General features: G+C 47.0%; 2 protein-coding genes across 2 annotated transcripts; one reads left to right on the top strand and one right to left on the bottom strand.

Annotated features, from left to right (window-relative positions):
- Positions 1 to 126,867: 126,867 nt before the first annotated feature.
- LOC104301738 (tropomyosin beta chain-like) lies at positions 126,868 to 143,768 on the top strand. Its single transcript, XM_009902163.2, is given in 9 exon segments — positions 126,868 to 126,981; positions 127,625 to 127,750; positions 137,498 to 137,631; positions 138,671 to 138,812; positions 138,949 to 139,019; positions 139,693 to 139,768; positions 139,894 to 139,956; positions 140,653 to 140,722; positions 143,553 to 143,768. Coding segments are annotated over 9 exon segments (879 nt in total). The 3' UTR covers positions 143,636 to 143,768.
- Positions 143,769 to 200,795: 57,027 nt separating this feature from the next.
- On the bottom strand, positions 200,796 to 569,328 carry LOC104306805 (zinc finger SWIM domain-containing protein 6). Its single transcript, XM_054177738.1, has 14 exons — positions 568,802 to 569,328; positions 374,572 to 374,928; positions 317,296 to 317,444; positions 315,797 to 315,947; positions 241,304 to 241,477; positions 239,348 to 239,524; positions 238,924 to 239,070; positions 238,550 to 238,693; positions 232,816 to 233,076; positions 230,164 to 230,299; positions 215,810 to 215,967; positions 215,131 to 215,294; positions 210,704 to 210,785; positions 200,796 to 201,750 (listed from the first exon to the last, which is right to left on the bottom strand). Exons 1-14 carry the CDS (start codon positions 569,325 to 569,327, stop codon positions 200,888 to 200,890), a joined length of 3,489 nt encoding a protein of 1,162 aa, XP_054033713.1. The 5' UTR covers position 569,328; the 3' UTR covers positions 200,796 to 200,887.
- Between the last annotated feature and the right edge of the window lie 7,388 nt (positions 569,329 to 576,716).

Below are 576,716 nucleotides of genomic sequence, written 5' to 3'. Positions count from 1 at the left end.
AGAACAGGTGGAAAGCTTGTGGGTAAGAATTAAGGGATGTGGAAAGGGGGGGTGAAACTGTTTTGGGTGTCTACTGTAGACCACCTTCTACAGTCAAATGGAGATAGCCTCTTGTACACACTCCTTGATAATCATGGGTGACTTCAATCACCCTGATATTTGCTGGAAAGCCCACACAGCTAGGCACAGTCAGTCCAAAAGGCTCTTGCAGTATGTCAATGATAACTTCTTGATGCAGTGTGGTGGGTTGAAAATCCCCCCCCAACATTAAATTTGGCAGACCAGCTCAGTTGGAAGCAACTGGAGCTGTATTTATAAGCAAAACTGCAATCTACAATGGAATGCCATGAATATGTACAAAATATACAGTATTTACAAATATTTACAGGTATTTACAACTGATAAACAGCACAAGAACCTCCCTGGCCAAAGACCAGGAGAGCGGCAACAGCTTCTACCTCCCCTGCTCCTCCTTCCTTACCCTCCTGCACACAAAAAGGGACAAGAGAAAAGACCAGGGAAGTTGTTGTTAATACCAGTCACAAAAAAGCATTGCAGCCGAGGTCAAGCAGAATCGAGTTAGTCTCTCACAGAGAGATCTTATCTATCATTATTTTCCTTTTCACACCCAATAGAGGTTTATTTACATTTGTGATAGGTTGAGGCAGACCCCCCCACACACACCGGGCAAAAATAATGACTCAGACAAGCAGATTGCAAAAGTGGTGGGAAGTTTAAATGGAAAGCAGTGAATGTTTACAGAGCCAGAAGCGCAGTGACAAAAGAAATCCTAAAGCAGACCCAGAAACATCCCATCCCCACCTGAGGGTACACCAAAGACCCCCAGGGCTCCTTCTTCACCACCCCCACACCCACCCCCCCCCCCGCTAGGCTAGTCTGAGCTGGCCAGGTCTGAGACTGCCCATCCCCTTGGCCTGGGGCCTAGCCAGGCCCAAGGCCGGGAGAAACCTCCCCCAGACTCCACACTGGGATGTTATAGTGGCACAGGGAATTATAGTATGAAATACCTGGTTTCCTCTGTCCACCTGTGACCGTTTGAGGCTGTGCCTTTAAGAACAAACAGTGCTGTGACACTCTGGCTAAATGTTTTCGGTACTAGAACCAAAACATTCTGATATTCTAAACGAATTTCATTGGTGCATGGGTAAAATGCAACTTTAGATTGTGGAGCAGTTGGAATTTTTTTTTTTCCTCAGTTCAGTTTGGTTTGGGAGTTGGGGGAGTTTGGGTTTCAGCCTGTTCTCCCTGCCTGCTTCTTCTGCGAACTGCTGGAGTTGGCCTTCAGATAAGCAAAAACTAATCCTGCATGGGCTTTTGAAGCTTACTAACAACTCTTTCCCTTAATAACTTGCCTTTCTTTCTCTCTAACCCCTTTTTGGAAAAAAAGGGGAGGTAAGGGGGGAGAGAGGGGCTTACAAGGAGGGGATCCCTCCCTCGGGGAGGGATTTTTGTAGTGTTATTTCTCTTTGCTGTATATTTCTGTGTATATATTGTAAATACCTGTATATATTGTGTTATATATAACCTGCTTTCCATATATGCTTGTAAATATATAGCTTTGCTCTTCGACTGGGTTAGCTGTGGTTTCTTACTCTGTGGAGGAGGGAGAGCTAAGCCCTCTCTCAACCTACCACACCACCCACTGGGCTGCACTTTTGGACACAGGAAGTACCCCTCGTAGGAACACAGCAGAGAGCACCCAGCCCAAACTGCTACATGCCACCCCTTATTTCATATGATAATGCCTGCACCCAGACATATCATCAAATCAGAAATCTTCTGATGACATGTCCAGAGAAGTCCATATCTTCATTTGGGCGTGCACCCAAACATCTCTCATTCAGACTCAAGTGTCAGTCCAGTCTTCTTTATCATAGTATCATAGTATCAGTCAGGGTTGGAAGGGACCTGTCGTAGTTTGGGCTGGGTGCCCTCTGCTACAGGGGTGTTTCCTGTGTCCAGAAGTCCATCCCAGTGGGTGGACTCAGGAAGTTAGGTATTTCTACCATAATCCCTTGCACCACTATAAGATCCAGTGCGGAGTCTGGCACTTCCTCTTTCCTTCCCTCTCCGAGACTTGGTAACTGGGGGAGAGATCTCCCGGCCATGGGCCTGATTGGGCCCAAGGCCACAGGGGGATGGGCAGTCTCAGGCCTGGCCAGCTGAGACTAGCCCAGCAGAGGGAGGGGGAAGAAGGAGCCCTGGGGGTTTTGGATGCACCCTCAGGTGGGGATGGGATCTTTCTTTGTCACTGCGCTTTGGGTTTTCTGTAACATTCACTGCTTTCTATTTAAACTTTCATCACTTTTGCAATCCGTTTGCCTGAGTCATTATTTCTGCCTGTGGTGGGGAGGGGACCTGCCCCAACCCATTACAGGACCACAAGGATCATCTAGTTATAAGCCCCCTGCCATGGGCAGGGACACCCCACACTAGATCAGGCTGGCCAGAGCCTCGTCCAGCCTGGTCTTAAACACCTCCAGGGACAGCGCCCCAACCACCTCCCTGGACAACCCATTCCAGGGCTTCACCAGTCTCATTGTGAAGAACTTCCTCCTCACATCCATCCTGAATCTCCCCACCTCCAGCTTCATTCCATTCCCCCTAGTCCTATCACTACCTGATATCCTGAGAAGTCCCTCCCCAGCCTTCTTGTAGGCCCCCTTCAGAACAGCCCCAACTCCTTCAGTCTGTCCTCATAGGAGAGGTGCTCCAGCCCTCTGCCCATCCTCATGGCCCTTCTCTGTGATACTGTGATACCTCCAGATCCCTCTTGTAAGAGGGGCTCCAGAACTGGATGCAGTACTCCAGGTGGGGTCTCCGCAGAGCTGAGTAGAGGGGGAGAATCACCTCCCTTGACCTGCTGGCCACACTTCTCTTGATGCAGCCCAGGATCTGATTGGCTTTCCGGGCTTCAAGTGCACATTGATAGCTCATGTTGAGCTTCTCGTCCACCAGCACCCCCAAGTCCCTCTCCTCAGGGCTGCTTTCCAGCCAGTCACTGCCCAGCCTGGATTTGTGGCTGGGAATGCTTCGACCCAGATGCAGGACCCTGCACTTGGTCTTGTTGAACCTCATGAGGTTGGCTTGTGCCCACCTCTCCAGCCTGTCAAGGTCCCTCTGGATGGCATCCCTTCTCTCCAGCGTGTCTGCTGCACCACACAGCTTGGTGTCATCAGCAAACTTGCTGAGGGTGCACTCAATGCCACTGTCCATGTCACCCACAAAGATGTTGAACAAGACTGGTCCCAGGACTGATTCCTGAGGGACTCTGCTTGTGACTGTCCTCTACTGGGACATGGACCCATTGACAGCCACTCTTTGGGTGCGGCCATCAAGCCAGTTCTTTATCCATCTAGTGGTCCACCCATCAAACCCATGTTTCACCAGTTTGGAGAACAGGATGTGGTGCGGGACAGTGTCGAAAGCTTTGCTCAGGTCCAGGTAAACGACATCAGTTGCTCGCCCCTCATCTATTAATTTCATCACCTGTTCATAGAAGGCCACCAGGTTGGTCAGGCAGGATTTGCCCTTGGCAAAGCCATGCTGACTGTTCCCAATCACCTCTTCACTCTTCTTCTGAGTCAGTTGTGCCTCCAGGAGGATCTGTTCCATGATCTTTCCGGGCACAGAGGTGAGACTGACTGGTCTGTAGTTCCCTGGTTCCTCCTTCTTACCCATTTTGAAAATAGGGATAATGTTTCCCCTTTTCCAGTCTGTGGGGACTTGCCCAGAGTGCCATGACTTTTGGAATATAATAGAGAGGGGTTTAGCAACCTCATCTGCCAGTTCTCTCAGTACCCGTGGGTATATCCTGTCGGGTCCCATGGACTTGAACACTTTCAGGTTCTTCAGGTGATCACGAACCTGATCTTCACTTATGATGGGCAGTTCTTCCTCCCGGTCCCTGGCATTATCTTCCACAACATCAGGAGTGTGGCTAGAGGCCCTTGCAGTGAAGACTGAGGTAAAGAAGTTATTGAGTACCTCAGCCTTTTCCTCATCACTTGTGACCATTTCACCAGTTTCCTTTCTGAGGGGGCCCACACCTTCCCTAGTCGTCTTCTTCCCATTAATATACCTGTATAAGTTCTTAGTGTTCCCTTGTGGTAGGTTGAGAGAGGGCTTAGCTCTCCCTCCTCCACAGAGTAAGAAACCACAACTAGCCCAGTCGAAAGAGCAAAGCTATATATTTACAAGCATATATGGAAAGCAGGTTATATATAACACAATATATACAGGTATTTACAATATATACACAGAAATATACAACAAAGAGAAATAACACAGCAAAAATCCCTCCCCGAGGGAGGGATCCCCTCCTTGGAACCCCCTCTCTCCCCCCCTACCTCCCTTTTTCCCCAAAAAGGGGTTAGAGAGAGAGAAAGGCAAGTTACTAAGGAAAAGAGTTGTTAGTAAGCTTCAAAAGCCCATGCAGGATTAGTTTTTGCTTATCTGAAGGCCAACTCCAGCAGTTCGCAGAGAAGCAGGCAGGGAGAACAGGCTGATCACCCAAACTCCACCAACTCCCCAACGAAAACTGAACTGAGGGAAAAAAAAATTCCAACTGCTCTACAATCTAAAGCTGCATTTTTTGTCTATCCACCAATGAAATTCATTTAGAATATCAGAATGTTTTGGTTCTAGTACCAAAAACATTTAGCCAGTGTCTCATCACTGTTTGTCCTTAAAGGCACAGTGTCAAACGGTTACCCTCCCTGGCTAGATTCAATTCAAACTCTGCTTTGGCTTTCCTGACCAGGTCTCGTGCTGCTCGGTCAGCTTCCTTATATACCCCCTGTTCTAGTTGTCCTTCCCTCCACTTCCTGTAGAGTTTCTTTTTAAGTAATAGTGTGTCCAGTAGCTCCTTGCTCATCCAGGCAGGCCTCCTAGCATTCTTTCCTGCTTTTGTCTTTCATCTAATGGAACCTCCCAGCGATGCAGAGTTCACTCTTCTATGGTGCAAGCTCTTCATAGATTCGTTGGACATCCCAGTCACCTGGAAAAGCCTCACAACTTCTCAACCAAACCTTTATTTCCATCTATATTTACTATCGTGATTTGGGAGGTCAATTCCCTCACCACAGGCAAAAATAACAACTCAGACAAATGGATTGCAAAAAATGGTGGAAAGTTTAAATGGGAAAACAAAACCCAACAACAATGAAAGTTTTACAGAGAACCACAAGCACCATGACAAAAGAGAGAATGCATACATGGAATACATACATACATAGAATAGACCAGGTTGGAAGAGACCTTCAAGATCATCGTGTCCAACCCATCAACCAATCCAACCCACCTAATCAACTAAACCATGGCACCAAGCACCCCATCAAGTCTCCTCCTGAACACCTTCAATGATGGCGACTCCACCACCTCCCCAGGCAGCCCATTCCCAGAACATACCCAAGAATGTCCAATCCCCACCTGGTGGTACACCCAACCCCCACCCCCACCCCCCCCCCCGGGCTCTTTCTCCCTCCCCCAACCCAGCCTTGGGCCTGGGCAGGCCCAAGGGAGGCAGCTCATGCCATTTTACCTAGGCAGCAGTGTGGGACGAAAGAGGAAGTAGGGACCTCACATGGATGTTTTATAGAGGAGTAGAGGATTATGGGCAAAATACCTGGTTTGCTGTGACCACCCAGTGGGCTGGACCCTTTTGGGACCTCCCAGGTGTGGTCTGTGCAGTGGCATCTGGGCCAGCACCCAGCCTAAACCACCACATTTACTCAGCGGCATATTTCCACCCCTGGGGCAAGCTATTCAGAGCAATCAGGCTCCACAACATCCATCCAGGGAGCCATAACCAACTGCTTCCAGCCACGGTCCTAGACTATAGAGATGCATGTCAGAGGTACACCCCCCCCCCCCCACTGGGTGTTCGCGTACCAAGGAGTGACAGCATCCAGCTACATAACCCTCCCGCGGAAGAAGGAGGGGCTGCACCACAACCTACTGAGAAGAAAGGAGATGGAGCCAGGTGCTAGGCACCATTTTTGGAGATCATCCGAAAACTGGGGAAGAGATTAAAACCGCCCCCACCGCAGCCCGAGCGCATGTCCGGGCCCACCACCACCACTACTCAGTATACAGCAGGGCTCCGCCCACCTCTACCACTGTGGTACAGAATCAAAATCACCTCCACCCCTCAGGTATTCAAACAGCTCCTCCAGCGAAAGCCATGAACGCGTCCTCAGGGTCCTTGAGAACGGCTTTCCAGCTGGAGTCCCCATTCGCCCTCTTGGGTTTTGGGAGCTGGGCTCGCCTGCTCGCCGCAGCTGGCCCCATCCCTGCAGCAAGAACGGACCTGACTTTGATCTGCTCGCCACTGCCCCTCTCCCACTTCACTCCCCGCCGCTTCTACCACCCCGCAGAGAACAAAGGTGGAGGATTCTCCACGTGCTCGGGATCATCTCGGTCCCCTGCGTTGCCGCAGCACTTTAAAAGCCGCAGGCACCACGCGGCCGGTCCATTTCAGCCGCTCTCTTGCTCAAACGCACGCACCGCTGCGCTTTTTCTAAAACTTTGCCCAGCAGGTGCCGCGGGCAGGGCTGGCCATGGTGGTAACTCACCGCAATAACGCCTTTAAGAAATCAGTCTCGACTCAGACTGAGAGGGAATATAAGAAGGTAGGTAAGTGTCATAAGCAAGAAGTAGGTGTCCAGGCATCTGGCTGCAGACAGTGCTGGAGCCTGGCGCTTGAGATGCAGGGTAGTGGAGACAACTCCTGCATAACATGTGAGCAGATTGACTATTTACTTAACCTAGTGGCCAGACTGAAGGACGAGGTTGCTAGACTTAGAGATGTAAGAGATTGTAGAAGGGTGACGAACCTGAGTAACCAGGCTCTGCAGGCCTCCCAGGCAGAGGCTGGTTATTCAAAAAGCAGAGGGGAATGGACACAAATTCCTCTCAAAAGACGTAAAGTTAAAACTCCTTGTCTCACATCACCTTCCCCACTGCCCTTGGAAAACAAGTACAGGGCATTGGAGGTCGAGGGTGAGGTGATTCTGATGGAGGACACACCATCTGGGTTTTTCCCTGAGGCAATACAGCCTAAGGCAAATCAGCCTAAGGTCAAACAGCCTAACGCAGAGCAGCCTAAGGTTAAACAGCCTTCCCCTGGCATCAGGACCTGCTCCCTTAAAAAAAAGAGGAGGGTAATTGTCATTGGTGATTCTCTCCTGAGTGGAACAGAAGGCCCCATATGTCGGCCAGACCCTACACACAGGGAAGTCTGTTGCCTCCTGGGAGCTAGAGTCAAGGATGTTACCAGAAGGATGGCCAGTTTGGTGCAGCCCTCTGACTACTACCCCTTACTAGTTATGCAGTTAGGGAATGATGATGTTGCAACCAGAACTCCCAAGGCTATCAAGAATGACTTTAGGGCCCTGGGGGATCTCGTTGAGGGGTCAGGTGCACAAATAATTTTCTCATCTATACCCTTAGTTACAGGAGGGAATACCATAAGGAATAGGACAGCAGCCATAGTCAACAAGTGGCTTAGAGGCTGGTGTAGTCAAAAGAATTTTGGGTTTTTCGATATTGAAAAACTTTCTACTGCACCAGGTCAGCTGGCAACAGATGGAGCACATGTGTCCCAGAGGAGGGGAAAGATCAGAGTGTATGAAAATGGCCTATCCCTCAAAGGGAAAAAGATTCTAGGAAGGCAATTGGCAGGTCTCATAGATAGGGCTTTAAACTAGATTCGAAGGGGGAAGGGGCTGAAACCAGTGTCCCCAGGCAGGAGTCTGGGGGTGATAAGCTTGAGCCAGAGGTGAAACCAGCAGCCCGGCTGAAGTGCATGTACACTAATGCACGAAGCTTGGGTAACAAACAAGAGGAGCTGGAAGCCTTGCTGCAGCAGGAAAGTTATGATGTAGTTGCCATCACAGAGACGTGGTGGGACAACTCACATGACTGGAGCGCTGCAATTGATGGCTACAGGCTTTTCAGAAAAGACAGGCAAGGAAGAAGGGGTGGAGGGGTGGCCCTGTACATCAGGGAGGCATTAGATGCCATTGAGCTGGAGATCAGGGATCATCAGGTTGAGTGCCTATGGGTGAGAATTAGAGGGAAGGCTAACAGGGCTGACATCCTGGTTGGAGTCTGTTATAGGCCACCCAAACAGGAAGAAGAAGTTGATGAAGCATTCTTTAGGCAGCTTAAGGCTGTCTCAAGATCGCCTGACCTTGTTCTCCTGGGCGACTTCAACCTGCCTGACATCAGCTGGGAACTCAATACAGCAGAGAGGAGACAGTCCAGGAGGTTCTTGGAGTGCATGGAGGACAGCTTCTTATCCCAGGTGCTGCATGAGCCTACCAGGGGTAAGGCTATGCTTGACCTCCTCTTCATCAACAGGGAAGGGCTGGTGGGTGATGTGGTGGTCAGAGGCTGTTAAGGGGCCAGCGACCACGAGATAATTGAATTTTCGGTATTTGGTCAAGTTAAGAGGGGCAGCAAGAAGACCTCCACTCTGGACTTCCGGAGGGCAAACTTCAGGTTGCTCAAGGAACTAACTCAGAAGGTTCCTTGGGAAACAGCCCTTAGAAACAAAGGGGTCCAGGAGAGCTGGGACTACTTCAAGGAGGAACTCTTGAAGGGCCAGGATCAGGCTGTGCCAATGCGCCGGAAGAGGAGCCGCCGGGGCAGACGGCCAGCCTGGATGAGTGATGAGCTTCTAAAAGAACTAAGGGAAAAAAAGAGGGTGTATCATCTTTGGAAGAAAGGTGAGGCAACCCATGAAAAGTTTAAGGATGTTGCTAGGTCTTGTAGGAAGAAAATTAGGGAGGCAAAAGCACATTTGGAGCTTAGACTGGCCTCTGCTGTGAAGGACAACAAAAAGTCCTTCTATAAATACATTAATAGAAAGAAGAAGGGCAAGGACATATTCCACTCCCTGGTGGACATGGAGGGGAATGTTGTAACAAAGGATGAGGAGAAGGCAGAGTTACTTAACAACTTCTTTGCCTCAATTTTTTCTAGCAGGACAGAATGTCTTCCAGACAGCTGGCCTGCAGAGCTGGCAGAAGGAGTCAGGGAGCAGCATAGTCTTCCTCTGTTCCAGAATGGGGTAGTTGGTGATCTGCTTAGCCACTTGGATCCCCACAAGTCCATGGGACCAGATGGGATCCATCCCAGGGTGCTGAGAGAGCTGGCAGATGTGCTGGCCAAGCCGCTCTCCATCATTTTTCAGCAGTCCTGGCTCACTGGAGACATCCCAGATGACTGGAAGCTGGCCAACGTGGTGCCCATCCACAAGAAGGGCCGGTTGGATGAGCCAGGGAATTACAGGCCTGTCAGCCTGACCTCAGTGCCAGACAAGATTATGGAACAGGTCATCTTGAGTGCAATCACACAGCACTTAGAGGATGGCCAAGGGATCAGGCCCAGCCAGCACGGGTTTAGGAAGGGCAGGTCCTGCCTGACCAACCTGATCGCCTTCTATGATCAGGTGACCCGCCTGGTGGATGTGGGGCAGGCTGTGGATGTAGTCTACCTGGACCTCAGCAAGGCCTTTGACACCGTCCCCCACAGCAAACTCCTGGCCAAGCTGTCAGCCCATGGCTTGGATGGGAGCACACTGCGATGGGTTAGGAACTGGCTGGAGGGCGGAGCCCAGAGAGTGGTAGTGAATGGTGCCACATCCAGCTGGCAGCCTGTGGTGGGTTGAAAGGAAAGGCTCTGCTTTCCCTCCCCCACTGAGAAAGAGACCACGGCTATACCCAGTCGGAGAAATGAGATTATATTTTACAAGGAAACAGATTATATGTAACACAACAAATACAGGGATTTTACAATATATACAGAATTATACAGCAAATAAACACAATCAGAAACCAGACCCCCAACAGAGGGGGCTTCCCCCTGTGCCCCCTTCACCCCCCTACCTCCCTTCTCCCCCAAAGAGGTAGAAGACGAGAAGAAAGGGGAGTTAGTACAGCAGACAGAGGCCTATGCACAGGGAGCTAGTTCTTATCTCTTGGCAAGGAGCCCAGAAGCAGAGCCAGCCGAGAGGGACAGCGAAGAAAGGAAGACTGAGAGAAAGTTCCAGCTGTGCTGGGACTAACCTCACCTCCCACAATACTTGGCCAATGAAATTAGTTTAGAATACCACAATATTTTATAAACATTTAGCCAGTGTGCCCCTTCCTTAAAGGCACAGCGTCAAACGGTCACACAGCCAGTCACTAGTGGTGTGCCCCAAGGATCAGTGCTGGGCCCCATGCTCTTCAACATCTTTATTGATGATCTGGATGAGGGCATCGAGTCCATCATCAGTAAATTTGCTGACGACACCAAGCTGGGGGCAGGAGTTGATCTGCTGGAGGGTAGAGAGGCTCTGCAGAGGGACCTCGACAGGCTGGACAGATGGGCAGAGTCCAACGGCATGAGATTTAACACATCCAAGTGCCGGGTTCTGCACATTGGCCACAGCAACCCCATGCAGAGCTGCAGGCTGGGGTCAGAGTGGCTGGAGAGCAGTCAGGCTGAGAGAGAACTGGGGGTGCTGGTTGATGGTAGGCTGAACATGAGCCTGCAGTGCGCCCAGGCAGCCAGGAGGGCCAATGGCATCCTGGCCTGCATCAGGAACAGTGGGGCCAGCAGGAGCAGGGAGGTCATTCTGCCCCTGTACACTGCACTGGTTAGGCCGCACCTCGAGTACTGTGTCCAGTTATGGGCCCCTCAGTTTAGGAAGGATGTTGACTTGCTGGAGCGTGTCCAGAAAAGGGCAACAAGGTTGGTGAGGGTCTTGGAGCACAAGCCCTATGAGGAGAGGCTGAGGGAGCTGGGGTTGCTTAGTCTGGAGAAGAGGAGACTCAGGGGTGACCTTATTGCTCTCTACAACTACCTGAAGGGGGGTTGTAGTGAGGCGGAGGTTGGTCTCTTCTCCCAGGCAACCAGTACCAGAACAAGAGGACACAGTCTCAGGCTGCGTCAGGGGAGGTTTAGGCTGGAGTTTAGGAGGAAGTTTTACACAGAGAGAGTGATTGCCCACTGGAATGGGCTGCCTGAGGAGGTGGTGGGGTCGCCGTCGCTGGGGGTGTTCAGGGCGAGGCTTGACAGGATGCTTGGTTGTATGGTTTAGTTGATTGGGTAGTGTTGGATGATAGGTTGGACATGATGATCTTGAAGGTCTCTTCCAACCTGGTTAATTCTATTCTATTCTATTCTATTCTATTCTATTCTATTCTATTCTATTCTATTCTATTCTATTCTATTCTATTCTTCTATTCACCGTGTGGCAGACCGTCACATACATTGCAATCGAAAAAAGCAGAGCAGTCTCCTCTTGATTCAGCTGCGGCAGTGTTTGTTTCTAACCGAGATGAACAAGGGAGACTCGGAAGGCACCCCCCACCCTCCGCCCCCCCCCTTCTCTCCCTACACATCATCTGCCATTCCGTCAGCATGTAGTGAAGGATGCTTATGGTGAGGATTGTGCCCCAAACATTTCTGGAACATACTCCTCTGAGTGTTAACCCTCCTTTGTTTCCCCCCCCTTTCTGGGAGCAACAGGGGGGATCCTGGCGCCACTGAGTCCAGGTAAACAGCCTGCGGATAGCATGTACTTGCACCATATTTGGTTGGTGTTAGTCCATTGGTTAATCTTGTGTTAGCAACAGAATGCTCATTGGACCAGTATTCACTGGGGCAAATGGTTGTGGTAGGTTGAGAGAGGGCTTAGCTCTCCCTCCTCCACAGAGTAAGAAACCACAACTAGCCCTATCGAAGAGAAAGCTATATATTTACAAGCATATATGGAAAGCAGGTTATATATAACACAATATATACAGGTATTTACAATATATACACAGAGATACAAAGCAAAGAGAAATAATACAACAAAAATCCCTCCCCGAGGGAGGGATCCCCTCCTTGGAACCCCCTCTCTCCCCCCCCTACCTCCCTTTTTCCCCAAAAAGGGGTTAGAGAGAGAGAAAGGCAAGTTACTAAGGAAAAGAGTTGTTAGTAAGCTTCAAAAGCCCATGCAGGATTAGTTTTTGCTTATCTGAAGGCCAACTCCAGTAGTTCACAGAGAGAGCAGGCAGGGAGAACAGGCTGATACCACACTCCCCCAACTCCCAAACGAAACTGAACTGAGGGAAAAAAAAAATTCCAACTGCTTCACAATCTAAAGCTGAATTTTTGTTTATCAACCAATGAAATTCATTTAGAATATCAGAATGTTTTGGTTCTAGTACCGAAAACATTTAGCCAGTGTCTCAGCACAGCTTGTTCTTAAAGGCACAGCCTCAAATGACCACAGTCCACCCCTTTCTAAACAATTTCATTGGCTGTTCGTACTGTCCATCCAATCCAGAACAATATTTACAGTTTGTAAGTCAAGTTCATAGTCCATTCTGGCTATACTCAGATGCAGATGATTCAGAAGTCCAAGAAAATAAAAAATCAAGAAAATGGAAAACAGTTTGTCTCTCCGCAGACGAAGCGAAGAAAAGGGAAACAGGAAAACAGGGACTCTCAGGACTCTCAGTTGACTCAGGGCTCTCAGGGTTCTCAGGGTTCGTGCACCGTAGATTCCTCAGGGATTCTTCCTTTGGATGAGATGTAGCTGTACAACAGTCTGGAATTCAACTCTTTCAGCTAAAGTTAAATCTCTTTGTGGAATACACTGAATTTCACCATTCTCCTGCATTACCCAATAAGTGTGACCCGGACCTTCTGCTGAAACCACCCCACGGACAGGTTTAGACTCTCCTGAGGGCAAAAATACCCAAACAGCTTTACCTAACAGGTTCTTTTCTCTAACAACAGGAACTCTATCACCTTCTACTTTCTGTAGCAGATCTGAATGTGCCGGTCCAGCTCGGTTCACAGAACCTCTACTATTTACCAGTCAGGTTGCGTGTGCTAAATTCTTTTCCCAGTTTTTCAAAGATCCACCTCCCATGGCTTTGAGAGTGGTCTTCAACAAACCGTTGTAGCCTTCAATCTTCCCTGCAGCTGGTGCATAGCAGGGAATATGGAAAATCCACTGAATACCGTGCTCTTTTGCCCAGCTCTTTACAAGGTTGTTCTTGAAGTGAGTTCCGTTGTCTGACTCAATCCTCTCTGGAGTTCCGTGTCTCCACAGGATCTGTCTCTCCAGACCGAGAATGGTGTTGCGTGCAGTTGCATGTGAAACTGCGTAAGTTTCCAGCCATCCGGTGTTTGCCTCTACCATAGTAAGCACGTATTGCTTACCCAAACGAGAACGTGGTAGAGTGATGTAGTCAATCTGCCAGGCTTCACCATATCTGTACTTGGACCATCTGTCACCATACCACAAGGGCTTAATTCTCTTTGCCTGCTTAATAGCAGCACAAATGTCACAGTCATGGATGACTTGTGTGATAGCATCCATGGAAATGTCTATGGATCTGTCACGAGCCCACTGGTATGTTGCATCTCTGCCTTGATGTCCTGATGAATCGTGAGCCCACCGAGCTAAGAATATATTGCCTCGGTGTTTCCAGTTGAGATCAAGTTCAGAGTCCTTGTCTACTTGAGAAACTCTTGCAGCTAAATCTGCCTGATGGTTGTGTTGCTGTTCCTCAGTAGCTTTGCTCTTAGGAATGTGAGCATCAATGTGTCTCACCTTCACTGGAATTCTCTCGACTCGATCAGCAATGTCTTGCCACAGTTCAGCTGCCCAGATGGGTTTTCCTTTCCTCTGCCAGCCATTCTTCTTCCAGTTCTTTAGCCAACACCATAGAGCATTGGCTACCATCCACGAGTCAGTGTAGAGATAGAGCTTTGGCCATCTCTCACGTTCAGCTACGTCGAGAGCTAGCTGGACAGCTTTTACCTCGGCAAACTGACTGGACTCTCCTTCTCCATCCTTCCCCTCTGCAACTCGGCGTGTTGGCCTCCACACTGCAGACTTCCACCTTCGCTTGTTCCCGACGAGACGACAGGAACCGTCTGTGAACAAAGCATATTTCTTTTCATCATCTGAAAGGTCATTGTAAGGAGGAGCTTCCTCAGCACAAGTTACTCTCTCCTCTGGAGGTTTAGCACAGTTGGCATCTTCAGGCCAACTTGAGATCACCTGCACCAGACCAGGTCTTGCAAGATTTCCCATTCGAGCTCTCTGTGTTATCAGAGCCATCCACTTAGACCAGGTGGAATCTGTGGCATGATGTGGTGTGGAACCTTTGCCTTTGAACATCCAATTCAAAACTGGTAATCTGGGATCTAGGAGAAGTTGTGATTCAGTTCCAATTACTTCAGAAGCTGCTTTCACTCCTTCATAGGCAGCTAGAATCTCTTTGTTGGAGTATAATTAGCCTCTGAACCTCTGTACCCTCGGCTCCAGAAGCCGAGAGGTCGCCCACGTGTCTCACCTGGAGCTTTTTGCCACAAGCATCAGGTTGGACCATTGTCACCTGCAGCCGTGTACAAAATGTTCTTAATGTCTGGACCATCTCGGACAGGTCCCAGTCCCACTGCTTGAACTACTTCTTGCTTTATCTGGTCAAAGGCTGCTTGTTGTTCAGGTCCCCAGTGGAAACTGCTCCTCTTTCAAGTCACACCATACAGAGGTTTCACAATCTGACTGTATCCAGGAATGTGTAGTCTCCAAAATCCCACTATCCCCAAGAAACGTAGGGTTTCTTGCTTGTTCGTGGGATTTGCCATGGTAGAGACTCTGTTTACCACATCCACTGGAATGTGTTGGCGTCCATCCTGCCACTGCACTCCCAGAAACTGGATTTCTGTGGTAGGACCTTTCACCTTGTCTCTCTTGATGGCAAAACCTGCATCCAGAAGAATGTCCATGATTTTGTTACCTTTCTCGAAGACTTCCTCAGCAGTTTTACCCCAGACGATGATATCATCGATGAACTGGATGTGTTCTGGAGCACCACCTTCCTCCAGAGCATCGTGGATCACTGCATGACAGATGCTGGAGCTGTGGATCCAGCCCATTGGCAGTCTGTTGAAAGTGTACTGGATTCCTCTCCAGGTGAAAGCAAACTGAGGCCTGCACTCCTCTGCTATGGGAATAGAGAAGAAGGCATTAGCAATGTCTATGGTAGCATACCATTTGGCCTCTTTGGATTCCAGCTCATACTGGAGTTCCATCATGTCTGGTACTGCTGCACTCATAGGCGGTGTTACTTCATTCAGGGCTCGGTAGTCCACTGTCAGACGCCAGTCTCCATTCGGCTTTCGCACAGGCCACACTGGACTGTTGAAAGGTGAATGAGTTTTGCTGATGACTTTCTGACTCTCCAACTGACGAATCAGATTCTGAATGGGCAACAAAGAGTCGCGGTTGGTTCTGTATTGTCTGTGATGCACAGTCCGAGAAGCAACTGGCAACTTAATGTCCTGAATCTTGAGTTGTCCCACAACTGCAGAGTCATCAGAAAGCTCAGGTGTAGCAGACAGCTTCAGCTTTTGTCCATCAATTTCTACAGAAGCTATTCCAAAAGCCCATTTGTAACCTTTAGGGTCTTTGAAACGCCCTTCCCTCAGAAAATCAATTCCCAAAATACAAGGTGCATCAGGTCCGGTCACAACTGTATGCTTCTTCCACTGTTTACCAGTTAGACTTATATTAACCTCCACCTTACTTAACTCTTGAGATCCACTAGTGACTCCCAGAATAGTTATAGACTCTGATCCCTGATAATTTGATGGCAATATGGTGCATTGAGCTCCTGTGTCAACCAAGGCCCTGTATTTCTGAAAGTGTGAAGTGCCAGGCCACTGGATGTACACATCCCAATAGATTCTGTTATCTCTATTACCCCTCTCCTCCCCCTGGCGGGAGGCAGGGCACCCCTAGTTATGGGGAACATGTCCACAGGTGCAACGAGCACACTGTGCAGTGTTAGAACTGGAGCCACTGTTGGAGCTACTAGAGTTGTCCTAGGGAACTGTAGAAGTAACAGCTACCCTTCTCGTATTGCTACCTCGGGTTCTGCCACTTTGCAGTTCCCTCAGCCTCCTGAAAAGATTAGAAGTTGGTTGGCCATCCCATCTGTTCATGTTCTCACCAAACTGATCACACAGAGTAATCCAAATAGTCCTACGTGATTGCCTTGGTGTTCTGTTTTGGTTTGGCCTGTTTTGGAATGACCTCCTTGGAGGACGTCTATTCCTCACAGATGAAACCTGTACCCACCTCGAGGAAGAATTGGAATTATCTCTTGGTGCCAATTGGGAGATGGTGTTTTAAAATTCATCCTTCAGTTCTTTCATGCAATTCTCCAATTTTCCAGACAGAGTTTCAATGGCTGAAACCAAAGCAACACGTGTCATGCTATCATCCAATTGTCTCAGCTGATCAGTGAATTGGCCAACCGTAGGAGGAGCTCCACCATAACTTCTTGCTACAATTCTGCTTGCCAGAATGTTTGCATAATTGGAAGGAGCAAGCTTGATGAGCTTTTTAGCAAGACCATTTCCTACAGGAACATCATCAGGATTCAGAGATTCATGTTCACCATAGAGTATCTCTCGAACAGCAAATTCTCTCAGACGCTTAATTCCCTCATCTATGGTAGTCCAGGGCTTAGGATTCCATGGAAGGTCATCTCGGGAAGGTGTGGTAGGTTGAGAGAGGGCTTAGCTCTCCCTCCTCCACAGAGTAAGAAACCACAGCTAACTCAGTCGAAGAGCAAAAGCTATATATTTACAAGTATATATGGAAAGCAGGTTATATATAACACAATATATACAGGTATTTACAATATATACACAGAAATACACAGCAAAGACAAATAACACAACAAAAATCCCTCCCTCAGGGAGGGATCCCCTCTTTGGAACCCCCTCTCTCCCCCCCTTACCTCCCTTTTTCCCCAAAAAGTGGTTAGAGAGAGAGAAAGGCAAGTTACTAAGGAAAAGAGTTGTTAGCAAGCTTCAAAAGCCCATGCAGGATTAGTGTTTGCTTATCTGAAGGCCAAGTCCAGCAGTTCGCAGAAGAAGCAGGCAGGGAGAACAGGCTGAAACACCAAACTCCCCCAACTCCCAAACCCAACTGAACTGAGGAAAAAATTTTCCAACCGCTTCACAATCTAAAGCTGAATTTTTGTTTATCAACCAATGAAATTCGTTTAGAATATCAGAATGTTTTGGTTCTAGTACCAAAAACATTAGCCAGTGTGTTCCAGCAGTGTTTGTTCTTAAAGGCACAGCCTCAAATGACCACAGTCCACCCCTTTCTAAACAATTTCATTGGCTGTTCGTACTGTCCATCCAATCCAGAACAATATTTACAGTTCGTAAGTTAAGTTCATCGTCCATTCCGGCTATACTCAGATGTAGATGATTCAGAAGTCCAAGAAAATCCAAAATCAAGAAAATGGAAAACAGTTTGTCTCTCCGCAGACGAAGCGAAGAAAAAGGGAAACAGGGACTCAGGGACTCTCAGTTGACTCAGGGCTCTCAGGGTTCTCAGGGTTCGTGCACCGTAGATTCCTCAGGGACTCTTTCCTTTGGACGCGCTGTAGCTGTACAACATTCTGAAATTAAACTCTCTCAGCTAAAGTTAAATCTCTTTGTGGAATACACTGAATTTCACCATTCTCTTGCATTACCCAATAAGTGTGACCCGGACCTTCTGCTGAAACCACCCCTCGGACAGGTTTAGCCTCTCCTGAGGGCGAAAATACCCAAACAGTTTTACCTAACAGATTCTTTTCCCTAACAACAGGAACTCTATCACCTTCTACTTTCTGTAGCAGATCAGAATGTGCAGGTCCAGCTCGGTTCACTGAACCTCTACTGTTCACCAGCCAGGTTGCTTGTGCTAAATGTTTCTCCCAGTTTTTCAAAGATCCACCTCCCATGGCTTTGAGAGTGGTCTTCAACAAACCGTTGTAGCGTTCAATCTTCCCTGCAGCTGGTGCATAGTAAGGAATATGGAAAATCCACTCAATACCGTGCTCTTTTGCCCAGCTCTTTACAAGGTTGTTTTGAAGTGAGTTCCGTTGTCTGACTCAATCCTCTCTGGAGTTCCGTGTCTCCACAGGATCTGTCTCTCCAGACCGAGAATGGTGTTGCGTGCAGTTGCATGTGGGACTGCGTAAGTTTCCAGCCATCCGGTGTTTGCCTCTACCATAGTAAGCACGTAGTGCTTACCAGAACGAGAACGTGGTAGAGTGATGTAGTCAATCTGCCAAGCTTCACCATACCTGTATTTGTACCATCTGTCACCATACCACAAGGGCTTAATTCTCTTTGCCTGCTTAATAGCAGCACAAATGTCACAGTCATGGATGACTTGTGCGATGGCATCCATGGAAATGTCTATGGATCTGTCACGAGCCCATTGGTATGTTGCATCTCTGCCTTGATGTCCTGACGAATCGTGAGCCCACCGAGCTAAGAATATCTCACCTCGGTGTTTCCAGTCGAGATCAAGTTCAGAGTCCTTGTCTACTTGAGAAACTCTTGCAGCTAGATCTGCCTGATGGTTGTGCTGCTGTTCCTCAGTAGCTTTGCTCTTGGGAATGTGAGCATCAATGTGTCTCACTTTCACTGGAATTCTCTCGATTCGATCAGCAATGTCTTGCCACAGTTCAGCTGCCCAGATGGGTTTTCCTTTCCTCTGCCAGCCATTCTTTTTCCAGTTCTTTAGCCAACCCCATAGAGCATTGGCTACCATCCATGAGTCGGTGTAGAGATAAAGCTTTGGCCATCTCTCACGTTCAGCCACGTCGAGAGCTAGCTGGACAGCTTTTACCTCTGCAAACTGACTGGATTCTCCTTCTCCATCCTTCGCCTCTGCAACTCGGCGTGTTGGACTCCACACTGCAGACTTCCACCTTCGCTTGTTCCTGACGAGACGACAGGAACCGTCTGTGAACAAAGCATATTTCTTTTCATCATCAGAAAGGTCATTGTAAGGAGGAGCTTCCTCAGCACGAGTTACTCTCTCCTCTGGAGGTTTAGCACAGTTGGTATCTTCAGGCCAACTTGAGATCACCTCCACCAGACCAGGTCTTTCAAGATTTCCCATTCGAGCTCTCTGTGTTATCAGGGCCATCCACTTAGACCAGGTGGAATCTGTGGCATGATGTGGTGTGGAACCTTTGCCTTTGAACATCCAATTCAAAACTGGTAATCTGGGATCTAGGAGAAGTTGTGACTCAGTTCCAATTACTTCAGAAGCTGCTTTCACTCCTTCATAGGCAGCTAGAATCTCTTTCTCTGTTGGAGTGTAATTAGCCTCTGAACCTCTGTAACCTCGACTCCAGAAACCAAGAGGTCGTCCACGTGTCTCACCTGGAGCTTTTTGCCACAAGCACCAGGTTGGACCATTGTCACCTGCAGCCGTGTACAAAATGTTCTTAATGTCTGGACCATCTCGCACAGGTCCCAGACCCACTGCTTGGACTACTTCTTGCTTTATCTGGTCAAAGGCTGCTTGTTGTTCAGGTCCCCAGTGGAAACTGTTCCTCTTTCGAGTCACATCATACAGAGGTTTCACAATCTGACTGTATCCAGGAATGTGTAGTCTCCAAAATCCCACTATCCCCAAGAAACGTAGAGTTTCTTGCTTGTTCGTGGGATTTGCCATGGTAGAGACTCTATTTACCACATCCACTGGAATGTGTTGGCGTCCATCCTGCCACTGCACTCCCAGAAACTGGATCTCTGTGGTAGGACCTTTCACTTTGTCTCTCTTGATGGCAAAACCTGCATTCAGGAGAATGTCCATGATTTTGTTACCTTTCTCGAAGACTTCCTCAGCAGTTTTACCCCAGACGATGATATCATCGATGAACTGGATGTGTTCTGGAGCACCACCTTCCTCCAGAGCATCATGGATTACTGCATGACAGATGCTGGAGCTGTGGATCCAGCCCATTGGCAGTCTGTTGAAAGTGTACTGGATTCCTCTCCAGGTGAAAGCAAACTGAGGCCTGCATTCCTCTGCTATGGGAATAGAGAAGAAGGCATTAGCAATGTCTATGGTAGCATACCATTTGGCCTCTTTGGATTCCAGCTCATACTGGAGTTCCATCATGTCTGGTACTGCTGCACTCATAGGCGGAGTTACTTCATTCAGGGCTCGGTAGTCCACTGTCAGACGCCAGTCTCCATTCGGCTTTCGCACAGGCCACACTGGACTGTTGAAAGGTGAATGAGTTTTGCTGATGACTTTCTGACTCTCCAACTGACGAATCAGATTCTGAATGGGCAACAAAGAGTCACGGTTGGTTCTGTATTGTCTGTGATGCACAGTCCGAGAAGCAACCGGCAACTTAATGTCCTGAATCTTGTGTTGTCCCACAACTGCAGATTCATCAGAAAGCTCAGGTCTAGCAGACAGCTTCAGTTTTTGTCCATCAATTTCTACAGAAGCTACTCCAAAAGCCCATTTGTAACCTTTAGGGTCTTTGAAACGCCCTTCTCTCAGAAAATCAATTCCCAAAATACAAGGTGCATCAGGTCCGGTCACAACTGTATGCTTTTTCCATTGTTTACCAGTTAAGCTTATATTAACCTCCACTTTACTTAACTCTTGAGATCCACCAGTGACTCCCAGAATAGTTATGGACTCTGATCCCTGATAATTTGATGGCAATATGGTGCACTGAGCTCCTGTGTCAACCAAGGCCCTGTACTTCTGAAAGTGTGAAGTGCCAGGCCACTGGATGTACACATCCCAATAGATTCTGTTATCTGTATTACCCCTCTCCTCCCCCTGGCGGGAGGCAGGGCACCCCTAGTTATGGGGAACATGTCCACAGGTGCAACGAGCACACTGTGCAGTGTTAGAACTGGAGCCACTGTTGGAGCTACTAGAGTTGTCCTGGGGAACTGTAGAAGTAACAGCTACCCTTCTGGTATTGCTACCTCGGGTTCTGCCACTTTGCAGTTCTCTCAGTCTCCTGAAAAGATTAGAAGTTGGTTGACCATCCCACCTGTTCATGTTCTCACCAAACTGATCACACAGGGTAATCCAAATAGTCCTACGTGACTGCCTTGGTGGTCTGTTTTGGTTTGATCTGTTTTGGAATGACCTCCTTGGAGGATGTCTATTCCTCACAGATGAAACCTGTACCCACCTGGAGGAAGAATTGGAATCATCTCTTTGTGCCAATTGGGAGATGGTGTTTTTAAATTCATCCTTCAGCTCTTTCATGCAATTCTCCAGTTTTCCAGACAGAGTTTCAATGGCTGAAACCAAAGAAACACGTGTCATGCTATCATCCAATTGTCTCAATTGATCAGTGAATTGGCCAACCGTAAGAGGAGCTCCACCATAATTTCTTGCTACAATTCTGCTTGCCAGAATGTTTGCATAATTGGAAGGAGCAAGCTTGATGAGCTTTTTAGTAAGACCATTTCCTACAGGAACATCATCAGGATTCAGAGATTCATGTTCACCATAGAGTACCTCTCTAACAGCAAATTCTCTCAGACGCTTGATTCCCTCATCTATGGTAGTCCAGGGCTTAGGATTCCATGGAAGATCATCTCGGGAAGGGTATCTCATGAGAACCGCCATTAGAAGGCGTATCCACAGATTAACCTTACCGAGAGCCTTGCCTAGATGTCTATCTATTCCATTATCCTTTGACAGAGTTCCTAGCTGGGCTGCTGACTTGTCTCCAACCATTAGAGCTGGAGCACCTGTATCATAGCATCTACCAAGCCAAGCGAGAACTGGCTCCTTATCTGCTCTGAGATAGTCTTTTCTCACATTTCTAAGCTCCTCACGTGGTGAAGAGCAGTCGGTTATGTCATCTTGTTCTTGCTCCTCTGCCTCCTGTTCCTCAACTTGTGGTCCCAACAACCTCTCAAGGATCCCTTTAAGCTGAGAAGCACCACCACTAGCTGCTGTCCTACCAAGAGATGCATCTCGATCCTCTGATGATCTCAATAACTCAGCTATATTTTTAAGACAAATTTTTTCTTCCTCCCCAGCAGAAGAACCTTGCTGTGCATCCCCGTCAGCTCCTGAATCAGCTTTAGTCTTACCCTTCCTTGTTGTTAAAACTGCTACTTGCTTTACTGGAGCTGTGTTTGGGTTTCCAGCTGCCTTATTATCAGAAGCTGATAAGCTTTGAGACAGATTAGTTGCTTTGGAGGACGCTTCCGCTCCTGCCATGGAAGAAGGAGGAAATGACTTTGCCTCGTTAATGGTGGCTGCCTGGGACACGGGAGCCGCCATGTTTGGGGCAACTGCAGCCCCTGGCTGCTTGCCAGAATCATTAGCAGTGCTATTCAGAGCTGCCTTGCCGATTGACTTTTTAGCTTTATCTTTAACTGACACAGATTCTCCATTATCATCCTCACTGGATGTTCCTGAAACAGAGCCAGGGTGGTGTTTTCGTCTCTTAACCCTCCGTTTTATAACAAAACATGCCTTGGACGCTTTTTTTCTCCCGGTACAGTGTTACCAACAAATACACATTAATTATCATCATCAGCAGGACTACACACATCAAGAAAATCAGCTTTGGATCCCAGCCATCACTTAAAATTACCCTTTCACCGAGCGGAATCTTAAACTCTTTTATCTCAATAGGGAGTGTGCTAGATGTAACATTCCTGTACTTTTTAACATAAAAGAATTCCAGGCACTGATCATACAGAAGCCGAATCTTGTACTTAAACCACAAATATAATTTTTGCATTATATATTTACCTATCTTATCGATAATCATACCCAGGCAATACTTGTAGATCAATACACCAAAGACCGAGAAGAACAGACGCTCAAAAAGCCAAAACACCTTCATGTTTGCTCGTTCGACTTAAGCAAGCAATAAATCAAACTAATTTGTCAGCAAGCCCCGAGTTGGGCAGCCAATAAATGTGGTAGGTTGAGAGAGGGCTTAGCTCTCCCTCCTCCACAGAGTAAGAAACCACAGCTAACTCAGTCGAAGAGCAAAAGCTATATATTTACAAGTATATATGGAAAGCAGGTTATATATAACACAATATATACAGGTATTTACAATATATACACAGAAATACACAGCAAAGACAAATAACACAACAAAAATCCCTCCCTCAGGGAGGGATCCCCTCTTTGGAACCCCCTCTCTCCCCCCCTTACCTCCCTTTTTCCCCAAAAAGTGGTTAGAGAGAGAGAAAGGCAAGTTACTAAGGAAAAGAGTTGTTAGCAAGCTTCAAAAGCCCATGCAGGATTAGTGTTTGCTTATCTGAAGGCCAAGTCCAGCAGTTCGCAGAAGAAGCAGGCAGGGAGAACAGGCTGAAACACCAAACTCCCCCAACTCCCAAACCCAACTGAACTGAGGAAAAAATTTTCCAACCGCTTCACAATCTAAAGCTGAATTTTTGTTTATCAACCAATGAAATTCGTTTAGAATATCAGAATGTTTTGGTTCTAGTACCAAAAACATTAGCCAGTGTGTTCCAGCAGTGTTTGTTCTTAAAGGCACAGCCTCAAACGACCACAGAAGGGTATCTCATGAGAACCGCCATTAGAAGGCGTATCCACAGATTAACCTTTCCGAGAGCCTTGCCTAGATGTCTATCTATTCCATTATCCTTTGAGAGAGTTCCTAGCTGAGCTGCTGACTTGTCTCCAACCATTAGAGCTGGAGCACCTGTATCATAACATCTACCAAGCCAAGCGAGAACTGGCTCCTTATCTGCTCTGAGATAGTCTTTTCTCACATTTCGTAATTCCTCACGTGGTGAAGAGCAGTCGGTTATGTCATCTCCTTCTTGCCCCTCTGCCTCCTCTTCCTCAACTTGTGGGCCCAACAACCTTTCTGTCACTCTCTCAAGGATCCCTTTAAGCTGAGAAGCACCACCACTAGCTGCTGTCCTACCAAGAGATGCATCTCGATCCTCTGATGATCTCAATAGCTCAGCTATATTTTTAAGACAAATTTTCTCTTCCTCCCCAGCAGAAGAACCCTGCTGTGCATCCCCGTCAGCTCCTGAATCAGCTTTAGTCTTACCCCTCCTTGTTGTTAAAACTGCTACTTGCTTTACTGGAGCTGTGTTTGGGTTTCCAGCTGCCTTATTATCAGAAGCTGATAAGCTTTGAGATAGATTAGCTGCTTTGGAGGATGCTTCTGCTCCTGCCATGGAAGAAGAAGGAAATGACTTTGCCTCGTTAATGGTGGCTGCTGGGGACACGGGAGCCGCCATGTTTGGGGCTACTACAGCCCCTGGCTGCTTGCCAGAATCATTAGCAGTGCTGTTCAGTGCTGCCTTCCCGATTGACTTTTTAGCTTTATCTTTAACTGACACAGATTCCCCATTACCATCCTCACTGGATGTTCCTGAAACAGAGCCAGGGTGGTGTTTTCGTCTCTTAACCCTCCGTCTAATAACAAAACATGCCTTAGACACCTTTTTCTCCCGGTACAGTGCTACCAACAAATACACATTAATCATCACCGATAGCAGGATTACACACATCGAGAAAATCAGCTTTGGATCCCAGCCATCACTCAAAATTACCCTTTCACCGAGCGGAATCTTAAACTCTTTTATCTCAATAGGGAGTGTGCTCAATGTTACATTTCTGTATTTTTTCACCCAAAAGAATTCCAGGCACCGATCATATAGGAGCTGCATCTTGTACTTAAACCACACATATAATTTTTGCATTATATATTTACCTATCTGATCTATAATCATACCCAGGCAATACTTGTAGATCAATACACCAAAGCCTGACAAAAACAGACGCTCTAAAAGCCAAAACACCTTCATGTTTGCTCGTCCGACTCAAGCAAGCAATAAATCAAACTAATTTGTCACCAAGCCCCGAGTTGGGCAACCAATAATGTGGTAGGTTGAGAGAGGGCTTAGCTCTCCCTCCTCCACAGAGTAAGAAACCACAGCTAACTCAGTCGAAGAGCAAAAGCTATATATTTACAAGCATATATGGAAAGCAGGTGATATATAACACAATATATATAGGTATTTACACTATATACACAGAAATACACAGCAAAGACAAATAACACAACAAAAATCCCTCCCCGAGGGAGGGATCTCCTCCTTGGAACCCCCGCTCTCCCCCACTACCTCCCTTTTTCCCCAAAAAGGGGTTAGAGAGAGAGAAAGGCAAGTTACTAAGGAAAAGAGTTGTTAGTAAGCTTCAAAAGCCCATGCAGGATTAGTTTTTGCTTATCTGAAGGCCAACTCCAGCAGTTCGCAGAGAGAGCAGGCAGGGAGAACAGGCTGATACCACACTCCCCCAACTCCCAAACGAAACTGAAGTGAGGAAAAAAAAAAAATTCCAACTGCTTCACAATCTAAAGCTGGATTTTTGTTTATCAACCAATGAAATTCGTCTAGAATATCAGAATGTTTTGGTTCTAGTACCGAAAACATTTAGCCAGTGTCTCAGCACTGCTTGTTCTTAAAGGCACAGCCTCAAACGACCACAATGGTAAATAGGGGTTGTTTGGTAAATGAGCCCCCCACATCGTGTTGGAGCCTGTGAGTGTGTGCGTGCCAGTACTGCGTAGTCCACCTTGCCCGAGACTCAAGCCAGTGCCCCAAGAGACCTCACGCTCCTTTGCCAAAGGGTGCTGAGAGAGCTGGCAGATGAGCTGGCCAAGCCGCTCTCCATCATTTTCCTCCAGTCCTGGCTCACTGGAGAGGTCCCAGATGACTGGAAACTGGCCAGTGTGGTCCCCATCCACAAGAAGGGACGGATGGAGGAACCTGGAAACTACAGGCCAGTCAGCCTGACCTCAGTGCCAGGGAAAGTGATGGAACAGATTATCCTGGCGGCAATAACTGCGCACCTGAAGGAGGGCCAAGGGCTCAGGTCCAGCCAACATGGATTTAGGAAGGGCAGGTCCTGCCTCTCCAACCTGATCTCCTTCTATGATCAGGTGACCTGTCTGGTGGATGTGGGGAGGTCTGTGGTTGTAGTCTACCTGGACTTCAGCAAGGCCTTTGACACCGTCCCCCACTGGAAACTGCTGTCTCAGCTGTCAGCTTGTGACTTGGACCGCAACACTCTGTGCTGGGTTAGGAACTGGGTGGAGGGCCGAGCCCAGAGAGTGGTGGTGAATGGTGCCACATCCAGCTGGCAGCCAGTCACCAGTGGCGTCCCCCAGGGATCAGTGCTGGGCCCCATCCTCTTTAACATCTTCATTGATGATCTGGATGAGGGGGTTGAGTCAGTCATCAGCAAGTTTGCAGATGACTCCAAGTTGGGAACAGCGGTTGGTCAGTTAGAGGGTAGAAAGGCTCTGCAGAGGGACCTCGACCGACTGGACAGATGGGCAGAGTCTAATGGCATGGCATTTAACAAGTCCAAGTGCCACGTGCTGCACTTTGGCCACAGCAACCCCATGCAGAGCTACAGGCTGGGGTCAGAGTGGCTGGAGAGCTGACAAACAGAGGGGGACCTGGGGGTGCTGATTGACACCTGCCTAAACATGAGCCAGCAGTGTGCCCAGGTGGCCAAGAGGGCCAATGGCATCCTGGCCTGTATTAGGAATAGTGTGGCCAGCAGGAGCAGGGAGGTCATTCTGCCCCTGTACTCTGCATTGGTTAGGCCACACCTTGAGTCCTGTGTCCAGTTCTGGGCCCCTCAGTTTAAGAAGGACATTGAAACACTTGAACGTGTCCAGAGAAGGGCAACAAGGCTGGGGAGAGGCCTTGAGCACAAGCCCTATGAGGAGAGGCTGAGGGAGCTGGGATTGTTTAGCCTGGAGAAGAGAAGGATCAGGGGTGACCTCATTGCCCTCTACAACTACCTGAAAGGTGGTTGTAGACAGGAGGGGGTTGGTCTCTTCTTTCTAGCAACCAGCACCAGAACAAGGGGACACAGTCTCAAGCTGTGCCAGGGGAGGTTTAGACTCGAGGTGAGGAGAAAGTTCTTCACTGAGCGAGTCGTTCGTCATTGGAATGTGCTGCCCAGGGAGGTGGTGGAGTCGCCGTCCCTGGAGGTGTTCAAGAGGAGATTGGACATGGCACTTGGTGCCATGGTCTAGTCGTGAGGTCTGTTGGGACAGGTTGGACTTGATGATCCTTGGGGTCTCTTCCAACCTTAGTTATACTGTCATACTGTGATGCTGTGATACTGCCACCATCACCAAGCTGCATGCGGTGCCGTGGACAGTATCCCGTGGGATCAACCACGACGCGATCCATTGCTGCCGGAGAAATGCCAGTAGCCCGTGTGAACCAGCGTCACTGACCTGCCACAGCCCCCCCTCGAGCGGGAGACTTTTGTGTCCTGGGAGAAGCAGCAGCCACGCGGTGCAGCCACACGGCCAGCGCCATTTCCTGTCTCCGTCTTACGGCACATCCGTGCCACGTTTCTGGACTATAAATATTATTAAGAGGAGACCTCACGAAGTTCTTAGCTTGTAAGTCAAGCCTTTCTTTATAGAGTTTCCAGTTAAGGTAGCATTTGGATTGCTCTGGGTGGAGGGTTGCTGGTCACCGACCAACCCCTCCCCCCGCTGCTTTCTGAGTTAGTTTCAATTCCAAGTTCTGTGAATTGTTTGATTCAATTGCCCATACATAAACATTCTGTAAAGACAGTTTCACTAACTGGATATCGATACCTGTGAAGGGTGACTGTAAATACCCCATTACAGAGTTTATGTATATATATATAGTGTGTGTGTATATATACACACATATTCACAACACAGCATCCTCCTCACAATTTCAATTGCCTGCTATTCCTCCCTCTACATGAATCGCGTCTCTCTTATTACCATCCTTTTGCGTGAAAAAATCTGCTCCTGCCTCGTCAATAGCGGTAGAAGCGAATCCAGATCGAACTGATAAGGCACGTGAAATCAAAATGGAGGTCACTAGGTATGAAGAATTAGAGAAAGACGCCACGTCCACCATCTTGGTGACCACACTGTGTTTATTAGACACCACCACTGCCATTCGCCCCAAGCAGAGAAAGAGCCGTAAAAAGGCAGCGAAACCTGTGGCTCGGCATTTTCGATCCCCGTTATCAACATCTTCCTCTGATACCGCCAGCGACAGCTTGGATTTGGAAGATGACAGGACCGATACCGGGAGACCGGACAGTGCCGACTCTGCTCTACAACTCCTCTTAGAAAAAATGGAGCGTTTGCAGGCTCGCGATTACAGCATTTTTGCAGCTGCACCCCGCCCGTGAGCCCCACCCACTCCAGCGGTAGTTCCCACCACAGCGGTGGCCCTCATCCCGGCAGCGCCCATACCAGCGGCGCCCCCCACCCTGGCAGCTCTCCTGGTGATGGCCCCCATGCCAGTGGCCCCGGCGGCTCTGGCATGGGTTCCCGTCCCTGTGGCTTCACCTGCCACACCCCCCCCACCTCCTACATTCCAGACATTATCAGCAGGTTATAGCACTCCGACGGCAGTTCCAATCAAGTTCCGATAGGACGATCAGGAGGTGGGAGGGACAGGGCACGGTCCCGCTGCACTGGTGGAAAGGTATTGTGGGAAATGTAGTCACAGATGGAGAATCTGTAGACTTTCCTGTACATGCATTTCCTGTGGTATTAGAAGGTCAACAACGAATATGGCAATCTCAGGACTGACAAATGTTAAAGGAAGCTAGAAAAGCCATAGCTACCTATGGGTTACAGTCAGGATACAAAACTGCTGTAATCAATCAGTTGTTTTCAACACATTTGTTAACCCCTTTTGACACACATATGTTAGCAAATGGTGTTTATTACATGATCTGAGAGCAATCGATCCTGGAGGAGATGGGTGCCTTGCAACCTGGCCTCCCAACTCCCAATCCCCTCAAAGTGGGACCTGATTATTATTCATCTGAAGTATTGTTTCTTTACAATTTACTTACATCCAGAGGATTCAACAAAGTCTGCATCTACTGAGTCATCGATTAAGGCAGACTCCACCCACCGATAACAATGGGTAGCCTCAAGGCATGCCAGAATTCTCTGGCTTGGCTTTTGTTCCCATTTAGATAGACTTATTGTGATTTCCTCACCTGTAAGTCTATGGATGATATCCTGATTGCAAAAAAAAGTTACATCCTAAGACAATACTCTCTGAGTTTCAACCCCTGTCAGCAAGCAGAGAGTTGAAAATAACACTGCATCAGACCTCGCAATTAAGTGGCAATTTGCTTGCAATGCTGCGGAAGCCATGGCCCGGCAGACAGCAGACTTTTTACAAGGTGTCACTGCTAACCACCTCATTGGGGCGAGACTTTTGCTAGATCATATCAGCAATTGCAACTTCCTGATAAGGCTTTGCAATTAAGTCAGGATTTAGCGATAAAAGAGTGGTCAAGAATCCAGGACAATAACTCTGATCCTGTGCTTTTCACGACTCAGCAGGGTCTAACAGGTCCATTTGGTTCCTTTGTCGATACCTTACATATGACATGAATACTAATTCAGACTTGACTCACTATATGAAGGTAAAAATGCTGGATATTCTGGCAATGCTAATGAAAAAATTAAATAGGTTTTCAGCATTTTATCAACAGGTGCCACCGTCTCATGACAGCAGAAAGAATGAAGCACCGACAAACAGCAATGTATCTAGCCATGGCCATAGAAGCAGTCCTGAAACGATCAGTACGACAGGGAAACAACTTGGGTGGAAAACATTGTGCTTCTGGAAACCTAGGTACCTTAAATCAAATTGCCTGACTGCTGGACAGACTCGAAAGTTCTGTGCTCACTGTCACAGACCTAATGATTTTACTCCAGAGTGTCGTTGGCAGGGAAGCTGCCCCTGCAGCGCGAGTACACCCCGCGTGACGACACCAAAACAGGGTGCTTGGACCGCCCCCCTTCCACCCCCGCAGCCACCTCTGGGGGCGCGTAGCAGACCTGACAACAGCCGCATATCACTCTTGAATCCCCAAAGCATTGTTGAGACCCAATTGGCATGGTCCTTTGGGTCACAGACCCTGTGCTCTGTTAATTGGCAGATTGTCTACCTCTAGACAGGGCATCCTTATAATTCCTGGTTCAATAGATTCTGATTATGACTGGGCTATGAAAATTGACACTGTCCCCATAGGTAACTCCTGGACAAGCTGTCAGCCCATGGCTTGGAGGGGAGCACACTGCATTGAGTTAGGAACTGGCTGGAGGGCTGAGCCCAGAGAGTGGTGGTGAATGGTGCCACATCCAGCTGGCGGCCAGTCACTAGTGGTGTGCCCCACGGATCAGTACTGGGCCCTGTGCTCTTTAACATCTTTATTGATGATCTGGATGAGGGCATTGAGTCCATCATCAGCAAATTTGCTGACGACACCAAGCTGGGGGCAGGAGTTGATCTGCTGGAGGGTAGAGAGGCTCTGCAGAGGGACCTCGACAGGATGGACAGATGGGCAGAGTCCAACGGCATGAGATTGAACACATAAAAGTGCTGGGTTTTGCACATTGGCCACAACAACCCCATGCAGTCCTACAGGCTGGGGTCAGAGTGGCTTGAGAGCAGCCAGGTGGAGAGGGACCTAGAATACATAGAATAAACCAGGTTGGAAGAGACCTTCAAGATCATCATGTACAACCCATCAACCAATCCAACCCGCCTAAACCACTAAACCATGGCACCAAGCACCCCATCAAGTCTCCTCCTGAACACCTTCAATGATGGCGACTCCACCACCTCCCCAGGCAGCCCATTCCAATGGGCAATCACTCTTTCTGTATAGAACTTCTTCCTAACATCCAGCCTAAACGTCCCCTGGTGCAGCCTGAGACTGTGTCCTCTTGTTCTGGTGCTGGCTGCCTGGGAGAAGAGACCAACATCCGCCTGTCTACAACCTCCCTTCAGGTAGTTGTACAGAGCAATAAGGTCACCCCTGAGTCTCCTCTTCTCCAGGCTAAGCAACCCCAGCTCCCTCAGCCTCTCCTCATAGGGCTTGTGTTCCAAACCCCTCACCAACCTTGTTGCTCTTCTCTGGACTCATTCCAGCAAGTCAACATCCTTCCTAAACTGAGGGACCCAGAACTGGACATAGTACTTGAGGTGCGGCCTAACCAGTGCAGTGTACAGGGGCAGAATGACCTCCCTGCTCCTGCTGGCCACACTGTTCCTGATGCAGGCCAGGATGCCATTGGCCCTCTTGGCTGCCTGGGCACACTGCAGGCTCATGTTCAGCATACCATCAACCAGCACCCCCAGGTCCCTCTCTACCTGGCTGCTCTCCACCTGGGGGTACTGGTCAATGGCACTGGTTAGGGCAAGAAGAACCTCCACTCCTTATTGGACCTGGAGGGGAACACGGTGACTGAAGATGAGGAAAAGGCTGAGGTCCTGAACGCCTTCTTTGCCTCAATTTTTAACAGCAAGGCAGGAGGAGTTCAGGACGAGTGGCCTCCTGAGCTGGGCAATGGGGTCGGGGAGCAGTGTGATGCCTCGGTAATCCATGAGGAATGAGTTCGGGACCTGCTGAGCCACTTGGACACTCACAAGTCCATGGGACCGGATGGGATCCATCCTAGGGTGCTGAGAGAGCTGACAGATGAGCTGGCCAAGCCGCTCTCCATCATTTTCCTCCAGTCCTGGTTCACCGGTGAGGTCCCAGATGACTGGAAACTGGCCATTGTGATCCCCATCCACAAGAAGGGTCGGATGGAGGAACCTGGAAACTACAGGCCAGTCAGCCTGACCTCAGTGCCAGGGAAAGTGATGGAACAGATTATCCTGGCGGCAATAACTGCGCACCTGAAGGATGGCCAAGGGCTCAGGTCCAGCCAACATGGATTTAGGAAGGGCAGGTCCTGCCTCTCCAACCTGATCTCCTTCTATGATCAGGTGACCCGTCTGGTGGATGTGGGGAGTCCTGTGGATGTAGTCTACCTGGACTTCAGCAAGGCCTTTGACACTGTCCCCCACAGTAAACTGCTGTCTAAGCTGTCAGCTTGTGGCTTGGACCGCAGCATTCTGTGCTGGGATAGAAACTGACTGGAGGGCCGAGCCCAGAGAGTGGTGGTGAATGGTGCCACATCCAGCTGGCGGCCAGTCACCAGTGGCATCCCCCAGGGATCAGTGCTGGGCCCCATCCTCTTTAACATCTTCATTGATGATCTGGATGAGGGGGTTGAGTCAGTCATCAGCAAATTTGCAGATTACACCATTTTAGGAGCAGATGTTGGTCAGTTAGAGGGCAGAAGAGCTCTGCAGAGGGACCTCGACAGGCTGGGCAGATGGGCAGAGTCTAATGGCATAGCATTTAACAAGTCCACGTGCCGGGTGCTGCACTTTGGCCACGGCAACCCCATGCAGAGCTACAGGCTGGGGTCAGAGTGGCTGGAGAGCTGCCAAACAGAGAGGGACCTGGGGGTACTGATTGACACCTGCCTAAACATGAGCCAGCAGTGTGCCCAGGCAGCCAGGAAGGCCAATGGCATCCTAGCCTGCATTAGGAACAGTGTGGCCAGCAGGAGCAGGGAGGTCATTGTGCCCCTGTGCATTGCACTGGTTAGGCCGCACCTCAAGTACTGTGTCCAGTTCTGGGCCCCTCAGTTTAGGAAGGATATTGACTTGCTGGAGCGTGTCCAGACAAGGGCGACAAGGTTGGTGAGGGGCTTGGAGCACAAGCCCTATGAGGAGAGATTGAGGGAGCTGGGGTTGCTTAGTCTGGAGAAGAGGAGACTCAGGGGTGACCTTATTGCTCTCTGCAACTACCTGAAGGGGGGTTGTAGTGAGGCAGAGGTTGGTCTCTTCTTTCTAGCAACCAGTACCAGAACAAGAGGACACAGTCTCAGGCTGCGCCACGGGTGGTTTAGGCTGGAGGTTAGGAGGAAGTTTTACACAGAGAGAGTGATTGCCCCCTGGAATGGGCTGCACGAGGAAGTGGTGGGGTCGCCGTCACTGGGGGTGTTCAGGGCGAGACTTGACAGGATGCTTGGTTGTATGGTTTAGTTGATTAGGTGGTGTTGGATGATAGGTTGGACACAATGATCTTGAAGGTCTCTTCCAACCTGGTCTATTCTATTCTATTCTGTTCTATTCTATTCTGTTCTATTCAACATCTGTCTGTCTACAACTGTGGGAACACCAGTGACGAGCGGTGTGAGCAATCTGGCAGTTCAGGCCTAAGAGCCTGACATGGTGGTAGGCCATGCTCAGCAGAAGTGCAGAGCCAGCTACCAGTATGCCAAAACAGTGCTGTGCTTGCAGCACTGTAACTAAAACAAGACGCTGGTAGCTAGAAACATAGCAAGCTATCTTGGGACAGCAGGACATGTGCCTGCATCAACAAACCTCGTGTGTCATCCATAGTTGGACCAATAATCTACAATAGCGTGATGTGTGGTCACTCATAGGGGACCGATGAGTCCATGCCAACAAGGCATACCAAGGTTATATAAATTGTAGCAGTTTCCTTGCTACGCACTTCTTCTTCTTTTCCTGCCTGTCCTGTCTCCTCACCTTCCATGCTTTACTGTGCCATGCTTTCACCATAGGCCTGAGCCATAGGCCTGCAATACTGGAACAATAAAGGATCAATACCCGATCATATTGGTCAGCCGTATTGATTCCAAGAACCTCCGTCGTCGCCATATCTGGCTAAATCTGGCGCCCAACGTGGATTGGGACCCTTGGCCCCGGATGCTGCACGACTCAGCATAAAGAGGTACGTCCGTGTGGCCGTTTGACGCTGTGCCTTTAAGAAAGGTGCACACTGGCTAAATGTTTGTAAAATATTTTGGTATTCTAAACGAATTTCATTGGCCAAGTAATTGTGGGAGGTGAGGATAGTCCCAGCGTAGCTGGAACTTTCTCTCAGTCTTCCTTCCTTCGCTGTCCCTCTCGGCTGGATCTGCTTCTGGGATTCTGGCCAACTAAGATAAGATACTAACTCCTGTGCCAGGCCTTTCTTCCTTTCCTGCCCTGTTAACCGTCCACATCTCTTTTCTACCTCTTTGGGGGAGAAGGGAGGTAGGGGGTGAAGAGGGGCACAGGGGGAAGCCCCCTCTGTGGGGGGTCTGGTTTCTGGTTGAGTTCATTTGCTGTATATTCCTGTATATATTGTAAAATACCTGTATTTGTTGTGTTACATATAAACTGTTTCCTTGTAAAATATAATCTCATTTCTCCGACTGGGTTTAGCCGTGGTCTCTTTCTCAGTGGGGGAGGGAAAGCAGAGCCTTTCCTTTCAAACCACCACAGTCCGAGGGTTGCGGAAAGCCGGTCGCATAGCACTGCCCTGGTGCTAAAAATAGCAGTGCGTGCTCACAAAGGAAGTGAAATCTCGCCTTGGATCCGGCGAGCGGCCGGGGAGGGCAAGGGGAAGCACGCCGCGAAACAGAAGATGCTGTGCAAAAACGCCCTCCAACTTATTCTCTCTGTGAGAGGCATTACTGGCAATTCTGGGATTCACGGCAGAACAGGCTGAAACCCAAACTCCCAAGCTCCCAAACTGAGAAAAAAATTCCAACTGCCCTGCAACTTAAAAGTTGCATTCTGCCCCTCCACCAATGAAATTCATTTAGAATATCAGTGTTTTTGTTCTAGTACCGAAAACATTCAGCCAGTGTCCCAGTACTGTTTCTTAAAGGCACAGCCTCAAACGGTCACCCCATCAAGATCCAGCAGATTGGGTGCAGTAAAAGTTGCTCCTTGATGAAGGAAACCAAAATTCCCTTGCTGGCACCATCACTTGAGCCAATTGTTGATGGCATGGTGTGGTGGGTTGAAAGGAAAGGCCCCACTTTCCCTCCCCCACTAAGAAGAAGTAAGGGGAAAAAAAACCTAGCCCAGCTGGTGAAAAGCGAAAGGGAATGCTATATTTACAAAGCAATGCTCAGCAGGGAAATTATGTACACAAATATACAGAATTTTACAGTATATACAGAAATATACAGCAAAGAAACAAAATCAGAAACCAGACCCCCGACAGAGGGGCTTCCCCCTGTGCCCCCTTCACCCCCCTACCTCCCTTCTTCCCCAAAGAGGAGTAGAAAGAGCAAAGGGGTATTAGCAAGGCAGACAGAGGCCTAGATGCAGGGGGGTTAGTATCTTATCTGTTATTTGGCCAGAAGCCCAGAAGTGGTCAGCTAGAAGGGAGGCAAAAGGAAACGAAACTCAATGAAAGTTCCAGCCGCTCTGGGTCTTAAGATCTCACTCCCCCAAAATTCACCAATGAAATTCATTTAGAATACAGAATATTTATAAACATTTAGCCAGAGTGCCCCTTTCTTAAAGGCACAGCCTCAAACGGTCACACATGTGTTCTCCTGTTCATCTCAATGTACACCCCTGCCACTGAGGGAACTGAGCAGAACACCACTTCAGCTTCCGCCCCATCAAATAATTGACCGAGGGCCTTGAATTCTTTCTTAATCGTACTGGTGCCCTCCCTGTCAATCTCATCCCTTCCAGCTTGTATTACCAGCAATGGGTAATAGTCAGTGGGCTGGATTAGCTTTGGGAGTCTCCTTGTGATGTCCCTTATCTGGGCCCCAGGTAGGCAGCACACTTCCCTATGGGATGGGTTGGGACAACATATGGATCCCTCTGTTCCCCTCAGGAGAGAGTCACCAACAACTATAACCCTTCTCTTTTTCTTTATGGTGCTGGTCCGTATAGTTGGTTTGCCTTAGGCATCTCCTTAGTTGGTTCCTCTTCCTCCCTCTCATCCAGATTGCCCTTAGCCTGCAGGGCCTCATACTTATTGTGCATGGGCAACGGGGGAGGGGAAGAGGGCCAGGATGGATTCCCCTTGCTTCCCCTAAAAGGGACCTGCATCCATCCCTCCCTTTCCGGGGATGCCTCCTTCAACAAGGGGTGTGGGGGGGCCTGCAAAGCCTGCTCCCACATATCTAACTCCCTTTCACATTTCCATATAGTCCTGAGCCTAGATACTTCATCCTTTAGCTCAGTGTAATGGGTTGGGGCAAACCCCCTCCCCACCACGTGCAGAAATAACGACTCAGGCAAACGGATTGCAAAAGTAGTGGAGAGTTTAAATAGAGAACAGTGAGTGTGCACAAAAGGAAACATGGTGACAAGAAAGGAACCAAAGTAAACCCAGAAAGACTCCAAACCCCACCTGAGGGTGCATCCAAAACCCCCAGGGCTCCTCCCTCCCCCCCCTACTATTAGGCTGGTCTCAGCTGGCCAGATCTGAGACTGCCCATCCCCCAGTGGCCTTGGGCCCAATCAGGCCCATGGCCGGGAGATCTCTCCCCCAGTTACCAAGTCTCGGAGAGGGAAGGAAAGAGGAAGTGCCAGACCCCACCGCAAAATTTATAGTGGTGCAAGGGATTATGGTAGAAATACCTAATTTCCTGCGTCCACCCACTGGGATGGACTTCTGGACACAGGAAACACCCCTGTAGCAGAGGGCACCCAGCCCAAACTACGACACTCAGCCACTTCATCCTTAAACTCAGCCACCAGGCTGAGAAGAAAATTCACCTGGTCACACCTGACACAGGTGGTGTCTCCTTCCCCCTTCATTCCAAGTGCCAGGTCCAGCACTCTCTGCAGCTAGCAGATGCAGAGTTGCTGGAACGTGTCCAGAAAAGGGCAACAAAGCTGGTGAGGGTTTTGGAGCACAAGCCCTATGAGGAGAGGCTGAGGGAGCTGGGGTTGCTTAGTCTGGAGAAGAGGAGACTCAGGGGTGACCTTATTGCTGCCTACAACTACCTGAAGGGAGGTTGTACACAAGCAGAGTTTGGTCTCTTCTCCCAGGCAACCAGCACCAGAACAAGAGGATACAGTCTCAAGCTGCACCAGGGGAGGTTTAGGCAGGATGTTAGGAAGACGTTCTTCACAGAAAGAGTGATTGGCCATTGGAATGGGCTGCCCAGGGAGGTGGTGGAGTCACCATCCCTGGAGGTGTTTAGGAAGAGACTGGATGGGGCGCTTGGTTGCATGGTTTAGTTGATTAGATAGTGTTGGATGATAGGTTGGACTCGATGATCTCAAAGGTCTTTTCCGACCTGGTTAATTCTAAATTATAAAATTCTAGTTCTAAATTCTGATGCCATTGACTCAGTGCTGTGGAGGGGATGAGTAGCCTTTGGGTCAGGGATCAGTTTCTGGAGTGCAGTTCTGCACTGAATCAAGGACCTGTGCAATGGAACAGAGCTCCTCCTGAAGCTGCAGGTGGTAGCAGAGGAGCTGTTAGCTCTCCTGCTGCTGAGTGCTCTGGGAGAGACTTTGGGCACATCCCTTGTACCTTAAGCAGCAGGGCATTCCATGGCATCAGGCTGGAGCACAGCTGTTGCTGTCAGGAGGACAAGGGACCCGGTGGCCCCTGCAAGGTGTGATGGGTTTCCTGCTTTCTCCAGGCAGCCCCAGCACACCCAGGCAGTGTCATGGAATTATTAATATTTAATAATTGATGAAACAATTAATAAAAGGTATTAATTTTTATTAACAAAAAAATCCCACTAAAAATATTAACAAAACCTATTTACAGATTCGTAGTGTTTGGTTGTGGTTGGTTATTTACACAAGGAACAGGCAATTTAAATAATTTAAGCAAAAACCAGAAATGGCTAACAGTAAACTGTAAAGAAAAATGCCAGGTTTGCCCACAAAGGGGAACTCTAGATGTACTCAAGGAAGTGGCTAGGGCAACAGAACCTTTAACAGAGTCTTAAAAGAAAATTAGATTTGCCAGGTTTACTCACAGCTATGCTGCTTTTTAGTCCGGTATCTTTCCAGGCACATTTGAATTCACGCAGGCAAATAAAGCAAAGATGGTGTCCAACGCATGGACACTGTTGCCGGGGAAAGACTTCCCGGGTTTGTAGTTTTACTTCTGAGAGGGATGTGTTGCTAGGAAGGGCTTCTCTGGGCAGCTCCTTCTCTCTTAGGGACAGGTCCCTTATGCATGTTACAGGCAGGCAGCTGGTATGGCTGACGGCGGACTGGGGCTTGGGTTTCTCTGGTGCTTAGGATGGCTTTAAGGTTCTTGTCCCCGTAGCTCTTAGCTCGGCAGTGGTGTTGCTTGTCTGTGGGGAAAGGCTTTCAGCTGCAAGTTCTGCAGCGGCTGTTGTGGCTCTTGTTCCTTTCTGGATACAAGGCAAATTGCTCACCCTTTCCACTAGCATTTATAGATTCCCGAGACAATGATGGCCAGTGGCAACAGAGATTAAGAGAGAGAAAGATGATACTTTATTGTGACCGTTTGAGGCTGTGCCTTTAAGGAAGGGGCACACTGGCTAAATGTTTATAAAATATTTTGTATTCTAAATGAATTTCATTGGCGGATTTAGGGGGAGGTAAAGTCTTGGACCCAGAGCAAGTGGAACTTTGCTGCAGTTTTCCTTTCTCCGCCCTCACTTCTGGCTGGATTGCTTCTGGGCTTCTGGCCAACAGATAAGAGATACTAACTTCTGAACCAGGCCTTCCTTTGTCTGCCTTGCTAACCGCCCTTTCTCTCTTTTTCTACCTCTTTGGGGGAGAAGGGAGGTAGGGGGGTGAAGGGGGCACAGGGGGAAGCCCCCTCTGTTGGGGGTCTGGTTTCTGATTGTGTTTATTTGCTGTATATTTCTGTATATATTGTAAAATACCTGTATTTGTTGTGTTACATATAATCTGCTTCCTATATACATAGAATACATACATAGAATAAACCAGGTTGGAAGAGACCTTCAAGATCATCGTGTCCAACCCATCAACCAATCCAACACCACCTAAACAACTAACCCATGGCACCAAGCACCCCGTCAAGTCTTCTCCTGAAAACCTCCAATGATGGCGACTCCACCACCTCCCCAGGCAGCCCATTCCAATGGGCAATCACTCTCTCTGTATAGAACTTTTTCCTAACATCTAGCCTGAACCTCCCCTGGCGCAGCCTGAGACTGTGTCCTCTTGTCCGGGTACTGGCTGCCTGGGAGAAGAGACCAACATTCGTCTGTCTACGACCTCCCTTCAGGTAGTTGTAGAGAGTAATAATGTCACCCCTGAGTCTCCTCTTCTCCAGGCTAAGCAACCCCAGCTCCCTCAGCCTCTCCTCATAGGGCTTGTGTTCCAAACCCCTCACCAACTTTGTTGCTCTTCTCTGGACTCATTCCAGCAAGTCAACATCCTTCCTAAACTGAGGGGCCCAGAACTGGACACAGTACTCAAGGTGCGGCCTAACCAGTGCAGTGTACAGGGGCAGAATGACCTCCCTGCTCCTGCTGGCCACACTGTTCCTGATGCAGGCCAGGATGCCATTGGCCCTCTTAGCTGCCTGGGCACACTGCAGGCTCATGTTCAGTCTACCGTCGACCAGCACCCCCAGGTCCCTCTCAGCCTGACTGCTCTCCAGCCACTCTGACCCCAGCCTGTAGCTCTCCATGGGGTTGCTGTGGCCAATGTGCAGAACCCGGCACTTGGATGTGTTCAATCTCATGCTGTTGGATTCTGCCCATCTGTCCAGCCTGTCGAGGTCCCTCTGCAAAGCCTCTCTACCCTCCAGCAGATCAACTCCTGCCCCCAGCTTGGTGTCATCAGCAAATTTACTGATGATGGACTCGATGCCCTCATCCAGATCATCAATAAAGATGTTAAAGAGCATGGGGCCCAGCACTGATCCCTGGGGCACACCACTAGTGACTGGCCGCCAGCTGGATGTGGCACCATTCACCACCACTCTCTGGGCTCGGCCCTCCAGCCAGTTCCTAACCCATCGCAGTGTGCTCCCATCCATATATGCTTGTAAATATAGTCTGCTTTCCTCCGACTGAGTTTAGCCGTGGTTTCTTGCTCTGTGGGGGAGGGAGAGCTAGGCCTTCTCTCAACCCACCACACCTATAGAACCAGGTTTTGATGAGCAGGAAATTATTTAAAAATTCTTATTGAGTTTAACAGCTGATAAGGAACTACTCATTGTTAGTTGGAATGTAGGAGGGGGGTGGATGGACTTTAAGGAGGGCAGTATTAGATAACCTTTGCATAGATAGGAGGTACCAGAACTTTTCTGTGAAATACTTCTGTTATTCTTACATAGATAACCTTTGTATAGACAGAAGACATCAGGACTTTCTGTGAAATATTAACGTACCTCTGTCATTTTAGACAGATAACGTTTTGTATATAAGCTTGTACTGAACCCTCTGAAGACACACAGGTCTTTTGGAGAGATCCAACTTGTGTGCAGGGCTGAAATAGACGCATAATACACGAAACTTACTGAGTCGCTTGTCTTTCTCTAAGTCAGTTTCTTAAAACATGGCCAAAGGCACACACAGCCAATATGTGCGTGACAAAGTCAGGCATCCATGCACCATGTGCAAAACACATACACACACCCTTGACCCACTTGGACACCAGGGCATGTTCAGATAAGCCTGGGCAATGTCCTGGAAACCAGACCGCCTGGCTTCTGGCCCATTGTCTGGTTCAGGGCATGTTGGAGTCAATGTCCCTTCAGGACAGTGTGGTAGGTTGAGAGAGGTCTTAGCTCTCCCTCCTCCACAGAGTAAGAAACCACAACTAGCCCAGTCGAAAGAGCAAAGCTATATATTTACAAGCATATATGGAAAGCAGGTTATATATAACACAATATGTACAGGTATTTACAATATATACACAGAAATATACAGCAAAGAGAAATAACACAACAAAAATCCCTCCCCGAGGGAGGGATCCCCTCCTTGGAACCCCCTCTCTCCCCCCCCTACCTCCCTTTTTCCCCAAAAAGGGGTTAGAGAGAGAGAAAGGCAAGTTACTAAGGAAAAGAGTTGTTAGTAAGCTTCAAAACCCCATGCAGGATTAGTTTTTGCTTATCTGAAGGCCAACTCCAGCAGTTCGCAGAGAAGCAGGCAGGGAGAACAGGCTGAAAACCCAAACTCCCCCCAACTCCCCGACGAAAACTGAACTGAGGAAAAAAAAAATCCAACTGCTTCACAATCTAAAGCTGCATTTTTGTCTATCAACTAATGAAATTCATTTAGAATATCAGAATGTTTTGGTTCTAGTACCGAAAACATTTAGCCAGTATGTCCCAGCGCTGCTTGTTCTTAAAGGCACAGCCTCAAACGACCACAGTCCACCCCTTTCTAAACAATTTCATTGGCTGTTCGTACTGTCCATCCAATCCAGAACAATATTTAAAGTTCGTAAGTAAAGTTCATAGTCCATTCCGGCTATACTCAGATGTTGATGATTCAGAAGTCCAAGAAAATCAAAAATCAAGAAAATGGAAAACGGTTTGTCTCTCCGCAGACAAAGCGAAGAAAAGGGTAACAGGAAAACAGGAACACAGGGACTCTCAGTTGACTCAGGGCTCTCAGGGTTCTCAGGGTTCGTGCACCGTAGATTCCTCAGGGATTCTTCCTTTGGAAGAGATGTAGCTGTACAACAGTCTGAAATTAAACTCTTTCAGCTAAAGTTAAATCTCTTTGTGGAATACACTGAATTTCACCATTCTCTTGCATTACCCAATAAGTGTGACCCGGACCTTCTGCTGAAACCACCCCTCGGACAGGTTTAGCCTCTCCTGAGGGCGAAAATACCCAAACAGTTTTACCTAACAGATTCTTTTCTCTAACAACAGGAACTCTATCACCCTCTACTTTTTGTAGCAGATCTGAATGTGCAAGTCCAGCTCGGTTCACTGAACCTCTACTATTCACCAGCCTGGTTGCTACTGCTAAATGTTTCTCTCAGTTTTTCAAAGATCCACCTCCCATGGCTTTGAGAGTGGTCTTCAACAAACTGTGGTAGTGTTCAATTTTCCCTGCCGCTGGTGCATAGTAAGGAATATGGAAAATCCACTCAATACCGTGCTCTTTTGCCCAGCTCTTTACAAGGTTCTTCTTGAAATGAGTTCCGTTGTCTGATGCAATCCTCTCTGGAGTTCCGTGTCTCCACAGGATCTGTCTCTCCAGACCGAGAATGGTGTTGTGTGCAGTTGCATGTGTTACTGCATAAGTTTCCAGCCATCCGGTGTTTGCCTCTACCATAGTAAGCACGTATTGCTTACCCAAACGAGAACGTGGCAGTGATGTAGTCAATCTGCCAGGCTTCACCATATCTGTACTTGGACCATCTGTCACCATACCACAAGGGCTTAATTCTCTTTGCCTGCTTAATAGCAGCACAAATGTCACAGTCATGGATGACTCGTGTGATAGCATCCATGGAAATGTCTATGGATCTGTCACGAGCCCACTGGTATGTTGCATCTCTGCCTTGATGTCCTGATGAATCATGAGCCCACCGAGCTAAGAATATATTGCCTCGGTGTTTCCAGTTGAGATCAAGTTCAGAGTCCTTGTCTACTTGAGAAACTCTTCCAGCTAGATCTGCCTGATGGTTGTGTTGCTGTTCCTCAGTAGCTTTGCTCTTAGGAATGTGAGCATCAATGTATCTCACTTTCACTGGAATTCTCTCGACTCGATCGGCAATGTCTTGCCACAGTTCAGCTGCCCAGATGGGTTTTCCTTTCCTCTGCCAACCATTCTTCTTCCAGTTCTTTAGCCAACCCCATAGAGCATTGGCTACCATCCATGAGTCGGTGTAGAGATAGAGCTTTGGCCATCTCTCATGTTCAGCTACGTCGAGAGCTAGCTGGACAGCTTTTACCTCTGCAAATTGACTGGACTCTCCTTCTCCATCCTTCGCCTATGCAACTCGGCGTGTTGGACTCCACACTGCAGAATTCCACCTTTGCTTGTTCCTGACGAGACGACAGGAACCATCTGTGAACAAAGCATATTTCTTTTCATCATCTGAAAGGTCATTGTAAGGAGGAGCTTCCTCAGCACGAGTTACTCTCTCCTCTGGAGGTTTAGTACAGTTGGTATCTTCAGGCCAACTTGAAATCATCTCCACCAGACCAGGTCTTTCAAGATTTCCCATTCGAGCTCTCTGTTTTATCATAGCCATCCACTTAGACCAGGTGGAATCTGTAGCATGATGTGGTGTGGAACCCTTGCCTTTGAACATCCAATTCAAAACTTAATCTGGGAGCTAAGAGAAGTTGTGATTCAGTTCCAATCACTTCAGAAGCTGCTTTCACTCCTTCATAGGCAGCTAGAATCTCTTTCTCTGTTGGAGTGTAATTAGCCTCTGAACCTCTGTAACCTCGACTCCAGAAGCCGAGAGGTCATCCACGTGTCTCACCTGGAGCTTTTTGCCACAAGCACCAGGTTGGACCATTGTCACCTGCAGCCGTGTACAAAAAGTTCTTAATGTCTGGACCATCTCGGACAGGTCCCAGACCCACTGCTTGAACTACCTCTTGCTTTATCTGGTCAAAGGCTGCTTGCTGTTCAGGTCCCCAGTGGAAACTATTCCTCTTTCGAGTCACATCATACAGAGGTTTCACAATCTGGCTGTATCCAGGGATGTGCAGTCTCCAAAATCCCACTATCCCCAAGAAACGTAGGGTTTCTTGCTTGTTAGTGGGATTTGCCATGGTAGAGACTCTATTTACCACATCCACTGGAATGTGTTGGCGTTCATCCTGCCACTGCACTTCCAGAAACTGGATTTCTGTGGTAGGACCTTTCACCTTGTCGCTCTTGATGGCAAAACCAGCATTCAGAAGAATGTCCATGATTTTGTTACCTTTCTTGAAGACTTCCTCAGCAGTTTTACCCCAGATGATGATATCATCGATGAACTGGATGTGTTCTGGAGCACCACCTTCCTCCAGAGCATCGTGGATCACTGCATGACAGATGCTGGAGCTGTGGATCCAGCCCATCGGCAGTCTGTTGAAAGTGTACTGGATTCCTCTCCAGGTGAAAGCAAACTGAGGCCTGCACTCCCCTGCTATGGGAATAGAGACGAATGCTTTAGCAATGTCTATGGTAGCATACCATTTGGCCTCTTTGGATTCCAGCTCATACTGGAGTTCCATCATGTCTGGCACTGCTGCACTCATAGGCGGTGTTACTTCATTCAGGGCTCGGTAGTCCACTGTCAGACGCCAGTCTCCATTCGGCTTTCGCACAGGCCACACTGGACTGTTGAAAGGTGAATGAGTTTTGCTGATGACTTCCTGACTCTCCAACTGACGAATCAGATTCTGAATGGGCAACAAAGAGTGACGGTTGGTTCTGTATTGTCTGTGATGCACAGTCTGAGAAGCAACCGGCAATTTAGTGTCCTGAATCTTGTGTTGTCCCACAACTGCAGAATCATCAGAAAATTCAGGTCTAGCAGACAGCTTCAGCTTTTGTCTATCAATTTCTACAGAAGCTACTCTAAAAGCCCATTTGTAACCTTTAGGGTCTTTGAAACGCCCTTCTCTCAGAAAATGAATTCCCAAAATACAAGGTGCATCAGGTCCGGTCACAACTGTATGCTTCTTCCACTGTTTACCAGTTAAGCTTATATTAACCTCCACCTTACTTAACTCTTGAGATCCACCAGTGACTCCCAGAATAGTTATGGACTCTGATCCCTGATAATTTGATGGCAATATGGTGCAACGAGCACACAGGGCAGTGTTAGAACTGGAGCCACTGTTGGAGCTACTAGAGTTGTCCTGGGGAACTGTAGAAGTAACAGCTACCCTTCTCGTATTGCTACCTCGGGTTCTGCCACTTTGCAGTTCTCTCAGCCTCCTGAAATGATTAGACGTTGGTTGACCATCCCACCTGTTCATGTTCTCAGCAAACTGATCACGCAGAGTTATCCAAATAGTCCTACATGATTGCCTTGGTGGTCTGCTTTGGTTTGGCCTGTTTTGGAATGACCTCCTTGGAGGACGTCTATTCCTCACAGATGAAACCTGCACCCACCTGGAGGAAGAATTGGAATTATCTCTTGGTGCCAATTGGGATATGGTGTTTTTAAATTCATCCTTCAGTTCTTTCATGCAATTCTCCAGTTTTCCAGACAGAGTTTCAATGGCTGAAACCAAAGAAACACATGTCATGCTATCATCCAATTGTCTCAGCTGATCAGTGAATTGGCCAACCGTAGGAGGAGCTCCACCATAATTTCTTGCTACAATTCTGCTTGCCGGAATGTTTGCATAATTAGAAGGAGCAAGCTTGATGAGCTTTTTAGCAAGACCATTTCCTACAGGAACATGATCAGGATTCAGAGATTCATGTTCACCATAGAGTATCTCTCTAACAGCAAATTCTCTCAGACGCTTAATTCCCTCATCTATGGTAGTCCAGGGCTTAGGGTTCCATGGAAGATCATCTGGGGAAGGGTATCTCATGAGAACCGCCATTAAAAGGCGTATCCACAGATTAACCTTACCGAGAGCCTTGCCTAGATGTCTATTTATTCCATTATCCTTTGAGAGAGTTCCTAGCTGAGCTGCTGACTTGTCTCCAACCATTAGAGCTGGAGCACCTGTATCATAGCATCTTCCAAGCCAAGCGAGAACTGGCTCCTTATCTGCTCTGAGATAGTCTTTTCTTACATTTCTAAGCTCCTCCCAGGGTGAAGAGCAGTCGGTTATGTCATCTTGTTGTTCCTCTTCCTTTGCCTCCTCTTCCTCAACTTGTTGTCCAAACAACCTTTCTGTCACTCTCTCAAGGATCCCTTTAAGCTGAGAAGTACCACCACTAGCTGCTGTCCTACCAAGAGATGCATCTCGATCCTCTGATGATCTCAATAGCTCAGCTATATTTTTAAGACAAATTTTCTCTTCCTCCCCAGCAGAAGAACCCTGCTGTGCATCCCCGTCAGCTCCTGAATCAGCTTTAGTCTTACCCCTCCTTGTTGTTAAAACTGCTACTTGCTTTACTGGAGCTGTGTTTGGGTTTCCAGCTGCCTTATCAGAAGCTGATAAGCTTTGAGACAGATTAGCTGCTTTGGAGGACGCTTCTGCTCCTGCCATGGAAGAAGGAGGAAATGACTTTGCCTCGTTAATGGTGGCTACCGGGGACGCGGGAGCCGCCATGTTTGGGGCTACTACAGCCCCTGGCTGCTTGCCAGAATCATCAACACTGCCATTCAGAGCTGCCTTGCCAATTGACTTTTTAGCTTTATCTTTAACTGACACAGATTCTCCATTATCATCATCACTGGATGTTTCTGAAACAGAGCCAGGGTGGTGTTTTCGTCTCTTTGCCCTCCGTTTAATAACAAAACATGCCTTAGACACTTTTTTCTCCCGGTACAGTGTTACTAACAAATACACATTAATCATCACCAATAGCAGGACTACACACATCGAGAAAATCAGCTTTGGATCCCAGCCATCACTCAAAATTACCCTTTGACCGACTGGAATCTTAAACTCCTTTATCTCAATAGGGAGTGTGCCCGATGTAACATTCCTGTATTTTTTCACCCAAAAGAATTCCAGGCACCGATCATATAGGAGCTGAATCTTGTACTTAAACCACAAATACAATTTTTGCATTATATATTTACCTATCTGATCTATAATCATACCCAGGCAATACTTGTAGATCAATACACCAAAGACTGCGAAGAACAGACGCTCTAAAATCCAAAACACCTTCATGTTTGCTCGTCCGACTCAAGCAAGCAATAAATCAAACTAATTTATCACCAAGCCCCGAGTTGGGCAGCCAATAATGTGGTAGGTTGAGAGAGGGCTTAGTTCTCCCTCCTCCACAGAGTAAGAAACCACAACTAGCCCAGTCGAAAGAGCAAGCTATATATTTACAAGCATATATGGAAAGCAGGTTATATATAACACAATATGTACAGGTATTTACAATATATACACAGAAATATACAGCAAAGAGAAATAACACAACAAACATCCCTCCCCGAGGGAGGGATCCCCTCCTTGGAACCCCCTCTCTCCCCCCCCACCTCCCTTTTTCCCCAAAAAGGGGTTAGAGAGAGAGAAAGGCAAGTTACTAAGGAAAAGAGTTGTTAGTAAGCTTCAAAACCCCATGCAGGATTAGTTTTTGCTTATCTGAAGGCCAACTCCAGCAGTTCGCCGAGAAGCAGGCAGGGAGAACAGGCTGAAACCTCCAACTCCCCCCAACTCCCTGACGAAAACTGAACTGAGGAAAAAAAAATTCCAACTGCTTCACACTCTAAAGCTGCATTTTTGTCTATCAACCAATGAAATTCGTTTAGAATATCAGAATGTTTTGGTTCTAGTACTGAAAACATTTAGCCAGTGTGTCCCAGCACAGCTTGTTCTTAAAGGCACAGCCTCAAATGACCACAGTCAGGCAGTGAGGAGTAGCAACAGTGGCTGCGCAAGGCAGTGGAAGGACTCTGCATGGCAACTAACACTGCAGCCCAGAATGCCATAAAGAAGCAGCTTGTGCACAAGCTGGAGGTGAGATGCTAGGCATGGGGCTGTGGAGAGCAAGCAGGTATGGTCAGTGTGGTGGGTTAACACCCTTTTCTGAAAACAGAAAAATAAAGCAGGGTGGAGGGCTTGCGGGTACTTTACCCTCCCTGCAGGACATTTTCCCCTGGGAAGCTGAGTCTGTTCCACTCCCCACTCCGTGCCCATCCAGGGTATAAAAAGCAGGACATCTTAGCTGTTGGCTCCCCTTTTTGGCTCCTGCCTTTGCTGGATGAGAGCTACTGCAGCTGCCCTCCTGCTCCTCTTCCACATGGTCGGACCTGATCCTTCTCCCTCCTGCCTCCGCACCTCCTCAGAGAAAGACTGGTTTTTTATTATTCTTTTTTTGTGTCCCACTCCCATCCATCCTTGTTCCTTGCCCTTGTGAACCTTTCCAGTTTTATATAAACAATATTTATAGTGTTTAAAGACAACTCTCTACCTCTCTACTTCCAAGCTGACTCCAAATTATTGTTTGGTGGATTTGCGCCTTCCTTTTTTCCCCTCTCTATTGGAAGGGAGCAGGGGGGAGTGGGGGAGAGATTCTCAGCCTTGCCCCAATCTGAGCTCTTAACATTCAGTTAAGGCTCAAACCAGCACAGTCAGCAAATGAGAGCTGCTGGGGAGTCCAACCTGGTGCTTGTGGCAAAAAGCTCCAGGTGAGACACGTGGACGACCTCTTGGTTTCTGGAGTCGAGGTTACAGAGGTTCAGTGGCTAGTTATACTCCAACAGAAAAAGAGAGTCTAGCTGCCTATGAAGGAGTGAAAGCAGCTTCTGAAGTAATTGGAACTGAATCACAACTTCTCTTAGCTCCCAGATTAACAGTTTTGAATTGGATGTTCAAAGGCAAGGGTTCCACACCACATCATGCCACAGATTCCACCTGGTCCAAGTGGATGGCTCTGATAACACAGAGAGCTTGAATGGGAAATTTTGAAAGACCTGGTCTGGTGGAGGTGATCTCAAGTTGGCCTGAAGATACCAACTGCACAAAACCTCCAGAGGAGAGAGTAACTCGTGCTGAGGAAGCTCCTCCTTACAATGACCTTTCTGATGATGAAAAGAAATATGCTTTGTTCACAGACGGTTCCTGTCGTCTCGTCGGGAACAAGCGAAGGTGGAAGTCTGCAGTGTGGAGTCCAACACGCCGAGTTGCAGAAGCGAAGGATGGAGAAGGAGAATCCAGTCAGTTTGCAGAGGTAAAAGCTGTCCAGCTAGCTCTCGACGTAGCTGAACGTGAGAGATGGCCAAAGCTTTATCTCTACACCGACTCATGGATGGTAGCCAATGCTCTATGGGGTTGGCTGAAGAACTGGAAAAAGAATGGTTGTCAGAGGAAAGGAAAACCCATCTGGGCACCTGACATTGCCGATCGAGTCGAGAGAATTCCAGTGAAAGTGAGACACATTGATGCTCACATTCCTAAGAGCAGAGCTACGGATGAACAGCAACACAACCATCAGGCAGATTTAGCTGCAAGAGTTTCTCAAGTAGACATGGACTCTGATCTTGATCTTGACTGGAAGCACCGAGGTGAGATATTCTTCGCTCGGTGGGCTCATGATTCATCAGGACATCAAGGCAGAGATGCAACATACCAATGGGCTCGTGACAGATCCATAGACATTTCCATGGATGCTATCACACAAGTCATCCATGACTGTGACATTTGTGCTGCTATTAAGCAGGCAAAGAGAATTAAGCCCTTGTGGTATGGTGACAGATGGTCCAAGTACAGGTATAGTGAAGCCTGGCAGATTGACTACATCACTCTACCACGTTCTCGTTCTGGTAAGCAGTACGTGCTTACTATGGTAAAGGTGAACACTGGATGGCTGGAAACTTATCCAGTTCCACATGCAACTGCACGCAACACCATTATCGGTCTGGAGAGACAGATCCTGTGGAGACACGGAACTCCAGAGAGGATTGAGTCAGACAACGGAACTCATTTCAAGAACAACCTTGTAAAGAGCTGGGCAAAAGAGCACGGTATTCAGTGGATTTTCCACATTCCATACTATGCACCAGCTGCAGGGAAGATTGAATGCTACAACGGTTTGTTGAAGACCACTCTCAAAGCCATGGGAGGTGGATCTTTGAAAAACTGGGAGAAACATTTAGCACAAGCAACCTGGCTGGTGAATAGTAGAGGTTCAGTAAATCGAGCTGGACGGGCACATTCAGATCTGCTACGGAGAGTAGAAGGGGATAGAGTTCCTGTTGTTAGAGGAAAGAATCTGTTAGGTAAAACTGTTTGGGTATTTTCGCCCTCAGGAGAGGCTAAACCAGAATAGTAGCATAATTAGGAGGAGCAAGTTTGATGAGCTTTTTGGCAAGACCTGTTCCCACAGGAATTTCATCAGGATTCAGAGTATCATGATCTCTAGTTTTCCTTTTTATACCCAATAATGTTTTGTTTATATTTCTCTACTTTTCTGCTCAAAATCTGTAACAAAATGTTAAAGGCATAGCCTAAAACTATCACACACGAGAAAAAACAAACACTTGTTCATAGTGCCTGGCACATATCTGCACACTCAGGGCCTCCTGCAGGTCTTTCCAAGTATCACAGTATCACAGTATAACTAAGGTTGGAAGAGACCCCAAGGATCATCAAGTCCAACCTGTCCCAACAGACCCCACAACTAGACCACGGCACCAAGTGCCATGTCCAATCTCCCCTTGAACACCTCCAGGGACGGCGACTCCACCACCTCCCTGGGCAGCACATTCCAATGATGAATGACTCGCTCAGTGAAAAACTTTCTCCTCACCTCGAGTCTAAACCTCCCCTGGTACAGCTTACATAGAATACATAGAATACATAGAATAAACCAGGTTGGAAGAGACCTTCAAGATCATCGCATCCAACCCATCAACCAATCCAACACCTCCCAAACAACTAACCCACGGCACCAAGCACCCCATCAAGTCTTCTCCTAAAAACCTCCAGTGATGGCGACTCCACCACCTCCCCAGGCAGCCCATTCCAATGGGCAATCACTCTTTCTGTATAGAACTTTTTTCTAACATCCAGCCTGAACCTCCCCTGGTGCAGCCTGAGACTGTGTCCTCTTGTTCTGGTACTGCTTGCCTGGGAGAAGAGTCCAACATCCGTCTGTCTACAACCTCCCTTCAGGTAGTTGTAGAGAGTAATAAGGTCACCCCTGAGTCTCCTCTTCTCCAGGCTAAGCAACCCCAGCTCCCTCAGCCTCTCCTCATAGGGCTTATGTTCCAAACCCCTCACCAACTTTGTTGCTCTTCTCTGGACTCGTTCCAGCAAGTCAACATCCTTCCTAAACTGAGGGGCCCAGAACTGGACACAGTACTCAAGGTGCGGCCTAACCAGTGCAGTGTACAGGGGCAGAATGACCTCCCTGCTCCTGCTGGCCACACTGTTCCTGATGCAGGCCAGGATGCCATTGGCCCTCTTAGCTGCCTGGGCACACTGCAGGCTCATGTTCAGTCTACCATCAACCAGCACCCCCAGGTCCCTCTCAGCCTGACTGCTCTCCAGCCACTCTGACCCCAGCCTGTAGCTCTGCATGGGGTTGCTGTGCCCAGTGTGCAGAACCTGGCACTTGGATGTGTTAAATCTCATGCCGTTGGACTCTGCCCATCTGCCCAGCCTGTCGAGGTCCCTCTGCAGAGCCTCTCTACCCTCCAGCAGACTGTGTCCCCTTGTTCTGGTGCTGGTTGCCTGGGAGAAGAGACCAACCCCTTCCTGTCTACAACCACCCTTCAGGTAGTTGTAGAGGGCAATGAGGTCACCCCTGATCCTTCTCTTCTCCAGCCTAAACAATCCCAGCTCCCTCAGCCTCTCCTCATAGGGCTTGTGCTCAAGGCCTCTCACCAGCCTTGTTGCTCTTCTCTGGACATGTTCAAGTGTTTCAATGTCCTTCTTAAACTGAGGGGCCCAGAACTGGACACAGTACTCAAGGTGTGGCCTAACCAATGCAGAGTACAGGGGCACAATGACCTCCCTGCTCCTGCTGGCCACACTATTCCTAATACAGGCCAGGATGCCATTGGCCCTCTTGGCCACCTGGGCACACTGCTGGCTCATGTTTAGGTGGGTGTCAATCAGCACCCCCAGGTCCCTCTCTCTCTGGCAGCTCTCCAGCCACTCTGACCCCAGCCTGTAGCTCTGCATGGGGTTGCCGTGGCCAAAGTGCAGCACCCGGCACTTGGACTTGTTAAATGCCATCCCATTGGACTCTGCCCATCTGTCCAGTCTGTCGAGGTCCCTCTGCAGAGCCTTTCTACCCTCTTATCTTGCTTTCCATCATGAAACATCAAATCAATCAGGCTGGAAGAGACCTCCAAGATCATCAAGTCCAACTGATCACCCAACCCTAACTAATCAACTAGACCATGGCACTAATCCAGGCTTTTCTTAAACACCTCCAGGGACGTCAACTCTACCACCTCCCTGGGCAGCCCATTCCAACGAGCAATCTCTCTGCCTGTGAAGAACTTCTTGCTAAGATCAAACTTAAACTTCCTCCTGCACAGCTTGAGACTGTCCTCTTGTTCTGTTGCTGATTGCCTGGGAGAAGAGACCAACCCCCACCTGGCTACAACCTGCCTTCAGACAGTTGTAGAGAGCAATACGGTCTTCCCTGAGCCTCCTCATGTCCAGGCTAAACAACCCCAGCTCTGTCAGTCGCTATTCCTCCAGCTTCCCAGGAGCCCAGCTGTTAAAATCTTCCTGCTACATCTGAAAACAGGCCAGGCTGTTACAAAATGTGGTCACTTAAATGTCACTGCATTCTGGCACTTTGGCTTCTGATGGTTAGCTGCCAAAAGAATGGAGCTTAACTCACGGCAATAGCTCATTTTAACAGTGCTGGAGTGATCTGTCCCCTCAGACCTGAGGGGTCCAGGCTCTGTGGCTCTTTTCTGGCTAGCATCAGCTCACAGCTGAGTTTGGCTCGATAGCCGGTCAGAACCGCTCCTTCGGGACAGCACCGCTCGCTTTGTGAGTTTCTGCTCGGCTTTTTGCCTTGCTTTCGGGGTTTAGCAGGTCGGGAGGACTCCTCGGGGGCAGGGATTGAGGCAGGCTCGTGCTCTCGCGAGGGTGCACAGGAGCTAGTGCCTGACGTCAGCCGCGGGAGATTTAAATCCCAGCCGGGCTGTGCGCGCGGCGCCTTTCGGCTGCTTGCACAAAAAAAAAAAAAAAAAAGGTTGGGTTTTTTTTGTTTTGTTTTTGGTTTTGGTTTTGGTTTTGGTTTTGGTTTCGCTCATACGCTGCACCATGGTCATTACTCGGAGCAAGGGTAGAAAAACAGCATCTACACAGACAGAGTTGTTTCTCCAGCACGCTGGAGTCCAGGCTGCCAGCTGCAGAGAGTGCTTTAGCCTGGCAGTTGGAATAGAGGGAGAGGGAGAGGACACCTGTGTCAGGTGTGAGCAGGTGAACTTTCTCCTCAGCCTGGTGGCTGAGCTGAAGGATGAAGTGGCCGAGCTGAAGGAGGAGGTGTCTAGGCTGAGGTCAATAAGGGAAAGCGAAAGGGAGTTAGACTTGTGGGAGAAGGCTCTGCAGATCTCCCCTGCTGAGGGACGGGCCCCTGAAAATGGAGAGGGATGGACACAGGTCCCTGCCAAGGGTGGCAAGAGAAATCCACCCCGGCCCTCTCCTCCTCCTCCGCTGCCCTTGCATAATAAGTATGAGGCCCTGCAGGCTGAGGGCGGTGGGGATGAGAGGGCTGAGGAGCAGCCATCCAGAGGGGAGATCAAGGCCAAGCGGTCCCCGCCGGCTGTAACGACCAGCTCCGGGGAGCAGTGTAAGGCCAAGCCTAAGGCCAAGCGGCCACCACCAGCTATAACGACCAGCTCCACAAAGAAAAGGAGAAGGGTTATAGTTGTTGGGGACTCTCTCCTGGGGGGTACTGAGGGACCCATATGTCATCCCGACCCATCCCACAGGGTGGTCTGCTCTCTACCTGGGGCGCAGGCAAGGGGAATCCCCAAGCTCATCAGTCCCTCTGACTATTACCCTCTACTGGTAATACAGGCTGGGAGTGATGAGATCGACAGGAAGGGTACCAGGGCAATTAAGAAAGAGTTCAGGGCCCTTGGACAATTGATTGATGGGGCAGGCACGCAAGGGGTGTTCTGCTCAGTTCTCTCAGTGGCAGGGGAGTACACTGAGAGGAACGGGAGAACCCACACCATCAACAAGTGGCTCAGGGAATGGTGCCAGCGGAGGAACTTTGGTATCTTTGATCATGGGGCTACTTTTACGGCACCCGACCTGCTGGGTCCTGATGGGGTGCATTTATCTAGAAGGGGCAAGAGAGTCCTGCAAGAAGAACCTCCACTCCTTACTGGACCTGGAGGGGAACACGGTGACCGAAGATGAGGAAAAGGCTGAGGTCCTGAACGCCTTCTTTGCCTCAATTTTTAACAGCAAGGCAGGAGGAGTTCAGGACGAGTGGCCTCCTGAGCTGGGCAATGGGGTCGGGGAGCAGTGTGATGCCCCAGAAATCCATGAGGAATTAGTTCAGGACCTGCTGAGCCACTTGGACACCCACAAGTCCATGGGACCAGATGGGATCCATCCTAGGGTGCTGAGAGAGCTGGCAGATGAGCTGGCCAAGCCACTCTCCATCATTTTCCTCCAGTCCTGGCTCACTGGAGAGGTCCCAGATGACTGGAAACTGGCCAATGTGGTCCCCATCCACAAGAAGGGACAGATGGAGGAACCCGGAAACTCCACACCAGTCAGCCTGACCTCAGTGCCAGGGAAAGTGATGGAACAGATTATCCTGGCGGCAATAACTGCGCACCTGAAGGAGGGCCAAGGGCTCAGGTCCAGCCAACATGGATTTAGGAAGGGCAGTTCCTGCCTCTCCAACCTGATCTCCTTCTATGATCAGGTGACCCGTCTGGTGGACGTGGGGAGGCCTGTGGATGTAGTCTACCTGGACTTCAGCAAGGCCTTTGACACCATCCCCCACAGCAAACTGCTGGCTAAACTATCAGCTCGTGGTTTGGACCGCAACACTCTGTGCTGGGTTAGGAACTGGGTGGAGGGCCGAGCCCAGAGAGTGGTGGTGAATGGTGCCACATCCAGCTGGCGGCCAGTCACCAGTGGTGTCCCCCAGGGATCAGTGCTGGGCCCCATCCTCTTTAACATCTTCATTGATGATCTGGATGAGGGGGTTGAGTCAGGCATCAGCAAGTTTGCAGATGACACCAAGTTGGGAACAGATGTTAGTCAGTTAGAGAGTAGAAAGCGCTGCAGATGGACCTTGACCGACTGGACAGATGGGCAGAGACAGGAAGGGGTTGGTCTCTTCTCCCAGGCAACCAGCACCAGAACAAGGGGACACAGTCTCAAGCTGTGCCAGGGGAGGTTTAGACTCGAGGTGAGGAAAAAGTTCTTCACTGAGCTAGTCATTCATCATTGGAATGGGCTGCCCAGGGAGGTGGAGGAGTCACCGTCCCTAGAGGTGTTCAAGGGGAGATTGGAAATGGCACTTGGTGCCATGGTCTAGTTGTGAGGTCTGTTGGGACAGGTTGGACTTGATGATCCTTGGGGTCTCTTCCAACCTTGGTTATACTGTGATACTGTGATACTGTGATACTGTTCTGGTACTGGCTGCCTGGGAGAAGAGACCAAACTCTGCCTTTCTGCAACCTCCCTTCAGGTAGTTGTAGAGAGCAATAAGGTCACCCCTGAGTCTCCTCCTCTCCAGACTAAGCAACCCCAGCTCCCTCAATCTCTCCTCATAGGGTTTGTGCTCCAAGCCCCTCACCAACCTTGTTGCTCTTCTCTGGACTCGTTCCAGCAAGTCAACCTCCTTCCTAAACTGAGGGGCCCAGAACTGGACACAGTACTCAAGGTGCGGCCTAACCAGTGCAGTGTACAGGGGCAGAATGACCTCCCTGCTCCTGCTGGCCACACTGTTCCTGATGCAGGCCAGGATGCCATTGGCCCTCCTGGCTGCCTGGGCACACTGCAGGCTCATGTTCAGCCTACCATCAACCAGCACCCCCAGGTCCCTTTCCATCTGACTGCTCTCCAGCCACTCTGACCCCAGCCTGTAGCTCTGCATGGGGTTGCTGTGGCCAATGTGCAGAACCCGGCACTTGGATGTGTTCAATCTCATGCCGCTGGATTCTGCCCATCTGCCCAGCCTGTCGAGGTCCCTCTGCAGAGCCTTTCTACCCTCCAGCAGATCAACTCCTGCCCCCAGCTTGGTGTCGTCAGCAAATTTCCTGATGATGGACTCGATGCCCTCATCCAGCCCTCCTGGACCCCTTTATTTTTAAGGGCTTTTTCCCAAGGAACCCTCTGAATTATTTCCTTGAGCAACTGCACGCAACACCATTCTCGGTCTGGAGAGACAGATCCTGTGGAGACACGGAACTCCAGCGAGGATTGAGTCAGACAATGGAACTCACTTCAAGAACAACCTTGTAAAGAGCTGGGCAAAAGAGCACGGCATTGAGTGGATATTCCATATTCCTTACTATGCACCGGCTGCAGGGAAGATTGAATGCTACAACGGTTTGTTGAAGACCACTCTCAAAGCCATGGGAGGTGGATCTTTGAAAAACTGGGAGAAACATTTAGCACAAGCAACCTGGCTGGTGAATAGTAGAGGTTCAGTGAACCGAGCTGGACCGGCACATTCAGATCTGCTACAGAAAGTAGAAGGTGATAAAGTTCCTGTTGTTAGAGAAAAGAATCTGTTAGGTAAAACTGTTTGGGTATTTTCACCCTCAGGAGAGTCTAAACCTGTCCGAGGGGAGGTTTCAGCAGAAGGTCCGGGTCACACTTATTGGGTAATGCAGGAGAATGGTGAAATTCAGTGTATTCCACAAAGAGATTTAACTTTAGCTGGAAGAGTTTAATTTCAGACTGTTGTACAGCTAGATCGCTTCCAAAGGAAGAATCCCTGAGGAATCTACGGTGTACGAACCCTGAGAACCCTGAGAGCCCTGAGTCAACTGAGAGTCCCTGTTTCCCTGTTTCCCTTTTCTTCGCTTCATCTGCGGAGAGACAAACTGTTTTCCATTTTCTTGATTTTTGATTTTCTTGGACTTCTGAATCATCTACATCTGAGTATAGCCGGAATGGACTATGAACTTTACTTACAAACTGTAAATATTGTTCTGGATTGGATGGACAGTATGAACAGCCAATGAAATTGTTTAGAAAGGGGTGAACTGTGATCGTTTGAGGCTGTGCCTTTAAGGAACAAACAGTGCTGGGACACACTGGCTAAATGTTTTCGGTACCAGAACCAAAGCATTCTGATATTCTAAAAGAATTTCATTGGTGGGTGGATAAAATGCAACTCTAAATTGTTGAGCAGTTGGAAGTTTTTGGGAGTTTGGTTTGGGAGTTTGGGAGTTTGGGTTTCAGCCTGTTCTCCCTGCCTGCTTCTTCGCGAACTAGCTGGAGTTGGCCTTGAGATAAGCAAAAACTAATCCTGCATGGGCTTTTGAAGCTTACTAACAACTCTTTTCCTTAGTAACTTGCCTTTCTCTCTCTCTAACCCCTTTTTGGGGAAAAAGGGAGGTAGGGGGGGAGAGAGGGGGTTCCAAGGAGGGGATCCCTCCTCGGGGAGGGATTTTTGTTGTGTTATTTCTCTTTGCTGTATATTTCTGTGTATATATTGTAAATACCTGTATATATTGTGTTATATATAACCTGCTTTCCATATATGCTTGTAAATATTTAGCTTTGCTCCTCCGACTGGGTTAGCTGTGGTTTCTTTCTCTGTGGAGGAGAGAGAGCTTGGCCCTCTCTCTACCTACCACACCTAGGGTGGATCCCATCTGGTCCCATGGACTTGTGGGGATCCAAGGTGCTGAGGAGAGCTCCAATCCACTGCTCATGGAATATAGGGAAACTATGCAGCTCCCTGGCTCCTTCTGCCAGCTCTGCAGGCCAGCTGTCTGGTAGACATTCTGTCCTGCTTGTAAAAATTGAGGCAAAGAAGGTGTTAAGTAATCCTGCCTTTTCCTCTTCCTTTGATACAAACTTTCCCTGCATGTCAAACAAGGAGTGGAGGTTGTCCCTGCCCTTCCTCTTGCTATTAATATATTTATAGAAGGACTTTTTGTTGTCCTTCAGAGCAGAGGCCAGTTTAAGCTCCAAATGTGCTCTTGCCTCCCTAATTGTCTTCCTGCATGATTTGGCTACATCCTTAAACATTCCGTGGGTTGCCTCACCTTTCTTCCAAAGATGATACACCCTCTTTTTTTCCCTTACTTCTATTAAAAGTTCATTACACAACCAGGCTGGCCGTCCGCCCCGGCGGCTCATCTTCCAGCACATTGGCACAGCCTGTTCCTGCACCTTCATCAGTTCTTCCTTGAAGCAGGTCCAGCCCTCCTGGACCCCTTTATTTTTAAGGGCTTTTTCCCAAGGAACCCTCTGAATTATTTCCTTGAGCAACCTGAAGTCCGCCCTCTGGAAGTCCAGAGTGGAGGTCTTCTTGCTGCCCCTCTTAGTTTCACCAAATACCGAAAATTCAATTATCTCATGGTCGCTGGCCCCTAAACAGCCTCCGACCACCACATCCCCACCAGCCCTTCCCTGTTGGTGAAGAGGAGGTCAAGTATAGCCTTGCCCCTGGTAGGCTCACGCAGAACCTGGGATAAGAAGCTGTCCTCCATGCATTCCAAGAACCTCCTAGACTGTCTCCTCTCTGCTGTGTTGAGATCCCAGCAGATGTCAGGCAGGTTGAAGTCACCCATGAGAACAAGGTCAGGCGATCCTGAGACAGCTTTATCAACATCTTCCTCCTGGTTGGGTGGTCTATAACAGACTCCAACCAGGATGTCTGCCCTGCCGGTCTTCCCTCTAATTCTTGCCCACAAGCATTCAACCTGATCATCCCTAATCTCCAGCTCAATGGCATCTAGTGCCTCCTTGATGTACAGGGCCACCCCTCCACCCCTTCTTCCTTGCCTGTCTCTCCTGAAGAGCCTGTAGCCATCAATTGCAGCACTCCAGTCATGTGAGTAGTCCCACCACGTCTCTGTGATGGCAACTACATCATAACTTTCCTGCTGTAACAAGGCTTCCAGCTCCTCTTGTTTGTTACCCATGCTTCGTGCATTAGTGTACATGCACCTCAGCTGGGCTGCTGGTTTGGCCTCTGACCCTAGCTTATCGCCCCCAGACTCTTGCCTGAGGGGACTAGTTTCAGCCCCTTCCCCCTTCAAAACTAGTTTAAAGCCCTGTCAATGAGAGCTGCCATTTCCCTTCCCTGAATCTTTTTACCTTTGGGGGACAGGCCATTCTCATATACTGTGACCTTTCCCCTTCTCTGGGACAGATGTACTCCATCTGTTGCCAGGTAGCCTGGTGCAGTAGAAAGTTTACCAAGATCAAAAAACCCAAAATTCTTTTGGCTGCACCAGCCTCTAAGCCACTTGTTAACTATAGCTGCTGTCCTGTTCCTTATGGTATTCCCTCCTGCAACTAAGGGTATTGAGGAAAAAATTATTTGAGCACCTGACCCATCAACCAGATCTCCCAGGGCCCTGAAGTCATTTTTGATAGCCCTGGGAGTTCTGGTTACAACATCATTCCCTATCTGCATAAATAGTAAAGGATAATAGTCAGAGGGCTGTACCAGTCTGGGCAGCCTTCTGGTAACATCATTAATTTGGGCTCCAGGGAGACAACAGAGTTCCCTATAAGAAGGGTCTGGCCGACATATGGGGCCCTCTGTTCCCCTCAGGAGGGAATCACCAATAACAATTACCCTCCTCTTTTTTTTGAGGGAGCAGGTCCTGATGCCAGGGGAGGGTTGTTTAACCTTAGGCTGCTTTGCCTTAGGCTGTTTAACCTTAGGCTCTTTAGCCTCAGGGAGAACCCCAGATGGTGTGTCCTCTGGCATCAGGACCACCTCACCCTCGATCTCCAGTGCCCCATACCTGTTTTTCAAGAGCAGTGGGGAAGGTGAGGGAAGGCAAGGAGGTTTAACTTTGTGTCTTTTGAGAGGAACCTGTGTCCATTCCCCTCTGCTTTTTGGGTAACCAGCCTCTGCTGTGGGAGCCTGCAGAGCCTGCTTACTCTGGTTCATATCTTTCCTCTTCTGGTTTATCTCTTTCCTCCTCTGGTTCATCTCTTTCCTCCTCTGGTTCATCTCTTTCCTACATTCCCTTACACTTTTAAGACTAGCAACCTCATCTGGCCACCAGATTAAGCAGGTAGTCAACTGCTCACACCTTATGCAAGAGTTACCCCTACTACTCTGCATCTCAAGAGCCAGGCTCCAGCACTCTCTGCAGCCAGATACCTGGACAGCTACCTGCTTATGTTCTTCCTCAGTCTGGGTCGACACTGACTTTTTTAGGGAGTTTTTGCTACGAGTTACAACCATGATTGTCCCTGACCACAGCACCCACTGCAAAAAAAAAAAAAAAAAAAAAATTAGCAAAAGCGCGATAATACCACTTCCCGACGAATGGACTCCTCACGTGCGGCAGCAAAGCGCTTTTAAATCAGCCGGGGGTGACGCAGCGATCACGAGCCCCAGCCACGTGAAGAGACGATTCCCGCCGGCCTTGCAGCGTTGTTCAAGGGATGTTCGCGGTCCCAGCAAGTCCCATAGCCCGAACAGGAGAGAATCAGATGATCCCCAGTGGCTGCAGGTCCTGGCGCGGTCCCGATACGGCTTCCCGACGAAAGGACTGTTTCCCAAGGAACCTTCTGAGTTAGTTCCTTGAGTAACCAGAAGTCCACCCTCCAGAAGTCCAGAGTGGAGGTCTTCTTGCTGCCCTTCTTAGATTGACTGAATACTGAAAATGCAATTATCTCATGGTCACTGGCCCCTAAACAGCCTCCGACCACCACCTCACCCACCAGCCCTTCCCTATTGGTGAAGAGGAGGTCAAGCATAGCCTTACCCCTGGTAGGCTCACGCAGAACCTGGAATAAGAAGCTGTCCTCCATGCACGCTAAGAACCTCCTAGACTGTCTCTGCTGTGTTGAGATCCCAGCAGATATCAGGCAGGTTGAAGTCGCCCATGAGAACAAGGTCAGGCGATCTTGAAACAGCCTTAAGCTGCCTATAGAATGCTTCATCAACATCTTCCTCCTGGTTGGGTGTGTTGTGAATATGCCCTCAGAAATGAGCGGCAGATATATCAATGAAAATATATGTTAAGTTTATTTCTATATATATATACAAACTCTGCAACGGGGTATTTACAGTCACCCTTCACAGGTATCGATATTCAGTTAGTGGAACTATCTGTACAGAATGTTTATGTATGGGTACTTAAATCAAATGATTCACAGAACTTAGAATCAAAACTTATTCGGAGAGCAGCGGGGGACGGGTTGGTCAGTGACCGTCAACCCTCCACCCGCAGCGATTTAAACGCTACCTTAACTGAAACTCTATAAAGAAAGGATTGGCTTACTCACAAGCTGAGAATTTCATGAAGTCTTTCCTTAATGTTTATAGTCCAGAGAACGTGGCACGGATGTGCCGTAATAAGGAGACAGGATATGGCACCGACCGCGTGGCTGCGCTGCGTGACTGCTGCTTCTCCCAGGTGTGGTGGATTGAAAGGAAAGGCTCCGCTTTCCCTCCCCCACTAAGAAGAAGTAGGGAAAAGAAAACCACAAACTAGCCCAACAGGTGTAGCGAAGGGGATGCTGTATTTACAAAGCAATGTCCAGCAGGGAATTTATGTACACAAATATACAGGATTTTACAATATATACAGAAATATACAGCAAAGAAACACAATCAGAAACCAGCCCCCCAACAGAGGGGGCTTCCCCCTGTGCCCCCTTCACCCCCCTACCTCCCTTCTTCCCCAAGGAGGGTTAGAAAAGAGAAAAGGGTAGTTAGCAAGGCAGACAGAGGTCTAGGTACAAGGGGATTAGTTCTTATCTGTTATTTGCCCATGTGGTCGTTTGAGACTGTGCCTTTAAGAACAAACACTGTTGGAACACACTGGCTAATGTTTTTGGTACTAGAACCAAAACATTCTGATATTCTAAATGAATTTCATTGGTTGATAAACAAAAATGCAGCTTTAGATTGTGAAGCAGTTGGAATTTTTTTTCCTCAGTTCAGTTCGGTTTGGGAGTTGGGGGAGTTGGGGGTTTCAGCCTGTTCTCCCTGCCTGCTTCTTCTGTGAACTGCTGGAGTTGGCCTTCAGATAAGCAAACACTAATCCTGCATGGGCTTTTGAAGCTTACTAACAACTCTTTTCCTTAGTAACTTGCCTTTCTCTCTCTCTAACCCCTTTTTGGGGAAAAAGGGAGGTAGGGGGGGAGAGATGGGGTTCCAAAGAGGGGATCCCTCCCTCGGGGAGGGATTTTTGTTGTGTTATTTCTCTTTGCTGTGTATTTCTGTGTATATATTGTAAATACCTGTATATATTGTGTTATATATAACCTGCTTTCCATATATGCTTGTAAATATATAGCTTGCTCTTTCGACTGGGCTAGTTGTGGTTTCTTACTCTGTGGAGGAGGGAGAGCTAAGCCCTCTCTCAACCTACCACAGGCCAGAAGCCCAGAAGCAGTCCAGCTGAAAGGGAGAGCGAAGGGAGGAAAAACTGCCCGAAAGTTCCAGCCGCTCTGGGTCTAAGACCTCACTCCCCCAATAATTCACCAATGAAATTAGTTTAGAATACAGAATATTTATAAACATTTAGCCAGAGTGCCCCTTCCTTAAAGGCACAGCTTCAAACGGTCACACCAGGATACAAAGGTTCCCCGCTCGGGGGGGGGGGGGGAGCTATGGCAGGTCAGCAACGCTGGTTCACATGGGCTACCAGGTTTTCTCCTGCGGCGATGGATCACGCAGCAGTTGATCCCACAGGGTACTGTCCACGGCACTGCACGCAGCTGGGTGACGGTGGCAAAGGACTGCGAGGCCTCTTGGAGAACTGGTTTGAGTCCTAGACAAGGTGGACCACAACTGCACTGGCACGCACACAGATACAGGCTCCAACACGAATGTGGGGGGGCTCATTTACCAAACAACCCCTATTTACTATTTGCCCCAGTGAATACTGGTCCAATGAGCATCTGTTGCTAACACAAAGATTAACCAATGAACTGACACATACCAAATACAGCATAAGCGTATGCTGTAACCAGGGAACCAAACATATAGCCTGGCCCTTGTGTACCACAGGGGTGACACCACGCCCAGGTAGGCTGTTTACCTGGACTCAGTGGCGCCAGGATCCCCCCCTGCCGCCTCCAGAAAGGAGGGGGAACAAAGGAGGGTTAACACACAGAGAAGTATGTCCTAGAAATGTTTGGGGCACAATCCTGACCATAAGCATCATTCACTACAGGGTGGTCTATAACAGACTCCAGCCAGGATGTCTGCCCTGCTGGTCTTCCCTCTAATTCTCACCCACAAACACGCAACCTGATCGTCCCTAATCTCCATCTCAATGGCATCTAGTCCCTCCCTGATGTATAGGGCCACCCCTCTACCCCTTTTTCCTTGCCTGTATCTCCTGAAGAGCCTGTAGCCGTCAATTGCAGTGATCCAGTCATGTGAGTTGTCCCATCACATCTCTGTGATGGCAACTACATCATAACTTTCCTGCTGCAACAAGGCTTCCAGCTCCTGTTTGTTGCCCATACTTCGTGCATTAGTGTACATGCACTGCAGCTGGGCTGCTGGTTAGGCCCCTGACTCCAGCTTACCACCCTCAGACTCCTGTCTGGGGGGACTGGTTTCAGCCCCTTCCCCCTTCAAATCTAGGAATGAACTGTTGCTTGGGAGAGAATAACTTGCTTGTCGCCTGACCTTGGCTGAGTGTGGTAGGTTGAGAGAGGGCCTAGCTCTCCCTCCCCCACAGAGAAAGAAACCACAGCTAACTCAGTTGGAGAAGCAAGCTATATTTACAAGCATATATGGAATGCAGGTTATAGATAACAAAGTATATATACAGTATTTTACAATATATATATATACAGAAATATACAGCAAAGAAAAATAACACAACAAAATTCCCTCCTCGAGGAGGGTTTCCCTCCCTGTAACCCCCCTGTCTCCCCCCCTACCTCCCTTTTTTCCCAAAAAGGGGTTAGAGAGAGAAAGTGTGACCATTTGAGGCTGTGCCTTTAAGAAAGAGACAGTGTTGGGAACACTCTGGCTGCATGTTTTGGTACCAGAACGAAAAACACTGCGATATTCTAAACGAATTTCACTGGTAGATGGGCAGAATGTAACTAAGTTTTAGGACATTTGGAATTTTTCTAGAGTTTCAGCCTGTTCTGCCATTCCAGCTTGTTCTGCATCTCAGCCTGTCTGCTTCTCAGCAAACTAGACAGAGCTGACCTTGAGATAAGCAAAACTAATGCCTGCATGTGCTTTTGAAGCCTAATAACATCACTTTTCCTTACTAACTGCCTTTCTTTCCCTCTCTACCCCCTTTTTGGGAAAAAAGGGAGGTGGGGGGGAGAGAGGGGGTTACAGGGAGGGAAACCATCCTCGGGGAGGGAATTTTGTTGTGTTATTTTTCTTTCCTGTATATTTCTGTGTATATATATATTGTAAAATACTGTATATATACTGTGTTATATATAACCTGCATTATATATATGCTTGTAAATATAGCTTTGCATCTCCGACTGAGATTAACTGTGGTTTCTTAATCTGTGGGGGAGGTAGAGCTAGGCCCTCTCTCAATCCACCACAGAAAGAAAGGCTGTTATTAAGGAAAAGAGATGTTATTAGGCTTCAAAAGCACATGCAGGCATTAGTTTTGCTTCTTATTACCTCAGCGCAGATAAGGACCCAATCCTATCTTGGCTTGCTAGATGTTAAGATACAGGTGCTCCAGCTCTAATAGTTGGAGACAAGTCAGCAGCTCAGCTAGGAATTCTCTCAAAGGATAATGGAATAGATAGACATCTAGGCAAGGCTCTCAGTAAGGTTAATCTGTGGATACGCCTTTTAATGGTGGTTCTCCTGAGGTACCCTTCCTGAGATGACCTTCCCTGGAATCCTAAGCCCTGGACTACCATAGATGAGGGAATTAAGCGTCTGAGAGAATTTGCTGTTAGAGAGAGACTCTGGTGAACATGAAACTCTGAATCCTGACGATATTCCTGTGGCAGCTGGTCTTGCTAAAAAGCTCATCAAACTTGCTCCTTCCAATTATGAAAATATTTTGGCAAGCAGAATTGTAGCAAGAAATTATGGTGGAGCTCCCCCTACGGTTGGCCAATTCACTGATCAACTGAGACAATTGGATGATAGCATGACACGTGTTTCTTTGGTTTCAGACATTGAAACTCTGTCTGGAAAAATGGAGAATAGCATGAAAGAGCTGAGAGATTCCATATACCAATTGGCACAAAGAGATTGTGCATCACAGACAATACAGAACTAACCGTGACTCTTTGTTGCCCATTCAGAATCTGATTCGTCAGTTGGAGAGTCAGAAAGTCATCGGCAAAACTCATTCACCTTTCAACAGTCCAGTGTGGCCTGTGCGAAAGCCAAATGGAGACTGGCGTCTGACAGTGGACTACCGAGCCCTGACTGAAGTAACACCGCCTATGAGTGCAGCAGTACCAGACATGATGGAACTCCAGTATGAGCTGGAATCCAAAGAGGCCAAATGGCATGCTAGCATAGACATTGCTAATGCCTTCTTCTCTATTCCCATAGCAGAGGAATGCAGGCCTCAGTTTGCTTTCACCTGGAGAGGAATCCAGTACACTTTCAACAGACTGCCGATGGGCTGGATCCACAGCTCCAGCATCTGTCATGCAGTGATCCACGATGCTCTGGAGGAAGGTGGTGCTCCAGAACACATCCAGTTCATCGATGATATCATCGTCTGGGGTAAAACTGCTGAGGAAGTCTTCGAGAAAGGTAACAAAATCATGGACATTCTTCTGAATGCAGGTTTTGCCATCAAGAGAGACAAGGTGAAAGGTCCTACCACAGAAATCCAGTTTCTGGGAGTGCAGTGGCAGGATGGACGCCAACACATTCCAGTGGATGTGGTAAATAGAGTCTCTACCACGGCAAATCCCATGAACAAGCAAGAAACTCTACATTTCTTGGGGACTGTGGGATTTTGGAGACTGCACATCCCTGGATAGTCAGATTGTGAAACCTCTGTATGATGTGACTCGAAAGAGGAACAGTTTCCACTGGGGACCTGAACAACAAGCAGCCTTTGACCAGATAAAGCAAGAGGTAGTTCAAGCAGTGGGTCTGGGACCTGTCCGAGATGGTCCAGACATTAAGAACATTTTGTACACGGCTGCAGGTGACAATGGTCCAACCTGGTGCTTGTGGCAAAAAGCTCCAGGTGAGACACGTGGACGACCTCTCAGCTTCTGGAGCCGAGGGTACAGAGGTTCAGAGGCTAATTATACTCCAACAGAAAAAGAGATTCTAGCTGCCTATGAAGGAGTAAAAGCAGATTCTGAAGTGATTGGAACTGAATCACAACTTCTCTTAGCTCCCAGATTGCCAGTTTTGAATTGGATGTTCAAAGGCAAAGGTTCCACACCACATCATGCCACAGACTCCACCTGGTCCAAGTGGATGGCTCTGATAACACAGAGAGCTCAAATGGGAAATCTTGAAAGACCTGGTCTGGCGGAGGTGATCTCCAGTTGGCCTGAAGATACCAACTGCACCAAACCTCCAGAGGAGAGAGTAACTCGTGCTGAGGAAGCTCCTCCTTACAATGACCTTTCTGATGATGAAAAGAAATATGCTTTGTTCACAGACGGTTCCTGTCGTCTCGTCGGGAACAAGCAAAGGTGGAAGTCTGCAGTGTGGAGTCCAACACGCGGAGTTGCAGAAGCGAAGGATGGAGAAGGAGAATCCAGTCAGTTTGCAGAGGTAAAAGCTGTGCAGCTAGCTCTCGACGTAGCTGAACGTGAGAGATGGCCAAAGTTTTATCTCTACACTGACTCATGGATGGTAGCCAATGTTCTGTGGGGTTGGCTAAAGAACTGGAAAAAGAATGGCTGGCAGAGGAAAGGAAAACCCATCTGGGCAGCTGACCTGTGGCAAGACATTGCTGATCGAGTAGAGAGAATTCCAGTGAAAGGGAGACACATTGATGCTCACATTCCTAAGAGCAGAGCTACTGAGGAACAGCAGCACAACCATCAGGCAGATTTAGCTGCAAGAGTTTCTCAAGTAGACATGGACTCTGAACTTGATCTCGACTGGAAACACCGAGGTGAGATATTCTTAGCTCGGTGGGCTCACGATTCATCAGGACATCAAGGCAGAGATGCAACATACCAATGGGCTCGTGACAGATCCATAGACATTTCCATGGATGCTATCACACAAGTCATCCATGACTGTGACATTTGTGCTGCTATTAAGCAGGCAAAGCCAATTAAGCCCTTGTGGTATGGTGACAGATGGTCCAAGTACAGGTATGGTGAAGCCTGGCAGATTGACTACATCACTCTACCACGTTCTCGTTCTGGTAAGCAGTACGTGCTTACTATGGTAAAGGTGAACACTGGATGGCTGGAAACTTATGCAGTTCCACATGCAACTGCACACAACACCATTCTCGGTCTGGAGAGACAGATCCTGTGGAGACACAGAACTCCAGAGAGGATTGAGTCAGACAACGGAACTCATTTCAAGAACAACCTTGCAAAGAGCTGGGCAAAAGAGCACGGTATTGAGTGGATTTTCCATATTCCTTACTATGCACCGGCTGCAGGGAAGATTGAACGCTACAACGGTTTGTTGAAGACCACGCTCAAAGCCATGGGAGGTGGATCTTTGAAAAACTGAGAGAAGCATTTAGCACAAGCAACCTGGCTGGTGAATAGTAGAGGTTCAGTGAACCGAGCTGGACCGGCACATTCAGATCTGCTACAGAAAGTAGAAGGTGATAGAGTTCCTGTTGTTAGAGAAAAGAATCTGTTAGGTAAAACTGTTTGGGTATTTTCGCCCTCAGGAGAGTCTAAACCTGTCCGAGGGGTGGTTTCAGCAGAAGGTCCGGGTCACACTTATTGGGTAATGCAGGTGAATGGTCAAATTCAGTGTATTCCACAAAGAGATTTAACTTTAGCTGTCAGAGTTTAATTTCAGACTGTTGTACAGCTACAGCGCGTCCAAAGGAAGAATCCCTGAGGAATCTACGGTGCACGAACCCTGAGAACCCTGAGAGCCCTGAGTCAACAGAGAGTCCCTGTTTCCCTGTTTCCCTTTTCTTCGCTTCGTCTGCGGAGAGACAAACTGTTTTCCATTTACTGGATTTTTATTTTCTTGAACTTCTGAATCATCTACACCTGAGTATAGCCGGAATGGACTATGAACTTGACTTACAAACTGTAAATATTGTTCTGGATTGGATGGACAGTATGAACAGCCAATGAAATTGTTTAGAAAGGGGTGGACTGTGGTCGTTTGAGGCTGTGCCTTTAAGGACAAACACTGCTGGAACACACTGGCTAATGTTTTTGGTACTAGAACCAAAACATTCTGATATTCTAAACGAATTTCATTGATTGATAAACAAAAATGTAGCTTTACATTGTGAAGCAGTTAGAATTTTTTTTTCCTCAGTTCAGTTCGGTTTGGGAGTTGGCGGAGTTGGTTTCAGCCTGTTCTCCCTGCCTGCTTCTTCTGCGAACTGCTGGAGTTGGCCTTCAGATAAGCAAACACTAATCCTGCATGGGCTTTTGAAGCTTACTAACAACTCTTTTCCTTAGTAACTTGCCTTTCTCTCTCTCTAACCCCTTTTTGGGGAAAAAGGGAGGTAGGGGGGGAGAGAGGGGGTTCCAAGGAGGGGATCCCTCCCTCGGGGAGGGATTTTTGTTGTGTTATTTCTCTTTGCTGTGTATTTCTGTGTATATATTGCAAATACCTGTATATATTGTGTTATATATAACCTGCCTTCCATATATGCTTGTAAATATATAGGTTTTGCTCTTCGACTGAGTTAGCTGTGGTTTCTTACTCTGTGGAGGAGGGAGAGCTAAGCCCTCTCTCAACCTACTGCACATTTCCATGGATGCTATCACAGAAGTCATCCATGACTGTGACATTTGTGCTGCTATTAAGCAGGCAAAGCGAATTAAGCCCTTGTGGTATGGTGACAGATGGTCCAAGTACAGGTATGGTGAAGCTTGGCAGATTGACTACATCACTCTACTACATTCTCGTTCTGGTAAGCAATACATGCTTACTATGGTAGAGGCAAACACCGAATGGCTGGAAATTTATGCAGTTCCACATGCAACTGCACGCAACACCATTCTCGGTCTGGAGAGACAGATCCTGTGGAGACACGGAACTCCAGAGAGGATTGAGTCAGACAACGGAATTCACCTCAAGAACACCCTTGTAAAGAGCTGGGCAAAAGAGCACGGTATTGAGTGGATTTTCCATATTCCTTACTATGCACCAGCTGCAGGGAAGATTGAACGCTACAACGGTTTGTTGAAGACCACTCTCAAAGCCATGGGAGGTGGATCTTTGAAAAACTGGGAGAAACATTTAGCACAAGCAACCTGGCTGGTGAATAGTAGAGGTTCAGTGAACCGAGCTGGACCGGCACATTCAGATCTGCTACGGAGAGTAGAAGGTTATAGAGTTCCTGTTGTTGGAGAAAAGAATCTGTTAGGTAAAACTGTTTGGGTATTTTCGCCCTCAGGAGAGGCTAAACCTGTCCGAGGGGTGGTTTCAGCAGAAGGTCCGGGTCACACTTATTGGGTAATGCAGGAGCATGGTCGAATTCAGTGTATTCCACAAAGGAATTTAACTTTAGCTGAAAGAGTTTAATTTCAGACTGTTGCACAACCACAACTCGCCCAAAGGAAGAATCCCTGAGGAATCCACAGTGCACGAACCCTGAGAACCATGAGTCAACTGAGAGTCCCTGTGTTCCTATTTCCCTTTTCTGCACTTCGTCTATGGAGAGACAAGCTGTTTTCCATTTTCTTATTTCCTGACTTGTTTGGACTTCTGAATCATCTACATCTGAGTATAGCCGGAACGGACTATGAACTTTACCCACGAACTGTAAATATTGTTTCCAATTGGATGGACAGTACGAATACATAGAATACATAGAATACATAGAATAAACCAGGTTGGAAGAGACCTTCAAGATCACCGCGTCCAACCCATCAACCAATCCAACACCACCCAAACAACTAACCCACGGCACCAAGCACCCCATCAAGTCTCCTCCTGAAAACCTCCAGTGATGGCGACTCCACCACCTCCCCAGGCAGCCCATTCCAATGGGCAATCACTCTTTCTGTATAGAACTTCTTCCTAACATCTAGCCTGAACCTCCCCTGGCGCAGCCTGAGACTGTGTCCTCTTGTCCGGGTACTGGCTGCCTGGGAGAAGAGACCAACATCCGTCTGTCTACAACCTCCCTTCAGGTAGTTGTAGAGAGTAATAAGGTCACTGTAATGGGTTGGGGCAGATCCCCTCCCCACCACAGGCAGAAATAACGACTCAGACAAACGGATTGCAAAAGTGATGGAAAGTTTAAATAGGAAAAACAATAACAAACAACAATGAAAGTTTTACAGAGACCCACAAGCACCATGACAAAGAGAGAGATCCCAGAACATACCCAAGAACATCCCATCCCCACCTGGGGGTACACCCAAACCCCCCCAGGGCTCTTTCTTCCCCCCCCAACCCAGCCTTGGGCCTGAGCAGGCCCAAGGGAGGCGGCTCACGCCATTTTACCTAGGCAGCAGCAGGGGATGAAAGAGGAAGTGAAGACCCCACATGGCCTTTTTATAGGGGAGCAGGGCATTATGGGAATGGAATACCTGGTCCCCGTGACCACCCCCTGGGCTGGGCCCACCCCTTGGGACCTCCCAGGTGTGGCCTGCGCAGTGGCATCTGGGCCAGCACCCAGCCTAAACCACCACAGACCACCCCTTATTCCATACCATAATCCCTGCACCCAGAACATATCATCAAATTAGAACTCTTCTTATGACATATCTAGCAACAGTCCATGTCTTCTTCTGGGCGTCCTTCCACACAGTCTCTCATTCAGGCTCAAGCATCAGTCCATTCCAGTTGTTCTTCCTCATATGATGGAACCTCCCAGCGACGCAGTCCTCCTCCTGCAGTGTGAATTCCTTGTGGACTCCTTGGGACATCCTGGTCACCTGGAAACACCTCACAACTTCTCAGCCAAGCCTTTATCTGCATTTACAGTTTCTCAGCGGCTTTTTTTTTTTTTTTTTTTTAGGCCGCACCTCGAGTACTGTGTCCAGTTCTGGGCCCCTCAGTTTAGGAAGGATGTTGACTTGCTGGAACGAGTCCAGAGAAGAGCAACAAAGTTGGTGAGGGGTTTGGAACATAAGCCCTACGAGGAGAGGCTGAGGGAGCTGGGGTTGCTTAGCCTGGAGAAGAGGAGACTCAGGGGTGACCTTATTACTCTCTACAACTACCTGAAGGGAGGTTGTAGACAGACGGATGTTGGTCTCTTCTCCCAGGCAAGCAGTACCAGAACAAGAGGACACAGTCTCAGGCTGCGCCAGGGGAGATACAGGCTGGATGTTAGAAAAAAGTTCTATACAGAAAGAGTGATTGCACATTGGAATGGGCTGCCTGGGGAGGTGGTGGAGTCACCATCACTGGAGGTTTTTAGGAGAAGACTTGACGGGGTACTTGGTGCTGTGGGTTAGTTGCTTGGGCGGAGCTGGATTGGTTGATGGGTTGGACGCGATGATCTTGAAGGTCTCTTCCAACCTGGTTTATTCTATGTATTCTATGTATTCTATGTATTTTTCCACCCCTGGGGCAAGCCGGTCGGAGCAATCAGGCTCCACGACCGCTTTTTCCATCCCTCCAGGGAACCACAACCGACCGCTTCTGGCCAGTCCAAAGCTACACCAATGCACATCGCAGGCACATCACCCCCCCACGGGGCGTTCACATACCGAGGCATCACCGCATCCGGTTCACAGCCCTCCCCCGGAGGTGGCGGCTGCAGCACAGCTCGCTGAGAAGAGAGGAGGCGGAGCCAGGTGCTCGGCGCCGTTTTCAGAACATGTCCGAAAACACCAGGGAAAGATTTACAGCTGCCGCCGCCGCCTGAACGCAGCCCGGCTCGGGCGGTGCCGCCACCGCCGCTTGAACGCGGCCCGGCCCGGCCCCCGCCGTCTCTGTTGCCGCGATGCAGAGTCCGAGTCACCTCCAGCAGTCGCTTGCCCGCTCGCCGCGGGTGTCCGCCCCCGCAGCGGCCGCGGGCCGACCACGCTCTGCTTGCCGTTGCCCCTCCTCCGCTCCCTGCCGCTCCGCAGAGAACGAGGAGAAGGCAGGTCTCGCCTTCTTAGGCTACTCGAGCATTCTTAAGCTACCCTGGGCAGAAAGTCACAGGAAGAACCACCCCTCGCTGTTCCCAAACAACAGTAGGGACTTCCATGCCATCAGCCACACACCAGCTATCCTTCTGTAGTCCACAGGAGTTCACACAGTCGCCCCGGTAACACAAAACCTGAGCCCCAACTTTCCAAACCCAAACCGACGCCCAGAACTAAATTTAAACTCTCCATCTTTTGCAATCCGAGCTGCAGTTGGCCCCACGTTGGTGCGCCAAAATGTAATGGGTTGGGGCAGATCCCCTCCCCACCACAGGCAGAAATAACGACTCAGACAAACGGATTGCAAAAGTGATGGAAAGTTTAAATAGGAAAAACAACAACAAACAACAATGAAAGTTTTACAGAGACCCACAAGCACCATGACAAAGAGAGAGATCCCAGAACATACCCAAGAACATCCCATCCCCACCTGGGGGTACACCCAAACCCCCCCCCAGGGCTCTTTCTTCCCCCCCCAACCCAGCCTTGGGCCTGAGCAGGCCCAAGGGAGGCGGCTCACGCCATTTTACCTAGGCAGCAGCAGGGGATGAAAGAGGAAGTGAAGACCCCGCATGGCCTTTTTATAGGGGAGCAGGGCATTATGGGAATGGAATACCTGGTCCCTGTGACCACCCCCTGGGCTGGGCCCACCCCTTGGGACCTCCCAGGTGTGGCCTGCGCAGTGGCATCTGGGCCAGCACCCAGCCTAAACCACCACAGTCACCCCTGAGTCTCCTCTTCTCCAGGCTAAGCAACCCCAGCTCCCTCAGCCTCTCCTCGTAGGGCTTATGTTCCAAACCCCTCACCAACTTTGTTGCTCTTCTCTGGACTCGTTCCAGCAAGTCAACCTCCTTCCTAAACTGAGGGGCCCAGAACTGGACACAGTACTCGAGATGCGGCCTAACCAGTGCAGTGTACAGGGGCAGAATGACCTCCCTGCTCCTGCTGGCCACAGTGTTCTTGATGCAGGCCTGGATGCCATTGGCCCTCTTAGCTGCCTGGGCACACTGCAGGCTCATGTTCAGTCTACCGTCAACCAGCACCCCCAGGTCCCTCTCAGCCTGACTGCTCTCTAGCCACTCTGACCGCAGCTTGTAACTCTGCATGGGGTTGTTGTGGCCAATGTGCAGAACCTGGCACTTGGATGTGCTAAATCTCATGCTGTTGGATTCTGCCCATCTGTCCAGCCTGTCAATGTCCCTCCGCAGAGCCTCTCTACCCTCCAGCAGATCAACTCCTGCCCCCAGCTTGGTATCATCAGCAAATTTACTGATGATGGACTCAATGTCCTCGTCCAGATCATCAATAAAGATGTTAAAGAGCATGGGGCCCAGTACTGATCCCTGGGGCACACCACTAGTGACTGGCTGCCAGCTGGATGTGGCACCATTCACCACCACTCTCTGGGCTTGGCCCTCCAGCCAGTTCCTAACCCATCGCAGTGTGCTCCCATCCAAGCCATGGGCTGACATCTTGGCCAGGAGTTTGCTATGGGGAACGGTGTCAAAGGCCTTGCTGAGGTCCAGGTAGACTACATCCTCAGGCCTCCCCACATCCACCAGGCAGGTCACCTGATCATAGGTGGAGATCAGGTTGTTCAGGCAGGACCTGCCCTTCCTAAACCCATGCTGGCTGGGCCTGATCCCTTGGCCATCCTCTAAGTGTTGTGTGATTGCACTCAGGATGACCTGTTCCATAATCTTGCCTGGCACTGAGGTCAGGCCGACAGGCCTGTAATTCCCTGGCTCATCCAACCGGCCCTTCTTGTGGATGGGTACCACGTTGGCCAGCTTCCATTCCTCTGGGATCTCTCCAGTGAGCCAGGACTGATGAAAAATCATGGAGAGTGGCTTGGGCAGCTCATCTGCCAGCTCTCTCAGCACCCTAGGATGGATCCCATCTGGGATTACTCTCTACAACGTATTACTCTCTTATTACTCTCTACAACTACCTGAATGGAGGTTGTAGACATACGGATGTTGGTCTCTTCTCCCAGGCAAGCAGTACCAGAACAAGAGGACACAGTCTCAGGCTGCGCCAGGGGAGGTTCAGGCTGGATGTTAGAAAAAAGTTCTATACAGAAAGAGTGATTGCCCATTGGAATGGGCTGCCTGGGGAGGTGGTGGAGTCGCCATCACTGGAGGTTTTCAGAAGGAGACTTGATGGGGTGCTTGGTGCCGTGGGTTAGTTGTTTGGGCGGTGTTGGATTGGTTGATGGGTTGGACGCGATGATCTTGAAGGTCTCTTCCAACCTGGTTTATTCTATTCTATGTATTCTATGGTCCCATGGACTTGTGGGGGTCTAAGCTGCTGAGGAGAGCTCCTATCACTTGCTCTTGGAACACAGGGAAACTATGCAACTCCCTAGCTCCTTCTGCCAGCTCTGCAGGCCAGCTGTCTGGTAGACGTTCTTTCTCGCTAGTAAAAATAGAGGTAAAGAAGGTGTTAAGTACCTCTGCCTTTCCCTCATCCTGTGATACAACATTTCCCTCCATGTCAACCAAGGAGTGGAGGTTGTCCCTGCCCTTCCTCTTGCTATTAATATATTTATAGAAGGACTTTTTGTTGTCCTTCACATCAGAGGCCAGTTTGAGTTCCAAATGTGCTTTTGCCTCTCTAATTTTCCTTCTACATGCCCTAGCAACCTCTTTAAACATCCCATGGGTTGCCTCCCCTTTCTTCCAAAGATGATACACCCTCTTTTTTTCCCTTAGTTCTGTTTAAAGTTCATTACACAACCAGGCTGGCCGTCTGCCCCGGCGGCTCCTCTTCCGGCACATTGGCACAGCCTGTTCCTGAGCCTTCATCAGTTCTTTCTTGAAGTAGGTCCAGCCCTCCTGGACCCCTTTATTTTTAAGGGCTTTCTCCCAAGGAACCCTCTGAATTATTTCCTTGAGCAACCTGAAGTCCGCCCTCCGGAAGTCCAGAGTGGAGGTCTTCTTGCTGCCCCTCTTAGTTTGACCAAATACCGAAAATTCCATTATCTCATGGTCGCTGGCCCCTAAACAGCCTCCGACCACCACATCACCCACCAGCCCTTCCCTGCTGGTGAAGAGGAGGTCAAGCATAGCCTTGCCCCTGGTAGGCTCACGCAGCACCTGGGATAAGAAGCTGTCCTCCATGCAGTCTAAGAACTTCCTAGACTGTCTCCTCTCTGCTGTGTTGAGATCCCAGCAGATGTCAGGTAGGTTGAAGTCGCCCATAAGGACAAGGTCAGGAGATCTTGAGACAGCCTTAAGCTGTCTATAGAATGCTTCGTCGACATCATCCTCCTGGTTGGGTGGTCTATAACAGACTCCAACCAGGATGTCTGCCCTACCGGTCTTCCCTCTAATTCTTGCCCACAAGCATTCAACCTGATCGTCCCTAATCTCTAGTTCAATGGCATCTAGCGCCTCCCTGATGTACAGGGCCACCCCTCCACCCCTTCTTCCTTGTCTATCTCTCCTGAAGAGCCTGTAGCCATCAATTGCAGCACTCCAGTCATGTGAGCTATCCCACCACGTCTCTGTGATGGCAACTACGTTATAACTTTCCTGCTGCAACAAGGCTTCCAGCTCCTCTTGTTTGTTTCCCATGCTTCGTGCATTAGTGTACATGCACCTCAGCTGGGCTGCTGGTTTGGCCTCTGACCCTAGCTTACTGCCCCCAGACTCTTGCCTGAGGGGACTAGTTTCAGCCCCTTCCCCCTTCGAAACTAGTTTAAAGCCCTGTCAATGAGAGCTGCCAGTTCCCTTCCCTGAATCTTTTTACCTTTGGGGGACAGGCCATTCTCATATACTGTGACCTTTCCCCTTCTTTGGGACAGATGTACTCCATCTGTTGCCAGGTGGCCTGGTGGAGTAGAAAGTTTACCAAGATCAAAAAACCCAAAATTCTTTTGTCTGCACCAGCCTCTAAGCCACTTGTTGATTATGGCTGCTGTCCTGTTCCTTGTGGTATTCCCTCCTGCAACTAAGGGTATTGAGGAAAAAATTATTTGAGCACCTGACCCCTCAACCAGATCTCCCAGGGCCCTGAAAACATTTTTGATAGCCCTGGGAGTTCTGATTACAACATCATCATTCCCTATCTCCATAGGTAGCAAAGGATAATAGTTAGAAGACTGTACCAGCCTGGGCAGCCTTCTGGTAACATCATTAATTTGGGCTCCAGGGAGACAACAGAGTTCCCTATGAGATGGGTCTGGCCGACAAATGGGGCCCTCCATTCCCCTCAGAAGTGAATCGCCAATAACAATTACCCTCCTCTTTTTTTGGAGGGAGCCGGTCCTGATGCCAGGGGAGGGTTGTTTAACCTTAGGCTGCTTTGCCTTAGGCTGTTTAACCTTAGGTTGTTTACCCTTAGGCTCTTTAGCCTCAGGGAGAACCCCAGATGGTGTGTCCTCTGGCAACAGGACCACCTCACCCTTGATCTCCAGTGCCCCATACCTGTTTGTCAAGAGCAGTGGGGAAGGTGTGGGAAGGCAAGAAGGCTTAACCTTGTGTCTTTTGAGAGGAACCTGTGTCCATTCCCCTCTGCTTTTTGGGTAACCAGCCTCTGCTGTGGGAGCCTGCAGAGCCTGCTTACTCTGGTTCATATCTTTCCCCCTCTGGTTTATCTCTTTCCTCCTCTGGTTCATCTCTTCCCTACATTTCCTTACACTTTTAAGACTAGCAACCTTATCCTTTAGTCTGGCCACCAGATTAAGTAGGTAGTCAATCTGCTCACACCTTATGCAAGAGTTACCCCTACTACTCTGCATCTCAAGAGCCAGGCTCCAGCACTCTCTACAGCCAGATACCTGGACAGCTACCTGCTTATGTTCTTCCTCAGTCTGGGTCGACACTGACTTTTTTAGGGAGTTTTTGCTACGAGTTACAACCATGATTGTCCCTGACCACAGCACCCACTAGAAAAAGAAAGGGGAAAAAAAAAAAAAAAGTAAAAAAAAAAAAGAAGTAGCGAAACCGTGACAATACGGCTTCCCGACGAATGGACTCCTCGCGTGCGACTGCAAACCGCGTTTAAATCAGCCGGGGGTGACGTAGCAATCACGAGCCCCAGTGGCGTGAAGAGACAACTCCTGCCGACCTCGCGGCGTGCTCAGGGGACGTTCTCAGCTCCGGCGACCCCCACAGCCCAACAGGAGAGAGTCGGACGGTCCCCGGTGGCTGCAGGTCCCGGTGCGGTCCCAGCACGGCTTCCCGACGAATGGACCAAAGAAGGACCAATGAAATTGTTTAGAAGGGGTGGACTGTGACCGTTTGATGCGGTGCCTTTAAGAAAGGGGCACACTGGCTAAATGTTTACAAAATATTTTGGTATTCTAAACAAATTGGCCAAGTAAGGTGGGTGGTGAGGTTAGTCCCAGCGCGGCTGGAACTTTCTCTCAGTCTTCCTTTCTTCGCTGTCCCTTTCGGCTGGATCTGCTTCTGGGCTTCTTGCCAAGAGATAAGAACTAACTCCCTGTGCATAGGCCTCTGTCTGCTGTATTAACTCCCCTTTTTTCTCTTCTTCTACCTCTTTGGGGGAGAAGGGAGGTAGGGGGCTGAAGGGGGCACAGGGCGAAGCCCCCTCTGTTGGGGGTCTGGTTTCCGGTTGAGTTTATTTGCTGTATATTCCTGTATATATTGTAAAATACCTGTATTTGTTGTGTTACATATAATCTGTTTCCTTGTACAATATACTCTCATTTCTCCGACTGAGTTTTAGCCGTGGTCTCTTTCTCAGTGGGGGAGGGAAAGCAGAGCCTTTCCTTTCAACCCACCACACACATTGATGCTCACATTCCTAAGAGCAAAGCTACTGAGCAACAGCAGCAGAACCATCAGACAGATTTAGCTGCAAGAGTTTCTCAAGTAGACAAGGACTCTGAACTTGATCTCGACTGGAAACACCGAGGTGAGATATTCTTAGCTCGGTGGGCTCATCAGGACATCAAGGCAGAGATGCAACATACCAATGGGCTTGTGACAGATCCATAGACATTTCCATGGATGCTATCACACAAGTCATCCATGACTGTGACATTTGTGCTGCTATTAAGCAGGCAAAGCGAATTAAGCCCTTGTGGTATGGTGACAGATGGTCCAAGTACAGATATGGTGAAGCTTGGCAGATTGACTACATCACTCTACCACGTTCTCGTTCTGGTAAGCAATACATGCTTACTATGGTAGAGGCGAACACCGGATGGCTGGAAACTTATCCAGTTCCACATGCAACTGCACGCAAAACCACTCTTGGTCTGGTGAGACAGATCCTGTGGAGACACAGAACTCCAGAGAGGATTGAGTCAGACAACAGAATTCACTTCAAGAACAACCTCGTAAAGAGCTGGGCAAAAGAGCACGATGTTGAGTGGATATTCAATATTCCTTACTATGCACCAGCTGCAGGGAAGATTGAACGCTACAACAGTTTGTTGAAGACCACTCTCAAAGCCATGGGAGGTGGATCTTTGAAAAACTGGGAGAAACATTTAGCATAAGCAACCTGGCTGGTGAATAGTAGAGGTTCAGTGAACCGAGCTGGACCGGCACATTCAGATCTGCTACAGAAAGTAGAAGGTGATAGAGTTCCTGTTGTTAGAGAAAAGAATCTGTTAGGTAAAACTGTTTGGGTATTTTCGCCCTCAGGAGAGGCTAAACCTGTCCGAGGGGTGGTTTCAGCAGAAGGTCCAGGTCACACTTATTGGGTAATGCAGGAGAATGGTGAAATTCAGTGTATTCCACAAAGAAATTTAACTTTGGCTGAAAGAGTTTAATTTCAGACTGTTGTACAGCTACATCGCGCCCAAAGGAAGAATCCCTATGGAATCTACGGTGCACAAACCCTGAGAACCCTGACAGCCCTGAGTCAACTGAGAGTCCCTGTGTTCCTTTTTCCCTTTTCTTTGTTTCGTCTGCAGAGAGACAGACTGTTTTTCATTTTCTTGATTTTTCATTTTCTTGGACTTCTGAATCATCTACATCTGAGTATAGCCGGAACAGACTATGAACTTTACGTACAAACTGTAAATATTGTCCTGGATTGGATGGACAGTACGAACAGCCAATGAAATTGTTTAGAAAGGGGTGGACTGTGATCGTTTGAGGCTGTGCCTTTAAGGACAAACAGTGCTGGGACACTCTGCCTAAATGTTTTCGGTACTAGAACCAAAACATTCTGATATTCTAAACGAATTTCATTGGTGGATGGATAAAATGCAACTTTAAATTGTAGAGCAGTTGGAATTTTTTGGGAGTTTGGTTTGGGAGTTTGGGAGTTTGGGTTTCAGCCTGTTCTGCCTGCCTGCTTCTTCGCGAACTAGCTGGAGTTCACCTTGAGATAAGCAAAAACTAATCCTGCATGGGCTTTTGAAGCTTACTAACAACTCTACCAGACAGCTGGCCTGCACAGCAGGCCGAAGGAGCCAGGGAGCTGCATAATTTCCCAATGTTCCATGAGCAGGGGGTTGGAGCCCTCCTCGGCAGCTTGGATACCCACAAGTCCCTCCTAATAAGCCCTGCCAACTCTAGTGCTAGGACTCTCTTACCCTTTCTAGATAAATGCACCCCATCAGGACCCAGCAGGTCGGGTGCAGTAAAAGTTGCCCCATGATCGAAGAAACCAAAGTTTGGCCGCTGGCACCATCCCCTGAACCAATTGTTGATGGTTTGGGTTCTCCTGTTCCTCTCAGTGTACTCCCCTGCCACTGAGAGAACTGAGCAGAACACCACTTGAGCTCCTGCCCCATCGATCAATTGTCCAAGGGCCTTGAACTACTTTTTAATTGCCTTGGTTCCCTTCTTGTCAATTTCATCACTACCAGCTTGTATTACCAGAGAGGGTAATAGTCAGAGGGCTGGATTAACTTTGGGATTCTCCTTGCGATGTCCCTTCCCGTGCCCCGGGTAGGGAGCAGACCTCCCTGTGGGATGGGTTGGGACGACATATGGGTCCCTCAGTACCCCCCAGGAGAGAGTCCCCAACAACCATGTCAGGCTCTAGGCCTAAACTGCCAGATTGCTCACACTGCTCATCGCTGGCATTGCCACACATTCACAAGAAGGGCCGGTTGGATGAGCCAGGGAATAACAGGCCTGTCAGCCTGACCTCAGTGCCAGGCAAGATTATGGAACAGGTCATCTTGAGTGCAACCACACAGCACTTACAGGATGGCCAAGGGATCAGGCCCAGCCAGCATGGATTTAGGAAGGGCAGGTCCTGCCTGAACAACTGTGGTGGTGAGAGAAAGTTCAGTTCTCCTTCCCCACACAAAGAAACCATGGCTAAGTCAGCCAGAGAAGCAGAAATGAATAAGCAATATTTACAAGCAGGATGAAATGCAGATTAATATATAAACAATATACAATATTTACAATATATACTGAAATATACAGCAAAGAACGTAATACAGAACACCTTTCCCTCCTCCAAGAAGAGGGGTTCCCCCCAACTTTACCCCCCTTCTCCACCTATCTCCCTTTTTTCTCCTGACCTTGTCCTTATGGGTGACTTCAACCTGCCTGACATCTGCTGGGAACTCAACACAGCAGAGAGGAGACAGTCTAGGAGGTTCTTATAATGCATGGAGGACAGCTTCTTATCCCAGGTGCTGCGTGAGCCTACCAGGGGCAAGGCTATGCTTGACCTCCTCTTCACCAGCAGGGAAGGGCTGGTGGGTGATGTGGTGGTCGGAGGCTGTTTAGGGGCCAGCGACCATGAGATAATGGAATTTTCGGTATTTGGTCAAACTAAGAGGGGCAGCAAGAAGACCTCCACTCTGGACTTCCGGAGGGCGGACTTCAGGTTGCTCAAGGAAATAATTCAGAGGGTTCCTTGGGAGAAAGCCCTTAAAAATAAAGGGGTCCAGGAGGGCTGGACCTACTTCAAGAAAGAACTGATGAAGGCTCAGGAACAGGCTGCGCCAATGTGCCGGAAGAGGAGCCGCCGGGGCAGACGGCCAGCCTGGTTGTGTAATGAACTTTAAACAGAACTAAGGGAAAAAAAGAGGGTGTATCATCTTTGGAAGAAAGGGGAGGCAACCCATGGGATGTTTAAAGAGGTTGCTAGGGCATGTAGAAGGAAAATTAGAGAGGCAAAAGCACATTTGGAACTCAAACTGGCCTCTGATGTGAAGGACAACAAAAAGTCCTTCTATAAATATATTAATAGCAAGAGGAAGGGCAGGGACAACCTCCACTCCTTGGTTGACATGGAGGGAAATGTTGTATCACAGGATGAGGAAAAGGCAGAGGTACTTAACACCTTCTTTACCTCAATTTTTACTAGCGGGAAAGAATGTCTACCAGACAGCTGGCCTGCAGAGCTGGCAGAAGGAGCCAGGGAGTTGCATAGTTTCCCTGTGTTCCAAGAGCAAGTGATAGGAGCTCTCCTCAGCAGCTTAGACCCCCACAAGTCCATGGGACCAGATGGGATCCATCCTAGGGTGCTGAGAGAGCTGGCAGATGAGCTGCCCAAGCCACTCTCCATGATTTTTCATCAGTCCTGGCTCACTGGAGAGATCCCAGAGGAATGGAAGCTGGCCAACGTGGTACCCATCCACAAGAAGGGCCGGTTGGATGAGCCAGGGAATTACAGGCCTGTCAGCCTGACCTCAGTGCCAGGCAAGATTATGGAACAGGTCATCCTGAGTGCAATCACACAACACTTAGAGGATGGCCAAGGGATCAGGCCCAGCCAGCATGGGTTTAGGAAGGGCAGGTCCTGCCTCTCCAACCTGATCTCCTTCTATGATCAGGTGACCCGCCTGGTGGATGTGGGGAGGCCTGAGGATGTAGTCTACCTGGACTTCAGCAAGGTCTTTGACACCGTCCCCCACAGCAAACTCCTGGCCAAGCTATCAGCCCATGGCTTGGACAGGAGCACACTGTGTTGGGTTAGGAACTGGCTGGAGGGCCGAGCCCAGAGAGTGGTGGTGAATGATACCACATCCAGCTGGCGGCCAGTCACCAGTGGTGTGCCCCAAGGATCAGTGCTGGGCCCCATGCTCTTTAACATCTTTATTGATGATCTGGATGAGGGCATTGAGTCCATCATCAGTAAATTTGAGGATGACACCAAGCTGAGGGCAGGAGTTGATCTGCTGGAGGGTAGAGAGGCTTTGCAGAGGGACCTCGACAGGCTGGACAGATGGGCAGAATCCAACAGCATGAGATTGAACACATCCAAGTGCCGGGTTCTGCACATTGGCCACAGCAACCCCATGGAGAGCTACAGGCTGGGGTCAGAGTGGCTGGAGAGCAGTCAGGTGGAAAGGGACCTGGGGGTACTGGTCGATGGTAGGCTGAACATGAGCCTGCAGTGTGCCCAGGCAGCCAGAAGGGCCAATGGCATCCTGGCCTGCATCAAGAACACTGGCCAGCAGGAGCAGGGAGGTCATTGTGCCCCTGTACACTGCACTGGTTAGGCCGCACCTCGAGTACTGTGTCCAGTTCTGGGCCCCTCAGTTTAGGAAGGATGTTGACTTGCTGGAGCGTGTCCAGAGAAGAGCAACAAAGTTGGTGAGGGGCTTGGAACACAAGCCCTATGAGGAGAGGCTGAGGGAGCTGGGGTTGCTTAGCCTGGAGAAGAGGAGACTCAGGGGTGACCTTATTGCTCTGTACAACTACCTGAAGGGAGGTTGTAGACAGACGGTTGTTGGTCTCTTCTCCCAGGCAGCCAGTACCCGGACAAGAGGACACAGTCTCAGGCTGCGCTAGGGGAGGTTCAAGCTGGATGTTAGAAAAAAGTTCTATACAGAAAGAGTGATTGCACATTGGAATGGGCTGCCTGGGGAGGTGGTGGAGTCGCCATCACTGGGGGTTTTCAGGAGAATACTTGACGGGGTGCTTGGTGCCGTGGGTTAGTTGTTTGGGCGGTGTTGGATTGGTTGATGGGTTGGACGCGATGATCTTGAAGGTCTCTTCCAACCTGGTGTATTCTATGTATTCTATGTATTCTTAACAAACAAAGTTGGTGAGGGGCTTGGAACACAAGCCCTCATGAGGAGAGGCTGAGGGAGCTGGGCTTGCTTAGCCTAGAGGAGACTCTGGGGTGACCTTATTGCTGTCTACAACTACCTGAAGGGAGGTTGTACACAGGCAGAGGTTGGTCTCTTCTCCCAGGCAACCAGCACCAGAACAAGAGGACACAGTCTCAAGCTGCACTAGGGGAGGTTTAGGCTGGAGGTTAGGAAGAAGTTCTACACAGAGAGTGATTGCCCATTGGAATGGGCTGCCCAGGGAGGTGGTGGAGTCATCATCATTGGAGGTGTTCAGGAGACTTGATAGGGTGCTTGGTTGCATGGTTTAGTTGATTAGGTGGGTTGGATGATAGGTTGGACATGATGATCTTGAAGGTCTCTTCCAACCTGGTCTGGTCTATTCTATTCTATTCTATTAGTCTTCGCCTGCTTACATCTTGTCCTGAAAGAGTGCTCAAGGTAATTAAGCCAACTATACAACAACACAATACATGTAGCGGTTGCTCTGGAGGACAAACATCATTAATGAATGCCCCTCATACTTCCTTCTTTCACTTAGCTTTTATATCTGAGTGTCAGTGACGGAGACTGGAGTCAATACAGATGACCAATATGATCAAGTATTATTCCTTTATTGTTCCAGTATTGTAGGACTATAGTGCAAGCATAGTGAGTATAGTATAGCAAAGTAAAGGGAAGGAGCGCGTATTAAGGGAACTTCTACAACTTATATAAACTCGGAGAGCATCGTTGGCATGGCTTCATTGGTTCCCACGAGTGACCACACATTGCACTGTTATAGATTATTGGTCCAACTACTAATAACACACGAGGTTGTTGATGCAGGTGCATGTCCTGTTATTCCCAGTAACTCTCTATGTTTCTAGCTACCAGTGTCCTGCTTTAGTTACATGCTGCAGGCACAGCACTGTTTTGCTACACTGCTAGCCACTTCTGCACTTATGCTGAGCATGGCCTACCACCATGTCAGGCTCTAGGCCTACACTGCCAGATTGCTCCCACTGTTCATCACAGCACTATGAAAGATACTATGGAGAGAACTAATTCCATCTCAGCCAAACCCAATACATGGTGGAGAACACCAAGGTGCTAGTACAGAATGCTATGGACATCCCAGAGAAGCTAGCCCAGGGGATAGAGTCTTCTGTGTCCACCATCACCCACCTGGTGGAGGTGGTGAAGTTGTATGCTGCCAGCCTGGGATCTGAAGACCCAGAGACTCAGTCACAAGGCACCAGCATCTCTGTGGGGACCAAAAATAGTATGAGCTGGAGGCAGGCTGGGAGGCCATAGCCTGACTTCTCAGGGAACTCAGAGATGTCTTGAGACACTGAGGCACAGGTTGCATCTGGGAAGTTCCTGTTAGAGGATGGGACAAGCCTTTCCCCATGAGGGGCAGTTAAACCATGGAGTGAGGCATAGAGGGGAGATCCCAATCCTTGGTGACCTTAGACAAGGGTGACTATGGGCATGTGGCAGCAATGGGAGGGATGTGCACCCTCACCTCACTGAATCCCCTTGTCCTGGAGGCCACTCAAGAGGACAGCTTTTATTGCAGATTTGTGGGCCCGAGCACCTTGATGACCCCAGCTGTGCCAACTGACTGCTTAGAGAAAAGGAAAGCAGGCAGCAAGGGGGAACTTCTCCTTCAGGGGGATATTTGAGGGCTGAAGCCCTGCCTTGCCCTTCCTAACTTCTCACACAATGAACATCATCATCTTTCCCCTGATTGTCGAGCCTATGAAGTTGTTCTGGGCCAAAGCATGTCACAGAAAGCCATTCATTCTCACCCAAGAATGACAGGAGACATATCCTTCCTCTCCCCTTAGAAGCCAGGCAGTTACTGATTCTCATCCAAATATGTGCCTCTTGTAGTGTGATGGTTTAGCCCAACCACACCAACAAAAAGCTCCGCTGAACTCAGCCAGAGAAGTGAATGAAAGCTGTATTTTACAAGCAATAATGAAATGCAATGAATATATACAAAATACACAGTATTTACAATATTTTACAAGAATTTACAAAAGGAAACAACACAGAAAATCCTCCTTGGGAGGAGGATCCCACCTAGGGTTCCCCCCAAGCCTCTCTTTCCCTCCCCTTTGCCTCTAGTTAATTAGAAGAAAAGAGAAGAGTAGAAAATGGATGTTAGGAGAAGTTCAGTTAGTGCAAAGTGTTGTTAGAAGTTAGCTGCTTATCTTATCAGTTTCTGTCCAGGGTCAGCATGCATGCATTATGGCCAAGAAACAGAAGACAGACTGAAGCCAGAGTGAGTACAGAATGTAAGACCGTAAAACTACATCCCACTCATCTACCAAGGAAATACGTTTACAATTATCTTCTTTTTCTTTTCCTTTTTACACCCAAACATTCAGCTAGAGAATTCTGCAGCTATCCTTTCTTAAAGGCACAGCCTAAACTGTCACAGTCAGTACTAATATGTGCTCTCTGAAGTTCAGCAGCAGCTCTTCTGCTGCTTTCCCTATGGTGCCAGTAACTTCTCAGTCTTCAACTGCTCCCATCCCTCCTATGCCCCCTGCAACACAGAGCTGAGCGCTCCTAGAAAGCCACTTTCTCTAGCTCTCAAAACCATTTTGCTCCACTCTACTTGGAGCACTGGTGCAGAGAAGTTGTAGCAGGCAAGGGCTGGATGCGGTCTTGCGATCCCAACCAATGGGTTGGGGGAGCCCATGCACCCCTCCTGTCCCCATTCCATCTCACTTTTCCCACATGCCACATGATTTCTACTACCCCTCTGCCAGCTCTTTCCACCCCCCTCTCCCCCCCCCCCCCCGTCCCCCAGCCTTCCAAGCAGCTGGAAATGCACCAGAAGTATTTATGTTATTATAATGTGTGTTATTACAGTATCACAGTAACACCAAGGTTGGAAGAGACTGTGGGAACACCAGTTATGAGTGGTGTGAGCAATCTGGCAGTTCAGGCCTAAGAGCCTGACATGGTGGTAGGCCATGCTCAGCAGAAGTGCAGAGCCAGCTACCAGTATGCCAAAACAGTGATGTGCCTGCAGCACTGTAACTAAAACAAGACGCTGGTAGCTAGAAACATAGTGAGTTATCTCGGGACAACAGGACATGCACCTGCATCAACAAACCTCGTGTGTCATCCAGTTGGACCAATAATCTATGATAGTGTGATGTGTGGTCACTCATAGGGGACCAATGAGTCCATGCCAACAAGGCATACCAAGGTTATATAAATTGTAGCAGTTTCCTCGCTACGCACTTCTTCTTCTTTTCCTGCCTGTCCTGTCTCCTCTCCTTCCATGCTTTACTGCACCGTGCTTTCACCATAGGCCTGAGCCATAGCCTTGCAATACTGGAACAATAAAGGATCAATACCCGATCATATTGGTCAGCCGTATTGATTCCAAGAACCTCTGTCGTCGCCATACCTGGCTAAATCTGGCGCCCAACGTGGATTGGGACCCTCGGCCCCGGATGCTGCATGACTCAGCATAAAGAGGTACGTCCGAGGGTTACGGAAAGCCGGCCGCACACACACTGCCCCGGTGCTAAAAATAGCAGCGCGCGCGCTCCCAAAGGAAGTGAATCTCGCCTTGGATCCGGCGAGCGGCCGGGGAGGGCAAGGGGAAGCACGCCGCGAAACTGAAGAGGCTGTGCAAAAACGCCCTCCAACTTATTCTCTCTGTGAGAGGCATTACTGGCAATTCTGGGATCTTAAACGGGCTATTAGCCTGCGCCCGGAATCAACCCCGCGGCAATTGCGCTTTTACTTCCGAAGCGCGGGACGAGATTGCAGCCCAGCTGTGGGATGAGGTGCTTAAATACTTAAACAGAAGCTCTTCGCACTAGCACCGTGTGACGGACTGTCACGTACATTGCAATCGAAAACAGCAGAGCAGTTTACTCTTGACTCGGCTGCGGCATTTATTTCTAACCGAGACGGACACGGGAGATTCGGAAGGCATCCCCCGCCCTCCGCCCCCTCCTCTCTCCCTGCATACTGCCCGCCAGCATCCGCACAATTTCGATCGCCCGCTACTCTTCTCTACACGAATCGCGGCTCACTGCCGTTTCTTTTGCGCGGAGAAATCTGCTCCTGCCACGTCAATAGCAGCAGAAGCGAATCCTGAACGGACTGATAAGGCGCGCGAAATCAAAATGGAGGTGGCTACGCAGCAGAAATTGCACGGCCCGCCACGCCCGCCATCTTGGCGACCACACCGTCTTTATTAGCCGCCACCACTGCCGCCCACCCCAAGCACAGAAAAAGCCGTAAAAAGGCAGCGAAGCTTGCGATTCAGCGTTTTCGATCCCCTTCATCAGCATCTTCCTCTAATGCCGCTGGCGACGGCTTGGAAGATGGGAGGACCGGTACTGGGAGGCCGGATACTGTTGAGTTTACAACTCCTCTTAAAAGGAAGGAAAAAAAAAAAAAAAAAAGGCAGCGCTTGCAGGCTTGCGACTGCACCATTCTCACCACCGCGCCCTGGCCGCCCTGGCCGCCCCAGCCACCCCGGCAGTGGCTCCTACCAGCAGCGGCGGCGCCCATTCCAGCGGCGCCCGGCCCGGCGGGGCCCATCCTCCCCCCCGTCCCGACAGTCCTCTTGGCGACGACTCCTGCAAGCCCCCGCGGCCCCCGCCACTACCGGAGACTACGAATAAGGCGGCACCGACCGACGCGACCCAGACTGGTTCCCACCGACACCACCGCCCGCTCCAGCGGCCCCTGGCAGGAACGGCCCGTGCCAGCAGCCCCTTTCCCCCAGCGGTTTCAGCCGCGCTACACCCCCCGCCTCCTACATTCCAGGCATTCTCAACAAAGTATCGCACTTCGACGGCGATTCCAATCGACTCCCGATGGGACCATCGGGGGAGGGGGGAGGGACGGGAACTGTCCCATTGCGTTGGTGGAAAGGTATTATGGGAAATGTAGTCACAGCCTGTATATGCATTTCCTGTGGTCAATAACGAATCTAACAATCTCTGGACTGACAAATGCTAATGGAAGCTAGACAAGCCATAGCTCCCTATGGGTTACAGTCAGGATGCACAACTGCTGTAATCAATCAGTTGTTTTCAACACATTTGTTAATCCTTTTTGTCACTTCTGTTAGCGAATGGTGTTTATTACATGGTCTGAGACCAATCAACTCGATCCTGGAGGAGATGGGTGCCTTGCAACCTGGCCCCCCAACTCCCAGTCCCCTCGAACTGGGACCTGATTATTATTCATCTGAAGGATTGTTTCTTTTACAATTCACTTACATCCAGAGGTCTCAACAAAGCCTACGCCTACTGAGTCATCGATTAAGGCAGACTCCACCCACCGGTATCAATGCATGGCCCCAGGCATGCCAGAATTCGCTGGTTTGGCCTTTGCTCTCATTCAAATAGCCTTATTGTGACTTTCTTACCTGTAAGTCTATGGATGATATCCTGATTGCACAAAAGCTACATCCTAAGACAGTGCCCTCTGACTTCCAACCCATGTCAGCACGCAAGTGGGTCACAAACACCACTATGCCTTGCAACTTCTCAATTAAGTGGCAATTCACTTGCAAATGCCTCGGAAGCCACGCCCCAGCAGCCAGCAGATCCTTTTACAAGGTGTCACTGCTACCCACCTCGATGGGGTAAGCCTTTTTGTTAAACCATATTAGCAACTGCAGCTTCCTGATAAGGCTTTGTAATTAAGTCAGGACTTAGCGATCAAACAGTGGTCCAGACTCCAGGACAATAACTCTGACCCTGTGCTTTTCACTGCTCAGCAGGGTCTAACGGCCATTTGGCTCCTTTGTTGATATCTTACATAAGTCACTCAGATCTGATTCATTATATGAAGGCAAAAATGCTGGATATTTTGGCATTTGACAATGCCAATGAAAAAACTGAACAGGTTTTCAGCATTGTATCAACAGGTGCTACTGCCTCGTGATTGCTGGATAACAACGAAGGACGCAGCAACAAAGGAATCACCGACAAATAGCAATGTATCTAACCACGGCCATAGAAGCAGCCCTGAAACCACCAGCACGACCACTGCACAAGGGAAACAACCTAAGTGGAAGGGCAGTACCTGGGAAACTTAGGTACTTTAAATCAAAATTGCCTGACTGCTGGACAGTCTCGAAAGTGTCCACTGTCACAGATCTAATCATTTTACTCTAGATTGTCGTAGGTAGGGAGATTGCTCACGCAGCGCGAAGATACCCCGCGACGACCCCAAACCAGGATGCTTGGACCGCACCTCCCCCTCGCAGCCATCCTCTGACAGCGTCTAGCGGAATTACCAACAGCCGCATACCACCTTTGAATCCACAAAGCATTGTCGAGTTCAATTGATACGGTCCTTTGGGTCACAGACCCTGTGCTCTGTTACCTGGCAGGTTGTCTACCTCTAGACAGGGCATCCTTACAATTCCTGGTTCAATACATTCTGATTATGACTGGGCTATGAAAATTATACTCTATACCATTACCTCTCCTGGTAGCACTCTTGTTGGGACAGAAATTGTTCAGCTAATATCATTTGAGTCCCGAGTGCCTAAACTTCTAACAGGATTCCTAGAGCAAAGAAGGCTCGGGTTCCACCGATATGCCTGATATCTCATTTGCCCTCATTTCCAGAAGGGAAAACTGGAACAGATTGTATCTGTCAGATACCCTTGTGGACAAATTATACAAATTTCAATGATTGTGGATACTGGAGACGATGTTATCATTATGTCCCGTCATAAATGGAATGTCCACTAGCCATTGCTCATGGCAAATGCTGAAGTTATGGGATTAAAAGGTATCCACACGACCTGGGTTAGCAAAGATCTAGAGCAATTAGCTTTAGCAACTGCAAATCAGTCACCGTATGTGTTAACCCTTCCAGTTGCTCTAATGGGCTGACATGCCTTAAGTCAGCTAGGAGTACAAATTTATTTTTATTCCTTTTCTGTAGCAGCTACTGGTCAGCAAATTAAAATGGAAAACAGGTAATTCAGTTTGGGTGGGACAATGATTGCTCAGACAAAATAGGCTGCAAGTCGTTAAGACCCTAATACAGAAAAACAATAGCAACTAGGGTACACCTTGCTAGCCACCCCCACCCCTACCTCCACCCCCGGACAGAGGACAATTTTCTGCTACGACTCTTGTCGACGACAGCTCTGCTCTGATTTAAAGTTCCAGTACTAATTTCTTCATTTCTTCACTTCTGATTGTAATGTCCTCAAGAGATTTGTTATTTAGAGTTTTGCTAAGTTTTCCTGGTCAGCATAATGAATGGTACGCATTTGGTACTTATAGGTAGTTAATACATGGTAATTGTACTAAGGTGTAAGTACTTAGTAATGAGTTCACCTTGTAAGATTTTCTTTTGGTTCGAACCTTCTTAGTTGTATGCTTAAGCATTTCAAAGGAGCTCCATGTAATATTGTAATAATGTTAAGGTTTGTAGTGTATAGGTATTAATTTTCTGAGGTATTCTTTAGCTAATGTAACGTCTTTACATTTCCTTCTTAGACATAGACTACAAAAAAAAAAAAAGGTGAACAAAAAAGGTAACGAATGCAAAGAACAAGAAATTTTAAAATGGTAAACAAAAAGGTGACAAGTGCAAAGAAAAAGTTTAAACATAGCAAAATATAACAAAAGTACAAAAACTCTGGATATAAAAAATAGAGTACTAAATAACAGAATAGAGTACTAAATAACAGAATAATAAACAAAGAGTACTGAATACCAGAATAATAAACAAGAAGAGCAACAATAAAACTAAAAATATTAAAAACAAAATATGACAAACTAAAAAATCATAAGGATTACTGACAAAAATAGCTGTTGACAAAAACATAAGAATTGTTAGCAATAAATAAAAAATAAGGATTATCAAGACTACTAGTTAAAAACAAAAACTCTCTATAAAAAAAAAGACATCAAGAAAGTTAAAATGCACAATAATAATAAAAAAGAATCAATAGAAAAGCAGAAGATTACAAAATATAATAAAAAAGCAACAATACAAAATTAAAATAGAAAATAGATTAAATGAACTAAACATGCAAATTCAAAAAATAATTACAATAAAGAATATAAGATCAAGCAAAATAAAAGATTAAATACTAGATAAAAAAATACATTAAAAATTTAAAAATAAAAAATCGCTTAGAATAACAAATTAAAATACAGATTAAAAATTACAACAACAAAATACAAATAATTAGGAAAGTAAACAAGAAATACATTTTAAAAACAAATGACAAGTAGTAAGTTAAAAATAATAATAAATGACGAGTAGTAAGTTACAAATAAATAAAAATTTAAAGAACAACAACAAAATTTAGAATAAAATACAAAAATAACAAAAATTAATTAGAAACACTATATAAAAGTTGGATTAGAGTTAGTAAAAACTAAATTAATAGAATAAAAAATATATATGTCAAAATTAGGTTACAATTAACAACACAAATTAACAACAAATAATTAAACAGTATAGGTGAAAAATGAAAATACAATGAAAAAACTAAAAATACATTAAAACGGTATAACAAATAATAAAAAAAATTTACAAAATTAATTAAAAAAAACACAAAACAAAATTAGCTATAAAAATAATGAAAAACAAAAACCCAAAAAACAATACAAAATCAATTAAAGATTAAACAAAGGAATTAGATTAAAAATAAAAATATTAAACATATAAAAATAATTAATAAATTCAGTATAGAAAATAATAACTAAAAATTACAAATAACAAGAAAAAATAATACATAATTAAAGAAATACATTAAAAATACAATAGAAAATAAAATGAACCAAATTAGAATTAAACAGACCACACATAAAAATAATTTACAAAAAATGAATTGAAATAAAAGAAACTGAAAATTGAACAAAACAATGACAGCTATGTAAAAATGGTGGAAAAGACATATTTAAATTAAACTTAGAAAACAAAAATACTATACATAATGAAATCAAAACAAAGTTAAACAGATTTATTAAGAATAGATTTAAAAATAAATAAATAAATAAATAAATAAACCCACAGAAAATTAATTCAAAATTTGACAATAGCTCACATTAAAAACAAACAAATAATTAGCTACAAAATATGTGGAATCTTAGACTCATAGAATGAGTCAGGGTTGGAAAGGACCACAAGGATCATTTAGTTCCAACCACCCTGCCATGGGCAGGGACTCCTCATACTGGGTCAGGCAGGCTAGAGCCTCATCCAGCCTGGTCTCAAATACTTCCAGGCATGGGGCTTCGGCCACCTCCCTGGACAACCCATTCCAGGGCTTCACCACGCTCACGGTGAAGAATTTCTTCCTCACATCCAGCCTGACTCTTCCCATCCCCAGTCTTATTCCATTCTCCCTAGTCCTGTCATTCCCTGACATGCTAGGATGTCCCTCCCCAGCTTTCTTGTAGGCTCTCTTCAGATACTGGATGGCCACAATTAGGTCACCTCGAGCCTTCTTTCCTGCTACCTGCGATCATCGCAATGAACAACAGCAGAAGAATCAAGACCATGAGGAAACAGCATTTCCCATGAAGCTGAACATCGATCATCTAGGATCACAAACATCATTCAGAAGAATGTACCATGGCACCATGTAAATTAGGACTGCATATTATGGTTGTTTGATAACTTTGTCTTCTCTCTTGTTAACTAAGTGTGCCTCTGAATGCAGACATCCTAGGGAAAAAGTTTCATCTTTACATTTCGCCAAACACAAACCGAACCAAAACAAAAACAAAACAAAAAAAAAAAGGGGGGGGGGAAAGAGAGAACACCCCCATAGCAGAAAAAATTAGCTCATGGTAACCCTAGAGATGCTGTAACCCTAGAAACATCAACGCTAGAAGTGCTGTAACCCTCTCACCACAAGACACACAGCACAACTGTCGTGAAAATGACAACCAGCAAACCTGCTTAGCACTGACCTCAACGACTGTCACGATGATCCAAGATGTCAACAGAAAGCATCTAACTTATAACTGAGTGTCGTGACTGCTTAACTGTTGTGTGAACATTAAGAGATAAGAATTACTAGGATGAGCAAAACCACGTTATTTCGTGTAATTTTATATTGGGCAATGCAATGAAGCTCTTTTTGCTCTTGCTGTTTGCCTGCAAGTTTTCTATCTGTGAAGCTAGAACCTGGCCAGATCTACCTTTACAGATTAAAGAAATCTTGCTACCTTTAAACAATTCATGATTTTTGACCATCCTAGAGAAAGATGCAACATAACCCTAAGGTAGATTGTAAAAGACAGTGCTAAGGATTACATTTGTGCCTCAATCTCTGTATGCAATCTGTTCAGGCATAATCAAGTCTTCTCTGTCATTAAGAGAAGTGAAATGTAAAGATCGGAACTATCAAGATCTAAGTTCTTCTTTACAATGTCTGTTATCTTTGACCATGGATTATGCCAGCTCTGTTAGAGCATTGTAACCAGTTCAGCTTAAGCTTTGTGCCTTGTACCGGTTACATCAGTCTGTTAGACATTGTATTGGGTTGAACTGAGCTGGAGTTAATTCTCCTCACAGTATTGTTCTAGTGCTGTGGTGTTTTGTTTCTTTTTTTCAGCAGTAGTTGATAACACAGCAATGTTTTGGCTACAGCTAAATCCAGTATTCAAGCTGTGTCCTTTCAACATTTCCCTGCCCCAAGAGTACATTGAGGGGTGGGCAAAATCTTGGGAGGGGACACAGCTGAGCCAGCTGACTCAGACTGGCCAAAGAGGTATTCCATACCATATGACGTCAGCTCAGGTATAAGTAGGAAGTGAAAGAAGGAAGTGGGGGTATTCGTCTATGGCGTTTATCCTCCCGAGGAACCATCAAGCTTAGAGAGCCCTGCTTCCCGAGACCGACCACCGTCCTGCCGATGGGAAGTAGAGACTAACATCTCTCTCTCTCTGCTTTCTTTGCTTCCGCGCGGTCTATTGCTGTTTGCTTATTAGTGTTATTAAATTGCTCCTATCTTATCCCTGGCTTCTGTTATATTTTCTTTTCCCTTCTTCCCCTCTTCACTTAAGAGGGGGAGTGATAGAGCGGCTTGGTGGGTATCTGGCGTCCAGGCCAGGGCCAAACCACCACAGTCCTTTTTGGTGCGTTGGCCGGGAAACGAAAATATAATGAAACTAGCTGTAGTTTCTGCAGTTTTTTTTCTATAAGCTTCCTTATGCTGCAGGCTTCTGTGCTGGTCACGTGGCTTGCTGGTAACTTCTGCTTTGTTTTGGAAACGCTTCATTTGTTTAGGAACATGCCGAAACAGATAATGGCTATGTGTTTCTTTCTTCTGATTGTAGGGCTGCTGCTTTGTGGGAGCTATGCTAGAGAGGTCATCATCTCTGTCTCCCCACCTGAAATGAATGTAGAGAATCTTATTATGCAGGCCCCCAAGATTTTGATCCATCCTTACGTGAGCTCCCTAGTATTGCTAATCAACATCACTGGCATGTTGCGGGTTTTGTGGAGTTTGATGCCATCATGGTATGAAAAGAGACAGTCTTTGGGTGGGGATATATTGAAGTGTGCCCTGAAGCGATCAGTCCCTGGGTGGCAGGGCGTGTGGAAGGACTTGGGCAGATTCCTAGGACGGTTATGACCTCCCATAGCCTGGGACTTTACCCCAGAAGAGGCGAGCGATCCCACTAAACTGACTCGCCATCTGATAGAAGGGTGCCTCACTTATCCCAATGAGAACAAACAACTTCTTGCACTCTACTGGGGCCTGGCCTGCGCTTACCGAGCCACAGTTCAATACTCTATGAGGACTATGGCTGAGGCAGGCACCCAAACACTACCTGAGGATACCATGGTGGAGATGGGGACCCAAACAGCAACCAGGGAGATTGCTCCAGTCGTAAAAAAGAAGCAGTGGACAAGGAGGTCAACAGGTCCCTCTCATCGATTGATAAGGGATGAGGAAGATTATGATCAAGAGGCTGGTCCATCGAGTGGGAAATCAGAGCAAGTGAGTGAGATTAAACAAGAAGCAGAGACTACCCGGTCCTTAACCTCAGCAGAACTGAGGGACATACACAAGGATTATAGTCGCCAGCCAGGAGAGCAAATTGCTGCTTGGCTGCTCCAGTGCTGGGATAATGGGGCTGACAGCCAACTGCTGGAAGGGAGAGAGGCCCAACAGTTGGGAGCCATTGCTAGGAACAGAGGTATTGAGAAAGGCATTGCAAAGGAGACAGGCATATGCAGCCTCTGGAGACGACTCCTGCTAAGTGTGAGGGCAAGGTACCCATGCAAGGAGGACCTTATGAGTTCCCCAGGGAAGTGGAATACTGCAGATGAAGGAATCCAATACTTAAGAGAATTAGCGGTGTTGGTGTTGGTGATTTAGATGATCAAAGTGTCTCCACAGATCCAGAAGATGTCCCATGCACACGGGCCATGTGGAAGAAAGTGATCCAAGGTGCTCCAGCATCGTATTCTAACAGCCTAGCAATGATGTACTATTTGGATGAGGATGCACGGTCTGTGGAGATTGTGTCAGCCTGGCTCCAGAATTTTGAAGATAACCTCTGTACTAATTCATTTCCACGCGCCAATGCCTCATCGACCAGGTGTACCCCAAGAAATCTGTCACCTCCTGCCTCAGTCGGAGGGAAAGGGAGCCCCAGACGCACACCACGAGGAGTACTCTGGTTTTTCCTTCGTGACCAGGGGAGGACATGAGGAAGTGGGATGCTGAACCCACTTATAAATTGGAAGCTCGGGTCCGTGAACTGAAAGGGAAGGCAACAACTAAAAAAGGATCATTTAAGAAAACAGCAAAGGTATCTGCTGTTAAAAGCCAAGAAAGTAATCAATGATCTCTCAGGAGAAAAAGAACAGAGGTTACACCCCTTGATCCCGATGAGGGGACCTCTGGCCAGGTACTACCCAGATCAGACAGTGAATGCTCTGATGATGACCAGGAGTAGAGGGTCCCTGCCTTCGGCCAGGAGGAGGAGAGGGACGACAGAGTGTACTGGACTGTGTGGATTCGATGGCCTGGCACATCAAAGCCACAGAAATACAAGGCGCTGGTAGACACAGGGGCACAGTGTACTTTGATGCCATCAAGACACAGAGGTGCTGAATCTCTTTGGATTTCTGGAGTAACAGGAGGCTGCCAGGAGCTGTCTGTGTTAGAAGCCGACGTGAGCCTAACAGGGGACAAGTGGGAAAGACATCCCATTGTGACTGGCCCAGAGGCCCCTTGCATTCATAGAATACATAGAATACATAGAATAAACCAGGTTGGAAGAGACCTTCAAGATCATCGCGTCCAACCCATCAACCAATCCAACACCGCCCAAACAACTAACCCACGGCACCAAGCACCCCATCAAGTCTTCTCCTAAAAACCTCCAGTGATGGCGACTCCACCACCTCCCCAGGCAGCCCATTCCAATGGGCAATCACTCTTTCTGTATAGAACTTTTTTCTAACATCCAGCCTGAACCTCCCCTGGCGCAGCCTGAGACTGTGTCCTCTTGTTCTGGTACTGCTTGCCTGGGAGAAGAGACTTGGTATTGATTACCTCAAGAGAGGGTACTTCAAGGATTCAAAGGGTTATAGATGGGTTTTTGGTGTGGCCACGGTGAATACAGAGAAGATCAGACAGCTGTCTACCCTGCCTGGCCTTTCAGAAAGTCCCTTCGTTGTGGGATTGCTGCAGGTTGAAGAACAACAGGTGCCAATTGCTACTAGAACAGTGCACCGACGGCAGTATTGTACAAACCGAGACTCCCTGGGTCCCATTCATGAACTGATTCACCAGCTGGAGATCCAGGGAGTGATCAGCAAAACACACTCACCTTTTAACAGCCCCGTATGGCCAATGCCAAAATCTGATGGAGGATGGAGGTTAACTGTGGACTATCGTGGCCTGAATGAAGTGACGCCACCACTGAGTGCCGCTGTACCAGACATGCTAGAGCTCCAGTACGAGCTGGAGTCAAAGGCAGCTAAATGGTATGCTACTATTGACATTGCCAACGCGTTCTTCTCAATTCCATTGGCAGCAGAGTGCAGGCCACAGTTTGCTTTCACCTGGAGAGGGGTTCAATACACATGGAATCGATTGCCCCAGGGGTGGAAGCATAGCTCCACCATTTGTCATGGACTAATCCAGAGTGAACTGGAAAAGGGTGAGGCCCCTGAACATCTACAGTATATTGATGACATCATTGTGTGGGGCGATAACGCAAAGGAAGTGTTCGAGAAGAGAGAAAAAATCATTCAAATACTCTTAAAGGCTGGGTTTGCTATAAAGAAAAGCAAGGTCAAAGGACCTGCGCAAGAAATTCAGTTCTTGGGAATAAAGTGGCAGGATGGACGCCGTCATGTACCTATGGACGTGGTCAACAAGATAACAGCCATGTCTCCACCGTCCAACAAGAAAGAGACACAATCCTTTCTAGGCCTTGTGGGGTTCTGGAAGATGCATGTTCCAGGCTACAGTCAGCTTGTCAGCCCTCTCTATCGAGTAACCCGAAAGAAGAATCAATTTGAATGGGGTAGTGAGCAGCAACAAGCTTTTGAACAGCTCAAACAAGAGATAGCTCGTGCAGTGGCACTTGGGCCCATTCGCACAGGACCATCGGTGCAGAATATCCTTTACACTGCAGCTGGGGAGCAGGGTCTCACTTGGAGTCTCTGGCAGAAAACACCAGGTGAAACCCGAGGTCGGCCATTGGGATTTTGGAGTAGAGGATATCGAGGATCAGAAGCCCACTATACACCAACTGAGAAGGAGATCTTAGCAGCCTATGAGGGAGTTCGAGCTGCGTCGGAAGTAGTGGGCACAGAAGCACCTCTTCTCTTAGCACCCAGGCTGCCTGTGTTGCACTGGATGTTCAGAAGAAACATCCCTTCTACTCATCATGCCACCACTGCTACATGGAGTAAGTGGGTAGCACTGATTACACAGCGAGCTCAACTGGGAAAACCAAACCACCCAGGAATTCTGGAAGAGATTATGGACTGGCCAGAAGGCAGAGATTTTGGAGCATCGCCTGAGGAAGTGGTTCGTGCCCAAGAGGCACCACCATACAATGAATTACCTGAAGATGAAAGGCCTTATGCTCTGTTTACTGATGGATCGTGTCGTGTAGTAGGAAACCATCCGAAGTGGAAAACTGCTGTATGGAGTCCTACACGACAAGTGGTTGAGGCCACTGAAGGAGAAGGTGAATCGAGTCAGTATGCAGAGGTGAAAGCCATCCAACTAGCTCTAGAAATCGCTGAAAGAGAAAAGTGGCCAGTACTTTATCTTTACACAGATTCTTGGATGGTGGCTAATGCCTTGTGGGGATGGCTACAGCAGTGGAAGAAGACCAATTGGCAACGCAGGGGTAAGCCTATTTGGGCTGCCTCATTGTGGCAAGACATTGCTGCTCGAGTGGAGAACATGACTCTGAGGGTACGTCATGTTGATGCTCACGTGCCTAAAAGTCATGCTAATGAAGAACATCAAAACAATGAGCATGCAGACAAGGCTGCAAGGATTGACATAGCTCAAGTGGATCTAGACTGGGAGCGAAAAGGTGAACTGTTTGTAGCTCGATGGGCCCATGAAACATCAGGACATCTAGGGAGAGATGCTACGTACAGGTGGGCTCGTGACCGAGGGGTGGACTTGACCATGGAAGCCATCACACAGGTCACACATGACTGTGAAACCTGTGCTGCAATCAAGAAGGCCACCAGAGCCAAGTCTCCCTGGAACAGAGGGCGGTGGCTGGGTTTTCGCTATGGTGAGGCCTGGCAGATTGACTATATTGGACCACTGCCACGAACACGGCAAGGCAAGCGTTACATCCTCACCATGGAAGAAGCAACTACAGGCTGGTTAGAAACATACCCTGTAAATCATGCTACTGCCCGGAACACCATCTTAGGCCTTGAAAGGCAAATCCTGTGGCGGCACGGCACTCCTGAGCGAATCAAATCTGACAATGGGACTCACTTCAGAAACAATGCCGTCAGCTCCTGGGCCAAGAAACATGGCATCGAGTGGGTGTATCACATTCCCTACCACCCACAGGCCTCTGGGAAGGTTGAAAGATACAATGGACTGTTAAAGACTATGCTGAAAGCATTGGGTAATGGAGCACGGAGGCACTGGGATGTAAATTTAGCAGAAGCCACTTGGCTGGTTAATTCTCGAGGATCTGCTAACCGTCCTGGTCCTGCCCAAACAGAACCCTTGCACACTGTGGGGGGGGATAAAGTCCCTGTAGTACACATAGGAAAGTGGCTAGGAAAGGCAGTGTGGGTTGCTCCTCCCATGGGGAAAGGCAAACCCATGTGTGGGATTGTCTTTGCTCAGGGGCCTGGATGTACTTGGTGGGTAATGAAAAGAAATGGGGAGACTCAGTGTGTGCCTTGTTGAGGAATGGCTTGTAAAGACATGGTTCTATGGAATTATGGTTTGAACAAGAGCATGTAGGCCGCACTCCATCTTGTTATTTACTGCTCACAGTAAGCTAGTGTGTTGATGCAGCCAGGCCACCGTGGCCTTGTAGCTGTGCTTGCAGCTGCCTGCAAAGGATAACAGGATACCAAAGCAAGGTCACTACGCCCTTACAGGCGATAACAAGTAACGAAGAATGTAAAACAGAATTCTTGTGATTATCTCATCAGGATGGGAAAGCAGGATGTTTAACCGCAGAAGGTGGGGTTGTCAGCTAGGCTACTGTATATAAGAAGTGTCTGATGCTCAATAAAGTTGGATTTCGTGGATCATATTGATCGTTTGCGACCCCTTCTTGCGGCAAGTGGCGCCTTGAACAGGGACCTTCCTTTGGAACGACACTTCCGAAGACAGAGAGCGGCGTTCACCGAAGCCCAAGTCGTAAGATTACCGGCACCGGTTCTGGCAGCACCGGCGGCGAGCTCGGGGAGCACGCTCGGGGAGCGGAGCCGATCGATCACCAAAGAAGCTCGGGCAAACGCAGAGCGGGATCGATTGCTGAAGACGCTGCAAAGTCTGGGAGACTGCCATACAGTCGGGGAGACTGCCTGTGCGCACAGGTACCCATGCAAAATGGGAAGGCAGGCGGCGTATGGTTTATTTAAGTGTTTTTTAGAAAAACGCAAAGTATCAGGCATTGATCTGAAAAAGGAATTAGAAGGGTTATTGTGTATAGCGTATCAATGGGGTTTTTTTAAGGATCCTAATGAGGTTTTGAAAGAGAAGAGTGGAGGAAACTTGGGACTACATTATGGAACAAAAAAGCAGGATAGTAATATTACAATGGGAGAGGTCAGACAAAATTTGCTAGCGGAGATAGTTATTCTGATGAAACTTGTTTGGAGAGACTATGGAAACAGACTGTGGGACTGGGTCACGATCAAGCTGCAAAAGCCGTGGCGAGAATGCATAAACTGTATTAAGAAATATAAACTAGAACAGCGAATGGCTGCTGCAGTTACAGCAAGTTGTCAGGACGAGTTGCAGCCGGACGATGGGTTTCAAAGTATCGACCGATCGACCGGGGCCGCCCCCGATACATCTTACGGCGGCCACATCGCGTTTTGCTAGCCAGCACTACTGTCTGCACCCAGCGGGGAAAAAGCCGAGAGAAGGCAGCTCAGTGCGTTCGATCTCGTTCATGAACACCTTTCTCTGATATCGCTAGCGAGGGCTCGGACTCGGAGGACCACAACACCGACAGCGAGGAATTCAAACAGGGCCGACTTTGCTTAACGGCCCCTCTGAGAAACAGCGGAGCGCTTGGGGGCTCGTGGTGACGGTGTTCTTACCACCGCACCCTGCCCGCCAGCCCTGCCGGCCCCCGCGGATACCGACGGCTCCGACCAAGGCAGTACCGACTGACGCACCACTGATACTGGCAGCACTGACAGCAGCAGCAGCTCAGCGGCGGCCGCTTGCCCGGCCCCCACCCCTTTCCCTCGCAGAGGCTCGCACCAGCGACCCCCCCTTTCCCGGTGGCTTCAGCCGCGACTCTGCTCTGATTTAAAGCAACAGTGCTAATTTTCTCATTTCTGGTTGTAATGTCTTTCAGAGATTTGCTATTTAGAGTTTTGCTAAGCTTTTGTAATAAGAATGATGAATGGTATGCATTTAGTACTTGCGGGTAATTAATGCATGGTGATTGTACTGAGGTGTGAGTACTTAGTGATGAGTTCACCTTGTGAGATTTTCTTTTGGTTCGAACCTTCTTGTCTTTGTTTTTTTGTGTCTGCCTAGGCATTTCAAAGGAGCTCCATGTAATATTGTAATAATGTTAAGGTTTGTAGTGAATAGGTATTCATTTTCTAAGGTATTCTTTAGCTAATGTAAGGTTTTTAGATTTCTTTCTTAGACATAGACTACAAAAATTAAAAAAAAAAAAAAAGGTGTGAACAAAAAGGGTAACAAATGCAAAGAACAAAAAATTTTAAAATGGTAAACAAAAAGGTGACAAGTGCAAAGAAAAAAGTTTAAACATACAAAATGTAACAAAGGTATAAAAACTCTGGATACAAAAAATAGAGTACTAAATAACAGAATAAAGTACTGAATACCAGAATAATAAACAAGAAGAGGAACAATAAAAATATTAAAACCAAAATATGACAAGCTAAAAAATCATAAGGTTTGCTGACAAAATAGCTGTTAACAAAAGCGTAAGAATTGCTAGTAATAAATAAAAAATAAGGATTATCAAGACTACTAGATTAAAACAGAAACTCTATAAAAAAAAAAAGGAAGACATCAGGAAGGTTAAGATGCACAATAATAATGAAGGGAATTAGTGGAGAAGCAGGTTGCAAATGTAGTAGAAAGGCAAAGATACAAAATGAAAATGGAGAATAGATTAAATGAACTAAACGTGCAAAAAAAAAATAATTGAAGAATATAAGATCAAACAAAATAAAGGATTAAATACTGGATTAGAAAAAAAAAAAGGGTTAAAAATAAAAGGTGATTAGAATAACAAATTAAAATACAGATTAAAAACTGCAGCAAAATACAAATAATAATTAGGAAAGTAAACAAGAAATAAATTTTATAAACAGATGACAAGTAGGTCGCCTCAAGCTTTCTTTCCTGCTACCTGTGATCATCGCAATAAACAACAGCAGAGGAATCAAGACCATGAGGACACAGCATTGCCCATGAAGCTGAACATCGATCATCTGGGATCACAAACGCCATTCAGAAGAATGTACCATGGCACCATGTGAATTAGGACTGAATATTTTGGTTGTTTGATAACTTTGTCTTCTCTCTTGTTAACTAGGGATAAAGTTTCATCTTTACATTTTGCCAAACAAAGACTGAACCAAAACAAAATCAAAACAAAAAAAAAAGGGGGAAAAGAGAGAATACCCCCATAGTAAAAAAAAAAAAAAAAAAAAAAAATAGCTCATGGTTACCTTAGAAGTGCTGTAACCCTCTCACCACAAGACACACAGCACAACTGTCATGAAATGACAACCAGCAAACCTGCTTAGCACTGACCTCAGCGACTGTCACGATGACCCAAGATGTCAACAGAAAGCATCTAACTTCTAACTGAGTGTCGTGACTGCTTCACTGTTGTGTGAATGTGAAGAGATCAGAATTACTAGGATGAGCAAAAACACGTTATTTTGTGTAATTTTATATTGGGCAAGCAATGAAGCTCTTTTTGCTCTTGCTGTTTTCCTGCAGATTTCTGTCTGTGAAGCTAGAGCCTGGCCAGATCTACCTTTACAGATTAAAGAAATCTTGATGCCATTAAGCAGTTGATGATTTTTGACCATCCTAGAGAAAATAAAAATGCAACATACCCCTAAAGCAGATTGTAAAAGAGTGCTAAGGATTGCATTTGTGTCTTAATCTCAGTGTGCAATGTGTTCAGGCATAATCAAATCTTCTCTGTCTATAAGTGAAATGTAAAGACTGGAACTATTAAGATCTAAGTTCTTCTTTACAATGTCTGTTATCTTTGACCATGTGTTATGCCAACGCTGTTAGAATATTCTAACCAGTTCAACTTAAGCACCGTGTCTTGCATGGGTGACATGGGCCAACGTGACAGGCAGTAACAAATTTTGTTTGAGCTTGTAGACAGTGGGTTATACAATTGATAGAAGAAGTTTTAAGGTTTTTCGGTATCATTGTATTAATTTTGATTATTGATAAGCCTGAATGTATTGTGTAGAGTTATATAAGGCCTTATTTGTATTAAAGAAAACGGGGGAATTGTTGAGGAATGGCTTGTAAAGACATGGTTCTATGGAATTATGGTTTGAACAAGAGCATGTAGGCCGCACTCCATCTTGTTATTTACTGCTCACAGTAAGCTAGTGTGTTGATGCAGCCAGGCCACCGTGGCCTTGTAGCTGTGCTTGCAGCTGCCTGCAAAGGATAACAGGATACCAAAGCAAGGTCACTACGCCCTTACAGGCGATAACAAGTAACGAAGAATGTAAAACAGAATTCTTGTGATTATCTCATCAGGATGGGAAAGCAGGATGTTTAACCGCAGAAGGTGGGGTTGTCAGCTAGGCTACTGTATATAAGAAGTGTCTGATGCTCAATAAAGTTGGATTTCGTGGATCATATTGATCGTTTGCGACCCCTTCTTGCGGCAGTGCCTCAAAGGGATCTAACACTGGGGGAAAGGTGATTTGGAATGTGAATAATGTGAGTTGCATGTTGCAGAAAGTAATGAAGTAAGAAGAGCCCAGACTGATGAAGGTTTGCAAGGATCAAGAGTGACACAGTGGTTGAGACCAGCTGGAGTTGGTGTCTAAGAACAGAATATCCTGCATCTCCTGTCTTGATTAATCCCAAGTGACATCTGAAGGACTGAGACATTGATATAAGTCTTTATATGTTGGAGTATTGAGATAGTTTAAGTATGTAGATCGGGTTGTGAATGTAAGCAAGAAGCTTTTCCTTTTGTTGTCTTGGTGTAAGAATCAAATGAGATGAAATGTGTAGAACCTGAGCATGATGTAAATGGTATGGAATAAGGGGTGGAGATTGTATTGGGTTGAACTGAGCTGGAGTTAATTCTCCTCACAGTATTGTTCTAGTGCTGTGGTGTTTTGTTTCTTTTTTCAGCAGTAGTTGATAACACAGCAATGTTTTGGCTACAGCTAAATCCAGTATTCAAGCTGTGTCCTTTCAACATTTCCCTGCCCCAGGAGTACATTGAGGGGTGGGCAAAATCTTGGGAGGGGACACAGCTGAGCCAGCTGACTCAGACTGGCCAAAGAGGTATTCCATACCATATGACGTCAGCTCAGGTATAAGTAGGAAGTGAAAGAAGGAAGTGGGGGTATTCGTCTATGGCGTTTATCCTCCCGAGGAACCATCAAGCTTAGAGAGCCCTGCTTCCCGAGACCGACCACCGTCCTGCCGATGGGAAGTAGAGACTAACATGCCCTTGCATAATAAGTATGAGCCCCTGCAGGCTGAGGGCGGTGGGGATGAGAGGGCTGAGGAGCAGCCATCCAGAGGGGAGATCAAGGCCAAGCGGTCCCCGCCGGCTGTAACGACCAACTCCAGGGAGCAGCCTAAGGCCAAGCCAAAGGCCAAGCGGCCACTACCAGCTATAACGACCAGCTCCACAAAGAAAAGGAGAAGGTTTATAGTTGTTGGGGACTCTCTCCTGGGGGGGTACTGAGGGACCCATATGTCGTCCCGACCCATCCCACAGGGTGGTCTGCTCTCTACCTGGGGCGCAGGTAAGGGACATTGCAAGGGGAATCCCCAAGCTCATCAGTCCCTCTGACTATTACCCTCTACTGGTAATACAGGCTGGGAGTGATGAGATCGACAGGAAGGGCACCAGGGCAATTAAGAAAGAGTTCAGGGCCCTTGCACAATTGATTGATGGGGCAGGCGCACAAGTGGTGTTCTGCTCAGTTCCCTCAGTGGCAGGGGAGTACACTGAGAGGAACGGGAGAACCCACACCATCAACAAGTGGCTCAGGGAATGGTGCCAGCGGAGGAACTTTGGTTTCTTTGATCATGGGGCTACTTTTACGGCACCCGACCTGCTGGGTCCTGATGGGGTGCATTTATCTAGAAGGGGCAAGAGAGTCCTAGCACTAGAGTTGGCAGGGCTCATTAGGAGGGCTTTAAACTAGGTCTGAAGGGGGTGGGTGAAGACATCGGTCCCTCTGCAGAGGTAAGAGTAGGGCACAAGGTAGGGTCAATTGAGAGGTCAGGAGCCCAGCTGCAGTGCATGTACACCAATGCACACAGCCTAGGCAATAAGCAAGATGAGCTGGAGGTCCTAATCCACCAGGGCAACTATGATATAGTTGCCATCTCAGAAACATGGTGGGACAACAGGCACGATTGGAGTGCTACACTGGGGGGCTACAGGCTCTTTAGGAGGGATAGGTGAGGGAGGAGAGGAGGAGGGGTGGCTTTGTATATTAGGGAGACACTTTCTGCCTCAGAACTTGAGGTGGCAGATGAGGGAATTGAGAGCCTGTGGGTTAAAATCAGAGGGCAGCCCAACAAATCTGACATCCTGGTTGGAGTCTGTTATAGACCACCCAACCAGGATGAGGAGGTTGATGAATTATTCTACAAACAACTGGAGGCTGTTTCAAGATCATCAGATCTTGTCCTCGTGGGGGACTTCAACCTGCCGGATATCTGCTGGGAACTTAATTCAGCAGAGAGAAGGCAGTCCAGAAGATTCCTGGAGCGGATAGAGGATTGCTTCCTGACGCAGCTGTTAAGCGAGCCTACCAGGGGACAGGCTCTGCTTGACTTGCTGCTCTCCAATAGGGAAGGGCTAGTGGGAGATGTGACCATGGGAGGCTGCCTAGGGTGCAGTGACCACGAGATAGTGAAGTTTTCAATATGCAGGGAGATAGGGAGGAGTACCAACAGAACCTTCACCTTGGACTTCCGGAGGGCAAACTTCATCCTCTTTAAGAAACTTATTTGTAAAGTTCCCTGGGTACCAACCCTCATGAACCGAGGGGTCCAGGAGGGTTGGACCTACTTCAAACAGGAGCTCTTGAAGGCACAGGAACAGGGGGTCCCCATGTGCCGAAAGATGAGCCGGCAGGGAAGGCGACCGGCCTGGATGGACAAGCAGCTCCTGAAGGATTTAAGGGAAAAAAAGAGGCTGTATCACCTTTGGAAGGAGGGGAAGGCTTCTCGAGGTATGTTTAAGGAAGTGGTTAGACTATGTAGGAATAAAATTAGAGAGGCAAAGGCCCAGTTGGAACTGAAACTGGCCACCTCTGTGAAAGATAATAAAAAGCAATTTTACAAATATATCAAACGCTAAAAAGAAGGGCAAGAAGAACCTCCACTCCTTACAGGACCTGGAGGGGAACATGGTGACCGAAGATGAGGAAAAGGCTGAGGTCCTGAACGCCTTCTTTGCCTCGATGTTTAACAGCAAGGTAGGAGTCCAGGATGAGTGGCCTCCTGAGCTGGGTAATAGGGTAGGGGAGCAGTGTGATGCCCCAGAAATCCATGAGGAATTAGTTCGGGACCTGCTGAGCCACTTGGACACCCACAAGTCCATGGGACCGGATGGGATCCATCCTAGGGTGCTGAGAGAGCTGGCAGATGAGCTGGCCAAGCCGCTCTCCATCATTTTCCTCCAGTCCTGGCTCACTGGAGAGGTCCCAGATGACTGGAAACTGGCCAATGTGGTCCCCATCCACAAGAAGGGACAGATGGAGGAACCCAGAAACTCCAGACCAGTCAGCCTGACCTCAGTGCCAGGGAAAGTGATGGAACAGATTATCCTGGCGGCAATAACTGCGCACCTGAAGGATGGCCAAGGGCTCAGGTCCAGCCAACATGGATTTAGGAAGGGCAGGTCCTGCCTCTCCAACCTGATCTCCTTCTATGATCAGGTGACCCGTCTGGTGGATGTGGGGAGGCCTGTGGATGTAGTCTATCTGGACTTAGAATAGAATAGAATAGAATAGAATAGAATTAACCAGGTTGGAAGAGACCTTCGAGATCATCGTGTCCAACCTATCATCCGACACCACCTAATCAACTAAACCATACAACCAAGCATCCTGTCAAGCCTCGCCCTGAACACCCCCACCACCTCCTCAGGCAGCCCATTCCAATGGGCAATCACTCTCTCTGTGTAAAACTTCCTCCTAACCTCCAGCCTAAACCTCCCCTGACGCAGCCTGAGACTGTGTCCTCTTGTTCTGGTACTGGTTGCCTGGGAGAAGAGACCAACCTCTGCCTCACTACAACCCCCCCTCAGGTAGTTGTAGAGAGCAATTAGGTCACCCCTGAGTCTCCTCTTCTCCAGACTAAGCAACCCCAGCTCCCTCAATCTCTCCTCATAGGGCTTGTGCTCCAAGCCCCTCACCAACCTTGTTGCCCTTTTCTGGACACGCTCCAGCAAGTCAACTTCAGCAAGGCCTTTTACACCGTCCCCCACAGTAAACTGCTGGCTAAGCTGTCAGCTCGTGGTTTGGACCGCAACACTCTGTGCTGGGTTAGGAACTGGCTGGAGGGCCGAGCCCAGAGAGTGGTGGTGAATGGTGCCACATCCGGCTGGCGGCCAGTCACCAGTGGCGTCCCCCAGGGATCAGTGCTGGGCCCCATCCTCTTTAACATCTTCATTGATGATATGGATGAGGGGGTTGAGTCAGGCATCAGCAAGTTTGCAGATGACACCAAGTTGGGAACAGATGTTAGTCAGTTAGAGGGTAGAAAGGCTCTGCAGAGGGACCTTGACCCACTGGACAGATGGGCAGAGTCCAATGGGATGGCATTTAATAAGTCCAAGTGCCGGGTGCTGCACTTTGGCCACAGCAACCCCATGCAGAGCTACAGGCTGGGGTCAGAGTGGCTGGAGAGCTGCCAAACAGAGAGGGACCTGGGGGTGCTGATTGACACCCACCTAAACATGAGCCAGCAGTGTGCCCAGGTGGCCAAGAGGGCCAATGGCATCCTGGCCTGTATTAGGAATAGTGTGGCCAGCAGGAGCAGGGAGGTCATTGTGCCCCTGTACTCTGCATTGGTTAGGCCACACCTTGAGTACTGTGTCCAGTTCTGGGCCCCTCAGTTTAGGAAGGACATCGAGACACTTGAACGTGTCCAGAGAAGGGCAACAAGGCTGGTGAGAGGCCTTGAGCACAAGCCCTATGAGGAGAGGCTGAGGGAGCTGGGATTGTTTAGGCTGGAGAAGAGAAGGATCAGAGGTGACCTCATTGCCCTCTACAACTACCTGAAAGGTGGTTGTAGACAGGAGGGGGTTGGTCTCTTCTCCCAGGCAACCAGCACCAGAACAAGGGGACACAGTCTCAAGCTGTGCCAGGGGAGGTTTAGACTCGAGGTGAGGAAAAAGTTCTTCACTGTGCGAGTCATTCGTCATTGGAATGGGCTGCCCAGGGAGATGGTGGAGTCGCCGTCACTGGAGGTGTTCAAGGGGAGATTGGATGTGGCACTTGGTGCCATGGTCTAGTTGTGAGGTCTGTTGGAACAGGTTGGACTTGATGATCCTTGGGGTCTCTTCCAACCTTAGTTACTGTGATACTGTGATACTGTGATCTCTCTCTCTGCTTTCTTTGCTTCTGCGCGGTCTATTGCTGTTTGCTTATTAGTGTTATTAAATTGCTCCTATCTTATCCCCGGCTTTTGTTATATTTTCTTTTCCCTTCTTCCCCTCTTCACTTAAGAGGGGGAGTGATAGAGCGGCTTGGTGGGTATCTGGCCTCCAGGCCAGGGCCAAACCACCACAGACATGCTGCACTGCAGAACTTTTGCTCTTGCTCTACAGCTTAGCTTTACCTTGCTTGCTTCTGTGTATGCAAGTAGTGTCCTGTATGGGGTGAGAATAACTCCCTTGACCAGATTGCTCACAAAAACAAAAAGGGGGATTTGTGGGAACACCAGTTATGAGTGGTGTGAGCAATCTGGCAGTTCAGGCCTAAGAGCCTGACATGGTGGTAGGCCATGCTCAGCATAAGTGCAGAGCCAGCTACCAGTATGCCAAAACAGTGCTGTGCCTGCAGCACTGTAACTAAAACAAGACGCTGGTAAGCTAGAAACATAGTGAGTTATCTCGGGACAACAGGACATGCACCTGCATCAACAAACCTCGCGTGTCATCCATAGTTGGACCAATAATCTATGATAGTGTGATGTGTGGTCACTCATAGGGGACCAATGAGTCCATGCCAACAAGGCATACCAAGGTTATATAAATTGTAGCAGTTTCCTCGCTACACACTTCTTCTTCTTCTTCTTTTCCTGCCTGTCCTGTCTCTTCTCCTTCCATGCTTTACTGCACCGTGCTTTCACCATAGGCCTGAGCCATAGACCTGCAATACTGGAACAATAAAGGATCAATACCCGATCATATTGGTCAGCCATATTGATCCCAAGAACCTCCGTCATCGCCATACCTGGCTAAAAGAGACCTCAAAGATCATCGAGTCCAAACTGTCACCACAGACCTCATGACTAGACCATGGCACCAAGTGCCACGTCCAATCCCGTCTTGAACACCTCCAGGGATGGTGACTCCACCACTTCCCTGGGCAATCCATTCCAATGACGAATGACTCTCTCAGTGAGGAACTTTCTCCTCACCTTGAGCCTAAACTTCCCCTGGTGCAGCTTGAGACTGTATCCTCTTGTTCTGGTGCTGGGATCTTAAAGATTTGCATTTTTTGCCTGTGGAATACAGTTTATTTAAAGCAGAAAGAGTGGGGCAGCAGGCTGCCTATGCATCCCATGCCACTCTGTAATGCCACCCTATGGGCTGTGCACAGGGTAGGTGTCTCCATGGGGAGATGAGTGCCAGAGAGCCTATGTGTGGCTGAGGCCCTCCTGTTCCACTAGGGGCAGGGAAGCTGGGGGCTCATCTTGCTTCTCTCCTGGAGGATTTTCCTCTCGTGGGCAGTGCCAGCCCATGATGTCTTCAAGTACAATCACAACCCATGGATATCCCTGAGCACACTGACAGTTTGTGACATCCTCAGTTGCAATCATAGATTATGGGTGTCCCCAAATGCAATCACAACCTGTGGGCATCCCTGAGTGCAATCAGCCTGTGTCCACAAGGCTGTAGTATCAGGTGTCAGCCCATGGGTGCCCTCAATTGCTGTGCCAGCCCCTGAGGTATCCCCCAAACCAGTGCCAGGAAACAGGGTCCCAGGCACCAGGGTGCGGTGAGAAGGGTGTGCCTAGGACAGTGCCAGCTATGCAATGTATTCTAGCATAGGAACAGCTCTGGACTAAGCAGAAGCAGATCTCAGGCCCTGGGGGTGGACAGCTGGTGGTAACCCTGGGGCATGGTAACAGCCCAGAGGTGTCCCAAGTGTAGGGACAGCCATGGGATGTTCCCCACACTGATGAGAGACAACAGTGACTTAGAGAAGGACAAGAGACTCAGTGCTGCACACAAGTTGGATCTCTCCAAAAGGCCTGTGTGTCTTCAGAGGGTTCAGTACAAAAAGTTACCTGTCTAAAATTACAGAGGTATGTTAATATTTCACAGAAAGTTCTGGTGCCTCTGGTGCCTATGTGTGACCGTTTGAGGCTGTGCCTTTAAGGAAGGGACAGCTGCTGGGACACTCTGGCTGAATATTTTTGTAAATATTGATACTCTAAACGAATTTAATTGGTAGATTGGTGGGAGTGCAGTTTTAAGTTTAGTGCAGCTGGAATTTTCCCTCAGTTCCAGTTCCTGTTCGGTTCCTCTTTGTTCTTCCTGTCTGCTTCTGGGCATCTGGCCAGAAGGGCTGCAGATAACAGATAAGCATTAATCCAGCACTAATATTTCTTGCTACTAAAATTCTTCTTTTCTTATAACTGCCTTTTCTCTCTCTCTCACACCCTCTTTGGGAAAAAAGGGAAGTAGGGGGGAGAGAGGGGGGGTACAGGGGGGAACCCCCTCTGTCCAGGGGTTTAGTTCCTGTATCCCTCTTTGCTGTAATATTTCTGTACATATTGTAAATCTGTGTATTTGTATACATAAATTCCCTGCATCCCACATTGCTTTGTAAATACAGCATTCCCTTTTGCTTCACACTGCTGGAACACACTGGCTAATGTTTTCGGTACTAGAACCAAAACATTCTGATATTCTAAACGAATTTCATTGGTTGATAAACAAAAATGCAGCTTTAGATTGTAGAGCAGTTGGAAATTTTTTTTTCCTCAGTTGAGTTCGGTTTGGGAGTTGGGGGAGTTGGAGGTTTCAGCCTGTTCTCCCTGCCTGCTTCTTCTGCGAACTGCTGGAGTTGGCCTTCAGATAAGCAAACACTAATCCTGCATGGGCTTTTGAAGCTTGCTAACAACTCTTCTCCTTAGTAACTTGCCTTTCTCTCTCTCTAACCCCTTTTTGGGGAAAAAGGGAGGTGGGGGGGGGAGAGAGGGGGTTCCAAGGAGGGGATCCCTCCCTCGGGGAGGGATTTTTGTTGTGTTATTTGTCTTTGCTGTGTATTTCTGTGTATATATTGTAAATACCTGTATATATTGTGTTATATATAACCTGCTTTCCATATATGCTTGTAAATATATAGCTTGCTCTTCGATTGGGCTAGTTGTGGTTTCTTACTCTGTGGAGAAGGGAGAGCTAAGCCCTCTCTCAACCTACCACAGGGTTTTTTTAGGCTTAGTAGATATGGAAACATAACTTCGAGCACTTTGTTAATTGAGATAAGGGAGTTTAAGATTCCAGTAGGTGAAAGAGTAATTTTAAGTGATGGCTGGGATTCAAAGGTGATTTATTTGATGTGTGTAATCCTGCTATCAGTGATAATTAATGTGTATCTGTTGTATACTTTGCGCCGGGAGAGGAAGATGTCCAGGGCCTGCTTCATTATTAAGCATAGATCAAAAGGAAGCAGCACCACCTCTGATAAACTCTGCAGGATTCAAACCCATGACCTTAGCATTCATAGTCTCATGCACTACCAACTGAGCCAATGGCTCCTCCCAGGCCCTACCAACTTACTTCTTCTTAGTGGGGGAGGGAAAGCTGGGCCTTGTCTCTCAACCCACCACACTATGCAAAGGTTATCTATCTAATACTGCTTTCCTTAAAGTCCATGCACCCCCCTCCTACATTCCAACTAACAATGAGGAGTTCCTTATCAGCTCTGTTACTCTGTTAAACTTGATAAGAATTTTAAAAGAATTTCCTGCTCATCAGTTCCCCCCTTTCTTACATCCAATAGTATATTCCTATACTATATTTGCTTAAAATAATGTCCTGTTTCCAGCTCATGCCTAAGTTTATCATTTTTATACTTCTGGTATGATTCCACACCACTTTTTCCAGTACAAATAACCATCTTAATCCTTTCCATCCCTCAATAGTATTAACCAATAAACAAGCCACAATTATCCAGAGCTCGAGCTTTAGGGGTCCCTGGGATCTGAGTTTCCATTCTTCCGCTGAAGTCTTCTTGACTTGGGTGTGATGTATCCAGGCATCTTGTTCCTTGATTTTAATGGCTGTGAAGGATGTCAGTAACACCTAATATGGTCCTGTCCACTTGGGCTCCAGAGGGTTCTCTGAAAGAGATCTGACATAGACATAGCCTCCAGGTTTCCACATCATGGATTGGTCTGTCTAACCCTCTCACATTGGTTCCAGTCACCTGTTTGTTGACAATGCCCAGGTTCTTATAAATCTGCTGAACATACTTATTCAACATTTCCTCTCTGAATTGCCCTGGTTCAGAAGGGTCCATAGTTCCTACTACATAAGGTCTTTCAAACAGGATTTTAAATGGGCTCAACCCTTCCTTTATCCTTTCCTTAGTTCAAATTCGCAACAGGGCAAATGCTTGTGACCAAGGAAGGTTTGCTTCCTGTCCAATTTTTACTATCTGATTTTTGATTAAATGGTTAATTTTCTCCACTTGCCCACTTGAATGTGGCTTATGGAGGTGTGGAGTTGCCAATCAATCCCTAAGATTTTTTACTTACTTGTGTACCACCTTGGCCACAAAATGAGGTCCCCTGTCTGAGGAAATAGCAGCAGGTACCGCAAAACAAGGTATTCTCTCTTGTAACACTGTTTTAGTAACCTTTGGTGCTTTGCTTATGCGACAGGGAAATGCTTCTGGCCAACCAGAGAAGGTGTCAGTGAGTACCAACAGGTACCTGGATCCCCCCTTTCTTGGGAGCTCAGTAAAATCCATTTGCCATTGTTGTCCTGGATAATTTCCTTTGCTAATCTGTCCCAACCTAACTCCTCTCAAGGCTATCCTTAAGACACACCTCACATTGTCGGGTTACCTGTTCTACTGTGCTGTATAAGTTTCATGCTATACACTCCTGAACCAATTTTTCATACAGGGCTTCTGTTCCCCAATGAGTCTTTGCATGTTCCATCTGAACAAAAGCCCAGAGAAGGTTAGTGGGTATTAATAACTTCCCATCCGGTGTCCTGGCCCAGCCCTTTCCTATCCTAAGCCCTAAGATGTCTTTGATTAATTTCTGATCCTCTGTGCTATACACAGGTTCTGGCTCTTTTTGTTCAATTGACAGTTTACCATCTGGGATCAAAACAAACTCTTCTACCTTCCTCCCCTCCCTGGCCACCCTTTTAGCCCTTTCATCTGCCAGTCAATTGACTCTCTCTTGACTGGTGTTCCCTTTTGGTGTGCTTTGCAGTGCATTATGGCTACCTTGCTTGGCTTTTGTACTGCTTCCAGCATCCTCAGTATTTCTTCTGCATGTTTAATACCTTTTTCTTGAGATGACAACAGTCCTCTTTCTTTCCAAATAGTTCCATGGGCATGTACCACCCTAAAGGCATACTTGGAGTCAGTCCATATGTTTGCACATTTCCCTTGGGAAAGCTCAAGGGCTCTGGTTAGTGCTATCATCTCTGCCTTTTGAGTGGAGGTGTTACTTGGTAGGGCTTCTGCCTCAATTACCTCTTTTCCTGTAGTTACAGCATACCCAGCTTTGCTTTCTCCCTGGATCACAAAACTGCTTCCATCAGTGTACCAGTTATGGTCTGCCTTTTCCAGGGGTTCTTCCTTCAGGTCAGGTCTGCTGGAGAAGTAGCCTCAATTGTTTCCAAACAATCGTGGATAACTGGTTCTCCATCGCCTCCCTGGGGGAAAGAGGTTGGATTGACAAAATTAGTAACTTTAATTTCTACATCATCCTGTTCCACTAGGATGGATTGGTATTTGAGAAATCATTGTGGAGAGCGCCAGTGTCCCCCCTTGGCTTCCAGAGCAGCAGAGATGGCGTGTGATACTAGGACTATGATCTTCTGTCCCATTGTGAATTTGCGAGACTCTTGAATGTTAATTGCAAGTTCTGTCACAGCCCTTAGGTATCCAGGCCATCCCTTGCTTACCTCATCCAGTTGTTTAGAGAGGTATGGCACCATTCTTCTATAGGGTCCTAAGGTTTGTGCTAGGACTCTGAGTGGAATCCCCTTGGCTTTCATAGGAATACAATAAAAAGGGTTTGGTGACATCAGGTAGACCTAGTGGTGGTGCCCTCATCAATTCCTTCTTTAAGGTATGGAAAGCTTGATCAGCTTCTCCACTCCATTGCAAGTCCTTATCAGTTCCTTTAGAGGGTGTGACCGTTTTAGGCTGTGCCTTTAAGAAAGGGACAGTTACTGGACCACTCTGGCTGAATGTTTTGGTGCAAAATGAAAACAAGGATAAGTCTAAATGAATTTCATTGGTAGATTGGTAGAATGCAACTTTAAATTTTAGCTTTAGTCCAGTTTGAATCACAGTTCAGTTCAGTCTGTCTGTTTCAGTCTCTCTGAACAGCTGTCTTCTGTCTGTGCTGGTGGGTGCTGACCTTCAACTAACCAGATAAGAAACTAATTCTTGCATACGCTTTGAGCTAATAGAATTTCCTCCTTAATAATTACCTTTTCTCTCTCTAACCCTTTTTGGGAAAAAAGGGAGGAAGGGGAAGAAGGGGGTATAGTGGGGGGGACCCTCCTCACTGGAGGAGGGAAAGGTTTCCTGTGTTAAGTTCTTTGCCGTATATTTCTGTATATATATTGTAAATACTGTATATTGTGTATATATTCATCTGCACTTCATCCTGCTTGTAAATATAGCTTATCCATTTTGCTCTTCTGACTGAGTTAGCTGTGGTTTCTTTATGTGTGGGGGAGAACTGAACCTCTCACCACCACAGAGGGGTTTAACAAGCAGGCCATAATTATTAATGCACAACTAGCACTACCCTGTCATTCCCAAAAATGTTCGGAGTGCCTTTACTGTGTTTGGAAGTGGAATAGAACATATGGCCTCCTTTCTTTCAGGGCCCAGTACTTGCTTTCCTGCAGTCAATTCATATCCCAAGTAGGTTACTTGCTGCTGTATGATTTGGGCCTTCTATGGGGAAACTCAGTACCCATTAAGTCCCAGAAAATTCAGCATACTGTGGTGGTTTGAAAGGTGTGTGGTGGTTTGAAAGGAAAGGCTCTGCTTTCCCTCCCCCACTGAGAAAGAGACCACAGCTAAACCCAGTCGGAGAAATGAGATTATATTTTACAAGGAAACAGATTATATGTAACACAACAAATACAGATATTTTACAATATATACAGGAATATACAGCAAATGAACTCAACCAGAAACCAGACCCCCCACAGAGGGGGCTTCCCCCCTGTGCCCCCTTCACCCCCCTACCTCCCTTCTCCCCCAAAGAGGTAGAAGACGAGAAGAAAGGGGAGTTAGTACAGCAGACAGAGGCCTATGCACAGGGAGTTACTTCTTATCTGAGTTGGCCAGAATCCCAGAAGCAGAATCCAGCTGAAAGGGACAGCGAAGGAAGGAAGACTGAGAGAAAGTTCCAGCTGCACTGGGACTATCCTCACCTCCCACAATTACTTGGCCAATGAAATTCGTTTAGAATACCAAAATATTTTATAAACATTTAGCCAGTGTGCCCCTTCCTTAAAGGCACAGCATCAAAAGGTCACAGTCCACCCCTTCTAAACAATTTCATTGGTCGTTCGCACTGTCCATCCAATCGGAAACAATATTTACAGTTCGTGAGTAAAGTTCATAGTCCGTTCCGGCTATACTCAGATGTAGATGATTCAGAAGTCCAAAAAAGTCAGGAAATAGGAAAATGGAAGCCAGCTTGTCTCTCCGCAGACGAAGTGAAGAAAAGGTAAACAGGAACACAGGGACTCTCAGTTGACTCAGGGCTCTCAGGGTTCTTAGGGTTCGTGCACTGTAGATTCCGCAGGGATTCTTCCTTTGGGCGCGTTGTAGTTGTACAACAGTCTGAAATTAAGCTCTTTCAGCTAAAGTTAAATTTCTTTGTGGAATACACTGAATTTCACCATTCTTCTGCATTACCCAATAGGTGTGACCCGGACCTTCTGCTGAAACCACCCCTCGGACAGGTTTAGCCTCTCCTGAGGGCGAAAATACCCAAACAGTTTTACCTAACAGATTCTTTTCTCTAACAACAGGAACTCTATCCCCTTCTACTCTCCGTAGCAGATCTGAATGTGCCGGTCCAGCTCGGTTTACTGAACGTCTACTATTCACCAGCCAGGTTGCTTGTGCTAAATGTTTCTCCCAGTTTTTCAAAGATCCACCTCCCATGGCTTTGAGAGTGGTCTTCAACAAACCGTTGTAGCGTTCAATCTTCCCTGCAGCTGGTGCATAGTAAGGAATATGGAAAATCCACTCAATACCGTGCTCTTTGGCCCAGCTCTTTACAAGGTTATTCTTGAAATGAGTTCCGTTGTCTGACTCAATCCTCTCTGGAGTTCTGTGTCTCCACAGGATCTGTCTCTCCAGACCCAGAATGGTGTTGCGTGCAGTTGCATGTGGAACTGCATAAGTTTCCAGCCATCCAGTGTTTGCCTCTACCATAGTAAGCACGTATTGCTTACCAGAACGAGAACATGGTAGAGTGATGTAGTCAATCTGCCAAGCTTCACCATACCTGTACTTGGACCATCTGTCACCATACCACAAGGGCTTAATTCACTTTGCCTGCTTGATAGCAGCACAAATGTCACAGTCATGGATGACTTGTGTGATAGCATCCATGGAAATGTCTATGGATCTGTCACGAGCCCACTGGTATGTTGCATCTCTGCCTTGATGTCCTGATGAATCGTGAGCCCACCGAGCTAAGAATATCTCACCTCGGTGTTTCCAGTCAAGATCAAATTCAGAGTCCTTGTCTACTTGAGAAACTCTTGCAGCTAAATCTGCTTGATAGTTGTGCTGCTGTTCCTCAGTAGCTTTGCTCTTAGGAATGTGAGCATCAATGTGTCTCCCTTTCACTGGAATTCTCTCGACTCGATCAGCAATGTCTTGCCACAGGTCGGCTGCCCAGATGGGTTTTCCTTTCCTCTGCCAGCCATTCTTTTTCCAGTTCTTTAGCCACCCCCATAGAGCATTGGCTACCATCCATGAGTCGGTGTAGAGATAGAGCTTTGGCCATCTCTCACGTTCAGCTACGTCGAGAGCTAGCTGGACAGCTTTTACCTCTGCAAACTGACTGGATTCTCCTTCTCCATCCTTCGCCTCTGCAACTCGGCGTGTTGGAATCCACACTGCAGACTTCCACCTTCGCTTGTTCCCGACGAGACGACAGGAACTGTCTGTGAACAAAGCATATTTCTTCTCATCATCACAAAGGTCATTGTAAGGAGGAGCTTCCTCAGCACGAGTTACTCTCTCCTCTGGAGGTTTAGCACAGTTGGTACTTCCAGGCCAACTTGAGATCACCTCCACCAGACCAGGTCTTTCAAGATTTCCCATTCGAGCTCTCTGTGTTATCAGAGCCATCCACTTAGACCAGGTGGAATCTGTAGCATGATGTGGTGTGGAACCTTTGCCTTTGAACATCCAATTCAAAACTGGTAATCTGGGAGCTATGAGAAGTTGTGATTCAGTTCCAATCACTTCAGAAGCTGCTTTCACTCCTTCATAGGCAGCTAGAATCTCTTTCTCTGTTGGAGTGTAATTAGCCTCTGAACCTCTGTAACCTTGACTCCAGAAACCAAGAGGTCGTCCATGTGTCTCACCTGGAGCTTTTTGCCACAAGCACCAGGTTGGACCATTGTGCAAAATGTTCTTGATGTCTGGACCATCTCGGACAGGTCCCAGACCCACTGCTTGTACCACTTCTTGCTTTATCTGGTCAAAGGCTGCCTGTTGTTCAGGTCCCCAGTGGAAACTGTTCCTCTTTTGAGTCACATCATACAGAGGTTTCACAATCTGACTGTATCCAGGAATGTGTAGTCTCCAAAATCCCACTATCCCCAAGAAACGTAGAGTTTCTTGCTTGTTGGTGGGATTTGCCATGGTAGAGACTCTATTTACCACATCCACTGGAATGTGTCGGCGTCCATCCTGCCACTGCACTCCCAGAAACTGGATCTCTGTGGTAGGACCTTTCACTTTGTCTCTCTTGATGGCAAAACCTGCATTCAGAAGAATGTCCATGATTTTGTTACCTTTCTCGAAGACTTCCTCAGCAGTTTTACCCCAGACGATGATATCATCGATGAACTGGATGTGTTCTGGAGCACCACCTTCCTCCAGAGCATCGTGGATTACTGCATGACAGATGCTGGAGCTGTGGATCCAGCCCATCGGCAGTCTGTTGAAAGTGTACTGGATTCCTCTCCAGGTGAAAGCAAACTGAGGCCTGCATTCCTCTGCTATGGGAATAGAGAAGAAGGCATTAGCAATGTCTATGGTAGCATACCACTTGGCCTCTTTGGATTCCAGCTCGTACTGGAGTTCCATCATGTCTGGTACTGCTGCACTCATAGGCGGTGTTACTTCATTCAGGGCTCGGTAGTCCACTGTCAGACGCCAGTCTCCATTCGGCTTTCGCACAGGCCACACTGGACTGTTGAAAGGTGAATGAGTTTTGCTGATGACTTTCTGACTCTCCAACTGACGAATCAGATTCTGAATGGGCAACAAAGAGTCACGGTTGGTTCTGTATTGTCTGTGATGCACAGTCTGAGAAGCAACCAGCAACTTAATGTCCTGAATCTTGTGTTGTCCCACAACTGCAGATTCATCAGAAAGTTCAGGTCTAGCAGACAGCTTCAGCTTTTGTCCATCAATTTCTACAGAAGCTACTCCAAAAGCCCCTTTGTAACCTTTAGGGTCCTTGAAACGCCCTTCTCTCAGAAAATCAATTCCCAAAATACAAGGTGCATCAGGTCTGTTCACAACTGTATGCTTCTTCCACTGTTTATCAGTTAGACTTATATTAACTTCCACCTTACTTAACTCTTGAGATCCACTAGTGACTCCCAGAATAGTTATAGACTCTGATCCCTGATAATTTGATGGCAATATGGTGCACTGAGCTCCTGTGTCAACCAAGGCCCTGTACTTCCGAAAGTGTGAAGTGCCAGGCCACTGGATGTCCACATCCCAATAGATTCTGTTATCTCCATTATCCCTCTCCTCCCCCTGGCGGGAGGCAGGGTACCCCTAATTATGGGGAACATTTCCACAGGTCCAACGAGCACACTGTGCAGTGTTAGAACTGGAGTCACTGTTGGAGCTGTCATTTTTGTCCTGGGGAACTGTGGAAGTAACAGCTACCTTTCTGGTATTGCTACCCTGGGTTCTGCCACTTTGCAGTTCCCTCAGTCTCCTGAAAAGATTGGAAGTTGGTTGACCATCCCACCTGTTCATGTTCTCACCAAACTGATCACGTAGAGTTATCCAAATGGTCCTACGTGATTGCCTTGGTGGTCTGTTTTGGTTTGGCCTGTTTTGGAATGACCTCTTTGGAGGATGTCTATTCCTCACAGCTGAAACCTGCACCCACCTGGAGGAAGAATTGGAATTATCTCTTTGTGCCAATTGGTATATGGAATCTTTCAGCTCTTTCATGCAATTCTCAATTTTTCCAGACAGTGTTTCAATGGCTGAAACCAAAGAAACACGTGTCATGCTATCATCCAATTGTCTTAGTTGATCAGTGAATTGGCCAACAGTAGGAGGATCTCCACCATAATTTCTTGCCACAATTCTACTTGCCAAAATGTTTGCATATGTGGTGGGTTTGGAGGCAGACCCCCTCCCCACAACAACCATCCTCTGCTACCAAGAATGTGCTGGGTTGAGGCAGCCCCCTCTCTCCCCACCACGGGCAGGAATAAAAACACTCAGACAAACGGATTTCAAAAGTGATGAAAGTTTAAATAGAAAGCAGTGAATGTTACAGAAAACCCAAAGCGCAGTGACAAAGAAAGATCCCAAAGCAAACCCAGAGGCATCCCATCCCCACCTGAGGGTACACCCGAGACCCTCAGGGCTCCTTCTTCCCCCTCCCTCTGCTGGGCTAGTCTCAGCTGGCCAGGCCTAAGACTGCCCATCCCCCCGTGGCCTTGGGCCTAGCCAGGCCCAAAGCCAGGAGACATCTCCCCCAGTTACCGGCTGGCGGAGGAGGAAGAAAAGAGAAAGTGCTAGACTCCGCACTGGATCTTATAGTGGTGCAAAGAATTATGGTAGGAAATACACACAATTTCCTGTGTCCATCCCTCTGGGCTGGACTTCTGGACACAGGAAGTGAACACACCAGGGGGGCACCCAGCTCAAACTGCAACAGCATAATTGGAAGGAGCAAGTTTGACGAGCTTTTTAGCAAGACCAGCTGCCACAGGAATATCGTCAGGATTCAGAGTATCATGGTCACCATAGAGTATCTCTCTAATGGCAAACTCTCTCAGACGCTTAATTCCCTCATCTATGGTAGTCCAGGGCTTAGGATTCCATGGAAGATCATCTCGGGAAGGGTATCTCAGGGAAACCGCCATTAAAAGGCGTATCCACAGATTAACCTTACCGAGAATCCTGGCTAGATGTCTATCTATTCCATTATCCTTTGAGAGAGTTCCTAGCTGAGCTGCTGACTTGTCTCCAACTATTAGAGCTGGAGCACCTGTATCATAACACCTAGCAAGCCAAGATAGGATGGGTTCCTTATCTGCTCTGAGGTAATCTTTACTGACATTGCGAATCTCCTCCCTCGGTGACTAGCATTCGGTGATGTCATCTTGCTCTCCATCTATCACATCTTCCTGAACCTTTTGTCCCCATAATCCTGCTGTCACTCTCCTAAGGACCTCTCTAAGCTGAGAAGCACCACTGCCAGCTGGTGTCTTAGCTGCATCTCAATCCTGTGATGATCTCAATAACTCAGCTATATCTCTAAGACAAACCTTCTCCTCATCTCCAGCAGGCCCTTTCCTAGCAGAGGTTCCCTCACCCGGATCAGTCTGTCTAGCAGAGGTTCCCTCACCGGGATCGGTCTCCTGCTCTTCTCCTCCATTAGCTCCACTAGCTCCTGGATCAGCTTTGGCCTTTCCACCTCTGGTCTTTAAGACTGCTACTTGTTTAACTGGAGCTGTGTTTGAATTTACAGCCATCCTGATAGAAGCTGACAGGTCCTGATCTAAACCAGCCGCCATGGGGGCCCCTTCCGGTCCTGTCATGGCAGACGGAAATGACCTTGCCTCATTACCGGTCGCCATCTTGGGAATGGGAGCCGCCCCTGGCTGCTTGCCAAAGTCAGGTAGCGGAGCATTTAAGGCTGCTTTGCCAATAGGTTTTGCTATTTTTCTAACTGACACAGCCCCTTCCTCGTCACTCGAGGACTCTGGGGCAGATTTAGAGGAACGCCTACGCTTTCTAGATTTATGCTTAATCACAAAACATGGTCAAGAAACCTTTTTCTCTCTATGTAGAGCCCACAGCAGACACACAATAATTATCAGCAACAGCAGGATTACACCCTTCAAATAAATCACCTTGAGATCCCAGCCAGCACTTAAAGTTACTCTTTGACCTCCTGAAGTGTTAAACTCCCTTATCTCGATCGGCAAAGTGGAAGACGTTCTATTGCCGTAATTAGTGAGCCAAAAAAAACTGAAACAGCGTTGATACAACAGCTGGATCCTATGCATAAACCACAAATAGATTTTACGCATTAAATATTTACCTATTTGGTCTAACATCAATCTGATGCAGTACCGGTAGAACAACATGCCACAGACCGAGAAGAATAAACGTTCTAAAACCCAGAGCACCTTCATTTCGTTTCTCCGGCTGAGACAAGCAATAAATCAACTTAATTACTTAATTACCCGGCCCCACGTTGGTGAGCCAAAAAAAAGGAGTGTGGTGGTTTGAAAGGAAAGGCTCTGCTTTCCCTCCCCCACTGAGAAAGAGACCACGGCTAAACCCAGTCGGAGAAATGAGAGTATATTTTACAAGGAAACAGATTATATGTAACACAACAAATACAGGTATTTTACAATATATACAGGAATATACAGCAAATGAACTCAACCAGAAACCAGACCCCCCACAGAGGGGGCTTCCCCCTGTGCCCCCTTCACCCCCCTACCTCCCTTCTCCCCCAAAGAGGTGGAAGACGAGAAGAAAGGGGAGTTAGTACAGCAGACAGAGGCCTATGCACAGGGAGTTAGTTCTTATCTCTTGGCAAGAATCCCAGAAGCAGATCCAGCCGAAAGGGACAGCGAAGGAAGGAAGACTGAGAGAAAGTTCCCAGCTCCCCTGGGTCCAATCTCACCTCCCACCTCAACTTGGCCAATGAAATTCGTTTAGAATACCAAAATATTTTATAAACATTTAGCCAGTGTGCCCCTTTCTTAAAGGCACAGCATCAAACGGTCACACATACTCACAGTCCATCTTTCACATTCTGCTCTGGTCTGGGTGGCCAGCAGGATGTCATCTACATACTGTATCAGAACTCTGTTGCCTTCTGGCTTGTCCCACTTTTCTAATTCTTTTGCAAGCTGATTTCCAAAGATAGTGAGGCTGTTCTTAAAATAATTGACATTATCATTAGTTTCTGAGTCCTCCCATTCAAAGGCAAACAGTGGCTGGCTCTCAGGGGCCAGAGGTAAGCAGAAAAAGGCATCTAATTCTAATTCTGTTCTTAATTGTGTCAAGAGGGTATATGGGTTTCCCACCATGGGATGAATATCCTTTGTTATTCTATTAATGGCCCTTAGGCTCTGCAATGACTGATAACCCCAGCTGGTTTCTTTACAGGTAAAATTGAGGTGTCATAAGCTGATTCACACTCTGTTAGCAGCCCATACTTTAGGAATTTTTCTACAATAGGCAAAACACATGGACTCTGTCTCTCAAAATTTTCACAAACTCTTTACCCTAGTGTGGTAGGTTGAGAGAGGGCTTAGCTCTCCCTCCTCCACAGAGTAAGAAACCACAACTAGCCCAGTCGAAAGAGCAAGCTATATATTTACAAGCATATATGGAAAGCAGGTTATATATAACACAATATGTACAGGTATTTAAAATATATACACAGAAATATACAGCAAAGAGAAATAACACAACAAAAATCCCTCCCCGAGGGAGGGATCCCCTCCTTAGAACCCCCTCTCTTCCCCCCTACCTCCCTTTTTCCCCAAAAAGGGGTTAGAGAGAGAGAAAGGCAAGTTACTAAGGAAAAGAGTTGTTAGCAAGCTTCAAAAGCCCATGCAGGATTAGTGTTTGCTTATCTAAAGGCCAACTCCAGCAGTTCGCAGAAGAAGCAGGCAGGGAGAACAGGCTGAAACTCCCCCCAACTCCCTAAACCGAACTGAACTGAGAAAAAAAAAAAATTCCAACTGCTCTACAATCTAAAGCTGCATTTTTTGTCTATCCACCAATGAAATTCATTTAGAATATCAGAATGTTTTGGTTCTAGTACCGAAAACATTTAGCCAGTGTCTCAGCACTGTTTGTCCTTAAAGGCACAGTGTCAAACGGTCACACCTAGTTCTTTCTAGTATTTTAAAATAGAACCTAAGGAACACTTTTCCAAGATTTCTCCTTGAAATTAACCTGCCCCAAATCCAACCATTAACCAATGTGGCAAAAAATAAACCGCCTTATGTTCCAGCTTACCCTCAGATATCAGAGGGGCTGGGCTTAGATTCTGAGTGTTATTCAATTCCATATAGTTATAACTTCAACATTTAATTAATATGCTCAGACAATAATCATTTTCCAATAAACAAAACACAAAATATCAAAGACCCAGTGTTGAGGATTGGCTTAGGGAAAAAGGACATGGGTCCCAGGAACATCTGTGCAATTTAGGCCTTGAAGGACTTTCTGTTGAAAATATAGCAATGGAGTAGGAGTCGTGGAAATGTGCTGATTGCCTGGTATGCTAAGGTCAAGCTGCCCCTGAGAAGAGACAAACAAGATAAGGAGGAGGCAAGATCTGAGAAGAAGAGCAATGAAGAACAATTAGACTGAGTAGAAAAAAACACAGAGTAGTGAAATAATGATGTAACATTTTAGAGATAAACCAATAGTATGTGTTAAATTAGAATAGAATTAACTATGCATAAGATAAGACTATAAATAATGAAGTGTGGAACAATAAAGTTGCATGATTTCTATCACTCATATTGAGTCGTGTCGTCCCTGTCTCCATTCTCGTCAACCCAGATACTCAGAATCAAAAAGGGGCCTCCAACCCCCCTGGAGGGCCTGCAATTGCCTCATTTTTATACAACCAAGTGGAGTATGTCTTGGGATCTCACTACTTTGTCTCCCCCCATTTCACAATACAACACAGTACTGCCTTTTTCCAGCACACAGGACACACAACAAATACAATTACAATTGCAACAATAATGACAGTTCCTTAATACACAATTATTGGCCACACTCCTATTCACAATTTTCGCTTCTACATCTCACTGGCACACACACTCAGCCACACATGCAAAACATCAACAATGTTTCTAATACTTTAAGTTCTTTAGGACCCCCCTGGCCCTGCACAGACTTAAAATATAAACAATGCTTATGATTCCCTTTGGGACCCCCCTGGTCCCACACTACAAACAATGCTCATAATATATATAAACAATGTTTATAGTGACCTTCAGGACCCCACTGGTCCCGGCCCAAGAGCCCTTTTACCTAAGGGTGCAATAAATGCCTCCCTCCTGTGTAGGGTGTCCCCTCATGGTTTACAGAGTTACCCCTTTTATAAAAGCAATACCTTCTCTTCTCCAGCAGTCTTGTCTGTCCCTGTGGTGATCTCATGAGTAGGGGAGCTCTCCTCGAGAATATCTTGGGGGTGCCCTGAGAGGTCCGGTTCCTCAAAAGGTCCTGCAGCTGGACAGAGGTCTCCTACCTTGCTCGCCAAAATTGACTTAGAGAAAGACAAGAGACTCAGTAAGTTTCTTGTATTATGCTTCTATTTCAGCACTGGACACAAGTTTGTGAGAAATGAGCTCACTACTAAATTTTAAATACAACCAGTTTATTATAAAATAAAGGCAAAACAGCGCTGGGTGCATAGCAGGTTTGCTAGAGGCACACCATAACAACATGAATTGAGCTTATATAGACGTCAAACATACACATTCATACAGTTCCCCAGCACGCTTCCACCCCTCTCCATCAGGGCTGGGACAAAACCTGCACTTTTGACCTGGCCAGTCTTCAGACATCTTGGCGCCTTACCAACTGTGGTCGTTTGAGGCTGTGCCTTTAAGGACAAACAGTGCTGAGACACTGGCTAATGTTTTCAGTACTAGAACCAAAACATTCTGATATTCTAAACGAATTTCATTGGTTGATAAACAAAAATGCAGCTTTAGATTGTGAAGCAGTTGGAAATTTTTTTTTTCCTCAGTTCAGTTCGCTTTGGGAGTTGGGGGGAGTTTCAGCCTGTTCTCCCTGCCTGCTTCTTCTGCGAATTGCTGGAGTTGGCCTTCAGATAAGCAAACACTAATCCTGCATGGGCTTTTGAAGCTTACTAACAACTCTTTTCCTTAGTAACTTGCCTTTCTCTCTCTCTAACCCCTTTTTGGGGAAAAAGGGAGGTAGTGGGGGAGAGAGGGGGTCCAAGGAGTGGATCCCTCCCTCGGGGAGGGATTTTTGTTGTGTTATTTGTCTTTGCTGTGTATTTCTGTGTATATATTGTAAATACCTGTATATATTGTGTTATATATAACCTGCTTTTCATATATGCTTGTAAATATATAGCTTGCTCTTTCGACTGGGCTAGTTGTGGTTTCTTACTCTGTGGAGAAGGGAGAGCTAAGCCCTCTCTCAACCTACCACACCAACCAATCAGCCCAAAGAGCAAACCTCATGGTCCCCAGAAATTCCCCTTGGGAAAGCCAAATATTACCATTTCGCACAATCCCTCCCCTTCTTTCTACTACACTTGGCTTGAGCCATAATAACCTAAGAAATCCTCCCAAGAGGATCCATTGGGTTTTTTTTTTCCCACCTGTTTCAAATATGGGGCTGGAACAGTTACATAAACTGGCAACAATTCTGTAACAAACAAAAAGACTCTAATTGCAACTTCCTAGTAAAAAGAATGGGATAACAACTGATGTTCCTTGCCTGAAAATATTTCCTCTTTTACTTTAATAGGTACCATACACAGGGAGTGGGTATGGTATATATACCAATGTCTGGGTGACAACTTTCTCCCTCCGAGTGGTTAATCCTGGGAATTAGGAGTCCGGTTTGACTTGCAACTCCACTCACATGGCTTATGGGGTTGCTACCCACAGACATTGTTCTAGATCTTCTTCATGGCAATTACAGAGGTCTACCCAGTCTTGCTTCCTTCAATCCCCACCAATACTCTGCTCAGACCATGTCCCTTTCCCTTGTCCAGGGAGGTTTTACGAATTTCAGACCCAGACCTGTTTCTAGTTTGTGATGTTTTCAGGCAAGGACCATTACCACTCCTGCTCTGATACTGGAATTTCAAAAGACCTGTGTGTCTTCAGAGGGTTTTGTGCAGGCTTATATACAAAAAGTTATCTGTCTAAAATGACAGAGGTATGTTAATATTTCACAGAAAAAGTCCAGATGCTTCCTATCTATACAAAGGTTATCTATCCAAGAACAACAAAAGTATCTTACAGAAATCCTTGTGTTTCTTATCTATGCAAATGCTATCTCACTAATCCTTCCCCCCCTCCTGCATTGCAACTAACAATGAGGAGTTTCTTATCAGCTCTGTTATTCTGTTAAAGTCGATAAGATTTTTAAAAGAATTTCCTGCTCATCAGAACAGTGCCATTAATGTGTTGATAGTGCAGTGCTCCAGAGTGTCCCTAGCACAGTGCCCCCAGGATTTTCCTAGCACAGCGATGTTTCTAGCAGTGTCCTCAGGGTACCCCTAGTGCAGTGCCTCCGAATGTCCCTCTCACATTGCCACCGAGGGGTCTATCCCTAGTGCCTCGACCTGGAGTGTCCCTCGTCCGATGCCCCCCGTGGGTGCCTGGTGCCAGGGCTGCGGTGGTGCCCGCCAGGGGTACCGCCCTCCCGTCCCACTCGATGCGGCGGGGCCGGTGCGATCCTATCCTTAAAGGTGCTGGCGGGCGACGGGGGAGGTGCTGGGGCGGCCCCTCCTCGGCTCTTAGGCGGAGCGGCGGGGCGGGGGGCGCATTGTCAGTGTTTCCGCCGCTCCCGTTGCTCCGCGACCCGTCACCACCTCGCGCCATACCGCCGCCCCGCTGCCACCATGGACGCCATCAAGAAGAAGATGCAGATGCTGAAATTGGACAAGGAAAATGCCATCGACCGTGCCGAGCAGGCAGAGGCCGACAAGAAGCAGGCGGAGGACCTCTGCAAACAGGTGAATGTCTAGCAGTCCCGTCCCCCCCAGCACTCCCTGGAGACCGTCTGCCAAGGGGTGCCTAGCCCTGGGGAACTCTCTGCCGGGTGTCCAGTCTGGAGACCCTTGTCCTATGGGTGTTCTGCCCTGAGGACCTTGTCCCCACTGAGTGTCCAACCGGCAGATCCCAGCTCTAAGGGTGCCCAGTTCTTGGGATCTCAGCCCACTGGGTGCCTGTAACTGGGGACCTCACCCTGCTGGGTGCTCATCCCCAGGGACCAGCACTCCGGCCTTTTGCCCCTGACCACTCACGTCAGTCCCTCCCAAATATGCCATGTCTTGGGACATCATAGTTCCACCTCCTTATCCCTCTGCCAGGGAGACCCTTGGGGACAGCATACTCCCACCCCAGCCACAGAAATGGGAACCTTCTCAGTGCTCTCCAGAGCCATGTCCCTTGCACTGGGAGGGAGCTTACCATCCCCTTAACCCCTGCCAGTCTCAGGGATGCTGGGGACTGCTCTGGCCCTGGAAACCAAGGGCTTCTGAAGGATGCATGGCCTCAAAGTTGACAGAGTGAGAGTGGCTGCATGCTCCTGCTGTGCTCCCAGCCTCAGCAGAAACCTCCATCTCACCTGACCCCTGCCCTCCATCCCTTCTCCAGCTGGAGGAGGAACAGCAGAGCCTGCAGAAGAAGCTGAAGGGCACAGAGGATGAGGTGGAGAAGTACTCTGAGTCTGTCAAGGAGGCCCAGGAGAAACTGGGGCAGGCGGAGAAGAAAGCTACAGATGTACGTAGGCATGCCAGCAACTCCTTCCCTGTGTGGGCACCGGACCTCAGGGGGTGAAGGAAGAGTGGGGCCTTATATGAAAGTGCCTGTGGGGAAGACTGACAGGATACTATTCCTGTGATGCTGACAGTGAAATGGGATGAGATGCAGAGCAAGGACCAGATGGATTCTGCTCAGTGTTCAAGGGCCAGGCAAGTTGTGTCAGGCACTGCTCAGTCAGATCTGGAGCTTTGTGGGCAGCTGCCTGCCTGGCTCCCCAAAGCTAAGGGAGACAAGCATCCTGAGATGTGTTACTGGTCCCCCAGGCACATGCATCTGCGATGCTTGTAGAAAAAAGATCTGTAGCACTTGCTAAATGTTGCGGAATGGCTTGCAAAGACATGGTTCTATGGAACAATGGTTTGAACAAGTATGTAGGCGGGACTCCATCTTGTTATTTACTGCTCACAGTAAGCTAGTGTGTTGATGCAGCCAGGCCACCATGGCCTTGTAGCTGTGCTTGCAGCTGCCTGCAAAGGATAACAGGATACCAAAACAAGGTCACTGTGCCCTTACAGGCGATAACAAGTAAAGAAGAATGTAAAACAGAATTCTTGTGATTATCTCATCAGGATGGGAAAGCAGGATGTTTAACCGCAGAAGGTGGGGCTGGCAGCTAGGCTACTGTATATAAGAAGTGTCTGATGCTCAATAAAGTTGGATTTCGTGGATCATATTGATCGTTGGTGACCCCTTCTTGTGACAGCTAAATTGGCAGGAAGGCAAAAAAGAGCAGAGAAATGGAAAAAGTTCTTGCTTGTGGACATCTGCTGAGAAATGTCTGTGAGGAAGGATGCTTGAGGTGTGTGTGAGGCTTGGTTATTTGCTCTATCCTGAACAACTGGGGTCTTCCCAGTGTTGTTTGCTGACCCTACAGACCTTTCTCAGTTTATTTAGATACTAAACCAAGTAGTAAAAACATTAGAAATACTCTGTAAGGGCACATTTATCCTAACGTGAGGCAAGCACATCAAGCTGGGCAGGGCAGCAGCCATGTGTAGTGGAAATCTGTACTGGTCTGACTGGATCCATGCTGGTGCAGGATCTGACAAGTGTAGTGCAGGATCTGTCAGAGTATGGATCAGATGTCCTCAGTGAAGGGCTCAGAGGAAGGGGCAAATGGTACAGGACAGATGTCAGCCATGAGGTGCGGAACAGTTTGCTGCTGGCAGAAGGCCATGCGATGCCATCCTGGGCAGGGAGGATATGTTGTCACACTCTTGGTCCACAGCATCTCAGCAAGCCTGTGGGTTTTGGCAAGGGGAGTCCTGTCCCAGCAAATACAGGAGATGGGAACCACTAATACCTTCAGGAAAGGGCTGGACAGGGAGGCACGGAGAAGGAGCACTCCTGCAGTGCTAGGGAGGGAAGGATAGCTGTAAGCAGGTGTTGTGGGCAGGGCTGGGAGCCCATCACTAGCACAGCCACCCCAGAGCCATGCTGAAGCCTGGACAGGCTGTGACATGCAGAGCACTGGGAGTTGCCAAGTCCCTACACCAGGAACCTGAATATGTCAACAGCACTGAGTGCCAGGGCTAGTGTTAGCTCCTCCCCAGGACAATCTCTAGTGTTGCTCCCGGCTCTGGCAAAGGAAGTGCAGGGTAGACCCTCAGAGCCCATCTACCTGCCTCCCTGGGGACCCTCATGCCCCCCTTAGCTACCAGAACAGTGTATGCCTGTGAACACAGCGTGTCTTCATCCCTTGGCCAGGTCAGGGACCATCACAGTGATCCAGGCAGGCTCCTGGTCTTGTAAAAATATCAACAAATGCTTTAAAAGAATAAATCTCCTCCTGTTCTGGTACTGCCCTGCCTCCAGCATGGGGTAGCAGGACACAAAACCCACAAGGACTGCACTAAGGGGTGCAAATGCACCTTCCCCAGGCACTTGGAGGAGGGTCAGATGATGGCACAGATGGGAGAGCACCTAACCCTGGATTGGCAGCTCCATGGTACTGGCAGCCCTTTCCCAGTAGCCCTGTAAGGACACTGTGGCCCCATGACTGTGGTAGGTTGAGAGAGGGCTTAGCTCTCCCTCCTCCACAGAGTAAGAAACCACAGCTAACTCAGTCGAAGAGCAAAAGCTATATATTTACAAGCATATATGGAAAGCAGGTTATATATGACACAATATATACAGGTATTTACAATGTATACACAGAAATACACAGCAAAGACAAATAACACAACAAAAATCCCTCCCCGAGGGAGGGATCCCCTCCTTGGAACCCCCTCTCTCCCCCCCTACCTCCCTTTTTCCCCAAAAAGGGGGTTAGAAAGAGAGAAAGGCAAGTTACTAAGGAAAAGAGTTGTTAGCAAGCTTCAAAAGCCCATGCAGGATTAGTGTTTGCTTATCTGAAGGCCAACTCCAGCAGTTCGCAGAAGAAGCAGGCAGGGAGAACAGGCTGAAACCTCCAACTCCCCCAACTCCCAAACCGAACTCAACTGAGGAAAAAAAAATTTCCAACTGCTCTACAATCTAAAGCTGCATTTTTGTTTATCAACCAATGAAATTCGTTTAGAATATCAGAATGTTTTGGTTCTAGTACCGAAAACATTAGCCAGTGTGTTCCAGCAGTGTTTGTTCTTAAAGGCACAGCCTCAAACGACCACACATGACCTTCGTGTCCCTAGGACCTTCGTGTCCCCAGGACCTTTGTGACCCCAGGAGGGACAGTCTGTGGGACCCACGGCAGGATACTGGCAGGGGCTACTTGACACGGTGCAACTGGGACAGTGGGTTTAGTCAGAGCAGCCCCTTCCAGCCCCCCTCATCCCCAGCTGGTGGTTTGTCCCCGGCCACCCCGTGGCGCGTAGCTGGGGCTCAGGGAAACTGCAGTTCCCAGGCTATGATCCCAAAGGCTTCACCAAGTTCCCGCCCAGGTTTTCATATATGCTTGTAAATATATAGCTTGCTCTTTCGACTGGGCTAGTTGTGGTTTCTTACTCTGTGGAGGAGGGAGAGCTAAGCCCTCTCTCAACCTACCACACCAACCAATCAGCCCAAAGAGCAAACCTCACGGTCCCCAGAAATTCCCCTTGGGAAAGCCAAATATTACCATATTACCAGGTTTCTCTCCTTAGCTGAGACTTTGTTCTTATTTGGTGATTCTATGAGCCGATGGGAGGGAACGGGATTCTGCTGGGAAGTGACTGCATCCCTGGGCGGGGCCATAGGAGAAGGCATTCAGCCCGGCCGGGTGGCTGCACCCTTCCTGCCCGCAGCCAGCTCACCTTTGCCCCTTTGCTGTCGGGGACTCCACTTTCTGCTCCGGGCTTCATGCGCCGACCCGGGAGCCCTCTCGGCATTCTGGCGTCGGGCTGGGAGCAGTGCAGGACTGGCCAGGACTGGGGCCAAACCCGAGGCCACGTACTCCCAGGGAAGCTGCAGAGCCACCTCTTCAGCTGCCGCTTAGGAGTGGGACACGGCGGTGGTGTGGCCGCCCCCCCCAGGCCCCCTGACTCCGGAGCCAAGGGCAGATGATGGGGTCGGCCCGGCAACTGGCATCCCTAGAGGCAAATATGAACTGCAGCTGGGGAGCTGTCAAAGCTCCTTAAGGGAGAATTGAGTGTCACCAGCTCCAGCTCCTCCTGATGGATCAGGGCATGTGCCCTGGCCAGGATGCAGAGCTGGGAACTGGCCTCCCCTATGGAGCAGGATCCATATGGCAGCTGGGTAGTGCAGGGGGCTCCATGGGCCCTCTGGGTCTCTGCGGGGCTGCTGGCCAGGTCCCCACTTGGGGGAGTGAATGCCAAGGGTCTGAATGAGGTCACTGCTAGGGACTTGGTTGTGCCCTGGAGCTCCAGCCCCAAATCCCCCATGGGGATGCCTGGGAGTGGGCTCCTATGGGGCAAAAGCCCATGACTCCCCAGGCTCTGCAGCAGAGAGTGTGGGGGACAGATGTACCTATGGGTACATTGCTTCCATATATATGGGGTCTTGCAGGGGGCAGGCTCTGGCACTCCCAGACTCTCCATCATTCTGAGGGAGTTTGGGATCTGTGTGTGTGGGACATGTAATTTACTCTGCCTGGGGGTACTATATGCCCTGCCCATGGGCACTGCACATCTGCCGGGGGAGGGAGACACACGATGGGACACAACATACACCCTACCTAAGGTGGGGGTATGGTATGCCCTGACCAGAAGCCACTGTACATCTCTTGGGGGGGGGGGGGGGCTAGGGACAATGACCCCTTGTGGTGAAGGCACATTGTGCCGAGACATTGAATCTTGCCCCAGCATGTGGGCAAGCTCCCCCTCCCTCAGGAGGAAGACAAAAGCCAGGATAGCACGCTGCTGGTGCATGCTGTGCTCGTGCATTCTCCAAATATGGAAGAATTCTAGCTTCATGCTTTCCCATAGGCTGAAGCCAGTTGTTTATGAGAATGCCCATTGGTCAAACCTGGCCTCGAGGTATTCTATAAATATTACCCTAGTGAGTAAACAAGTGCTTATCTGCCTTCCTGCCTGCCTTCCTGCCTTCCTCCTCCATTTCTGTCTCTGTGCTAGCTTGAGGGTTAAGTCCGAGCCGCTGCCTCTGCAACTGAGTTTATTGTTTAGCTTCTGTTACATACATGCACGCATATCAAGGCAGAGAGCTGGCAGATGAGCTGGCCAAGCCGCTCTCCATCATTTTCCTCCAGTCCTGGCTCACTGGGGAGGTCCCAGGTGACTGGAAACTGGCCAATGTGGTCCCCATCCACAAGAAGGGACGGATGGAGGAACCTGGAAACTACAGACCAGTCAGCCTGACCTCAGTGCCAGGGAAAGTGATGGAACAGATTATCCTGGCGGCAATAACTGCGCACCTGAAGGATGGCCAAGGGCTCAGGTCCAGCCAACATGGATTTAGGAAGGGCAGGTCCTGCCTCTCCAACCTGATCTCCTTCTATGATCAGGTGACCCGTCTGGTGGATGTGGGGAGGCCTGTGGATGTAGTCTATCTGGACTTCAGCAAGGCCTTTGACACCGTCCCCCACAGTAAACTGCTGGCTAAGCTGTCAGCTCGTGGTTTGGACCACAACACTCTGTGCTGGGTTAGGAACTGGCTGGAGGGCCGAGCCCAGAGAGTGGTGGTGAATGGTGCCACATCCGGCTGGCGGCCAGTCACCAGTGGCGTCCCCCAGGGATCAGTGCTGGGCCCCATCCTCTTTAACATCTTCATTGATGATCTGGATGAGGGGGTTGAGTCAGGCATCAGCAAGTTTGCAGATGACACCAAGTTGGGAACAGATGTTAGTCAGTTAGAGGGTAGAAAGGCTCTGCAGAGGGACCTTGACCGACTGGACAGATGGGCAGAGTCCAATGGGATGGCATTTAATAAGTCTAAGTGCCGGGTGCTGCACTTTGGCCACGGCAACCCCATGCAGAGCTACAGGCTGGGGTCAGAGTGGCTGGAGAGCTGCCAAACGGAGAGGGACCTGGGGGTGCTGATTGACACCCGCCTAAACATGAGCCAGCAGTGTGCCCAGGTGGCCAAGAAGGCCAATGGCATCCTGGCCTGTATTAGGAATAGTGTGGCCAGCAGGAGCAGGGAGGTCATTGTGCCCCTGTACTCTGCATTGGTTAGGCCACACCTTGAGTACTGTGTCCAGTTCTGGGCCCCTCAGTTTAGGAAGGACATCGAGACACTTGAACGTGTCCAGAGAAGGGCAACAAGGCTGGTGAGAGGCCTTGAGCACAAGCCCTATGAGGAGAGGCTGAGGGAGCTGGGATTGTTTAGCCTGGAGAAGAGAAGGATCAGAGGCGACCTCATTGCCCTCTACAACTACCTGAAGGGTGGTTGTAGCCAGGTGGGGGTTGGTCTCTTCTCCCAGGCAACCAGCACCAGAACAAGGGGACACAGTCTCAAGTTGTGTCAGGGGAGGTTTAGACTCGAGGTGAGGAAAAAGTTCTTCACTGAGCGAGTCATTCGTCATTGGAATGGGCTGCCCAGGGAGGTGGTGGAGTCGCCGTCCCTGGAGGTGTTCAAGGGGAGATTGGACGTGGCGCTTGGTGCTATGATCTAGTTGTGAGGTCTGTTGGAACAGGTTGGACTTGATGATCCTTGGGGTCTCTTCCAACCTTAGTTACTGTGATACTGTGATACTGTGATCTGCATGTGAGAAGCGACTGGAGGAATTATTTCCATAGAGGAAGGATACCACGCTGAGCTGAGAAGCTAGCGTTGCCACAGCCAGTCCCACCGACCGGGAGAGGAACCCCCCCCGTCGCTACTGCATGGACTGGATCAACCCCCGAGGGTAAGATCTGCCTAATTATCGGGGAAGAAGGGACTTGACCATACCAGGTCGTCCGCGCAATTGCTTAACCCCCACTATAGTGGAGAGAAGAGCGCCACGTGCCGCTCCGAGCCCTGTTAACTCCAGGGATTACTCAGCAGCATTCGTGCTTACACTGCACTGATCCCCCCCGGACCGCTCCGGGTATCCTGCTGTTGCTTTAAGCCAGCAAACGAGAAGTCGCTGCCTGAGAGTCTGCCAAGCTGGGCCGACCTCCGTCGGACCCGCCCCGCTGATATTCCTCACTCCCGGGGCCGCCCCTGCAGACCCGCGTACTGCCGCGTCCCCTGGGCACGCCTGCCAGCGATCGCCGTCCCACTGTGTGGTACGGATCAATTCTGAGGACCAGCTCGTCTCCGGACCGGCCCTGCTAGCCTGTCCTTCCGTGCAAGCTAGCTCTGCGAGACCCCAGTCTCGAACCAGCGGCACACAGGACAGAGCTCTGTCTGAGCTCGAGCAGAAGCTGCGCACGTCCTGTCGAGTCGCCTTCTAGTGGCCAAGCAGCGGAACTGCACCCTTCTTGCATATAAATATAGAAATAGCTTGTAATTAGCTCAAATAAGTTCTAATCATAATACTAAGCCAGTTATGGGATATATTTCACGAACGTGCACTAGAACATGTATATAAGTTGGTGATTCATCGGTTATTGACAATTTTATAATAATAATAATAATAAAAATTCATAAATCATAAGTAATAAATTAATAACCTCCCTCTTCACCACACCCCTGCCTGTAGAGGACCATGTATCTGGCCCAGGAGGGTACACTATGTCCCAGTTGGGGGGGGGGGGGGGGGGGGGGGGGGGCGGGAACGAAATGGACTGTCTCCATCCGGAGGTAGGCACCGTGCACCCTGCCCAGAGGAACGGAGCCTAGGTTGGTCGGTGGCAGCTGGAGGAGGAAGAGCAGGAAGGGATGGAGGCAAGGCGGGAAGCGGGAGTGGCTACTGCCTGATCACTTCCTGCCCAACCCGGGTGGAGACCACAAAGGGCTCGGGCGGCACGGCCTCTCTGTCCGTCGCTCTGCGCCGTGGCCAGCACCATTTCCATCGATGTTGTCAAGAAGAAGATCCAGAGCCTGCAGCAGGTGGCCGACGAGGCGGAGGAGCACGCCGAGCACCTACAGTGGGAGGCCGATGCCGAACGGCAGGCCCGGGAGCGGGTAAGGAGCAGGGTGTGGAGGCCGCCGGAGAGGAGTACAGCCGAGAGGTGCCCCGGTAGATCCCCCGGGATGCCTTACCGGTTCTGGCAACGCCATCGGCATTCTTACCAGCGGACTGCCCCCGGGACGAAGCGCCGGCAGGTCCCGGGGGAGCTGGAGGGCGCCGCCATCCAGGTGCCGTGGCAGCGTCCTTGCCTCCGAGCTGTCTCCTCCAGCTGTCTCCTTCATGGGTTGCTAGGGATGCTCCGTGCAGCAGGGTTCCCCAGGGCTTCTCTGGCTCATAGGGCACTGGGAGGAGGTCAGCGGCCAGCTCTGCTTTGGCTCTGCTTGCGGTTGGGCAGATCCTGGGAAAGGATCCTCTCCCTCAGAGACTGGTTGTGTGCATGGTTGAAAATCCCATGCCCAGGCTCATCTGGCTTCCAACAGGCTCTGTGGAAGAGCCTTTAGCTCTCTAGTGTGTCCCTTTGTAAGGGCAAGACACTTCTTTGTGCAGCCATGGGCCACAATTTCCACTCTCTGGCAGTGGAACAGCATTTCCAGGCTACAGCTTGTTCCTGGTTTTGCTGTTTTATTGTTGTTGGAGATTGTGAGGTTTTTTCCTCTCTTTTTCCTATGTACATTCCTGTAACATCCTCACTGGTGGGGGTTGATATCTTCTTCCAGGCAACCACCAACAGAACAAGAGGACACAGTCTCAAGCTGTGCCAGGGAGGTTTAGGCTGGATGTTAGGAAGAAGTTCTTCACAGAAAGAGTGATTTGCCATTGGAATGGGCTGCCCAGGGAAGTGGTGGAGTCACCATCACTAGAGGTGTTTAAGAAGAGATTGGATGGGGCACTTGGTGCCATGGTTTAGTTGATTAGATGGTGTTGGATGATAGGTTGGACTTGATGATCTCGAAGGTCTTTTCCAACCTGGTCTATTCTATTCTATTCTATTCTATTCTATTCTATTCTATTCTATTCTATTCTATTCTATATCAGGAGTGGCAGAGCTGGGTGTGGTATCTAGACTGTTATTGCTTGGACTGTGTGTAGAGGAAATAACACCTTCCTGCAGCCACAAATTGGGTTCCTTGGTCACTGCTAGGGAGCTCACATTCCCGAGTGTCTATCTGGGCAGCTCTGGCTCACTTTGTGGATGATTTTCTGGGGGAAAAAATTCCTGCCAGGGTAAGGCAGACATCACAGAGCATCACCCTGGTGAGGGCCAGTCTCAACTCTTCATCGAGCAGTTTGGCTGGAAATGAGATCTTGGTGAGCTCAGAAAGAGCATGTTAATGGGGTCAAAGTGGCTGTTGTACCAGCTGTGTGGTTGTCCCACTTGGAGTGGTGCTGACTGTGCCACGTCCCACTCTGCTGGCTCTCCATGGGTGCTCAGTGGCACCATGCAGGATGGCAGTCCTTTGCTGATCCCATGTCCCCCCTGCTTAGCAAATGTCCCCCAGAGCATTCCTGGAGCTGGAGATGAGGCTGGTCAGGTTTGGGTGCTGTAGCTGGCCAGACCTGCTGCAACCTGTGAATGAACAGGAGACATTATCCCCCAGGTTGGCACATAGAATCATAGAATCAATAAGGTTGGAAAAGACCTCAGAGATCATCAAGTCCAACCTATCACCCAACACCTCATGACTAAACCATGGCTTCAAGTGCCACATCCAGTCCCTTTTTGAACACCTCCAGTGATGGTGATTCCACCACCTCCCTGGGCAGCCCATTCTAATGGCAAATAACTCTTTCTGTGAAGAACTTTCTCCTCACTTTGAGCCTAAACTTTCCCTGGTGCAGCTTGACACTGTGTCCTCTTGTTCTGGTGCTGACTGCCTGGGAGAAGAGACCAACCCCCACCCGTCTACAACCTCCTTTCAGGTAGTTGTAGACAGCAATAAGGTCTCCCCTGAGCCTCCTCTTCTCCAGCCTAAACAACCCCAGCTCCCTCAGCCTCTCCTCATAGGGCTTGTGCTCAAGACCTCTCACCAGCCTCATTGCCCTTCTCTGGACACATTCACATGCAGTGGAGGGACTACATGTGCCCAGCTTGATTTGTGTGGCTAGAAGTAGCCAGCATAAAACAGGATGCTAGGGATGGAGAGAGCCCTGTTGTCCCTATAGAAAGGCGATGGGATGTGTACCCTAGACAGGCTTGTTGCACAGTGCCAAGGAATATTCTGGATAGCAAATGCAAAAGTAAAAAGCATTTTGGCAGTTATATATACATATACACATCACATGGGGTGACCAAGGGGTTTCTGCTCTCATAGGCTGAGGCTGAAGTGGCTTCTCTGAACCGCCGTATCCAGCTGGTGGAGGAGGAGCTGGACTGAGCCCAGGAGAGCCTGGCCACTGCCCTGCAGAAGCTGGAGGAGGCTGAGAAGGCAGCTGATGAAAGCGAGAGGTGTGATGGGAAGGGACAGCAAGGGTGGTGTTGAGTCACCCTTGACTGCAGGCAGCCCCCTTGATTCTGCAGTTGGGTTTGGGGATCTCCCTGAAGTGATCTTACAGAATTTGCATTGGTTTTCCTGCAGATCTCAAAGGGAAAGAGCAAAGCCATGATGCAGAGAAGTTATGGCTGTTCTTGGCACACTGAAATTTCCAGGGCACCCATAAAGTCATGAAAAATTTTATCTGGTGTTCATACAAATATCAGTCTGTAGTCAAAGCCAGAGGGTGCTCAGAGCCTAGTTTTTGCCCCAGAGCAGCCTCCTCCACTTGAGAGCTGAGCAACAAGCTCAGGAGGGAACTTCTGTGCTTGGGAACTACAATTGACCTTTGAGAACGAACTAGGCTTGTTCCAAAAAAAGTCCTGCAGAATGTGTTTCTTCATCCTCATGGCAAGCTGGTTTACCAGGCAGGAGCCATGCAGGCAAGGGCACTTGGGTTGTATGGGAATGCCTGGACACCATTCCTGACAGTTATATGAGCTCTTATCTCCATTGGCAAAGACCACTTTGAGCAACAGCATCTGAGCAAGAGAAGAGTCTGCATGAGTTCCTGCCTTGGCGGTTTGTAGGAGGTTTGGTGACCCCCTGCTTGTGACCATCACCCACGAATGGTAAAAGGCTTCACCACAGGGTGTTTTCTAGTATTTCCTAAAGGTTGCTGTCCTGCTCTGTCCTGTCAGACTGCTTTTGTGGAGGTTGCAGCCAGTTTGTCCTGGGCTGCACATATTTTTATCTCCCTGGACAATAGGTTCAGGACCTGTCTGGTTGAGAGGTACTGTGGCCACATCTTGTTCTAAGACATAGCCCTGCGGTGGCCTTGAGGTTAGCTCCACTGCTTTATTTTTGCACAGGAGCATCCTTGGGGTATCACTGGTCTAACACTACCATGTGAAGTGGCTAGTGAGTGCTGGTGTCCCAAGTCTCTAGCTGGAGGATGGTAGGGTCAGGACACAGTGGGTGGGAAGTAGGTGCAGGTGCCACCTTGAGTCACAGCAGTAACATCTTCTGGCTTGGGCTTTCCTCAGAGGTCATTGAAAACAGGGCCACGAAGGATGAGGAAAAGATGGAGCTCCAGGAAATGCAGCTGAAGGAGGCGAAACACATAGCAGAGGAGGCTGACCGTAAATATGAGGAGGTACATGCCTGCACTTGTGTGTCCTTTTCCCCCAGTGCCAATTGCCCTGGCAGCACATAATGCTGCCTCCCCACAGTCCTGTGCACTGAGACAGGGCAAGCATGGGCTTATACATACTCCTTGCTGTTGCTGACAGGTTGCCCGCAAGCTGGTTGTCCTTGAGGGAGAGCTGGAGCGCTCAGAGGAGAGGGCAGAGGTGGCAGAGAGGCAAGTGGGGCTCCCAGTGGGCAGCATGCAGGGGTCCCAGGTGGCCCTTGTCCTGAGTCCCTGGCAGCTGGGGGTAGCTGTGTGTCTAAGTGGGAATGGGGATGTCCCTCCCAGGGAACAGCAGTCTGCTGTTGAGGTGATCCCTGAACTTGCAGACTGGGGGCAGGGGTATGCCAGCCTGCCAGCAGCACATCCTTAACCCTGTTCTCTGCTGTCTCCTTTGGGGTGCCCCTCTACCACCCCAGCTGAGTGAGACAATTGGAAGAAGAGCTGCGGACTATGGACCAGTCTCTTAAATCCTTCATTGCCTCAGAGGAAGAGGTACTGGGGCAGGGACACAGGGTGATGCACAGCAGTCCTCCTCTTTGTCGCTGTCTCTTGAACCATGTGAGCCACCTCTCCAGTGGGTGCAGGCTGGGCATGCTCTTCGATCCCTCCATGCCTGCTCCTCTTCTTGGCAGGGCTGGTGGGAGCCCAGCTGGCAGTGATGCACATGGCATCCTTACAAGGAGGCACAAGGAATGGATGAATAGATGTGTCCTGTCAGCTTCTGCTTGTAATGGCTCTGCTCCTTCAACTTGTGCTCATTCCCCATGCCCACTCTTTCTGCTCTCCCTTCTCACCTGCCCCTTGGTCCCACTCCCCTGTCTGGTGGCTCCTGCTTGGGATTTAATAAATGTGGTGACCTAGAGGAGGAGCTGAAAATTGTCATCAACAACTTGAAGTCCCTGGAAGCCCAGGCTGACAAAGTAGGACCCAGTAGGGCTGCTGGGGGTGAGCAAAGTGCACAGGGTCTGGGGGTGCTGGAGTCTGCCACGGGGGTGAAGGATGACCAGAGGTGTCCTGTAGGGCTCATGGATGCCTCTCTCTGCAGTATTCCACCAAGGAGGACAAGTATGAGGAGGATATCAAGCTTCTAGGGGAAAAACTGAAGGAGGTAAGGAGTGTGGGGCCAGGATCCCCAAGAGAGGGACTGGCGCTTCATTGTTGAAGGTATGAGTTTGCCATCCCATGTGAATTTTGACATTATTATGCCCATGTTCTCTCACCCTTCCCCAAATTGCAGCCCTGCAGTCTGGTGGGTGGCTAGTTCTGGGATGCCCCTATGGGGTCCTGCTACCCTGGAGAGAGTCCCTGACCCATCTGGAGGGCTTATGTTTGCATCCCCAGGGAGCAGAGCCCCACTGGGGTGCATCCTGCATCCTCATGCTGTGCTCTGTTTCTGCTCTGCTCACCTCTGCTCCATGTGGTGTCCTGCTCCCAGGAGCTCATGCCCTGCAAACAGCAGCTTCAAGCCATGTCTCATTTGGGGTGATCTGTCTAGTGTTGGCTGCACACGCAGCCTGTGAAGCATGCAGGCTCCCATGACACCTCTGATTTTGGTGATCAGGACAGGTTGGGATAAATGGTAAGCCCAACATGGAGGCATTATGTCCCAGGTGCTTCATTTGAGGGCACACTCTCACCTCTGCTGCTAGTTTAGGGTGTGGAGGTCCATGGAGCCCTTGTCCTTTGCCTTTCCTGGAAGGGGGGGATATTGGAGATACAGGCAAGGCAGATTTGGGGTGCAGTGCAGCCTGTGCCATCCCTGTTGTGCCTTGAAGCTCACTCTCTGCCCCCTGCACTCCTTCAGGCTGAGACCCGGGCAGAATTTGCAGAGCAGTCTGTGGTGAATCTGGAGAAAACCATTGATGATCTAGAAGGTAAAATGTCCTCACCAGCCCCATGTCCATATTTCCTGGGGAGCACTGGTCAGAATGTGTCTCTAGTGGGACCAAACAGGGCATGGTTGGGGTGAAGGGGTGGGCAGGGGTCCTGGGGAGGGGGAGGCTGGATGCTGTGGTGTGTGGTATGGGGGCACATAGCTGCTGCTCACCCTCCATGGCCTGCCCCCCACTCATTCCCTTCATGCAGATGAAGTGTATGCACAGAAGATGAAGTACAAAGCCATCAGTGAGGCGCTGGACAATGCACTTAATGATATCACCTCCCTCTGAGCACCCCACTGAGCACCAAGCACAGCACCTCACCCCCTCCTGCCTGTCTCATCCCTCCCCAGCTCAGCTGCTTTCCTGCCCGGACATCCTACTACCCTCCCTGCCTACTCTGTCCCCTCCAGAACCCACATGCACTGGATGGCTGGTTCCCCCACAGCTGCAGGTCTGTTTCCTAGCATTATCCAGCAGGGAACAGAGCTGTGCCTAGGAGCTCTTCACTTCAATATATGGGACAACTACCTAGCTTACTGCAGGACACAGTAGTTCCTTCCTTGGCTCCCTAGCAGCACAAACACCAGGGAGGATCCCACAGCTCTGGGGCTGGGGGGACACATGCCCCCACATCCCCCCAGCAAAGCCCTATGGTTCTGCTTGCAGAGCCAAGGGTGACCAACACAGGGAAAGTGGTACCTCCATTACCAAAACAGAGAGGAGGGCTTAGGCCTGAGGGATAAGAGAGTCTGGCTGCACAGGCAGCCTGTCCCCAGACCTCCACTCTTCCCTCACCCCTGGCTCCCATCTGTCCTTTGCACGTCACTCTTCATTTTGCATTTCACAACTTTTTCTGTTCTGTCTTTCTGGGTGACTGAGTTTGTCTCAATAAAGCATTTTCTCTCCTCTGTTTCTCCTTTGTTTTCTTCATGCTGCTCTGTCCCTCATCTTCTGCCTGTTTCACACAGATGCCATCAGCCAGGTGGTAGAAGGTGGTTACAGGCAGCTCAGAGTCACAGGACCCCTGTGGATGAGCCCTGAACGGCTCCTGCTCTGCCAGGCTGAGTGAGATGGGGCCCCTTTGCACCTCCTCCCAGGGAATGACCCCCTTCCACCCCCCCGGGCTCTTGGACATATCCTTTAGTCATCTTGTGTCATCTTCTTCATGATTCTTTTGGCCTGAAATAGCAGGATTAGACTTGGTCCTGCCCATTCCCTGTTCTCACTCCCAGACATTGCATACAAGCATTAGTATCAGCTCTGGCATCACTCCTGCATCACCCTCCCACCCCAAAGGGGCTGACTCTATCTTTTGTCAGTGATCCCTGGCCCTATATGGGTTCCTTCCTGATCCTCATCCTCCTCTTTCTTCCTCAGCATCCTACCCTGCCCCACAATTCTGTCCTTGAATTGATGGACCCACAGCCCTGTTCTGGCCCCAGGACTGGTTGACTCTTCCTGCCAGCCCAGCTCATACCCTACTGCTGGCCGGGCAGTAGCAGGGTTTCTAGTGAGGGCTTTGGAGAATGTTGTCTCTCTTCACTAACTCACTTTTCTCTTCCCTCTGCTGTGCTGATGTCTCCATTTTCTCTAGAGTGATCCCAGCAGGAGGCTGAGAAAAACTGCATTCTCACTAACAAGCTGCAGGTCATCCTTACTGAACTTAAGAATTGACCTGCCAAGAACTCCCGGCCTCAGCCCAGCCTCCCACACTTGGGCTTCCACTGGCCCCACTCCCTGCCTTGTTTTGGCCAGAGGCTGGGAGCCTCTCTCCATTCCTTGCTGGGGTTAGGCAGTGCGTGGAGCCTTGTCTTATTCCCTGGGGTTAACCACCCTGCTTGGGGGGGACAGGGAGCCTTCTGAAGCTGATAATTTTTTTTCTTGGGAAAGGAATGAAGGTTTTTGTTATGTCCTGAGATGCCCATGCAGTGATGGCTGTCCTCTCGCAACAGTCCAGCCCCATGAGGAAGGGAAGTGGTGGCTTGTATTGTTGCCTTTTTCCCCTTGTCCTAGAAGTCAGCAGCCAACTTCTTTCCTCTCATTCTGGTAACCCCAAACTATGCAGGGAAAGATCCCTTTGGAGTGGGGTCCTGCAGGGTGCTGGGAAGACTGGGACAGGAGCTAGCGACTTGGTATTACCCATTGTCCTAAATCTGGAGTGGGGGATGAGGTAGAGCCTGTCCAGAAGCACTGTCCCATCCCCATCTCTAGAGGGAAAGAAAATGCTGTTTGGAAGTGAGCTCTGGAAGAGGCTGCCTTGGCAGCAGACTGCCCAGCAGAGCTCATTCATGAAGCCTTATTAACTCTGTTCCTTTTCTCTCTGCCTGCCTCCTGAGCTGTTTCTCATCACTCTCTTCCTCACGGAGCACTGTTGAGTTATGCAGCAGGCACTGTCTCTCCTCTTGCTGGCCCACAACTGGATGGTGGGTGTTGGCCCATGGCAGGATGTGCTGTGGGCAGAGCAAGGAGATGGGCTATGCTGATGGCTGGCCCAGGAGGGGTACCAAAGGCAGTATCCATTCTGTGGAGGGCCTGGCCATGAGTGACAGGGTGTCATGGGAGGATGGAAAATGCCAAAGAGTGGGACTGCTTGCCCTGAGTGACCAGCCTGGCTGGTCTGGCCACCCTGCAGATCCCATGGTGGCTAGACTAATCCCTGACAGTGGTGGGGCTGTTTGTGTGGACTCTGCTCCACAGGGATGTCCCATGTGGCCAGAGGCTGTCACCATACTGAAATGTCTGTGTGCATGTCTGTGCTTGGTGTGGTGTGTGTGGGTCTGGCTGCTCCTGGGTATGCTTGGGCTGTGTGTCCTTGTGTTCACAGAGGAGTCTGGCAGTGCCAAAGAGGAGAACATGGGTATCCACCAGGTCCTGGACCAGACCTTGTTGGAGCTGAACAACCTTTGAGCTGCCTGGGGAGCCCCTGTCCCTCTTCCCTACCCACATGGGCACCTCACTGGCATACTCAAGCTGTCACCTGAATTGTGTCTTGACCAAATACACACACCCATTAAGAAGGGAAGCACTTGCAAGCCTTAAATTGTGGCTCAGGGGTGTCTTGTCTTTGCACAGCCTGACTGGCTCTGTACCGTGTTTCATGCCCAAATATTAAAGCAGTTTGACAAAATGGATGTGTGTGCTTGGTTCTTGTGGGTAGACACAGGCACTGGGAGACATGGTGGGGGTCTCTCTACCAAGTTAGTACAAAGAAGCTCTGCAGGGTCTTGGGTCTGATGAGAGTAGATCCAGAATAAGCATGTTCTCCATGGCTGTGGAGGGCTGGGAGTGATAACATGTTATGTTCCCATGTTTCCATTACCTCCTTGAGATGCACAGAAAATCTCCCAAGTTTCAAGCTCATCCAAACTGACTTGAACACTTGCCTGAGTGGGACAGTTGTATAAACTAGAAAATCTTGCTGAAGTAGGCAACTAATTTCTAAAGCATTCAGGAAGTTTCCTCCTGGCTTGCTGTGTTTTCTCTAGCATAAAGAGAAGAGTGGCAGGAATTATTTCATCAGTGTTACCAAAAAAGACGGGATGCCCAAAGTCATGATCTAGTCCTGCCCTCTGCTTTGGGCTCTTTCACAATGTGGGCTGAGGCCTGTTGTCCCATACTACCCAGCAAATATCCCCTTCTTCTAGGAAGAAATTCTTCATGGAGAGTGATTGCCCATTGGAATGGGCTGCCCGGGGAGGTGGTGGAGTCGCCTTTATTGGAGGTGTTTAGGAGGAGACTTGATGGGGTGCTTGGTGCCATGGGTTAATTGATTAGATGGTGTTGGATGATGGGTTGGACACGACGATCTTGAAGGTCTCTTCCAACCTGGTTTATTCTATTCTATAGATGAAAGCACAGCCTCATGCTGCCAGGAAACAATTCTTGCTGAACTGAGCCATTTCCCCAGCAAATAGCTGGAAAGGATAGGTTTCATTATCTGTTTTATTTGCTGCACCTATGTGGTGAAGAGGGTTATTAATTTATTAATATGAAATACGAATTATGAGAATACTATTTTTATTAATTATCAAATTATTAATAACCGATGAATCACCAACTTATACACATGTTCTAGTGCACGCTCGTGAAATAGATTCCACAAATGGCTTAGTATTATGATTAGAACTTAATTGAACTAATTACAAATTATTTCTATTAAGTATTGTGACCGTTTGACACTGTGCCTTTAAGGACAAACAGTGCTGAGACACTGGCTAAATGTTTTCAGTACTAGAACCAAAACATTCTGATATTCTAAATGAATTTCATTGGTGGATAGACAAAATTGTGTAGCAGTTGGAATTTTTTTTTCCTCAGTTCAGTTTGGTTTGGGAGTTGGGGGGAGTTTCAGCCTGTTCTCCCTGCCTGCTTCTTCGCGAACTGCTGGAGTTGGCCTTCAGATAAGCAAAAACTAATCCTGCATGGGCTTTTGAAGCTTACTAACAACTCTTTTCCTTAGTAACTTGCCTTTCTTTCTCTCTAACCCCTTTTTGGGGAAAAAGGGAGGTAGGGGGGGAGAGAGGGGGTTCCAAGGAGGGGATCCCAAGGAGGGGATCCCTCCCTCGGGGAGGGATTTTTGTTGTGTTATTTCTCTTTGCTGTATATTTCTGTGTATATATTGTAAATACCTGTATATATTGTGTTATATATAACCTGCTTTCCATATATGCTTGTAAATATATAGCTTTGCTCTTTCAACTGGGCTAGTTGTGGTTTCTTCTCTGTGGAGGAGGGAGAGCTAAGCCCTCTCTCAACCTACCACAAGTATAACTAGGGGTGCAGTTCTGCTGCTTGGCCACTAGATGGCGACTCGGCAGAACGCGGGCAGCTTCTGACCACGCAGCAGTATTATCAAAGTTCCAAATGACAGGAGTCAGCTCGCACGACAGGGCAGGGTGACGGTTGCCGGCAGGTGGGCTCAGAGGATGCAGCTGCGGGCGAAGCTGCGGGGTCGGCCCTTGGGAGTCGGCTAGCACAACAGGGCGGGGCGACCGTTGCTGGTGCGTTATGCAGTGGCTTCTCGTTTACTGAGGTTAAAGGAACAGCAGGATGCTCGGAGTGGTCCCGGGTTCGGTGCAGTATAGGCACGAACAATGCTTTGGTATTCCCTGATGTTTACAGGACTCAGAGCAGCACACGTGGTGCTCTTCTCTCCCACTATGGCAGGGCTAGGCAACTGTGGACTCGGTCTCTATCAACTCCCTTCTCCCCGGCAACTGGGCAGGTCTTACCCTCAGGGGTTGGTCCAGTCCTCCGGTGGCACAGTGGGCTCTCCCGGTCGATACGACTGGCTGTGGCAACACTGGGCTACTCGGGCTCAGCAAAGCATCCTCCCTCTGTGGAGAAAATCTTCCAACTGCTTCTCACTATGCAGAGGCTTTTAGTATGCATGCATGTATGACAGAAGCTAAACAATAAACTCAATGGCAGAGGCTGTGGCTCGGAGGGTTATTCTCTCGAGCAAGCACAGAGACAAAGTGGAAGAGGGGGCAACTTGTTTACCACCTGGGGTAATACTTATACATTTCTCGAGGCTGGGTTTGACCAATGGGCACTCTCATAAACAACTAGCTTCAGCCTATGGAAAGCGTGGCGCTAGAATTCTACCATATTTGGTGTTCGCACGAGCACTGCATGTGCTGAGTGCGTGCTGGCCTGGCTAATGCCTTGGCTTTTGTCTTCCTCCTGAAGGAGGGGGAACTTGTCCACATGCTGGGACAAGATTCAGTATCTGGGCATAATGTGCCTTCACCACAACCTATCAGCTCAGAAAAGGAGGGTGGTGAGACTGCATCATTCCTGCCCATGTGTTGCTGGACTTCTGCCCTCTCCCTTTCCCTGGTTTATGGCTTCAAGACCATATCCAACAGGGAATAGGGCCCCCCTTGCATGGGGTACTCATTTTCTGGTTGTCCTCTTGGAGTGCAGGGCCGGCTGGGAACTACAGCTTCCCTCTCTGGGATGTGCTGGAGGGGAAGGATGGTGCACAGCTGTCCTGGCCAGCAGAGCCTGGCCTACTCTAGGTCTGGGGCTTCTTGGGTTCTCCTTGCTTTTCCACAGCACATCAGCTAAGCCATTCTGTTGTTTGGTCAAAGCATCTTCCAGGCAGGAGGTTGTGAAAGGAACAAGACTGCAAACCCACCTCTTCTGTGGGAGCCTGTCCCAGCAAGCAGTGCCCTGCATGACAAAACAACCTGCCCTGCACTCATAAGTATAGGTGTCCTGCATCCAGCCTCTGTGCACCCTTGCCTTTCTATTGGGACAAGGAGCCCTTTCATACCCAGTGTTTTTCCCTATTAGCTTGTGGTGGGTTGAAATTCCCCCCCCAACATTAACTTTGCCAGACCAGCTCAATATGAAGCAAATGGAAGCTGTATTTACAAGCAGAACTACACTCTACAATGGAATGCAATGAATATGTACAAAATGTTCAGTATTTACAATATTATATAGATATTTACAATTAGAAAACAACACAACCCCCCCAGGTCAAAGAGACCAGGGAAGCTGTTCCACTGCCCTCTCACCCCCTGTCCCAAGAGAGAAAGGAGCAGAGAGAAAACAGTGGTTAGACTTAACTAAAATAGTTTAGCCAAGGTCAGCCAGAAGCAGATTAATCCCTCCTGAGCGAAGCAAGCAGAGAAGAGTTCAGAAAAGAGAGAGAACTGTTTTGGTACAGCCAATCTTATAGCAGACATTTTCTCCAATGAAATTGTTTAGAATAATCTTTAGTTTTCCTATTTATACCCAATAGTGATTTATTTATATTTTTCTACTTTTCTGCTCAAAATATGTAACTAAATTTTAGAGGCATAGCCTAAACCCACCACAATCCACCCCTTCTAAACAATTCCATTGGCTGCTAATACTATCTATCTAATCTAAACCAATATCTACAATAATGAGTAAATAAAGTTCATAGTCCATTCCAGCTATTCATGTTCTCACCAAAGTGATTATGGGGAATACATCTATACATACAGTTGGCACAGCATCTAGTGTCAGAATCGGAATCACTGTTGGAGCTATTAGAGTTGTTCTGGGAAACTGAGGAAGTAACTGCTACCCTTCTGGTATTGTTACCTCGGGCTCTGCCACTCTGCAGCTCCCATAATCTCCTGAAAAGATCAGAAGTTGGTTGACCATCCCATCTATTCATGTTTTCACCAAACTGATCACACAGAGTTATCCAAATACTCCCAAGTGATTGCCTGTGTTGTCTGGTCTGGTGTGACCTATTTTGGAATGGCCTTCTTGGAGGATGTCTGTTTCTAACAGCTGAAGCTTGTATCCAACTGGAAGAAAAAGAATTGAAATCATCCCCAGCCTCCTAGTTTGGACCAGTCCATTTAACCATTTATACCCTGTTGCAAGGGCTTTTTTCCCCTCCAAATTTTCTGTGGCTTGGCAGTGAGATTCTGGCTGCTGGTTCCAGGTGATACTCTGCCTCAGAGATCTAAGATCTTTCAAAGTTGATCAAAGCTTCGTATTTGAGAAGTGGACTCATGTTGTTATGAACGGGCCACACAAGAAAATTTCTAAGTTTCTTGTGAGAGTTGTTTTAATAAAAAAAGGAGAAGCAAGCAAGGAGCGGCACGCCAGGCTGCAGAGACTCCCCCCCACAGACACCTCCAGTCTCTGCCAAAAAGCACCTTACAATTACCATCTTTTCTTTATATAGCTACATCATCTCCATCTGCATGCTTATGCTTAATAGAAGGCAGGGATATGATAATGAGTTCTAGCAAATTCCTGGACTTCTTGAGCATGCGTCTTCCTTGTGGTAGGCGGCTTTTGGGGGTAGCAGATGAAGCAGGGGAGGTCTTTCTCATGCGTCCTTTGAACTACTCATCTTCTCACACAAGTACAAAGGGGCCTCTCACAGGCACAGCTGTGTAGGACTTATCTAAGGTAAACATTCTGTGGTCCTGAGAAAGTTGGCATTTATCATCTCTTTGAAACCAAAACAGTCTGAACATTTACCCTCTGTTCTCAAAACAAGCCAACTGTCCTGCTACCCAGAAATTGTATTTTGTAACACAAATCACAAACCACTATTGCATTTATAACACATGTGAACCTCATGAGGCTCAACAAGGCCAAGTGCAAGGTCCTGCATGTGTGTTGGGGCAATCCCCAGTATCAATCCAAGCTAGGGGATGAAGAAATGATGTCTTTGGTTTAAGGAGCGAGACAGATGCTCTTCACCCCTTCCCAAAGGAGTAAAGAAAACACTCCATGCAGGACTGGAAAGAATCAGAAATTTAAATGGAAGTACTACTGAGCTATGTATACCAACAAAGAGAAAAGCAGGAAAGAATGCTAGGAGGCCTGCCTGGATGAGCAAGGAGCTACTGGACACACTATTACTTAAAAAGAAACTCTACAGGAAGTGGAGGGAAGGACAGCTAGAACAGGGGGTATATAAAGAAGCTGCCCGAGCAGCAAGAGACCTGGTTAGGAAAGCCAAAACAGAGTTTGAATTGAATCTAGACAGGGAGGTTAAAGGGAACACTAAGAACTTCTACAGGTATATTAATGGGAAGAAGACGACTAGGGAAGGTGTGGGCCCCCTCAGAAAGGAAACAGGTGAAATGGTCACAAGTGATGAGGAAAAGGCTGAGGTACTCAATGACTTCTTTACCTCAGTCTTCACTGCAAGGGCCTCTAGCCACACTCCTGATGTCGTGGAAGACAATGCCAGGGACCGGGAGGAAGAACTGCCCATCGTAAGTGAAGATCAGGTTCATGATCACCTGAAGAACCTGAGTATGTGTTCAAGTCCATGGGACCCAATGGGATATACCCACGGGTACTGAGAGAACTGGCAGATGAGGTTGCTAAACTCCTCTCTATTATATTCCAAAAGTCATGGCAGTCTGGGCAAGTCCCCACAGACTGGAAAAGGGGAAACATTACTCCCATTCTCAAAAAGGGTAAGAAGGAGGAACCAGGGAACTACAGGCCAGTCAGTCTCACCTCTGTGCCTGGAAAGATCATGGAGCAGATCCTCCTGGAGGCACTACTGACTCAGAAGAAGAGTGAAGAGGTGATTTGGAACAGTCAGCATGGCTTCACCAAGGGCAAATCCTGCCTGACCAAACTGGTGGCCTTCTATGAACAGGTGACAACATTAATAGATGAGGGGTGAGCAACTGATGTCATTTACTTGGACCTGAGCAAAGCCTTCAACACTGTCCCGCACCATATCCTGGTCTCCAAACTGGTGAAACATGGGTTTGATGGGTAGACCACTAGATGGATAAAGAACTGGCTTGATGGCCGCACCCAAAGAGTGGCTGTCAATGGCTCCATGTCCCAGTGGAGGCCAGGGACAAGCGGAGTCCCTCAGGGATCAGTCCTGGGACCCGGCTTGTTCAACATTGTGACTGTTTGAGGCTGTGCCTTTAAGAAAGGGACAGTGTTGGAACACTCTGGCTGAATGTTTTGGAATAATAACGAAAACAAAGATAGGTCTAAATGAATTTCATTGGTAGATTGGTAGAATGCAACTTTAAGTTTTAGTTCAGTGGGAATCTTTCTCAGTGCCACTCTGTTCTCCCTTTCCAGCCTGTCTGCTTCTGAGCAACTAGCCGGACTTTGACCTTGAATACCAGATAAGAACTAATTCTGCATGCGCTTGGAGGCCTAATAAGAATTTTCCTCCTTTTTTCTCTCTAACCCTTTTTGGGAAAAAGGGAGGTAGGGGGAGAGAGGGGGTTACAGAGGGGGGAACCCTCCTCTGTCCGGAGGAGGGAGTTTTGTTCTGATTATTTTCTTTGCTGTATTTCTGTATATATTGTAAATACTGTATATTGTGTATATATACAACCTGCATTCCATCTTGCTTGTAAATATAGCTTTGCTTCTCTGATTGAGCTAACTGTGGTTTCTTTCTTTTGTGGGGGAGGGAGAGCTGGGCCTTCTCTCTCACCACCACAAACATAGAATAGAATAGAATAAACATCTTTGTTGGTGCCATGGACAGTGGCATTGAGTGCACCCTCAGCAAGTTTGCTGATGACACCAAGCTGTGTGGTGCAGCAGACACTGGAGGGAAGGGATGCCATCCAGAGGGACCTTGACAGGCTGGAGAGATGGGCACAAGCCAACCTCATGAGGTCCAACAAGACCAAGTGCAGGGTCCTGCATTCTGGTCGAGGCAATCCCAGGCATAAATACAGGCTGGGCAGTGACTGGCTGGAAAGCAGCCCAGAGGAGAGGGACTTGGGGGTGCTGGTGGATGAGAAGCTCAACATGAGCTCTCAGTGTGCACTTGCAGCCTGGAAAGCCAATCAGATCCTGGGCTGCATCAGGAGAAGTGTGGCCAGCAGGTCAAGGGAGGTGATTCTCCCCCTCTACTCAGCTCTGGGGAGACCTCACCTGGAGTACTGCCTCCAGTTCTGGAGCCCCTATTACAAGAGGGATCTGGACGTACTGGAACATGTCCAGAGAAGGGCCATGAGGATGATCAGAGGGCTGGAGCACCTCTCCTATGAGGACAGACTGAGGGATTTGGGGCTGTTCAGTCTGGAGAAGAGAAGGCTCCGAGGTGACCTAATTGTGGCCTTCCAGTATCTGAAGGGGGCCTACAAGAAGTCTGGGGAGGAATGCATCAGTTTCAGCTGGTGGAAAGTTTCTCCTTCTCAGGTGTGGTCTTGGGGCAAAGAAACATCTTTACTACACAGCCAATGGGGGGCTGAATTCATTCAGTAGCTGAAGCTGTTGGTTCTCTCAGGTACCGCTAAACCTAGAATTTTAGTGGTGCTGTAGTTGTCGGATGGAGGAACCCAGAAACTCCAGGCCAGTCAGCCTGACCTCAGTGCCAGAGAAAATGATGGAGCAGATTATCCTGGCGGCAATAACTGCGCACTTAAAGGATGGCCAAGGGCTCAGGTCCAGCCAACATGGATTTAGGAAGGGCAGGTCCTGCCTCTCCAACCTGATCTCCTTCTATGATCAGGTGACCCATCTGGTGGACGTTGGGAGGCCTGTGGATGTAGTCTACCTGGACTTCAGCAAGGCCTTTGAAACTGTCCCCCACAGCAAACTCCTGGCCAAGCTGTCAGCTTGTGGCTTGGACAGCAACACTCTGTGCTGGGTTAGGAACTGGCTGGAGGGCCGAGCCCAGAGAGTGGTGGTGAATGGTGCCACATCCGGCTGGCGGCCAGTCACCAGTGGCGTCCCCCCAGGGATCAGTGCTGGGCCCCATCCTCTTTAACATCTTCATTGATGATCTGGATGAGGGGGTTGAGTCAGTCATCAGCAAATTTGCAGATGACCCCAAGCTGGGAGCAGATGTTGGTCAGTTAGAGGGTTAGAAAGGCTCTGCAGAGGGTCCTCGACTGACTGGATAGATGGGCGGAGTCCAATGGGATGGCATTCAGCAAGTCCAAGTGCCGGGTGCTGCACTTTGGCCACGGCAACCCCATGCAGAGTTACAGGCTGGGGTCAGAGTGGCTGGAGAGCTGCCAAACAGAGAGGGACCTGGGGGTGCTGATTGACAGCCACCTAAACATGAGCCAGCAGTGTGCCCAGGTGGCCAAGAGGGCCAATGGCATCCTGGCCTGCATTAGGAATAGTGTGGCCAGCAGGAGCAGGGAGGTCATTGTGCCCCTGTTCTCTGCATTGGTTAGGCTGCACCTTGAGTACTGTGTCCAGTTCTGGGCCTCTCAGTTTAGGAAGGACATCGAGACACTTGAATGTGTCCAGAGAAGGGCAACAAGGCTGGTGAGAGGCCTTGAGCACAAGCCCTATGAGGAGAGGCTGAGGGAGCTGGGATTGTTTAGCCTGGAGAAGAGGAGACTCAGGGGTGACCTCATTGCTCTCTACAACTACCTGAAAGGTGGTTGTAGCCAGGAAGTGGTTGGTCTCTTCTCCCAGGCAACCAGCACCAGAACAAGGGGACGCAGTCTCAAGCTGCGCCAGGGGAAGTTTAGACTCGAGGTGAGGAGAAAGTTCTTCATGGAGAGAGTCATTCGTCATTGGAATGGGCTGCCCAGGGAGGTGGTGGAGTCACCATCCCTGGAGGTGTTCAAGAGGGGATTGGGCATGGCACTTGGTGCCATGGTCTTGTCATGAGGTCTGTGGTGACAGGTTGGACTTGATCTTTGAGATCTCTTCCAACCTTTGTGATACTGTGATACTGTGAATGTGAGATCTAGGCAAGAGGTTACAGTATAACTAAGGTTGGAAGAGAAGGTTGGAAGGTTAGGCAGAATAATGCCTAAGGTCTCTTCCAAGCTCAACTGTTCTGGGATTCTCTCTGTGTCCAGGCTGTTTTGACAGAATCCCAGCATGGTGGTAGTTAGAATGGACCTCTGAAGATCATAGAATCTTAGAAGAGTGGAGTGGGTTGGAAGGGACCTCTGAAGATCACAGAGTGGTCTGGGTAGGGATGTATCGGCGACGGAGACTGGAGTCCATACCGATGACCAATATGATCGAGTATTGTTCCTTTATTGTTCCAGTATTGCAGGACTATAGTGTGAGCATAGTGAGTATAGCACAGTAAAGTAAAGCAAAGAAGAAGAAGAGGGGAAAGTGTGTATCAAGGGAACTTCTACAACTTATATAAACTTGGAGAGCCTCGTTGGCATGGCTTCATTGGTTCCCATGAGTGAGCACACATCGAACTATTACAGATTATTGGTCCAACTACTAATGACACACAAGGTTGTTGATGCAGGTGCGTGTCCTGTTGTTCCAAGATAAATTTCTGTGTTTATAGCTACCAGTGTCCTGCTTTAGTTGCATGCTGCAGGCATAGCACTGTTTTGCTACACTGCTAGCCACTTCTGCACTTATGCTGAGCATGGCCTACCATGATGTCAGGCTCTAGGCCTACACTGCCAGATTGCTCACACTGCTTGTCGCTGGCATTGCCACAGGGATGGACCTCAGGAGGTGATAGAATGTTGTGGGTTGGAAGGGACTTCAAGAGATCATGGAGTGGTCAGGGTTCGAAGGGACTTCTGGACATCATACAATATTATGGAACAGGTCATCTTGAGTGCAATCACACAGCACTTACAGGATGGCCAAGGGATCAGGCCCAGCCAGCATGGATTTAGGAAGGGCAGGTCTGCCTGACCAACCTGATCTCCTTCTATGATCAGGTGACTTGCCTGGTGGATGTGGGGAGGCCTGTGGATGTAGTCTACCTGGAACTCAGCAAGGCCTTTGGCACTGTCCCCCACAGCAAACTCCTGGCCAAGCTGTCAGCCCATGGCTTGGTTGGGAGCACACTGCGTTGGGTTAGGAACTGGCTGGAGGGCCGAGCCCAGAGAGTGGTGGTGAATGGTGCCACATCCAGCTGGCGGCCAGTCACTAGTGGTGTGCCCCAGGGATCTGTGCTGGGCCCCGTGCTCTTTAACATCTTTATTAATGATCTGGATGAGGGCATTGAGTCAATCATCAGGAAATTTGCTGATGACACCAAGCTGGGGGCAGGTGTTGATCTGCTGGAGGGTAGAGAGGCTTTGCAGAGGGATCTTGACAGGCTGGACAGATGGGCAGAGTCCAACGGCATGAGATTGAACACATCCAGGTGCCGCGTTCTGCACATTGGCCAGCAACCCCATGCAGTGCTACAAGCTGGCGGTAGAGTGGCTGGAGAGCAGACAGGCCGAGAGGGACCTAGGGGTGCTGGTCGATGGTAGGCTGAACATGAGCCTGCAGTGTGCCCAGGCAGCCAGGAGGGCCAACGGCATTCTGGCCTGCATCAGGAACAGTGTGGCCCAGCAGGAGCAGGGAGGTCATTGTGCCCCTGTACACTACACTGGTTAGGCCGCACCTCGAGTACTGTGTCCAGTTCTGGGCTCCTCAGTTTAGGAAGCATGTTGACTTGCTGGAGCGTGTCCAGAGAAGGGCAATAAAGTTGTTGAGGGGCTTGGAACACAAGCCCTATGAGGAGAGGCGGAGGGAGCTGGGGATGCTTAGCCTGGAGAAGACGACACTCAGGGGTGACCTTATTACTCTCTACAACTACCTGAAGGGAGGTTGTAGACAGGTGGATGTTGGTCTCTTCTCCCAGGCAGCCAGCACCAGAACAAGAGGACACAGTGTCAAGCTGCACCAGGGAGGTTTAGGCTGGAGATTAGGAGGAAGTTTTACACAGAGAGAGAGTGATTGCCCATTGGAATGGGCTGCCTGAGGAGATGGTGGAGTCACCATCACTGGAGGTGTTCAGGAGGAGACTTGATGGGGTGCTTGGTTGCATGGTTTATTTTGTTGGGTGGTGTTGGATGTTTGGTTGGACACGATGATCTTGAAGGTCTCTTCCAACCTGGTCTATTCTATTCTATGATGACCTGTTCCATGATCTTGACTGGCACTGAGGTCATGCTGACAGGCCTATAATTCCCTGGCTCATCCAACTGGCCCTTCTTGTGGATGGGCACCACGTTGGACAGCTTCTAGTCTTCTGGGACCTCTCCAGTGAGCCAGGACTGCTGAAAAATGATGGAGAGTGGCTTGGCCAGCTCATCTGCCAGCTCACTCCGCACCCTAGGATGGATCCCATCTGGTCCCATGGACTTGTGGGGATTCAAGCAGCTGAGGAGATCTCTAATTACCCCCTCCTGGAACACAGGGGCACTGTGCTGCTCCCTGGCTCCTTCCGCCAGCTCTGCAGGAAAGCTGTCTGGAAGACATTCTGTCCTGCTAGTAAAAATTGAGGCAAAGAAGGTGTTAAGTACCTCTGCCTTTTCCTCATCTTTTGATACAACTTTTCCCTCCATGTCAACCAAGGAGTGGAGGGTGTCCCTGCCCTTCCTCTTGCTATTAATGTATTTATAGAAGGACTTTTTGTTGTCCTTCACAGCAGAGGCCAGTCTAAGCTCTAAATGTGCTTTTGCCTCCCTAATTTTCTTCCTACAAGACCTAGCAACATCCTTAAACTTTTCATGGGTTGCCTCCCCTTTCTTCAAAGATGATGCACCCTCTTTTTTTCCCTTAGTTCTATTAAAAGTTCATTACCCATCCAGGCTGGCCGTCTGCCTCGGCAGCTCATCTTCCATCACATTGGCACAGCCTATTCCTGCGCCTTCAACAGTTCTTCCTTGAAGTAGGCCCAGCCCTCCTGGACCCCTTTGTTTTTAAGGGCTGTTTTCCTAGGAACCTTCTGAGTTAGTTCCTTGAGTAGCCTGAAGTCTGCCCTCTGGAAGTCCAGGGTGGAGGTCTTCTTGCTGCCCCTCTTAGCTTGACCAAATACTGAAAATTCAATTATCTCGTGGTCGCTGGCCCCTAAAGAGCCTCTGACCGCCACATCACCCACCAGCCCTTCCCTGTTGGTGAAGAGGAGGTCAAGCATAGCCTTACCCCTGGTAGGCTCACGCAGAACCTGGGATAAGAAGCTGTCCTCCATGCACTCTAAGAACCTCCTGGACTGTCTCCTCTCTGCTGTGTTGAGATCCCAGCAGATGGCAGGCAGGTTGAAGTCGCCCATGAGAACAAGGTCAGGCGATCTTGAGACAGCCTTAAGCTGCCTATAGAATGATTCATCAACATCTTCTTCCTGGTTGGGTGGTCTATAACAGACTCCAACCAGGATGTCTGCCCTGCTGGCCTTCTCTCTAATTCTGACCCACAGGCACTCAACCTGATCGTCCCTGATCTCCAGCTCAATGGCATCTAGTGCCTCCCTGATGTACAAGGCCACCCCTCCACCCCTTCGTCCTTGCCTGTCTCTCCTGAAGAGCCTGTAGCCATCATTTGCAGCACTCCAGTCATGTGAGTCATCCCACCACATCTCTGTGATGGCAATTACGTCATAACTTTCCTGCTGCAACAAGGCTTCCAGCTCCTCTTGTTTGTTACCCATGCTTCGTGCATTAGTGTACATGCACTGCAGGTGGGCTGCTGGTTTCACCTCTGGCTCTAGCTCATCACCCCCAGACTCCTGCCTGGGGGGACTGGTTTCAGCCCCTTCCCCCTTTGAATCTAGTTTAAAGCCCTGAGACCTGTGTGGTGGATTGAGAGAGTGCCTAGCTCTCCCTCCCCCACAGAGAAAGAAACCACAGCTAAACTCAGTCGGAGAAGTAAAGCTATATTTACAAGCATATATGGAATGCAGGTTGTATGTAACACAATATATACAGAAATATACAGTAAAGGAAAATAACACAACAAAATTCCCTTCTCCGGAAGTGGAGGATTCCGCCCCCCGTACCCCCCTCTCTCCCCCCACCTCCCTTTTTTCCCAAAAAGGGGTTAGAGAGAGAAAGAAAGGCAGTTATTAAGGAAGAGAGTTCTTATTAGGCTTGAAAAGCACATGCAGGCATTAGTTTTGCTTATCTCAAAGTAATTCCGGCTAGTTTTGCTCAGAAGCAGACAGGCTGGAAAGGCAGAACAGGCTGAAACTGAGAAAAATTCCCACTGCACTAAAACTTAAAGTTGCATTCTACCAATCAAATTCATTTAGAATATCTGAATGTTTTCATTTTGATACCAAAACATTCAGCCAGTTTTCTAACACTGTCCCTTTCTTAAAGGCACAGCCTCAAACGGTCACAGACCTGCCAATTCCCTTCCTAGAATCTTTTTCCCTTTGAGGGATAGGCCATTCTTGTACACTCTGATCTTTCCCCTCCTCTGGGACAGATGTACTCCATCTGTTGCCAGCTGACCTGGTGCAGTAGAAAGTTCCCCAAGATCAAAAAACCCAAAATTCTTTTGACTGCAATAGCCTCTATGCCACTTGTTAACTATAGCTGCTGTCCTGTTCCTTATGGTATTCCCTCCTGCAACGAGGGGTATAGACGAAAAAATTATTTGTGCACCTGACCCCTCAACCAGATCTCCCAGGGCCCTGAAGTCATTTTTGATAGCCCTGGGAGTTCTGGTTGCAATATCATCATTCCCTAACTGCGTAACTATTAAGGGATAGTAGTCAGAGGGCTGCACCAGACTAGGCAGCCTTCTGGTAACATCTCTAACTTGAGCTACTGGGAGGCAACAAACTTCCCTGTGACATGAGAGGATTCCTGTTTCCAGGTGCTGCTTCTGGTTTCTGGTTGTGTGGGTTTGGCCTTTTCCAGTGGGCTTGGGTGACAGGAGAGGGGAATTATTTTATTGCTGGCTTCTGCTACTGCTTCTAGTTTTGCTGAGTTTTCTTCTGTGAAATAGCTAAGGTAATCATAGGTTGTATTATTTCCATTAAAGTCCTTATCTCAACCCTTTTTTGTGTGTGCGTGTGCGTGTTACTTTCCCTCCTGACATTTTCTGCGGGGTGCTTGCTTGTGAGAGTGGACTGCCTTTAACCAAGACAGACTTATAAAAATGAAAAAGCATTAGAACCCAAGCAGAAGACTGTCAAGTCAAAGATATAAGCTAGATACAAGTGATGACCATGGGTGTTAAGTTTCTACAGCATTTACATGTATTTTAATAAAACAAGGTCATTGATTTTTAAAGCACAGGTTACTATAGGCATAGCATTTGTTATGTTTCCTGGAAAGCACATTTGCTCAGGGCATAAAATAACATTTGACTTCTATTTTGGATAACCACAGATTTTGGTTTATTGTTCCAAGGTTGCTCCAGTTTAAGTGCATGAGCAATAAAAAAAGCCATAAAAGTGGCAAAAAAATTGCTAAAAGCCTAATGGTTATGTCATTTTCCAAGATACTTGCAAAGTATAGAGAATGACAGTAAATACCTGTGAACCTGGCCAGGTATTCTTTGAAAAATGGGTCTGAAAAGGAGGTTGGCACCATGAGACAGTGTGACCGTTTGACGCTGTGCCTTTAAGAAAGGGGCACACTGGCTCGTTCTCGTTCTGGTAAGCAATACGTGCTTACTATGGTAGAGGCAAACACTGGATGGCTGGAAACTTATGCAGTTCCACATGCAACTGCACGCAACACCATTCTCGGTCTGGAGAGACATCGGAACTCATTTCAAGAACAACCTTGTAAAGAGCTGGGCAAAAGAGCACGGTATTGAGTGGATTTTCCATATTCCTTACTATGCACCAGCTGCAGGGAAGATTGAACACTACAACAGTTTGTTGAAGACCACTCTCAAAGCCATGGGAGGTGGATCTTTGAAAAACTGGGAGAAACATTTAGCACAAGCAACCTGGCTGGTGAATAGTAGAGGTTCAGTGAACCGAGCTGGACCTGCACATTCAGATCTCCTACGGAGAGTAGAAGGTGATAGAGTTCCTGTTGTTAGGGAAAAGAACCTGTTAGGTAAAACTGTTTAGGTATTTTCGCCCTCAGGAGAGGCTAAACCTGTATGAGGGGTGGTTTCAGCAGAAGGTCCGGGTCACACTTATTGGGTAATGCAGGAGAATGGTCAAATTCAGTGTATTCCACAAAGAAATTTAACTTTAGCTGAAAGAGTTTAATTTCAGACTGTTGTGCAGATACATCGCACCCAAAGGAAGAATCCCTGAGGAATCTACAGTGCACGAACCCTGAGAACCCTGAGAGCCCTGAGTCAACTGAGAGTCCCTGTGTTCCTGTTTCCCTTTTCTTCGTTTTGTCTGCAGAGAGACAAACTGATTTCCATTTTCTTATTTCCTGACTTTTTTGGACTTCTGAATCATCTACATCTGAGTATAGCTGGAACGGATTATGAACTTTACTCATGAACTGTAAATATGGTTTCCGATTGGATGGACAGTACGAACGACCAATGAAATTGTTTAGAAGGGGTGGACTGTGACCATTTGACGCTGTGCCTTTAAGAAAGGGGCACACTGGCTAAAGGTTTATAAAATATTTTGGTATTCTAAATGAATTTCATTGGCCAAGTAATGTGGGAGGTGAGATTGTTAGACCCAGGGGAGCTGGGACTTTCTCTCAGTTTCTCTTCCTTCGCTGTTCCTTTCGGCTGGATCTGCTTCTGGGCTTCTGGCCTACTAAGATAAGATACTAACTCCTGTGCCAGGCCTCTCTTTCTTTCCTGCCCTGTTAACCGTCCTCATCTCTTTTCTACCTCTTTTGGGGGAGAAGGGAGGTAGGAGGGTGAAGGGGGCACAGGGGGAAGCCCCCTCTGTGGGGGGTCTGGTTTCTGGTTGAGTTCATTTGCTGTATATTCGTGTATATATTGTAAAATACCTGTATTTGTTGTGTTACATATAATCTGTTTCCTTGTAAAATATACTCTCATTTCTCCGACTGAGTTTTAGCCATGGTTTCTTTCTCAGTGGGGGAGGGAAAGCAGAGCCTTTCCTCTCAACCCACTACAGACAGATACAAAATTACAGGCAGAAACAGCATTGTCAGAAAACTTGTATAAATGATGCAGCCAGGAGTGGGATAAGAGAGGCACAGCATGAGATCCTAGGTACAGGTGGAATGTTGTTAGGAAAAGCCTCAAAAAGCTTTAATTGTATGTGGAAAGTCAGTCTGAAGGAGTTAAAAAAAGGAAAGTTCCCTAACAGACGGTGAAAAAGAAAGTGGAGATATTAACATATTTCTAATGGCAGTGGTGCTGAGTAAAAGGCAAGGTGAGAGGATTATTAAGATTAAGCAATTGTATTGATTTACAGGGTAAAGAAGGTAAAGAAAGAAACCCTAAAGTAGCTTTGTTGAGTACAGGATGAGAGTATTCCTTCCAACTGCAACAGAGAAATGGACGTTGGTGCTGGTCTCTTCTCACAGGTTAATTAGTGATAGAACAAGAAGGAATGGCCTCAAGCTGCAACTGGGTAGGTTTAGACTGGACATTAGGCAAAACTTTTTCACAAAAAGAGTGGTCATGAATTGGAATGTGCTACCCAGGGAGGTGGCTGAGTCACCAACCCTGCATGTCTTTAAAGGTGGTTTGGACATGGTGCTTGGGAATATGGTTTAGGGGTGAACTTTATAGAGCAAGGATATCAGTTGGACTTGGTGATCCTGAGGGTCTTTTCCAACCTGAATCTTTCTGTGATTCTGTGATTCTGTGAAGGGTCTGGCCTACATAAGGGGCCTTCCGTTCCCCTCAGGAGGGAATCACCAATAACAATTACCCTCCTCTTTTTTTTAAGGGAGCAAGTCCTGATGCTGGGGGAAGGCTGTTTAACCTTAGGCTGTTTTGCCTTAGGCTGTTTTGCCTCAGGGAAAACCCCAGATGGTGTGTCCTCCAGCATCAGAATCACCTCACCCTCAACCTCCAGTGCCCCATACTTGTTTTCCAAGGGCAGTGGGGGAGGTGAGGGGAGGCAAGGAGGTTTAACCTTGCGTCTTTTGAGAGGAACCTGCGTCCATTCCCCTCTGCTTTTTGGATAACCAGCCTCTGCTGGGGGAGCCTGCAGAGCCTGGATACTCAAGTTCATCTCCCTTATACAATCCCTTGCGTCTCTATGTCTAGCAACCTCGTCCTTCAGTCTGGCCACCAGGTTAAGCAGATAGTCGATCTGCTCACACCTAATGCAGGAGTTGTCCCCACTACCCTGCATCTCAAGTGCCAGGCTCCAGCACTCTCTGCAGCCAGATGCCTGGACACCTACCTCTTGCTTATGACACTTACCTACCTGCTTATATTCCCCCTCAGTCTGAGTTGAGACTGATTTTTTGAAAGAGTTATTGCACCGAGTTACCACCATGCCTAGCCCTGCCTGTGGGGGACTGTGATGTATCTGTGAACCCTCGGAAGAGCTCTGGTGAGAAAACATCTCTGTGCTCCCACGAGAATCTGGAAACTCCCTGGACAGAATGAGTGGGAAGGAAAAACCGCAAGATAAGATGTGAGGCCACCTGGACTAGCTTAACAAGTAACTATGACAATGCTATCGCTGACCCATGAGACTCTTGAGAAAAGTTCATTAACCAATTGCAGGCAGCCACACTAATGATACACACAATATATGAGTTGTGTGCTGGAATAAATCAGTCGCTTTTTTGGCCTTCTAGATGCTCTGCTTGTGTTTGATTCTTGTCGCGCAGACCATCACCTTATCCATACCCCGACCCCTATACAGTGACAAATGGTGACCCCGGACGTGAAGACCCAAGAAGTGAGTTGAAGACGTTTGGGCTGCAGGTGCATGCGGCAATGGTGATGGAGCCCAGTGTAGCTGAGAGCAGTGGGATACTGCCTTTTGGTCCGGACCTGAACTTTGACACCTGCCCGGGTGAGGTAGGTGAGCCACTGGGAACATAATGGGTCAGAAATTAACAAAAGATGAGGACTTAGTCCTTGGAACCTGGAAATCATTATTGAAACGTAGGGGTCTAAAAGTTAATGATTTTGACTTAAGAAAATTACTCTTATGGGCTAATAAGCACGGTTTTGAGCCTTCCTCCGTTACAGCCTTCAGCGTTCCTGCCTGGCGCAAGCTAGGTAGTTATTTGTGGGACGCTATCTCGAAAGGAGACAAGGAACTGGTTGATATGGCAATTACCTGGTGCCTGCTTCATGATGCACTAAAAGATCTTACGCAGGATCAGGAGGAGGAAGAAGAGGAAGGGGATGATTTGGCTACGGGGGAAACGAATAAATCAGTAGAGGACATGCCGGCACCCTCTAGCCCCCCCTCGTCTGGCTTCTCAGGAGTAGATACAACAGCGCAACACATAACAAGCGCTGCTGAGAAGCAGCTTTCTCCTAATGATCAACTTAAGTTCCCGATGAATTGGAAAAGTCCCAAAGACTTTGCAAAAATGCCATTGGCTTATCAATCTCCGAGAGAGCAGCTGAAAGGATATGTAAAACGGGAGGAATGTAATCAGCGTAATAATCTACAGACTTCACACCAGCAACTGCCTTTACAGCAGCAATTACCCCCTCTGCCATCTGACAGCGAGGACGAGAGTCAGGGGGAAGCTGTAAATCATAGTGTGACTGTGGCCACGAGAGAGAATGTTGAGAACCGAGAGGGGGGTGGGCGTCCGTCTGCGCCTTGGACCTTGCCTCCCTGTAGTGTGACCGTTACTCCGTGTTCGGCAGTGAGATTTTGGCAGCAAGTTCGCCAGAAAGCTGCTGCTGTGGGTGACTGGGGTTTGGTGGAAATCTTGGATGCGCCACATCTATCGGTTAGAATGGAGGAGAACTCTTCTCCTATGGGTGTTTTGGATGATCCTATGGCTTTCCCTGTGGAAAAAGCGGCTCCGGGATCGGGGCAGCAGGATAGTCATCAGGTTTTGGGTTGGAAGGTCGTACAGGATTTGCGATCCACAGTAGCAAAGTATGGTGTTAATTCCAGTGAAACTATGCAGCTTTTGCGTATTATAGACACTGATTTGCTGTGTCCCTTTGATATTCATCACCTTGCGCAGATAATTTTTCAGCCTGTTCAGTACTCAGTATTTGAAACTAGCTGGAAAAATTAGCTGAAAAGGCTGCAATACAAAACATGCAAAGAGATCAAAACGATGTTCTGCGAGGTGTGGGGGCAGATGCTGTCATGGGCACAGGCCCTGTGTTTTCTAATCCTAACACACAAGCTCACTGGCATCCATCCGTACTGGAGCAGAGTCAAAGAATAGGCATGTCTGCAATTCTTAAGACGATGGAGCTTGCATCTCCACGTCCTCGATATACAGTCATTAAACAAGAGCCTAAGGAACCGTTTCTGCAGTTTGTGGAGAGGATTTCTGCTGCTATTGAGAAACAAGTGGATGATGAGAATCTCAGGCAAATTTTGTGTCGTCAATTAGCGAAAGACAATGCAAATGCTGACTGCCAAAAAATTACTGAAGCATTGCCAGGTGAACCCTCTGTAGCTGATATGGTAACAGCCTGTTCGAAGGTTGGCAGCACTGATTTTAAGATGACTGCACTTGCAGCTGCCTTAAAATCAGGAGGCCCAGTAAGGTGTTTCAGCTGTGGGAAAGAGGGGCATGTGAAAGCTAATTGTAAGCAAGTGAAAGCACAGCTGGGAGTTGACTTGAAAAATTCTTCTTGTGCTCGTTGTGGTAAACCTGGTCATTATGCCAAGCACTGCAAATCTAAATGTCATGCAAGTGGTCAGCCTTTGCAGGGAAATGGGAAACAGAACGCGAAAGGGCGCGTGATGACACAAATACCCCCCCAATATCAGCAACCCATTTCCAACTGGGGCGTATCCAGCCCAGCAGATCCAACCTTGTGCGACAAATTATCAGCCAGCACAAGGGGATCAGCAGGGATGGATGTATCCACAGCCGATGTAATAACTATTTCAGACACAAAGACACACAAGGTGCCTTTAGATGCATGGGGGCCAATTGGTAACGGGCTCAGTGCTTTATTAATAGGACGATCTAGTAGCACCCTTCAAGGAATAGACATACATGTAGGGGTAATTGATGCTGATTATGTTGGGCAAATATGTGCTTTAATATCTACTGCAACACCACCTGTAACAATTCCTAAAGGGACTCGAATTGCTCAACTTGTACCTTTTGTGAGTCATGTTTCCAGAACAGAACAGGCTATCCGTGGTGACAAAGGATTTGGATCAACAGGACCACCCGTGGTGCTATGGTCTCAGACAGTCACTGAGAAGAGACCACAAATGACCTGCATGCTCTCCATGGACCGTGCTACTCCTGCACAGATACAAGTCACAGGACTACTCGACACAGGAGCAGATATTACCATCATTGCGCAGCGTAGCTGGCCTCCTGCCTGGCCACTGCTATCAAACAACATGAGTGTGGTAGGACTTGGTGGGGTTGCTAACAGTTTTATGAGTGCTAAACCTGTAGTGATCACCAACCCTGAGGGACAAAAAGCTACTATTAGACCATATGTGACCACAGCACCCCTTAATCTATGGGGAAGAGACTGTTTGGGACAGTGGGGACTGAAAATCACAACGGATTTTTGCTAGGGGTCATTGCAATGCAGGGCATTACACAACCCACACTGGCATTAACATGGCTAACAGAAAAACCTGTCTGGGTGGACCAATGGCCCCTCACCCATGAAAAGCTCGCTGCCCTGCACTTTTTGGTTGAGGAACAGTTAGCTGTGGGACACACAGAAATTTCACACAGTCCCTGGAACACACCTGTGTTCGTGATAAAAAAGAAATCAGGCAAATGGCATTTGTTACATGATCTGAGAAAGATCAGTGAGGTGATGGCTGCTATGGGGGCTTTGCAGCCAGGGTTGCCTTCACCAACCATGATACCAATGCAATGGGAGATTGTGATAATAGATCTGAAAGATTGTTTCTTCACTATTCCTCTTGCTAAACAGGACACAGAGAAATTTGCATTTACGGTGCCCTCAGTGAACAACAGTGGACCAGCCAAAAGGTATCAGTGGAAGGTTTTACCTCAAGGTATGAAAAACTCACCAACCATTTGTCAGTGGTTTGTGGCAAAAGCGTTAAGTCCTGTTCGGGCTGCGTTTCCACTAGGCTACTGTTATCACTATATGGATGACATCTTATTAGCAGCTCCCTCACAAACAATGCTAGCTGAAATGGAAACTGAGGCGCAAAAATCACTACAAAATTGTGGATTAGTGATTGCTCCAGAAAAAATACAACGCCAACAGCCATGGTTGTACCTGGGCATGAAAGTATTAGATCAAACAGTAATGCCTCAACCAATTAAGTTGCAAATAAATGTAAAAACCTTGAATGATGTCCAGAAATTAGAAGGAATGATTAATTGGGTGCGACCTTATTTAGGGCTGACATCCTCCAAATTGCAACCACTCCCAGGATTATTAACAGGGGACTCAGACATTTCTGCGCCACGAGTTTTAACTCCAGAAGCAAAGCAGGTAATTGAAGAAGTAGAACAGGCCATTCATAAAAAGCATGTATGGAGAATTGATTTGGCCGTATCAATTCAGGTGTTTGTTTTAATAGATGATCTGATACCTTTTGCAATGATTGCACAGTGGAATTCTGACTGGCAAGACCCTCTTCATGTTTTAGAGTGGGCATTTTTACCTTTTAAAACCAAGAAAACTAAGCCTGGACTGTTTGAGCTTTTGGCTCAGATTATGTAATGTAATGAAAACAAGAGCTCGCTGTGTAGAATTGTTGGCAAGGGATCCAGAAAAAATTGTGATACCAGTGCAAAGTGAATATTTTGATTGGTGCCTTGCTAACAGTCCAGCACTACAAGCAGCAATGGCAAATTATACAGGTCAAATTGGCTATCACCTGCCTTCCCATCCATTAATAAAAATGGGTGGACAAATTCAATTTTCACAAAAACAATTGAATCAATCTAACCCTGTGCTTGGTCCCACAGTTTTCACTGACGGCTCGGGAAAAACAGGAAAAGCAGCTATCGTGTGGTATGATGATAATCGATGGCAAAACAGAGTGGAATACCAAGAAGGCTCTCCTCAGATTGAGTTAAGGGCTGTGACTATGGTATTTCAGCAATTTTCCTGTCCTGTGAACATTGTTACTGATTCAGCCTATGTGGCTGGATTAGTGCAACGTTTAGATAAAGCTGTCCTTGGTCATGTTAATCAGGAGAGGCTTTTTGGAGTTTTAAAACTGTTATGGACTGAGATTCAAAACCAATGTGCTCCTTATTATGTTTTGTATATTAAAAGTCACACAAACTTGCCAGGTGTTTTGGTGGAGGGGAATGCAAAAGCAGATGCACTTGTGTCAGGTGTAGCAATGGGACCAATTCCAAATATCAAACAACAAGCAATAGCTTCTCATCAATTTTTTCATCAAGGTTATCGTGCTCTAAAACAGCAATTTCAGTTGTCCAACCCTGAATCACGAGGTATTGTTGCTGCATGTCTTGATTGTCAGGGCCAGCATATTCCTCACTGTTTTGGTACTAACCCTAGAGGGTTGCAAGCCCTCCAGATCTGGCAAACAGATGTTACTCACATTGCTGAATTTGGTAGGTTAAAATTTGTTCATGTGTCTATTGATACATTTTCCTCGGTCATCATTGCTACTTGTGGTGGTTTGAAAGGAAAGGCTCTGCTTTCCCTCCCCCACTGAGAAAGAGACCACGGCTAAACCCAGTCGGAGAAATGAGATTATATTTTACAAGGAAACAGATTCTGTGTAACACAACAAATACAGGTATTTTACAATATATACAGGAATATACAGCAAATGAACTCAACCAGAAACCAGACCCCCCACAGAGGGGGCTTCCCCCTGTGCCCTCTTCACCCCCTACCTCCCTTCTCCCCCAAAGAGGTAGAAGAAGAGACGAGGATGGTTAGCAGGACAGGGGAAGAAGCGGACAGGCCTGTTACAGGAAGGGAGTTAGTTCTTATCTCTTGGCAAGAAGCCCAGAAGCAGATCCAGCCGAAAGGGACAGCGAAGAAAGGAAGACTGAGAGAAAGTTCCCAACTCCCCTGGGTCCAATCTCTCCTCCCACAATCCTACCAATGAAATTCGTTTAGAATCCCAAAATATTTTACAAACATTTAGCCAGTGTGCCCCTTCCTTAAAGGCACAGCGTCAAACGGCCACAGTCCACCCCTTCTGAACAATTTCATTGGTCGTTCGTACTGTCCATCCAATCGGAAACCATATTTACAGTTCGTGAGTAAAGTTCATAGTCCGTTCCGGCTATACTCAGATGCAGATGATTCAGAAGTCCAAAAAAGTCAGGAAATAAGAAAATCGAAACCAGCTTGTCTCTCTGCAGACGAAACGAAGAAAAGGGAAACAGGAACACAGGGACTCTCAGTTGACTCAGGGCTCTCAGGGTTTGTGCACTGTAGATTCCTCAGGGATTCTTCCTTTGGGCGCGTTGTAGCTGTACAACAGTCTGAAATTAAGCTCTTTCAGCTAAAGTTAAATTTCTTTGAGAAATACACTGAATTTGACCATTCTCCTGCATTACCCAATAAGTGTGACCCGGACCTTCTGCTGAAACCACCCCTCGGACAGGTTTAGCCTCTCCTGAGGGCGAAAATACCCAAACAGTTTTACCTAACAGATTCTTTTCTCTAACAACGGGAACTCTATCACCTTCTACTTTCCATAGCAGATCTGAATGTGCCGGTCCTGCTCGGTTCACTGAACCTCTACTATTCACCAGCCAGGTTGCTTGTGCTAAATGTTTCTCCCAGTTTTTCAAAGATCCACCTCCCATGGCTTTGAGAGTGGTCTTCAACAAACCGTTGTAGCGTTCAATCTTCCCTGCAGCTGGTGCATAGTAAGGAATGTGGAAAATCCACTCAATACCGTGCTCTTTTGCCCAGCTCTTTACAAGGTTGTTCTTGAAATGAGTTCCGTTGTCTGACTCAATCCTCTCTGGAGTTCCGTGTCTCCACAGGATCTGTCTCTCCAGACCAAGAATGGTGTTGCGTGCAGTTGCATGTGGAACTACATAAGTTTCCAGCCATCCAGTGTTTGCCTCTACCATAGTAAGCACGTATTGCTTACCAGAACGAGAACGTGGTAGAGTGATGTACTCAATCTGCCAGGCTTCACCATACCTGTACTTGGACCATCTGTCACCATACCACAAGGGCTTAATTCACTTTGCCTGCTTAATAGCAGCACAAATGTCACAGTCATGGATGACTTGTGTGATAGCATCCATGGAAATGTCTATGGATCTGTCAGGAGCCCACTGGTATGTTGCATCTCTGCCTTGATGTCCTGATGAATCGTGAGCCCACCGAGCTAAGAATATCTCACCTCGGTGTTTCCAGTCGAGATCAAGTTCAGAGTCCTTGTCTACTTGAGAAACTCTTGCAGCTAAATCTGCTTGATGGTTGTGCTGCTGTTCCTCAGTAGCTCTGCTCCTAGGAATGTGAGCATCAATGTGTCTCCCTTACACTGGAATTCTCTCGATTCGATCGGCAATGTCTTGCCACAGGTCGGCTGCCCAGATGGGTTTTCCTTTCCTCTGCCAGCCATTCTTCTTCCAGTTCTTTACCCAACCCCATAGAGCATTGGCTACCATCCATGAGTCGGTGTAGAGATAAAGCTTTGGCCATCTCTCACGTTCAGCTACGTCGAGAGCTAGCTGGACAGCTTTTACCTCTGCAAACTGACTGGATTCTCCTTCTCCATCCTTCGCCTCTGCAACCCGGCGTGTTGGACTCCACACTGCAGACTTCCACCTTCGCTTGTTCCCGACGAGACGACAGGAACCATCTGTGAACAAAGCATATTTCTTCTCATCATCAGAAAGGTCACTGTAAGGAGGAGCTTCCTCAGCACGAGTTACTCTCTCCTCTGGAGGTTTAGTGCAGTTGGTACCTTCAGGCCAACTTGAGATCACCTCCACCAGACCAGGTCTTTCAAGATTTCCCATTCGAGCTCTCTGTGTTATCAGAGCCATCCACTTGGACCAGGTGGAATCTGTAGCATGATGTGGTGTGGAACCCTTGCCTTTGAACATCCAATTCAAAACTGGCAATCTGGGAGCTAAGAGAAGTTGTGATTCAGTTCCAATCACTTCAGAAGCTGCTTTCACTCCTTCATAGGCAGCTAGAATCTCTTTCTCTGTTGGAGTGTAATTTGCCTCTGAACCTCTGTACCCTCGACTCCAGAAACCAAGAGGTCGTCCACGTGTCTCACCTGGAGCTTTTTGCCACAAGTACCAGGTTGGACCATTGTCACCTGTTGTAGTTTGAGCTGGGTGCCCCCCTGGTGCATTCACTTCCTGTGTCCAGAAGTCCAGCCCAGAGGGATGGACACAGGAAATTGTGTATTTCCTACCATAATTCTTTGCACCACTATAAGATCCAGTGCGGAGTCTGGCACTTCCTCTTTCCTTCCCTCTCCGAGACTTGGTAACTGGGGGAGAGATCTCCCGGCCATGGGCCTGATTGGGCCCAAGGCCACAGGGGGATGGGCAGTCTCAGGCCTGGCCAGCTGAGACTAGCCCAGCAGAGGGAGGGGGAAGAAGGAGCCCTGGGGGTTTTGGATGCACCCTCAGGTGGGGATGGGATCTTTCTTTGTCACTGCGCTTTGGGTTTTCTGTAACATTCACTGCTTTCTATTTAAACTTTCATCACTTTTGCAATCCGTTTGCCTGAGTCGTTATTTCTGCCTGTGGTGGGGAGGGGATCTGCCCCAACCCATTACATCACCTGCAGCCGTGTACAAAATGTTCTTAATGTCTGGACCATCTCGGACAGGTCCCAGACCCACTGCTTGAACTACTTCTTGCTTTATCTGGTCAAAGGCTGCTTGCTGTTCAGGTCCCCAGGGGAAACTGTTCCTCTTTCGAGTCACATCATACAGAGGTTTCACAATCTGACTGTATCCAGGAATGTGTAGTCAACAAAATCCCACTATCCCCAAGAAACGTAGAGTTTCTTGCTTGTTGGTGGGATTTGCCATGGTAGAGACTCTATTTACCACATCCACTGGAATGTGTCGGCGTCCATCCTGCCACTGCACTCCCAGAAACTGGATCTCTGTGGTAGGACCTTTCACCTTGTCTCTCTTGATGGCAAAACCATCATTCAGGAGAATGTCCATGATTTTGTTGCCTTTCTCAAAGACTTCCTCAGCAGTTTTACCCCAGACGATGATATCATCGATGAACTGGATGTGTTCTGGAGCACCACCTTCCTCCAGAGCATCATGGATTACTGCATGACAGATGCTGGAGCTGTGGATCCAGCCCATTGGCAGTCTGTTGAAAGTGTACTGGATTCCTCTCCAGGTGAAAGCAAACTGAGGCCTGCATTCCTCTGCTATGGGAATAGAGAAGAAGGCATTAGCAATGTCTATGGTAGCATACCATTTGGCCTCTTTGGATTCCAGCTCATACTGGAGTTCCATCATGTCTGGTACTGCTGCACTCATAGGCGGTGTTACTTCATTCAGGGCTCGGTAGTCCACTGTCAGACGCCAGTCTCCATTCGGCTTTCGCACAGGCCACACTGGACTGTTGAAAGGTGAATGAGTTTTGCTGATGACTTTCTGACTCTCCAACTGACGAATCAGATTCTGAATGGGCAACAAAGAGTGACGGTTGGTTCTGTATTGTCTGTGATGCACAGTCTGAGAAGCAACCGGCAACTTAATGTCCTGAATCTTGTGTTGTCCCACAACTGCAGATTCATCAGAGAGTTCAGGTCTAGCAGACAGCTTCAGCTTTTGTCCATCAATTTCTACAGAAGCTACTCCAAAAGCCCATTTGTAACCTTTAGGGTCCTTGAAACACCCTTCTCTCAGAAAATCAATTCCCAAAATACAAGGTCCATCAGGTCCGGTCACAACTGTATGCTTCTTCCACTGCTTACCAGTTAAGCTTATATTAACCTCTACCTTACTTAACTCTTGAGATCCACTAGTGACTCCCAGAATAGTTATAGACTCTGACCCCTGATAATTTGATGGCAATATGGTGCACTGAGCTCCTGTGTCAACCAAGGCCCTGTACTTCCGAAATTGTGAAGTGCCAGGCCACTGGATGTCCACATCCCAATAGATTCTGTTATCTCCATTATCCCTCTCCTCCCCCTGGCGGGAGGCAGGGCACCCCTAATTATGGGGAACATTTCCACAGGTGCAACGAGCACACTGTGCAGTGTTAGAACTGGAGTCACTGTTGGAGCTGTCATTGTTGTCCTGGGGAACTGTGGAAGTAACAGCTACCCTTCTGGTATTGCTACCCTGGGTTCTGCCACTTTGCAGTTCTCTCAGTCTCCTGAAAAGATTAGAAGTTGGTTGACCATCCCACCTGTTCATGTTCTCACCAAACTGATCACGTAGAGTTATCCAAATGGTCCTACGTGATTGCCTTGGTGGTCTGTTTTGGTTTGGCCTGTTTTGGAATGACCTCCTTGGAGGACGTCTATTCCTCACAGCTGAAACCTGCACCCACCTGGAGGAAGAATTGGAATTATCTCTTTGTGCCAATTGGTATATGGAATCTTTCAGCTCTTTCATGCAATTCTCAATTTTTCCAGACAGCGTTTCAATGGCTGAAACCAAAGAAACACGTGTCATGCTATCATCCAGTTGTCTTAGTTGATCAGTGAATTGGCCAACTGTAGGAGGATCTCCACCATAATTTCTTGCCACAATTCTACTTGCCAGAATGTTTGCATAATTGGAAGGAGCAAGCTTGATGAGCTTTTTAGCAAGACCAGCTGCCACAGGAATATCGTCAGGATTCAGAGTATCATGGTCACCATAGAGTATCTCTCTAATGGCAAACTCTCTCAGACGCTTAATTCCCTCATCTATGGTAGTCCAGGGCTTAGGATTCCATGGAAGATCATCTCGGGAAGGGTATCTCAGGGAAACCGCCATTAAAAGGCATATCCAGAGATTAACCTTACCGAGAATCTTGGCTAGATGTCTATCTATTCCATTATCCTTTGAGAGAGTTCCTAGCTGGGCTGCTGACTTGTCTCCAACTATTAGAGCTGGAGCACCTGTATCATATCACCTAGCAAGCCAAGACAGGATGGGTTCCTTATCTGCTCTGAGGTAATCTTTGAGGACATTGCGAATCTCCTCCCTCGGTGACGAGCAGCTCTGCAGGTCATCCTCCTCTTCATCTATCACATCTTCCTGAACGTTTTGTCCCCATAATCCTGCTGTCACTCTCCTAAGGATCTCTTTAAGCTGAGAAGCACCACTGCCAGCTGCTGTCTTAGCTGCATCTCCATCCTGTGATGATCTCAATAACTCAGCTATATCTCTAAGGCAAACCTTCTCTTCATCTCCAGCAGGCCCTTTCCTAGCAGAGGTTCCCTCACCAGGATCATCCTGTTTAGTAGAGGTTCCCTCACCGGGATCAGTCTGTCTAGCAGAGGTTCCCTCACCGGGATCGGTCTTCTGCTCTTCTCCTCCATTAGCTCCACTAGCTCCTGGATCAGCTTTGGCCTTTCCACCTCTGGTCTTTAAGACTGCAACTTGTTTAACTGGAGCTGTGTTTGAATTTACAGCCATCCTGATAGAAGCTGACAGGTCCTGATCTAAATCAGCCTCTGTGGGGGCCCCTTCCGGTCCTGTCATGGCGGAAGGAAATGACCTTGCCTCACTGCCGGTCGCCATCTTGGGAATGGGAGCCGCCCCTGGCTGCTTGCCAAAGTCATAGAGTGGAGCATTTAAGGCTGCTTTGCCAATAGGTTTTGCTATTTTTCTAACTGACACAGCCCCTTCCTCATCACTCGAGGACTCTGGGGCAGACTTAGAAGAACGCCTACGCTTCCTAGATTTTTGCTTAATCACAAAACATGGTCGAGAAACCTTTTTCTCTATATATAGAGCCCACAGCAGATAGACATTAATTATCAGCAACAGCAGGATTACACCCGTCAAATAAATCACCTTAAGATCCCAGCCAGCACTTAAAGTTACTCTTTGACCTCCTGAAGCGTTAAACTCCCTTATCTCGATCAGCAAAGTGGAAGACGTTCTATTGCCGTAATTAGTGAGCCGAAAAAACCCCAAACAGTGTTTATACAACAGCTGGATCCTATGCATAAACCACAAATAGATTTTACGCATTAAATATTTACCTATCTGGTCTAACATCAACCCGATGCAGTACCGGTAGACCAATATAGAACACACGGAAAACAGCAACTGCTTAAAAACCCACAACATCTTAATTTCGTTTCTCCGGCTGAGACAAGCAATAAATCAACTTAATTACTTAATTACTTAATTACCCGGCCCCACGTTGGTGAGCCAATAAAAGAGTGTGGTGGTTTGAAAGGAAAGGTGTGGTGAAGAGGGAGGTTATTGCTTTATTACTTATGACTTATGATTTATGAAAATTAATTTTTTATTATTATTATAAAATTGTCAATAACTGATGAATCACCAACTTATATACATGTTCTAGTGCACGTTCGTGAAATATATCCCATAACTGGCTTAGTATTATGATTAGAACTTATTTGAGCTAATTACAAGCTATTTCTATATTTATATGCAAGAAGGGTGCAGTTCTGCCGCTTGGCCACTTGATGGCGACTTGACGGGACGTGCGCGGCTTCTGGTCGAGCTCAGACGGAGCTTTGTCCTGTGTGCCGCCGGTTCGAGACTGGGGTCTCGCAGAGCTGGCGTGCACGAGAGGACGGGCTGGTAGGGCTGGTCCGGAGACGAGCTGGTCCTCAGAGTTGATCCGCACCACACGGCGGGACGGCGATCGCCGGCAGACTTGCCTGAGGGTACGCGGTACGCGGATCTGCAGGGGCGGCCCCGGGAACGAGGAATATCGGCGGGGCGGACCCGGCTCAGCAAATTCTCTCGCTTCTCGTCTGCTGGGCTCAAAGCAACAGCAGGATACCCGGAGCGGTCCGGGGGGAGTTCAGTGCAGTGTAAGCACGAATGCTGCTGAGTAATCCCTGGAGTTAACAGGGCTCGGAGCGGCACGTGGCGCTCTTCTCTCCACTGTAGTGGGGTTAAGCAATTGCGCGGGGACCTGGCACGGTCAAGTCCCTTCTCCCCGATAATTAGGCAGATCTTACCCTCGGGGGTTGATCCAGTCCATGCAGTAGCAACGGGGAGGTTCCTCTCCCGGTCAGTGGGACTGGCTGTGACAACGCTAGCTTCTCAGCTCAGCGTGGTATCCTTCCTCTATGGAAATAATTCCTCCAGTCGCTTCTCACATGCAGATGCCTTGATATGCGTGCATGTATGTAACAGAAGCTAAACAATAAACCCAGTTGCAGAGGCAGTGGCTCGGACTTAACTCTCGAGCTAGCACAGAGACAGAAATGGAGGAGGAAGGCAGGAAGGCAGGAAAAGCACTTGTTTACTCACTGGGGTAATATTTATAGAATACCTCGAGGCTGGGTTTGACCAATGGGCATTCTCATAAACAACTGGCTTCAGCCTACGGGAAAGCATGAAGCTAGAATTCTTCCATATTTGGAGAATGCACAAGCACAGCATGCACCAGCAGCGTGCTAGCCTGGCTTTTGTCTTCCTCCTGAGGGAGGGGGAACTTGCCCACATGCTGGGGCAAGATTCAATTTCTCGGCACAATGTGCCTTCACCACAAAAGGCTCTGCTTTCCCTCCCCCACTGAGAAAGAGACCACGGCTAAACCCAGTCGGAGAAATGAGATTATATTTTACAAGGAAACAGATTCTGTGTAACACAACAAATACAGGTATTTTACAATATATACAGGAATATACAGCAAATGAACTCAACCAGAAACCAGACCCCCCACAGAGGGGGCTTCCCCCTGTGCCCTCTTCACCCCCTACCTCCCTTCTCCCCCAAAGAGGTAGAAGAAGAGACGAGGATGGTTAGCAGGACAGGGGAAGAAGCGGACAGGCCTGTTACAGGAAGGGAGTTAGTTCTTATCTCTTGGCAAGAAGCCCAGAAGCAGATCCAGCCGAAAGGGACAGCGAAGGAAGGAAGACTGAGAGAAAGTTCCCAACTCCCCTGGGTCCAATCTCTCCTCCCACAATCCTACCAATGAAATTAGTTTAGAATACCAAAATATTTTACAAACATTTAGCCAGTGTGCCCCTTCCTTAAAGGCACAGCGTCAAACGGCCACACTACTGCTCACACAGGAGAGACTGCCAAAGATGTTATTCATCATTGGCAGCGAGCTTTTTCTACTGCTGGAGTTCCCCTTCAGATAAAAACAGACAATGGTCCAGCGTACGTGTCTGCCAGGGTTAACTCATTTTTGCAGTCATGGGGTATAACTCATATTACAGGTATCCCTCATTCTCCCACTGGACAAGGCATTATTGAACGTGCACATGGCACATTAAAACAACTGTTGCAAAAACAAAAAGGGGGAATGGTAGGGGATCCTCCAGAAGCTCAATTGAACAAAGCTATGTATGTTCTAAATTGTTTGCAGATTTCTGGTGATTCTCAGGAACCCCCGATACTGTGTCATTTTGGCTCCTTGGCTACCACCAGTGGGGTGCCCTCAGGAGCTAAAGTCAGGGTTCGGGATCTGCAAACAGGTCAGTGGTCTGATCCTTGTGATTTTATAACATGGGGACGAGGGTATGCTTGTGTCTCAACAGACTCTGGACCACACTGGGTTCCAGCAAGATGGGTTCGACCAGCGTTTTCATCACCCTCTGGACACTGACTGTTGCAAGAGTTATGCAGATTCCAAAGCTACCACACAAGAATGTGTGGGTCATACTTGCTAACATCCTGAAACAAGATATGCTGTGCCTCTCGGTAACAACACCTATGACTCCTTTCAGCACCTGCTTGGTGGCTGTTCTGGTGAACAGATGGAAGGACATTGCCGAGAAGACTGAACCTTTGAGTTCATAAAGAATATTTTGTGTGTGTGTTTCTTAGTGTATTTTAACTATTGCCTGGCATGGGTTCTGTGAACCCTCGGAAGAGCTCTGGTGAGAAAACATCTCTGTGTTCCCATGAGAATCTGGAAACTCCCTGGACAGAATGAGTGGGAAGGAGAAACCATAAGATAAGATGTGAGGCCACCTGGACTAGCTTAACAAGTAACTATGACAATGCTATCACTGACCCATGAGAATCCTGAGAAAAGCTCATTAACCAATTGCAGGCAGCCACACTAACAATACACACAATATATGAGTTGTGTGCTGGAATAAATCAGTCACTTTTTTGGCCTTCTAGATGCTCTGCTTGTGTTTGATTCTTGTCGCGCAGACCATCACCTTATCCATACCCCGACCCCTATACAGCGACACCTGTCCACGGGACCTACTGGACAAAGATTTAGAAAAAGTGCGGCGGCGCGTGACTCTGGCTGCAGCTGAGCGAGAGCACATGGGCTGAAACAGAACCGCCCGCGAGGTGCTGCTGGCTTTTAAAAATGCCGCGGGTGACGCAGCAAGCCCGAGCAATCCCGAGCAGCAAGCATGTGGAGAAAGGCAAGCGCCGATTCTAGCCGAGTGCTGAGAGACCGCGGGGGTCCTGCCGTTCCCTTAGGCTGAAAGGAAAGCAGTTAGTGCCCTCTGACGACTGCTGGTTCTCTCTGAAAAGCACAGGAAGAAAAGCCCGCACAGGAGGAGGAAAAGTCAGAAGCGACCCCTGGGGAGGGCCAGATCTCCATCCCCTCCTTACCACCCTCCTTACCAGCATTACCCTCAAATTCAAACCCAAACCCAAAGCCGGAACCAAAACCTTGCTCAAAAACTTTGGGTGCAGTTGCAGTCAAATATCCTCTGGAGGAGGAGGAAGACCCCTGGGACCCAGGTCCTGTTGATGCAGAACAGGAACCAGACCTTTATCCCCGGGATCTTCACGATGTGTGGGCTTCCATTAAGCGCCAAGCTTTGCGGAACGGAGACACTGAGGTTGCTGCAAGAATTGTGGCTCCTGTGCTATATGCGGGAAGAGGGGGTAACCCTCAATGGGAGGCTTCTTCCTTCCTGCCGCAAGAAGGGGTCGGAAACGATCAATATGATCCACGAAATCCAACTTTATTGAGCATCAGACACTTCTTATATACAGCAGCCTAGCTGACAACCCCACCTTCTGCGGTTAAACATCCTGCTTTCCCATCCTGATGAGATAATCACAAGAATTCTGTTTTACATTCTTCTTTACTTGTTATCGCCTGTAAGGGCGTAGTGACCTTGCTTTGGTATCCTGTTATCCTTTGCAGGCAGCTGCAAGCACAGCTACAAGGCCACGGTGGCCTGGCTGCATCAACACACTAGCTTACTGTGAGCAGTAAATAACAAGATGGAGTGCGGCCTACATGCTCTTGTTCAAACCATAATTCCATAGAACCATGTCTTTACAAGCCATTCCTCAACAATTCCCCCGTTTTCTTTAATACAAATAAGGCCTTATATAACTCTACACAATACATTCAGGCTTATCAATAATCAAAATTAATACAATGATACCGAAAAACCTTAAAACTTCTTCTATCAATTGTATAACCCACTGTCTACAAGCTCAAACAAAATTTGTTACTGCCTGTCACGTTGGCCCATGTCACCCATGCAAGACACGGTGCTTAAGTTGAACTGGTTAGAATATTCTAACAGCATTGGCATAACACATGGTCAAAGATAACAGACATTGTAAAGAAGAACTTAGATCTTAATAGTTCCAGTCTTTACATTTCACTTATAGACAGAGAAGATTTGATTATGCCTGAACACATTGCACACTGAGATTAAGACACAAATGCAATCCTTAGCACTCTTTTACAATCTGCTTTAGGGGTATGTTGCATTTTTATTTTCTCTAGGATGGTCAAAAATCATCAATTGTTTAATGGTAGCAAGATTTCTTTAATCTGTAAAGGTAGATCTGGCCAGGCTCTAGCTTCACAGGCAGAAAACTTGCAAACAGCAAGAGCAAAAGGAGCTTCATTGCTTTGCCCAATATAAAATTACACAAAATAACGTGTTTTTGCTCATCCTAGTAATTCTGGTCTCTTCACATTCACACAACAGTTAAGCAGTCACGACACTCAGTTAGAAGTTAGATGCTTTCTGTTGACATCTTGGGTTATCGTGACAGTCGTTGAGGTCAATGCTAGGCAGGTTTGCTGACTGTCATTTTCATGACAGTTGTGCTGTGTGTCTTGTGGTGAGAGGGTTACAGCACTTCTAGGGTTACAGCATCTCTAGGGTTACCATGAGCTAATTTTTTTTTCTGCTATGGGGTATTCTCTCTATTCCCCCCCTTTTTTTGTTTTGATTTTGTTTTGGTTCAGTCTTTGTTTGGCGAAATGTAAAGATGAAACTTTATCCCCTAGGATGTCTACATTCAGAGGCACACTTAGTTAACAAAAGAGAAGACAAAGTTATCCAACAACCATAATATTCAGTCCTAATTCACATGGTGCCATGGTACATTCTTCTGAATGACGTTTGTGATCCCAGATGATCGATGTTCAGCTTCATGGGCAATGCTGTGTCCTCATGGTCTTGATTCTTCTGCCGTTGTTTATTGCAATGATCGCAGGTAGCAGGAAAGAAGGCTTGAGGCGACCTGCTTGTCATTTGTTTTTAAAATTTAGTTCTTGTTTACTTTCCTAATTATTATTTGTATTTTGTCATTGTAATTTTTAATCTGTATTTTAATTTGTTATACTAATCACCTTTTAATTTTTAACTTTAATGTATTTTTTTTTTACTCTAGTATTGAATCTTTTATTTTGATCTTATATTTTTCAATTTATTTTTTTTTTTGCATGTTTAGTTCATTTAATCTATTTTCTATTTTAATTTTGTATTTTTGCCTTTTTATTATATTTGTAACCTGCTTTTCTATTAATTCCTTTTATTATTATTGCGCATTTTAACTTCCTTGATGTCTTCTTCTTATAGAGTTTTTGTTTTAATCTAGTAGTCTTGATAATCCTTATTTTTTATTTATTACTAGCAATTCTTACGTTTTTGTTAACAGCTATTTTGTCAGCAATCCTTATGATTTTTTAGTTTGTAATTTTGTTTTTAATATTTTATTTTTATTGTTGCTCTTCTTATTACTCTGTTATTTAATACTCTATTGTTTATTATTCTGTTATTTAGTACTCTATTTTTTGTATCCAAAGTTTTTGTACCTGCTATTTTTTCTATGTTTAAACTTTTTCTTTACACTTGATACCTTTTTGTTTACCATTTTAAAATTTTTGTTCTTTGCATTTGTTACCCTTTTGTTCACACCCTTTTTTTTTTTTTTTTTTTTTTTTTTTTGGTAGGCTATGTCTAAGAAAGAAATCTAAAGATGTTACATTAGCTAAAGAATACCTTAGAAAATGAATACCTATTCACTACAAACCTTAACATTATTACAATATTACATGGAGCTCCTTTGAAATGCCTAGGCAGACATAAAAACTGTTGCAGTTTGAGCTGGGTGCCCCCCTGGTGTGTTCACTTCCTGTGTCCAGAAGTCCAGCCCAGAGGGATGGACACAGGAAATTGTGTATTTCCTACCATAATTCTTTGCACCACTATAAGATGCAGTGCGGAGTCTAGCACGTTCTCTTTTCTTCCTCCTCCTTCAGCCGGTAACTGGGGGAGATGTCTGCTGGCTTTGGGCCTGGCGAGGCCCAAGGCCACAGGGGGATGGGCAGTCTCAGGCCTGGCCAGCTGAGACTAGCCCAGCAGAGGGAGGGGGAAGAAGGAGCCCTGAGGGTCTCGGGTGTACCCTCAGGTGGGAATGGGATGCCTCTGGGTTTGCTTTGGGATCTTTCTTTGTCACTGCGCTTTGGGTTTTCTGTAAACATTCACTGCTTTCTATTTAAACTTTCATCACTTTTGCAATCCGTTTGTCTGAGTGTTTTATTCCTGCCCGTGGTGGGGAGAGAGGGGGCTGCCTCAACCCAGCACATTCTTGGTAGCAGAGGATGGTTGTAGTGGGGAGGGGGTCTGCCTCTAAACCCACCACATTCTTGGCGAGCCAGGCAGGAGAGGAGTTTGTTATTGTGCATTCTGCAGATCGGATTGCAAAAGATAAGAAAGTTTAAATTTAGTTCTGGGCGTCGTTCTGGTTTTCTGGCAGTTGGGGCTCAAAGTGTTGGTGTTGGGGCGATTGTGTGAGTTCCCGTGGATTGCCGGGGGACACTTGGTGCGTGGCCGGTGGCACGGAGCCCCTCCTGCTATTTCAAGCAGGGGTGGCTCTTAACCATCGGAACTGGGGCATCGCTTAAGAATGCGGGACCTGCCCCTCCTCCACCTTTACTCTCTGCGGAGCGGCAGAAGCGGCGGGGGGTGAAGTGGCGGAGGGGGCAGCGGCGAGCAGATCAAAGTCAGGTCCGTTCTCGCTGCGGGGTAGGGCCAGCCGCGGCGGAGCGGGCGAGCCCGGCTCCCGATACCCAGGAAGGGCCAACGGGAACTCAGTTTGAAAGCTGTTCTCAAGGGCCCTGGGGACGCGTTTATGGCTTTCTCTGGAGGAGCCGTTTGAATGCCCGAGGGGTGGAGGCGATTTTGATTCTGTACCGCGGCGGTAGAGGTGGCTGGAGCCCTGCTGTATGCTCGGGTTGCGGCGCCGGAGGGCCGAGCCGTGCGCTCGGAGCGGCGGCGGGGCCAGCCCTGTTCTCTTCCCCGACGTTTTCGGACGAGTTCCGAAAATGGCGCCTAGCACCTGGCTCCACCTCCCTTCTTCTCAGCAGGTTGTGGAGCAGCCCCTCCCCTCCCGGGGTGGGGCTGTGTACTTGGAGCTGCCACATCTGCGGTACGCGAACGCCCAGTGGAGGGGCGGTGTACCTGTGGCATGCGTCTGTGGAGCCTCGGGCCGCGGCTGAAAGCGGTCAGCACTGGGCTTGGATAGGTCCGTGCACTGTTGAGAGAGGCTCAGCGTGCTGTTTTCCTGGAGGGGTGGAAAAGCAGCAGAGCCTGATTGTTCTGACTGGCTTGCCCCAGGGGTGGAAATATGCCGCTGAGTAGATAGAGATGGGAATGAAGGTTTGGTTGAGAAGTTGTGAGGTTCTTTCCAGGTGACCAGGATGTCCAACGGATCCATGAAGAGCTTGCACCGCAGAAGAGTGAACTCTGCATCGCGGGAGGCTCCATTAGATGAGAGGAGAAGGACTGGAATGGACTGACATTTGAGCTTGAAGGAAAGACTGTTTGAGTGGACGCCCAGATGAAGATGTGGACTTCGCCGGACATGTCATCAGGAGATTCTGATTTGATGATGTGTTTAGGTGCAGAGATTATGGTATGAAATACAGGGGTGGCATGTTGCAGTTTGAGCTGGGTGCCCCCCTGGTGTGTTCACTTCCTGTGTCCAGAAGTCCAGCCCAGAGGGATGGACACAGGAAATTGTGTATTTCCTACCATAATTCTTTGCACCACTATAAGATCCAGTGCGGAGTCTAGCACGCTCTCTTTTCTTCCTCCTCCGCCAGCCGGTAACTGGGGGAGATGTCTCCTGGCTTTGGGCCTGGCTAGGCCCAAGGCCACGGGGGGATGGGCAGTCTCAGGCCTGGCCAGCTGAGACTAGCCCAGCAGAGGGAGGGGGAAGAAGGAGCCCTGAGGGTCTCGGGTGTACCCTCAGGTGGGAATGGGATGCCTCTGGGTTTGCTTTGGGATCTTTCTTTGTCACTGCGCTTTGGGTTCTCTGTAACATTCACTGCTTTCTATTTAAACTTTCATCACTTTTGCAATCCGTTTGTCTGAGTGTTTTATTCCTGCCCGTGGTGGGGAGAGAGGGGGCTGCCTCAACCCAGCACAAAAACAAAGACAAGAAGGTTCGAACCAAAAGAAAATCTCACAAGGTGAACTCATCACCAAGTACTCACACCTCAGTACAACCACTATGCATTAACTTCCCACAAGTACTAAATGCATACCATTCACTATGCTCACCAGGAAAACCCAGCAAAACTCTAAATAACAAATCTTCACACCTTAGCACAATGGCTATGTATTAACCACCCACAAGTGCCAAATGCGTACCAATCATCATTCTTATTACAAAAACTTAGCAAAACTCTAAATAGCAAATCTCTGAGAGACATTACAACCAGAAATGAGAAAATTAGCACTGTTGCTTTAAATCAGAGCAGATTCGCGGCTAAAGTCGCTGGGAAGTGGGGTCGCTGGTGCGAGCCTCTGCGGGGGAAAGGGGTGGGGGCCGGGCAAGCGGCCGCCGCTGAGCTGCTGCTGCTGTCAGTGCTGCCGGTATCAGTGGTGCGTCAGCCGGTACTGCCTTTGTCGGAGCCGTCGGTATCCGCGGGGGCCGGCAGGGCTGGCGGGCGGGGTGCGGTAGTAAGAACGCCGTCACCGCGAGCCCCCAAGCGCTCCGCTGTTACTCAGAGGGGCCGTTAAGCAAAGTCGGCCCTGTTTGAATTCCTCGCGGTCGGTGTTGTGGTCCTCCGAGTCCGAGCCCTCGCTGGCGATATCAGAGAAAGGTGTTCATGAACGAGATCGAACGCACTGAGCTGCCTTTTCTCAGCTTTTTCCCCGCTGGGTGCAGACAGCAGTGCTGGTGGCTGGCAAAACGCGATGTGGCCGCCGTAAGATGTATCGGGGGCGGCCCCGGTCGATCGGTCAATACTTTGAAACCCATCGTCCGGCTGCAACTCAGATAGAACTTTGCTGTAACTGCAGCAGCCATTCGCTGTTCTAGTTTATATTTCTTAATACAGTTTATGCATTCTCGCCACGGCTTTTGCAGCTTGATCGTGACCCAGTCCCACAGTCTGTTTCCATAGTCTCTCCAAACAAGTTTCATCAGAATAACTATCTCCGCTAGCAAATTTTGTCTGACCTCTCCCGTTGTAATATTACTATCCTGCTTTTTTGTTCCATAATGTAGTCCCAAGTTTCCTCCACTCTTCTCTTTCAAAACCTCATTAGGATCCTTAAAAAACCCCCATTGATACGCTATACACAATAACCCTTCTAATTCCTTTTTCAGATCAATGCCTGATACTTTGCGTTTTTCTAAAAAACACTTAAATAAATCATACGCCACCTGCCTTCCCATTTTGCTTTGGTACCTGTGCGCACAGGCAGTCTCCCCGACTGTATGGCAGTCTCCCAGACTTTGCAGCGTCTTCAGCAATCGATCCCGCTCTGCGTTTGCCCGAGCTTCTTTGGTGATCGATCGGCTCCGCTCCCCGAGCGTGCTCCCCGAGCTCGCCGCCGGTGCTGCCAGAACCAGTGCCGGTAATCTTACGACTTGGGCTTCGGTGAACGCCGCTCTCTGTCTTCGGAAGTGTCGTTCCAAAGGAAGGTCCCTGTTCGGGCGCCACTTGCCGCAAGAAGGGGTCGGAAACGATCAATATGATCCACGAAATCCAACTTTATTGAGCATCAGACACTTCTTATATACAGCAGCCTAGCTGACAACCCCACCTTCTGCGGTTAAACATCCTGCTTTCCCATCCTGATGAGATAATCACAAGAATTCTGTTTTACATTCTTCTTTACTTGTTATCGCCTGTAAGGGTGCAGTGACCTTGCTTTGGTATCCTGTTATCCTTTGCAGGCAGCTGCAAGCACAGCTACAAGGCCACGGTGGCCTGGCTGCATCAACACACTAGCTTACTGTGAGCAGTAAATAACAAGATGGAGTGCGGCCTACATGCTCTTGTTCAAACCATAATTCCATAGAACCATGTCTTTACAAGCCATTCCTCAACACCTTCCCAGTAATTAAAGAGCTCCATCGTACTGCCACTGAGCATGGGATCTCTTCTCCCTATTTCGCTAATCTTTTAACATCTATATTTGACAATTATGTAATGACACCGTACGACTAAAAATCCCTAGCACAACCGTTGCTAATGCCGTCTCAGTATACTCTATGGGAGTCCCAGTGGAGAAAAGGGCTCCAAGTGCTTTTACTTACATATGTGGGACATAACAATCAGGCTTTAGCAGCACCATCCTGATCACCTCATGGGCAGTGGTCAACACACTGACACGGCAGCGCAAGCTCCTGACTGCCCACGGGAGGCCCTGGAAGCATTGCAAGAGGAGGCATGAAAGGCTTTTCTTAAAGTCCCAGACTCTTAAAAGCCACAAAAGGTTTTTACAAATATAATTCAGGAACCACGGGAATCTTATATGCAATTCATAGACAGGCTTAAACTGGTTTAGAACGCCAAATCGATAATGGGGAGGCAAGGGAAATATTACTGTTGAAATTAGCTGTGGAAAATGCTAATGCAGATTATAAAAACTGTTAAAATCTTTGCCTAATCAAAACCCCACTTTGCTAGAAATGATTGAAGCATGTAATAAGATAGGTATGATGGAACATAAGTATGAAGCCATGGCTGTGGCTTTTGCAGCTATGAGTGGTCCAATGAATATAAAGGCCTGTTATGGTTGTGGGAAACCGGGTCATCTCAGAAAGAATTGTTTGGTAGCTAAAAGCAGTGCCAAACCTAAAGCACCCGGGATTTGCCCCAATTGCCAGACGGGGAGGCATTATGCTGACCAATGTCGATCGAAGTGTAATTTCCAAGAGCAGCCTGTGCAGGGAAACCGGATGCGGAGCGCGGGACGGCACCGCGTGCAGACACAAATTATCCAGCTGTCACCATTCATCCAGATGTCGGGAGCACACATCTCTGCCCAACAACAGCAGGCAGCTGTGGTGAAGGCACATTATGCCCAGATATCGAATCTTGTTCCAGCATGTGGACATGTTCCCCCTCCTTCAGGAGGAAGACAAAAGCTGAGGCATTAGCCAGGCCAGCACGCACCCAGCACATGCAGTGCTCATTCAAATACCAAGTATGGGCATAATTTTAGCTTTACGCTTTCTATAGGCTGAAGCCAGTTGTTTATGAGAGTGCCCATTGGTCAAATCCAGCCTTGAGGAATCTATAAGTATCACCCCAGTTGGTAAACAAGTGGCCCCCCTCTTTCACTTTGTCTCTGTGCTGGCTCAGCTCTGTGCTGGCTCAACTCTCGAGCCATAGCCTCTGCCATTGAGCTTATTGTTGTTAGCTTCTGTCATACATGCACGCGTACTGAAAGCCTCTGCATCGTGAGACGCAATCGTGAGGATCATCTCCAGAGGGAGGACCTTCGCTGAGCCTGAGAAGCCCAGCATCGTCACAGGCAGTCGTACGGACTGGGAGAGCCCACTGTGCCACTGGAGGACTGAACCAGCCCCTGAGGGTAAGATCTACCCAGTTGCCGTGGAGAAAGGACATGATCGAGACCGAGTCCACATATGCCTAGCCCCGCTGTAGCAAGAGAGGAGTTGCCATGTGTGCTTCTCTGAGCCCTGTAAACCTCAGGGAAGACTAAAGAACTGTTCGTGCCTATACTGCACTAAACCTGGGACCACTCCAAACATCCTGCTATTCCTTTAAGCCCAGCTGCATTCTCTCCCCAAGGCCATTTACATCAGCCCCGAGAATCACCGTAGCCGGGCCGACCCCATAGCCTTTGCCAGCTGTCGTGTCTGATCAGAAACATCCGAGCCCGCCTATCGGCAACCGTCGTCCTGTCATGCGAGCCGAATCTGAGGGCTGATTCCATGGGCTGACCACGACCAGGACCGATCCATGTTGTCTGGAGGGAATCGACCGAGGACAACAAAAAATCCTTCTATAAATATATTGATAGCAAGAGGAAGGGCAAGGACAACCTCCACTCCTTGGTGGACACGGAGGGGAACGCTGTAACAAAGGATGAGGAAAAGGCAGAGGTACTTAACACCTTCTTTGCCTCAATTTTTACTAGCAGGACAGAATGTCTTCCAGACAACTGGCCTGCAGAGCTGGTGGAAGGAGCCAGGGAGCAGCATAGTTTCCCTATGTTCCAGAAGCAGGTAGTTGGATTAGGAACTGGCTGGAGGGCCGAGCCCAGAGAGTGGTGGTGAGTGGTGCCACATCCAGCTGGCGGCCAGTCACTAGTGGTGTGGCCCAAGGATCAGTGCTGGGCCCCGTGCTCTTTAACATCTTTATTGATGATCTGGACGAGGGCATTGAGTCAATCATCAGTAAATTTGCGGACAACACCAAGCTGGGGGCAGGAATTGATCTGCTGGAGGGTAGAGAGGCTTTGCAGAGGGACCTCAACAGGCTGAACAGATGGGCAGAATCCAGTGGCATGAGATTTAACACATCCAAGTGCCAGGTTCTGCACATTGGCCACAGCAACCCCATGCAGAGCTACAGGCTGGGGTCAGAGTGGCTGGAAAGCGGCCAGGCAGAGAGGGACCTGGGGGTGCTGGTCGATGGTAGGCTGAACATGAGCCTTCAGTGTGCCCAGGCAGCCAGGAGGGCCAATGGCATCCTGGCCTGCATCAGGAACAGTGTGGCCAGCAGGAGCAGGGAGGTCATTCTACCCCTGTACTCAGCACTGGTTAGGCCGCACCTCGAGTACTGTGTCCAGTTCTGGGCCCCTCAGTTTAGGGAGGATGCTGACTTGCTGGAACGAGTCCAGAGAAGGGCAACAAAGTTGGTGAGGGGTTTGGAACACAAGCCTTATGAGGAGAGGCTGAGGGAGCTGGGGTTGCTTAGCCTAGAGAAGAGGAGACTCAGGGGTGACCTTATTGCACTCTACAACTACCTGAAGGGAGATTGTATCCAGGTGGATGTTGGTCTCTTCTCCCAGGCAACCAGTACCAGAACAAGAGGACACAGTCTCAGGCTGCGCCAGGGGAGGTTTAGGCTGGAGGTTAGGAGGAAGTGTTACACAGAGAGAGTGATTGCCCATTGGAACGGGCTGCCCGAGGAGGTGGTGGATTCACCATACCTGGAGGTGTTCAGGAGGAGACTTGATAGGGTGCTTGGGGCCATGGTTTAGTTGATTAGGTGGGTTGGATTGGTTGATAGGTTGGATGTGATGATCTTGAAGGCCTCTTCCAACCTGGTTTATTCTATTCTATTCTATTCTATTCTATTCTAAAGGGAACCTGCTTCCACTCTTAGCCCAGGTCCCATTATTCCCTCTCCACTGCTGCGGAGAGAGGAGACAGTAACCCAACGCCGCCATCCAACTCGACTTGGAACCAGTCCAGCGACAGTAGTCTGCCAGACCTCCACCTTGCTACAAACAACAGCTACAGAGTATCTTCCACGTGCTTTCCATCCACTAGCACTCAATTCAACGTATCCGCATCTAGCAGAGTAATCACTGACGCATAGAAAGATTATAATATTGCTGTGTATAGCCAGGAGCCGCCCGCGTCCTGCCGAGTCGCCATCTAGTGGCCAAGCGGCAGAACTGCATCCTTCGTTATATAAATATAGAAATAGTCTGTATCTAGTTCAATTACGTTCTAATCATAACACTAAGCCACTTATGGAATGTATTTCACAAATGTGCACTAGAACATGTATATAAGTTGGTGATTAATTGGTTATTAATAATTTTATAATTAATACTAATAATATTTTCATAATTCATATTGCATATTCATAAATTTAATAACCTCTTCATCACAGCAGTGCAGGACTGGACCTGGCAACCTCCGACAGAGTAACTTTACTTGATTCTATGGTACATTTATTGTCAGCAGGTGTGTCAGGTCCCCTTCCAGTGAAAACTCAGGCACTAATAATAGGTAGATCATCAACAATATCAGGACTTTTTGTGCTTCCTGGAGTTGTTGATTCTGACAGCACAGATAAAATTCAAATCATGGCATGGACTCCATTTCCTTCCTGCACGGTACCAAGGGGAAGTCGTATTGCACAGCTATTATTGCTTCCCTTGGGATCAGAACATCCCCCTGCAGAGGGACCTTTAAGAAATAAAGGAGGATTAGGGTCTATTGGGGACCCTCAGATACTGTGGGTACAAACTATGTCTCTGTGATGGGTTGAGGCAGACCCCCCTCCCCACCATGGGCAAAAAATGAAACTCAGACAAATGGATTGCAAAAGTGCTGGAAAGTTTAAATGGAAACCAGTGAATGTTTACAGAGAGCCAGAAGCACAGTGACAAAAGAAATCCCAAAGCAAACCCAGAAATATCCCATCCCCACCTGAGGGTACACCCAAAACCCCCAGGGCTCTTTCTTCCCCCCCTTCCTCCATTGCTAGGCTAATCTCAGCTGGCCAGATCTGAGATTGCCCATCCCCCCCCAGCCTTGGGCCTAGCTAGGCCCAAAAGGCTGGGAGACACCAAACCCCAGTTACCAGGTGGCAGCGAGGGAAGAAAAGAGGAAGTGCCAGGACCCCCGCTGAGATTTTATAGGGAGCAGGGTATTATGGGATGAAATACCTAGCTTCCTGTGTCCACCCACTGGGCTAGACTCCTTCGGGACACAGGAAGCATTCCTCATGTGGACATAGCAGGGGGCACCTGGCCCAAACTGCTACATTCTCAAAAACGTCCTATCTGTCAATGTGTCCTGATATATGGTGAGCAGAAAATAGTGCTTAGTGGCATTATTGATACCGGAGCAGATATCACAGTGATTTCTAAGGCCAAGTGCCCCCCCCGCTGGACTAACCCTCCTATCATTAGACATTTTAGCAGTAATGCTTCTTTTGAAACACGAGAAAAAGCACCAGTGCTAATTCAAGACCCTGAAACAAGAAAGATTTTAGGGCCATACCCTTTAGTAACATGGGGCAGAGGATATGCTTGTGTTTCCACAGAAAGAGGCCCTCGGTGGATTCCAGCCAAGAACATTCGACCATTTCGAGAGCCTTTGTCATCTAAAGACGAGGATGCTGAAAAGGAGTAATTGACACAGCAAGACAGCGAGCTGCAGATTTCTGATCGATCTTCTGAAAATTTTTAAAATGTTTATCTGTTTTGTTTGTTTAATGACATTTGGAATAGGATTTTTAGAATCCTTGTATCCTCCTCCCTTACCAAAAACTAATATATGGGTTACACTTGCTAATGTAACTGGCCAAGACACCTTGTGCCTGGCTATAGCTTCCCCCGAGAACTCTTTTTTCTACTTGTTTAGTAGGACTGCCTTAAGATAAGTGGCCAGTCCCCTCCACTTTCTGGCTGGATTCGTAGTCTTCTTAAAACAGTTATATATGCTTTTACTGCGTTACTCTTTTTGCTACTTTTTTTACCTTGTCTATTGCAATGCTTACAAGGCTTGATTAATCACTCTGTTAAGAGGATTCTTCTTGTACAACAGAAAGGAGGAAATGAAGGGTTAAACTTCAAGAGCAGAGCTCCAAGCACCACCAGGCTGATAGGAGGAGATGTATTAGCCTTGATGGGTCATAAACCATGGGAACATAATGCAGCAGTGTAGCTGTGAAAGAACACAGATACCTGATTACAAATGGTCATTATGATGTGAAGTGCAAGAATTCGCAAATATCATAAATTGTTGTAACAGAGTCCCTGATCTCTTAATTTTTCTCTGACCCTTGCTAAAACCTTGATAAGATATAGGTATTAGTGTGATGCATTTTCTGTAGCCAATCCTAAGTTTACAACTGTTTCTTGAACGAGTCTAATAACTAATCACAAACTGCTTCTTTGTTGTGTTAGCCTTTATAAAGAAAAGATTTTGTACAATAAACTTGACACCTAGCTTGAATTGCGGCATTCTATTCTATTCTATTCTATTCTATTCTATTCCTCCCTTCCTTCTTTAGGTATGGTATAATGCCTTACTCTGATTGGATGTTCTGATGGTCCATAGTTACTTGTATAGGTTCAATGTCTAAACTCCCTCTATTTTCTTCACTGGTCCAGACTTCTGGGTTATCTCTGCCTCATCCTCAGTGTTTAACTGTAATTTTCGGACCCTCATCTGCCCCTCTTCTGGAACTACCCCTATGTTGTGGGTTGAGAGAGAAGGCCCAGCTTTCCCTCCCCCACTAAGAAGGAATTAAAAAAACCACAGCTAACTCAGCCGGAAGAGCAAAGGAAATGCTGTATTTACAAGCAATGGGGAAATGCAGGATATCTATACACAATGTATACAGTATTTACAATATATACACAGAAATATACAGCAAAGAAAGATACAGGAACAAAACCCCCTCCTCCAGACAGAGGGGGGTTCCCCCCTGTACCCCCTTCTCTCCCTCTACCTCCCTTTTTCCCCAAAGAGGGTTAGAGAGAGAAAAAGGCAGTTATAAGGAAGAAAAACTTTTAGTAGGCCTCCAGGATTAGTGCAGGAAGATTAGTGCTTATCTGCGGTCGTTCTGGCTAGATGCCCAGAAGCAGACAGGCTGGAAAGGGAGAGCAAAGAGGAACACAATGAACAAGATTCTAACTGCACTAAAACTTAAAGCTGCATTCTACCAATCTACTAATGAAATTTGTTTAGAATACCATGTTTACAAAATATTCAGCCAGAGTGTCCCAGCACTATCCCTTTCTTAAAGGCACAGCCTCAAATGGTCACACCCTAAGCCAAATTGAACTTGTAAGTCTCTCTCTAGTAAATTATATCCTGAACTTGTGTGGTGGTTGTGGTCATTTGAGGCTGTGCCTTTAAGAACAAACACTGCTGGAACACACTGGCTAATGTTTTCGGTACTAGAACCAAAACATTCTGATATTCTAAACGAATTTCATTGGTTGATAAACAAAAATGCAGCTTTAGATTATAGAGCAGTTGGAATTTTTTTTTTCCTTAGTTCAGTTCGGTTTGGGAGTTGGGGGAGTTGGAGGTTTCAGCCTGTTCTCCCTGCCTGCTTCTTCTGCGAACTACTGGAGTTGGCCTTCAGATAAGCAAAAATTAATCCTGCATGGGCTTTTGAAGCTTACTAACAACTCTTTTCCTTAGTAACTTGCCTTTCTCTCACTCTAACCCCTTTTTGGGGAAAAAGGGAGGTTGGGGGGGGGAGAGAGGAGGTTCCAAGGAGGGGATTCCTCCCTCGGGGAGGGATTTTTGTTGTGTTATTTCTCTTTGCTGTGTATTTCTGTGTATATATATTGTAAATACCTGTATATATTGTGTTATATATAACCTGCTTTCCATATATGCTTGTAAATATATAGCTTGCTCTTTCGACTGGGCTAGTTGTGGTTTCTTACTCTGTGGAGGAGGGAGAGCTAAGCCCTCTCTCAACCTACCATATTATTGGCAGCCCAACTCGGGGCTTGGTGACAAATTAGTTTGATTTATTGCTTGCTTGAGTCGAACGAGCAAACATGAAGGTGTTTTGGATTTTTAAGCAATTGCTCTTCTCAGTCTTCAGTGTATTGATCTACAAGTATTGCCTGGGTATGATTATCGATCAGATAGGTAAATATATAATGCAAAAATTGTAGTTGTGGTTTAAGTACAAGATGCAGCTCCTATATGATCAGTGCCTGGAATTCTTTTGGGAAAAAAAATACAGAAATGTTACATCTAGCACACTCCCTATTGAGATAAAAGAGTTTAAGATTCCGGTTGGTGAAAGGGTAATTTTAAGTGATGGCTCAGATCCAAAGCTGATTTTCTGGATGTGTGTAGTCCTGCTATCGGTGATGATTAATGTGTATTTGTTGGTAGCACTGTACCGGGAGAAAAAAGTGTCTAAGGCATGTTTTGTTATAAAACAGAGGGTTAAGAGACAAAAACACCACCCTGGCTCTGTTTCAGGAACATCCAGTGAGGATGATAATGGGGAATCTGTGTCAGTTAAAGATAAAGCTAAAAAGTCAATCGGCAAGGCAGCGTTGAACGGCACTGCTAATGATTCTGGCAAGCAGCCAGGGGCTGTAGTAGCCCCAAACATGGCGGCTCCCGCGTCCCCGGGAGCCACCATTAACGAGGCAAAGTCATTTCCTATTTCTTCCATGGCAGGAGCGGAAGCGTCCTCCAAAGCAGCTAATCTGTCTCAAAGCTTATCAGCTTCTGATAATAAGGCAGCTGGAAACCCAAACACAGCTCCAGTAAAGCAAGTAGCAGTTTTAACAACAAGGAGGGGTAAGACTAAAGCTGATTCAGGAGCTGACGGGGATGCACAGCAGGGTTCTTCTGCTGGGGAGGAAGAGAAAATTTGTCTTAAAAATATAGCTGAGTTATTGAGATCATCAGAGGATCGAGATGCATCTCTTGGTAGGACAGCAGCTAGTGGTGGTGCCTCTCAGCTTAAAGGGATCCTTGAGAGAGTGACAGAAAGGTTGTTGGGACCACAAGTTGAGGAAGAGGAGGCAAAGGAAGAGGAACAACAAGATGACATAACCGACTGCTCTTCACCCCGTGAGTAATTGCGAAATGTGAGAAAAGACTATCTCAGAGCAGATAAGGAGCCAGGTCTCGCTTGGCTTGGTAGAGGTTATGATACAGGTGCTCCAGCTCTAATGGTTGGAGACAAGTCAGCAGCTCAGCTAGGAACTCTCTCGAAGGATAATGGAATAGATAGACATCTAGGCAAGGCTCTCAGTAAGGTTAATCTGTGGATACACCTTTTAATGGCGGTTCTCATGAGATACCCTTCCCGAGATGATCTTCCCTGGAATCCTAAGCCCTGGACTACCATAGATGAGGGAATTAAGCGTCTGAGAGAATTTGCTCTTAGAGAGATACTCTATGGTGAACATGAATCTCTGAATCCTGATGATGTTCCCGTAGGAAATGGTCTTGCTAAAAAGCTCACCAAGCTTGCTCCTTCTAATTATGCAAACATTCTGGCAAGCAGAATTGTGGCAAGAAATTATGGTGGAGCTCCTCCAACGGTTGGCCAATTCACTGATCAGCTGAGACAATTGGATGATAGCATGACACGTGTTTCTTTGGTTTCAGCCATTGAAACTCTGTCTGGAAAACTGGAGAATTGCATGAAAGAGCTGAAGGATGAATTTAAAAACACCATATCCCAATTGGCACAAAGGGATGATTCCAATTCTTCTTCCAGGTGGGTGCAGGTTTCATCTGTGAGGAACAGACGTACTCCAAGGAGGTCATTCCAGAACAGATCAAACCAAAACAGACCACCAAGGCAATCACGTAGGACTATTTGGATAACTCTGCGTGATCGGTTTGGTGAGAACATGAACAGATGGGATGGTCAACCAACTTCTAATCTTTTCAGGAGACTGAGAGAACTGCAAAGTGGCAGAACCCGAGGTAGCAATACCAGAAGGGTAGCTGTTACTTCTACAGTTCCCCAGGACAACTCTAGTAGCTCCAACAGTGGCTCCAGTTCTAACACTGCACAGTGTGCTCGTTGCACCTGTGGACATGTTCCCCACAATTAGGGGTGCCCTGCCTCCCGCCAGGGGGAGGAGAGGGGTAATACAGATAACAGAATCTATTGGGATGTGTACATCCAGTGGCCTGGCACTTCGCAAATTCAGTAGTACAGGGCCTTGGTTGACACAGGAGCTCAGTGCACCATATTGCCATCAAATTATCAGGGGTCAGAGTCTATAACTATTCTGGGAGTCACTGGTGGATCTCAAGAGTTAAGTAAAGTGGAGGTTAATATAAGTCTAACTGGCAAACAGTGGAAAAAGCATACAGTTGTGACCGGAGCTGATGGACCTTGTATTTTGGGAATTGATTTTCTGAGAGAAGGGCGTTTCAAGGACCCTAAAGGTTACAAATGGGCTTTTGGAGTAGCTTCTGTAGAAATTGATGGACAAAAGCTGAAGCTGTATGCTAGACCTGAGCTTTCTGATGACTCTGCAGTTGTGGGACAACACAAGATTCAGGACATTAAATTGCCGGTTGCTTCTCACACTGTGCATCACAGACAATACAGAACCAACCGTGACTCTTTGTTGCCCATTCAGAATCTGATTCGTCAGCTGGAGAGTCAGAAAGTCATCAGCAAAACTCATTCACCTTTCAACAGTCCAGTGTGGCCTGTGCGAAAGCCGAATGGAGACTGGCGTCTGACAGTGGACTACTGAGCCCTGAATGAAGTAACACCGCCTATGAGTGCAGCAGTACCAGACATGATGGAACTCCAGTACGAGCTGGAATCCAAAGAGGCCAAATGGTATGCTACCATAGAAATTGCCAATGCCTTCTTCTCTATTCCCATAGCAGAGGAATGCAGGCCTCAGTTTGCTTTCACCTGGAGAGGAATCCAGTACACTTTCAACAGACTGCCAATGGGCTGGATCCACAGCTCCAGCATCTGTCATGCAGTGATCCATGATGCTCTAGAGGCAGGTGGTGCTCCAGAACACATCCAGTTCATCGATGATATCATCGTCTGGGGTAACACTGCTGAGGAAGTCTTTGAGAAAGGTAACAAAATCATGGACATTCTTCTGAATGCAGGTTTTGCCATCAAGAGAGACAAGGTGAAAGGTCCTACCACAGAGATCCAGTTTCTGGGAGTGCAGTGGCAGGATGGACGCAGACACATTCCAGTGGATGAGGTAAATAGAGTCTCTACCATGGCAAATTCCACGAACAAGCAAGAAACTCTACGTTTCCTGGGAATAGTGGGATTTTGGAGACTGCACATCCCTGGATACAGTCAGATTGTGAAACCTCTGTATGATGTGACTCGAAAGAGGAACAGTTTCCACTGGGGACCTGAACAGCAAGCAGCCTTTGACCAGATAACGCAAGAGGTAGAGAAGGAGAATCCAGTCAGTTTGCAGAGGTAAAAGCTGTCCAGCTAGCTCTCGACGTAGCTGAACGTGAGAGATGGCCAAAGCTTTATCTCTACACCGACTCATGGATGGTAGCCAATGCTCTATGGGGTTGGCTAAAGAACTGGAAAAAGAATGGCTGGCAGAGGAAAGGAAAACCCATCTGGGCAGCTGAACTGTGGCAAGACATTGCTGATCGAGTTGAGAGAATTCCAGTGAAAGTGAGACACATTGATGCTCACATTCCTAAGAGCAAAGCTACTGAGGAACAGCAGCACAACCATCAGGCAGATTTAGCTGGAAGAGTTTCTCAAGTAGACAAGGACTCTGAACTTGATCTCGACTGGAAACACCGAGGTGAGATATTCTTAGCTCGGTGGGCTCACGATTCATCAGGACATCAAGGCAGAGATGCAACATACCAATGGGCTCGTGACAGATCCATAGACATTTCCATGGATGCTATCACACAAGTCATCCATGACTGTGACATTTGTGCTATTATGCAGGCAAAGCGAATTAAGCCCTTGTGGTATGGTGACAGATGGTCCAAGTACAGGTATGGTGAAGCCTGGCAGATTGACTACATCACTCTACCACGTTCTCGCTCTGGTAAGCAGTACGTGCTTACTATGGTAGAGGCAAACACTGGATGGCTGGAAACTTATGCAGTTCCACACGCAACTGCATGCAACACCATTCTTGGTCTGGAGAGACAGATCCTGTGGAGACATGGAACTCCAGAGAGGATTGAGTCAGACAACGGAACTCATTTCAAGAACAACCTTGTAAAGAGCTGGGCAAAAGAGCACGGTATTGAGTGGATTTTCCATATTCCTTACTATGCACCGGCTGCAGGGAAGATCGAACGCTACAACGGTTTGTTGAAGACCACTCTCAAAGCCATGGGAGGTGGATCTTTAAAGAACTGGGAGAAACATTTAGCACAAGCAACCTGGCTGGTGAATAGTAGAGGTTCAGTGAACCGAGCTGGACCGGCACATTCAGATCTGCTACAGAAAGAAGGTGATAGAGTTCCTGTTGTTAGAGAAAAGAATCTGTTAGGTAAAACTGTTTGGGTATTTTCGCCCTCAGGAGAGGCTAAACCTGTCCGAGGGGTGGTTTCATCTGAAGGTCCTGGTCACACTTATTGGGTAATGCAAGAGAATGGTGAGATTCAGTGTATTCCACAAAGAGATTTAACTTTAGCTGAGAGAGTTTAATTTCAGACTGTTGTACAGCTACATCGCGTCCAAAGGAAGAATCCCTGAGGAATCTACTGTGCACGAACCCTGAGAACCTTGAGAGCCCTGAGTCAACTGAGAGTCCCTGAGTCCCTGTTTCCCTTTTCTTTGCTTCGTCTGCAGAGAGACAAACTGTTTTCCATTTTCTTGATTTTGGATTTTCTTGGACTTCTGAATCATCTACATCTGAGTATAGCCGGAATGGACTATGAACTTGACTTACAAACTGTAAATATTGTTCTGGATTGGATGGACAGTATGAACAGCCAATGAAATTGTTTAGAAAGGGGCGGACTGTGGTCGTTTGAGGCTGTGCCTTTAAGAACAAACACTGCTGGAACACACTGGCTAATGTTTTCAGTACTAGAACCAAAACATTCTGATATTCTAAACGAATTTCATTGGTTGATAAACAAAAATGCAGCTTTAGATTGTAGAGCAGTTGGAAATTTTTTTTTCCCTCAGTTCAGTTTGGTTTGGGAGTTGGGGGAGTTGGAGGTTTCAGCCTGTTCTCCCTGCCTGCTTCTTCTGCGAACTGCTGGAGTTGGCCTTCAGATAAGCAAAAATTAATCCTGCATGGGCTTTTGAAGCTTACTAACAACTCTTTTCCTTAGTAACTTGCCTCTCTCTCTCTCTAACCCCTTTTTGGGGAAAAAGGGAGGTGGGGGGGGAGAGAGGGGGTTCCAAGGAGGGGATCCCTCCCTCGGGGAGGGATTTTTGTAGTGTTATTTCTCTTTGCTGTGTATTTCTGTGTATATATATTGTAAATACCTGTATATATTGTGTTATATATAACCTGCTTTCCATATATGCTTGTAAATATATAGCTTTGCTCTTTCGACTGGGCTAGTTGTGGTTTCTTACTCTGTGGAGGAGGGAGAGCTAAGCCCTCTCTCAACCTACCACAGTGGTTTAAGCCTTAACTGGGAGTTAAGCGGTCAGATGGGGGCAAGGCTGAGAATCTCTCCCCTGCTCCCCCCTCCTCCCTCCCAACAGAGAGGGGAAAAAAAGGAAAGGAGCAAGTCCACCAAACAATAATTTGGAGTCGGCTTGGAAGTAGAGAGGTAAAGAGTTATCTTTAAACAATATATATATATATATATATATATAACAGGTAAGGTTCACAAGGGCAGGGAACAAGGATGGATGGGAGGGGAAGGAAGAAGAAGAAGAAACCAAAACCAGTCTCACTCTGAAGAGGCACGGAGGCAGCAGGGAGAAGGATCAGGCCCAACCACATGACAGAAGAGCAGGGAGGCAGCCGCAGTAGCTCTCATCCAGGAGAGGCAGGAGCCAAATGGAGCCTTAATAACTGCAATGCCCTGCTTTTTATACCCTAGCTGGTCAGGGAGGGGGGAGTGGAACAGACTCAGTTTCCCAGGGGGAAAACACCCTGTAGAGAGGGCAAAGCACCCACAAGTCCTCCACCCTGTTTTGGTTTTGTTTTCAGAATGGGCGTTAACCCACCACAAGTTGGTACTACTAAGATATCTCCTACCCCAATTCTAGTCTCAGTCTCTAATTTAACATCCTTAACTACCGGGACTTTAAACCCGTCCCCTTTTGCCCCTAGGATTTTTATAGTATTTTTACTCTCCACACACCCTTTAGGAACCTTAATAACACAAGTATGCTCAGCTCCTGTATCTCTAATATCTGGCCAGGAATGAGTGATGAAACTTACCTTTAACAATATCTGGCCATCCTGACTGGAAGGGTCTATTCTCAAGTATTGTTGCATCTATTTCTGTACTCTCTCAAGCCAATCAGTAGGGGTTTCCTCTTTTCCCTGTTGACTATCAAATTCCTTATTTGTATTTTTCCCCCTGGGTGCTGCTTCTTTTATGCCTCTAATATATTCATGTTTTGCCTGCCCCATCATCATTATGGTTCCAGTTAGTGGGTACTAGAGGCATCTTCTGGTAACCCGGAGGTCCCTGCTGGTTTTCCCTTTCCCAAATTTTAAATATTCAGCCCCCTGAATTGGTCAAATTGTTCTGCTACTCCAATCAGGTCTTCCAGGAGGCCTTTTAATTCCTTTTTAAAGTTTTTCACCTCAGTAGTAGTGAGAGGGGCATTTACATATCCAGTTCCCCCATTTGCTCCCCCCGGGGCACCTCTCTTAAAGGGTATTAAGGGGTCCTCCAGGGGGAATGGGGGCTGTTGGGGGGGATTATAAGGTGGGGGCAAATGATTTAGTGGTTCCTGCTTTTCAGGTTCTGGTTCATTTTTACTTCATCTTTATTCTGTGTATCAGGATTATCCCTCTGATATGCTAATTGCAACCCCAGAGAACTGTCTGGGACCTAAATTCCTGCCCAAATGGATAATACTCACGGTCCTTTTTTTATCTGGATCTTCGTGCACAAGAATTACAGGCAACCACAGTAGTTGGGAGCTCCCTCCCTTGCCTTTATCTTATAATACTTGCTGAATCATTTACCTGTGTTCCTAGAGACTTCCAGGATCCTCATTCCAAGTCACTGAAATCATCAGGGTCGCCCCCCTGTCCAAAGGGTCCCCAAAGTCACTGCACAAAGGGCAATCACGTCAGGGTCACCAAATTGTGAGAAATGAGCTCACCACTAAATTTTAAATATAAGCAGTTTATTATAAAATAAAGGCAAACAGCACTGGGTGCATAGCAGATTTGCTAGCGGCACACCATAATAACACGAGTTGAGATTATATAGCAACAGAATTACATCAAAGTTATACATATTCATATATCTCCACGAATCCCTTTACATTTTCCAAGCACACTCCTACCCCTCAGTCCCAGTCCCACCCCTCTGCACTTGTGCTGTTGTTGGCAGCGGTCGCATCAGGGCTGGGATAGTGGTTGCCCTCTTGACTTCGTCGCTCCTGGCTAGACAGTCTCCAATGGTTCCCTCCCTCCACCATTTCTCTCCCAATACACATCCTACACAACATAGACTACAACCAGCCAATCATATTAAGGATCGAACCCCACGGCCCCCAGCAACACCTGGCACCCACCTTCCCCAAATATGACAATTTCTCACACTCTTCTTCAATTTTGAGCCATGCCATATCCCATTATTCGCTGAAGGCTAGAAAACTTACACAAATGTTACAGAGCAAAAGAAGAAATGTTGGCTGTCAGCTGATAAGCAGGAACTCCATGCTGGGTGGAGTAAGCCGCACGGTCCAGAACACAGAAAATGCTTTTGAAAAGCCAAAGAACAGCAAGAACTGTCCTTGTATATATTTGCAGCATGTCTCAACTCTCATGGTCACCCAAACAATCCACTAAGTGGGAACCCCCACACAGTCTTCCATCCAACCAGGGCAATATGTCAAGGCTTACAGTTTGTATACACTACACATCTTCAATCACAGGCATCATTTGGTCCCTCTAATGCACCTGGTCTTCAACCAGCAAAGGAGCTATTGCAATAGGGAATAATGCCATTCCTCAACAGATTTTTGAGGAACAGAACATTTCTTTCCTGGTCTTGGCTGTCCTATTGCTTATCATCATAACACACCCGTGTTGCAAGTTGGGCATTTAAGATCTGTGAACTATTCATACACAATTCAACTCCAGTAACAGACAGCATGAAGGCAGAAGAATCAACTTTCAAAAAACTAATTTTAATCAAAACAAAAAAATTGTTGATCATTAACAAGTTTATAAAACAGCGATTTAGTTACATAAATAAATTTATATCAGTGTATCAAATTTTAATTACTTTCAACTTCATGAGCATGTTTACATGAGTGGTGAAGTACAGCCTTTTAACCTATTAAAATAAATAAAATGGATAAATGAAATAGTTTTTCTAAACAAAAATACCTACAAACATACCTCTAGCATATTCTCTAATGAAGGGAACAAGAGACACTGGACGAATTTTGCACTAAATATAAAAACTGCTTTAAAAAGCACAAGGATACAGAACCATCAGCTAAAGACACTATACTGTAACCAAAGTTGGTATTTAATATAATGAACAGTTTGGTAGTTAGATCTCCAGTTTGGTTATTTTAAAGCATTAAGACAAGGCAAGATAGAAGGCTGTTTTTGTTTGAGTAATTCTAGAGAAAACAAAATATATTTTAAAAAAGAACAGAAGAGTAGAACAGTCATACCTACACAACTTTCTGTCCTGCACAAGGTCAAAATACCAATTCAGAATATATATTATATATATATTTGTGCACACAGGTTAGCTTATAATTAGCTCACTGCAAAGGCATAATGTATCATATCAATAATTTTGTTTTGTGTCAAAAAGGATATTTCTATAGGTTTTCTAGGCCAGGAGGCACAAACCTCAATCCTGGCATACTGTATTCTTAATGCTAAGGATTGCTGCTCTAGCTGTGTATTTTTGGTTGTCCCTTTTTACTATAGTGCCTGTTACAAGCATGTGTGTATACATATATATGTATATACACATACATAAGTTGTATAAATATATATATATAAAAATTTCCCCCCAATAGGTATCAGTCCAACCATGCAATCCAAAAGGTGGCTCTGCATAGATGCCCAGCATATAGTTCACTACCTGAGCCAACCGTGAAGCCAGGCAGGCTTTAGTCCTTCAGACAGGTTATCTTTTTTGTTTAAAACCAAGCTACTGCAGCTTCAAGTATTTTGCATTACATAGATTTTTTTTAAAATAAATTAATGCTATACTTTTTCAATATTCAGACATATACTATAATATATATACAGTACAATAAATGCTCTCATTCTTTTAATTTTTTTTATAAATCCCTGAGAATGTATGTTGACAGTTGCTAAGTTTCCACACATGCAAGCATTGTGTGCCATGCTTCTGGATGAACAGCACTGCAAAGCCACATGTTCAGCCTTTTAACAGTATTTAATTTGTTGGCTTGTTTAAATATGCCAAAATGTAAGAATGAGTTAGAAAGGAGTAAAGCTGAATCCATATGAGGTACTTGTCACAGGACAGAGGTGTTTTGTTTGGGGTTTAAAGCCATTGCAATATATGTTTGTTTTTGAGGATGTGAACATACAGAAAGGAGAGTGATGTGGGCTTTTGCCACTTGACAACATATACTCAGTGTAAACCAAACCTTTTTTAACCTCTCACACAAAACAGAAAAAAGGGGGGGGAAACTAAACACACAAACTTTCACAACATGACAGTTTAGTTTGCAAACTCATATAATACCAGTGTGGCTCTGTTTCTTTAAGTTCAAAAGGATACAAAGGCAGGGTCAATTAAAAATGAACCACCCCTCCATCTCCCTTCACGTATTTTCATCAACCAAATCGCTCACGAACCAACATCATCAGTTTCTTTTTGCCTTTGTAGATTTGTTTTAGGTTGTCAATAAATTGTGTAAACTGGATGTGTCCATCATGAGCCATTAAGAAGCTTTCTCGGGCCTTGCTGAGGAACTCTATAAACTCACTATAGTGTCGTGGGCTGATGTGTGTGAGACGTGAATGAGTTGTATTAATATAGGCTCCAATTGTGGCATCCAAGAGTTGTCTTAAAGGAGCTTTGTCCAGTGACATGAGCTTACCAGAGTTCCTCCTTCCATGAAGTCCCACCATGCCAGGGGTGGTCAAAGCACACCTTCGCAAAATATCTGACAGCACTGTTGCACATTTGACGCTTTTGACCACCAGAGGTATTATAGCTGCTAGCTCATTTTTCCCAAGGGAGTGGCTGAGTGCACATGCCCACAGAACATCATTAATGGCAGGGTGTGTATCCTGATTGTAACTCAGGTTGAGATGTGTCATGGCCAAAGTGGCCAGTTTGTAGGCCCGCATAGGGTAACCACGGTGCTCCATGTATCGTGCTATTGTAAAAAGCTGTGAGTAGCTCATGCTGGTTGTAGCAGCATCCAGAACAATTTGGTAAGCAGTTTCAAAAGCTATGTGATCCTTTTCACATAAGGTCAGTGCAGAGAGAGCACAGTTTTGAGGATCCTTCACAGCACACTGTAGAGCAAGCGTCCTAGCACTGCTGGCCAGCTTCTCCTGCAGATGGCAGTCCAGATGCAGATGGACAATGGTGCTGTTGGACATCACTGTTGTAGCAACAATACTAGTGGCTTCTGTTGGAGTGAAAAGTGTAAACCAATTTTGCATGATACTATCCAGTGCATAAACACCTGGGGAGACAAAGAAAGGATTAGCCACAACTGATAAAGCTTAGCAAATACCAATGTTCAGCAAAATATTACATTTTCAAAGTTTAAGAAGTTGCCAGTACATCCAAGATCTGCTTCAGTAGGAAGGGCTAAACCAGATAACCTGGCTGGAAAAGGACATTAAAACAAAGGATAATGTGCAAAGTATAACAATCACCAAAATGCAGATAATAACAAAAAAGCCTGAAAGATATGCTTTAATCTTCTGTTGTGACAACTGAGATATTTTACTTGTTATCTAAGATAATTAGGATAAGTTCTAGCTCATGTGGTCTCATTGCATCACCCAAAAGCAGCCCTCAAACAGAACACTTAAAATACAATTTTAGCTCCTTTTCTCAATATGCATCTCAAGGTACAGCATATGCGCAAAAGAATATGAAAGCATGCTAAATATCTCATTTAATAAAGCACCATGGTATTTAATACTAAGCACGCCTTTAAAAAAAACCCAAACAATGAAAACCTAATCCACACCCCTTCCCAAAAGGCTTTTCATAGAATACATAGAATACATAGAATAAACCAGGTTGGAAGAGACCTTCAAGATCATCGCGTCCAACCCATCAACCAATCCAACACCGCCCAACTAACCCATGGCACCAAGCACCCTGTCAAGTCTTCTCCTAAAAACCTCCAGTGATGGCGACTCCACCACCTCCCCAGGCAGCCCATTCCAATGTGCAATCACTCTTTCTGTATAGAACTTTTTTCTAACATCCAGCCTGAACCTCCCCTGGCGCAGCCTGAGACTGTGTCCTCTTGTTCTGGTATACATCTTGTCTCAAATTCATGTGCACCTGAATACTGAGATCCTTATTAGGGAAATACTCTGAGCAATATGACTCCCGAAGCTAATTCAGCCCACTGACTATATTACTCATTGCTGGTAATCCAAGCTGGAAGAGATGAGATTGATAAGAAGGGCAGCAGGATGATTAAAAAGGAATTCAAGGCCCTCGGCCAATTGATTGATGGGGTGGGAGCTCAAGTGGTGTTCTGCTCAGTTCCCTCAGTGGCAGGGGTGTACATTGAGAGGAACAGGAGAACCCATGCCATCAACAATTGGCTCAAGGGATGGTGCCAGCAACAGAATTTTGGGTTCTTTGATCAAGGGGCAACGTTTACTGCACCTGACTGGCTGGACCTAGATGGGGTGAATTTATCTAGAAAGGGCAAGAGGGTACTAGCTTTGGAGTTGGCAGGGCTCATTAGGAGGGCTTTAAACTAAGTCTGAAGGGGGTGGGTGAGGAAACTAGTCTCTCTGGAGAGGAGAGAGTGGAACATAAATTAGGGTTAATTGAGAAATCAACAGCCCAGCTGAAGTGCATGTACACCAACGCACACAGTATGGGTAACAAACAAGAGGAACTGGAAGTCTTGGTCCACCAGGAAGACTATAATTGCTATTACAGAAACATGGTGGGACAATTGACATAATTGGAGTACTGCACTGGGGGGTTACAGGCTCTTTAGGAGAGACAGGCGAGGGAGAAGAGGAGGAGGGCTTGCCCTGTATATTAGGGAATCTCTTGATGCCTCAGAACTTGAGGTTGTGGATGAAAGGATTGAGTGTCTGTGGGTTAAAATCAGAGGGAGGCTTAACAAAACTGACATCCTGGTTGGAGTCTGTTATAAAACACCCAACCAGGATGAGGAGGCAGATGAAATATTCTACAAGCAACTGGAGGCTGTCTCAAGATCATCAGAGCTTGTCCTTGTGGGTAACTTTAACCTGCCAGACATCTGCTGGGAACTTAACTCAGCAGAGAGGAGGCAGTCCAGAAGGTTCCTAGAGTGTATGGAGGACAGCTTCCTGATGCAGCTGTTAAGTGAGCCTACCAGGGATCAGGCTCTGCTTGATCTGCTGTTCTCCAATAGAGAAGGGCTGGTGGGAGACGTGATGGTAGGAGGCTGTCTAGGGTTCAGCAATCGTGAGATAGTGGAGTTTTCAATATGCAGGGAAATTAGGGAGGAGCACCCTGGGTAGCAGCCCTTAAGAACAAAGGGGTCCAGGATGGTTGGACCTACTTCAAACAGGAGCTCTTGAAGGCACAGGAACTGGCAGTTCCCACAGGCGGAAAGATGAGCTGGTGGGAAAGGTGACTGGCTTGGATGAGCAAGCAGCTCTTGAAGGAATTAAGGGAAAAAACCAGGGTGTATTGCCTTTGGAAAGGGGGGGAGGCAACTCATGATACGTTTAAGGATGTTGTTAGGTCATGCAGGAGAAAAATTATAGAGGCAAAAGCCCAGTTAGAACTTAAGCTGGCCACTTCTGAGAAAGATAATAAAAAGCATTTTTATAAATATATTAATGCTAAAAAGAGGGGCAAGAAGAACCTCCATTCCATATTGAACCTGGAGGGTAGGAGCAGATGTTGGTCAGTTAGAGGGTAGAAAGGCTCTGCAGAGGGACCTCGACCGACTGGATAGATGGGCGGAGTCCAATGGGATGGCATTTAACAAGTCCAAGTGCTGGGTGCTGCACTTTGGCCACGGCAACCCCATGCAGAGCTACAGGCTGGGGTCAGAGTGGCTGGAGAGCTCCCAAACAGAGAGGGACCTGGGGGTACTGATTGACAGCTGCCTAAACATGAGCCAGCAGTGTGCCCAGGTGGCCAAGAGGGCCAATGGCATCCTGGCCTGTATTAGGAATAGTGTGGCCAGCAGGAGCAGGGAGGTCATTCTGCCCCTGTACTCTGCATTGGTTAGGCCGCACCTTGAATACTGTGTCCAGTTCTGGGCCCCTCAGTTTAGGAAGGACATCAAGACACTTGACCGTGTCCAGAGAAGGGCAACCCACCACACCATCCACAAGAAGGGCCAGATGGAGGAACCTGGAAACTCCAGGTCAGTCAGCCTGACCTCAGTGCCAGGGAAAATTGTGGAGCAGATCATCTTGGGGGCAATCACTGCACACCTGAAAGATAGCCAAGTGATCAGGTCCAGCCAACATGGATTTAGGAAGGGCAGATCCTGCCTCGCCAACTTGATGTCCTTCTATGATCAGGTGACCTGCCTGGTGGATGTGGGAAAGGCTGTGGATGTAGTCTACCTGGACTTCAGCAAGGCCTTTGACACTGTCCCCCAAAGCAAACTCCTGGCAAAGCTGTCAGCCTGTGGCTTGGACAGGAGCACTCTGTGCTGGGTTAGGAACTGGGTGGAGGGCCGTGCCCAGAGAGTAGTGGTGAATGGTGCCACATCCAGCTGGAGGCCAGTCACTACTGGTGTCCCCCAGAGATCAGTGCTGGGCCCCATCCTCTTTAATATCTTCATTGGTGATCTGGATGAGGGGGTTGGGTCAGTCATCAGGAAATTTGCAGATGACACCAAGTTGGGAGCAGGTGTTGGTCCGTTAGAGGGTAGAAGGGCTCTCCAGAGGGACCTTGACAGGCTGGACAGATGGGCAGAGTCCAACATGATGACATTCAACAAGTCCAAGTGCCGGGTGCTGCACTTTGGTCACAACAACCCCATGCAGCACTACAGGCTGGGGTTGGAGTGGCTGGAGAGCAGCCAGGCAGAAAGGGACCTGAGGGTACTGGTCGATAGTAGGCTGAACATGAGCCAGCAGTGTGCCCAGGTGGCCAAGAAGGCCAATGGCATCCTGGCCTGCATTAGGAATAGTGTGGCCAGGAGGAGCAGGGAAATCATTGTGCACTGCTTAGGCCACACCTTGAGTACTGCGTCCAGTTCTGGGCCCCTCAGTTTAAGAAGGACATTGAGACTCTTGAACGTGTCCAGAGAAGGCCAATGAGCCTGGTGAGATGCCTTGAGTACAAGCCCTATGAGGAAAGGCTGAGGGAGCTGGGATTGTTTAGCCTGGAGAAGAAGAGGCTCAGGGGAGGCCTTATTGCTGTCTACAACTACCTGAAGGGTGGTTATAGCCAGGAGGGGGTTGGTCTCTTCTCACAGGCAACCAGCACCAGAACAAGAGGAAGTTTAGGCTCCAGGTGAGGAGAAAGTTCTTCACAGAGAGAGATGTTATCCCTTGGAATGGGCTGCCAGGGGAGGTGGTGGAGTCACCATCCCTGGAGGTGTTCAAGAGGGGATTGGATGTGATGCCATACTGGATATTATCACAAATAAATATTTTCTATACTATCATTTATTTCATGGCACATGCATGTGGTGGAGGGGGAAGAAGGGGGAAACAGTGACTAATAGGTTTCATAAATTGAATCTTATAGTCAGCTAGAGTGCCTTCTTATTGCTAGAAGCAGTTCACACACATCTGTGAGCCCACCTAAACCACATCCAGAGGTCCTTTTCTCTGTAGAACTTTGATGTCTCCTGTGCACTCTTTTCACTCATGCAAAAATTCATCATAGTCAGAAAATACCAGATCCTCATTTAAATAGATTCCTTGTGTTATCAAATTTAAGTCTCAAGAGTACTTTGCATGACATTAAAGGTTATTTATAGGATGATTCTATTAGAATATATAAACTAATTTAAGACACTATTAAAATCAGCATTTTATTTGCCAATACGTAACTGCACAAAATAATACTTAGGCACTAATATCTGCAAGATAGACTTAGCAAAGATATACAAGCAATAAAACAAGAGCATTGCATGAAAATTTGCAGATGCAAACCATTTTCTGGCTGAGGGCATACAAAGGCAAGCTATATTTTCCCATGTTACTTACAACATTTATTTCCGTGTTAAGCATAAAGATAAGAATAAACTAATCCAGAGAATAAACAGCAATCCTTTGAAGTTCTGAAACTCAATAAACATCTGTGATACAATCCAACTCAGATGTATGAAAAAGGAGTAAACATAGTAGGGAAGCATATTTTCCAAAAATACCTTTAGTGACAATTAAAAATGTTCCCTTATCATAGTACTTATATTGTCCTCACTACCACAGCTACTGATTTTTATTTTTTTTCATTACAGCTACACAGTTTTCAGTTTCTAATTCCCTCACCTTCACTTTCAGATTCGTGTATCCTCATCTTGCAGATGATAAACTGGAATACAGAAGCTAAGGGATGCCTCATCAAGACACACAAGAAATTTATGGCAAATTCCAGAAATAAATATAATGTTCTGCTGAGTACACCATTCTCTCACTGCTGTCCTCTAAGTATGAGGCTAGTTCTGCTTCCACTTTTTTTCCCCATCATATGTGGTTAAGGATGGGTGTGTGTATTAGTGTTTGGTTTGCTTTTCAGTGCAGACTAGAAGCTTGCACAATGTCATAGCCACATAACAAAGATTCACCCTAAGCTTGGATTTACCTAGAGGCTTAAAAAAAAACAAACAAGAAAGCAAACAAGCAATGAGAATCCCTTCATAAGATCTTGTCTGCCACACAGTAAGAGGTATCCTCAGTATTTAATTCACCTGTTTTCTGGTTTCTCTTCCTCACAGCTGACCAGAGATAGTGCTCTCACTAGTCTTTTGGAGCCTTACCTTTCAGAGCAAGAAAAGTTGTAGCATAGTGTAACAACTCATAATCATGAGTATTTTCTCTGTTGCAGCCTTGAAGCCGAAACCCAACATGGAGGGGAGAAGGGGAAAACTGGGGTATCATGAGGTAATGCATGTCTCTACCTTGCAGGGGAAAGAAGTCATACTGCATTAATTAACTATTGTCTCACAGCCTATGCTTATTTTATGACATTCTCAAAAAGCCACTCATCACTGCCATTCATGATTACCAATTAATTTGATGTGTTAAAAACTAACTGGATAGTCAGGCCCAAAGAGTGGTAGGAAATGGAGTTTAATCCAGTTGGCGGCTGGTCACAAGTGGTGTTCCCCAGTGCTCAATATTGGGACCAATTCTCTTTAGTATTGTGACCATTTGACACTGTGCCTTTAAGGAAGGGGCACACTGGCTAAAGGTTTATAAAATATTTTGGTATTCTAAACGAATTTCATTGGCCAAGTAAGGTGGGAGGTGAGATTGTTAGACCCAGGGGAGCTGGGACTTTCCCTCAGTCTTCCTTTCTTTGCTGCCCCTTCCACACTGGACTGCTTCTGGGCTTCTTGCCAAGAGATAAGAACTAACTCCCTGTGCTTAGGCCTCTGCTGTACTAACTCCCCTCTTTTCTCTTCTTCTACCTCTTTGGGGGAGAAGGGAGGTAGAAGGTGATAGAGTTCCTGTTGTTAGGGAAAAGAACCTGTTAGGTAAAACTGGGTATTTTCTCCCTCAGGAGAGGCTAAACCTGTCCGAGGGGTGGTTTCAGCAGAAGGTCCGGGTCACACTTATTGGGTAATGCAGGAGAATGGTGAAATTCAGTGTATTCCACAAAGAAATTTAACTTTAGCTGAAAGAGTTTAATTTCAGACCAAGTAAGGTGGGAGGTGAGATTGTTAGACCCAGGGGAGCTGGGACTTTCTCTCAGTTTCTCTTCCTTCGCTGTTCCTTTCGGCTGGATCTGCTTCTGGGCTTCTGGCCTACTAAGATAAGATACTAACTCCTGTGCCAGGCCTCTCTTTCTTTCCTGACCCTGTTAACCGTCCTCATCTCTTTTCTACCTCTTTTGGGGGAGAAGGGAGGTAGGAGGGTGAAGGGGGCACAGGGGGAAGTCCCCTCTGTGGGGGGTCTGGTTTCTGGTTGAGTTCATTTGCTGTATATTCCTGTATATATTGTAAAATACCTGTATTTGTTGTGTTACATCTAATCTGTTTCCTTGTAAAATATACTCTCATTTCTCTAACTGAGTTTTAGCCGCGGTTTCTTTCTCAGTGGGGGAGGGAAAGCAGAGCCTTTCCTTTCAAACCACCACAAGTATCTTTATCAACAGTGCAGAAAAAGGAATTGAGTGCACCCTCTGTAACTTTGCAGATGATACTAAATAGGGTGGGGGTGTTGATCTCCTTGAGGGTAAGAAGGGTCTGCAAAGGGATCTGGACAGGCTGAATTGATGGGCTGAGGTCAATTATATGAGGTTTAACAAGGCCAAGTGCTGGGTCCTCCACTTGGGTCACAACAACCCTGTGCAACAGTACAAACTTGGGGGAAAGTGGCTGGAAAGTTGCCCATCAGAAAAGAACCTGGGGGTGCTGTTTGACAGCTGGCTGACCATGAGCCATCAGTGTGCCCAGGTGGCCAAGAAGGCCACCAGCACCCTTGCTTGTATCTGAAATAGTGTGGCGAGCAGGAGTAATCATGCCTCCTGTACAGTGGTGAGGCTGCACCTCCAATACTGTGTTCAGTTTTGGGCCCTCCACTACAAGAAGGACATTGAGTTGCTGGAGTATGTCCAAAGAAGGGTCTAGAGAATAAGTCATATGAGGAGCAGCTGAGGGAAATGGGATTGTTTATTGTGGAGAAGAGAAGGCTGAGGAGAGACCTCATTGCTCTCTACAACTACCTGAAAGGAGGTTGTAAAGAGGTGGGGATCAGTCTCTTCTCCCTAGTATCAAGTAATAGAATGAGAGGAAATGGACCTAAGGTGTGCCAGTGGAGGTTTAGATTGGATATTAGGAAAAAATTACTGAAAGGGTGGTCAGGCATTGGAATAGGCTGTCCAGGCCAAGATGTTAGCCCATGGCTTGGATGGGAGCACACTGCGATGGGTTAGGAACTGGCTGGAGGGCCGAGCCCAGAGAGTGGTAGTGAATGGTGCCACATCCAGCTGGCAGCCAGTCACTAGTGGTGTGCCCCAGGGATCAGTACTGGGCCCCATGCTCTTTAACATCTTTATTGATGATCTGGACGAGGACATTGAGTCCATCATCAGTAAATTTGCTGACGACACCAAGCTGGGGGCAGGAGTTGATCTACTGGAGGGTAGAGAGGCTCTGCAGAGGGACCTCGACAGGCTGGGCAGATGGGCAGAGTCCAACGGCATGAGATTTAACACATCCAAGTGCCGGGTTCTGCACATTGGCCACAGCAACCCCATGCAGAGTTACAAGCTGGGGTCAGAGTGGCTGGAGAGCAGTCAGGCTGAGAGGGACCTAGGGGTGCTGGTCGACGGTAGACTGAACATGAGCCTGCAGTGTGCCCAGGCAGCTAAGAGGGCCAATGGCATCCTGGCCTGCATCAGGAACAGTGTGGCCAGCAGGAGCAGGGAGGTCATTGTGCCCCTGTACACTGCACTGGTTAGGCCGCACCTCGAGTACTGTGTCCAGTTCTGGGCCCTTCAGTTTAGGAAGGATGTTGACTTGCTGGAACGAGTCCAGAGAAGAGCAACAAAGTTGGTGAGGGGTTTGGAACACAAGCCCTACGTGGAGAGGCTGAGGGAGCTGGGGTTGCTTATCCTGGAGAAGAGGAGACTCAGGGGTGACCTTATTACTCTCTACAACTACCTGAAGGGAGGTTGTAGAGAGACGGATGTTGGTCTCTTCTCCCAGGCAGCCAGTACCAGAACAAGAGGACACAGTCTCAGGCTGCGCCAGGGGAGGTTCAGGCTAGATGTTAGGAAAAAGTTCTATACAGAAAGAGTGATTGCCCATTGGAATGGGCTGCCTGGGGAGGTGGTGGAGTTGCCATCACTGGAGGTTTTCAGGAGGAGACTTGATGGGGTGCTTGGTGCCGTGGGTTAGTTGTTTGGGTGGTGTTTGATTGGTTGATGGGTTGGACGCGGTGATCTTGAAGGTCTCTTCCAACCTGGTTTATTCTATGTATTCTATTCTATGTATTCTATTCTATTCTATTCAGGGAGGTGGTAAAGTCACTGTCCCTGGAGGTGTTAAAAAAATGTGTAGACATGGCATGTTGGGACATGGTTTAGTGGCCATGGTGTTGTTAGGTCGATGGCTGGACTCAAAGCTCTTGAAGGTCTTTTCCAACTAAAACAATTCTATGATTCTAACCAAAGGAATTTTATAAATTAACAGAAAGTGGGAGATGTTTGCAGAGACTGGATGTTGACAAACAAGATCAAGCTCTGTAAGATTAGCTGACAAAAAGGCAGGACCCCTTGAGAAGCATCTCAGAACATACCTATTTCTGTTGCACATGTTACCAACCACCTCACCATTTCCCGACGTCGCCAATTCAGCGTTGACAGCGTCATCCGCATCACCTATTAAAACACCACAAACAAAATATAAATTAATCCTATTGTAAACCCATGACAATATACCAAGAAGTAGAGATATAAGTTACTCAAATGCAATGAGGTTCAAAATAGCAGCCTCTTTCCCTATCCATTCTGTTACCTCTTCTTAGCTGATCTGTCAAAAGACTAGACAAATACTGCTCAACTATCTTAGAAAAGCATATAGAGAGTAATTCTAACTGCAGGTCCTTTGAGGCTAGAGAAGAAACTCTTTTATTTGCTGACAAGAAAAAAACAACAACAAAAAAGTCCCTCCTAAACCAACAAAAAAGCCCAACCAATTACCAGTTATTCAAATTGAATTATATTGTCTTCTCTCTCTATGTATGTTACTCTTTAAAGTGGAACTGTGTCAACTCTTGTTGGGCAAACTAGCCCATATAATTTTCCCCCCCATCTGCATTTTTTTACATTGACTTCAACAACATAAACAGAAGTTAGAGTGTACTGTGATTTAACTGGCTGCTTATGCTGCAAAGATATACACATACTTCCAGATATATCCAGATATTATTAGCAAGTCATAGTGGTGATTTCTATTCCTGAACAAGGAGTCCCATTATAAAACCATCAGAATCATAGAAAAAATACTTTAAGCTCTGATTTCAGTGCCCATATTTTACATCATTTGCAGTTATTGCCTATGTTGCAAAGTGTGGGCAAAACTGTTTATGCAGAAAAACACTGCACGGAAATAGCATGAAAGCTTGTTTCAGCTAACTGGACAGACCCCATAGATAAAGAAAGCAAGCAGTTTTCCCATTACAATATCAGTGATCATAGAATCATAGAATTGTTTTGGTTGGAAAAGTCCTCTAAGATCAAGTCCAACCGTCCACCTAAGACCACCATGGCCTTTAAACCATGTCCTGAAGTGTCATGTCCACATGTTTCTTGAACACCTCCAGGGATGATGACTCCACCACCTCCTAGGCAGCCTATTCCAATGCCTGACCACTCTTATCATACTATGGTATTACTATTTTTAGCAATTAAACAAAAAGCAGTGTAGGTCAGTCAGAGCTTTCAGTGATGATCTTTACATATTAACTCATAAAATGCACTCACAAAACAGTTTGGAGTCAGCAGCATTTGTAGGAGAGTTCTCAACCCATATTGCACCCCCAGTCCTAAGGTGACTTCAAAGTGGCAAGTAGCCCTCTGTCATATTTGTTACTTCTGCCACCTCCTCTAGTCCTAAGCTGTAGATAGGATAATTAAAAAGATGCAAAGTCTGCTGAGGAGCACAAATGCACAGATTATTTTAATAAGCCTTTATGGAAGAAAAACAGTCATCCCCAAGTCAAAATGCTTTGGAATGCAAGGATCTGTTCTATTCTCTTCATCAAAGAGAGATTCTAGGTGTCTTCCTGTATCGATGCACACAAATTGAAGGATAACACTCTTCCAGTATCCAAGATAAATTTTCATCTTTTCCCATGCTGGCATCAGTGGCCTCTATATGGAAAAAGGAATACACAAAATCTAAGAGAAAATACAGGGTTATGGACTGAATTTTGCTACTGGTGAGGGAGGGAAGAAGGTGGTAAAAAAAAAACAAATCAAAAACCAAAAACACGTGAATGACTACTCTGAGACTACTTCTCTGATGACTGTTCTCACTGTGGTGGTCTGTAAAAGGTTCATCAGTCACAAGAGCTTTCAGCATGCATAATGAGCATAATAGCAGCTCCAGTGTAGACAGTTCTAACTTGAGCGCAACAAACAATACTATATCTAGGTTTTTTGACCTGGAAATGTTTATTGAGTTGAATTTTTCTGGAATTAGGTTACTTTCATTTGATTAAAGTGACAAGCTAAGAACAGTAAGAGAGGAGTCCTTTAATGATGATTTAAAAATACAAAGGTTTTTTAATAAAGAATATATTAATGTCTTGATCAAAGAGGAACTGAAGTTAATTTATACTGTAGCCCATGTAGCCAAAGACCTATTTCACTTCTGCTCTATACATTCTTGAGCCACCTCTTCCTAAAAGGGAGTTCCAGATCTATCCAAATTTTATCCAAGATATGTGCTAGCAATTGAAGAAAGCTTCTCAACAGTTTAAATCTGAAAATTACAAGAAGCCCTTGGGAATTACATAGATTATCTGAAAGCCAAGCTCTCTTCCCACAGAGAATAACTGTGACTTTGTCCTGATGGACTTTTTTCTTTTAATAAGAACTTCTTATTCTAGAGGAACAGATGATCTCATTATCCATAAGAGATGCAACGAATGGCCAACCAACCATTAGCTCCTGCACCAATGTCAAGCTTCTTTGTCATGCACATTGGAATGAGATTTATTTATTTACAGGCTTTCAAGGAAAGCACACCACTTGCCAAATACATATCAAGTGATCACCTGCACTGACTTTCTCAGCAGTTCTTCCAGCAGTGCCTGTCTGCATGTGTGCAGTAATACTTGCATTGATGTAGGCAAATGGAGGAATAAAAGCCCCTCCTGTAACTGCAGATCTTGCAGTATGTGTGCTAGTAAGGTTCTGAAGGACAGAATACACCTCAGATGCTCCATGGCCACACTTTCCACAGCTAGTTTAAGTGCCTTCCCTATGCTGAGTTACGTAACACATGCTATCATAGGAAGGAAGAACACAGGAGTCCATATATTGATCCAAATCTAGAACAGTATAAGAAGCTTTTCTGTCACAGAAATTCCAATGACAGAGTTGTGAAATTTTTGGTATCATCTCCTCAATCCAACCAGTCCAACTTGTCATTGTTGTAGCTGAGAGTCAGTATGCCTGCAAGGACACTGCTGTTCAGTTTGCCATGAGGGGAACAATGGAGTTTTATAGGGCATGTAAATGTCATAAGCAGTCAGTTACTAGATAGTGAATATAGACAGTCTAATTGTCATTAGGCTGAGGGGTAGGAGAGGGGAAAGCATCTGTAGGCCACTGACAGTGCTGACACTGTAGGGCTTTTACAGGGAAAACATTACTATTGAAATCTATGCAGATGTGAGTTACTAGCAGAAAACTGCTATGCATCTTCCTTCAGGAAAGCAAACTACCTTTAGGATTCTTAAAATGCCTTAGTAAGCTTGGGGCAGACAGTGGACATAATCAACACCAGTTTATTCCAAACACCAGATTTAGGAGAAAGTACAGGTTCATGATATTTCTTTCACTAGATCTTACTGAAGACATTTTGATGACACCATCATCCACACAGGGGTATCCATGAACCATGGTGATATCCAAAGTGTGCTGCTACCACTGAATGATACTTGGTGAATGCTTGAGGTGTTCAAGTCAATCATTAGGATCTTTCACTCACAAGTAAACAAACATTTAAGGCAGAAGCATGCCAAGATGTGAAAAATGAAGCAGATTTCCACAGCAACCTTGGGAATAAAAAAGGTTAGCAAAGCACACAATCTTGGCTTTCCTATTAAAGACTTTATCTTCTACCAGTCTAGAAAAGGCAAATAGTACCTTTCTTTGGCATGAGAAGCAACTGGGATAATATCCTTTCCCTAGAAGCCTTTGGAGCTTTGTTTACTGAAGCAAAGTAATAAATATTTTTCTGATCTTTGTTTTTTAAACAAATTATTATTGTTATTATTTGTTGTTTTTAAGAACTCCCTGAAGAGAAATTAAGAGATTGACTTTTGCTGAAATGAATTCTCTAAACTACAATATTCATCAGTGTAAGTCATTACTCCACATACCTAAAAACTTAGCTGTCTCCTTTTAGCTTGCAAAGTCTCTCCTAAGAGCCAGAAAAAAATGATCTGAGGTTCTTGTACATGTTAAGCTGAGTCTGATGCAGATGATAATCGCACAGCTTGTGGAGTGCAGGATTTCATGAAGGAAGTGAGAGGGCTGCTATTAGCACAATCAGCCTTAGAAACAGGTCATTATGGTTGACCTTGGTTTTCTCTAGTAATTCAAGGATCATCTATAAAATCTCATCTGAGGCAAAGAAAGGGAAAGATGAGAGGAATGATAAGAAACCCCTCAAGACCATGCAAAAGATTTGCAAAAGTGCATTTCTGGCAAGCATAATAATTTTGTTCTCTAGCCATCCCTACATATACTCCTGAAGCCATTACCCTGCAGTCAGCTGCTCCCAGCTCTCTCTTCCACTTGAATGGCACAAAATGGCTGCGCAGACCCTTGCTCTGTGTTTACCAGTCAACTATGCATTACATCAGTGAACAGAATCTAAAAGTTCCAGACAGAGCCCAAAGAGGTCCTTAGTGACTTGAAAGAGCTGTACTCACTAACACAGGGGCAAATTCCTGTCTTCTACTATAGTAATAATGAATGATGAAAATACCTGAAGGCCCAACTCGAGAGAAACTTTCAGAAGAGTGACGTCTCGCAAGCTGTCCATGAGTGTTGCTATTTTAAATGCATCCTGGGCAAGTTTGAAGATGTGTGATGAGGAGTGAATATTTTTCTGGATGGATTCTAACACTGTTTCCAGCCTCCGAACATCACCTGCAAGGTGTAGACAGAATCACCAAACCAGAACAAGCCTCCAAATCATCCAGAGATTCTTAATAATTGAACTTGCCATTGCTATTCAATAGTACAATGTTTCAGTTATGGCTTTTTTTTTAAAATAAACCTTCCATAATTAAATCACATGAACAGAAGATACAAGACAGCACAAAATCCTCTAGTGCCTGATGATATTAATATAACACATGGCCAAAGAACATCCTGATTTGTGAATTTTAGAAGTGGTTTCTCCATTCTGAGTTTCACAGACTATATTCTGTGTCAGAAGAACAAAAAGCCTCAAATCAAGTCTATCTGGCTACCATCCAGCTAGTTTAACTACTTTGCTAGAAAATTAAGTGACAGGTTTAAGTGAATTCTGTTTATTGTTCCCATTTCAAGCTCCTGTCAGACTGTGATTTGGGTTCCTAAAAACATATTTTATAATATATTTATTCCATGCAATATTATAAGCATATATTTAGTTGAGTACATAACTGACAGCAATGTACCTTTGGCTGCTGTTAGCATGGTCGATGCCAGCTCACATTGCTGGGATTCGATGTGACTTAGGGTGAACCAGCGGGGATAGCGATTTGGGACAACAGATGCAATGTGGTGTGGGCGGGACACGTCTCCTGAAGGAACCATAGATTCCAATACTAGCAACCTGAAACAAGGAAGAAATCCTAAATCCTTTTTCATTAAATCATTATTGTGTTAGGTTACTCATAGGCAAAACTGAAGCTGCAAGAACACTTGACCTTGTTTACAAAATATCCCTGTGTTTATGGGTATAAGGATATCGGAAAACCATTTCTCTTCCTTGGGAATCTTAAAAGTTCATTTGCCAAACTTCCCTACATCAGTGAGCATCTGCAGGAATTAACAGGACAATTAAGTCATCCATTAGCCAAGGCAGAAAAGATTTTCTGCATCATCCATAGAGTTGAAGCTTTTTTCCCCTGCCTTGTTGTGACCGTTTGACACTGTGCCTTTAAGAACAAGCAGTGCTGAGACACTGGCTAAATGTTTTCGGTACTAGAACCAAAACATTCTGATATTCTAGACAAATTTCATTGGTTGATAGACAAAAATGCAGCTTTAGATTGTGAAGCAGTTGGAATTTTTTTTTCCTCAGTTCAGTTTTCGTCGGGGAGTTGGGGGGAGTTTGGGTTTTCAGCCTGTTCTCCCTGCCTGCTTCTCTGCGAACTGCTGGAGTTGGCCTTCAGATAAGCAAAAACTAATCCTGCATGGGCTTTTGAAGCTTACTAACAACTCTTTTCCTTAGTAACTTGCCTTTCTCCCTCTCTAACCCCTTTTTGGGGAAAAAGGGAGGTAGTGGGGGAGAGAGGGGGTTCCAAGGAGGGGATCCCTCCCTAGGGGAGGGATTTTTGCTGTGTATTTCTGTGTATATATTGTAAATACCTGTATATATTGTGTTATATATAACCTGCTTTCCATATATGCTTGTAAATATATAGCTTTTGCTCTTCGACTGAGTTAGCTGTGGTTTCTTACTCTGTGGAGGAGGGAGAGCTAAGCCCTCTCTCAACCTACCACACTTGTTTCAGTCCTTTGAGCCACAGCTCTCAGGAAGGAAATAGCTCTCCATAATACTAAAAACATGCAAATATTTTCCAATATTTGGAATATGCTTTCATATTTTGAAATTGCAATAAATTCAGACATACCAAAAATGACATTTTACTGTTCAAATATGAACTATTTTTTCAATTCCTTAAACTCTACCCTATCAATATTTGATAATGTGCATGCTAATGTGAAAAAAAAAAAGACTTCTCTTCTGATTTGTATTGAGTCAAATCTCTTCCCTAGTACCACTGAGACCTCTTTATAATAAAATAAAATACATATGAATTATTCAGATGCATTATGAAATGGTTTCAACAAGCAGGCAAAATCCCAACTACAGAATGCAAAAAGGATTATTAGGTTATGAGTAATAAAGCAAGAAAGGAAGAGGCTGTTTTGGGGAAATCTTTTGTTACTTGTTGGCAATTTCATTACCAACTTCTGCGTTCCTTTGCTGTGATAAGAAATGCTGTTGTGAATTGGTGCCTTTCATGCAATTTGGGCAAGATTAGGGAAACATCACAACAAGAACAAGCAGATTTAGCATTCTTCACATTTTTTCCTTTTCAAGCATCAATTATTTAGCTATATTTTAGCAAAGCTACTTTGTGATTAAACATCACAGTATCACAGTATCACAGTATAACTAAGGTTGGAAGAGACCCCAAGGATCATCAAGTCCAACCTGTCCCAACAGACCTCATGACTAGACCATGGCACCAAGTGCCACGTCCAATCGCACCTTGAACACCTCCAGGGACAGTGACTCCACCACCTCCCTGGGCAGCACATTCCAATGACGAACGACTCGCTCAGTGAAGAACTTTTTCCTCACCTCGAGTCTAAACCTCCCCTGGCACAGCTTGAGACTGTGTCCTCTTGTTCTGGTGCTGGTTGCCTGAGAGAAGAGACCAACCCCTTCCTGTCTACAACCACCTTTCAGGTAGTTGTAGAGGGCAATGAGGTCACCCCTGATCCTTCTCTTCTCCAGGCTAAACAATCCCAGCCCCCTCAGCCTCTCCTCATAGGGCTTGTGCTCAAGGCCTCTCCCCAGCCTTGTTGCCCTTCTCTGGACACGTTCAAGTGTTTCAATGTCCTTCTTAAACTGAGGGGCCCAGAACTGCCATTACAGTCTGTCTCCCAAAGCCTAGATTGAAAGTCAAGCTTAACAAGGGATCAGCCAAACTAAGTCAAACATTCATGTTCATATTCCAAGTGAGCAGTCAACTGGGTCACCACAGATTCATATTCTCCAAGGCTCTACTCCATATGTTTCAACGCTGCAAGCAGAGAACTGTAGCCAGTGGCCATCAATGATAGCACACTCAGTCCTTGCAGACCTGAGGTACATGCATGCAAAGCCTTATGGTCTCAGCTTCCACTGATTTAATACAGAATATTCCACACACTAAAAGAGTGTTAAAAAAGAAGAATGAGACAGCAACAGATGATTTTGAATACAGAGAGGCAAAACACTCCATAGTTGACACCATGGGTCAATGAGTTGTGTAGACTGACACTAAACACTTATGCCTGAGAGCCCTTAGCTGTAGTCTTGGGAATTTAACTTATTTGATAAATGTTCAAGTGAAGAAAGAAACATGCTTCACTTCTAAAAGCACGAAAAACCGCACAGTTTTCTATGTGGAAATATTTTACTCATGCCATAGAGGAAGGGATGCTCAAATTTCCCTCTTCTGATCCATTCCACATGAGACAAATATTCAATCTTCATGTTTGCTTTCTTCTTTCCCCCTCTCAAAGAAATGTTTAACTTCAGTAAGTTTTTCATTTGTTTTGTGTGATGGTTTAAACCTTAACTGGGAGTTAAGAGCTCAGATGGGGGCAAGGCTGACAATCTCCCCCCCACTCCCCCATCCTCCCTCCCACCAGAGAGGGGAAAAAAGAAGGAAGGGGCAAATCCACCAAACAATAATTTAGAGTCGGCTTGGAAGTAGAGAGGTAAAGAGTTTTCCTTAAACAATATATATGTGTGTGTGTATATATATATAAAACAATAACAGGAAAGGTTCACAAGGGCAAGGAACAAGGATGGATGGGAGGGGAAGGAAGAAGAAGAAGAAACCAAAACCAGTCTCTCTCTGAAGAGGCATGGAGGCAGCAGGGAGAAGGATCAGGTCCGACCACATGGCAGAGGAGCAGGAAAGCAGCCGCAGTAGCTCTCATCCTGGGAGGCAGAGGCCAAAAGGAGCTAATAGCTGCAATGCCCTGCTTTTTATACCCCAGCTGGGCAGGGAGGGGGGAGTGGAACAGACTCAGTTTCCCGGGGGGAAACGCCCTGCAGGGAGGGCAAAGTACCCGCAAGCCCTTGTGACCGTAAATACCTGTATATATTGTGTTATATATAACCTGCTTTCCATATATGCTTGTAAATATATAGCTTGCTCTTTCGACTGGGCTAGTTGTGCCTTTTAATGGCGGTTCTCATGAGATACCCTTCCCGAGATGATCTTCCATGGAATCCTAAGCCCTGGACTACCATAGATGAGGGAATTAGGCGTCTGAGAGAATTTGCTGTTAGAGAGATACTCTATGGTGAACATGAATCTCTGAATCCTGATGATGTTCCTGTAGGAAATGGTCTTGCTAAAAAGCTCAACAAGCTTGCTCCTTCCAATTATGCAAACATTCTGGCAAGCAGAATTGTGGCAAGAAATTATGGTGGAGCTCCTCCTACGGTTAGCCAATTCACTGATCAACTAAGACAATTGGATGATAGCATGACACGTGTTTCTTTGGTTTCAGCCATTGAAACTCTGTCTGGAAAAATCGAGAAATGCATGAAAGAGCTGAAGGATGAATTTAAAAACACCATATCCCAATTGGCACAAAGAGATAATTCCAATTCTTCTTCCAGGTGGGTGCAGGTTTCATCTGTGAGGAATAGACGTCCTCCAAGGAGGTCATTCCAAAACAGACCAAACCAAAACAGACCACCAAGGCAATCACGTAGGACTATTTGGATAACTCTGCGTGATCGGTTTGGTGAGAACATGAACAGATGGGATGGTCAACCAACTTCTAATTTTTGCAGGAGGCTGAGAGAACTGCAAAGTGGCAGAACCCGAGGTAGCAATACCAGAAGGGTAGCTGTTACTTCCACAGTTCCCCAGGACAACTCTAGTAGCTCCAACAGTGGCTCCAGTTCTAACACTGCACAGTGTGCTCGTTGCACCTGTGGACATGTTCCCCATAACTAGGGGTGCCCTGCCTCCCGCCAGGGGGAGGAGAGGGGTAATAGAGATAACAGAATCTATTGGGATGTGGACATCCAGTGGCCTGGCACTTCACACTTTCAGAAGTACAGGGCCTTGGTTGACACAGGAGCTCAGTGCACCATAATGCCATCAAATTATCAGGGGTCAGAGTCTATAACTATTCTGGGAGTCACTGGTGGATCTCAAGAGTTAAGTAAGTGTGGTGGTTTAGGCTGGGTGCTGGCCCAGATGCCACTGCACAGGCCACACTTGGGAGGTCCCAAGGGGTGGGCCCAGCCCAGGGGGTGGTCACAGGGACCAGGTATTCCATTCCCATAATGCCCTGCTCACCTATAAAAAGGCCATGCGGTGTCTTCACTTCCTCTTTTGTCCCCTGCTGCTGCCTAGGTAACATGGCGTGAGCTGCCTCCCTTGGGCCTGCTCAGGCCCAAGGCTGGGTTGGGGGGGGAAGAAAGAGCCCTGGGAGGGGTTTGGGTGTACCCCCAGGTGGGGATGGGATGTTCTTGGGTATGTTTTGGGATCTCTCTCTCTTTGTCATGCTGCTTGTGGGTCTCTGTAAAACTTTCATTGTTGTTTGTTATTGTTTTCCTATTTAAACTTTCCATCACTTTTGCAATCCGTTTGCCTGAGTCGTTATTTCTGCCTGTGGTGGGGAGGGGATCTGCCCCAACCCATTACAGAAAGGTGGAGGTTAATATAAGTCTAACGGGTAAACAGTGGAGGAAGCATACAGTTGTGACCGGACCTGATGCACCTTGTATTTTGGGAATTGATTTTCTGAGAGAAGGGCGTTTCAAAGACCCTAAAGGTTACAAATGGGCTTTTGGAGTAGCTTCTGTAGAAATTGATGGACAAAAGCTGAAGCTGTCTGCTAGACCTGAGCCTTCTGATGAATCTGCAGTTGTGGGACAACACAAGATACAGGACATTAAATTGCCGGTTGCTTCTCAGACTGTGCATCACAGACAATACAGAACTAACCGTGACTCTTTGTTGCCCATTCAGAATCTGATTGGTCAGTTGGAGAGTCAAAAAGTCATCAGCAAAACTCATTCACCTTTCAACAGTCCAGTGTGGCCTGTGCGAAAGCCGAATGGAGACTGGCGTCTGACAGTGGACTACCGAGCCCTGAATGAAGTAACTCCGCCTATGAGTGCAGCAGTACCAGACATGATGGAACTCCAATATGAGCTGGAATCCAAAGAGGCCAAATGGTATGCTACCATAGACATTGCTAATGCATTCTTCTCTATTCCCATAGCAGAGGGATGCAGGCCTCAGTTTGCTTTCACCTGGAGAGGAATCCAGTACACTTTCAACAGACTGACGATGGGCTGGATCCACAGCTCCAGCATTTGTCATGAAGTAATCCATGATGCTCTGGAGGAAGGTGGTGCTCCAGAACACATCCAGTTCATCGATGATATCATTGTCTGGGGTAAAACTGCTGAGGAAGTCTTCGAGAAAGGTAACAAAATCATGGACATTCTTTGGAGACTGCACATCCCTGGGTACAGTCAGATTGTGAAACCTCTGTATGATGTGACTCGAAAAAGAAACAGTTTCCACTGGGGACCTGAACAACAAGCAGCCTTTGACCAGATAAAGCAAGAGGTAGTTCAAGCAGTGGGTCTGGGACCTGTCCGAGATGGTCCAGACATTAAGAACATTTTGTACACAGCTGCAGGTGACAATGGTCCAACCTGCTTTGTTCACAGACGGTTCCTGTCTTCTCGTCAGGAACAAGCGAAGGTGGAAGTCTGCAGTGTGGAGTCCAACACGCCGAGTTGCAGAGGCAAAGGATGGAGAAGGAGAATCCAGTCAGTTTGCAGAGGTAAAAGCTGTCCAGCTAGCTCTCGACGTAGCTGAATGTGAGAGATGGCCAAAGCTTTATCTCTACACCGACTCATGGATGGTAGCCAATGCTCTATGGGGTTGGCTAAAGAACTGGAAAAAGAATGGTTGGCAGAGGAAAGGAAAACCCATTTGGGTAGCTGAACTGTGGCAAGACATTGCCGATCGAGTCGAGAGAATTCCTGTGAAGGTGAGACACATTGATGCTCACATTACTAAAAGCAAAGCTGCTGAGGAACAGCAACACAACCACCAGGCAGATTTAGCTGCAAGAGTTTCTGAAGTAGACAAGGACTCTGAACTTGATCTCGACTGGAAGCACCGAGGTGAGATATTCTTAGCTCGGTGGGCTCACGATTCATCAGGACATCAAGGCAGAGATGCAACATACCAGTGGGCTCATGACAGATCCATTGACATTTCCATGACTGTGACATTTGTGCTGCTATTAAGCAGGCAAAGTAAATTAAGCCCTTGTGGTATGGTGACAGATGGTCCAAGTACAGGTATGGGGAAGCTTGGCAGATTGACTACATCACTCTACCACGTTCTCGTTCTGGTAAGCAGTGCATGCTTACTATGGTAGAGGCAAACACTGGATGGCTGGAAACTTATGCAGTTCCACACGCAACTGCACGCAACACCATTCTTGGTCTGGAGAGACAGATCCTGTGGAGACACGGAACTCCAGAGAGGATTGAGTCAGACAACGGAACTCATTTCAAGAACAACCTTGTAAAGAGCTGGGCAAAAGAGCACGGCATTGAGTGGACATTCCATATCCCTGACTATGCACCGGCTGCAGGGAAGATTGAAGGCTACAACAGTTTGTTGAAGACCACTCTCAAGGCCATGGCGGGTGGATCTTTGAAAAACTGGGAGAAACATTTAGCACAAGCAACCTGGCTGGTAAATAGAGGTTCAGTGAATCGAGTCGGTCCGGCACATTCAGGTCTGCTACAGTAAGTAGAAGGCGATAAGAGTTCCTATTGTTAGAGAAAAGCACCTGTTGGGTAAAACTGGGTATTTTCGCCCTCAGGAGAGGCTAAACCTGTCTGAGGGGTGGTTTCATCTGAAGGTCCTGGTCAAACTTATTGGGTAATGCAAGAGAATGGTGAAATTCAGTGTATTCCACAAAGAAATTTAACTTTAGCTGAAAGAGTTTAATTTCAGAGTGTTGTACAGATACATAGCGCCCAAAGGCAGAATCCCTGAGGAATCGACGGTGCGCAAACCCTGAGAGCCCTGAGAGCCCTGAGTCAACTGAGAGTCCCTAATCCCTTTTCTTTGCTTCATCTGCAAAGAAACAAAGTGTTTTGTGTTTTCTTGTTTCCTGATTTTCTTGGACTTCTGAATCATGTACATCTGGGTATAGCCAGAATGGACTATGAACTTCACTTACAAATAGTAGATAGAATAGAAGTATAGAATAGAACAAACCAGGTTGGAAGACACCTTCAAGATCATCGCGTCCAACCCATCAACCAATCCAACACCGACTAAACAACTAACCCATGGCACCAAGCACCCCATCAAGTCTCCTCCTGAAAACCTCCAATGATGATGACTCCACCACCTCCCCAGGCAGCCCATTCCAATGGGCAATCACTCTCTCTGTATAGAACTTCTTTCTAACATCCAACCTAAACCTCCCCTGGCACAGCCTGAGACTGTGTCCTCTTGTTCTGGTACTGGCTGCCTGGGAGAAGAGACCAGCATCCGCCTGTGTCCAACCTCCCTTCAGGTAGTTGTAGAGAGTAATAAGGTCACCCCTGAGCCTCCTCTTCTCCAGGCTAAGCAACCCCAGCTCCCTCAGCCTCTCCTCGTAGAGCTTATGTTCCAAACCCCTCACCAACTTTGTTGCTCTTCTCTGGACTCGTTCCAGCAAGTCAACATCCTTCCTTAGAGGACACAGTCTCAGGCTGCACCAGGGGAGGTTCAGGCTAGATGTTAGGAAAAAGTTCTATACAGAAAGAGTGATTACCCATTGGAATGGGCTGCCTGGGGAGGTGGTGGAGTCGCCATCACTGGAGGTTTTCAGGAGGAGACTTGATGGGGTGCTTGGTGCCATGGGTTAGTTGTTTGGGTGGTGTTTGATTGGTTGATGGGTTGGATGCGATGATCTTGAAGGTCTCTTCCAACCTGGTTTATTCTATTCTATGTATTCTATTCTTCCTAAACTGAGGGGCCCAGAACTGGACACAGTACTCGAGGTGCGGCCTAACCAGTGCAGTGTACAGGGGCAGAATGACCTCCCTGCTCCTGCTGGCCACACTGTTCCTGATGCAGGCCAGAATGCCATTGGCCCTCTTAGCTGCCTGGGCACACTGCAGGCTCATGTTCAGTCTACCGTCAACCAGCACCCCCAGGTCCCTCTCAGCCTGACTGCTCTCCAGCCACTCTGACCCCAGCTTGTAACTCTGCATGGGGTTGTTGTGGCCAATGTGCAGAACCCGGCACTTGGATGTGTTAAATCTCATGCTGTTGGATTCTGCCCATCTGTCCAGCCTGTCAAGGTCCCTCTGCAGAGCCTCTCTACCCTCCAGCAGATCAACTCCTGCCCCCAGCTTGGTGTCGTCAGCAAATTTACTGATGGTGGACTCAATGTCCTCATCCAGATCATCAATAAAGATGTTAAAGAGCACAGGGCCCAGTACTGATCCTCGGGGCACACCACTAGTGACTGGCTGCCAGCTGGATGTGGCACCATTCACCACCACTCTCTGGGCTTGGCCCTCCAGCCTGTTCCTAACACAATGCAGTGTGCCCCCATCCAAGCCATGGGCTCACAGCTTGGCCAGGAGTTTGCTATGGGGGATGGTGTCAAAGGCCTTGCTGAGGTCCAGGTAGACTACATCCACAGGCCTCCCCATATCCACCAGGCAGTCACCTGATCATAGAAGGAGATCAGGTTGGTCAGGCAGCACCTGCCCTTCCTAAATCCATGCTGGCTGGGCCTGATCCCTTGGCCATCCTCTAAGTGCTGTGTGATTGCACTCAAGATGACCTGTTCTATAATCTTGCCTGGCACTGAGGTCAGGCTGATAGGCCTATAATTCCCTGGCTCATCTAACAAGCCCTTCTTGTGGATGGGCACAACATTGGCCAGCTTCCAGTCTTCTGGGACCTCTCCAGTGAGCCAGGACTGCTGGAAAATGATGGAGAGTGGCTGGGCCAGCTCATCTGCCAGCTCTCTCAGCACCCTAGGATGGATCCCATATGGTCCCTGTGGTGAAGGCACATTACGCCGAGATATTGAATCTTGCCCCAGCATGTGGGTGAGCTCCCCCTCCTTCAGGAGGAGGAGAAAAGCCACGACAAAAGCCAGGCTGGCACGCATCTTGTGCATGCTGTGCTCGTGCATTCCCCAAATATGGAAGAATTCTAGCTTCATGCTTTCCCATAGGCTGATGCCAGTTGTTTATGAGAATGCCCATTGGTCAAACCTAGCCTCGAGGGATTCTATAAGTATTACCCCAGTGAGTAAACAAGTGCCTTCCTGCCTTCCTGCCTTCCTCCTCCATTTCTGTCTCTGTGCTAGCTCAAGAGTTGAGTCTGAGCCGCTGCCTCTGCATTTGAGTTTATTGTTTAGCTTCTGTTACATACATGCACGAATATCAAGGCATCTGCATGTGAGAAGCGACTGGAGGAATTATTTCCACAAGAGGAAGGACACCACGCTGAGCTAAGGAGCCAGCGTTGCCATAGCCATTCACACCGACCGGGAGAGGAACCCCCCCCTGTCGCTACTGTCTGGACTGGATCAACCCCCGAGGGTAAGATCTGCCCAATTATCGGGGAAGAAGGGACTTGACCAAACCAGGTCGCCCGCGCAATTGCTTAACCCCACCATAGTGGAGAGAAGAGCGCCACGTGCTGCTCCGAGCCCTGTTAAACTCCAGGGATTACTCAGCAGCATTCATGCTTACACTGCACCGAATCCCCCGGACCGCTCTGGGTAGCCTGCTGTTGCTTTAAGCCCAGCGAACGAGAAGCCGCTGCCCGAAAATCTGCAGAGCCGGGCCGACTCCTGTTGGGCCCACCCCACCGGTATTCATCACTCCCGGGGCCGCCTCTGCAGATTCGCGTACCGCCGCGTCCCCCGGGCACGCCTGCCAGCGGTCATTGTCCTGCCATGTGGTGCAGATCGATTCTGAGGGCCAGCTTGTCTCCGGACCATCCCTGCCAGCCCATCCTTTCGTGTGAGCCAACTCTGCCAGGAGCTAGCCTCGAACTGGCTCCACACAGAACAGAGCTTCGTCTAAGCTCAACCAGAAGCCATGCACGTCCCATCGAGTCGCCATCTAGTGGCCAAGCAGCAGAACTGCACCCTTCTTGCATATAAATACAGAAATAGTTCGTAATTAGTTCAAATAAGTTCTAATCATAATACTAAGCCTGTTATGGGATATATTTCACGAACGTGCACTAGAACATGTATATAAGTTGGTGATTCATCGGTTATTGACAATTTTATAATATTAATAAAAATAATTTTCATAATTCATAAATTAATAACCTCCTCACCACAGTCCCATGGACTTGTGGGGATCAAGCTGCTGAGGAGAATTCCAATAACCTGCTCATGGAACATAGGGAAACTATGCAGCTCCCTGGCTCCTTCTGCCGGCTCTGCAGGCCAGCTGTCTGGAAGACGTTCTGTCCTTCTAGTAAAAATTGAGGCAAAGAAGGTGTTAAGTACCTCTGCCTTTTCCTCATCGTTTGATACAACATTTCCCTCCATGTCAACCAAGGAGTGGAGGTTGTCCTTGCCCTTTCTCTAGCTATTAATAAAGTTATAAAAGGACTTTTTGTTGTCCTTCACAGCAGAGGCCAGTCTAAGATCCAAATGTGCTTTTGTCTCCCTAATTTTCTTCCTGCATGATTTGGCAACATCCTTATATATCCTGTGGGTTGCCTCACCTTTCTTCCAAAGATGATACACCCTCTTTTTTTCTCTTAGTTCTATTAAAAGTTCATTACCCATCCTGGCTGGCCGTCTGCCCTGGCAGCTCATCTTCAGGCACATTGGCATAGCCTGTCCCTGTGCCTTCAACAATTCTTCCTTGAAGCAGGTCCAGCCCTCCTGGACCCCTTTATTTTTAAGGGCTTTATCCCAAGGATCCCTCCAAATTAGTTCCTTGAGTAACCTGAAGTCCGCCCTCCAGAAGTCCAGAGTGGAGGTCTTCTTGCTGCCCCTCTTAGCTTGACTGAATACCGAGAATTCAATTATCACGTGGTCGCTGGCCCCTAAACAGCCTCCAACCACCACATCACCCACCAGCCCCTCCCTGTTGGTGAAGAGGAGGTCAAGCATAGCCTTGCCCCTGGTAGGCTCTCGCAGCCCCCAGGATAAGAAGCCTCCATGCACTCTAAGAACCTCCTAGACTGTCTCCTCTAATTCTCACCCATAGGCACTCAAACTGATGATCCCTGATCTCCAGCTCAATGGCATCTAGTGCCTTCCTGATGTACAAGGCCACCCCTCCACCCCTTCTTCCTTGCCTGTCTCTCCTGAAGAGCCTGTAGCTGTCAATTGCAGCACTCCAGTCATGTGAGTCGTCCCACCACGTCTCTGTGATGGCAATTACATCATAACTTTCCTGCTGCAACAAGGCTTCCAGCTCCTCTTGTTTGTTACCCATGCTTCGTGCATTAGTGTACATGCACTGCAGGTGGGCTGCTGGTTTCACCTCTGACCCTAGCTTATCATCCCCAGACTCCTGCCTGGGGGGACTAGTTTCAGCCCCTTCCCCCTTCGAAACTAGTTTAAAGCCCTGTCAATGAGAGCTGTCATAACTTTCCTGCTGCAACAAGGCTTCCAGCTCCTCTTGTTTGTTTCCCATGCTTCGTGCATTAGTGTACATGCACCTCAGCTGGGCTGCTGGTTTGGCCTCTGACCCTAGCTTACTGCCCCCAGACTCTTGCCTGAGGGGACTAGTTTCAGCCCCTTCCCCCTTCGAAACTAGTTTAAAGCCCTGTCAATGAGAGCTGCCAGTTCCCTCCCCAGAATCTTTTTACCTTTGGGGGACAGGCCATTCTCATATACTGTGACCTTTCCCCTTCTTTGGGACAGATGTACTCCATCTGTTGCCAGGTGGCCTGGTGCAGTAGAAAGTTTACCAAGATCAAAAAACCCAAAATTCTTTTGTCTGCACCAGCCTCTAAGCCACTTGTTGATTATGGCTGCTGTCCTGTTCCTTGTGGTATTCCCTCCTGCAACTAAGGGTATTGAGGAAAAAATTATTTGAGCACCTGACCCCTCAACCAGATCTCCCAGGGCCCTGAAAACATTTTTGATAGCCCTGGGAGTTCTGGTTGCAACATCATCATTCCCTATCTGCATAACTAGTGAAGGATAGTAGTCAGAGGGCTGTACCAGGCTAGGCAGCCTACTGGTAACATCATTAACTTGGGCTGCTGGCAGACAACAGAGTTCCCTATGAGATGGGTCTGGCCGACATATGGGGCCCTCTGTTCCCCTACAAAGGGAATCACCAATAACAATTACCCTCCTCTTTTTTTTGAGGGAGCAGGTCCTGATGCCAGGGGAAGGCTGTTTAACCTTAGGCTGTTTAACCTTAGGCTCTTTAGCCTCAGGGAGAACCCCAGATGGTGTGTCCTCCAGCATCAGTATCACCTCACCCTCCATCTCCAGTGCCCCATACCTATTTTCCAAGAGCAGCGGGGAAGGTGAGGGGAGGCAAGGAGGTTTTACTTTGTGTCTTTTGAGAGGAATCTGCATCCATTCCCCTCTGCTTTTTGGATAACCAGCCCCTGCTGGGGGAGCCTGCAGATCCTGCTTACTCTGATTCAACTCTTTCCTCCTCTGGTTCATCTCTTTCCTCCTCTGGTTCATCTCTTTCGTACATTCCCTTACATTTCTAAGGCTAGCAACCTCATCCTTCAGTCTGGCCAACAGGTTAAGCAGATAGTCAATCTGCACACACCTTATGCAAGAGTTGCCCCCACTACCCTGCATCTCAAGAGCCAGGCTCCAGCACTCTCTACAGCCAGATACCTGGACCGCTACCTGCTTGTGTTCTACCTCAGTCTGGGTCGACACTGATTTTTTTAGGGAGTTTTTGCTACAAGTTACAACCATGATTGTCCCTGGCAATTGCGCCTACTGCACACACACACAAAAAAAAAAAAAAAAAAAAAAAAAGTGGGGCGGCGCGTGAGAGCAGGAGAGAGTACAAGAGAATACGGGCTGCCCGACGAACAGAGCCCCGCGAGCCGCAGCAAACCCTTTTAAATTAAGCTGCCCCCGCCGCTGGGATCACAAGTCTAAGATATTGTTTTAGATTGGATGGACAGTACAAACAGCCAATGAAATTGTTTAGAAGGGGTGGATTGTGACAGTTTTAGGCTGTACCTTTAAGGAAAGGATGGCTATTGAATACTCTAGCTGAATGTTTTGGTGTAAAAAGGAAAGCAAAGATAATTCTAAACAAATTTCATTGTTAGATCAGTAGGAATGTAACTTTAAGGATTTTAGTCTTAGTTCAGTCTGTTTAGCTGTTTCTGTCTGTGCAGGTGCTTTCTTTCTTCCGTTCTTGGCAGTGCTGATCTTGGACTGAGATAAGAAAACTAACTCTTTTTTTTTTTCCCTTAAGAGCTACTTTGAACTAACAAAATGTCCCTTAATATCTATTTTCTCTCTTTAATCCTTTGTGGTAAAAGGGGAGGAAGGGGGGAAAAGAGTTTTGGTGGGGAGCCCCCCTCCAGAGGGAGTTTCTGTGTTACATTCTTTCCTGTATATTTTTGTATATACTGTAAATACTGTATATTTTGTATATATTCATTGCATTTCATTCTGCTTGTAAAATACGGACTTTTTCATGCGCTGCTCTGACTGAGTTAGTTGTGGTTTATTGTGGTGGGAGGATTGAACTTTTCTCACTACTACAACACAAAATCTCATGCCCTAAGTGTAGAATTCTAGAAGGATTTGTAACATACAATGCTTTTACAGTTGTAGATAAACACTAATCGTACATTTATAAATTAGTATACCATAGTATACTCATCAGACATCATCAATTGCTTTTACAGATAACAGAACCAAAGTAATTTCCCCTTAAATGGAACAATGCTTCTTTTAGAAAAAAAGACTAGCTCTTGATTACCTAGCTTTCCCCCTTTTTCCAAACCACTGACTTGTGAATACATACCACATGGCTCTCAGTGCAGTTTTGTATGCCAATTCAGCATCATGAGGTAGGAGAGAGGTGAAAAGATACTTGGCAAATGTGTGCATTGGAACACTCTCTCGATGGATGATTTCACCTAAACCACTATATGGTCCGGCTGTAGGAAAGAGAAATAGAATGTCAGTCTTTACAGACTGTTAAAACTCAACTTCTGGACCTTTAAAAACATTCACTATACCTTGAGTTACAATCGGTATTCAGAAACAGTTTGTTGTACAAAAGATAATGTTACATTGGTATTTTTGTGAAATATATTACAAGTATATTAAATACTATATATTCTTTGAGATAACAAGACAGACTGCAAATTGTATACTATTAAGCACACTACTAGTGCACATACAAATGACAGAATGGTCCCAGGGCTGCATGGGGCTCATTCAGTAAATCAACAGTATACAAAAGTAGAAGGTGATAATCCTAGTTTTGCCTCTCTGTAGTTATATTGTGCACATGAATCCCTATGCATACTCTGTTGGTGCATAACTGCTTTACCACAGATCCACGAGAAAAAAAAAAAGAAAAAAAACCAAAAATAACTACAGTGGAAAAACTTGTATCTTTAATTGAAGTTACATGACCAATCAGTACAGCAGCACCTGATCCCTAATAATGTCTCACTTGCCATTAGGCATTTAAATAATCCTTTGGTCTGAACTTGGTCTCCAGAGAAGAGTAGGTCAGATCTTGCACCAAAGCTGCTTTTGTTAGTTCATTATAGCCACATGATCTTAAACTCTGTATTTGTTGTGGGGAAATTATTCCCATTGTTGGGGCAATGGATTTTGATTAAGATTAAATAGGTGACAGTGTCTCTCAATCATTTAAAATGAAGTTGAAAGCCATGCAAACCCAGATGGCATTTCCTCAGTGAAAGAAGCCATTTCGTGTATGTTTGCCAGTTGATCCTGTCAGACACTCAGTTGGTACACAAAGAACACAAGACAGCATTTATATGAAAATATATTCTGCCATTAACTTAGCAGTAAGGCAAATATTCGAACATTTCTTGCAATGTCTATGGATCTGTCACGACAGTCTTATGTTCAAATGGTATCTACATACCGCATGCATTAATAGCATAGAAATCACCTTAATAATGGGCTAAGCTTTATTATATCTGCAGGACTTTAACTATAAAACCATAATTCATATGATTAGGATCTTAAATCACTGCACAGTTTTCCTCCATGTGAGCTGACAGTTTCTGTCTAACCTGGAATAAATTGAAACTATTGCAGAAAAGCCAGATTTCTCAGCACACAGTAATGCAAGATCATCGTTGTACACTGTTCACCACAGCAGATTTGTTGCTATGATCGCTTGCTTACTACTCTAAGAAAGCAAAAATAATATCAGTGATCAAAGTAGTAAACTAGAAGTATCAGAATACTTGAGAGAAATCCTGCCTTTTCCTCATGGAGCATCCTTACCAGTCAATAGATGCAGCAAAATGATGTTATAATCTATAGGATCCCTCTATGGTGGTTAACAGCTCCATCTAGCAAGCAGCTGTTCTTCTCCAAAGGCCATAAAGCCGTGGTTATAGCTGCATCATAACTGAAACTCTCTCTACAGTATAGCTTCTCTGCAGTTTTGAATAGCACCATCAATGGGTACCAAAGTCTTTAAGGATCTGGTCAACAAGAGTGACTCAAAAATGAGAACTCTAAGCAACATACTACATATCTTCCATTAAAGAATTAGTTTCAAAAGACAGATGTCTTACAGAAAGCAAAACCTACCTGCTGTGTAACAGTCTTCACAACTTACCTAGAGAAGTATCACACTCCTAACCATCCCTTGAGCAGGCATACTAATCTTGGACCATGTCTTTAAATTTTTTTCTTCCATTAAAAACCCCAAAAACTAGAAAGACAACCTTAGAGCCCACAAGACTACTCTCTGAACACAAGGCTTAAGTGCTATATGTTAAGACTTTTCAATGGCAAAAGTGTGCACTTTTTTGTACAGGTTTTATTGCAAAACACCAACTAACTCCCAAACGCAGGTCATTTGTCTTAATCAACATTTAGTCACAAGACTAGGCCTTAAGCATCAATATTTGACCACATACTTCATTTTTCATGTATGATACAAACTTCAGAGGCAAGTAATTTTCTTAATTGCTACAAAGAAAATATTATATTTCTGTCCCAGCAATTCTAAGTGAATGTTTTGAGCTCTTCACTTGGGAAAAGAGGTAAAAATCTTTATACATTTACAAAGTTGTCAGTCTTTTTTCAGGATACAAGTGACATTTAGAAATTTGCTACCTGAGAATTGTTGATGATAAGTGATGTCTATATTATTTAATTTTAAGCCTGGGTTGTATAATTAGGATACTGAGTTAATGACAAGCAACAAATCTAAAGAATAAAATGCAATAAAAATTAAAATGAAAGCCTTATAGGTCAGTAGATGCATTAACTTTATAGTCATGTGATATCTGAAATATGTTTGATTTTCATAAGAGACTAGAAAGAAAATTTTGCTGGAGTTCTACATCAAAAAACATAAGTATGTGAGGTAGTTTCTACTGGAATACTAATTCAATGGGTTTGTGTAAGTGACAACAGTTAAAAAAAGCAGATAGCATCTACATTGGGCTACCTTCTAATAGGAAGACTGCTTGTTTTCGAAAAATCTTCACCAGAGTATCATCCAATTCAATTTCCTGTAGCTTAGAAATGAGCTGCTCCTCATTTCGACAAACCTTCTCTTGTGCATACAAGCCATCTGGCATTATTCGTTGTTGTCCCAGCCCTATCAATGCTACTTCCACAGCCAGTGTTAAATAAGATTCCCCTTCTTCTAAGAACCTGTGTGCAGGCAAGTGGTGGTACTCTAGAGATTTGCATTGCTCCACACTCTCTGTAAAGGACGACACAAAGAACACCACATCAGAAAATCATTCCAGTCCATAATCTCTCTATAATGCCACATTTACAAACGCTTCTTCTGTCAGTATTAATTTAAAAAAATAATTTAAATTGCTACCACGATCTCAAGATCGAATAATCCAAACCTGATCCAATTCCACATTGCAGAAATACATAAAACAATTAGGTTTTAAAAAAGCCATTCAAGTCAAAATAAATATTTTAATTTTCATTTTAAACTGCATGATTTGGAGAAAGACAGTTTCTCGAGCTTTGTGTTAATAAAGACAAAATTGGAAGATGTATTTCAACGTTGTTCCCCACCCATTTTTGTATCTCCTTAAAGCTTTGATGTTGTATAAGTGGAAATGGAAGGTGCTTAATACACCTGCATAGATTTCATAGAATCATAGAATTGTTTCAATTGGAAAAGAACTCCAAGATCATTGAGTCCAAGACCACCACAGTCATTAAACCATGTCCCAAAGTGCCATGTCTACACATTTTTTGACCCAACTCCCTAGAGGACACAGTCTCAGGCTGTGCCAGGGGAGGTTCAGGCTAGATGATAGGAAAAAAATCCATACAGAAAGAGTGATTGCCCATTGGAATGGGCTGCCTGGGGAGGTGGTGCACTGGTTAGGCCGCACCTCGAGTACTGTGTCCAGTTCTGGGCCCCTCAGTTTAGGAAGGATGTTGACTTGCTGGAACAAGTCCAGAGAAGAGCAACAAAGTTGGTGAGGGGTTTGGAACACAAGCCCTACGAGGAGAGGCTGAGGGAGCTGGGGTTGCTTAGCCTGGAGAAGAGGAGACTCAGGGGTGACCTTATTACTCTCTACAACTACCTGAAGGGAGGTTGTAGACAGATGGATGTTGGTCTCTTCTCCCAGGCGGCCAGAACCAGGACAAGAGGACACAGTCTCAGGCTGCACCAGGGGAGGTTCAGGCTAGATGTTAGGAAAAAGTTCTATACAGAAAGAGTGATTGCCCATTGGAACGGGCTGCCTGGGGAGGTGGTGGAGTCGCCATCATTGGAGGTTTTCAGGAGAAGACTTGATGGGGTGCTTGGTGCCGTGGGTTAGTTGTTTAGGTGGTGTTGGATTGGTTGATGGGTTGGATGCGATGATCTTGAAGGTCTCTTCCAACCTGGTTTATTCTATGTATTCTATGTATTCTATTCTATGTCTCTTCCAACCTGGTTTATTCTATGTATATTCTATGTTGCATATTCCAATGCCTGACCACTCTTTCAGTAAAGAAGTTTTTCCTAATATCCAATCTAAGCCTCCTCTGGTGCAATTTGAGGCCATTTCCTTTTGTTCTATCACATGATACTAGGCAAAGAGGCCAACACATACCTCACAACAACCTCAGCTGAAGTTATTAGTTTTGTGCAAATACAGTAGGACTATGTGGGGTAACTACCTATCTTACTGTGTGACAGGAATGCAAGTTAATTTAGTTCACTTCAGGAGCAAGGTCGAGATGCTAACAACCAAGAGATGTTTATATTATCTCTGGGAATGAAGATCTGCAAAGCTGGCCTGCCAAACAGCTGAAGGAGGGAGTCTTGTGAAGATAAGAAAACCTTGTTTTGGCTAGAAATGATGAGTCAAGGCTAAAACAACAAAACACACAGCTTCAAAACACATTTTGAAAGCTATAGTGCCTGAGTGAAGACCTTTGTATGATTAACTTGAATTTTAATATTTATGTATGATAATGAGCCAAACAGCATACATGCTAAACCTATGAGACTATGTTACTCATCACTGCACCCAAATCATGCTAAATGTCACCTGGAAGGCAGAGACACCAGGCAAAGTAAAGGTATAAAAAACATGATAAAAACAACTCTATGCAGCTGGGGGGAGAAAGACTGTATTTAGCAGAGACAAGACCATTTGACAGGCTGTGCTCCTTTTCCTCCATCCAAGACAGTGGCACCTTCTTGGTAAGAATTGTGCATTCAATGTACAGCTGAACTTTTGCTGCATTTCTGTTATATATTAGCACTACTTCAAAGGTTTGTGTCTGTTATGGTTTGAAGGTGGAACATTTGCCTAGTTCCTAACTGCAAAAACAATTGGAACTTTCTGGACATTTTTGATTAAAAGGTAAATAAATTACTATTGGACACAGAACAACAACATAGATAGGTATATATCATTCCATTCACTTGCTAATGTGGATAAAAAGCAGTTGCATAAACTATTCTGTCTCTTTACTGATTCTACACTTTAGCTGCTACTAGCTGATGTCTTCTGCTTGGCTTTGCTGACCTTGGCTGTGGCTAAGTACTAACAGCAGGTTATTGCTAACTGCTTTCTCTCTCTGTCCCTTGTACAGAGGGGAGGAAGGGGGAGCTATTTGTTCCCCCAGCTTTGTCCAGAGGGGTCTTTGTGTTGTTTATAAATGGTACATATATGTAAATATATATATAAAAAATATATAGTACATATTTCTAGATTTTAGTTTGTTTGCTACTTTTTTTGTTTTTTTTTTAGTTTGTTTGCTACTTTTAAAAGTGCTACTTTTAGTAAAGATTACATGTAAATTCCACACATACCAAGCTGATTAATTTGACACTTCACAGACACACCATATGACAAAATACACTGTATATATATTGTAAATACTGTATATATTGTATACATATCCTGCATTTTCCCATTGCTTGTAATTACAGCATTTCCTTTGCTCTTCCGGCTGAGTTAGCTGTGGGTTTTTTCATTCCTTCTTAGTGGGGGAGGGAAAGCTGGGCCTTCTCTCTCAACCCACCACAGAAACTCAAGCTTTCTTGGATGCTGTGAGTGTCTGGAGGATGCATATCCCAGACTACATTCTTATTGTGAACCCTCTCTACCAAGTCAGAAGAAGAGTGATTTTCAATGGGGTCCTGAGCAGCAACAGGCCTTTGAACAAATCAAACAGGAGATTGTGCATGCAGTAGCACTCAGGCCTGTCCAAACAGGACAAGGTGTTACAAATGTGCTCTACACTGAAGCCGAGAAGAATGGTCCTGCCTGGAGCCTTTGGCAGAAAACATCTGGGGAAGCCTGAGATCAATCCCTAGGATTCTGGGGTTGAAGATACAAAGGGTATGAGACCAGCTACACTCAGACTGAAAAAAAGATACTGGCATTGTATGAAGGAGTTTGAGCTGCCTCGGAGATGGTTGGTACAGAAGCACAGCTCCTCATGGCCCCCTGGCTGCTGGTGATGGGCTAGATATTCAAAAGAAGAATTTCCTCTACCCATCATGCAACTGATGACATGTGGAGCAAGTGGATCACAGTGATAATGCAATGGGCCCAAACAGGGAGCCCTAACTGCCTAGGAATATTAGAAGTCATCACAAACTGTCCAGGAGACAGAGATTTTGGGATGTTACTGGAGGAAGCAGAGGTAATGTGCTGAGGAGGCCCCACACTACAACAAATTGACAGCTCATGAAAAATGATATGCCCCTTTCACTTATGAGTCCCATCGCATTTTGGGAAAACAGCAAAGGTGGAAGGCTTCTGTGTGGAGTCTTACACAACAGGTTGCAGAAGCTGTTGAGGGAGAAGGAGAATTAAGTCAGTTTGCAGAGGTGAAAGCCATCCAAGTGGCTTTAGATATGACTGAGCGAGAAAGGTGGCTAGTGTTTATCTCTATACAGACTCATGGATGGTGGATTAACCATGACCTGATTGCACAAGTTATCCATGAATGTGAAATATGCGCTGCAATCAAACAGGCCAAGAGGGTAAAGTCTATGTGGTATGGAGGGCAATGGATGAAATATAAATATGGGGAATCCTGGAAGATTGATTACATCACATTGCCACAAACCCTCCAAGGCAAATACTACATGCTTACAACAGTGGAGTGTTAATGAGTTATTCAATACCATGCCGACATCATGGTCATTGCAAAAGGAAAGGGCTCAAAGGGGTGAAAGGCATTTGTGGGACTTGGAGCTCAGGGGTGACCTCATTGCCCTCTACAACTACCTGAAAGGTGGTTGTAGCCAGGAAGGGGTTGGTCTCTTCTCCAAGGCAACCAGCACCAGAACAAGGGGACACAGTCTCAAGCTGTGCCAGGGGAGGTTTAGACTCGAGGTGAGGAGAAAGTTATTAATGGAGAGAGTCATTCGTCATTGGAATGTGCTGCCCAGGGAGGTGGTGGAGTCACCATCCCTGGAGGTGTTCAAGAGGAGGTTGGAGGTGGCACTTGGTGCCATGGTCTAGTCATGAGGTCTGTTGGGACAGGTTGGACTCGATGATCCTCGTGGTCTCTTCCAACCTTGGTGATACTGTGATACTGTGATACTATAGCTTGTAAAGCTTCCTGGTATGGATTTTTTCCCCCACTTCTGGACTGGGGTGCTTCCCTTTGTCCTTGGTTCACTTGTGGCATGTGGTTCGCATTTTGTCTGTTCCCCTGACTGCTACATACACCAGTAATTTCCTTTGTGTTATTTTGTATTATTTCATTAAATTTGGGTTGGTTGTTTTTTTTTCTTATTTCAACTCCTGAGGGTTTTCTGCCTCCCAGATCCTCTTCCTCCTTGTCACATCTGTGAGGGAAGGGAGGAGCATTTGCAGTAGTGGTTCTTTTTTGGGGGGGGTGTCATTGTGGGGTTTTTTTACTCACTCTTGATTGTGAGAGTGGGACATGTTTATAGTAGGCTGTGTTAAACCAACACAGGTGGGGGAAAGGTGTTTTAAGATTTAGATTTTATTTCTCATTATCCTATTCTAATTTGATTGGTAAACAATTAAGCTGATTTCTTTGAGTCTGTTTTGCCCATGATGTGATTTCCCTGTCATTATCTCAATCCATGAGCCTTTTGTTATATTTTCTCTCCCCTTTCCAATTGAGGAGGGGGAGTGATATAGTGTCTTTGGTGGGCACTTGGCATACTGTCAAAGTCAACCTGCTATGACAGGGCCAGAGGCACTGTGCACAAATTGAAATACAGGAAATTCCATCTGAGCATAACACCTTCTTACTGCAAGGATGGTCAAACACTGCAAGAGGTCACCCAGAGAGGTTGTACAGTGTTCATTCTTGGGGTTGTTGAAAACTCAGTTGGACACAACCTTCTCTAGGTGACCTGAGCAAGCAGACTCCTCTCCAGAAGAGCATTCCAACCTCAACAGTTATGTGATTTCCTGTAATTTCTCAAAAAGAGGACAGAGCAATGCATGTGAAAAAGATTGCTGATATAGTCTTCTTCAGTTTTATTTCAAGCATGAAATATAGAATTGTCTTCAAGAATGAGTAACTGGTAATTTTTGAAGTTCCAAAATTTTACTTTAAACATATTGTCTCCCTTGTATTTTCCTCGGGAATGCAAATCTGAGTTCTTATACTATAAAGGCATTGGCTTTGAAGTTAATTCAGAAAGGCAAGATAGAAAAATGCCTCCAGTTACTGAAGACTTGGAGAAGATTGCTCCCTTTGCATGGCCTTACCTGTGTTTGAGAATCCATGAAAGTTCTCATTATCCACTCTGCAGGCTTCCATCAGACTACTGAAGAGGGTGCCAATTGGATCCAAAGGATGTCCTACCCAACCTTCAAGATTTGTTATTGAGGTTACACCTTTGTGGAGAAGTTCTGTGAAAGAAAAGATGGAGGGAGGAGGAAGGGAAAGAGAGTTCATGTTAACCTCTCAAAACAATTACAGAGGTAAAACTGATTAAAATTATCTCAGTACAGATTTCAAAGTATTTCCAATAGCGTTTGCTTTGAAGGAGAAAATAGTATCTTTCAGGGCAAATTCATTGCTTTTTGTGAATATATTGAAAGAGGAAAAAAAGAAAATTAATGAATGCCAAACATTTTACCTTTCTTCTGAGCCCGGAACATTTCCAGTTGTTTCTGCTGCTGCCTTCTTAGTGTATTAACAATAGCTATTGCTAGCCTCAGCGCTTCTTGTGGGTATCCATGAGATCGTAATGCATCCACCCTCGCACAGGCTGTAGGAACATGTTCTAAAATGGAGAAAATAATTGAAGAATAGCAATGCTTCCATGTCTGTAAAGGCCTGTTTTGCTTGGTTACTCAAAAGGGCTTTTTTGTTTGCTTGCTTTTTGTTTTTAAAAATATGAGAGGGACTTAAAGGACCACTTCTGAGCCAGCATTTCAAGGGAGCTTCTGTTCTTTTTGTCAGGCTTTTAATTAATCTCCCCACAATCCCTCCCAAATAATTCCATAGAAACTGAACAAAGCAGCAAGTCGTGAAAACATCTTTCTGGTTTAGCTACTTACCGTGCCACAGGGGCCACCCGTGATAGTCAAAGAGTGAGTTTTCAGTGTCATCATGGCAACAGTAGTTGGTGTATAGGTCACTGCTGATAATATGCTGTAAGTGGCTGTCCTGCCAGTGCAGATCACATGCCTCTATAGCTCGAGTGAACACCGTCCGATGTGGCTTGTTCAATGAATCTGTCATTTTCACAAGTTCAGAAAGCTGCATCAGCTTTTACTCATGCATATGTGAATCAGTAATTCATAGTACTCTTGTCTTCTGCCCATTCACCAACCCTCAACCAATGGCAGCATGCCTTGCCCCCCTCCACAAGAAGCAGACTGCAGGTGACATTTCACATCCTATTACCCAACAGCTCACATGAATTGTGTGCCATTCACTTTTCCTTCAGAGAGATCTGCAGACCAGCACAGCTAATGCTAAATAGGTTTATTCTATGTATTCTATGTATTCTATATGACTTTACAAAGGGAACAGCTAGAGATGAAGGCCATTAAACAGCACATACAGAACTCCTCTAAAAACAAACTAGAAAGTATATGTCACACAGCTACTGAAGCAACCCCAGCTTCTCTCCTTCTCAGGCCCAGAGCTACTAGGATGGGGGACAGATAAACATTGCAAGAAAGATTTTTAGTTGATCTCTTTGAGAAATTATATTAGCTTTGAGCATTTGTATATTTTTTTCCCATAAACATACAAATATTGCAAAGAAAGTCAGGTACTCAGCCCATGATATAATCCTTACTGTACATCTTCCTATGTGAAAAGCACTCTGTTGACATGGCACTCTGTCTGACTATTGGAATATCATGTCAGATTTGCCCAGGTTGGGCTGAACATCATGAGATCCAGAAAGCAAAACACCTATGTAGGAAGTTCTTGCTAGCTGTAGGATTTACAAATGAACCAAATGTATTTCCTTCAGAAGTAATCTTCCAAGAAAAAGAAACAAACAAAAAAACAATCTAAGCCCAAATCTGTCACCTCCCACAAGTATCTAATTTTTACTTTATCACAATAATAGGAAATATGCATGAAAATACTTAAGAGTTTTGAGGATTATGTGTTTTTTTCTTCCACAGGTAAATATCCTGCATCTTCCTCACTTATAAACAAAGTAGCAATCTTTGCTTAAAGATGACTGGAGAAGGCTTCTGTCAGATTTGATAATCACATTTTAGATTAGAAAGCATGATATTGAGTAAGAAGAGACATCTCCTCCAAGAAGCCAGTGTTGCCTCTGCACCCTCCCACACCTGTCAATGCAGACTGCCCAACACAGTGTATGTCTCATAGATAGCTGCTTTAGTTTCTCACACGCTCTGTTTAATGCAATTAAAACAGGTCTCCCTTTAAGTATCAAAGGGTTTGTAACTGCAAACAAAATAAAAACCCCAATACCCAAAGGTATATAAGATTATAGTCAAGCAAAGAAACAACAAGCTTTTACATGATATACTTCAGTGACATCCAATTTTTATGCAACAAGTATTTAGATGGATCAAGTTAAAAGTTAGAAGACATAACTAAACACAAATCCTTGTTTTGAAAACTGCAGTTCCAGCACACACACACAAAATCCCTTATTTATCCTTTCTGCAAGAATAGTATTAGTGAAAATAAATTTGACTGGTAAATCCTCAACAATAAAGTTACTTGTCCCAGGAAAAATTCACAGAATCACAGAAACATTCAGGTTGGAAAAGACCCTCAGGATCACCAAGTCCAACCAATAACCCTACTCTAAAAGGTTCACCCCTAAACCATATCCCCAAGCACTGCATCCAAACAACCTTTAAACACATCCAGGGTTGGTGACTCAACCACCTCCCTGGGCAGCCCGTTCCAATGCCTGACCACTCTTTCAGTGAAAAATTTTTTTCTGCAAATCTAGAGTATATAAGATAGAGGCTATATTATATGTTGGACTCAGTGCATATATTTAGGCTCACCTTGGTTAGCACCCTGAGGCAAAGCATTGGTTAAATTTGGAATCTCGTTTCCATGGTTTCCATCTTCCCAGGGACAAACATCCACACTGTTCCATTTTTTCAGCTGTTTCAGCCAACCAGCTTTCTGCTCCAAGTTGCAGTGGGGATTTAAGACTATACATGTCCACAGAGCACCTGATTTAAAAACAATTACTAAATTAGGTTTTCTATTAAAAATGCAGCTGCCAATGACTAATTGCAAATTTCTATAATGCAACACTTTTTCTCCCCTTGAAGGCCACACTGCTTGTTTCCCAGCTGTGTCTAACACCAGGCAGACTGAGCTCCTGGCACAGAATCTTGGAGCTGGTGTGGCCCATCTGAAGCAGTTGAAAGACTGGATCAAGCCAATTTTCTCAATTAAAAGGTGTTAAGTGGGTCTATTGTATTAGAAAATCCGTAGTTCACAATGTATGGCTCATCAGACAGGAGCATCGGTCAAAAGGAAACAAGAACTCACATAAAGGAAATTATCTAATGTTTGTACCAAAAGTAAATGTTGTTATCCACAAACAAGAACTATGTATCTTCCAGCTTCTTACAGAAACCAAACAAGTGCATTAGTGAGACATGTATTTTGTATACACATACTTCCACACTCAAAACCCAGAAGTATTGCTGATGATATAACTCATTCCAGAGCACATATGGACATCAGAGATCCAGTAATACATAGAATACATAGAATAAACCAGGTTGGAAGAGACCTTCAAGATCATCGCGTCCAACCCATCAACCAATCCAACACCGCCCAAACAACTAACCCACAGCACCAAGCACCCCATCAAGTCTTCTCCTAAAAACCTCCAGTGATGGCGACTCCACCACCTCCCCAGGCAGCCCATTCCAATGGGCAATCACTCTTTCTGTATAGAACTTTTTTCTAACATCCAGCCTGAACCTCCCCTGGCGCAGCCTGAGACTGTGTCCTCTTGTTCTGGTACTGCTTGCCTGGGAGAAGAGACCAACATCCATCTGTCTACAACCTCCCTTCAGGTAGTTGTAGAGAGTAATAAGGTCACCCCTGAGTCTCCTCTTCTCCAGGCTAAGCAACCCCAGCTCCCTCAGCCTCTCCTCGTAGGGCTTATGTTCCAAACCCCTCACCAACTTTGTTGCTCTTCTCTGGACTCGTTCCAGCAAGTCAACATCCTTCCTAAACTGAGGGGCCCAGAACTGGACACAGTACTCGAGGTGCGGCCTAACCAGTGCAGTGTACAGGGGCAGAATGACCTCCCTGCTCCTGCTGGCCACACTGTTCCTGATGCAGGCCAGAATGCCATTGGCCCTCTTAGCTGCCTGGGCACACTGCAGGCTCATGTTCAGTCTACCGTCGACCAGCACCCCCAGGTCCCTCTCAGCCTGACTGCTCTCCAGCCACTCTGACCCCAGCCTGTAGCTCTGCATGGGGTTGCTGTGGCCAATGTGCAGAACCTGGCACTTGGATGTGTTAAATCTCATGCCGTTGGACTCTGCCCATCTGCCCAGCCTGTCGAGGTCCCTCTGCAGAGCCTCTCTACCCTCCAGCAGATCAACTCCTGCCCCCAGCTTGGTGTCATCCGCAAATTTACTGATGATGGACTCGATGCCCTCGTCCAGATCATCAATAAAGATGTTAAAGAGCATGGGGCCCAGTACTGATCCCTGGGGCACACCACTAGTGACTGGCCGCCAGCTGGATGTGGCACCATTCACCACCACTCTCTGGGCTCGGCCCTCCAGCCAGTTCCTAACCCATCGCAGTGTGCTCCCATCCAAGCCATGGGCTGACAGCTTGGCCAGGAGTTTGCTATGGGGAACGGTGTCAAAGGCCTTGCTGAGGTCCAGGTAGACTACATCCACAGGCCTCCCCACATCCACCAGGTAGTCACCTGATCATAGAAGGAGATCAGGTTGGTCAGGCAGGACCTGCCCTTCCTAAACCCATGCTGGCTGGGCCTGATCCCTTGGCCATCCTCTAAGTGTTGTGTGATTGCACTCAGGATGACCTGCTCCATAATCTTTCCTGGCACTGAGGTCAGGCTGACAGGCCTGTAATTCCCTGGCTCATCCAACCGGCCCTTCTTGTGGATGGGTACCACGTTGGCCATCTTCCAGTCATCTGGGATCTCTCCAGTGAGCCAGGACTGCTGAAAAATGATGGAGAGTGGCTTGGCCAGCTCATCTGCCAGCTCTCTCAGCACCCTAGGATGGATCCCATCTGGTCCCATGGACTTGTGGGGGTCTAAGCTGCTGAGGAGAGCTCCTATCACTTGCTCATGGAACACAGGGAAACTGTGCAGCTCCCTGGCTCCTTCTGCCAGCTCTGCAGGCCAGCTGTCTGGTAGACGTTCTTTCCAGCTAGTAAAAATTGAGGTAAAGAAGGTGTTAAGTACCTCTGCCTTTTCCTCATCCTGTGATACAACATTTCCCTCCATGTCAACCAAGGAGTGGAGGTTGTCCCTGCTCTTCCTCTTGCTATTAATATATTTATAGAAGGACTTTTTGTTGTCCTTCACATCAGAGGCCAGTTTAAGTTCCAAATGTGCTTTTGCCTCCCTAATTTTCTTCCTACATGCCCTAGCAACCTCTTTAAACATTCCATGGGTTGCCTCACCTTTCTTCCAAAGATTATACACCCTCTTTTTTTCCCTTAGTTCTATTAAAAGTTCATTACACAACCAGGCTGGCCGTCTGCCCCGGCCTCTCCTCTTCCGGCACATTGGCACAGCCTGCTCCTGAGCCTTCATCAGTTCTTTCTTGAAGCAGGTCCAGCCCTCCTGGACCCCTTTATTTTTAAGGGCTTTCTCCCAAGGAACCCTCTGAATTATTTCCTGCTTTTGTGCAGTCTAATAGGAATAATATATTTTTACTGCGAAGACTTTGGTAATTTGGTTACACTAGAAAAAATGTTTTAAATTTTCTGTTTATGGAGCTTGAAGGGAAAGCTGATTTGCACTGATATTTCACATATACTATCACTTTAGAACTTACTCTCTAACAGAATATATCAGGGCAGGCATAAATATATTGTGACAATTTTCAAATGGAAAGATTTTTCTCTAAATGAGCTGTCTCTTTATCAGTGTGAACTTTGACAGAAACATGAAGACACCTGAAAATACCATTTTGCAACATTTCATTTGCTCATTAAGAATGTGCCTTATACAGTACAAGAGGTTTTAAAAGAATATGCTTTAACTATGAAACCTTCATGACAGTATGAAAAATAAAAAAGGAAAAAATAGTAAAAATGCAGCTGGTTCTTCCAAGATAATAGAATACTCATATTCAAGTATTCTTTTGCTAAGAATGCAAAATGGATACCCAGAGCACAGGCCAACACAAAACATTCATTCTTAAAGTAACTTGGTATGTTGATAAGTCATGTCACAGAAGCCAGTGGAAACAACTTGATCTTTAAGGTTATCACAGTATCACAGTATAACTAAGGTTGGAAGAGACCCCAAGGATCATCAAGTCCAACCTGTCCCAACCGACCTCACGACTAGACCATGGCACCAAGTGCCATGTCCAATCTCCCCTTGAACACCTCCAGGGACGGCGATTCCACCACCTCCCTGGGCAGCCCATTCCAATGACGAATGACTCGCTCAGCGAAGAACTTTTTCCTCACTTCGAGTCTAAACCTCCCCTGGCACAGCTTGAGACTGTGTCCCCTTGTTCTGGTGCTGGTTGTCTGGGAGAAGAGACCAACCCCTTCCTGTCTACAACCACCTTTCAGGTAGATGTAGAGGGCAATGAGGTCACCCCTGATCCTTCTCTTCTCCAGGCTATTATGTAGCTGCATACAGTAGAGCACGCTCATTTTTTGGGTTTCTTTGTTTGTGAGGTTTTTTGGGGTTTGTTTTGGGGATTTTATGGTTGTGTTTTGATTTATTTATTTTTTTGAGTGTCCGAACTTGCCATAGGAGTGAATAAAGCCAATACTGTTGTCATGGGTTTAGTCAATTGAATCTACTGATGAGTACTTGATACCATGCTGACATCATGCCAGCTTTAAAATGAAAGTGCTGGCTGGAGCAAAGTATCATGGGGCTTGTAGTTCAGATTGTAATATGAAAGGCTTCCTGTTTGCAATTGCTGCTTCCAGTTTCTGGTTTGGGGTGTTGGTCTTTTCCACTGGAATGGTGACAGGCTTGGCAGGTGGGGGAGTTGTTTTATCACTGGCTTCTGCTGCTGATTCTGATTTTGCTGTGCTTTTCTGTGAAATAGGCTAAGGTAACTGTACAGTGTATCATCTCATTAAATTACTTAACTCAGCTCAGGTTTTTCAGTGATACTTTCCTTTGTGATCGGGGAGGGGGGGGGCTGGTGAAAGTGGGCACCCAAGGTGGGGCATCATGAAAAGGGTTGAGATAACAAGCAGCAAGATAATAAGAAGAGAGATAATGATAAGATTCTTGTTAAAAGATTTTTTTTTTCTGCAGTATGTTTGCCATGTTGATGCATTTGCTTTCCAGGGGCAGCTGCGGCCAGGCCCTGTTTAACGCTATATAAAACCTTGTATTGCACTTGTACTCTATGTGCGGTTTCTGGTGGGGCTTATCACCTCAGGGAAATGGCTTAAAGATATGGTGTTGCTGTGCTGGTTAATGGTATATTAGGATATGGTTATTCCACTACCCACTTGGTGTACGTGTAATCTCACACAATCAATGGGCCACATTTTGTCCAGAGTAATACAAATCTTTTCCAATACCACATGGAGATCTGCCCAAAGGCTGTATGGTACAGTATGGGAAAAGTGCCTAGGATCGTGGTCACATCTGATTTCTTCGAATTTCACCTCCAAACAAGTAGATAATTAAAATAGAGTAAACCAGGTTGGAAGAGACCTTCAAGATCATTGCGTCCAACCTATCAATTCAATCCACCTAATCAACTAAACCATGGCACCAAGCACCCTATCAAGTCTCCTCCTGAACACCTCCAATGATGGTGACTGCACCACCTCCCCGGGCAGCCTGTTCCAATGGGCAATCACTCTCTCTGTGTAGAACTTCTTCCTAACATCCAGCCTAAACCTCCCCTGGTGCAGCTTGAGACTGTGTCCTCTTGTTCTGGTGCTGGCTGCCTGGGAGAAGAGACCAACATCTGCCTGTCTACAACCTCCCTTAAAGTGTAAAATACTGATAAACTGTTAAAATATTTGGAAAAAATATGCTGTCAGGCCGGAAGTTCCCAAGAGACAAAAGTTACTATGATCTGTTGGGGCCTGGCCCATGCTTATGGAGCCATTCTCATAACAGTTCAGAGCACTCAGGCAAGAGGTCTCTGGACCTACAGGCAGACTTATGGGCACTCAGGCTACTCAGACCCCAACAGCAGCCATGGCAGCTGCACCAGAGAACCAGTCTGTGTCAGTATCAGTCACCCTTGTACAGGAAAAGAAACATACAAGGAAAGCAGTTCATCTTGCAAAGGATGAGCATGAATCATGATCATCAGAGTAACAAGAGGAAGAGGCAGAGGTGGTCACTCTGTCTTTATTCCTAGCCTTGAAAGGTGGTGCGATGGGTTACACCCATCCTGGAGGCAGGAGGGGAGGGCTTGTGAGAGCATCTCCCTCCCTGCAGGGGGTTTTCACCCTGGCAAACTGAGTTAGTCTGTTCCACTCCCCCTCCCTGTCCAGCAAGCCTATAAAAAGGAGGACACTGCAGCCATTAGCTCTCTTAGACGCTGCCTTTGCCTGGAGGAGGACTGCTGCTGGTTCTCTGCCTCTTCAAAGAGATTGGTTTTGTATTATTATTTTTTTTCCCATCCATCCTTGTTCCTTACCCTTGTGAATCCTTCCTGTTAATGTTTTATATATTTTATATATATATATTTTAAAGAAAATTCTTTGCGCCTCTACTTCCAAGCTGACTCCAAATTATATCTTGGTGGATTTGCTCCTTCCCTTTCTATTCGTCTCTATTGGGAAAGAAGAGGGGGGAGCAGGGGAGGGATTCTCAGCCTTGCCCCCATCTGAGCCCTTAAATCCCAGTTAAGGCTCAAACCACCACAATACTTTGGTGCTCCAATGTGGGGTATGGAAATTAATATTCTATTTGGAAATTAATATTCTATTTGGAAAGTAATACTTCATCTATTTGGAAAGTAATACTTCATCTGAAAGAAAGGGATTGGAAGTAGAGATGTCAATTTCGAAGAATCTGATATTCCAAGCTTTTGCATGGGTGTTTGGCTGGATTTTTTTGGACCCATATCTACAAATTAATAACTTACAATGGGGTGTGGTTAATGATAGCGATGCTGCTCAACTGGATAAAGATTTTACCAATGGACTTGGGTGTGTACCTCCTGAACTCTTTGAATTTTACTGGCAGTGGTAATTTCTCTAACATAGGAAATTTTCCTGATGCGAGCTACAAAACCAATAATCTAATCGAATCGAATCAAATAGAATAAACCAGGTTGGAAGAGACCTTCAAGATCATCGTGTCCAACCTATCATCCAACACCACCCAATCAACTAAACCATGCAACCAAGCATCCTGTCAAGCCTCGTCCTGAACACCCCCGGCAACGGGGAGCCCACCACCTCCTCGGGCAGCCCATTCCAATGGGCAATCACTCTCTCTGTGTAAAGCTTCCTCCTAACCTCCAGCCTAAACCTCCCCTGGTGCAGCCTGAGACTGTGTCCTCTTGTTCTGGTATGGACTGCCTGGGAGAAGAGACCAACCTCTGCTTGACTACAACCCCCCTTCAGGTAGTTGTAGAGAACAATAAGGTCACCCCTGAGTCTCCTCTTCCCCAGGCTAAGCATCCCCAGCTCCCTCAATCTCTCCTCATAGGGCTTGTGTTCCAAGCCCCTCACCAGCTTTGTTGCCCTTCTCTGGACATGCTCCAGCAAGTCAACATCCTTCCTAAACTGAGGAGCCCAGAACTGGACACAGTACTCGAGGTGCGGCCTAACCAGTGCAGTGTACAGGGGCAGAATGACCTCCCTGCTCCTGCTGGCCACGCTGTTCCTGATGCAGGCCAGGATGCCATTGGCCCTCTTGGCTGCCTGGGCACACTGCAAGCTCATGTTTATCCTACCATCAACCTCTGCTTGACTACAACCTCCCTTCAGGTAACTGTAGAGAGCAATAGTCACCCCTGAGTCTCCTCTTCTCCACCCAGCTCCCCAGCTCCCTCATAGGGCTTGTGTTCCAAGCCCCTCACCAACTTTGTTGCCCTTCTCTGATGTACATAAAAATGTCTGTGATGGAAAATTGCCTGACATTGCAATATGCTCCATATGCTTAAATATAATCCTTATAGGGGCATTTGCTGTGACCATGTTGGGTGGGGGAAGAGCTAATCCATTAAGAGCTCTTTGGAGAGTGATAAGGCAGTCTTTTTGTAAGCTTTAATGACCGGGGCGTGTCTGCTGTGGGCATTGTGAGCACTCTGTAAACACAAAGAGGGAGGGGTCAGGTTGTAGTGAGTGTGCCAGATCTCAGCCTGAGCCCCAGGCACAAGGGTTTGTCCCACCACCAGCAGTTCCACACTTAACCCCGATGCTCCTGCCAATGCAGTTTCTCTAGCACCTTTCACCACATGCAAGAAAAGAAGGCAAAAATCATCTCCAAGCACAGATGGTGAGGAAGGCACATCAGCAGGGCCCAGCACCTCGCAGAACCCAGCAGTGGATGAAGATGATTCAGATCAGAAAACAGTAACTATTACATCTCTACCCAGAAAGGAACCAAGGCAAACTCATCTGGATTATGCATGGAAAGAGGGTGAGCCAATATTAAGATGGGCCCTGAGATGTTGGGATGAGGATGGACACGGTGGACCTGGATAAGAGGGAGGCAAAGCTTTAGGCTCCCTGACTCATGATGCTGGTCTGGACAAAGAGTTAGCCAAACTCGATGGAACACACACCCTCTGGTCCCAGATCCTCAATGCCATAAAGAGCCGCTACTGCTCAAAGGATGACCTGCCCTGGGCCCCAGTTAGATGGACAACTATGGAACAGGGCATTCGGTATCTGAGACAGATGGCTTGTGGTGAAGGCACATTGTGCCGAGACATTGAATCTTGCCCCAGCATGTGGGCAAGCTCCCCCTCCCTCAGGAGGAAGACAAAAGCCAGGCTAGCACGCTGCTGGTGCATGCTGTGCTCGTGCATTCTCCAAATATGGAAGAATTCTAGCTTCATGCTTTCCCATAGGCTGAAGCCAGTTGTTTATGAGAATGCCCATTGGTCAAACCCAGCCTCGAGGTATTCTATAAGTATTACCCCAGTGAGTAAACAAGTGCTTTTCCTGCCTTCCTGCCTTCCTCCTCCATTTCTGTCTCTGTGCTAGCTCGAGAGTTAAGTCTGAGCCACTGCCTCTGCAACTGAGTTTATTGTTTAGCTTCTGTTACATACATGCACGCATATCAAGGCATCTGCATGTGAGAAGCGACTGGAGGAATTATTTCCATAGAGGAAGGATACCACGCTAAGCTGAGAAGCCAGTGTTGTCACAGCCAGTCACACGACCGGGAGAGGAACCCCCCCCGTCGCTACTGCATGGACTGGATCAACCCCCGAGGGTAAGATCTGCCTAATTATCGGGGAGAAGGGACTTGACCGTGCCAGGTCCCCGCGCAATTGCTTAACCCCACTACAGTGGAGAGAAGAGCGCCACGTGCCGCTCCGAGCCCTGTTAACTCCAGGGATTACTCAGCAGCATTCGTGCTTACACTGCACTGAACTCCCCCCGGACCGCTCCGGGTATCCTGCTGTTGCTTTGAGCCCAGCAGACGAGAAGCGAGAGAATTTGCCTAGCCGGGTCCGCCCCGCCGATATTCCTCATTCCCGGGGCCGCCCCTGCAGATCCGCGTACCGCCGCGTCCCTCAGGCAAGTCTGCCGGCGATCGCCGTCCCGCTGTGTGGTGCGGATCAACTCTGAGGAACAGCTCGTCTCCGGACCAGCCCTACCAGCCCGTCCTCTCGTGCACGCCAGCTCTGCGAGACCCCAGTCTCGAACCGGCGGCACACAGGACAAAGCTCCGTCTGAGCTCGACCTGAAGCCGCGCACATCCCGTCGAGTCGCCATCTAGTGGCCAAGCGGCAGAACTGCACCCTTCTTGCATATAAATATAGAAATAGCTTGTAATTAGCTCAAATAAGTTCTAATCATAATACTAAGCCAGTTATGGGATATATTTCACGAACGTGCACTAGAACATGTATATAAGTTGGTGATTCATCAGTTATTGACAATTTTATAATAATAATAAAAAATTAATTTTCATAAATCATAAGTCATAAGCAATAACCTCCCTTCTCACCACATGGCTGTGCTGGAAATAATTTATGGGGATGGCTAGCTCCCTTCGGACCCAGATGAGGTGCCCATGAGACAGCCCTTCGTAAAGAAACTCACCCAGGGGGCCCCTCAAAAACATGCTCCCACATTAGGAGGGATACTCCTGACTGGACAGGATGGAAGTCCTAAAACTGTCTGTGAGTTTGCCAATGATTTAAGGGAATATGAGGACAGTGTAAATCAGAGACCCCTGATCTCAGCCATAGAAACTATGGCTAAAGACATAGTCAAAGAGATCAAGACCTCCATGTCTGAACTGAAAAAGGGGAGCGATGCCTCCTTTCCCCCTTCTCCTTCAGAATAGGTCCAGGTTTCAGCAATCAGGAATAGGTGACCTAACCCTAGGAGATCACCCCAAGCCAATTGGGGGATGTCAAGGGGGTCTCTGTGGAGGATCCTCTGTGACCATGGAGAGGACACGGACACCTGGCATGGCACCTCTGCCCTCTGGAACAGAGTGCGGGAACTGCAAGGTGGGCACCACGGGGATAACTCATCCAGGAGAAGAGCTGCCCCAGTTTCCCGGAGTGGTCCCTGTTGCTCAAGAGACCCTTCCCCTAGTAACACAGGACCCTGTGACAGGTGTGGGCATCGCCGCCAGCATTAGAGGTGCCCTACCTCCAGCCAGGTGGAGGCCAGGGACAACAGAGTATACTGGGATGTCTATGTGAAATGGCCTGGCACTTCAGAAGCCCTGAAGCACTGAGCTCTGGTGGACACAGGGGCCCAATGCACCCTGATACCATCAAGGTACAAAGGGGCTGAGTCCATAAGCATTCAGGGAGTCACAGGGGGCTCACAAGCTTTGACTGTACTGCAGGCTGAGATAAGCCTGACTGGGAATGAATGGGGAAAGCACAAACTTGGACTTCCGAGGGACAAACTTCAGCCTGTTTAAGAAACTTATTTGCAAAGTTCCCTTGGTAGCAGCCCTCAAGAACCGAGGGGTCCAGGATGGTCGGATGTACTTCAAACAGGAGTTTTTGAAGGCACAGGAACTGGCAGTTCCCATTTGCCAAAAGATGAGCCGGCAGGGGAGGTGACCGGCCTGGATGAGCAAGCAGGTCCTAGAAGAATTAAGGGGAAAAAAGAGGCTTTATCACCATTGCAAGGAAAGGAAGGCTTCTCGTAATATGTTTAAGGATGTTGTTATATTATGTAGGAGAAAAATTAGAGAGGCAAAGGCCCAGTTGGAACTGAAGCTGAACACCTCTGTGAAAGATAATAAAAAGCATTTTTACAAATATATTAACGTGAAAAAGAGGGGCAAGAAGAACCTCCACTCCTTATTGGACCTGGAGGGGAACACTATAACTGAAGATGAGGAAAAGGTTGAGGTCCTGAACACCTTCTTTGCCTCAATTTTTAACAATAAGGCAGAAGGAGTTCAGGACAAGTGGCCTCCTGAGCTGGGTGATGGGGTCAGGGAGAAGTGTATTGCCCCGGAAATCCATGAGGAATTAGTTCGGGACCTGCTGAGCCACTTGGACACCCACAAGTCCATGGGACCGGATGGGATCTATCCTAGGGTGCTGAGAGAGCTGGCAGATGAGCTGGCCAAGCCGCTCTCCATCATTTTCCACCAGTCCTGGCTCACTGGACAGGTCCCAGATGACTGGAAACTACAGGCCAGGCAGCCTGACCTCAGTGCCAGGGAAAATTATGGATCAGATTATCTTGGCGGCAATAGTTGCGCACCTAAAGGATGGCCAAGGGCTCAGGTCCAGCCAACATGGATTTAGGAAGGGCAGGTCCTGCCTCTCCAACCTGATCTCCTTCTATGATCAGGTGACCCGTCTGGTGGATGTGGGGAGGCCTGTGGATGTAGTCTATCTGGACTTCAGCAAGGCCTTTTACACCGTCCCCCACAGCAAACTGCTGGCCAAGCTGTCAGCTCGTGGCTTGGACAGCAACACTCTGTGCTGGATTAGGAACTGTCTGGAGGGCTGAGCCCAGAGAGTGGTGGTGAATGGTGCCACATCCAGCTGGCGGCCAGTCACCAGTGGCGTCCCCCAGGGATCAGTGCTGGGCCCCATCATCTTCCCCATAATCTTCCATTTTGGCGGGAAGCTCTCTCGGAACCGCGCTGAGAGCAGCAACCTCCGGGGGGCATCCACTGCTCTCCTTTGCAGGCTACGGGAACTGCCAGGACTGCAGAGATTCCTAGACATGCTGCGTGGATCAGAGGAGCCATCTTTTCACGTGCCTGTGGCTCGTGATACCAGCGTCATCAGCGGCAAATTTTAAAAGGGACAGCTGCGGCTCGCGGGGCTCCCATTCGTCAGGAAGCTATCCCGTCTTCTCTCCTACTCTCTCGTGCTCTCACGTGCTGCCGCATGTTTTCTATTTTTTTTGTCCAGTAGGTGCTGTGGCCAGGAACAGGCATGGTTGTAACTCGCAGCAAAAGCTCCTTAAAAAAATCGGTGTCGACCCAGACTGAGGTAGAACACAAGCAGGTAGCTGTCCAGGTATCTGGCTGTAGAGAGTGCTGGAGCCTGGCTCTTGAGATGCAGGGTAGTGGGGGCAACTCTTGCATTAGGTGTGAGCAGATCGATTATCTGCTTAACCTGGTGGACAGACTGAAGGATGAGGTTGCTAGTCTTAGAGATGTAAGGGAATGTAGAAAAGAGATGAACCAGAGGAGGAAAGGGATCAACCAGAGTAAGCAGGCTCTGCAGGCTCCCCCAGCAGAGGTTGGTTACCGAAAAAGCAGAGGGCAATGGATACAGATTCCTCTCAAACGACACAAAGTAAAACCTCCTTGCCTCCCCTCACCTTCCCCACTGCCCTTGGAAAATAGGTATGGGGCACTGGAGATTGAGGGTGAGGTGATCCTGATGCCGGAGGACACACCATCTGGGGTTTTCCCTGAGGAAATCCCTGAGGGGGTTTCCCTGTAGTCAAAAGAATTTTGGGTTTTTCGATCTTGGAGAACTTTCTACTGCACCAGGTCAGCTGGCAACAGATGGAGTATATCTGTCCCAGAGGAGGGGAAAGGTCACAGTGTATGAGAATGGCCATGGAACAGGTCATCTTGAGTGCAGTCACACAGCATTTACAGGATGGCCAAGGGATCAGGCCCAGCCAGCATGGATTTAGGAAGGGCAGGTCCTTCCTGACCAACCTGATCTCCTTCTATGATCAGGTGACCCGCCTGGTGGATGTGGGGAGGCCTGTGGATGTAGTCTACCTGGACCTCATCAAGGCCTTTGACACTGTCCCCCATAGCAAACTCCTGGCGGGCGGGTCCATTCCAGCGGTCAGCCCGTCCTCTTGCTCGCGCCGCCGCACTTTTTCTAAATCTTTGTCCAGTAGATCCCGCGGGCAGGGCTGGCCATGGTGGTAACTCGCCGCAATAACTCCTTTAAAAAATCAGTTTTGACTCAGACTGAGGGGGAATATAAGCAGGTAGGTAGGTGTCATAAGAAAGAGGTAGGTGTCCAGGCATCTGGCTGCAGACAGTGCTGGAGCCTGGTGCTTGAGATGCAGGGTAGTGGGGACAACTCTTGCATAAGGTGTGAGCAGATCGACTATCTGCTTAACCTGGTGGCCAGACTGAAGGCTGAGGTTGCTAGACTTAGAGATGTAAGAGATTGTAGAAGGGTGACGAACCTGAGTAACCAGGCTCTGCAGGCCCCTCCAGGCAGAGGCTGGTTATCCAAAAAGCAGAGGGGAATGGACACAAGTTCCTCTCAAAAGACATAAAGTTAAACCTCCTTGCCTCCCATCACCTTCCCCACTGCCCTTGGAAAACAAGTACAGGGCATTGGAGGTCGAGGGTGAGGTGATTCTGATGGAGAACACACCATCTAGGGTTTTCCCTGAGGCAAAACAGCCTAAGGTTAAACAGCCTAAGGTTGAACAGCCTAAGGCAAAGCAGCCTAAGGTTAAACAGCCTTCCCCTGGCATCAGGACCTGCTCCCTTAAAAAAAAGAGGAGGGTAATTGTCATTGGTGATTCCCTCCTGAGGGGAACAGAAGGCCCCATATGTCAGCCAGACCCTACTCACAGTGAAGTTTGTTGCCTCCCAGGAGCTAAGGTTAGGGATATTACCAGAAGGATGCCCAGTTTGGTGCAGCCCTCTGACTACTACCCCTTACTAGTTATGCAGTTAGGGAATGATGATGTTGCAACCAGAACTCCCAGGGCTATCAAGAATGACTTCAAGGCCCTGGGAGATCTCATTGAGGGGTCAGGTGCACAAATAATTTTCTCATCTATACCCTTAGTTGCAGGAGGGAATACCATAAGGAACAGGTCAGCAGCCATAGTCAACAAGTGGCTTAGAGGCTGGTGTAGTCAAAAGAATTTCAGGTTTTTCGATCTTGAAAAACTTTCTACTGCACCAGGTCAGCTGGCAACAGATGGAGTACATCTGTCCCAGAGGAGGGGAAAGATCAGAGTGTATGAAAATGGCCTATCCCTCAAAGGGAAAAAGATTCTAGGAAGGCAATTGGCAGGTCTCATAGATAGGGCTTTAAACTAGATTCAAAAGGGGAAGGGGCTGAAACCAGTCCCCCCAGGCAGGAGTCTGGGGGGGATAAGCTTGAGACAAAGGTGAAAACGGCAGCCCGGCTGAAGTGCATGTACACTAATGCACGAAGCATGGGTAACAAACAAGAGGAGCTGGAAGCCTTGCTGCAGCAGGAAAGCTATGATGTAGTTGCCATCACAGAGACGTGGTGGGATGACTCACATAACTGGAACACTGCAGTTGATGGCTACAGGCTTTTCAGGAGAGACAGGCAAGGAAGAAGGAGTGGAGGGGGGGCCCTGTATATCAGGGAGGCACTAGATGCCATTGAGCTGGAGATCAGGGATCATCGGGTTGAGTGCCTGTGGGTGAGAATTAGAGGGAAGACCAGCAGGGCTGACATCCTGGTTGGAGTCTGTTATAGACCACCCAACCAGGAAGAAAAAGTTGATGAAGCATTCTATAGGCAGCTTAAGGCTGTCTCAAGATCGCCTGACCTTGTTCTCATGGGCGACACCAACCTGCCTGACATCCGCTGGGATCTCAACACAGCAGAGAGGAGACAGTCTAGGAGGTTCTTGGAATGCATGGAGGACAGCTTCTTATCCCAGGTGCTGCGTGAGCCTACCAGGGGTAAGGCTATGTTTGACCTCCTCTTCAACAATAGGGAAGGGCTGGTGGGTGATGTGGTGGTTGGAGGCTGTTTAGGGGCCAGAGAAGGCACAGGAACAGGCTGTGCCAATGTGCTGGAAGATGAGCTGCCGGGGCAGACGGCCAGCCTGGATGGGTGATGAGCTTCTAAAAGAACTAAGGGGAAAAAAGAGGGTGTATCATCTTTGGAAGAAAGAGGAAGCAACCCATGAAAAGTTTAAGGATGTTGCTAGGTCTTGTAGGAAGAAAATTAGGGAGGCAAAAGCACATTTAGAGCTTAGACTGGCTTCTGCTGTGAAGGACAGCAAAAAGTCCTTCTATAAATACATTAATAGCAAGAGGAAGGGCAAGGACAACCCCCACTCCTTGGTGGACACGGAGGGGAACGTTGTAACAAAGGATGAGGAGAAGGCAGAGTTACTTAACAACTTCTTTGCCTCAATTCTTTCTAGCAGGACAGAATGTCTTCCAGACAGCTGGCCTGCAGAGCTGGTGGAAGGAGCCAGGGAGCAGCATAGTTTTCCTCTGTTCCAGAATGGGGTAGTTGGTGATCTGCTTAGCCACTTGGATCCCCACAAGTCCATGGGACCAGATGGGATCCATCCTAGGGTGCTAAGAGTGCTGGCAGATGAGCTAGCCAAGCCACTCTCCATCATTTTTCAGCAGTCCTGGCTCATTGGAGAGGTCCCAGAAGACTGGAAGCTGGACAACGTGGTGCCCATCCACAGGAAGGGCTGGTTGGATGAGCCGGGGAATTACAGGCCTGTCAGCCTGACCTCAGTGCCAGGCAAGATTATGGAACAGGTCATCTTGAGTGCAGTCACACAGAACTTAGAGGATGGCCAAGGGATCAGGCCCAGCCAGCATGGGTTTAGGAAGGGCAGGTCCTGCCTGACCAACCTGATCTCCTTCTATGATCAGGTGACCCGCCTGGTGGATGTGGGGAGGCCTGTGGATGTAGTCTACCTGGACCTCATCAAGGCCTTTGACACCGTCCCCCACAGCAAACTCCTGGCCAAGCTGTCAGCCCATGGCTTGGATGGGAGCACACTGTGATGGGTTAGGAACTGGCTGGAGGGCCAAGCCCAGAGAGTGGTGGTGAATGGTGCCACATCCAGCTGGCAGCCAGTCACTAGTGGTGTGCCCCAAGGATCAGTGCTGGGCCCCGTGCTCTTTAACATCTTTATTGATGGTCTGGATGAGGGCATTGAGTCCATCATCAGTAAATTTGCGGACAAGACCAAGCTGGGGGCAGGAGTTGATCTGCTGGAGGGTAGAGAGGCTCTGCAGAGGGACCTCGACAGGCTGGACAGGTGGGCAGAATGCAATGGCATGAGATTTAACACATCCAAGTGCCGGGTTCTGCACATTGGCCACAGCAACCCCATGCAGTACTACAGGCTGGGGTCAGAGTGGCTGGAGAGCAGCCAGGTAGAGGGACCTGGGGGTACTGGTCGATGGTAGGCTGAACATGAGCCTGCAGTGTGCCCAGGCAGCCAAGAGGGCCAATGGCATCCTGGCCTGCATCGGGACCAGTGTGGCCAGCAGGAGCAGGGAGGTCATTCTGCCCCTGTACACTGCACTGGTTAGGCCGCACCTCGAGTACTGTGTCCAGTTCTGGGCCCTTCAGTTTAGGTGTGACCGTTTGAGGATGTGCCTTTAAGAGAGAGACAGTGTTGGGAACACTCTGTCTGAATGTTTTGGTACCGGAATGAAAACACTCTGATATTCTAAACGAATTTCATTGGTAGATGGGCAGAATGCAACTTTAAGTTTTAGGGCAGTTGGAATTTTTCGGAGTTGTGGTTTCTTACTCTGTGGGGAAGGGAGAGCTAGGCCCTCTCTCAACCTACCACATTAGGAAGGATGTTGACTTAAGCCCTATGAGGAGACACTGAGGGAGCTGGGGTTGCTTAGCCTGGAGAGGAGGAGACTCGGGGTGACCTTATTGCTCTCTACAACTACCTGAAGGGAGGTTGTAGACAGGCGGAGGCTGGTCTCTTCTCCCAGGCAGCCAGTTCCAGAATAAGAGGACACAGTCTCAGGCTGCACCAGGGGAGGTTTAGGCTGGATGTTAGGAAGAAGTTCTGTACAGAGAGAGTGATTGCCCATTGGAATGGGCTGCCTGGGGAGGTGGTGGAGTCACCATCATTGGAGATGTTCAGGAGGCGACTTAATGGGTTGCTTGGTGCCATGGTTTAGTTGTTTAGGTGGGTTGGATTGGTTGATGGGTCTCTTTCAACCTGGTCTATTCTATTCTATTCTATTCTATAGTTATAGCTTGTTCTAAGTTTTTTCTGTCCTAGCTTAATACCAGCCTAGCATCCAGCACTCAACATGAACACACCACACACCAGTCCAGAGAGCTCCTGTGTCACCTTACCTTCACCTGTTCCCTATGTCCCTACAGCGATGGACTGTTCCTGTTTCCCTACAGCAATGGACTGTTCCCGATTTTTTCCTTTCCCTTTCAAAGACAGACTGATTCCTTATTCTTCTCCTCATTCCTGCCCAGTTCAAGCACCACCTACATTGACCAGCACCAGAGAGAGAGACAGCCCTGAGAGAGAGAGAGCTGGGATTGAGAGGGACTTGCATCAAGGATTCGAATGACACATGTCAAGATTGGATGAAGGGGCTGTGACAGGAGAGTGAAAGTGGAACAGAGTGGTGGATTGTGATGGGTTACACCCATCCTGGAAGCAGGGGGGGAGGGCTTGTGAGAGCATTTCCCTCCCTGCAGGGGGTTTTCACCCTGGCAAACTGAGTTAGTCTGTTCCACTCCCCCTCCCTGTCCAGCAAGCCTATAAAAAGGAGGACACTGCAGCCATTAGCTCTCTTAGACGCTGCCTTTGCCTGGATGAGGACTACTGCTGTCTCCCTGCTTCTCTGCCACGTGGTCAGGCCTGATTCTTCTCCCTGCTACATCCACGCCTCTTCAAAGAGACTGGTTTTGTATTCTTTTTTCCCCATCCATCCTTTTTCCTTAACTTTGTGATCCCTTCTTGTTATTGTTTTTTGAAGGGTTAAATCTTGGAGAGCCGAGCTCCAAGCACTGCTGGACTGATAAGAGGAGACAGTGTTGGCCTTGATGGCTTGTGAACTATGGGAATACGGTGCAGCAGTGTAGTTGGAGGAGGGCAGATATCTGATTACGAATGGTTATTATGACCTAAGAGTGTGAGACTTCACATATAGCAGATTGATATAACAGAGTCCCTGGTTCTAGCCGTAAGCTGCTTCTGTGTTGTATTAGCTTTTATAAAGAAGGACTTTGCATAATAAAGTGGACACCTGGCCTGCATTAGGCTGAGTCCCGTCTCTTAATCGCAGCAGGTTTTTTTATATGTATATATATATTGTTTAAAGAAAATTCTTCACCTCTCTACTTCCAAGCTGACTCCAAATTATTTCTTGGTGGATTTGCTCCTTCTCTTTCTTTTCCTCTCTATTGGGAAAGAGGAGGGGGGAGCGGGGGAGGGATTCTCAGCCTTGCCCCCATCTGAGCCCTTAAATTCCAGTTAAGGCTCAAACCACCACAGATGGCCAAGGACAAACAGTGGATGAAATGTCTAGCCTGCTCTGGCATTATGAGGAAAGTTTCTCTTCCTCTCTATGGGCCTGTTTCAGATGTGAAGGAACTGTCCCAGGAGGTCCATCAACTCAAAAGAACATGTCTTTTTCCCCACCTGCATGGTGCCATGTTTCATCTCTTAGGAGCAGGTGCTTCCCTGTGCAAGACAGAGAATCTGGGAGGTACCCTCTGGTTTTATTTACTTGATCATGGGGAGGACATGAGGAAGTGGGAAAGAAAACCCACTTCAGTCCTAGCTGCATGAGTCTGTTAATTACAAGGAAATTCTCCCCCAGAAGAATGCTGCCCCAGTTTCCAGTAGAAAATGACACAAAGAGCAGGACTGATACTGCTGCTGATACTCCTGAAGGGACTTTGAAAGCATCTTCACAAGATGCAAGTGATTCCAGTCAGAATTAGAGGGGCCCTGCCTCTAGCCAGATGGAGGAGAGGAACAATTTGCTTTATTGGACTGTATGGATCTGATGGCTTGGCAAACTGAATCCACAAGAATATAAAGGTTTAGTAGGTACAGATGCACAATGTACTCTGATGCCATGAAAACTATGAGGGGTGGAACTAATCTATATTTCTGGTGTGAAAGGGAGATCCCAACAGTTGGATGTGTTGGAAGCAGAGCACCAGAATGCAAGCTACAATTTGCTTTCACTTGGATGAGTGGAAGAAGTCACTGGAATTAACTGTCCTAAGGGTGGAAACACAGCACCACCATTTGAACTGATCATGGGCTGATCCAGACTGTATTGGAACAGGGTGAAGCTCCAGAGCATCTGCAGGTGATCTCATTTGAGTGAGAATAGAGAGCGAATGATGTATGATGTATGTTGTTTGATGTTAAGTGCTGCTGCACATGATGTAGATAGTATAGAATGAGTGGAGAATGTCATGGGTTTAGCCAACAGTAACACCAAGGTTGGAAGAGACCTCAAAGATCATCAAGTCCAACCTGTCACCACAGACCTCATGACTAGACCACGGCACCAAGTGCCATGTCCAATCTCCTCTTGAACACCTCCAGGGATGGTGACTCCACCACCTCCCTGGGCAGCACATTCCAATGACGAATGACTCTCTCCATTAATAACTTTCTCCTCACTTCGAGTCTAAACCTCCCCTGGCGCAGCTTGAGACTGTGTCCCCTTGTTCTGGTACTGGTTGCCTGGGAGAAGAGACCAACCCCTTCCTGGCTACAACCACCTTTCAGGTAGTTGTAGAGGGCAATGAGGTCACCCCTGAGCCTTCTCTTCTCCAGGCTAAACAATCCCAGCTCCCTCAGCCTCTCCTTATAGGGCTTGTGCTCAAGGCCTCTCACCAGCCTTGTTGCCCTTCTCTGGACACGTTCAAATGTCTCAATGTCCTTCTTAAACTGAGGGACCCAGAACTGGACACAGTACTCAAGGTGTGGCCTAACCAATGCAGAGTACAGGGGCACAATGACCTCCCTGCTCCTGCTGGCCACACTACTCCTAATACAGGCCAGGATGCCATTGGCCCTCTTGGCCACCTGGGCACACTGCTGGCTCATGTTTAGGTGGCTGTCAATCAGCACCCCCAGGTCCCTCTCTGTTTGGCATCTCTCAAGCCACTCTGACCCCAGCCTGTAGCTCTGCATGGGGTTCCCGTGGCCAAAGTGCAGCACCCGGCACTTGGACTTGTTAAATGCCATGCCATTAGACTCTGCCCATCTGTCCAGTCTGTCGAGGTCCTTCTGCAGAGCCTTTCTAACCTCTAACTGACCAACCTCTGCTCCCAACCTGGTGTCATCTGCAAATTTGCTGATGACTGTCTCAATCCCCTCATCCAGATCAATGAAGATATTAAAGAGGATGGGGCCCAGCACTGATGCAAAGTATCATAGGGATTGAAGTGTAGATTGTAACATGAGAGGCTTCTTGTTTTCAGTTGCTGCTTCTGATTTACAGTTTGTGGTGTTGGTCTTTCCTGCTGGGCTGGCTTCTGCTGTGTTTTTCTGTGAAAGAAGCTAAAGTAATTGTACAGTGTATCATCTCATTAAACTTATCTCAACCCAGATTGTGTTTTTTAGTGTTACTTTCCTTCCTGATCTTGAGGGGTGGTGGTGAGTGTGGGCTGACTTAAACCAGGACAACTGTTTTGAAAAACTTCTTTTAAAATTAAATCATATGGTTTTCTTATTTTCTTTAGATGTACTCTTCAACACACTTCATTCTTGAAACAGAGTCAAATAATAATAATAACAATAATAACAACAATAATAACAATAACAACTGTGACCGTTTGACACTGTGCCTTTAAGGACAAACAGTGCTGAGACACTGGCTAAATGTTTTTGGTACTAGAACCAAAACATTCTGATATTCTAAACGAATTTCATTGGTGGATAGACAAAAAATGCAGCTTTAGATTGTAGAGCAGTTGGAATTTTTTTCTCCTTAGTTCAGTTTGGTTTGGGGAGTTGGGGGAGTGTGGTGATCAGCCTGTTCTCCCTGCCTGCTCTCTCTGTGAACCGCTGGAGTTGGCCTTCAGATAAGCAAAAACTAATCCTGCATGGGCTTTTGAAGCTTACTAACAACTCTTTTCCTTAGTAACTTGCCTTTCTTTCTCTCTAACCCCTTTTTGGGGAAAAAGGGAGGTAGGGGGGGAGAGAGGGGGTTCCAAGGAGGGGATCCCTCCCTCGGGGAGGGATTTTTGTTGTGTTATTTGTCTTTGTTGTATATTTCCGTGTATATATTGTAAATACCTGTATATATTGTGTCATATATAACCTGCTTTCCATATATGCTTGTAAATATATATAGCTTGCTCTTTCGACTGGGCTAGTTGTGGTTTCTTACTCTGTGGAGGAGGGAGAGCTAAGCCCTCTCTCAACCTACCACAACAACTACAATAACTACAACAATAACAACAATAACAATAATAGCAATAATAATAATAGCAATAATAGCAATAATAGCAACAATAATAGCAACAATAATAGCAACAACAACAACAACAACAACAACAACAACAACAATAATAATAATAATAATAATAATAATAATAATAATAATAATAATAATAATAATAATACCAACAACCAGGTTGGAAGAGACCTTCAAGATCATCGCGTCCAACCCATCAACCAATCCAAACCACCTAAACCACTAAACCATAGCACCAAGCACCCCATCAAGTCGCCTCCTGAACACCTCCAATGATGATGACTCCACCACCTCCCTGGGCAGCCCATTCCAATGGGCAATCACTCTCTGCATAGAACTTCTTCCTAACATCCAGCCTAACCTCCTCTGATGCAGCTTGAGACTGTCCTCTCATTCTGTCACAGGTTGCCTGGGATAAGAGACCAACCCCCACCTGGCTACAACCTCCCTTCAGGTAGTTGTAGAGAGCAATAAGGTCCCCTTTGATCCTCCTCTTCTCCAGGCTAAGCAACCCCAGCTCCCTCAGACTCTCCGCATAGAATTTGTGCTCCAAACCCCACACCAGCTATGTTGCCCTTCTCAAGACACATACCAGCAACTCAACATCCTTCCTAAACTGAGGAGCCCAGAACTGGACACAGTACTCGAGGTGCGGCCTAACCAGTGCAGTGTACAGGGGCAGAATGACCTCCCTGCTCCTGCTGGCCACACTGTTCCTGATGCAGGCCAGGATGCCATTGGCCCTCCTGGCTGCCTGGGCACACTGCAGGCTCATGTTCAGCCTACCATCAACCAGCACCCCCAGGTCCCTTTCCACCTGGCTGTTCTCCAGCCACTCTGACCCCAGCCTATAGCTCTGCATGGGGTTGTTGTGGCCAATGTGCAGAACCCGGCACTTGGATGTGTTCAATCTCATGCCGTTGGATTCTGCCCATCTGTCCAGCCTGTCGAGGTCCCTCTGCAGAGCCTCTCTACCCTCCATCAGATCAACTCCTGCCCCCAGCTTGGTGTTGTGTGATAGTTTGAGGCTGTGCCTTTAAGGACAAGCAGTGCTGAGACACACTGGCTAATGTTTTCGGTACTAGAACCAAAACATTCTGATATTCTAAACAAATTTCATTGGTTGATAAACAAAAATGCAGCTTTAGATTGTAGAGCAGTTGGAATTTTTTTTTTTCCTCAGTTCAGTTCGGTTTGGGAGTTGGGGGAGTTGGTGTTTCAGCCTGTTCTCCCTGCCTGCTTCTTCTGCGAACTGCTGGAGTTGGCCTTCAGATAAGCAAAAACTAATCCTGCATGGGATTTTGAAGCTTACTAACAACTCTTTTCCTTAGTAACTTGCCTTTCTCTCTCTCTAACTCCTTTTTGGGGAAAAAGGGAGGTAAGGGGGGGAGAAAGGGGGTTCCAAGGAGGGGATCCCTCCCTCGGGGAGGGATTTTTGTTGTGTTATTTGTCTTTGCTGTGTATTTCTGTGTATATATTGTAAATACCTGTATATATTGTGTCATATATAACCTGCTTTCCATATATGCTTGTAAATATATAGCTTTTGCTCTTTGACTGAGTTAGCTGTGGTTTCTTACTCTGTGGAGGAGGGAGAGCTAAGCCCTCTCTCAACCTACCACAGTGTCGTCAGCAAATTTACTGATGATGGACTCGATGCCCTCATCCAGATCCTCAATAAAGATGTTAAAGAGCATGGGGCCCAGTACTGATCCCTGGGGCACACCACTAGTGACTGGCTGCCAGCTGGATGTGGCACCATTCACCACCACTCCCTGGGCTCGGCCCTCCAGCCAGTTCCTAACCCATCACAGTGTGCTCCCATCCAAGCCATGGGCTGACAGTTTGGCCAGGAGTTTGCTGTGGGGGACGGTGTCAAAGGCCTTGCTGAGGTCCAGGTAGACCATCTCCACAGCCTGCCCCACATCCACCAAGAGGGTCACCTGATCATAGAAGGAGATCAGGTTGGTCAGGCAGGACCTGCCCTTCCTAAACCCATGCTGGCTGGGCCTGATCCCTTGGCCATCCTCTAAGTTCTGTGTGACTGCACTCAAGATGACCTGTTCCATAATCTTGCCTGGCACTGAGGTCAGGCTGACAGGCCTGTAATTCCCCGGCTCATCCAACCGGCCCTTCTTGTGGATGGGCACCACGTTGGTCAGCTTCCAGTCCTCTGGGATGTCTCCAGTGAGCCAGGACTGCTGAAAAATGATGGAGAGTGGCTTGGCCAGCTCATCTGCCAGCTCTCTTAGCACCCTGGGATGGATCCCATCTGGTCCCATGGACTTGTGGGGATCCAAGTGGCTAAGCAGATCACCAACTACCCCACTCTGGAACAGAGGAAGACTATGCTGCTCTCTAACTCCTTTTGCCAGCTCTGCAGGCCAGCTGTCTGGAAGACATTCTGTCCGGCTAGAAAAAATTGAGGCAAAGAAGTTGTTAAGTAACTCTGCCTTCTCCTCATCCTTTGTTACAACATTCCCCTCCATGTCCACTAAGGAGTGGAGGTTGTCCCTGCCCTTCCTCTTGCTATTAATGTATTTATAGAAGGACTTTTTGTTGTCCTTCACAGCAGAGGCCAGTCTAAGCTCCAAATGTGCTTTTGCCTCCCTAATTTTCTTCCTACAAGACCTAGCAACATCCTTAAACTTTTCATGGGTTGCCTCACCTTTCTTCCAAAGATGATACACCCTCTTTTTTTCCCTTAGTTCTTTTAGAAGCTCATCACCCATCCAGGCTGGCTGTCTGCCCCGGCAGCTCATCTTCCGGCACATTGGCACAGCCTGATCCTGTGCCTTCAGGAGTTCCTCTTGAAGTAGTCCCAACTCTCCTGGACCCCTTTGTTTCTAAGGGCTGTTTCCCAAGGAACCTTCTGAATTATTTCCTTGAGCAACCTGAAGTCCGCCCTCCGGAAGTCCAGAGTGGAGGTCTTCTTGCTGCCCCTCTTAACTTGACCAAATACTGAAAATTCAATTATCTCATGGTCGCTGGCCCCTAAACAGCCTCCAACCACCACATCACCCACCAGCCCTTCCCTGTTGATGAAGAGGAGGTCAAGCATAGCCTTACCTCTGGTAGGCTCATGCAGCACCTGGGATAAGAAGCTGTCCTCCATGCACTCCAAGAACCTCCTGGACTGTCTCCTCTCTGCTGAGTTCCCAGCAGATGGCAGGCAGGTTGAAGTCACCCATGAGAACAAGGTCAGGCGATCTTGAGACAGCCTTAAGCTGCCTAAAGAATGCTTCATCAACATCTTCCTGGTTGGGTCGTCTATAACAGACTCCAACCAGGATGTCAGCCCTGTTGGCCTTCCCTCTAATTCTGACCCACAGGCACTCAACCTGATGATCCCTGATCTCCAGCTCAATGGCATCTAGTGCCTCCCTGATGTACAGGGCCACCCCTCCACCCCTTCTTCCCTGCCTGTCTTTTCTGAAAAGCCTGTAGCCATCAATTGCAGCGCTCCAGTCATGTGAGTTGTCCCACCACGTCTCTGTGATGGCAATTATGTCATAACTTTCCTGCTGCAGCAAGGCTTCCAGCTCCTCTTGTTTGTTACCCATGCTTCGTGCATTAGCGTACATGCACTTCAGCCGGGCTGCTGGTTTCACCTCTGGCTCAAGCTTGTTACCCCCAGACTCCTGCGTGGGGGGACTGGTTTCAGCCCCTTCCCCCTTCGAATCTAGTTTAAAGCCCTATCTATGAGACCTGCCTACCATCGACCAGTACCCCCAGGTCCCTCTACCTGGCTGCTCTCCAGCCACTCCAACCCCAGCCTGTAGCACTGCATGGGGTTGTTGTGGCCAATGTGCAGAACCCGGCACTTGGACTTGTTAAATCTCATGCAATTGGACTCTGCCCATCTGTCCAGCCTGTCGAGGTCACTCTGCAGGACTCTCCTACCCTCTAATGGTTCAACTCCTGCCCCCAGCTTGGTGTCATCTGCAAATTTACTGGTGATGGACTCAATGCCCGCATCCAGCTCATCAATAAAGATATTGAAGAGCATGGGGTCCAGCACTGATCCCTGGGGCACACCACTAGTGACTGGCCGCCAGCTGGATGTGGCACCATTCACCACCACTCTCTAGCTTCTGCCCTCCAGCCAGTTCCTAACCCAGCACAGAGTGCTCCTGTCCAAGCCACAGGCTGACAGCTTTTCCAGGAGTTTGCTGTGGGGAACGGTGTCAAAGGCCTTGCTGAAGTCCAGGTAGACTACATGCACAGCCTTCCCCACATCCAGTAGGCGGGTCACCTGATCATAGAAGGAGATCAGGTTGGTCAAGCAGGACCTGCCCTTCCTAAATCCATGCTGGCTGGGCCTGATGCTTGGCCATCCTCTAAGTGCTGTGTGATTGCACTCAAGATGACCTGTTCCATAATCTTGCCTGGCACTGAGGTCAGGCTGACAGGCCTGTAATTCCCTGATTCCTCCTTCCAGCCCTTCTTGTGGATGGGCATCACTTTGGCCAGCTTCCAGTCTTCTGGGACCTCTCCAGTGAGTCAGGACTGTTGTAAAATGATGGAGAGTGGCTTGGCCAGCTCATCTGCCAGATCCCTCAGCACTCTGGGATGTATCCCATCCAGTCCCATGGACTTGTGTGGATCCAAGTGGCTAAGCAGGTGTCTAACTACTTCCTCCTGGATTACAGGGGAACTATACTGCTCCCTGACTGCATCTGCCAGCTCTGGAGGCCAGTTGCCCTGAAGACGACCTATCTTGCTATTAAAAATTAAGAAGGTGTTAAGTACCTCTGCCTTTTCCTCATCTTTAGTTACAATATTCCCCTCCATGTCCACTAAGGAGTGGAGGTTGTCCTTGCCCCTCTTCTTGACATGAATATATTTGTAAATTTTTTTTTGTTCTACAGCAGAGGCCAGTCTAAGCTGTAAATGTGCTTTTGCCTCCCTAATTTATTTCCTGCACGACCTAGCAACATCCTTAAACATTTCATGGGTAACCTCTCGTTCCTTCCAAAGATGATACACCCTCTTTTTTTCTCCTTAATTTGACCAGAAGTTCATTGCCCATCCAGGCCAACCGTCTGCCCCGGCAGCTCATCTTATGGCACTTTGGCTTATCTTGTTCCTGTGCCTTCAAGATTTCTTTCTTGAAGTAGGTCCAGCCCTCTTGTACCCCCTTTTTTTTTAAAGGGCTGTTTCCCAAGATACCTTTTGAGTTAGTTCCTTAAGTAATCTGAAGTCCACCCTCCAGAAGTCATAGTATCATAGTAGTATCAGTCAGGGTTGGAAGGGACCACAAGGGTCATCTAGTTCCAACCCCCCTGCCATGGGCAGGGACACCCCACACTAGATCAGGCTGGCCAGAGCCTCATCCAGACTCGTCTTAAACACCTCCAGGGACGGGGCCTCAACCACCTCCCTGGACAACCCATTCCAGGGCTTCACCACTCTCATGGTGAAGAACTTCCTCCTCACGTCCAGTCTGACTCTCCCCACCTCCAGTTTCATTCCATTCCCCCTAGTCCTATCACTACCTGACATCCTGAGAAGTCCCTCCCCAGCCTTCTTGTAGGCCCCCTTCAGATACTGGAAGGCCACAATTAGGTCACCTCGCAGCCTTCTCCAGACTGAACAGCCCCAAATCCCTCAGTCTGTCCTCATAGGAGAGGTGCTCCAGCCCTCTGACCATCCTCATGGCCCTTCTCTGGACACGTTCCAGCACCTCCAGATCCCTCTTGTAATAGGGGCTCCAGAACTGGACGCAGTACTCCAGGTGGGGTCTCCCCAGAGCTGAGTAGAGGGGGAGAATCACCTCCCTTGACCTGCTGGCCACACTTCTCTTGATGCAGCCCAGGATCTGATTGGCTTTCTGGGCTGCAAGTGCACACTGAGAGCTCATGTTGTGCCTCTCGTCCACCAGCACCCCCAAGTCTCTCTCCTCTGGGCTGCTTTCCAGCCAGTCCCTGCCCAACCTGGATTTGTGCCTGGGGTTGCCTTGACCCAGATGCAGGACTTGGTCTTGTTGAACCTCATGAGGTTGGCTTGTGCCCACCTCTGTGACCGTTTTAGGCTGTGCCTTTAAGAAAGGGACAGTTGTTGGAACACTCTGGCTGAATGTTTTGGTGAAGACAACAAAAACAAGATATTCTAAACAAATTTCATTGGTAGATAGGTAGAATGAAACTTTAAGTTTTAGTTCAGTTCGAATCTCAGTCTGTTCAGTTCTGTCTTTTTCAGCCTGTCTGTTTCAGTCTCTCTCTGAGCAACGGCTTTGCAGGACGGCGCTAACCCTGAACTAACAGATAAGAATCTAATTCTTGCATATGCTTTGAGCTAACAGAATTTCCTCCTTAATAATTACCTTTTCTCTCTCTCTAACCCTTTTTGGGAAAAAAGGGAGATAGGGGGAGAGAGGGGGTACGGGGGGGGACCCTCCTGGCTGGAGGAGGGAAAGTTTTGTTCTGTATTATGTTCTTTGCTGTATATTTCTGTACATATTGTATATTGTGTATATATTCACTGCATTTCATCCTGCTTGTAAATATAGCTTATTCATATCTCTGCTTCTCTGACTGAGTTAGCCATGGTTTCTTTGTGTGTGGGGGAGAACTGAACAACCACAACCTCTCCAGCCTGTCAAGGTCCCTCTGGATGGCATCCCTTCCCTCCAGCGTGTCTGCTGCACCACACAGCTTGGTGTCATCAGCAAACTTGCTGAGGGTGCACTCAATGCCACTGTCCATGGCACCGACAAAGATGTTGAACAAGCCAGGTCCCAGGACTGATCCCTGAGGGACTCCGCTTGTCCCTGGCCTCCACTGGGACATGGAGCCATTGACAGCCACTCTTTGGGTGCGGCCATCAAGCCAGTTCTTTATCCATCTAGTGGTCCACCCATCAAACCCATGTGTCACCAGCTTGGAGACCAGGATGTGGTGCGGGACAGTGTCGAAGGCTTTGCTCAGGTCCAGGTAAATGACATCAGTTGCTCGCCCCTCATCTATTAATGTTGTCACCTGTTCATAGAAGGCCACCAGGTTGGTCAGGCAGGATTTGCCCTTGGTGAAGCCATGCTGACTGTTCCAAATCACCTCTTCACTCTTCTTCTGAGTCAGTAGTGCCTCCAAGAGGATCTGCTCCATGATCCTTCCAGGCACAGAGGTGAGACTGACTGGCCTGTAGTGCCCTGGTTCCTCCTTCTTACCCTTTTTGAAAATGGGGGTAATGTTTCCCCTTTTCCAGTCTGTGGGGACTTCCCCAGACTGCCATGACTTTTGGAATATAATAGAGAGGGGTTTAGCAACCTCCTCTGCCAGTTCTCTCAGTACCCATGGGTATATCCCCTCGGGTCCCATGGACTTGAACACTTTCAGGTTCTTCAGGTGATCATGAACCTGATCTTCACTTATGATGGGCAGTTCCTCCTCCCAGTCCCTGGCATTGTCTTCCATGACATCAGGAGTGTGGCTAGAGGCCCTTGCAGTGAAGACTGAGGTAAAGAAGTTATTGAGTACCTCAGCCTTTTCCTCATCACTTGTGACCATTTCACCAGTTTCCTTTCTGAGGGGGCCCACACCTTCCCTAGTCATCTTCTTCCCATTAATATACCTGTAGAAATTCTTAGTGTTCCTTTTAACCTCCCTGTCTAGATTCAATTCAAACTCTGCTTTGGCTTTCCTAACCAGGTCTCTTGCTGCTCAGGCAGTTTCCTTATATACCCCCTGTTCTAGCTGTCCTTTCCTCCACTGCCTGTAGAGTTTCCTTTTAAGTGATAATGTGTCCAGTAGCTCCTTGCTCATCCAGGCAGGCCTCCTAACATTCTTTCCTGCTTTTCTCTTTGTTGGTATACATAGCTCCTGGACACAGAGGAGGTGGTCCTTGAATACTGACCAGCTGTCCTGGGTCCCTCTTCCCTCCAGGGCTTTGTCCCACGACACTTTGGCTATCAGATCCCTGCAGCGATCAAAATCTGCACGCCTAAAGTCTAGGGTCGTAAACTTAGAATACTTCCTTCTGATTGCCCTGAGGACATTAAATTCAACTGCTTCATGGTCACTGCAGCCAAGGCTGTCTCTGAGCCTCACATTGGTTACCAGCCCTTCCCTGTTGGTGAGAACAAGGACCAGCATAGCACCTTTTCTTGTTGGTTCCTCTACCATTTGGAGGAGGAAGTTGTCTTCTATGCAGTCCAGGAACATCCTGGATTGCTGGTTCCTTGCTGTGTTGTCCCTCCAGCAGATGTCAGGGTGGTTGAAATCACCATTGAAAGTCTGTGACTGTTTGAGGCTGTGCCTTTAAGGAAGGGGCACACTGGCTAAATGTTTATAAAATATTTTGTATTCTAAATGAATTTCATTGGCTAATTAAGGGGGGAGGTGATGGTCTTGGACCCAGGGGAGCAGGGACTTTCAGTCTTCCTTTATCCGCTCTCCCTTTCGGCTGGACGACTTCTGGGCTTCTGGCCAACTAACAGATAAGAGATACTAACTCCTGTACCAGGCCTCTCTTTTTTTTCCTGCCCTGCTAACCACCCTTGTCTCTTTTTCTACCTCTTTGGGGGGAGAAGGGAGGTAGGGGGGTGAAGGGGGCACAGGGGGAAGCCCCCTCTGTTGGGGGTCTGGTTTCTGGTTGAGTTCATTTGCTGTATATTCCTGTATATATTGTAAAATACCTGTATTTGTGGTGTTACATATAATCTGCTTCCTATATATGCTTGTAAATATAGCCTGCTTTTCTCTGACTGAGTTCTAGCCGTGGCTTCTTACTCAGTGGGGGAGGGAAAGCGGAGCCTTTCCTTTCAACCCACCACAAAGTCACAGTATCACACAGTATCACAGTAACTAAGGTTGGAAGAGACCCCAAGGATCATCAAGTCCAACCTGTTCCAACAGACCTCACAACTAGATCATGGCACCAAGTGCCACGTCCAATCTCCCCTTGAACACCTCCAGGGATGGTGACTCCACCACCTCCCTGGGCAGCCCATTCCAATGACGAATGACTCGCTCAGTGAAGAACTTTTTCCTCACCTCGAGTCTAAACCTCCCCTGGCACAACTTGAGACTGTGTCCCCTTGTTCTGGTGCTGGTTGCCTGGGAGAAGAGACCAACCCCCACATGTCTACAACCACCTTTCAGGTAGTTGTAGAGGGCAATGAGGTCGCCTCTGATCCTTCTCTTCTCCAGGCTAAACAATCCCAGCTCCCTCAGCCTCTCCTCATAGGGCTTGCGCTCAAGGCCTCTCACCAGCCTTGTTGCCCTTCTCTGGACACGTTCAAGTGTCTCGATGTCCTTCCTAAACTGAGGGGCCCAGAACTGGACACAGTACTCAAGGTGTGGCCTAACCAATGCAGAGTACAGGGGCACAATGACCTCCCTGCTCCTGCTGGCCACACTATTCCTAATACAGGCCAGGATGCCATTGGCCCTCTTGGCCACCTGGGCACACTGCTGGCTCATGTTTAGGCGGGTGTCAATCAGCACCCCCAGGTCCCTCTCTGTTTGGCAGCTCTCCAGCCACTCTGACCCCAGCCTGTAGCTCTGCATGAGGTTCCCGTGGCCAAAGTGCAGCACCCGGCACTTGGACTTATTAAATGCCATCCCATTGGACTCTGCCCATCTGTCCAGTCTGTCGAGGTCCCTCTGCAGATCCTTTCTACCCTCTAACTGACTAACATCTGTTCCCAACTTGGTGTCATCTGCAAACTTGCTGATGACTGACTCAACCCCCTCATCCAGATCATCAATGAAGATGTTAAAGAGGATGGGGCGCAGCACTGATCCCTGGGGGACGCCACTGGTGACTGGCCGCCAGCCGGATGTGGCACCATTCACCACCACTCTCTGGGCTCGGCCCTCCAGCCAGTTCCTAACCCAGCACAGAGTGTTGTGGTCCAAACCACGAGCTGACAGCTTAGCCAGCAGTTTACTGTGGGGGACGGTGTCAAAGGCCTTGCTGAAGTCCAGATAGACTACATCCACAGGCCTCCCCACATCCACCAGACGGGTCACCTGATCATAGAAGGAGATCAGGTTGGAGAGGCAGGACCTGCCCTTCCTAAATCCATGTTGGCTGGACCTGAGCCCTTGGCCATCCTTCAGGTGCGCAGTTATTGCCACCAGGATAATCTGCTCCATCACTTTCCCTGGCACTGAGGTCAGGCTGACTGGTCTGTAGTTTCCAGGTTCCTCCATCCGTCCCTTCTTGTGGATGGGGACCACATTGGCCAGTTTCCAGTCATCTGGGACCTCTCCAGTGAGCCAGGACTGGAGGAAAATGATGGAGAGCGGCTTGGCCAGCTCATCTGCCAGCTCTCTCAGCACCCTAGGATGGATCCCATCCGGTCCCATGGACTTATGGGTGTCCAAGTGGCTCAGCAGGTCCCGGACTAATTCCTCATGGATTTCTGGGGCATTACACTGCTCCCCGACCCTATTACCCAGCTCAGGAGGCCACTCATCCTGGACTCCTACCTTGCTGTTAAACATCGAGGCAAAGAAGGCGTTCAGGACCTCAGCCTTTTCCTCATCTTCGGTCACCATGTTCCCCTCCAGGTCCAGTAAGGAGTGGAGGTTCTTCTTGCCCTTCTTTTTAGCGTTGATATATTTGTAAAATTGATTTTTATTATCTTTCACAGAGGTGTTCAGCTTCAGTTCCAACTGGGCCTTTGCCTCTCTAATTTTATTCCTACATAGTCTAACCACTTCCTTAAACATACCTCGAGAAGCCTTCCCCTCCTTCCAAAGGTGATACAGCCTCTTTTTTTCCCTTAAATCCTTCAGGAGCTGCTTGTCCATCCAGGCCGGTCGCCTTCCCCGCCGGCTCATCTTTCGGCACATGGGGACCGCCAGTTCCTGTGCCTTCAAGAGCTCCTGTTTGAAGTAGGTCCAACCCTCCTGGACCCCTCGGTTCATGAGGGTTGGTACCCAGGGAACTTTACAAATAAGTTTCTTAAAGAGGCTGAAGTTTGCCCTCCGGAAGTCCAAGGTGAAGGTTCTGTTGGTACTCCTCCCTATCTCCCTGCATATTGAAAACTTCACTATCTCGTGGTCACTGCACCCTAGGCAGCCTCCCACGGTCACATCTCCCACTAGACCTTCCCTATTGGAGAGCAGCAAGTCAAGCAGAGCCTGTCCCCTGGTAGGCTCACTTAACAGCTGCATCAGGAAGCAATCCTCTATATGCTCCAGGAATCTTCTGGACTGCCTTCTCTCTGCTGAATTAAGTTCCCAGCAGATATCCGGCAGGTTGAAGTCCCCCACGAGGACAAGATCTGATGATCTTGAAACAGCCTCCAGTTGTTTATAGAATAATTCATCAGCCTCCTTATCCTGGTTGGGTGGTCTATAACAGACTCCAACCAGGATGTCAGATTTGTTGGGCTGCCCTCTGATTTTAACCCACAGGCTCCCAATTCCCTCATCTTCCACCTCGAGTTCTGAGGCAGAAAGTGTCTCCCTAATATACAAAGCCACCCCTCCTCCTCTCCTCCCTCGCCTATCCCTCCTAAAGAGCCTGTAGCCCCCCAGTGTAGCACTCCAATCGTGCCTGTTGTCCCACCATGTTTCTGAGATGGCAACTATATCATAGTTGCCCTGGTGGAAGTCCAGAGTGGAGGTTTTGTTGATGCCCCTTTTAGCTTGACTGCATTTTGAAAACTCAATTATTTCACGGTCACTGGACCCCAGACATCCTCCAACCACCACATCTCCCATCAGCCCTTCTCTATTGGTAAAAAGAAGGTCAAGCAAAGCCTTACCCCGGTAGGCTCACTCTGCAGCTGTGACAAGAAGCTGTCCTCCATACACTCTAAGAAACTTCTAGACTGACTCCTCTCTGCTGTTTTAAGTTCCTAGAAGATACCTGGCAGGTTAAAGTCAGCCATAAGATCAAGGTCTGTGAATCTTGAGACAGCCTCTATCTGCCTATAGAATAATTCATCAACCTCTTCATCCTGTTTGGGTGGTCTCTAACAGACTTCAACTAGGATGTCAGCCTCATTGTCCTTCCCTCTAATTCTCACCCACAGGCACTCAACCTGATCATCCCTGATCTCTAGTTCCATGGCATCTAGTGCCTCCCTTATGTACAGGGTCACTCCTCCACCCCTTCTCCCTCACCTGTCTCTCCTAAAGAGCCTGTAGCCATCAATTACAGTGTTCCAGTCATGTGTATCATCCCACCACATTTCTGTGATGGCAACTACATCATAACTTTCCTGCTGCAACAAGGCTTCCAGCTCCTCTTGTTTGTTACCCATACTGTGTGCATTAGTGTACATGCACTTCAGCTGGGCTGCTGGTTTCACCCCTGACTCCATCTTAACACCCTCAGACTCCTGTCTAGGGAGTCTGGTTTCGGCCCCTTCCCCCTTCAAATCTAGTTTAAAGCCCTGTCAATGAGTCCTGCCAACTCCCTTCCTAGAACCCTTTTTCCTCTGTGGGATAAGCTGTTCTCATGTGCTAGGTTCTTTCTCCCCCTCTGGGACAGATGTACTCCATCTGTTGCTAGCTGACCTGGTGCCATAGAAAGTTCCCCAAGATTGAAAACCCCAAAATTCTGTTGATGGCACCAGCCTCTGAGCCTCTTGTTAATTACACCTGCTTTCCTGTTCCTTTTAGTATTCCTTCCTGCTACTAAGGGTATTGATGAAAAAATTACCTGTGCCCCTGACCCCTCAACCAGTTTTCCCAAACCTTGGAGTCTTTTTTGATTGCCTTTGGACCTCTGGTTTCAACATCATCACTCCCTACCTGCATAACTATCATGGGATAGTAATCAGAGGACTGTACCAGACTAGGCAGCCTTCTGCCTCTCTGACCTGGGCCCTAGGGAGGCAGCAGACTTCCCTGTGGGTAGGATTCAGCTGACATATGGGGCCGTCTGTTCCCCTCAGGAAGGAATCACCAATAACAATTACCTTTCTCTTTTTTTTAAGGGAACAAGTCCTGATGCAGGGGGCAGGCTCTTTGGCTTTAGGCAACACCTCAGATGGTGTCTCTTCTGTCATCTCATTCACCTCATCCTCAACTTCCAGTGCCCCATATTTGTTTTGCAAGGGCAGCTGGGAAGGTGAGGGGAGCCATGAGAGGTTTACTTTGCATCTCCTAATAAGGACCTGTATCCATTTCCTCCTGCTTCTTGGGTCACCTCCCTCTGCTAGGGGAGCCTGCAGAGCCTGGTTCCTCACAGCCAACTCCCTTTCACACTCCCTTACAGTCCTAAGTCTAGCAACTTCTTCCTTCACTTCAGCAACTAGATTAAGCAGATAATCAAGCTTCTCCCACCTAATTCAGGTGTTATCTCCATTGCTCTCCATTTCAGGTGCCAGGGTCCAGCACTCTCTGCAGCCAGTTGCCTGGACACCTGTCTACTTAAGTTCAACCTCAGTCTGGGTCGACACAGATCTTTTGAAAACAGCTTTGCGGCAAGTTACAACCATCCCTATCCCTGGCCATGTGACCTAACTGGAGAACTAGGGGAAAAAAACCAAAGAAGTGCTGCAGCACGTGCCACTAGCTGCAATCAAGCAAGAAGACTAGCTCTCTAGCAAAATGGCGATCGCGTGACTCAGTTGTCCCAAATTTAAATTTGCCGTGGCTGACATCACAATCTCGAGCAGCTGAAGAACCTGTACAAATAGGCAAAGCTACAAAGCCAACAAGCCCTGCAAGCTTCAGCAGCAACCTCTTTTCTACAAAGATTTCAGCTACAAAGCTTTTGGAGACAAATCCTGAATGTGCTTCACAGGGACAAGCTGCAGATGCCAACAGAAAGTGAAACTGTGTTCCTGCAGCTTCCATGTGGTCAACGCCATTTTGGTTTTGTTTAAATCTCCACATGTGCCACGTGGTACCATGATCAGTGAGTAATTACAAAATCTGATTTTTATAAGCATCTATTAAAGGTCTGTTGCCCTAGAGAATTCTACAGTCCCGTGCCCCCCTTGTGGGCAATCTCCAGCTCTGTTGCTGATGTTCCCTTTTTCTTTACAGTTTAAATTGCTGTTTGTTGTTTCTGGATTTTTCCTCAAATTATTTAAATTGTTGCATGTTCCTGATGGTGAGATATCTGTTCCACAACCGAATATTTTGAACCAGTAAATAGGTTTTATTAATATTTTCTGTGGGTATTTTTTAATTAATAAAAATATTAATATTTTTATTAATGGTTTTGCCTATTGAATATTAATAACCTCCTCATGGCCATAACAGAAGCTCAGATGAGTGAACTGATAGGGAAAACAGCAGTGAAGAAGGGGTCACCTAAGAAGGCAGTCAAGGTAGCTGTTGTGGAGACTTGAGAAAGTAATCAACGATCTTCCAGGCAAAGAACTGAAGTTACATCCCTTGATTTTGATGAGAGGACCTCTGGTCTGCCACCACCAAGGTCAGACTGAATATGCTGATAAAGAACACGAGTAGAGGGTCCCTGCCTTTGGCCAGAAGGAGGAGAGGGATGACAGAGTATAGTGGACCGTGTGGATTCAATGGTCATAGCACATCAAAGCCACAGAAGTATAAGGCATTGGTAGACACCAGTGCACAATGTACATTGATGCCATCAGGGTATAGAAGCAATAGATGCAACTGGATCTCTGGAGCAACAGAAGTCTGCCAAGAGTTGTCTGTATTAGAAGCTGATGTGAATTTAACAGGGGTGTGGTGGTGAGAGAAAGTTCAGTTCTCCCCAACACACAAAGAAACCATGGCTAATTCAGTCAGAGAAGCAGAAATGAGATAAGCTATATTTACAAGCAGGATGAAATGCAGTGAATATATACACAATATACAGTATTTACAATATATACAGAAATATACAGCAAAGAACGTAATACAGAACAAAACTTTCCCTCCTCCAGCCAGGAGGGTCCCCCCCCGTACCCCCTCTCTCCCCCTATCTCCCTTTTTTCCCAAAAAGGGTTAGAGAGAGAGAAAAGGTAATTATTAAGGAGGAAATTCTGTTAGCTCAAAGCGTATGCAAGAATTAGTTTCTTATCTGTTAGTTCAGTTAATTCAAGGTCAACTCTGTCCCGCACAGCTGTTGCTCAGAGAGAGACTGAAACAGACAGGCTGAAAAAGACAGACAGACTGAACTGACTGAGATTCAAACTGAACTAAAATTTAAAGTTTCATTCTACCTATCTACCAATGAAATTTGTTTAGAATATCTTGTTTTCATTATTCCACCAAAACATTCAGCCAGAGTTTTCCAGCAGCTGTCCCTTTCTTAAAGGCACAGCCTAAAACTGTCACACAGGGGACTGTGACAGTTTAGGCTGTGCCTTTAAGAAAAGGATAGCTGCAGAATTCTCTAGCTGGATGTTTGGGTGTAAAAAGGAAAACAAATATTACTTCTAAATGAATTTCATTGGTCAGATGTGAGATGCAAATATCTCTAGCATTATTTTCTCTCACTTACTCGAGCTTCAGTCTGTTCTGACTTTTCGTTTCTTGGCCAGACTGCATGCGTGCCGACCCTGGAATGAAACTGATAAGATAAGAAAACTAACTTCTTAACAACTGTTTTGAGCTAACGAATTTCCCTTAATATACTTTTCTCTCTCTTTCTCCTTTTTCACCTAATTAACTACTAGGGGAAAGGGAAGGAGGGGGAGAGAAGTTCGGGGGGAACCCGAGGTGGGATCTTCCTTGGGAGGATCAGTGTTTGTGTTCTTTCCTGTAAATTCTTGTATAATACTGTAAATAGTGTATATTTTGTATATATTAATTGCATTTCTTTATTGCTTGTAAAATACAGCTTTCCATTTGCTTCTCTGGTTGAGTTTAGCTGTGCTTTATTGTTGGTGTGTGTGGGCTAAAGCATCACATCACTACATAAATAATTGGCTGCCCCAACGTGCAGCTTGGAATAATTGCTTTCCAGATGCAGGGCGAGATTTCCTTGATTTATTTCTGCTCAGATCAGGGAGGCAAAAATGAAGGTCCTGTGGATTTTTAAACATCTGACCTTTTCAATTTTCAGTGTTTTGGTCTAAAAATATTTAGTGGGACAGCTTTGTGATCATTTAGTCAGATACCTAATGTACAAATTATGGTTTAAGTATAAAATTCAGCTTCTCTATGATCATTTTTTGGGATTCTTTTGGCCTAAGTAGTACAGGAAATTGACTGCTATGACACTGACCATCGAGATACATGAGTTTAAAATCCCAGTAGCTGAGAGAGTAATTCTAAGTGATGGCTGGGATCCAAAGGTGATTTATTTGATGTGTGTAATCGGGCTGCTGGTAGTAATTACTGTGTTCTTAGTAGCTCTGTTATGGGAGAAGACGGTACCTAAGACCTGTTTCATTGTTAAGCATAGACCTCGGGCGGAGGAGACATACCTCTAACTTGAGTCCAGAGATTTCTAGTGATAAGGAGATAAGTGAAACAATTAAACCTACACAGGCTATCTGTAAGGAAGCTTTGAATGGAGCTGTTGGTGGTTCTGGCAATCAGCCAGTGGCAGCTCCTAAGATGGGGGCCGTTAGAGTGGCAAAACCATTTCCTTCTTCATCGTCAGGAATGGAGGTGTCCTCTGCAGCAGCTTGTAAGAGTCTAAACTCCTGGTGTGACTCAACAAAGATAAAATCACTTGCTGCTTGCCCAGACAGTACCAATCCTGGATGCAAATCACCTTGCAATTGCATTGTGATAACACTGGACTGCAGCTGGCCTACAACAATGGCCCAAGGACCCAGTCAGCACGCCTTCAGGACAAGATCATTTCCAGGAAGGAAGGATGGCAAGACAATGGGTGTAATGAGTGTGTGGGCAGGTTAGATGGAGAAGGGGAAGGTGGAGGCCCGCCCCCCCCTCCATCTAGACCCCTGCCTAAACACAGGAATACACAGAGAGATTTCCTGGGGAACGATACCTGGATATTTACCTAAGGAGGACTTTCTGGCTCCTGAATTCCTGAGGGACAATGCTTGGACACATACCTAAGGACTAAAAACTGTATAAAAGACTTGACCACTACTGGCTTAAGGAGGAAGAAAAACGCAGAAGGAGGACCATGCCGCTGAGGAGGAAGGAAAAGCCCGGGACAATGCTGCTCCAGAGAAAAAGAGGCCGTGGAGCCTGGGAGAAGCAGACTGAACCCTTTCTCCGTGTCCTAAGTACCGTCTACTGCAACTCATGGAGCTGACCCAGGCTGCCCAGTAGACTTCATCTCTTCTCCAGCCAAAGCCTCAGCACCCTTTCTTTACAAACCCAGCATCTCCTGCAGCACCTTTCCTCCACAGACTCAAACTGCCTTGGGGGGGGGTGAGGGGTGTGGTAATATAATTCCTTTCCTCTTCTTTCCCTCTCTATCTTCTCCCTCTCCCCTTCTTATTTCCGTTTTATTTATGTAATAAATAGTCTAGCTGTTGATATTTTGGCTTAGCTTGTGCCGTTAATCTCACAACATGGGAATATTCGAAAGAACTGAGTCTCCTTCCCTCTCCGGACTGAGACACAGCTGTTTTGTCTCAAAACCTGTCGGCTTCTATTAAGGCAGTGTGGTGAAGGCACATTGTGCCGAGACATTGAATCTTGCCCCAGCATGTGGGCAAGCTCCCCCTCCCTCAGGAGGAAGGCAAAAGCCAGGCTAGCACGCTGCTGGTGCATGCTGTGCTCGTGCATTCCCCAAATATGGAAGAATTCTAGCTTCATGCTTTTCCATAGGCTGAAGCCAGTTGTTTATGAGAATGCCCATTGGTCAAACCTGGCCTCGAGGTATTCTATAAATATTACCCCAGTGAGTAAACAAGTGCTTTTCCTGCCTTCCTGCCTTCCTCCTCCATTTCTGTCTCTGTGCTAGCTCGAGGGTTAAGTCCGAGCTGCTGCCTCTGCAATTAAGTTTATTGTTTAGCTTCTGTTACATACATGCACGCATATCAAGGCATCTGCATGTGAGAAGCGACTGGAGGAACTATTTCCATAGAGGAAGGATACCACACTGAGCTGAGAAGCCAGCGTTGCCACAGTCAGTCACACGACCGGGAGAGGAACCCCCCCGTCGCTACTGCATGGACTGGATCAACCCCCGAGGGTAAGATCTGCCTAATTATCGGGGAAGAAGGGACTTGACCGTACCAGGTCGTCCACGCAATTGCTTAACCCCACTATAGTGGAGAGAAGAGCACCACGTGCCGCTCCGAGCCCTGTTAACTCCAGGGATTACTCAGCAGCGTTTGTGCTTACACTGCACTGATCCCCCCGGACCGCTCCGGGTAGCCTGCTGTTGCTTTAAGCCCAGCAGACGAGAAGCCACTGCCTGAGAACTTGCCGAGCCGGGCCGATCTCTGTCGGGCCCGCCCCTCTAGCATTCCTCACTCCCGGGGCCGCCCCTGCAGACCCGCGTACCGCCGCGTCCCCCAGGCAGGCCTGCCGGCGATCGCCGTCCTGCCGTGTGGTACGGATCAATTCTGAGGACCAGCTCGTCTCTGGACCGGCCCTGCTAGCCCGTCCTTCCGTGCGAGCCAGCTCTGCGAGACCCCAGTCTCGAACCGGCGGCACACAGGACAGAGCTCCGTCTGAGCTCGACCAGAAGCCGCGCACCTTCCGTCGAGTCGCCATCTAGTGGCCAAGCGGCAGACCTGCACCCTTCTTGCATATAAATATAGAAATAGCTTGTAATTAGCTCAAATAAGTTCTAATCATAATACTAAGCCAGTTATGGGATATATTTCACGAACGTGCACTAGAACATGTATATAAGTTGGTGATTCATCGGTTATTGACAATTTTATAATAATAATTAAAAAAATAATTTTCATAAATCATAAGTCATAAGTAATAAATTAATAACCTCCCTCTTCACCACAGGCAGCTATAAATCTAAACATAGCTTCAATTAAGCAATTAGCAGCTTCAGACAGAAGTGGAAGGCACAAAGCTGATCCAACAGCTGACAGTGGAGAGCAGCAAGGTTCCGCTGCTGCTGAGGGACCTTCTATTAAAAAAGATACTGATGAGGAGGATGAGAAGGTTTGTCTTAAAGATACAGCTGAGTTATCGAGACCATCACTGGATGGAGATGCAGGGCAGAGTACAGGTCCTGGTAAGACAGCAGCTAATGGAGATGCTTCTGAGCTTAAAGAGATCCTTAGGAGAGTAGTGGCAGAAACATGGGGACAACAACTACTGGAAGATGAGGCAGAGGAGGAGTCAGATGATGACATTCAGCACGCTAGCACCCCCCACCAGGAAATAAGCTCTGTGAGGAAGGATTAGATCAGAGCAGAGAATGAGCCAGGTCTAGCTTGGCTTGGCAGATGTTTCGATACAGGTGCATGAGCTCTAGTAGTGGGAGACAAGTCAGCATCTCAGGAACTCACTCAAAGGATAGTCGAATAGATAGACATCTAGGCAGGTGTCTCAGTAAGGTTTTTCTGTGGATACACCTTTTATTGGCAGTTCTCATGAGATACCCGTCCCGAGATGATCTTCCATGTAATCCTAAACCCTGAAATACCATGGATGAGGGAATTAAGGGTCTGAGAGAATTTGCTGTCAGAGAGGTACTCTATGGTGACCATGGAACTCTGAATCCTGATGAAATTCCTGTGGGAACTCATCTTGCTAAAATTGCTCAATTTTTACTAGCGGGAAAGAACGTCTACCAGACAGCTGGCCTGCAGAGCTGGCAGAAGGAGCCAGGAAGCTGCATAGTTTCCCTGTGTACCATGAGCAAGTGATAGGAGCTCTCCTCAGCAGCTTAGATCCCCACAAGTCCATGGGACCAGATAGGATCCATCCTAGGGTGCTGAGAGAGATGGCAGATGAGCTGGCCAAGCCCCTCTCCATCATTTTTCATCAGTCCTGGCTCACTGGAGAGATCCCAGATGACTGGAAGCTGGCCAACGTGGTGCCCATCCACAAGAAGGGCCGGTTGGATGAGCCAGGGAATTACAGGCCTGTCAGCCTGGCCTCAATGCCAGGAAAGATTATGGAACAGGTCTTCTTGAGTGCAATCACACAACACTTAGAGGATGGCCAAGGGATCAGGCCCAGCCAGCATGGGTTTAGGAAGGGCAGGTCCTGCCTGACCAACCTGATCTCCTCCTATGATCAGGTGACCTGCCTGGTGGATGTGGGGAGGCCTGTGGATGTAGTCTACCTGGACCTCAGCAAGGCCTTTGACACCGTCCCCCATAGCAAACTCCTGGCCAAGCTGTGAGCCCATGGCTTGGATGGGAGCACACTGCGATGGGTTAGGAACAGGCTGGAGGGCCAAGCCCAGAGAGTGGTGGTGAATGGTGCCACATCCAGCTGGCAGCCAGTCACTAGTGGTGTGCCCCGAGGATCAGTGCTGGGCCCTGTGCTCTTTAACATCTTTATTGATGATCTGGACGAGGACATTGAGTCCACCATCAGTAAATTTGCTGACGACACCAAGCTGGGAGCAGGAATTGATCTGCTGGAAGGTAGAGAGGCTCTGCAGAGGGACCTCGACAGGCTGGACAGATGGGCAGAGTCCAACGGCATGAGATTTAACACATCCAAGTGCCGGGTTCTGCACATTGGCCACAACAACCCCATGCAGAGCTACAAGCTGGGGTCAGAGTGGCTGGAGAGCAGTCAGGTAGAGGGACCTGGGGGTGCTGCTTGACGGTAGACTGAACATGAGCCTGCAGTGTGCCCAGGCAGCTAAGAGGGCCAATGGCATCCTGGCCTGCATCAGGAACAGTGTGGCCAGCAGGAGCAGGGAGGTCATTCTGCCCCTGTACACTGCACTGGTTACGCCACACCTCGAGTACTGTGTCCAGTTCTGGGCCCCTCAGTTTAGGAAGGATGTTGACTTGCTGGAACGAGTCCAGAGAAGAGCAACAAAGTTGGTGAGGGGTTTGGAACACAAGCCCTACGAGGAGAGGCTGAGGGAGCTGGGGTTGCTTAGCCTGGAGAAGAGGAGACTCAGGGGTGACCTTATTACTCTCTACAACTACCTGAAGGGAGGTTGTAGACAGACGGATGTTAGTCTCTTCTCCCAGGTGGCCAGTACCAGAACAAGAGGACACAGTCTCAGGCTGCGCCAGGGGAGGTTCAGGCTAGATGTTAGGAAAAAGTTCTATACAGAAAGAGTGATTGCCCATTGGAATGGGCTGCTTGGGGAGGTGGTGGAGTTGCCATCATTGGAGGTTTTCAGGAGAAGACTTGATGGAGTGCTTGGTGCCGTGGGTTAGTTTTTTGGGTGGTGTTGGATTGGTTGATGGGTTGGACGCGATGATCTTGAAGGTCTCTTCCAACCTGGTTTATTCTATGTATTCTATGTATTCTAAAAAGCTCATCAAACTTGCTCCTCCTAATTATGCTGCTATTTTGGCAAGGAGAATTGTGGCAAGAAATTATGGTGGAGCTCCTCCTACAGTTGGCCATTTCACTGACCAAAAGAGACAATTGGAGGATAGTCTCACATGTGTTTCTTTGGTTTCATGCATTGAAACTCTGTCTGGAAAAACTAAGAATTGCATGAAAGAGATAAAAGATTCCATATACCAATTGTCACAAGGAAATAATTCAAATTCTTCCTCCAGATGGGTACAAGTTTCAGCTGTTAGAAACAGACGTCCTCCATGGAGGTCATTCCAAAACAGATCAAACCAAAACATACCACCAAGGCAATTCTGTGGGAGTATTTGGATAACTCTGCATGATCAGTTTAGTGAGAACATGAACAGATGGGATGGTCAACCAACTTCTAATCTTTTCAGGAGACTGAGGGAACTGCAGAGTGGCAGAACCTGAGGTAGCAATACCAGAAGGGTAGCTGTTACTTCCACAGTTTCCCAGGAAAACTCTAATAGCTCCAACAGTGATACCAATTCTGACACTGGACAGTGTGCTAACTGCACATGTAGACATATTCCCCATAACTAGGGGTGCCCTGCCTCCCACCAGGGGGAGGAGAGGGATAATGGAGTGTGACCATTTTAGGCTGTGCCTTTAAGAAAGGGACAGTTGCTGGAACACTCTGGCTGAATGTTTTGGTGAAGACAATGAAAACATGATATTCTAAATGAATTTCATTGGTAGATAGGTAAAATTATGTTTTAGTTCAGTTTGAGTCTCAGCCAGTTCACTTCTGTTCAAAGACCCTAAGGGTTACAAATGGGCTTTTAGAGTGGCATTTGTAGAAATTGATGGACAAAAATTGATGCTGTCTGTTAGACATGAGCTTTCTGATGAATCTTCAGGTGTGAGACAACATGAGATAGAGGATACAAAGTTGACGGTTGCTTCTCAGACTATGCATCATAGACAATACAAAACCAACCGTGACACTTTGGTGCCCATTCAGAATCTGATTTGTCAGTTGGAGAGTCAGAAAGTCATCAGCAAAACTCATTCACCTTTCAACAGTCCAGTGTGGCCTGTGCGGAATGGAGACTGGCATCTGACAGTTGACTTCCGAGCCCTGAATGAAGTAACACCACCTATGAGTGCAGCAGTACCAGACATGATGGAACTCCAATATGAACTGGAAACCAAAGAGGCCAAATGGTATGCTACCTTGGACATTTCTAATGTTTTCTTCTCTATTCCCATAGTAGAGGAATGCAGGCCTCAGTCTGCTTTCACCTGGAGAGGAGTTCAGTACACCTTTAACAGATTGCCAATGGGCTGGATCCACAGCTCAAGCTGTCATGCAGTGATCCATGATGCGCTGGTGCTCCAGAACACATCCAGTTCATCAATGATATCATCGTCTGCAGTGAAACTGCTGAAGAAGTCTTCAAGAAAGGTAAGAAAATAATTGACATTCTCCTGAAAGCAGGTTTTGACATCAAGTGAGACAAGGTGAAAGGACCTGCCAGAGAGATCCGGTTTCTGGGAGTGTGGTAGCAAGATTGACATTGACACAGTCCACTGGATGTGGTAAAGAGAGTCTCTACCATGGCAAATCCAACGAACAAGCAAGAAACCCTACGTTTCTTGGGGATAGTGGGATTTTGGAGACTGCACATTCCTGGATACAGTCAGATTGTGAAACCTCTGTATGATGTGACTCGAAAGAGAAACAGTTTCCAGTGGGGACCTGAACAGCAATCAGCCTTTGACCGGATACAGCAAGAAGTAGTCCAAGCAATGGGTGTGGGACCTGTCCGAGATGGTCCAGACATTAAGAACATTTTGTACATGGCTGCAAGTGACAATGGTCCAACCTGGTGCTTGTAGAAAAGAGCTCAAGGTGAGACACGAGGATGACCTCTGGGTTTCTGGAGTCAAGGTTATAGAGGTTCAGAGGCAAATTATACTCCAACAGAGAAAGAGATTCTAGCTGCCTATGAAGGAGTAAAAGATGCTTCTGAAGTAATTGGAACTGAGTCACAACTTCTCTTAGTTCCCAGATTACCAGTTTTGAATTGGATGTTCAAAGGCACATCATGCCACAGATTCCACATGGTCCAAGTGGATGGCTCTGATAACACAGAGAGCTCGAATGGGAAATCTTGAAAGACCTGGTCTGGTGGAGGTGATGTCAAGTTGGCCTGAAGATGCCAACTGTGCTAAACCTCCAGAGGAGAGAGTAACTCGTGCTGAGGAAGCTCCTCCTTACAATGACCTTTCTGATGATGAAAAGAAATATGCTTTGTTCACAGACGGTTCCTGTTGTCTCGTCAGGAACAAACAAAGATGGAAGTCTGCAGTGTGGAGTCCGACACGCCGAGTTGCAGAAGCGGAGGATGGAGAAGTAGAATCCAGTCAGTTTGCAGAGGTAAAAGCTGTCCAGCTAGCTCTTGACGTAGCTGAACGTGAGAGATGTCCGAAGCTTTATCTCTACACTGACTCATGGATGGTAGCTAATGCTCTATGGGGTTGGCTAAAGGACTGGAAGAAGAATGGTTGGCAGAGAAAAGGAAAGCCAATTTGGGCAGCTGACCTGTGGCAGGACATTGCTGATCGAATCGAGAGAATTCCAGTGAAGGTGAGACACATTGATGCTCACATTCCTAAGAGCAAAGCTGCTGAGGAACAGCAACACAACCATCAGGCAGATTTAGCTGCAAGAGTTTCTCAAGTAGACAAGAACTCTGATCTTGATCTCGACTGGAAACACCGAGGTGAGATATTCTTAGCTCAGTAGGCTCATGAGCCATCAGGACATCAAGGCAGAGATGCAACATACCAATGGGCTCGTGACAGATCCATAGACATTTCCATGGATGCCATCACACAAGTCATCCATGACTGTGACATTTGTGCTGCTATTAAGTAGGCAAAGTGAATTAAGCCCTTGTGGTATGGTGACAGATGGTCCAAGTACAAGTATGGTGAAGCTTGGCAGATTGAGTACATCACTCTACCACGTTCTCGTTCTGGTAAGCAATACGTGCTTACTATGGTAGAGGCAAACATTGCATGGCTGGAAACTTATGCAGTTCCACATGCAACTGCACGCAGCACCATTCTAGGTCTGGAGAGACAGATCCTGTGGAGACACAGAACTCCAGAGAGGATTGAGTCAGACAATGGAACTAATTTCAAAAACAACCTTGTGAAGAACTGGGCCAAAGAGCATGGCATTGAGTGGCTATTCCACATCCTCTACTATGCACCAGCTGCAGGGAAGGTTGAACGCTAAAACAGTTTGCTGAAGACTGCTCTCAAAGCCATGGGAGGTGGATCTTTGAAAACCTGGGGCAAATATTTAGCACAAGCAACCTGGCTGGTACATAGCAGAGGTTCATTGAATTAAACTGGACCTGCACACTCAGATCTGCTACAGAAAGTAGAAGGTGATAGAGTTCCTGCTGTTAGAGAAAAGAATTTGTTAGGGAAAACTGTTTGAGTATTTTCTCCCTCAGGAGAGGCTAAACCTGTCCGAGGGGTGGTTTCAGCTGAAGGTCCTGGTCACGCTTATTGGGTAATGCAAGAGAATGGTGAAATTCAGCATATTCCACAAAGAAATCTAAGTTTAGCTGAGAGAGTTTAATTTCAGTGTTGTACAGATACACCACACCCAAGGAAGAATCCATGAGGAATCTATGGTGCACGAACCCTGAGAACCCTGAGAGCCCTGAGTCAACTGAGAGTCCCTGATTCCTTTTCTTTGCTTCATCTGCAAAGAATCAAACTGTTTTCTGTATTTTGTTGGATTTTGATTGTGACAGGTTGGGCTGTGCCTTTAAGAAAAGGACAGCTGCAGAATTCTCTAGCTGAATGTTTAGGTGTAAAAAGGAAAACAAAGATTAATCCTAAATGAATTTCATTGGTCAGATGTGAGATGTACCATAGCAAATATCTCTAACCTTGCTCTCACTCACTCCAGCTCCAGCTCCAGCTTCAGTCTGTTCTGACTTTTGTTTCCCGGCCAGCCTGCATGCAACTGACCTTGGACTGAAACTGATGAGATAATAATAACTAACTTTCTTAACAACTGCTTTTTGCTAACGAATTTCCCTTAATATCCTTTTTTCTCTCTCCTTTTTCACCTAATTAACTACAAGGGTAAAGGGGAGGAGGGAGATAGGGATTGGGGGGGGGCAAAGGGGGATTCTCCTCGGGAGGATCAGTATTTGTGTTCTTTCCTGTCAATTCTTGTATAATACTGTAAATAGTGTATATTTTGTATATATTAATTGCATTTCATTATTGCTTGTAAAATACAGCTTTCCATTCGTTTCTCTGGTTGAGTTTAGCTGTGCTTTATTGTTGGTGCATATGGGCTAAAGCATCACACCCCTACAGGGACAAATGGGAAAAGCATCCCATCGTGGCCTCTTGTATTCTTGGTATAGATTACCTCAAGAGAGGATACTTCAAGCACCCAAGGGATACCAATGGGTTTTGGTGTGGCTATGGTGAATACAGAGAAGATCAGACAGCTGTCTACCCTGCGTGGCCTTTCTGAAGATCCCTTCATTGTGAGATTGCAGGTTGAGGAACAACAAGTGCCAGTTGCTAACAGGACAGTGCATTGGTGACAAACCGAGATTCCCTGGCTCCTTTCCATGAGCTGATTCATCAAGTGGAGATCCAAGGGGTGATCATCAAGACACACCTATTAATAGTCCCATCTGGCTAGTGCAGAAATCTGATGGAAGGTGGAGATTAACAGTGGACTATTGTGACCTGAACAAATTGATGCCTCCACTGAGTGCAACTATACCAAACATACTGGAGCTCCAGTATGAGCTGGAGTGGAAGGCAGCCAAGTAGTATGCTACAATTGACATCACCAATGTGTTCTTCTCAATTCCTTTAGCAGCAGAGTGCAGGCCACAGTTTGCTTTCACATAGAGGGGTGTGCAATACATCTGGAATTGACTGCCCCAGGGGTGGAAACACAGCTCTACATGACGCAGGACCCTTAAAAAACCAGAAGATTGCTACTGGGCAGCTGCCATTTTCTCCAATCCAACAAAGCAAGATTTGGTCTCGCAAGGACGCCAGCCTGGATGGGAGACAGTCAGCTCCACCATTTTGCGATCTTCAGTACCGCCATGTATCTTATAGAGTGTTTAGGGTAAGTTAGTTAGCTGTGCTTTACTTGGGATTGGCCTCTGCTTTGGGGTTTACTGGGTAACTCACAGGGTTGTGCCTTGCTTTCAGGTTTTGTGCTTTGCAGCACTACAGTGCAGCCTCGTCCGCCTTTATATTAAATAAAGATGTACCTATCGGCATCTGTGGTACATGTAATTAATTAATTCCTCATTGAGAAGGACTCACTGGAACAACCCTGTAAACCATGACACTATCCAGAACACCATCTCAGGCCTTGTAAGACAAATCCTGTGGTGAAACAGTGCCCCTGAAAGAACTGAACCTGACAATGGGACTCTTCAGAAATAATGCCATCAGGTCCTGGGCCAAGAAACATGGCATTGAGTGGGTGTATCACATTCCCTATCACCCACAGGCCTCTGGGAAGATTGAAAGACTGTTAAAGACCATGTTGAGAGCATTGGTTAATGGGGCATGGAAGCACTGGGATGCAAATTTAGCAGAAGGCACTTTGCTGGTTAACTCTAGAGAATCTGCTAACCATCCTGGTTCTGCCCAAACAAAACCTTTACACACTTTGGGAAGAGATAAGGTTCCTGTAGTGCACATGGAGATGTGGCTGGGGAAGGCAGTGTAGGGTGTTCCTCCCATGGGGAAAGGCAAACCCATTTGTGGGATCGTCTTTGCCCAAGGCCCTGGGTGTACTTGGTGGGTAATGAGAAAGGATGGGGAGATTTGGTGTGTGCCTCAAGGAGATTTAACCTTGGCTGGAAAATAACCTGGTATGTGAGTTGTATGTTGCAGGAAGTGACGTGGTAAGAAAGACCCGAACTGATGGAGAATGAGTTTTGCAAGACACAAGAGTACAACGGTGACTGAAACCAAGCTGGTATTGACTGCCAGCAGTAGAATATCCTGCTTCTCCTGCCCTGAACTGTGGGGGACTGTGATGTATCTGTGAACCCTTGGAAGAACTCTGGTGAGAAAACATCTCTGTGCTCCCATGAGAATCTGGAAACTCCCTGGACAGAATGAGTGGGAAGGAGAAACCGCAAGATAAGATGTGAGGCCACCTGGACTAGCTTAACAAGTAACTATGGCAATGCTATTGCTGACCCATGAGAATCTTGAGAAAAGTTCATTAACCAATTGCAGGCAGCCACACTAACGATACACACAATATGAGTTGTGTGCTGGAATAAATCAGTCGCTTTTTGGCCTTCTAGATGCTCTGCTTGTGTTTGATTCTTGTCGCGCAGACCGTCACCTTATCCATACCCCGACCCCTATACAGCGACAAATGGTGACCCCCGACGTGAAGACCCAAGAAGTGAGTTGAAGACATTTGGGCTGCAGGTGCATGCGGCAACGGTGACAGAGCCCAGTGTAGCTGAGAGCAGTGGGATACTGCCTTTTGGTCCGGACCTGAACTTTGACACCTTCCCGGATGAGGTTGGTGAGCCACTGGGAACATAATGGGTCAGAAATTAACAAAAGATGAGGACTTAGTCCTTGGAACCTGGAAATTGTTATTGAAACGTAGGGGTCTAAAAGTTAATGATTTTGACTTAAGAAAATTACTCTTATGGGCCAAGCAGCAAGGTTTTGAGCCTTCCTCCGTTACAGCCTTCAGCGGTCCTGCCTGGCGCAAGCTAGGTAGTTACTTGTGGGACGCTATCTCGAAAGGAGACAAGGAACTGGTTGATATGGCTGTATTGGGTTGAACTGAGCTGGAGTTAATTCTCCTCACAGTATTGTTCTAGTGCTGTGATGTTTTGGTAGTTTGTTTGGGTTTTTTTTTTGGCAGCAGTAGTTGATAACACAGCAGTGTTTTGGCTACAGCTAAATCCAGTATCCACTCTGTGTCCTTTCAACATTTCCCTGCCCCAGGAGTACATTGAGGGGTGGGCAAAATCTTGGGAGGGGACACAGCTGAGCCAGCTGACTCAGACTGGCCAAAGAGGTATTCCATACCATATGACGTCAGCTCAGGTATAAGTAGGAAGTGAAAGAAGGAAGTGGGGGGATTCATCTATGGCATTTATCCTCCCGAGGAACCATCAAGCTTAGAGAGCCCTGCTTCCCGAGACCGACCACCGTCCTGCCGATGGGAAGTAGAGACTAACATCTCTCTCTCTGCTTTCTTTGCTTCCGCGCGGTCTATTGCTGTTTGCTTATTAGTGTTATTAGATTGCTCCTATCTTATCCCCGGCTTCTGTTATATTTTCTTTCCCTTCTTCCCCTCTTCACTTAAGAGGGGGAGTGATAGAGTGGCTTGATGGGTATCTGGCCTCCAGGCCAGGGCCAAACCACCACAGTCCTTTTTGGTGCGTTGGCCGGGAAACGAAAATATAACGAAACTAGCTGTAGTTTCTGCAGTTTTTTTTCTATAAGCTTCCTTATGCTACAGGCTTCTGTGCTGGTCACGTGGCTTGCTGGTAACTTCTGCTTTGTTTTGGAAACGCTTCATTTGTTTAGGAACATGCCGAAACAGATAATGGCTATGTGTTTCTTTCTTCTGATTGTAGGGCTGCTGATTTGTGGGAGCTATGCTAGAGAGGTCATCATCTCTGTCTCCCCGCCCGAAATGAATGTAGAGAATCTTATTATGCAGGCCGCCAAGATTTTGATCCATCCTTACGTGAGCTCCCTAGTATTGCTAATCAACATCACTGGCATGTTGCGGGTTTTGTGGAGTTTGATGCCATCATGGTATGAAAAGAGACAGTATTTGGGTGGGGATATATTGAAGTGTGCCCTGAAGCGGTCAGTCCCTGGGTGGCAGGGTGTGTGGAAGGACTTGGGCAGATTCCTAGGACGGTTATCACCTCCCATAGCCTGGGACTTTACCCCAGAAGAGGCGAGCGATCCCACTAAACTGACTCGCCATCTGATAGAAGGGTGCCTCGCTTATCCCAATGAGAACAAACAACTTCTTGCACTCTACTGGGGCCTGGCCTGCGCTTACCGAGCCACAGTTCAATACTCTATGAGGACTATGGCTGAGGCAGGCACCCAAACACTACCTGAGGATACCATGGTGGAGATGGGGACCCAAACAGCAACCAGGGAGATTGCTCCAGTCGTAAAAAAGCAGCAGTGGACAAGGAGGTCAACAGGTCCCTCTCATCGATTGATAAGGGATGAGGAAGATTATGATCAAGAGGCTGGTCCATCAAGTGGGAAATCAGAGCAAGTGAGTGAGATTAAACAAGAAGCAGAGACTACCCGGTCCTTAACCTCAGCAGAACTGAGGGACATACGCAAGGATTATAGTCGCCAGCCAGGAGAGCAAATTGCTGCTTGGCTGCTCCGGTGCTGGGATAATGGGGCTGACAGCCAACTGCAGGAAGGGAAAGAGGCCCAACAGTTGGGAGCCATTGCTAGAAACAGAGGTATTGAGAAAGGCATTGCAAAGGAGACAGGCATATGCAGCCTCTGGAGACGACTCCTGCTAAGTGTGAGGGCAAGGTACCCATGCAAGGAGGACCTTATGAGTTCCCCAGGGAAGTGGAATACTGCAGATGAAGGAATCCAATACTTAAGAGAATTAGCGGTGTTGGAAGTTATCTATGGTGATTTAGATGATCAAAGTGTCTCCACAGATCCAGAAGATGTCCCATGCACACGGGCCATGTGGAGGAAAGTGATCCAAGGTGCTCCAGCATCGTATTCTAACAGCCTAGCAATGATGTACTATTTGGATAAGGATGCATGGTCTGTGGAGATTGTGTCAGCCTGGCTCCAGAATTTTGAAGATAACCTCTGTACTAATTCATTTCCACGCGCCAATGCCTCATCGACCAGGTGTACGCCAAGAAATCTGTCGCCTCCTGCCTCAGTCGGAGGGAAAGGGAGCCCCAGACACACACCACGAGGAGTACTCTGGTTTTTCCTTCGTGACCAGGGGGAGGACATGAGGAAGTGGGATGCTGAACCCACTTATAAATTGGAAGCTCGGGTCCGTGAACTGAAAGGGAAGGCAACAACTAAAAAAGGATCATTTAAGAAAACAGCAAAGGTATCTGCTGTTAAAAGCCAAGAAAGTAATCAATGATCTCTCAGGAGAAAAAGAACAGAGGTTACACCCCTTGATCCCGATGAGGGGACCTCTGGCCAGGTACTACCCAGATCAGACAGTGAATGCTCTGATGACGACCAGGAGTAGAGGGTCCCTGCCTTCGGCCAGGAGGAGGAGAGGGACGACAGAGTGTACTGGACTGTGTGGATTCGATGGCCTGGCACATCAAAGCCACAGAAATACAAGGCGCTGGTAGACACAGGGGCACAGTGTACTTTGATGCCATCAAGACACAGAGGTGCTGAATCTCTTTGGATTTCTGGAGTAACAGGAGGCTGCCAGGATCTGTCTGTGTTAGAAGCCGACGTGAGCCTAACAGGGGACAAGTGGGAAAGACATCTGTGGCCGTTTGACACTGTGCCTTTAAGAAAGGGGCACACTGGCTAAATGTTTGTAAAATATTTTGGTATTCTAAACAAATTTCATTGGTAGAAGTGTGGGAGGGGAGGTTAGTCCCAGCGCAGCTGGAACTTTCTCTCAGTCTTCCTTCCTTCGCTGTCCCTTTTGGCTGGATTCTGCTTCTGGGATTCTGGCCAACTAAGATAAGAACTAACTCCCTGTGCATAGGCCTCTGTCTGCTGTATTAACTCCCCTTTTTTCTCTTCTTCTACCTCTTTGGGGGAGAAGGGAGGTAGGGGGGGTGAAGGGGGCACAGGGGGAAGCCCCCTCTGTTGGGGGTCTGGTTTCTGATTGTGTTTATTTGCTGTATATTCCTGTATATATTGTAAAATACCTGTATTTGTTGTGTTACGTATAATCTGTTTCCTTGTAAAATATACTCTCATTTCTCCGACTGGGTTTAGCCGTGGTCTCTTTCTCAGTGGGGGAGTGAAAGCAGAGCCTTTCCTTTCAAACCACCACACTCCTTTTTTTGGCGCCCAACGTGGGGCTTGTTAATTAAGTAATTAAGCTGATTTATTGCTTGTCTCAGTCGGAGAAACAAAATGAAGGTGCTCTGGGTTTTAGAACGTTTATTCTTCTCAGTCTGTGGCATGTTGGTCTACCGGTACTGCATCGGATTGATGTTAGACCAAATAGGTAAATATTTAATGCGTAAAATCTATTTGTGGTTTATGCATAGGATCCAGCTGTTGTATCAATGCTGTTTGGGTTTTTTTCAGCTCGCTAATTACGGCAATAGAACGTCTTCCACTTTGCCGATCGAGATAAGGGAGTTTAAGGTTTCAGGAGGTCAAAGAGTAACTTTAAGTGCTGGCTGGGATCTTAAGGTGATTTATTTGACAGGTGTAATCCTGCTGTTGCTGATAATTATTGTGTGTCTGCTGTGGGCTCTACATAGAGAGAAAAAGGTTTCTCGACCATGTTTTGTGATAAAACAAAAACCCAGGAAGCGTAGGCGTCCCTCTAAATTTGCCCCAGAGTCCTCAAGTGACGAGGAAGGGGGAGAATCTGCATCAGTTAGAAAAATAGCAAAACCTATTGGAAAGGCTGCCTTAAATGCTCCGCTCCCTGACTTTGGCAAGCAGCCAGGGGCGGCTCCCATTCCCAAGATGGCGACCGGTAATGAGGCAAGGTCATTTCCGTCCGCCATGACAGGACCGGAAGGGGCCCCCACGGCGGCTGGTTTAGATCAGGACCTGTCAGGTTCTATCAAGATGGCTGTAAATTCAAACGCAGCTCCAGTTAAACAAGTAGCAGTCTTAAAGACCAGAGATGGAAAGGCCAAAGCTGATCCAAGAGCTAGTGGAGCTAATGGAGGAGAAGAGCAGGAGACCGATCCCGGTGAGGGAACCTCTGCTAGGAAAGGGCCTGCTGGAGATGAGGAGAAGGTTTGTCTTAGAGATATAGCTGAGTTATTGAGATCATCACAGGATGGAGATGCAGCTAAGACAGCAGCTGGCACTGGTGCTTTTCAGCTTAAAGAGGTCCTTAGGAGAGTGACAGCAGGATTATGGGGACAAAACGTTCAGGAAGATGTGATAGATGAAGAAGAGGATGACATCACCGAATGCCCGTCACCGAGGGAGGAGATTCGCAATGTCCGCAAAGATTACCTCAGAGCAGATAAGGAACCCATCCTATCTTGGCTTGCTAGGTGTTATGATACAGGCGCTACACCTCTAATAGTTGGGGACAAGTCAGCAGCTCAGCTAGGAACTCTCTCAAAGGATAATGGAATAGATAGACATCTAGCCAGGATTCTCGGTAAGGTTAATCTGTGGATACGCCTTTTAATGGCGGTTTCCCTGAGATACCCCTCCCCAGATGATCTTCCATGGAATCCTAAGCCCTGGACTACCATAGATGAGGGAATTAAGCGTCTGAGAGAGTTTGCCATTAGAGAGATACTCTATGGTGACCATGATACTCTGAATCCAGACGATATTCCTGTGGCAGCTGGTCTTGCTAAAAAGCTTATCAAGCTTGCTCCTTCCAATTATGCAAACATTTTGGCAAGTAGAATTGTGGCAAGAAATTATGGTGGAGATCATCCTACGCTTGGCCAATTCACTGATCAACTGAGACAATTGGATGATAGCATGACACGTGTTTCTTTGGTTTCAGCCATTGAAACTCTGTCTGGAAAAATTGAGAATTGCATGAAAGAGCTGAAAGATTCCATATACCAATTGGCACAAAGAGATAATTCCAATTCTTCCTCCAGGTGGGTGCAGGTTTCAGCTGTGAGGAATAGACGTCCTCCAAGGAGGTCATTCCAAAACAGGCCAAACCAAAACAGACCACCAAGGCAATCACGTAGGACCATTTGGATAACTCTACGTGATCAGTTTGGTGAGAACATGAATAGGTGGGATGGCCAACCAACTTCTAATCTTTTCAGGAGACTGAGGGAACTGCAAAGTGGCAGAACCCAGGGTAGCAATACCAGAAGGCTAGCTGTTACTTCCACAGTTCCCCAGGACAACGATGACAGCTCCAACAGCGGCTCCAGTTCTAACACTGCACAGTGTGCTCGTTGCACCTGTGGACATGTTCCCCATAATTAGGGGTGCCCTGCCTCCCGCCAGGGGGAGGAGAGGGATAATGGAGATAACAGAATCTATTCGGATGTGTACATCCAGTGGCCTGGCACTTCACACTTTCGGAAGTACAGGGCCTTGGTTGACACAGGAGCTCAGTGCACCATATTGCCATCAAATTATCAGGGATCAGAGTCCATAACTATTCTGGGAGTCACTGGGGGATCTCAAGAGTTAAGTAAGGTAGAGGTTAATATAAGTCTAACTGGTAAACAGTGGAAGAAGCATACAGTTGTGACCGGACCTGATGCACCTTGTATTTTGGGAATTGATTTTCTGAGAGAAGGGCGTTTCAAGGACCCTAAAGGTTACAAATGGGCTTTTGGAGTAGCTTCTGTGGAAACTGATGGACAAAAGCTGAAGCTGTCTGCTAGACCTGAGCTTTCTGATGAATCTGCAGTTGTGGGACAACTCAAGATTCAGGACATTAAATTGCCGGTTGCTTCTCGGACTGTGCATCACAGACAATACAGAACTAACCGTCACTCTTTGTTGCCCATTCAGAATCTGATTCGTCAGTTGGAGAGTCAGAAAGTCACCAGCAAAACTCATTCACCTTTCAACAGTCCAGTGTGGCCTGTGCAAAAGCCGAATGGAGACTGGCGTCTGACAGTGGACTACCGAGCCCTGAATGAAGTAACTCCGCCTATGAGTGCAGCAGTACCAGACATGATGGAACTCCAGTATGAGCTGGAATCCAAAGAGGCCAAATGGTATGCTACCATAGACCTTGCTAATGCCTTCTTCTCTATTCCCATAGCAGAGGAGTGCAGGCCGCAGTTTGCTTTCACCTGGAGAGATATCCAGTACACTTTCAACAGACTGCCGATGGGCTGGATCCACAGCTCCAGCATCTGTCATGCAGTAATCCATGATGCTCTGGAGGAAGGTGGTGCTCCAGAACACATCCAGTTCATCAATGATATCATCGTCTGGGGTAAAACTGCTGAGGAAGTCTTCGAGAAAGGTAACAAAATCATGGACATTCTTCTGAATGCAGGTTTTGCTATCAAAAGAGACAAAGTGAAAGGTCCTACCACAGAGATCCAGTTTCTGGGAGTGCAGTGGCAGGATGGACGCCGACACATTCCAGTGGATGTGGTAAACAGAGTCTCTACCATGGCAAATCCCGCCAACAAGCAAGAAACTCCACGTTTCTTGGGGATAGTGGGATTTTGGAGACTGCACATTCCTGGATACAGTCAGATTGTGAAACCTCTGTATGATGTGACTCGAAAGAGGAACAGTATCCACTGGGGACCTGAACAACAAGCAGCCTTTGACCAGATAAAGCAAGAGGTAGTTCAAGCAGTGGGACTGGGACCTGTGCGAGATGGTCCAGACATTAAGAACATTTTGTACACGGCTGCAGGTGACAATGGTCCAACCTGGTGCTTGTGGCAAAAAGCTCCAGGTGAGACACGTGGACGACCTCTTGGTTTCTGGAGTCGAGGGTACAGAGGTTCAGAGGCTAATTACACTCCAACAGAGAAAGAGATTCTAGCAGCCTATGAAGGAGTGAAAGCAGCTTCAGAAGTAATTGGAACTGAATCACAACTTCTCCTAGCTCCCAGATTGCCAGTTTTGAATTGGATGTTCAAAGGCCAGGGTTCCACACCACATCATGCCACAGATTCCACCTGGTCCAAGTGGATGGCTCTGATAACACAGAGAGCTCGAATGGGAAATCTTGAAAGACCTGGTCTGGTGGAGGTGATGTCAAGTTGGCCTGAAGATGCCAACTGTACCAAACCTCCAGAGGAGAGAGTAACTCGTGCTGAGGAAGCTCCTCCTTACAATGACCTTTCAGATGATGAGAAGAAATATGCTTTGTTCACAGACGGTTCCTGTCATCTCGTCGGGAACATTCGAAGGTGGAAGTCTGCAGTGTGGAGTCCAACACGCCGAGTTGCAGAGGCGAAAGATGGAGAAGGAGAATCCAGTCAGTTTGCAGAGGTAAAAGCTGTCCAGCTAGCTCTCGACGTAGCTGAACGTGAGAGATGGCCAAAGCTTTATCTCTACACCGACTCATGGATGGTAGCCAATGCTCTGTGGGGTTGGCTAAAGAACTGGAAAAAGAATGGTTGGCAGAGGAAAGGAAAACCCATCTGGGCGGCCGACCTGTGGCAAGACATTGCTGATCGAATCGAGAGAATTCCAGTGAAGGTGAGACACGTTGATGCTCACATTCCTAAGAGCAAAGCTACTGAGGAACAGCAGCACAACCATCAGGCGGATTTATCTGCAAGAGTTTCTCAAGTAGACAAGGACTCTGAACTTGATCTCGACTGGAAACACCGAGGCGAGATATTCTTAGCTCGGTGGGCTCACGATTCATCAGGACATCAAGGCAGAGATGCAACATACCAGTGGGCTCGTGACAGATCCATAGACATTTCCATGGATGCCATCACACAAGTCATCCATGACTGTGACATTTGTGCTGCTATTAAGCAGGCAAAGCAAATTAAGCCCTTGTGGTATGGTGACAGATGGACCAAGTACAGATATGGTGAAGCCTGGCAGATTGACTACATCACTCTACCTCGTTCTCGTTCTGGTAAGCAGTACGTGCTTACTATGGTAGAGGCAAACATGGGATGGTTGGAAACTTATCCAGTTCCACATGCAACTGCACGCAACACCATTCTGGGTCTGGGGAGACAGATCCTGTGGAGACACGGAACTCCAGAGAGGATTGAGTCAGACAATGGAACTCATTTCAAGAACAGTCTTGTAAAGAGCTGGGCCAAAGAGCATGGTATCTAGTGGATTTTCCATATTCCTTACTAAGCACCAGCTGCAGGGAAGATTGAACGCTACAACGGTTTGTTGAAGACCACTCTCAAAGCCATGGGAGGTGGATCTTTGAAAAACTGGGAGAAACATTTAGCACAAGCAACCTGGCTGGTGAATAGTAGAGGTTCAGTGAACCGAGCTGGACCAGCACATTCAGATCTGCTACAGAAAGTAGAAGGTGATAGAGTTCCTGTTGTTAGAGAAAAGAACCTGTTAGGTAAAACTGTTTGGGTATTTTCGCCCTCAGGAGAGGCTAGACCTGTCCGAGGGGTGGTTTCAGCAGAAGGTCCGGATCACACTTACTGGGTAATGCAGGAGAATGGTCAAATTCAGTGTATTCCACAAAGAAATTTAACTTTAGCTGAAAGGGTTTAATTTCAGACTGTTGTACAGCTACATCGCGTCCAAAGGAAGAATCCCTGAGGAATCTACAGTGCACGAACCCTGAGAACCCTGAGAGCCCTGAGTCAACTGAGAGTCCCTGTGTTCCTGTTTCCCTTTTCTTCACTTCGTCTGAGGAGACACAAGCTGTTTTCCATTTTTCTTATTTCCTGACTTTTTTGGACTTCTGAATCGACTACATCTGAGTATAGCCGGAACGGACTATGAACTTTACTCACGAACTGTACATATTGTTTCCAATTGGATGGACAGTGCGAACGACCAATGAAATTGTTTAGAAGGGGTGGACTGTGGCCCTTTGACGCTGTGCCTTTAAGAAAGGGGCACACTGGCTAAATGTTTGTAAAATATTTTGGTATTCTAAACAAATTTCATTGGTAGAAGTGTGGGAGGGGAGGTTAGTCCCAGCGCAGCTGGAACTTTCTCTCAGTCTTCCTTCCTTCGCTGTCCCTTTTGGCTGGATTCTGCTTCTGGGATTCTGGCCAACTAAGATAAGAACTAACTCCCTGTGCATAGGCCTCTGTCTGCTGTATTAACTCCCCTTTTTTCTCTTCTTCTACCTCTTTGGGGGAGAAGGGAGGTAGGGGGGGTGAAGGGGGCACAGGGGGAAGCCCCCTCTGTTGGGGGTCTGGTTTCTGATTGTGTTTATTTGCTGTATATTCCTGTATATATTGTAAAATACCTGTATTTGTTGTGTTACGTATAATCTGTTTCCTTGTAAAATATACTCTCATTTCTCCGACTGGGTTTAGCCGTGGTCCCTTTCTCAGTGGGGGAGGGAAAGCAGAGCCTTTCCTTTCAAACCACCACAACATCCCATTGTGACTGGCCCAGAGGCCCCTTGCATTCTTGGTATTGATTACCTCAAGAGAGGGTACTTCAAGGATTCAGTGGGTTATAGATGGGTTTTTGGTGTGGCCACGGTGAATACAGAGAAGATCAGACAGCTGTCTACCCTGCCTGGCCTTTCAGAAAGTCCCTTCGTTGTGGGATTGCTGCAGGTTGAAGAACAACAGGTGCCAATTGCTACTAGAACAGTGCACCGACGGCAGTATCGTACAAACCGAGACTCCCTGGGTCCCATTCATGAACTGATTCACCAGCTGGAGATCCAGGGAGTGATCAGCAAAACACACTCACCTTTTAACAGCCCCGTATGGCCAGTGCCAAAATCTGATGGAGGATGGAGGTTAACTGTGGACTATCGTGGCCTGAATGAAGTGACGCCACCACTGAGTGCCGCTGTACCAGACATGCTAGAGCTCCAGTACGAGCTGGAGTCAAAGGCAGCTAAATGGTATGCTACTATTGACATTGCCAACACATTCTTCTCAATTCCATTGGCAGCAGAGTGCAGGCCACAGTTTGCTTTCACCTGGAGAGGGGTTCAATACACATGGAATCGATTGCCCCAGGGGTGGAAAGAGACACAATCCTTTCTAGACCTTGTGGGGTTCTGGAAAATGCATGTTCCAGGCTACAGTCAGCTCGTCAGCCCTCTCTATTGAGTAACTCGAAAGAAGAATCAATTTGAATGGGGTAGTGAGCAGCAACAAGCTTTTGAACAGATCAAACAAGAGATAGCTCGTGCAGTGGCACTTGGGCCCATTCGCACAGGATCATCGGTGCAGAATATCCTTTACACCGCAGCCGGGGAGCAGGGTCTCACTTGGAGTCTCTGGCAGGAAACACCAGGTGAAACCCGAGGTCGGCCATTGGGATTTTGGAGTAGAGGATATCGAGGATCAGAAGCCCACTATACACCAACTGAGAAGGAAATCTTAGCAGCCTATGAGGGAGTTCGAGCTGCATCGGAATTAGTGGGTACAGAAGTACCTCTCCTCTTAGCACCCAGGCTGCCTGTGCTGCATTGGATGTTCAGAAGAAACATCCCTTCTACTCATCATGCCACCAGTGCTACATGGAGTAAGTAGGTAGCACTGATTACACAGCGAGCTCGACTGGGAAAACCAAACCACCCAGGAATTCTGGAAGAGATTATGGACTGGCCAGAAGGCAGAGATTTTGGAGCATCGCCTGAGGAAGTGGTTCGTGCCCAAGAGGCACCACCATACGACGAGTTACCCGAAGATGAAAGGCCTTATGCTCTGTTTACTGATGGATCGTGTCGTGTAGTAGGAAACCATCGGAAGTGGAAAGCTGCTGTATGGAGTCCTACACGACAAGTGGTTGAGGCCACTGAAGGAGAAGGTGAATCGAGTCAGTATGCAGAGGTGAAAGCCATCCAACTAGCTCTAGAAATTGCTGAAAGAGAAAAGTGGCCAGTACTTTATCTTTACACAGATTCTTGGATGGTGGCTAATGCCTTGTGGGGATGGCTACAGCAGTGGAAGAAGACCAATTGGCAATGCAGGGGCAAGCCTATTTGGGCTGCCTCATTGTGGCAGGACATTGCTGCTCGAGTGGAGAACATGACTCTGAGGGTACGTCATGTTGATGCTCACGTGCCTAAAAGTTGTGCTAATGAAGAACATCAAAACAATGAGCATGCAGACAAGGCTGCAAGGATTGATATAGCTCAAGTGGATCTAGACTGGGAGCGAAAAGGTGAACTGTTTGTAGCTCGATGGGCCCATGAAACATCAGGACATCTAGGGAGAGATGCTACGTACAGGTGGGCTCGTGACCGAGGGGTGGACTCGACCATGGAAGCCATCACACCGGTCACACATGACTGTGAAACCTGTGCTGCAATCAAGAAGGCCACCAGAGCCAAGTCTCCCTGGAACAGAGGGCGGTGGCTGGGTTTTCGCTATGGTGAGGCCTGGCAGATTGACTATATTGGACCACTGCCACGAACACGCCAAGGCAAGCGTTACATCCTCACCATGGAAGAAGCAACTACAGGCTGGTTAGAAACATACCCTGTAAATCATGCTACTGCCCGGAACACCATCTTAGGCCTTGAAAGGCAAATCCTGTGGCGGCACGGCACCCCTGAGCGAATCGAATCTGACAATGGGACTCACTTCAGAAACAATGCCGTCAGCTCCTGGGCCAAGAAACATGGCATCGAGTGGGTGTATCACATTCCCTACCACCCACAGGCCTCTGGGAAGGTTGAAAGATACAATGGACTGTTAAAGACTATGCTGAAAGCATTGGGTAATGGAGCATGGAGGCACTGGGATGTAAATTTAGCAGAAGCCACTTGGCTGGTTAATTCTCTAGGATCTGCTAACCGTCCTGGTCCTGCCCAAACAGAACCCTTGCACACTGTGGGGGGGGGATAAAGTCCCTGTAGTACACATGGGAAAGTGGCTAGGAAAGGCAGTGTGGGTTTCTACTCCCATGGGGAAAGGCAAACCCATGCGTGGGATTGTCTTTGCTCAGAGGCCTGGATGTACTTGGTGGGTAATGAAAAGAAATGGGGAGACTCAGTGTGTGCCTCAAAGGGATCTAACACTGCGGGAAAGGTGATTTGGAATGTGAATAATGTGAGTTGCATGTTGCAGAAAGTAATGAAGTAAGAAGAACCCAGACTGATGAAGGTTTGCAAGGATCAAGAGTGACACAGTGGTTGAGACCAGCTGGAGTTGGTGTCTAAGAACAGAATATCCTGCATCTCCTGTCTTGATTAATCCCAAGTGACATCTGAAGGACTGAGACATTGATATAAGTCTTTATATGTTGGAGTATTGAGATAGTTTAAGTATGTAGATCAGGTTGTGAATGTAAGCAAGAAGCTTTTCCTTTTGTTGTCTTGGTGTAAGAATCAAATGAGATGGCTAAGTGCATTGAAATGTGTAGAACCTGAGCATGATGTAAATGGTATGGAATAAGGGGTGGAGATTGTATTGGGTTGAACTGAGCTGGAGTTAATTCTCCTCACAGTATTGTTCTAGCGCTGTGGTGTTTTGGTGTTTTGTTTGTTTTTTTTTTTTTTTGGCAGCAGTAGTTGATAACACAGCAGTGTTTTGGCTACAGCTAAATCCAGTATTCAAGCTGTGTCCTTTCAACATTTCCCTGCCCCAGGAGTACATTGAGGGGTGGGCAAAATCTTGGGAGGGGACACAGCTGAGCCAGCTGACTCAGACTGGCCAAAGAGGTATTCCATACCATATGACGTCAGCTCAGGTATAAGTAGGAAGTGAAAGAAGGAAGTGGGGGGATTCATCTATGGCATTTATCCTCCCGAGGAACCATCAAGCTTAGAGAGCCCTGCTTCCCGAGACCGACCACCGTCCTGCCGATGGGAAGTAGAGACTAACATCTCTCTCTCTGCTTTCTTTGCTTCCGCGCGGTCTATTGCTGTTTGCTTATTGGTGTTATTAAATTGCTCTTATCTTATCCCCGGCTTCTGTTATATTTTCTTTCCCTTCTTCCCCTCTTCACTTAAGAGGGGGAGTGATAGAGCGGCTTGGTGGGTATCTGGCCTCCAGGCCAGGGCCAAACCATCACAGTCCTGTTGCAGTTTGAGCTGGGTGCCCCCCTGGTGTGTTCACTTCCTGTGTCCAGAAGTCCAGCCCAGAGGGATGGACACAGGAAAGTGTGTGTATTTCCTACCATAATTCTTTGCACCACTATAAGATCCAGTGCGGGGTCTAGTACTTTTTCTTTCTTCCTCCTCTGTCAGCCGGTAACTGGGGGAGATGTCTGCTGGCTTTGGGCCTGGCTAGGCCCAAGGCCACAGGGGGATGGGCAGTCTCAGGCCTGGCCAGCTGAGACTAGCCCAGCAGAGGGAGGGGGAAGAAGGAGCCCTGGGGGTCTCGGGCGTACCCTCAGGTGGGAATGGGATGCCTCTGGGTTTGTTTTGGGATTTCTTTGTCACTGTGCCTTGCTTTGGGTTTTCTGTAACATTCACTGCTTTCTATTTAAACTTTCATCACTTTTGCAAGCCGTTTGTCTGAGTGTTTTATTCCTGCCCGTGGTGGGGGTAGGGGGCTGCCTCAACCCAGCACATTCTTGGTAGCAGAGGATGGTTGTTTTGGGGAGGGGGTCTCCCTTTAAACCCACCACATTCTTGGCGAGCCAGGCAGGAGAGGAGTTTGTTATTGTGTGCATTCTGCAGATCGGATTGCAAAAGGTAAGAGAGTTTAAATTTCGTTCTGGGCATCGTTCTGGTTCTCTGGCAGTTGGGGCTCAAAGTGTTGTTGGGGCGATTGTGTGAGTTCTTGTGGATTGCAGGGGGACACCTGGTGTGTGGCTGGTGGCACGGAGCCCCTCCTGCTATTTCAAGCAGGGGTGGCTCTTAACCATCGGAATTGGGGCTTCGCTTAAGAATGCGGGACCTGTTCCTCCTCCACCTTTACTCTCTGCGGAGCGGCAGAAGCGGCGGGGAGTGAAGTGGGGGAAGGGGCAGCGGCGAGCAAATCAAAGTCAGGTCTGTTCTCGCTGTGGGGTAGGGCCAGCCGCGGCGGAGTGGGCGAGCCCGGCTCCCGATACCCAGGAAGGGCGAACGGGAACTCCAGTTCAAAAGCTGTTCTCAAGGGTCCTGGGGACACATTTATGGTTTTCGCTGGAGGAGCCGTTTGAATGCCTGAGGGGTGGAGGCGATTTTTATTCTGTAGCGCGGCGGTAGAGGTGGCTGGAGCCCTGCTGTATGCTCGGGTTGCGGGGGTGGCGGGTTCGGCCGTGCGCTGGGAGCGGCCACGGCCGCCCGGGCCGTGTACTCGGGCTGTGGCGGGGCCGGCCCTATTCTCTTCCCTGACTTTTTTGGACGAGTTCCGAAAATGGCGCCTAGCACCTAGCTCCACCTCCCTTCTTCTCAGCAGGTTGTGGAGCAGCCCCTCCCTCTCCCGGGGTGGGGCTGTGTACTTGGAGCTGCCACATCTGCGGTATGCGAACGCCCAGTGGGGGGGGCGGTGTACCTGTGGCATGCATCTGTGGAGCCTCGGGCCGCGGCTGGAAAGCAGTCAGCACTGGGCTTGGGATAGGTCCGTGCAGTGGTGAGAGAGGCTCAGCGTGCTGTTTTCCTGGAGGGGTGGAGAAGCAGCAGAGCCTGATTGTTCTGACTGGCTTGCCCCAGGGGTGGAAATATGCCGCTGAGTAGATAGAGATGGGAATGAAAGTTTGGTTGAGAAGTTGTGAGGTTCTTTCCAGGTGACCAAGATGTCCAACGGATCCATGAAGAGCTTGCACCGCAGAAGAGTGAACTCTGCATCGCCGGAGGTTCCATTAGATGAGAGGAGAAGAACTGGAATGGACTGACACTTGAGCCTGAATGAGAGACTGTTTGAGTGGATGCCCAGATAAGATGTGGACTTCGCTGGACATGTCATCAAAAGATTTCTGATTTGATGGTGTTTAGGTGCAAAGATTATGGTATGAAATAAGGGGTGGCATGTTGCAGTTTGAGCTGGGTGCCCCCTGATGTGTTCACTTCCTGTGTCCAGAAGTCCAGCCCAGAGGGATGGACACAGGAAAGTGTGTGTATTTCCTACCATAATTCTTTGCACCACTATAAGATCCAGTGCGGGGTCTAGCACTTTCTCTTTTCTTCCTCCTCCGTCAGCCGGTAACTGGGGGAGATGTCTCCTGGCTTTGCGCCTGCTAGGCCTAAGGCCACGGGGGGATGGGCAGTCTCAGGCCTGGCCAGCTGAGACTAGCCCAGCAGAGGAAGGGGGAAGAAGGAGCCCTGGGTTCTCGGGTGTACCCTCAGGTGGGAATGGGATGTCTCTGGGTTTGTTTCGGGATCTTTCTTTGTCACTGTGCCTTGCTTGTCTGTAAACATTCACTGCTTTCTATTTAAACTTTCATCACTTTTGCAATCCGTTTGTCCTGAGTGTTTATTCCTGCCTGTGGTGGGGGTAGGGGGCTGCCTCAACCCAGCACAATGGCAATTACCTGGCGCCTGCTTCATGATGCACTAAAAGATCTTACGCAGGATCAGGAGGAGGAAGAAGAGGAAGGGGATGATTTGGCTACGGGGGAAACGAATAAATCAGTAGAGGACATGCCGGCACCCTCTGCACCCTCTAGCCCCCCCTCGTCTGGCTTCTCAGGAGTAGATACAACAGCGCAACACATAACAAGCGCTGCTGAGAAGCAGCTTTCTCCTAATGATCAACTTAAGTTCCCGATGAATTGGAAAAGTCCCAAAGACTTTGCAAAAATGCCATTGGCTTATCAATCTCCGAGAGAGCAGCTGAAAGGATATGTAAAACGGGAGGAATGTAATCAGCGTAATAATCTACAGACTTCACACCAGCAACTGCCTTTACAGCAGCAATTACCCCCTCTGCCATCTGACAGCGAGGACGAGAGTCAGGGGGAAGCTGTAAATCATAGTGTGACTGTGGCCACGAGAGAGAATGTTGAGAACCGAGAGGGGGGTGGGCGTCCGTCTGCGCCTTGGACCTTGCCTCCCTGTAGTGTGACCGTTACTCCGTGTTCGGCAGTGAGATTTTGGCAGCAAGTTCGCCAGAAAGCTGCTGCTGTGGGTGACTGGGGTTTGGTGGAAATCTTGGATGCGCCACATCTATCAGTTAGAATGGAGGAGAACTCTTCTCCTATGGGTGTTTTGGATGATCCTATGGCTTTCCCTGTGGAAAAAGCGGCTCCGGGATCGGGGCAGCAGGATAGTCATCAGGTTTTGGGTTGGAAGGTCGTACAGGATTTGCGATCCACAGTGGCAAAGTATGGTGTTAATTCCAGTGAAACTATGCAGCTTTTGCGTATTATAGACACTGATTTGCTGTGTCCCTTTGATATTCATCACCTTGCGCAGATAATTTTTCAGCCTGTTCAGTACTCAGTATTTGAAACTAGCTGGAAAAAATTAGCTGAAAAGGCTGCAATACAAAACATGCAAAGAGATCAAAACGATGTTCTGCGAGGTGTGGGGGCAGATGCTGTCATGGGCACAGGCCCTGTGTTTTCTAATCCTAACACACAAGCTCACTGGCATCCATCCGTATTGGAGCAGAGTCAAAGAATAGGCATGTCTGCAATTCTTAAGACGATGGAGCTTGCATCTCCACGTCCTCGATATACAGTCATTAAACAAGAGCCTAAGGAACCGTTTCTGCAGTTTGTGGAGAGGATTTCTGCTGCTATTGAGAAACAAGTGGATGATGAGAATCTCAGGCAAATTTTGTGTCGTCAATTAGCGAAAGACAATGCAAATGCTGACTGCCAAAAAATTACTGAAGCATTGCCAGGTGAACCCTCTGTAGCTGATATGGTAACAGCCTGTTCGAAGGTTGGCAGCACTGATTTTAAGATGACTGCACTTGCAGCTGCCTTAAAATCAGGAGGCCCAGTAAGGTGTTTCAGCTGTGGGAAAGAGGGGCATGTGAAAGCTAATTGTAAGCAAGTGAAAGCACAGCTGGGAGTTGACTTGAAAAATTCTTCTTGTGCTCGTTGTGGTAAACCTGGTCATTATGCCAAGCACTGCAAATCTAAATGTCATGCAAGTGGTCAGCCTTTGCAGGGAAATGGGAAACAGAACGCGAAAGGGCGCGTGATGACACAAATAGCCCCCAAATATCAGCAACCCATTTCCAACCGGGGCGTATCCAGCCCAGCAGGTCCAACCTTGTGCGGCAAATTATTAGCCAGCACAAGGGGATCAGCAGGGATGGATGTATCCACAGCGGATGTAATAACTAACTTAAAGGCTCTGCAGAGGGACCTCGACCGACTGGACAGATGGGCAGAGTCTAATGGCATGGCATTTAACAAGTCCAAGTGTCACGTGCTGCACTTTGGCCACGGCAACCCCATGCAGAGCTACAGGCTGGGGTCAGAATGGCTGGAGAGCTGCCAAACAGAGAGGGACCTGGGGGTGATGATTGACACCCGCCTAAACATGAGCCAGCAGTGTGCCCAGGTGGCCAAGAGGGCCAATGGCATTCTGGCCTGTATTAGGAATAGTGTGGCCAGCAGGAGCAGGGAGGTCATTGTGCCCCTGTACTCTGCATTGGTTAGGCCACACCTTGAGTACTGTGTCCAGTTCTGGGCCCCTCAGTTTAAGAAGGACATCGAGACACTTGAACGTGTCCAGAGAAGGGCAACAAGGCTGGTGAGAGGCCTTGAGCACAAGCCCTATGAGGAGAGGCTGAGGGAGCTGGGATTGTTTAGCCTGGAGAAGAGAAGGCTCATGGGTGACCTCATTGCCCTCTACAACTACCTGAAAGGTGGTTGTAGCCAGGAGGGGGTTGGTCTCTTCTCCCAGGCAACCAGCACCAGAACAAGGGGACACAGTCTCAAGCTGCACCAGGGGAGGTTTAGACTCGAAGTGAGGAAAAAGTTCTTCACTGAGCGAGTCATTCGTCATTGGAATGTGCTGCCCAGGGAGGTGGTGGAGTCACCATCCCTGGAGGTGTTCAAGGGGAGATTGGATGTGGCACTTGGTGCCATGGTCTAGTCGTGAGGTCTGTTGGGACAGGTTGGACTTGATGATCCTTGGGGTCTATTCCAACCTTGGTTATAATGTGATACTGTGATACCTGAAGGGAGGTTGTAGACAGACGGATGTTAGTCTCTTCTCCCAGGCGGCCACTGCCAGGACAAGAGGACACAGTCTCAGGCTGCACCAGGGGAGGTTCAGGCTAGATGTTAGGAAAAAGTTCTATACAGAAAGAGTGATTGCACATTGGAATGGGCTGCCTGGGGAGGTGATGGAGTCGGCATCACTGGAGGTTTTCAGGAGAAGACTTGATGGGGTGCTTGGTGCCGTGGGTTAGTTGTTTGGGTGGAGTTGGATTGGCTGATGGGTTGGACGCGATGATCTTGAAGGTCTCTTCCAACCTGGTTTATTCTATGTATTCTATGTATTCTATCTACTGCTCTTAATAACATGGGCACAAGGGTATGCTTGTGTCTCAACAGATTCTGGACCATGCTGGGTTCCAGCAAGATGGGTTCGACCAGCGTTTTCATCACCCTCTGGACACTGACTGTTGCAAGAGTTATGCAGATTCCAAAGCTACCACACAAGAATGTGTGGGTCATACTTGCTAACATCCTGAAACAAGATATGCTGTGCCTCTCGGTAACAACACCTATGACTCCTTTCAGCACCTGCTTGGTGGGTGTTCCGGTGAACAGATGGAAGGACATTGCCAAGAAGACTGAACCTTTGAGCTCAAAAAGAATATTTTGTGTGTGTGTTTCTTGGTGTATTTTAACTATTGCCTGGCATGGGTTCTGTTCAATGTGCTCCTTTGTAAAATAGGGGTGTGATAGAATTTTTTGCTATTAGTTCAGGGTCATGATTGTCAAGGATTTGAAGGACCAGTTAAAGGATGGGGATTTTCTGGCTGGTTTCTTTTGATTGTTAAGACCTAGTTATTGTGATTGTGATTGTAATGTTACTGATGTTGCCCCATTTGATTAATCTGTTGCAAAGGGCCCTGCAGCAGATGGTCAAAGCGACATTTGTAACAGAAAAACAAAAAGGGGGAATTGTGGTGGACTGTGATGTATCTGTGAACCCTTGGAAGAACTCTGGTGAGAAAACATCTCTGTGCTCCCATGAGAACCTGGAAACTCCCTGGACAGAATGAGTGGGAAGGAGAAACCGCAAGATAAGATGTGAGGCCACCTGGACTAGCTTAACAAGTAACTATGGCAATGCTATTGCTGACCCATGAGAATCTTGAGAAAAGTTCATTAACCAATTGCAGGCAGCCACACTAACGATACACACAATATATGAGTTGTGTGATGGAATAAATCAGTCGCTTTTTTGGCCTTCTAGATGCTCTGCTTGTGTTTGATTCTTGTCGCGCAGACCGTCACCTTATCCATACCCCGACCCCTATACAGAGACACTGAACAGTACAGACAGAGCCCAAATAATATCTGGAGGACCATTGATGGAAGAGCAACATCTTTCTATTAAAGGTCTCGAGATAGTTGATCAAAATGTATAAATCTGTGTGTTGGGTATTGAGATGGTTTAGGCTGTGAGTATTAGCAATAAGGGATTTCAGTATGAGAATCAAGTGAGATGGTTAAATGTATTGAATTATGTGGAACTTGAGCATAATGCAAATGGTATGGAATAAGGGGTGGAGATTGTATTTGGTTTGGCTGAGCTGGAGTTAATTCTTCCCAGAGCATCTTTCTAGAGCTATGTTTTGCAGTGATGTAGCTGGGTGTTGATAACACACCAGTGTTTTGGCTACTACTGAGCCAAGCACTGAGGATATACTTTTTCAACATTCCCCTGCCCCAAGAGTATGCTGAAGAGTGGACAAGATCTTGGGAGGGGACACAGCTGTGCCAGCTGATGCAAATTGACCAAAGCAGCTTTGGTGGGCATCTGGTCCCCAATAAGGGCCAAACCACCACACTCTGCATGACACAATGTTGTAAAATGATATTTTAGTTTTAACATAAAACTACCATACCATGACACAGCTATCGTATTTTTGTTCCATAAGAAACTAATCCTTGGCTCACAAAACAGTTTTCTTCCGTCTTAACCTGTTCTTAAATATAAAAATGGAGGAAATAACTCTAGAAATGTTTGTTTTGAAACATGCAAATTATGTGAACTTTCTTCACCCTGAAGACAAGCAAGAAGATATTAAGTTGGCAGCTGGCAGACAGCATACGTACCAGTGCAAGCAAGGCAGCCTTTATTAATCATAGCCTATATTTACATCCTAAAAATATCCATATCTACAATGTTGCTATCCATGAAATAAATTAGATCACAGATAAAGCATTTTTTAAAATAGACATGAATATATGCCACTCCCAGATTACTCTGAACAGACAATACAAACAGTTAAGTATGCAAAGGCCTATATCACTCCCTTCACTGATATTTTAGTTCTCTGACATCCTAAAAGATGACAAGCTATGAAACCAACATTATTTTAAAACTTAACAACATCATTGCCCCCTTAAATTCAATGTCTAAGTTCTCTTCCACTATTGGCACAAATCAAGGTTCACCAGGGAAATTCTGCTTTTCCTTTGGTAGCTTGCTATCATAATTCTGGTCTCTCTTAAAGACTCCTTCAACTTTTGCACATTCTCATGAATGTTTCACTTGGAAAAAGGGATGTCTTTAACTAGAGTGAAACTCAAGGTGAAATCTTAGCAAAAACATGGCATCAGTGTCAAATTTTCACACAAAGTATGAGTCAAGTTGGACAGAGTCATCCATTAACAGAAAATTTCAAGGAACTTTCTAATCACTAGTGGAAGGAATCCTACTGCTGTGGGGAAGACATGGACAGGTTATCAATATAAACACAAGCTGGAGGTAGAAGAACCAAGTTAAGTTCTACCCTTAAGCCTACTGCACACCTGAAGTGTGAAATGTATTTGCAATTGAAACAGTGGTACATGATCAATGTATTTTGATACATTTAGAGGAGGCAGAGTAGTTCAGGACTGAAACAATAGGGCCTGCCTCAGATTGCAAATGCAGTAGCTGAGGTGATGAGGATGCAGGTTGCATTGTAGCTTTCTGGAAGTGGCAACTACAATTCTGATTGAACAGAGGTAAACTAATCAATTTCATTAATCTCAAATATTGCTTATTTGATGCTGCCAGCAGAAATATTCCACCTTCAGATAGGTGCTGTCAAAAAGATGACACTAACATGGAACTGATGAAACAAGAAGAAAATTTAACAATAACTTTTTATTTGCAGCATGTGGTAAGACTGCTATAGGTAACAAATGGAGAACACATTTCTGCTGCTCTCACCACCTACCAGCTCAACCAACATAAGCAATGAAGCATGAGACCCTCCAGTTTTCAGTATGGTGGGATACAATTTTGCTGTGTACATATCCAGCTTGGCAAAAAGCATTATTCCCCAGCAAGTCAAGGCATCATAAAAATTACATACTAAAAGGGTTGATATATTTGAAGGCAAAGTACTTATATCTATACTCTCTGACAGAGCTCAGCCTGCTCTAATATTAAGGCTTTCCACCACAGCAGTCTATAATATCAACTATAGATAGGCAGTGCTTCATTAGCCTAATGCTTCTTTCAGAATTAACATAATTTATGCTAAACAGGTTATATCCAGTCTTAGCCCCACCAGACAACATGCAATCAGTTTTGCTTTGTGTGGTGAAGGCACATTATGCCCAGATATTGAATCTTGTCCCAACATGTGGACAAGTTCCCCCTCCTTCAGCAGGAAGACAAAAGCCAAGGCATTAGCCAGGCCAGCACACACCCAGCACATGAAGTGCTCATGCAAATACCAAGTATGGGCATAATTCTAGCCAGTTGTTTATGAGAGTGCCCATTGGTCAAACCCAGCCTCGAGTATAAGTATCACCCCAGTTGGTAAACAAGTGGCCCCCTCTTTCACTTTGTCTCTGTGCTTGCTCGAGAGAACAGCTCTCGAGCCATAGCCTCTGCCATTGAGTTTATTGTTGTTAGCTTCTGTCATATATGCACGCGTACTGAAAGCCTCTGCATCGTGAGAAGCAATCGTGAGGATCATCTCCAGAGGGAGGACCTTCGCTGAGCCCGAGAAGCCCAGTGTCATCACAGCCAGTCGTACCAACTGGGAGAGCCCACCGTGCCACTGGAGGACTGGACCAACCCCCGAGGGTAAGATCTGCCCTGTTGCCGGGGAGAAAGGACTTGATCAAGACTGAGTCCACATATACCTAGCCCTGCTATAGCGGGAGAGGAGCCGCCACGTGTGCCGCTCTGAGCCCTGTAAACCTCAGGGAAGACTAAAGCATTGTTCGTGCCTAATCTGCACCGAACCCGGGGCCACTCCGAGAGTCCCGCTATTCCTTTAAGCTCAGTAAACAAGAATCCGCTGCTTAATGCAGCCACATTCTCTCCCCGAGGCTGTTTACATCAGCCCCGAGAATCGCCGTAGCCGGTCGACCCCGTAGCCTCTGCCTGCTGCCGTGTCTTCCGAGCCCGCCTACTGGCAACTGTCGCCCCACCCTGTCGTGCGAGCTGACTCAGAGGGCCGACCCCACGGGCTGGCCCCGACCAGGACCAATCCCTATTGTCTGGAGGGAATCGACCGAGTCCTAAAGGGAACCTGCTTCCGCACCAAGCCCAGGTTCCATCATTCCCTCTCCACTGCTGCAGAGAGAGGAGACAGTAACCGTCAGTTCAAAGTATCCGCGGCTAGCAGAGTAATTGCTGACGTATAGAAAGATTATAATAGTGCTGTGTATAGGCAGGAGCCACTCGCGTCCTGCCGAGTCGCCATCTAGTGGCGAAGTGGCAGAACAGCACCTTTCATTATATAAATATAGAAATGGTCTGTAGATAGTTCAATTAAGTTCTAATCATAACACTAAGCCACTTATGAAATGTATGCACTAGAACATGTATATAAGTTGGTGATTCATAGGTTATTAATAATTTGAATATTAATAAAAATAATATGTTCCTAATTCATATTTCATATTCATAAATTTAATAACCTCTTCACAACACTGACTTTCACTTTCTAAATGAAACATGTTATCCTTTCTTGGATTTAATCACATTTAGCTGGATTTTGGACCTTTAAAATGTAACAAGAGCATTATGGGGTTTGGCTTTGTTCTCCACAGTGTTTACATATTGTCCCCAAGGGGTGTCATCAGTAAGTTTTAGGTTGTTGTTTTGTCGCTTTTTGATTGGGGGATTTTTTGAGGGATTTGTGTGTGGGGTTTTGTTGCTTGGTTATTTTTAAATATATATCTTTATTTTAATATTCCATGACAGAAAATTCAAGAATAGCAATATTGACCAGAACACATCTCAAGACAGACTCCTGAAAGTCTAGACTTGAAGTGTCCTTCTGGATTGAGTGAGAGCACAGGTACCTACTCCAAGTTCCATGAAATACAAGGCAATTCCATTTTGGCTGTGTCTTCAACTTGCTTTGAGAAAGACTCAAGACAGCATCTGTGACAGTTTCAGGCTATGCCTTTAAAAGTTAACTGCAGATTTTCGAGCAGAAGAGTGGAGAAATATAAACAAATCCACAGTTGGGTGTAAAAAGGAATACAAATGATTATTTTAAAAGAATGTCATTGGCCAGATGTGAGATGTACCTCTAGCAATATCTCACATCCCACTTCATTCTTTTCTCTCTCTTCTGGCTGCCTGGCTGCTTCGCTGGAAAGGATCTTATCTAACAACTTTGAGATAAGCACACTAACAATGCTTTTTTTTCGGAGCCAACAGCACTCCTAACTTCTTTTGTCTTTCCTTCTAATTAAATATAGAAGGGGGGAAGGTTGGGGGGAAGCAGGGCAGTTTCCTCCATTCAGGGGGGTTTCCTTGCTGTTTTCTGCTTGTAAATACCTGTATAATATGGGTGCTGGTTGATGGTAGGATAAACATGAGCTTGCAGTGTGCCCAGGCAGCCAAGAGGGCCAATGGCATCCTGGCCTGCATCAGGAACAGCGTGGCCAGCAGGAGCAGGGAGGTCATTCTGCCCCTGTACACTGCACTGGTTAGGCCGCACCTCGAGTACTGTGTCCAGTTCTGGGCTCCTCAGTTTAGGAAGGATGTTGACTTGCTGGAGCGTGTCCAGAGAAGGGCAACAAAGCTGGTGAGGGGCTTGGAACACAAGCCCTATGAGGAGAGATTGAGGGAGCTGGGGATGCTTAGCCTGGGGAAGAGGAGACTCAGGGGTGACCTTATTGTTCTCTACAACTACCTGAAGGGGGGTTGTAGTCAAGCAGAGGTTGGTCTCTTCTCCCAGGCAGTCCATACCAGAACAAGAGGACACAGTCTCAGGCTGCACCAGGGGAGGTTTAGGCTGGAGGTTAGGAGGAAGCTTTACACAGAGAGAGTGATTGCCCATTGGAATGGGCTGCCCGAGGAGGTGGTGGGCTCCCCGTCGCTGGGGGTGTTCAGGACGAGGCTTGACAGGATGCTTGGTTGCATGGTTTAGTTGATTAGGTGGTGTTGGATGATAGGTTGGACACGATGATCTCGAAGGTCTCTTCCAACCTGGTTTATTCTATTCTATTCTGTATTTGTACATAATCATTGCATTCCATTGTAGAGTGTATTTTTGCTTGTAAATATAGCTTCCATTTTCTTTCCCCGACTGAGTGAGACAAATTTTTGTTAATGCTGGTGGGCCAAACTACCACAGCTTCCAAAACCTTACTACAGCTAAGATATACACATTAATCTCTTCACTCATACAGTCAGTGCATTATATTTTAGATTAATAAAATTAGATTTACCACTGTATTTTAAATAAAAGCAAAAAAAAAAGATCTGAAGAATCATCTATATGTGTACATACCAACTGGTTAGTATTTTGTTCCAATACCTAGGAAAGCAATGCTGTTGGTTACTTAATATTATTCTTTCTACTCAGTTACTCACCTTTAAAATATTGCTGACATTTACTTTCAAGTTGTTTTATATTTCCCCTCCCAACCACAAATTCCTATATATTGAGAACTTGTGAAACAACAGTACAAAACTGTGTCAGTGAGTTTCTGGAACACTTTAGAGCAAGCGTCTTCAGATGTTACCAGTTTAAATATACCTTTCCTATTTCAGCCTGTGTTCCTCTCTCTATTGTATAAGCCATGTATTTGATCACAATTGACCTTTCCAGTAAAGCAGTGTTAATTATTATAGTCCTCTGTTTGATCTCCTTTCCTGCTCAGTATTGGACTTCTGCTTTCCTTTGTTGCTATCTTCTCATACTCTTAATGAATCTTCTCTTTTTGCCTTCTATTTCTTTCTAGTTGTGAATCAATTTCTTCCTTAACCTTTAAAATTTAGTGCTCATGGCCTATATACTTGCCCAACTTTAATTGAACAAGCAAACCTGCAGAAAACTCTAACCTGCTTTATCTAGTACAAAAAGACAGTTTTTCTCCATTCCAATCAGGTACTTGTTTCTTCATTATATACATGAACACCTAAATTATTTTGAAGTCTATACATTTACCCAATTCATCCCAGAGCTGCCTATACTTGTCAGTCATTGCAGTTCCTTGTTGTCTCCAAAGCAACAGACGAGGGTCAGCCATGAACTGGTCTGTTATCAATGTCAACATGCGAGCTCCATTTGAATCTCTCATCTTTAGCATCTCTCGCACCTAGGAAATGAGTCTTTTAATACAAACTTGGAAAAAACCAAAACACAGTACTGACAATATGCTGCAATATCAAATATTCATCTCTGTTAAATAAGAAATATAACATGTTAAACTTGTAAGAGTAGAAAAAAGTCTGCCTTCCCAATTTTAACAACAATTTTTAGTTTCAGTATCCCATTGCAACTCTGCAAACATGCTTCTTCCACTAGTAATCCACAGGTGTATTATACAAACTGCTGCAAGACTATAATTGCTACAGGTTTCTCCAACATTTTGGGGGTAGGAAGGAAGAAAACAGCAAAACTGCAGACAGTTGAAATGTTGCCTCATATCCTTAAACTGATCTCAAGACACATTACACTGTGTTCCACTGCATTAACTTGCCATTGTGTTCCCAAGGCTTTGTTTTGTTTTAGAACAACAGGACTTTGAGTAAGATGTGAACAAGACATTAGAAAGAAGTTCTTTACTATGAAGGTGGTGGAACACTGGAACAGGTTGCCCAGGGAGGTGGTGGAGGCACCATCCCTAGAGACATTCAAGGTCAGGCTTGATGGGTGTGACCGTTTGAGGCTGTGCCTTTAAGAAACAGACAGCGCAGGGACACTCTGGCTGAATGTTTTGGTACCAGAACAAAAACACTGATATTCTAAACGAATTTCATTGGTAGATGGCCAGAATGCAACTTTAAGTTTTGGGGCAGTTGGAATTTTTTTCTCAGTTTGGGTTTCAGCCTGTCCTCTGTGCCAGCCTGATCTGCTTCTCTCCCTGTCTGCTTCTCAGAAAACTAGCTGGAGCTGACCTTGAGATAAGCAAAACTAATCCTGCATGTGCTTTTGAAGCTTAATAACATCTCCTTTCCTTACTAACTGCCTTTCTTTCTCTCTCTAACTCCTTTTTGGGAAAAAAGGGAGGTGGGGGGAGGGAGAGAGGGGGTTACAGGGAGGGAAACCCTCCTCTCGAGGAGGGAATTTTGTTGTGTTATTTTTCTTTGCTGTATATTTCTGTATATATATTGTAAATACCTGTATATATTGTGTTATATATATAACCTGCTCTCCATATATGCTTGTAAATATAGCTTTGCTTCTCCAACTGGGTTAGCTGTGGTTTCTTTCTCTGTGGGGGAGGGAGAGCTAGGCCCTCTCTCAACCTACCACAATGGGTCTCTGAGCAACCTGATTTAGTTGGGAATATCCCTGCTTATTGTAGGGGAGGGTTGGACTAGATGACCTTTAAATGTCTCTTCAAACTCAATGGATTCTAATGCATTCTATGATTCTAAGTATGGAGTGCCCAAAGGAGTGGGTAGAGACAAAAGAGGGAAGGTTTAGCATACTCAACATACCTTTGCAAAAAGCAAATTGAGCTGCTTCCCTGATCCATGGTATCCACCCTGGGAGAGGAAGAGTTTAACTTGTTCTTGGACCTGTTCCTCATCCAAATGCCAGCAGTTTTCATCATCTATGCTAGCACCTGCTGTTGGGTCAGGAGCACCTGCAAACAGCAAGAAGATAAATCATCATGTTCTATATAAAGAAGAGGGGTTTGTGGGTCATGGGGAAAAGATTACTGCAAAGGTTTTTGGATGTCAATATTGTCCCATTTTGGATGTCTTGACTTTAATCTAAAGGTTGTTTAAAATAGATCTACAGACCTAAGTACTTATAAATGGCTACTTCTAAATCATATTAATAAATAGACTAAGATTCATCATCTAAGCTTTCCTATTTAGTGAATGTGCTGGGTTGAGGCAGCCCCCTCTCTCCCCACCACGGGCAGGAATAAAACACTCAGACAAACGGATTGCAAAAGTGATGAAAGTTTAAATAGAAAGCAGTGAAATGTTACAGAAAACCCAAAGCGCAGTGACAAAGAGAGATCCCAAAGCAAACCCAGAGGCATCCCATCCCATTCCCACCTGAGGGTACACTTGAGACCCCCAGGGCTCCTTCTTCCCCCTCCCTTTACTAGGCTAGTCTCAGCTGGCCAGGCCTGAGACTGCCCATCCCCCCATGGCCTTGGGCCTAGACAGGCCCAAAGCCAGGAGACATCTCCCCCAGTTACCGGCTGGCGGAGGAGGAAGAAAAAAAAGAACGTGCTAGACTCCGCACTGGATCTTATAGTGGTGCAAAGAATTATGGTAGGAAATACACAATTTCCTGTGTCCATCCCTCTGGGCTGGACTTCTGGACACAGGAAGTGAACACACCAGGGGCCACCCAGCTCAAACTGCAACAGTGAAAAAACAAAATTTCTTCCATAACTGTTTGCATTTTATCAACACTTTGTGTTAGAAGGTTAAATTTCAATGCAGTTATCACAGATTGTTTAAACAGAGTTCCTTTACAGGAACAAGGGTGCCTGCTGCCCCGTGCCACCAGCACTACCCCCACCAAGACCTCTTCTCCCAGCACAATACCAAATATACCTCCCTCAGGAGTTCAGCATCGCTATACTTACACAAGTGTTATTTTCATGCCACTGGGTTAGAAGACTATTAAAGCTGAAGATCTCAATTCAAGGGTCTGACCTCTACAATGCCATTCAGCATAGTACTACAGATACTTCTGACTCAAAGCACTATTTCCTCACATGATCACATATAGGCTATACTCAGCATGCTAAACATTTTTAATCCAGATGTATAAAAAATTCCAGGATACATGTAACTGGCACCAGCTACAGTTGTAATCCAATGATCTTTCAATACCATTGACTGTCTTCAGCAACAGGCCCAGAATAACAAGGCATGGAGATGGTATGTTTGATCAGGCACAAATCACAGAATCACAGAATGATAGGGGTTGGAAGTGACCTCTGGAGAGTCCAACCCCTCTGCCAAAGCAAAGTCCAAACCCTCTGCAGCACTGGAAACAGCCTGTGGTGAAGGCACATTATGCCCAAATATCGAATCTTGTCCCAGCATGTGGACAAGTTTCCCCTCCTTCAGCAGGAAGACAAAAGCAAAGGCATTAGCCAGGCCAGCACACACCCAGCGCATGCAGCACTCGTGCAAATACCAAGTATGGCATAATTCTAGCTTCACGCTTTCTATAGGCTGAAGCCAGTTGTTTGCAAGAGTGCCCATTGGTCAAACCTAGCCTCGAGGACTCTGTAAGTATCACCCCAGTTGGTAAATGAGTTGCCCCCTCTTACACTTTGTCTCTCTCTCCTTGCTGTAGAGGACAATGCTGGAGCTATTAGCCTCTGCCATTGAACTCATTGTTATTAGCTTCTCTTATTCATACATGCATACATACTGAAAGCCTCTGCATCGTGAGAAGCAGACCGGAGAATCATCTCCAGAGGGAGGACCTTCGCTGAGCCCGAGAAGCCCAGCATTGCCACAGCCAGTCGTACCGACCAGGAGAGACCACCATGCCACTGGAGGACTGGACCAACCCCCGAGGGTAAGATCTACCCAGTTGCTGGGGACAAAGGACTTGATTGAGACCAAGTCCACATATGCCTAGTCCCTGCCATTGTGGGAAAGGAGCCACCACATGTGCTGCTCTGAGCCCTGTAAACCTCAGGTAAGACTAAAGCACTGTTCATGCCTGTAGTGCACCAAACCTGGGACCACTCTGAGAGTCCCGCTGTTACTTTAAGCTCAGTAAACGAGAAGCTACAGCTCAACACAGCCGCATTTCTCTCCCCGAGGATGTTTACATCAGCACTGAGAATTGTCGTAGCCGGGTGTGTGTGGTTTGAAAGGAAAGGCTCTGCTTTCCCTCCCCCACTGAGAAAGAGACCACGGCTAAACCCAGTCAGAGAAATGAGATTATATTTTACAAGGAAACAGATTATATGTAACACAACAAATACAGGTATTTTACAATATATACAGGAATATACAGCAAATGAACTCAACCAGAAACCAGACCCCCCACAGAGGGGGCTTCCCCCTGTGCCCCCTTCACCCCCCTACCTCCCTTCTCCCCCAAAGAGGTAGAAGAAGAGAAAAAAGGGGAGTTAATACAGCAGACAGAGGCCTATGCACAGGGAGTTAGTTCTTATCTTAGTTGGCCAGAATCCCAGAAGCAGAATCCAGCCGAAAGGGACAGCGAAGGAAGGAAGACTGAGAGAAAGTTCCAGCTGCGCTGGGACTAACCTCCCCTCCCACACTTCTACCAATGAAATTTGTTTAGAATACCAAAATATTTTACAAACATTTAGCCAGTGTGCCCCTTTCTTAAAGGCACAGCGTCAAAGGGCCACAGTCCACCCCTTCTAAACAATTTCATTGGTCGTTCGCACTGTCCATCCAATCGGAAACCATATTTACAGTTTGTGAGTAAAGTTCATAGTCCGTTCCGGCTATACTCAGATGTAGATGATTCAGAAGTCCAAAAAAGTCAGGAAATAGGAAAATGGAAACCAGCTTGTCTCTCTGCAGATGAAGTGAAGAAAAGGCAAACAGGAACATAGGGACTCTAGTTGACTCAGGGCTCTCAGGGTTCTCAGGGTTCGTGCACTGTAGATTCCTCAGGGATTCTTCCTTTGGGCGCGTCGTAGCTGTACGACAGTTTGAAGTCAAACTCTTTCGGCTAAAGTTAAATTTCTTTGTGGAATAGACTGAATTTGACCATTCTCCTGCATTACCCAATAAGTGTGACCCGGACCTTCTGCTGAAACCACCCCTCGGACAGGTCTAGCCTCTCCTGAGGGCAAAAATACCCAAACAGTTTTACCTAACAGGTTCTTTTCTCTAACAACAGGAACTCTATCACCTTCTACTCTCCGTAGCAGATCTGAATGTGCCGGTCCAGCTCGGTTCACTGAACCTCTACTATTCACCAGCCAGGTTGCTTGTGCTAAATGTTTCTCCCAGTTTTTCAAAGATCCACCTCCCATGGCTTTGAGAGTGGTCTTCAACAAACCGTTGTAGCGTTCAATCTTCCCTGCAGCTGGTGCATAGTAAGGAATATGGAAAATCCACTCAATACCGTGCTCTTTTGCCCAGCTCTTTACAAGGTTGTTCTTGAAATGAGTTCCATTGTCTGACTCAATCCTCTCTGGAGTTCCGTGTCTCCACAGGATCTGTCTCTCCAGACCGAGAATGGTGTTATGTGCAGTTGCATGTGGAACTGGATAAGTTTCCAACCATCCCGTGTTTGCCTCTACCATAGTAAGCATGTATTGCTTACCAGAACGAGAACGAGGTAGAGTGATGTAGTCAATCTGCCAAGCTTCACCATACCTGTACTTGTACCATCTGTCACCATACCACAAGGGCTTAATTCGCTTTGCCTGCTTAATGGCAGCACAAATGTCACAGTCATGGATGACTTGTGTGATAGCATCCATGGAAATGTCTATGGATCTGTCACAAGCCCACTGGTATGTTGCATCTCTGCGTTGATGTCCTGATGAATCGTGAGCCCACCGAGCTAAGAATATCTCACCTCGGTGCTTCCAGTCGAGATCAAGTTCAGAGTCCTTGTCTACTTGAGAAACTCTTGCAGCTAGATCTGCCTGATGGTTGTGTTGCTGTTCCTCAGTAGCTCTGCACTTAGGAATGTGAGCATCAATGTGTCTCACTTTCACTGGAATTCTCTCGATTCGATCAGCAATGTCTTGCCACAGGTCGGCTGCCCAGATGGGTTTTCCTTTCCTCTGCCAGCCATTCTTTTTCCAGTTCTTTAGCCAACCCCATAGAGCATTGGCTACCATCCATGAGTCGGTGTAGAGATAAAGCTTTGGCCATCTCTCACATTCAGCTACGTTGAGAGCTAGCTGGACAGCTTTTACCTCTGCAAACTGACTGGATTCTCCTTCTCCATCCTTCGCCTCTGCAACTCGGCGTGTTGGACTCCACACTGCAGACTTCCACCTTTGCTTGTTCCTGATGAGACGACAGGAACCGTCTGTGAACAAAGCATATTTCTTTTCATCATCAGAAAGGTCATTGTAAGGAGGAGCTTCCTCAGCACGAGTTACTCTCTCCTCTGGAGGTTTAGCACAGTTGGCATCTTCAGGCCAACTTGAGATCACCTCCACCAGACCAGGTCTTTCAAGATTTCCCATTCGAGCTCTCTGTGTTATCCGAGCCATCCACTTGGACCAGGTGGAATCTGTGGCATGATGTGGTGTGGAACCGTTGCCTTTGAACATCCAATTCAAAACTGTTAATCTGGGATCTAGGAGAAGTTGTGATTCAGTTCCAATCACTTCAGAAGCTGCTTTCACTCCTTCATAGGCAGCTAGACTCTCTTTCTCTGTTGGAGTATAATTAGCCTCTGAACCTCTGTACCCTCGACTCCAGAAACCAAGAGGTCGTCCACGTGTCTCACCTGGAGCTTTTTGCCACAAGCACCAGGTTGGGCCATTGTCACCTGCAGCCGTGTACAAAATGTTCTTGATGTCTGGACCATCTCGGACAGGTCCCAGACCCACTGCTTGTACTACCTCTTGCTTTATCTGGTCAAACGCTGCTTGCTGTTCAGGTCCCCAGGGGAAACTGTTCCTCTTTTGAGTCACATCATACAGAGGTTTCACAATCTGACTGTATCCAGGAATGTGTAGTCTCCAAAATCCCACTATCCCCAAGAAACGTAGAGTTTCTTGCTTGTTCGTGGGATTTGCCATGGTAGAGACTCTATTTACCACATCCACTGGAATGTGTCGGCGTCCATCCTGCCACTGCACTCCCAGGAACTGGATCTCTGTGGTAGGACCTTTCACTTTGTCTCTCTTGATGGCAAAACCTGCATTCAGAAGAATATCCATGATTTTGTTGCCTTTCTCATAGTCTTCCTCAGCAGTTTTACCTCAGACGATGATATCATCGATGAACTGGATGTGTTCTGGAGCACCACCTTCCTCCAGAGCATCATGGATCACCGCATGACAGATGCTGGAGCTGTGGATCCAGCCCATTGGCAGTCTGTTGAAAGTGTACTGGATTCCTCTCCAGGTGAAAGCAAACTGAGGCCTGCACTCCTCTGCTATGGGAATAGAGAAGAAGGCATTAGCAATGTCTATGGTAGCATACCATTTGGCCTCTTTGAATTCCAGCTCATACTGGAGTTCCATCATGTCTGGTACTGCTGCACTCATAGGCGGAGTTACTTCATTCAGGGCTCGGTAGTCCACTGTCAGACGCCAGTCTCCATTCCGCTTTCGCACAGGCCACACTGGACTGTTGAAAGGTGAATGAGTTTTGCTGATGACTTTCTGACTCTCCAACTGACGAATCAGATTCTGAATGGGCAACAAAGAGTCACGGTTGGTTCTGTATTGTCTGTGATGCACAGTCCGAGAAGCAACCGGCAACTTAATGTCCTGAATCTTGTGTTGTCCCACAACTGCAGATTCATCAGAAAGCTCAGGTCTAGCAGACAGTTTCAGCTTTTGTCCATCAATTTCTACAGAAGCTACTCCAAAAGCCCATTTGTAACCTTTAGGGTCTTTGAAACGCCCTTCTCTCAGAAAATCAATTCCCAAAATACAGGGTGCATCAGGTCCGGTCACAACTGTATGCTTCTTCCATTGTTTACCAGTTAGACTTATATTATACTCTACCTTACTTAACTCTTGAGATCCACCAGTGACTCCCAGAATAGTTATAGACTCTGATCCCTGATAATTTGATGGCAATATGGTGCACTGAGCTCCTGTGTCCACCAAGGCCCTGTACTTCTGAAAGTGTGAAGTGCCAGGCCACTGGATGTACACATCCCAATAGATTCTGTTATCTGTATTACCCCTCTCCTCCCCCTGGCGGGAGGCAGGGCACCCCTAGTTATGGGGAACATGTCCACAGGTGCAACGAGCACACTGTGCAGTGTTAGAACTGGAGCCACTGTTGGAGCTACTAGAGTTGTCCTGGGGAACTGTAGAAGTAACAGCTACCCTTCTGGTATTGCTACCTCGGGTTCTGCCACTTTGCAGTTCTCTCAGCCTCCTGAAAAGATTAGAAGTTGGTTGGCCATCCCACCTATTCATGTTCTCACCAAACTGATCACGTAGAGTTATCCAAATGGTCCTACGTGATTGCCTTGGTGGTCTGTTTTGGTTTGGCCTGTTTTGGAATGACCTCCTTGGAGGACGTCTATTCCTCACAGCTGAAACCTGCACCCACCTGGAGGAAGAATTGGAATTATCTCTTTGTGCCAATTGGTATATGGAATCTTTCAGCTCTTTCATGCAATTCTCAATTTTTCCAGACAGAGTTTCAATGGCTGAAACCAAAGAAACACGTGTCATGCTATCATCCAATTGTCTCAGTTGATCAGTGAATTGGCCAAGCGTAGGATGATCTCCACCATAATTTCTTGCTACAATTCTGCTTGCCAGAATGTTTGCATAATTAGAAGGAGCAAGCTTGATGAGCTTTTTAGCAAGACCATTTCCTACAGGAACATCATCAGGATTCAGAGATTCATGTTCACCATAGAGTATCTCTCTAACAGCAAATTCTCTCAGATGCTTAATTCCCTCATCTATGGTAGTCCAGGGCTTAGGATTCCATGGAAGATCATCTCAGGAAGGGTATCTCATGAGAACCGCCATTAGAAGGCGTATCCACAGATTAACCTTACTGAGAGCCTTGCCTAGATGTCTATCTATTCCATTATCCTTTGGGAGAGTTCCTAGCTGAGCTGCTGACTTGTCTCCAACCATTAGAGCTGGAGCACCTGTATCATAGCATCTACCAAGCCAAGCGAGAACTGGCTCCTTATCTGCTCTGAGATAGTCTTTTCTTACATTTCGTAATTCCTCACGTGGTGAGGAGCAGTCGCTTATATCATCTTGTTCTTGCTCTTCCTTTGCCTCCTCTTCCTCAACTTGTTGTCCAAACAACCTTTCTGTCACTCTCTCAAGGATCCCTTTAAGCTGAGAAGCACCACCACTAGCTGCTGTCCTACCAAGAGATGCATCTCGATCCTCTGATGATCTCAATAACTCAGCTATATTTTTAAGACAAATTTTCTCTTCCTCCCCAGCAGAAGAACCTTGCTGTGCATCCCCGTCAGCTCCTGTGGTGGGTTTTAGAGGCAGACCCCCTCCCCACAACAACCATCCTCTGCTACCAAGAATGTGCTGGGTTGAGGCAGCCCCCTCTCTCCCCACCACGGGCAGGAATAAAACACTCAGACAAACGGATTGCAAAAGTGATGAAAGTTTAAATAGAAAGCAGTGAATGTTACAGAGAACCCAAAGTGCAGTGACAAAGAAAGATCCCAAAGCAAACCCAGAGGCATCCCATTCCCACCTGAGGGTACACCCGAGACCCTCAGGGCTCCTTCTTCCCCCTCCCTCTGCTGGGCTAGTCTCAGCTGCCCAGGCCTGAGACTGCCCATCCCCCCATGGCCTTGGGCCTAGCCAGGCCCAAAGCCAGGAGACATCTCCCCCAGTTACCGGCTGGCGGAGGAGGAAGAAAAGAGAGAGTGCTAGACCCCGCACTGGATCTTATAGTGGTGCAAAGAATCATGGTAGGAAATACACACAATTTCCTGTGTCCATCCCTCTGGGCTGGACTTCTGGACACAGGAAGTGAACACACCAGGGGGGCACCCAGCTCAAACTGCAACAGCTCCTGAATCAGCTTTACTCTTACCCCTCCTTGTTGTTAAAACTGCTACTTGCTTTACTGGAGCTGTGTTTGGGTTTCCAGCTGCCTTATTATCAGAAGCTGATAAGCTTTGAGACAGATTAGCTGCTTTGGAGGACGCTTCCGCTCCTGCCATGGAAGAAGGAGGAAATGACTTTGCCTCGTTAATGGTGGCTGCTGGGGACACAGGAGCCGCCATGTTTGGGGCTACTACAGCCCCTTGCTGCTTGCCAGAATCATCACCATTGCTATTCAGAGCTGCCTTGCCGATTGACTTTTTAGCTTTATCTTTAACTGACACAGATTCTCCATTATCATCCTCACTGGATGTTCCTGAAACAGAGCTAGGGTGGTGTTTTCGTCTCTTTGCCCTCCGTTTTATAACAAAACATGCCTTAGAAACTTTTCTCTCCCGGTACAGTGTTACCAGCAAATACACATTACTTAGCAGCAGCAGCAGGACTACACACATCAAGAAAATCAGCTTTGGATCCCAGCCATCACTCAAAATTACCCTTTCACCGAGCGGAATCTTAAACTCCTTTATCTCAATAGGGAGTGTGCTAGATGTTACATTTCTGTATCTTTTCACCCAAAATAATTCCAGGCACTGATCATACAGGAGCCGCATCTTGTACTTAAACCACAAATATAATTTTTGCATTATATATTTACCTATCTGATCGATAATCATACCCAGGCAATACTTGTAGATCAATACACCAAAGACCGAGAAGAACAGACGCTCTAAAAGCCAAAACACCTTCATGTTTGCTCGTTCGACTCAAGCAAGCAATAAATCAAACTAATTTGTCACCAAGCCCCGAGTTGGGCAGCCAATAATGTGGTAGGTTGAGAGAGGGCTTAGCTCTCCCTCCTCCACAGAGTAAGAAACCACAGCTAACTCAGTCGAAGAGCAAGCTATATATTTACAAGCATATATGGAAAGCAGATTATATATGACACAATATACCCCCTCTCTCCCCCCCCCACCTCCCTTTTTCCCCAAAAAGGGGTTAGAGAGAGAGAAAGGCAAGTTACTAAGGAGAAGAGTTGTTAGCAAGCTTCAAAAGCCCATGCAGGATTAGTGTTTGCTTATCTGAAGGCCAACTCCAGCAGTTCGCAGAAGAAGCAGGCAGGGAGAACAGGCTGAAACCTCCACCTCCCCCAACTCCCAAACCGAACTCAACTGAGGAAAAAAAATTTCCAACTGCTCTACAATCTAAAGCTGCATTTTTGTTTATCAACCAATGAAATTCGTTTAGAATATCAGAATGTTTTGGTTCTAGTACCGAAAACATTAGCCAGTGTGTTCCAGCAGTGTTTGTTCTTAAAGGCACAGCCTCAAACGACCACAATTTAGCGTAAGTTTGCTTATGTAGATGATGTAACTATATAAGATGAAAAAGCTATTGTAAGGTTGTCCTGTGGAGGTGGAGTTTTGTCCCCTCTCAGGCCCAGCGCGCTGCTTTGCTTGCTTTTATTGCTTTTATTGCCTTTTATTACCTTTTAGTGCCAATAAAACTGTTACCAAAAACTTTTATCAGGAGTCATCTATAACAGCTTGGATGGGAGCACACTGCGATGGGTTAGGAACTGGCTGGAGGGCCAAGCCCAGAGAGTGGTGGTGAATGGTGCCACATCCAGCTGGCAGCCAGTCACTAGTGGTGTGCCCCAGGGATCAGTGCTGGGCCCCATGCTCTTTAACATCTTTATTGATGATCTGGACGAGGACATTGAGTCCATCATCAGTAAATTTGCTGACGACACCAAGCTGGGGGCAGGAGTTGATCTGCTGGAGGGTAGAGAGGCTCTGCAGGGGGACCTCGACAGGCTGGACAGATGGGCAGGATCCAACGGCATGAGATTTAACACATCCAAGTGCCAGGTTCTGTACATCGGCCACAATAACCCCATGCAGAGCTACAGGCTGGGGTCAGAGTGGCTGGAGAGCAGGCAGGTAGAGAGGGACCTGGGGGTACTGGTCGATGGTAGGCTGAACATGAGCCTGCAGTGTGCCCAGGCAGCCAAGAGGGCCAATGGCATCCTGGCCTGCATCAGGAACAGTGTGGCCAGCAGGAGCAGGGAGGTCATTCTGCCCCTGTACTCCGCACTGCTTATGCCACACCTTGAGTACTGTGTCCAGTTCTGGGCCCCTCAGTTTAGGAAGGATGTTGACTTGCTGGAACGAGTCCAGAGAAGAGCAACAAAGTTGGTGAGGGGTTTGGAACACAAGCCCTATGAGAAGAGGCTGAGGGAGCTGGGGTTGCTTAGCCTAGAGAAGAGGAGACTCAGGGGTGACCTTATTACTCTCTACAACTACCTGAAGGGGGGTTGTAGCCAGGTGGGGGTTGGTCTTTTCTCCCAGGCAGCCAATACCAGAACAAGAGGACACAGTCTCAGGCTGCACCAGGGGACGTTTAGGCTGGATGTTAGGAAGAAGTTCTATACAGAAAGAGTGATTGCCCATTGGAATGGGCTGCCTGGGGAGGTGGTGGAGTCGCCATCACTGGAGGTTTTCAGGAGGAGACCTGACAGGGTGCTTGGTGCCATGGTTTAGTTGATTAGGTGGGTTGGATTGGTTGATAGGTTGTACATGATGATCTTGAAGGTCTCTTCTCTTCTCTTCTCTTCTCTTCATGCAAGTATCCACACCCCAGTGTGAATGCCCCTAACCACTTACCATGGCTAGAGAAGCAGGCATTAGGAACACCCTCCATAGCCCAAGACACCTTGCTTAGCCACACCCCCACGAGTATTCAGCAGTAATTAACATTAAGCAATGAGTGTAAACTTGACTTAGCCATAGCAACACCAGGGTTGGTAAATCTTGTGCCAGCCACTGCGGTCATACAAGAAACCCAAATTAATCGTATACGGCGTAAAGAGTGACTCAACACTATCGCCCCCACCTGAGGCCAAAACATGCCTGAGCTGTCATAAGCCCAAGACATGCCTAAACCCCTTCAATCCCGCCTCAACTTCCGCGATCAATCGACCTCACGAAAGCCAGGGGACAAACTGGCATTAGATACCCCACTATGCCTGGCTGTAAATTCAAATGCTTTCCCCACCCAAGCATTCACCAGGGAATTACGAGCATAAACGCTTAGAACCCTAAGGACTTGGCAGTGTCCCAAACCCACCTAGAGGAGCCTGTTCTATAACCTATAACCCACACTACACCCAACTCCCCCTCGCCCTAAGCAGCCTATATACCGCCGTTGCCAGCTCACCTCCATTGAGAGCTCAACAGTGAGCACAACAGCCTCACCCGCTAGACAGACAGGTCAAGGTATAGCCAATGGGGGGGAAGAAATGGACTACATTTTCTGACACAGACAACAACAGAAGAGGGCCTGAAAACCTACCTTCAGAAGGCGGACTTAGCTTGTCTTAAACTGGCCCTGGGACACGTACATACTGCCTGTCACCCTCCTCGTAAGCAAACCCCCCCTCCAATTAGGACTACAACCAGCCAAAGAGGAGGTAAGTCGTAACAAGGTAAGTGTACCAGAAGGTGCACTTAGCACATCAAGATGTAGCTAAACACAAAGCACTCAGCTTACACTTGAAAGATACCTGCTCACAACTCAGGTCATCTTGAAGCCAACTTCTAGCCCTACCAACACATGAAAAATTCTACCCCCACCAACTAAAACATTTCACACACTTAGTATAGGTGATAGAAAAGAGCCCCAATCAAACAGGCGCAATAGAGACACGTACCATAAGGGAAAGATGAAATAATAATGAAAACCCAAGCACAAAACAGCAAAGATTAACCCTTGTACCTTTTGCATCATGATCCAGCAAGAACAACCAAGCAAAGTGAACTTAAGCTTCCCACCCCAAAAACCCAAGCGAGCTGCTCACAAGCAGCTACATGTTGAGCGAACCCGATTCTGTCGCAAAAGAGTGGGATGACGTGTTAGTAGAGGTGAAAAGCCAACCGAGCAGGGTAATAGCTGTGAAATGAATCGAAGTTCTGCTCTGTCAGCTCCTACATTGGAAGCCCCCCCAACAAACCCTGTAGCCACTCAGAAGTGACTTAAAGGGGGTACAGCCCCTTTAAAAAAGAACACAATCTCCCCCAGCGGATAACCTATTTGCATATCCCATCCTACGCTCAATCCCTAACAAACTAGGAGTCGTCATAGCCCTAGCCACCTCCATTCTAGCCCTATTCCGAGCCCCCCTCCACCACATGTCTCTCAACTCCAATTCTGAATACAAGTCACCAACCTCTTCATCCGCACCTGAGTCAGCAGCCAGCCAGTAGAGCACCCCTCATCATTAATGGCCAACTAGCCTCTATTGCCTACTTCTTCACGATCCTAGGCCTCTTCCCTCTTATCAGCACTCTAGAAAACAAATTGCTTTCCTTTCCTAGCCTTGCCTTGCCTTGCCCTGCCTTGCCTATCCTTTCCTTTCCTTGCCTGGCCATTCCTTGCCTTGCCTTGCCTTGCCTTGCCTTGCCTTGCCTTACTGTTCCTTCCCATTCCTTGCCTTGCCTATCCTTTCCTTGCCTTTCCTTGCCTTGCCTTTCCTTTCCTTGCCTTACCTTACCTTTCCTTCCCTTTCATTGCCTTGCCTTGCCTATCTTTTCCTTGCCTTCCCTTCCCTTCCCTTCCCTTCCCTTCCCTTCCCTTCCCTTTCCTTTCCTTTCCTTCCCTTCCCTTTCCTTTCCTTTCCTTTCCTTCCCTTCCCTTTCCTTTCCTTTCCTTTCCTTTCCTTTCCTTTCCTTTCCTTTCCTTTCCTTTCCTTTCCTTTCCTTTCCTTTCCTTTCCTTTCCTTTCCTTTCCTTTCCTTTCCTTTCCTTTCCTTTCCTTTCCTTTCCTTGCCTTGCCTTGCCTTGCCTTGCCTTGCCTTGCCTTGCCTTGCCTTGCCTTGCCTTGCCTTTCCCTTCCTTGCCTTTCCCTTCCTTGCCTTTATTGCCTTTCCTTTCCTTTCCTTTCCTTTCCTTTCCTTTCCTTTCCTTTCCTTTCCTTTCCTTTCCTTTCCTTTCCTTTCCTTTCCTTTCCTTTCCTTTCCTTTCCTTTCCTTTCCTTTCCTTTCCTTTCCTTTCCTTTCCTTTCCTTTCCTTTCCTTTCCTTTCCTTTCCTTTCCTTTCCTTTCCTTTCCTTTCCTTGCCTTGCCTTGCCTTGCCTTGCCTTGCCTTGCCTTGCCTTTCCTTTCCTTTCCTTTCCTTTCCTTTCCTTTCCTTTCCTTTCCTTTCCTTTCCTTTCCTTTCCTTTCCTTTCCTTTCCTTTCCTTGCCTTGCCTTGCCTTGCCTTGCCTTGCCTTGCCTTGCCTTTCCTTTCCTTTCCTTTCCTTTCCTTTCCTTTCCTTTCCTTTCCTTTCCTTTCCTTTCCTTTCCTTTCCTTGCCTTTCCTTGCCTTTCCTTGCCTTTCCTTGCCTTGCCTTGCCTTTCCTTTCCTTGCCTTGCCTTGCCTTGCCTTGCCTTGCCTTGCCTTTCCCTTCCTTGCCTTTCCCTTCCTTCCTTTCCTTTCCTTTCCTTTCCTTTCCTTTCCTTTCCTTTCCTTGCCTTTCCTTGCCTTTCCTTGCCTTGCCTTTCCTTGCCTTGCCTTTCCTTTCCTTGCCTTTCCTTTCCTTGCCTTGCCTTGCCTTTCCTTGCCTTGCCTTTCCTTGCCTTGCCTTGCCTTGCCTTGCCATACCTTGCCTTGCCTTGCCTTTTCTTTCCTTGCCTTGCCTTGCCTTGCCTATCCTTTCCTTGCCTTTCCTTGCCTTGCCTTACCTTGCCTTGCCTTGCCTTTTCTTTCCTTGCCTTGCCTTGCCTCGCCTCGCCTATCCTTGCCTTGCCTATCCTTTCCTTGCCTTTCCTTGCCTTTCCTTGCCTTGCCTTTCCTTGCCTTGCCTTTCCTTGCCTTGCCTTTTCTTTCCTAGCCGTGCCTTGCCGTGCCTTGCCTTTGCCTTTCCTATCCTTGCCTTGCCTTTTCTTGCCTTGCCTTGCCTTGCCGTGCCTTGCCTTTGCCTTGCCTTTGCCTTGCCTTGCCTTTGCCTTGCCTTTGCCTTGCCTTTCCTTTCCTTTCCTTTCCTTTCCTTCCCTTTCCTTGCCTTGCCTTGCCTTGACTTGCCTTGCCTTGCCTTTGCCTTTCCTTTCCTTTCCTTTGCCTTGCTTTGCCTTGCCTTCCCTTTCCTTTCCTTGCATTTGCCTTGCCGTGCCTTGCCTTGCCACGCCTATCCTTGCCTTGCCTATCCTTTCCTTGCCTTTCCTTGCCTTGCCTTGCCTTGCCTTGCCTTTCGTTTCCTTGCCTTTCCTTTCCTTGCCTTGCCTTGCCTCTCCTATCCTTGCCTTTCCTTTCCTTTCCTTTCCTTTCCTTTCCTTTCCTTTCCTTTCCTTCCTTCCTTTCCTTTCCTTTCCTTTCCTTTCCTTTCCTTTCCTTTCCTTTCCTTTCCTTTCCTTGCCTTTCCTTGCCTTTCCTTTCCTTTCCTTTCCTTGCCTTTCCTTCCCTTTCCTTGCCTTGCCTTTGCCTTCCCTTTCCTTTCCTTTCCTTTCCTTTCCTTTCCTTTCCTTTCCTTTCCTTTCCTTTCCTTTCCTTTCCTTTCCTTTCCTTTCCTTTCCTTTCCTTTCCTTTCCTTTCCTTTCCTTTCCTTTCCTTTCCTTTCCTTTCCTTTCCTTTCCTTGCCTTGCCTTGCCTTGCCTTGCCTTGCCTTGCCTTTGCATTTCCTTTCCTTTGCCTTGCTTTGCCTTGCCTTCCCTTGCCTTGCCTTTCCTTGCCTTGCCTTGCCTTTCCTTTCCTTCCCTTTCCTTGCCTTGCCTTTGCCTTGCCTTGCCTTTCCTTTCCTTTCCTTGCCTCTCCTTCCTTGCCTTGCCTATCCTTTCCTTGCCTTTCCTTTCCTTGCATTGCTTTGCCTTTCCTTTCCTTGCCTTTCCTTGCCTTGCCTCGCCTATCCTTGCCTTGCCTATCCTTTCCTTGCCTTGCCTTGCCTTGCCTTGCCTTGCCTTGCCTTTCCTTGCATTGCTTTGCCTTTCCTTTCCTTGCCTTTCCTTTCCTTTCCTTTCCTTCCCCTTTCCTTTCCTTTCCTTTCCTTTCCTTTCCTTTCCTTTCCTTTCCTTTCCTTTCCTTTCCTTTCCTTTCCTTTCCTTTCCTTTCCTTTCCTTTCCTTTCCTTTCCTTTCCTTGCCTTGCCTTGCCTTGCCTTGCCTTGCCTTTCCTTTCCTTTCCTTGCCTTTCCTTGCCTTTCCTTTCCTTGCCTTGCCTTGCCTTGCCTTTCCTTGCCTTTCCTTGCCTTTCCTTGCCTTTCCTTGCCTTTCCTTTCCTTGCCTTGCCTTGCCTTGCCTTTGCCTTTCCTTTCCTTTGCCTTACTTTGCCTTGCCTTCCCTTTCCTTTCCTTGCATTTGCCTATCCTTTCCTTTCCTTTCCTTTCCTTTCCTTTCCTTTCCTTTCCTTTCCTTTCCTTTCCTTTCCTTTCCTTTCCTTTCCTTTCCTTTCCTTTCCTTTCCTTTCCTTTCCTTTCCTTTCCTTTCCTTTCCTTTCCTTTCCTTGCCTTGCCTTGCCTTGCCTTGCCTTTGCCTTTCCTTTCCTTTGCCTTGCTTTGCCTTGCCTTCCCTTGCCTTTCCTTGCCTTGCCTTGCCTTTCCTTTCCTTCCCTTTCCTTGCCTTGCCTTGCCTTTGCCTTGCCTTGCCTTTCCTTTCCTTTCCTTTCCTTCCCTTTCCTTGCCTTGCCTTGCCTTGCCTTTGCCTTGCCTTGCCTTTCATTTCCTTTCCTTTTCCTTTCTTTGCCTTGCCTTCTCTTTCCTTTCCTTGCATTTGCCTTGCCATGCCTTGCCTTGCCTTGCCTTGCCTTGCCTCGCCTATCCTTGCCTTGCCTATCCTTTCCTTGCCTTTCCTTGCCTTTCCTTGCCTTGCCTTGCCTTGCCTTGCCTTGCCTTGCCTTGCCTCGCCTATCCTTGCCTTGCCTATCCTTTCCTTGCCTTTCCTTGCCTTGCCTTGCCTTTCGTTTCCTTGCCTTTCCCTTTCCTTGCATTGCTTTGCCTTTCCTTTCCTTGCCTTTCCTTGCCTTGCCTTGCCTTGCCTCGCCTATCCTTGCCTTGCCTTGCCTTGCCTCGCCTATCCTTGCCTTGCCTATCCTTTCCTTGCCTTTCCTTTCCTTGCCTTTCCTTTCCTTGCATTGCTTTGCCTTGCCTCGCCTATCCTTGCCTTGCCTATCCTTTCCTTGCCTTTCCTTGCCTTTCCTTGCCTTGCCTTGCCTTGCCTTGCCTTGCCTTGCCTCGCCTATCCTTGCCTTGCCTATCCTTTCCTTGCCTTTCCTTGCCTTGCCTTGCCTTTCGTTTCCTTGCCTTTCCTTTCCTTGCATTGCTTTGCCTTTCCTTTCCTTGCCTTTCCTTGCCTTGCCTTGCCTTGCCTCGCCTATCCTTGCCTTGCCTTGCCTTGCCTCGCCTATCCTTGCCTTGCCTATCCTTTCCTTGCCTTTCCTTTCCTTGCATTGCTTTGCCTTTCCTTTCCTTTCCTTTCCTTGCCTTGCCTCGCCTATCCTTGCCTTGCCTATCCTTTCCTTGCCTTTCCTTTCCTTGCCTTGCCTTATCTTGCCTTGCCTTGCCTTTTCTTTCCTTGCCTTGCCTTGCCGTGCCTTGCCGTGCCTTGCCTTTCCTTTTCTTTCCTTGCCTTGCCTTGCCGTGCCTTGCCTTGCCTATCCTTTCCTTGCCTTTCCTTGCCTTGCCTTACCTTGCCTTGCCTTGCCTTTCCTTTTGTTTCCTTGCCTTTCCTTTCCTTGCATTGCTTTGCCTTTCCTTTCCTTGCATTGCTTTGCCTTTCCTTTCCTTGCCTTTCCTTGCCTTGCCGTGCCTTGCCTTGCCTTGCCTTTCCTTGCCTTGCCTTGCCTTGCCTTGCCTTTTCTTTCCTTGCCTTGCCTTGCCGTGCCTTGCCTTGCCTTGCCTTTCCTTGCCTTGCCTTTGCCCTTCCTTTCCTTTGCCTTGCCTTGTCTTTCATTGCCTTTCCTTGCCTTGCCTTTGCCCTTCCTTTCCTTTGCCTTGCCTTGTCTTTCATTGCCTTTCCTTGCCTTGCCTTGCCTTTCCTTTCCCTGCCTTGCCTTGCCTTGCCTTTCCTTGCCTTTCCTTGCCTTGCCTTGCCTTGCCTTGCCTTTGCCTTTCCTTTCCTTTGCCTTGCTTTGCCTTGCCTTGCCTTGCCTTGCCTTGCCTTTCCTTTCCTTCCCTTTCCTTGCCTTGCCTTGCCTTTGCCTTGCCTTTGCCTTGCCTTTCCTTTCCTTTCCTTCCCTTTCCTTGCCTTGCCTTGCCTTGCCTTTGCCTTGCCTTGCCTTTCATTTCCTTTCCTTTTCCTTGCTTTGCCTTGCCTTCTCTTTCCTTTCCTTGCATTTGCCTTGCCGTGCCTTGCCTTATCTTGCCTTGCCTTGCCTCGCCTATCCTTGCCTTGCCTATCCTTTCCTTGCCTTTCCTTGCCTTGCCTTGCCTTGCCTTTCGTTTCCTTGCCTTTCCTTTCCTTGCATTGCTTTGCCTTTCCTTTCCTTGCCTTTCCTTGCCTTGCCTTGCCTTGCCTCGCCTATCCTTGCCTTGCCTTGCCTTGCCTCTCCTATCCTTGCCTTGCCTATCCTTTCCTTGCCTTTCCTTTCCTTGCATTGCTTTGCCTTTCCTTTCCTTGCCTTTCCTTGCCTTGCCTCGCCTATCCTTGCCTTGCCTATCCTTTCCTTGCCTTTCCTTGCCTTGCCTTGCCTTTCCTTTCGTTTCCTTCCCTTTCCTTTCCTTGCATTGCTTTGCCTTTCCTTTCCTTGCCTTTCCTTGCCTTGCCTTGTCTTGCCTTTCCTTCCCCTTTCCTTTCCTTTCCTTTCCTTTCCTTTCCTTTCCTTTCCTTTCCTTTCCTTTCCTTTCCTTTCCTTTCCTTTCCTTTCCTTTCCTTTCCTTTCCTTTCCTTTCCTTTCCTTTCCTTTCCTTTCCTTTCCTTTCCTTTCCTTTCCTTTCCTTTCCTTTCCTTTCCTTTCCTTTCCTTTCCTTTCCTTTCCTTTCCTTTCCTTTCCTTTCCTTTCCTTGCCTTTCCTTGCCTTTCCTTGCCTTTCCTTTCCTTGCCTTTCCTTCCCTTTCCTTCCCTTTCCTTTCCTTCCCTTTCCTTGCCTTGCCTTGGCCTTTCCTTTCCTTTGCCTTGCCTTCCCTTTCCTTTCCTTTCCTTTCCTTTCCTTTCCTTGCCTTTCCTTTCCTTTCCTTTCCTTTCCTTTCCTTGCCTTGCCTTGCCTTGCCTTGCCTTTGCCTTTCCTTTCCTTTGCCTTGCTTTGCCTTGCCTTCCCTTGCCTTGCCTTTCCTTGCCTTGCCTTGCCTTTCCTTTCCTTCCCTTTCCTTGCCTTGCCTTTGCCTTGCCTTGCCTTTCCTTTCCTTTCCTTGCCTCTCCTATCCTTGCCTTGCCTATCCTTTCCTTGCCTTTCCTTTCCTTGCATTGCTTTGCCTTTCCTTTCCTTGCCTTTCCTTGCCTTGCCTCGCCTATCCTTGCCTTGCCTATCCTTTCCTTGCCTTGCCTTGCCTTGCCTTGCCTTTCCTTTCCTTGCCTTGCCTTGCCTTTCCTTTCCTTGCCTTTCCTTGCCTTGTCTTGCCTTTCCTTCCCCTTTCCTTTCCTTTCCTTTCCTTTCCTTTCCTTTCCTTTCCTTTCCTTTCCTTTCCTTTCCTTTCCTTTCCTTTCCTTTCCTTTCCTTTCCTTTCCTTTCCTTTCCTTTCCTTTCCTTTCCTTTCCTTTCCTTTCCTTTCCTTTCCTTGCCTTTCCTTGCCTTTCCTTGCCTTTCCTTGCCTTGCCTTGCCTTGCCTTGCCTTTCCTTGCCTTTCCTTTCCTTCCCTTTCCTTGCCTTTCCTTTCCTTGCCTTGCCTTGCCTTTCCTTTCCTTGCATTTGCCTTTCCTTTCCTTTCCTTTCCTTTCCTTTCCTTTCCTTTCCTTTCCTTTCCTTTCCTTTCCTTTCCTTTCCTTTCCTTTCCTTTCCTTTCCTTTCCTTTCCTTTCCTTTCCTTTCCTTTCCTTTCCTTTCCTTTCCTTTCCTTTCCTTTCCTTTCCTTGCCTTGCCTTGCCTTGCCTTGCCTTGCCTTTGCCTTTCCTTTCCTTTGCCTTGCTTTGCCTTGCCTTCCCTTGCCTTTCCTTGCCTTGCCTTGCCTTTCCTTTCCTTCCCTTTCCTTGCCTTGCCTTGCCTTTGCCTTGCCTTGCCTTTCCTTTCCTTTCCTTTCCTTTCCTTCCCTTTCCTTGCGTTGCCTTGCCTTGCCTTTGCCTTGCCTTGCCTTTCATTTCCTTTCCTTTTCCTTTCTTTGCCTTGCCTTCTCTTTCCTTTCCTTGCATTTGCCTTGCCATGCCTTGCCTTGCCTTGCCTTGCCTTGCCTCGCCTATCCTTGCCTTGCCTATCCTTTCCTTGCCTTTCCTTGCCTTTCCTTGCCTTGCCTTGCCTTGCCTTGCCTTGCCTTGCCTCGCCTATCCTTGCCTTGCCTATCCTTTCCTTGCCTTTCCTTGCCTTGCCTTGCCTTTCGTTTCCTTGCCTTTCCTTTCCTTGCATTGCTTTGCCTTTCCTTTCCTTGCCTTTCCCTGCCTTGCCTTGCCTTGCCTCGCCTTGCCTCGCCTATCCTTGCCTTGCCTTGCCTTGCCTCGCCTATCCTTGCCTTGCTATCCTTTTCCTTGCCTGTTCCTTTCGCTTGCCTTTCCTTTCCTTGCATTGCTTTGCCTTGTCGCGCCTATCCTTGCTGCCTATCCTTTCCTTGCCTTTCCTTGCCTTTCCTTGCCTGGCCTTGCTTGCCATTGCCTTGCTTAGCCTCGCCTATCCTTGCCTGCCTATCCTTTTCCTTCCTTTTTCCTTGCCTTGACCTTGCTTTCGTTTCCTTGCCTTTCCTTTCCTTGCTTGCTTGGCCTTTCTTTCCTTCCTTTCCTTGCCTTGCTTGCCTTGCCTCCCTATCCTTGCTTGCCTATCCTGTTCCTTGCCTGTTCCTTTGCCTTGCCTTTCCTTTCCTTGCATTGCTTTGCCTTTCCTTTCCTTGCCTTTCTGTGCCTTGGCCTCGCCTGATCCTTTGCACTTGCCTATCCTTTCCTTGCCTTGCCTTACCTTGCCTTGCCTTGCCTTTTCTTTCCTTGCCTTGCCTTGCCGTGCCTTGCCGTGCCTTGCCTTTCCTTTTCTTTCCTTGCCTTGCCGTGCCTTGCCTTGCCTTTTCTTTCCTTGCCTTTCCTTGCCTTGCCTTACCTTGCCTTGCCTTGCCTTTCCTTTTGTTTCCTTGCCTTTCCTTTCCTTGCATTGCTTTGCCTTTCCTTTCCTTGCATTGCTTTGCCTTTCCTTTCCTTGCCTTTCCTTGCCTTGCCGTGCCTTGCCTTGCCTTGCCTTTCCTTGCCTTGCCTTGCCTTGCCTTGCCTTTTCTTTCCTTGCCTTGCCTTGCCGTGCCTTGCCTTGCCTTGCCTTGCCTTGCCTTGCCTTTGCCCTTCCTTTCCTTTGCCTTGCCTTGTCTTTCATTGCCTTTCCTTGCCTTGCCTTTGCCCTTCCTTTCCTTTGCCTTGCCTTGTCTTTCATTGCCTTTCCTTGCCTTGCCTTTCCTTTCCTTTCCCTGCCTTGCCTTGCCTTGCCTTTCCTTGCCTTTCCTTGCCTTGCCTTGCCTTGCCTTGCCTTTGCCTTTCCTTTCCTTTGCCTTGCTTTGCCTTGCCTTGCCTTGCCTTGCCTTTCCTTTCCTTCCCTTTCCTTGCCTTGCCTTGCCTTTGCCTTGCCTTTGCCTTGCCTTTCCTTTCCTTTCCTTCCCTTTCCTTGCCTTGCCTTGCCTTGCCTTTGCCTTGCCTTGCCTTTCATTTCCTTTCCTTTTCCTTGCTTTGCCTTGCCTTCTCTTTCCTTTCCTTGCATTTGCCTTGCCGTGCCTTGCCTTATCTTGACTTGCCTTGCCTCGCCTATCCTTGCCTTGCCTATCCTTTCCTTGCCTTTCCTTGCCTTGCCTTGCCTTGCCTTTCGTTTCCTTGCCTTTCCTTTCCTTGCATTGCTTTGCCTTTCCTTTCCTTGCCTTTCCTTGCCTTGCCTTGCCTTGCCTCGCCTATCCTTGCCTTGCCTTGCCTTGCCTCGCCTATCCTTGCCTTGCCTATCCTTTCCTTGCCTTTCCTTTCCTTGCATTGCTTTGCCTTTCCTTTCCTTGCCTTTCCTTGCCTTGCCTTGCCTTGCCTCGCCTATCCTTGCCTTGCCTATCCTTTCCTTGCCTTTCCTTTCCTTGCCTTGCCTTGCCTTTTCTTTCCTTGCCTTGCCTTGCCGTGCCTTGCCGTGCCTTGCCTTTCCTTTTCTTTCCTTGTCTTGCCATGCCTTGCCTTGCCTATCCTTTCCTTGCCTTTCCTTGCCTTACCTTGCCTTACCTTGCCTTACCTTGCCTTGCCTTGCCTTTCCTTTTGTTTCCTTGCCTTTCCTTTCCTTGCATTGCTTTGCCTTTCCTTGCCTTGCCTTGCCTGGCCTTGCCTTGCCTTGCCTTGCCTTGCCTTTTCTTTCCTTGCCTTGCCGTGCCTTGCCTTTCCTTGCCTTGCCTTGCCTTGCCTTGCCTTTTCTTTCCTTACCTTGCCTTGCCGTGCCTTGCCTTGCCTTGCCTTGCCTTTGCCCTTCCTTTCCTTCGCCTTGCCTTGTCTTTCATTGCCTTTCCTTGCCTTGCCTTTCCTTTCCTTTCCCTGCCTTGCCTTTCCTTGCCTTGCCTTGCCTCGCCTATCCTTGCCTTGCCTCGCCTTGCCTTGCCTTGCCTTTCCTTGCCTTTCCTTGCCTTGCCATACCTTGCCTTGCCTTGCCTTGCCTATCCTTTCCTTGCCTTTCCTTGCCCTGCCTTACCTTGCCTTGCCTTGCCTTTTCTTTCCTTGCCTTGCCTTGCCTCGCCTCGCCTATCCTTGCCTTGCCTATCCTTTCCTTGCCTTTCCTTGCCTTTCCTTGCCTTGCCTTGCCTTGCCTTTCCTTGCCTTGCCTTGCCTTTCCTTGCCTTGCCTTGCCTTTTCTTTCCTAGCCGTGCCTTGCCGTGCCTTGCCTTTGCCTTTCCTATCCTTGCCTTGCCTTTTCTTGCCTTGCCTTGCCTTGCCGTGCCTTGCCTTTGCCTTGCCTTGCCTTGCCTTGCCGTGCCTTGCCTTTGCCTTGCCTTTGCCTTGCCTTGCCTTTGCCTTGCCTTTGCCTTGCCTTGCCTTTCCTTTCCTTCCCTTTCCTTGCCTTGCCTTTCCTTGCCTTGCCTTGCCTTGCCTGGCCTTGCCTTGCCTTTGCCTTGCCTTGCCTTTCCTTTCCTTTCCTTTCCTTCCCTTTCCTTGCCTTGCCTTGCCTTGCCTTTGCCTTTCCTTTCCTTTCCTTTGCCTTGCTTTGCCTTGCCTTCCCTTTCCTTTCCTTGCATTTGCCTTGCCGTGCCTTGCCTTGCCTTGCCTCGCCTATCCTTGCCTTGCCTATCCTTTCCTTGCCTTTCCTTGCCTTGCCTTGCCTTGTCTTGCCTTTCGTTTCCTTGCCTTTCCTTTCCTTGCCTTTCCTTGCCTTGCCTTGCCTTGCCTCTCCTATCCTTGCCTTGCCTATCCTTTCCTTGCCTTTCCTTGCCTTGCCTTGCCTTGTCTTGCCTTTCGTTTCCTTACCTTTCCTTGCCTTTCCTTTCCTTCCCTTTCCTTGCCTTGCCTTTGCCTTGCCTTGCCTTTCCTTTCCTTTCCTTGCCTCTCCTATCCTTGCCTTGCCTATCCTTTCCTTGCCTTTCCTTTCCTTGCATTGCTTTGCCTTTCCTTTCCTTGCCTTTCCTTGCCTTGCCTATCCTTTCCTTGCCTTGCCTTTCCTTGCCTTGCCTTTCCTTTCCTTGCATTGCTTTGCCTTTCCTTTCCTTGCCTTGTCTTGCCTTTCCTTCCCCTTTCCTTTCCTTTCCTTTCCTTTCCTTTCCTTTCCTTTCCTTTCCTTTCCTTTCCTTTCCTTTCCTTTCCTTTCCTTTCCTTTCCTTTCCTTTCCTTTCCTTTCCTTTCCTTTCCTTTCCTTTCCTTTCCTTTCCTTTCCTTTCCTTTCCTTTCCTTTCCTTTCCTTTCCTTTCCTTTCCTTTCCTTTCCTTTCCTTTCCTTTCCTTTCCTTGCCTTGCCTTGCCTTGCCTTGCCTTGCCTTGCCTTTCCTTGCCTTTCCTTTCCTTCCCTTTCCTTGCCTTGCCTTGCCTTGCCTTGCCTTTGCCTTTCCTTTCCTTTGCCTTACTTTGCCTTGCCTTCCCTTTCCTTTCCTTGCATTTGCCTATCCTTTCCTTTCCTTTCCTTTCCTTTCCTTTCCTTTCCTTTCCTTTCCTTTCCTTTCCTTTCCTTTCCTTTCCTTTCCTTTCCTTTCCTTTCCTTTCCTTTCCTTTCCTTTCCTTTCCTTTCCTTGCCTTTCCTTTCCTTGCCTTGCCTTGCCTTGCCTTTCCTTTCCTTCCCTTTCCTTGCCTTGCCTTGCCTTTGCCTTGCCTTGCCTTGCCTTTCCTTTCCTTCCCTTTCCTTGCCTTGCCTTGCCTTTGCCTTGCCTTGCCTTTCATTTCCTTTCCTTTTCCTTTCTTGCCTTGCCTTCTCTTTCCTTTCCTTACATTTGCCTTGCCATGCCTTGCCTTGCCTTGCCTTGCCTTGCCTCGCCTATCCTTGCCTTGCCTATCCTTTCCTTGCCTATCCTTTCCTTGCCTTTCCTTGCCTTGCCTTGCCTTGCCTTGCCTTGCCTTGCCTTGCCTCGCCTATCCTTGCCTTGCCTATCCTTTCCTTGCCTTTCCTTGCCTTGCCTTGCCTTTCGTTTCCTTGCCTTTCCTTTCCTTGCATTGCTTTGCCTTTCCTTTCCTTGCCTTGCCTTGCCTTGCCTTGCCTTGCCTCGCCTATCCTTGCCTTGCCTTGCCTTGCCTCGCCTATCCTTGCCTTGCCTATCCTTTCCTTGCCTTTCCTTTCCTTGCCTTTCCTTTCCTTGCATTGCTTTGCCTTTCCTTTCCTTGCCTTTCCTTGCCTTGCCTCGCCTATCCTTGCCTTGCCTATCCTTTCCTTGCCTTTCCTTTCCTTGCCTTGCCTTACCTTGCCTTGCCTTGCCTTTTCTTTCCTTGCCTTGCCTTGCCGTGCCTTGCCGTGCCTTGCCTTTCCTTTTCTTTCCTTGCCTTGCCTTGCCGTGCCTTGCCTTGCCTATCCTTTCCTTGCCTTTCCTTGCCTTGCCTTACCTTGCCTTGCCTTGCCTTACCTTGCCTTGCCTTGCCTTTCCTTTTGTTTCCTTGCCTTTCCTTTCCTTGCATTGCTTTGCCTTTCCTTTCCTTGCATTGCTTTGCCTTTCCTTTCCTTGCCTTTCCTTGCCTTGCCGTGCCTTGCCTTGCCTTGCCTTTCCTTGCCTTGCCTTGCCTTGCCTTGCCTTTTCTTTCCTTGCCTTGCCTTGCCTTGCCTTTCCTTGCCTTGCCTTTGCCCTTCCTTTCCTTTGCCTTGCCTTGTCTTTCATTGCCTTTCCTTGCCTTGCCTTTGCCCTTCCTTTCCTTTGCCTTGCCTTGTCTTTCATTGCCTTTCCTTGCCTTGCCTTTCCTTTCCTTTCCCTGCCTTGCCTTGCCTTGCCTTTCCTTGCCTTTCCTTGCCTTGCCTTGCCTTTGCCTTTCCTTTCCTTTGCCTTGCTTTGCCTTGCCTTCCCTTGCCTTGCCTTGCCTTGCCTTGCCTTGCCTTTCCTTTCCTTCCCTTTCCTTGCCTTGCCTTGCCTTTGCCTTGCCTTTGCCTTGCCTTTCCTTTCCTTTCCTTCCCTTTCCTTGCCTTGCCTTGCCTTGCCTTTGCCTTGCCTTGCCTTTCATTTCCTTTCCTTTTCCTTGCTTTGCCTTGCCTTCTCTTTCCTTTCCTTGCATTTGCCTTGCCGTGCCTTGCCTTATCTTGCCTTGCCTTGCCTCGCCTATCCTTGCCTTGCCTATCCTTTCCTTGCCTTTCCTTGCCTTGCCTTGCCTTGCCTTTCGTTTCCTTGCCTTTCCTTTCCTTGCATTGCTTTGCCTTTCCTTTCCTTGCCTTTCCTTGCCTTGCCTTGCCTTGCCTCGCCTATCCTTGCCTTGCCTTGCCTTGCCTCGCCTATCCTTGCCTTGCCTATCCTTTCCTTGCCTTTCCTTTCCTTGCATTGCTTTGCCTTTCCTTTCCTCGCCTTTCCTTGCCTTGCCTTGCCTTGCCTCGCCTATCCTTGCCTTGCCTATCCTTTCCTTGCCTTGCCTTGCCTTTTCTTTCCTTGCCTTGCCTTGCCGTGCCTTGCCGTGCCTTGCCTTTCCTTTTCTTTCCTTGTCTTGCCATGCCTTGCCTTGCCTATCCTTTCCTTGCCTTTCCTTGCCTTACCTTGCCTTACCTTGCCTTACCTTGCCTTGCCTTGCCTTTCCTTTTGTTTCCTTGCCTTTCCTTTCCTTGCATTGCTTTGCCTTTCCTTGCCTTGCCTTGCCTTGCCTTGCCTTGCCTTGCCTTGCCTTTTCTTTCCTTGCCTTGCCGTGCCTTGCCTTTCCTTGCCTTGCCTTGCCTTGCCTTGCCTTTTCTTTCCTTGCCTTGCCTTGCCGTGCCTTGCCTTGCCTTGCCTTGCCTTTGCCCTTCCTTTCCTTCGCCTTGCCTTGTCTTTCATTGCCTTTCCTTGCCTTGCCTTTCCTTTCCTTTCCCTGCCTTGCCTTTCCTTGCCTTGCCTTGCCTCGCCTATCCTTGCCTTGCCTCGCCTTGCCTTGCCTTGCCATACCTTGCCTTGCCTTGCCTTGCCTATCCTTTCCTTGCCTTTCCTTGCCTTGCCTTACCTTGCCTTGCCTTGCCTTTTCTTTCCTTGCCTTGCCTTGCCTCGCCTCGCCTATCCTTGCCTTGCCTATCCTTTCCTTGCCTTTCCTTGCCTTTCCTTGCCTTGCCTTGCCTTGCCTTTCCTTGCCTTGCCTTGCCTTTCCTTGCCTTGCCTTGCCTTTTCTTTCCTAGCCGTGCCTTGCCGTGCCTTGCCTTTGCCTTTCCTATCCTTGCCTTGCCTTTTCTTGCCTTGCCTTGCCTTGCCGTGCCTTGCCTTTGCCTTGCCTTTGCCTTGCCTTGCCTTTGCCTTGCCTTTGCCTTGCCTTGCCTTTCCTTCCCTTTCCTTGCCTTGCCTTTCCTTGCCTTGCCTTGCCTTGCCTGGCCTTGCCTTGCCTTTGCCTTGCCTTGCCTTTCCTTTCCTTTCCTTTCCTTCCCTTTCCTTGCCTTGCCTTGCCTTGACTTGCCTTGCCTTGCCTTGCCTTTGCCTTTCCTTTCCTTTCCTTTGCCTTGCTTTGCCTTGCCTTCCCTTTCCTTTCCTTGCATTTGCCTTGCCGTGCCTTGCCTTGCCTTGCCTCGCCTATCCTTGCCTTGCCTATCCTTTCCTTGCCTTTCCTTGCCTTGCCTTGCCTTGTCTTGCCTTTCGTTTCCTTGCCTTTCCTTTCCTTGCCTTTCCTTGCCTTGCCTTGCCTTGCCTCTCCTATCCTTGCCTTGCCTATCCTTTCCTTGCCTTTCCTTGCCTTGCCTTGCCTTGTCTTGCCTTTCGTTTCCTTGCCTTTCCTTGCCTTTCCTTTCCTTGCCTTGCCTTGCCTCTCCTATCCTTGCCTTGCCTATCCTTTCCTTGCCTTTCCTTTCCTTGCATTGCTTTGCCTTTCCTTTCCTTGCCTTTCCTTGCCTTGCCTTGCCTTGCCTCGCCTATCCTTGCCTTGCCTTTCCTTTCCTTGCCTTGCCTTACCTTGCCTTGTCTTGCCTTTTCTTTGCTTGCCTTGCCTTTCGTTTCCTTGCCTTTCCTTTCCTTGCATTGCTTTGCCTTTCCTTTCCTTGCCTTTCCTTGCCTTGCCTTGTCTTGCCTTTTCTTTGCTTGCCTTGCCTTGCCGTGCCTTTGCCTTGCCTTTCCTTTCCTTTCCTTTCCTTTCCTTTCCTTTCCTTTCCTTTCCTTTCCTTTCCTTTCCTTTCCTTTCCTTTCCTTTCCTTTCCTTGCCTTTCCTTGCCTTTCCTTGCCTTTCCTTTCCTTGCCTTTCCTTTCCTTGCCTTTCCTTGCCTTGCCTTGCCTTGCCTTTCGTTTCCTTGCCTTGCCTTGCCTTGCCTTGCCTTTCCTTTCCTTGCCTTTCCTTTCCTTGCCTTTCCTTGCCTTGCCTTGCCTTGCCTTTGCCTTGCCTTTCCTTGCCTTGCCTTGCCTTTCCTTTCCTTTCCTTGCCTTGCCTTTCCTTTCCTTGCCTTGCCTTTCCTTGCCTTTCCTTGCCTTTCCTTTCCTTTCCTTTCCTTTCCTTTCCTTTCCTTTCCTTTCCTTTCCTTTCCTTTCCTTTCCTTTCCTTTCCTTTCCTTTCCTTTCCTTTCCTTTCCTTTCCTTTCCTTTCCTTGCCTTTCCTTGCCTTGCCTTGCCTTGCCTTGCCTTGCCTTGCCTTTGCCTTGCTTTGCCTTGCCTTCCCTTGCCTTGCCTTGACTTGCCTTGCCTTGCCGTGCCTTGCCTTTGCCTTTCCTATCCTTGCCTTGCATTTTCTTGCCTTGCCTTGCCTTGCCGTGCCTTGCCTTTGCCTTGCCGTGCCTTGCCTTGCCTTTCCTTTCCTTTCCTTTCCTTCCCTTTCCTTGCCTTGCCTTTGCCTTTCCTTTGCCTTGCTTTGCCTTGCCTTCCCTTTCCTTGCATTTGCCTTGCCTTGCCTTTCCTTGCATTTGCCTTGCCTTGCCTTTCCTTGCATTTGCCTTGCCTTGCCTTGCCTTGCCTTTCCTTGCCGTGCCTTGCCTATCCTTGCCTTGCCTTTCCTTGCCTTTTCTTTCCTTGCCTTGCCTTGCCTTGCCTTGCCTTGCCTTGCCTTGCCTTGCCTATCCTTTCCTTTACTTTCCTTGCCTTGCCTTGCCTTTTCTTTCCTTGCCTATCCTTTCCTTGCCTTGCCTTGCCTTGCCTTGCCTTGCCTTGCCTTGCCTTTTCTTTCCTCGCCGTGCCTTGCCGTGCCTTGCCTTTGCCTTTCCTATCCTTGCCTTGCCTTTTCTTGCCTTGCCTTGCCTTTGCCTTGCCTTTGCCTTGCCTTCCCTTTCCTTGACTTTCCTTTCCTTCCCTTTCCTTCCCTTTCCTTCCCTTTCCTTCCCTTCCCTTTCCTTTCCTTTCCTTTCCTTTCCTTTCCTTTCCTTTCCTTTCCTTTCCTTTCCTTTCCTTTCCTTTCCTTTCCTTTCCTTGCCTTTCCTTGCCTTTCCTTGCCTTTCCTTTCCTTGCCTTTCCTTTCCTTTCCTTTCCTTTCCTTTCCTTTCCTTTCCTTTCCTTTCCTTTCCTTTCCTTGCCTTGCCTTGCCTTGCCTTGCCTTTGCCTTGCTTTGCCTTGCCTTCCCTTGCCTTGCCTTGACTTGCCTTGCCTTGCCGTGCCTTGCCTTTGCCTTTCCTATCCTTGCCTTGCATTTTCTTGCCTTGCCTTGCCTTGCCGTGCCTTGCCTTTGCCTTGCCGTGCCTTGCCTTGCCTTTCCTTTCCTTTCCTTTCCTTCCCTTTCCTTGCCTTGCCTTTGCCTTTCCTTTGCCTTGCTTTGCCTTGCCTTCCCTTTCCTTGCATTTGCCTTGCCTTGCCTTTCCTTGCATTTGCCTTGCCTTGCCTTGCCTTGCCTTGCCTTACCGTGCCTTGCCTTGCCTTTCCTTGCCGTGCCTTGCCTATCCTTGCCTTGCCTTTCCTTGCCTTTTCTTTCCTTGCCTTGCCTTGCCTTGCCTTGCCTTGCCTTGCCTATCCTTTCCTTTACTTTCCTTGCCTTGCCTTGCCTTTTCTTTCCTTGCCTATCCTTTCCTTGCCTTTCCTTGCCTTGCCTTGCCTTGCCTTGCCTTGCCTTTTCTTTCCTCGCCGTGCCTTGCCGTGCCTTGCCTTTGCCTTTCCTATCCTTGCCTTGCCTTTTCTTGCCTTGCCTTGCCTTTGCCTTGCCTTTGCCTTGCCTTCCCTTTCCTTGACTTTCCTTTCCTTCCCTTTCCTTCCCTTTCCTTCCCTTTCCTTCCCTTCCCTTTCCTTTCCTTTCCTTTCCTTTCCTTTCCTTTCCTTTCCTTTCCTTTCCTTTCCTTTCCTTTCCTTTCCTTTCCTTTCCTTTCCTTTCCTTTCCTTTCCTTTCCTTTCCTTTCCTTTCCTTTCCTTTCCTTTCCTTTCCTTTCCTTTCCTTTCCTTTCCTTTCCTTTCCTTTCCTTTCCTTTCCTTTCCTTGCCTTGCCTTGCCTTTCCTTTCCTTTCCTTTCCTTGCCTTGCCTTTCCTTGCCTTTCCTTGCCTTGCCTTGCCTTGCCTTTCCTTGCCTTTCCTTGCCTTTGCCTTTCCTTTCCTTTCCTTTGCCTTGCCTTGCCTTGCCTTCCCTTTCCTTTCCTTGCATTTGCCTTGCCGTGCCTTTCCTTGCCTTGCCTCGCCTTGCCTCGCCTATCCTTGCCTTGCCTTTCCTTGCCTTGCCTTGCCTTGCCTTGCCTTTCCTTTCGTTTCCTTGCCTTTCCTTTCCTTGCCTTTCCTTGCCTTGCCTTGCCTTTTCTTTCCTTGCCTATCCTTTCCTTGCCTTTCCTTGCCTTGCCTTGCCTTTTCTTTCCTTGCCGTGCCTTGCCGTGCCTTGCCTTTGCCTTTCCTATCCTTGCCTTGCCTTTTCTTGCCTTGCCTTGCCTTCCCTTTCCTTGACTTTCCTTTCCTTTCCTTGACTTTCCTTTCCTTTCCTTTCCTTCCCTTTCCTTCCCTTTCCTTCCCTTCCCTTTCCTTTCCTTTCCTTTCCTTTCCTTTCCTTTCCTTTCCTTTCCTTTCCTTTCCTTTCCTTTCCTTTCCTTTCCTTTCCTTTCCTTTCCTTTCCTTTCCTTTCCTTTCCTTTCCTTTCCTTTCCTTTCCTTTCCTTTCCTTTCCTTTCCTTTCCTTTCCTTTCCTTGCCTTGCCTTGCCTTGCCTTGCCTTGCCTTGCCTTTGCCATTCCTTTCCTTTCCTTTCCTTTGCCTTGCTTTGCCTTGCCTTCCCTTTCCTTTCCTTGCATTTGCCTTGCCGTGCCTTGCCTTGCCTTGCCTCGCCTTGCCTCGCCTATCCTTGCCTTGCCTTTCCTTGCCTTGCCTTGCCTTGCCTTGCCTTTCCTTTATTTTCCTTGCCTTTCCTTTCCTTGCATTGCTTTGCCTTTCCTTGCCTTACCTTGCCTTTCCTTGCCTTGCCTCGCCTATCCTTGCCTTGCCTCGCCTATCCTTGCCTTGCCTATCCTATCCTTTCCTTGCCTTGCCTTGCCTTGCCTTGCCTTGCCTATCCTTTCCTTGCCTTTCCTTGCATTGCTTTGCCTTTCCTTTCCTTGCCTTTCCTTGCCTTGCCTTTCCTTTCCTTCCCTTTCCTTTCCTTCCCTTTCCTTTCCTTGCCTTGCCTTTCCTTGCCTTGCCTTTCCTTGCCTTGCCTTTCCTTTCCTTTCCTTGCCTTGCCTTTCCTTGCCTTGCCTTGCCTTTCCTTGCCTTGCCTTGCCTTTCCTTGCCTTGCCTTGCCGTGCCTTGCCTTTGCCTTTCCTATCCTTGCCTTTCCTATCCTTGCCTTTCCTTTTCTTGCCTTGCCTTGCCTTGGCTTGCCTTGCCTTGCCTTGCCTTGCCTTTCCTTTCCTTTCCTTCCCTTTCCTTGCCTTGGCTTGCCTTGCCTTTGCCTTGCCTTGCCTTGCCTTTCCTTTCCTTCCCTTTCCTTGCCTTGGCTTGCCTTGCCTTGCCTTTCCTTTCCTTGCCTTGCCGTGCCTTGCCTTTGCCTTTCCTATCCTTGCCTTGCCTTTTCTTGCCTTGCCTTGCCTATCCTTTCCTTGCCTTTCCTTTCCTTTCCTTCCCTTTCCTTGCCTTGCCTTGCCTTTGCCTTGCCTTTCCTTTCCTTTCCTTCCCTTCCCTTTCCTTGCCTTGCCTTTCCTTTCCTTGCCTTGCCTTGACTTTGCCTTGCCTTGCCTTGACTTTGCCTTGCCTTGCCTTTCCTTTCCTTGCCTTGCCTTGCCTTGCCTTTCTTTCCTTCCCTTGCCTTGCCTTGCCTTGCCTTGCCTTGCCTTGCCTTGCCGTGCCTTGCCTTGCCTTACCTTGCCTTACCTTGCCTTGCCTTGCCTTTCCTGGCCGTGCCTTGCCTTTGCCTTGCCGTGCCTTGCCTTTGCCTTGCCTTGCCATTCCTTGCCTTGCCGTGCCTTGCCGTGCCTTGCCTTTCCTTTCCTTGCCTTTCCTTGCCTTGCCTTTCCTTTCCTTTGCCTTTCCTTTCCTTTCCTTTGCCTTGCCTTGCCGTGCCTTGCCTTTCCCTTGCCTTGCCTTTGCCTTGCCTTGCCTTTGCTTGCCTTTGCCTTTCCTTTCCTTTCCTTTGCCTTGCCTTGCCTTTCCTTTCATTGCCTTTCCTTGCCTTGCCTTGCCTTTCCTTGCCTTGCCTTTGCCTTGCCGTGCCTTGCCTTTGCCTTGCCATGCCTTGCCTTTGCCTTGCCTTGCCTTTCCTTGCCTTTCCTTTACTTCCCTTTCCTTTCCTTGCCTTTCCTTTTCTTGCCTTGCCTTGCCTTGCCTTTCCTTGACTTGCCTTTCCTATCCTTTCCTTGCCGTTCCTTTTGTTGCCTTGCCTTTCCTTTCCTTTCCTTGCCGTGCCTTGCCTTGCCTTGCCTTGCCTTTCCTTTCCTTTCCTTTCCTTTCCTCGCCTTGCCGTGCCTTGCCTTTGCCTTGCCTTGCCTTTCCTTCCCTTTCCTTTCCTTGCCTTGCCGTGCCTTGCCTTTGCCTTGCCTTGCCTTTCCTTGCCTTTCCTTTCCTTTCCTTCCCTTTCCTTGCCTTGCCTTGCCTTTCCTTTCCTTGCCTTTGCCTTTCCTTTCATTTCCTTTCCTTGCCTTGCCTTGCCTTGCCTTGCCTTTCCTTCCCTTTCCTTGCCTTGCCTTGCCTTTCCTTTCCTTGCCTTTGCCTTTCCTTTCATTTCCTTTCCTTGCCTTGCCTTGCCTTGCCTTGCCTTGCCTTTCCTTTGCCTTGCTGTGCCTTGCCTTTGCCTTGCCTTGCCTTGCCTTTCCTTTCCTTGCCTTACCGTGCCTTGCCTTTGCCTTGCCTTGCCTTTCCTTTCCTTCCCTTTCATTTCCTTGTCTTGTCGTGCCTTGCCTTTGCCTTGCCTTTGCCTTGCCTTGCCTTTCCTTGCCTTTCCTTTCCTTCCCTTTCTTTGCCTTGCCTTGCCTTTGCCTTTCCTTTCCTTTCCTTTCCTTTCCTTTCCTTTCCTTTCCTTTCCTTTCCTTTCCTTTCCTTTCCTTTCCTTTCCTTTCCTTTCCTTTCCTTTCCTTTCCTTTCCTTTCCTTTCCTTTCCTTGCCTTGCCTTGCCTTGCCTTGCCTTGCCTTGCCTTTGCCTTTGCCTTTCCTTTCATTTCCTTGCCGTGCCTTGCCTTTGCCTTGCCTTGCCTTTCCTTTCCTTGCCTTGCCTTGCCTTTCTTTTCCTTTCCTTTCCTTGCCTTGCCTTGCCTTTCTTTTCCTTTCCTTTCCTTTCCTTGCCTTGCCTTTCCTTGCCTTGCCTTGCCTTTCTTTGCCTTGCCTTGCCTTGCCTTCCCTCGCCTCACCTCGCCTTGGCTTGCCTTGCCTTCCCTCGCCTCACCTCGCATTGCCTTGCCTTGCCCTGCTTTGCCTGGCTGGGACAGGTTAGCAAAGGAAATTATCCAGGACAGCAATGGCAAATCAATTTTACTGAGCTCCCAAGAAAGGGGGGATCCAGGTGCCTGTTGGTACTCACTGACACCTTCTCTGGTTGGCCGGAAGCATTTCCCTGTCGCACAAACAAAGCATGGGAGGTTTCTAAAACAGTGTTACATGAGATAATACGGCGTTTTGGGGTACCTGCTGCTATTTCTTCAGATAGGGGACTTCATTTTGTGGCTAAGGTGGTACAACTCTGTTCGTCGGGAAGCCCTTTCAGGACAGCACCAAGACAAGCATCCGCTGGGGACCAGCCGCTGCTCTCCTTCTCAGGCTGCAGGAATTGCCGGCACCGCAGAGATTCCTGCTCACGCTGCGAGGCGAGGAGGAGCCATCTTTTCATGCAGTCAGACTCGTGATCCCAGCGGCGGGGATGGCTTAATTTAAAAGGGTTTGCTGCGGCTTGCGGGGCTCTGTTCGTCGGGCAGCCCGTATTCTCTTGTACTCTCTCCTGCTCTCACGCACCGCCACACTTTTTCTAATTTTTTTTTTTTTATTATTTTTTTGTGTGTGTGTGCGGTAGGTGCTGTGGCCAGGAACAGGCATGGTTGTAACTCACACCAAAACTCCCTAAAAAAATCAGTGTCAACCCAGACTGAGGTAGAACACAAGCAGGTAGCTGTCCAGGTATCTGGCTGCAGAGAGTGCTGGAGCCTGGCTCTTGAGATGCAGGGTAGTGGGGGCAACTCTTGCATAAGGTGTGTGCAGATTGACTATCTGCTTAACCTGTTGGCCAGACTGAAGGATGAGGTTGCTAGCCTTAGAAATGTAAGGGAATGTAGGAAAGAGATGAACCAGAGGAGGAAAGAGTTGAATCAGAGTAAGCAGGATCTGCAGGCTCCCCCAGCAGAGGCTGGTTATCCAAAAAGCAGAGGGGAATGGACACAGGTTCCTCTCAAAAGACACAAAGTAAAACCTCCTTGCCTCCCCTCACCTTCCCCGCTGCTCTTGGAAAACAGGTATGGGGCACTGGAGATTGAGGGTGAGGTGGTCCTGATGCCAGAGGACACACCATCAGGGGTTCTCCCTGAGGCTAAACAGCCTAAGGTTAAACAACCTAAGGCAAAGCAGCCTAAGGTTAAGCAGCCTTCCCCTGGCATCAGGACCTGCTCCCTCAAGAAAAAGAGGAGGGTAATTGTTATTGGTGATTCCCTCCTGAGGGGAACGGAGGGCCCCATATGTCGGCCAGACCCTTCTTATAGAGAACTCTGTTGTCTCCCTGGAGCCCAAGTTAATGATTGTACCAGTAGGCTGCCTAGCCTGATGCAGCCCTCTGACTACTATCCTTTACTAGTTATGGACTTAGGGAATGATGATGTTGCAACAAGAACTCCCAGGGCTATCAAAAATGACTTCAGGGCCCTGGGAGATCTGGTTGAGGGGTCAGGTGCACAAATAATTTTTTCATCAATACCCTTAGTTGCAGGAGGGAATACGGTAAGAAACAGGTCAGCACCTATAGTTAACAAGTGGCTTAGAGGCTGGTGCAGTGTGGTGGGTTGAGAGAGAAGGCCCAGCTTTCCCTCCCCCACTAAGAAGGAATAGCCACAACTAACTCAGTCGGTGAAGCAAAAGGAATGCTGTATTTACAAAGCAATATAGGATACAGGGAATTTATGTACACAAATATACAGTATTTACAATATATACAGAAATATACAGCAAGGAAACAAGAACAGAAACAAACCCCCTGGAAGAGAGGGTTTCCCCCTGTACCCCCTTCACCCCCCTACCTCTGTCTTCCCACAAAGAGGGTTAGAAAGAGAAAAGGGGAGTTAACGAGGCAGTGGCCTAGTGCAGGATTAATGCTTAGCGGTTATTTGGCTAGAAGCCCAGAAGCAAACAGCGAAAGGAAACACACAGGAGCAGAAACACACCCACACTGACCAAGATTCTAATTGCACCAAAAACTTAAAACTGCACCCCCACCTATCTACCAATGAAATTCGTTTAGAATACCAATATATTTGCAAAACATTTAGCCAGCACTGTCCCTTTCTTAAAGGCACAGCCTCAAACGGTCACATGCAGTCAAAAGAATTTTGGGGTTTTTGATCTTGGAAAACTTTCTACTGCACCAGGCCACCTGGCAACAGATGGAGTACATCTGTCCCAGAGAAGGGGAAACTTCATAGTATATGAGAACGGCCTGTCCCCCAAAGGAAAAAAGATCCTGGGAAGGGAATTGTCAGGTCTCATGGACAGGGCTTTAAACTAGTTTCGAAGGGGGAAGGGGCTGAAACTAGTCCCCTCAGGCAGGAGTCTGGGGGCAGTAAGCTAGGGTCAGAGGCCAAACGAGCAGCCCAGCTGAGGTGCATGTACACTAATGCACGAAGCATGGGTAACAAACAAGAGGAGCTGGAAGCCTCGTTGCAGCAGGAAAGTTATGATGTAGTTGCCATCACAGAGACGTGGTGGGACAACTTACATGACTGGAGCGCTGCAATTGACGGCTACAGGCTCTTCAGGAGAGACAGGCAAGGAAGAAGGGGTGGAGGGGTGGCCCTGTACATCAGGGAGGCACTAGATGCCATTGAGCTGGAGATTAGGGATAATTGGGTTGAGTGCTTGTGGGTAAGAATTAGAAGGAAGACCAGCAGGGCAGACATCCTGGTTGGAATATGTTATAGACCACCCAACCAGGAAGATGTTGATGAAGCATTCTATAGACAGCTTAAGGCTGTCTCAAGATCTCTTGACCTTGTTCTCATGGGCGACTTCAACCTGCCTGACATCTGCTGGGATCTCAACACAGGAGAGAGGAGACAGTCTAGGAGGTTCTTAGAGTGCATGGAGGACAGCTTCTTATCCCTGGTGCTGCGAGAGCGTACCAGGGGCAAGGCTATGCTTGACGTCCTCTTCACCAACAGGGAAGGGCTGGTGGGTGATGTGGTGGTCGGAGGGTATTTAGGGGCCAGCGACCACGAGAGAATTGAATTTTCATTATTCGGTCAAGCTAAGAGGGGCAGCAAGAAGACCTCCACTCTGGACTGCTGGAGGGCAGACTTCAGGTTACTCAAGGAACTAATTTGGAGGGATCCTTGGGATAAAGCCCTTAAAAATAAAGGGGTTCAGGAGGGCTGGACCTTCTTCAAGGAAGAATTGTTGAAGGCACAGGGACAGGCTGTGCCAATGAGCCAGAAGATGAGCCGCCGGGGCAGATGGCCAGCCTGTATGGGTGATGAACTTTTAATAGAACTAAGGGAAAAAAAGAGGGTGTATCATCTTGGGAGAAAGGTGAGGCAACCCACGGAATGTTTAAGGATGTTGCCAAATCATGCAGGAAGAAAATTAGGGAGACAAAAGCACATTTGGAGCTTAAACTGGCCTCTGCTGTGAAGGACAACAAAAAGTCCTTTTATAAATATATTAATAGCAAGAGGAAGGGCAAGGACAACCTCCACTCCTTGGTTGACATGGAGGGAAATGTTGTATCACAGGATGAGGAAAAGGCAGAGGTACTTAACACCTTCTTTGCCTCAATTTTTACTAGAAGGACCGAACGTCTTCCAGACAGCTGGCCTGCAGAGCTGGCAGAAGGAACCAGGGAGCACAGTTTCTCAATGTTCCATGAGCAGTGGATTGGAACTCTCCTCAGCTGCTTGGATCCCCACAAGTCAATGGGACCAGATGGGATCTATCCTAGGGTGGTGAGAGAGCTGGCAGATGGGCTGGCCAAGCCACTCTCCATCATTTTCCAGCAGTCCTGGCTCACTGGAGAGGTCCCAGAAGACTGGAAGCTGGCCAACATTGTGCCCATCCACAAGAAGGGCCGGTTGGATGAGCCAGGGAATTATAGGCCTGTCAAGCCTGACCTCAGTGCCAGGCAAGATTATGGAAGAGGTCATCCTGAGTGCAGTCACACAGCACTTAGAGGATGGCCAAGGGCTCAGGCCCAGCCAGCATGGGTTTAGGAAGGGCAGGTCCTGCCTGACCAACCTGATCTCCTTCTATGATCAGGTGACCCGCCTGGTGGATGTGGGGAGGCCTGTGGATGTGGTCTACCTGGACCTCAGCAAGGCCTTTGACACCATCCCCCACAGCAAACTCCTGGCCAAGCTGTCAGCCCATGGCTTGGATGGGAGCACACTGCGATGGGTTAGGAACTGACTGGAGGGCCGAGCCCAGAGAGTGGTGGTGAATGGTGCCACATCCAGCTGGTGGCCAGTCACTAGTGGTGTGCCCCAGGGACCAGTGCTGGGCCCTGTGCTCTTTAACACCTTTATTGATGATCTGGACGAGGGCGTCGAGTCCATCATCAGTAAATTTGCTGACGACACCAAGCTGGGGGCAGGAGTTGATCTGCTGGAGGGTAGAGAGGCTCTGCAGAGGGACCTCAACAGGCTGCACAGATGGGCAGAATCCAACGGCATGAGATTGAACACGTCCAAGTGCCGGTTTCTGCACATTGGCCACAGCAACCCCATGCAGAGCTACAGGCTGGGGTCAGAGTGGCTGGAGAGCAGCCAGGTGGAGAGGGACCTGGGGGTGCTGGTTGATGGTAGGCTGAACATGAGCCTGCAGTGTGCCCAGGCAGCCAAGAGGGCCAATGGCATCCTGGCCTGCATCAAGAAAAGTGTGGCCAGCAGGAACAGGGAGGTCATTCTGCCCCTGTACCCTGCACTGGTTAGGCCACACCTCGAGTACTGTGTCCAGTTCTGGGCCCCTGTTGCAGTTTGAGCTGGGTGCCCCCTGCTGTGTTTACTTCCTGTGTCCAGAAGTCGAGCCCAGAGGGGTGGACACAGGAAATTGTGTATTTCTTACCATAATTCTTTGCACCACTATAAGATCCAGTGCAGGGTCTAGTACTTTTTCTTTCTTCCTCCTCCGTCAGCTGGTAACTGGGGGAGATGTCTGCTGGCTTTGGGCCTGCTAGGCCCAAGGCCACGGGGGGATGGGCAGTCTCAGATCTGGCCAGCTGAGACTAGCCTAGCAGAGGGAGGGGGAAGGAAGGATCCCAGGGGGTCTTGGGTATACCCTCAGGTGGGAATGGGATGTCTCTGGGTTTGTTGTGGGATGTCTCTTTGTCACTGTGCTTTTGCTTTTCTGGAAACATTCACTGCTTTCTATTTAAACTTTCATCACTTTTGCAATCCATTTGTCTGAGAGTTTATTTCTGCCCGTGGTGGGGAGAGGGGGTGCCTCAACCCAGCACAGCCCCTCAGTTTAGGACGGATGTTGACTTGCTGGAACGTGTCCAGAGAAGGGCAACGAAGTTGGTGAGGGCTTTGGAACACAAGCCCTATGAGGAGAGACTGAGGGAGCTGGGATTGCTTAGCCTGGAGAAAAGGAGACTCAGGGGTGACCTTATCACTCTCTACAACTACCTGAAGGGAGGTTGTAGACAGGCGGATGTTGGTCTCTTCTCCCAGGCAGCCAGTACCAGAACAAGAGGACACAGTCTCAGGCTGCACCAGGGGAGGTTTAGGTTGGATGTTAGGAAGAAGTTCTATACAGAAAGAGTGATTGCCCATTGGAATGGGCTGCCTGGGGAGGTGGTGGAGTCATTATCATTGGAGGTGTTCAGGAGGAGACTTGATGGGGTGCTTGGTGCCATGGGTTAGTTGTTTAGGTGGGTTGGATTGGTTGATGGGTTGGACACGATGATCTTGAAGGTCTCTTCCAACCTGGTCTCCTCTCCTCTCCTCTCCTCTCCTCTCCTCTCCTCTCCTCTCCTCTCCTCTCCTCTCCTCTTCTCTTCTCCTAAACCATGCAACCAAGCACCCTGTCAAGTCTCCTCCTGAACACCTCCAATGATGGTGACTCCACCACCTCCTCAGGCAGCCCATTCCAATGGGCAATCACTCTCTCTGTATAGAACTTCCTCCTAACCTCCAGCCTAAACCTCCCCTGGTGCAGCTTGAGACTGTGTCCTCTTGTTCTGGTGCTGGTTGCCTGGGAGAAGAGACCAACCTCTGCCTGTCTACAACCTCCCTTCAGGTAGTTGTAGAGAGCAATAAGGTCACCCCTGAGTCTCCTCCTCTCCAGGCTAAGCAACCCCAGCTCCCTCAGTCTCTCCTCATAGGGCTTGTGTTCCAAGCCCCTCACCAACTTTGTTGCCCTTCTCTGGACACGCTCCAGCAAGTCAACCTCCTTCCTAAACTGAGGGGCCCAGAAATTGATAAGTAGAAAATGGATAATTAGAAAATTGATAAGTAGAAAATCCTTGGAGCTGATGAGTGGGAAATTCTTTAAAAATAATTACAGAGTATAACAAGACAACAAAATAACAGGGTTGATAAAGAGATACCCAATTTAATGAAATGACAAAATTGATGAAGAACTCCACTTATTATGGTTGGCTGGAATACAGGAGGGGGCGGATGGGCCTTGAAGAGGGGAAGATCAAACCGGAACCAGGACTTTCTGTGAAATACAGATAACTTTTAGCATATAAGCCTGTACTGAAATCTCTGTTGTTACACAGGCCTTTGGGAAAGATCCCACCTGTGTCCAGCACTGTAATAAAAGCATAATATGTGAAACTTACTGAGTTTCTTGTCCTTCTCTAAATCGCTACAGCAAAAAAACTAACTCCACTAAATGAACTGGTATGTTGGGTTGCAAAATAAAATAACAAGACATCAAACATATTGTTTGAATTAGCCACTAATGTGGATAAGGTAAGACATGACAGCTTACAAAATCATGCCACTGTTGATTTTTCATTATTTCGCTCACAGTCATGGCTGTGTAGAATTTAATGGTATGAGTTGTGCAACCTTAAGTGATCATTTGAAATCTATACATAAGTCTTACAAACTGGGTTGTTATTATTGCTTATTGTATTAATCCTGATGTTGGTAGTGCCGTGTTCACTTTTACCTGCAAAGGACCCTCTATATTACAAAAGCAAAAAGAGGAAATTGTAGAGAGGTGTAGATAAGAAAGGGGCCACAGGGGGTTCAGCCTTGGTAAAGGACAGCTCTGCCTTGAATGAGGAATGTAAATAACTCCAGGGAAGGACATCTGTGAATAACAAAGGGGGCCAGGAGGAGATGGACTTGCCAGCCCGGGAAAGGAGAGAGGCACTGCAAAGCTTTGTTGGATGGACAGTTTGGCTGCAGAGAGGAACATGGGCATCCTTGAATTTAATCTCTGCAACGCAGTTTGACGCCAAGACCAAATCCTTTTCCCCACTTGTAAACTGGGGATAAGTGTGAATAACAAAGGGGCCCCAGGAGGAGGTGGACTCATCAGCCTGGGAAAGGAGAGAGACAGGACAGCAAGCTAATCGAGGCACTTAAGCTGAGAGGGTGTGTGGACACGGGAGGTAGAAGATAGAAGCCATGTTGTGTGTTTAAAAAGTGGCTAAGGGCTAATGCCTGATGGTGGTCACCTCTGTTGAACCATCCTGGGCTCTATTTGTTCCCTGACATTCGGTGCCCCACAGACAAAGGCCAAGCATCAGCAAGTCTAGGTAAACATTGACTTGCCCAGGCTTGTTTTCTCTCTGCCTGGTTGTGGTAAAAAGGTTCATGCGCCCACCTTATGGGATGCTTGTATTGTGTTTATGCTCCTTCCATGTATGGTTAAAAACTACCTAAATGCTGAGCTATAGCTTAATTATTCTGTTTACCAATTTTTGCTAGTGGCCAACAACCTGTCTCAGACATGGTTAAATAGAAGCCAAGTTGTAAACAACTTTGCCTTGCCAAGCCCTGGGGAGAAGCCTTGCCTGCAAACCTGAGAAGCCTCGTCAAGCCTAGCCTTGCTACCCAGAACCATCCTTGAGCCCTTCCCACAGTAGGCAAGAAGTCTTTGCCCAAAGCTGACCATGAACCCCATCCAGCCCAGCATGTCATAAAAGCCCCATCAGTAGGAAGAGAGCCTAGCCGTGCACAAGGGACAAAAGCCTGGGTGAGCCAAGCCCCAGGGAGAACTCTTGCTGACTGAAAGCACAAAGCTGCAGCCTTGTGAGCCTAAGCCACTCCCAGCACCCACTTGCACACCAGAACCTCACTGCAGCCTTTCTATGCCTAGAGGAAAACTGCTGTGCTGAACCGAGCCAGCAAAGCTGGTGCCACCTGAAATTCAGGACCGTCCATGCAGAGTGCCAGAACCCCAAGAGACCTGCTTGCCCTAAGTGGAAAGAGCGCTGCTGTCCACGGCCAGCGCACTCTGAGACCCGTGAGTAACCTGAGCCGGGAAAGTCCTGCTTGCCCAGAACCACACCCAAGAACGGACCACTGCCCGAGTGGCAACGGAGGGCTGTCCCGTGAGCCTAGAGACAGGACGTGCTAGTTGCCAAGCCCCCGGATGAGCCCGGGAAGAGCGGCAGCCAAGAGAAGCTGTCACTCACTCATTTTGAGCCAAGAGCAGTCTACAGCCTGAGACGGGGGAAAAGCTGCTTCACCTCCCCACTGCTCCATAAATTGTGCAGTATGACCACACAGGGTAAACCGCGTGCCTGTAGCCTTCCAGATGAGCCTGCCTTTGGCAGCATTCAGCGTGCCTTGGGAACCGGTTCAGCAGAATCGGCAGACCATACAGTTGCCTAGCAGCCGACTCAAGCTGCCCGTGACCTGCAAAATAGAGCTGCCTCCCTGTGCCCGAGGAGGGATCGTCCTGGAGACAGCCACAGCACCGCCAGCAGCAACTTTCTTCTACAAAGCCTTTGGAGATAAAGCTCCCTGAGACCGCGCCAGAGAAGCCAACAAACTGCAAAAGCCAACAGAAAGTGAAAACTGCAAACTCCGGGAGCTTCCTCCGGCTGTGTCCAGGTGTTTGACACCATTTTGTTGCTTTGTTTAACCAGTGCAACTGTACCATAATCTGTGAATTACAAACGCAGCAGCTCTGGTAAACTCCAGAGATATAATTGTGAGTAAATCGGTTTCTTTCTATAAAGTTTCTTTGTAAAAGTTTGTCTTGCCAGCCGCCTTGCTTAGCGGCATTGAATCCCCTAGTGGGCAAGCTGGCCACATGCCACAGTCTCTTTTCTAGTTTGAATTCCCGTTTGCATTTTCTGGTTTTGCTAATATTGTTTAAATGGTTGCCTGTACCCTTTTGTGGAAATCACTAACCACAACTGTACACCTGTACCTGTAAATAGACTGTAAATAAGTTTTGTCAATATCATTATATTAATAAATATATTGCTATTCTTATTAATATTTCTGCTGCTTATTAATAACTCATATTTATATCACATGGATAAACAGGGGGCTCTTGGAAAAACTAAAAAATAAAAACGTTTACAACATGTGGAAAAAAGGTCTGGTCAATTGGGAGGATTATAGAAATATTGCCAGAGAATGTAGAGATGTGACAAGAACTAGCAGGGCTGGTTGATAGGTATTTAATTTCTAAGGGGGAAGAGGGAAAAAACAGACTCACTGTAGACAAACCTGGGAGGACTGTGAGGCAGGGTACCAGCTCCAGTGCTATCCCAGAGTCTGTAGGGGATGGTAGATTATGTTATACCCACAACGGTAACAGATACTCCTCTGCTAAGTGTCTGAAGTGTCTGTATACAACACAAGAAGCATGGAAAATAAACAAGATGAACTAGAAATCTGTGTGCAATCACAGGGCTATGATCTCATCACAATTACAGAGACATGGTGGGAATGTGATAATGGACAACTATGTACTTTTCAGGAAGGATAGACTGACTTGGCGAGGTGATGGAGTTGCTCTCTATGTGAGTAAGCAAGTAGAATGCATTAAGCTTAACCCAAGGGGAGATGATGACAGCATTGAAAGTTTATGGGCAAGAGTTAAGGGACATGCAAACATGAATGATACGGTTGTGGGCATTTATGTTTACTACAGGCCACCAAACCAGGAAGAAGCTGTTAATGAGGCCTTCTTCAGGCCTCAATCACTGATATTAGTTGGAAAGACCACATAGCCAAGCATAAACAGTGCAAAAGGTTCCTACAGTGCATTGATGACAACTTTCTCCTGCAGGTAGTTGAAGAACTAATGAAGAGAAGTGTGATGCTGGACCTTATACTAACAAAGACAGACTGGTTGTAGATGTTAAGGTTGGGAGTAATCTTAGCTGTAGTGACCACAACATGTTAGCATTTAGAAACATAGAATCAATAAGGTTAGAAAAGACCTCAAAGATCATCAGGTCCAACCTAATATAATTGTATTGTATTCACCTTACCTTGAAGAAAAGCACAATGTGAGATTCATATGGCCATCATAAAGAAGACACTGTGGTTGCTTCGTACAGTATCACAGTATCACAGTATAACCAAGGTTGGAAGAGACCCCAAGGATCATCAAGTCCAACCTGTCCCAACAGACCCCACAACTAGACCATGGCACCAAGTGCCACGTCCAATCTCCCCCTGAACACCTCCAGGGACGGTGACTCCACCACCTCCCTGGGCAGCCCATTCCAATGACGAATGACTCGCTCAGTGAAGAACTTTTTCCTCACCTCGAGTCTAAACCTCCCCTGGCACAGCTTGAGACTGTGTCCCCTTGTTCTGGTGCTGGTTGCCTGGGAGAAGAGACCAACCCCTTCCTGGCTACAACCACCTTTCAGGTAGTTGTAGAGGGCAATGAGGTCACACCTGAGCCTCCTCTTCTCCAGGCTAAACAATCCCAGCTCCCTCAGCCTCTCCTCATAGGGCTTGTGCTCAAGGCCTCTCACCAGCCTTGTTGCCCTTCTCTGGACACGTTCAAGTGTCTCGATGTCCTTCTTAAACTGAGGGGCCCAGAACTGGACACAGTACTCAAGGTGTGGCCTAACCAATGCAGAGTACAGGGGCACAATGACCTCCCTGCTCCTGCTGGCCACACCATTCCTAATACAGGCCAGGATGCCATTGGCCCTCTTGGCCACCTGGGCACACTGCTGGCTCATGTTTAGGCGGGTGTCAATCATCACCCCCAGGTCCCTCTCTGTTTGGCAACTCTCCAGCCACTCTGACCCCAGCCTGTAGCTCTGCATGGGGTTGCTGTGGCCAAAGTGCAGCACCCGGCACTTGGACTTGTTAAATGCCATGCCATTAGACTCTGCCCATCTGTCCAGTCGGTCAAGGTCCCTCTGCAGAGCCTTTCTACCTTCTGACTAACATCTGTTCCCATCTTGATGTCATCTGCAAACTTGCTGATGACTGACTCAACCCCCTCATCCAGATTATCAATAAAGATGTTGAAGAGGATGGGGCCCAGCACTGATCCCTGGGGGACGCCACTGGTGACTGGCCACCAGCTGGATGTGGCACCATTCACCACCACTCTCTGGCTCGGCCTCGACCTATCACCCAACACCTCATGACTACTAAACCATGGCTTCAAGTGCCATGTCTAATCCCTTTTTGAACACCTCCAGGGATGGTGACTCCACCAATCATACATGTTGCAGTTTGAGCTGGGTGCCCCCAGCTGTGTTCATTTCCTGTGTCCAGAAGTCCAGCCCAGAGGGGTGGACACAGGAAATTGTATGTATTTCCTACCATGATTCTTTGCACCTGTGACCATTTGACGCAGTGCCTTTAAGAAAGGGGCACACTGGCTAAATGTTTATAAAATATTTTGGTATTCTAAATGAATTTCATTGGTAGGATTGTGGGAGGTGAGATTGTTAGACCCAGGGTAGCTGGGACTTTCTCTCAGTCCCTCTTTGCTGTCCCTCTCGGCTGGATCTGCTTCTGGGATTCTGGCCAACTAAGATAAGATACTAACTCCCTGTGCATAGGCCTTTCTTCCTTTCCTGCCCTGTTAACAGTCCACATCTCATTTCTACCTCTTTTGGGGGAGAAGGGAGGTAGGGGGGTGAAGGGGGGCACAGGGGGAAGCCCCCTCTGTGGGGGGTCTGGTTTCTGGTTGAGTTCATTTGCTGTATATTCCTGTATGTATTGTAAAATACCTGTATTATTTGTGTTACATAGAATCTGTTTCCTTGTAAAATATAATCTCACTTCTACGACTGGGTTTAGCCATGGTCTCTTTCTCAGTGGGGGAGGGAAAGCAGAGCCTTTCGTTTCATACCACCACACTCCTTTTTTTTTATTGGCTCACCAACGCGGGGCCAGGTAATTAAGTAATTAAGTTGATTTATTGCTTGTCTCAGCCGGAGAAACAAAATGAAGGTTCTCTGGGTTTTAGAACGTTTATTCTTCTCGGTCTGTGGCATGTTGGTCTACCGGTACTGCATCGGGTTGATGTTAGACCAGATAGGTAAATATTTAATGCGTAAAATCTATTTGTGGTTTATGCATAGGATCCAGCTGTTGTATAAACACTGTTTGGGTTTTTTTCGGCTCACTAATTACGGCAATAGAACGTCTTCCACTTTGCCGATCGAGATAAGGGAGTTTAACACTTCAGGAGGTCAAAGAGTAACTTTAAGTGCTGGCTGGGATCTCAAGGTGATTTATTTGAAGGGTGTAATCCTGCTGTTGCTGATAATTAATGTCTATCTGCTGTGGGCTCTACATAGAGAGAAAAAGGTTTCTCGAGCATGTTTTGTGATTAAGCAAAAATCTAGGAAGCGTAGGCGGTCCTCTAAATCTGCCCCAGAGTCCTCGAGTGACGAGGAAGGGGCTGTGTCAGTTAGAAAAGTAGCAAAACCTATTGGAAAAGCTGCGTTAAATGCTCCACTCTATGACTTTGGCAAGCAGCCAGGGGCGGCTCCCATTCCCAAGATGGCGACCGGTAGTGAGGCAAGGTCATTTCCATCCGCCATGACAGGACCGGAAGGGGCCCCCACGGCGGCTGGTTTAGATCAGGACCTGTCAGCTTCTACCAGGATGGCTGTAAATTCAAACACAGCTCCAGTTAAACAAGTAGCAGTCTTAAAGACCAGAGGTGGAAAGGCCAAAGCTGATCCAGGAGCTAGTGGAGCTAATGGAGGAGAAGAGCAGGAGACCGATCCTGGTGAGGGAACCACTGCTAGGAAAGGGCCTGCTGGAGATGAGGAGAAGATTTGTCTTAGAGATATAGCTGAGTTATTGAGATCATCACAGGATGGAGATGCAGCTAAGACAGCAGCTGGCAGTGGTGCTTCTCAGCTTAAAGAGATCCTTAGGAGAGTGACAGCAGGATTATGGGGACAAAAGGTGCAGGAAGATGTGATAGATGGAGAGCAAGATGACATCACCGAATGCTCGTTACCGAGGGAGGAGATTCTCAATGTCCGCAAAGATTACCTCAGAGCAGATAAGGAACCCATCCTATCTTGGCTTGCTAGGTGTTATGACACAGGTGCTCCAGCTCTAATGGTTGGAGACAAGTCAGAAGCTCAGCTAGGAACTCTCTCAAAGGATAATGGAATAGACAGACATCTAGCCAGGATTCTCAGTAAGGTTAATCTGTGGATACGCCTCTTAATGGCGGTTTCCCTGAGATACCCTTCCCGAGATGATCTTCCATGGAATCCTAAGCCCTGGACCACCATAGATGAGGGAATTAAGCGTCTGAGAGAGTTTGCCATTAGAGAGATACTCTATGGTGACCATGATACTCTGAATCCTGACGATATTCCTGTGGCAGCTGGTCTTGCTAAAAAGCTTATCAAACTTGCTCCTTCCAATTATGGAAACATTCTGGCAAGCAGAATTGTGGCAAGAAATTATGGTGGAGATCCTCCCACGGTTGGCCAATTCACTGATCAACTAAGACAATTGGATGATAGCATGACACGTGTTTCTTTGGTTTCAGCCATTGAAACACTGTCTGGAAAAATTGAGAATTGCATGAAAGAGCTCAAAGATTCCATATCCCAATTGGCACAAAGAGATAATTCCAATTCTTCCTCCAGGTGGGTGCAGGTTTCAGCTGTGAGGAATAGACGTCCTCCAAGGAGGTCATTCCAAAACAGGCCAAACCAAAACAGACCACCAAGGCAATCACGTAGGACTCTTTGGATAACTCTGCGTGATCAGTTTGGTGAGAACATGAACAGGTGGGATGGTCAACCAACTTCTAATCTTTTCAGGAGACTGAGGGAACTGCAAAGTGGCAGAACCCAGGGTAGCAATACCAGAAGGGTAGCTGTTACTTCCACAGTTCCCCAGGACAACAATGACAGCTCCAACAGTGGCTCCAGTTCTAACACTGCACAGAGTGCTCGTTACACCTGTGGAAATGTTCCCCATAATTAGGGGTGCCCTGCCTCCCGCCAGGGGGAGGAGAGGGATAATGGAGATAATAGAATCTATTGGGATGTGGACATCCAGTGGCCTGGCACTTCACACTTTCAGAAGTACAGGGCCTTGGTTGACACAGGAGCTCAGTGCACCATATTGCCATCAAATTATCAGGGATCAGAGTCCATAACTATTCTGGGAGTCACTGGTGGATCTCAAGAGTTAAATAAGGTGGAGGTTAATATAAGTTTAACTGGTAAACAGTGGAAGAAGCATACAGTTGTGACCGGACCTGATGCACCTTGTATTTTGGGAACTGATTTTCTAAGAGAAGGGTGTTTCAAGGACCCTAAAGGCTACAAATGGGCTTTTGGAGTAGCTTCTGTAGAAATTGATGGACAAAAGCTGAAGCTGTCTGCTAGACCTGAACTTTCTGATGAATCTGCAGTTGTGGGACAACACAAGATTCAGGACATTAAATTGCCGGTTGCTTCTCAGACTGTGCATCACAGACAATACAGAACCAACCGTCACTCTTTGTTGCCCATTCAGAATCTGATTCGTCAGTTGGAGAGTCAGGAAGTCATCAGCAAAACTCATTCACCTTTCAACAGTCTAGTGTGGCCTGTGCGAAAGCAGAATGGAGACTGGCGTCTGACAGTGGACTACCGAGCCCTGAATGAAGTAACACCGCCTATGAGTGCAGCAGTACCAGACATGATGGAACTCCAGTATGAGCTGGAATCCAAAGAGGCCAAATGGTATGCTACCATAGACATTGCTAATGCCTTCTTCTCTATTCCCATAGCAGAGGAGTGCAGGCCTCAGTTTGCTTTCACCTGGAGAGGAATCCAGTACACTTTCAATAGTCTGCCAATGGGCTGGATCCACAGCTCCAGCATCTGTCATGCAGTAATACATGATGCTCTGGAGGAAGGTGGTGCTCCAGAACACATCCAGTTCATTGATGATATCATCGTCTGAGGTAAAACTGCTGAGGAAGACTACGAGAAAGGCAACAAAATCATGGACATTCTTCTGAATGCAGGTTTTGCCATCAAGAGAGACAAAGTGAAAGGTCCTACCACAGAGATCCATTTTCTGGGAGTGCGGTGGCAGGATGGAGGCCGACACATTCCAGTGGATGTGGTAAACAGAGTCTCTACCATGGCAAATCCCACGAACAAGCAAGAAACTCTACGTTTCTTGGGAATAGTGGGATTTTGGAGACTGCACATTCCTGGATACAGCCAGATTGTGAAACCTCTGTATGATGTGACTCAAAAGAGGAACAGTTTCCACTGGGGACCTGAACAACAGGCAGCCTTTGACCAGATAAAGCAAGAAGTAGTTCAAGCAGTGGGTCTGGGACCTGTCCGAGATGGTCCAGACATAAAGAATATTTTGTACACGGCTGCAGGTGACAATGGTCCAACCTGGTGCTTCTGGCAAAAAGTTCCAGGTGAGACACGTGGACGACCTCTTGGTTTCTGGAGTCGAGGTTACAGAGGTTCAGAGGCTAATTACACTCCAACAGAGAAAGAGATTCTAGCTGCCTATGAAGGAGTGAAAGCAGCTTCTGAAGTAATTGGAACTGAATCACAACTTCTCCTAGCTCCCAGATTGCCAGTTTTGAATTGGATGTTCAAAGGCAAGGGTTCCACACCACATCATGCTACAGATTCCACCTGGTCTAAGTGGATGGCTCTGATAACACAGAGAGCTCGAATGGGAAATCTTGAAAGACCTGGTCTGGTGGAGGTGATCTCAAGTTGGCCTGAAGATACCAACTGTACTAAACCTCCAGAGGAGAGAGTAACTCGTGCTGAGGAAGCTCCTCCTTACAATGACCTTTCTGATGATGAAAAGAAATATGCTTTGTTCACAGACGGTTCCTGCCGTCTCGTCGGGAACAAGCGAAGGTGGAAGTCTGCAGTGTGGAGTCCAACACGCCGAGTTGCAGAGGCGAAGGATGGAGAAGGAGAATCCAGTCAGTTTGCAGAGGTAAAAGCTGTCCAGCTAGCTCTTGACACAGCCGAACGTGAGAGATGGCCAAAGCTTTATCTCTACACCGACTCATGGATGGTAGCCAATGCTCTATGGGGTTGGCTAAAGAACTGGAAGAAGAATGGCTGGCAGAGGAAAGGAAAACCCACCTGGGCAGCTGACCTGTGGCAAGACATTGCTAATCGAGCGAGAGAATTCCAGTGAAAGTGAGACACATTGATGCTCACATTCCTAAGAGCAAAGCTCCTGAGGAACAGCAGCACAACCATCAGGCAGATTTAGCTGCAAGTGTTTCTCAAGTAGACAAGGACTCTGAACTTGATCTCGACTGGAAGCACCGAGGTGAGATATTCTTAGCTCGGTGGGCTCACGATTCGTCAGGACATCAAGGCAGAGATGCAACATACCAGTGGGCTCGTGACAGATCCATAGACATTTCCATGGATGCTATCACACAAGTCATCCATGACTGTGACATTTGTGCTGCTATTAAGCAGGCAAAACGAATTAAGCCCTTGTGGTATGGTGACAGATGGTCCAAGTACAGATATGGTGAAGCTTGGCAGATTGACTACATCACTCTACCACGTTCTCGTTCGGGTAAGCAATACGTGCTTACTATGGTAGAGGCGAACACTGGATGGCTGGAAACTTATGCAGTTCCGCATGCAACTGCACGCAACACCATTCTCGGTCTGGAGAGACAGATCCTGTGGAGACACAGAACTCCAGAGAGGATTGAGTCAGACAACGGAACTCATTTCAAGAACAAACTTGTAAAGAGCTGGGCAAAAGAGCACGGTATTGAGTGGATTTTCCATATTCCTTACTAAGCACCGGCTGCAGGGAAGATTGAACGCTACAACGGTTTGTTGAAGACCACTCTCAAAGCCATGGGAGGTGGATCTTTGAAAAACTGGGAAAAGCATTTAGCACAAGCAACCTGGCTGGTGAATAGTAGAGGTTCAGTGAACCGAGCTGGACCGGCACATTCAGATCTGCTACGGAGAGTAGAAGGTGATAGAGTTCCTGTTGTTAGAGAAAAGAATCTGTTAGGTAAAACTGTTTGGGTATTTTTGCCCTCAGGAGAGGCTAAACCTGTCCGAGGGGTGGTTTCAGCAGAAGGTCCGGGTCACACTTATTGGGTAATGCAGGAGAATGGTCAAATTCAGTGTATTCCACAAAGAAATCTAACTTTAGCTGAAAGAGTTTAATTTCAGACTGTTGTACAGCTACAACGCGCCCAAAGGAAGAATCCCTGAGGAATCTACAGTGCACGAACCCTGAGAGCCCTGAGTCAACTGAGAGTCCCTGTGTTCCTGTTTACCTTTTCTTCACTTCGTCTGCGGAGAGACAAGCTGGTTTGCATTTTCCTATTTCCTGACTTTTTTGGACTTCTGAATCATCTACATCTGAGTATAACCGGAACGGACTATGAACTTTGCTCACGAACTGTAGATATTGTTTCCGATTGGATGGACAGTGCGAACGACCAATGAAATTGTTTAGAAGGGGTGGACTGTGGCCGTTTGATGCTGTGCCTTTAAGAAAGGGGCACACTGGCTAAATGTTTGTAAAATATTTTGGTATTCTAAACGAATTTCATTGGTAGGATTGTGGGAGGTGACATTGTTAGACCCAGCGCGGCTGGAACTTTCTCTCAGTCTTCCTTCCTTCGCTGTCCCTTTCGGCTGGATCTGCTTCTGGGCTCTTGCCAAGAGATAAGCACTAACTCACTCCCTGTAACAGGCCTGTCCGCTTCTTCCCCTGTCCTGCTAACCATCCTCATCTCTTCTTCTACCTCTTTGGGGGAGAAGGGAGGTAGGGGGTGAAGGGGGGCACAGGGGGAAGCCCCCTCTGTGGGGGGTCTGGTTTCTGGTTGAGTTCATTTGCTGTATATTCCTGTATATATTGTAAAATACCTGTATTTGTTGTGTTACATAGAATCTGTTTCCTTGTAAAATATAATCTCACTTCTCCGACTGGGTTTAGCCGTGGTCTCTTTCTCAGTGGGGGAGGGAAAGCAGAGCCTTTCCTTTCAAACCACCACAACTTCTAACAGGATTCCGAGAGCAAAGAAGGCTCGGGTTCCACCGATATGCCTGACATCTCATTGGCCCTAAAAATCCAGAAGGGAAAACTGGAGCAGACTGTATCTGTCAGACACCCTTGTGGACACATTATACAAATTTCAATGATTGTGGATACTGGAGACGATGTCATCATTATGCCTCGTCATAAATGGAATGGTCACTAGCCATTGCTCATGGCAAATGCTGAAGTCATGAGGTTAAAAGGTATCCAAACGACCTGGGTTAGCAAAGAGGCAGTGTAATTAGCTTTATTAACTGCAAATCAGTCACTGTAAGACCGTCTGTGTTAACCCTTCCAGTTGCTTCCCATTAGGCTGAGATGCCTTAAGTCAGCTAGGAGTACAAATTTATTTTTATTCCTTCTCTGTAGCAGCTACTGGTCAGCAAATTAAAAATGGAAAACAGATAATTCAGTATGGGTGGGACAATGGTTGCTCAGACAAAATAGGCTGCAAGTCGTTAAGACCCTAATACAGAAAAACAATAGCAACTAGGGCACACCTTGCTAGCCACCCCCAACCTTCCCCCACCCCCAGACAAAGGAGAATTTTCTGGTACGACTCTTGCTGACAACAGCTCTGCTCTGATTTAAAGTTCCAGTGCTAATTTCTTCATTTCTGATTGCAATGTCCTCAAGAGATTTGTTATTTAGAGTTTTGCTAAGTTTTCCTGGTAAGCATAATGAATGGTATGCATTTGGTACTTATAGGCAGTTAATACATAGTAACTGTACTAAGGTGTAAGTACTTAGTAATGAGTTCACCTTGTAAGATTTCTTTTGGTTCAAACCTTCTTAGTTGTGTGCCTTGGCATTTGAAAGGAGCTCCATGTAATATTGTAATAATGTTAAGGTTTGTAGTGAGTAGGTATTAATTTTAAAGGTATTCTTTAGCTAATGTAACATCTTTATATTTCCTTCTTAGACATAGACTACAAAAAATACAAAAAAAAAGGTGAACAAAAAAGGTAACAAGTTAAAAGAAACAATTTAAACATACCAATATCTAACAAGAGTACAAAAACTCTGGATAAAAAAATAGAGTACTAAATATCAGAATAGAGTACTAAATAACAGAATAATAAACAAGAAGAGCAACAATAAAAATAAAAATATTAAAACCAAAGTATGACAAACTAAAAAATCATAAGGATTACTGACAAAAATAGCTGTTAACAAAAACATAAGAATTGTTAGCGATAAGTAAAAAATAAGATTTATCAAGACTATTAGATTAAAACAAAAACTCTATAAAAAGAAGACATCAAGAAAGATAAAATCTACAATAATAAAAAAGAATTAATAGAAAAGCAGAAGGTTACAAAATATAATAAAAAAGCACAAATAAAAATTAAAATAGATTAAATGAACTGAACATGCAAAATAAGAAATAATTACAATTAAAGAATATAAGACCAGACAAAAGAAAAGATTAAATACTAGATAAAAATTACATTAAAAAATTAAAAATAAAAATTGATTAGAATAACAAATTAAAATACAGATTAAAAGTTACAGCAACAAAATACAAATAATAAAGAAAAAGAAATAAATTTTAAAAAAAGACAAGTAGTACGTTAAAGTTAATAATAAAAATGTAAAGAACAACAACAAAAAATTTAAATAAAATACAAAATAACAAATATTAATTAAAAAAACTGTATAAAAGTTAGATTAGATTTAGTAGGAAAAAATAGAATAAACAATAAATATGTCAAAATTAGATTATAATTAACAACACAACTTAACAAAAAAATAATTAAACAGTATAGTGGAAAAATGAAATACAATGGGAAAAAAAATGCATTAAAATGGTATAAAAAATAATCAAACAAACAAAATACAAAATTAATTAAAAAAACCACAACAGAATACAAAATTAATTAAAGATTAAACAAAGGAATTAGATTAAAAATAAAAATATTAAACATATATAAATAGTTAATAAATTCAGTATAGAAAATGGTAACTAAAAATGACTGTTGCAGTTTGAGCTGGGTGCCACCTGATGTGTTCACTTCCTGTGTCCAGAAGTCCAGCCCAGAGGGATGGACACAGGAAATTGTGTGTATTTCCTACCATGATTCTTTGCACCACTATAAGATCCAGTGCGGGGTCTAGCACTCTCTCTTTTCTTCCTCCTCCGCCAGCCGGTAACTGGGGGAGATGTCTGCTGGCTTTGGGCCTGGCTAGGCCCAAGGCCACAGGGGGATGGGCAGTCTCAGGCCTGGCCAGCTGAGACTTGCCCAGCAGAGGGAGGGGGAAGAAGGAGCCCTGAGGGTCTCGGGTGTACCCTCAGGTGGGAATGGGATGCCTCTGGGTTTGCTTTGGGATCTTTCTTTGTCACTGTGCTTTGGGTTTTCTGTAAACATCCACCACTTTCTATTTAAACTTTCATCACTTTTGCAATCCGTTTGTCTGAGTGTTTTATTCCTGCCCGTGGTGGGGAGAGAGGGGGCTGCCTCAACCCAGCACATTCTTGGTAGCAGAGGATGGTTGTAGTGGGGAGGGGGTCTGCCTCTAAACCCACCACAATGACATATAACAAGAAAAAATAATACATAATAAAAGAAATAAATTTGAAATACAATAGAAAATAAAATGAACCAAATTAGAATTAAACAGACAACATATAAAAATAATTTACAAAAAATAAATTGAAATAGAAAGAAGTTAAAAATTGAACAAAACAATTAAAGCCATGTAAAAATAGTGGAAAAGATATATTCATATTAAACTTAGAAAACAAAAATAATATACATGATGAACTCAAACCAAAATTAAACAGGTTTATTAAAAATAGATTTTAAAATATTTAAAGAAAAACAACAACAAAACAACCAGAAAATTAATTAAAAATTTGACAATAGCTCACATTAAAAACAAACAAATAATTAGCTACAAAATATGTGGAATCATAGACTCGTAGAATGAGTCAGGGTTGGAAAGGACCACAAGGATCATTTAGTTCCAAACACACTGCCATGGGCAGGGACTCATACTGGGTCAGGCAGGCTAGAGCCTCGTCCAGCCTGGTCTCGAATACTTCCAGGCATGGGGCCTCGGCCACCTCCCTGGACAGCCCATTCCAGGGCTTCACCACGCTCACGGTGAAGAATTTCTTCCTCACATCCAGCCTGAATCTTCCCATCCCCAGTCTTATTCCATTCTCCCTAGTCCTGTCATTCCCTGACATGCGAGGATGTCCCTCTCCAGCATTCTTGTAGGCTCTGTTCAGATACTGGATGGCCACAATTAGGTCACCTCGAGCCTTCTTTTCTGTCAACTGCAATCATCACAATAAACAACGGCAGAAGAATCAAGACCATGAGGAAACAGCATTTCCCATGAAGCTGAACATTGATCATCTGGGATCACAAACATCATTCAGAAGAATGTACCACAGCACCATGCAAATTGCCTTGCTACGCACTTCTGCCTGTCCTATCTCTTCTCCTTCCATGCTTTACTTTACTGTGCCATGCTTTCGCCATAGGCCTGCACCATAGGCCTGCAATACTGGAACAATAAAGACTCAATACCCGATCATATTGGTCAGCCGTATTGATTCCAATAACCTCCATTGTCCGAAAGGGGGGTGCGGGGGGTGGGGAATTTTCAAACCCCCCCAGCTTCCAATAGACTTGGGGAAATGGTGTTTCCAGTGCTTTGCATGGAAGGTTATTCAGCAAGGAACAACTTTCTGGGCAAAACACCCTCATCTGTTTAAATTAAAGGAAAACCAAGGAGGAAATGTATCACTAAGGTTGGAAGAGACCTCGAGGATCATCGAGTCCAACCTGTCTCCACAGACCTCATGACTAGACCATGGCACCAAGTGCCATGTCCAATCTCCTCTTGAACACCTCCAGGGACGGTGACTCCACTACCTCCCTGGGCAGCCCATTCCAATGATGAACGACTCGCTCAGTGAAGAACTTTCTCCTCACCTTGAGTCTAAACCTCCCCTGGCGCAGCTTGAGACTGTGTCCCCTTGTTTTGGTGCTGGCTGCCTGGGAGAAGAGACCAACCCCTTCCTGGCTACAACCACCTTTCAGGTAGTTGTAGAGGGCATATGCCCCCTTCACCCCCCTTGCTACTGGACATAGGGTTTTGGTGGTGTGGTGGTTTGAAAGGAAAAGCTCTGCTTTCCCTCCCCCACTGAGAAAGAAACTGCAGCTAAAACCCAGTCAGAGAAATGAGAGTATATTGTACAAGGAAACAGATTATATGTAACACAACAAATACAGGTATTTTACAATATATACAGGAATATACAGCAAATAAACACAGTCAGAAACCAGACCCCCAACAGAGGGGGGTTCCCCCTGTGCCCCCTTCACCCCCCTACCTCCCTTCCCCCCCAAAGAGGTAGAAAAAGAGAAAAGAGGGGGGTTAGCACAGCAGACAGAGGCCTATGCACAGGGAGTTAGTTAGTATCTTATCTTAGTTGGCCAGAAGCCCAGAAGCAGTCCAGCTGAAAGGAACAGCGAAGGAAGAGAAACTGAGAGAAAGTCCCAGCTGCGCTGGGTCCAATCTCACCTCCCACCTTACTTGGCCAATGAAATTCGTTTAGAATACCAAAATATTTTATAAACATCTAGCCAGTGTGCCCCTTCCTTAAAGGCACAGCCTCAAACGATCACAGGTGGGAAGGCAGACAATCACAGAATCAACCAGTTTGGAATAAACCACCAAGATCATCAAGTCCAACCAATCACCTAACCCTAACTAATCAACTAGACCATGGCACTAAGTGCTTCATCCAGTCTTTTCTTAAACACTTCCAGGGATGTCAACCTGTCTTTATATCAACCCACTTTTTTCTCACTTTTACCCTTCCAATTGTCTACCCCCTCCCACTGTGTGGTGCTTAAGTTGCCAGCTAGGTTTAAACCACAATAATGGGCTATGGGAAGTTGCTGAGGAAAGTTAATAAACCCTCAACAATTTTTTAAAATAAAAAAAATACTTTCCCTTCCATCCGCATATACAGCAAAATGGATTAACTTATCTGCTGACAATATCTAACCTCTCCTGCTGAAATTAATCTCAGAAACATTATCAATAAGTTTTGAAGTCTACTTGTGTGTGGCAGATAAAAGAACTTATTTATCAGTATAGACAAGCATGCAGTGCTTTCATTTTAATTTATTTTTATATTCCATGTCTCAACCAAAAATCTCATGATATTTTCTATATCACAAGTTTTATTTTAATGTATCTGCAAAAACCGTTGATAAAATTCTGAACTTTTTTCCTATTATTTTGCAGCTATCAATCTTTCATTTAATTCCATATCACACTGCTCATTTACCTCTACTTGGGTTTCTGAAATTTCTCTAATTATGATGTGCCTTGCTGTTACTTCCTTCTCAAATCCAGTTCACTAAACAACAAAGCATTGGAACACTTTACTTTTATCCTTCTTGATAGGAAACTCACCTACCATTTCCTATGTTATTCTCTTGCAACTAGTCTCTCAATCAATTTTATTAGTTTAAGCAGGGCCATATGAAAGATTCTATAATTTGTTAAAATATAATTTTTCTTTAATGTTAAATATTCCCTTTTCTAGTAGACTGGCAATACATTGTACTTTGTTATTCAGTCCTACTCTACCGTTTCCCACTAAAAATCCCATCATTTCAGATAAATACAGTAGGTTCAGATTAACATATATTCATTGGCATCTCTGCATTGCACTTTGGAACATAAAGTATGGAATTCACCTTTTGTGAAAGAAAAGTACTTCAGAGTTATTCCATCTTCCTACCAGCTCACAAGCAAGTCAACAAGACTGCTGTGGTCAGAGATCTTCAAAGCCCTGGATAATTCTTATGCAAAAATAAGTAGCATTCAAGAGCTAATTCCTTTTGCCTATTGGTAGAAATATATGAAAATCCGAACTAGTACAGCCATCACAAGAAGAAAAAAATAAATTAGAGGTTGTATATAAAACAATCCCAGAATTAAAACACCTCTAGGCAACACTGAAGAGAATGCTTTCATCCAACTCCAGATTCAGGACTTTCCTTTAATCAAATCTGTTTATAGTCCTCCTGTGCCAGATCTTTCTTTTATAAGCAAGTTTTTATAATTTTTTCTTCTTACTTACCTGTGCCTTCAAGTAGTGTTCAGTATAATTCCTCTTCAAACACTGGTTTAGTGAGGTTAAACTTTTCATAGGAAGAGAAGTCTACAAGGCTTTTTTGTAGAAATTAAAAAAGACATTAGAAATTAAAAAGCTAGCCAGAAGAAATCTGTTTCTGGTTCTAATAGCATACACAGCTGAACATAAGATCACCATCCACTCTGTCATATCTCCTGTGCTGCAAGTGTGTTCAGTTCCACCTACGCTGTATCTAACAAATGTGTCTTTTTTTCTTTTCCAAAAAGTATTACTTCCTAAACATCTTAAAACAAAGATTTAGTAACAAATCAAAGAGGGAATGAAACAAAAGGAAGAACAAATATCAAACTTACCATGGACTTGATTGATTTCTGAGTTCTGAGAAAGAATTTCATCTGCTAATTTTTGAGCAGTTGGTAAAACTTCTGTGTGGTGCACTGTGATCAAATACTGTGCAAATTTTTGTAGTTGATCTCTATTCATTTGAAAGAGTGTCTCTGAAATGGGAAGATGCAGTTTGACCTGATCTGGCTTGCGGATCCGGTATAAAGAGAGTGCCACAACATGGACACAGTAAAATATATCCTTGTTTCCGCAGCTACAGGTCACGGATGTAATCTTGCAACGATCAAAGCTGATAGCTACATTGCAAACAGTTTCTGGCTCTGATTGTATTGCAGGCTCTGTCACTGTGCCACTCAAGTGAAAACCTGTTAAGGAGCAAAAAAGAAAAAAGAAAAAAAAGAGAGAGCTTACATTATTAAATAAAAGTGTTTCTCATTATCAATAACCTTTTATTAATTAAGAAAAATTCATAATCTATTCTGAAGCATTATAAATCATAAAGAACTTGCCTTACCTACAAGCATGATGAACCCTTTCTTTTGTACGTACCATATTCACCTTGGATGAAATCAAAAGGAGCTAGTTTACAAGCCCTCTGCCATTCCATCACAACATTCATAAAAGTTTAATAGCAACCAAAACATTTATTTGGTAAATGATAGCTGCCAAAGCAGAAATCAGTGTGAAATTCCCAGTAGCTCAGCAAGTTGGCAGCAAATTTCCAAACTCCACACCAGGAAGCCTGCACCTACCAGTAAATTTAACTATTCTCTTGTAGCAGTTTATTAAGTGTATTAGACATGCAGTGAGAAAAATCTATGTTGAAATTATTCATGTGTTTAATATTGAAAATTATGATCCATAATGAGCACAAAACCTCACTGAGAATGCACTCCCTTTTAACGTTGGAGTCAAGAGGTGACTGCACCACCACTCCAAGGAGACCACTGGAGTTGTGACTGTGGTCACAGGGTGGATTGTGGCAGTTGCAACCACCCCATACCCACCTCAGGAAAGACCTCGAGGCAAGGTGTGTGAGGAATTGATCTTTATCAGCTTTTTATCTATGGTGCCCCTGAGTCTAAGGTCCTTTTGTTTGCTTGGAAAACCAACTAATTGAGCAATCAACCACAGCCAAACCGACAGGGGTATAAATGAGTTCTGATATGGAGAGGAGCTCTCTTGCTACACAGAAGCAGCCTTTGCAGCTTGGAACTTCTCCTCTTTAGAATGGAACCTAAGGACCCCCACTACTGCCCCCCCACCCCCCCCCACCCCTTGGTGAGTACATATATATCCTGGGTATCTATGAGAAATTTTCCTTTTATGAGTGAGTTGTGTGCATGTTTTGGTTCATCATTCCAAATAGTTGGTTTAATTAGTTGTGCAACAGTATTTTCCCAACTGACATCCAAACCTGTAATTTTATTGTATTGAAAAGAGAGCAGATTTAATTGTAATAAATCAGTGGCTGTTAGCCTCCTGTTTTGTCTGTCTCCTTCATGACATCTCTCAGTAAGTAAGAAGGAAGTATTGCACTCAAGCAGCATAAACCCGGGTCCTAATCTCAACTGCCACCAATTCACTGACACAAGTCACAATCTCTTTGCTTTCACCTCTCCCACCATTTAGCTGGTGCTAAAGCTCATTTTCAAACCAAGCAATCTGGTAAGGCAGCTATGTTTGTGTAGCTCTTTGGAAAGGGAAACAGCTGCTGTTAACAATACACAAGATATCAGATTTATAATACTGAATGAGACATGCATGTACTGTTTCAGAATTCTGCATTTCCACTTGGCATGATAAAGCACAAGGCAAAAGACCTGGGTTTTGTTGTAAGAAGGTATGGTGCTCACTTTGGCCACAACTAGATAAAGCATCCTGTTGAACCAAGGTCTCAAACTGTTCTCTGAAGATCATACCTAAAATAATTTGTTTTCCCAACATAAAGACCCAAGTTTGACTCTTAGTACTTTATCACTGCAGAATTTGGTTGTTTCTTTTGTATTTTATGTATTGTGACCGTTTGAGGCTGTGCCTTTAAGAGAGACAGTGCAGGGACACTCTGGCTGAATGTTTTGGTACCAGAACGAAAACACTGATATTCTAAACGAATTTCATTAGTGGATGGGCAAAATGCAACTTTAAATTGTAGGGCAGTTGGAATTTTTTCTCAGTTTGGGTTTCAGCCTGTTCTGCCGTGCCAGCCTGAACTGCTTCTCTCTGCCTGCCTGCTTCTCAGCAAACTAAGCGGAGCTGACCTTGAGATAAGCAAACTAATCCTGCATGGGCTTTTGAAGCCTAATAACATCTCTTTTCCTTAATAACTCCCTTTCTTTCTCGCTAACCCCTTTTTGGGAAAAAAGGGAGGTAGGGGGGGGAGAGAGGGGGTTACAGGGAGGGAGACCCTCTTCCCTAAGGAGGGAATTTCGCTGTGGTTTTTTTTTTCTTTGCTGTATATTTCTGTATATATATTGTAAATACCTGTATATATTGTGTTATATATAGCCTGCTTTCTATATATGCTTGTAAATATACTCTGCGTCTCTGACTGAGTTTAGCCGTGGTTTCTTACTCTGTGGGGGAGGGAGAGCTAGGCCCTCTCTCAACCTACCACATGTATACATGACATTGATTTTTGGCTCAAGCTTGAAGTCAGGGGTATAGAGTGCAATACAAATTTCATATGCTATATCAATATTAAACTAGCACAGACTGTGAATATAAAATCTGAAACAGATACTAAAAGTGTGATGTTATATGTTAATTATTTATAATGGAAATAATATAAAATCACACTCCCTCAAAGCCCAAAACTGATTTAATGTTCTTGAAATATAAGAAAAGTATATTGTAGGAAGCAGCATAACATGAAAATTAGGTGGAAAAAAAGAACTCTATATATAGCTCTAATCTAAAATGTTGCATCTCAGATTACTTTCAAAAAGCTCTTTAAGCTATGGGAAGCAAAGAGGAAAATCTCATATTTTTTCTATTTGTTTGTGCTGCGTATTTCAGAGTAGGTTGTTCAGTCAGCATCACTGTTTGGATTACATTCAGCTTTGGTACTGATACTCTACCCTGAAGGTCATACATAGAAATCTTGATTTTTCAAGAGGATATTTGCCAGTTAAAGTAGTTAGAGTTGAAGCTGACTGTGACCGTTTGAGGCTGTGCCTTTAAGGAAGGGGCACACTGGCTAAATGTTTATAAAATATTTTGGTATTCTAAACGAATTTCATTGGCTAATTAAGGTCTTGGACCCAGCGCAGCTGGGACTTTCTCTCAGTCTTCCTTTCTTCGCTGTCCCTTTCAGCTGGACTGCTTCTGGGCTTCTTGCCAAGAGATAAGAACTAACTAACTAACTCCTGTACTAGGCCTCTGTTTCTTTTCTGTCCTGCTAACCATCCTTGTCTCCTTTTCTACCTCTTTGGGGGGAGAAGGGAGGCAGGGGGGTGAAGGGGGCACAGGGGGAAGCCCCCTCTGTGGGGGGTCTGGTTTCTGGTTGAGTTCATTTGCTGTATATTCCTGTATATATTGTAAAATCCCTGTATTTGTGGTGTTACATGTAATCTGCTTCCTATACATGCTTGTAAACACATAGACTGCTTTTTCTAATTACTGAGTTAGCCGCAGTTTCTTTCTCAGTGGGGGAGGGAAAGCGGAGCCTTTCCTTTCAACCCACCACATTCCTTTTTTGGCTCCCAACGTGGGGCCTGGTAATTAAGTTGATTTATTGCTTGTCTCAGCCGGAGAAAGGAAACGAAGGTGCTGTGGGTTTTTAAGCAGTTGCTAGTTTCGGTGTGTTCTATATTGATCTACAGGTACTGTGTCGGATTGATGTTAGACCAATTAGGTAGATATTTAATGCATAAAATCTATTTATGGTTTATGCATAGGATCCAGCTGTTGTATGAATGCTGTTTGGGTTTTTTCCGGCTCAGTAATTACGACAATATAACGTCTTCCACTTTGCTGATCAAGATAAGAGAGTTTAAGGTTCTAGGAGGTCAAAGAGTAACTTTAAGTGCTGGCTGGGATCCTAAGGTGATTTATTTGACGGGTGTAATCCTGCTGTTGGTGATAATTAATGTGTATCTGCTGTGGGCTCTGCGCAGAGAGAAAAAAATTTCTAGACCATGTTTTGTCATCAAACAAAAGTCCAGGAAACGCAAGCATCCTTCTAGGTCTGCCCCAGACTTGTCGAGTGACGAGGAAGGAGGTGAATCTGTGTCAGTTAGAAAAAAGCCAAAATCTATTGGAAAATCTGTTCTAAATGCTACTATTGATGATTCTGGCAAGCAGCCAGGGGCGGCTCCCATTCCCAAGATGGCGATCGGTAATGAGGCAAGGTAATTTCCGTCCGCCATGACAGGACCGGAAGGGGCCCCCACAGTGGCTGGTTTAGATCAAGACCTCTCAGCTTCTATTAAGGTGGCTGTAAATTCAAACACAGCTCCAGTTAAACAAGTAGCACTTTTAAAGACCAGAGGTGGAAAGGCCAAAGCCGATCCAGGAGCTAATGGAGAAGAGCAGGAGACTGATCCCGGTGAGGGAACCTCTGCTAGAAAAGGGCCTGCTGGAGATGAAGAGAAGGTTTGTCTTAGAGATATAGCTGAGTTATTGAGATCATCACAGGATGGAGATGCAGCTAAGACAGCAGCTGGCAGTGGTGCTTTTCAGCTTAAAGAGGTCCTTAGGAGAGTGACAGCAGGATTATGGGGACAAAAGGTTGAGGAAGATGTGATAGATGGAGAGCAAGATGACATCACAGAATGCTCGTCACCAAGGGAGGAGCTTAGAAACATCTGTAAGGATTACCTCAGAGCAGACAAGAAATCCATCCTATCTTGGCTTGCTAGGTGTTATGATACAGGTGCTCCAGCTCTAATAGTTGGAGACAAGTCGGCAGCTCAGCTAGGAGCTCTCTCAAAGGATAATGGAATAGATAGACATCTAGTCAAGATTCTTGGTAAGGTTAATCTGTGGATACGCCTTTTAATGGCGGTTTTCCTGAGATACCCTTCCCGAGATGTCCTTCCATGGAATCCTAAGCCCTGGACCACCATAGATGAGGGAATTAGGTGTCTGAGAGAATTTGCTGTTACAGAGATACTCTATGGTGACCATGATACTCTGAATCCTGACGATATTCCTGTGGCAGCTGGTCTTACTAAAAAGCTCATCAAACTCGCTCCTTCCAATTATGCAAGTATTTTGGCAAGCAGAATTGTGGCAAGAAATTATGGTGGAGATCCTCCTACGGTTGGCCAATTCATTGATCAGCTGAGACAATTGGATGATAGCATGACACGTGTTTCTTTGGTTTCAGCCATTGAAACTCTGTCTAGTGAGATAAAGGATTGCATGAGAGAGATGAAGGATGAAATCAAAGATTCCATATACCAATTGGCACAAAGAGATAATTCCAATTCTTCCTCCAGGTGGGTGCAGGTTTCAGCTGTGAGGAATAGACATCCTCCAAGGAGGTCATTCCAAAACAGACCAAACCAAAGCAGACCACCAAGGCAGTCACGTAGGACTATTTGGATAACACTGTGTGATCAGTTTGGTGAGAACATGAACAGATGGGATGGCCAACCAATTTCCAATCTTTTCAGGAGACTGAGGGAACTGCAAAGTGGCAGAACCCAGGGTAGCAATACCAGAAGGGTAGCTGTTACTTCCACAGTTCCCCAGGACAACTCTAGTAGCTCCAACAGTGGCTCCAGTTCTAACACTGCACAGTGTGCTCGTTGCACCTGTGGAAATGTTCCCCATAATTAGGGGTGCCCTGCCTCCCGCCAGGGGGAGGAGAGGGATAATGGAGATAACAGAATCTATTGGGATGTGTACATCCAGTGGCCTGGCACTTCACAATTTCAGAAGTATATGGCCTTGGTTGACACAGGAGCTCAGTGCACCATAATGCCATCAAATTATCAGGGATCAGAGTCTATAACTATTCTGGGAGTCACTGGGGGATCTCAAGAGTTAAGTAAGGTGGAGGTTAATATAAGTCTAACTGGTAAACAGTGGAAGAAGCATACAGTTGTGACCGGACATGATGCGCCTTGTATCTTGGGAATTCTGAGGGAAGGGCGTTTCAAAGACCCTATAGGTTACAAATGGGCTTTTGAAATAGCTTCTATAGAGGTTGATGGACAAAAGCTGAAGCTGTCTGCTAGACCTGAACTTTCTGATGAATCTGCAGTTGTGGGACAACACAAGATTCAGGACATTAAATTGCCGGTTGCTTCTCAGACTGTGCATCACAGACAATACAGAACCAACCGTCACTCTTTGTTGCCCATTCAGAATCTGATTCATCAGTTGGAGAGTCAGAAAGTCATCAGCAAAACTCATTCACCTTTCAACAGTCCAGTGTGGCCTGTGCGAAAGCAGAATGGAGACTGGCGTCTGACAGTGGACTACCGAGCCCTGAATGAAGTAACACCGCCTATGAGTGCAGCAGTACCGGACATGATGGAACTCCAATATGAGCTGGAATTCAAAGAGGCCAAATGGTATGCTACCATAGACATTGCTAATGCCTTCTTCTCTATTCCCATAGCAGAGGAGTGCAGGCCTCAGTTTGCTTTCACCTGGAGAGGAATCCAGTACACTTTCAACAGATTACCGATGGGCTGGATCCACAGCTCCAGCATTTGTCATGCAGTAATCCATGATGCTCTGGAGGAAGGTGGTGCTCCAGAACACATCCAGTTCATTGATGATATCATTGTCTGGGGTAAAACTGCTGAGGAAGTCTTCGAGAAAGGTAACAAAATCATTGACATTCTCCTGAATGCAGGTTTTGCCATGAAGAGAGACAAGGTGAAAGGTCCTACCACAGAAATCCATTTTCTGGGAGTGCAGTGGCAAGATGGATGCCGACACATTCCAGTGGATGTGGTAAATAGAGTCTCTACCATGGCAAATCCCACCAACAAGCAAGAAACTCTACGTTTCTTGGGAATAGTGGGATTTTGGAGACTGCACATCCCTGGATACAGTCAGATTGTGAAACCTCTGTATGATGTGACTCGAAAGAGGAACAGTTTCCCCTGGGGACCTGAACAACAGGCAGCCTTTGACCAGATAAAGCAAGAAGTAGTTCAAGCAGTGGGTCTGGGACTTGTCCGAGATGGTCCAGACATTAAGAACATTTTGTACACTGCTGCAGGTGACAATGGTCCAACCTGGTGCTTCTGGCAAAAAGCTCCAGGTGAGACACGTGGACGACCTCTTGGTTTCTGGAGTCGAGGTTACAGAGGTTCAGAGGCTAATTACACTCCAACAGAGAAAGAGATTCTAGCTGCCTATGAAGGAGTGAAAGCAGCTTCTGAAGTGATTGGAACTGAATCACAACTTCTCTTAGGTCCCAGATTGCCAGTTTTGAATTGGATGTTCAAAGGCAAGGGTTCCACACCACATCATGCCACAGATTCCACCTGGTCTAAGTGGATGGCTCTGATAACACAGAGAGCTCAAATGGGAAATCTTGAAAGACCTGGTCTGGTGGAGGTGATACCAAGTTGGCCTGAACGCACTAGCTGTACTAAACCTCCAGAGGAGAGAGTAGCTCATGCTGAGGAAGCTCCTCCTTACAATGACCTTTCTGGTGATGAAAAGAAATATGCTTTGTTCACAGACGGTTCCTGTCGTCTCGTCGGGAGCAAGCGAAGGTGGAAGTCTGCAGTGTGGAGTCCAACACGCCGAGTTGCAGAGGTGAAGGATGGAGAAGGAGAATCCAGTCAGTTTGCAGAGGTAAAAGCTGTCCAGCTAGCTCTCGACACAGCCGAACGTGAGAGATGGCCAAAGCTTTATCTCTACACCGACTCATGGATGGTAGCCAATGCTCTATGGGGTTGGCTAAAGAACTGGAAGAAGAATGGCTGGCAGAGGAAAGGAAAACCCATCTGGGCAGCCGACCTATGGCAAGACATTGCTGATCGAATCGAGAGAATTCCAGTGAAGGTGAGACACATTGATGCTCACATTCCTAAGAGCAAAGCTACTGAGGAACAGCGGCACAACCATCAGGCAGATTTAGCTGCAAGAGTTTCTCAAGTAGACAAGGACTCTGAACTTGATCTCAACTGGAAACACTGAGGTGAGATATTCTTAGCTCGGTGGGCTCACGATTCGTCAGGACATCAAGGCAGAGATGCAACATACCAGTGGGCTCGTGACAGATCCATAGACATTTCCATGGATGCTATCACACAAGTCATCCATGACTGTGACATTTGTGCTGCTATTAAGCAGGCAAAGTGAATTAAGCCCTTGTGGTATGGTGACAGATGGTCCAAGTACAGGTATGGTGAAGCTTGGCAGATTTACTACATCACTCTACCACGTTCTCGTTCGGGTAAGCAATACGTGCTTACTATGGTAGAGGCAAACACTGGATGGCTGGAAACTTATGCAGTTCCACATGCAACTGCACGCAACACCATTCTCGGTCTGGAGAGACAGATCCTGTGGAGACACGGAACTCCAGAGAGGATTGAGTCAGACAACGGAACTCATTTCAAGAACAACCTTGTAAAGAGCTGGGCAAAAGAGCACGGTATTGAGTGGATTTTCCATATTCCTTACTATGCACCAGCTGCAGGGAAGATTGAACGCTACAACGGTTTGTTGAAGACCACTCTCAAAGCCATGGGAGGTGGATCTTTGAAAAACTGGGAGAAACATTTAGCACAAGCAACCTGGCTGGTGAATAGTAGAGGTTCAGTGAACCGAGCTGGACCGGCACATTCAGATCTGCTACAGAAAGTAGAAGGTGATAGAGTTCCTGTTGTTAGAGAAAAGAATCTGTTAGGTAAAACTGTTTGGGTATTTTCGCCCTCAGGAGAGGCTAAACTTGTCCGAGGGGTGGTTTCAGCAGAAGGTCCAGGTCACACTTATCGGGTAATGCAAGAGAATGGTGAAATTCAGTGTATTTCACAGAGAAATCTAACTTTAGCTGAGAGAGTTTAATTTTGAGAATGTTGTACTGATACATCGTACCCTAAGGAAGAATCCATGAGGAATGTACAGTGCATGAACCCTGAGAACCCTGAGAGCCCTGAGTCAACGGAGAGTCCCTGATTCCTTTTCTTTGCTGTGTCAGCAGAGAGACAAACTGTTTTCTGTTTTCTTGTTTCCTGGTTTTCTTTGACTTCTGAATCATCTACATCTGAGAACATCCAGAATGGACTGTGAACTTTTCTTACATATTGTAGATACTGTTTTAGATTAGATGGACAGTACTAACAGCCAATGAAATTGTTTAGAAGCGGTGGATTGTGACAGTTTAGGCTGTGCCTTTAAGAAAAAGATAGCTGCAAAATTCTCTAGTTGAACAACCGGGTGTAAAAATGAAAACAAAGATTTATTCTAAATGAATTTCATTGGTCAGATTTGATAGGTACCAAAGCAAATATCTCTCATATTCCTTTCTCTCAAGCACTGTGTCTTATGTCTTTCCCTTGGCATGCATACTGCCCTTGGACAGAGAAGGCCGCTTATCTGCAAACAAGATAAGAAAAAACTAACTTCTTAACAAAGCTTTGAGCTAACTGAAATTCCCTTAACATTTTATCTTTCTTCTCTTTTCTTCTAATTAACAGAGGAAAAAGGGACGGGGGAGAGAGGTTGGGGGGGAACCCGAGGTGGAAGCCTCCTCCCAAGGAGGATTTCTGTGTTGTTTCTGTCCTGTAAATTCTTGTATAATATTGTAAATACTGTATATTTTGTATATATTCATTGCATTCCATTATTGCTTGTAAAATACAGCTTCATTCGCTTCTCTGGCTGGGCTCGGCAGAGCTTTTTGTTGGTGCGGGTGGGCTAAACCATCACGCTACAACAGTTGTTATGAGCTCGTTTTCAGATAACTATGGCACCCATAAAACCTATGAAGAACTCATCATACACGAGCATAAACCCTGAGATGATCTGGGAGATCCTGTTTTACCTCATCTGCTGAGAGACTGTGGACTGTTTCCTGTTTTCTGAACCTTTGCATCGATCAACATCTGAGATAGCTGGAATGAAGAAATTAACTGAAAAATTAATTTCTACTACTCATCACATAGATATTGTTTGTAATTAGATGGATGACTTGATGCAACCAATGGAATGATATTGAAGGGGTGAATTGTAGTGGATTGAGCTAGTCCTAACTTAGATACTAATTGTAATTAAGAAAATTCCAGAGACTTTTGAGCGAAAGATAAATAATGTAAGGATTGAATACAGAATGATAACAATAGATAGGTTAATATAATTCCTTTGGTATATTGAAAAACTTATATCTTGCAGCATAGTTTGTTTTGTCTTTGCCTGCTCTCTCTTTGCTGCTTGCTCTGCTTCTGAGATTCAGGCTATGCTATCCTGCCTTCTGACTGTGATAGTTTTTTTCTATTTGGCTTCTATAAAGGTACAGGGGGAGGGGGTGGCTGAACTAGTGCATGTGGTTGTATAGCTTTCTTGGGGCCCTTTGTCCCTGAGAGGGGACAAGGGCGGACCTGTACAAGTTGTTAAACTGTTTATATATATGTAAATACACTCTGTACATGTTTATTGCCTTTTATATGAGCCTGCAGTGTGCCCAGGCAGCCAAGAGGGCCAATGGCATCCTGGCCTGTATCAAGAACAGCGTAGCCAGCAGGAACAGGGAGGTCATTCTGCCCCTGTACACTGCACTGGTTAGGCTGCACCTCGAGTACTGTGTCCAGTTCTGGGCCCCTCAGTTTAAGAAGGAGGTTGACTTGCTGGAACGAGTCCAGAGAAGGGCAACAAAGTTGGTGAGGGGTTTGGAACACAAGCATTATGAGGAGAGACTGAGGGAGCTGGGGTTGCTTAGCCTGGAGAGGATGAGACTCAGGGGTGACCTTATTGCTCTCTACAACTACCTGAAGGGAGGTTGTAGACAGGCAGAGGTTGGCGTCTTCTCCCAGGCAACCAGCACCAGAACAAGAGGACACAGTCTCAGGCTGCACCAGGGGAGGTTTAGGTTGGCTGTTAGGAAGAAGTTCTATACAGAGAGAGTGATTGCCCATTGGAATGGGCTGCCCAGGGAGGTGGTGGAGTTCAGGAGGAGACTTGATGGGGTGCTTGGTGCCATGGTTTAGTTGTTTAGGTGGGTTGGATTGGTTGAGGGGTTGGACACGATGATCTTGAAGGTCTCTTCAAACCTGGTTGTTTATTATTATTATTATTATTATACTGTTATATTTATTTTGTAAATACAATTCTACTTTTACTTCCAAGTTCTGAGTGTGGTGAGATTTGCTCTCTGCGGCAGATTTCTGAAAAAAAAAGTTACTGAGAGGATCTAATTCAACCCATAACATGGGGACAGTGCTTTGGAATTAGAAGGCAGGGAAGCCAAGCAGTTGGAATCCCTGTTTAGGGAAGGGGGCATTATAAGGTAATTGGAAAACAGGCACAAGCCCTCAGCCTCTGGAGGTGACTTCTGTCAGGCATGAAGATATTGTGTGTCATCCAGGCAAGTGGAACATCATGGAGAAAGACACCTGCTGGAATTAGCTGTGTTGGAGATGATTTATAATTATATGAATGATGTGCAGTGTGGTGGTTTGGCCCTGGTTGAGGGCCAAGTGCCCAAAGCCATTCCATCACTCCCCTTCTTAGATGGGTGGGGGAGAGGGAAAATATAACAAAAGGCCTATGAGTCAAGATAGAAGCAATTTAACAGGATGAAAAGCAAAAGCAATGGCTGCACACAGAAGCAAGAGTAAACAAAGATATTCTTTTCTACTTCCCATCAGCAGACAATGTTTGGTCACTCTCCGGGAAGCACAGCTTCAATATGCATAGCAGTTGCTCCAGAGGACAGATGCCATTAACAAATGTCCCCACACTTCCTTCTTTCATTTAGCTTTTATATCTGAGCTGGCATCATATGTCATGAAATACCCCTTTGGTCAGTTTGGGTCAGCTGCCCCATCTGTGTCCCCTCCCAAGATCCTGCCCACCTCTCAGCTTACTGTTGGGGGGGAAAATGCTGGAAACATACATGTAGCCTCAGTGGTTGACTCAGCAGTCAACAAAACACTGGTGTGTTATCAACACCCAACTACAGCACCGCAAAACACAGCATTAGAAAAATGCTCTGGGGAAAATTAACTCCAACTCAGCCAAACCAAATACAAGCAGTTACCTAGAACCAGATGAAATCATATGCATACCAATCATGTGGAGGAAGTTTCTATGGAGTGTACCACTGTCATATGCCAACTAATTGCCAGTAATGTCCTGGAAAGATGGCCAAGGACAAACAGTGGATGAATTGGATAGCCTACTCCAGCAATCTGAGGGAAGTCTCTCTTCCTGTGTATGGGCCTGTGTTTCATCTGTGCAGGAGCTGTCCCAGAATTTCCAGCAGTTCAAGGAGGACACATCCTACTCCCCACCCATATGGTCCCATATCTCAGCTATTAGGAGTAGGTGCTTCCCTGTCCAAGAGGGAGAATCTGGGAGGTTGTCATCATGCCAGTTTCAAAATGAGAGTGCTGGCTAGAGCAAAGTATCAAGGGGCTTGAAGTTCAGATTGTAATGAGAGGCTTCCTATTCCAGTTGCTGCTTCTGGTTTCCAGGTTTTTGGGGTGTTGCTCTTTTCCACTGTGATGGCTTCTATGTGCTTGGATGGAGGGAACCATTTTATTGCTGGCTTCTACTGCTGCGTCTGCATTTTGCTGTGCATTTTCTGCAAAAAGGCAAAGGTAATTGTGAATTGCATTATCTCAGTAAATTAGTTATCTCAATCCATTTTTTTTGTGTGTTACTCTCCCTCCTGTCTGTGTGGGAGGTTGTGACCATTTTAGGCTGTGCCTTTAAGAAAGGGACAGTGCTGGAACACTCTGGCTGAATATTTTGAAAACATTCAGATATTCTAAATGAATTTCATTGGTAGATTAGTAGAATGCAAATATAAGTTTTGGTTCAATTAGAATCTCTCTCAGTTCCATTCTGTTCTGCCTTTCCAGCCTGTCTGCTTCTGAGCAACTAGCCGGAGTTGACCTTGAATACCAGACAAGAACTAATCCCTGCATGCGCTTGAAGCCTAACAGAATTTATTCCTTAATAATTACTTTTCTCTCTCTTTCTAACCCTTTTTGGGAAGAAAGGGAGGCAGAGGGAAAGAGGTGGGTACAGGGGGGGAACCCTCTGGACAGAGGAGGGTTTTGTTCTGTATTACTTTCTTTGTTGTATATTTCTGTATATATTGTAAATACTGTTATGTATTGTGTATATACAACCTGCATTCCATATTGCTTGTGAATACAGCTCTACCCTTTGCTTCTCTGACTGAGTCAGCCGTGGTTTCTTTCTTTGTGGGGGAGAGAGAGATAGGCCTTCTCTCACCACCACAGGGGTGGGGAGCTTGTGAGAGCAGGCTGTGCTAACCCAGGACAGAGGTACACACCACAGGGTACCCTGTGGTTTTGTGACCATGGGGAGGACATGAGGAAGTGGGACAGAAAACCCACTTCAGTCCTAGCTTCATGAGTATGTGAATTACAAGGGAAAACAATCACTAAAGGGAATTCTTTCAAGAAGAATGCTGCCTCAGTTTCCAGTGGAAATCACCCAGGCAGAGTATGTGAAATGATCTTGCTTCTGATCCTCTTGAAGGGACTTCTAAGGCAATGCTTACAAGAGGTGAGTGATTCTAATCAAGATCAGAGGAGCTCTGCCTCTAGCCAGGTGGAGGAAAGGGACAATCAGGTTCACTGGTCTGTGTGGATCCCATGGCCTGGCACATCAAACCTACAGGAGTATGAGGCTTTAGTAGATATTGATGCACAGTATACCGTAATGACGTCAAGCTATAAGAGAGTTGAACCAGTCTATATTTCTGCTGTAACAGGGGAAGCCCAACAGCTGATTGTGTTGGAAGCTGAAGTGAGCCTAACTGGGAGTGAATGGCACAAATGTGCCATTGTGACTGGCCCAGAGGCCCCGTGCATTCTTGGTATAGATTATCTCAGAAGAGGATATTTCATGGAACCAAAAGGATACTTGTGGGCCTTTGGTATATCTGCGTTAGACACAGAGGAAGTTGAACAGATAGCCACTTTGCCTGGTGTCTCAGAGGACCCTTCTGTGGTGGGGTTGCTGAACATTAAAGAACACCAGGTGCCAATTGCTAACACAACTGTGTGCCAGCATAATATTGCACCAGCTGAGATTCCTTGACCCCTGTTCATGAACTAATTCAACAACTGGAGAGCTGAGAGGTGATCAGTAAAATTCATTCACCCTTCAATGGCCCCATATGGCCAGTGCAGAAATCCAATGGTGAATGGAGACTGACAGTAGACTACTGTGGCCTGAATGAGGTTACACCAGAGATGAGTGCTGCCATGCCAGACATGCTGGAGCTCCACTACCAGCTGGAGTCAAAGGCAGCCAAGTGGTACACCACAAGTGACATTGCTAATGCATTCTTCTCTATTCCTATAGCACCAGAGTGCAGACCACAATTTGCTTTCATTTGGAGGGATGTCCAGTACATGTGGGATCAACTGTCCCAGGGGTGTAAACACAGCCCCACCATTAACCATGGACAGATCCAGACTGTACTGTAACAGGGTAGAGATCTGGAACATCTGCAGTACATTGATGACATCATCATATGAGGCAATATAGCAGAAAAAGTTTTTGAAAAAGGGAAGACAATAATCCAGATCTTTCTGAAGTTTGATTTTGCCATAAAGTGAAGTAAGGTCAAAGGATCTGTGCAAGAAACCCAGCTTCTAGTGATAAAGTGGCAAGACGGGCGTCACCAGATTTCAATGGATGTCATAAATAGGATTGCAGCTATGTCTCCACCCACAAATAAGAAGGAAACCCAAGCTTTCTTGGGTGTTGTGGGTTTCTGGAGGATGCATATCCCATGAGAGAAGCTGATGAACTCTTAGCATAGAAGAGCAATGTTTGTTTTCTACTCTTAAAAATAAACTTGGATTGCATACCTGATAGAGGAAACCCTGAAGATGATAGGTAGAAAAGTACAGTTTGCTGTGACACACCAACAAACAGGAAATATAGTTATATATTTGACAATTTTTCTAATAATATACTCCACAGAGATCATGTAACAGCTATTTAAAAACATAAATCAAGACTGCAAATAAAATCATAAGGTTTACAGAATGTGTGTAAATTAACATTTTATTATTTATGATGCATGCGTATTGGGTCTGTGTAAGAGACTAAATCCTGTCTCTCTTGATGTGAATCAACAAAGATAAAATCACCTTTACTCCTTGTGCAGACAATAGCTGCCAAGGGAGGAGATGGTGAGCAGAGCCACTGGATAATGACTCTCTGGAATGTGCATAGACAAGACCATCTCTACCCATCAGCTACCTCAGAAAGGGAGGATGGTGAAAAGGACAGTGGATTCACCACCTGGATACATACCTAAAAAGACCCTGTGACTAAAAAGCTGTATAAAAGACCTGAGCAATGCCTGCTCAAGAGAAGAAAAAGAGAGAAGAAAATACAAGGAGAGAGAAGGACAGACACAGGAGAAAAGACATCACCATGTAGCCTCCAAGCAGCTGACCAGAAGGAACCCTCTCTCCGTGTCCTAAGTTCCTCCTGCTGCAACTCATGGAGCTGAAGAGGCTGATCAGAGGAGGGCTTGGACTTTGGGATCTCTTCCTCCCCTCCTCCATCAGAGAACAGCACAGCCAACAAGGATGCCAAAGCAGCAGCACCCTTCCTCCACAGACCCAAACCATCTTGAGGGATGGGGGGTGTGGTAATATAATTCCTTTCCTCTTCTCTCTCCTTCTTCTCCCTCTCTCTCTATTTTTCCCCTCTCTCTCTCCCTTCTTCTGTTCCGTCCACTTTATTCTGTTAATAAATAGCTTCACTGTTGATATTTTGGCCTCGTTTGTGCCTCTAATTTCATAGCATGGGAATATTCAAAAGAACCAAGTCTCTTTCCCTCTCTGGACTGAGACAGTTTGTGTGGCAAGGTTTTGGTAGGGTGGGAGCTACAAAGGTGGCTTCTGTGAAAAGATGCCAGAAGCTGCCCCCATATCTGACAGAGCCAGTGCCAGCCAGCTCCAAGGTGGACCTGCTGAGCCAATCAGTGACAGTGGTATCACTTCTGTTATAGTATATTTAGGAAGGGGGGGGGGGGAAAGGGCAACTGAAGCCTGGAGAAAGGAGGGACAATATGCGAGAGAAACAACTCTGCAGACACCAAAATGAGTGGCGGGGAGGATGTGTTCCAGGCACTGGAGCCGAGATTCCCCTGGAGCCCGTGACTAAGACCATGGTGAGGCAGGCTGACCTCCTGAAGCCCACAAAGGCTAACACTGGAGCAGATAGCACCTGCAGCCTATGAAGGACCCTGTGACAGAGCAGTTGGATGCCTGAAGGAGGCTAGGACCCTGTGGATAGTCTGCACTGGAGCAGGCTTGCTGGCAGGACTATACCCCATAGAAAGGACACATGGAAAGGACCCATGCTGGAGCAATTTGTGAAGAACTGCAGTTCCATAGAAAGGGCCCACATTGAAGAAGTTTGTGGAGGATTGTCTCATGTGGGAAGGACCCCAAGCTGGAGCAGAGGAAGAGCGTGAGGAGGAAGGAGTGAGAGAAACAACATGTGATGAACTGACTGAAATCCCCATTCCCCATCCCCTTGCACCACTTAGGAAGAGGAGGCAGAGAAATCAGGAGTGAAGTTGAGCCTGGCAAGAAGGGAGCGGTGAGGAGAAGGTGCTTTAAGAGTTGAGATTTTTTTCTCATTATCCTACTCTGATTTGATTGACAATAAATTGAACTAATTTCCTTGAGTCTGTTATGTCCATGATGGTAACTGCAGAGTGATCTCCCTGTCCTTATCTCAACCCACAAGTGTTTCATTGTATTTTCCTCCCACTGTCCAGTTGAGGAGAGAGAGTGATATAGTAGCTTGATGGGCATCTTGTGGCCAGCCAAGGTCAACCTACTACATGCATGGAATATGGTGTGGTGGTTTAGGCTGGGTGCTGGCCCAGATGCCACTGCACAGACCACACCTGGGATGTCCCAAGGGGTGAGCCCAGCCCAGGGGGGTGGTCACAGGAAACCAGGTATTCCATTCCCATAATGCCCTGCTCCCCTACAATACATCAGTGTGGGGTCTTCACTTCCTCTTTCCTCCCTCAACGGTGCCTAGGTAAAATGGCGTGAGCTACCTCCCTTGGGCCTGCCCAGGCCCAAGGCTGGGTTGGGGAGGGAAAGAGCCCTGGGGAGGGGGGGTTGGGTGTACCCCCAGGTGGGGATGGGACGTTCTTGGGTATGGTTTTTTTGGATCTCTCTCTCTCTCTTTGTCACAGTGCTTGTGGTTTTCTGTAAAACTTTCATTGTTTTTTCCATTTAAACTTTCCACCATTTTTTGCAATCCATTTGTCTGAGTCATTATTTTTGCCCGTGGTGGGAGAATTGGCCTCCCAAACCACGACATACGGTACCCCTCAAAATTTTGAGGGAGACTTAATAGGCTACCTGAGCTGAGAGAAATCAGCTGGAACTGTCATATAACAGCTTGCTGAAGCAAAAGTGTGAAGTGGGAATCCTCAAATCTATACTGACACTGAACAGAAACTAAAGGTAAATTCAAAATGAAGGGTATGGAAAAGAATGGTAATTTATACTCGAGAAAATTGCTAAAGGTTGAGCTACTCCAAAATAATTGAGCTTTTAACTAACCATGCTGTCCACCAGACAGTCTAGCTAGTACACACTAAAATGTTTATAGGTGAATTGTAATGGAATATAAATGTAGGCAAGCATCAGGCTCAAGTTTACATTCAGCAATAATAAAGGCTAAAAACAAAAGGTTAAGACATATTATTAATCTATTATTAATATTATTAATCTACAGTTAAACCTTCATTCTGCTGGTGAACTTCATAACTCCTCAGCCTACGATACAGTACAACTCAGCATAAAAAGGTATGCTCTGAGCGGCAATAACTGCGCACCTGAAGGATGGCCAAGGGCTCAGGTCCAGCCAACATGGATTTAGGAAGGGCAGGTCCTGCCTCTCCAACCTGATCTCCTTCTATGATCAGGTGACCCGTCTGGTGGATGTGGGGAGGCCTGTGGATGTAGTCTATCTGGACTTCAGCAAGGCCTTTGACACCGTCCCCCACAGTAAACTGCTGGCTAAGCTGTCAGCTCGTGGTTTGGACCACAACACTCTGTGCTGGGTTAGGAACTGGCTGGAGGGCCGAGCCCAGAGAGTGGTGGTGAATGGTGCCACATCCGGCTGGCGGCCAGTCACCAGTGGCGTCCCCCAGGGATCAGTGCTGGGCCCCATCCTCTTTAACATCTTCATTGATGATCTGGATGAGGGGGTTGAGTCAGTCATCAGCAAGTTTGCAGATGACACCAAGTTGGGAACAGATGTTAGTCAGTTAGAGGGTAGAAAGGCTCTGCAGAGGGACCTTGACCGACTGGACAGATGGGCAGAGTCCAATGGGATGGCATTTAATAAGTCTAAGTGCCGGGTGCTGCACTTTGGCCACGGCAACCCCATGCAGAGCTACAGGCTGGGGTCAGAGTGGCTGGAGAGCTGCCAAACGGAGAGGGACCTGGGGGTGCTGATTGACACCCGCCTAAACATGAGCCAGCAGTGTGCCCAGGTGGCCAGGAAGGCCAATGGCATCCTGGCCTGTATTAGGAATAGTGTGGCCAGCAGGAGCAGGGAGGTCATTGTGCCCCTGTACTCTGCATTGGTTAGGCCACACCTTGAGTACTGTGTCCAGTTCTGGGCCCCTCAGTTTAGGAAGGACATCGAGACACTTGAACGTGTCCAGAGAAGGGCAACAAGGCTGGTGAGAGGCCTTGAGCACAAGCCCTATGAGGAGAGGCTGAGGGAGCTGGGATTGTTTAGCCTGGAGAAGAGAAGGATCAGAGGCGACCTCATTGCCCTCTACAACTACCTGAGGGGTGGTTGTAGCCAGGTGGGGGTTGGTCTCTTCTCCCAGGCAACCAGCACCAGAACAGGGGGACACAGTCTCAAGTTGTGTCAGGGGAGGTTTAGACTCGAGGTGAGGAAAAAGTTCTTCACTGAGCGAGTCATTCGTCATTGGAATGGGCTGCCCAGGGAGGTGGTGGAGTCGCCGTCCCTGGAGGTGTTCAAGGGGAGATTGGACGTGGCGCTTGGTGCTATGATCTAGTTGTGAGGTCTGTTGGAACAGGTTGGACTTGATGATCCTTGGGGTCTCTTCCAACCTTAGTTACTGTGATACTGTGATACTGTGATACTGTGATACGGAAAGCCGGTTGAAAGCACTGCCCTGGTGCTGAAAAATTAGCAGCACACGCTCGAAAAGGAAGTGAATCTCGCCTGGATCCAGCGAGCGGCCGGAGGAGGGGCAAGGGGGAGCACTCCGCAAGACAGAAGAGGCTGTGCTAAACGCCCTCCAAGCTATCCTCTCCGTGAGAGGCATTACTGGCGATTCTGGGATCTTAAAAGGGCTATTAGCCTGGGCCCGGAATCATCCCCACGGCAACTATGCTTTTACTTCTGAAGCTTGGGATGAAATTGCAGCCCAGCTGTGGGATGAGGTGCTTAAATACTTAAAAAGAAGCTTTTCGCACTAGCACCATGTGACGGACTGTCACGTACATTGCAATCGAAAAAAGCAGAGCAGTCTACTCCTGATTCAGCTGCTGCAGCGTTTGTTTCTAACTGAGACGAACAAGGGAGACTCGGAAGGCACCCCCCACCCTCCGCCCCTCTCCTCTCTCCCTGCATATCGTCTGCTGCTCCATCAGCATCCTCCTCACAATTTCAATTGCTCACTATTCCTCCCTCTACACACATTGTGGCTCTCTTACTACCCTCCTTTTGCACAGAAAAATCTGCTCCTGCCTCGTCAATAGCGATAGAAGCGAATCCAGATCGAACTGATAAGGCGTGTGAAATCAAAATGGAGGTCGCTACGCATTTAGAATTAGACAAAGAAGACGCCACGTCCGCCATCTTGGCAAGCACACCGTGTTTATTAGACACCACCACTGCTGCCCGCCCCAAGCAGAGAAAAAGCCGTAAAAAGGCAGCCAAGCCTGTGGCTTGGCGTTTTCGATCACCATCATCAACATCTTCCTCTGATACCACCAGCGACGGCTTGGATTTGGAAGATGGGAGGCCCGATACCGGGAGGCCAGACAGTGCCGACTCTGCTCTACAGCTCCTCTTGGGAAAGATGGAGCATTTGCAGGCACCCGATTACAGCATTTTTGCGACCATACCCCGCCCGTGAGCCCCGGCCACCCCAGCAGTGGCTCCCACCACACCGGCAGCGCCCACCCCGGCAGCGGCGCCCACCCCGGCAGCGCCCCCACAGCCCCAGTGGTCCTGACCGAAGCGACCCAGACCGGCTCCCACCGATACCAGCGCCGATACCAGCAGCCCCGACAGGAACGGCCCGCACCAGCGTCCCTTCCCCCCCAGCAGTTTCAGCTGCTCTACACCCCTCCTGCCTCCTACATTCCAGACATTATCAGCAGAGTATAGCACTCTGACGGTAGTTCCAATCTGTGACTGTTTGACACTGCCTTTAAGGACAAGCAGTGCTGAGACACTGGCTAAATGTTTTCAGTACTAGAACCAAAACATTCTGATATTCTAAACGAATTTCATTGGTGGATAGACAAAATTGTGTAGCAGTTGGAATTTTTTTTTTTCCTCAGTTCAGTTCGGTTTGGGGAGTTGGGGGAGTGTGGTGATCAGCCTGTTCTCCCTGCCTACTTCTTCTGCGAACTGCTGGAGTTGGCCTTCAGATAAGCAAAAACTAATCCTGCATGGGCTTTTGAAGCTTACTAACAACTCTTTTCCTTAGTAACTTGCCTTTCTTTCTCTCTAACCCCTTTTTGGGGAAAAAGGGAGGTAGGGGGAGAGAGAGGGGGTTCCAAGGAGGGGATCCCTCCCTCGGGGAGGGATTTTTGTTGTGTTATTTCCCTTTGTTGTATATTTCTGTGTATATATTGTAAATACCTGTATATATTGTGTCATATATAACCTGCTTTCCATATATGCTTGTAAATATATAGCTTTGCTCTTTCAACTGGGCTAGTTGTGGTTTCTTACTCTGTGGAGGAGGGAGAGCTAAACCCTCTCTCAACCTACCACACAATCGAATTCCGGTAGGACAATTGGGAGGTGGGAGGGACAGGGAACTGTCCCATTGTGCTGGTGGAAAGGTATTGTGGGAAATGTAGTCACAGCCTGTATCTGCATTTCCTGTGGTACTAGAAGGTCAACAACGAGTATAACAATCTCTGGACTGACAAATGCTAATGGAAGCTAGACAAGCCATAGCTCCCTATGAGTTACAGTCAGGATAGACAACTGCTGTAATCAATCAGTTGTTTTCAACACATTTGTTAATCCCTTTTGACACACCTATGTTAGCAAATGGTGTTTATTACATGATCTGAAAGCAATCAACTCGATCCTGGAGGAGATGGGTGCCTTGCAACCTGGCCTCCCAACTCCCAGTCCCCACAAATTGGGACCTGATTATTATTCATCTGAAGGATTGTTTCTCTACAATTTACTTACATCCGGAGGATTCAACAAAGTCTGCACCTACTGAGTCATCAATTAAGGCAGACTCCACCCACCGGTATCAATGGGTGGCCCCAGGCATGCCAGAATTCTCTGGCTTGGCTTTTGTTCACATTTAAATAGACTTATTGTGACTTTCTCACCTGTAAGTCTATGGATGATATCCTGATTGCAAAAAAGCTACATCCTAAGACAATACTCTCTGAGTTTCAACCCATGTCAGCAAGTAGAGGGTCACAAACAACACCATGTCAGACCTTGCAACTTCTCGATTAAGTGGCAATTCACTTGGAAGCCACGCCCTGGCAGCCATCAGACTTTTTACAAGGTGTCACTGCTAAACACCTGGACAGGGCAAGACCTTTGTTAAATCATATCAGCAATTGCAGCTTCTGGATAAGGCTTTGCAATTAAGTCAGGATTTAGCGATCAAAGAGTGGTCAAGAATCCAGGACAATAACTCTGATCCTGTGCTTTTCACTACTCAGCAGGGTCTAACAGGGCCATTTGGTTCCTTTGTTGATACCTTACATAAGACATTGTGGTGAAGGCACATTATGCCCAGATACTGAATCTTGTCCCAGCATGTGGACAAGTTCCCCCTCCTTCAGGAGGAAGACAAAAGCCAAGGCATTAGCCAGGCCGGCACGCACTCAGCGCATGCAGTGCTCATGCAAACACCAAATATGGTAGAATTCTAGCACCATGCTTTCCACAGGCTGAAGTTAGTTGTTTATGAGAGTGCCCATTGGTCAAACCCAGCCTCGAGGAATGTATAAGTATTACCCCAGGTGGTAAACAAGTTGCCCCCTCTTCCACTTTGTCTCTGTGCTTGCTCGAGAGTGTAACTCCGAACCGCAGCCTCTGCCATTGAGTTTATTGTTGTTTAGCTTCTGTAATACATGCACGCATACTAAAAGCCTCTGCATAGTGAGAAGCAGTTGGAAGATTATCTCCACAGAGGGAGGACCCTTCGCTGAGCCCGAGGAGCCCAGTGTCGCCACAGCCAGTCGTATCGACTGGGAGAGCCCACCGTGCCACCAGAGGACCGGACCAAACCCCAAGGGTAAGACCTGCCCAGTTGCCGAGGAGAAGGGACTTGATCGAGACCGAGTCCACAGTTGCCTAGCCCCACCGTAGCGGGAGAGAAGAGCGCCACGTGTGCTGCTCTGAGCCCTGTTAAACCTCAGGGAATACCAAAGCATTGTTCGTGCCTATACTGCACCGAACTCAGGACCGCATCAAGAGTCCCGCTGTTCCTTTAAGCTCAGTAAACGAGAGGAGCTGCCGCTTAATGCAGCCGCATTCTCTCTCCAAGGCTGTTTCCCTCAGCCCCTGGAATCTGCCGTATCCGGGCCAACCCCACAGCTTTGCCCGCTGCCATGTTCTCCGAGCCCGCCTGCTGGCAACCGTCGCCCCGCCCTGTCATGCGAGACGACTCCCAAGGGCCGACCCTACAGGCCGACCCCGACCAGGACCGAGCCCTGTCATCAACTCTACTAGAAACCGCCTGTGTTCCACCGAGTCGCCATCTAGTGGCCAAGCAGCGGAACAGCACCCTTCGTTGTATATAAATATGGAAATAGTTTGTAATTAGTTCAATTAAGTTCTAATCATAATACTAAGCCATTTGTGGCATCTATTTCACAAACGTGCACCAGAACATGTATATAAGTTGGTGATTCATCGGTTATTAATATTTTGATAATTAATAAAAATAATATTTTCAGAATTCATATTTCATAATCATAAATTAATAACCCTCTTCACGACAACATTCAGATATGACTCATGATATGAAGGCAAAAATGCTGGATATTTTGCCATTTGACAATGCCAATGAAAAAACTAAACAGGTTTTCAGCATTGTATGAACAGGTGCCACTGTCTCATGACTGCGGGACGCAACAACGAATGAAGCATCGATAAACAGCAATGTATCTAGCCATGGCCATAGAAGCAGTCCTGAAACCACCAGTACGACCACCGCACAAGGGAAACAACCTCGGTGGAAAACATCGTGCTTCTGGAAACCTAGGTACCTTAAATCAAAATTGCCTGACTGCTGGACAGACTCAAAAAGTGGTCACTGTCACAGACCTAATCATTTTAGTCCAGATTGTCATAGGCAGGGAAATTGCCCCCGCAGTGCAAATATACCCCGTGCGACGACACCAAACCAGGATGCTTGGACCGCCCCCCTCGCAGCCACCCTCTGGCAGCGCCTAGATGACCTGATAACAGCCGCATATCACTTTTGAATACACAAAGCATTGTCGACTTCAATTGGTACGATCCTTTGGGTCACAGACCCTGTGCTCTGTTAATTGGCAGATCGTCTACCTCTAGACAGGGCATCCTTATAATTCCTGGTTCAATAGATTCTGATTATGACTGGGCTATGAGAATTATGCTCTATACCATTACCCCTCCTGTTAGCACTCTTGTTGGGACAGAAATTGTTCAGCTAATATCATTTGAGTCCCGAGTGCCTAAACTTCTAACAGGATCCGAGGTCAAAGGCTCGGGTTCCACCGATATGCCTGATATCTCATTGGCCCTAGAAATCCAAAAGGGAAAACTGGAGCAGACTGTATCTGTCAGACACCCTTGTGGACAAATTATACAATTGTCAATGTTGTGGATACTGGAGACGATGTCATCATTATGCCTCGTCATAAATGGAATGGTCACTAGCCATTGTTCATGGCAAATGCTGAAGTCATGAGTTTAAAAGGTATCAAAATGTAATGGGTTGGGGCAGGTCCCCAGTGGAAACTGTTCCTCTTTCGAGTCACATCATACAGAGGTTTCACAATCTGACTGTATCCAGGAATGTGTAGTCTCCAAAATCCCACTATCCCCAAGAAACGTAGAGTTTCTTGCTTGTTCGTGGGTTAGCAAAGAGCCAGTGCGATTAGCTTTTAACTACGGCAAATCAATCACTGTAAGACCGTACGTGTTAACCCTTCCAGTTGCTCAAATGGGCTGAGATGTCTTAAGTTAGCTAGGAGCAAAACTTATTTTTGTTCTTTTTCTGTAGCGGCTACTGGTCAGCAAATTAAAATGGAGAACAGATAATTCAGTATGGGTGGAACAATGGTTGCTCAGACAAGATAGGCTGCAAGTCGTTAAGACCCTAATACAGAAACAGTAGCAACGAGGGCACACCTTGCTAGCCATCCTCAACCCACCCCTACCCCGACCCCCAGACAAAGGAGGATGTTCTGGTATGACTCTTGCTGACCAAAGCTCAGCTCTGATTTAAAGCAATAGTGCTAATTTCTTCATTTCTTCATTTTTGATTGCAATGTCCTTAAAAGATTTGTTATTTAGAGTTCTGCTAAGTTTTCCTGGTAAGCATAATGAATGGTAAGCACTTGGTATTTATAGGTAGTTAATACATAGTAATTGTAGTAAGGTGTAAGTACTTAGTAATGAGTTCACCTTGTAAGATTTTCTTTTGGTTCAAACCTTCTTAGTTGTGTGCCTCAGCATTTCAAAGGAGCTCCATGTAATATAGTTAAGGTTTGTAGTAAATAGGTATTCATTTTAAAAAGTATTCCTTAGCTAATGTAATGTCTTTATATTTCCTTCTTAGACACAGACTACGAAAAATACAAAAACTAAAAAAAAAAGTGAACAAAAAAGGTAACAAGTGCAAAGGAACAATTTAAACATACCAATATATAACAAAAGCACAAAAAATCTGGATACAAAAAATAGAGTACTAAATAACAGAATAATAAAAAATAAGAGCAACAATAAAAACAAAATATTAAAAAACAAAATATGACAAACTAAAAAATCATAAGGATTACTAACAAAAAATAGATGTTAACAAAAACATATGAATTGTTAGCAAAAAATAAAAATAAGGATTATCAAGACTACTAGATTAAAACAAAAAACTCTATAAAAAGAAAAATCAAGAAAGTTAAAATGAACAATAATAATAAAAAAGAATTAATAGAAAAGGAGAAGGTTAAAAATACAATAAAAAGGCAAAAATGAAAATTAAAATAGAAAATAGATTAAATGAACTAAACATGCAAAATAAAAAAATAATTAGAATAAAGATATAAGATCACCAAATAAAAGATTAAAAACTAGATACATAAAAGAATATATAAGAGAAATTACAAATAAAAAAAGATTAGAATAACAAATTAAAATACAGATTAAAAATTACAATAACAAAATTAAAATAATAATAAAGAAGGTAAAAAAGAAATAAATTTTAAAATGACAAGAAGTAAGTTAAAAATAGTAATAATACAGATTTAAAGAATTAAAAAAAAATAAAATAAAACACAAAATTAACAAAAATTAATTAGAAAATCTGTAAAAGTTAGATTAGAGTTAGTAAAAAAGTATGTCAAAATTAGATTACAATTAACAACATAAATTAACGAAAAATAATTAAAAACTATAGATGAAAAATAAAATACAATGGAAAAAATAAAAATTCATTAAAACAGTACAAAAATAATCAAAAATGGAGAAATTAATTAAAGCTTAAACAACAGAACTAGGTTAAAAGTAAAAATATTAAACATATAAAAATTAATAAATTCAGCATAGAAAATAATAACTAAAAATGAAAAATAACAAAAAAAAAAGAAATACATTCAAAATGCAATAAAAAATAAAATGAACCAAATTAGAATTAAACAGAAAATATCTAAAAATAATTTACAAAAAATAAATTGAAATAAAAAGAAGTTTAAAAATTGAACAAAAACAATTAAAACCATGTAGAAATAATGGAAAAGACATATTCAAATTAAACTTGGAAAACAAAAAATAACATAATAAAATCAAAACAAAATAAAACAGATTTATTAAAAATAGATTTAAAAATATTTAAAAATGAAACAGAAAATTAATTAAAAATTTGACAATAGCTCTCATTAAAAATAAACAAAAAACAAACAAATAATAAGTTACAAAATATGTGGAATCATAGACTCGTAGAATGAGTCAGGGTTGGAAAGGACCACAAGGATCATTTAGTTCCAAACACACTGCCATGGGCAGGGACTCCTCACACTGGGTCAGGCAGGCTAGAGCCTCGTCCAGCCTGGTCTCGAATACTTCCAGGCATGGGGCCTCGGCCACCTCCCTGGACAACCCATTCCAGGGCTTCACCACGCTCACGGTGAAGAATTTCTTCCTCACATCCAGCCTGACTTTTCCCATCCCCAGCCTTATTCTATTCTCCCTAGTCCTGTCATTTCCTGACATGCTAGGATGTCCCTCCCCAGCATTCTTGTAGGCTCTGTTCAGATACTGGATGGCCACAATTAGGTCACCTCGAGCCTTCTTTTCTGTCAACTGCAATCATCACAATAAACAACGGCAGAAGAATCAAGACCGTGAGGAAACAGCATTTCCCATGAAGCTGAATGTTGCAGAATGGCTTGCAAAGACATGGTTCTATGGAACAATGGTTTGAACAGAGTATGTAGGCCAGACTCCATCTTGTTATTTACTGCTCACAGTAAGCTAGTGTGTTGATGCAGCCAGGCCACCATGGCCTTGTAGCTGTGCTTGCAGCTGCCTGCAAAGGATAACAGGATACCAAAGCAAGGTCACTGCGCCCTTACAGGCGATAACAAGTAAAGAAGAATGTAAAACAGAATTCTTGTGATTATCTCATCAGGATGGGAAAGCAGGATGTTTAACCGCAGAAGGTGGGGCTGGCAGCTAGGCTACTGTATATAAGAAGTGTCTGATGCTCAATCAAGTTGGATTTCGTGGATCATATTGATCATTGGCGACCCCTTCTTGCGACAAATGGCGCCCGAACAGGGACCCCACAGAGAGGGTTATAGACTCACAGAGAAGTCTGAAGGTTCCTCGAGGACTAAGTGTACCTTTGTGAGCGCGGAGGCAAGAAGCTGGCCCGGGATAGCAGTACCGGAGGCTGATCACTTGGACAAAGAGAAGGAGGACAGCCTGGGAGCCGAAGACGCTGTAGACCTGGAACTGCTGATAGAGACTGTGCGCACAGGTATTAACGTTAATATGGGCAGGCAGGCAGCGTATTACTCAAGTGCTTTTTAGAAAAGCGAAATATTAAAGGCATTGATTTAAAGAAAGAATTAGAGCCTTTGTTAGAATATGCTGAGAAGTTGGGATATTTTAAAGATCCCAACGATGTTTTTGATAGAACACTGTGGAAGGAATTAGGACAAGATTTATGGATGAAAAGTATAGATGATGATAAGGCTGCTAAGAAGAATAGTAAGCCATGGAGAGCGGTTATGGTAACACTCGATCAGCATGCTTGCAGAACAAAAAGCTGCTATTCAGGCACGGCAAAAATTACAACCAAATGGGGCAGAGTCGGCAGGCCGACGGCAAACTCGGGCAGGCCAACATCGGCGGGCCCGAGGAAAGGAGCAGCGGACACCGACAGGTAACGGATCGCGGCAGTGAAGTTCGTGGACGTCGGTGAATATGGAACAAGAGGCAGCGCTCTCCTTATTTCAATGCTTTTTAGAAAAGCGTAAGGTGCAGATATCGCCCAAAGTAATTCCTGGGCTTTTGGCCCATGGATCTGCTTTAGGGTATTTCCCTAGTGGAGATAGTTATTTTGATGAAACTTGTTTGGAGAGACTATGGAAACAGACTGTGGGACTGGGTCACTATCAAGCTGCAAAAGCCGTGGCGAGAATGCATAAACTGTATTAAAAAATATAAACTAGAACAGCAAATGGCTGCTGCAGTTACAGCAAAGTTGTCAGGACGAGTTGCAGCCGGACGATGTGTTTCAAAGTATCGACCGATCGACCGGGGCCGCCCCCGATACATCTTGCGGCGGCCACATCGCGTTTTATCAGCCACCACCACTGCCGTCTGCACCCAGCAGGGAAAAAGCCGAGAGAAGGCAGCTCAGTGCGTTCAATCTCGTTCATCAACACCTTCCTCTGATATCGCCAGCAAGGGCTCGGATTCGGAGACCACAACACCGCCAGCGAGGAGTTCAAACAGCGCCGACTTTGCTTTACAGCCCCTCTGAGAAACAACGGAGTGCTTGGGGGCTCGCGGTGATAGCGTTTTTACCACCGCACCCCGCCTGCCAGACCTGCCGGCCCCCGCGGATACCAACGGCTCCGACAAAGGCAGCACCGACTGACGCATCACTGATACCGGCAGCACTGACAGCAGCAGCAGCCCAGCGGCGGCCGCTTGCCCGGCCCCCACCCCTTTCCCCCGCAGAGGCTCGCACCAGCGACCCCCCTTCCCAGTGGCTTTAGCCGCTACTCTGCTCTGATTTAAAGCAACAGTGCTAATTTTCTCATTTCTGGTTGTAATGTCTTTCAGAGATTTGTTATTTAGAGTTTTGCTAAGTTTTTGTAATAAGAATGATGATTGGTACGCATTTGGCACTTGTGGGTGGTTAATACATAGCCATTGTGCTAAGGTGTGAAGATTTGTTATTTAGAGTTTTGCTGGGTTTTCCTGGTGAGCATAGTGAATGGTACGCATTTAGTACTTGTGGGAAGTTAATGCACGGTGATTGTATTGAGGTGTGAGTATACATAGAATACATAGAATACATAGAATACATAGAATAAACCAGGTTGGAAGAGACCTTCAAGATCATCGCGTCCAACCCATCAACCAATCCAACACCGCCCAAGCAACTAACCCACAGCACCAAGTACCCCGTCAAGTCTTCTCCTAAAAACCTCCAGTGATGGCGACTCCACCACCTCCCCAGGCAGCCCATTCCAATGGGCAATCACTCTTTCTGTATAGAACTTTTTTCTAACATCCAGCCTGAATCTCCCCTGGCGCAGCGAGTACTTGGTGATGAGTTCACCTTGTGAGATTTTCTTTTGGTTCGAACCTTCTCAGTTGTGTGCCTAAGCATTTCAAAGGAGCTCCATGTAATATTGTAATAATGTTAAGGTTTGTAGTGAATAGGTATTAATCTTCAATGGTATTCTTTAGCTAACGTAACATCTTTAGATTTCCTTCTTAGACATAGACTACAAAAAATTAAAAAAAAAAAGGGGGTAACAAATGCAAAGAACAAGAAATTTTAAAATGGTAAACAAAAAGGTGACAAGTGCAAAGAAAAAGTTTAAACACACAAAAAATAACAGGTACAAAAACTCTGGATACAAAAAATAGAGTACTAAATAACAGAATAATAAACAAAGAATAGAGTACTAAATGACAGAGTAATAAACAAGAAAAGCAACAATAAAAATAAGAATATTAAAACCAAAATATGACGAACTAAAAAATCATAAGGATTGCTGACAAAATAGCTTTTAACAAAAATGTAAGAATTGCTAGTAATAAAAAATTAAGGATTATCAAAACTACTAGACTAAAACAAACTCTATAGAGAAAGAAGACATCAAGAAAGTTAAAATGCACAATAATAATAAAAGGAATTAATAGAAAAGCAGGTTACAAATATAATAAAAAGGCAAAAATACAAAATAAAAATAGAAAATAGATTAAATGAACTAAACATGCAAAAAAAAAATTGAAGAGTGTAAGATCAAACAAAATAAAAGATTAAATACTAGATAAAAAAAACACATTAAAATTAAAAATAAAAAGGTGATTAGAATAACAAATTAAAATACAGATTAAAAATTACAATGACAAAATACAAATAATAATTAGGAAAGTAGACAAGAAATAAATTTTTAAAAAACAAATGACAAGTAGGTCGCCTCAAGCCTTCTTTCCTGCTACCTGTGATCATCGCAATAAACAACGGCAGAGGAATCAAGACCATGAGGACACAGCATTTCCCATGAAGCTGAACATCGATCATCTGGGATCACAAACATCATTCAGAAGAATGTACCACAGCACCATGCAAATTAGGACTGAATATTATGGTTGTTTGATAACTTTGTCTTCTCTCTTGTTAACTAAGTGTGCCTCTGAATGTAGACATCCTAGGGGATAAAGTTTCATCTTCACATTTTGCTTATTAGAGATTAAAAAAAGAAAAGGGGGGGGGTAAGAGAGAATACCCCCAGAGCAAAAATAATTAGCTCATGGTAACCCTAGAAATGCTGTAACCCTAGAATTATCAATCCTAGAAGTGCTGCAACCCTAGAAACATCAACCCTAGAAGTGCTGTAACCCTCTCACTTCAAGACACACAAACATGGCACAACTGTCATGAAAATCACTATCAGCAAACCTGCCTAGCACTGACCTCAACGACTGTCACGATAATCCAGGATGTCAACAGAAAGCATCTAACTTATAACTGAGTGTCGCGACTGCTTAACTGTTGTGTGAACATTAAGAGATTAGAATTACTAGGATGAGCAAGACACGTTCTTATGTGTAATTTTATATTGGGCAATGCAATGAAGCTCTTTTTGCTCTTGCAGTTTGCCTGCAAGTTTTCTGTCTGTGAAGCTAGAGTCTGGCCAGATCTACCTTTACAGATTAAAGAAATCTTGCTACCATTAAACAATTCATGATTTTTGACCATCCTAGAGAAAATAAAGATGCAACATAACCCTAAGGCAGATTGTAAAAGGCAGTGCTAAGGATTGCATTTGTGCCTTAATCACTGTGTGCAATGTGTTCAGGCATAATCAAGTCTTCTCTGTCAATAAGAGGAGTGAAATGTAAAGATCAGAACTATTAAGATCTAAGTTCTTCTTTACAATGTCTGTTATCTTTGACCATGTATTATGCCAGCTCTGTTAGAACATTGTAACTAGTTCAACTTAAGCTTTGTGCTTTGTACGGGTTACATCAGTCTGTTAGACATGCTGCGCTACAGGACTTTTGCTTTTGCTATACAGCTTAGCTTTACCTTGCTTGCTTCTGTGTATGCAAGTAGTGTCTTGTATGGGATGAGAATAACTCCCCTGACCAGATTGCTCACAAAAACAAAAAGGGGGATTTGTGGGAATGCCAGCGACGAGCAGTGTGAGCAATCTGGCAGTGCAGGCCTAGAGCCTGACATGGTAGTAGGCCATGCTCAGCATAAGTGCAGAGCCAGCTAGCTGTCTTGCAGCATGTAACTAAAACAAGACACTGGTAGCTATAAACACAGCAAGTTATCTTGGGACAACAGGACATGCACCTGCATCAACAAACCTCATGTGTCATCAGTAGTTGGACCAATAATCTATAATAGTGTGATGTGTGGTCACTCATAGGGAACCAATGAGTCCATGCCAACAAGGCACTCCGAGTTTATATAAGTTGTAGAAGTTCCCTTGCTGCGCACTTCTGCCTTTCCTATCCCTTCTTCCATGCTTTACTTTACTGTGCTATACTCTCACCTTAGGCCTGCACCATAGGCCTGCAATACTGGAACAATAAAGGGTCAATACTCGATCATATTGGTCAGCTGTATTGATTCTAATCTCTGTCATCACCAAAGGAAGAGACCTTCAAGATCATCGTGTCCAACCCATCAACCAATCCAACCCAGCTAAACAACTAAACCATGGCTGCCCAGGGAGGTGGTAGAGTCACCATCACTGGCGGTGTTCAAGAGGAGATTGGACATGGCACTTGGTGCCATTGTCTAGTCATGAGGTCTGTGGAGACAGGTTGGACTTGATGATCCTCGAGGTCTCTTCCAACCTTAGTTATACTGTGATACTGTGATACCAAGCACCCCATCAAGTCTCCTCCTGAAAACCTCCAGTGATGGTGACTCCACCACCTCCCCAGGCAGCCCATTCCAATGGGCAATCACTCTCTCTGTATAGAACTTCTTCCTAACATCCAGCCTAAACCTCCCCTGGTGCAGCCTGAGACTGTGTCCTCTTGTTCTGGTACTGGCTGCCTGGGAGAAGAGACCAAAATCTGCCTGTCTACAACCTCCCTTCAGGTAGTTGTAGAGAGCAATAAGACCACCCCTGAGTCTCCTCCTCTCCAGGCTAAGCAACCCCAGCTCCCTCAGTCTCTCCTCATAGGGCTTGTGTTCCTCACCAACTTCGTTGCCCTTCTCTGGACACGTTCCAGCAAGTCAACATCCTTCCTAAACTGAGGGGCCAAGAACTGGACACAGTACTTGAGGTGTGGACTAACCAGTGCAGTGTACAGCAGCAGAATGACCTCCCTGCTCCTGCTGGCCACACTGTTCCTGATGCAGGCCAGCTGTCTGGAAGAGTTCTAATTACAATACTAAGCCACTTATGGAATGTATTTCACGAATGTACACTAGAACATGTATATAAATTAGTGATTAGTGGTTATTAATAATTTTGCTAATTAATTAAATTATTTCCATAATTCATATTTCATATTAATAAATTTAATAAACTCTTCATCACAATACCCAATTTCTATTCAATACATAGCAGTATTTAGGTAGCTTGAAAGCTCCAAAGATGGTCTTTATGGTCTGTGCTGCTTTTAACTACACTTAATAATTTTATAGCTCAAGAGGAAATCCCAGATTGTGCTCACTGGAATGAGAGGTGTAAAGCTAGTTTGATTCACAGGGTCAATCCAGAAGCTTCCTTTTAGTCATGCTATTGTACTACTAGTGCCCAGATGCCCCAGACAGAACTTGAAGCGTCACTGCGATATGCACTGTCCGGCAGTAGTCATGAAATGTAATAACAATCTCCAACAGAAAAAATAGGAAAAAGCAACACACAAGCAGAATGACTACCTCAGAGTCATGTAGCACCTCAGTAGTACAGAAGAAATTCACCTCTTCTGACTCCTAAAGCACCAAACACTGACTAGGGTCATATCTCAATTTTTAAAAGGTATTTTCCATAGTAGTACATCTGGTCTTTTTTGGCTCCACTTAAGACTTGGCCTCAATATCATCTGATAATGAATTTCATGAACTAATGCTGCTTTGCACAAGTTTCTTTTTAACAGTTTCCAATTTTGTTATGTCCACTCTGCTGATTGCTCTCTCATTTGTCTTTATTATTAGGAACAGATAACTCTACTGATGGCAGCTATATCTGCAAAAAAATTCACAGGGATGGGAAGTAGGAAAACGAAAAAGGGCTTCTCTTGAATTTTTTTCCAGCTCCTCCTTCATAAAATTCTTAGAGAATCAGTTCCATCACATATTTCTATTTAAACTCCAGAGTCCTGCAACACAACTCTAATTTACAACAGGATTAGACTGTTTTATGCAAGACATAGTAACATGCACACACTAACCAGAGACAGCCATGATGAGAAACACTACCCCAGAAGTAATAATTTTGTATTTGTTTCATAATAATCCAGAACCATAAATCTACACTCAATCTGATTATAGAGCTAAAGAGAATAAAAAGCAATCAAATCCAAAAGTAATCTTTGTTTTATTATTAACTTTATTAATTTTAAATCAAATGCTTAACACCTTGCCACTCTCATAATACTTTTCTAACAAAGTTGTTTGGGTTTTTTTTAATAAAAGGAGCTGTGATGCTCCTGGCTGCAGCTGATACTGACCTTGTCTTGTCACAAACTTCTGCTTCAGAATCTGGCTGGGCTGAAGATGGACTGGGTAGGCAGGGGAAGGAGCTTCAATGGCAGAAGACACACTGCCTCACAAAATCCTTCAACCCCCCAAACCGCGAAAGCTAAAAACTATTTTTATGCACCCTCTTCACCAGCTCATCCACGGTGCTGAAAAAACAAACCCAAAAGTGGACCTTGCACTGTAGAGGGGAGACTCTTTTTTTCAGTCAAATGACAACTTTGCCTTTATATTGTAGACCCTGGAACAAGAGAGATAGATGAAGGGGATGGAAGCAGTAGGGAGGCTGCAGGACCTCAGCAAGGGGGAGGGGGAATGGGGAGAAGAGGGTATTTCAAGGAAGGCATCCTGCCTGCCTGGCCCTCAGCTAAACCATCCACCCTGACATCAGTTAGCAGCAGAGACAGCAGAGACAGCATTCATGAATAGTTCAGACAAACTCACTGGTGAGAAACAGAAAGCCCTCAGCTGTAGTGAAAAAAAACCCAAAGGAGCCAGAATACCAAGCTCAGCAATTTGCAGAATCATAGAATGCTATTGGGTTGGAAGGGACCTCTAAAGGTCATCTAGTTCAGTATTCAGTATCACTAAGGTTGGAAGAGACCTCAAAGATCATTGAGTCCAACCTGTCACCACAGACCTCATGACTAGAGTAGGGAGGCCACTACTGGCCACTGCAGGCTTGAACTCACAACCTTCCCATTAAGGGTCTTATGTGCTACCAACTGAGCCACAGGTGTCCCCTAGTTCAACCCCCCTGCAGTAAGCAGGGACATCCCCAACTAGATCAAGTTGTTCAGAGCCACATCAAGCCTGACCTTGAATGTCTCCAGGGATGAATCCTCCACCACCTCCCTGGGCAACTTGTTCCAGTGTTCCACCACCCCCATAGTAAAGAACTGGTTCCTAGTGTCCAATCTAAATCTACTCTTCTCTAGTTTTAAACCATTGCCCCTTGCTCTATTGCTGCATGCCTTTGTAAACAGTCCCTTCCCAGTTTTCTTGTAGGCCCCTTTCATGTATGGGAAGGATGCTATAAAGTCTCCCCAGAGCCTTCTCTTCTCCAGGATGAACAACCCCAGCGCTCTCAGTCTGTCTTCGTAAGAGAGGTGCTCCAGCCCCCTGATCATTTTTGTGGCCCTCTTCTGGACCCTCTCTATCAGGTCCATGTCCTTCTTGTGTTGAGGGTCTCAGAGCTGGACACAATACTACAAGTGAGGTCTCACCAGAGCAGAGTGGCAGAATCCCCTCTTGACCTGATGACCATGCCTCTTTTAATGCATCCCAGGATGAGACTGGCCTTCTGGGCTGCAAGTGCGCATTTCTGGCTCCTGTCCAGCTTTTTGTCCACCAGTACCCCCTTGTCCTTTTCCTCAGGGCTGATCTCTATCACATCTCCCAGCCTGTATTGATAATGAGGGTTGTCCTGACCCAGGTGCAGGACCTTGCATGAACCCACTTTTCCAACTTGTCCAGGTCCCTCTGCATGACATCCCTTCCCTCTGGCATATCAACCATATCTGCAAACTTGCCAAGGGTGCACTCAATCCTGCTATCTATATCATTGAAGAAGATATTGAACAGCACTGGTCCCAGTATGGACCTCTAAGGAATACCACTTGTTACCTGTCTCCATCTGGACATTGAGATGTTGACCACTACTCTCTGGATGCGACCATGCAGACAATTCCTTATCCACCAAACAGTCCACCCATCAAATCCCTCTCTCTCCAGTTTAGAGAGAAGGATACTGTGGGGGCCATGTCAAAGGCCTTGCAGAAGTCTAGATACATGACATCCATTGCCCTTCCCTTGTCCACTGATGCAGTCACTCCATTGTAGAAAGCCAATAGATTGGTCAGGCAGGACTTGCCCTTAGTAAAGCTGAGATGGGTGTCTGAAATCACCTCCCTGTTCTCCATGTGCCTTAGCAGAGCTTCTAGGAGGACCTGTTCCATGATCTTCCCAGGCACAGAGGTGAGGCTGACAAGTCAGTAGTTCCCAGGGTCCTCCTTTCTATCCTTTTAAAAAATGGGTCAATGTTGCCCTTCTTCCAGTCACTTGGGACTTCACCTGACTGCCAGGACTACTTCTCAAACATTATGGACAGTGGCTTGGCAACTACATCAGCCAATTCCCTCAGGACTCTAGGATGCATCTTATCTGATCCCTTAGACTTGTATATGTTCAGCTTCCTGTGGCCGTTTGACGCTGTGCCTTTAAGGAAGGGGCACACTGGCTAAATGTTTGTAAAATATTTTGGTATTCTAAACGAATTTCATTGGTAGGATTGTGGGAGGTCAGATTGGACCCGGGGGAGCTGGGAACTTTCTCTCAGTCTTCCTTCCTTCGCTGTCCCTTTCGGCTGGATCTGCTTCTGGGATTCTGGCCAACTAAGATAAGATACTAACTCCTGTGCAAGGCCTTTATTCCTTTCCTGCCCTGTTAACTGTCCTCGTCTCTTCTTCTACCTCTTTTGGGGGAGAAGGGAGGTAGGGGGTTGAAGGGGGCACAGGGGGAAGCCCCCTCTGTGGGGGTTCTGGTTTCTGGTTGAGTTCATTTGCTGTATATTCCTGTATATATTTGTGGTAGGTTGAGAGAGGGCTTAGCTCTCCCTCCTCCACAGAGTAAGAAACCACAGCTAACTCAGTCGAAGAGCAAAAGCTATATATTTACAAGCATATATGGAAAGCAGGTTATATATAACACAATATATACAGGTATTTACAATATATACACAGAAATACACAGCAAAGACAAATAACACAACAAAAATCCCTCCCTGAGGGAGGGATCCCCTCTTTGGAACCCCCTCTCTCCCCCCCTTACCTCCCTTTTTCCCCAAAAAGGGGTTAGAGAGAGAGAAAGGCAAGTTACTAAGGAAAAGAGTTGTTAGCAAGCTTCAAAAGCCCATGCAGGATTAGTGTTTGCTTATCTGAAGGCCAAGTCCAGCAGTTCGCAGAAGAAGCAGGCAGGGAGAACAGGCTGAAACACCAAACTCCCCCAACTCCCAAACCGAACTGAACTGAGGAAAAAAATTTTCCAACCGCTTCACAATCTAAAGCTGAATTTTTGTTTATCAACCAATGAAATTCGTTTAGAATATCAGAATGTTTTGGTTCTAGTACCAAAAACATTAGCCAGTGTGTCCCAGCAGTGTTTGTTCTTAAAGGCACAGCCTCAAACGACCACAGTCCACCCCTTTCTAAACAATTTCATTGGCTGTTCGTACTGTCCATCCAATCCAGAACAATATTTACAGTTCGTAAGTTAAGTTCATCGTCCATTCCGGCTATACTCAGATGTAGATGATTCAGAAGTCCAAGAAAATCCAAAATCAAGAAAATGGAAAACAGTTTGTCTCTCCGCAGACGAAGCGAAGAAAAAGGGAAACAGGGACTCAGGGACTCTCAGTTGACTCAGGGCTCTCAGGGTTCTCAGGGTTCGTGCACCGTAGATTCCTCAGGGACTCTTTCCTTTGGACGCGCTGTAGCTGTACAACATTCTGAAATTAAACTCTCTCAGCTAAAGTTAAATCTCTTTGTGGAATACACTGAATTTCACCATTCTCTTGCATTACCCAATAAGTGTGACCCGGACCTTCTGCTGAAACCACCCCTCGGACAGGTTTAGCCTCTCCTGAGGGCGAAAATACCCAAACAGTTTTACCTAACAGATTCTTTTCCCTAACAACAGGAACTCTATCACCTTCTACTTTCTGTAGCAGATCAGAATGTGCAGGTCCAGCTCGGTTCACTGAACCTCTACTGTTCACCAGCCAGGTTGCTCGTGCTAAATGTTTCTCCCAGTTTTTCAAAGATCCACCTCCCATGGCTTTGAGAGTGGTCTTCAACAAACCGTTGTAGCGTTCAATCTTCCCTGCAGCTGGTGCATAGTAAGGAATATGGAAAATCCACTCAATACCGTGCTCTTTTGCCCAGCTCTTTACAAGGTTGTTCTTGAAGTGAGTTCCGTTGTCTGACTCAATCCTCTCTGGAGTTCCGTGTCTCCACAGGATCTGTCTCTCCAGACCGAGAATGGTGTTGCGTGCAGTTGCATGTGGGACTGCGTAAGTTTCCAGCCATCCAGTGTTTGCCTCTACCATAGTAAGCACGTACTGCTTACCAGAACGAGAACGTGGTAGAGTGATGTAGTCAATCTGCCAAGCTTCACCATACCTGTATTTGGACCATCTGTCACCATACCACAAGGGCTTAATTCTCTTTGCCTGCTTAATAGCAGCACAAATGTCACAGTCATGGATGACTTGTGTGATGGCATCCATGGAAATGTCTATGGATCTGTCACGAGCCCATTGGTATGTTGCATCTCTGCCTTGATGTCCTGATGAATCGTGAGCCCACCGAGCTAAGAATATCTCACCTCGGTGTTTCCAGTCGAGATCAAGTTCAGAGTCCTTGTCTACTTGAGAAACTCTTGCAGCTAGATCTGCCTGATGGTTGTGCTGCTGTTCCTCAGTAGCTTTGCTCTTGGGAATGTGAGCATCAATGTGTCGCACTTTCACTGGAATTCTCTCGATTCGATCAGCAATGTCTTGCCACAGTTCAGCTGCCCAGATGGGTTTTCCTTTCCTCTGCCAGCCATTCTTTTTCCAGTTCTTTAGCCAACCCCATAGAGCATTGGCTACCATCCATGAGTCGGTGTAGAGATAAAGCTTTGGCCATCTCTCACGTTCAGCCACGTCGAGAGCTAGCTGGACAGCTTTTACCTCTGCAAACTGACTGGATTCTCCTTCTCCATCCTTCGCCTCTGCAACTCGGCGTGTTGGACTCCACACGGCAGACTTCCACCTTCGCTTGTTCCCGACGAGACAACAGGAACCGTCTGTGAACAAAGCATATTTCTTTTCATCATCAGAAAGGTCATTGTAAGGAGGAGCTTCCTCAGCACGAGTTACTCTCTCCTCTGGAGGTTTAGCACAGTTGGTATCTTCAGGCCAACTTGAGATCACCTCCACCAGACCAGGTCTTTCAAGATTTCCCATTCGAGCTCTCTGTGTTATCAGAGCCATCCACTTGGACCAGGTGGAATCTGTGGCATGATGTGGTGTGGAACCTTTGCCTTTGAACATCCAATTCAAAACTGGCAATCTGGGAGCTAAGAGAAGTTGTGACTCAGTTCCAATTACTTCAGAAGCTGCTTTCACTCCTTCATAGGCAGCTAGAATCTCTTTCTCTGTTGGAGTGTAATTAGCCTCTGAACCTCTGTAACCTCGACTCCAGAAACCAAGAGGTCGTCCACGTGTCTCACCTGGAGCTTTTTGCCACAAGCACCAGGTTGGACCATTGTCACCTGCAGCCGTGTACAAAATGTTCTTAATGTCTGGACCATCTCGCACAGGTCCCAGACCCACTGCTTGGACTACTTCTTGCTTTATCTGGTCAAAGGCTGCTTGTTGTTCAGGTCCCCAGTGGAAACTGTTCCTCTTTCGAGTCACATCATACAGAGGTTTCACAATCTGACTGTATCCAGGAATGTGTAGTCTCCAAAATCCCACTATCCCCAAGAAACGTAGAGTTTCTTGCTTGTTCGTGGGATTTGCCATGGTAGAGACTCTATTTACCACATCCACTGGAATGTGTCGGCGTCCATCCTGCCACTGCACTCCCAGAAACTGGATCTCTGTGGTAGGACCTTTCACTTTGTCTCTCTTGATGGCAAAACCTGCATTCAGGAGAATGTCCATGATTTTGTTACCTTTCTCGAAGACTTCCTCAGCAGTTTTACCCCAGACGATGATATCATCGATGAACTGGATGTGTTCTGGAGCACCACCTTCCTCCAGAGCATCATGGATTACTGCATGACAGATGCTGGAGCTGTGGATCCAGCCCATTGGCAGTCTGTTGAAAGTGTACTGGATTCCTCTCCAGGTGAAAGCAAACTGAGGCCTGCATTCCTCTGCTATGGGAATAGAGAAGAAGGCATTAGCAATATCTATGGTAGCATACCATTTGGCCTCTTTGGATTCCAGCTCATACTGGAGTTCCATCATGTCTGGTACTGCTGCACTCATAGGCGGAGTTACTTCATTCAGGGCTCGGTAGTCCACTGTCAGACGCCAGTCTCCATTCGGCTTTCGCACAGGCCACACTGGACTGTTGAAAGGTGAATGAGTTTTGCTGATGACTTTCTGACTCTCCAACTGACGAATCAGATTCTGAATGGGCAACAAAGAGTCACGGTTGGTTCTGTATTGTCTGTGATGCACAGTCCGAGAAGCAACCGGCAACTTAATGTCCTGAATCTTGTGTTGTCCCACAACTGCAGATTCATCAGAAAGCTCAGGTCTAGCAGACAGCTTCAGTTTTTGTCCATCAATTTCTACAGAAGCTACTCCAAAAGCCCATTTGTAACCTTTAGGGTCTTTGAAACGCCCTTCTCTCAGAAAATCAATTCCCAAAATACAAGGTGCATCAGGTCCGGTCACAACTGTATGCTTTTTCCATTGTTTACCAGTTAAGCTTATATTAACCTCCACTTTACTTAACTCTTGAGATCCACCAGTGACTCCCAGAATAGTTATGGACTCTGATCCCTGATAATTTGATGGCAATATGGTGCACTGAGCTCCTGTGTCAACCAAGGCCCTGTACTTCTGAAAGTGTGAAGTGCCAGGCCACTGGATGTACACATCCCAATAGATTCTGTTATCTGTATTACCCCTCTCCTCCCCCTGGCGGGAGGCAGGGCACCCCTAGTTATGGGGAACATGTCCACAGGTGCAACGAGCACACTGTGCAGTGTTAGAACTGGAGCCACTGTTGGAGCTACTAGAGTTGTCCTGGGGAACTGTAGAAGTAACAGCTACCCTTCTGGTATTGCTACCTCGGGTTCTGCCACTTTGCAGTTCTCTCAGTCTCCTGAAAAGATTAGAAGTTGGTTGACCATCCCACCTGTTCATGTTCTCACCAAACTGATCACGCAGGGTAATCCAAATAGTCCTACGTGACTGCCTTGGTGGTCTGTTTTGGTTTGATCTGTTTTGGAATGACCTCCTTGGAGGATGTCTATTCCTCACAGATGAAACCTGTACCCACCTGGAGGAAGAATTGGAATCATCTCTTTGTGCCAATTGGGAGATGGTGTTTTTAAATTCATCCTTCAGCTCTTTCATGCAATTCTCCAGTTTTCCAGACAGAGTTTCAATGGCTGAAACCAAAGAAACACGTGTCATGCTATCATCCAATTGTCTCAATTGATCAGTGAATTGGCCAACCGTAAGAGGAGCTCCACCATAATTTCTTGCTACAATTCTGCTTGCCAGAATGTTTGCATAATTAGAAGGAGCAAGCTTGATGAGCTTTTTAGCAAGACCATTTCCTACAGGAACATCATCAGGATTCAGAGATTCATGTTCACCATAGAGTACCTCTCTAACAGCAAATTCTCTCAGACGCTTGATTCCCTCATCTATGGTAGTCCAGGGCTTAGGATTCCATGGAAGATCATCTCGGGAAGGGTATCTCATGAGAACCGCCATCAGAAGGCGTATCCACAGATTAACCTTACCGAGAGCCTTGCCTAGATGTCTATCTATTCCATTATCCTTTGAGAGAGTTCCTAGCTGGGCTGCTGACTTGTCTCCAACCATTAGAGCTGGAGCACCTGTATCATAGCATCTACCAAGCCAAGCGAGAACTGGCTCCTTATCTGCTCTGAGATAGTCTTTTCTTACATTTCTAAGCTCCTCCCGGGGTGAAGAGCAGTCGGTTATGTCATCTTGTTCTTGCTCCTCTGCCTCCTGTTCCTCAACTTGTGGTCCCAACAACCTCTCAAAGATCCCTTTAAGCTGAGAAGCACCACCACTAGCTGCTGTCCTACCAAGAGATGCATCTCGATCCTCTGATGATCTCAATAACTCAGCTATATTTTTAAGACAGATTTTCTCTTCCTCCCCAGCAGAAGAACCTTGCTGTGCATCCCCGTCAGCTCCTGAATCAGCTTTAGTCTTACCCTTCCTTGTTGTTAAAACTGCTACTTGCTTTACTGGAGCTGTGTTTGGGTTTCCAGCTGCCTTATTATCAGAAGCTGATAAGCTTTGAGACAGATTAGTTGCTTTGGAGGACGCTTCCGCTCCTGCCATGGAAGAAGGAGGAAATGACTTTGCCTCGTTAATGGTGGCTGCCTGGGACACAGGAGCCGCCATGTTTGGGGCAACTGCAGCCCCTGGCTGCTTGCCAGAATCATCACCATTGCTATTCAGAGCTGCCTTGCCGATTGACTTTTTAGCTTTATCTTTAACTGACACAGATTCTCCATTATCATCCTCACTGGATGTTCCTGAAACAGAGCTAGGGTGGCGTTTTCGTCTCTTAACCCTCCGTTTTATAACAAAACATGCCTTGGACACTTTTTTCTCCCGGTACAGTGCTACCAACAAATACACATTAATTATCATCATCAGCAGGACTACACACATCAAGAAAATCAGCTTTGGATCCCAGCCATCACTTAAAATTACCCTTTCACCGAGCGGAATCTTAAACTCTTTTATCTCAATAGGGAGTGTGCTAGATGTAACATTCCTGTACTTTTTAACATAAAAGAATTCCAGGCACTGATCATACAGAAGCCGAATCTTGTACTTAAACCACAAATATAATTTTTGCATTATATATTTACCTATCTTATCGATAATCATACCCAGGCAATACTTGTAGATCAATACACCAAAGACCGAGAAGAACAGACGCTCAAAAAGCCAAAACACCTTCATGTTTGCTCGTTCGACTTAAGCAAGCAATAAATCAAACTAATTTGTCAGCAAGCCCCGAGTTGGGCAGCCAATAAATGTGGTAGGTTGAGAGAGGGCTTAGCTCTCCCTCCTCCACAGAGTAAGAAACCACAGCTAACTCAGTCGAAGAGCAAAAGCTATATATTTACAAGCATATATGGAAAGCAGGTTATATATAACACAATATATACAGGTATTTACAATATATACACAGAAATACACAGCAAAGACAAATAACACAACAAAAATCCCTCCCTGAGGGAGGGATCCCCTCTTTGGAACCCCCTCTCTCCCCCCCTTACCTCCCTTTTTCCCCAAAAAAGGGGTTAGAGAGAGAGAAAGGCAAGTTACTAAGGAAAAGAGTTGTTAGCAAGCTTCAAAAGCCCATGCAGGATTAGTGTTTGCTTATCTGAAGGCCAAGTCCAGCAGTTCGCAGAAGAAGCAGGCAGGGAGAACAGGCTGAAACACCAAACTCCCCCAACTCCCAAACCGAACTGAACTGAGGAAAAAAATTTTCCAACCGCTTCACAATCTAAAGCTGAATTTTTGTTTATCAACCAATGAAATTCGTTTAGAATATCAGAATGTTTTGGTTCTAGTACCAAAAACATTAGCCAGTGTGTCCCAGCAGTGTTTGTTCTTAAAGGCACAGCCTCAAACGACCACAATATTGTAAAATACCTGTATTTGTTGTGTTACATAGAATCTGTTTCCTTGTACAATATACTCTCATTTCTCCGACTGGGTTTAGCCGTGGTCTCTTTCTCAGTGGGGGAGGGAAAGCAGAGCCTTTCCTTTCAAACCACCACACACTTTTTTTATTTGGCGTAGTCGGCAGGATGGAGACGCAGCTAAGACAGCAGCTGGCAGTGGCGCTTTTCAGCTTAAAGAGGTCCTTAGGAGAGTGACAGCAGGATTATGGGGACAAAAGGTTCAGGAAGATGTGATAGATGGAGAGCAAGATGACATCACCGAATGCTCGTCACCAAGGGAGGAGATTCGCAATGTCCGCAAAGATTACCTCAGAGCAGATAAGGAACCCATCCTATCTTGGCTTGCTAGGTGTTATGATACAGGTGCTCCAGCTCTAATAGTGGGAGACAAGTCAGCAGCTCAGCTAGGAACCCTCTCAAAGGATAATGGAATAGACAGACATCTAGCCAGGATTCTCGGTAAGGTTAATCTGTGGATACGCCTTTTAATGGCGGTTTCCCTGAGATACCCTTCCCGAGATGATCTTCCATGGAATCCTAAGCCCTGGACTACCATAGATGAGGGAATTAAGCGTCTGAGAGAGTTTGCCATTAGAGAGATACTCTATGGTGACCATGATACTCTGAATCCTGATGACATTCCTGTGGCAGCTGGTCTTGCTAAAAAGCTCATCAAACTTGCTCCTTCCAATTATGCAAACATTCTGGCAAGTAGAATTGTGGCAAGAAATTATGGTGGAGATCCTCCCACGGTTGGCCAATTCACTGATCAACTAAGACAATTGGATGATAGCATGACACGTGTTTCTTTGGTTTCAGCCATTGAAACACTGTCTGGAAAAATTGAGAATTGCATGAAAGAGCTGAAAGATTCCATATGCCAATTGGCACAAAGAGATGATTACAATTCTTCCTCCAGGTGGGTGCAGGTTTCAGCTGTGAGGAATAGACATCCTCCAAGGAGGTCATTCCAAAACAGGCCAAACCAAAACAGACCACCAAGGCAATCACGTAGGACCATTTGGATAACTCTGCGTGATCAGTTTGGTGAGAACATGAACAGGTGGGATGGCCAACCAACTTCTAATCTTTTCAGGAGACTGAGGGAACTGCAAAGTGGCAGAACCCAGGGTAGCAATACCAGAAGGGTAGCTGTTACTTCCACAGTTCCCCAGGACAACAATGACAGCTCCAACAGTGACTCCAGTTCTAACACTGCACAGTGTGCTCGTTGCACCTGTGGAAATGTTCCCCATAACTAGGGGTGCCCTGCCTCCCGCCAGGGGGAGGAGAGGGATAATGGAGATAACAGAATCTATTGGGATGTGTACATCCAGTGGCCTGGCACTTCACACTTTCAGAAGTACAGGGCCTTGGTTGACACAGGAGCTCAGTGCACCATATTGCCATCAAATTATCAGGGATCAGAGTCCATAACTATTCTGGGAGTCACTGGTGGATCTCAAGAGTTAAGTAAAGTGGAGGTTAATATAAGCTTAACTGGTAAACAATGGAAGAAGCATACAGTTGTGACCGGACCTGATGCACCTTGTATTTTGGGAATTGATTTTCTGAGAGAAGGGCGTTTCAAGGACCCTAAAGGTTACAAATGGGCTTTTGGAGTAGCTTCTGTAGAAATTGATGGACAAAAACTGAAGCTGTCTGCTAGACCTGAGCTTTCTGATGAATCTGCAGTTGTGGGACAACACAAGATTCAGGACATTAAGTTGCCGGTTGCTTCTCGGACTGTGCATCACAGACAATACAGAACCAACCGTGACTCTTTGTTGCCCATTCAGAATCTGATTCGTCAGTTGGAGAGTCAGAAAGTCATCAGCAAAACTCATTCACCTTTCAACAGTCCAGTGTGGCCTGTGCGAAAGCCGAATGGAGACTGGCGTCTGACAGTGGACTACCGAGCCCTGAATGAAGTAACTCCGCCTATGAGTGCAGCAGTACCAGACATGATGGAACTCCAGTATGAGCTGGAATCCAAAGAGGCCAAATGGTATGCTACCATAGACATTGCTAATGCATTCTTCTCTATTCCCATAGCAGAGGAATGCAGGCCTCAGTTTGCTTTCACCTGGAGAGGAATCCAGTACACTTTCAACAGACTGCCAATGGGCTGGATCCACAGCTCCAGCATCTGTCATGCAGTAATCCATGATGCTCTGGAGGAAGGTGGTGCTCCAGAACACATCCAGTTCATCGATGATATCATCGTCTGGGGTAAAACTGCTGAGGAAGTCTACGAGAAAGGTAACAAAATCATGGACATTCTCCTGAATGCAGGTTTTGCCATCAAGAGAGACAAAGTGAAAGGTCCTACCACAGAGATCCAGTTTCTGGGAGTGCAGTGGCAGGATGGACGCCGACACATTCCAGTGGATGTGGTAAATAGAGTCTCTACCATGGCAAATCCCACCAACAAGCAAGAAACTCTACGTTTCTTGGGGATAGTGGGATTTTGGAGACTACACATTCCTGGATACAGTCAGATTGTGAAACCTCTGTATGATGTGACTCGGAAGAGGAACAGTTTCCACTGGGGACCTGAACAACAAGCAGCCTTTGACCAGATAAAGCAAGAAGTGGTACAAGCAGTGGGTCTGGGACCTGTCCGAGATGGTCCAGACATTAAGAACATTTTGTACACGGCTGCAGGTGACAATGGTCCAACCTGGTGCTTGTGGCAAAAAGCTCCAGGTGAGACACGTGGACGACCTCTTGGTTTCTGGAGTCGAGGTTACAGAGGTTCAGAGGCTAATTACACTCCAACAGAGAAAGAGATTCTAGCTGCCTATGAAGGAGTGAAAGCAGCTTCTGAAGTGATTGGAACTGAATCACAACTTCTCTTAGCTCCCAGATTGCCAGTTTTGAATTGGATGTTCAAAGGCAAGGGTTCCACACCACATCATGCTACAGATTCCACCTGGTCTAAGTGGATGGCTCTGATAACACAGAGAGCTCGAATGGGAAATCTTGAAAGACCTGGTCTGGTGGAGGTGATCTCAAGTTGGCCTGAAGGTACCAACTGTGCTAAACCTCCAGAGGAGAGAGTAACTCGTGCTGAGGAAGCTCCTCCTTACAATGACCTTTCTGATGATGACAAGAAGTATGCTTTGTTCACAGGCGGTTCCTGTCGTCTCGTCGGGAACAAGCGAAGGTGGAAGTCTGCAGTGTGGAGTCCAACACGCCGAGTTGCAGAGGCGAAGGATGGAGAAGGAGAGTCCAGTCAGTTTGCAGAGGTAAAAGCTGTCCAGCTAGCTCTCGACGTAGCTGAACGTGAGAGATGGCCAAAGCTTTATCTCTACACCGACTCATGGATGGTAGCCAATGCTCTATGGGGTTGGCTAAAGAACTGGAAGAAGAATGGCTGGCAGAGGAAAGGAAAACCCATCTGGGCAGCCGACCTGTGGCAAGACATTGCTGATCGAATCGAGAGAATTCCAGTGAAAGTGAGACACATTGATGCTCACATTCCTAAGAGCAAAGCTCCTGAGGAACAGCGGCACAACCATCAGGCAGATTTAGCTGCAAGTGTTTCTCAAGTAGACAAGGACTCTGAACTTGATCTCGACTGGAAGCACCGAGGTGAGATATTCTTAGCTCGGTGGGCCCACGATTCGTCAGGACATCAAGGCAGAGATGCAACATACCAGTGGGCTCGTGACAGATCCATAGACATTTCCATGGATGCTATCACACAAGTCATCCATGACTGTGACATTTGTGCTGCTATTAAGCAGGCAAAACGAATTAAGCCCTTGTGGTATGGTGACAGATGGTCCAAGTACAGATATGGTGAAGCTTGGCAGATTGACTACATCACTCTACCACGTTCTCGTTCGGGTAAGCAATACGTGCTTACTATGGTAGAGGCAAACACTGGATGGCTGGAAACTTATGCAGTTCCACATGCAACTGCACGCAACACCATTCTGGGTCTGGAGAGACAGATCCTGTGGAGACACGGAACTCCAGAGAGGATTGAGTCAGACAACGGAACTCACTTCAAGAACAACCTTGTAAAGAGCTGGGCAAAAGAGCACGGCATTGAGTGGATTTTCCATATTCCCTACTATGCACCAGCTGCAGGGAAGATTGAACGCTACAACGGTTTGTTGAAGACCACTCTCAAAGCCATGGGAGGTGGATCTTTGAAAAACTGGGAGAAACATTTAGCACAAGCAACCTGGCTGGTGAATAGTAGAGGTTCAGTGAACCGAGCTGGACCTGCACATTCTGATCTGCTACAGAAAGTAGAAGGTGATAGAGTTCCTGTTGTTAGGGAAAAGAATCTGTTAGGTAAAACTGTTTGGGTATTTTCGCCCTCAGGAGAGGCTAAACCTGTCCGAGGGGTGGTTTCAGCAGAAGGTCCGGGTCACACTTATTGGGTAATGCAAGAGAATGGTGAAATTCAGTGTATTCCACAAAGAGATTTAACTTTAGCTGAGAGAGTTTAATTTCAGAATGTTGTACAGCTACAGCGCGTCCAAAGGAAAGAGTCCCTGAGGAATCTACGGTGCACGAACCCTGAGAGCCCTGAGTCAACTGAGAGTCCCTGAGTCCCTGTTTCCCTTTTTCTTCGCTTCGTCTGCGGAGAGACAAACTGTTTTCCATTTTCTTGATTTTGGATTTTCTTGGACTTCTGAATCATCTACATCTGAGTATAGCCGGAATGGACGATGAACTTAACTTACGAACTGTAAATATTGTTCTGGATTGGATGGACAGTACGAACAGCCAATGAAATTGTTTAGAAAGGGGTGGACTGTGGTCGTTTGAGGCTGTGCCTTTAAGAACAAACACTGCTGGAACACACTGGCTAATGTTTTTGGTACTAGAACCAAAACATTCTGATATTCTAAACGAATTTCATTGGTTGATAAACAAAAATTCAGCTTTAGATTGTGAAGCGGTTGGAAAATTTTTTCCTCAGTTCTGTTCGGTTTGGGAGTTGGGGGAGTTGGGTGTTTCAGCCTGTTCTCCCTGCCTGCTTCTTCTGCGAACTGCTGGACTTGGCCTTCAGATAAGCAAACACTAATCCTGCATGGGCTTTTGAAGCTTGCTAACAACTCTTTTCCTTAGTAACTTGCCTTTCTCTCTCTCTAACCCCTTTTTGGGGAAAAAGGGAGGTAAGGGGGGGAGAGAGGGGGTTCCAAAGAGGGGATCCCTCCCTGAGGGAGGGATTTTTGTTGTGTTATTTGTCTTTGCTGTGTATTTCTGTATATATATTGTAAATACCTGTATATATTGTGTTATATATAACCTGCTTTCCATATATGCTTGTAAATATATAGCTTTTGCTCTTCGACTGAGTTAGCTGTGGTTTCTTACTCTGTGGAGGAGGGAGAGCTAAGCCCTCTCTCAACCTACCACACTTCCTTAGGTGGTCACAAACCTTGTCTTCACATATAGCAGGAAGGACTTTGTCCCCTTGGTCCCCATCTTGTGGTACTTCAACTTCAGAGGTGAGGGGAAAGAGGTTGCCAGTGAAGACCAAGGCAAAACAGTTGTTGAGAACCTTGGTCTTCTTGTCTATTGTTATTACCTTGCCATTACTGCTCCTCAGAGGGGGTACATTTTCTTTAATTTCCCTTTTCTGGTTGATGTACCTGTAGAAGCCCTTCTTGTTATTCTTCCTATACCTTGCCAAGTTCAGCTCCAGCTATGCCTTGGCCTTCCTGACCTCATGCCTACACAATCAGGCAGAATCCCTATACTACTCCAAGATACCTGTCCTGCTTGAACTGCCTGTGCACTTCCTTCTTGCCTTGTAATTTGACCAGCAAGTCTTGATTCAGCCCTGCTGGTCTCTTCCCTTCCTTGCTTGATTTCTTCTACCTGGGGATTGAGAGCTCTTGTGCTCTATGGAAAGCATCCTTAAAGATCCGCCAGCTCTGTTCTGCTCCTTTGCCCCTGAAGGCAGTTTCCCAAAGGGGTCCTCTATTGACTAACTCCCTGAAGAGCTGGAAGTTTGCTTTCCTAAAATTCAGGGTTCTGACTATGCTCCTTGTCTGACTTGTATCCCTTAGGACTGTGAACTCCACCAGTGTGTGATCACTGCAGCCCAGGCTCCCTCTAATCTTTACATCCCTGATGAGCTCATCTGTACTGGTAGCCATTAGATCCAGTATTGCATCCTCTTGGGTAGAGCTGTCTATTATAGAATAGAATAGAATAGAATAGAATAGAATAGAATAGAATAGAATATCACAGAATCACAGTATCACTAAGGTTGGAAGAGACCTCAAAGATCATCGCGTCCAACCTGTCACCACAGACCTCATGACTAGACCATGGCACCAAGTGCCACATCCAATCTCCTCTTGAAAACCTCCAGGGATGGTGACTCCACCACCTCCCTGGGCAGCCCATTCCAATGACGAACGACTTGCTCAGTGAAGAACTTTCTCCTCACATTGAGTCGAAACCTCCCCTGGCACAGCTTGAGACTGTGTCCCCTTGTTCTGGTACTGGTTGCCTGGGAGAAGAGACCAACCCCTTCCTGGCTACAACCACCTTTCAGGTAGTTGTAGAGGGCAATGAGGTCACCCCTGAGCCTCCTCTTCTCCAGGCTAAACAGTCCCAGCTCCCTTAGCCTCTCCTCATAGGGCTTGTGCTCAAGGCCTCTCACCAGCCTCGTTGCCCTTCTCTGGACACGCTCAAGTGCCTCGATGTCCTTCTTAAACTGAGGGGCCCAGAACTGGACACAGTACTCAAAGTGTGGCCTAACCAATGCAGGGTATAGGGGCACAATGACTTCCCTGCTCCTGCTGGCCACACTATTCCTAATGCAGGCCAGGATGCCATTGGCCCTCTTGGCCACCTGGAATAGAATAGAATAGAACAGAATAGAATGGAATGGAATGGAATGGAATAAACCAGGTTGGAAAAGACCTTCAAGATCATCGTGTCCAACCTATCATCCAACACCACAACACCACCTAATCAACTAAACCATGGCACCAAGCACCCCATCAAGTCTCCTCCTGAACACCTCCAGTGATGGTGACTCCACCACCTCCTCGGGCAGCCCATTCCAATGGGCAATCACTCTCTCTGTGTAAAACTTCCTAACCTCCAGCCTAAACCTCCCCTGGTGCAGCCTGAGACTGTGTCCTCTTGTTCTGGTGCTGGTTGCCTGGGAGAAGAGACCAAAATCTGCCTGTCTACAACCTCCCTTCAGGTAGTTGTAGAGAGCAATAAGGTCACCCCTGAGTCTCCTCTTCTCCGGGCTAAGCAGCCCCAGCTCCCACAGTCTCTCCTCATAGGGCTTGTGTTCCAAGCCGCTCGCCAGCTTTGTTGCCCTTCTCTGGGAACGCTCCAGCAAGTCAACGTCCTTCCTAAACTGAGGGGCCCAGAATTGGACACAGTACTCAAGGTGTGGACTAACCAGTGCAGTGTACAGGGGCAGAATGGCCATACAGTTCCTGATGCAGGCCAGGATGCCATTGGCCCTCCTGGCTGCCTGGGCACACTGTAGGCTCATGTTCAGCCTACCATCCACCAGCACCCCCAGGTCCCTCTCTGCCTGGCTGCTCTCCAGCCACTCTGACCCCAGCCTGTAGCACTGCACGGGGTTGTTGTGCCCAATGTGCAGAACCTGGCACTTGGATGTTAAATCTTATGCCGTTGGATTCTGCCCATCTGTCCAGCCTGTTGAGGTCCCTCTGCAAAGCCTCTCCACCCTCCAGCAGATCAACTCCTGCCCCCAGCTTGGTGTCATCAGCAAATTTACTGATGATGGACTCAATGCCCTCATTCAGATCATCAATAAACATGTTAAAGAGCATGGGGCCCAGTACTGATCCCTGGGGCACACCACTAGTGACTGGCCGCCAGCTGGATGTGGCACCATTCACCACCACTCTCTGGGCTCGGCCCTCCAGCCAGTTCCTAACCCAATGCAGTGTGCTCCCATCCAAGCCATGGGCTGACAGCTTGGCCAGGAGTTTGCTGTGGGGGACAGTGTCAAAGGCCTTGCAGAAGTCCAGGTAGACTACATCCACAGGCCTCCCCACATCCACCAGGCGGGTCACCTGATCATAGAAGGAGATCAGGTTGGTCAGGCAGGACCTGCCCTTCCTAAATCCATGCTGGCTGGGCCTGAGCCCTTGGCCATCCTCTAAGTGCTGTGTGATTGCACTCAAGATGACCTGTTCCATAATCTTTCCTGGCACTGAGGTCAGGCTGACAGGCCTGTAATTCCCTGGCTCATCCAACTGGCCCTTCTTGTGGATGGGCACCACGTTGGCCAGCTTCCAGTCTTCTGGGATCTCTCCAGTGAGCCAGGACTGCTGAAAAATGATGGATAGTGGCTTGGCCAGCTCATCTGCCAGCTCTCTCAGCACCCTAGGATGGATCCCATCTGGTCCCATGGACTTGTGGGGCTCCAAGCAGCTGAGGAGATTTCTAACTACCCCATCCTGGAACAAAGGGGCACTATTCTGCTCCTGTCTCCTTCTGCCATCTCTGCAGGCCAGCTGTCTGGAAGACATTCCGTCCTGTTAGTAAAAATTGAGACAAAGAAGGTGTTAAGTACCTCTGCCTTTTCCTTATCCCTTGTTACAGCGTTCCCCTTCATGTCAACCAAGGAGTGGAAGTTGTCCTTGCCCTTCCTCTTGCTATTAATGTATTTATAGAAGGACTTTTTGTTGTCCTTCACAGCAGAGGCCAGTCTAAGCTCCAAACGTGCTTTTGCCTCCCTAATTTTCTTCCTACATGACCTAAAAACATCCTTAAACATTCCGTGGGTTGCCTCTCCTTTCTCCAAAGATGATACACCCTCTTTTTTTCCCTTAGTTCTTTTAGAAGTTCATCACCCATCCAGGCTGGCCGTCTGCCCCGGCGGCTCATCTTCCGGCACATTGGCACAGCCTGTTCCTGTGCCTTTAAGAGTTCTTCCTTGAAGTAGGTCCAGCTGTCCTGGATCCCTTTGTTTCTAAGGGCTGTTTCCCAAGGAATCTTCTGAGTTAATTCCTTGAGTAACCTGAAGTCTTCCCTCCGGAAGTCCGGAGTGGAGGTCTTCTTGCTGCCCCTCTTAGCTTGACTGAATACTGAAAATTCAATTATCTCGTGGTCGCTGGACCCTAAACAGCCTCCGACCACCACATCACCCACCAGCCCTTCCCTGTTGGTGAAGAGGAGGTCAAGCATAGCCTTACCCCTGGTAGGCTCATGCAGCACCTGGGATAAGCAGCTGTTCTCCATACACTCTAAGAACCTCCTAGACTGCCTCCTCTCTGCTGTGTTGAGATCCCAGCAGATGTCAAGCAGGTTGGTGTTGCCCATGAGAACAAGGTCAGGCGATCCTGAGACAGCCTGAAGCTGACTATAGAATGCTTCATCAACATCTTCCTCCTGGTTGGGTGGTCTATAACAGATTCCAACCAAGATGTCTGCCCTGCTGGTCTTCCCTCTAATTCTCCCCCACAAGCACTCAACCCGATCGTCCTTGATCTCCATCTCAATGGCATCTCGTGCCTCCCTGATGTACAGGGCCACCCCTCCACCCCTTCTTCTTTGCCTGTCTCTCCTGAAGAGCCTGTAGCCGTCAATTGCAGCGCTCCAGTCATGTGAATCACGTCTCTGTGATGGCAACTACATCATAACTTTCCTGCTGCAGCAACGCTTCCAGCTCCTCTTGTTTGTTACCCATACTTCGTGCATTAGTGTACATGCACTTCAGCTGGGCTGCTGGTTTCTCCCCTGACTCCAGCTTACCACCCCCGGACTCATGCCTGGGGGGACTGATTCCAGCCCCTTCCCCCTTCAAATCCAGTTTAAAGCCCTGTCAATGAGACCTGCCAATTCCCTTCCTAGAATCCTTTCCCCTCTGAGATATAGGCCATTCTCGTACACTCTGATTTTTCCCCTCCTCTGGGACAGATGTACTCCATCTGTTGCCAGATGACCTGGTGCAGTAGGACTTGTCGCAACATGTTTTGCTCATATCTCATTCCCCCTCCTCTCTGGAGTGGGGGCTCAGCCCAGAGCCAAGCAAACAAAGGGTCAGGCATCATCAAACTGGCGTAAACAACCCAACCTGCCTTCTTTGGGGTAAACAAGATCATGTGCTCACCTTATGGAATTCTTGTGCTTCTTCCAAGTTTGGGCATAATTCTAGCCACATGCTTTGCCATTGGTTAAAGGTATGACCAAGATTAACTATTGGCCAAATCCAAGCCTTGAGCATGTTCTAAATATTACCCCAACTTGTAAACAAGTTACTCTTTGCTCTTTGCTTAAGCTCTGTCCATGTGTTCTGCCCTCGTGCACACATACTGCCTTTGTCTGCAGTCCAGAGAGAAGCCTGCCTATCTGGGAACTGCCACCATGCCTCAGTTTACCCAGAAGCCTGCAAAGAGTCCTTCACTTTGTTCCTCTACAGCTTAGCATCGTATCCCAGTCCCGCTGGTAGGAAAAAGCTGCCACCGTGTCTTAAAGGGACTAAACCCAGATGGTAAGCTTACCCAGTCAGGGGTAGAACTAGCCTCTAACCTGCTGCAGCCACGAAGCCTCAGACCAGCAAGCCAAAGCCTCCATGTGCCCCCTTGCAAAGTAAGAACTGCTCTCAGCCACATCTCGTGTGCCAGCCACTGAGTTGCGGGAGAAGGAACCACCTGTTACTGCACAGCCCTCTAAGTCAGAGCTGACCCAGGGTGATTCAGAGCACTCTACCAAGACCACCTGTGAGTGCCCCATACAGTTTCACAAAGGACTGTCCCATAACCCTAGAAACAGGAAAGCAGTCACCAAGAGGAACTCGGCAATGCTCTCTCACTTTTGAGCTGAGTGTGGTCGTTTTAGGCTATGCCTTTAAAATTTAGATGCAGATTTTGAGCAGAAAAGTAAAAAAATATAAATAAATCACTATTGGGTGTAAAAAGGAAAACAATAGATTGTTCTAAACAAATACATTGGATAAATGTCTGGGGTAAAAGGAGTTGTATCATAACAATTCCTCATTTTTCATTCCTTTTCTCTTCTCCTCTGATCTTGGCTGTTGTGCCTTGCCTGGGACAAGACAATGCTTCTGGCTGACCTTGAGATAAGCCTAACCCACTGCTTTTCTCTCAGCTTCTATCCCTCTCTTGGTACAGGGGGGTTTTGGGAGGTGGGGGGGGCAGTGGAGCATCTTCCCTGATCTTTTTGACCAGGGGGAGTTTTGTGTTGTTTGCTAATTGCAAATATCTGTATTATACTGTGTGACCGTTTGAGGCTGTGCCTTTAAGAAAGGGACAGTGCTGGAACACAGTGGCCATTTGACGCTGTGCCTTTAAGAAAGGGGCACACTGGCTAAATGTTTGTAAAATATTTTGGTATTCTAAACGAATTTCATTGGCCAAGGATTGTGGGAGGTCAGATTGGACCCGGGGGAGCTGGGAACTTTCTCTCAGTCTTCCTTCCTTCGCTGTCCCTTTCGGCTGGATCTGCTTCTGGGATTCTGGCCAACTAAGATAAGAACTAACTCCCTGTGCATAGGCCTCTGTCTGCTGTGCTAACTCCCTTTTCGTCTCTTCTTCTACCTCTTTTGGGGGAGAAGGGAGGTAGGGGGGTGAAGGGGGCACAGGGGGAAGCCCCCTCTGTGGGGGGTCTGGTTTCTGGTTGAGTTTATTTGCTGTATATTCCTGTATATACTGTAAAATACCTGTGTTTGTTGTGTTACATATAATCTGTTTCCTTGTAAAATATACTCTCATTTCTCCGACTGGGTTTAGCCGTGGTCTCTTTCTCAGTGGGGGAGGGAAAGCAGTGCCTTTCCTTTCAAACCACCACAAACACTCTGGCTGAATATTTTGAAAACAAAGATAGGTCTCAATGAATTTCATTGGTAGATTGGTAGAATGCAACTTTAAGTTTTAGTTCAGTTGGAATCTTTCTCAGTTCCACTCTGTTCTCCCTTTCTAGCCTGTCTGATTCTGAGCAACTAGTTGGAGTTTGACCTTGAATACCAGATAAGAACTAATCCCTGCATGTGCTTTGAGGCCTAATAAGAATTCTCTTCCTTAATAACTGCTTTTTCTCACTCTAACCCTTTTTGGGAAAAAAGGGAGGTAGGGGGACAGAGGGGGTACGGGGGGGAAACCCTCCTCTGTCCGGAGGAGGGAGTTTTGTTCCTGTATTATTTTTCTTTACTGTATATTTCCATATATATTGTAAATATTGTATATATTGTGTATATACAACCTGCATTCCATATTGCTTGTAAATATAGCATATCCTTTGCTTCTCCAACTCAGCCAGCCGTGGTTTTTTTTTCCTTTCTTTTTGGGGGAGGGAAAGCTGGGCCTTCTCTCACCACCACATACTGTAAATATGAAGGATGTTGACTTGCTGGAGCATGTCCAGAGAACGGCGATGAAGTTGGTGAGGGGTTTGGAACACAAGCTCTATGAGGAGAGACTGTGGGAGCTGGGGCTGCTTAGCCTGGAGAAGAGGAGACTCAGGGGTGACCTTATTGCTCTCTACACATACCTGAAGGGAGGTTGTAGACAGGCAGATTTTGGTCTCTTCTCCCAGGCAGCCAGCACCAGAACAAGAGGACACAGTATCAGACTGCACCAGGGGAGATTTAGGCTGGATGTTAGGAAGACGTTCTATACAGAGAGAGTGATTGCCCATTGGAATGGGCTGCCCGGGGAGGTGGTGGAGGAACCATCATTGGAGGTGTTCAGGAGGAGACTTCATGGGGTGCTTGGTGCCATGGTTTAGTTGACTAGGTGGGTTGGATTGGTTGATAGGTTGCACACGATTTTGAAGGTCTCTTCCTAGCTGGTCTATTCTATTCTATTCTATTCTATTCTATATTTTGTACATATTCATTGCATTCCACAGTAGAATGTAGTTTTTGCTTGTAAATACAGCTTCATTTGCTTCTAACTGAGCCGGCCTGGCTGAAAGTTAATGCTGGGGAAAATTTCACCCCACCACACTGAGCCGGGGAAAAAGCCGTACCGCACTGCCCCCCCATGCTCTCAAGCAGCCTGCCAACTCCAAAGGGCCCGCAGGGCCGAGGCAGACATTCAAGAGAGCCTGTCCAGGGAACCTGCCTGAAGAGCACAAGTCTATGCCTCACCCTCCCCTGCAGCCGTGACAGAAAGCTGCCTCCAGCTGTCCAGAAGGGACTGCCCCCGGGAGGAAGCGCGGGGTCTCTGCAAGCCCCTGAACTTTGGCAGTAACCAGTTATGGCACCATTGGACTTCTGCAAGCCTTGTCAGCTGCCACAGCAGCCACAGCCCCAGACAGGTCCCCAGAGCCATCCTTGACAGTCAGCGTAGCAGTAACTTATCAACCAGCTAAGGAAGTTGTGACCCTTTGAGGCTGCGCCTTTAAGGAACAAACAGTGCTGGGACACTCTGGCTAAATGTTTTTGGTACTAGAACAAAAACATTCTGACATTCTAAATGAATTTCATTGGTGGATGGATAAAATGCAACTTTAAATTGTAGAGCAGTTGGAATTTTCCTCAGTTTGGAGTTTGGTTTGGGAGTTTGGGTTTCAGCCTGTTCTCCCTGCCTGCTCTCTCTGCAAACTGCTGGAGTTGGCCTTCAGATAAGCAAAAACTAATCCTGCATGGGCTTTTGAAGCTTACTAACAACTCTTTCCCTTAATAACTTGCCTTTCTTTCTCTCTAACCACTTTTTGGGAAAAAGGGAGCTTGGGGGGGAGAGAGGGGGTTCCAAGGAGGGGATCCCTCCTTGGGGAGGCATTTTTGTTGTGTTATTTCTCTTTGCTGTATATTTCTGTGTATATATTGTAAATACCTGTATATTCTATGATTCTATGATTCTATATATTGTGTTATATATAACCTGCTTTCCATATATGCTTGTAAATATATAGCTTTGCTCCTCTGACTGGGTTAGCTGTGGTTTCTTACTCTGTGGAGGAGGGAGAGCTAGGCCCTCTCTCAACCTACCACAGAAGTGAAACTGTATCTTTCAGTTCTAATGTGCTTAGCAGCAGTAATGGTTCTGCTTAAAATCCCTGTGCTTTAGCCCACGTCATATTGTAACAAGAAGGGCCAGTTGGATGAGCCAGGGAATTACAGACCTGTCAGCCTGACCTCAGTGCCAGGCAAGATTATGGAACAGGTCATCTTGAGTGCAATCACACAGCACTTAGAGGATGCCCAAGGGCTCAGGCCCAGCCAGCATGGGTTTAGGAAGGGCAGGTCCTGCCTGACCAACCTGATCTCCTTCTATGATCAGGTGACCCACCTGGTGGATGTGGGGATGGCTGTGGATGTAATCTACCTGGACTTCAGCAAGGCCTTTGATACTGTCCCCCACAGCAAACTCCTGGCCAAGCTGTCAGCCCGTGGCTTGGACAGCAGCACTCTGTGCTGGGTTAGGAACTGGCTGGAGGGCCGAGCCCAGAGAGTGGTGGTGAATGGTGCCACATCCAGCTGGCAGCCAGTCACTAGTGGTGTGCCCCAAGGATCAGTGCTGGGCCCCATGCTCTTTATTGATGATCTGGATGAGGGTATTGAGTCCATCATCAGTAGGTTTGCAGATGACACCAAGCTGGGGGCAGGGTAGAACAGCTCTGCAGAAGGACCTTGACAGGCTGGACAGATGGGCAGAGTCCATTGGCATGAGATTTAACACATACAAGTGCCAGGTTCTACACAGTGGCCACAACAACCCCATGCAGCGCTACGGGCTGGGCTCAGAGCGGCTGGAGAGTGGCCAGTCAGAAAGGCACCTGGGGGTACTGGTTGATAGTAGGCTGAACATGAGCCAGCAGTGCACCCAGGTGGCCAACAAGGCCAATGGCATCTTGGCCTGTATCAGGAATAGTGTGGCCAGCAGGAGCAAGGAGGTCATTATGCCCCTGTACTCAGTACTGGTTAGGCCACACCTTGAGTACTGTGTTCAGTTCTGGGCACATCAGTTTAGGAAGGACGTTGACTTGCTGGAACGTGTCCAGATAAGGGCAACAAAGATGGTGTGGGGTTTGGAGCACAAACTCTAAGAGGAGAGGCTAAGGGAGCTGGGGTTGCTTAGCCTGGAGAAGAGGAGGCTCAGAGGAGACCTGCTTTTTAATAGCTGCAAGTGTCTTGTCGAGTCGCCATCTGGTGGACAAGTGGTGGAATTGCAACCTTGGTTCGTAATTGAATAACTGGTTTGTATTTTTCTAAGTGGGTCCACTGTATCAATTTATGGGATATATTTCCACAACTGTACACTAGAATCTGCATAGAAATATTGATAACCAGTTATTAATAATTTTGAATATTAATAAAATCAATGTTCATATTTCCATAAATGATAAATTAATAACCTTATTCATTACATCATCAAGGCAATTCAGGAATCTCCTGAATTGCCTACAGCTTGACATGCTACTTTTCCAGCAGATGCTGGGGCAGTTGAAATCCCACCACAGGACAAGAGCCTGTGAGTGCAATGCCTCCTATAGCTGGACTAAGAAGGCTTTGTCAGTAGGCACCCCTTGATCAGGCAGCCTGTAGTAGACACCAACCACAAGGTTCCTCTTGTTGCTTCTGAAGTCCTATCCACAAGCTTTCAACTTGCTTGTGGATATTCTTTAGGGCGATCTCTTCACACACTATTGATTTATTAACATTGAGGGCAACACCTCCTCCCCTCCTTCCTCTCCTGTCCCTTCTGAACAGCTTGTAGCCATTGATAACCACACTCCAGTCACAGGATTTGTACCACTAAGTTTCAGTAATGGCCACTATATTGTAGTTTTCCAGCACACAGAAGCTTCCATCTCCTTGTATTTGTTGCCCATGCTGCTTGCGTTCATGTAGAGGCACTTTGGCTGGGCTGCCAGCTGTGACACCTTCTTAGAGGAAAGGCCCTTAATTCCCCCATGTTTTTTCACTGTTGGCTCCTAATACTTCAGGAGCCTCTGGCTTATCTCCATAAGACTTTGACTGGGCTGCAGTGTCCCCAGTATGCCTCAAGACAACAGGTTAAAGGCCCTTACTAGCACCTCATCCCTCTAACCTTGGTGTGTCATTCCACAGCTTGCCACAGACAAGCCTGATATTGTTATCCCCTTCATGTCTAGTTTAAAGCCCTGTCAATCAACCCCACAATCTCCTGAGCAAAGACCCTCTTCCCACTTTGAGAAAGGTGTCTCCCATTAGATGTCAGCAAGCCTGGTGCCATGTAGGCCATCCCATTGCCAAAACCCCCAAAATGTTGGCAGTGACACCAGCCACAGAGCTGTATATTTAATAGACTGGAGTGTGACTGTCTTAGGCTGTGCCTTTAAGAAAGGGACAGTTGCTGGAACACTCTGGCTGAATGTTTTGGTGAAATAATGAAAACAAAATATTCTAAATTAATTTCATTGGTAGATAGGTAGAATGCAACTTTAAATTTTAGTGCAGTTTGAATCTCAGTTAAGTCTGTCTTTTTCAGTCTGTCTGTTTCAGTCTGTCTGAACAACAGCTGTGCGGGATGGAGTTGACCTTGAATTAACTGAGCTAACCAGATAAGAAACTAATTCTTGCATATGCTTTGAGCTAACAGAATTTCCTCCTTAATAATTACCTTTGTCTCTCTCTAACCCTTTTGGGGAAAAAAGGGAGGTAGGGGGAGGAGGGGGTACAGGGGAGGGACCCTCCTGGCTGGAGGAGGGAAAGCTTTGTTCTGTATTACGTTCTTTGCTGTATATTTCTGTACATATTGTAAATACTGTATATTGTGTATATATTAATGTGCATTTCATCCTGCTTGTAAATATAGCTCTTATCCATTTTGCTCCTCTGACTGAGTTAGCCGTGGTTTCTTTGTGTGTGTGGGAGAACTGAACTTTCTCTCACCACCACATGAAGCCTTCTGTCTTTTTCAGTGTCACTGCCCACAAATGGAAGGAGAGAAGAAAAAATAACCTGTGCCCCAGATTCCTTCACCAACTGTCCCAAGGCCCTAAAGTATCTTTTGATCTCTCTTGTACTACAGGTTGTGGCTTCATTGCCACCCACACTGAAGAACAATAATTGGTAAGAATCTGAGTGCCATACCAGGCTAGGAAATTTCCTAGTGATGTCCTTAACCCGGGCCCAAGGGAGGCAGCAGACTTCCCTAGGAGAAGGGTCTGTAGGGAGTCACCTACAACTATAACCCTTCTTTTCTTCCTTGTGAATGTGGCTGTGATATGGGTGGTAGGCTTTTCTGTCTGCAAAGACACTTCTGGTGAGATTGCCCATCCTCCACAACCTCATTTGACTGTTTTTTCTCAACTAGAGCTTCATACCTGTTGTTCAGAGGTACCTGGGGGGGTGAGATGGACAAGGGGAGAGTTCACCTGCTGCCCTGACCATGACCTTGCCTCCATTCACTCTTTTCATTTAGGCTTCTGCCTTTGGCTTGACAGGGGCAGCCTACAGGGGCCCCCTTGATCCTGGATACTTTCTGATAAGTGCTCCTATTTTTGTTTCAAGAAGGGCAGAGCCTGGCTCCACCAGTGTATCTCTTGTTCAGCCTCCCTCATGCTCCTTAGCCTTTTGTGGTGAAGGCACATTATGCCCAGATACTGAATCTTGTTCCAGCATGTGGACAAGTTCCCCCTTCTTCAGGAGGAAGACAAAAGCCAAGGCATTAGCCAGGCCAGCACGCACCCAGCGCATGCAGTGGTCGTGCAAACGCCAAATATGGCAGAATTCTAGCTTCACGCTTCCCATAGGCTGAAGCTAGTTGTTTATGAGAGTGCCCATTGGTCAAATCCAGCCTCGAGGGACTCTACAAGTATTACCCCAGGTAGTAAACAAGTTGCCCCCTCTTCCACTTTGTCTCTGTGCTTGCTCGAGAGTGTAACTCCGAGCCGCAGCCTCTGCCATTGAGTTTATTGTTGTTTAGCTTCTGTCATACATGCACGCATACTAAAAGCCTCTGCATTGTGGGAAGCAGTTGGAGAATCATCTTCACAGAGGGAGGATGCTTTGCTGAGCCCGAGGAGCCCAGCATCGCCACAGCCAGTCGTATCGACCGGGAGAGCCCATCGTGCCACCAGAGGACTGGACCAACCCCTCAGGGTAAGACCTGCCCAGTTGCCGAGGAGAAGGGACTTGGTCAAGACCGAATCCACAGTTGCCTAGCCCCGCCGTAGCGGGAGAGGAGCAGCCACGTGTGCTGCTCTGAGCCCTGTAAACATCAGGGAATACCAAAGCATTGTTCATGCCTATACTGCACTGAACCCGGGACCACCCCGAGCGTCCTGCTGTTCCTTTAAGCTCAGTAAACGAGAAGTCGCCGCTTAATGCACCGGCAACTGTCGCCCCGCCCTGTTGTGCGAGCCGACTCCCGAGGGCCGACCCCGCAGCTTTGCCCGCTGCCGTGTCCTCCAAGCCCGCCTGCTGGCAACCGTCTCCCCGCCCTGTCATGCGAGACGACTCCCAAGGGCCGACCCTACAGGCCGACCCCGACCAGGACCGAGCCCTGTCATCAACTCGACTAGGAACCAGTCCAGCAACAGTCGCCTGCTGGACCCCCACTTTGATAATACTGCCATGTGTGGCCAGAAACCATCCACGTTCCACCGAGTCGCCATCTAGTGGCCAAGCAGCAGAACTGCACCCTTTGTTGTATATAAATGCGGAAATAGTTTGTAACTAGTTATAATTAAGTTCTAATTATAACACTAAGCCATTTGTGGAATCTATTTCACGAACGTGCACTAGAACATGTATATAAGTTGGTGAGTCATCGGTTATTAATAATTTCATAATTAATAAAAATAATATTTTCATAATTCATATTTCATATTCATAAATTAATAACCTCTTCACCACACTTTTCCACCTCCTCTTTCAGCTCTGCCACCCAGCTGAGCAGATCATTCACCTGCTCACACCACACACAGGCATTGTCTCTCTTGCACTCTGGAACTACCAACAGGCTCAGGCATCCCTCCCTGTAGGGAGGGATTTTTGTTGTGTTATTTCTCTTTGCTGTATACCACAGAAACTAAATTTTTTTTTCCTCCCTTAAGAACAGCTTCAAGCTAACAGAATTTCCCTTAATATCCATCTTCTCACTTGTGGTAGGTTGAGAGAGGGCTTAGCTCTCCCTCCTCCACAGAGTAAGAAACCACAGCTAACCCAGTCGAAGAGGGAAAGCTATATATTTTCAAGCATATATGGAAAGCAGGTTATATATAACACAATATATACAGGTATTTACAATATATACACAGAAATATACAGCAAAGAGAAATAACACAACAAAAATCCCTCCCCCAGGAGGGATCCCCTCCCTGTAACCCCCTCTCTCCCCCCCCTACCTCCCTTTTTCCCCAAAAAGGGGTTAGAGAGAGAGAAAGGCAAGTTACTAAGGAAAAGAGTTGTTAGTAAGCTTCAAAAGCCCATGCAGGATTAGTTTTTGCTTATCTGAAGGCCAACTCCAGCAGTTTGCAGAGAGAGCAGGCAGGGAGAACAGGCTGAAACCCACACACTCCCCCAACTCCCAAACGAAAACTGAACTGAGTAAAAAAAAAATTCCAATTGCTCCACAGCTTAAAGTTGCATTTTATCTATTCACCAATGTAATTCGTTTAGAATATCGGAATGTTTTGGTTCTAGTACCAAAAACATTTGGCCAGTGTCTCAGCACTGCTTGTTCTTAAAGGCACAGCCTCAAACGGTCACACCACTTTAATTCTTTTTGGGAATAAAGGAGGAAGGGGGAAAAGGGGGGTTTGGAGGGAACCCTCCTCCATCAGGAGGGAGTTTTCTGTGTTACATTCTATTTTTGTATATACTGTAAATACTGTATATTGTGTATATATTCATTGCATTTCATTCTGCTTTTAAATACAGACTTTTCCACTTTTGCTTCTCTGACTGAGTTAGCTGCGGTTTGTATGTGTGGGGACAATTGAACTTTTCTCACTACTAGAATAGAATAGAATAGAGTAGAATTAACCACCTTGGGAAAGACATTTGAGATCATCAAGTCCAACCTATCACCCAACACCATCTAATCAACTAAACCATGGCACTAAGTGCCCCATCCAGTCTCCTCTTAAACACTTCCAGTGATGGTGACTCCACCACCTCCCCGGGCAGCTCATTCCAATGGCCAGTCACTCTGTGAAGAATTTCTTCCTAACATCCAGCCTAAATCTCCCCTGGTGCAGTGTCAACTGTGTCCCCTTGTTCTGTTGGTGGTTGCCTGGGAGAAGAGACCAACCCCCACCAGTCTACAACCCCCCTTCAGGTAGTTGTAGAAGGCAATAAGATCGCCCCTGAGCCTCCTCTTCTCCAGGCTAAACAATCCCAGCTCCCCCAGCCTCTCCTCATAGGATTTGTGCTCCAAACCCCTCACCAACTTTGTTGCCCTTCTCTGGACTCGGTCCAGCACCTCAACATCTTTCCTAAACTGATGAGCCCAGAACTGGACACAGTACTCAAGGTGTGGCCTAACCAGTGCTGAGTACAGGGGCAGAATTACTTCCCTGGTCCTGCTGGCCACACTATTCCTGATACAGGCCAGGATACCATTAGCCTTCTTGGCCACCTGGGCACACTGCAGGCTCGTGTTCAGCCTAAAGTCAATGAGTACCCCCAGGTCCCTTTCTGCCTGGCCGCTATCTAGCCACTCTGACCCCAGCCTGTAGTGCTGCATAGGGTTGTTGTGAACAGTGTGTGAACCTGGCATTTAGACGTGTTAAATCTCATGCCATTGGACCCTGCCCATCTGTCCAGCCTGTCAAGGTCCCTCTGCAGAGCTCTCCTACCCTCTAACAGATCAACAGCTGACCCCAGCTTGGTGCCATATGCAAATTTACTGATGATGGACACAATACCCTCATCCAGATCATCAATAAACATGTTAAAGAGCATGGGGCCCAACACTGATCCTTGGGGCACACCACAAGTGACTGGCCGCCAGCTGGATGTGGCACCACCAAGTTTCTGAGATGGCGAATATGTCATAGTTGCCCTGGTGGATTAGGACCTCCAGCTCCTCTTGCTTATTGCTCAGGCTGCGTGCATTGGTGTACATACACTGCAGCTGGGCTCCCGACTTCTCAATTGACCCTACCTTGTGCCCTACTCTTTCCTCTGCAGAGGGACCGATATCCTCACCCACCCCCTTCAGACCTAGTTTAAAGCCCTCCTAATGAGCCCTGCCAACTCTAGTGCTAGGACTCTCTTACCCTTTCTAGATAAATGCACCCCATCAGGACCCAGCAGGTCAGGTGCAGTAAAAGTTGTCCCATGATCGAAGAAGCCAAAGTTCCGCTGCTGGCACCATCCCCTGAGCCACTTGTTGATGGTATGGGTTCTCCCGTTCCTCTCAGTGTACTCCCCTGCCACTGAGGGAACTGAGCAGAACACCACTTGAGCTCCTGCCCCATCAATCAATTGTCCAAGGGCCCTGAACTCCTTCTTAATTGCCCTGGTGCCCTTCTTGTCAATCTCATCACTCCCAGCCTGTATTACCAGCAGAGGTTAATAGTCAGAGGGATGGATCAGCTTGGGGATTCTCCTTGCAATGTCCCTTACCCGTGCCCCGGGTAGGGAGCAGACCTCCCTGTGGGATGGGTCGGGACGACATATGGGTCCCTCAGTACCCCCCAGGGGAGAGTCCCCAACAACTATAACCCTTCTCCTTTTCTTTGTGGACCTGGTCATTATAGCTGGTGGGGACCGCTTGGCCTTAGGCTCCCCTCTGGATGGCTGCTCCTCAGCCCTCTCATCCCCACTGCCCTCAGCCTGCAGGGCCTCATACTTATTATGCAAGGGCACCGGAAGAAGAGGAGAGGGCCGGGGTGGATTTCTCTTGCCACCCTTGGCAGGGACCTGTATCCATCTCTCTCCATTCCCAGGGACCCTTCCGTCAGCAGGGAGGATCTGCAGAGCCTTCTCCCACAAATCTAACTCCCTTTCACTTTCCCTTATTGTCCTTGGCCTAGATACCTCCTCCTTTAGTTCGGCCACTTTGTCCTTCAGCTCTGCCACCAGGCTGAGGAGAAAGTTCACCTGCTTACACCTGATGCAGGTGTCCTCTCCCTCCCCCTCTATTCCAAGTGCCAGGCTGAAGCACTCTCTGCAGCTGGCAGCCTGGTCTCCAGCATGCTGATGAAACAACTCTGGGTAGATGCTGTTTTTCTACCCTTTGTCTGAGTGACAACCATGGTGCAATGTTTGAGTGAAACCAAAAACAAAAATTTTATTTATTTTTTTTGGGACAAGCAGCTGATCGGCTATTTAGCCAAAATGGCGCCGCACGCACAGCCCGGGTGGGATTTAAACCTGCCGCCGCTGACGTCAGGCTCCCGTTCCCACGCACACTCACGAGAGCATGACCCTGCTGGCACCCCTGCCTACCAGGACTCCTCCCAACCCACAAAACCCTGAAAGCAAGGCAAAAAGCCAAACAGAAAGCTCACAAGCCAAGCGGAGCTGTCCCGAAGCAGCGGTGCCGATCAGCTATTGAGCCAAAATGGCTCAATGGCTCAAGCTGCGCCAGGGGAAGTTTAGGCTCGAGGTGAGGAGAAAGTTCTTCACTAAGAGAGTCATTCATCATTGGAATGGGCTGCCCAGGGAGGTGGTGGAGTCACCATCCCTGGAGGTGTTCAAGAGGGGATTGGACGTGGCACTTGGTGCCATGGTCTAGTCATGAGGTCTGTGGTGACAGGTTGGACTCGATGATCTTTGAGGTCTCTTCCAACCTTGTTGATACTGTGATACTGTGACTCCACTAGTCACAGTTCTCCATTTGGGCATTGAGCCATTGATTGCAGCACTTTGAGAGCATCTATCTAGCCAATTACTTATCCACAGAGTAGTCCATCCATCAAATCTGTGTCTTTTCTGATTTAGTGATCCAGATTTTGTGCGGGACATCTTGTGGATATTCATCCATACAGAATCACAGAATCTCAGAATGTTAGGGGTTGGAAGGGACCTCAAAAGATCATTTAGCTCAAAGATTCAGTATTCAGTATCACTAAGGTTGGAAGAGACCTCAAAGATCATCGAGTCCAACCTGTCACTACTGCCCACTGCAGGCTTGAACTCACAACCTTCCCATTAAGGGTCTTATATGCTACCAACTGAGCCACTCCATTACCCCTAATTGCTCCCAAGAGGCACTGCACAAACCCCTGACAGGGCAGTATCACCTAGATTAGATCACACAGATATGCATCCAGATGGGTTTTAGATATCTCCAGAGAGGGAGACTCCACAATCTCCCTGGGCAGCCTTTTCCAGTGTTCCATCACCCTCACAGTGAAAAATTTTCACAGTATCACAGTATCACAGTAACTAAGGTTGGAAGAGACCCCAAGGATCATCAAGTCCAACCTGTTCCAACAGACCTCACAACTAGACCATGTTTACATGAAACTTCCTATGCCTCAACTTCCACATGTTGCCCCTTGTCCAGGGATTAGGCATCACCAAGAAGAGCCTTACTCCATCCTCTTGGCACTCACCCTTTACATATTTATAAACATTAATGAGGTCACCCCTTAGTCTCCTCTTCTCCAAGCTATAGTGACCCAGCTCCCTCAGTCTCTCCTTTTAAGGAAGATGTTCCACTCCCTTAATAATTTTTCTGGCTCTGCACTGGACTCTTTCAAGCAGTTCCCTGTCATTCTTGAACTGAGGGGCCCACAACTGGTCACAATATTCCAGATGTGGCCTCACCAGGGCAGAGTAAAGGGGGAGAATATCCTCTCTCGACCTAGAAGCACCTCCATTAGCTCCTAACCTACCAGAACCTTTATCTTGTCCCTGCATCCCCACCATCCATTGATGGTCTCAATAATTCAGATATATCTTTAAGGCAAACTTTCTCTCCATCCTTGGAGGGATCTTTTTTAACAGCAGAAGTTCCCTCACCAGCAGAGGGATCTTGCTGTTGCTGCTGGTCTGCACCTGTATCTGCCTTGCACCTCCCCCTTCTATCCAATGCTGCAATTTGTTTAACTGGGGCTATGTTTGAATTTACAGCAGGCTTAGCAGAAGCAGTGGGAGTTTGCAAGGAAGCAGTGTTAGCAGGCAGGCTTTGAGATCCAGCAGCTGTTGCAGACATCACCTCTGATCCTGTTGCTGTGGGAGGAAATTATTTTGCCTCTCTAATGGCTGCCAGTACTGTGGCTGCCATCTTAGGTGCTGCCGTTGTAGGCTGCATCTGCCCCTCTGCCGCTGGCTGAACACCAGAGCTGCTGGTCGTGTCATTGAGAGCTGCTTTACCAATAACTCCTCCCTGCTTATTCCCAGCTGTTTGCCTTGTCTCTGTATATCCATCACTGGAAATCTCTGGATTCGAACTAGAGCTGCTTCTCCTACATCTATGCCTACTATGTCTAAAAATAGAACTCTGGTTTGCTGCTCATCTGTTCCTGAGCAAAGGCATTAACAAGATGTGGTGGTTTAGGCTGGGTGCTGGCCCAGATGCCACTGCGCAGGCCACACCTGGGAGGTCCCAAGGGGTGGGCCCAGCCCAGGGGGTGGTCACAGGGACCAGGTATTCCATTCCCATAATGCCCTGCTCCCCTATAAAAAGGCCATGCGGGGTCTTCACTTCCTCTTTCGTCCCCTGCTGCTGCCTAGGTAACATGGCGTGAGCTGCCTCCCTTGGGCCTGCTCAGGCCCAAGGCTGGGTTGGGGGGGGGAGAAAGAGCCCTGGGGGGGTTTGGGTGTACCCCCAGGTGGGGATGGGATGTTCTTGGGTATGTTCTGGGATCTCTCTCTTTGTCATGGTGCTTGTGGGTCTCTGTAAAACTTTCATTGTTGTTTGTTATTGTTTTTCCTATTTAAACTTTCCATCACTTTTTGCAATCCGTTTGCCTGAGTCGTTATTTCTGCCTGTGGTGGGGAGGGGATCTGCCCCAACCCATTACACAAGAACACATTAATTATTACGGACAAGAGGATCACAGCTGCTCACATAGGTCTCACTTACAGGAATGCTGAATTTATATTTTTCTGCCAGCAAGGTAGTTGTGGTCATATTCCCATATTTGTTATGCCAAAAGAGCCCTAAGCAATGACCATAAAGCATTTGCAGCTTGTACTTAAACCAAAGGAACAATTTATATGCCAGCTATCTTCCCAGCTTATCAAACATCATACCAAGACACCATTTGTAAAGGACCACCATTAAAGCAGAATATATCGAATGCCACAGAATCCAAACCAGCTTCATTTTGCTTCCTTAATCTGATCAGGAATTAATCAAGCAATCGCCCCACGTTGAATAGGTGCCAATTATTTTGTGTAATGTGGAGGGTTGAAGTTTCCCATCAACATTAACTCAGCACGACTAACTCAGTTGGAAGCAAATGAAAGATGTATTTACAAGCAAAAACTACACTCTACAACGGAATGCAATGGATATGTACAAAATATACAGTGTTTACAATATAATACAGATATTTACAATTAGCAAATACCACGGAAACCCCCCTGGCTCCCCTCTGGTTCCCCCAGAGACCAGGGAAGCTGCTCCACTGACCCCCCAAACCTCCTCCCCCTTGTATCAGAAGAGGAGTTGAGAGGAAGGAATGTTAGTTCTTATCTTCAATGACAGTCAGAAGTGTTATTATCTCCCCAGCAGAACAGCCAAGCCAGAGAAAAGTAAAGGAATGGAAATGGAAGTGAAATGAGAAAGATTGTTATGGTACAGCTTTCTTATCCCAGACAGCAGGCGAAGGGCTCTTGCATCTCCCGGATAAACAGAGGCACAGCACAAATTCCAGTTGCAAGGGAAGCGAGGATTGGCTCCTAAGGCTCGTGGCTTCTCGGGCTTGCAGTAAGTAGGGCTCATGGCTACTATCCCAGGTCTTGGACAAGGCAACTCGAGGCAAGGCAAGTCCAAGCAGGCAAGTCCAGGCAAAGGCAAATTTAGGCAAGGCAAGGTGAATACAATTCAGCCTGTATTTATCACTTGCCCAAGATTAAATTGGGCCAATGGGACAACTGAAGCCAGCAAACAGCTACCCAATAAATTGGGACTCTGCCAGGCTCTAACTATAAAAGGCAGGAACATAGGCCTGGTCTGGGAGAAGCGTGGCAAGTGCATGTGTTGTTACCCCAAAAGGAGACTTGTTTACTGGACTTGTTGGTGCCTGGTCTTTTGTCCCTTTTCCATGTTACCCTGACTCCTACAGGAGGGAGAAGGACCATGTCTAGACATACCAGGACCTGTCTGGGTTTGTGTGGGGTCTGTTTGGCCTTACCACCACAGTGATCTAAATGACAAAAGTGTCCCCACAGACCCAGAGGATGTCCTGTGTAAAGGAAAGTAATTCAAGGTGCTCCAGCATCGTATTCTAACAACTTAGCAATGATATATTACAGGGATATGAATACATCACCCGTGGAGACAGTGTTGACTTGGTGCCAGAATTTTGAAGATGATCTCTTGTGATGAATATACTGGTGATTTATGTTAAAATTATAAGACTTAGAGTGTACTGAGATTAAGGGTCAGGATCTTGTGAGGCCTGTTTTGGGGGTAAAGGGAAAGAAACATATCTCGCAGACTTGCAAGGATACTGTCTGGTTAATTGGAGACACCAGGGTTGAGAAGGAGCTGTCTTAAAGATAAACATTCAGAACTAGGAATTTGTTTTCTTCAGATAAGAAGCCTGGATAATTGAGCATGCGTGAAAGCGGACACTTTGACCCTTACCACACCGAAAGTAGGCAGAAGGGATTTGACCACCTATTCTAAGACTCATTATCATATGCCTGCCTTCTATTTAGCATAAGTTTGCTTATGTAGATGATGTAACTATATAAGATGAAAAAGCTATTGTAAGGTTGTCCTGTGGAGGTGGAGTTTTGTTCCTTCTCAGGCCCAGCGCGCTGCTTTGCTTGCTTTTATTGCTTTTATTGCCTTTTATTACCTTTTAGTGCCAATAAAACTGTTACCAAAAACTTATACCAGGAGTCATCTATAACAGATGGTGCGTTGGCTGGGAATCGTCTGAACCTTCACGTCTTTTGAACTCCAGATGAAGAGGCGCCCCACTACATTTGTGGTGGCTTCATTGTAGTCAGAAGACGGAGAGGTCAGCACGATCAGAACTCAATAAAAGCAAGCAAAGGAATTTTTTTTCCTTTCTTTTTTTTTCTTGTTTTCCTTTTTTTCTCTTTTCTTTTCCTTGTTTTTGTTGTTGTGGTTCTGTTGTTTGTTGTCCAATTGGCGTATGTGGACCCCATAAGACTTCGTATACGAGATCCAAGCAACGGCGATCACGGTGGTGAGAATACCGCTGGGGGGGGAGGATTCGGCTACATTGGGATTCGGCTACCTTAGTTTGAGTGTCTGAGTCTGCTGTTTCAGGTTCCTCAAGGGGGGAGGTACGGTGGAGCTGACACGGTAGATCTGGCTGGTAAAGAAGAGGGGTATTCGCGAGTAGGAATTATTTCAATTATTCCACTTGCATGATTATTTGTGGTATTATTCCACTTGAATGAGTATTTGTGGTTTATTCCACTTGCATAAGTATTTATGGTAGCCAGGAATAGAATTCGTGAGTAGGAATTGTTTAGACTGTTCTACTTGCATGATTATTTGTAGTAGCTAGGGATAGCATTCCTGAGTAGGAATTGTTTGGAGTACTCCACTTGCATAAATATTTGTGGTAGTCAGGAGAAAATGGGGCAAAAGAAGAGTAAGTCATCAAAGCAGGACGGAGAGAAGGCTTTACCTTCTATTCCTCCAGAGAGTCCGTTAGGACTGCACATTCAATATTGGGAGAATGATGGACAGAGAAAAGGGAAATCAAAGGAAAGAATGATTCACTACTGTATGGAGGTATGGCCAAAAGAACCATTAAGACCACATGTACATTGGCCTATTTTTGGATCCTTTGGGGACTGGATTTGTCAAGCCTTAAACTTATATGTGAATTCTAAAAAGCCTTTTAATCAAGAAGAGAGTGAGTATGCTGACATTTGGATTAGGGCTTCACGGCCTTCTGTTCCAATACTGGCATTAAAAACTGAGGATAAGGATAAAGAAAAGGAGAAGGAAAAGTGGGAACCCTTGGACAACTTACCACCACCCTCTCACCAGAATAGGGGTCGTCGGGATCCCCCAAATCCTCCTCCTCCCCCTCCTTCACCTACCCGAACAAGAGGTAGGGCTAGGAATGACAGGAATGAAGAGAATGAGGATGAAGTAGGGCTACATCCACTACGAGAAGTGCCAATGGGAGGAAATCAGGGAGGAATAGGGTTTGTGACGGTACCTCTCAGTACATTAGATGTTCGTAGTTTCAAGAAAGAGATGGGTACCTTATTAGATGATCCCTTAGGTGTAGCTGAGAGGCTGGATCAATTTTTGGGCCCCAATACATATACTTGGAAAGAGATACAGTCTATTTTAAGTATTCTATTCACTGCAGAGGAAAGAAACATGATTAGACAGGCTGGTATGAGAATATGGGAGAGGCAGAATCAGGGGGGGCCACCAGGAGATCAGAAGTGGCCTAATCAAGACCCTGGGTGGGACCATCAGCAGCCCCAAGGGAGACAGAATATGAGTGACCTGAGAACTATAATAATACAAGGAATTAGGGAAGCTGTTCCTAGAGGACAGAATTTTGATAAAGCCTTTAGTGACCAACAGAGGAAAGACGAATCTCCTACTGAGTGGATGGAAAGATTGAAGAAAAGCTTGCAGATGTATTCTGGAATAGATCCCAATTCTGCAGTTGGAGTGACCCTTATCAGGACGCAGTTTGTAGCAAAATCATGGGGAGATATTAGGAAGAAGTTGGAAAAAATCGAAGACTGGCAAGACAGGGGATTAGAAGAGTTACTACGGGAAGCTCAGAAGGTATATGTAAGGAGAGATGAAGTTAAACAAAAACCAAAAGCTAAATTGTTTGTAACTGCTGTAAGAGAAAGTCAGAAACCACAGGAAACAACACAGGAGTGGAAATGGGATGACAGGGTTCAGAAAACTGGAGTCCCCGTTTGTTATTACTGCAATAAAAAGGGACATATCCAGAGGAAATGTAGACAAAAGGAGAAAGATGAGAAAATGTTTAAGGAAGATTAGGGGTGTCAGGGGCTGTATATTTTGGGGACAAGAACATCAAAGGAGCCCTTGATAAAGTTTACTGGTAGGTCCCCAGAAGGAGGAGGTGACCTTTTTGGTAGATACAGGAGCAGAAAAATCAACTATACTGAAAATTCCTAAGGGGGTTGAGGAAGGAAAAAAAACCAACAACAGTAATTGGAGCTAAAGGGGAACCTTTTAAGGTGTCACTACTTGAAAATATAGAAATAGAATTGGAAAAAAGGATTTGTCTAAATGATTTGTTAGTTGTTCCAGAAGCTGAATACATTCTCTTGGGAAGAGATTTAATTATAAAATTAAAATTGAATTTAGAGAGTCAGGGAGATGGTTTGAGTGTTCGATTATGTAAGTTAACTGAAAAAGATGAAAAAGGTATAAGTCCAGAAGTTTGGTATAAATATGGCAGTAGAGGAAAAATTGATATGGATCCAATAAAAATTCAAATAACAGACCCAGGTAATCCTATACGTATAAAGCAATATCCCATACCATTAGAAGGGAGAAAGGGTCTGAAACCTATCATAGATGAATTAATAAACAAAGGAACATTAGAACCCTGTATGTCTCCTCATAATACCCCAATCTTACCGATAAAGAAATCGGATGGAACTTATCCGTGACCGTTTGACGCTGTGCCTTTAAGAAAGGGGCACACTGGCTAAATGTTTGTAAAATATTTTGGTATTCTAAACGAATTTCATTGGCCAAGTAATTGTGGGAGGTGAGGATAGTCCCAGTGCAGCTGGAACTTTCTCTCAGTCTTCCTTCCTTCGCTGTCCCTCTCGGCTGGATCTGCTTCTGGGATTCTGGCCAACTAAGATAAGAACTAACTCCCTGTGCATAGGCCTCTGTCTGCTGTGCTAACTCCCTTTTCTTCTCGTCTTCTACCTCTTTGGGGGAGAAGGGAGGTAGGGGGGTGAAGGGGGCACAGGGGGAAGCCCCCTCTGTGGGGGGTCTGGTTTCTGGTTGAGTTCATTTCCTGTATATTCCTGTATATACTGTAAAATACCTGTATTTGTTGTGTTACATATAATCTGGTTCCTTGTAAAATATACTCTCATTTCTCCGACTGGGTTTAGCCGTGGTCTCTCTCTCAGTGGGGGAGGGAAAGCAGAGCCTTTGCTTTCAAACCACCACACTCTTTTTTTTATTGGCGCCCAACGTGGGGCCAGGTAATTAAGTAATTAAGTTGATTTATTGCTTGTCTCAGCCGGAGAAACGAAATTAAGATGGTGTGGGTTTTTAAGCAGTTGCTGTTTTCCGTGTGTTCTATATTGGTCTAGCGGTACTGCATCGGGTTGATGTTAGACCAGATAGGTAAATATTTAATGCGTAAAATCTATTTGTGGTTTATGCATAGGATCCAGCTGTTGTATAAACACTGTTTGGGTTTTTTTCGGCTCACTAATTACGGCAACAGAACGTCTTCCACTTTGCCGATCAAGATAAGGGAGTTTAACACTTCAGGAGGTCAAAGAGTAACTTTAAGTGCTGGCTGGGATCTTAAGGTGATTTATTTGACGGGTGTAATCCTGCTGTTGCTGATAATTAATGTCTATCTGCTGTGGGCTCCACATAGAGAGAAAAAGGTTTCTCGAGCATGTTTTGTGATTAAGCAAAAATCTAGGAAGCGTAGGCATTCCTCTAAATCTGCCCCAGAGTCCTCGAGTGACGAGGAAGGGGCTGCGTCAGTTAGAAAAATACAAAAACCTATTGGCAAAGCAGCCTTAAATGCTCCACTCTATGACTTTGGCAAGCAGCCAGGGGCGGCTCCCATTCCCAAGATGGCGACCGGTAGTGAGGCAAGGTCATTTCCGTCCGCCATGACAGGACAGGACAGCCAGTTTGTCTCAGTAGCCGGTCAGAACCGCTCCTTTGGGACAGCACCGCTCCTCCTTCAGGTGTCTGTTTAAATCCCGGGCGGGCTGTGCGCGCGGCGCCAGTTTGGCTCAGTAGCTAGCCTTTCGGCTGCTTGGGAGGGAAAAAAAAAAAAAAAAATTTTTTTTTTTTTTTTTCACTCATACGCTGCACCATGGTAATTACTCGGACCAAGGGTAGAAAAACAGCATCTACCCAGACAGAGTTGTTTCTCCAGCATGCTGGAGTCCAGGCTGCCAGCTGCAGAGAGTGCTCCAGCCTGGCAGTTGGAATAGAGGGAGAGGGAGAGGGAGAGGACACCTGTGTCAGGTGTGAGCAGGTGAACTTTCTCCTCAGCCTGGTGGCTGAGCTGAAGGATGAAGTGGCCGAGCTGAAGGAGGAGGTGTCTAGGCTGAGGTCAATAAGGGAAAGCGAAAGGGAGTTAGACTTGTGGGAGAAGGCTCTGCAGATCTCCCCTGCTGAGGGACGGGCCCCTGAAAATGGAGAGGGATGGACACAGGTCCCTGCCAAGGGTGGCAAGAGAAATCCACCCCGGCCCTCTCCTCCTCCTCCGCTGCCCTTGCATAATAAGTATGAGGCCCTGCAGGCTGAGGGCGGTGGGGATGAGAGGGCTGAGGAGCAGCCATCCAGAGGGGAGATCAAGGCCAAGCGGTCCCCGCCGGCTGTAACAACCAGCTCCAGGGAGCAGCCTAAGGCCAAGCCTAAGGCCAAGCGGCCACCACCAGCTATAACGACCAGCTCCACAAAGAAAAGGAGAAGGGTTATAGTTGTTGGGGACTCTCCCCTGGGGGGTACTGAGGGACCCATATGTCGTCCTGACCCATCCCACAGGGTGGTCTGCTCTCTACCTGGGGCGCAGGTAAGCTCATCAGTCCCTCTGACTATTACCCTCTGCTGGTAATACAGGCTGGGAGTGATGAGATCGACAGGAAGGGCACCAGGGCAATTAAGAAGGAGTTCAGGGCCCTTGGGCAATTGATTGATGGGGCAGGCGCACAAGTGGTGTTCTGCTCAGTTCCCTCAGTGGCAGGGGAGTACACTGAGAGGAACGGGAGAACCCACACCATCAACAAGTGGCTCAGGGAATGGTGCCAGCGGAGGAACTTTGGTTTCTTTGATCATGGGGCTACTTTTACGGCACCCGACCTGCTGGGTCCTGATGGGGTGCATTTATCTAGAAGGGGCAAGAGAGTCCTAGCACTAGAGTTGGCAGGGCTCATTAGGAGGGCTTTAAACTAGGTCTGAAGGGGGTGGGTGAAGACATCGGTCCCTCTGCAGAGGTAAGAGTAGGGCACAAGGTAGGGTCAATTGAGAGGTCAGGAGCCCAGCTGCAGTGCATGTACACCAATGCACGCAGCCTAGGCAATAAGCAAGATGAGCTGGAGGTCCTAATCCACCAGGGCAACTATGATATAGTTGCCATCTCAGAAACATGGTGGGACAACAGGCACGATTGGAGTGCTACACTGGGGGGCTACAGGCTCTTTAGGAGGGATAGGTGAGGGAGGAGAGGAGGAGGGGTGGCTTTGTATATTAGGGAGACACTTTCTGCCTCAGAACTTGAAGTGGAAGATGAGGGAATTGAGAGCCTGTGGGTTAAAATCAGAGGGCAGCCCAACAAATCTGACATCCTGGTTGGAGTCTGTTATAGACCACCCAACCAGGATGAGGAGGTTGATGAATTATTCTATAAACAACTGGAGGCTGTTTCAAGATCATCAGATCTTGTCCTCGTGGGGGACTTCAACCGGCCGGATATCTGCTGGGAACTTAATTCAGCAGAGAGAAGGCAGTCCAGAAGATTCCTGGAGCAAATAGAGGATTGCTTCCTGACGCAGCTGTTAAGCGAGCCTACCAGGGGACAGGCTCTGCTTGACTTGCTGTTCTCCAATAGGGAAGGGCTAGTGGGAGATGTGACCGTGGGAGGCTGCCTAGGCTGCAGTGACCACGAGATAGTGAAGTTTTCAATATGCAGGGAGATAGGGAGGAGTACCAACAGAACCTTCACCTTAGACTTCCGGAGGGCAAACTTCAGCCTCTTTAAGAAACTTATTTGTAAAGTTCCCTGGGTACCAACCCTCATGAACCGAGGGGTCCAGGAGGGTTGGACCTACTTCAAACAGGAGCTCTTGAAGGCACAGGAACTGGCGGTTCCCATGTGCCGAAAGATGAGCCGGCGGGGAAGGCGACCGGCCTGGATGGACAAGCAGCTCCTGAAAGATTTAAGGGAAAAAAAGAGGCTGTATCACCTTTGGAAGGAGGGGAAGGCTTCTTGAGGTATGTTTAAGGAAGTGGTTAGATTATGTAGGAATAAAATTAGAGAGGCAAAGGCCCAGTTGGAACTGAAACTGGCCACCTCTGTGAAAGACAATAAAAAGCAATTTTACAAATATATCAACGCTAAAAAGAAGGGCAAGAAGAACCTCCACTCCTTACTGGACCTGGAGGGGAACATGGTGACCAAAGATGAGGAAAAGGCTGAGGTCCTGAATGCCTTCTTTGCCTCGATGTTTAACAGCAAGGTAGGAGTCCAGGATGAGTGGCCTTCTGAGCTGGGTAATAGGGTCGGGGAGCAGTGTAATGCCCCAGAAATCCATGAGGAATTAGTTCGGGACCTGCTGAGCCACTTGGACACCCATAAGTCCATGGGACCGGATGGGATCCATCCTAGGGTGCTAAGAGAGCTGGCAGATGAGCTGGCCAAGCCACTCTCCATCATTTTCCTCCAGTCCTGGCTCACTGGAGAGGTCCCAGATGACTGGAAACTGGCCAATGTGGTCCCCATCCACAAGAAGGGACGGATGGAGGAACCTGGAAACTACAGACCAGTCAGCCTGACCTCAGTGCCGGGGAAAGTGATGGAACAGATTATTCTGTCGGCAATAACTGCGCACCTGAAGGATGGCCAAGGGCTCAGGTCCAGCCAAAATGGATTTAGGAAGGGCAGGTCCTGCCTCTCCAACCTGATCTCCTTCTATGATCAGGTGACCCGTCTGGTGGATGTGGGGAGGCCTGTGGATGTAGTCTATCTGGACTTCAGCAAGGCCTTTGACACCGTCCCCCACAGTAAGCTGCTGGCTAAGCTGTCAGCTCGTGGTTTGGACCGCAACACTCTGTGCTGGGTTAGGAACTGGCTGGAGGGCCGAGCCCAGAGAGTGGTGGTGAATGGTGCCACATCCGGCTGGCGGCCAGTCACCAGTGGCGTCCCCCAGGGATCAGTGCTGGGCCCCATCCTCTTTAACATCTTCATTGATGATATGGATGAGGGGGTTGAGTCAGTCATCAGCAAGTTTGCAGATGACATCAAGTTGGGAACAGATGTTGGTCAGTTAGAGGGTAGAAAGGCTCTGCAGAGGGACCTCGACCATCTGGACAGAAGGGCAGAGTCCAATGGCATGGCATTTAATAAGTCCACGTGCCGGGTGCTGCACTTTGGCCACGGCAACCCCATGCAGAGCTACAGGCTGGGGTCAGAGTGGCTGGAGAGCTGCCAAACAGAGAGGGACCTGGGGGTGATGATTGACACCCGCCTAAACATGAGCCAGCAGTGTGCCCAGGTGGCCAAGAGGGCCAATGGCATCCTGGCCTGTATTAAGAACAGTGTGGCCAGCAGGAGCAGGGAGGTCATTGTGCCCCTGTACGCTGCATTGGTTAGGCCACACCTTGAGTACTGTGTCCAGTTCTGGGCCCCTCAGTTTAGGAAGGACATAGAGACACTTGAACGTGTCCAGAGAAGGGCAACAAGGCTGGTGAGAGGCCTTGAGCACAAGCCCTATGAGGAGAGGCTGAGGGAGCTGGGATTGTTTAGCCTGGAGAAGAGAAGGATCAGAGGTGACCTCATTGCCCTCTACAACTACCTGAAAGGTGGTTGTAGACAGGAGGGGGTTGGTCTCTTCTCCCAGGCAACCAGCACCAGAACAGGGGGACACAGTCTCAAGCTGTGCCAGGGGAGGTTTAGACTCGAGGTGAGGAAAAAGTTCTTCACTGAGCGAGTCATTCGTCATTGGAATGGGCTGCCCAGGGAGATGGTGGAGTCGCCGTCCCTGGAGGTGTTCAAGGGGAGATTGGACGTGGCACTTGGTGCCATGGTCTAGTTGTGAGGTCTGTTGGAACAGGTTGGACTTGATGATCCTTGGGGTCTCTTCCAACCTTAGTTACTGTGATACTGTGATACTGTGACCGGAAGGGGCCCCCACGGCAGCTGGTTTAGATCAGGACCTGTCAGCTTCTATCAGGATGGCTGTAAATTCAAACACAGCTCCAGTTAAACAAGTAGCAGTCTTAAAGACCAGAGGTGGAAAGGCCAAAGCTGATCCAGGAGCTAGTGGAGCTAATGGAGGAGAAGAGCAGGAGACTGATCCCGGTGAGGGAACCTCTGCTAAACAGGCTGATCCTGGTGAGGGAACCTCTGCTAGACAGACTGATCCTGGTGAGGGAACCTCTGCCAGGAAAAGGCCTGCTGGAGATGAAGAGAAGGTTCGCCTTAGAGATATAGCTGAGTTTTTGAGATCATCACAGGATGGAGATGCAGCTAAGACAGCAGCTGGCAGTGGTGCTTCTCAGCTTAAAGAGATCCTTAGGAGAGTGACAGCAGGATTATGGGGACAAAAGGTTCAGGAAGATGTGATAGATGAAGAGGAGGATGACCTGCAGAGCTGCTCGTCACCGAGGGAGGAGATTTGCAACATCTGCAAAGATTACCTCAGAGCAGACAAGAAATCCATCCTATCTTGGCTTGCTAGGTGTTATGATACAGGTGCTCCAGCTCTAATAGTTGGAGACAAGTCAGCAGCTCAGCTAGGAACTCTCTCAAAGGATAATGGAATAGATAGACATCTAGCCAGGATTCTCAGTAAGGTTAATCTGTGGATACGCCTCTTAATGGCGGTTTCCCTGAGATACCCTTCCCGAGATGATCTTCCATGGAATCCTAAGCCCTGGACTACCATAGATGAGGGAATTAAGTGTCTGAGAGAGTTTGCCATTAGAGAGATACTCTATGGTGACCATGATACTCTGAATCCTGACGATATTCCTGTGGCAGCTGGTCTTGCTAAAAAGCTCATCAAACTTGCTCCTTCCAAATATGCAAACATTCTGGCAAGCAGAATTGTGGCAAGAAATTATGGTGGAGATCCTCCTACGGTTGGCCAATTCACTGATCAACTGAGACAATTGGATGATAGCATGACACGTGTTTCTTTGGTTTCAGCCATTGAAACACTGTCTGGAAAAATGGAGAATTGCATGAAAGAGCTGAAAGATTCCATATACCAATTGGCACAAAGAGATAATTCCAATTCTTCCTCCAGGTGGGTGCAGGTTTCAGCTGTGAGGAATAGATGTCCTCCAAGGAGGTCATTCCAAAACAGGCCAAACCAAAACAGACCACCAAGGCAATCACGTAGGACCATTTGGATAACTCTACGTGATCAGTTTGGTGAGAACATGAACAGGTGGGATGGTCAACCAACTTCTAATCTTTTCAGGAGACTGAGGGAACTGCAAAGTGGCAGAACCCAGGGTAGCAATACCAGAAGGGTAGCTGTTACTTCCACAGTTCCCCAGGACAACAATGACAGCTCCAACAGTGGCTCCAGTTCTAACACTGCACAGAGTGCTCGTTGCACCTGTGGAAATGTTCCCCATAATTAGGGGTGCCCTGCCTCCCGCCAGGGGGAGGAGAGGGATAATGGAGATAATAGAATCTATTGGGATGTGGACATCCAGTGGCCTGGCACTTCACACTTTCGGAAGTACAGGGCCTTGGTTGACACAGGAGCTCAGTGCACCATATTGCCATCAAATTATCAGGGATCAGAGTCCATAAGTATTCTGGAAGTCACTGGTGGATCTCAAGAGTTAAGTAAGGTAGAGGTTAATATAAGTTTAACTGGTAAACAGTGGAAGAAGCATACAGTTGTGACCGGACCTGATGCACCTTGTATTTTGGGAATTGATTTTCTGAGAGAAGGGCGTTTCAAGGACCCTAAAGGTTACAAATGGGCTTTTGGAGTAGCTTCTGTAGAAATTGATGGACAAAAGCTGAAGCTGTCTGCTAGACCTGAACTTTCTGATGAATCTGCAGTTGTGGGACAACACAAGATTCAGGACATTAAATTGCCGGTTGCTTCTCAGACTGTGCATCACAGACAATACAGAACCAACCATCACTCTTTGTTGCCCATTCAGAATCTGATTCGTCAGTTGGAGAGTCAGAAAGTCATCAGCAAAACCCATTCACCTTTCAACAGTCCGGTGTGGCCTGTGCGAAAGCTGAATGGAGACTGGCGTCTGACAGTGGACTACCGAGCCCTGAATGAAGTAACTCCACCTATGAGTGCAGCAGTACCAGACATGATGGAACTCCAGTATGAGCTGGAATCCAAAGAGGCCAAATGGTATGCTACCATAGACATTGCTAATGCATTCTTCTCTATTCCCATAGCAGAGGAATGCAGGCCTCAGTTTGCTTTCACCTGGAGAGGAATCCAGTACACTTTCAATAGACTGCCAATGGGCTGGATCCACAGCTCCAGCATCTGTCATGCAGTAATCCATGATGCTCTGGAGGAAGGTGGTGCTCCAGAACACATCCAGTTCATCGATGATATCATCGTCTGGGGTAAAACTGCTGAGGAAGTCTTCGAGAAAGGCAACAAAATCATGGACATTCTTCTGAATGCTGGTTTTGCCATCAAGAGAGACAAAGTGAAAGGTCCTACCACAGAGATCCAGTTTCTGGAAGTGCAGTGGCAGGACGGATGCCGACACATTCCAGTGGATGTGGTTAATAGAGTCTCTACCATGGCAAATCCCATGAACAAGCAAGAAACTCAACGTTTCTTGGGGATAGTGGGATTTTGGAGACTACACATTCCTGGATACAGCCAGATTGTGAAACCTCTGTATGATGTGACTCGAAAGAGGAATAGTTTCCACTGGGGACCTGAACAGCAAGCAGCCTTTGACCAGATAAAGCAAGAAGTAGTTCAAGCAGTGGGTCTGGGACCTGTGCGAGATGGTCCAGACATTAAGAACATTTTGTATACGGCTGCAGGTGACAATGGTCCAACCTGGTGCTTGTGGCAAAAAGCTCCAGGTGAGACACGTGGAAAACCTCTTGGTTTCTGGAGTCGAGGTTACAGAGGTTCAGAGGCAAATTATACTCCAACAGAGAAGGAGATTCTAGCTGCCTATGAAGGAGTGAAAGCAGCTTCTGAAGTGATTGGAACTGAATCACAACTTCTCTTAGCTCCCAGATTACCAGTTTTGAATTGGATGTTCAAAGGCAAGGGTTCCACACCACATCATGCCACAGATTCCACCTGGTCTAAGTGGATGGCTCTGATAACACAGAGAGCTCGAATGGGAAATCTTGAAAGACCTGGTCTGGTGGAGGTGATCTCAAGTTGGCCTGAAGATACCAACTGCACTAAACCTCCAGAGGAGAGAGTAACTCGTGCTGAGGAAGCTCCTCCTTACAATGACCTTTCTGATGATGAGAAGAAGTATGCTTTGTTCACAGACGGTTCCTGTCGTCTCGTTGGGAACAAGCGTAGGTGGAAGTCTGCAGTGTGGAGTCCAACACGCCGAGTTGCAGAGGCGAAAGCTGGAGAAGGAGAATCCAGTCAGTTTGCTGAGGTAAAAGCTGTCCAGCTAGCTCTCGATGTAGCTGAACGTGAGAGATGGCCAAAGCTTTATCTCTAGACCGATTCATGGATGGTAGCCAATGCTCTATGGGGTTGGCTGAAGAACTGGAAGAAGAATGGCTGGCAGAGGAAAGGAAAACACATCTGGGCAGCCGACCTGTGGCAAGACATTGCTGATCGAATCGAGAGAATTCCAGTGAAAGTGAGACACATTGATGCTCACATTCCTAAGAGCAAAGCTACTGAGGAACAGCAACACAACCATCAAACAGATTTAGCTGCAAGAGTTTCTCAAGTAGACAAGGACTCTGAACTTGATCTTGACTGGAAGCACCGAGGTGAGATATTCTTAGCTCGGTGTGCTCACGATTCATCAGGACATCAAGGCAGAGATGCAACATACCAGTGGGCTTGTGACAGATCCATAGACATTTCCATGGATGCTATCACACAAGTCATCCATGACTGTGACATTTGTGCTGCTATTAAGCAGGCAAAGTGAATTAAGCCCTTGTGGTATGGTGACAGATGGTCCAAGTACAGGTATGGTGAAGCCTGGCAGATTGAGTACATCACTCTACCACGTTCTCGTTCTGGTAAGCAATACGTGCTTACTATGGTAGAGGCAAACACTGGATGGCTGGAAACTTATGCAGTTCCGCATGCAACTGCACGCAACACCATTCTTGGTCTGGAGAGACAGATCCTGTGGAGACACGGAACTCCAGAGAGGATTGAGTCAGACAACGGAACTCATTTCAAGAACAACCTTGTAAAGAGCTGGGCAAAAGAGCACGGTATTGAGTGGATTTTCCACATTCCTTGCTATGCACCAGCTGCAGGGAAGATTGAACGCTACAACGGTTTGTTGAAGACCACTCTCAAAGCCATGGGAGGTGGATCTTTGAAAAACTGGGAGAAACATTTAGCACAAGCAACCTGGCTGGTGAATAGTAGGGGTTCAGTGAACCGAGCTGGACCGGCACATTCAGATCTGCTACGGAAAGTAGAAGGTGATAGAGTTCCTGTTGTTAGAGAAAAGAACCTGTTAGGTAAAACTGTTTGGGTATTTTCTCCCTCAGGAGAGGCTAAACCTGTCCGAGGGGCGGTTTCAGCAGAAGGTCCGGGTCACACTTATTGGGTAATGCAGGAGAATGGTCAAATTCAGTGTATTCCACAAAGAAATTTAACTTTAGCTGAAAGAGTTTAATTTCAGACTGTCGTACAGCTACAACGCGCCCAAAGGAGGAATCCCTGAGGAATCTACAGTGCATGAACCCTGAGAGCCCTGAGTCAACTGAGCGTCCCTGTGTTCCTGTTTGCTTTTTCTTCACTTCGTCTATGGAGAGACAAGATGGTTTCCATTTTCCTATTTCCTGACTTTTTTGGACTTATGAATCGTCTACATCTGAGTATAGCCGGAACGGACTATGAACTTTACTCGCAAACTGTAAATATTGTTTCCGATTGGATGGACAGTGTGAACGGCCAATGAAATTGTTTAGAAGGAGTGGACTGTGACTGTTTGACGCTGTGCCTTTAAGAAAGGGGCACACTGGCTAAATGTTTGTAAAATATTTTGGTATTCTAAACGAATTTCATTGGCCAAGTAATTGTGCGAGGTGAGGATAGTCCCAGTGCAGCTGGAACTTTCTCTCAGTCTTCCTTCCTTCGCTGTCCCTCTCGGCTGGATCTGCTTCTGGGTGTTGCAGTTTGAGCTGGGTGCCCCCCTGGGGTGTTCACTTCCTGTGTCCAGAAGTCCAGCCCAGAGGGATGGACACAGGAAATTGTGTATTTCCTACCATAATTCTTTGCACCACTATAAGATCCAGTGCGGGGTCTTGCACTGTCTCTTTTTCTTCCTCCTCCGCCAGCCGGTAACTGGGGGAGATGTCTCCTGGCTTTGGGCCTGGCTAGGCCCAAGGCCACGGGGGGATGGGCAGTCTCAGGCCTGGCCAGCTGAGACTAGCCCAGCAGAGGGAGGGGGAAGAAGGAGCCCTGAGGGTCTCGGGTGTACCCTCAGGTGGGAATGGGATGCCTCTGGGTTTGCTTTGGGATCTTTCTTTGTCACTGCGCTTTGGGTTCTCTGTAACATTCACTGCTTTCTATTTAAACTTTCATCACTTTTGCAATCCGTTTGTCTGAGTGTTTTATTCCTGCCCGTGGTGGGGAGAGAGGGGGCTGCCTCAACCCAGCACATTCTTGGTAGCAGAGGATGGTTGTAGTGGGGAGGGGGTCTGCCTCTAAACCCACCACACTGGGATTCTGGCCAACTAAGATAAGAACTAACTCCCTGTGCATAGGCCTCTGTCTGCTGTGCTAACTCCCTTTTCTTCTCGTCTTCTACCTCTTTGGGGGAGAAGGGAGGTAGGGGGGTGAAGAGGGCACAGGGGGAAGCCCCCTCTGTGGGGGGTCTGGTTTCTGGTTGAGTTCATTTCCTGTATATTCCTGTATATATTGTAAAATACCTATATTTGTTGTGTTACATATAATCTGTTTCCTTGTAAAATATACTCTCATTTCTCCGACTGGGTTTAGCCGTGGTCTCTCTCTCAGTGGGGGAGGGAAAGCAGAGCCTTTGCTTTCAAACCACCACAGTTAGTACAGGATTTAGGAGCAATAAATCAGAGAACATTAACTAAATTCCCTGTAGTAGCAAACCCGTATACACTGTTGAGTCATTTGACCCCAGAATACACTTGGTACAGTGTGATAGATTTGAAAGATGCTTTTTGGGCTTGCCCCTTAGACAAGGACTCAAGGGATTTATTTGCCTTTCAGTGGGAAGATCCTGAAACGGGAAGAAAACTGCAGTTAAGGTGGACTGTGTTGCCTCAGGGGTTCACAGAATCACCAAATTTATTTGGACAAACTTTAGAAAAACTGTTACAAGGTTGGGAAATTCCAGCAAATATTAAACTTTTGCAGTATGTGGATGATCTGTTGATAGCAGGAAGAGACGAGGAAGAAACTCAGTCAGCCACAATACAGCTGCTAAACTTTTTGGGGGACAATGGGCTTAAGGTTTCAAAATCAAAACTGCAGTTCGTAGAGCAGGAGGTGAAATATCTCGGACACTGGTTAAGTAAGGGTAAAAAGGAGTTGGACCCTGATAGAGTGTCAGGAATATTGGCTTTAAGAGCTCCTCAGTGTAAAAAGGAAATCAGACAGCTGCTTGGACTTCTGGGGTACTGTCGATCATGGATAGAGGGGTACAGTGAAAAGGTGAAATTTCTATATGAGAAGTTGACCCTTAATAATATTAAGTGGAGTCCAGAGGACGATGAGCGATTGGATAGAATAAAAAGAATGTTGATTGAAGCCCCTGTTTTAAATCTGCCTGATGTGGAGAAGCCATTTGAACTTTTCGTAAGCACATCTAACCACACAGCATATGGAGTGTTAACCCAGGACTGGGCCGGAAGTAAGAAACCTGTAGGGTATTGTTCCAAGTTATTAGATCCCGTAAGTAGGGGATGGCCAGGTTGTTTACAAGCCTTAGTGGCGATGGCATTATTAGTGGAAGAAGCACAGAAAATAACTTTTTATGCTCCCTTGAGAGTATACACTCCACATAACATAAGGGGGGTGTTGCAACAAAAGGCAGAAAAATGGCTAACAGATAGCAGAATTTTGAAATATGAGGCTATTTTAATGGAATCACCAGAACTCGAGCTTAGGATTACCAAAGCTCAGAATCCTTCACAGTTCCTGTTTGGAGAACCACCAGAAGATCTACAGAACGACTGTATAGAGATTATTGAGCTACAAACTAAAATAAGACCAGATTTAAAGGACTTAGAGCTGGATGATGGAGAGCAATTATTTATAGATGGGTCTTCCAGGATAGTGGAGGGGAAAAGAAAATCAGGATATGCCATCGTAGATGGAGAAATGAGAATAGTTGAATCAGGTCCTTTGAGTGCCAGCTGGTCAGCCCAAGCTTGTGAACTGTATGCTCTACTCCGAGCATTAGAATTGTTAAAGAACAAATCAGGGACTATCTATACTGACTCTAAATATGCATATGGGGTAGTGCATAGCTTTGGAAAAATTTGGGAGGAAAGAGGACTAATAAATACTCAGGGAAAGGGGCTTATACATCAGGAGTTAGTGGTAAAAGTCCTTGAAGCCTTAAGGGGTCCTAAAAATATTGCAGTGGTTCACATAAAGGGACATCAAAGGGGATTAGAATATCACATTTGTGGAAACAATGCTGCAGACAGTGAAGCGAGGAGTGCTGCCTTAAGGAAGCAGGGAAGAGATCTGAAGATTTTACACTTGGAGCAAGAAAACCCTAAAAAAGCTGAATTAAAAGTTTATCAAGAGGAAGAATTAAACAAAATAAAAGAAATGGGGGCCATCCTGAGAGAGGGAAGTTGGAAACTTCCAGATGGAAGGGAAGTCTTACCCAATTATGGAATTATAGATAGGCTGCATGCTTGTACTCATTGGGGTTCTAAGGCTTTGGGAGAGGCATTCCTTAAGCAGTATGCCTGCATCGGAGTATATGAGATAGCGAGACAAGTAACATGGGGGTGCTTAACATGTCAAAAGATAAACAGAAAGGCATTCAGACAGACAGCAATAGGAGGAAGACAAGTGGCTGTGAGACCCTTTGAAAAGACACAGGTAGATTTTACTGAATTACCCAAAGTAGGAAGAATTAAGTATTTGTTAGTAATAATAGATCACCTCACCCGGTGGGTGGAGGGTTTTCCTGCAGCAAGAGCTACAGCACAGACTGTAGCGAGAGTGTTATTAGAAGAAGTGATTCCAAGATACAGAATAATCCAAGTAATTGACTCAGATCAAGGGACACACTTTACTTCTAAGGTTATGAAATTATTAATGCAAGCCTTGGGAACTAGGTGGGACTACCATACTCCATGGCACCCTCAGAGTTCCGGACGGGTGGAGAGAGTAAATCAGACTATAAAACAGCAGTTAATGAAACTGATGGTGGAGACACGAATGTCTTGGATTAAATGTTTACCATTGGCATTGTTGAATATTCGAACCAAACCCCATGGGGATATGGGTCTTTCCCCCTATGAACTATTGTATGGAATGCCTTATATACGAGGGATGCCCCTTAAAGATAATTTAATTGAAGATTGGAATATAAAGCAATATATCATCCAAATTGGAAAAAGACTGAATGAGTTACGGAAAATGAGTATATTGTCTCAGACCCCACCTTTGGGATTTGCCATACATAATATTAAAGCTGGGGATAAAGTGTTGATAAAATCATGGAAAGAGAAACCATTGTTTCCCCTTTGGGAGGGACCTTTTCTTGTTTTGTTAACCACAGATACGGCTGTTCGGACTGCGGAGAAAGGGTGGACGCATGTTTCGAGAGTAAAGGGACCAGTTCAGGAATAAACGGATGAACAGTAACCTCTGAGCCCGGAGAAACAATAGCGACTCGTCGGAGAAAGTGAAACTGGCAAGAGTACGAGTCACACGCCACCTATTACAAATGGTTTGAAGTACCTCCAGGACTGCGGTCAGTGCTGACAGATCAGATAAACATTCGGATAGACGTAGCATCACAATCTGAAGGCTCTGGAGCATACGAGACCAACCCACCTTCTACAGTATATGTAATAGTGTGTGATATTGAATCTGCACAGCACAAGAACATTGAAGAATATCCTCAATTCATTCCGTGTATAAAATATCACAGAACTCATGAGGGATGGGTAACTTGTAAATGTTTTAATTGTTATAAGAAATGGTCCTGTATTTCTCATAATCAAGGAGTATTTAGTCTTGAGTGCCAGGAGGATTGCAGAACTAGACCTGAAAATAGGCAGTTTGGATTGGTAAATATAGAAACCCTATTTTGTGGTGAGGAAAAGGATTTAAAGCTCCCTAGAAGATTCTTGAAGGGGATTGGCATAAGTGGGAAGCAAAGGCTAGAAAATTTTAATTGGGGAATACCAAGAACAATTAAAGGGGTTAGTAAAAAGGAAAAGTAGGAGAGACGTAAGAAAGATTATTGTGGAGGATTTTAAGGAATTGAAATAACAAAAGCATAATGGGAAATGGTAAACGAATCAACCAAGGAAGTAGAGAAGAGACTCCGAATGAAATTTTGATGAGGGTTAAGGAATTAAAAGCAACAGGGCTCCTGAAGAATGTAACTGCTGCCAAGAAGAAAATACACCTGGCTACCGGTTGCACCCCAGCAGGCCGAGGAGGCAGAGTTAACATATACTGGTGGAGCCTAATCTTGATCCTAACCCTATTTTCATATAAGGAGTCCAATCAAAATCAAGGACCATGTTCCCATGTGTGGATGAATTCTCTTTCAATATTAATAATGATATACAGATTAAGAGGAACTAAGATCCTAACCCCATTAATCATACTGATGATAACACCATTTGAAGTAAGAGCATGGGAACAGAACACTTATCTGCATTTATTGAAAGGGATAGTGAACAGTTATAATTTGACTGACTGCTGGATTTGTTCATGGCTACCTAAAAATTCAGCCCATGGGCTTCCTTTAATAGGGACAGCCTTTCCTAACGTAACAGAAATACAAAAAGTATTCCAAAATCACAAGCATGAGAATCATATGGAGATTCCACAATCTCAGTTGAGGTGGAAATTACAATTTGAAGAACCTTTAAATGTGAATGTGCCAGTACCTTGTATCCAGCGATGTTGGGAGACAGCTATAGAGGGGAATAAAGGGGGAAATAGGACTGACCCCGGATGTGGAGATGTAATTTTTATAGGGCAGTATTCAAAGTGTTCACAATTTATTAGTTATGGAGAAGCCAATATGTGGAATCTTGACCAGACCGGAAAGAAAGAACCCATACCTAAAGGATGGCCGATACCTATTGGATCAGGATGGTATTGGATATGTGGTAAAAATGCTTATAAGGTATTACCCTTAGGATGGCAAGGAAGATGTGCTATAGGACCGGTCTATCCTCATATTTTTATAGTAAATCAACCACAGGGATTACTTAGGAGCTTTGCAAGAAAAACTAAGAGAGGTGCAAATCCACTAGTAACCAGGCATAGCAAGTTCCATAGCTTTGCTAGGTGGTTTCTGCCTTGGTTAGGAGTTAGTGAACTTGAAAAAGCAATGGTGAATTTCTCTGCTACAGTTGAAATTATGATGAATGCAAGCATGGATGCAATAAAAGCTCAGCAAATTGAAGTCAATAGTCTCTCGAAAATATCTACTCAGAATAGGTTAGCTTTGGATTTCTTATATGTTAAAGAAGGGGGGGGTATGTGTAGTCATAAATGTAAGCTGTTGTAGTTATGTTAATCTGGATAAGCGGGTGGAAACAGATTTACAGGCGATTGTAGACCACAATCGAATATTACATCAGATTTCGTTAGATGATACTTCTTGTGGATTTAAAGAGATATGGGATAAATTAACTTTCTGGTTACCGAATATAAATTGGCTTAAACATTTGTTTGTAATATTCATTGGAATAATTGTAATACTGATATGCATAATACTTTGCAATTGCTGTTTTAAAATAATAAGACCTTTGAGTAAGATTGCCCATGTTTATAAGACACAAATAGATGGTTATGATCTGAAGGTGATCAAAACAGATGAACCTAATCATGATCCAATTAAGGAAGTCTTGAGAAATTTAGAAATTTTAACACAAATCAATGGTGACAAAAAAGAAATGGGGGAATTGTGATGAATATACTGGTGATTTATGTGTACTGAGATTAAGGGTCAGGATCTTGTGAGGCCTGTTTTGGGGGTAAAGGGAAAGAAACATATCTCGCAGACTTGCAAGGATACTGTCTGGTTAATTGGAGACACCAGGGCTGAGAAGGAGCTGTCTTAAAGATAAACATTCAGAACTAGGAATTTGTTTTCTTCAGATAAGAAGCCTGGATAATTGAGCATGCGTGAAAGCGGACACTTTGACCCTTACCACACCGAAAGTAGGCAGAAGGGATTTGACCACCTATTCTAAGACTCATTATCATATGCCTGCCTTCTATTTAGCATAAGTTTGCTAATGATAGATGATGTAACTATATAAGATGAAAAAGCTATTGTAAGGTTGTCCCGTGGAGGTGGAGTTTTGTCCCTTCTCAGGCCCAGCGCACTGCTTTGCTTGCTTTTATTGCCTTTTATTACCTTTTAGTACCAATAAAACTGTTACCAAAATCTTTTACCAGGAGTCATCTATAACATCTCTGTACCTCCTCATTCCCATGGGCCAGTGCCTCAGCTATCAGGATTGCCCCAAGAAATCAGTCCTCCCCTGCCCCAGTCAGAAGGAAGGGAAGCCCCAGGCACATGCAACATGGAGCACTGTTTTTTCCCTGCATGACCAGGGGGAAAGGACATGAGGAAATGGGATGGTAAACTCACTTCTAAACTGGAAGCTCATGTGCATGAACTGAGAGGGGAGACAGTTAGTTAAGAATGGGTCATCCAAGAAGGCTGTCAATGTAGCTGCTGTAGAGATTCCAGAAAGCAATCAATGATCTTGCAGGCAGAGAAGAACTGAGGTTATATCCCTTGATCCTGGTGAGAGGACCTCTGGTCTGGAACCACCAAGGTCAGACAGTGAATATTCCGATGAAGACCAGGAGTAGAGAGTCCCTGCCTTTGGTCAGGAGAAGGAAAAAGATGACCAAGTGTACTGGACTATGTTGATTTGATGGCCTGGCACATGGGATCCACAGAAGTATAAGACATTAGTAAACACTGGTGCAGAATGTATGTTGATGCCATCAGGATATAGATGCACAGGACTCATCTGGATCTCTGGAATGACAGGAGGATGTAAAGAATAATCTGTATTAGAGGCTGATATAAGCTTAACAGGGGACAAGTGGTAAAAGCACTTCAATGTGACCATCCCAGAGGCCCCTTGTATTCTTGGCATGGATTACCTCACGAGAGGGTACTTCAAGAACCCAAAAGGGCTACTAATGGGCTTTTGGTATAGCCACAGAGAATACAGAGAGGATCAGACACCTGTCTACCCTGCTTGGCCTCTCAGAAGATCCCTTCATTGTGGGATTGATGCAGGCTGAGGAACAGTAGATGCTACCAGGTCAGTGCACCGATGGCAATATCACACAAACTGAGACTCCCTGTCTCCCATCCACAAGCTGATTCATCAGGTGAAGATCCAAGGAGTAATCAGCAAGACACACACGCCTTTTGACCATCCCATATGGCAGTGCAAATGTCTGACAGAGGGTGGAGAATACCAGTGGACTATCATGGCCTGAAAGCATAAAGGTGAGCTGTTTGCAGCTCCATGGGCCCACAAAACATTGGGAAATCTAGGGAGAGATGCAACATACAGGTGGTCTTGTGGACCTGACCATGGAGGCCATCACACAGGTCATGTATGACTGGAAAATGTGCTGCAGTCAAGCAAGCCACCAGAGTTATGTATCCCTGGAACAAAGGGTGGTGGCTGGGTTTTCACTATGGCAAGGCCTGGCAAATTGACTATACTGGACCACTGTCACAAACATGCCAAGGGAAGCGCTACATACTTGCCATGGTAGAAGCAACTATGGGTTGGTTGACAATATACCCTGTAAACTATGCCACTGCCCAGAGCACCATCTTAGGCCTTGAAAGACATATCCTGTGGCAATATGGTACCTGTGAAAGAATTCAGTTTGACAATGGGACTCACTTCAGATATAATGCCATCTGTTCCTGGGCCAAGAAACATGGCATTGAGTGGAAGTCAGTGTGGGTTGCTCCTCCCATGGCAAAAGGCAAATGACCTGATGTCGTAGTTTGGGCTGGGTGCCCTCTGCTACAGGGGTGTTTCCTGTGTCCAGAAGTCCATCCCAGTGGGTGGACTCAGGAAATTAGGTATTTCTACCATAATCCCTTGCACCACTATAAATTTTGCGGTGGGGTCTGGCACTTCCTCTTTCCTTCCCTCTCCGAGACTTGGTAACTGGGGGAGAGATCTCCCGGCCATGGGCCTGATTGGGCCCAAGGCCACAGGGGGATGGGCAGTCTCAGGCCTGGCCAGCTGAGACTAGCCCAGCAGAGGGAGGGGGAAGAAGGAGCCCTGGGGGTTTTGGATGCACCCTCAGGTGGGGTTTGGAGTCTTTCTGGGTTTACTTTGGTTCCTTTCTTGTCACCATGTTTCCTTTTGTGCACACTCACTGTTCTCTATTTAAACTCTCCACTACTTTTGCAATCAGTTTGTCTGAGTCGTTATTTCTGCCTGTGGTGGGGAGGGGATCTGCCCCAACCCATTACACCTGAATGACCTGAACTGATGAAGAGTGAGTTTTGCAAGGAATAAGAATGAAACAGTGACTGAAACCAAGCTGGTGTTGGTGCCCAGCAGTAGAATATCCTGCTTCTCCTGACCTGAAAAGTACAGAAAGGGCCCAAGTAACATCTGGAGGAGTGGAAGAAGCCCATGGAATGGAAGAGTAACATCTCTCTATTGAAGGACTGGGGATAATAGTTGATCAAAATGTATACATCTGTACATTGGGTATAAAGACGGTTGAAGTATGTAGTTTAGGATGTGTTAGCAAGAAGGAATTTCAGTACAAGAAGCAAGAACAATGAGATAGTTACATGTCTTGAATTATGTGGAACCTGAGCATGATGAATAAGGGGTGGAGACTGTATTTGAGTTGGCTGAGACGGAGCTATTTCTATAACACACCAGTGTTTTGGCTACTGCTGAGCAGTACTCTCACAGCACCAAGGCTGTGCTTTTCCAACATCCCCACCCCCCTCAAACAGTAGGCTGGGGGATTGGCAAGAACTTGGGAGGGGACATGGCCAGGTCAGCTGACCAAAACTGACCATATGACATCAGCTCAGATATAAAAGCTAACTGAAAGAAAGAAGTGTGGGGGAACATTTGTTAATGGCATTTGTCCTCCAGAGCAACTGCTACACGTATTGAAGTCCTGCTTCCAGAGAGTGTCTGGACATCGCCTGCTAATGGGAAGTAGAGAATAATATATTCATTTGCTCATGCTTCTGCACATAGCCTTTGTTTTTGCTATTCTGCCTATCAAATTCCCTCTATCTTGACCCGTGGGCCTCTTGTTATGTTTTCCCTCTCCCCGTCCACCTAAGAAGGGGAGTAATAGAGTGGCTTTGGCGGGCATCTGGCACCTAGCCAGGGCCAAACCACCACACCATCCAAGAAAAGCTACCATTACATGTCGCAAGAAGGGGTCGCCAACGATCAATATGATCCACGAAATCCAACTTTATTGAGCATCAGACACCTCTTATATACAGTAGCCTAGCTGCCGACCCCACCTTCTGCAGTTAAACATCCTGCTTTCACATTCTAATGAGATAATCACAAGAATTCTGTTTTACATTCTTCTTTACTTGTTATCGCCTGTAAGGGCGTAGTGACCTTGCTTTGGTATCCTGTTATCCTTTGCAGGCAGCTGCAAGCACAGCTACAAGGTCATCGTGGCCTGGCTGCATCAACACACTAGCTTACTGTGAGCAGTAAATAACAAGATGGAGTCTGGCCTACATGCTCTGTTCAAACCATAGTTCCATAGAACCATGTCTTTGCAAGCCATTCCGCAACAATTACAGAAATAAAGATGCTAGTAAAATACCAAAATTGCAGGATGTTTAAACATTGTGGCAACAACACTACCTAGAGAGGCAATGTTCACGATTAGTAACAAAGCCTTCAGGCTCTAAATCTATTTACAGAATGCTGGGGGTGGGGTTCATTTGTATCCTGATGCATTAAAATATTTTGTCTCCAAGTGTAAGGATAATATACAAAACATGGGAAGGACTGTCCTAGCTAAATGACAACAATACTGAGGTCCCAGGAAGTTTGATATAGACTGCCTTTGTAAAGGGGCAGCCTCTGAGAAGATAATGGTGAAAGTCAAAGCAGATTAGCACCCATCTGATTACTGTAGAAGGAGAAGAAATTAATGGCTTACAGATGAAACCAAAGTATTTAACTGTTGCCACATATTTGGTTGCAGTAACATCTATTTCTGAGCTAGAAAATACCTCTTTTAAGTTGCATTATCTTCTCCATCAAAAATGGTGCTGGCCAGAACAAGTGTGTCACTTCCTTTCCTGTCAAATGAAATGGGCTAGGCATACTCTACTGATGTATTTGCAGGACTGTTTCGCCTGTTGCTTCACCAGCCCTGAATGGAATAAGAGAATTGGGAAGGACATATGGCTTCATCCTGGTTGCCTCAAGACGTAGTCTAATCTATGGACAAAGCAACAATTTCTTAACCTGAAGCCAGGAATGGGACTGCTGAAACAAATACTTGGCTAAATATGTTCATGGCATGGAGGAAATGTGACTGAGCAAGCATCTAGTAACCATTTGTCACTAATGGCTGCCAGGAGGGCAGACATCCTGGTTGGATTCTGTTATAGACCACCCAACCAGGAAGAAGATGTTGATGAAGCATTCTATAGGCAGCTTAAGGCTGTCTCAAGATCGCCTGACCTTGTTCTCATGGGTGACTTCAACCTGCCTGATGTCTGCTGGGATCTCAACATAGCAGAGACGAGGCAGTCTGGGAGGTTCTTAGAGTGCATGGAAGACAGCTTCTTATCCCAGGTGCTGCGTGAGCCTACCAGGGGTAAGGCTATGCTTGACCTCCTCTTCACCAATAGGGAAGGGCTGGTGGGTGATGCGGTGGTCGGAGGCTGTTTAGGGGCCAGTGACCACGAGAGAATTGAATTTTCAGTATTCGGGCAAGCTAAGAGGGGCAGCAAGAAGACCTCCACTCTGGACTGCCAGAGGGCAGACTTCAGGTTACTCAAGGAACTAACTCAGAGGGTTCCTTGGGAAACGGCCCTCAAAAATAAAGGGGTCCAGGAGAGCTGGACCTACTTCAAGGAAGAACTCTTAAAGGCGCAGGAACAGGCTGTGCCAATGTGCCAGAAGATGAGCCGCCGGGGCAGACGGCCAGCCTGGATGGGCAATGAACTTCTAAAAGAACTAAGGGAAAAAAAGAGGGTGTATCATCTTTGGAGAAAGGTGAGGCAACCCATGGAATGTTTAAGGATGCTGCTAGGTCATGTAGGAAGAAAATTAGGGAAGCAAAAGCACATTTAGAGATTAGAATGGCCTCTACTGTGAAGGACATGCGACCGTTTGAGGCTGTGCCTTTAAGAAAGGGACAGTGTTGGAACAGTCTGGCTGAATGTTTTGGTATCAAAATGAAAACATGATATTCTAAAACAATTTCATTGGTAGATTGGTAGAATGCAACTTTAAGTTTCAGTGCAGTGGGAATTTTTCTCAGTTCTAGCCTGTTCTGCCTTTCCAGCCTGTCTGCTTCTGAGCAAACTAGCCAGAGCTGACCTTGAGATAAGCAAAACTAATCCCTGCATGTGCTTTTGAAGCCTAATAAGAACTCTCTTCCTTAATAACTGCCTTTCTTTTTCTCTCCAACCCCTTTTTGGGAAAGAAGGCAGGGGAATCTGCCTCTTCTGGAGGAGAGAATTTTGTTGTGTTATTTTCCTTTGCTGTATATTTATATATATATTGTAAATACTGTATATACTGTGTTATATATAACCTGTATTCCATATATGCTTGTAAATATAGCTTTGCTTCTCTGACTGAGGTTAGCTGTGGTTTCTTTCTCTGTGGGGGAGGGAGAGCGAGGCCTTCTCTCAATCCACCACAGGACAACAAAAAGTCTTTCTATAAATACATTAATAGCAAGAGGAAGGGCAAGGACAACCTCCACTCCTTGGTGGACAAGGAGGGGAACATTGTAACAAAGGATGAGGAAAAGGCAGAGGTACTTAACACCTCCTTTGCCTCAATTTTTACTAGCAGGACAGAACGTCTTCTAGACAGCTGGCCTGCAGAGCTGGCAGAAGGAGCCAGGGAGCAGCATAGTTTCCCTCTGTTCCAGGAGGGGGTTAGAGATCTCCTCAGCCACTTGGATCCCACAAGTCCATGGGACCGGATGGGATCCATCCTAGGGTGCTGAGAGAGCTGGCAGATGAGCTGGCCAAGCCACTCTCCATCATTTTTCAACAGTCCTGGCTCACTGGAGAGGTCCCAGAGGACTGGAAGCTGGCCAACATGGTGCCCATCCACAAGAAGGGCCGGTTGGATGAGCCAGGGAATTATAGGCCTGTCAGCCTGACCTCAGTGCCAGGCAAGATTATGGAACAGGTCATCTTGAGTGCAATCACACAGCACTTACAGGATGGCCAAGGGATCAGGCCCAGCCAGCATGGATTTAGGAAGGGCAGGTCCTGCCTCACCAACCTAATCTCCTTCTATGATCAGGTGACCCACCTTGTGGATGTAGTCTACCTGGACCTCAGCAAGGCCTTTGACACTGTCCCCCCACAGCAAACTCCTGGCCAAGCTGTCAGCCCATGGCTTGGATGGGAGCACACTGCGCTGGGTTAGGAACTGACTGGAGGGCTGAGCCCAGAGAGTGGTGGCGAATGGTGCCACATCCAGCTGGCGGCCAGTCACTAGTGGTGTTCCCCAAGGATCAGTGCTGGGCCCCATGCTCTTTAACATCTTTGTTGATGATCTGGATGAGGGCATTGAGTCCATCATCAGTAAATTTGCTGATGACACCAAGCTGGGGGCAGGAGTTGATCTGCTGGCGTTGCTTAGCCTGGAGAAGTGGAGAATCAGGGGTGACCTTATTACTCTCTACAACTACCTGAAGGGAAGTTGTAGACAGGCAGATGTTGGTCTCTTCTCCCAGGCAACCAGCACCAGAACAAGAGGACACAGTCTCAGGCTGTGCCAGGGGAGGTTTAGGCTGGGTGTTAGGAAGAAGTTCTATACAGAGAGAGTGATTGCCCATTGGAATGGGCTGCCCAGGGAGGTGGTGGAGTCATCATTGGAGGTGTTCAGGAGGAGACTTGATGGGGTGCTTGGTGCCATGGGTTAGTTGTTTAGGTGGGTTGGATTGGCTGATGGGTTGGACGCGATGATCTTGAAGGTCTCTTCCAACCTGGTCTGGTCTATTCTATTCTATTCTATTCTAAGTCCTCTGCACTTGAGATACTTTCCTGTTTCTGGCACGATCCTAAATATTTTAATTTTTTACCTAATTCATACATCTTCAATGGTCCATTGCAATATATGAACTTGCCTTTAATTACCATGAAATCTTCTGTACTGCTTTCAAGATATGTCTTTTCCCATAACTTAATTTTTTGAACATTCTCTTGAAAGCAACAGTAGCATTTCTGCAATGTATTCTAAATGAAATGCTGAATCAGCTATGTAATCTCTATCATGAACTTTTCCTGCATGTTTATCTCCACCTGTTTTAATATAGATGTTCTACCACCCCAAGCACAGCTTCCAGGACAAGATGTAAGCAGGCGAAGACGTCTATTATGTTATGCAGCAAAGTTATATAGTCTATCAGATGGCACATGTGTCAGATCTTAATTGGTCATTTTCTACTGGCATGCATGTAATTAAGGCATACAATAGGTTAAAATAACAAAACAATATTTTAACACATCCAACCAAATTCTGCCTAATTTCTCTCCTTCAGTTACAAGATGTTTACATTCTTTTCTGAGTCAAAGACTAAACATAGCCTTCTCTAATTAGAGCAAAGGCAAATCTTCCCCATAGCCTTCCAAAGCTATCTGAAAACAACCCTTCTCCTACATCCACCTGCTACAATATGTGCTCCAGAGTACGTATGAAGGCCACACCTTAACAGATTACAAGTCAGCTTGGGTCCACCTAAATGAATACATCCAACAAACAGTGGGTATTTGACAATTTGGTTGTAGCTATGACTTCATCCTTACACATCCAGAGGTAATAGCTGAAAATGCTTGAAATCGTCCTACCAAGCATTCAAAGACACAAACAGATGTTCACAGCTGGGGGGTACATGGCCTTTGCCTAAATTCCCCCAAAGGAAGACCATTTTACAACATGAGAATTTGCAAGGGAAACAATATATTAGAATTCTACTGTGACATAGGTCAAACACACAAACTGGAGTTAAAAGTCAAAGACACATTGCTTACTTGTTTCCAGAACATTTCCTTGCTTCCTTCCTTTTGTTTATTTGGGAGGAATTATCTGCAAACATCTATAAAACTGTATCGTTAGTGCACTTCAAATTTTCCTCTGAGAGCAAGGGCTAAAACTTTGACTGCAAGGCGGTATATGTATCTAGATCTATTTTATCACCTACTTTACCATCTCCCATACATACACCAGTCTTCTATCTAAACCACAGCCTACCTGTATTTCTCAGCTGCGATCCAAAAGACAAAGAGAACTTAAGTTGTTAATTACAATGTCAACAAAAACAATAACAGACCCTATATATAGGGAGTAAACTCAAAAATGTGGTAAATGTTTCTTTTTTTTTTTTTTCCCTTTTAATCCCTCCTGCACTACTTCTGCAAATACTAGTGACTTCTCAAGTGGCATGGAAGGGAGAATAGAGGGGAGCATGGCTCAGTTATCTACTACTCCATTTGACAGCTATCTTCCGAGTTGAAGTGCAAACAAAAAACCAACTTTCCTTTGGAGAAGAAAAAAAAAGTCATTAGTACACACTTGCTATTTAGTTACCCCTTCAGCTACATGAAAATGCCTATTTTGTAAGCCTTACTGTACAAAGAAAAGATATACAGACTGTGGAAACTGAGAGCCTCTGAGATTACTTTTGGGAAAAGATTTTCTGTTAAAATAATATTAAATAATTTCACATCTTGAATGTAATTCTGCAGCTGTTTTTCTTGCCTTTCACCTTCTTTATAACTGTGATAAACTGAACCTATAAAAATATGATGCTTATTAAGGACAAATAATAATGGCTTTGAAAACTACTTAGCTTTTAGCATTCTCTGCTCTACATTAAAACATTCTTTGCTATCTGACCAGAAGTTAGCCACTCGGATATATTTTGCAACTACAACTTTTGGTTTGAAACATCATCTTTTTGTAGGAGATTAATCATAAGATTTATTTATATTCTGGGGGGCAATCCAGGTAAACTTTACATTAATACCCCCATGCCAAAAAAGGTCAGAGTTGGTTTTGTTTAAAAATCTCTTGTTAAAGCTCATTCTTCATATAACAGTTACTTCTTGAAAGAAACCTGTGAGGATTTCTTTTTTTATAAAAAGACATTTTAGTGACAACAAATCCAAACACACTCCAAGCAATTAGTTGCATAACTACTGTTGAGCTAAGTCCACAGACTTAGGTATTAGGTGCTTGTTGGGGGGCAATGGAAGATCTCTCTTACCCCCTGTCTCCTCTCTCTCTCCTTACTGGGAGATAAGAAAGGGAGGGGGGAAAAAAGCAGGGGAAGAGTTTTAGTTGTTTTACACAGAATATTTTACTCCCCTGATGCAAAGTTATCAGATTACACTAGTATAGAGAGAGAGAACAGTAGGAAAAGGGAAAGGAATACCCATCTGAGTCCCATAACAGACAAAATGCAGTCACCCAAGCAAGAACAGGAAGAGCAAGAGTGTGACAAGTGCCCCCCCTTACAGGGTTGTAATACAGCACAGTCATAATGCAGTCGTAATTCATAATCTGATAGTGGAATGCAGTCGTAATTCATGACCTGCTATTGGGAGATATATATACACACACACACATTATGTGGTTCAAACCACTACAGTCCTCTACAAATCTGACTCCAGCCATTTCTGGTTTGGGTGAAAATTAGGTTTAAGTTCTTTCAATAGGTTCCACATTAGCAGTCCATGTAAACTCAATTTAAGGCCCATCAACACTGCCAGAATACAATGAGTATACAATTGGTCTTGGCCCATCAATCTAGTCTGTCCAGATCCTTCTGCAGAGCCTTCCAACTTTGAGCAGATCAATGCTTCCACCCAGCTTGGTGTCTACAAAATTACTAAGGGTGCACTCGATCCCCTCTCATCCAGATCATTGATAAAGATGCTAAACAGGACCGATTCAGGTACTGAGCCCTGGGAAACACCACTTGTGACCAGCCACCAACTGGATTTAACTCCATTCACCACAACTCTTTGGGCCCAGCTGTGCAGACAGTTTTTCACCCAGTAAAGTTTATGCCCATCCAGGACATGAGCTGCCAGTTTCTCCAGGAGAATGCTGTGAGAAACAGTGCTTTTCTCCTTAAGAAAGGAAAAAACTCAGCATTGCTGATGAGTTATAGGGTTAAATAGCAGAGGAAACAACTCAAGCAGTCACAGCGCCAGATCAAGAGGTTTTGGAAAAAGTTTAGATTTAAAAAAAAAAAAAAAAAAGGGGGTGGTGGTGGTGTCCTGAAGGGACAAAAGCCTCAAAAATGCCATGAACCAGACAATGGGGCAGGAGTCAGGAGGTCTGGTTTTTCAGGAGATTGCTCATGTTGCCCAGGCTTGTCTGAACATGCCCTGGGGTCCAAGTGGGCCATGTTTGGAGAAAAATTATTCTATAGGTTAAAGTATCGGGTTTCTATCTCTTAATCTTTGTTGTCACTGACCATCATTGTCTTGGGAAATCTATAAATACTAGCCCAAAGAGTGAGTGCCTTGCCTTGCCTTGTCCAAGCTCTGGGAGAAGTCACAAGACTTGCTTGCCTTGCAATTTGAAATCCGAGCTGTGCTTCAGTTTACCCAGTGTCGTAGTTTGGGCTGGGTGCCCTCTGCTACAGGGGTGTTTCCTGTGTCCAGAAGTCCATACCAGTGGGTGGACTCAGGAAATTAGGTATTTCTACCATAATCCCTTGCACCACTATAAATTTTGCGGTGGGGTCTGGCACTTCCTCTTTCCTTCCCTCTCCGAGACTTGGTAACTGGGGGAGAGATCTCCCGGCCATGGGCCTGATTAGGCCCAAGGCCACAGGGGGATGGGCAGTCTCAGGCCTGGCCAGCTGAGACTAGCCCAGCAGAGGGAGGGGGAAGAAGGAGCCCTGGGGGTTTTGGATGCACCCTCAGGTGGGGATGGGATCTTTCTTTGTCACTGCGCTTTGGGTTTTCTGTAACATTCACTGCTTTCTATTTAAACTTTCATCACTTTTGCAATCCGTTTGTCTGAGTCGTTATTTCTGCCTGTGGTGGGGAGGGGATCTGCCCCAACCCATTACACCCAGAAAGACTTCAAGGCCCCTCGCTGAAAAGCTTTGTAAAGCCCAGGAGCACACAGAGGTGTTTTGCCAGGCTGAGAGACAAACCCCAGAGAAGTCGAGACCCCGGGACAGTTTCGTTTCAGTGGAAGAAGCAACAAGAACCACTGAGAAGACTGCAAAGGAAGAACCTCTCCAAAATAGGCAAAGCTACACAGCCGACACGCCCTGCAAGCCTCCGCCGCAACCTCTTTGCTACAAAGCTTTCAGTTATAAAGCCTTTGTTATAAAGCTATAGCAACAAGCTGCAGAAGCCAACAGAAAGTGAAACTGTATTCCTGCAGCTTTCATGTGCTTGATGCTATTTTGGTTTTATTTAAATCCCCACTCATGTGGCATGGTACCACGATCTGTGGATTATAAACATTGCAACTGAACATACTGGACTAAAGTGATTTGCAGTGAGCAAATACAAAATTTTATTTTTAGAAGCATCTGTTGAAAGGTCTGTTGCCCTAGAGAATTCTAGAGTTCCCCTCCCACCCTTTGTGGGCAAAGCTGGCATGTTGCTGATATTCTCTTTTTTCTTTACAGTTTAAATTACTGTTTGATGTTTCTGGATTTTTGCTAATATTGTTTAAATTGTTACATGTTCCTGCTGGTGAGGTATCTGTTCCACAATGGAATATTTCAAACCAGTAAATAGGTTTCATTAATATTTTCCGTGGGATTTTTTTATTAATAAAATTATTAATATTTTTATTAATCGTTCTGCCTATTAAATATAAATAACCACCATACAATCATAACGGGGGGGGGGGTGTGGAAAATAAAAGAATAAGTAGTACTATGGCTGTGGAAAGAGTATTACAAAGCCAGATATTGGTTTACAAACAGAAGGGCTTGCTTATTAGAATAGAATACAATAGAATAGAATAAACCAGGTTGGAAGAGATCTTCAAGATCATTGTGTCCAACCTATCATCCAACACCACCTAATCAACTAAACCATGCAACCAAGCACCCTATCAAGTCTCCTCCTGAACACCTCCAGTGATGCTGACTCCACCACCACCTCGGGCAGCCCATTCCAATGGGCAACCACTCTCTCTGTGTAAAACTTCCTCCTAACCTCCATCCTAAACCTCCCCTGGTGCAGCCTGAGACTGTGTCCTCTTGTTCTGGTACTGGTCGCCTAGGAGAAGAGACCAACCTCTGCCTGACTACAACTCCCCTTCAGGTAGTTGTAGAGAGCAATAAGGTCACCCCTGAGTCTCCTCTTCTCCAGGCTAAGCAACCCCAGCTCCCACAGTCTATCCTCATAGGGCTTGTGTTCCAAACCCCTCACCAACTTTGCCCTTCTCTGGACACGCTCCAGCAAGTCAACCTCCTTCCTAAACTGAGGAGCCCAGAGCTGGACACAGTAGTCGAGTTGCGGCTTAACCAGTACAGTGTACAGTGTACAGGGGCAGAATGACCTCCCTGTTCCTGCTGGCCATACTGTTCCTGATGCAGGCCAGGATGCCATTGGCCCTCCTGGCTGCCTGGGCACACTGCAGGCTCATGTTCAGCCTACCATCCACCAGCACCCCCAGGTCCCTCTCTGCCTGGCTGCTGTTATTTGAACATAACGTTTCCATGTAATGCCAAATTCAGGAAAACACCAAGAGCTCCAAGACCCACAGTGTTTATTTAACCTAATTTAACCCTAGCGACCCCCTATTCCTCACAAGACAAATCACGCCATTTGTGCAAGCACTTTGGGTCTAACAGTTGTGTACAATGAGATGTTAGGTTATGGTTGGACTCAATGATCTTAAAATCTTTTTCAATTAGGAGAGTCTATGATTCCTTCCCTCTATTTTAACAGGATTATTCTCGGTGCTTTACAATGTTTTTTTTACAACCCAAAAAGCAGCAGCATACAGTTTTATTTCCTAAATATTGACATCCTTAAGGACAATAAGGTAAAAATAAATCCTTGCACTTCAGTAACACCACAATCGGGGGAATTAAGTTTCCAGATGTGTTTCCAATTTGCACTCATGTTGCCAGCTGCCTTTACACTTGTGGTTCTGGAGGAAAAAATACCTTTTCCCCCTACTGAATGTCTTTGTTCTACCCAGAGGCCAGCTCACCTTACCCCTAAAAACCTGAGCTCTTGTCAGCTGTTCACACAACAGCCAGCCATGGATATATGGAAAAATCTATTACTACTGGCAAAAAATGAAAGCTGGCAAGTAGTTTCTGTGTTTATTATGGAAGAAAGTCTCCAAAACAAACATTTCAGCATATTTTTTTTCCCTCCCTCCCACACCTATTTGGTGATAGCCTTCAAAGTTAGTCTGTATCATCAGCATGATAAATATAATTAACCTCAGAGTGCCCAAAATACATAGAATACATAGAATAAACCAGGTTGGAAGAGACCTTCAAGATCATCGCGTCCAACCCATCAACCAATCCAACACCACCTAAACAACTAACCCATGGCACCAAGCACCCCATCAAGTCTTCTCCTGAAAACCTCCAATGATGGCGACTCCACCACCTCCCCAGGCAGCCCATTCCAATGGGCAATCACTCTCTCTGTATAGAACTTTTTCCTAACATCTAGCCTGAACCTCCCCTGGTGCAGCCTGAGACTGTGTCCTCTTGTCCTGGTACTGGCTGTCTGGGAGAAGAGACCAATATCCGTCTGTCTACAACCCCCCTTCAGGTAGTTGTAGAGAGTAATAAGGTCACCCCTGAGTCTCCTACAGGCTATCCTCCTGTTAAGTGCTAATGTGAAATGCAAGAGCATTAGTAAGACAAGCAGCAGTCATCACTGGCCCATAGGGCTAATGAAAGTGGATTATTTTTTTCTGTTCCTGCTTTAAGTCAGACACAAGGTAGGCAGATGTAAGTCTAACAGGGGAGATGCATATCAACGCTCAATGCTGTCAACAGAAGAAAAAAGGTTTTTTTTACCTTTCAAGGCATGCTCAAGAACTGCTTAACTTTCACTGAACTGATTAAAAGCCACAGATTCCCTTCACCTGCTACATTTCTCACTCTAAAATAGATCACCAGTGTGGTGGGTTGAAATTATCCCCCAACTAATTTGGAGAACTACTCCCCAAAATAAAATTGCCAGACAAGTTCAGTTTGGGATGGAAGCAAATGAAGCTGTATTTACAAGCAAACTAAAATCTAGAAATATGAAATTCAATGAATATATACAAAATATACAATATTTACATATATTTACAATTTATAAACAACACAAGGACTCCCCTGGACAAAACCCAGGGAGTTGCCAATAGCTCCCCCCCCAGCCCCTTCCCCCCTGTACAAAGGAAAAGAGAAAAGCAGAGAGTAGCTTGTTAGTTACTTAGCCACAACAAGAACACAGCCAAGGTCAGCAACAGCCAAGCAAAAGCCACCAGCTGGTATCAGTTAGAGCAAAGAGCTGAGAAAGAGAACAGTTGTATAAACTAATACAACTAACTTTATGTTAGTTATCAGACCAATGGAATTATTTAGACCTTACAATTATTTTCCCATTACATCCAATGGTAATTTATTTACATTCTACCACTTTGTACTCGAGTTCTGTGGAAAATTTTCTAGTCATCAGCCTAAACTGCCACAACCAGTTATGATACAGTTTCAAGTTTGATATTTATTACAGGCATTGTAAACTTAAAATGATGACCAAATACAGCACGTGCACACTTTATCACATTTTCTGAGGAAATGACTAGGTTGACTGAAGCTATTTCAACTTTCAGATGAGATTTCTCCTGTGTGTTCCATTCACTCCCCTCACATGCGTCAAATTAAAGCAGGCTTAATCAAGATGTGCCAAATTGTATTCAGAATAACCAGAATGCAAAAGGATATTAAAAATACTGCAATCATCAGAAGTGCATTTCAAGTATTTAGCAATTCAGAGTTGAAGAATATCAAAAGGTTCACAACCACTGCATCTAATGAGGTAAATGTCACTTTTTGCGCACAAATAGGTCTAAATCTCAACTGTCTTTGTGACATCTTCATAATAAACAGCAGAGTTCTGTGTTGCTTTGGCCTTTTTCTTGTCTTCTTGTCACTACTACATGGTGGGAGAGGGGAGGAATAGAAGGAAATGAACATGAATCTTGTGGTGGTTCAGGCTGGGTGTCCCCCTTCTGTGGACACACGAGACACACCTCCAGTGTCCCAAAGGGTCCAGCCCAGCGGGTGGACACAGGAAGCTGCTGTCCTGGTTGGACATGACTAGGAGCTGGGGGAGATAGACAAAGGAAAACATGTACCAATAAAAGGCCAGCCAAACCTGTTTGGCCAGTATCCTGACCACTCACCACTGTGCTGATGCCCAGAAGGTGATTGGCGAAGTTTCAAATTACTTTTCTGCCAGTGGTCAGTTTTGTTTCAAAACAGCAGTTAAACAGAGGGGTTCTTCAGTGACCTGGCCCCTTTTCTTCCTTTGGCTCTGGCTCATCTCCTGCCGGCCAGGTGTGTGCTACTCGCCCATCCCCCTCCACCAGCATCCACCACGTGTACTCCAGTTTTGCTTTCAGTGTTGGGCAACATGCTTGGATCCTATCTTTTTACTTTTCCTTGGCTTTACAAAATTATACCGAGAACAGAGTTCTGGATTACAAACTTCTCTAACCGCTGCTCTTGCCATCACATCTTGGACTGATTCGGAATCTCCGGACTGAATATCGCTTCGTAAGTGATTCTGATTATTGAATTCATAAAGCATATTGGACATTAATTTCCCTCCTACCCCCTGCCTTTGCTCCACCAGGGAGCAAAGGAGACCAAGTTTGTTACTGGATCAAGAATTGCGGCTCCTCGCTCTCCCTTCGACTGTGAGTTTGATATCAGGAGTGTCGTTACTCTAGATCCAACTAAAGTGTTCACAGCATTAGAATTACCAACATTTTGTGTAAGTTATTCCCCACCGGATACCCGAACCTAAACAAATTGGAAATAAGTTTATTAACGTTTGGCGCAGAAATTTGTTATTAATAAATTAATCCCTTCTGTTACTTGATTATCCCGCTTATCAAGCGTTAGTAGTCTTATTTTTTTTTAATTAATTCAATTCAGCTGCGTATTTCATACCATAATGTACTGCTCCCTACAAAAGACACCTGCGGGGTCCTGCACTTCCTCTTTCTTCCCTCACCACTATGCTTGTAAATATAGCTTTGCTTCTCCGACTGAGTTTAGCTGTGGTTTCTTACTCTGTGGGGGAGGGAGAGCTAGGCCCTCTCTCAACCTACCACACCTGGTAATGGGGTGAGCCATCTTGTGGCCTCTTGGGCCTGGCTAGGCCCAAGGCGGGGAGGGGGAAGAAAGAGCCCTGAGGGTTTTTTGGTGTACCCTCACGTGGGGGTGGGATGCTTTTGGGTATGCTTTGGGATCTTTCTTTTGTCACTGTGCTTGTGGTTCTCTATAAAATTTTCACTGCTTTTCTATTTAAACTTTCCACCACTTTTGCAATCCATTTGTCTGAGTCTGTGGTGGTTTAGGCTGGGTGCTGGCCCAGATGCCACTGCGCAGGCCACACCTGGGAGGTCCCAAGGGGTGGGCCCAGCCCAGGGGGTGGTCACAGGGACCAGGTATTCCATTCCCATAATGCCCTGCTCCCCTATAAAAAGGCCATGAGGGGTCTTCACTTCCTCTTTGGTCCCCTGCTGCTGCCTAGGTAACATGGCGTGAGCTGCCTCCCTTGGGCCTGCTCAGGCCCAAGGCTGGGTTGGGGGGGGGAAGAAAGAGCCCTGGGGGGGTTTGGGTGTACCCCCAGGTGGGGATGGGATGTTCTTGGGTATGTTCTGGGATCTCTCTCTTTGTCATGGTGCTTGTGGGTCTCTGTAAAACTTTCATTGTTGTTTGTTATTGTTTTTCCTATTTAAACTTTCCATCACTTTTTTGCAATCCGTTTGCCTGAGTCGTTATTTCTGCCTGTGGTGGGGAGGGGACCTGCCCCAACCCATTACATTTTGGCGCGCCAACGTGGGGCCAACTGCAGCTCGGATTGCAAAAGATGGAGAGTTTAAATTTAGTTCTGGGCGTCGGCTTGGGTTTGGGAAGTTGGGGCTCAGGTTTTGTTGCCGGGGCAACTGTGTGAACTCCTGTGGACTGCAGAAGGATAGCTGGTGCGTGGCTGATGGCATGGAAGTCCCTCCTGTTGCTTGGGAACAGCGAGGGGTGGTTCTTTCTGTGACTTTCTGCCCAGGGTGGCTTAAGATTGCTCGAGTAGCCTAAGAAGGCGAGACCTGCCTTCTCCTCGTTCTCTGCGGAGCGGCAGGGAGCGGAGGAGGGGCAACGGCAAGCAGAGCGTGGTCGGCCCGCGGCCGCTGCGGGGGCGGACACCCGCGGCGAGCGGGCAAGCGACTGCTGGAGGTGACTCGGACTCTGCATCGCGGCGACAGAGACGGCGGGGGCCGGGCCAGGCCGCGTTCAAGCGGCGGCGGCGGCACCGCCCGAGCCGGGCTGCGTTCAGGCGACGGCTGCAGCTGTAAATCTTTCCCTGGTGTTTTCGGGCATGTTCTGAAAACGGCGCCGAGCACCTGGCTCCGCCTCCTCTCTTCTCAGCGAGCTGTGATGCAGCCGCCCCCTCCGGGGGAGGGCTGTGAACCTGATGCGGTGATGCCTCGGTATGTGAACGCCCCGTGGGGGGGGCGATGTTCCTGCGATGTGCATTGGTGTAGCTTTGGACTGGCCAGAAGCGGTCGGTTGTGGTTCCCTGGAGGGATGGAAAAAGCGGTCGTGGAGCCTGATTGCTCTGACCGGCTTGCCCCAGGGGTGGAAAAAGCCGCTGAGAAACTGTAAATGCAGATAAAGGCTTGGCTGAGAAGTTGTGAGGTGTTTCCAGGTGACCAGGATGTCCCAAGGAGTCCACAAGGAATTCACACTGCAGGAGGAGGACTGCGTCGCTGGGAGGTTCCATCATATGAGGAAGAACAACTGGAATGGACTGATGCTTGAGCCTGAATGAGAGACTGTGTGGAAGGACGCTCAGAAGAAGACATGGACTGTTGCTAGATATGTCACAGTATCACAGTATCACAGTATCACAGTAACTAAGGTTGGAAGAGACCCCAAGGATCATCAAGTCCAACCTGTTCCAACAGACCTCACAACTAGATCATAGCACCAAGCGCCACGTCCAATCTCCCCTTGAACACCTCCAGGGACGGCGACTCCACCACCTCCCTGGGCAGCCCATTCCAACGACGAATGACTCGCTCAGTGAAGAACTTTTTCCTCACCTCGAGTCTAAACCTCCCCTGACACAACTTGAGACTGTGTCCCCTTGTTCTGGTGCTGGTTGCCTGGGAGAAGAGACCAACCCCCACCTGGCCACAACCACCCTTCAGGTAGTTGTAGAGGGCAATGAGGTCGCCTCTGATCCTTCTCTTCTCCAGGCTAAACAATCCCAGCTCCCTCAGCCTCTCCTCATAGGGCTTGTGCTCAAGGCCTCTCACCAGCCTTGTTGCCCTTCTCTGGACACGTTCAAGTGTCTCGATGTCCTTCCTAAACTGAGGGGCCCAGAACTGGACACAGGACTCAAGGTGTGGCCTAACCAATGCAGAGTACAGGGGCACAATGACCTCCCTGCTCCTGCTGGCCACACTATTCCTAATACAGGCCAGGATGCCATTGGCCTTCTTGGCCACCTGGGCACACTGCTGGCTCATGTTTAGGCGGGTGTCAATCAGCACCCCCAGGTCCCTCTCTGTTTGGCAGCTCTCCAGCCACTCTGACCCCAGCCTGTAGCTCTGCATGGGGTTGCCGTGGCCAAAGTGCAGCACCCGGCACTTAGACTTATTAAATGCCATCCCATTGGACTCTGCCCATCTGTCCAGTCGGTCAAGGTCCCTCTGCAGAGCCTTTCTACCCTCTAACTGACTAACATCTGTTCCCAACTTGGTGTCATCTGCAAACTTGCTGATGACTGACTCAACCCCCTCATCCATATCATCAATGAAGATGTTAAAGAGGATGGGGCCCAGCACTGATCCCTGGGGGACACCACTGGTGACTGGCCGCCAGCCGGATGTGGCACCATTCACCACCACTCTCTGGGCTCGGCCCTCCAGCCAGTTCCTAACCCAGCACAGAGTGTTGTGGTCCAAACCACGAGCTGACAGCTTAGCCAGCAGTTTACTGTGGGGGACGGTGTCAAAGGCCTTGCTGAAGTCCAGATAGACTACATCCACAGGCCTCCCCACATCCACCAGACGGGTCACCTGATCATAGAAGGAGATCAGGTTGGAGAGGCAGGACCTGCCCATAAGAAGAGTTCTAATTTGATGATATGTTCTGGGTGCAGGGATTATGGTATGGAATAAGGGGTGGTGTGTGGTGGTTTAGGCTGGGTGCTGGCCCAGATGCCACTGCGCAGGCCACACCTGGGAGGTCCCAAGGGGTGGCCCCAGCCCAGGGGGTGGTCACAGGGACCAGGTATTCCATTCCCATAATGCCCTGCTCCCCTATAAAAAGGCCATGCGGGGTCTTCACTTCCTCTTTCGTCCCCTGCTGCTGCCTAGGTAACATGGCGTGAGCTGCCTCCCTTGGGCCTGCTCAGGCCCAAGGCTGGGTTGGGGGGGGGAAGAAAGAGCCCTGGGGGGGTTTGGGTGTACCCCCAAGTGGGGATGGGATGTTCTTGGGTATGTTCTGGGATCTCTCTCTTTGTCATGGTGCTTGTGGGTCTCTGTAAAACTTTCATTGTTGTTTGTTATTGTTTTTCCTATTTAAACTTTCCATCACTTTTTTGCAATCCGTTTGCCTGAGTCGTTATTTCTGCCTGTGGTGGGGAGGGGACCTGCCCCAACCCATTACAGAGTCTCATTTTTTGTCCGTGGTGGGACAATCGGCCTTTCAACCTAACACAAACCTCAATGAGAAATACACTGTATTTCTCATTGAATACCTATGTGTTCACCATGCAAGACAGATTTTTTTCCCCCTTCTTTTAAGGAAGCTGATGTTTCCAGAACTGATGCACTACTTTTAAAGCGAATGCTCAGAGTATGTCCAGACAGTGGTCTAAGTCAAGAATAGCCACTCCTACCTGAAGATGAGTTTCATATAGGTGATTCCAGTGACAAATGTCCTGAGGCCTCCCAATAGACAAGGTCTGAATCATTAAGGACAAAATAAATATAAGGGCTACAAGTAGGATTGCAACCCTGGACTTCCGCAGGGCTAACTTTGTACTCTTCAGAGAGATACTTGCAGGAATCCCATGGGCTAAGATTCCAGAGGGTAAAGGAACCCAAGAAAGTTGGTCAATTTTTAAATGCCACTTCCTCCCAAGCCCAAGATAGGTGTGTTTCCTTGAGTAAAAAATGGACTAGACATGCCAGGAGACCTGCATGGATGAGCAAGGAGCTTCTGAAGGAAATCTCATGGAAAAAAGATACTTACAGTTTATGGAAGAAGGGACTTGTCACTTGGGAGAACTATAGAGTAGTTGCCAGGGCATGTAGGAAGGCAACAAGGAAGGCAAAAGCCCTCTTGGAATTAAAATTGCAAAAGTGATGGAAAGTTTAAGTAGAAAAGCAATTAGTGTTCTACAGAAACTACAAGCTGTGGTGAAGGCACATTGTGCCGAGACATTGAATCTTGCCCCAGCATGTGCTCCCCCTCCCTCAGGAGGAAGACAAAAGCCAGGCTTGCACGCTGCTGGTGCATGCTGTGCTCGTGCATTCCCCAAATATGGAAGAATTCTAGCTTCATGCTTTCCCATAGGCTGAAGCCAGTTGTTTATGAGAATGCCCATTGGTCAAACCTAGCCTCGAGGGATTCTATAACTATTACCCCAGTGAGTAAACAAGTGCTTTTCCTGCCTTTTCTGCCTTCCTGCCTTCCTCCTCCATTTCTGTCTCTGTGCTAGCTCGAGAGTTAAGTCTGAGCCGCTGCCTCTGCAATTGAGTTTATTGTTTAGCTTCTGTTACATACATGCACGCATATCAAGGCATCTGCATGTGAGAAGCGACTGGAGGAATTATTTCCACAAGAGGAAGGACACCACGCTGAGCTAAGAAGCCAGCGTTGACATAGTCAGTCCCACCGACCGGGAGAGGAACCCCCCCGTCGCTACTGCATGGACTGGATCAACCCCCGAGGGTAAGATCTGCCTAATTATCGGGGAAGAACGGACTTGACCGTACTAGGTCGTCCGTGCAATTGCTTAACCCCACTATAGTGGAGAGAAGAGAGCCACGTGCCGCTCCGAGCCCTGCTAAACTCCAGGGATTACTCAGCAGCGTTTGTGCTTACACTGCACCGAACCTCCCGGACCACTCCGGGTAGCCTGTTGTTGCTTTAAGCCCAGCAAACGAGAAGTCACTGCCCAAGAGTCTGCCGAGCCGGGCCGACCTCCATCGGGCCTGCCCCGCCGATATTCCTTACTCCCAGGGCCGCCCCTGCAGACCCGCGTACCGCCGCGTCCCCTGGGCACGCCTGCCGGTGATCGCCGTCCCGCCGTGTGGTACAGATCAACTCTGAGGGCCAGCTCGTCTCCGGACCAGCCCTGCCAGCCCGTCCTTCTGTGCGAGCCAGCTCTGCGAGACCCCAGTCTTGAACCGGCGGCACACAGAACAGAACTTCATCTGAGTTCGACCAGAAGCCACACATGTCCCGTCGAGTCGCCATCTAGTGGCCAAGCAGCAGAACTGCACCCTTCTTGCATATAAATACAGAAATAGTTTGTAATTAGTTCAAATAAGTTCTAATCATAATACTAAGCCAGTTATGGGATATATTTCACAAACGTGCACTAGAACATGTTTATAAGGTGGTGATTCATCGGTTATTGACAATTTTATAATATTGTGACCGTTTGACACTGTGCCTTTAAGAAAGGGGCACACTGGCTAAATGTTTATAAAATATTTTGGTATTCTAAATGAATTTCATTGGTAGAATTGTGGGAGGTGAGATTGGACCCAGGGGAGCTGGGAACTTTGTCTCAGTCTTCCTTCCTTCGCTGTCCCTTTCGGCTGGATCTGCTTCTGGGCTTCTTGCCAAGAGATAAGAACTAACTCACTCCTATAACTGGCCTGTCCGCTTCTTTCCCTGTCCTGCTAACCATCCTCGTCTCTTCTTCTACCTCTTTGGGGGAGAAGGGAGGTAGGGGGGTGAAGGGGGCACAGGGGGAAGCCCCCTCTGTGGGGGGTCTGGTTTCTGGTTGAGTTCATTTGCTGTATATTCCTGTATATATTGTAAAATACCTGTATTTGTTGTGTTACATATAATCTGTTTCCTTGTAAAATATAATCTCATTTCTCCGACTGGGTTTAGCCATGGTCTCTTTCTCAGTGGGGGAGGGAAAGCAGAGTCTTTCCTTTCAAACCACCACAAATATTAATTAAAAAATTAATTTTCATAATTCGTAATTTTCATAATTAATAAATTAATAACCTCCCTCTTCACCACACAAGCATAGTGACAAAAAGGATCCCAAAGCATACAGAGCCCCTTCCAGCACACCCAAAGGCCTCTCAACACTGCCCTTCTCCCCACCTGAGGGTATACCCAAAACCCCCAGGGCCCTTTCTTCCCCCCCACTGCTAGGCATTCCCCCCCTTCTCCTCCTGACATTAGGCCTAGACAGGCCTAAGAGGCCTTCAGATACTCTCCCAGCATTACCCAATAGGGAGCATCTCCCACAGAAGCGGAGAGGGAAGAAAGAGGAAGAGAATGACTTTGCAGATGCATTTTGATAGCAAAACTGCCATTTGGCAAGAGAGGTGCTTGGGACTGGCACCGGGACTGGCATGCTCGAGCTGAGAGGTACCCTATTTTGGTTTCTTTTTGGGGCTTTTGGGGCAGGAGGACCTCTGCAGACAGAGAGAACCAGCAGGGTCGGCTTATCACGTGACTGTTTGGGAGGGTGATGTCAGCCATGGGAAATATAAACAAGGGAGAGCAAAGCTGCGTGACCACCATTTGGCAAGAGAGCTGCCTTCTGGCTGGATTGCAGCTAGTGGCACGTTCTGGGTCAGCCAACAGAGTGCAGAAGCCTCTTTGGTAGCTTGGGCAAAATATAGTAGTCATGTGGAATATATATATTTTAAAACAAACAGTAAAAACACCCAAACTTAATTTCATCTGCCTGAAGAGATCCAGCCATGGTAAAGACTTGGCCAAAGGCTACTAGAAAAACGGTAGGTACCCAGACAGAGCCAGTGCACAAGAATGTACGAGTCCAGGCTCCTAGCTGCAGAGAGTGCTGCAGCCTGGTACTTGGAATGGAGGGTGAAGGAGACAATGCCTGTGTGAGGTGTGACCAGGTGAATTATCTTCTCAATCTGGTGGCCAAGCTAAAGGAAGAAGTATCAAGACTCAGGACTATAATGCAAAAGGGAGTTACATATGTGGGAGCAGGCTTTACAGACCTCCCCTGTTGAGGGAGGCAACTCTGAAAAGAAAGGGGAATGGGCACGGGTCCCTGTTAGGAGAAGCATGGGGAATCCATCCCGGCCCTCTTCGCCTCCCCCATTGCCATTGCACAATAAGTATGAGGCCCTGCAGGTTGAGGGCAATGTGGATGAGAAGACAGATATGAACCATCTGAGGGGATGCCTAAAGCAAATCAGTCCCCACCAACCATCAGGACTAGTACCATAAAGAAAAAGAGGAGGGTAACTGTTGTTAGTGACTCTCCTGAGGGAAACAGAGGGACCCATATGTCGTCCTGACCCATCCCACAGGGAAGTCTGCTGCCTACCTGGGGCCTGGGTAAGGGACATCACCAGGGGACTACCAAAGCTAATCTAGCCCTCTGACTATTACCCTTTGCTGGTAATCTGAGCTGAAAGCGATGAGATCAATAAGAAGGGCACCAGGACAATCAAAAAGGAATTCAAGGCCCTCAGACAATTGATTGATGGGGCAGGAGCTCAAGTGGTGTTCTGCTCAGTTCCCTCAGTGTCAGTGGTGTACACTGAAAGGAACAAGAGAACCCATGCCATCAACAAATGGCTCAAGGGATGGTTCCAGCAGCAAAAATTTGGGTTCTTTGATCAAGGGACAACTTTTACTGCACCTGACCTGCTGGACCTAGATGGGGTGAATCTATCTAGAAAGGGCAAGAGGGCTCTAGCACTAGATCTGGCAGGGCTCATTGGGAGGGCTTTAAACTAGGTTTGAAGGGGGTGGGTGATGAAACCAGTCTCTCCAGAGAGGAGAGAGAGGGACATAAACTAGAGTTAGTTGAGAAATCAGCAGCCCAGCTGAAGTGCATGTACACCAATGCATGCAGTATGGGTAACAAACAAGAGGAACTGGAAGTCTTGGTTCACCAGGAAAACTATGATGTAGTTGCCATTACAGAAACATGGTAACTAACTTCAGCAATGCCTTTGACACCGTTCCCCACAGCAAGCTCCTGGCCAAGATGTCAGCTCGTAGCTTGGACAGCGGCACTCTGCGCTGGGTAAGAACTGGCTGGAGCACCGAGCCCAGAGAGTGGTGGTGAATGGTGCCACATCCAGCTGGATGCCATTGTGGTAGTTTGGCCCACCAGCATTAACAAAAGCTCGGCTCACTCAGTCGGGAATACAAATGGAAGCTATATTTACAAGCAATAACTACACTCTACAATGGAATGCAATGATATGTACAAATATGCAGTATTTACAATATTATACAGGTATTTACAAACAGAACACGGCACAGAAACCCCCCTGAATCTTCTGAGACCCCAAAAGAAGCAGGGAAACTGCTCCGCTTCTCCCCTAACCTCCCCCCACTTTCCTCTCCTTAATTAGAAGAAAAGAGAAAGAAAAGTTAGGATGGTACTGTTAGTCTTATCTGGAAGGTCAGCTAGCAGTGATAAGATCCTCCCAGCCGAGCAGAGCAGAAAGCAGCAGCCAGTGAAGAAAGAAAGGGATGAAGTGGGATGTGAGATATTGCTAGGGGTACATCTTACATCCGGCCAATGAAATTCATTTAGAATAATCTTTTGTTTTCCTTTTTACACCCAACTGTGAATTGTTTATACTTCACTCTTCTGCTCAAAAATCTGCAGCTAACTTTTAAAGGCATAGCCTAAAACTGCCACAATCCACCCCTTCTAAACAATTTCATGGGCTGTTAGTACTGTCCATCTAATGTAAAACAATATCTGCAATGAGTAAATGAAGTTCACAGTCCATTCTGGCTGTCCTCAGATGTAGATGATTCAGAAGTCCAGGAAAACCAGAAAACAGAAAACAGTTTGTCTCTCTGCAGACGAAGTGAAGAAAAGGAACAGGGACACTCAGTTGACTCAGGGCTCTCATGGTTCTTAGGGTTCTTGCACCGTAGATTCCTCATGGATTCTTCCTTTGGGAGCGATGTTGGATTTGTACAACACTCTCAATTTAAACTCTCTCAGCTAAAGCTAGATTTCTCTTTTGAATACCCTGAATTTCACCCTGCTCTTGCATTACCCAGTAAGTGTGACCAGGACCTTCAGGGAAAGTTTAGATAGAAAAGCAATTAGTGTTCTACAGAAACTACAAGCATAGTGACAAAGATACCCCAAAGCGTACAGAGTCCCTTCCAGCACACCCAAAGGCCTCCCAAAACTTCCCTTCTCCCCACCTGAGAGTATACCCAAACCCCCCAGGGCTCTTTCTTAACCCCCCACTGCTAGGCATTCTCCCTCTTCTCCTGACATTAGGTCTAGACAGTCCTAAGAGGCCTTGAGATACTCCTCCACCATTACCCAAGAGGGAGCATCTCCCACAGAAGCAGAGAGGGAAGAAAGAGGAAGAGAATGACTTTGCAGATGGATTTACAGGGCACAGGATTTATGGGTATGAAATACACTATTTCCTGTGTCCACCTTACTGGGTTGGACACTCTGGACAACGGAGATATAACTTATATGGCAGTCCAGGAAGCACCCAGCCTAAACTGCTACACAGAAGCACTCCCCACTTGGGTGGAATCAACTGTGAGCAATTAATTCACTTGCATGGTAATCATAGCAATAACTAGTGTGAGCATTCAGATAATATAAGCTTAGAGCCTGATATAGTGGTAGGCCACACTTAGCATAAGTTTAGAGGGAACTAGCTGTGACCGTTTGAGGCTGTGCCTCTAAGGAAGGGGCACACTGGCTAAATGTTTATAAAATATTTTTTATTCTAAACTAATTTCATTGGCTAATTAAGGGGGAGGTGATGGTCTTGGACCCAGAGCAGCTGGGACTTTCATTTAGTTTTCCTTTCTCCACTCTCCCTTTCACCTGGACTGCTTCTGGGCTTCTGGCCAAGAGATAAGAACTAACTCCTGTACCAGGCCTTCCTTTTTTTTCTGCCCTGCTAACCACCCTTTCTCTCTTTTTCTACCTCTTTGGGGGAGAAGGGAGGTAGGGGGGTGAAGGGGGCACAGGGGGAAGCCCCCCTCTGTTGGGGGTCTGGTTTCTGATCGTGTTTATTTGCTGTATATTTCTGTATGTATTGTAAAATACCTGTATTTGTTGTGTTACATATAATCTGTTTCCTTGTAAAATATACTCTCATTTCTCCGACTGGGTTTAGCCGTGGTCTCTTTCTCAGTGGGGGAGGGAAAGCAGAGCCTTTCCTTTCAAACCACCACAATGAGCCTGCAGTGTACCCAGGCAGCCAGAAGGGCCAATGGCATCCTGGCCTGCATCAGGAACAGCATGGCCAGCAGGAGCAGGGAGGTCATTCTGCCCCTGTTCACTGCACTGGTTAGGCCACACCTCGAGTACCGTGTCCAGTTCTGGGCTCCTCAGTTTAGGAAGGATTTTGACTTGCTAGAGCGTGTCCAGAGAAGGGCAACAAAGTTGGTGAAGGGCTTGGAACAAAAGCCCTATGAGGAGAGACTGTGGGAGCTGGGGTTGCTTAGCCTGGAGAAGAGGAGACTCAGGGGTGACCTTATTGCCCTCTACAACTACCTGAAGAAGGGTTGTAGACAGGCAGAGGTTGGTCTCCTCCCAGGCAACCAGCACCAGAACAAGAAGTCACAGTCTCAGGCTGCACCAGGGGACGTTTAGGCTGGAGGTTAGGAGGAAGTTTTACACAGAGAGAGTGGTTGCCCATTGGAATGGGCTGCCTGAGGAGGTGGTGGAGTCACCATCACTGGAGGTGTTTAGTAGGAGACTTGATAGGGTGTTTGGTTGCATGGTTTAGTTGATTAGGTGGTGTTGGATGATAGGTTGGACACGATGATCTTGAAGGTCTCTTCTAACCTGGTCCATTCCATTCCATTCCATTCCATTCCATTCCATTCTATTCTATTCTATTCTATTCTATTCTATTCCATTCCATGCCATTCCATGCCATTCCATGCCATTCCATTCCATGCCATTCCATCTAACAGGGTTAGGACCTTTTGCTAGATCAGATTGGGAAACACAATTTCCTGATGAGGTTTTACAGTTAAGTCAGGATTTAGAGATCAAAGCATGGTCGGGAATTCAGGACAATAAAGCTGGTTGTGCATTTGTTATATTCGACACGGTCCTACAGAGCTATATGGTTCCTTTGTGGATAGGCTGCATATGGCATTAAATGCCAATCCAGATTTGGATGACACTATGAAGGTAAAAATGCTGGATGTTTTGGCATTTGACAATGCTAACGAAAAAACTAAAGAAGTGTTGGGTATTATACCAAGAGGGGCATGTACTGCACAAATGTTAGGAGCGACAGAAAGAATGGCTCAGCAACAAAAGGCAGCCTATATAGCAGCTGCCGTAGGAGCAGCTTTGAGACCACTAGTACAACAAACAAAAAAGGGAAAGAATGTAGATGGAAAATGTTATAATTGTGGAAAATTTGGACACTTTAGTGTGGCAATGCCAGCAACGAGCAGTGTGAGCAATCTGGCAGTGTAGGCCTAGAGCCTGACATGGTGGTAGGCCATGCTCAGCATAAGTGCAGAAGTGGCTAGCAGTGTACCAAAACAGTGCTGTGCCTGCAGCATGTAACTAAAGCAGGACACTGGTAGCTATAAATATAGAGAGTTATCTGGGAATAACAGGACGCACACCTGCATCAACAACCTCACATGTCATTAGTAGTTGGACCAATAATCTATAATAGTGCGATGTGTGGTCACTTGTGGGAACCAATGAAGCTATGCCAACGATGCTCTCTGAGTTTATATAAGTTGTAGAAGTTCCCTTAATATGCACTTCTTCCTTTACTTTCCTTCTTTTACTTTGCTTTGCTATACTATACTCACTATGCTCGCACTATAGTCCTACAATACTGGAACAATAAAGGAACAATACTCGATCATATTGGTCGCCTATATTGACTCCAGTCTCCGTTGCCGACATCTGGCACCCGAACTCGTGATGGGATCCTTGGACTACGATGCTGATTGACTCAGCATAAGAGGTATGTTCCGAGAGATACGGAAAGCCTATCGAACCAGCACTGCCCCAGTGCTGACAAAATAAGCAGCGCGGGCTCAGAAAAGGGCCCGTTGAGCGACGGGGGAGGGTATGGGGAAGCACTCCACGAAAAAGAGGGTATGCTAAACAACCTCCAAACTATCCCCTCCATGAGAGATATTACTTACGATTCTGGGATTTTAATAGGGCTATTAGCCTGGGCCCGGAATCATGATTTTATCCCCACAGCAACCGAAGCTTTCACTTCCAAAGCATGGGACAAAATTGGAGCCCAGCTGTGCAGAACAGACTACTCTCAATTCAGCTGCTGCGGCTTTGGTTCTAACTGAGACAAAAACGGGAGATTCGGAAGGTTCCGCACCCTCCACTCCCCCCCCCCCCATCGTCTGCCGCTCCGTCAGCATCCTCGTCTCAATTTCCATTGCCCGCTATTCCTCCTTCTACACAAAACGTGGCTCTCTTATTAAAGTTCTTCTCCACGAAAAAATCTGCTGCCGCTATGTCAGTAGCCGTAGAAGCGAATCCTGATCGGACAGAAAAGATGCACAAAATCAAAATGGAGGTTGGAAACCATGAACACTCACTGCAAGAAGATGCCACGCCCGCCATTACCGCGTTTACCAGCCACCACCACAGCCGTTCACACCCAGCAGAGAGAAAGTGATAAAAAGGCAGCGAAACCTGTGATTCAGTGTGTTTGATACCCTTCATCAACATCTTGCTCTGATACCGCCAGCGACGCCTCGGAATCGGAAGATGAAAACACCTACGCTAAGAAATCAAACAGCGCGGATGTTGTTTTCCAGCCCCTCTTAGAAAAAAATTGAGTGCTTGGAGGGTTGTGGTTGTGGCATTCTTATGACCGCACCCCTCCCGTGAACCCCGATGGCCCCGCGAGGCCCAGAAGCTCTGACCGAGGCAGCATCAACAGCTCTGACCGATGAGGCACCATCAGTGCTACCCCCCCCCCCCACCTCTCAGATCCCAGGCATTATCAGTAGAAGATATCACTGCAACAGAGGCTACAATCAAATTCTGAAGGGACAATAGTGTAAGGGATCAGATGGTGGGAGGGAGGGGGAACTCTCCCGCTGCACCGGAGAAAAGGTATTGTGAGAAATGCAGTAATAGATGGAGAATCTGTAGATTTTCTGCTATCACAGTATAACCAAGGTTGGAAGAGACCCCAGGGTTCATCGAGTCCAACCTGTCTTCACAGACCTCATGACTAGACCATGGCACCAAGTGCCACGTCCAATCCCCTCTTGAACACCTCCAGGGATGGTGACTCCACCACCTCCCTGGGCAGCCCATTCCAATGACGAACGACTCGCTCAGTGAAGAACTTTCTCCTCACCTCGAGTCTAAACCACCCCTGGCGCAGCTAGAGACTGTGTCCCCTTGTTCTGGTGCTGGTTGCCTGGGAGAAGAGATCAACCCCTTCCTGGCTACAACCACCTTTCAGGTAGTTGTAGAGGGCAATAAGGTCACCCCTGAGCCTCCTCTTCTCCAAGCTAAACAATCCCAACTCCCTCAGCCTCTCCTCATAGGGCTTGTGCTCAAGGCCTCTCCCCAGCCTTGTTGCCCTTCTCTGCACACGTTCAAGTGTCTCGATGTCCTTCTTAAACTGAGGGGCCCAGAACTGGACACAGTACTCAAGGTGTGGCCTAACCAATGCAGAGTACAGGGCCACAATGACTTCCCTGCTCCTGCTGGCCACACTATTCCTAATGCAGGCCAGGATGCCATTGGCCCTCTTGGCCACATGGGCACACAGCTGGCTCATGTTTAGGCGGGTGTTAATCAGCACCCCCAGGTCCCTCTCTGTTTGGGAGTTCTCCAGCCACTCTGACCCCAGCCGATAGCTCTGCATTGGGTCACGATGGCCAAAGTGCAGCACCCGGCACTTGGACTTGTTAAATGCCATGCCATTAGACACTGCCCATCTGTCCAGTCGGTTGAGGCAGAGCCTTTCTACCCTCTAACTGACCAACATCTGCTCCTAACTTGGTGGCATCTGCAAATTTGCTGATGACTGTCTCAGTCCCCTCATTCAGATCATCAATGAAGATGTTAAAGAGGATGGGGCCCAGTACCGATCCCTGGGGGACGCCACTGGTGACTGGCCTCCAGCTGGATGTGGCACCATTCACCACCACTCCCTGGGCACAGCCCTCCAGCCAGTTCCTAACCCAGCACAGAGTGTTGCGGTCCAAGCCACGAGCTGACAGCTTAGCCAGCAGTTTACTGTGGGGGACGGTGTCAAAGGCCTTGCTGAAGTCCAGGTAGACCACATCCACAGGCCTCCCCACATCCACCAGACGGGTCACCTGATCATAGAAGGAGATCAGGTTGGTCAGGCAGGACCTGCCCTTCCTAAACCCATGTTGGCTGGACCTGAGCCCTTGGCCATCTTCCAGGTGTGCAATTATTGCGGCCAGGAAAATCTGCTCCATCATTTTCCCTGGCACTGAGGTCAGGCTGACTGGCCTGGAGTTTCCAGGTTCCTCCATCTGACCTTTCTTGTGGATGTGGACCACATTGGCCAGTTTCCAGTCATCTGGGACCTCTCCAGTGAGCCAGGACTGGAGGAAAATGATGGAGAGCAGCTTGGCCAGCTCATAATTAAGCCCTTAAAAATAAAGAGGTCCAGGAGGGCTGGACCTGCTTCAAGAAAGAGCTGATGAAGGCTCAGGAGCAGGCTGTGCCAGTGTGCCGGAAGAGGAGCCGCCGGGGCAGACGGCCAGCCTGGCTGTGTAATGAACCTTTAATAGAACTAAGGGAAAAAAAGAGGGTGTATCATCTTTGGAAGAAAGGTGAGGCAACCCATGGAATGTTTAAAGAGGTTGCTAGGGCATGTAGGAGGAAAATTAGGGAGGCAAAATCACATTTGGAACTTAAACTGGCCTCTGATGTGAAGAACAACAAAAAGTCCTTCAATAAATATATTAATAGCAAGAGGAAGGGCAGGGACAACCTCCACTCCTTGGTTGACATGGAAGGAAATGTTGTAACACAGGATGAGGAAAAGGCAGAGGTACTTAACACCTTCTTTACCTCAATTTTTACTAGCGGGAAAGAACGTCTACCAGACAGCTGGCCTGCAGAGCTGGCAGAGGGAGCCAGGGAGCTGCATGGTTTCCCTGTGTTCCATGAGCAAGCGATAGGAGCTCTCCTCAGCAGCTTAGACCCCCACAAGTCCATGGGACCAGATGGGATCCATCCTAGGGTGCTGAGAGAGCTGGCAGATGAGCTGGCCAAGCCACTCTCCATTATTTTTCATCAGTCCTGGCTCACTGGAGAGATCCCAGATGACTGGAAGCTGGCCAACGTGGTACCCATCCACAAGAAGGGCCGGTTGGATGAGCCAGGGAATTACAGGCCTGTCAGCCTGACCTCAGTGCCAGGAAAGATTATGGAGCAGGTCATCCTGAGTGCAATCACACAACACTTAGAGGATGGCCAAGGGATCAGGCCCAGCCAGCATGGGTTTAGGAAGGGCGGGTCCTGCCTGACCAACCTGATCTCCTTCTATGATCAGGTGACCCGCCTGGTGGATGTGGGGAGGCCTGTGGATGTAGTCTACCTGGACCTCAGCAAGGCCTTTGACACCGTTCCCCATAGCAAACTCCTGGCCAAGCTGTCAGCCCATGCCTTGGATGGGAGCACACTGCGATGGGTTAGGAACTGGCTGGAGGGCCGAGCCCAGAGAGTGGTGGTGAATGGTGCCACATCCAGCTGGCAGCCAGTCACCAGTGGTGTGCCCCAGGGATCAGTACTGGGCCCCATGCTCGTTAGCATCTTTATTGATGATCTGGACGAGGGCATCGAGTCCATCATCAGTAAATTTGCTGACGACACCAAGCTGGGGGCAGGGGTTGATCTGCTGGAGGGTAGAGAGGCTCTGCAGAGGGACCTCGACAGGCTGGGCAGATGGGCAGAGTCCAACGGCATGAGATTGAACACATCCAAGTGCCGGGTTCTGCACATTGGCCACAGCAACCCCATGCAGAGCTACAGGCTGGGGTCAGAGTGGCTGGAGAGCAGTCCGGCTGAGAGGGACCTGGGGGTGCTGGTTGATGGTAGGCTGAACATGAGCCTGCAGTGTGCCCAGGCAGCCAGGAGGGCCAATGGCATCCTGGCCTGCATCAGGAACAGTGTGGCCAGCAGGAGCAGGGAGGTCATTCTGCCCCTGTACACTGCACTGGTTAGGCTGCACCTCGAGTACTGTGTCCAGTTCTGGGCCCCTCAGTTTAGGAAGGATGTTGACTTGCTGGAACGAGTCCAGAGAAGAGCAACAAAGTTGGTGAGGGGTTTGGAACATAAGCCCTACGAGGAGAGGCTGAGGGAGCTGGGGTTGCTTAGCCTGGAGAAGAGGAGACTCAGGGGTGACCTTATTACTCTCTACAACTACCTGAAGGGAGGTTGTAGACAGACGGATGTTGGTCTCTTCTCCCAGGCAAGCAGTACCAGAACAAGAGGACACAGTCTCAGGCTGCGCCAGGGGAGGTTCAGGCTAGATGTTAGAAAAAAGTTCTATACAGAAAGAGTGATTGCCCATTGGAATGGGCTGCCTGGGGAGGTGGTGGAGTCGCCATCACTGGAGGTTTTTAGGAGAAGACTTGACGGGGTGCTTGGTGCCGTGGGTTAGTTGTTTGGGCGGTGTTGGATTGGTTGATGGGTTGGACGCGATGATCTTGAAGGTCTCTTCCAACCTGGTTTATTCTATGTATTCTATGCATTCTATGTATCTGCCAGCTCTCTCAGCACCCTAGGATGGATCCCATCCAGTCCCATGGACTTGTGGGTGTCCAAGTGGCTCAGCAGGTCCCGAACTAATTCTACATGGATTTCTGGGGCAGTACACTGCTCCCTGACCCCATCACCCAGCTCAGGAGGCCACTCATCCTGAACTCCTCCTACCTTGCTGTTAAACATTGAGGCAAAGAAGGTGTTCAGGGCCTCAGCCTTTTCCTCGTCTTCGGTCACAGTGTTCCCCTCCAGGTCCAATAAGGAGTGGAGGTTCTTCTTGCCCTTCTTTTTAGTGTTGATATATTTGTAAAAATGCTTTTTATTCTCTTTCACAGAGGTGGCCAGTTTCAGTTCCAACTGGGCCTTTGCCTCTCTAATTTTTTTTCTTCATAATCTAACAGCTTCCTTAAACATACCTTGAGAAGCCTTCCCCTCCTTCCAAAGGTGATACAGCCTCTTTTTTCCCCTTAAATCCTCCAGGAGCTGCTTGCTCATCCAGGCCGGTCGCCTTCCCCGCCGGCTCATCTTTCGGCACATGGGAACCGCCAGTTCCTGTGCCTTCAAGAGCTCCTGTTTGAAGTAGGTCCAACCTTCCTGGACCCCTCGGTTCATGAGGGTTGGTACCCAGGGAACTTTGCAAATAAGTTTCTTAAAGAGGCTGAAGTTTACCCTCCTGCAGTCCAAGGTGAAGGTTCTGTTGGTGCTCCTCCCTATCTCCCTGCATATTGAAAACTTCACTACCTTGTGGTCACTGCAGCCTAGGCAGCCTCCCACGGTCACATCTCCCACTAGCCCTTCCCTATTGGAGAGCAGCAAGTCAAGCAGAGCCTGTCCCCTGGTAGGCTCGCTTAACAGCTGCGTCAGGAAGCAGTCCTCCATGCACTCCAGGAATCTCCTGGACTGCCTTCTCTCTGCTGAATTAAGTTCCCAGCAGATATCTGTCAGGTTGAAGTCACCGACAAGGACAAGATCTGATGATCTTCAGACAGCCTCCAGTTGTTTGTAGAGTAATTCATCAACCTCCTCAGCCTGGTTGGGTGGTCTATAACAGACTCCAATCAGGATGTCAGATTTGTTAGGCTGCCCTCTGATTTTAACCCACAGGCTCTCAATCCCCTCATTCTGCACCTCAAGTTCTGTGGCAGAGAGTGACTCCCTAATATACAGAGCCACCCCTCCACCTCTTCTCCCTTTCCTGTCTCTCCTAAAGAGCCTTTAACCCCCCAGTGCAGCACTCCTATCATGCATGTTATCCCACCGTGTTTCTGAGATGGCAACTGTGACCTTTTGAGGCTGTGCCTTTAAGGAAGGGACACTCTAGCTGAATATTTTGTAAATATACTCTATCCTAAATGAATTTCATTGGTGGGACTTGTGGGAGTAAGACCTTAAGATTCAGTACAGCTGGAGCTTCTGGTCAGTTTCGTTTCGCTTCCTTTCGCCTCCCTTCTAGCTGACCACTTCTGGGCTTCTGGCCAAATAGCATTAATAAGCCTAACCCTCCCGTACTTAGGCCGCTTTCCGTCTTGTTAACACACCTTTTTCTCTTTCTACTCCTCTTTGGGGAAGAAGGGGGGTAGGGGTGTGAAGGGGGCACAGGGGGAAGCCCCCTCTGTTAGGGGGTCTTATTCCTGTTTTCTTTCCGGTATATTTCTGTATATATTGTAAATTCTGTATATTTGTGTACATAAGTTCCCTGCGTTCCAAAATTGCTTTTGTAAATGCAGCATTCCCTTTGCTTCACCAGCTGGGCTAGTTGTGGGTTTTTTCCCTTTACTTCTTCTTAGTGGGGGAGGGAAAGCTGGGCCTTTCCTTTCAACCCACCACAGCGACTTTATCATAGTCACCCTGGTGGACCAGGACTTCCAGCTCCTCTTGCTTATTGCCCAGGCTGCGCGCATTGGTGTACATGCACTGCAGCTGGGCTCCCGACTTCTCAATTGACCCTACCTTGTGCCCTACTCTTTCCTCTGCAGAGGGACCGATTTCCTCAACCACCCCCTTCAGACCTAGTTTAAAGCCCTCCTAATGAGCCCTGCCAACACTAGTGCTAGGACTATCTTACCCCTTCTAGATAAATACACCCCATCAGGACCCAGCAGGTCAGGTGCAGTAAAAGTTGCCCCATGATCAAAGAAACCAAAGTTCTGCTGCTGGCACCATCCCCTGAGCCAATTGTTGATGGCGTGGGTTCTCCCGTTCCTCTCAGTGTACTCCCCTGCCACTGAGGGAACTGAGCAGAACACCACTTGAGCTCCTGTCCCATCAAACATTTGTCCAAGGGCCCTGAACTCCTTTTTAATTGCCCTGGTGCCCTTCTTGTCAATCTCATCACTCCCAGCTTGTATTACCAGCAAAGGGTAATAGTCAGAGGGCTGGATTAATTTTGGGATTCTCCTTGTGATGTCCCTAACCCGCGCCCCGGGTAGGGAGCAGACCTCCCTGTGGGATGGGTCAGGACGACATATGGGTCCCTCAGTACCCCCCAGGAGAGAGTCCCCAACAACTATAACCCTTCTTTTCTTTGTGGACCTGGTCGTTATAGCTGGTGGGGACCGCTTGGCCTTAGTCTCCCCTCTGGATGGTTGCTCCTCAGCCCTCTCATTCCCACTGCCCTCGGCCTGCAGGGCCTCATACTTATTATGCAAGGGCAGTGGAGGAGGAGGAGAGGGTCGGGGTGGATTTCTCTTGCCACCCTTGGCAGGGACCTGTGTCCATCCCTCCCCGTTTCCAGGGACCCTTCCCTCAGCAGGGGAGATCTGCAGAGCCTTCTCCCACAAGTCTAACTCCCTTTCGCTTTCCCTTATTGACCTCAGCCTAGATACCTCCTCCTTTAGTTCGGCCACTTCGTCCTTCAGCTCTGCCACCAGGCTGAGGAGAATGTTCACCTGGTCACACCTGAAATAGGTGTTCTCTCCTTCCCCCTCTATTCCAAGTGCCAGGCTGAAGCACTCTCTGCAGCTGGCAGCCTGGTTCCAGCGTGCTGATGAAGCAATTCTGTCTGGGCAGATGCTGTTTTTCTACCCTTCATCCGAGTGATAAACATGGTGCAACGTTTGAGTGAAAACAAAACAAAAACTTTTTTTCTTTTTCTTTTTTTTTTTTTTTAAGCAGTCGAGAGGCTCTCGAACCAAAATGGCGCCGCGCGCACAGCCTGGGCAGGCTCGCAAGAGCACGATCCTGCTGGAGCCCCCTGCCTACCAGGAGTCATCCCGACCCGCAAAACCCCAAAAGGAAGATGAAAAGCCGAGTACAAAGCTCACAATTCAAGCGGAGCGGTGCCGAAGCACCAGGTCCGATCTGCTCTCGAACCAAATGGCTGTACATGCATCTCCTGTGGTATTAGAACGCCAACAACGAATAAGGCAATCTCTGGACTGAAAAATACTAAAAGAAGCTTAGACAAGCCATAGGTACCTATGGGTTAAAGTTAGGATACACAACTGCTATAGTCGATCAGTTGTTTTCAACACACTTGTGGTGGATTCAGAGGAAGGCCTAGCTCTCCCTCCTCCACAGAGAAAGAAACCACAGCTAAACTCAGTCAGAGAAGCAAAGCTATATTTACAAGCATATATGGAATGCAGGTTATATATAACACAATACATACAGTATTTACAATATATATATATAAAAATATACAGCAAAGGAAAATAACACAACAAAATTCTCTCCTCCAGACAGAGAGGAGGGTTCCCCCCCCATACCGCCCTCTCTCCCCCTACCTCCCTTTTTTCCCAAAAAGGGGTTAGAGAGAGAGAGAAAGGCAGTTATTAAGGAAGAGAGTTCTTATTAGGTTTCAAAAAAGCACATGCAGCAATTAGTTTTGCCTATCTCAAGGTCATTCCGTCTAGTTTTGCTCAGAAGCAGACAGGCTAGAAAGGCAGAACCGGCTGGAACTGAGAAAAATTCCCACTGCACTAAAAGTTAACGTTGCATTCTACCAATCTACCAAAGAAATTTGTTTAGAATATCTGAATGTTTTCATTTTGATACCAAAACATTCAGCCAGAGTGTTCCAACACTGTACCTTTCTTAAAGGCACAGCCTCAAACGGTCACAGTCCACCCATTCTAAACAATTTCATTGGCTGTTTGTACTGTTCATCCAATCTAGAACAATATTTACAGTTCGTAAGTGACGCTCGTAGCCCATTCCGGCGATACTCAGATGTAGATGATTCAGAAGTCCAAGAAAATCAAGAAAATAAGAATGGAAGACAGTTTGTCTCTTCTCACATCAAGTGAAGAAAAGGGAAACAGGGATATAGGGACTCTTAGTTGGCTCAGGGCTCTGAGGGTTCTCAGGGTTCATGCACTGTAGATTCCTCATAGATTCTTCCTTTGGGCGTGATGTAGCTGTACAACAGTCTGAAATTAAACTCTTTCAGCTAAAGTTAAATTTCTTTGTGGAATACAGTGAATTTCACCATTCTCCTGCATTACCCAATAAGTGTGACCCAGACCTTCTGCTGAAACCACCCCTCGGACAGGTTTAGCCTCTCCTGAGGGTGAAAATACCCAAACAGTTTTACCTAACAGATTCTTTTCTCTAACAACAGGAACTCTATCACCTTCTACTTTCTGTAGCAAATCTGAATGTGCTGGTCCAGCTCGGTTCATTGAACCTCTACTATTCACCAGCCAGGTTGCTTGTGCTAAATGTTTCTCCCAGTTTTTCAAAGATCCACCTCCCATGGCTTTAAGAGTGGTCTTCAACAAACCGTTGTAGCGTTCAATCTTCCCTGCAGCTGGTGCATAGTAGGGAATATGGAATATCCACTCAATGCCGTGCTCTTTGGCCCAGCTCTTTACAAGATTGTTTTTGAAAGGAGTTCCGTTGTCTGACTGTGATCGTTTGAGGCTGTGCCTTTAAGACAAAACAGTGCTGGGACACTCTGGCTGAATGTTTTCGGTACTAGAACAAAAACATTCTGATATTCTAAACAAATTTCATTGGTGGATAGACAAAATGCAAATTTAAATTGTTGAGCAGTTGGAATTATTTCTTTTTCCTCTCAGTTTGGTGTGGTTTGGGAGTTGGGGAGTTTGGGTTTCAGCCTGTTCTCCCTGCCTGCTTCTCCGCGAACTGCTGGAGTTGGCCTTCAGATAAGCAAAAATTAATCCTGCATGGGCTTTTGAAGCTTACTAACAACTCTTTTCCTTAATAACTTGCCTTTCTTTCTCTCTAACCCCTTTTTGGGAAAAAAGGGAGGTAGGGGGGGAGAGAGGGGGTTACAGGGAGGGGATCCCTCCCCAGGGAGGGATTTTTGTTGTGTTATTTCTCTTTGCTGTATATTTCTGTGTATATATTGCAAATACATTTATATATTGTGTTATATATAACCTGCTTTCCATATATGCTTGCAAATATATAGCTTTGCTCCTCCAACTGGGTTAGCTGTGGTTTCTTACTCTGTGGAGGAGAGAGAGCTAGGCCCTCTCTACACCTACCACACTGACTCAATCCTCTCTGGAGTTCCGTGTCTCCACAGGATCTGTCTCTCCAGACCGAGAATGGTGTTGCGTGCAGTTGCATGTGGAACTGCATAAGTTTCTAGCCATCCAGTGTTTGCCTCTACCATAGTAAGCATGTATTGCCTACCAGAACGAGAACGTGGTAGAGTGATGTAGTCAATCTGCCAAGCTTCACCATACTTGTACTTGGACCACCTGTCACCATACCACAAGGGCTTAATTCGCCTTGCCTGCTTAATAGCAGCACACATGTGACAGTCATGGATGACTTGTGTGATAGCATCCATGGAAATGTCTATGGATATGTCACGAGCCCATTGGTATGTTGCATATCTGCCTTGATGTCCTCACGAATCGTGCGCCCACCGAGATTAGAATATCTCACCTCGGTGTTTCCAGTCGAGATCAAGATCAGAATCCTTGTCTACTTGAGAAACTCTTGCAGCTAAATCTGCCTGATGGTTGTGCTGCTGTTCCTCAGTAGCTTTGCTCTTAGGAATGTGAGCATGAATGTGTCTCACCTTCATTGGAATTCTCTCGACTCAATCAGCAATGACTTGCCACAGTTCAGCTGCCCAAATAGGTTTTCCTTTCCTCTGCCAACCATTCTTTTTCCAGTCCTTTAGCCAACCCCACAGAGCATTGGCTACCATCCATGAGTTGGTGTAGAGATAAAGCTTTGGCCATCTCTCACGTTCAGCTACGTCGAGAGCTAGCTGGACAGCCTTCACCTCTGCAACTCGGCGTGTTGGACTCCACACTGCAGACTTCCATCTTTGTTTGTTCCTGACAAGACAACAGGAACCGTCTGTGAACAAAGCATATTTCTTTTCGTCATCAGAAAGGCCATTGTAAGGAGGAGCTTCCTCAGCACGAGTTACTCTCTCCTCTGGAGGTTTAGCACAGTTGGTACCTTCAGGCCAACTTGAGATCACCTCCACCAGACCAGGTCTTTCAAGATTTCCCATTCGAGCTCTCTGTGTTATCAGAGCCATCCACTTAGACCAGGTGGAATCTGTGGCATGATGTGGTGTGGAACCTTTGCCTTTGAACATCCAATTCAAAACTGGCAATCTGGGAGCTAGGAGAAGTTGTGATTCAGTTCCAATTACTTCAGAAGCTGCTTTCACTCCTTCATAGGCAGCTAGAATCTCTTTCTCTGTTGGAGTGTAATTAGCCTCTGAACCTCTGTAACCTCGACTCCAGAAACCCAGAGGTCGTCCACGTGTCTCACCTGGAGCTCTTTGCCACAAGCACCAGGTTGGACCACTGTCACCTGCAGCCGTGTACAAAATGTTCTTCATGTCTGGACCATCTCGGACAGGTCCCAGTCCCACTGCTTGAACTACATCTTGCTTTATCTGGTCATAGGCTGCCTGTTGTTCAGATCCCCAGTGGAAATTGTTCCTCTTTCGAGTCACATCATACAGAGGTTTCACAATCTGACTGTATCCAGGAATGTGCAGTCTCCAAAATCCCACTATCCCCAAGAAACGTAGAGTTTCTTGCTTGTTTGTGGGATTTGCCATGGTAGAGACTCTATTTACCACATCCACTGGAATGTGTCGGAGTCCATCCTGCCACCGCACTCCCAGAAACTGGATTTCTGTGGTAGGACCTTTCACCTTGTCTCTCTTGATGGCAAAACCTGCATTCAGAAGAATGTCCATGATTTTGTTACCTTTCTCAAAGACTTCCTCAGCAGTTTTACCCCAGACGATGATATCATTGATGAACTGGATGTGTTCTGGAGCATCACCTTTGTCCAGGGCATCATGGATTACTGCATGGCAGATGCTTAAGCTGTGGATCCAGGCCATTGGCAGTCTGTTGAAAGTGTACTGGATTCCTGTGGGAATGCCAGTGACGAGCAGTGTGAGCAATTTGGCAGCCTGACATGGTGGTAGGCCATGCTCAGCATAAGTGCAGAGCCAGCTACCAGTGTACCAAAACAGTGCTGTGCCTGCAGCACTGTAACTAAAACAAGACGCTGGTAGCTAGAAACATAGTAAGTTATCTTGGGACAACAGGACATGCACCTGCATCAACAAACCTCGCATGTCATCTGTAGTTGGACCAATAATCTATAATAGTGTGATGTGTGGTCACTCATAGGGAACCAATGAGTCCATGCCAACAAGGCACACCAAGGTTATATAAATTGTAGCAGTTTCCTTCCTACACACTTTTTTTTCTGCCTGTCCTATCTCTCTTCCTTCCATGCTTTACTGTGCCATGCTCTCACCATAGGCCTGGGCCGTAGGCCTGCAATACTGGAACAATAAAGGATCAGTACCGATCATATTGGTCAGCCGTATTGATTCCAATCACCTCTGTCGCTGCCAAGTCTGGCTAAATCTGGCTAAAGATTCCTCTCCAGGTGAAATCAAACTGAGGCCTGCATTCCTCTGCTATGGGAATAGAGAAAAATGCATTAGCAATGTGTATGGTAGCATACCATTTGGCCTCTTTGGATTCCAGCTGAATTTACGCCTTATCAGAAGCCGATAGGTTTTGAGACAGATAAGCTGCTGTGGAGGACACTTCTGGTCCTGCCATAGAAGGAAGAGGAAATGACTTTGCCTCGTTAATGGCAGCTGCCGGGGACGTGGGAGCCGCCATGTTGGGAGCTGCTGAGCTGCTGCAGGCCCTGGCTGCTTGCCAGAATCAGCAACAGCACTGTTCAAAGCAGCCTTTCCGATAGACTTTTTAGCTTTATCTTTAACTGATACAGATTCTCCACTCTCCTCATCACTAGAAGTCTCTGGAACAGAGCCAGAGTTGTGCTTCTTTCTCTTTGATCTACTCTTCATAATGAAACAAGCCTTAGATACCTTTCTCTCCCAGCGCAGAGCTATTAACAGGTACACATTAATTATCACCAGCAGCAGGATTACACACATGGTAAAAATCAGCTTTGGATCCCAGCCATCACTTAAAATTACTCTTTCACCTACTAGAATCTTAAACTCCCTTATCTCAATTGGGAGAGTGCTCAAAGTCACATTCCTGTATCTTGTAAGCGAAAAGAATGCCAGACAGTGGTCATATAGAAGCTGAATCTTATATTTAAACCATAAATATAAGTTTTGCATAATCATTTGCATCAGGGGTGACCTTATTGCTCTCTACAACTACCTGAAGGGGGGTTGTAGTGAGGCGGAGGTTGGTCTCTTCTCCCAGGCAACCAGTACCAGAACAAGAGGACACAGTCTCAGGCTGCGTCAGGGGAGGTTTAGGCTGGAGGTTAGGAGGAAGTTTTACACAGAGAGAGTGATTGCCCACTGGAATGGTGTGGTGGGTTAACGCCCTTTTCTGAAAAAAAAATAAAGCTGAGTGGAGGGCTTGCCGTACTTTACCCTCCCCTGCGGGGCGTTTTCCCCTAGGAAGTTGAGTCTGATCCACTCCCCCCTCCCTGCCCAGCTAGGGTATAAAAGCAGGACATCATAGCTGTTGGCCCTTCCTTTTGGCTCCTGCCTCTGCTGGATGAGGGCTGCTGCATCTGCCCTCCTGCGCCTCAGCCACGTGGCCGGACCTGATCCTTCTCCCTGCTGCCTCCACACCTCCTCAGAGAAAAGACTGGTTTTGTATTATTTTTCTCTTGTCCCCCTCCCATCCATCCTTGTTCCTTGTCCCTTGTGAACCTTTCCTGTTATTGTTATACAGTTTAAAGAAAATTCTTCACCTCTCTACTTCCAAGCCGACTCCAGATTATTGTTTTGTGGATCCGCTCCTTACCCCTTTCCCCCCCCCCCCCCCCGTTTGGGGAGAGGAGGGGAAGTGGGGAAGAGATTCTCAACCTTTCCCCTATCTGGGCTTTCAACTCCCAGCTAAGGTTCAAACCATTACATTTTTTGGCGCCCAACGTGGGGCTTGGAAATTAATCTTGCATTGGGAAAGCAATACTTTGTCTGAAAAAGGGACTGGAAGTAGAGATGGCAATTTTAAAGAACCTGATAGTCCAAGCCTTTGCATGGGTGTTTGGCTGGATCTTTTGGACCCACATCTACAAATTAATAACTTACCATGTGGTGTGGTTAATGATAGAGATGCTGCTCAACTGGATAAAAACTTTACCAATGAAGCTGGGCATGTACCTCTTGAATTCGTTGAATTTCACTGTCAGTGGTAATTTTTCTAACATAGGAAATCATCCTGAAGCAGGCTATGAAGCCAATGGTGTAGATAAAAGTGCCTGTGATGGAAAATTGCTTTACATTGCAATATACTCCATATGCTTAAATGTAATCCTTATAGGGGCATTTGCTGTGCCCGTGTTGGGTGGGGGACAAGCTAACCCATTAAGAGCTCTTTGGAGGGTGATAACACACTCCATTGCACTCTTTAACGACTGGGGGCGTGTCTGCTGTGGGCATTGTAAGCACTCTGTAAACACAAAGAGGGAGGGGTCAGGTTGTAATGAGTGTGCCAGATCTCAGCCTGAGCCCCAAGAACAAGGGTTTGCCCCACCACCAGCAGTTCCACACTTAACCCCTGATGCTCCTGCCAATGCAGTCTCTCTAGCGCCGGTCACCACACGCAGGAAAAGAAGTCAAAAATCATCACCTAGCACAGATGGTGAGGAAGGAACCTCAGCAGGCCCCAGCACCTCACAGAACCCAGCGGTGGATGAAGATGAGTCAGACCAGGAAATAACTGTTACATCGCTGCCCAGAAAGGAACTAAGGCAAACTCGTCTGGACTACGCAAGGAGAGAGGGTGAGCCAATACTAAGCTGGGCCCTGAGATGCTGGGACGAGGGGGTGGACACAGTGGACCTGGATAAGAGGGAGGCGAAGCTTCTAGGCTCCCTGACTCGTGATGCTGGTCTGGACAAAGAGTTAGCCAAACTTGATGGTATACACACTCTCTGGGCCCGGATACTTAATGCCATCAAGAGCCGGTACTGCTCAAGAGATGACCTGCCCTGGGCCCCAGTTAAATGGACAACTATGGAACAGGGCATTCGGTATCTGAGGCAGATGGCTGTGCTGGAAATAATTTATGGGGATGGCCAGCTCCCCTCGGACCCAGATGAGGTGCCCATGAGACGGCCCTTCGTAAAGAAACTCACCCAGGGTGCTCCTCAGAAATATGCTCACACATTAGGAGGGATACTCCTGACTGGACAGGATGGGAGCCCTAAAACTGTCTGTGAGTTTGCCAGTGATTTAAGGGAATATGAGGACAGCGTAAATCAGAAACCCCTGATCTCAGCCATAGAAACTATGGCTAAAGACATTGTCAAAGAGATCAAGACCTCCATGTCTGAACTGAAAAAGGGGAGTGATGCTTCCTTTTCCCCTTCTCCCTCAGAATGGGTCCAGGTTTCTGCAATCAGGAACAGGCCATCTTCCCCTAGGAGGTCACCCCAAGCCAATCGGGGGATGTCAAGGGTGTCTCTGTGGAGGTTCCTCTGTGACCATGGAGAGGACATGGACACCTGGCATGGCCAACCCACCTCTGCCCTCTGGAACAGAGTGCGGGAGCTGCAAGGTGGGTATCACAGGGATAACTCATCCAGGAGAAGGGCTGCCCCAGTTTCCCGTGGTGGTGCCTCTCGCTCAAGAGACCCTTCCCCTAGTAACACAGGACCCTGTGACAAGTGTGGGCATCACCGCCAGCATTAGAGGTGCCCTACCTCCAGCCAGGTGGAGGCCAGGGACAACAGAGTATACTGGGATGTGTATGTAAAATGGCCTGGCACTTCAGAAGCCCTGAAGTACCGAGCTCTGGTGGACACAGGGGCCCAATGCACCCTGATACCATCGAGGTACAAAGGGGCTGAGCCCATAAGCATTCAGGGAGTTACAGGGGGCTCACAAGACCTGACTGTACTACAAGCTGAGATAAGCCTGACTGGGAATGAATGGGGAAAGCACAACATAGTGACTGGTCCAGATGCACCTTGCATTCTTGGCATTGACTTTCTGCGGGAGGGATGCTTCAAGGACCCTGGGGGGCACAAGTGGGCGTTTGGGGTGGCAGCTGTGGAGACTGCAGGCAAAGAACAGCTGTCCACCATGCCCGAGCTGTCGGATGACCCCTCTGTAGTGGGCAGCCATAAGGTACAGGATTTGAAGTTACCTATTGCCTCCCACATAGTACATCGCAGGCAATACAGGACCAACAGAGACTCTCTGCACCCCATACACCAACTGATTCGATGACTGGAGAGCCAGAAGGTGATCAGCAAGGCTCACTCCCCCTTCAACAGCCCGATATGGCCAGTGCGGAAGGCAAATGGGGAATGGAGACTGACCGTGGACTACCGTGGCCTGAATGAAGTGACTCCTCCGATCAGCGCTGCCGTGCCAGACATGCTGGAGCTGCAGTACGAGCTGGAATCAAAGGCGGCCAAGTGGTATGCCACAATTGACATTGCTAATGCCTTTTTCTCCATTCCCATTGCAGAAGAGTGCAGGCCACAGTTTGCTTTCACCTGGAGGGGGGGGTACAGTATCAATGGAATCGGTTGCCTCAGGGCTGGGTCCATAGCTCAACCATCTGCCATGAGGTGATCCAGACTGCCTTAGAGAAAGGTGAAGCCCCTGAGCACCTGCAGTTCATCGATGACATCATTGTATGGGGTGAGACAGCAGAGGAAGTCTACCAGAAGGGTAAAAGGATAATCAATATCCTGCTGGAGGCTGGTTTTGCCATCAAGAGAAGTAAGGTAAAAGGGCCTGCAAGGGAAATCCAGTTCCTGGGTGTTCAATGGCAAGATGGCCGTCACCACATCCCTCAGGAAGTGGTGAACAGAATAGCCACTATGGTGCAGCCCATGAACAAAAAGGAGACACAGTCCTTTTTGGGACTTGTGGGCTTCTGGAAAATGCACATTCCTGGGTACAGCCAAATTGTGAAGCCTCTCTTCCATGTAACAAGGAAGAGAAATGATTTTGTGTGGGGACCTGAGCAGCAAGTGGCATTTGACCAGATCAAACGAGAGGTGGTCCATGCTATGGCTCTGGGACCTGTTAGAACTGGGCCAGAGATCAAGAATGTGCTGTACACTGCAGCCGGTGAGAATGGTCCTACGTGGAGCTTGTGGCAGAAGGCCCCTGGTGAAACCAGGGGCAGGCCCCTAGGTGTCTGGAGTAAGGGGTACAAAGGCTCCGAGGCCAACTACACCGCAACAGAGAAGGAAATCCTGGCTGCCTATGAGGGTGTCCGGGCTGCCTCTGAGGTAATTGGGACAGAGTCGCCTCTATTTCTAGCTCCAAGGCTTCCAGTCCTGACCTGGATGTTCAAAGGAAGAGGCTCAACCCCACACCATGCCACAGATGCTACCTGGAGTAAGTGGATGGCCCTGATAACTCAGCGAGCTTGGATGGGGAGCTTTGAATGCCCTGGCATAGTGGAAGTGGTCACCAATTGGCCAGAGGGTGCTGACTTGGGAATGCCACCAGAGCAGACAGTGACTCGTGCTGAGGAGGCTTCCCCATACAATGATCTCCCTGATAACGAGAAGGGCTATGCTTTATTTACAGATGGGTCCTGCCGGCTTGTAGGAAGCAAGCGGCGATGGAAGGCAGCTGTCTGGAGCCCGACAAGGCAAGTGGCAGAAGCAAGGGATGGAGAAGGTGAATCCAGTCAGTACGCAGAGGTAAAAGCTGTCCAGCTGGCCCTGGATATAGCAGAACGAGAGAACTGGCCAGTGCTGTATCTCTACACTGACTCCTGGATGGTAGCCAATGCCTTGTGGGGGTGGCTGAAGGAATGGAGGAGGAATGGGTGGCAGAGAAAAGGGAAGCCTCTTTGGGCCGCTGACCTGTGGCAAGACATCGCTGCCCGCCTGGACAGGCTGCCAACCAAGGTACGGCACATCGATGCACACATCCCCAAGAGCAGAGCCACAGAGGAGCACAAGCACAACCACCAAGCAGACCTGGCTGCTAAAATCTCCCAAATAGACTTGGACTGGGAACACAAGGGTGAGCTGTTCTTAGCTCGCTGGGCCCATGACACTTCTGGCCACCAAGGGAGAGATGCCACATACCGGTGGGCTAGGGACAGATCCGTGGACATCTCTATGGAGGCCATCTCACAGGTCATCCATGAGTGTGACATCTGTGCTGCCATCAAGCAGGCCAAGCGCATAAAGCCTCTGTGGTATGGGGGGAGATGGTCAAAATATAAGTACAGAGAGGCCTGGCAGATCGATTACATTACCCTGCCTCGGTCTCACAGCGGCAAGCAGTACGTACTGACCATGGTGGAGGCAAGTACAGGGTGGCTGAAAACCTACCCAGTACCTCATGCCACCGCTCGCAACACCATCCTGGGCCTAGAGAGACATGTCCTGTGGAGACACGGCACCCCTGGGAGGATTGAATCGGACAATGGAACCCACTTCAGGAACCATCTCATAAGGGACTGGGCAAAAGAACATGGGATTGAGTGGATCTACCACATCCCATACCATGCACCAGCTGCAGGGAAGGTCGAGCGCTACAATGGCTTGCTAAAGACCACCCTAAAAGCCATGGGGGGTGGAACCTTCAGGAACTGGGAAAAGCACCTAGCTCAAGCCACTTGGTTAGTGAACAGCAGAGGATCTGTGAACCGAGCTGGTCCTGCCCAGTCTGACCTGCTGCAAACAGTGGATGGAGATAGAGTTCCTGTGATTGCTGAGAAGAACCTGCTGGGGAAGTCAGTGTGGGTTTTCCCTGCTGCTGGTGGGGGCAAACCAACCCGAGGGGTGGTTTCAGCTGAGGGTCCTGGTCACACCTACTGGGTTATGTTAGAAACTGGGGACATTCAGTGCATCCCACAGCGGAACATGACTCTGGCTGAGAGGGGATGAACTCAGAGGGGGCAATACTCATCAATGTGTCATAGTCATTGTTCTAAGTTTCCCCTCCTAGCTTAATACTGGCCTAGCATCCAGGACTCGACGTACACACTGCACACCAACCCAGAGAGCTCCTGCATCATCTCACCTCACCTGTTCCTGATATCCTTGCAGCATTGGACTATTCCTGATGTCCCTACAGCAGCGGACTGTTCCTGATGTTTTAATTTCCCTTTCAAAGACAGACTGATTCCTGATTCTTCTCCACATGCCTGCCCAGTTCAAGCACACCTACACTGACCATCACCGGAGAGAGAGAGACACTGCCCGGGGAGAGAGTAAGCCGGGATAACAAGAGAGTAAGCCGGGATAACAAGGGACTTGGGCCAAGGATTCAAATACCACGTGTCAAGATTGCATGAAGGGGCTGTGGCAGGAGAGAGGAAGTGGAACAGAGGAGGTGGATTGTGGTGGGTTAATGCCCTTTTCTGAAAAAAAAATAAAGCTGAGTGGAGGGCTTGCCGTACTTTACCCTCCCCTGCGGGGCGTTTTCCCCTAGGAAGTTGAGTCTGTTCCACTCCCCCCTCCCTGCCCAGCTAGGGTATAAAAGCAGGACATCATAGCTGTTGGCCCTTCCTTTTGGCTCCTGCCTCTGCTGGATGAGGGCTGCTGCATCTGCCCTCCTGCTCCTCAGCCACGTGGCAGGACCTGATCCTTCTCCCTGCTGCCTCCACACCTCCTCAGAGAAAAGACTGGTTTTGTATTATTTTTCTCTTGTCCCCCTCCCATCCATCCTTGTTCCTTGTCCCTTGTGAACCTTTCCTGTTATTGTTATACAGTTTAAAGAAAATTCTTCACCTCTCTACTTCCAAGCCGACTCCAGATTATTGTTTTGTGGATCCGCTCCTTACCCCTTTCCCCCCCCCCCCCCCCCCCCCCCCGTTTGGGGAGAGGAGGGGAAGTGGGGGAGAGATTCTCAACCTTTCCCCTATCTGGGCTTTCAACTCCCAGCTAAGGTTCAAACCATTACAAATGGGCTGCCTGGGGAGGTGGTGGGGTCGCCGTCGCTGGGGGTGTTCAGGGCGAGGCTTGACAGGATGCTTGGTTGTATGGTTTAGTTGATTGGGTAGTGTTGGATGATAGGTTGGACACGATGATCTCGAAGGTCTCTTCCAACCTGGTTAATTCTATTCTATTCTATTCTATATATTTACCTATTTGATGGAGAATCAAACATAAACAATATTTGTAGATCAATACACTGAAAATTGAAAAGAGCAATTGCTTAAAAATCCAAAACACCTTCATGTTTACTAGTCTGACTCAAGCAAGCAATAAATCACCAATTTATCACCAAGCCCCACGTTGGGCACCAATAATGTAGTGGATTCAGAGGAAGGCCTAGCTCTCCCTCCCCCACAGAGAAAGAAACCACAGCTAAACTCAGTCGGAGAAGCAAAGCTATATTTACAAGGATATATGGAATGCAGATTATATATAACACAATATATACAGTATTTACAATATATATATGTAGAAATATACAGCAAAGGAAAATAACACAACAAAATTCTCTCCTCCAGACATAGAGAAGGGTCCCCCCTCCCCCCTGTACCCCCCTCTCTCCCCCTACCTCCCTTTTTTCCCAAAAAGGGGTTAGAGAGAGAGAGAAAGGCAGTTATTAAGGAAGAGAGTTCTTATTAGGCTCCAAAAAAGCACATGCAGCAATTAGTTTTGTCTATCTCAAGGTCATTCCGTCTAGTTTGCTCAGAAACAGACAGGCTGGAAAGGCAGAACAGGCTGGAACTGAGAAAAATTCCCACTGCACTAAAACTTAAAGTTGCATTCTACCAATCTACCAATGAAATTCGTTTAGAATATCGTGTTTTCATTTTGATACCAAAACATTCAGCCAGAGTGTTCCAACACTGCCCCTTTCTTAAAGGCACAGCCTCAAACGGTCACAACTTGTTAACCCCTTTTGACACACACATGTGGGCAAATGGCATTTATTACATGATCCGGTTAAACTGGAAAAGGGGAAACATCACCCCCATTTTCAAAAAGGGTAAGAAGGAGGAACCAGGGCACTACCGGCCAGTCAGTCTCACCTCTGTGCCCAGAAAGATCATGGACCAGATCCTCCTGGAGGCACTACTGACTCAGAAGAATAGTGAAGAGGTGATTTGAAACAGTCAGCATGGCTTCGCCAAGGGCAAATTGCTTGACCTGCTGTTCTCCAATAGGGAAGGGCTGGTGGGAGATGTGACCGTGGGAGGCTGCCTAGGGTGCAGTGACCACGAGATAGTGAAGTTTTCAATATGCAGGGAGATAGGGAGGTGCACCAACAGAACCTTCACCTTGGACTTCCGGAGGGCAAACTTCAGCCTCTTTAAGAAACTTATTTGTAAAGTTCCCTGGGTACCAACCCTCATGAAGCGAGGGGTCCAGGAGGCTTGGAGCTGCTTCAAACAGGAGCTCTTGAAGGCACAGGAACTGGCGGTTCCCATGTGCCGAAAGATGAGCCGGCGGGGAAGGCGACCGGCCTGGATGAGCAAGCAGCTCCTGGAGGATTTAAGGGGAAAAAAGAGGCTGTATCACCTTTGGAAGGAGGGGAAGGCTTCTCGAGGTATGTTCAAGGAAGTGGTTAGATTATGTAGGAATAAAATTAGAGAGGCAAAGGCCCAGATGGAACTGAAGCTGAACACCCCTGTTAAAGACAATAAAAAACATTTTTACAAATATATCAACACTAAAAAGAAGGGCAAGAAGAACCTGCACTCCTTACTGGACCTGGAGGGGAACTCTGACCGAAGCCACAGCCATTCTTTTTCCAGTTCTTTAGCCAACCCCATAGAGCATTGGCTACCATGCATGAGTCGGTGTAGAGATAAAGCTTTGGCCATCTCTCACGTTCAGCTTCGTCGAGAGCTAGCTGGACAGCTTTTACCTCTGCAAAATGACTGGATTCTCCTTCTCCATCCTTCGTCTCTGCAACTCGCTGCGTTGGACTCCACACTGCAGACTTCCACCTTCGCTTGTTCCCAACGAGACGACAGGAACCGTCTGTGAACAAAGCATATTTCTTTTCATCATCAGAAAGGTCATTGTAAGGAGGAGCTTCCTCAGCACGAGTTACTCTCTCCTCTGGAGGTTTAGCACAGTTGGCATCTTCAGGCCAACTTGAGATCACCTCCACCAGACCAGGTCTTTCAAGATTTCCCATTCGAGCTCTCTGTGTTATCAGAGCCATCCACTTAGACCAGGTGGAATCTGTGGCATGATGTGGTGTGGAACCTTTGCCTTTGAACATCCAATTCAAAACTGGCAATCTGGGAGCTAGGAGAAGTTGTGATTCAGTTCCAATTACTTCAGAAGCTGCTTTCACTCCTTCATAGGCAGCTAGAATCTTTCTCTGTTGGAGTATAATTAGCCTCTGAACCTCTGTAACCTCGACTCCAGATGCCGAGAGGTCGTCCACGTGTCTCACCTGGAGCTTTTTGCCACAAGCACCAGGTTGGACCATTGTCACCTGCAGCCGTGTACAAAATGTTCTTAATGTCTTGACCATCTCGGACAGGTCCCAGTCCCACTGCTTGAACTACCTCTTGCTTTATCTGGTCAAAGGCTGCCTGTTGTTCAGGTCCCCAGTGGAAATTGTTCCTCTTTCGAGTCACATCATACAGAGGTTTCACAATCTGACTGTATCCAGGGACGTGCAGTCTCCAAAATCCCACTATTCCCAGGAAACGTAGAGTTTCTTGCTTGTTTGTGGGATTTGCCATGGTAGAGACTCTATTTACCACATCCACTGGAATGTGTCGGAGTCCATCCTGCCACCGCACTCCCAGAAACTGGATCTCTGTGGTAGGACCTTTCACTTTGTCTCTCTTGATGGCAAAACCTGCATTCAGAAGAATGTCAATGATTTTGTTACCTTTCTTGAAGACTTCCTCAGCAGTTTTACCCCAGACGATGATATCATCGATGAACTGGATGTGTTCTGGAGCACCACCTTCCTCCAGAGCATCGTGGATTACTGCATGACAGATGCTGGAGCTGTGGATCCAGCCCATTGGCAGTCTGTTGAAAGTGTACTGGATTCCTCTCCAGGTGAAAGCAAACTGAGGCCTGCACTCCTCTGCTATGGGAATAGAGAAGAATGCATTAGCAATGTCTATGGTAGCATACCGTTTGGCCTCTTTGGATTCCAGTTCATATTGGAGTTCCATCATGTCTGGTACTGCTGCACTCATAGGCGGAGTTACTTCATTCAGGGCTCGGTAGTCCACTGTCAGACGCCAGTCTCCCTTCTGCTTTCGCACAGGCCACACTGGACTGTTGTGGTGGGTTTAGAGGCAGACCCCCTCCCCACAACAACCATCCTCTGCTACCAAGAATGTGCTGGGTTGAGGCAGCCCCCTCTCTCCCCACCACGGGCAGGAATAAAACACTCAGACAAACGGATTGCAAAAGTGATGAAAGTTTAAATAGAAAGCAGTGAATGTTACAGAGAACCCAAAGCGCAGTGACAAAGAAAGATCCCAAAGCAAACCCAGAGGCATCCCATTCCCACCTGAGGGTACACCCGAGACCCTCAGGGCTCCTTCTTCCCCCTCCCTCTGCTGGGCTAGTCTCAGCTGGCCAGGCCTGAGACTGCCCATCCCCCCGTGGCCTTGGGCCTAGCCAGGCCCAAAGCCAGGAGACATCTCCCCCAGTTACCGGCTGGCGGAGGAGGAAGAAAAGAGCCAGTGCTAGACTCCGCACTGGATCTTATGGTGGTGCAAAGATTATGGTATGAAATACAGGGGTGGCATGTTGCAGTTTGAGCTGGGTGCCCCCCTGCTGTGTTCACTTCCTGTGTCCAGAAGTCCAGCCCAGAGGGATGGACACAGGAAATTGTGTATTTCCTACCATAATTCTTTGCACCACCATAAGATCCAGTGCGGAGTCTAGCACTGGCCTCTTTTCTTCCTCCTCCGCCAGCCGGTAACTGGGGGAGATGTCTGCTGGCTTTGGGCCTGGCTAGGCCCAAGGCCACGGGGGGATGGGCAGTCTCAGGCCTGGCCAGCTGAGACTAGCCCAGCAGAGGGAGGGGGAAGAAGGAGCCCTGAGGGTCTCGGGTGTACCCTCAGGTGGGAATGGGATGCCTCTGGGTTTGCTTTGGGATCTCTTTTTGTCACTGCGCTTTGGGTTTTCTGTAACATTCACTGCTTTCTATTTAAACTTTCATCACTTTTGCAATCCGTTTGTCTGAGTGTTTTATTCCTGCCTGTGGTGGGGAGAGAGGGGGCTGCCTCAACCCAGCACATTCTTGGTAGCAGAGGATGGTTGTTGTGGGGAGGGGGTCTGCCTCTAAACCCACCACATTCTTGGCGAGCCAGGCAGGAGAAGGAGTTTGTTATTGTGCATTCTGCAGATCGGATTGCAAAAGATAAGAAAGTTTAAATTTAGTTCTGGGCGTCGTTCTGGTTCTCTGGCAGTTGGGGCTCAAGTGTTGTTGTTGTTGGGGCGATTGTGTGAGTTCTCGTGGATTGCCGGGGGACACTTGGTGCGTGGCCGGTGGCACGGAGCCCCTCCTGCTATTTCAAGCAGGGGTGGCTCTTAACCATCGGAACTGGGGCATCGCTTAAGAATGCGGGACCTGCCCCTCCTCCATCCTTTACTCTCTGCGGAGCGGCAGAAGCGGCGGGGGGTGAAGTGGCGGAGGGGGCAGCGGCGAGCAGATCAAAGTCAGGTCCGTTCTCACTGCGGGGTAGGGCCAGCCGCGGCGGAGCGGGCGAGCCCGGCTCCCGATACCCAGGAAGGGCGAACGGGAACTCAGTTCGAAAGCTGTTCTCAAGGGCCCTGGGGACGCGTTTATGGTTTTCGCTGGAGGAGCCGTTTGAATGCCCGAGGGGTGGAGGCGATTTTGATTCTGTACCGCGGCGGTAGAGGTGGCTGGAGCCCTGCTGTATGCTCGGGCTGCGGCGGCTGCGGGCCGAGCCGTGCGCTCGGAGCGGCGGCGGCGGCTCGGGCCGTGCACTCGGAGCGGCGGCGGGGCCAGCCCTGTTCTCTTCCCCGACGTTTTCGGACGAGTTCCGAAAATGGCGCCTAGCACCTGGCTCCACCTCCCTTCTTCTCAGCAGGTTGTGGAGCAGCTCCTCCCTCTCCCGGGGTGGGGCTGTGTACTTGGAGCTGCCACATCTGCGGTACGCGAACGCCCAGTGGAGGGGCGGTGTACCTGTGGCATGCGTCTGTGGAGCCTCGGGCCGCGGCTGGAAGCGGTCAGCACTGGGCTTGGATAGGTCCGTGCACTGTTGAGAGAGGCTCAGCGTGCTATTTCCTGGAGGGGTGGAAAAGCAGCAGAGCCTGATTGTTCTGGCTGACTTGCCCCAGGGGTGGAAATATGCCGCTGAGTGGATAGAAATGGGAATGATGGTTTGGTTGAGAAGTTGTGAGGTTCTTTCCAGGTGACCAGGATGTCCAACGGATCCATGAAGAGCTGCACCGCGGAAGAGTGAACTCTGCATCGCGGGAGGTTCCATTAAATGAGAGGAGAAGGACTGGAATGGACTGACACTTGAGCCAAAATGAGAGACTGGTTGAGTGGACGCCCAGATGAAGATGTGGACTTCGCCGGACATGTCATCAGAAGATTTCTGATTTGATGATGTGTTTAGGTGCAGAGATTATGGTATGAAATACAGGGGTGGCATGTTGCAGTTTGAGCTGGGTGCCCCCCCTGGCGTGTTCACTTCCTGTGACCAAAAGTCCAGCCCAGAGGGATGGACACAGGAAATTGTGTATTTCCTACCATAATTCTTTGCACCACTATAAGATCCAGTGCGGGGTCTAGCACTTTCTCTTTTCTTCCTCCTCCGCCAGCCGGTAACTGGGGGAGATGTCTGCTGGCTTTGGGCCTGGCTAGGCCCAAGGCCACGGGGGGATGGGCAGTCTCAGGCCTGGCCAGCTGAGACTAGCCCAGCAGAGGGAGGGGGAAGAAGGAGCCCTGAGGGTCTCGGGTGTACCCTCAGGTGGGAATGGGATGCCTCTGGGTTTGCTTTGGGATCTTTCTTTGTCACTGCGCTTTGGGTTCTCTGTAACATTCACTGCTTTCTATTTAAACTTTCATCACTTTTGCAATCCGTTTGTCTGAGTGTTTTATTCCTGCCTGTGGTGGGGAGAGAGGGGGCTGCCTCAACCCAGCACAACTGTTGAAAGGCGAATGAGTTTTGCTGATGACTTTCTGACTCTCCAACTGGCAAAACAGATTCTGAATGGGCAACAAAGAGTGACGGTTGGTTCTGTATTGTCTGTGATGCACAGTCTGAGAAGCAACCGGCAACTTAATGTCCTGAATCTTGTGTTGTCCCACAACTGCAGATTCCTCAGAAAGTTCAGGTCTAGCAGACTGTTTCAGCTTTTGTCCATGAGTTTCTACAGAAGCTACTCCAAAAGCCCGTTTGTAACCTTTAGGGTCCTTGAAACGCCCTTCTCTCAGAAAATCAATTCCCAAAATACAAGGTGCGTCAGGTCCGGTCACAACTGTATGCTTCTTCCACTGTTTACCAGTTAGACTTATATTAACCTCCACCTTACTTAACTCTTGAGATCCACCAGTGACTCCCAGAATGTTTATAGACTCTGATCCCTGATAATTTGATGGCATTATGGTGCACTGAGCTCCTGTGTCAACCAAGGCCCAGTACTTCCGAAAGTGTGAAGTGCCAGGCCACTGGATGTACACATCCCAATAGATTCTGTTATCTGTATTACCCCTCTCCTCCCCCTGGCGGGAGGCAGGGCACCCCTAATTATGGGGAACATGTCCACAGGTGCAACGAGCACACTGTGCAGTGTTAGAACTGGAGCCACTGTTGGAGCTACTCGCGTTGTCCTGGGGAACTGTGGAAGTAACAGCTACACTTCTGGTATTGCTACCTCGGATTCTGCCACTTTGCAGTTCCCTCAGCCTCCTGCAAAGATTAGAAGTTGGTTGACCATCCCATCTGTTCATGTTCTCACCAAACTGATCACGCAGGGTAATCCAAATAGTCCTACGTGACTGCTTTGGTGGTCTGTTTTGGTTTGATCTGTTTTGGAAAGACCTCCTTGGAGGACGCCTATTCCTCACAGATGAAACCTGTATCCACCTGGAAGAAGAATTGGAATTATCTCTTTGTGCCAAATGGGATATGGTGTTTTTAAATTCATCCTTCAGCTCTTTCATGCAATTCTCCAGCTTTCCAGACAGAGTTTCAATGGCTCAAACCAAAGAAACACGTGTTACAGTATCACAGTATCACAGTATAACCAAGGTTGGAATAGACCCCAAGGATCACCAAGTCCAACCTGTCCCAACAGACCCCACAACTAGACCATGGCACCAAGCGCCACGTCCAATCTCCCCTTGAACACCTCCAGGGACGGCGACTCCACCACCTCCCTGGGGAGCCCATTCCAATGACGAATGACTCGCTCAGTGAAGAACTTTTTCCTCACCTCGAGTCTAAACCTCCCCTGGCACAGCTTGAGACTGTGTCCCCTTGTTCTGGTGCTGGTTGCCTGGGAGAAGAGACCAACCCCTTCCTGGCTACAACCACCTTTCAGGTAGTTGTAGAGGGCAATGAGGTCACCTCTGATCCTTCTCTTCTCCAGGCTAAACAATCCCAGCTCCCTCAGCCTCTCCTCATAGGGCTTGTGCTCAAGGCCTCTCACCAGCCTTGTTGCCCTTCTCTGGACACGTTCAAGTGTCTCGATGTCCTTCTTAAACTGAGGGGCCCAGAACTGGACACAGTACTCAAGGTGTGGCCTAATGATGATCTGGACGAGGGCATCGAGTCCATCATCAGTAAATTTGCTGACGACACCAAGCTGGGGGCAGGAGTTGATCTGCTGGAGGGTAGAGAGGCTCTGCAGAGGGACCTCGACAGGCTGGACAGATGGGCAGAATCCAACGGCATGAGATTGAACACATCCAAGTGCCGGGTTCTGCACATTTGCCACAGCAACCCCATGCAGAGCTACAGGCTGGGGTCAGAGTGGCTGGAGAGCAGTCCGGCTGAGAGGGACCTGGGGGTGCTGGTTGATGGTAGAGTGAACATGAGCCTGCAGTGTGCCCAGGCAGCTAAGAGGGCCAATGGCATCCTGGCCTGCATCAGGAACAGTGTGGCCAGCAGGAGCAGGGAGGTCATTCTGCCCCTGTACACTGCACTGGTTAGGCCGCACCTCGAGTACTGTGTCCAGTTCTGGGCCCCTCAGTTTAGGAAGGATGTTGACTTGCTGGAACGAGTCCAGAGAAGAGCAACAAAGTTGGTGAGGGGTTTGGAACATAAGCCCTACGAGGAGAGGCTGAGGGAGCTGGGGTTGCTTAGCCTGGAGAAGAGGAGACTCAGGGGTGACCTTATAACTCTCTACAACTACCTGAAGGGAGGTTGTAGACAGACGGATGTTGGTCTCTTCTCCCAGGCAAGCAGTACCAGAACAAGAGGACACAGTCTCAGGCTGCGCCAGGGGAGATACAGGCTGGATGTTAGAAAAAAGTTCTATACAGAAAGAGTGATTGCACATTGGAATGGGCTGCCTGGGGAGGTGGTGGAGTCACCATCACTGGAGGTCTTTAGGAGAAGACTTGACGGGGTACTTGGTGCTGTGGGTTAGTTGCTTGGGCGGAGTTGGATTGGTTGATGGGTTGGACGCGATGATCTTGAAGGTCTCTTCCAACCTGGTTTATTCTATGTATTCTATGTATTCTATGTATTCTATCTGATCGATAATCATACCCAGGCAATACTTGTAGATCAACACACCAAAGACTGAGAACAACAGATGCTGTAAAAGCCAAAACACCTTCATGTTTGCTCGTCCATCTCAAGCAAGCAATAAATCAAACTAATTTATCACCAAGCCCCGAGTTGGGCAGCCAATAATGTGGTAGGTTGAGAGAGGGCTTAGCTCTCCCTCCTCCACAGAGTAAGAAACCACAGCTAACCCAGTCGAAGAGCAAAGCTATATATTTACAAGTATATATGGAAAGCAGGTTATATATAACACAATATATACAGGTATTTGCAATATATACACAGAAATATACAGCAAAGAGAAATAACACAACAAAAATCCCTCCCCTGGGAGGGATCCATTCCCTGTAACCCCCTCTCTCCCCCCCCCACCTCGCTTTTTTCCCCAAAAGGGGGTTAGAGAGAAAGAAAGGCAAGTTATTAAGGGAAAGAGTTGTTAGTAAGCTTCAAAAGCCCATGCAGGATTAGTTTTTGCTTATCTGAAGGCCAACTCCAGCAGTTCGCGAAGAAGCAGGCAGGGAGAACAGGCTGAAACCCAAACTCCCCCGACTCCCAAACCAAACTGAACTGAGAGAAAAAAAAAAATTCCAACTGCTCCACAATCTAAAGTTGCATTTTATCCATGCACCGATGAAATTCGTATAGAATATCAGAATGTTTTGGTTCTAGTACCAAAAACATTTAGGCAGAGTGTCACAGCACTGTTTGTTCACTGTGATCGAAGACAAGGAAAAGTGTGAGGTCGTGAACATCTTCTTTGCCTCGATGTTTAACAGCAAGGTAGGAGTCCAGGATTAGTGGCCTCCTGAGCTGGGTAATAGGGTCGGGGAGCAGTACGATGCCCTGGAAATCCATGAGGAATTAGTTTGGGACCTGCTGAGCCACTTGGACACTCACAAGTCCATGGGACTGGATGAGATCCATCCTAGGGTCCTGAGAGAACTGGCAGATGAACTGGCCAAGCCGCTCTCCATCATTTTCCTCCAGTCCTGGCTCACTGGAGAGGTCCCAGATGACTGGAAACTGGCCAATGTGGTCCCCATCCACAAGAAGGGACGGATGGAGGAACCTGGAAACTCCAGGCCAGTCAGCCTGACCTCAGTGCCAGGGAAAGTGATGGAACAGATTATCCTGGCGGCAAAAACTGTGCACCTGAAGGATGGCCAAGGGCTCAGGTCCAGCCAACGTGGATTTAGGAAGGGCAGGTCCTGCCTCTCCAACCTGATCTCCTTCTATGATCAGGTGACCTGCCTGGTGGATGTGGGGAGGCCTGTGGATGTAGTCTACCTGGACCTCAGCAAGGCCTTTGACACCGTCCCCCACCACAAACTGCTGGCTAAGCTGTCAGCTCGTGGCTTGGACCGCAACACTCTGTGCTGGGTTAGGAACTGGCTGGAGGGTCGAGCCCAGAGAGTGGTGGTGAATGGTGCCACATCCGGCTGGAGGCCAGTCACCAGTGGCGTCCCCCAGGGATCAGTGCTGGGCCCCATCCTCTTTAGCATCTTCATTGATGATCTGGATGATGGGTTGAGTCAGTCATCAGCAAATTTGCAGATGACACCAAGTTGGGAACAGAGGTTGGTCAGTTAGAGGGTAGAAAGGCTCTGCAGAGGGACCTCGACCGACTGGACAGATGGGCAGAGTCCAATGGCATGGCATTTAACAAGACCAAGAGCCGGGTGCTGCACTTTGGCCACGGCAACCCCATGCAGAGCTACAGGCTGGGGTCAGAGTGGCTGGAGAACTCCCAGAGAGGGACCTGGGGGTGATGATTGACACCTGCCTAAACGTGAGCCTGCAGTGTGCCCAGGTGGCCAAGAGGGCCAATGGCATCCTGGCCTGTATTAGGAATAGTGTGGCCAGCAGGAGCAGGGAGGTCATTGTGCCCCTGTACTCTGCATTGGTTAGGCCACACCTTGAGTACTGTGTCCAGTTCTGGGCCCCTCAGTTTAAGAAGACCATCGAGACACTTGAGCATGTCCAGAGAAGGGCAACGAGGCTGGTGAGAGGCCTTGAGCACAAGCCCTATGAGGAGAGGCTGAGGGAGCTGGGATTGTTTAGCCTGGAGAAGAGAAGGATCAGAGCTGACCTCATTGCCCTCTACAACTACCTGAAAGGTGGTTGTAGCCAGGAAGGGGTTGGTCTCTTCTCCCAGGCAACCTGCACCAGAACAAGGGGACACAGTCTCAAGCTGCGCCAGGGGAAGTTTAGACTCGAAGTGAGGAGAAAGTTCTTCACTGAGCGAGTGGTGGAGTCACCATCCCTGGAGGTGTTCAAGAGGAGACTGGACGTGGCACTTGGTGCCATGGTCTAGTCGTGAGGTCTATCGAGACAGGTTGGACTTGATGATCCCTGGGGTCTCTTCCAACCTTAGTTATACTGTGATACTGTGATACTGTGAAATCCTGCCTGACAAACCTGGTGGCCTTCTATGAACAGGTAACAAAATTAATAGATGAGGGCCGAGCAACTGATGTCGTTTACTTGGACCTGAGCAAAGCCTTTGACACTGTCCCGCACCACATCCTGGTCTCCAAACTGGTGACACATGGGTTTGATGGGTGGACCACTAGATGGATAAAGAACTGGCTTGATGGCCGCACCCAAAGAGTGGCTGTGAATGGGTCCATGTCCCAGTGGAGGCCAGGGACAAGCGGAGTCCCTCAGGGATCAGTCCTGGGACCGATCTTGTTCAACATCGTTGTGGGTGACATGGACAGTGGCATTGAGTGCACCCTCAGCAAGTTTGCTGATGACACCAAGCTGTGTGGTGCAGCAGACACGCTGGAGGGAAGGGATGCCATCCAGAGGGACCTTGACAGGCTGGAGAGGTGGGCACAAGCCAACCTCATGAGGTTCAACAAGATCAAGTGCAGGGTCCTGCATCTGGGTAGAGGCAATCCCAGGCACAAATCCAGGCTGGGCAGTGACTGGCTGGAAAGCAGCCCTGAGGAGAGAGACTTGGGGGTGCTGGTGGACAAGAAGGTCAACATGAGCTCTCAGTGTGCACTTGCAGCCCGGAAAGCAAATGAGATCCTGGGCTGCATCAGAAGTGTGGCCAGCAGGTCAAGGGAGGTGATCCTCCCCCTCTACTCAGCTCTGGTGAGACCCCACCTGGAATACTGCGTCCAGTTCTGGAGCCCCTCTTACAAGAGGGATATGGACGTGATGGAACATGTCCAGAGAAGGGCCATGAGGATGATTAGAGGGCTGGAGCACCTCCCCTATGAGGACAGATTGAAGGAGTTGGGGCTGTTCAGTCTGGAGAAAAGAAGGCTCTGAGGTGACCTAATTGTGGCCTTCCAGTATCTGAAGGGGGCCTACAAGAAGGCTGGGGAGGGACTTCTCAGGATATCAGGTAGTGATAGGACTAGGGGGAATGGAATGAAGCTGGAGATGGGGAGATTCAGGCTGGATGTGAGGAGGAAGTTCTTCACCATAAGAGTGGTGAAGCCCTGGAATGGGTTGTCTAGGGAAGTGGTTGGGGTGCCGTCCCTGGAGGTGTTTAAGCCCAGGCTGGATGAGGCTCTGGCCAGCCTGATCTAGTGTGGGGTGTCCCTGCCCATGGCAGGGGGGTTGGAACTAGATGATCCTTGTGGTCCCTTCCAACCCTGACTGATACTATCATAGTATCTGAGAGCAATCAACTCGATCATGGAGGAGATGGGTGCCTTACAACCTGACCTCCCAACTCCCAATCCCCCCAAAATTGGGACCTGATTATTATTGATTTGAAGGATTGTTTCTTTACAATTTACTTACATCCGGAGGATTCAAAAAAGTTTGCATCTACTGAGCCATCGATTAAGGCAGACCCCACCCAACAACATCAATGGGTAGCCTTAAGGCATGCAGAATTCTCCCACCCTTGCCAAATATATGTGGCTTGGGCTTTGTTTCCATTTAGACAGACTTATTGTGACTTCCTCATCTATAATTCCATGGATGATATTCTAATTGCAAAAAACAAAGTTAGATCCTAAGACAATACTATCTGAGTTTCAACCCATGTTTGCAAGCAGAGGGTTGAAAATAACACCACATCAGACCTTGCAACTTCTTGATAAGTGGCAATTCGCTTGCAATGCTGCAGAAGCCACGCCCTGGCAGACAGACTCTTTACAAGGTGTCACTGCTAACCACCTCGTTGGGGTGAGACTTTTGCTAGATCATATCAGTAATTGCAGCTTCCTGATAAGGCTTTACAATTAAGTCAGGATTTAGCAATCAAAGAGTGGGCGAGAATCCAGGACACTAAATCTGATCCTGCGCTTCTCACTACTCGTCAGGGTCTAACAGGGCCATTTGGTTCCTTTGTCAATACCTTACATACGACATGAATACTAATCCAGATTTGACTCATGATATGAAGGTAAAAATGCTGGATATTCTGGCATTTGACAATGCTAATGAAAAAAATGAACAGGTTCTCAGCATTTTACCAACAGGTGCCACTCTCTCATGACTGCTGGACGCAGCACAATGAATGAAGCACCGACAAACAGCAACGTATCTAGCCACGGCCATAGAAGCAGTCGTGAAACTACCAGTACAACCACCACACAAGGGAAACAACCCGTGTGGAAGACATCGTACTCCTGGGGAACCTAGGTACCTTAAATCAAATTGCCTGATTGCTGCACTGACTCGAAAGCGCTGTGCTCACAATTAAAGACCTAATCATATTACTCAAGATTGTCATTAGGCAGGGAAACTGCTCCCGCAGCGCGAGTACGCCCCGCGCAATGTCACCAAACCAGGGTGCTTGGACCGCCCCCCCTCGCAGACACCTGTGGCAGCACGGAGCAGACCTGGCAACAGCAGTGGATATCACTCTTGAGTCCACAAATGTTGCTGTCGAGTCCAATCAGCACGGTCCTCTGGGTCACAGACCCTGTGCTCTGTTAATTGGCAGATCGTCTACCTCTAGACAGGGCATCTTTATAATTCCTGGTTCAATCGATTCTGATTATGACTGGGCTATGAAAATTATGCTCTATACCATTACCCCTCCTGTTAGCACTCCTGGTGGGACAGAAATTGCTCAGCTAATACCATTTGAGTCTCGAGTGCCTAAAACTTCCAAAAGGATTCGAGGGCGAGAAGGCTTTGGTTCCACCAGTATGCCTAATATCTCATTGGCCCTAGAAATCCAGAAGGGAAAACAAGAACAGATTGTAACGATCAGACACTCTTGTGGACAAACTATACAATTTTCAATGATTGTGGATACTGGAGCTGATGTCACTATTATACCTTGCCATAAATGGAATGGTCTCTAGCCATTGCTCATGGCAAACTCTGGAGTCATGGGTTTAAAAGGTATCCAAACAACCTGGGTCAGCAAAAAGCCAGTGCAATTAGCTTTTAACGATGGCAAATCAATCGCTGTAAGACCATATGTGTTAACCCTTCCAGTTGCTCTATTGGGCTGAGATGCCTCAAGTTAGCTAGGAGCAAAATTCATTACTGTTCCTTTTCTGTAGCGGCTACTGGTCAGCAACCAACCCTCAAATTAAAATGGAAAACAGATAATCCAGTATGGGTGGAACAGTGGTCGCTCAGACACGATAGGCTGCAAGTTGTTAAGACCCTACTGCAGAAACAATTGCAACTAGGGCACACCTTGCTAGCCACACTCACCCCCCACCCCCCACCCCCCACCCCCTTTTCTGGTACGACTCTAGTCTACCAAAGCTCTGTTCTGATTTAAAGCAACAGTGCTAATTTCATCATTTCTGATTGTAATGTCTTTCAGAGATTTGTTATTTAGAGCTGTATTTAGTAAGCATAATGAATGGTAAGCATTTGGTATTTACAGGTACTTAGTACATAGTAATTGCAGTAAGGTATACCGACTTAGTAATGAGTTCAAATTGTAAGATTTTCTTTTGGTTCGAACCTTCTTAGTTATGTGCCTCGGCATTTCAAAGGAGCTCCATGAAATATAGTTAAGGTTTGTAGTAAATAGGTATTCATTTTAAAAAGTATTCCTTAGCTAATGTAACATCTTTCTATCTCCTTCTTAGACATTGACTAGAAAAAATAAAAATACTACCCAAAAAAATTGTAAAAAAGAAAGCAAGTACAAAAAAAAATCTAAAATACAAATATATATAACAAAACAAAACCAAAATATTACAACTTAGATACAAAAATTACAAAAAATTAGATACCAAAAATAGAGTACAAAACAACAAAATAATCACAATAATAAGAGAACAAATTAAAAACAAACAAAAATTTAGAATAAAAACAATTTAACAAAATAATAATAAAAAAGAGGTGCAACAACAAAAACAAACCAATAAAAACAAAAATAAACTAAAAAATCATAAGGATTACTAACAAAAAACAGCTATTAACAAAAAACATAAGGATTGTTAGCAAAGAACAAATAAGGATTATCAAGACTACTAGATTAAAACAAACAAACAAAAAACCCTATAAAGAAAAATTCAAGAAAATTAAAATGAAAAATAATAATAAAAAAGAATTAATAGAAAATAAGAAGGATAAAAAATTTTTAGAAAGTAAAAATAAAAATTAAAATAGAAAATAGATTAAATAAAACAAACATGCAAAAAAAATTATAATAACAAATATAAGATAAAAAAAATATTAAAAACTGGATAAAAAATAAATAAAAAATAAAACAATTCAAACCAGAAGAATAATAAAAAATAAAATTAAAAAATATTAAAAATATATTACAAGAAATAAAATAAAATAACAGAAAAAGAGAAAAAATAAATTAAAGAAATTAGAAAAAAAACTTGCAAAAAACTTAAAATAAAAATAAATTTTAAAATATTTTTTTAAAAATTAAAATAATAAAAAAATTAAACTTAAAAAAAAAAAATTCAAGACAAAATGAAACTAATTTATTAAAAATAGATTGAAAAAAAATTATAAGAAAAAAAAAATTAAAAATTTTAAATAGATTGCATTAAAAACTACAACAAAAATTAAGAAAAATAATAATAATTAATTTAAAAATATATGGAATCATAGACTCGTAGAATCAGTCAGGGTTGGAAGGGACCACAAGGATCATCTAGTTACAACCCCACTGCCATGTGCAGGGATACCCCACACTAGATCAGGCTGGCCAGAGCCTCATCCAGCCTTGTTTTAAATACCTCCAGGCATGGGGTCTCAGCCACCTCCCTAGACAACCCGTTCCAGGGCTTCACCACTCTCACGGTGAGGGGCTTCTTTCTCACATCCAGCCTGAATCTCCCCACCTCCAGCTTCACTCCATTCTCCCTAGTCCTGTCACTTCCTGACACCCTAGGAAGTCCCTCCCCAGCATTCTTGTAGGCTCTGTTCAGATACTGGATGGCCACAATTAGGTCACCTCGAGCCTTCTTTTCTGTCAACTGCAATCATCGCAATAAACAACGGCAGAAGAATCAAGACCATGAGGAAACAGCAGTTCCCATGAAGTCAAACATCGATCACAGTAACAGTTATGATAATCTGGGATCAAAAGCATCAATCAGAAGAATGTACCACAGCACCATGTGAATTAGGACAGAATATTATGGTTGTTTGATTGTTGTGTAACTAGAGAAAATGTTCATATGGACTCATATCTTATCTCACCGGTTTGCTATAATTTTACACACTTAGAGGGAAAATCAAATTTCATTGTAACATCAACTTTGCAAAGTGCTGCAACCCTCTCACCACAAGTCACACGAACATGGCACAACTGTCATGAAAATGACAATCAGCAAACCTGCCTAGCACTGACCTCAACAACTGTCATGATAATCCAAGATGTCAACAGAAAGAATCTAACTTAGAACTGAGTGTTATGACTGCTTAACTGTTGTGTGAACATTAAGAGATCAGTATTACTAGGATGAGCAAAACCACATTATTATGTGTAATTTTGTACTGGGCAAAGCAATGAAGCTCCTTTGCTCTTGCTGTTTGCCTGCAAGTATTCTGTGAAGCTAGAGCCTGGCCAGATCTACCTTTACAGATCAAAGAAATCTTGCTACCATTAAACAATTCATGATTTTTGACCATCCTAGAAAAATAAAGATGCAACATACCCCTAAAGCAGATTATAAAAGACAGTGCTAAGGATTGCATTTGTGTCAGTCTCTGTGTGCAATGTGTTCAGGCATAATCAAGTCTTCTCTGTCAATAAGAGGAGTGAAATGTAAAGATTGGAACTACTAAGATCTAAGGTCTTCTTTACAATGTCTGTTATCTTTGACCATGGATTATGCCAGCTCTGTTAGAACATTGTAACTAGTTCAACTTAAGCATCGTGCCTTATATGGGTTACATCAGTCTGTAAGACATGCTGCGCTACAGGACTTTTGCTTTTGCTGTACAGCTTGGTTTTAACTTGCTTGCTTCTGTGTTTGCAAGTAGTATCTTGTATGGGATGAGAACAATTGGACAACATTGGAGAACATTGGAGGTTTGTTGAGGAATGGCTTGCAAAGACATGGTTCTATGGAACAACGGTTTGAACAGAGTATGTAGGCCAGACTCCATCTTGTTGTTTACTGCTCACAGTAAGCTAGTGTGTTGATGCAGCCAGGTGTGGTGAAGGCACATTGTGCCGAGACATTGAATCTTGCCCCAGCATGTGGGCAAGCTCCCCCTCCCTCAGGAGGAAGACAAAAGCCAGGCTAGCACGCTGCTGGTGCATGCTGTGCTCGTGCATTCTCCAAATATGGAAGAATTCTAGCTTCATGCTTTCCCATAGGCTGAAGCCAGTTGTTTATGAGAATGCCCATTGGTCAAACCCAGCCTCGAGATCTTCTATAAGTATTACCCCAGTGAGTAAACAAGTGCTCTTTTCCTGCCTTCCTGCCTTCCTCCTCCATTTCTGTCTCTGTGCTAGCTCAAGAGTTAAGTCCGAGCCACTGCCTCTGCAACTGAGTTTATTGTTTAGCTTCTGTTACATACATGCACGCATATCAAGGCATCTGCATGTGAGAAGCGACTGGAGGAATTATTTCCATAGAGGAAGGATACCACGCTAAGCTGAGAAGCTAGCGTCACAGCCAGTCACACGACCGGGAGAGGAACCCCCCCCCCATCGCTACTGCATGGACTGGATCAACCCCCGAGGGTAAGATCTGCCTAATTATCGGGGAGAAGGGACTTGACCGTGCCAGGTCCCCACGTAATTGCTTAACCCCACTATAGTGGAGAGAAGAGCGCCACGTGCCGCTCCGAGCCCTGTTAACTCCAGGGATTACTCAGCAGCATTCGTGCTTACACTGCACTGAACTCCCCCCCAGACCGCTCCGGGTATCCTGCTGTTGCTTTGAGCCCAGCAGACGAGAAGCTTCTGCCTAAGAGAACTTGCCGAGCCGGGGCCGCCCCTGCAGATCCGCGTACCGCCGCGTCCCCCAGGCAAGTCTGCCGGCGATCGCCGTCCCGCCGTGTGGTGCGGATCAACTCTGAGGACCAGCTCGTCTCCGGACCAGCCCTACCAGCCCGTCCTCTCGTGCAAGCCAGCTCTGCGAGACCCCAGTCTCGAACCGGCGGCACACAGGACAGAGCTCCGTCTGAGCTCGACCCGAAGCCGCGCACGTCCCGTCGAGTCGCCATCTAGTGGCCAAGCGGCGGAACTGCACCCTTCTTGCATATAAATACAGAAATAGCTTGTAATTAGCTCAAATAAGTTCTAATCATAATACTAAGCCAGTTATGGGATATATTTCACGAACGTGCACTAGAACATGTATATAAGTTGGTGATTCATCAGTTATTGACAATTTTATAATAATAATAAAAAATTAATTTTCATAAATCATAAGTCATAAGTAATAAAGCAATAACCTCCCTCTTCACCACACCAGGCCACCATGACCTTGTAGCTGTGCTTGCAGCTGCCTGCAAAGGATAACAGGATACTGTGACCGTTTGACGCTGTGCCTTTAAGAAAGGGGCACACTGGCTAAATGTTTGTAAAATATTTTGGTATTCTAAACGAATTTCATTGGTAGAATTGTGGGAGGTGAGATTGGACCCAGGGGAGCTGGGAACTTTCTCTCAGTCTTCCTTTCTTCGCTGTCCCTCTCGGCTGGATCTGCTTCTGGGATTCTGGCCAACTAAGATAAGATGCTAACTCCTGTGCCAGGCCTTTCTTTTTTTCCTGCCCTGTTAACTGTCCACATCTCTTTTCTACCTCTTTTGGGGGAGAAGGGAGGTAGGGGGGTGAAGGGGGCACAGGGGGAAGCCCCCTCTGTGGGGGGTCTGGTTTCTGGTTGAGTTCATTTGCTGTATATTCCTGTATATATTGTAAAATACCTGTATTTGTTGTGTTACATAGAATCTGTTTCCTTGTAAAATATACTCTCATTTCTCCGACTGGGTTTAGTCGTGGTCTCTTTCTCAGTGGGGGAGGGAAAGCAGAGCCTTTCCTTTCAAACCACTACAGAGACCAAAGCAAGGTCACTGCACCCTTACAGGCGATAACAAGTAAAGAAGAATGTAAAACAGAATTCTTGTGATTATCTCATCAGGATGGGAAAGCAGGATGTTTAACCACAGAAGGTGGGGGCCGGCAGCTAGGCTACTGTATATAAGAAGTGTCTGATGCTCAATAAAGTTGGATTTCGTGGATCATATTGATCGTTGGCGACCCCTTCTTGCGACAAGTGGCACCTGAACAAGGGACCCCACAGAGAGGGTTCGACCCCACAGAGAGGGTCATAGACTCACAGAGAAGTCTGAAGTTCCTTGAGGACTAAGTGTACGTTTGTGAGCGGGGAGGCAAGAAGCCGGCCCGGGATAGCAGTACCGGAGGCTGATCACTCGGACAAAGAGAAGGAGGACAGCCTGGGAGCCGAAGACGCTGTAGACCTGGAACTGCTGATATAGAGACTGTGTGCACAGGTACTAATGCTAATATGGACAGGCAGGCAGCGTATGATTTATTTAAGTGCTTTTTAGAAAAGCGAAATGTTAAAGGCATTGATTTAAGGAAAGAATTAGAGCCTTTGTTAGAATATGCTGAGAAGTTGGGATATTTTAAAGATCCCAACGATGTTTTTGATAGAACACTGTGGAAGGAATTAGGACAAGATTTGTGGATGAAAAGTATAGATGATGATAAAGCTGCTAAGAAGAATAGTAAGCTATGGAAAGCGGTTATAGTAACACTTGATCAACATGCTGCAGAGCAAAAAGCTGTTATTCAGGCGTGGCAAAAGTTACAACTGAGTGAGGAAGAAGAACAAGGGCCAGTAGGTGGCGTGAGAGTGTCGGGAATACCCTTGCCTCAGACAGTTCAGCATCAGTTAAAGGAAGACTATTCGGTTTGCGTACATGGCTTAGGAGCGACGGTTGTCACTCCTAATGCTCCACCGTTGCCGGCCGCAGAGAATAGTGGTCTTCCTCCGCCTCCGGCTGAGGATGAAATAAGAAAAAATGATTGTACAGTGCGGGAAGTATGTAAGGAAGAGAGGGATGAGGCGGAGGATAGTGAGGAAGGGACAGCTGTGGTGTCTCGTAGAAGAGATTTTTGGAGGAAGGTTGCAGAAGAAGTTAATATGGAAGGTGACTTAGAAACATTTGGACGATTGACAGAGCAAACACAGGCATTTCCAGTTGTGTATACCCAAGTAGCTGGAGAAATACAAGCAGATTTAATAGCATTACCTTGGAAATTTATATCTCAACTAAGACAGACAGTGTCTCAGTATGGTATTCAGTCTGAGCCTTCTAGACAGATGATACATTATTTGTATGCCAATTATAACATGTTGCCAACGGATACCAGCAATATAATGAAGCTGTTATTAACATCTGCGCAATTTATGGTGTTCGAGCAACATTGGCGAAACTATGCACTCCAAGTGGTACATGTTCAGAGGCAACCAGGTGATCCGTTAATAGGGATCACTCTGGATGAATTATTGAGACAGGGCAGGTATGAACGAATGGAATTGCAAGCTCGTATTGCTCCGGTTAGATTACAAGCATCAGTAATCATTGCAAAAATGGCTTTGGAGAAAATTAGGGATAATAATCAGTCTCCTCATTATATGTCAAATAAGCAAGGAAAAAACGAACCTGTAGAAAGCTTTGTTGACAAGCTAGTGACCGCATTAAAGGCAGCACAGGTTGGGGATCATATTCATGAGCCAATTTTGAAACAGTGTTTAATTCAGAATGGTAATGTGCAGACAAGGCAAGTGATTAGTACACTAGGACCTGCCTGGGAAGTAGCAGAATTGTTGGAAAAGGCACTGAATCTTCCAGATGGTCCTGTGGCAATGTTAGTAGAGGCAGTAAAAGATCTAAAGGTAGGATTAGAGGAACAAGCGAAAGGGGTAGCGCAGTCAAATCAGCAAGTAATGGCTGCTTTAGTGCCTTTGCATACATCTCAAAGAAGGCAGCAACGGTCCAATGATCCGCCAGTAAGCAGGCTGCAATGTTATCGCTGTGGAAATGCAGGACATATGCACAGAAATTGTCGGGCCCAGAATGTATGGTGCCAGAAATGCAAATCTAACACGCACAATGCTGCTGCTTGCCGTGCTTCGGGAAACGTGACATAGAACGCGAGAGGTGGCCACGTGATGACACAAATAGTGACCGGCCTCAACAGCGATCAGGTCTCAGACCAGCAACTGCCGGCAGCCTCGGATTGGACCTGGCAACAGCAATAGAAGTCACCCTGATTGACAAAAAGCCACAAAGGATCAGAACAAATGTATATGGACCTATAAGAATTAATGGACAGGCGGTTGGTTGTCTATTGATTGGTAGATCATCTGCATTGATGTCTGGAATACAAGTGTTAGCAGGACTGATAGATGCCAACTATACAGGAGAGATTCAGATAATGGTACAGACTTTGTTTCCACCTCTTGTTATTCCATCACAAAGTAAAATAGCGCAACCGATACCCTTGCCACAATTGACAGCAGGATTGCAGCCTTGTAATCGCTTGGACAGAGGAGATGGGGGCTTTGGATCCTCCACGGCTCCTTTGGCACTGTTGACAGCCTCAATGGAGAAACGGCCACAGATGGAGGTCACGGTGGAATATCAAGGACAAATCAGAAAGCTCACCGCTCTTCTAGATACCGGAGCAGATGTGACAGTGATCTCAAAGCACTGTTGGCCTAAATCCTGGCCGTCGACCACTGCAACGGCCTCGCTGTCGGGAGTGGGTGGTATCACGGTTGCAGAGACATTACCACCAGTCAGAGTCACTTGTGATGGAAAGACAATGACAATAGCATGTTCTTTGTTACCGTTACCTAACCCTGTCCAAATGTTGATTGGAAGAGACGTATTGCAGCAGATGGGAGCTGTGTTGACAACAAAAAACGTCTAGTAGCGGTAATTGCATGGACTTTCCCGATTCAACTACAGTGGACAACAAATGAGGTCGTTTGGATCGAGCAGTGGCTGCTGAAAGAGGAAAGTCTCAAAGCAGCTCATCAATTAGTACAGGAACAGTTTCAACAAGGACACTTAAAACCATCAACTAGCCCTTGGAATACACCAATATTTGTGATTAAGAAGAAATCAGGAAAGTATAGACTGCTGCATGACTTGAGAGCAGTCAATGATCAAATGCAGTCTATGGGGGTGTTACAACCGGGATTGCCTAGTGCCTCTATGCTCCCAGAATCATGGCACCTGTTGATAATAGACTTGAAAGACTGTTTCTTCACCATCAAGTTACACGAACAAGACACTTGTCGATTTACATTCACTTTACCTTCTGTGACCGTTTGACACTGTGCCTTTAAGGACAAACAGTGCTGCGACAATGGCTACATGTTTTCGGTACTAGAACCAAAACATTCTGATATTCTAAACGAATTTCATTGGTGGATAGAAAAAAAAAAAAAGTAACTTTAGATTGTGAAGCAGTTGGAATTTTTTTTTCCTCAGTTCAGTTTCGCTGGGGAGTTGGGGAGTTTGGGTTTTCAGCCTGTTCTCCCTGCCTGCTTCTCTGCGAACTGCTGGAGTTACCCTTCAGATAAGCAAACACTAATCCTGCATGGGCTTTTGAAGCTTACTAACAACTCTTTTCCTTAGTAACTTGCCTTTCTCTCTCTCTAACCCCTTTTTGGGAAAAACGGGAGGTAGGGGGGAGAGAGAGGGGGTTACAGGGAGGGGATCCGTCCCTCAGGGAGGGATTTTTGTTGTATTATTTCTCTTTGCTGTATATTTCTGTGTATATATTGTAAATACCTGTATATCTTGTGTTATATATAACCTGCTTTCCATATATGCTTGTAAATATATAGCTTTGCTCTTTCGACTGGTCTAGTTGTGGTTTCTTACCCTGTGGAGGAGGGAGAGCTAAGCCCTCTCTCAACCTACTACATTATTGGCTGCCCAACTCGGGGCTTGGTGATAAATTAGTTTGATTTATTGCTTGCTTGAGTCGGACGAGCAAACATGAAGGTGTTTTGGATTTTTAAGCAATTGCTACTGTGACCGTTTGACACTGTGCCTTTAAGAACAAGCAGTGCTGAGACACTGGCTAAATGTTTTCGGTACTAGAACCAAAACATTCTGATATTCTAAACTAATTTCATTGGTTGATAGACAAAAATGCAGCTTTAGATTGTAGAGCAGTTGGAATTTTTTTTTTTCCTCAGTTCAGTTCGGTTTGGGGAGTTGGGGGAGTTGGAGTTTTCAGCCTGTTCTCCCTGCCTGCTTCTCTGCGAACTGCTGGAGTTGGCCTTCAGATAAGCAAAAACTAATCCTGCATGGGCTTTTGAAGCTTACTAACAACTCTTCTCCTTAGTAACTTGCCTTTCTCTCTCTCTAACCCCTTTTTGGGGAAAAAGGGAGGTAGGGGGGGAGAGAGGGGGTTCCAAGGAGGGGATCCCTCCCTCGGGGAGGGATTTTTGTTGTGTTATTTCTCTTTGCTGTGTATTTCTGTGTATATATTGTAAATACCTGTATATATTGTGTTATATATAACCTGCTTTCCATATATGCTTGTAAATATATAGCTTGCTCTTTCAACTGAGTTAGCTGTGGTTTCTTACTCTGTGGAGGAGGGAGAGCTAAGCCCTCTCTCAACCTACCACACTCTTCTCAATCTTCAGTGTGTTGATCTACAAGTATTGCCTGGGTATGATTATCAATCAGATAGGCAAATATATAATGCAAAAATTGTATTTGTGGTTTAAGTACAAGATGCAGCTCCTATATGATCGGTGCCTGGAATTCTTTTGGGTTAGGAGATACAGGAATGTTACATCTAGCACTCTCCCTATTGAGATAAAGGAGTTTAAGATTCCAGTCGGTGAAAGGGTAATTTTGAGTGATGGCTGGGATCCAAAGCTGATTTTCTCAATCTGTGTAGTCCTGCTGATGATGATAACTAATGTGTATTTGTTGGTAGCACTGTACCGGGAGAAAAAAGTGTCTAAGGCATGTTTTGTTATACAACGGAGGGTTAAGAGACGAAAACACCACCCTGGCTCTGTTTCAGGAACATCCAGTGATGATGATAATGGAGAATCTGTGTCAGTTAAGGATAAAGCTAAAAAGTCTATTGGAAAGGCAGCTCTGAATGGCAGTGTTGATGATTCTGGCAAGCAGCCAGGGGCTGCAGCAGCCCCAAACATGGCTGCTCCCACGTCCCCGTTAGCCACCATTAACGAGGCAAAGTCATTTCCCCCTTCTTCCATGGCAGGAGCGGAAGCGTCCTCCAAAGCAGCTAATCTGTCTCAAAGCCTATCAGCTTCTGATAAGGCAGCTGGAAACCCAAACACAGCTCCAGTAAAGCAAGTAGCAGTTTTAACAACAAGGACTGGAAAGGCCAAAGCCAATTCAGGAGCTGATGGGGGTGCATAGCAAGGTTCTTCTGCTGGGGAGGAAGAGAAAATTTGTCTTAAAAATATAGCTGAGTTATTGAGATCATCAGAGGATCGAGATGCATCTCTTGGTAGGACAGCAGCTAGTGGTGGTGCTTCTCAGCTTAAAGGGATCCTTGAGAGAGTGACAGAAAGGTTGTTTGGACAACAAGTTGAGGAAGAGGAGGCAAAGGAAGAGCAAGAACAAGATGATATATCCGACTGCTCTTCACCCCCTGAGGAATTGCGAAATGTGCGCAAAGACTATCTCAGAGCAGATAAGGAGCCAGTTCTCGCTTGGCTTGGTAGATGTTATGATACAGGTGCTCCAGCTCTAATGGTTGGAGACAAGTCAGCAGCTCAGCTAGGAACTCTCTTGAAGGATAATGGAATAGATAGACATCTTGGCAAGGCTCTCGGTAAGGTTAATCTGTGGATACGCCTTCTAATGGCGGTTCTCATGAGATACCCTTCCCGAGATGATCTTCCATGGAATCCTAAGCCCTGGACTACCATAAATGAGGGAATTAAGCGTCTGAGAGAATTTGCTGTTAGAGAGATACTCTATGGTGAACATGAATCTCTGAATCCTGATGATGTTCCTGTAGGAAATGGTCTTGCTAAAAAGCTCATCAAGCTTGCTCCTTCCAATTATGCAAACATTCTGGCAAGCAGAATTGTAGCAAGAAATTATGGTGGAGCTCCTCCAACAGTTGGCCAATTCACTGATCAGCTGAGACAATTGGATGATAGCATGACATGTGTTTCTTTGGTTTGAGCCATTGAAACTCTGTCTGGAAAGCTGGAGAATTGCATGAAAAAGCTGAAGGATGAATTTAAAAACACCATATCCCATTTGGCACAAAGAGATAATTCCAATTCTTCTTCCAGGTGGGTGCAGGTTTCATCTGTGAGGAACAGACATCCTCCAAGGAGGTCATTCCAAAACAGGCCAAACCAAAGCAGACCACCAAGGCAGTCACGTAGGACTATTTGGATTACCCTGCGTGATCAGTTTGGTGAGAACATGAACAGATGGGATGGTCAACCAACTTCTAATCTTTTCAGGAGGCTAAGGGAACTGCAAAGTGGCAGAACCCGAGGTAGCAATACCAGAAGGGTAGCTGTTACTTCCACAGTTCCCCAGGACAACTCTAGTAGCTCCAACAGTGGCTCCAGTTCTAACACTGCACAGTGTGCTCGTTGCACCTGTGGACATGTTCCCCATAACTAGAGGTGCCCTGCCTCCTGCCAGGGGGAGGAGAGGGGTAATACAGATAACAGAATCTATTGGGATGTGTACATCCAGTGGCCTGGCACTTCACAATTTCGGAAGCACCGGGCCTTGGTTGACACAGGAGCTCAGTGATGTCATTTCATTGGTGGATAGAAAAATGTAACTTTAGATTGTGAAGCAGTTGGAATTTTTTTTTCCTCAGTTCAGTTTCGTCGGGGATTTGGGGAGTTTGGGTTTTCAGCCTGTTCTCCCTGCCTGCTTCTCTGCGAACTGCTGGAGTTAGCCTTCAGATAAGCAAAAACTAATCCTGCATGGGCTTTTGAAGCTTATTAACAACTCTTTTCCTTAGTAACTTGCGTTTCTCTCTCTCTAACCCCTTTTTGGGGAAAAAGGGAGGTAGGGGGGAGAGAGAGGGGGTTACAAGGAGGGGATCCCTCCCTCAGGGAGGGATTTTTGTTGTGTTATTTCTCTTTGCTTTATATTTCTGTGTATATATTGTAAATACCTGTATATCTTGTGTTATATATAACCTGCTTTCCATATATGCTTGTAAATATATAGCTTTGCTCTTTCGACTGGTCTAGTTGTGGTTTCTTACCCTGTGGAGGAGGGAGAGCTAAGCCCTCTCTCAACCTACCACACCTTCTATTAATCGACAAGAGCCAGCGCAGCGCTTTGAATGGACTGTATTACCACAAGGCATGAAGAATTCTCCGACGCACTGCCAATTGTACGTTGCAGTAGCGTTACAACCACTGCGCCAAAAGTGGCAGCATGTGTTTATATATCATTATATGGATGATATTCTGTTTTGCCAGCAACAGCCATTTGAAGAACAACAACTAGCTGAGATTCAACAGGAAATGGAATCTATGGGATTAAGAGTTGCAACCGAAAAGATTCAACGTGCAATCCCAATCCAGTATCTGGGGTGGACCATCATGGAACAACAAATCAGTCCACAAAAGTTATCACTGAACACTGAGATGCAGACTTTAAATGATGTACAGAAGTTTATGGGAGACATTCAATGGTTAAGGCCTGTTGTAGGCATTACTAATGATATGTTAGAACCATTAAGACCCTTGTTAAAAGGATCAGATCCAACAACCCCAGTGTCAGTCTTGACAGACCAGGCAGAAGCCATTGATGTAATAGTACAACAAGTTTTACAAGGCGTGGTATCACGGAGGGTTTTGGATTTGCCTATTGATATAACAATTGTCATGGGTAAACAACACCTAGTCAGGGCGTTAACTCAGTATGTTAAGAAAACGGGGGAGACTGTCCGTACTATAGTTTTAGAATGGATATTTCCTCCATTACAACCAAAAAGAACAATTCAACAAAAAATTTTGATTTTGGCAGACTTGATTAAGACATGTCGACTACGACTTAGTAGTATTGCAGGTTGTGCACCCGGCACTATTTATGTGCCAATGAAGCAACCTGATCTGGATTGGTTCTTGATAAACTGTATGGAGTTAGCAAGTGCATGTCTTGATGATGGTGTGCCAATTCGGGCGGCACCTTTAGCAGATAAGGTGTTGAGCTGGATGACAAACTATGATTGGCTTGAAAAACCAAAGTTTAGGGAGCAGCCTTTACCTAAAGCTTTGACAGTCTTTACTGACGCAGGAAAGAAATCAATGAAGGCTGTAGTTGTGTGGCAAGATGGCAAAGATTGGAAACATCATATGTTAGAGGCAGAAACAGGAGAATCACTGCAAACCCTGGAGCTGTGGGCCGTAGTGTGGGCTTTGCAGAAATGGCTTCATATACCCTTGAACATTGTATCAGATTCTCTGTATGTTGTTGGCATAGTTAAGAGGATTGAGGACTCTATGATTAAAAAGGTTACCAACAATAGATTGTGGGAATTGTTGTTACAGCTCAGGAGGGCTGTCAAGCTTAGGTCTACCAAATATGCAATTATTCATGTTCGCAGTCATAAATTTGATCAAGGCCTAGGAGAAGGCAACGTGAGGGCAGATAAACTAGTGTCATTGGCTGCTCCTGTATCAGCATTTGCCAAAGCAAGAGAGTCACACTTACAATTTCATCAAAATGCAAAAGGACTGGCGAGAAGTTTTGGTATTCCTTATGCAGAAGCCAGAGCAATAGTACAAGCATGTCCAACGTGTAGCTTCCATAACAAAGGGCAAGGACTAGGGTTGGGAGTCAACCCTCGAGGCCTTGCTAGCAATCAGATTTGGCAAATGGATGTCACTCATGTGCCAAGCTTTGGTCGATTGAAGTATGTGCACGTCTCTATAGATACTTACAGCCATATGATCTGGGCCACAGCTCAATCAGGAGAAAAAATGAAAGATGTTAGGAAGCATTTAATGGCTTGTTTTGCAGTGATGGGGGTACCTCAGACTTTGAAGACAGACAACGGACCAGCTTATATAAGCAAAGGGATGCAACAGCTGTGCATACAATGGGATATTAAACATATAACTGGCATACCACATTCCCCAACTGGTCAGGCTGTTGTAGAGAGAGTAAATCAAACCTTAAAAATATACTTGGAAAAACATAAGGAGGGAGAACCTAAGGAAAGGTTAAGTAAGGTATTGTTTGTGTTAAACCACTTATGTATTTTTGGGTCTGATGACATGCCACCCATAATGAAACATCAAAACAATCAAACTAATCGAGAAACTCAGATGAAAGTGTTCTATCATGATATAAAAACTGGCCAATGGTTAGGGCTTGTTGATGTCATCTTTGTAGGTCGTGGTTATATCTGCGTTTCTACCCCTGAAGGACCATACTGGGTGCCCAGCCGGTGGACGAAACCAGCGCCACTCGATGTGCAGAATCCAGAAGATGGAACCGAGGATAACATGGGTTGTGATGATAATCAGCCTGAGAGTATTAACCTGTGAAGTACTACACCACATCGACGATCGTATCAATATGTGGGTGACCTGGGTGAATCAGACTAACAATCCAGATTTTTGTTTGAGCCTTCAGACAGCTACAGGTCCATTCAAAACATGTTTGGTTGGGATTCCAGGATACGACCCCAATGAATGTAAAGGGTTTGTTAATTTCACAGGGCAATTGTGTCAAAGTAACATGGAAGAGTCTAACTGTACAGCCCAATTGATTAGTAAACTGAATGTAACACTGCCCTGGGACCCACAAGAATTGAATCTTTTAGGTTCCATGAGAGTTGGTAATGTGTCAAATAACTGGACACATACGTATGTCTATTTTGGGGATCATATTGTAATTTTTCAAGGCTGGGAAAAAACTGATTTGAGTAATTTTGATGATAATCTTAAAAAACACGTTGTTTTAAGTAGCTTTATATTGGGCAGCTCGGCCCCGACAGTACCGACTAACGCACCACTGATACCAGCAGCACTGACAGTAGCAGCAGCCCAGCGGTGGCCACGGCAGCGGCCCCCACCCTTTTCCCCCGCAGAAGCTCGCACCAGCAACCCCCCTTTCCCAGTGGCTTCAGCCGCGACTCTGCTCTAATTTAAAGCGACAGTGCTAATTTTATCATTTCTGGTTGTAATGTCTTTTAGAGAGTTGTTATTTAGAGTTTTGCTAAGTTTTTCTAATAAGAATAATGAATAGTAAGCATTTGGTATTTACAGGTACTTAGTACATAGTAATTGTAGCAAGGTATACCTACTTAGTAACAAGTTCAAATTATAAGAGTTTCTTTTGGTTCAAACCTTCTTAGTTGTGTGCTTAGGTATTTCAAAGGAGCTCCATGTAATATAGTTAAGATTTGTAATAAATAAGTATTAATTTTTAAAGGTTTTCTTTAGTTAATGTGCAGAAGAATCAAGACTATGAGGAAGAAGCATTTCAAACATCAATTACAATAACTGTTACGATAATCTAAGATCAAAAGCATCAATCAGAAGAATGTATTACAGCACTATGTGAATAAGGACTGAATATTATAGAATAGAATAGAATAGAATAGAATAGAATAGAATAGAATAGAATAGAATAGAATAAACCAGGTTGGAAGAGACCTTCGAGATCATCATGTCCAACCTATCATCCAACACTACCCAATCAACTAAACCATACAACCAAGCATCCTGTCAAGCCTCGCCCTGAACACCCCCAGCGACGGCGACCCCACCACCTCCTCAGGCAGCCCATTCCAGTGGGCAATCACTCTCCAGCCTAAACCTCCCCTGACGCAGCCTGAGACTGTGTCCTCTTGTTCTGGTACTGGTTGCCTGGGAGAAGAGACCAACCTCCGCCTCACTACAACCCCCCTTCGGGTAGTTGTAGGGAGCAATAAGGTCACCCGTGAGTCTCCTCTTCTCCAGACTAAGCAACCCCAGCTCCCTCAATCTCTCCTCATAGGGCTTGTGCTCCAAGCCCTATGGTTTATGCCCAAGCCTTATGGTTGTTTGATTGTTGTATGATTAATGTTTCTATGGACTTATATGTTATCTCAAAGAAAAAAAAAAATTGGGGGGGAAAGGGAGAATACCCCATAGCAAAAGCAGCAAAAAGTTTTTTAGTGGTACCAATAATAGATTAGTATTACTAGGATGAGCAAAAAAAAACATTATTATGTGTAATTTTATATTGGGCAAAGCAATGAAGCTCTTTTTGCTCTTGCTGTTACCTGCAGATTTCTAACTGTGAAGCTAGAGCCTGGCCAGATCTACCTTTACAGTTTTTTAAGAAATCTTGCTGCCATTAAACACTTCATGATTTTTGATCATCCTAGAGAAAGTAAAAATGTAACATGACAGACAATGGATGAGATAATTGATAAAGAAGTTTTAATGTGTTTTTTTTAGGTGTTACTGTATTAATTTTGATTATTGTTAAGCCTGATTGTATATGCAAGATGTTCAAGGAATACCCTTAAGACCTTATTTGTAAAATAAAAATGGGGGAATTGTTGAGGAATGGCTTGCAAAGACATGGTTCTATGGAACAACGGTTTGAACAGAGTATGTAGGCCAGACTCCATCTTGTTGTTTACTGCTCACAGTAAGCTAGTGTGTTGATGCAGCCAGGCCGCCATGACCTTGTAGCTGTGCTTGCAGCTGCCTGCAAAGGATAACAGGATACCAAAGCAAGGTCACTACGCCCTTACAGGCAATAACAAGTAAAGAAGAATGTAAAACAGAATTCTTGTGATTATCTCATCAGGATGGGAAAGCAGGATGTTTAACCGCAGAAGGTGGGGGCCGGCAGCTAGGCTACTGTATATAAGAAGTGTCTGATGCTCAATAAAGTTGGATTTCGTGGATCATATTGATCATTGGCGACCCCTTCTTGCGACAGAGATTTTCAGAAGAAGACTTGATGGGGTGCTTGGTGCTATGGGTTAGTTGTTTAGGTAGTGTTGGATTGGTTGATGGGTTGGACGCGATGATCTTGAAGGTCTCTTCCAACCTGGTTTACTCTATGTATTCTATGTATTCTAACTCCCATGACCAGATTGCTCACAAAAACAAAAAAGGGGGATTTGTGGCAATGCCAGCAATGAGCAGTGTGAGCAATCTGGCAGTGTAGGCCTAGAGCCTGACATGGTGGTAGGCCATGCTCAGCATAAGTGCAGAAGTGGCTAGCAGTGTACCAAAACAGTGCTGTGCCTGCAGCATGTAACTAAAGCAAGACACTGGTAGCTATAAACACAGAAAGTTATCTTGGAAAAACAGGACACACACGGGCATCAACAACCTCACGTGTCATTAGTAGTTGGCCCAATAATCTATAATAGTACGATGTGTGGTCACTTGTGGGAACCAATGAAGCTATGCCAACGATGCTCTCCGAGTTTATATAAGTTGTAGAAGTTCCCTTAATATGCACCACTTCTTCCTTTACTTTCCTTCTTTTACTTTGCTATACTATACTCACTATGCTCTCACTATAGTCCTACAATACTGGAACAATAAAGGAACAATACTGGATCATATTGGTCGTCTGTATTGACTCCAGTCTCCATCACCAACACTTTAGAGCAAATTGTCTGACTGTTGTACAGACCCAGAAGTGGTGTGTTCATTGTCAAAAAACTAATCATTCTACTCAAGAATATCGTAAACAGGGAAACCAATCTCGCATTGCAAAAGCACCCCGCGCGACGACACCAAATCAGGGTGCCTGGACCACTGCCCTGCAGCCACCTCTGGCAGTGGTGGAGTAGACCTGGCAACAGCAGTAGATGTCACTCTTGAGTCCACAAATGTTGTTGTTGTTGAGTTAGACCAACACAGCCCTCTGGGTTATGGACTTTGTGCTCTGTTAATTAAAAGATCATCTACTTTTAGACAGGGCATCTTTATAATTCCCAGTTTAATAGATTCTGATTATGAGGGGATCATAAAAATTATGCTTTATACCATTAGCCCTCCCATTAGTATTCCTGCTGGGACAAAGATTGCTCAGTTGATACCATTTGAGTCCCGAGTGCCTAAGGCTCCTAACAGGATTCGAGGAAAAGGAGGATTTGGTTCCATTGATATCAAATCAAAAAGGGAAAACCAGAAGAAACTGTAACTGTCAGACACCCTTGTGGGCAAACTGTATGACTTCCCTTCCAATGATTGTGGATACTGGGACCAATGTTACTATTATACCTCACCATAGGTGGATTAGTCAGTGGCCATTGTTGATGGCGAATTCTGGAGTCTTAGGTGTAGGAGGTATGCAAACAACCTGGTTGAGCAAAGAGCCAGTGCAATTAACTTTTCAAGATGGAAAATCAATCACTGTGAGACCATACGTGCCGCAAGAAGGGGTCGCAAACGATCAATATGATCCACGAAATCCAACTTTATTGAGCATCAGACACTTCTTATATACAGTAGCCTAGCTGACAACCCCACCTTCTGCGGTTAAACATCCTGCTTTCCCATCCTGATGAGATAATCACAAGAATTCTGTTTTACATTCTTCTTTACTTGTTATCGCCTGTAAGGGCGTAGTGACCTTGCTTTGGTATCCTGTTATCCTTTGCAGGCAGCTGCAAGCACAGCTACAAGGCCACGGTGGCCTGGCTGCATCAACACACTAGCTTACTGTGAGCAGTAAATAACAAGATGGAGTGCGGCCTACATGCTCTTGTTCAAACCATAATTCCATAGAACCATGTCTTTGCAAGCCATTCCTCAACAATTCCCCCGTTTTCTTTAATACAAATAAGGCCTTCTATAACTCTACACAATACATTCAGGCTTATCAATAATCAAAATTAATACAATGATACCTAAAAACCTTGAAACTTCTTCTATCAATTGTATAACCCACTGTCTATAAGCTCAAACAAAATTTGTTACTGCCTGTCATGTTGGCCCATGTCACTCATACAAGGCACGGTGCTTAAGTTGAACTAGTTAGAATGTTCTAACAGCGTTGGCATAACACATGGTCAAAGATAACAGACATTGTAAAGAAGAACTGAGATCTTAATAGTTCCAATCTTTACATTTCACTTATTGACAGAGAAGACTTGATTATGCCTGAACACATTGCACACAGAGATTAAAACACAAATGCAATCCTTAGCACTATCCTTTACAATCTGCTTTAGGGGTATGTTGCATTTTTATTTTCTCTAGGATGGTCAAAAATCATCAACTGCTTAATGGCAGCAAGATTTCTTTAATCTGTAAAGGTAGATCTGGCCAGGCTCTAGCTTCACAGACAGAAAACTTGCAAACAGCAAGAGCAAAAAGAGCTTCATTGCTTTGCCCAATATAAAATTACACAAAATAACGTGTTTTTGCTCATCCTAGTAATTCTGATCTCTTAACATCCATGCAACAGTTAAGCAGTCACGACACTCAGTTAGAAGTTAGATGCTTTCTGTTGACATCTTGGGTCATCGTGAGTCATTGAGGTCACTGCTAAGCAGGTTTGCTGATTGTCATTTTCATGACAGTTGTGCTGTGTGTCTTGTGGTGAAAGGGTTACAGCACTTCTAGGGTAACCATGAGCTATTTTGGTTTTTTTTCTGCTATGGGGGTGTTCTCTCTTTTCCCCCCTTTTTTTTGTTTTGGTTCAGTTTTTGTTTGGCGAAATGTAAAGATGAAACTTTATCCCCTAGGATGTCTGCATTCAGAGGCACACTTAGTTAACAAAAGAGAAGACAAAGTTATCAAACAACCATAATATTCAGTCCTAATTCACATGGTGCCATGGTACATTCTTCTGAATGGCGTTTGTGATCCCAGCTGATCGATGTTCAGCTTCATGGGAAATGCAGTTTCCTCACGGTCTTGATTCTTCTGCCGTTGTTTATTGCGATGATCGCAGGTAGCAGGAAAGAAGGCTTGAGGCGACCGGCTTGGCAATTATTTTATTATTTTTTTTTTTTTTACTTTCCTAATTATTATTTGTATTTTGTCATTGTAATTTTTAATCTGTATTTTAATTTGTTATACTAATCACCTTCTTATTTTTAACTTTAATGTTTTTTTTTCTTTTTTATTTACTCTAGTATTGAATCTTTTATTTTGATCTTATATTTTTCAATTTTTTTTTTTGCATGTTTAGTTCATTTAATCTATTTTCTATTTTAATTTTGTATCTTTGCTTTTTTATTATATTTTGTAACCTGCTTTTCTATTAATTCCTTTTATTATTATTGTGCATTTTAACTTTCTTGACGTCTTCTTTTTACAGAGTTTTTGTTTTAACCTAGTAGTCTTGATAATCCTTATCTTTTATTTACCACTAGCAATTCTTACATTTTTGTTAACAGCTATTTTGTCAGCAATCCCTATGATTTTTTAGTTTATCATATTTTGTTTTAATATTTTAATTTTATTGTTGCTCTTGTTTATTACTCTGTTATTTAGTACTCTATTCTGTTATTTAGTACTCTATTTTTGTATCCAGTGTTTTTATACCTTTGTTCCATTTTGTATGTTTAAACTTTTTTCTTTGCACTTGTCACCTTTTTGTTTGCCATTTTAAAATTTTTTGTTCTTTGCATTTGTTACCTTTGTTGTTCACACCCCCTTTTTTTTTTTTTAATTTTTTTTCTTAATTTTTGTAGTCTATGTCTAAGAAAGAAATCTAAAAACCTTACATTAGCTAAAGAATACCTTAGAAAATGAATACCTATTCACTACAAACCTTAACATTATTACAATATTACATGGAGCTCCTTTGAAATGCCTAGGCAGACACAAAAACAAAGACAAGAAGGTTCGAACCAAAAGAAAATCTCACAAGGTGAACTCATCACCAAGTACTCACACCTCAGTACAACCACCATGCATTAACTTCCCACAAGTACTAAATGCATACCATTCACTATGCTCACCAGGAAAACCCAGCAAAACTCTAAATAACAAATCTTCACACCTTAGCACAATCACTATGTATTAACCACCCACAAGTGCCAAATGCGTACCAGTCATCATTCTTATTACAAAAACTTAGCAAAACTCTAAATAACAAATCTCTGAAAGACATTACAACCAGAAATGAGAAAATTAGCACTGTTGCTTTAAATCAGAGCAGAGTTGCGGCTGAAGCCGCTGGGAAGGGGGGTCGCTGGTGCGAGCCTCTGCAGGGGAAAGGGTGGGGGCCGGGCAAGCGGCCGCCGCTGGGCTGCTGCTACTGTCATTGCTGCCGGTATCAGTGGTACGTCAGTCGGTACTGCCTTGGTCGGAGCCGTCGGTATCCGCGGGGGCCGGCAGGGCTGGCGGGCAGGGTGCGGTGGTAAGAACGCCGTCACCACGAGCCCCCAAGCGCTCCGCTGTTTCTCAGAGGGGCCGTTAAGCAAAGTCGGTGCTGTTTGAATTCCTCGCTGTCGGTGTTGTGGTCCTCCGAGTCCGAGCCCTCGCTGGCGATATCAGAGAAAGGTGTTCATGAACGAGATCGAACGCACTGAGCTGCCTTTTCTCGGCTTTTTCCCGCTGGGTGCAGACAGTAGTGCTGGCTAGCAAAACGCGATGTGGCCGCCGTAAGATGTATCGGGGGCAGCCCCGGTCGATCGGTCGATACTTTGAAACACATCGTCCGGCTGCAACTCGTCCTGACAACTTGCTGTAACTGCAGCAGCCATTCTCTGTTCTAGTTTATATTTCTTAATACAGTTTATGCATTCTCGCCACGGCTTTTGCAGCTTGATCGTGACCCAGTCCCACAGTCTGTTTCCATAGTCTCTCCAAACAAGTTTCATCAGAATAACTATCTCCGCTAGCAAATTTTGTCTGACCTCTCCCGTTGTAATATTACTATCCTGCTTTTTGTTCCATAATGTAGTCCCAAGTTTCCTCCACTCTTCTCTTTCAAAACCTCATTAGGATCCTTAAAAAACCCCCATTGATACGCTATACACAATAACCCTTCTAATTCCTTTTTCAGATCAATGCCTGATACTTTGCGTTTTTCTAAAAAACACTTAAATAAATCATACGCCACCTGCCTTCCCATTTTGCTTTGGTACCTGTGCGCACAGGCAGTCTCCCCGACTGTATGGCAGTCTCCCAGACTTTGCAGCGTCTTCAGCAATCGATCCCGCTCTGCGTTTGCCCGAGCTTCTTTGGTGATCGATCGGCTCCGCTCCCCGAGCGTGCTCCCCGAGCTCGCCGCCGGTGCTGCCAGAACCGGTGCCGGTAATCTTACGACTTGGGCTTCGGTGAACGCCGCTCTCTGTCTTCGGAAGTGTCGTTCCAAAGGAAGGTCCCTGTTCAAGGCGCCACTTGCCGCAAGAAGGGGTCGCAAACGATCAATATGATCCACGAAATCCAACTTTATTGAGCATCAGACACTTCTTATATACAGTAGCCTAGCTGACAACCCCACCTTCTGCGGTTAAACATCCTGCTTTCCCATCCTGATGAGATAATCACAAGAATTCTGTTTTACATTCTTCTTTACTTGTTATCGCCTGTAAGGGCGTAGTGACCTTGCTTTGGTATCCTGTTATCCTTTGCAGGCAGCTGCAAGCACAGCTACAAGGCCACGGTGGCCTGGCTGCATCAACACACTAGCTTACTGTGAGCAGTAAATAACAAGATGGAGTGCGGCCTACATGCTCTTGTTCAAACCATAATTCCATAGAACCATGTCTTTGCAAGCCATTCCTCAACACATACGTGTTAACCCTTCTAGTTGCTCTATTGGGCAGAGATACCTTAAGTGAGCTAGGAGCAAAACCTGTTACTGATCTTATTTTGTAGCGGCTGTTGGTCAGCAGCCAACCCTCAAATTAAAATGGAAAACAGATAATCCAGTATAGGTGGAGCAATGGCCGCTGAGACAAGATAGGCTGCAAATTGTTAGAACCTTGGTACAGGAACAATTGTAATCAGGGCATATAACTCCATCCACCAGCCCTTGGAATACCCCAATTGTTACCATTCTGAAAAAATCTGGCAAATGGTGCTTATTATGTGATCTGAGAGTAATCAACTCAGTCATGGAGGAGATGGGTGCCTTACACCCTGGCCTCCCAACTCCAACCATGATTCCCCAAAATTAGGATCTGATTATCATTGATTTGAAGGACTTTTTTTTTTATGATTTATTTATACCCAGAGGACTCAGAAAAATTTGCATTTACTGTGCCATCAATTAATAAAGCAGAACCTGCCCAACGATATCAATGGGTAACCTTGCCTCAAGGAATGAAGAATTCTCCCACCTTGTGTCAAATGTATATGGCTTGGGCTTTGTCCCCATTTCGGGAGAGTCATCCTGACTTGCTCACCTACCATTATATGGATGATATTTTAATTGCAGGAAAAAAACTAGATCCTAAGAAAATATTGTCTGAGCTTCAACCCATGTTGGAAAGTAGAGGGTTGAAAATAGCACCTGAAAAAAATCAGGAAACAGCCCCTTGGAAATATTTGAGATGGATAATTAATCAGGCCTCCATTCAGCCTCAAAAAATTGAACTTACCACTAACATTTCTACTTTAACAGATGTTCAAAAACTGATGGGTGACATTCAGTGGATGCGGCCTGTCTGTGGGATAACTAATGATGACATAGCACCCTTAATGCCTCTTTTAGGGTCCTCAGTGTATGCGAATGAGAGCAGACATCTTAATGAGAGTCAACAAAATGCACTGCAAAAAATATTTGATAAGGTACTCCATGCTTTGACTTGTCATGTCTTCGAAGAAAAAGCATTATCCTTTTTAATAATTAACCGTAGCAATGAACGAACATGCATGGCTGGAATCATTTGTCAATCCTGTAAGGAAAACTGAACATTGTTGAATGTCGAGTCTTCCCCCACTGGGGTCAAGTGCCATATTGCTCCCAGGGATTCTCTCTTTCTGTTAATCCTCCCGGTTTGATTAAAATAGTTATATTTGCCTAAATACTGTACATTACCACTGTAAATATATATTCCAACTGTACATCTTGTTGATAGGTTGTAGGCGTTTTTTCATATTAAAAAAAAACTATTAATATTTTTATTAATATTCATATTTGCCATATCTTCATTATAAATTCATACAGTCATTACAGCAGAGAAGGCAGAGTTGCTGAATGCCACCTTTGCTTCAGTCTTTACTCCTAAGACTCAACTCCCCTATGAATTCAGGACCGTGGATGAAAGAGAAGATGACTGGAGGAGGGAAGACTCTCCCCAAGTCCATGGGCCCTGATGAGATGCACCCAAGAGCGTTGAGAGAGCTGGCTGATGCTGTTGCTCTAACTCTCCCCATCATTTTTGCAAAATCCTGGCAGACAGGAGAAGTGCCTGAGAATTGGAGTAGTCAGCATGGATTTACCAAGGGGAAATCATGCTTGACTATTCTGATAGCCTTCTATGATGTGATAACTGAATGGGTAGATGTAGGAAGACCAGAGGATCTAGTCTACCTTGACCTTAGTAAGGCTTTTGATGCTGCCTCCCATAACATCCTTGTGAGTTAGCTCAGGGAGTGTGGGATAGAAGAACAGACAGCGAGGTAGATTAGGAACTGGTATCCCAGTGTGGCAGTTTGATGCTGTGCCTTTAAGGAAGGGGCACACTGGCTAAATGTTTATAAAATATTTTGGTATTCTAAACGAATTTCATTGGTAGGATTGTGGGAGGAGAGATTGGACCCGGGGGAGCTGGGAACTTTCTCTCAGTCTTCCTTCCTTCACTGTCCCTCTCGGCTGGATCTGCTTCTGGGCTTCTTGCCAAAAGATAAGAACTAACTCCCTGTGCATAGGCCTCCGCTTGCTGTACTAACTCCCTTTTCGTCTCTTCTTCTACCTCTTTTGGGGGAGAAGGGAGGTAGGGGGGTGAAGGGGGCACAGGGGGAAGCCCCCTCTGTGGGGGGTCTGGTTTCTGGTTGAGTTCATTTGCTGTATATTCCTGTATATATTGTAAAATACCTGTGTTTGTTGTGTTGCATCTAATCTGTTTCCTTGTAAAATATAATCTCATTTCTCCGACTGGGTTTAGCCGTGGTCTCTTTCTCAGTGGGGGAGGGAAAGCAGAGCCTTTCCTTTCAAACCACCACACCCAGGCAGATCCTCTCTTGCCCCTGAAATGGGCAAAAGAATGACACACAAATGGATTCCAGAAGTGAGGGAAAGTTTAAATGGAAAAGCACTAAGTGTTTTAAAGAACTTGCAAGCATAGCATGGATGAGGGCATTGAGTCCATCATCAGTAAATTTGCAGATGACACCAAGCTGGGGGCAGGAGTTGATCTGCTGGAGGGTAGAGAGGCTCTGCAGAGGGACCTCGACAGGCTGGGCAGATGGGCAGAGTCCAACAGCATGAGATTTAACACATCCAAGCACCAGGTTCTGCACATTGGCCACAGCAACCCCATGCAGTGCTACAGGCTGGGGTCAGAGTGGCTGGAGAGCAGCCAGGTGGAGAGGGACCTGGGGGTGCTGGTTGATGGTAGACTGAACATGACCCTGCAGTGCGCCCAGGCAGCCAGGAGGGCCAGTGGCATCCTGGCCTGCATCAGGAACAGTGTGGCCAGCAGGAGCAGGGAGGTCATTCTGCCCCTGTACACTGCACTGGTTAGGCTGCACCTCGAGTACTGTGTCCAGTTCTGGGCCCCTCAGTTTAGGAAGGATGTTGACTTGCTGAAGCGTGTCCAGAGAAGGGCAACAAAGTTGGTGAGGGGTTTAGAACACAAGCCCTATGAGGAGAGACTGAGGAAGCTGGGGTTGCTTAGCCTGGAGAAGAGGAGACTCAGGGGTGACCTTATTGCTCTCTACAACTACCTGAAGGTGGGTTGTAGTCAGGCAGAGGTTGGTCTCTTCTCCCAGGCAACCAGCACCAGAACAAGAGGACACAGTCTCAGGCTGCGTCAGGGGAGGTTTAGGCTGGAGGTTAGGAGGAAGTTTTACACAGAGAGAGTGATTGCCCATTGGAATGGGCTGCCTGAGGAGGTGGTGGGGTTGCCGTCGCTGAGGATGTTCAGAGCGAGGCTTGACAGGATGCTTGGTTGCATGGTTTAGTTGATTAGGTGGTGTCGGATGATAGGTTGGTATGGTAGGTTGAGAGAGGGCTTAGCTCTCCCTCCTCCACAGAGTAAGAAACCACAGCTAACTCAGTCGAAGAGCAAAAGCTATATATTTACAAGCATGCAGGATTAGTGTTTGCTTATCTGAAGGCCAACTCCAGCAGTTCGCAGAAGAAGCAGGCAGGGAGAACAGGCTGAAACACCAAACTCCCCCAACTCCCAAACCGAACTCAACTGAGGAAAAAAAAAATTCCAACTGCTCTACAATCTAAAGCTGAATTTTTGTTTATCAACCAATGAAATTCATTTAGAATATCAGAATGTTTTGGTTCTAGTACCAAAAACATTAGCCAGTGTGTTCCAGCAGTGTTTGTTCTTAAAGGCACAGCCTCAAACGACCACAGTTGGACATGATGATCTCAAAGGTCTCTTCCAACCTGGTTTATTTTATTCTATAGTGACAAAAGAATCCCCAAAGCGTACAGAATCCCCCATAGCACACCCAAAAGCCTCCCCACACTTCCCTTTTCCCCACCTGAGGGTATACCCAAGACCCCCAGGGCTCGCTCTTCCCTCCTCACTGATAGGCTAGTCCCAGCTGGCCCGGTCTGAGATTGCCCTTCCCCCTTCTCCTCCTGGCATTAAGCCCAGCCAAGCCTAAGAGGCCTTGAGCGACTCCTACACCATTACCCAATAAGGAGCATCTTCCACAGGAACAGAGAGGCAAGAAAGAGGAAGTGAAAGACTTTGCAGATAGCATATTTCATACCCATAATGTCCTGTGCCCTATAAATCTATTTCTTGTGTTCACATACTGGGCCGGACACTCAGGACACAGAAGTTGTAACCTATGGGGCAGCAATGGGAGGCACCCAGCTTAAACTGCCACAACTGGTTACAAAATAGAGTCCAAAGAGTCAATCGTCAATGGTTCCAAGACCAGCTGAAGAGCTGCAACTAGTGGAGTCCCCCAATGATCAGTGCTGGGTCCAGTCCTGTTCAACATCTTCATCATTGATGAGGGGACAGAGCTTGTTTATGTAGATGATGTAACTATATAAGATGAAGAAAGCTATTGTAAAGCTGCTCTGGGGTGAAGTTTTGTACCCCCGCATGCCCAACCGGTTGCTTTGCTTGCTTTTATTGCCTTTTATTACCTTTTTAAGATCTTTTAGTGCCAATAAAACTGTTACCAAAAACTTTTACCAGGAGTCATCTATAACAGATGGTGCATTGGCCGAGAATTGTCTGAAACTTCATGTCTTTTGGACTCCAAATGAAGAGGCGCCCCACTGCATTTGCGGTGGCTTCATTGTAGTCAGAAGACGGAAAGGTCAGCACGATCAGAACTCCAATAAAAGCAAGCAAAGAATTTTTTTTTCCTTTTTTTTGTTGTTGTTTTGTTGTCCAATTGGAGTACGTGGACCCCGTAAAACTTCGTATACGAGATCCAAGCGACGATGACCATGGTGGTGAGAATACCGCTTGGGGGGGAGGATTCGGCTACATTGGGATTCGGCTACCTTAGTTTGAGTGTTTCAGTTCCGCTGTTTCAGGTTCCGCAAGGGGGGAGGTACGGTGGATCTGGCTGGTGAAGAAGAGGGGTATTCACAAGTAGGAATTATTTGGATTATTCCTCTTGCATGATTATTTGTGGTACTGTTCCACTTGCATGAGTATTTGTGGTTTATTCCACTTGCATAAGTATTTGTGGTAGCCAGGAAGAGTATTCGTGAGTAGGAATTGTTTAGATGGTTCCACTTGCATGAGTATTTGTAGTAGCCAGGGTTAGTATTCCTGAGTAGGAATTGTTTGGATTATTCCACCTGCATAAATATTTGTGGTAGTCAGGAGGAAATGGGACAAAAGAAGAGTAAGTCATCAAAGCAGGACAAAGAGAAGGCTTTACCTTCTATTCCTCCAGAGAGTCCATTAGGGCTGCTCATTCAATATTGGGAGGATGATGGACAGAGAAAAGGGAAATCAAAGGAAAGAATGATTCACTACTGTGTGGAGGTATGGCCAAAAGAACCATTAAGACCACATGTGTTTTGGCCTATTTTTGGATCTTTTGAGGATTGGATTTGCCAAGCTTTGAACCATCATGTGAATTCTATACAGTGTTTTAGTAAGGAAGAAGCTGAATATGTTGCTATTTGGATTAGTGTTGTAGTTTGAGTTGGGTGCCCCCCTGGTGCATTCACTTCCTGTGTCCAGAAGTCCAGCCCAGAGGGATGGACACAGGAAATTGTGTATTTCCTACCATAATTCTTTGCACCACTATAAGATCCAGTGCGGGGTCTGGCACTTTCTCTTTCCTTCCCTCTCCGAGACTTGGTAACTGGGGGAGAGATCTCCCGGCCATGGCCTGATTGGGCCCAAGGCCACAGGGGGATGGGCAGTCTCAGGCCTGGCCAGCTGAGACTAGCCCAGCAGAGGGAGGGGGAAGAAGGAGCCCTGGGGGTTTTGGATGCACCCTCAGGTGGGGATGGGATCTTTCTTTGTCACTGCGCTTTGGGTTTTCTGTAACATTCACTGCTTTCTATTTAAACTTTCATCACTTTTGCAATCCGTTTGTCTGAGTCGTTATTTCTGCCTGTGGTGGGGAGGGGATCTGCCCCAACCCATTACAATTAGGGTCTCACGTCCCTCTCCTCTTCCAATATTAGAGACTTAGGATAAGGACAAAGACAAGGAGAAGGAGAAATGGGAACCCCTGGATAACCTACCACCACCTTTTCACCAGAACAGGGGTCAAGGTCCCCTAAATCAAATAGCCCCAGAACCAACTTCTCCTTCACCCACCCGAACAATAAAGAGTGAGAAATGACAGGAATGAACAAGAGGGAGACAGTGCAGGATTACATCCACTCAGGAAAGTGCCTATGGGGGGGCAGCAAGGAGGAATAGGGTTTGTGACTGTACCTCTCAGTACATCAGATGTCAGCAGTTTTAAGAAAGAGATGGGTACCTTACTGGATGATCCCTTAGGTGTAGCTGAGAGACTGGACCAATTTTTGGGTCCCAATATCACAGTATCACAGTATAACCAAGGTTGGAATAGACCCCAAGGATCACCAAGTCCAACCTGTCCCAACAGACCCCACAACTAGACCATGGCACCAAGTGCCACGTCCAATCTCCCCTTGAACACCTCCAGGGACGGCGACTCCACCACCTCCCTGGGGGGCCCATTCCAATGACGAATGACTCGCTCGGTGAAGAACTTTTTCCTCACCTCGAGTCTAAACCTCCCCTGGCACAGCTTGAGACTGTGTCCCCCTGTTCTGGTGCTGGTTGCCTGGGAGAAGAGACCAACCCCCTCCTGCCTACAACCACCTTTCAGGTAGTTGTAGAGGGCAAAGAGGTCACCCCTGAACCTCCTCTTCTCCAGGCTAAACAATCCCAGCTCCCTCAGCCTCTCCTCATAGGGCTTGTGCTCAAGGCCTCTCCCCAGCCTTGTTGCCCTTCTCTGGACACGTTCAAGTGTCTCAATGTCCTTCTTAAACTGAGGGGCTCAGAACTGGACACAGTACTCAAGCTGTGGCCTAACCAATGCAGAGTACAGGGGCACAATGACCTCCCTGCTCCTGCTGGCCACACTATTCTTAATACAGGCCAGGATGCCATTGGCCCTCTTGGCCACCTGGGCACACTGCAGGCTCATGTTTAGGCAGGTGTCAATCATCACCCCCAGGTCCCTCTGTTTGGCAGCTCTCCAGCCACTCTGACCCCAGCCTGTAGCTCTGCATGGGGTTGCCGTGGCCAAAGTGCAGCACCCGGCACTTGGACTTGTTAAATGCCATGCCATTAGACTCTGCCCATCTGTCCAGTCGGTCGAGGTCCCTCTGCAGAGCCTTTCTACCCTCTAACTGACCAGCATCTGTTCCCAACTTGGTGTCATCTGCAAACTTGCTGATGACTGACTCAACCCCCTCATCCAGATCATCAATGAAGATGTTAAAGAGGATGGGGCCCAGCACTGATCCCTGGGGGACGCCACTGGTGACTGGCCGCCAGCCGGATGTGGCACCATTCACCACCACTCTCTGGGCTCGGCCCTCCAGCCAGTTCCTAACCCAGCACAGAGTGTTGCGGTCCAAACCACGAGCTGACAGCTTAGCCAGCAGTTTACTGTGGGGGATGGTGTCAAAGGCCTTGCTGAAGTCCAGGTAGACTACATCCAGAGGCCTCCCCACATCCACCAGACGGGTCACCTGATCATAGAAGGAGATCAGGTTGGAGAGGCAGGACCTGCCCTTCCTAAATCCATGTTGGCTGGACCTGAGCCCTTGGCCATCCTTCAGATGCACAGTTATTGCCGCCAGGATAATCTGTTCCATCACTTTCCCTGGCACTGAGGTCAGGCTGACTGGTCTGTAGTTTCCAGGTTCCTCCATCTTGTGGATGGGGACCACATTGGCCAGTTTCCAGTCATCTGGGACCTCTCCAGTGAGCCAGGACTGGAGGAAAATGATGGAGAGCAGCTTGGCCAGCTCATCTGCCAGCTCTCTCAGCACCCTAGGATGGATCCCATCCGGTCCCATGGACTTGTGGGTGTCCAAGTGGCTCAGCAGGTCCCAAACTAATTCCTCATGGATTTTTGGGGCATTACACTGCTCCCCGACCCTATTACCCAGCTCAGGAGTCCATTCATCCTGGACTCCTACCTTGCTGTTAAACATCGAGGCAAAGAAGGCGTTCAGGACCTCAGCCTTTTCCTCATCTTCGGTCACCGTGTTCCCCTCCAGGTCCAATAAGGAGTGGAGATTCTTCTTGCCCTTCTTTTTAGTGTTGATATATTTGTAAAATTGCTTTTTACATAGAATACATAGAAAAAAACATGTTGGAAGAGACCTTCAAGATCACCGCGTCCAACCCATCAACCAATCAAACACCACCCAAACAACTAACCCACGGCACCAAGCACCCCATCAAGTCTCCTCCTGAAAACCTCCAGTGATGGAGACTCCACCACCTCCCCAGGCAGCCCATTCCAATGGGCAATCACTCTTTCTGTATACAACTTTTTCCTAACATCTAGCCTGAACCTCCCCTGGTGCAGCCTGAGACTGTGTCCTCTTGTTCTGGCACTGGCCACCTGGGAGAAGAGACCAACATCCGTCTGTCTACAACCTCCCTTCAGGTAGTTGTAGAGAGTAATAAGGTCACCCCTCTTCTCCAGGCTAAGCAACCCCAGCTCCCCCAGGTCCCTCTCCTTGTAGGGCTTATGTTCTAAACCCCTCACCAACTTTGTTGCTCTTCTCTGGACTCGTTCCAGCAAGTCAACATCCTTCCTAAACTGAGGCACCCAGAACTGGACACAGTACTCGAGGTGCGGCCTAACCAATGCAGTGTACAGGGGCACAACAACCTCCCTGCTCCTGCTGGCCACACTGTTCCTGATGCAGGCCAGGATGCCATTGGCCCTCTTAGCTGCCTGGGCACACTGCAGGCTCATTTTCAGTCTACCATCAACCAGCACCCCCAGGTCCCTCTCAGCCTGACTGCTCTCCAGCCGCTCTGACCCCAGCCTGTAACTCTGCATGGGGTTGTTGTGCCCAATGTGCAGAACCCGACAATTGGATGTGTTCAATCTCATGCCGTTGGATTCTGCCCATCTGTCCAGCCTGTCGAGGTCCCTCTGCAGAGCCTCTCGACCCTCCAGCAGACCAACTCCTGCCCCCAGCTTGGTGTCGTCAGCAAATTTACTGATGATGGACTCAATGTCCTCGTCCAGATCATCAATAAAGATGTTAAAGAGCATGGGGCCCAGTACTGATCCCTGGGGCACACCACTAGTGACTGGCCGCCAGCTGGATGTGGCACCATTCACCACCACTCTCTGGGCTCGGCCCTCCAGCCAGTTCCTAACCCATCGCAGTGTGCTCCCATCCAAGCCATGGGCTGACAGCTTGGCCAGGAGTTTGCTATGGGGAATGGTGTCAAAGGCCTTGCTGAGGTCCAGGTAGACTACATCCACAGGCCTCCCCACATCCACCAGGCGGGTCACCTGATCATAGAAGGAGATCAGGTTGGTCAGGCAGGACCTGCCCTTCCTAAACCCATGCTGGCTGGGCCTGATCCCTTGGCCATCCTCTGAGTGCTGTGTGATTGCACTCAGGATGACCTGTTCCATAATCTTTCCTGGCACTGAGGTCAGGCTGACAGGCCTGTAATTCCCTGGCTCATCCAACCGGCCCTTCTTGTGGATGGGTACCACGTTGGCCAGCTTCCAGTCATCTGGGATCTCTCCAGTGAGCCAGGACTGATGAAAAGTGATGGATAGTGGCTTGGCCAGCTCATCTGCCAGCTCTCTCAGCACTCTAGGATGCATCCCATCTGGTCCCATGGACTTGTGGGGGTCTAAGCTGCTGAGGAGAGCTCCTACCACTTGCTCATGGAACACAGGGAAACTATGCAGCTCCCTGGCTCCTTCTGCCAGCTCTGCAGGCCAGCTGTCTGGTAGACGTTCTTTCCCGCTAGTAAAAATTGAGGTAAAGGAGGTGTTAAGTACCTCTGCCTTTTCCTCATCCTGTGTTACAACATTTCCCTCCATGTCAACCAAGGAGTGGAGGTTGTCCCTGCCCTTCCTCTTGCTATTAATATATTTATAGAAGGACTTTTTGTTGTCCTTCACATCAGAGGCCAGTTTAAGTTCCAAATGTGCTTTTGCCTCCCTAATTTTCCTCCTACATGCCCTAGCAACCTCTTTAAACATTCCATGGGTTGCCTCACCTTTCTTCCAAAGACGATACACCCTCTTTTTTTCCCTTAGTTCTGTTAAAAGTTCATTACACAACCAGGCTGGCCGTCTGCCCCGGTGGCTCCTCTTCCGGCACACTGGCACAGCCTGCTCCTGAGCCTTCATCAGTTCCTCCTTGAAGCAGGTCCAGCCCTCCTGGACCCCTTTATTTTTAAGGGCTTTCTCCCAAGGAACCCTCTGAATTAGTTCCTTGAGCAACCTGAAGTCTGCCCTCCGGAAGTCCAGAGTGGAGGTCTTCTTGCTGCCCCTCTTAGTTTGACCAAATACCGAAAATTCAATTATTTCATGCTCGCTGGCCCCTAAACAGCCTCCGACCACCACATCACCCACCAGCCCTTCCCTGTTGGTGAAGAGGAGGTCAAGCATAGCCTTGCCCCTGGTAGGCTCACGCAGCACCTGGGAGGTGCCAGTTTCAGTTCCATCTGGGCCTTTGCCTCTCTAATTTTATTCCTACATAATCTAACCACTTCCTTGAACATACCTCGAGAAGCCTTCCCCTCCTTCCAAAGGTGATACAGCCTCTTTTTTTCCCTTAAATCCTCCAGGAGCTGCTTGCTCATCCAGGCCGGTTGCCTTCCCCACCGGCTCATCTTTCGGCACATGGGAACCGCCAGTTCCTTTGCCTTCAAGAGCTCCTGTTTGAAGTAGGTCCAACCCTCCTGGACCCCTCAGTTCACGAGGGTTGGTACCCAGGGAACTTTACAAATAAGTTTCTTAAAGAGGCTGAAGTTTGCCCTCCGGAAGTCCAAGGTGAAGGTTCTGTTGGTGCTTGCATATACTTGGAAAGAGATGCAGTCTATTTTGAGTATTCTATTCACTGCAGAGGAAAGAAACATGATTAGACAGGCTGGTATGAAAATATGGGAGAGGCAGAATCAGGGGGGGCCACCAGGAGATCAGAAATGGCATACTCAAGATCCTGGGTGGGATCAGCAGCAGTTTCAAGGGAGACATAATATGGGAGACCTGAGGACTATAATAATAGAAGGAATCAAAGAAGCTGTACCGAGGGGCCAGAATTTTGATAAAGCCTTTAGAGAGCAACAGAGGAAGGATGAATCTCCCATGGAGTGGATGGGAAGATTAAAGAAAGATTTGCAGATGTACTCTGGTATAGACCCCAATGTTGCCGTTGGAGTGATACTTCTCAGGACATAGTTTGTGGCAAAATCATGGGGAGATATTAGAAAGAAACTGGAAAAGATCGAGGATTGGCAAGACAGGGGATTAGAGGAGTTACTATGGGAAGCTCTGAAAGTATATGTAAAGAGGAATGAAGAAAAACAAAAAGCAGTGGCTAAACTGTTTGTGACTGCTGTAAGGGAAAGTCAGAAATCGGGCAGCTGCTCAGACCTTTGGGGTACTATCGATCATGGATAGAGGTGTCTGGGGCTGTATATTTTGGGGACAAGAATATCAAATGAGTCCCCAGAAGGAGGAGGTAATCTTTTTTTTGGTAGATATGGGAGCAGAAAAATCAATTATGCAAAAGACTCCTAAGAGGGTTCAGAAGGAAAAAACCCCAGCAACAGTAATTGAAGTTAAAGGGGAACCTTTTAAGGTGCCCCTGCTTGAAAAAATAGAAATAGAATCTGAAAAAGGATTTAAGTGATTTGTTAGTTGTTTCAGAGACTGAATACACTCTCTTGGGAGAGATCTTTTTTTATTTTATCAACAACAGATTACAGCTGTCCGGACTGCAGAAAAAGGGTGGACACATGTGTCGCGAGTGAAAGGACAGTAACCTCCGAGCCTGGAGAGATTAGAGTGACTCTACAGAGAAAGCAAAACTGACATCAGCATGAATTCCACGCCACTTATACAGGTGATTGGAAGCATCTCCGAGACTGCAGTTAGTGCTGACAGATAAGTACTCAATATAATACTGTAACATCTCAGTCTGAAAGCTCCGGAACTTACAAGACAGCCCCACCTCCTGAAATACATGCAATAGCGTGTGATATTGAATCTGTGTTGCAAGAGAACATTGAGGAATATCCCCATTTCATTCTGCGTATAAAGCATCCTAGAACTCATGGGAGATGGGTAACTTGTAAATGTTTTAAATGTTGTAAGAAATGGTCTTGTATCTCTTACAATTGAGAAGTATTTTGTCCTGAATGCTGTAACTGTAAAACTAGGCCCGAAAATAGGCAGTTTGGATTGATAAATAACGAGACCTTATTTTGTGATAAAGAAAAAGGATTTAAATCCCCTTGGAAAATTCTTGAAAGGGATTGGCATAATTGGGAAATAAAGGCTAGAGAAATTTTTGTTAGGGATACCAAGAATAATTAGAATAGAATAGAATAGAAAGAGTAAACCAGCTTGGAGGAGACCTTCAAGATCATCGTGTCCAACTTATCGGCCAATCCAACCCACCTAGTCAACTAGGCCATGGCACCAAGCACCCTATCAACCCTCTTGAACACCTCCAGGGATGGTGACTCCACCACCTCCCCGGGCAGCCCATTCCAATGGGCAATCACTCTCTCTGTATAGAACTTCTTCCTGACATCCAGCCTAAAACTCCCCTGGTGCAGCCTGAGACTGTGTCCTCTTGTTCTGGTGCTGCTTGTCTGGGAGAAGAGACCAACCTCCGCCTGTCTACAACCTCCCTTCAGGTAGTTGTAGAGAGCAATAAGTCTCCTCTTCTCCAGGCTAAGCAATCCCAGCTCCTTCGATCTCTCCTCATGGGGCTTGTGTTCCAAACCCCCTCAACAACTTCATTGCCCTTCTCTGGACACGCTCCAGCAAGTCAACATCCTTCCTAAACTGAGGGGCCCAGAACTGGACACAGTACTTGAGGTGCGGCCTAACCAGTGCAGCATACAGGGAGAGAATGACCTCCCTGCTCCTGCTGGCCACAATATTCCTGATGCAGGCCAGGATGCAATTTGCCCTCTTGGCTGCTCTCCAGTCACTTTGACTCCAGCCTGTAGCACTGCATGGGGTTGCTGTGGCCATTGTGCAGAACCTGGCACTTGGATGTGTTAAATCTCATGCCGCTGGATTCTGCCCATCAGTCCAGCCTGTCCAGGTCCCTCTGCAAAGCCTCTCGGTCCTCCAGCCAGTTCCTAACCCAGATATAATCTAGATTGCTTTAAAATGAAGCCCTTTATTGTCTGTTGAGGCACAATTTGACTCTACCTTATCATAAAATATTCAGTTACATTTTATAATCTTACCAATGCATATCTAACTCTGAATAAATCTGTTCAAAACAGTTGTACAAAATTAGGTCAATGGTTTTGTTTTACCACTGTAATTATGGAGCTTCCACCATGATCCAATAGAAATAGTTTCTGGTTCTGATAAAGTACAGGCTGATAAACACCCTTCAATTAAATAGTCAGTGCTTTCTGAAAAAAACACTGACACAAAGGAAACATCTTATTTTTAAAACTTAAATTGAGATGTAAGGTTAACAAGACAACACCCACTTCATAACTTTAAACATATTTTACAGTTTCAAAAGCTACGGGACTATAGCCAGATATGGCGACGATGGAGGTTCTTGGAATCAATACGGCTGACCAATATGATCGGGTATTGATCCTTTATTGTTCCAGTATTGCAGGCCTATTGCTCAGGCCTATGGTGAAAGCATGGAAGGAGAGGAGACAGGACAGGCAGGAAAAGAAAGAAGAAGTGCGTAGCAAGGAAACTGCTACAATTTATATAACCTTGGTATGCCTTGTTGGCATGGACTCATTGGTCCTCTATGAGTGACCACACATCAACATTATTGTAGATTATTGGTCCAACTATGGATGACACGTGAGGTTTGTTGATGCAGGTGCATGTCCTGTTGTCCCGAGATAACTCACTATGTTTCTAGCTACCAGCGTCTTGTTTTAGTTACAGTGCTGCAGGCACATCACTGTTTTGGCATACTGGTAGCTGGCTCTGCACTTCTGCTGAGCATGGCCTACCACCATGTCAGGCTCTTAGGCCTGAACTGCCAGATTGCTCACACCACTCATAACTGGTGTTCCCACACGGGACAGCTAAGTTACATTTGCCAATCTGCTTTTGTGGTAGTGAGAGAAGTTCAGTTCTCACACACACACACAGAAACCACGGCTAACTCAGTCAGAAAAGCAAAACAGAAGGGCTATATTTACAAGCAGGATGAAATGTGATGAATATATTCACAATATACAGTATTTACAGTATATACAAAAGTATACAGCAAAGAACAACACAGAAAACCTGCTCCTCCTCGCTGGAGGAGGGTCCCCCCCAAACATCCCTTTTCCCCCTTCCTCCCTTTTTTCCAAAAAGAGAGAGAAAAGTAATTATTAAGAGGGAAATTCTATTAGTTCAAAGCATATGCTAAGAGAAGAAAAAGAATTAGTCTCTTATCTCCTTAGTTGAAGGTCAGCACCAAGCACAGAGAGAAAAACAGCTGTTCAGACTCAGATGCCAGACAGAGACTGACTGCACAGACTAAAACTTAGTTACATTGCTACCAATCTACCAATTAAATTCATTTAGAATTATCTTTGTTTTTCCTTTTTACACCAAACATTCAGCTAGAGTGTTCCAGTAGCTGTCCTTCTTAAAGGCATAGCCTAAAACTGTTGCAGCTTTCCATTTTGAAAGCTTTATTTCATTTTGTAGGAAAGAACATCAGCTTCCATGCCTTCGCTAATACCTGCTGAAAGTAGACCATGTAGAGGGAGCAACCATTCAGAGTATATGCTCTTTAAATACACTTCTTCAGGGATCTACTGAGCTCTTTGACCTCTATTTTATCTCACACATCTTCAATTGCCCTCTCTTCTTAGTCCCTCATCTATGAGCTTCAACTCAGCATTTTACTACCTCTCAAGTACGTCTTATTCAACGAGTCAAACTCTTGTTTGCTCCTAAACATTTCTTCACTCCTGCCATTGAACAGTCACTTAAACATTTATCATCTATGCAACTACCTAGAAATTAAGACTATAAGTTATTGCCAGGATACATGCCAATGTAAGGTTTGATCATCAAAAACTGTCAGTAAAGCTAAGCAATATATTGCTTCTAAAAGCAGCACTAATCAAGTTATTCTCAGCTTCCTTATCCCATCAGACTGCCAAGGCATCTGTTACATCAAGTCCCATTCATTCCTGCATTTATATTTTATCAAGAAAAACGCATGATGGCTCTTACATATGATTTGCAATTTACAAAGCTAAAAACAATTACATGTTTTATGTCATCCTCATCCCTCTGCTCTAGAAGCAAAATTGAAGTTTCATGATTCTACGTAGCATAGTTACACTAAATCCAAATGCAGAATATAATGGACTAATTTTTATACCCAAGACACTAATTGTAGTGAGTTTGCAAGGTTTCAGCCTACAACCTAAATCAATAGAGGATCTGAGACTCATTTTGCACATACAACAGCATCAATATAGCCAGTTGTCCAAGTTGCCATTGATCATAACAGTATTTTAGAATAAAAGCATTCCAGGCTTCCTTCATTTAGCTAATATATTAAATAATTCATTTAGAATACTAATTTTACCCTGTTGTTGAACTAAAAAAACCCACCAAACAATAAAAAGCAGTGGACTCAGTAGAATTGTCTTGAAGCACAAGTCATGCTTAATGCAGTCACTGAGGCCAGCTTTGTAACTATGCAGATGAGTATCTTACTAAGACCTACTTTTTCACTCTCCCAAAACAGCATACTGTATCTCTCAAACACAAGAAGGAAAATAAGTGCTCCATTGAGACAACTGCTGCATGTATAATCAATAGCTTGCTGTAAGGTCCTTCACATAACTTTACTGACTAAATCATGTTTTCCAGAAGATTATCTGCAGACATTTTTGCTGATGAATTCTTACAGTAATTTTATCTGCCATCCTTTCATGGACAAAACCACAGAACACTGGCAAAAATAACCAGCCCTCAAGCATATGAAATCCTGAAGACCATATTATCTGCATTTATTTATACTTTCCATAAATGCACTAGCTATAACATCATTAATCACTGAACATGAACTGGTGCTCTATGTGCTTTAGGTCAAAATATCAAAGCTGAGTGTAGAAATTAAATACTAAGAAAGCTCACCAGCTGTTCTTGACAAGGGTAAGCTAGAAGGTGATTTGCTGAAGAGAGTTTGTACTGCCACTACACCTTATACACACAGCTGAATATTAGTATGCAGAGAGAATACAAGCCACTAATATAAAATAAGAGTCAAACTTTAAGTATGAGGAAACAAACTCGAGAGATCCAGTGCTGGTAAAAGCCTACAACCTAAACCCTTGTTTTTAAGACAAGCTTTTAAAAAAAATCCACAAAAATAATTAGAATCCATGCAAATTTGAATCATAAGATTCATAGAATTGTTTGGGTTGGAATGGACCTTAAACACTAACTCAAATGCCCCACCTTCCACTAGACCAGATTGCTCAAGGCCTAATCCAACCTGGCTTTGAACACCTCCATAGAGGAAACATCCATGACCTCCCCAGGCAACCTCTTCCAGTGTCTCACCACCCTCACTCTAAAGAATTTCTTTCTAATATCTAGTCTCAATCTACCCTCCTCAAGCTTCAATCCATTCCCTCTCATCCCCTATCACTACAAGCCCTTGTAAAACATCCCTTCCCAGCTTTCTTGTAGCCCCCCTTCAGGTACTGGAAGGCTGCTATAAGGTCTCCCAGAGCCACCTTTCCTCCAGGACAAACTCTTTCACAACTACTCTGAGGCTTATTCCATTTCTGAAAGCAAACAAAGCCAAGTCCATACTATATGTCCTAGAAAAGACTGAATCTTATCACCCCTTGGCTTTATTTTCACAGTGAACTCCTATCTTAAATGTAAAGAGACAAGAAACTGTGCACTCCTGTCATTCCTCATTGCTTGCAAACAGAAATTAAGTGCAAGTAAAATGGAAAAAAACACAGAAGTCTCAACTTCCAAAATAAAAACCCCTACTTCTGACTTTACCAGTCCTGAACAAACAATGATTAAATTTATGTTAATTTTTTTAAAAATAACGTACTTTAAAAAAATAAAACCCTTCAATGGTTTTCGTAAAAAAACTCTAAAAATGTATTTTAAAAAAATAATTTAAAAAATGTCTAAAGCTCAACTCCATCTGGGCAGAACAGAAGGACACAGTCCAGGAACAGCAACAGCTTCCCTTCGGAAAGTAGTAGACACATTTGCAGGCTGCCTGCGAAGTAAAATCCGCTGCGGACAAGGCCGAGAGTGAGCCCAGTACAGTTCAAACCCGAGCCGCAGCTCCGGGACCTCTGCCACAGCTTGGCGTGGTTCAGCGAACAAAAGGCGAGTAACAGCCGCAACTGAGCCACCGTCGGGGGACGGTCCGTCACAGCACAGGCGGCGGAGCCGCCATCCCGCCTTACTCTCCAATTGTCGAGCCGGCTGTGAGAAACAAGAATCTCTTTTGTCTAGCTTCTCCTTTTGGGGAAGGGGTGGACGGATGGGGACGATGACGAAGGAAGGAGGAAGGGATAACAGAAAGCTGAAGCGAACACAAATAAACAAAAATGAGAACAAAGTGTCCAGACATCGCCACCGCCTCCTTGAGGCACCGCCGAACGGCGATGAGCTCAGTACGGCCGGGCCGCAAAAAGCGCAGGCGCACCACTCCCCACAGAAATTTCCTGGGGAAACTATAAACTCCCTCCCCCCTGGATGGAACCAACTTCTAATGCTCTTTAAACAGTAGCAGGGAGGAGTTAACGAAGTAAGCTAACCCGCAGCGGGTGAAAAGCGGCAGCAGGCGGCAGCGGCGGGTTAGAGGGATAGTATCGTTCCAGGAGAAGGAAGAACAGCGCTTTCCTCCTCATCTCACCGTTGTCACGTAGGGGCTCATCCCAAAATAACTCCTATGCCCCATAGCACCCGAGCTGCAGCAGCTCCCCACCATCACTCCGAATGAAGGGCCTTTCCCGACGCGCCCCCTCCCCCGGCAGCAGGGTTTGGGCGGATCGCGCCCCCACCCTCTGGCTCGCCGCCGCTGCCCTAGAAATGCCTTTGTTCGCGGCTGGCTTCCCGCTCCTGGAGTCTTGTACCCTCTTATTTCGTTATTTTAGACAGCAGCACATCCCACCCTCTTCTCCCCCGTCGGCCGCCTTCTGCTGATTCATTTCCACTGGCAGTCCGGGAGCGGAGGAAACATCTCCTCGCTACTGTAGCTCGGAATATGGTGCTAACCCGGATTTCAGAGAGTGGGAGCTGGGAATGAGCAGAGCCAAACAGGATTACACACTGGATTACAGTTGGAAGAGTTAAAAAGACAGGCGAGGGACAGCGTGCCCGGCCCACCTAGCGGAGAGGCCCGTGGATGTGTCACAAAGCGAGATGAAGGAGTTATTCCGTGTTCTGGATGCGAGCAGCATGAGGCGGAGTAAATTGCCCCTTCCGAATTAAAACCTAGGAGTAAAGGGTTCGTGCAGGCCGGGCCGCGGGGGGGCAGCTAGGAGCACGCCAAGGATGCGAAGCGGCTCCGGCCGCTGGGGCCACACAGGGAGGGAAGCGGCTCCCTGGATAGCAGACGGGCGACACACAGGGGTAGACTCGCGGCTGAAGAGGCCAGCGGCGAAATGCCCAAGTGGCCGCGGCCCGGCTCCGCAGCGCGGTCCCGGACGGTGACTCACCGACTTGTAGGACGTTATCGACACAGCCGCCGTCTAGCAGAGCAATACCCCTGCGGAAGGACAGAAGGTTCTCGTCGGTGGCGGCGGTGTCCGCACCCCCACTGGGCGCGGTACCAGAGGTGGTCCCCCCAGGGACGGCAGTGTAGTCCTCAGCGCCAGTGTTGAAGGAAGAGTACATGCAGATCTCCCTCTCGCTGCGAGGGAAGGACCAATAGACAATCCTGCGCTGCACCGGTTCCGGAATCCGCTCGAACCGCTCCTCCACCCGCTGAAAAGGCCACTTCTCTGCCACCTTACGAGCTGCGATGTCCAGTAGGGTCTCAGGGCTCTGGCTCTTGCCGAACGGCAGAAGCCCCAAAGCGGCAGCGGCGGCGGCGGCAGCAGCGGCGGCGGCGGGTCCGGCGCAGAGCGCCCCGCTACCGAGTCCGGTGCCGCCTACTAGCTGGCCTGGCCGGCATCCAGAGCCATAGCCGGGTCTACTACAGAGACGCTTAGCAGGGAGAGGAAGCTGACCACGCTCCGCCATGTTTGCGCCGCTTCTAAGCGGATAGCGGAAGTGGCTGTACCCTATAAACAACACCAGGAAGACAGCAAGCGGCCGCAAGCCATCTCCTGGGTTATGCCTCCTCTTCCCTTATATGGCTGTAGAGGGCGGTACCAACTGCCTTGCCCACGGCAGAGGGAGAAGCCTTATGCAAATCGACACCACAAACAAATAGAATGGTTTGAAGAAAATTAATTTCGCGCGCTGGTGGGGGATGGTACGTACGCTCCCAGCGCGGGGACGCCACGCAGACGTATTACTTTTTTTCTTTTCACCTGTCTGCTGACAGACGTGCAAGCCCAAGACCGCCTTGCGCCAAAAGGGGGCGTGACTGGTGGAATGGAATGCGGAGGTGGGTTTGCTGTGGCTTTAATTCGGTCATCTCTGCTAGGAAAGCTAGGAGGGAGGTGAGTAGATAGATAAATAAGTGAGCATTGTGCTCTGTAACCGGAAAATAGGTAACGGCTGAGGCAGCCATCCTTGCTCGCGGAAACGCGGGCGCTGGCCTACCTCCAGTGCCTTGCCCGGGGAAGCAGAGCGATGATTGCCTTTTGTCGGAACTCCGTGGGAATTGAAAGCTATTGGAATGCGGCTGAAGCGTGTCGGAAGGCAGGTAGGAGGCACCCGCGGGCGACCCCACATGAGGTGGAGTGTCCTGGATTGGGTTCCTGTCTCAGTGGGTGGCCTAAATGGGCGAAGCTGGGGTGGCATTGTCAGGATGCTGGCTCTCTGGGGTATGAGCCGGAGTAGCTGACCTCACGCATGCCTGCAAGCCCTTAAGACTGCTCAGTGAGGTGCGCCCCACATTTTCTCCTTCTGTTAGAGGCCACTACGGGAGCTACAGGTATTCGGCTGTGGGGTGAGCCCCCGCTTTGAGGGATACCCGGTGCGTGCTGGCTGTTCCCTGCAAGCGCTGATTGCAGCCCGGTGCGAGCTCCACACAACTCGCTTCGAAGATGATTCGGCTTAGAACTGCTCTTGGTAGCCCAAGGCGAAGGACTCCATGTTACGACCCGTGGTGAGTAAATTGAACACAGTTAACGTGTGGTGTTTGCCTTGGTTTCGAAAAGGTCTGTAAAAAGGCTGATACTGACCATCTGTCCCAGTTAATTTTTAGCAAGCGGTGTATGATGCTTACTGTTGCAGCAGAGCGTTAAGTGAGAAGGATTCTTTTTACTTTTCCGTGTTTATTAAGAGCCGTATCATTTGGGATCATATCAATGTCTCAAGCTAAAAGGCCTTCCTGAGGTTAAAAAAAAAAAAAGAGAGAGAGAGAGAGAAAACGCTGATGAGTCACAGCAGCAGGCTGAAGATATAAGATTCCTGCATAGCACCGAGTAAAAACTAAATGCTACCTCTGCTTGTAGCTGGGAATTCTGTCCCTAATTACAGACAAACTGATAATGTAAAATATTATGAAAATAATATACAGTAAGGGTCAGAACTGGCAAATAAAGCTGATACCATCTTTATCATGGAGAGAGACTTTTATGTATAATTTTAGAACACTCCTATTTTGTAACTTTAGCTTGAAAATGGCATTTTTGATGACTTCGAGTTGAAAACACATATTCATCTTGCTTGGATTTAACAACGAATACCACATGATAGCATGCAATGTACAAGCTGTAATGTGACTGCCTAGTTGCTTCATTCATGTAGGCTGGTTTACCTAGCTAGACTACATTTTTCATGATGCAATCTAAGTGTTCAGCCGGGAGGTGAGCAGTCAAAAGATGGCTCCATCAGGGAATGCAGTGAAATAATGTCAAGTGTGTGGCATAAGATCTAAGAAATAACACTAAATTGACTAAAACTTTACATCTGCTCTTTGTTTTCACCAAAACCTAAGACTACAATAGTATATTTTCTAAAGAGATGATTGAAGAGCTTTGGGAAATGGATGGGAAATTCAATGCACTATATCAAATTTGCTGATTTTTTTTTTTTTTTTAAGATAAGCAGAAAACCTGAAGATGGTTTAGAATATGCAAGTACTGTGTTGGTTTTTTTTATCTGATAGTAAGGTCTTAAGATAGTAATGTTGATTTGTAATTTCACAGAGAATATTTTTATATCTAGGTATAGAACTTTTTTTTTTTTCCTGTTGTCAGTTGCTTATACTAAGCAAATGGCTAATGTTTTTTAACCAAGGAGTTTAAACTGTAGACTACAGACAATGACTAAACTCTGTTCTACAGCTTTGTGGTAGGTTGAGAGAGGGCCTAGCTCTCCCTCCCCCACAGAGTAAGAAACCACAGCTAAACTCAGTCGGAAAAGCAAAGCTATATTTACAAGCATATCTAGAAAGCAGGTTATATATAACACAATATATACAGGTATTTACAATATATATACAGAAATATACAGCAAAGAAAAATTACACAACAAAATTCCTCCTCGAGAGGAGGGTTTCCCTCCCTGTAACCCCCTCTCTCCCCCCCTACCTCCCTTTTTTCCCAAAAAGGGGTTAGAGGGAGAAAGAAAGGGAGTTATTAAGGAAAAGAGTCTAATTGCTTTTCTTCCCAGATCTTGCCTTCTCCTTATTTTGTTTGTCTCTTCTCAGGGGCAGCTTGACCTTAGCATACCAGGCAGACAGCACTTTTCCACAACTCCTACTCCATTGCTGTATTTTCAACAGAAAGTCCTTCAAGGCCTAAATTGCACAGATGTTCCTGGGACCCATGTCCTTTTGACCTAAGCCAATCCTCAACATCCTAGCACTAGAGTTGGCAGGGCTCATTAAGAGGGCTTTAAACTAGGTCTGAAGGGGGTGGGAAGAGGAAAGAGTGGGACACAAATTAGGGTTAATTAATGTGCTGGCTGGTGGGGATTGAAATGCCAAATTGGGCAATGTACGTGGTTTGCAACTTCTATATCCCTATCCCTCAAAGGGAAAAAGATTCTAGGAAGGCAATTGGCAGGTCTCATAGATAGGGCTTTAAACTAGATTCGAAGGGGGAAGGGGCTGAAACCAGTCCCCCCAGGCAGGAGTCTGGGGGTGATAAGCTTGAGCCAGAGGTGAAACCAGCAGCCCGGCTGAAGTGCATGTACACTAATGCACGAAGCATGGGTAACAAACAAGAGGAGCTGGAAGCCTTGCTGCAGCAGGAAAGTTATGATGTAGTTGCCATCACAGAGACGTGGTGGGACGACTCACATGACTGGAGCGCTGCAATTGATGGCTACAGGCTTTTCAGAAGAGACAGGCAAGGAAGAAGGGGTGGAGGGGTGGCCCTGTACATCAGGGAGGCACTAGATGCCATTGAGACAGAGATTAGGGACGATCGGGTTGAGTGCCTGTGGGTCAGAATTAGAGGGAAGGCCAACAGGGCAGACATCCTGGTTGGAGTCTGTTATAGACCACCCAACCAGGAAGAAGAAGTTGATGAAGCATTCTATAGGCAGCTTAAGGCTGTCTCAAGATCTCCGGACCTTGTTCTCATGGGTGACTTCAACCTGCCTGACATCTGCTGGGATCTCAACACAGCAGAGAGGAGACAGTCTAGGAGGTTCTTAGACTGAATGGAGGACAGCTTCTTATCCCAGGTGCTGCATGAGCCTACCAGGGGTAAGGCTATGCTTGACCTCCTCTTCACCAATAGGGAAGGGCTGGTGGGTGATGTGGTGGTGGGAGGCTGTTTAGGGGCCAGCGACCACGAGATAATTGAATTTTCGGTATTTGGTCAAGCTAAGAGGGGCAGCAAGAAGACCTCCACTCTGGACTTCCGGAGGGCGGAATACAGGCTACTCAAGGAACTAACTCAGAAGGTTCCTTGGGAAACAACCCTTAGAAACAAAGGGGTCCAGGAGAGCTGGGACTACTTCAAGGAGGAACTCTTGAAGGCGCAGGAACAGCCTGTGCCAATGTGCCGGAAGATGAGGCGCCGGGGCAGACGGCCAGCCTGGATGGGTGATGAGCTTCTAAAAGAACTAAGGGAAAAAAAGAGGGTGTATCATCTTTGGAAGAAAGGTGAGGCAACCCATGGAATGTTTGAGGATGTTGCTAGGTCTTGTAGGAAGAAAATTAGGGAGGCAAAAGCACATTAGGAGCTTAGGGTGGCCTCTGCTGTGAAGGACAACAAAAACTCCTTCTATAAAAGCAAGAGGAAGGGCAAGGACAACCGCCACTCCTTGGTGGACACGGAGGGGAATGTTGTAACAAAGGATGAGGAGAAAACAGAGGTACTTAACACCTTCTTTGCCTCAATTTTTTCTAGCAGGACAGAATGTCTTCCAAACAGCTGGCCTGCAGAGCTAGCAGGAGGAGTCAGGGAGCAGCATAGTTTTCCTCTATTCCAGAATGGGGTATTTATTTGGTAAAAAAAAACAGATGCAGTGGGTCAATAGAATAGAATAGAATTAACCAGGTTGGAAGAGACCTTCGAGATCATCATGTCCAACCTATCATAAAACACTACCCAATCAACTAAACCATACAACCAAGCATCCTGTCAAGCCTCGCCCTGAACACCCCCAGCGACGGCGACCCCACCACCTCCTCAGGCAGCCCATTCCAGTGGGCAATCACTCTCTCTGTGTAAAACTTCCTCCTAACCTCCAGCCTAAACCTCCCCTGGTGCAGCCTGAGACTGTGTCCTCTTGTTCTGGTGCTGGTTGCCTGGGAGAAGAGACCAACCTCTGCCTGACTACAACCCACCTTCAGGTAGTTGTAGAGAGCAATAAGGTCACCCCTGAGTCTCCTCCAGACTAAGCAACCCCAGCTCCCTCAATCTCTCCTCATAGAGCTTGTGTTCCAAGCCCCTCACCAACCTTGTTGCCCTTCTCTGGACACGCTTCAGCAAGTCAACATCCTTCCTAAACTGAGGGGCCCAGAACTGGACACAGTACTCAAGGTGCGGCCTAACCAGTGCAGTGTACAGGGGCAGAATGACCTCCCTGCTCCTGTTGGCCACACTGTTCCTGATGCAGGCCAGGATGCCATTGGCCCTCCTGGCTGCCTGGGCGCACTGCAGACTCATGTTCAGTCTACCGTCAACCAGCACCCCCAGGTCCCTCTCCACCTCACTGCTCTCCAGCCACTCTGACCCCAGCCTGTAGCTCTGCATGGGGTTGCTGTGGCCAATGTGCAGAACCCAGCACTTGGATGTGTGATCTGCTTAGCCACTTGGATCCCCACAAGTCCATGGGACCAAATGGGATCCATCCTAGGGTGCTGAGAGAGCTGGCAGATGAGCTGGCCAAGCTGCTCTCCATCATTTTTCAGCAGTCCTGGCTCACTGGAGACATTCCAGATGACTGGAAGCTGGCCAACGTGGTGCCCATCCACAAGAAGGGCTGGTTGGATGAGCCAGGGAATTATAGGCCTGTCAGCCTGACCTCAGTGCCAGGAAAGATTATGGAACAGGTCATCTTGAGTGCAGTCACACAGCACTTAGAGGATGGCCCAGGGATCAGGCCCAGCCAGCATGGATTTAGGAAGAGCAGGTCCTGCCTGACCAACCTGATCTCCTTCTATGATCAGGTGACCTGCCTGGTGGATGTGGGGCAGGCTGTGGATGTAGTCTACCTGGACCTCAGCAAGGCCTTTGACACCATCCCCCATGGCAGACTCCTGGCCAAGCTGTCAGCCCATGGCTTGGATGGGAGCACACTGCGATGGGTTAGGAACTGGCTGGAGGGCCGAGCCCAGAGAGTGGTGGTGAATGGTGCCACATCCAGCTGGTGGCCAGTCAGTAGTGGTGTGCCCCAAGGATCAGTGCTGGGCCCCATGCTCTTTAACATCTTTATTGATGATCTGGATGAGGGCATCGAGTCCATCATCAGTAAATTTGCTGACGACACCAAGCTGGGGGCAGGAGTTGATCTGCTGGAGGGTCGAGAGGCTCTGCAGAGGGACCTCGACAGGCTGGGCAGATGGGCAGAGTCCAGCGGCATGAGATTGAACACATCCAATTGCCGGGTTCTGCACATTGGGCACAACAACCCCATGCAGAGCTACAGGCTGGGGTCAGAGTGGCTAGAGAGCAGTGAGGTGGAGAGGGACCTGGGGGTGCTGGTTGATGGTAGGCTGAACATAAGCTTGCAGTGTGCCCCGGCAGCCAGGAGGGCCAATGGCATCCTGGCCTGCATCAAGAACAGTGTGGCCAGCAGGAGCAAGGAGGTCATTCTGCCCCTATACACTGCACTGGTTAGGCCACACCTCGAGTACTGTGTCCAGTTCTGGGCCCCTCAGTTTAGGAAGGATGTTGACTTGCTGGAGCATGTCCAGAGAAGGGCAACAAGGTTGGCGAGGGGCTTGGAGCACAAGCCCTACGAGGAGAGGCTGAGGGAGCTGGGGTTGCTTAGCCTGGAGAAGAGGAGACTTTAGGAGTGTCAGATCCTGCCTCTCCAACCTGATCTCCTTCTATGATCAGGTGACCCATCTGGTGGATGTGGGGATACCTGTGGATGTAGTCTACCCGGACTTCAGCAAGGCCTTTGACACCATCCCCCACCGCAAACTGCTGGCTAAGCTGTCAGCTCATGATTTGGACAGCAACACTCTGTGCTGGGTTAGGAACTGGCTGGAGGGTCGAGCCCAGAGAGTGGTGGTGAATGGTGCCACATCCAGCTGGCAGCCAGTCACCAGTGGCATCCCCCAGGGATCGGTACTGGGCCCTATCCTCTTTAATATCTTCATTGATGATCTGGATGAGGGGATTGAGTCAGTCATCAGTGAATTTGCAGATGACACCAAGTTAGGAGCAGATGTTGGTCAGTTAGAGGGTAGAAGGGCTCTGCAGAGCGATCTCCACCGACTGGGCAGATGGGCAGAGTCCAATGGCATGGCATGTAACAAGTCCAAGTGCCAGGTGCTGCACTTTGGCCACAGCAACCCCATGCAGAGCTACGGGCTGGGGTCAGAGTGGCTGGAGAGCTCCCAATCATAGAGGGGTCTGGGGGTGTTGATTGACAGCCACCTGAATATGAGCCAGCTGTGTGGCCTGCATTAGGAATAGTGTGGCCAGCAGGAGCAGGGAAGTTATTGTGCCCCTGTACTCTGCATTGGTTAGGCCACACCTTGAGTACTGTGTCCAGTTCTGGGCCTCTCAGTTTAGGAAGGACATCGAGACACTTGAACATGTCCAGAGAAGGGCAAGAAGGCTGGTGAGAGGCCTTGAGCACAAGCCCTATGAGGAGAGGCTGAGGGAGCTGGGATTGTTTAGGCTGGAGAAGAGGAGGCTCAGGGGAGACCTCATTGCCCTCTACAACTACCTGAATGGGGATTGTAGCCAGGAGGGAGTTGGTCTCTTCTCTCAGGCAACCAGCACCAGAATGAGAGCACACGGTCTCAAGCTGCACCAGAGGTAGTTTAGGCTCGAGGTGAGGAGAAAGTTCTTGTGGTGGTGAGAGAAAGTTTAGTTCTCC

Source organism: Dryobates pubescens, chromosome W, assembly GCF_014839835.1.
Source record: "Dryobates pubescens isolate bDryPub1 chromosome W, bDryPub1.pri, whole genome shotgun sequence".
Lineage (NCBI taxonomy): Eukaryota > Metazoa > Chordata > Aves > Piciformes > Picidae > Dryobates > Dryobates pubescens.
Note: the sequence above shows the minus strand (reverse complement) of the source record. Positions and strands in the feature narration are given on the sequence as shown.

Bases quoted from the DNA above. Each gene is read 5' to 3' on its own strand.
- LOC104306805 (XM_054177738.1), bottom strand. From the start codon at position 569,327: ATGGCGGAGCGTGGTCAGCTTCCTCTCCCTGCTAAGCGTCTCTGTAGT. The intron at 238,694-238,923 runs GTAAAATGTTTG...TTTCTTTCACAG, and splicing joins GTTCCGGGCTCAGAAGAAAG to AACTTCTCCACAAAGGTGTA. The intron at 201,751-210,703 runs GTATGTTCTGAG...TTGTCTCCCCAG, and splicing joins AACATGTGCAACAGAAATAG to GTGTTTATGCACTGGATAGT.